The following is a 538,500-nucleotide window of genomic DNA, read 5'->3' on the forward strand; positions in this document are numbered from 1 at the left end:
GAGCAACAAAAGATGATCAAAGGTTTAGAAAACCTGACCGGTGGGGGAAGGTTAAAAGAGGTGGGTCTATTAGTCTTGAGAAAAGCAGACTGGTGATGATCTGCAGCCATGTTAAGGGCTGTTATATAGAGTTATACATATTATAAAATGAGGTAAATATCTAGATGAGTTGATGTACCCCCTGGAAGACCTTTGTGTACCCCCAGAGGTGCAACTACCCCTGGTTAAGAAGCAGTGCTATAAGTAAACAGGGCTTACAATGCTTAACCTACATGTTAGGGTTAAGGAGGGAGAGAGATAGCTAGTGTGACAGACCCAGACCAGTGGGGTACAGGAGTGTGGTCCTATTGGGATCCAGGACGTGGGGGGGCAGAGCTCGTCCACTACAAAAGGATCCCCCCACAGCCTAAGGGGGAGATCCACAGGGCCTGGAGAGCCAACTAATTACAGGGGACAACTAATGAAAAACAGGGACGGGAGTGCGGTCAAAGGGTCAAACGAAGGGAACCGGACGGGGACACCGAGCAGAGAACCCCGGACAGCGCCCACCGCTCCTCAAAGGCGTCAAGGGAGTTGGTGGACGCCGCCCAGAGGAACTCCGCTCGGAGGCGTGAACGGACAGAGGAGCGGAAATAGGCCCACAGTCGCAGGAGACTTCGTCGGCCAACCTCCTCACCCTGGTTTTATAGATGGCCGCTTTAGCCAGGGCCAGGAGGAGGTTGACCAGGAGGTCCCGCGACTTAGTGGGGCCACAGACAGGGAGTGCGTAGATAAGGAGGTGAGGAGAAAAGTGCAACCAAAACCGTAACAAAAGATTGGTGAGGAGCCGGAATAGGGGCTGCAACCTGGCGCACTCCAGATAAACGTGCGCCAGGGTTTCCCTCACGCCGCAAAAGGGGCAGGTGTCCGGAATGGAGGTGAACCACGCCAAATACACGCCCGTGCTCACGGCCCCGTGAAGGAGCCGCCAACTGATATCCCCGGCGGGCCTCGGCACTAAGGTGGAATAGAGGCTGGCCCACCGGGGCTCCTCACTCTCTAGAGGTGGCAGGAGGTCCCGCCACTTTGTGTCAGGGCGGGACGCGAGGGTGAGGACATGAAGGGTGTGGAGCACGAGCGTGTAGAGATGTCGTTTTGGCGCGGTCTGGAACCGGACCGGCTGCAGCTCACGCAGCCGGCTCACGGTGAAGGGGCGGGGGGGTCGGTCGGGTCTACGGGGCAGGGGCCCGATGAAAAGGTCCGGAGGGCCTGGGGTGGAGGGTGGGCGGGGCGCGCCCTCTCGCAGGACCCGGTCGAGGTAAACCCGAGCAGCGGGCGGCAAAGCGGCCCTCACCTCCTGAAGTACGTGCAGGGCAGTATGAGGTCTGGAGAGCCCCATGCGCTGAGCGAGCGTCAGGGGATCCAGCCAGTCTCCCTGTCCATCTCCGGAGCCGCTCTACCACCCTGTCCTCTAAACCGTGCCAGTTCTCCGGCGGAGACGGATGCGTGGCCGAAAGGTAAACGCAGAGATAGAGCAGCGGACTCGCGCTCCACCGGATGGCTTGAAGTGCGGGTGGGAGGGAGCTCGCCTGCCGCCAGTCCCCTACCACCAAGCCAGAGCTCTTGACCCAGTTGACCCGGGCGGAGGAGGCTGCCGAGTACACAGCCTGGCAAGCCTCCACCCGCGCCAAGTCGCCCGGGTCCTGGACCACGAGGAGCACATCGTCGGCGTATGCCGACAGGACCAGCCGCAGCTCCGGCTCCGGCACCCATAGCGCCCTCTCGCAGGACCCGGTCGAGGTAAACCCGAGCAGCGGGCGGCAAGGCGGCCCTCACCTCCTGAAGTACGCGCAGGGCAGTACGAGGTCTGGAGAGCCCCATGCGCTGAGCGAGCACCAGGGGATCCAGCCAGTCTCCCCAGTCGTAGTTCAGGAGGTCTCCGACTCTGGTGACTTCCGCCAGGACCAACCTCTGGCGCACCGGGGGGGACTCCGCCGCCTGCACACGGAGCTGGGGGTTGTGTAGCAGGGGCTCCGCGAGGAGGTCTTCCCCCAGGGAGGCCGCCACGGACCTGGTCGCTGCGAACAGTTTCCAGGTCCGGAGGAGGTCCTGGTAGAAGACCGGCAGCCCGGAGAGGTCTCGCGGAAGACCCCTCGGGTGGAGATAAAGGAGCTGCCGGTCATATCGGAGCCCTCGGAGGCGGCGCAAGAAGGCGTGCGCCAATGCGCTCCACGCCGGACTACCTGCACCATAAAGGAGCCTCTGCAGGGCCTGGAGGCGGAAGACGTGGACCTGAGTGCGGAGACACTTCAGGCCCTGCCCTCCCTCCTCCAGGGGCAGATGGAGAACCCCTGCAGAGACCCAGTGCTGTCCTGACCAGAAGAACTCCAGAACCAATTTCTGGAGATTGGCCAGGAAATCTGTGGCCGGAACCAGGGTGTTGAGCCGGTACCAGAGCATGGACAGGACCAGTTGGTTGAGCACCAGTGCCCGCCCTCGAAAGGACAGACACCGGAGCAGCCCTGTCCATCTCCGGAGCCGCTCTACCACCCTGCCCTCTAAACCGTGCCAGTTCTCCGGCGGAGACGGATGCGTGGCCGAAAGGTAAACGCTGAGATAGAGCAGCGGACCCGCGCTCCACTGGATGGCTTGAAGCGCGGGTGGGAGGGAGCTCGCCTGCCACCAGTCCCCTACCACCAAGCCAGAGCTCTTGACCCAGTTGACCCGGGCGGAGGAGGCTGCCGAGTACACAGCCTGGCAAGCCTCCACCCGCGCCAAGTCGCCCGGGTCCTGGACCACGAGGAGTACATCATCGGCGTATGCCAACAGGACCAGCCGCAGCTCCGGCTCCCATAGCGCCAACCCCGTCAACCTCCTGCGGAGGAGACAGAGGAAGGGCTCGATCGCCAGAGCGTACAGCTGGCCCGAGCAGGAGTGTGGTCCTATTGGGAATCCAGGACGTGGGCGGGCAGAGCTCGTCCACTACAAAAGGATCCCCCCACAGCCTAATGGGGAGATCCACAGGGCCTGGAGAACCAACCAATTACGGGGGACAACTAATGAAAAACAGGGACGGGAGTGCAGTCAAAGGGTCAAACAAAGGGAACCGGACGGGGACACCGAGCAGAGAACCCCGGACAGCGCCCACCGCTCCGCAAAGGCGTCAAGGGAGTCGGTGGACGCCGCCCAGAGGAGCTCCGCTCGGAGGCGTGAACGGACAGAGGATCGGAAATAGTCCCCGCAGTCGCAGGAGACTCCATCGGCCAACCTCCTTACCCTGGTTTTATAGATGGCCGCTTTAGCCAGGGCCAGGAGGAGGTTGACCAGGAGGTCCCGCGACTTAGTGGGGCCACGGACAGGGAGTGCATAGATGAGAAGGTGAGGAGAAAAGTGCAACCAAAACCGTAACAAAAGATTGGTGAGGAGCCGGAATAGGGGCTGCAACCTGGCGCACTCCAGATAAACGTGCGCCAGGGTTTCCCTCACGCCGCAAAAGGGGCAGGTGTCCGGAATGGAGGTGAACCGCGCCAAATACACGCCCGTGCTCACGGCCCCGTGAAGGAGCCGCCAACTGATATCCCCGGCGGGCCTCGGCACTAAGGTGGAATAGAGGCTGGCCCACCGGGGCTCCTCACCCTCTAGAGGTGGCAGAAGGTCCCGCCACTTTGTGTCAGGGCGGGACGCGAGGGTGAGGACATGAAGGGTGTGGAGCACGAGCGTGTAGAGGTGTCGTTTTGGCGCGGTCTGGAACCGGACCGGCTGCAGCTCACGCAGCCGGCTCACGGTGAAGGGGTGGGGGGGTCGGTCGGGTCCACGGGGCAGGGGCCCGATGAAAAGGTCCGGAGGGCCTGGGGTGGAGGGTGGGCGGGGCGTGCCCTCTCGCAGGACCCGGTCGAGGTAAACCCGAGCAGCGGGCGGCAAGGCGGCCCTCACCTCCTGAAGTACGCGCAGGGCAGTACGAGGTCTGGAGAGCCCCATGCGCTGAGCGAGCGCCAGGGGATCCAGCCAGTCTCCTCGGTCGTAGTCCAGGAGGTCTCCGACCCTGGTGACTTCCGCCAGGACCAACCTCTGGCGCACCGAGGGGGACTCCGCCGCCTGCACACGGAGCTGGGAGTTGTGTAGCAGGGGCTCCGTGAGGAGGACTTCCCCCAGGGAGGCCGCCACGGACCTGGTCGCTGCGAACAGTTTCCAGGTCCGGAGGAGGTCCTGGTAGAAGACCGGCAGCCCGGAGAGGTCTCGCGGAAGACCCCTCGGGTGGAGATAAAGGAGCTGCCGGTCATATCGGAGCCCTCGGAGGCGGCGCAGGAAGGCGTGCGCCAATGCGCTCCACGCCGGACTACCTGCACCATAAAGGAGCCTCTGCAGGGCCTGGAGGCGGAAGACGTGGACCTGAGTGCGGAGACACTTCAGGCCCTGCCCTCCCTCCTCCAGGGGCAGATGGAGAACCCCTGCAGAGACCCAGTGCAGTCCTGACAAGAAGAACTCCAGAACCAATTTCTGGAGATTGGCCAGGAAATCTGTGGCCGGAACCAGGGTGTTGAGCCGGTACCAGAGCATGGACAGGACCAGTTGGTTGAGCACCAGTGCCCGCCCTCGAAAGGACAGACACCGGAGCAGTCCTGTCCATCTCCGGAGCCGCTCTACCACCCTGCCCTCTAAACCGTGCCAGTTCTCCGGCGGAGACGGATGCGTGGCCGAAAGGTAAACGCCGAGATAGAGCTGCGGACCCGCGCTCCACCGGATGGCTTGAAGCGCGGGTAGGAGGGAGCTCGCCTGCCGCCAGTCCCCTACCACCAAGCCAGAGCTCTTGACCCAGTTGACCCGGGCGGAGGAGGCTGCCGAGTACACAGCCTGGCAAGCCTCCACCCGCACCAAGTCGCCCGGGTCCTGGACCACGAGGAGTACATCGTCGGCGTATGCCGACAGGACCAGCCGCAGCTCCGGCTCCCGCAGCGCCAACCCCGTCAACCTCCTGCGGAGGAGACAGAGGAAGGGCTCGATCACCAGAGCATATAGCTGGCCCGAGCAGGAGTGTGGTCCTATTGGGGATCCAGGACGTGGGCGTAAGAGCTCGTCCACTACAAAAGGGTCCCCCCACTGCCTAAGGGGGAGATCCACAGGGCCTGGAGAACCAACTAATTACGGGGGACAACTAATGAAAAAAACAGGGACGGGAGTGTAGTCAAAGGGTCAAACGAAGGGAACCGGACGGGGACACCGAGCAGAGAACCCCGGACAGCGCCCACCGCTCCACAAAGGCGTCAAGGGAGTCGGTGGACGCCGCCCAGAGGAACTCCGCTCGGAGGCGTGAACGGACAGAGGATCGGAAATAGGCCCCGCAGTCGCAGGAGACTCCATCGGCCAACCTCCTTACCCTGGTTTTATAGATGGCCGCTTTAGCCAGGGCCAGGAGGAGGTTGACCAGGAGGTCCCGCGACTTAGTGGGGCCACGGACAGGGAGTGCATAGATGAGAAGGTGAGGAGAAAAGTGCAACCAAAACCGTAACAAAAGATTGGTGAGGAGCCGGAATAGGGGCTGCAACCTGGCGCACTCCAGATAAACGTGCGCCAGGGTTTCCCTCACGCCGCAAAAGGGGCAGGTGTCCGGAATGGAGGTGAACCGCGCCAAATACACGCCCGTGCTCACGGCCCCGTGAAGGAGCCGCCAACTGATATCCCCGGCGGGCCTCGGCACTAAGGTGGAATAGAGGCTGGCCCACCGGGGCTCCTCACCCTCTAGAGGTGGCAGGAGGTCCCGCCACTTTGTGTCAGGGCGGGACGCGAGGGTGAGGACATGAAGGGTGTGGAGCACGAGCGTGTAGAGGTGTCGTTTTGGCGCGGTCTGAAACCGGACTGGCTGCAGCTCACGCAGCCGGCTCACGGTGAAGGGGCGGGGGGTCGGTCGGGTCCACGGGGCAGGGGCCCGATGAAAAGGTCCGGAGGGCCTGGGGTGGAGGGTGGGCGGGGCGTGCCCTCTCGCAGGACCCGGTCGAGGTAAACCCTCACCTCCTGAAGTACGCGCAGGGCAGTACGAGGTCTGGAGAGCCCCATGCGCTGAGCGAGCGTCAGGGGATCCAGCCAGTCTCCCCGGTCGTAGTCCAGGAGGTCTCCGACTCTGGTGACTTCCGCCAGGACCAACCTCTGGCGCACCGGGGGGGACTCCGCCGCCTGCACACGGAGCTGGGGGTTGTGTAGCAGGGGCTCCGCGAGGAGGTCTTCCCCCAGGGAGGCCGCCACGGACCTGGTCGCTGCGAACAGTTTCCAGGTCCGGAGGAGGTCCTGGTAGAAGACCGGCAGCCCGGAGAGGTCTCGCGGAAGACCCCTCGGGTGGAGATAAAGGAGCTGCCGGTCATATCGGAGCCCTCGGAGGCGGCGCAGGAAGGCGTGCGCCAATGCGCTCCACGCCGGACTACCTGCACCATAAAGGAGCCTCTGCAGGGCCTGGAGGCGGAAGACGTGGACCTGAGTGCGGAGACACTTCAGGCCCTGCCCTCCCTCCTCCAGGGGCAGATGGAGAACCCCTGCAGAGACCCAGTGCAGTCCTGACCAGAAGAACTCCAGAACCAATTTCTGGAGGTTGGCCAGGAAATCCGGGGCCGGAACCAGTGTGTTGAGTCGGTACCAGAGCATGGACAGGACCAGTTGGTTGAGCACCAGTGCCCGCCCTCGAAAGGACAGACACCGGAGCAGTCCTGTCCATCTCCGGAGCCGCTCTACCACCCTGCCCTCTAAACCGTGCCAGTTCTCCGGCGGAGACGGATGCGTGGCCGAAAGGTAAACGCCGAGATAGAGCTGCGGACCCGCGCTCCACCGGATGGCTTGAAACGCGGGTGGGAGGGAGCTCGCCTGCCGCCAGTCCCCTACCACCAAGCCAGAGCTCTTGACCCAGTTGACCCGGGCGGAGGAGGCTGCCGAGTACACAGCCTGGCAAGCCTCCACCCGCACCAAGTCGCCCGGGTCCTGGACCACGAGGAGTACATCGTCGGCGTATGCCGACAGGACCAGCCGCAGCTCCGGCTCCCGCAGCGCCAACCCCGTCAACCTCCTGCGGAGGAGACAGAGGAAGGGCTCGATCGCCAGAGCATATAGCTGGCCCGAGCAGGAGTATGGTCCTATTGGGATCCAGGAAGTGGGCGGGCGGAGCTCGTCCACTACGAAAGGAGCCCCCCCCAGCCTAAGGGGGAGATCCACAGGGCCTGGAGAGCCAACTAATTACGGGGGACAACTAATGAAAAACAGGGACGGGAGTGCGGTCAAAGGGTCAAACGAAGGGAACCGGACGGGGACACCGAGCAGAGAACCCCGGACAGCGCCCACCGCTCCTCAAAGGCGTCAAGGGAGTCGGTGGACGCCGCCCAGAGGAACTCCGCTCGGAGACGTGAACGGACAGAGGATCGGAAATAGGCCCCGCAGTCGCAGGAGACTCCATCGGCCAACCTCCTCACCCTGGTTTTATAGATGGCCGCTTTAGCCAGGGCCAGGAGGAGGTTGACCAGGAGGTCCCGCGACTTAGTGGGGCCACGGACAGGGAGTGCGTAGATGAGAAGGTGAGGAGAAAAGTGCAACCAAAACCGTAACAAAAGATTGGTGAGGAGCCGGAATAGGGGCTGCAACCTGGCGCACTCCAGATAGACGTGCGCCAGGGTTTCCCTCACGCCGCAAAAGGGGCAGGTGTCCGGAATCGGGGTGAACCGCGCCAAATACACGCCCGTGCTCACGGCCCCGTGAAGGAGCCGCCAACTGATATCCCCGGCGGGCCTCGGCACTAAGGTGGAATAGAGGCTGGCCCACCGGGGCTCCTCACCCTCTAGAGGTGGCAGGAGGTCCCGCCACTTTGTGTCAGGGCGGGACGCGAGGGTGAGGACATGAAGGGTGTGGAGCACGAGCGTGTAGAGATGTCGTTTTGGCGCGGTCTGGAACCGGACCGGCTGCAGCTCGCGGAGCCGGCTCACGGTGAAGGGGCGGGGGGGGCGGTCGGGTCCACGGGGCAGGGGCCCGATGAGAAGGTCCGGAGGGCCTGGGGTGGAGGGTGGGCGGGGCGCGCCCTCTCGCAGGACCCGGTCGAGGTAAACCCGAGCAGCGGGCGGTAAAGCGGCCCTCACCTCCTGAAGTACACGCAGGGCAGTACGCGGTCTGGAGAGCCCCATGCGCTGAGCGAGCGTCAGGGGATCCAGCCAGTCTCCCCGGTCATAGTCCAGGAGGTCTCCGACTCTGGTGACTTCCGCCAGGACCAACCTCTGGCGCACCGAGGGGGACTCCGCCACCTGCACACGGAGCTGGGGGTTGTGTAGCAGGGGCTCCGCGAGGAGGTCTTCCCCCAGGGAGGCCGCCACGGACCTGGTCGCTGCGAACAGTTTCCAGGTCCGGAGGAGGTCCTGGTAGAAGACCGGCAGCCCGGAGAGGTCTCGCGGAAGACCCCTCGGGTGGAGATAAAGGAGCTGCCGGTCATATCGGAGCCCTCGGAGGCGGCGCAGGAAGGCGTGCGCCAATGCGCTCCACGCCGGACTACCTGCACCATAAAGGAGCCTCTGCAGGGCCTGGAGGCGGAAGACGTGGACCTGAGTGCGGAGACACTTCAGGCCCTGCCCTCCCTCCTCCAGGGGCAGATGGAGAACCCCTGCAGAGACCCAGTGCAGTCCTGACCAGAAGAACTCCAGAACCAATTTCTGGAGGTTGGCCAGGAAATCCGGGGCCGGAACCAGTGTGTTGAGTCGGTACCAGAGCATGGACAGGACCAGTTGGTTGAGCACCAGTGCCCGCCCTCGAAAGGACAGACACCGGAGCAGTCCTGTCCATCTCCGGAGCCGCTCTACCACCCTGCCCTCTAAACCGTGCCAGTTCTCCGGCGGAGACGGATGCGTGGCCGAAAGGTAAACGCCGAGATAGAGCTGCGGACCCGCGCTCCACCGGATGGCTTGAAACGCGGGTGGGAGGGAGCTCGCCTGCCGCCAGTCCCCTACCACCAAGCCAGAGCTCTTGACCCAGTTGACCCGGGCGGAGGAGGCTGCCGAGTACACAGCCTGGCAAGCCTCCACCCGCACCAAGTCGCCCGGGTCCTGGACCACGAGGAGTACATCGTCGGCGTATGCCGACAGGACCAGCCGCAGCTCCGGCTCCCGCAGCGCCAACCCCGTCAACCTCCTGCGGAGGAGACAGAGGAAGGGCTCGATCGCCAGAGCATATAGCTGGCCCGAGCAGGAGTATGGTCCTATTGGGATCCAGGAAGTGGGCGGGCGGAGCTCGTCCACTACGAAAGGAGCCCCCCCCAGCCTAAGGGGGAGATCCACAGGGCCTGGAGAGCCAACTAATTACGGGGGACAACTAATGAAAAACAGGGACGGGAGTGCGGTCAAAGGGTCAAACGAAGGGAACCGGACGGGGACACCGAGCAGAGAACCCCGGACAGCGCCCACCGCTCCTCAAAGGCGTCAAGGGAGTCGGTGGACGCCGCCCAGAGGAACTCCGCTCGGAGACGTGAACGGACAGAGGATCGGAAATAGGCCCCGCAGTCGCAGGAGACTCCATCGGCCAACCTCCTCACCCTGGTTTTATAGATGGCCGCTTTAGCCAGGGCCAGGAGGAGGTTGACCAGGAGGTCCCGCGACTTAGTGGGGCCACGGACAGGGAGTGCGTAGATGAGAAGGTGAGGAGAAAAGTGCAACCAAAACCGTAACAAAAGATTGGTGAGGAGCCGGAATAGGGGCTGCAACCTGGCGCACTCCAGATAGACGTGCGCCAGGGTTTCCCTCACGCCGCAAAAGGGGCAGGTGTCCGGAATCGGGGTGAACCGCGCCAAATACACGCCCGTGCTCACGGCCCCGTGAAGGAGCCGCCAACTGATATCCCCGGCGGGCCTCGGCACTAAGGTGGAATAGAGGCTGGCCCACCGGGGCTCCTCACCCTCTAGAGGTGGCAGGAGGTCCCGCCACTTTGTGTCAGGGCGGGACGCGAGGGTGAGGACATGAAGGGTGTGGAGCACGAGCGTGTAGAGATGTCGTTTTGGCGCGGTCTGGAACCGGACCGGCTGCAGCTCGCGGAGCCGGCTCACGGTGAAGGGGCGGGGGGGGCGGTCGGGTCCACGGGGCAGGGGCCCGATGAGAAGGTCCGGAGGGCCTGGGGTGGAGGGTGGGCGGGGCGCGCCCTCTCGCAGGACCCGGTCGAGGTAAACCCGAGCAGCGGGCGGTAAAGCGGCCCTCACCTCCTGAAGTACACGCAGGGCAGTACGCGGTCTGGAGAGCCCCATGCGCTGAGCGAGCGTCAGGGGATCCAGCCAGTCTCCCCGGTCATAGTCCAGGAGGTCTCCGACTCTGGTGACTTCCGCCAGGACCAACCTCTGGCGCACCGAGGGGGACTCCGCCACCTGCACACGGAGCTGGGGGTTGTGTAGCAGGGGCTCCGCGAGGAGGTCTTCCCCCAGGGAGGCCGCCACGGACCTGGTCGCTGCGAACAGTTTCCAGGTCCGGAGGAGGTCCTGGTAGAAGACCGGCAGCCCGGAGAGGTCTCGCGGAAGACCCCTCGGGTGGAGATAAAGGAGCTGCCGGTCATATCGGAGCCCTCGGAGGCGGCGCAGGAAGGCGTGCGCCAATGCGCTCCACGCCGGACTACCTGCACCATAAAGGAGCCTCTGCAGGGCCTGGAGGCGGAAGACGTGGACCTGAGTGCGGAGACACTTCAGGCCCTGCCCTCCCTCCTCCAGGGGCAGATGGAGAACCCCTGCAGAGACCCAGTGCAGTCCTGACCAGAAGAACTCCAGAACCAATTTCTGGAGGTTGGCCAGGAAATCCGGGGCCGGAACCAGTGTGTTGAGTCGGTACCAGAGCATGGACAGGACCAGTTGGTTGAGCACCAGTGCCCGCCCTCGAAAGGACAGACACCGGAGCAGTCCTGTCCATCTCCGGAGCCGCTCTACCACCCTGCCCTCTAAACCGTGCCAGTTCTCCGGCGGAGACGGATGCGTGGCCGAAAGGTAAACGCCGAGATAGAGCTGCGGACCCGCGCTCCACCGGATGGCTTGAAACGCGGGTGGGAGGGAGCTCGCCTGCCGCCAGTCCCCTACCACCAAGCCAGAGCTCTTGACCCAGTTGACCCGGGCGGAGGAGGCTGCCGAGTACACAGCCTGGCAAGCCTCCACCCGCACCAAGTCGCCCGGGTCCTGGACCACGAGGAGTACATCGTCGGCGTATGCCGACAGGACCAGCCGCAGCTCCGGCTCCCGCAGCGCCAACCCCGTCAACCTCCTGCGGAGGAGACAGAGGAAGGGCTCGATCGCCAGAGCATATAGCTGGCCCGAGCAGGAGTATGGTCGAAGGCAAATATACTGCCCACTGGATGAATAGTTTTTTGTTCCCTGAGTGACCAGAGCAGGGGCTGCCCTAGAGCAATCAGGAAGCTGCCAGAACCAATTAAGACAGGCAAGCTAATCAAGACACATGGAGCCAATTAAGAATTTTCTAGATTAAATTATGGCAGGCAGGCTAATCAGGACACCAGGTTTAAAAAGGACCTCCCATCAGTTAGTAGGGGGGTGTCCCAGGAGTAGGGAGCGAGAAGGTATGCTGCTGGAGGAGTGAAGAGGTCAAGCGTGATCAGGCTTCAGGAGGAAGAGAGGCTAAAGAAGGTGCTGGGAGGAGGCTATGGGGAAGTAGCCCAGGGAGTTGTAGCTGTCACGCAGCTGATACAGGGAACATTGTGGACAGCTGCTATCCACAGGGCCCTGGGCTGGAACCTGGTGTAGAGGGTGGGCCCAAGTTTCCCCCCATCCCCTCAACTCCTGATCTGACACAGGAGGAGTTGACCTGGCCTGTGAGAAACACCAGAAGGGAAGGCCTAAATTGGAAAGGGATCTGCCCTGTCCCCGACCCACTAGGTGGGACACAGAGACTGTGGGGATTGTTCTCCGTTTCCCCATGTTGGCCAGTGATGAGGCTAGCTGAGTGGATGGCAGGTTTGAGCCACTACCAAGAGTGGCCAAACTGAGGGCTGCTGTGAATCTCTGAGGTGAGCAAATTTGCCAATAAGCGCAGGATCCACCAAGGCAGAGGAGGAACTTTGTCACACTAGATATCCCTTTGTCTGGCAAACCTGGTTTGTCAGCCCTGCCTGGATTCAGACTTTAAAACAGTTTCTCGTATACAAACGTATTTTCTTAAAAATCGTCTTCCCCAAGCTTCTTGCAATGATCCTTGGGAACAGTGTGACATGAGCCTTTATTAGCGTCCTCCCATGACCCATTGTGGATAAATACTGTGAACACAATGCATGAGGATGAGTGAGTTTGTCAGGCCTGATAGGGTTGCCATCACAGAACAATGCACCCTTTCCCGGTCAACACTGGGCCCACCCCTTCCGCCTGAGGCCCCGCACCTTCCACCCCTCCTCACCCGCCGAAGCCCCGAGTCCCCCCACTCCCACCGCAGCTGGAGGAGCACCAGGCCAAGCGCCATCTCGACCCCCAAGCTGGCTTGAGCACCAGCCTGAGCCGTCTGCCTGGGCCACCCGCAAGAGGGACACAGCGAGCGGTGGGAACCTCGGGGAGGGGGAGTGGAGGAGAGGAGAGGAGGGACTCGCCAGGCAGTGGGGGCCTTGGGGAAGGGGCAAAGCAGAGGGGAGAAGAGGTGCAGCGCAGGTGGGACCAGCACAGCCCAGGTGTCCGGTGGCAACTGTGCCAGGGGATGTTTAGCCTCCCCTGGTCTATTATACCTGCTGCCCATGCTCATACCAGAGCAGGGATTTCCCTACACCCCCCTGAATTTCCCCAACGCTCCCCCCTCCCCCCGGTTATATGCAGTGTTGCCAATTTAGTCATTGGTTGGAAATTGAAATTGAAATGGAAACATTAATACACATTTTAAAAGCATATACAGTATATGAGAAAATACCAGTACCTGAGAAAGTACAATGGGTTTGAAAAGTCTGAACAAAGACTGGCTTCCTCATACAGCTGTTATTTATGACAATGTCGGCGCATTTGTTTCGGCTATATTGGCCTACCTAATCATTTCAAATGATGATTTGTAAGCAAGGCCTGAATGAGATCTCCCCTGACAGCTAGTGAGGAGCCAGGGGTGGGTGGAAAGGCTTTAGATTGTATTTACATGAACACACCTACTCTGCCGAGGTATCTGCCCAAGTGATCCGTTTTGGCTTGTGTTGGGTTACAAATCACTGCAGTATGTGCCCGCAACGCTATGCAACAGCTGGAGAAGTGCATCGGCTGCCACTGGACGAGGTGCGAGGAACGCCAGGAGCTGGGAGTCCTAGCGTCACAGGCGAAGAACACGGAGCACACCGTCATCACTCCGAGAGCCAGAACCACGCTGGAGAACACCCTGAAGGATGCCATCCACTGCCAGTATGTGGAAAACCTGAAACGGAAGCCGGGCCAGGGCAAGGCGTTCGAGGTGACGTGCGAGTGGGACGCCAGCAACCACTTCCTCCGAGGGACAGCCTCACCCCATTTGCCGACTGGCGGTTCAGTCACAGGGCCAGCTCAACTGTGTCCCGCTGAACGGAGCCGTCTGCCACGGGAATCGGGACAAGCGATGCAGGCAGTGCGGTTATGCCAACAAGACACTACCCCAGGTCTTGCGGAGCTGCAAGCCCCATTCCAGAGCCTGGCATCTGCGACACAACGCCATCCAAGATTGCCTGGTCAGAGCCATCCCGCCACCTGTGGGGAAGGTTGCCGTAAACTCCGCCATTCCCGGTACCGACAGCCAACTGTGACTGGACATTGTCATCACCAACGAGGATTGGAAGAAGATCATCATGGTGGATGTCAAAATGCCATTTGAGAACAGGACCCTGGCCTTCCACGATGCCCGATCTCGAAAGCTGGAGAAATATGCCCCTCTAGCCAACCCCTTGAGAGCTAGGGGCTACCAGGTTCAAATTCAGACACTAATCATCGGAGCCCAGGGCGCATGGGACCCTGGTAACGAGCAAGTGCTGAGAGAATGTGGAGTTGGTAAACGCTACACTCGGCTGATGTGGCAACTCATGGTGTCGGACGCCATCAGGTGATCGAGGGACATCTACCTAGAACACGTCGGGGACATCAGCAATACCAGGAGGAATGAGCTGGAGTGCCGATGAGAAGCGCAGTGGGGAAAGTAACTCAAATACTTTCCTGATGGACTATTTGTTTTTTTTTTGTTTTGTTTTTTTTTTGTTCTAAATGGACAACCTATCCGAAATTCTCAATTACTGAGGGACAATCTTCACTCATTGATATATTGTGCTTTCCACAACCAACTCACTCCTGAAAAGTTATGTAGAAATGTACCTGAATTTGTACTTGGATGGTAATATCTAAACTGTATTCTTAAATTCATTCACCTAAATTTGGGTTATTGCTGATTATGCACTCTATGTATCTTATGGCTTTAAAAACAATCTTTGTATTTGTGGATAATCTAAGCACTATACCCGGATGTACACACCCTCTTTTCTTAACCTGGGTATTATATACATTTTTAGGGTTAGCTTTCATAAAATTTTTAAATCTGTTCTTAAATGTGTGCGTGGGGGGGTCATGAAATGTTGTTATCCTTATTGTATGAGTAAAGGGCAGGAGAACTGTACTTAGCCTGCCTGAATGAGGGGGTCTCCCTCAGTGCTTAATTTGTGCTAGGGCTTGCCAGGGCTGGGGACGGAGCAGTGGAGTGAACAGTGGCACGACAAACAGTGGCCAGAGCATTTGTTTGTTGGACTGTGTTTTAGTGACTTCTCTCCAGAATGCTACATTTGTGACTGGGAAACTTACATAAATATATGTTTCCTAGTAGGCCCAGATTTTTTAAATGCATTATTTGCCCAGGTCATTATCTCACATCATCACTATCTCAAGAGGTCATTGTCTTGGAGTTTCTGTACTAAACTTCATTATAATAATTCATTTTTATGTAAGAATGGCCATAACAGGTCAGACCAATGATCCATTTACCCCAGTATCCTGTCTTCCAACAGTGTCCAATGCCAGGTGCTTCTGAGGCAATAAACAGAACAGGGTGATCAAGTGATCCATCCCCTTTCGTCCACTCCCAGCTTCTGGCAAACAGAAGCTAGGGACACTCAGAGCATGGGATTGCATCCCTGCCCATCCTGCCTAATTGTCATTGATGGACCTATCCTCCATGAACTTATCTAGTTCTTTTTTGAACCCTGTTATGGTCTTGGCCTCCGTAACATCCTCTGGCAAAGAGTTCCACAGGGTGACTGTGCGTTGTGTGAAGAAATACTTCCTTTTGTTTGTTTTAAACTTGCTGTCTATTAATTTCATTGGGCAGCTCCTGGTTCTTGTGTTCAGTGAAAGGGTAACACTTCCTTATTCATTTTCTCCACAGTCTTCTCTGTCCCAAGCTGAAAAGTCCCACTCTTTTTAATCTGTGCTCATATGGAATCTGTTCCAGGCTTGTAACCATTTTTGTTGCCCTTTTCTTTACCTTTTTCCAATGCTAATATATCTTTTTTGAGAATGGGTGACCAGAACTGCACGCACTATTCAAGATGTGGGCATATCATGGATTTATGTAGTAAAAATGAAGAACTTGGTTTGCCAGACTGATCAGCCAAGCCAATACTGATAGCCTATATGAAAAGGCTACAAAACACCGTGCCTGTGGACTGCATCAACATGCAGAAAGCCTTATAAGCCTGTCACGGTCAAAGCGAATTTTAGAAGAACTTAATGAGGCTGCTAAGAATGCTGGAGACACAACGCCAGGTGTCTAGGTGTCCGGTTTTCAACCAGAACACCTGGTCAAAAAGGTATCCTGGCAGCTCCGGTGAGCACTGCTGACCAGGCCGTAGGCTGTCCAGTTGATGGCACCCTCCAGCGGGGCTTGCAGGCTCCCTGCTAACCTCTGTGCTGTGGCTCCTGGGAAGCAGCTGGCGTGTCCGGCTCCTAGGCTTGGGGGCAGCCATGTGCTGCCCCACCCCCCACAGGTGTAGCTCCCATTGGGCAGGGGACAAATTAGCACGCCTAGCAGGTGGCTGTTGAGGGGGTCACGTGGCGGGCACTTCTGCTGCTGCTGCCAGGCCCGCTTCTCCTTGCGCTCCCCCTGTGGCTGGGCTGGCACTCTGGCATGGGGCCTGAGGCGATGAGTGGTCTGTCGCCCCGTCGCCGTCCCCCAGGAGTTGGAGGTATGTATCCCAGTCTCAGCATGCTGCACCCTCATCCCCATCCCAGCCCCGCACCCCTCCGCCATCACTGCATCCCTCCTTGCGCCATCCCCCTCAGTGCATCCCTACCCATCCCAGTTTTGTACCCCTTACAGCACTCTCCCACCCATCCTCTCCATCTCCCAGAGCCGCCAGCCCCATGTCCCTCACCCGCCACAGCCCTGCACCCCGTTCACTTCCATACACTGCTGCCCTCCCATTAGGTCCCTATTGTTACCAGGTTTGCCCGTTGCTTCGGGGTATGCTCATTTATTAGGGTTACTCTTCTGGTGTGTGTGTGTGTGGGGTCTTTAATTCTATCAATGTACTGTTTGTGTTCCTTGTGTTTTCATATGGAGCTCTACTTCTCCCTTCTGCAAGTCCCCTCCCAATGGAGCTGTCCTGCAGGACCTACCCCCCCCCCCCCCGACACACACACACGTCTGAGCGGACTGGGTCAAGCAGCACTTTCAAGCTGCTGCCCTCGTAAGTTACAGGTTCAGCACGTCCCTATCCCCACTTTCATATCACAATTGTACGGGTAGTAACCCACTTGATGAGCAAACCCTGCAGTATTTTTGGGTGCTGCAGGGATCTTTAGCTTAACTAAAAGAAGCGTTGCTGCACAGTAAATAGGGATGCTAAAAACACAAAAGAGTAGAGTTCAGAGAGAGAAGCAACCAGCTTAACCATAAAAGTTATTTACTGAATAATAGTGATAACTACACAAGGAGAGCCGAAACAAACATAACAGTTACAAGTATCGGGGGGGGGGGGGTAGCTGTGTTAGTCTGTATCCACAAAAACAACAAGGAGTCCGGTGGCACCTTAAAGACTAACAGATTTATTTGGGCATAAGCTTTTGTGGGTAAAAAAACCACTTCGTCAGATGCCAGATCTGAAGAAGTGTTTTTTTACCCACAAAAGCTTATGCCCAAATAAATCCCTTAGTCTTTAAGGTGCCCCCAGACTTCTTGTTTTTATAACAATTATATTATTAAAGGTTAATACCTGAGGTAGAAAAGAAAACAGAGAGGGATCTCACCCACTCCATGAGGCTTGAACTGGTCGGGGTTTCCAGGTGATGGTGGTAGCTCAGGGTCCTGAGTGCTGGAGACAGGCAGAACCCCCAGCATGATCAGTCAGGAGATGGAGTCCCAGTGGAGCTGATTCAGAGTTTGGGTCCATGCATCAGAACACTTACTTGGGCATAGGTAGGAGTTTTTGTAGAGAAACAACAATAGTTCAAGGGAGAACACTAGATTTCTTTATGGGTAAACTGATGACTCAAGGGTTTTCTTTAGGCTAGACAATAGGATCTGATCACTCTTGGCTATGGGTGGTATTTTCTTCCAGGGAGCTCACAATGCAAGTAGGCTGCTTTAGTATTTTGCAAAAAGAAAAGGAGGACTTGTGGCACCTTAGAGACTAACCAATTTATTTGAGCATAAGCTTTTGTGAGCTACAGCTCACTTCATCAGATGCATACTGTGGAAACTGCAGAAGACATTATATACACAGAGACCATGAAACAATACCCCCTCCCACCCCACTCTCCTGCTGGTAATAGCTTATCTAAAGTGATCACTCTCCTTATAATGTGTATGATAATCAAGTTGGGCCATTTCCAGCACAAATCCAGGTTTTCTCACCCTCTGCCCCCCCCCCCCCAAACTCACTTTCCTGCTGGTAATAGCCCATCCAAAGTGACCACTCTCTTTACAATGTGTATGATAATCAAGGTGGGCCATTTCCAGCACAATCCAGGTTTTCTCACCCCCCGCCCCCAAAACACACACACACAAACTCACTCTCCTGCTGGTAATAGCTTATCCAAAGTGACCACTCTCCCTACAATGTGCATGATAATCAAGGTGGGCCATTTCCAGCAAAATCCAGGTTTTCTCACCCCCACCCCCATACACACACAAACTCACTCTCCTGCTGGTAATAGCTCATCCAAAGTGACCACTCTCCCTACAGTGTGCATGATAATCAAGGTGGGCCATTTCCAGCATAAATCCAAGTTTAACCAGAACATCGGGGGGGGGGGGGTAGGAAAAAACAAGGGGAAATAGGCTACCTTGCATAATGACTTAGCCACTCCCAGTCTCTATTTAAGCCTAAATTAATAGTATCCAATTTGCAAATGAATTCCAATTCAGCAGTTTCTCGCTGGAGTCTGGATTTGAAGTTTTTTAGTTGTAAGATAGCAACCTTCATGTCTGTAATTGCGTGACCAGAGAGATTGAAGTGTTCTCCAACTGGTTTATGAATGTTATAATATTTTAATATATAAAATATTATAACATAATTATAATATTATAATATAATATATAATGTTATAGTATTTTGGATATCAGTCAAGGCTTCATTATTAGAATTGGTCTGATAACTGCTGAGCTGGGTGTGTACAGGCATAGGTTTGTTAACATCTGGAGCAGAGATCCCCCATGATGCAGTGCTTCCCAGCTTTTCTGGTTCCAGAGTTTAGTGCGGTTCTCTGTTCTCCTTTCTGTATGCTAATGGAGATGTCTTAAGCTTGTCACCCTTGTCAGGAGGGGTCTAGGTGTGTCTCCCATCCGCCCTTCATTGCTCTCTGCAAGCCTTTTCTCTGATTGGTTTTGGTTCAAGCAGAGACTGGGTGTGTGTGTGTGTGTGGGGGTGTCTTTCATGAGTCAGACAGGCTAGATACTGCTCCCTGGTTCCCCAAAAACACAGAGCTGACTGGTATCACTGTAGCCTTCTGCCTCCCCATCCCCTGTACCCTCAGGTAGTACCCCTAATACCCTGGAGCCCTGATCTTAGTTGGGGTCTCTAGACACTAAACAACAATTGTAACAATAAATAATGTGGAAGTATATGTGTCCGTGCATGCTAGATGTGTACACATGAATAGACGCGGGTATCTACGTGTAGCTGTGGGAGTCAATTTCTACAGATTGATTTATATAGGTATCTGAACAGGTGCATTTCTGTGGTTGTGCTCTACGGATTTGTATTTGGACTTCAGGAGTGGGCCGTTAGTGAGCCTTTAATGTGTGGGCCACACATAAAATTACAATCACTTTTAGTGAACAAAAAACATGGAGCTGGTTATCAAAAATGGGAAGAGCGGAGGGAAAGGATCATGAAAACCTTTGTGAAATTTCATTTTTAAAAAATGACCCTTTTTGACTATTTTGCTGCCAACTCTAGCATTCTGTAACAAATAAAACCTGAAATTTGCATAATACACCTGTCAAAACAATAAATGTGCCTGTTTGGGCCTTGCAGTGAAAATGAGCGAGGGTGGGGGAGAGCAAGCGACAGAGGGAGGGGGAAGGTAGTGAATGGGAGGGAAGGGGGGGCTCAGGAAGGGGTGGGGCCTTGGGAAGGGGCAGGGCAGTGGGTGGGGCAAGGGTCTTTGGTTTTATAGAATTAGAACATTGGCAACCCTAATTGGGGGTGGATTGATTAGCTCTCCCGCCGGCTTAGAGCAGGTACATGAGAGCAGCATTTCTCAAATGTGGCAACCAGGGGCTTTTCTTGAGGCCACAGCCTCCTGGGCAGTGATGGGGAGGAGAAGCAGTGGCCCCTCCCTTGGCTGCCAGCTGGGGTTGGGCTCTGTCCCCTTCTGGAGCCACAAAGGCAGGAGGAGCAGGCAGCTGGTGTGAGTTCCCATGTTGTCGAGGGCGGTAGGGCTCAGGTTTCCAGCTTCAGCCCTGGAGTGGTAGGTGGCAGGCTCCAGCCATGGGGCTTCGGGCTCCAGTCCCTACTGCATGCTCAACCTCACCCGCATCACCCCTGACCCCTGCTGCCTCCTCTAGCCCTGGACTCTGGCCATGTGGCAGCAGGCTCCAGACCTTGGCTGCAGGGCTTTGGGCCTCAACACCATCCCCATTGCCACTGGCCCCCACTGCCGCCCTGCCTACCTGTCAGAGCAGCCACAAACAAGACAAGATCTGGTGGCTGTGCTCTAAGGCCACCAGAAAATTTATTGTGAGAACCCCTGCCCAAGAGAGCATACAGGGGTGCAGCTGCATCAGTAGCTCTAATATCTTGATTTATTTTTGGCCTAGCAAAATGAGGCCCTGTGTTTTCCCCAGGAATTGAAATGGGGGGGGGGTTTCAAATTTACGGGGGTGGTGGTGTCAGGGCCGATGTGGGGTGAGACCCTGAGGGTGAAGATGGGCTGTATGGCACCATAGTAAAAACTGAAAAATGTTTCATGACCATTTTATTAGATTTTTAAAATCATCAGCCAAATTAAAGTTGGCTACTCAAGCCTTCTATGAAATACATCTACATCCTTCTTGGCTTCTTGTTATAATTTTGCACAACTCTGTTAATGAACTTCTTGAATGCAATGCGTTCATCTTTGGTGGCTTCTCGTGTGTCCAGTACTTCCATTCCTTCAAGTGATATGCTCATTAGTTCATTCACATGATCAGGCAGAAGGCGACTTCTTTCAAAACACAAAATTCTATTCAATGATGAAAAAGAACGCTCAACTGTAGCGTTGTGACTGGGAGTAGCAAGAGACGAATTCCTACTTCTTTCAGCCCAGGAAACACAGCACAAAGATCAGGTCGAGCCACTAGTGATGACAGAAAAGAAGTTTAAGTCAAATCTTCATACATTCGTCATATGATATTCCACTCTGTGTTCAAATTCTCTATTCTGTCCTGATCCCACAGCAGCCCCATTGCTGGTAGTGCCTCACTCCACTCAACTGTTGGTGTTTTATAAGACAGGGATCTATAAAAGCTACGTAGAGGTTGAGTAGAATCTAGAAGTCGCTGTTGTAGATTTTTAAGAATCAACTCTGTGTACTTTTTCAGTTGTCTTAACAAACACGTCTTGTCCTCTTCACTTAAGGATTCAATATAAATGCCTTCATTACTCAACTTCTGGACTGAAGTCTTTGCTTCTTCCAGTACTTTTCCAATGGATAGCTCTCTGGTTGATCCAAATGTAGCTTCTATTGCGAGACAAAGATTTACAACTGTTGTAGCAGATGCCTGGATGACATTGTTTAATGACCCAAGTGGTTTCAACAGTAGACTTACAAGACAGAGTATGGCAATAGTCTTCTCTGAACGCAGTAGCAAAAGTAATCCACCAGCCTCATTACTTAGATCCATCCCATCTTGGTAGATACTTTCCAAAGCCAGTAATAATGGCTGGAGTAATTTTAAGACAACAGCCAAGGATCGCTCATGAGAAAGCCAGAGGGTTTTCCCATTGAACTTCAGTCCCAGCGTATCTTCTACATTTTCCAAGATATTCAGTCTTTTTGGACTCTTGCTGAAAAAAGAATATAATGAAGACATTACATTCATAGCTTTTTTAATGTCTTTTGAAGAGTCTGGAGCTCGTACTAGTGCTAGTTGGAGTAGATGATCTCTGCAGTTTGTATAGGAGAGACTAGGGTTACAGTTTTCTCTGAGCAAAGCTTGTGCTCCACCGTGTCTTCCAGAGAAGTTTGCAGCTCCATCAAAAGCACACGCAGCCATCTGTTTGGGGTCCAGCTGACAAGCATTTAACTCTTCTAAGATGTGGGTTGTCACAGATGCAGCCAATCTGTCTTCTATAACTTGAACGTCTAGAAAGGCATCTACTGGCCTGCCACTGACATCAAGATAACATACACAGTGACTTAATACTTGATGCCCATTTGCATCGGTGCATTCATCAGCCATGGATGCACATTTTTTGAATGTGGTGAGAGAGTTCTTCACTTCTTCAACTGTTGAGTCTTTCACTGTCGCACCACCTGTGTCTAGCCAGTCAGTTGAGTTTCTTGCAGAAAGACAGTGAGCATCTGCTGGTCTTGTTCGGAACCAGTGTCCAACTTCAGGATGAACAACTGACCATGCCCTTATCATTGGCCTCCAGTTTGTAGTGTGTGGTATCTCTTGCTTAAATAGAAAGTATGATCTATGGCCATGTTTGTTTGCATGAACGGTGTTGTGTCTCCAGCATTCTTAACAGCCTCCTTAACACTCACCGGCGTTGTCCTGGGTCAGTGGAGACTCAGAGTTCAGAGCTGCTTTCACATGAGTTCACCTCCCAGGTGGGGGGCAAGAAGGCACCTTGTTCGTTCCTCCAGCTGCTCACTGTTCGCTGTGGCCACTGTTGTTTGTTGAGCCACCGTTCACTCCATCGCTCTGTTGCCAATGGCCCTGCGCCGTCACCTTCTGCTGCCACCTGCCACTGCGACCTCTGCGAGTTGGTCTCTTGCGGTTCCACCCAGCTCTCAGTGATTTCAGCTGAGCTCTCAGCGGGGGAACCTTGCTGCTAGTGCAGACTGGGCCATCTCTTCCACAGAAACACTGTCCCACAGCAGGTCTAAGCACTTACACCTGATTATCAGTGATTTAAGTTGTAGTGGTCACTTAACAAAACAAAAGTGGAGCCTATCTATGGAGCCTAAAGAGCTCTGTCTTTAAACAATTGAGAGGGGCAGGTCAAATAGTACTTGTGACTCAGGCAGACCATCAAGCAAAACACCTGTCCCCACCCTCTCTCTCGATGTCCGAAATCGGCACAGACTAAGTACAGTTCTACTGCCCTTTACTCAGACAATAAGAACAACAACATTTCTTTACCCCCCCACATTCAAGTGATTTGTAACCCAATCCCAGCCAAAATCTATCACTTGGGCGACACAGATCTATTTGCTGGATACCTAGGTAGATTAGGTGTGAATGTAAATGCAATCTGGTTCTGAAGTCTTTCCCCCCAGCCTCCAGCTCATCACTCGCTGTCAGGGAGAGCTCATTTAGACTTTGCTTATAAATAATAATTTGAAATTATTAGGTTGGCCAACCATTACTGAAATGAATGCACTGACATTGTCACAAAAAACAACAGCTGTATAAGGAAACTAGTCTATGTTCATATTTTCCAAATCTATTATACTTTTTCAGATACATGTATTTTATGATACACTTTATATGCTTTTAAAGTGTGTATTAATGTTTCAATTTTAATTCAAATTTCCAAACAATCACTAAATTGGCAACAATGTATGTAACTAGTTCACAAAATTGGGGGCGGGGTTGGGGAAATTCAGGGGGGCAAACACCCCTATGGGGGGATGTAGGGAAATCCCTGGGCCCTGCACTTAACCCGATGACACTGGTTTGTTTTGATGGCTGCATCTGATCAATTCCAACATTTCAGTGGATTTTCTAGGCAGCCATCAGGAAAAGGGGGATGATTTTGGTGACAATTGGAAAATGAGGAGGGGGGGAAAGGAGACAATCCTGAGGGGGTAGAGCACCAGTTCCTGACCCAGAGCAACAGGAGCTTTGCTGCTGACATCCAGGTGCCTGACAGGGAGCTGCAGTCAGTGCCCACATGGAGGAGCCAGCTGGGAGATGGGCAGAGGGGATCCCTAGGAGGGGGGCAGACATGAAGGGGTTTAAATAGAGCCCAGGGTGGGTTCATCTGGACCAACAGGTAACCAGCAGAACCCAGTGGCAAAGCTCTGACAGCTCCATGACCAGAGCTAGGGGAGCAGAGCTGGGAGCCCAGGGCTGGTAGCCAGTGAGCCTGGTGTGGAGAGAAGAGACCAGCTCTGACCACCTGCTCCCTGTGCCAGTCTGTTACCAGAATGAATCACACACAGAGTGTCCCCGGCTCCCGTTACCCCTGGATCATCTGGAACAACCCCGAGCCTCCATAGAAACCCCCCTTCTCCCCCCACCCCGAGATCTGCACGTCTCCTTTCTGTCCCCCGCCATTGACCCTGTGGTGTGGCTTCTAGGCAGGACACCTGCATAGGGCTGGGAGAAGCTGCCCGTGCCCAAGGGAGGTGGGGCCCCAGGGGGCAGGGTCTGGGGCAGGCGGCTGCAGATCGGTGGGTTGATCGCTAGGACCCAGGAGCAGCTGGGTGGGAACAATGAGCGGGCTCCCTGTGTCCCGGCCGCAGGAAGTGACTCGCAGCCGCTGCGGGGACTCTGGCTCCCGGCGAGATCCCCGCGCCCCGGCGGCTGGTGCTGGGAGCCCGGAGCCCGGGCTGCAGCCGGGAGAGGGGAACCTCCAGCCGGGCCCTGCCCGCTGCTCCCCGGGAGCCTCTCCCAGGGCAGAGCCCCCAGCCCGGCCAGGGCCCCTTCCCGGCCCGGCCCCTGCCCCGGGGGGCCCCGCTCGGAGGGAAGGTAAGAGAGACCCGACCCCCCCGTCACCCCCGGGCTGCAGGGGGCGGGTTTGGCCCCGGGCTGCTCCCCGCGGAGCCGGCTGCGATTCCCTGCCCCGGGCCCGGGAAAGCTGCCGCCAGCTCCGTGTGTGCGCTGGGGTCTGGGACAGCCACACGTGGGGGGTACAAAGGGGGGTGGGAGTCCAAGATGTGTGAAGAGGGTGTGGGCAAGAGGGGATTTACAGGTGAACAGGGATGTGTGACGAGTGCAGAGGCTGAAGGGCGATGCAGGGGGCAGGGGCAGGGGGGGCGCTGCATGGAGGATGAGACAACGCAGGGGGATCACTGTATGGGGGAGAATTGTGGAGCCCACAGGACACAGGGCTGGAATAGAGGGAAATCTGGGTGGTGGGAACTAGTGAAGGAAAAGGGATGCGGGGAGAGGGGACTGGGGAGGCCGGAGGGGGAATGGGAGAGCAAGAGGAGGCTGGCTGGGGAAGGGAGAGACAGAGGCAGTGAAAAGGAAGAGAGGTGGTGAGAGAGACAATGGCAGCTTCCCTGTGCCATGGATTCGGATCTCACCCACACCGGTGTCAGACTAGAGTCACGTCTGGCTCTGGCAGGGGGTGAGTGCGGATGGGCCAGTGAGATCAGCCTCTACCTGCCTGTCCCTGGGGGCTGCAGGGGGAGTCCGGGGCAGCTCGTTCATTAGTTGTTGCCGTCAGACTAGAGGGCTCTGGTTATTGCTGAGGGAGAAGAGGAGGCCGGTATCTGGAGAAGTTGCTCTCTCTTGCCCCAGAGTGCAGGACAAGAGGCAATGGGATCAAACTACAGCATAAGCGATTTACAATAAATCTCGGGAAAAATCTCAGGAGGACAATGGAACAGATGCCTCGGGGTTGTCGTGGAAGCTCCTTCACCAGTGGTTTTCCAAAGGAGGCTGGATAGCCCTCTGCCTTGGGTGGCTTAGACACAACAAATCCTGCATCTTGGCAGGGGTTAGAGTAGATGATCCTTGTGGTTCCTCTGACCCTATGGTTCTGTGATTCTAATCCGTATTGAATTAAGTGTAAGCATTTTGGGAGTCCCTTGTATTGACAATGCTACTGCTTGTGGGCTGCTGTGTGGTTGTATGGGTGTCCTTTGGGGGGAAGACGGGACTGATGCCATCTCTGGGAGATATTAGGGATTTCAAAGGCCTTTTGGGAACAGTACGAGTGCGATGGATTTCCTTGGGCCACGTCTGCACTTACAAACTGGGAGCTGCACAGGTTTGCCGCTCTGAGACCGCTCGTGTGGCCACGTTACACCGACAGGAGAGAGCTCTCCCGTCTACACAATAAAACCAGCTCAGTGAGCGGCAGTTGCTGTGTCGGGGGGAGAGCTTTCTTCACCCCCCTGAGCGACAGAAGTTTTGCCTGCATAAGTGCTCGTGTAGACATGGCCTAGGGAAGACTTGGTCTCTACGCCTGAGAGGCGATTGCTGGGGCGGGGCCCAGTGGGTGCCCTGGCTGGACCACTGAGCAGAAATACAGGAGCAGTTGCCATGAACTGTGCCCAGCTCTGATGCTGGGGGCGTTTGGAAGTGTTGGTGGGTGGAGCCTGCTGGAAGGGGCCGGGTCTGTGTTGTAAGGCCTGGGCTACAGTGAGCAATCAGATCCATCTACTGCTTCACTCAGGGCAAGGCAAAGTTTTGAGCCCTGAGCACCATAGTTAAGTCGACCTGAGCCCCATTGTGGACACAGCTTGACAGATGGCTTCATTGACAGCTTGATTGACAGCTTCAATCAGAAATCAAACCTTATCACTCATCAGAGAATCCACACAGGTGAAAACCCCCCTAAGTGCTTGGACTGCGGGAAAACTTTTAGTTGCACATCAGCCCTTATTACACATCAGATAATTCACACTGGAGAGAAGCCCCATGAATGCTTGGAATGTGAGAAAAGCTTCAGTAACAGCCAGGGCCAGTGAAACCACTAGGCAAACTAGGCGGCCGCCTCGGGCTCCAAGTGGTTGGGGGCAGCCAAAAGCGCGCTCCGGGGAGGCGGTGGAGCGGAGGTGAGCTGGGGCAGGGGGGCGCGGGGAGGGCCGCCTGCAGCAAGTAATGGGGGTGTGGGGGGGGCACGCAGGTGAACCGCTCTCTGCCCCAGCTCACCTCTGCTCCGCCTCCTCCCCTGAGCGCGCCGCCCCGCTCTGCTTCTCTCCCTCCCAGGCTTGCGGCGCCAATCAGCTGATTGGTGCTGCAAGCCTGGGAGGCGGGAGAAGTGGAACGGTGGCACTCGGGGAGGAGGTGGAGCAAAGGTGAGCTGGGGTGGGGAGCTGCCGCACGGCTCCCCGGGCCGAGGAGAAGGAGGGGGAGCTGTCGCACGGTGTTACATTTTCATTTAGTTGTAGCCGAGCAAAGGGAAGCGGTACGCCCAACACAATGGAGTTTGTCTCTTGGATGCGATGTCATGGGCGGTGGGTATCAAAGGCCAGGGCAGGCTAAACCTCCCCTAATCCAGGCTGTGGCCCTGCCCATGTTCCACAAAGGCCCATGTTCCACAAAGGCAAAAGGCTCACTTTTCAATACAAGCAACTCCTGTCTCACACCTGACAAACTCACTACGCTTAATGCACTGTTTTCCTGGTACTTATCCTTAAGAAGTCGCATGTGAGATCTCTCCTGAAAGCTTATAACGTGTTGATACTCATAAATATTCCGAGAGGCATGTATGGGTGATATAGAAGTAATAACGTAAATGTCTTGAAAGTTATCCCCTTATGGTGTTGGAGTGAAAGTGAGTCACCAGGGAATCACTGGTTTTGGTGACAGCCCATTTAAATTGGAGGGAGTTTTTCCTGGCTAGCCCATTATGCAATGAGTTGACCAACTGTCTACCATTGTGCTTATTCAGAAAATGAATGGAAAACCATCCAAGCTGAACTATAAACACTGAAAGGTTGTGACAGTGACAAGGAGGATCTGACAGCGAGGGGATCGCCCTGCCTGGGAAGAAAGACAAAAGACTGATTCAGTGTGTCACAGGTTTCAGAGTAGCAGCTGTGTTAGTCTGTATTCGCAAAAAGAAAAGGAGGACTTGTGGCACCTTAGAGACTAACCAATTTATTTGAGCATAAGCTTTCGTCCAATGAAGTGAGCTGTAGCTCACGAAAGCTTATGCTCAAATAAATTGGTTAGTCTCTAAGGTGCCACAAATACTCCTTTTCTTTTTAATGTGTCACAGGACACTCTGCATCCAGTCACTGAAGCAGGATACTTCCTGGAAGACTGGGGGCTGGCTTCTTGGGCCTAGCAGATGCTGTGAAAGACTGACCTTTTGGGTGAGGATCTTTTTATCAGGTAGAAAATGTAACTTCTAATCAGTGTAGGCTCTTGTCCCAGTTTTCTGAATTTTTTGTTTCCATCCCTCCCCGTTGATTCTATTTAAAGCTCTCCTCTCTCTCAAAATAAACTTTGTTTTGTTTTACTATCAGCAGATTCAAGCTTGATACCGGAGCGGTGGACTCAGGTGAAACTGGTCTAGTGCCATTGTGATGCTGTGGGGTTCAACCCAGATCAGTGAGGGGTTGTCACCACCTGTGTTGGGTCAGATCCTCCTGAGCGCACTCACAGAACTTTAGTAAGTCTGCTGCTCTCTTAAAGAGACAGTGCACAGCCCCACCCTGTTAGTTAGCTGAGGATTCACACGGCACTGAGATGGTTTGTTGTAAAACTAAAACTGAATTTATTCCCAGGGAACCTAGGATTAAGGGATGTCCAGTAAGTGTGAAAAAGCCAGGAGAGGTTACACAGAAAACGTGCTTTCTAGTGTCAGAGTAACAGCCGTGTTAGTCTGTATTCGCAAAAAGAAAAGGAGTACTTGTGGCACCTTAGAGACTAACCAATTTATTTGAGCATGAGCTTTCGTGAATCCGATGAAGTGAGCTGTAGCTCACGAAAGCTCATGCTCAAATAAATTGGTTAGTTTCTAAGGTGCCACAAGTACTCCTTTGCTTTCTAGTGTGTACATTTATCTTCAGTGAATCTGAGCCTTGTGTCTCAGCAGGTTTCTCACCTAGATTATGTATCTGGGGACCTTCAGACTTCTTGGCTGGAAGATTCCACCTTTCACAGGTGTACAGGAGCTCGGCCCGCTTTGATCTGCCCAGCAATGTGTGCCAAGCTGGCTTTGTGGCCTGGTTATAGCTTCCAGAGTTCAATGACCTCGCCTCAGGAGGCTGGAAGGTTTCTTGGAGCTGTGGCTTCCATCTCCCATTGAGAGTGGGAAGTGCCATCTTCCACTTTGGTTGACATTGTCTCCCCTTGGTGTAAATATAATTTCATTGCCCTCGCTCCATTTACATTGCAGACAGGTTCAGGCAGGCGGAAGAACCACATTCCTTTGTCTGGGGCGGGGTGACTTAAGCCTGACAGCCAGGCTTTTAAGAACATATTCCTGCTCATGTATATTTACAATTCTTCATGTATCGCCCACACTTACCTCATGCAAGAATATCACTGAGCAGTGAGTTCGTAGTTTTCCAATGCTATACGACACGGCACCTTTTAGATCCATATTATGGCAACATGTTTCAGAGTAACAGCCGTGTTCGTCTGTATTCGCAAAAAGAAAAGGAGGACTTGTGGCACCTTAGAGACTAACCAATTTATTTGAGCATGAGCTTTCGTGAGCTACAGCTCACTTCATCGGATGCATACTGTGGAAAATACAGAAGATGTTTTTATACACACAGACCATGAAAAAATGGGTGTTTATCACTACAAAAGGTTTTCTCTCCCCCCACCCCACTCTCCTGCTGGTAATAGCTTATCTAAAGTGATCACTCTCCTTACAATGTGCATGATAATCAAATGGTCCATTTCCAGCACAAATCCAGTTTTCTTCCCCCCCCCCCACCACCCCCAAACCACTCTCTTGTTGGAATTGGATACAATTAACTTAGGCTTGAATAGAGCCTGGGAATGGTAGATTCATTATAAAAAGTAACCTATTTCCCCTTGTTTATTCTTTCCCCACCCATTGTTCCTCAGACATTCTTGTTAAACCCTGGATTTGTGCTGGAAATGGCCCACCTTGATTATCATACACATTGTAAGGAGAGTGATCACTTTAGATAAGCTATTACCAGCAGGAGAGTGGGGTGGGGGGAGAGAAAATCTTTTGTAGTGATAAACACCCATTTTTTCATGGTCTGTGTGTATAAAAACATCTTCTGTATTTTCCACAGTATGCATCCGATGAAGTGAGCTGTAGCTCACGAAAGCTTATGCTCAAATAAATTGGTTAGTCTCTAAGGTGCCACAAGTACTCCTTTTCTAGTTAACAGTGCTACATATAGGGGAAACTGAGGCATGCACACTATTCATACAAAAATATTACAAAAAATTCCCACTGTGTCACACCTCTTCCCCCTTCTAGGCCAAACTGAGTGGAGAGCACTTTAGCCAGTGAGCTGGGGAAGAACAGGTACTCCTTTCTGGGATAAAACATCCACTATACGAGTGCAGCCTCCTCTCTTTGAACAGGGACCAGACCCCTCTGGACATAACAGCAACTGAATAACTCCCCTGCAGGCCTCCAGCCTGGGACAGATCAAGTGCAGTTAGGGCTGAATTAAGACATAGGCAACCTAAGTATATGCCTAGGGCCAAAGGCCTGCACCCCGTTTTGGAGGGGGTTTGCATGAGGCCAGAATTGAGCGAGTGGCAATGTGACCTCCCATGCACCAGGTCACAACACAGCTCACTCCATTTTGTCCCCCATGCCATGTTCCCTGTCCTATTTGGGGTGTGGGGGGGTTAATGGGGGGGGTGTTAATGGGGCCAAAACTGAGTGGGCAGAGCACCAGCCTCTGAACCAGATTAGCTAGAGCTTCACCGCTGATATGCAGGTGTGCGACAGGTAGCTGCTGTCAGTGTCCTCAGGGGGGAGCCAGCCGGGAGAGGGGCAGAGGGGATCCCTAGTGCAGGGGGGAAGACATGAAGGGCTTTTGCCTAGAGCCCAGGGATGGATTAATCCGGCCCCACAAATAACTCCAGGAAACCTGGTGGCAAAGCTCTGACAGCTCCATGGAGTGAAGGGAGCAGAGCCGGTAGCTCCGGCCCAGGACTGGTAGCCAGTGAGCGTGGGGTGCAGACAAGAAACCAGCTCTGGCCAACTGCTCCCTGTGCCCGTCTGTTACCAGAGAAAATCATACACAGTGTCAGTGTCACCGAGAAACGCGGTCTACAGGTCTATCTCTGGGCTGCCTCTCCAGGACCAGGACCCCCATCATCCCTGTGTCCATGTAGACATTGGGGACTCTCTGGAACAATCCCCAGTCTCTGTAGAAACCCCCCCTTCTCCCTGCTCTCTGGGATTGTCTCTTGTCTGTTTGCCCAATGGTACATTTGCTTCTATGCATGACGCTCCCTTAATGCGGGGAGAAGCTGCCCGCGCCCAGGCTGGTGGGGTCCCCAGGGGGCAGGATCTGGGGCAGGGGCCTGCAGATCGGTGGGTTGATCGCTAGGACCCAGGAGCGGCTGGGGGGCGGCTCTGGGGGGAGGATCGCGGGGCTCAGGCCCGGCCGCAGGAAGTGACTCGCAGCCGCTGCGGGGACTCTGGCTCCCGGCGAGATCCCCGCGCCCCGGCGGCTGGTGCTGGGAGCCCGGAGCCCGGGCTGCAGCCGGGAGAGGGGAACCTCCAGCCGGGCCCTGCCCGCTGCTCCCCGGGAGCCTCTCCCAGGGCAGAGCCCCCAGCCCGGCCAGGGCCCCTTCCCGGCCCGGCCCCTGCCCCGGGGGGCCCCGCTCGGAGGGAAGGTAAGAGAGACCCGCCCCCCCCGGGACTGCAGGGGGAGGAGGCTAAAGAAGTGCAAGGGGGGGGGGGAGCGGAGGACGGGTCGACACGGGGGAATCAGGCTGCAGTGGGAGAATTGTGGGGCTGAGGGGAAGGAGGTGTCTCAGTCCAACCGGGGTAACTGTTACCCCTTCAGCCAGGGGTTTTGCCCTCTGTCACCCTCTGGCAGTGCCTCACCCCTGGGCTTAACCCCCGATTTTGCCCCTCAGCCCCTATCCTAACCCTGCCCCCAGCTTCTTGACCCCCCTGACCAGTCAGTTTTTGCCCCCTGCTCAGACCCTGGCCACCCTTCTCCGATTTGCCCCCTTTGCCCCTTTTTAACCCCTGTAAAAAGCAATCCACAGCATCTTGTGCCCAGTAAGGGCAGTGGCTTCAGCAGATGTTACTGACCATGCTCAGTTTGTTTGCGCATACTGAGTGCACCCCAAGTAGCAAATTCCTAGAAACAGCAGTTTCTCGCACTACACCAGAAGGGCTCTAAAGAGGGTTGGAGGTGGGTTTGTGTGTGTAGATAAGAGGGGATTGAGGGGGGAACGGGGATGTATGAAGGGCAGGAGTGGGATGCAGGGGGCAGGATGGGATGGGGGCTGGGAATGCGCTGGGGAGGATGTGGCGTTGCAGGGCAATCAGGGGAAACTTATGGGGCAGATGGGAACAGGGCTGCAACAGAAGGAAACTCTGAGTGGGGGGGCACTGCAAAGGAAAGGGGGGGATGTGGGGAGGGGAGGCTGGGGAGAGACTGTGAGAGCAAGAGCAGACTGGCTGGGGAAGGGAGACAAACAGGGCAGGGGTCTGGGAGAGATACAAGGGCAGCTCCCCCATCCCATGGGTCAGGAGAGGGTGCGGGGCTGCCCCACGCAGAAGTCAGGGGGGAAATCTTTTACCGCAAATAGTCCATGATCCTTTGGGAGTAGATGGAGCCTTCCTCCTCAGGGCTCAGAAGCTACAAGGCAAATATCCAGACCCCCCGCCCCCCCACACACACCCTGCTCCCAGTTTATTATTTTCAGACACACTCATGATTTTGGGATCTGTCTCCTGAGTGTTTGGGGCTGACCAGGGCCCTGGCCTGATTTCCGGGCAGGAGTCAGATCTCAGCCACACTGGTGTGAGACCAGAGTCACTGCTGGCTCTGGCAGGCGGGGAGTGTGGATGGGCCGATGGGATCAGCCTCTGCCTGTCTGGGATCAGTCCCTGGGGGCTGCAGGGGCAGGACAGAGAGGCTCAGTCATTAGCTGCTGCCACCAGAGGGCTCCGATTATTGCTCAGGGAGAGGAGGCAGCTGGTGCCTGTCTCTCTCTGCTCCTGATGTCAGAGCCCTTGAATTGAGCTACCTGGGTCAGATGCTGCCTCCTCTACCTGAGAGCCCAGAGTGTGAAACTGCTGCTCCCCAGCGGGGTCTGTGCCAGGGAGAGGCCTTCCTTAACCCCCACTCTGGGCTCAGCTGGGGTGAGCACTTTCACCATGGCTGGAACCAGCCCCCGCAGCAGCCCTGGGCTCTGCCCATATCAGCTCCTGAGCCAGAGCCTCCAAGTGAGGGGAGAGACCTGGGGGAAAGGGCTGGGGCCAGGCAGGACAGGGACCTGCTGCTGAGTTTGTACCGGAGCGGGAGGGGCTCCCCCTGTGCCTGTGGGTCCCAGAGCTGCTGCCCTCAGTGACACAGCCAGGCTCACACTGGAGAGCGAGCGCCCCTGGGAACGGGAGAGTCCCCAGTTCTCCCAGGCAGAGGCGGGAGGGACGGAGACAGGAAGGGGAACGGTGAGACCGAAAGTGGCAGCAGGAGCAAGAAGTGGGGAGGGAGGTTCCCAGACCCGCCCGGATCTCTTCCCTGCATCCCCCTGGGCAGCCTGACTCTCCTGGGAACAAGGGGAGGAGCTGACAGAGGAAAAACCAGGTTCCGCCTCTGCCCAGTCCCCGCGCTGCTGGGGGGACCCGCTGCCCTTCGGGCCGATATGGGGGAAATCCCCCAAAGTGGTTCCTTTGATTCTGCTCTTTTCTAGCATTTGTCTCAGAGACTCTGTCCCTGGGGGGGTTTAAAAGTGTCCCCGGGGGTTCAGTGCTGGTGGGAGGGGCAAGGTCTGTGTTGTAATAAAGTGACTGAGGGTTTTCCCAGCGTGGCAGAGCCCAGAGTGTCTGTCTGCAGGGATGGAGCCTGGGGGGAATCGGGGTGTGAAATGGACTCAAGCCCCTTCTGAAACCTCCCCCGTCGCCCCTCTCGCCCTGACAGGCTGAGGAATCACGTCCACGTTTCGCTCCAGATCCTCCCATCTTCCAGGGGACAGGGAAGGGAAATGGCTGTGATGGAGCCAGCTCAGGTAGGGGATTTTCAGGGAGCTGCAGGGGGATTTGCTGTACAGGGGGAGGGGCAGGCTGTGATAAACCTGCTGGGACATGATCAGCCTGGGATCTGATTTTCTGAACAGGCCCATTGGCGGGTGGGGGGAGGGGAGAACATTCCCTCCATTTCTGAAACAGGAAACAGCCCCCTGGGCAGGGCTGGGAAAAGTGACCAGACTCCCAGTGCTGGAGCCTGACCCCACTGGCCAGAGGCTGCTGTGAAATACGAAGGGAAGCTGTCGGGATTCCTGTCCCTGTCCCCGGCTCAGAGCTCTGCTTCCCGTATCAGCCTGTGGCTGGCAGGCGAGTGGGAAATGAGAAGACCCTGCCCCGCTCCGTGTGCTGGGGGGACAAGGAGCTCTCACCTTCTCCCCATGCCTTAACGCCTCCTGGCTGCTCTGAGCAGGGTGGGGGTGGGATTCTGCTTCTCTGGGCCTCCTTCCCCTGACTAGTGGGATTGCGACTGGGGCAGCAGGTGCTGAATGCAGGAACTGATGTTTCAGATGCCAGTGACCTTCGAGGAGGTGGCTGTGTATTTCACCGAGGGGCAGGGGGCTCTGCTGGACCCCGCTCAGAGAGCCCTCTACAGGGACGTCATGCAGGAGATCTATGAGACGGTGACCTCGCTGGGTAAGGGATTCCTGTGTTCCTAGCTATTAGAAGCTGTGGGGTCTGCGTGTCTAACTCTGGTCAGATTCTTCTCTGGTTCCTTGGATTGGTGGGGAGGGTCGCGAGGTCCACAGCTCCAGTGTGAGAGATACTTTCATCACCACACCCTGCTCAAGGGATCAAGGGAGTCAGAAACCTAATGAACATACTAATTCATCCCCATCTCTCCCACTTTCAAGAGGCCAGAAGCAGGGTATTGTTCTGCCTATATTATTTCTCTTTCCCACACCGTTCACCTTCCTTCCTGGGACCAGCTCCATCCATGGGGAGGGCTCTAGGTTCTGCAGCTTAGGAAATAGATAAGAGTTCAATACCCGAGCTGTGTGTGCCAGCAAGTCCCCCAGAGCACATCTACCCTGAGAACTCCTAGTGAGGGCGTGACAACACCCCCGCCCCCTCCCCCGATGTCGTCTGCTCCCAAGGGTCTGAGTTACCACAGTCCCATGTAGGGTCAGGTTAAACTCAGGGAATGTTCCTTGTGACAAATACTCTACCAAGACTCCATGCTCCCTGACCTTGCCTGATTTACCAAATGCAATTAATAGGCAGCAGGTTTAAAACAAACAAAATGAAGCGTTTCTTCACACAACGCACAGTCAACCTGTGGAACTCTTTGCCAGAGGATGTTGTGAAGCCCAAGACTATAACAGGGTTCAAAAAAGAACTAGATAAGTTTATGGAGGACAGGTCCATCAATGGCTATTAGCCAGGATGGGCAGGGATGGTGTCCCTAGCCTCTGTTTGCCAGAAGCTGGGAATGAGTGACAGGGGATGGATCACTTGGTGATTGCCTGTTCTGTTCATTCCCTCTGGGGGCCCCTGGCATTGGCCACTGTCGGCAGACAGGATACTGGGCTAGATGGATCTTTGGTCTGACCAAGTATGGCCATTCTTATTTTCACCCCCTGAGCAGGATTTCCCGTTCCCAAACCTGACCTGATCACCCAGCTGGAACGAGGGGAAGAGCCGTGGGTCCCAGATCTCCAGGCCGATGAGAAAAGGGAGAGCCCGAGAGGCACCCACACAGGTGAGGAGTCAGGGAAACTGAGACAGAAACATTTGGTGAGTAAAGAAAAAAGCTGGACCTCCCAAAACGTGCCGTGAGCGAGAGCCCTCAGTTCTGCCCCATCTCACCCAAGTCAGGGCTGCAGTCAGCAGGTGTTGTAGCATCAAGGCAGATATCAGTCACGGCTTCCCACCCATCCTGTTAGCTGTCGGGAATTTCCTCCCTGACTTTACTTCCCTGGAAATGTTTGGGTGGGATGTGGAGGCAGAATCCAATGTCTCCATCTCCCCAGCAGTCACTGTGTTGTGTTTTCCCTCTTTGCTATTCCCCTTTCGGTCCCTTCTCCCCGGCACATTCAGTGACTCCTGTCTGGATTCTCTCTCTCCCAGCAGGTGAGAGGACAGTGAGTGAGAACAAGGAGGAGACTCAGCAGCAGGAAGGTCCTGGGAAAGTGGAACCGCAGGAGACATTTTTGAGAAAAGCTGAAGGGAATTTCTCCAAGTACTTGGAACAGGGAGAAGCCTGGGGAGATCGACATAGATCAGAGATGCAGCTAGGAAACAAACTGGATGAATCCATTCAACATGGTGGAGGATGCAAAGATCCCAAGGAAACCACAGTCCAGCAGACAAGTCACAATGAAGAGAGACCCTACAAATGCCTTGACTGTGGGAAAAGATTCCGTTTCAGTGGAAACCTTATTACACATTGGAGAACCCTCACAGGAGAGAAGTCCTATGAGTGCTTGGACTGTGGGAAAAGCTTCAGTGAGAAGTCATTTCTCATTATACAGCAGAGACTGCACACGGGAGAGAAACCCTATAAATGCCTTGAGTGTGCAAAAGTTTTCAGTGTGTTATCGGCCCTTATTAGACATGAGAGGACCCACACGGGGGAGAAACCCTATAAATGCATGGACTGTGGGAAAACTTTCGCTCAGAGCTCAGACCTTATTAAACATAGGAGAATCCACACCGGAGAGAGACCTTATAAATGCCTTGAGTGTGGGAAAAATTTCATTCGCCGTTCACACCTTATTAAGCATCAGAGAGTCCACACAGGCGACAAACCATATAAATGCCTCAACTGTGGGAAAAATTTTGTTGACAGAACAAAACTTACTCGACATCAGGCAATTCACACAGGAGAGAGACCCCATAAATGCTTGGACTGTGGGAAAAGCTTCATTCAGAAGTCACAATTTATTGTACACCAGAGAGTGCACACAGGAGAGAGACCCTTTATATGCCTTGAATGTGGGAAAAGTTTTATTCAGAAATCACAGCTTATTACACATCAACGAACCCACACAGGAGAGAGACCTTATAAATGCCTTGAGTGTGGGAAAAGTTTTATTCAAAGTTCATCTCTTATTCAACACAGGAGAATCCACAAAGGAGAGAGACCTTATAAATGCCTTGAGTGTGGGAAAAGATTCATGGAACGTTCATCCCTTATTAAACATAGGAGAATCCACACAGGAGAAAGACCCTATAAATGCCTTGAGTGTGGGAAAAGTTTTATGGAAAGTTCATCCCTTAATAAACATAAGAGAATCCACACAGGAGAAAGACCATGTAAATGCCTTGAGTGTGGGAAAGATTTCATTCGTCGCTCACACCTTATTAAGCATCAGAGAACACACAGAGGTGACAAACCTTATAAATGCCTCGATTGTGGGAAAAGTTTAGTTGACAAAACAAACCTTACTAGACATCAGGCAATCCACACAGGAGAGAGACCCCATAAATGCTTGGACTGTGGGAAAAGCTTCATTCAGAAGTCACAACTTATTCTACACCAGAGAGTGCACACAGGAGAGAGACCCTTTAAATGCCTTGAATGTGGGAAAAGTTTTAGTGAGAGCTCAAAGCTTACTAGACATCAGAGAACCCACACAAGAGAGAGAACCTATGGATGCCTTGAGTGTGGGAAAAGATTTATGCAAAGTTCATCACTTATTAAACATGGACGAATCCACACGGGAGAAAGACCCTATAAATGCCTCGACTGTGGGAAAGGTTTTATTGCAAGTTCAGCCCTTACTAAACATAGGAGAATCCACACGGGAGAAAAACCCTATAAATGCCTTGAGTGTGGGAAAACTTTCAGTCAGCGCTCACATCTTACTCAACATGGGAGAACGCACACAGGAGAGAGACCCTACAAATGCCCTGAGTGTGGGAAAAGTTTCAGTTTCAAATCAGGCCTTAATATGCATCAGAAAACCCACACAGGAGAGAGATCCCATAAATGCTTGGACTGTGGGAAAACTTTCAGTCAGCGCTCATACCTTACTAAACACAGGAGAATCCACACAGGAGCGACACCTTCTAAATGCTTTGACTGTGGAAAAAGCTTCAGTAAGAGGTCAGAGCTGACCAAACATCAGAGAAGCCACAAGGGTGAGAGACCCTAGGAATAGCTTGGCTGCAGGAAAAGATTCAATTTGACTTCATACTTCAGTGACCCACACAACAGAGACCTTGAATGTGGGGGAAGGTTCATTTGGTGCTCCTGGAGTATCAGGCATCCACAAATCCACACAGGGAAGAAACCTCTGAGATGTTCTCAGTGTGGAAAATGCTCCAAGTGGAGCTAACATCATGTTGGACATCAGAGATGCCTCCACACAGTCAGGAAATTATCTCATGGCCCTGACTGGGGCTGACCATGGTGACAAACCCATTTCCTCGTTCCCACACATCAGGGGCATTTGGCTCCCAAGGATCCAGCTGCCCATTGCTGGGGTGAGGATCCAACAGCAGCCAAACATCAGCTGGTCAGTGACCCTCTGGGTCTGCCTGGTCTAAGCAAACCCCAGGCAGACGTGGAGAAGCCCCCATCAGTCCCTCCTCCCTGCTGCAGCCCTGGCTGCTGAGCTGATGGGCCACAGGTGGGGGAAGGGAGAGAGAGAAACTCCTCCAGATGCTCCCTCTGCCTGGCTGAAGTTCCCCGTCTCCATGGATGGTGGGTGAACGTGCCCTTGGGGGGAGGCTAGCCCCTGGCCCCTCACCCTCTGCCTGAGGCCCTATCCCTTCTGCTCCAGCAGGCCAGAGGGGGCCTGGTGGAGTGTGGGCAGGGCCAAGCTAAAGTGTTTCAGGAGGCGTGGTTTCCCCCAGCCTACTATACCCGCCGCCCATGCCCCTCTCTGTTCCCTTCCCAGCCGGGATCCCCCTGCCATGGAGATGAGGAGAAGGACACTTGAGCCAGGCCCCACCTTCACTCTAGATACCTGTGTCCACCCCGCAACTTCCACCAGCCCCTGGGCTGGGCTCCCCCACTTACCTGGAGCTCTTCTCTGCAGGGGGGGTGTCCATGGGGGCTGGTAACACCTCCCCTCTCCGAATCCCCCAGGCCGCTGGACTCTGGGGGATCAACCGTTAAGGGACCAGGGGATGGGAGAGCACAGGGGTAGGGAGGTGCTGCCTCTCCTCACTCTCCCCCTCTGCCCCGTTTCCCTGCCCCCTCTGCATTCAGACAGCACCATTAGGAGAAACTCATTCCCACAGGCTCTTTTGTTGGAAGTCTGGATTTGCCACCTCTGCTACAGCAGCATCAGCCTCTGAGAGGGAAGCAGCGTTGCTTAGTGGATAGAGCACTGGCCTGGGACTCAGCAGACCTAAGCTCTTTTCCCAACTCTGCCAGCAGCTTGCGCGATGACCTTAGAGAAATCTGTGCCTTCCAGAGGGGGAATAAATAGGGAGGGATGATATCAGCCTCCGAGTGTCTGTCTAGGGCAGGAAAAGTGGTTGGGATTAGGTAGTGCGTCTCCTTTGTTCCTCCTCCCCTTTTTCTAGTCTAGATTGACCCTGAGCAGTTTATTCCAATCCCCCATTAGCAAAGTGATTGTTTGAGTCACTAAAAGTACCCCCTTTGCAGTGAGATTGTCTCATTCCCAGACATCCTCACGCTGCTCCAGGTTCTGCTGAAAAGCATTTACTTTTTTGTGCTGTTTCTCCCTTATACACCAGCATTCAATAGATTCTAAAAAAGCGGGAGCAGGGATAGTAAAATAATGTGGTGTTTTAACTTCTGTGTTATTTGAGGGGGATGGGGTGGGTCCGGGGGATTCCCTTCCTCCCCCATCAACCTCACACGTCTTCTCTCACAGAGCAACCTCTGTCCAAGTCATGGAGAGCTTACCCTTTTCCCATTCTACCCCTCCACCTTCATGTGTGTCATTTACCACAGTGTCCTTTTCCCACCATGCTTAGGAATCAGGCTTTGATTTCTTTGATCCTCAGTCAGGCCCCTGGGTGCTGGAGAAGAAAATGTCACATTCCTGAAGGGGGAATTCAAATGAACCCCAAAGCACAGTTTGAGCTTCAAGCCCAGCCTCCAGCTATTGGTAAAGTGGCATCTGGAGTTTTTTCAGCCTAATCCAGATCATTTGTACACAGGACGTTTTTGGTTAGGTTTGTCTTTTTTCCTCTTTCTTTTATGATGATGATGCTCAATCTTTGTCAATAACCCAGGCAAATAATGTGGCCGTGCTGAGTAAATCAGCTTTTGCCTGTTCAGAAGGAAATGGGCAAATTTGTTCCCAAGATTTTGAGTCTTAAAATTCCCTGGGATTTCACTTCATGAATGGGAAAGTGATTTGTAGCTCACCCTGGAGCGTGGGTTTTTCTCTTTTTGGTGAAGGCTGTTCTGTCATGTATTTTGATATTAAATTAGTTTGACGGGATATAGCTCAGTTTTCTTGGGGACTTCAAAAGACTAATGATAATTTGCCAAAATAGTCCTTACTGATTTTCCTTTGACATCAGATTTGCTTCTTCTTTGAACAATGAAAATGACCAGTACCTGTCAGCAAAACAATGAGGACTACAAATGAAGCCCCAAGAGGATTGATGTGGAGAGGGGTCGGCGTCTTCCCCATTCCTGAGAGGAGGAGGCTAGGCAAATGCCTCTCTCGTGGATTGTTAGTGCTTTTCTATCAGCTTTAACTTGTTCCTCTTTCCCTGGGGTGCGTGCGTGGCTGGAGCAGCAATGTACTGAGCTAGGGCTGAAATGCACCGTGCCCGGCTGGGCCTTGCATGTGGGGGGTGGAGGGAAATTGAGCTTTTATTTCTTGGTTTGCAAAGAATAAAGTCGAATTTAGTTTCTCAAACTCCCAGTGTCCCTTGTCTTGAATAATGGGGTGGGGGTGGGAGGGAGAATGGTCTTTAATGGACTCACTCGGACACTGTGTGCCTGTCACCCATTGACGCAGCTGGGGAAAAGTCTGGTATCATTCTATTGTAGGTAAGTTGCGGGAGGTTGTTGTCCCGCTCTGCTCGGCCCCGGAGAGGCCTCAGCTGGAGTCCTGTGTCCAGTACTGGGCACTACACTTTAGGAAAGTTGAGGACAAATTGGATTAAGTCCTGAGGAGAGGAACAGAACATGATCAAAGAAAACCAGACCTGTGGGGAATAGTTATATTCACACTCATTAGCATATTTTTATAAAATCATATAGAGTGTGTCATCTCCTGGAATTTCCAATTTTTAAGACCAGCCCAAGCCATCCCGAGCTGCCTGCCCAGGCCGTCCTGAGGAGGAACACAGTGAGTGGTGGGAACCTCCGGCAAGGGGAGGTGGAGTGGAGGAGGGACTCACCAGGCTGCATGCCTGGTGGGGGTCTCAGGGGAGGAGAAGAGGCAGAGCACAGGTAGGACCACCACAGCTCAGGCCTCCCCTGGCCTAGTATACCTTCTGCCTAGGCTCAGACCAGAGCTTGCAGGGGGCTGGGGGAGGCTTTTTTTTTTTTTTTTTGAGCTCCCACTGACATAGATGCTGCCGAGCAGATACACTAGAGCAGCATTTCTCAGATTTGGCCACCAGGGGCTTTCCTTGCTGCCACAGCCTCCTGGGCCATGACTGGGGGGGCACAAAGCAGCTGCCTTCTCCTGCAGGGCCGCCAGCAGGGGTTCAGCCCCTGCCTCTTTCTAGAGCCTCAAATGCTGGAGGAGCAGGCAGCCAGTGTGAGTTCCCATCTTGTTGGGGGCGGTGGGGTTCGGGTTTCCGGCTTCAGCCCTGGGATGGCAGGTGACAGGCTCCAGCCATGGGGCTTTGGGCTCCAGCCCCTGGCTCAATCCTACCCTGCCCACCCATTGCTCCTGGCCCCCGCTGCCACCTCCAGCCCCAGGCTCCAGCCGTATGGCAGCAGGCTCTCGCCCTCTGCTGCAGGGCTTTGGACCCTGGTTTCACCACTACCCCCATCGCCGCTGGCCCCTGCTGCTGCCCTACCCACTTCCCATCCAGGGCTTAATTTGTCCCCGGTTTGCTGGGTCTGTGTAAGTCTGCTGTGCAAAGTGGTATTTGTATGTTTGTTAATCACTTTTCGCTGCCTCCCAACTCGCTAGCAAGTCTGCTGCTATGAAACGTGATATTAACAAAAAGTACGAACCTCACTTTTCACAGAAGCAGACTTACTAGCTAGCAAATCTTTTAAATAAAAAGCAACTAAAAAAGCAAAAGAAACAGCAATTAACAAAAGACAAGAACATGCAAAGCACCTTATTTGTGACAGGTTTCAGAGTAACAGCCGTGTTAGTCTGTATCAGCAAAAACAACGAGGGGTCCTTGTGGCACCTTAGAGACTAAAATTTATTTCGGCATAAGCTTTCGTGGGCTAGAACCCACTTAATCGGATGCATGGAGTGAAAATACAGGAGCAGGTATAAATATATGAAAGGATGGGGGGTTGCTTTACAAGTGTGAGGTCAGGCTAATGACATAAATCAGTTAACAGCAGGATACCAAGAGAGGAAAAATAACTTTTGAAGTGGTAAGAAAGTGGGCCGTTACAGACAGTTGACAAGAAGGTGTGAGCAACAGTCAGGAGAAGTTAGTATTGGTGAAGTTAAGTTTAGGTTTTGTAATGACCCAACCACTCCCCGTCTCTATTCAGGCCTAACCTGATGGTATCCAGTTTGCAAATTCATTCCAGTTCTGCAGCTTCACGTTGGAGTCTGATTTTGGAGTTTTTTTTGTTGAAGAATTGCCACTTTTAGGTCTGTTATTGAGTGACCAGAGAGACTGAAGTGTTCTCCTACTGGTTTTTGAATGTTATGATTCCTGATGTCAGATTTGTGTCCATTTATTCCTTTGCGTAGAGACTGTCCGATCTGGCCAATGTACATGGCAGAGGGGCATTGCTGGCACATTTTGGCATCTATCACATTAACTGTTACTCAAAGTGCTCTGAGGCTACCAAAAAATTGTAGTGCGAACCTCTACACTAGAGAGCTTACAGTGGTGCAGCTGCATCAGTAGCCATAACCTAAGAGTGATGAAGTGAGCTGTAGCTCACGAAAGCTTATGCTCAAATAAATTGGTTAGTCTCTAAGGTGTCACAAGTCCTCCTTTTCTTTTTGAGAATACAGACTAACATGGCTGCTACTCTATAACCTAAGAGTGCTATCTAATATCTTGATCTGTTTTTGGCCTTGCAAAGTGAGGCCCTGCACTTAACTCCGTGGCACTGGTCTGTTTCGATGGCTGCATCTGGTCAATTCCAGCATTTCAGGGGATTGTCTGGGCGGCCATCAGGAGAAGGCGGATGATTTTGGTGACAATTGAAAACGATGAGGGGGAAATAGGGGACAATCCTGAATGGGCAAAGCACTAGTCCCTGACCCAGAGCAACAGGAGCTTTACTGTTGACATCTAGGTGTCTGACGGGGAGCTGGAGTCTATGCCCACATGGGGGAGCCAGCTGGGAGAGGGGTAGAGGGGATCCCCAGGAAGAACCCAGAGACAAAACACAGACAGCTCCATGACCCGAGCGAGGGGAGCAGAGCTGGTAGCTCCAGCCCAGGGCTGGTAGCCAGTGAGCCTGGTGTGGAGACAAGAGACCAGCTCTGACCAACTGCTCACTGTGCCAGTCTGTTACCTGTGCATCCCTGACTCCCCATCACCCCGGATTCTCTGGAACAACCCCATCTCTCTAGAAACCCCCCTTCTTCCCCCTCCCCGGGATCTGCAGGTCTCTTTTCTGTGCCCCCAGTGACCCTGCGGCTTCTCGGCAGGACACCTACATAGGGCTGAGAGAAGCTGCCCGTGCCCAAGGGAGGTGGGGCCCCAGGGGGCAGGGTCTGGGGCAGGGGGGCTGCAGCGCGGTGGGTTTATCGCTAGGACCCAGGAGCACCTAGGTGGGAGGATCGCTGGGGTCAGTCCAGGTAGCAAGAAGTGAATCGCAGCCGCTGCGGTGATTGTGCGTCCAAAAGCCCTGACCTGGTGCCGGGAGCCCGGGCTGCAGCCGGGAGAGGGGAACCTCCAGCCGGGCCCTGCCCGCTGCTCCCCGGGAGCCTCTCCCAGGGCAGAGCCCCCAGCCCGGCCAGGGTCCCTTCCCGGCCCGGCCCCGCTCGGAGGGAAGGTAAGAGAGACCCGCCCCCCCCGGGCTGCTCCCCGCGGAGCCGGCTGCGATTCCCTGCCCCGGGCCCGGGAAAGCTGCCGCAGCCCCCGGCGTGTGCGGGGCGGGACAGCCGGGCCGGGCTGGGGCTGGGACAGTGACACCTGGGTTCAGAGGGGGGGAGCCGAGAAGGGGCTGAAAATGGCGGGGGGTGCGGATAACGGGGGGGCAGGAGGGCGATGCGGGAGCAGGATGCGGCGGGGGCAGGGGCGGTGGCTGCACTGAAGGGGGGCTGGGGCGATGCAGGGTGATCGGGGGACAGAGCGGGGATTATGGGGCTGACGGGAGCGAGGCTGGAATGGAGGGAAGACGTGTGTGTGTGTGTGTGTGGGGGGGCTCTGGGAGGGAAAGGGGGGTGTGTGGGGAGGGGAGGCTGTGTAAAGAGCTGCCCGGTGAAGGGAGGGCCTGGGGGCAGGGAGACGGCGGAGGGGTGGGGAGCTGCAAAGCAGCTCCCCTGCCCCGTGGGGTAAGGGAGGGTGAGGGGGCTGCCCTGCCCAGCGGGGATTTGTTCCCCTACAAATGGTCAAACCAGCAGTGGGGGATGGGCAGGGTGACCGTCCCTCCCGAACTGGGCAGGACAGTCCTGAAGTGCAGAGTTCAAGTCCCGGTCCTGGGCTGAAGGACTCCCGGACACCATTTGTCCCGGATTCCCTGGGCCAGGGCTCTGCGCCTGCCCGAGGCTCCGGGGCAGCGCCAGCCTGTTCCCCGTGGGTGGGATTGAGGTGGGACCCCCCCCCATGGCCTAGAGCCCCCGCCCCCTGCTCCTCCTCTTCCCTGCCCCCTGGCCAGCCAGAAGCTAGATCCAGGCCATAACAAGAGCTGCCCCGTCTGCAGTGGGGAGTCCCAGACTGTCCGCCTGCCCTGGGGGGCCGGCAGATGGGCCGGGGGATGCTAGGGGCACTGGGGTTGCCAGCTTGCTAAGTCCAGAGAACTGAACACCTTTGTCCCGCCCCTGCCCCCGCAATTTTCGTTGAGGCCCCGCCCCGTCCCACCTCTTCCCGAGGCCTCCCTTCACCCCACCCCCTGCACTGAGCCCCCTTTGTCCCTAACCCCTGCCCCCTCCTGCACGCTAACCTCTACATTGTGCCCCCTTCACCCCAACTCCTACCCCCCTCCTGTGCCCCTAAGCTCTGCATCCCCTTCCTGCACCCACATGGGGAAACTGACCTGGATGCAGGGATGGAGCAGCTGGCATTGCTGCTCGCTCCCCCACTGCACTGATGCTCCTTTGCCCCGCGCCCCCCTAGGGGGCTGTGAGCAGGGGGAGGGAGGTTGGGGCTCCCTGCATGCAGGTCACGTTCCCTGCCTGGGCTGTGTAAGGAGAGGGCAGGAGAGCAGGAGCTCCTGATGCCGGTCTCGTCTCATCGCACTCTCTTTAAGAAAGCACCCAGGGTCGGTCAGGCACCTGAAGGCTTGTTCAGACACAAGCAGCTGGACCCAGAAAGGCAGCAGCTGGGGGCGGCAGGTTTGTAGAAATTTTGACGGTGCCCAGAGCCTGCCCACCTTCCCACCTGCCTAAGACTCTGGGAGGGAGTTTGGGTGGGGGGAGGAGGTCTGGGTGCAGGCTCTGGGCTGGGGCAGAGGATTGGGGTGCAGGACGGGTAAGAGGTTGAGCCCTGGGAGGGAGTTGGGTGGGGGAGGGAGTCTGGGGTGCAGGCTCTGGGATGGAGTTTTGGTGCTTTGTGCAGACTGTGGCAGGAGGTGGGAGTGTAGGAGGGGATGAGCGGTGCAGGCTCTGGGAGGGAGTTTTGGGGGCAGGAGGGGTTGTGTGGGAAAGGAGTCAGGGTGCAGGCTCTGGGATGGGGTGGGGGGTGCAGCGCTTACCTGGGGCTCCTAGGCAGGGCGGGCCGCGGGTCTCCATGCGCTGCTACCTCTAGGCACTGCCCCTGCAGCTTCCCATTAGCCACAGGGGTGCTTGACCTGACCCACCCCACCCAGGGGCTGCAGGGAGGGGCCGACAGCCATGTGGAGGGACCAGGCAGGAAGCCACTCGGCTCCCCTGCACTGCCGGTGGTGAGTGGCCGTCCGGGCTGTTTTAAATGGCCTGGGGGACGTGCGGGTGGGACTCCCGGAGGCAGAAGGTGGGGCCAAGGGAGAGACCCGGCCTCACACAGTGCCGGAGCCGGGCCCATAGAACTCGCCACCCATGGCAGCAGCACACACAGATTCCCCCGTCCCGTCAACTCAACTTAGTGGAAATGGGGTACATGGGAGGGGAACACCTCATCAGCCTCCCCCGACCCCACAGAGCAGACAGGAGGATGCTCCCAGTCCGAGCAGCTGGGGGCTCTGGGGGACAGGAGCAATGGTGGCTGCATATGGCAGTGAAGCAGGGGGAGGAGGGAACCCCTGCTCCTGAGAAGTCACCTGGCTCGGCTGGCCGTCCAACTGCCCCTTACAGCTCAGGTCTCTTCCCTCCCGCCCCGCCCAGGCCAGCCCGGGTCTCATTCTCCTGCCCTTCCCTCCAGCAGCCCCATTCCCAGCACTCAGAGACGAAGATCTATACCTCGAACTCCTGGTGCCGGCGATGGGACGACAGACTGCGGGGTCGCTGCAGGGCACGTGCCGCAACTGGAGTCCAGCCACATGAGGAGAAGATGCCCGGCAGCGGAGGCAGAAGTGTGTGCCGTGACCCCTCAACAGCCGCCTGCTGAGTGCTTGTGAGTGGGGCTAGTTCGTCCCTTGCCTGCGTCTGCGGGCGGGAGGTGAGGGCAGCACGCAGAACCCCCTGGCCGCCCCTAAGCCTAGGAGCCAGACATACAAGATGCTTCCCCTAAGCCTAGGAGCCAGACATACAAGAGCCGCATGTCGCGGAGGCTAGCAGGGAGCCAGCCAGCCAGCCAGCCCTGCTGCGCAGTACCAGTCTACGGCCCGGTTAGCGGTGCTGACTAGAGCCTCCAAGATCCCTTTTCAAGTGGGTGTTCCAGTCCAAAATCAGACACCTGGTCACCCTAATCGGCACTCCAGCCCCCTGCCAAGGGCAGGTGGAGGGTCTGGGGCTCCCTGCAGTAGCCCAGGCTCCCTGGGCAGGTGTTATTACAGCTGGACTTCTGGCCTGGCCAGGAGACAGGGCCTCAGAGGAAAGAGGTGGAGCAGGGGGCGTGGCCTCAGGGAGAGGAGGGGCGGGGCTCCTGCATGTGTCCCACTTTTGCCTTTAGAAAAGCTGATCACCCAGAGATAGGGGGCGGGCAGAAGATTTACCTAGGAGGGCTGAGAATTTACCAGGCAAATGTCCACCCAGAATCGCCACACACATCCCGCTCCCAATTTCATGTTTGTGTTTAAAAACAATCTTCTTATTTGAGGGGTCTGTCTCCTGGGTTGACAGCACTGAACAGGGGCTGGTCTGATTTCTGCTCAGGATTCGGTGTCCAACCAGAGTCACTGCAAGCCACAAGGAGTGGAATTGGGGTTTGGTTCGGGTTCAGTGGCAGAAGGGGGAGGGGGTTGGGAGTGAGCCCTGTGGCTTGCTTCAGTGGGGAACTGAATTTGGGGCCTGGGGCCTGCCTCAGGTGGGGCAGTTGGAGGGAGGAGCTGTCCCAATGGGTGGGGATGGGTGAGAGGAGGCCTGTCTAAGGGGAAGAAGAATTGAGCAGCCTTTTCCCTTGGGCTTGAAGAGTTAATGTTAACTTTTGGGGCAGGGAGCCCCACTTCTCTCCCCCCTCCCTCCCTGCTCCTGTGGGCTGCCCCCTTCTCTTCTCCTACTGGGACAGGCTGTTCCGGTAGCGATCACATGCCTGGGTGTTGTTTTGTTGTCTTGTTTTATCATGAGTGAGATCAGAGTAGGTTTTATTTTATTTTGTCAAATATTGAGCTGAAAAACTGCTGAAACTTCATTTCAACAGGTAGCCATTTTTTTTCCAAGTTCAATTCAAATTCACTGTAGAAGAGTAGAATACTGGTTTGAGTCTGGTTCCAGGTCAGTTGAGCATATTGGTTCAACCTGGTTCTGTTCTGGTGTGAGTCCAGGTGGGCCAATGAAATCCGCAGCTGCTGAATTGCCCTCAGAAGGGGGGTTGGGGGATTGGTTACTGCTAAGGCAGAGAAGGCTGGTGTCTATTTCCTTCTGCTCATGATTAAGGCTGCGAGTTTGTCATGGAGGTCATGGAAGCTAGAAGCTTAGGGAGGGAGATGTCGCCGCTTCTGAGAAGCCGGGTAGGAAGCCTGCGAGCCCTGTCAACCCCGCCCTCCAGCACCAGCGGGGATCCTGGGCTGCTCCCACCCGAGCACCCACAGCGCCCCCTAGACCATCTCCCTGAGCACCCGCGGAGCCCCCCCCGCCACTAATTCCCAGCACCCGCGGTGCCCCCCGGGCCACTCCCGCCCACGAGCACCTGCAGCACCCCCAAGAGTTAGTGAGCTGTACAGTACAAGTCATGGACAGGTCACGAGCCATGAAGTTTTGTTTACAGCATGTGACCTGTCCCTGAGTTTTACCAAAAATATCCATGACTCTAAGGGAGCCTTACCCATGATATTGGGTTGATGCTGCCTCCTGCAGTGTGATCTGGGGCCCAGACTGAGCAGCAGCTGCTTCCCCAGCGGGGTCTGTGCCAAGGAGAGACCTTCATTAACCCCCCTCTGTGTCCGAGACGGGGGATGGGACGGACTGACAACTTTCTCCGGTGGTTGGAACCAGCTCCTAGGGTAGCCCCGGGCTCTGCTGGCACCAGCCCCTGAGCCAGAGCCTGCAGGTGACTGGGAGAGACCCTGGGGGAAAGGGCTGGGGCCGGGCAGGAAGGTGACTCTGCACAACGGGCCCCTTTCAGGGACCTGCTGGTGAGTTTGTACCAGATGGGGAGGGGGCTCCCCCCATACCTGCGGATCCCAGAGCTGCTGCCCTCAGTGACACAGCCAGGCTCACACTGGAAAGTGAATGCCCATGGGAACGGGACAGTCCCCAGTTCTACCAGGCAGAGGGGAGAGGGAAGGAGACAGGAAGGGGAATGAAAGTGAAAGCGGCAGCAGGAGCAAGAAGTGGGGAGGGAAGTTCCCAGACCCGCCTGGATCCATTCCCTGCATCCCCCTGGGCAGCCTGACTCTCCTGGGAACAAGGGGAGGAGCTGACAGAGGAAAATCCAGATCCTGCCCCGGCCGAATCCCTGTGCTGCTGGGGGGACGTGCTGCCCTCAGGGCTGATATCAGGGGAAATCCCCCAAAGTGGCTCATTTTATTCTGCTCTTCTCTAGCATTTGTCTCAGAGACTCTGTCCTGGGGGTGGGTGGGGGGGCGTTAAGTGTCTCCGGAGGTTCAGTGCTGGTGGGAGGGGCCGGGTATGTGTTGTAATAAAGTGACTGAGGGTTTTCCTAGTGTAGCAGAGCCCAGAGTGTCTGTCTGCAGGGAGGGAGCCTGGGGGGAACTGGGGTGTGAAATGGATTCAAGCCCCTTCTGAAACCTCCCCCGTTGCCCCTCTCACCTTGACAGGCTGAGGAATCACGTCCACGTTTCGCTCCAGATCCTCCCGTCTTCCAGGGGACAGGGAAGGGAAATGGCTGTGATGGAGCCAGCTCAGGTAGGGGATTTTCAGGGAGCTGCAGGGGGGATTTGCTGTAGAGGGGGAGGGGCAGGAAACACTCAGGGGGAGGCAGGGAGGGGACAAGTTTGACAAACCTGCTGGGGCACGTTCAACTTGGATCCTGATTTTCTGAACAGGCCCATTGGCGGGTGTGGGGAAAGGGGAACATTCCCCCCATTTCTGAAATGGGAAACCATCCCCCCCCCACCCCCCGGGCAGGGCTGGAAAAAGTGACCAGACTCCCAGTGCTGCAGCCTGACCCCACTGGCCAGAGGCTGCTGTGAAGTACGAAGGGAAGCTGTCGGGATTCCTGTCCCTGCCTCAGAGCTCTGCTTCCCGTCTCAGCCTGTGGTTGGCAGGTGTGTGGGAAATGAGAAGACCCTGCCCTGCTCCGTCTGCTGGGGGGACAAGGAGCTCTCACCTTCTCCCATCCCCTGAAGCCTCCTGGCTGCTCTAAGTGGGGGTGGGATTCTGCTCCTCTGGGCCTCCTCCCCCGTCACTAGTGGATTTGCGGCTGGGGCAGCAGGTGCTGAATGCGGGAACTGATGTTTCAGATGTCGGTGACCTTTGAGGAGGTGGCTGTGTATTTCACCCGGGGGCAGGGGGCTCTGCTGGACCCCGCTCAGAGAGCCCTCTATTGGGACGTCATGCAGGAGAACTATGTGATGGTGACCTCGCTGGGTAAGGGATTCCTGTGGCCTCACTAATGGAAGCCGTGGGGTCTGCGTGTCTGAATCTGGTCAGGTTCTTCCCTGGTCAGTTAGATTGGAGGATGAGGGTCGCATAGTCCACAACTCCAGTGTGCATCAGTGCCGACTCCGTGGGTGCTCCCCTGCCCTACCTTTTCTTCTTCCCCCTGAGCACATGCGTCCACACTCCTGCGCCTATCTCCCAGCGTTTCCCACTCGGCCGCTGCCAAACAGCTATTTGCATGCTCAGGGAGGGGGAGAGGAGTAGGAATGTGGCACACTCAGGGGAAGATGCAGGGCTGGGGCAGGGATTTGGGGAAGGAATTAGAATATGGGCAGGAAGGGGGAGGAGTTGGGGTGGGGACTTTGGGAAAGGGGTTGAAATGGGGGTGAGGAAGGGGTGGGAAGAGATGGGGAAGGGGCAGGGCCTCATGAATGGGTGGAGTGGGGGCAGGGCCAGGGACAGAGGGGGGATCAAGCACCCATGAAAAAGAGGGGAAGTCGGCGCCTATGCCAGTGTGAGAGAGACTTGCATCGCCATACCCCATTCAAGGGAACACGGGAGTCAGAAATGGACAGACTAACTCATCCCCATCTCTCCAGCTGTCCAGGGGCCAGAAGTAGGGTATTGCCCTGTCTGTATTATTTCTTCTTCACACACCATTCACCTTGCTCCATCTGTGGGGAGGGCTCTAGGTTCTGCAGGCTTGGAAATAGGCAGGAGTTTAACACCTGAGCTGTGTGTGTGTCAGCAAGTCCCCCAGAGCGCATCTACCCTGAGACCTCCTAGTGAGAGGGTAAAAAGATCCCCCCAGACACCCAGATCTCTTCTGCTCCCAAGGGGTCTGAGTTACCACAGTCCCATGTAGGGTCAGGTTAAACTCAGGGAATGTTCCTTGTGACAGATATTTTACCAAGACTCCATGTGCCCTGAGCTTGCCTGATTTTACTCCCTATGCAGGATAACCCATTCCCAAACCTGACCTGATCGCTTGGCTGGAACGAGGGGAAGAGCCGTGGGTCCCAGATCTCCAGGCCTCTGGGGAAAGTGGGAGCCCGAGAGGCACCCGCACAGGTGAGGAGTCAGGGAAACTGAGACAGAACCCTCTGGCGAGTGAAGGAAAAAGCTGGGACTCCCAAAACGTGCCGTGAGCGAGAGCCCCCAGTTCTGCCCCATCTCACCCAGGTCAGGGCTGCAGTCAGCAGGTGTTGTAGCACCAAGGCAAATATCAGTCACGGCTTCCTACCCATCCTGTTAGCTGTCGGGAATTTCCTCCCTGACTTTCCTTCCCTGGGAGTGTTTGGTTGGGATGTGGAGGCAGAATCCAACGTCTCCATCTCCCCAGCAGTCACTGTGTTGTGTTTTCCCTCTTTGCTATTCCCCTTTCGGTCCCTTCTCCCCGGCACAGGCAGTGACTCCTGTCTGGGTTCTCTCTCTCCCAGCAGGTGAGAGGACAGTGAGTGAGAACAAGGAGGAGACTCAGCAGCAGGAAGGTCCTGGGAAAGTGGAACCGCAGGAGAGGTTTTTGAGAAGAGCTGAAGAGAATTTTTCCCAGTGCTTGGAGCAGGGAAATGCCTGGGAAGATCGAGACGGATCAGAGATGCAGCTGGGAAACCATCCTGGGAAGAAAATGAATAAATCCACTGAACATGGAGGAGGATGTCAGGAGCTGAAGGAAACCACAGTCCAGCAGACAAGTCACAATGAAGAGAAACCCTACAAATGTGTTGACTGTGGGAAAAGCTTCAGTTTGCTTAGACCAGGCAGAGCCAGAAGGTCACTGACCAGCTGATGCTTGGCTGATGCAGAGGAGGAGAAGCCCCAATCAGCCCCTCCTCCCTGCTGCAGCCCTGACTGCTGAGCTAATGGGCCACAGGTGGGGGAAAAGAGAGAGAGAAACTCCTCCAGCCGCTCCTCTGCGGCTGAAGTTCCCCCCTCTCCCTTCCCCTCCCAGCCAGGATCCCCCTGCCATGGAGATGCGGGAAAGGACACTTGGGCAAGGCCCCATATTCACTCTAGAAACCTGTCCCCACCCCCCCATCTTCCACCAGCCCCTGGGTTAGCAGAGACTGATTCCCACAGGGCCTTTTGTTGGAAACCTGGGTTTCCCACCTCTGCTACAGCAGCATCAGCCTCTGAGAGGGAAGCAGCATTGCCTAGTGGATAGAGCACTGTCCTGGGACTCAGGAGACCTAAGCTCTGTTCCCAGCTCTGCCAGCAGCTTGTGGGGTGACCTGAGACAAATCTGTGCCTTCCAGAGAGGGAATAAATGGGGAGTGATGATATCAGCCTCCGAGTGTCTGTCTAGGGCAGGAAAAGTGTTTGGGATTAGCTAGTGTGTCTCCTTTGTTCCTCCACCCCTTTTTCTAGTGTAGATTGACCCTGAGCAGTTTATTCCAATCCCGTATTAGCAAAGTGATTGTTTGAGTCACTAAAAGTACCCCCTTTGGAGTGAGATTGTCTCATTCCCAGACATCCTCACACTGCTCCAGGTTATGCTGAAAAGTATTTAAGTTTTCTTTTTTTGCTGTTTCTCCCTTATACATCAGAATTCAATAGATTCTAAAAAAAGCTGGAGCATGGCTAGTAAAATAATGTGGTGTTTTAATTTCTGTGTTATATGATGGGGACGGGCTGAGTCTGGGGGATTCCCTCCTGCCCCCATTGACCTCACATGTCTTCTCTCACAGAGCAGCCTCTGCCCAAGCCGTGGAGAGTTTATCCTTTTCCCTTTCTACCCCTCCACCTTCGTGTGTGTCATTTACCACAGTGTTCTTTTCCCACCATGCTTAGGAATCAGGCTTTGATTTCTTTGATCCTCAAGCATGCCTCTGAGGGCTGGAGAAGAAAATGTCAAATTCCTGAAGGGGGAATTCAAGTGAACCCCAAAGCACAGTTTGAGCTTCAATCTCAGCCTCCATCTATTGGTAAAGTGGCATCTGGAGTTTTTCCAGCCAAATCCAGATCATTTGTATATAGGAAGTTTTTGGTTGTCTTTTTTCCCCTCTTTCTTTTATGAGGATGATGCTAAAACTTTTGTCAATAACCCAGCCAAATAACACTGCGGTGCGGAGTAAAGCAGCTTTAGCCTGCTGAGCATTTGTTCCCAAGATTTTCAGTTTTAGGATTTTTTAGGATTTCATTTCATGAACGGGAAGGTGTTTTTTTATCCCACCCTGGACTATGGGGTTTTTCTCTTTTTGGTGAAGGCTGCTCTGTCATGTATTTTGATATTAAATTAGTTTGACAGGATGTAGTTCAGATTTCTTGGGGACTTCAAAAGACAAATGATAATTTGCCAAAATAGTCCTTACTGATTTTCCTTTCACATCAGATTTGCTTCTTCTTTGAACAAGGAAAATGACCAGTATCTGTCAGCAAAAACTATGAGGGCAAGAGCTGGATAGGCATTCCGAGAGTCAGAGAGTGAGGGTATGTCTACACTACAAAATTAGGTTGATTTTATAGAAGTCGATTTTTCAGAAGAGATTTTATACAGTCGATTGTGTGTGTCCCCACTAAGCACATTAAGTTGGTGGAGTAGTCCTCAGTACCATGGCTAGCATCGACTACCATGATGGAAAGGGGCCATGACCCTTGATATCTGCCTGAAGGTATCGTAATTCCTACGGCTGGAGCACAGCTGAGACTGGACAGCCTCCTCTCCCCAAACGCTGATGAGATTCAGCACCTCGGCGTTACTCCATGCTGGTGATCGCCTGGCGCGTGGAGACATGGTCACCTGGAAAGATGTGCTGAGAGCACTCCACGTGTCGCTGAGCAAACAGGAAGGGGACTTTCAAAATTCCCAGAGAATTTAAAGGGTGGGTCTGACGGTTGGTCACCTGAGGGCAGGGCAGTAGAATTCAAGCTGATGACCAGAGTGTCTAGAAGAGGCATTGTGGGACGCATCCTGGAGGCCGATCAGAGCGCATTAATAGAGCAGGACATCCCCACTGGTACCACGGCGCTCCAGCCCGGGTGCAGCAAGCTCTATGCTTCTCGTGGCGGTGGATTATCAGGAGCGCTCCAGCCACGGAGTCCGGGCGCTCTACGTGCCTTGCCAGTGTGGACCCCTGAGAAGTTAGGGTGCCTAGGGCTGATTTAATGCACTCTAACGTGCAAGTGTAGACAAGACCTAAGGCTTTTTCATGCCATGTGCTGTGAAACTTGTGTTTGGGACAAAGGAAGTACAAGACACATGACAAAAAGAATATAAAAAACAGCTGCATCATCTCAATTTTGTCTTTAATAATCCTGCTTCCTACCTCTGGAGCAACTTCTCTACAAACTGAAGCATTGAACAAAGGACTGAATGACCCATCCAAGCTTTGGACATGTTCCACAGGGATTCTCAAGCCAGCAAACTCAATACTGCTAAGAACCTGCTATATGGACTTTGAAGTCTTATGTGTGTATCTGATTGGTGATTGCTTTACCATTTAACAAGTCTCTCCTTGTGCTTGCCTTTTCTTTTATAATAAACCTTTAGTTTTAGACACTAAAGGATTGGCTGGCAGTGTGGTCTTATGGGGAAGATCCAAATTAATACTGACTTGTTAATGTGGCTGGTGGGGATCAGAAGAACGTTTTGTATATGTGAGCAGAGTTTCAAATAACTTCACACTGTAGTGGACCTAGGTGCTGATTGGGAGATAGAGAACTGGAATGCAACAAAGGGGGCTGTGTGATTTCTTTTTTTTCAGCTTCTTGCTAACCAGTATGGGGGATCAGGAGCACAGTTTGTGACTGGTTGGTGAGTCTAATTTCAGTGTTAACCACCAGTTATGGAAGAATCTGCTCTCCTTTTGCAACCTGCCCTGACCGTGGCATTTTCACCGTGGGCTGCCCCAGGCACCTTGGGTCACAAAGTTAAAATGTTCCTGTGACAAAGTGGGAATGTTCTTAATGTTTTCTCTGAATACTGTGTGGGTGCCTCAGTTTCCCCTATGAAGTTCTTAAGTATCTAGGTGGTGGGGAAAAGGTGTATGATTGTTCCAGAGCCCTAGAGGGCAGGTGTGTGCAGGGGTCTGCACAGAAAATGGCCGACACCCTGTCTCCTGGCAACTGATGGCCTGGGACCCTCCTCTGCAAAGGTGCCAACTGAAGGTGTTAGAGAACAAAGAGATCAGGTGACCTCCTGGCCTGGGAAAGAGACAAAGGCTGGAGGAGGAGCCATGGGGGGAGGGGGCGGGAGAGGCTGGGGGAGACTGCTGGAGAGAGTTTCAGTTTAGAGCTGGTTGGGGAAATGGAGGGAGGGCCAGTTGGGGCTCTGGCCTCCCTGCCCCCATGGGGAAATGGAGGGAGGGCCAGATGGGGCTCTGGCCTCTCTGTTCCCCGAAGAGGGACCTGGCTGAGGGGTCCTCGTCTCTGTAACTACAAGCTCTGTTTTAGACCATTTTCCTGTTGTCTAATAAACCTTCTGTTTTACTGGCTGGCTGAGAGTCACGTGTGACTGTGGAATTGGGGTGCAGGAGCCCTGCCTGTGTGGACTTGCTGTGGGAAGCGCACGGTGTGGTATGGGATGCTGAATGCTCCACAGTCAGACCCAGGAAGGTGGAAGCTGTGTGAGCCGCTTGCCCTGGAGACAGTCTGCTCACAGAGAGGAGGCTCCCTCAGAGTCCGGACTGGCTTCGTAGGGAGCAGTTCCAGAGCATCGCCTGGTGACTTCGTGATAGTTCCCTTTGGTTTTTCAGTTTGAAACAACTTTGTCTCAAAGTGTATTTTACATTACATTATTGATTCTAATGTACAATGAAAAAGTCAAAATCAGAATAGAACTCTACAATTTTACTGAAATGAAACATTTCAATTCACCCCAAATTATTAATTTTTGTTTACCATTGCAGGATGGTTTTTTTTTCATTCTGATTCAGTAGAAAAAATAAAAATGGAATTTCTCACAAAAAGGACATTCTGGTTCCTGACCCGCTCCAGTGCAAAGTACCAATTCCTTCTCCATGTTACTAGACATATCCAGCACACGAGCCACATAGACAGCAACAGCTAAAGACCTGTGGCTGAAGTTCTTTGCCCACATCTCTAGCTACTCCTTTGCACCTCCTTCAGTGAGACAGCCATGGAATCCTTTCCAGTAACTACACTGCATGCAGATCTGGTCACCCCTTAGCAAAAAATATTTATTTGAATTGGAAAACGTACAGAAAAAAGCAACAAAAATTGGGCAAAAAAAGTGATTAGGGGTATGGAATGTCTTCCATATGCGGAGCGATTAATAAGACTGGGACTTTTCAGCTTGGAAAAGAGACAGCTAAGGGGGGATATGATAAAGGTCTATAAAATCATGACTGGCATGGAGAAAGTAAATAAGGAAGTGTTATTTATTCCTTCTGGTAACATAAGAACTAGGGGTCACCCAATGAAATTACTAGGCAGCAGGTTTAAAACAATCAAAAGGAAGTGTTTCTTCACACAACGCACAGTCAACCTGTGCAACTCTTTGCCAGAGGATGCTGTAAAGGTCAAGGCTATAATTGGGTTCAGAAAAGAACTAGATAAATATAGGGAGAAAAGTCTATCAATGGCTATTAGCCAGGATGGGCTCGGATGGTGTCATAGAATATCAGGGTTGGAAAAGACCTCAGGTGGTCATCTAGTCCAACCCCCTGCTCAAAGCAGGACCAATCCCCAATTTTTGCCCCAGATCCCAAATGGCCCCCTCAAGGATTGAACTCATAACCCTGAGTATAGCAGGTCAATGCTCAAACCACTGAGCTATACCTCCCCCCCAAAAATAGAACATCAAGAGCAATTTCCTTTATTTTTTAATTACTTTGTCCACGTGGGCACCAATGATACTGCCAAGAATGACCTTGAGCGGATCACTGCGGACTACGTGGCTCTGGGAAGAAGGATAAAGGAGTTTGAGGCGCAAGTGGTCTTCTTGTCCATCCTCCCCGTGGAAGGAAAAGGCCTCGGTAGAGACTGTCGAATCGTGGAAGTCAACGAATGGCTACGCAGGTGGTGTCGGAGAGAAGGCTTTGGATTCTTTGACCATGGGATGGTGTTCCAAGAAGGAGGAGTGCTAGGCAGAGACGGGGTCCACCTAATGAAGAGAGGGAAGAGCATCTTTGCCAGCAGGCTGGCTAACCTAGTGAGGAAGGCTTTAAACTAGGTTCACCAGGGGAAGGAGACCAAAGCCCTGAGGTAAGTGGGGAAGTGGGATACCGGGAGGAAGCAGGAGTGCGCGAGAGGCAGGGCTCCTGCCTCATACTGAGAAAGAGGGACGATCATTGAGTTATCTCAAGGGCCTATACACAAATGCAAGAAGCCTGGGAAACAAGCAGGGAGAACTAGAAGTCCTGGCACGGTCAAGGAATTATGATGTGATTGGAATAACAGAGACTTGGTGGGATAACTCACATGACTGGAGTACTGTCATGGATGGATATAAACTGTTCAGGAAGGACAGGCAGGGCAGAAAAGGTGGGGGAGTAGCACTGTATGTAAGGGAGCAGTATGACTGCTCAGAGCTCAAGTATGAAACTGCAGAAAAACCTAAGTGTCTCTGGATTAAGTTTAGAAGTGTAAGCAACAAGGGTGATGTCGTGGTGGGAGTCTGCTGTAGACCACCGGACCAGGGGGATGAAGTGGACGAGGCTTTCTTCTGGCAACTCACGGAAGTTACTAGATCGCAGGCCCTGGTTCTCATGGGAGACTTCAATCACCCTGATATCTGCTGGGAGAGCAATACAGCAGTGCACAGACAATCCAGGAAGTTTTTGGAAAATGTGGGGGACAATTTCCTGGTGCAAGTGCTGGAGGAACCAACTAGGGGCAGAGCTCTTCTTGACCTGCTGCTCACAAACCAGGAAGCAAAAGTGGATGGGAATCTGGGAGGCAGTGACCATGAGATGGTTGAGTTCAGGATCGTGACACAGGGAAGAAAGGAGAGCAGCAGAATACAGACCCTGGACTTCAGAAAAGCAGAGTTTGACTCCCTCAGGGAACTGATGGGCAGGATCCCCTGGGAGAATAACATGAGGGGGAAAGGAGTCCAGGAGAGCTGGCTGTATTTTACAGAATCTTTATTGAGGTCACAGGGACAAACCATCCCGATGTGTAGAAAGAATAGTAAATATGACAGGTGACCAGCTTGGCTTAACAGTGAAATCCTTGCTGATCTTGAACACAAAAAAGAAGCTTACAAGAAGTGGAAGATTGGACAAATGACCAGGGATGAGTATAAAAATATTGCTCGGGGATGCAGGAGTGAAATCAGGAAGGCCAAATCACACCTGGAGTTGCAGCTAGCAAGAGACGTTAAGAGTAACAAGAAGGGTTTCTTCAGGTATGTTAGCAACAAGAAGAAAGTCAAGGAAAGTGTGGGCCCCTTACTGAATGAGGGAGGCAACCTAGTGACAGAGGATGTGGAAAAAGCTAATGTACTCAATGCTTTTTTTGCCTCTGTCTTCACGAACAAGGTCAGCTCCCAGACTACTGCACTGGGCAGCACAGCATGGGGAGGAGGTGACCAGCCCTCTGTGGAGAAAGAAGTGGTTCGGGACTATTTAGAAAAACTGGACGAGTACAAGTCCATGGGTCCGGATGCGCTGCATCCGAGAGTGCTAAAGGATTTGGCGGATGTGATTGCAGAGCGATTGGCCATTATCTTTGAAAACTCGTGGCGATCGGGGGAAGTCCCGGATGACTGGAAAAAGGCTAATGTAGTGCCCATCTTTAATAAAGGGAAGAAGGAGGATCCTGGGAACTACAGGCCAGTCAGCCTCACCTCAGTCCCTGGAAAAATCATGGAGCAGGTCCTCAAGGAATCAATTTTGAAGCACTTAGAGGAGAGGAAAGTGATCAGGAACAGTCAGCATGGATTCACCAAGGGCAAGTCATGCCTGACTAATCTAATTGCCTTCTATGACGAGATAACTGGCTCTGTGGATGAGGGGAAAGCGGTGGACGTGTTGTTCCTTGACTTTAGCAAAGCTTTTGACACGGTCTCCCACAGTATTCTTGCCAGCAAGTTAAAGAAGTATGGGCTGGATGAATGCACTATAAGGTGGATAGAAAGTTGGCTAGATTGTCGGGCTCAGTGGGTAGTGATCAATGGCTCCATGTCTAGTTGTCAGCCGGTATCAAGTAGAGTGCCCCAAGGGTCGGCCCTGGGTCCAGTTTTGTTCAATATCTTCATAAATGATCTGGAGGATGGTGTGGATTGCACCCTCAGCAAGTTTGCAGATGACACTAAACTGGGAGGAGAGGTAGATACGCTGGAGGGTAGGGATAGGATACAGAGGGGCCTAGACAAATTAGAGGATTGGGACAAAAGAAATCTGATGAGGTTCAACAAGGACAAGTGCAGAGTCCTGCACTTAGGACGGAAGAATCCCATGCACCGCTACAGACTAGGGACCGAATGGCTCGGCAGCAGTTCTGCAGAAAAGGACCTAGGGGTGACAGTGGACGAGAATCTGGATATGAGTCAACAGTCTGCCCTTGTTGCCATGAAGGCCAATTGCATTTTGGGATGTATAAGTAGGGGCATTGCCAGCAGATCGAGGGACGTGATCGTTCCCCTCTATTCGACATTGATGAGGCCTCATCTGGAGTACTGTGTCCAGTTTTGGGCCCCACACTACAAGAAGGATGTGGAAAAATTGGAAAACGTCCAGCGGAGGGCAACAAAAATGATTAGGGGACTGGAACACATGAGTTATGAGGAGAGGCTGAGGGAACTGGGATTGTTTAGTCTACGGAAGAGAAGAATGAGGGGGGATTTGATACCTGAAAGGGGGTTCCAAAGAGGATGGATCTAGACTGTTCTCAGTGGTAGCTGATGACAGAACAAGGAGTAATGGATTTGTATTTTATTCTTTTGAAATTGTTAAGAGCAGCAATGACTTAGCTCAGACTGAAGCATCTCATCTAATTTACTAGATCATAGTGTCTCCCCTTTGTGTACGATGAGACAGTTTAGTGCACTGTGATGAACAGGAGATGCTCTTGTTTTTGAACAAATATTTTTGCAAAGAATTTTCATCCTACTTGCTATGATTTCAAGAAATAAAGTGGTTTCATCTGAACGGATTTTCAGACAGAAAATGGTTTCCATGAAAATGTTCACACCTGATTTCCTGGGTTCTATCCCTGCCTCCGGGTGGGGGGGTTGTTGTCTGTTAGTTAGAACAGGAGTCAGGACTGTTGTCTTCTCTTTCTGGCTCTTTCACCACTTTGCTGTGTGACACCTTGGTTAGGTCCAATGGGAACAGGGTCAATTCTCTAAGTCCAGGCAGCAGGGAGCCTGGGTGAGATAAGGGATGTTAAGGTCGTCTGCGAAGGAGAAAGGGATGTTTCCAGGTGTTGAACGTCAATAATTCTAAACTTTGCTAAAATGGCTAGTCTCGAGAAACAAGAACTAGTTGGGGCCAAACTTTAACCATTGTCTTTTTTAAAGCCCATTCAGGGATGTGAGTCCCAGAGAGCCATAGAGAGTGGGAGCAACTTGCCCAAAGTCCCACAGATCAAGAGGCAGCAATGGAAGCAGGAGTGACACTCCCTCTCAAAGGCAGGGGGACCGGACATTAGGGCCTGGTTGCAATTGCCAGCTGTGGGAGGGAGTGTGCAGCAGTGGTTAGTGAAGGGGTCCATCCATGGCTCTGACACTCAGTGTGACCCTGAGATGGTAGCTGAGGCCCGTTTGCCATCAGTAGGGTTGGGGTCCCATCGCTACAGCCCAGTGGGTTTGGGAGGCTCCAGGAAGGTGTGTAAAGTGCTGGGATGTCAGGATCCCGGAGGCACTGTCACCTCAGCCCTAGGGCCGTGTTCTGCACCCCCTTGCTGCTGGCTGAGTTTCTCTGTCCCTTGGCAATCAGACAGACTCTTGTTTTCACAGCCAGTCGATCGCCCTCGTGTCATCACCCTGCCTGCTGGCTGGGCAGGGTAACTCCTGAGGTCACCACCCTCTCCAGCCTGCCTTGGGCTTGGAGAGTGAGGAGGAGGGCAAGGGACGTCTGCTGACCCTGAACATCCGCCATCCATTATCCCATCACTGAGAGCAAGTGAGTGGCATTCGGGTTCCTCGGTGGCTTCCCCTCTCTGTCTGGGGAGAGGCAGAAATGGGGAGAGAATATCTCCAAAGAGGGATTTCATTTGCAAACAGTCCCCAAGAGCCCCTCACTCTCCGACCGGGCAGGGGCTTCTCCAGAGCCGTCTCCAGTGTGTTTGGAAAGGTTCCAGCAATGGGGCTCCCAGCCCTTCCCTTGTGGGACACTGTTCCCCAGGCTGAGAGTCTCTGAGCTGGGCCAGACCCTGTGAGCTGCTGAGCCTGGAAATCAATGGGGAACGAGGAGGGCCCTGGTCATGGTTCTGCTCTGAACCCTCCTGCTTCTCAGCGTCCTCTGGAACTGGTCGCTCGGTCAGCACCGGTCAGAGATGGCAAAGCACTGGTGTCACTGCTCCAGCCGAGCGCCCCTCTGACCTCACCCCACCCTATGGACACGTTTCCCAGATCTCAATGCCCGGTCTGAGCTCTCTCCCTCCCCCGCCTCCAGGGTTTCACACTGAGCAGGTTCCTGTGGTCTGCGCTCTGAGCGGCCAGGCCCTCATGGACCCGAGGTTCCAGTACGCCTACGATGGGAGGGACTTCATCAGCTTTGACGACCAGACGGGGACGTGGGTCGCGGCCGAGCAGCCGGCCTTCCCTCAGAAGCAGAGCTGGGAGACGGGCAAGACGTGGACTCAGTACGTCCGGTGGTACCTGAAACAAAAGTGTCTGGACACCCTGCAGAGCCCGGTGCAGCAGGGGAGTGGGGTCCTGCGGCAGCAGGGTGAGTGAGCCTGCAAGGAGCTAGCATGGGGTGCGGGAGGGGCACAGTCACACCAATGGGACTTAGGTACAGAGGTGCCGACTTTCCAATGCTCCAGGGGATGCTCGACCCCCACTCTGCCCCAGGCCCTCCCCCCACTCCACCGCTTCCTGCCCCACCTCTTCCCACACCCGCTCCGCCCCCCACTCCAACCCCTCTGCCTCTCCCCACCCTGATCTGCCCCCTTCCCCCTCGTGTGCCGCCCCCTCCCCCTCCCCCTGTGAGCCTCCTGCATGACACAGAACAGCTGACTGTGGCGGGCCGAGACGGCGTTGCGGGGGAGGGGAGGCGCTGATCGGGAAGGCTGCTGGTGGCTGCTGAGCACCCACCATGTTTTTTCCTGTCGGTGCTCCAGCCCCGGAGCACCCACGGAGCCGACACCTATGCTTGGGTATCTCCGGAAAGGGTGGTGTGGCTGGGCAGAGGGACTGTGATGAAGCGCGCCTGTGTTCTATTCCAGCTCTGTCCCTGGCCTGCTGGGTCACCCTGGGCCAGTCACAACCCCTCTCTGTGCCTCAGTTTCCTCATCTGTACAATGGGGATAATGAAGCTGACCGTTTTTTGTAAAGTGCATGGAGATGGAGCAATGACGAGCTTGCCGAGAGCTGCGGGTTGTTCTCAGTTGTTACCAGTGCAGACAGATTATTAGCTGGTGCTAGCAGTTCTGGCTGCCTGGGCGCCTCCATTCTGCAAGCCCTTTCCTGTTGGCTTCCAGCTCCCTCCAACGTCTCCTTTTTGGGCTGAACCGTTTCAGCCCTGGGTTGTGAGTTGATTAATTTTGGCAAGTCTGAGCCGGAAAAGGCCCAGCCGTCTGTGCGTGTGAAGGCAGCAGACTGGGAATGGGGCGGGGGATGCATTTTGTCATTCGACAAAGAAAAAACACTTGCCTTGAGCTTCTTTTGCCCAGCGCTAGCACCTCCTCAGTCGAGGGTAGAGGCGTGGAAAGGGCCAGGGACTCGGGGCAGTGTGGCAGCGGGATTGAAGTGCCCGAGGATGCAGAGAGGGGCCTGCTGGGATTTCCAAAGGGAGGCGCCTGACTCCCTGTGAAATCACCGGGGTTAGGCACCGAGGGGGGTTGGAAATCCAACTGGCCCTTAGCCCCCTAAATTGCACACGTGTGTTTGGAGGACCCAGTGAAAACCTGCTGCTTTCACCCAGTGAAAACCCAGCTCAGGCTGCTACTCTCCCCTTAGCTCTGCCCTTCTCTGGTAGGCAGTGCCAGCTCACACAGAGGACGGACTCCTGACTCCCTCATTGGCCAGCCTGTGCTGTCAATGAAGCTGACTTACAGTGTTAGCCTCTCCCCATTGGCCCTGGGGACGAGTCTCAGGGTCTTTATTTCTCATTGGCCCTCCTCCTGTCTTTTGGTATTGGGAGAGGGCCAACCAAAGCCCCTCCCAACACCCCACTAAGGTTCAGTAAGGGGCCAACAGTCCCCTTACCCATAGAGACATCAAAATCGTGGTGATTTATTGATTTTTATCAAGTAGGTCTGCTGCTGTGAAAAGTGATAATATTTTTCACAGCCTTTCAGCCAGTGACTTGGGTTGCCAACTTCGTAATTTTTAAGAACTAGGTAATCCAGCAGGAGTGCCAGAAGCTCCCCTGCCCTGCCTTTTCCCACAAGGTCCCACACCTGCCCCACCTCTTCCCCTGAGGCCCCATCCCTGCCTTGCCTCTTCCCTCGAGGCTCTGCTCCCGTCCACGCCCTGTCAAGGGGGACTTGCCTATGGAGCTGGGGCTGGGAGCTGCTGCCACCCAATGCAGGTAGGAGGCAGCCCCGGCTGAGTAGGGGCTGGTGAGGGTGATGACCCAATGCCTCCCCGCCCGCAGTAACTAGACTTTGGGTGTCCAGTCAGTAGATCTGACCAGACTCTGTCAGGTCCGGCATACGTGAGCTCCAAACTGTCCTACAGATGAACTGAACATTTCATTTTCCCCCCTTCTTCCTCTTGGTGGACGGCCAGATAATAGTTTTAACATCGACAGTCAGTCCTTTGTTGTCTCTGAGGAGCTAGTCCGTGGGTGTTCCCCAGAACTATGACATATTTCAGTAACAAATAGGGTTACCATATATCTGGATTTTCCTGGACAGAGCCTCACTTTTGAGCCTGCCGAGTGCGGTTTTCCTATCACAGCAAATATCCAGGGGTTTTGCCGAGCAGAGGGGCTGCAGCTCAGAAACAGCTCTGATTGGTCAGCTTTCCAATTGGTTCATTCCCCTGCACCCACAGCTGATTGGTCCATTCCCTTGCATCTGCAGCCGATTGCTGCCAGCTCCCTGCCCACCCAGGCCCTGCCCACCCACGCACCTAGGTGCTGACTGACGGCAGTTGCTGCATTCTGGGCTTCTGCCAGTGCCCTGCCACTATGACAGCAACTAACACTGCCCTCACTGTGACGTTGCACCCCCATAACGCTTTACGGACATATGCTTATGAATGTATATATGACATAACTGGAATATGTTTTATGCTATGTATACCATGTAACATGCCTCTGTAAAGGTTATGATCTACTGAATATATTCATCCTATTTGTATGCATGTATCATTTTTGTATTTGAAGCGATGAATATTGGCTGCGTATTTGTTTGATTTTAAGTAGCCTTAGTAAGGCATTTGGTCAGCTTCTTAAGAAAGGAATTTGTAAGGTAAGTGCCAACTCAAGAAACACTTAACAGACAATAAAAAGAAAAGGAGGACTTGTGGCGTCTTAGAGACTAACAAATTTATTAGAGCGTAAGCTTTCGTGAGCTACAGCTCACTTCATCAGATGTTGCATCTGATGAAGTGAGCTGTAGCTCATGAAAGCTTACGCTCTAATAAATTTGTTAGTCTCTAAGACGCCACAAGTCCTCCTTTTCTTTTTACGGATACAGACTAACACGGCTGCTACTCTGAAACTTAACAGACAATGGAACCTTGGAAGACTCCAATCCACATAAGAAGTCTACCTGGGGACTTTCAAGGTAGCATGTGAGCAATGGCTGCCACCTGTAAAGTTCTGAGTCATGCACGGAAATGTGACTTACCCATGTGACTCCAAAACTCCAGCTTGCAGCTGGCTTCTGCATAGGAGAGAGGAGGGGGGGCTCCACCCACAAGAGAAAGTCTATTTAAGCCCCTGGGAGACCCCCTCCATTTTGTCTTCAGCTGGCTCAAGAGATCACCTCGCCACCCCCAAAAGACACATGAAAGAAACTGGAACAAAGGACAGTAACTACAGGGGGTGTGAGTGATTGCTGGACCCAGACTAGAAGGAGGCTAGTCTGTAAAAGAAACTTGTTGGAACATCTCTGACGGTGAGATTTCATCTGTAACCACTTTCTTACTGTATTAGGCTTAGACTTGCCTGTTTTATTTTATTTTGTTTGGTAATATACTTTGTTCTGTCTGTTATTACTTAAATCCACTTAAATCCTACTTTTTGTATTTAATAAAATCACTTTTTACTTATTAATTAACCTAGAGCATGTATTAATACCTGGGGGGGGGAACATCTGTGCAGATCTCTAACAGTTTTATAGAGGGCAAACAATTTATGAGTTTATCCTTTATAAGCTTTATACAAGGTAACGTGGATTTATTTGGGGTTTGGACCCCATTGGGAGCTGGGTACCTGAGCGTTGGAGACAGGAACACTTCTTAAGCCTGCAGCTTTTGAGGTATGTGGTTCAGACCTGGGGCTGTGTTTGTAGCAGTCAAGCGTGTCTGGCACAACCAGGCAGGGTTCTGAAGTCTCAAGCTGCCAGGGAAAATGGGCTTCAAGGTAGTCTCGGCATATCAGTTGGCAGTTCCGAAGGGGTTTTTTTGTGATCCAACCCATCACACTCACCTCATGAGTACCCCCACTGCACCCCCTGCAATACCCCCTAATTTTACCCCCAGATTCCCCACCACAGCTGCCTCCCCTCATCAGTGTGCTCTTTTTGGGCACCTGGAATATGGTCACCCTAGCAACAAACATACAGGCAAATCTCACCGTGTGCACTGGTGTCACACGCATTTCAATGGCACAACATTCAGCAGACCATGAGTTTTCCAAAGATCCCTCACCAGGCACACATTGTACACAATATATCAGAACCATATGCAAGTGGGGAACATAGGGCACAGGGGGTTAGTAACAAGAGGCATGCAGTGTGGGGTGAGTGGGGCAAAGAAAATCTCTGTCATCCCGACACAGGACACTGTGGTGAGTGGGAGGCGGAGACCAGGTGGGCTGTCAGGTTCCTCATCCTCCTCTGACCACAGTGATGGAGGTCAGCCTGGCTTCAAGGCTGCCCAAGTGTGTTGACATCCCGGATCCCTTCTTCCCTGTGCCCAACCTCAGCATCTCAGCAATATGGAAATGCTGCCCACGTCCCCTATCCTTCTTTGGTCCTTTAGATTTCAGGGGCAGCTTCACATGACACTCACTGGCCCCGTCTAGTCGCTCTCTGGCTCTGATGCAGCGAGTTCACAGTTCGCAGTCTCAGCCACTTGGCTCTGAGGAGCAAGCCCAGCAGTTTCCCAGCTCTGTTCCCCCCACCTTGTCCCCCTCCCAAAGTATCTCACATCTCTGCAGGGAGCAGGAAATAACTTCATTCCCCATTTCAGTCTCTGCCCCTCGGCGTCTGGATTTAGTCTGCACCATCAGTGTTTGTGCTGAGAGATACTGATCACTCTCATTGTTAAAACCACACACACAAAAATCTCATGACAAAAGGTTAGATAAAGATTAAAATAAAATAAAATCTATAAAAAGACGATTCTGGCAAATGATCATTTGTCTCGTGAAATCCTTAATAAATCTGAGTTACATGCTGTCAAACTCAACTGATATCAATGCATGTGACCAAACGGCCTTCACAAAGAGGGAAAAACCTATAGCCCAGGGTGGGCTATAAAACACATTCATGTTCTCAGATAATTCTTTAAAATTAAAAACCTAGAAAATAAATATACCTTTAGTGGCAAAACCGGCTTCACTTCTCGCCTCATTTTTTGGTTGTATTAGTTGCAAAAGTTTTAGCAGCAGTATACTACAAGAGAAAGAAAGACAAAAAAACCTCTTCCCATCTACATATGATCTGGACTAAGCCTAGAAAAAGCCGGGAAGCAATTTTACCAATAGGTGGAAACAAGGCTATAAGATGTGAAATGTCAGATTCTGCTTTGAGGTTCATTGGGATTTCCCCACCCACTCCCAGGTCTGTGACACTTCCTTCTCCAGCCCTCCCGAGTCTGACTAAGACCATAGACATCAAAACTGTGATTCCTAAGCATGGAGAGCCAGGGTCACGGTGGTAAGTGACACCTTGAGAGGTGGAGGGGTAGAATGAGGAGAAGGTAAAACTGTCCATTGCTGGGACAGATGTTACCGTGTTGAGAGTGGAGCATGATGGTGATGGGGGAAGGAGGGAATCCCTCGGACTCACCCCATCATCCTCAAATAGCACAGAAGCTAAAACACCACATTTTACTGTCCCTGCTCCCCATTTATTTAGCATCTAGTTAATTCTGCTCCCTAAGGCAGAAAATGTACAAACACTAAATGCTTTTTAGCAGGCCCTGGAGTAATCTGAGACTATCTGGGAATGAGACAATCCAGCCCCAAAGGGGGAATTTAGGGACTAACAATCACTCTGTTAATTGGTAGGGCGTCAGAACACATAAGTAAGGCTACAATTGTGTTATGGAAGTCACAGAATCTGTGAGTTCCAGAGACCTCCGTGACTTCACCCCGTTTTGGTTCGGAGCTGTGGAGTACCCACACAGCCCACGGTGGCTGAGAGCTGCCCCCTTGATCATTGAGCCTGTGACTTGTCCATGACTTTTACTAAACATATCCATGACAAAATCTTAGCCTTACACATAAGATGCTCAGGGTGAGGTTACACTAGGAAACCTGGTGGAGGGTCACAGAGATGCGCTGGCTAATCCCGACCATATTTCCTACCATAGACAGACGCTCAAAGGCAGAGGTGGGATCTCTCAGTCTCCCACAAAGGGTCCTGTGGGAATCAGCCCTTCTCAGTGGTGCTGTCTGAATGCAGAGGGGGCACGGAGAAGGGGCAGAGAGGGTGAGTGAGGAGGGGCAGCACCTCTCTACCCCTGTGCTCTCCCTCGCCTCTTATCCCATCATCCCCAAACACTCGATACCCCAGGACCCAGCTCCCCCTGCTTCCCAGCTCCACCAGCCCCAACCATTCAATGCCCAGTGTCCTTCCCAGAACTCATCGGCCTGGTCTCTTAACATTTGATCCCCCATAGCCCAGCGCCCTGAGGGATTCGGGGAAGTGAGGAGTTACCAGCCCCCAGGGACACTCCCCCTGCAGGGACAGCTCCAGGTAAGTGGGGGAGCCCAGCCCAGAGGCTGGTGGAAGATGTGGGGTGGGGACAGGTATGTAGAGTGAAGGTGGGGCCTGGCCCCAGTGTCCTTGTTAGGGTTTCTTCCCCACTCTGAACTCTGGGGTACAGATGTGGGGACCTGCATGAAAGACCCCATAAGCTTATTTCTACCAGCTCAGGTTAAACTTTCCCAAGCACAAATTTTGTGTGTGTGTTTGGGATTCGGCACGCTGCCACCACCGAGTGATTTAACAAAGGATCAGGGAAAGGACCACTTGGAGTTCCTGTTCCCCCAAAATATCCCTCCAAGCCTTACACCCCCTTTCCTGGGGAGGCTTGAGAATAAACAAGATGAACACAGACCAGCCTTGGGTTTTTAGGACCCTAAAAATCCCAATCCGATTTTAAAAAAAACCATAGAACTTTATTAGAAGAACAAAAAAGATAAAAGAACTAGCCTTGTAAGATTAGGATGGAAGATAATCTCACAGGCAATTAGCTTCAAAACATAGAGAATCCCACTCTCGGCAAAACCTTAAAGTTACAAAAAGAAACAAAAACAGGAATGCACATTCCCTCCAGCACAGAGAATTTCACAAGCCAAAAACAAAAGAAAATCGAACGCATTTTCTAGCTCGATTACTTACAAACTCTATAGGAGTTGGATTGCTTGCTTCCTTGAGCTGTCTCCGGCAGAGGCATCACACAGATAGACAGACAGACAAAAAAGCCTTCTCCCCCTCAGATTTGAAAGTATCTTCTCCCCTTATTGTTTTCTTTTGGTCAGGTGCCAGCCAGGTTACTTAAGCTTTTTACCCCCTTACAGGTAAGGAGGAATTCTAGGCTACCCTTAGCTGTATGGTTATGACACGCCCCCCCAAACCACAGATAGTGTGAAACACTGGCTGTGATTTCTTCCTGGAGCTCTAGGAGAAAACAGAATTAATAAGACACATGCATTTGTAGATATACTACTTGACAATATAAAGACTAACAATATATTTTACATTTTAAGGATGATTTTAACCACTTGTTTCTGGGAAACTTTTATGGGAGAGTGCATTAGCCACTTTGTTAGAAGCTTCTGAAATGTGTTGTATTTTAAAATTAAAATCTTGGAGAGCTAAACTTTACCGAAGACGTTTTTTGTTATTTCCCTTGGCGGTATGAAGCCACGTTAGCAGAGCATGGTCAGTTTGCAGGTGGAAACGCCGTTCGGAAACGTATGGGCATAGGTTTTCCAGAGTGTAGACAATGGCGTAACATTCCTTTTTGCTGATTGACCAGTAGCTTTCCCTCTCAGACAGCTTCTTGCTGAGAAACATGACAGGATGGAATTTCTGATCTGGTTCTTTCTGCATTAAGACTATTCCCACACCACGCTCGGACGCATCTGTGGTTACTAGGAACGGTTTGTCAAAGTCTGGGGTCCTTAGCACAGGGTCAGACATAAGTGTTGCTTTAAGCTGGTTAAAGGCCTTTTGACACGCATCAATCCACTGAACCGCATTTGGCTGTTTCTTTTTGGTTAGGTTTGTCAGTGGAGTGGTGATTCGGCTGTATTGCGATACAAATCGCCTGTAATATCCAGCCATGCCTAAGAAGGATTGGACCTGTTTCTTTGACTTTGGGACAGGCCACTTTTGGATAGCATCCACCTTGGCCTGTAGGGGGTTGGTAGTTTCTTGACCCACCTGGTGTTCAAGGTAAGTCACTCTGTTTAAGCCTATTTGACACTTCTTAGCCTTAACAGTTAGTTCTGCCTCCCTTATGCGCTTGAAAACTTGTAGACGCTCCAGGTGTTCTGCCCACAAATCAGAAAATATGGCCACATTGTCCAGATAGGCGACTGCATATTCTCCCAATTCCACTAGGAGACCCTCTACAAGTCTTTGGGAGGCGGAGGGTGCATTTTGCAGCCCGAAACGGAGCACATTGCATGTATACAGCCCGACACGGGTGGTGAAGGCTGACCTTTCCTTGGCGGATTCATCTAGCGGTACCTGCCAGTACCCCTTGGTTAAATTTAACATAAAGATGAACTGGGCCCATCCCAATTTCTCCAAATAGTTAATCTGTCCGTGGCATTGGATAGTTGTCGGGGCGAGTTACAGCATTTAGCTTACGGTAGTCCAAGCAAAAACGTATTTCCCCATCTAGTTTGGGAACTAGAACCACTGGAGATGCCCATGCACTGTCAGAGGGCCGGATTACACCCATCTGTAACATATCCTGGATCTTCCGTTCTATAGCAGTTTTAGCTTGAGACACCCGGTAAGGTTGGACTTTAATTGGGTGAGCACTACCTGTGTCAATGGAGTGGTATGCCCGTTCAGTCAGTCCTGGGGTGGCTGAGAACGTCGGCGCGTAGCTAGCGCACAGCTACTGGACCTGCTGTCGCTGCATATGCCCAAGGGTCATGGAGAGGTTCATCTCTTCCACGCCACCATCACTTTTCCCTTTGCAGTAGACACCTTCAGGCCACTCAGCGTCATCTCCTCCCTGGACTGTAGACTGACAAACCTTTAATGCTCTGGGAATAAAAGGCTTTAGAGAATTAATATGGTACACCTTAGGCTTTCGGTTGGAGGTGGGGAAGGCTATGAGATAATTAACAGCTCCCAGGCACTCTTGGACCATGAATGGCCCTTCCCACGACGCTTCCATTTTATGAGCCTGGAGCGCCTTTAAGACCATGACCTGGTTCCCTACTTTGAAGGAATGCTTTTTGGCACGTGTATTATACCAGGATTTTTGCTCTTTTTGAGCAACTTTTAGGTTTTCTTTAGCAAGGGCTAAAGAGGTTCAGAGGGTGTTTTGTAGGTTGGTTACAAAGTTCAGAATGTTAGGTCCTGGAGAAGGTGTAAATCCCTCCCATTTTGCTGCTTTACCAACTGTAATGGCCCCTTAACCTTGCGGCCATATACAAGTTTAACTGGTGAAAACCCTAAACTGGGATGTGGTACAGCTCTGTAGGCAAAGAGCAACTGTTGCAACACTAGGTCCCAATCATTGGAGTGCTCATTTACAAATGTACGTATTATAGCCCCCAAAGTTTCACTAAACTTCTCCATCAGGCCATTCGTTTGATGGTGGTAAGGGATGGCAACCAAGTGGCTCACCGCATGAGCTTCCCAAAGGTTTTTCATGGTTCCTGCCAGGAAATTAGTTTCCGAATCTGTAAGGATGTTGGAGGGCCAACCTACCCTGGCAAAGATATCTGCTAGTGCCTGGCACACACTTTTAGCTGTGGTGTTGCTTAGAGCTACTGCTTCCGGCCATCGAGTGGCAAAATTCATGAAAGTCAGTATGTACTGCTTTCCTCTGGGTGTCTTTTTTGGGAAAGGACCCAGAATATCCACAGCTACTTGCTGAAATGGAACCTTAATTATGGGGAGTGGCTGGAGAGGGGCTTTGACCTGGTCTTGAGGTTTTTCCACTCTTTGGCATACCTCACAAGACCGGACATAGGCAGAAACATCCTTGCCCATTCCCTCCCAGTGGAAGGACTTTCCCAAACGGTCTTTGGTTCTGTTCACCCCAACATGGCCACTAGGATGATCGTGGGCTAAGCTCAAGAGCTTTACCTGGTACTTAGTTGGAACTACCAACTGTCTTTGAGGATGCCAGTTTTCCTGGTGTCCACCAGAAAGAGTTTTATGGTATAAAAGTCCTTTTTCTACAACAAACCGGGACTCCGTTTGGGTCTTTGGTAACATGGACTGGGCCCTTGTAGAAGTCTGAGGAACAGAGCTAGGTGTGACAGCTTGCTTAGCCTGGCTGTGGATGACCATTCCCACCCTCTTGGCTAGCTTCACATGACTGGCCTAGTCTTCCCCCAGCAGCATGGGAATGGGATAATCATCATAGACTGCAAAAGTCCACATTCCTGACCAGCCCTTGTACTGGACAGTCAACTTGGCTGTAGGCAAGTCAAAAAAGTTTGACTTGAAGGGTTGAACTGTTACTTGGGTCTCTGGGTCGATTAAGTTGGGGTCCACTAAGGATTGGTGGATAGCCGACACTTGTGCTCCAGTGTCCCTTCACACTGTAACCTTCTTCCCGCTCACACTCAACAGTTTTCCTTTGCTCTGAGGGTATCTGGGAGGCATCTGGGCCTGAGGACCTTTCCTGTGACTGGTGCAATGAACAGTGGTCTGTTGGGGTTCTTGGGGCAGTTGGCCTTTACATGCCCCGGCTCGTTAAATTTAAAACATCGCCCAGCTAACTGGTCACTGGGGTGAGGTGGGTTGCTGAAGAATGGTGTGGTTGGACGATAAGGTGTCTGGGGTTTTCCTTGGGGTGTAGCTGGGGCCTTGGGTGGCCCCTGGTAGTAGGGTGTGGTCTGAGCGTATCCCTTCTGGTGTTCGCTTAAACTGCGACCAGGGTTGTTCCTTTCTGCTCCCTCCACCTGGATTTTTCAGTTTGCCCCGCCTCTTTGGCGGTCTGGGACTGCTCGTATTGGTCAGCATACGAAGCAAGACTTTCTGCTGAGTCCATTTTCTTATCCCACTGTTTTATATTATCATTGGTCATATTTAGGAATTGTTTCTGAGTCATCAAATCACACACTCCTTCAAAGTTAGTTATACCCCTTCCTTTGACCCATTTCTCTAACAGATCCTTTATCTGGTTTACATAAGCCACATTACTTAGTCCAGGCCCTCTCTTAAGGGCTTTAAATTTACTCTGTAAGTTTCAGGTGTAACTTGAAATTGTTTCAAAACCAAATCCTTGAATTTATTATAGTCAGAAGCCTCATCAATAGGCATCTTGTTGAATACGTCCAGAGCTCTTCCAGTCAATTTTGCTACCAATGTGGTCATCTTGTGAGTGTCAGGAATTGCATGAATTGCAATAGTCTCTCAAAGGCGAGGAAATATTCAGCAATATCACTGGATTCATCATACTGTGGACATAGTCGCTCCCATGGGTGGATTTTTGGGGAAGGATTGTCAGGGTTGGACCCAGTGGGCCCATCTTAGTGCTTTCCAGATCTAAGCATTTCACCTCCATCTCCGCCTCCAAGTGTGTCACCACCGCCTCCATCGCTTTCCTGTGGGCAGCCTTTTTGGCTTTCTTTTTTCTTTCAGCAGCATCTTTCTCGAGTTGTTTTAATTCGATCAGTCTTTTATGTTCCTTTTCTTTCGCGTCTGCTTTCAGTTTGGCTAAATCCAGGTTTTGTTGGACATTGCTTTTTGTCACCCTGGTCTTGTTGTGTTTAACCGAGCTATACCCAAGAGTTAGAAAGAAAAAAAAAGCCAGCTTGTGAATTCCCTGGCTGTAATCGAATACCTCTGCCTCCAGGCAAAGAGACAGAACCTGTAGCTGTTTTCAGCTAACAGAAAACCTCTTCAGTCTGTGCTTTGGGTTCAAAATGATCCCACCTCTCCCACCATGTCAGGGTTCCTTCCCCACTCTGAACTCTGGGGTACAGATGTGGGGACCTGCATGAAAGACCCCCTGAGCTTATTTCTACCAGCTCAGGTTAAACTTTCCCAAGCACAAATTTTCTGTGTGTGTGTGTGTGTGTGTTTGAGATTCGGCACGCTGCCACCACCGAGTGATTTAACAAAGGATCAGGGAAAGGACCACTTGGAATTCCTGTTCCCCCAAAATATCCCCCAAGCCTGACACCCCCTTTCCTGGGGAGGCTTGAGAATAAACAAGATGAGCACTGACCAGCCTTGGGTTTTTAGGACCCTAAAATCCCCAATCTGATTTAAAAAAAAACCCACAGAACTTTATTAGAAGAACAAAAAAGATAAAAGAACTAGCCTTGTAAGATTAGGATGGAAGATAATCTCACAGGCAATTAGCTTCAAAACATAAAGAATCCTCCTCTAGGCAAAACCTTAAAGTTACAAAAAAAAAAAAACAAAAACCCAAAACAGGAATGCACATTCCCTCCAGCACAGAGAATTTCACAAGCCAAAAACAAAAGAAAATCGAACGCATTTTCTAGCTCGATTACTTACAAACTCTATAGGAGTTGGATTGCTTGCTTCCTTGAGCTGTCTCCAGCAGAGGCATCACACAGGCAAAAAAGCCTTCTCCCCCTCAGATTTGAAAGTATCTTCTCCCCTTATTGTTTTTTTTTTGGTCAGGTGCCAGCCAGGTTACTTAAGCTTTTTACCCCCTTACAGGTAAGGAGGAATTCTAGGCTACCCTTAGCTGTATGGTTATGACAGTCCTTCTCCTCATCTCCATGGCAGGGGGATCCCGGCTGGGAGGGGAAGGGAGAGGGGGGAACTTCAGCCAGGCAGAGGGAGCAGTTGGAGGAGTTTCTCTCTCTCCCTTCCCCCACCTGTGGCCCATCAGCTCAGCAGCCAGGGCTGCAGCAGGGAGGAGGGGCTGATCGGGGCTTCTGCTCCTTTGTCTGTGGTTTGCTTAGGCCAGGCAGAGCCAGAGGGTCACTGACCAGCTGATGCTCGGCTGCTGCTGGATCCTTATCTGAGTGATGGGCAGCTGGGTCCTTGGGAGCCAAATGCCCCTGATGTGTGTGGGAATGAGGAAATGGAGGTGTCTCTGATGTCCACTGTGGGGTTACTTTCATTTGGAGCATTTTCCACACTGAGAACATCTCAGAGGTTACTTCCCTGTGCAGATTTGCAGATGCCTGATACTCTGGGAGCAGCACGCTGAACTTGATCAATTAGGACAAACTGCAAAGAATGGGGCAGACAATCCCCCAAACTGGTGGATATTCCAATACTTAGATTCACCAAACCAGCAACAAAACACCTTCTATGCCTATCTTACTGGTTACCCAGAAGCCAAAACACAGTTCCCTGAAAGCACAGGTAGTCAATTCTTTTTTTCAAGGTCAAAATTTCCTTGTCAAGCTATAGACAAAGTCCACACTCCAGAGAAAATAATAATAAAGAAACCACAACAGTAATGATAATAGAGAAATAAAAACATTTCAGGGTTCCATTCAAAAGCACCTGGTTGTCTAGATTTGGCCCATGTCTGCCTATTGACTACCCCTGCATTAAAGACACCCAGCCTTGGGCTCCCGCCCAGACAGCCCAGTTAAATATAATGCGGATTACTGAAAATCTTGTTCATCATCTAAAAAGTTCAGCCAACCCCAAACGATTGGATACATTACTCAAGAAGTTAAGAAATACTTCAGTTCTTACCCAAATACATGCTTACAGCCAATTCTTATTAACTAAAGTAACATTTATTAAAAGAAGTAAAGAGAAAGTCTTGATCATTATACACACAGACATGAATAGAGTCCTTAGGGCAGTTTCACTGCAGGGATGGTGCTTTAGAATTGAAGGGTCCTTTTTCGAATAATTTCATCAGGTTCTTGTCCAGATGTGGGCAAACCTTGGCCCGCAGGACAATCCTGCCAGGCCCCCAAGCTCCCAGCCGGGGAAGTAGCCCCCGGTTCCTCTCCTGCTGCCCCCCTCCCTCACAGCAACAGCGCGCCCCGCGGGCAGCGAGCTCCTGCCGCTTTGAGCGCCATGGTAAGGGAGCAACGGTGGGGGCAACAGACGTTCGGGGGGGCAGTCAGGGGACAGGGAATGGTTGGATGGGGTGGAGGTTCTGGGGTGGGACGGTCAGGGGTCGAGGAATGGGGGGGGTGGATAGGCATGGGAGTCCCGGGGGGCCTGTCAGGGGGTGGGGGTGTGGATAGGAGTCGGGGCAGTCCCGAGACCGGGAGCGGGGGAGGTTGGATAGGGGGTGAGGTCCCGGGGGGGCCTGTCAAGGGGTGCGGTTGTGGATAGGGCTCAGGGGGGGAGTCAGGGGACAGGGAGCAGGGGGGTTGCATAGGGGGTGGGGTCCGGGGGAGGGCGGTTTGGGGCAGGGGTCCTGGGACAGGGTGGTCAGGGGACAAGGAGCAGGGTGGGGTGGATAGGTCGGGAGTTCTGAGGCCGGCAGTCAGGGGGCAGGAAGTGGGAAGGGGCGGATGCCAGGCTGTTTGGGGGGCACAGCCTTCCCTACTCAGCCCTCGATACAGTTTGACACCGCAGACGAAAAAGTTTGCCCACCCTTGTTCTAGTCTAATGTCCAAATCAGGGCAGTTCACTATCAAGGCAGTCCAGATGGGACTGGAGATCTCAGTCTTATGACTCAAGCTACCCCCAAATAAAGCTTAAGAAGATCTGAGAGAAAAGGATCAGGTCCCAAGAGTTTTTATACAGATTTTTACAGCCTCTCGATGGTACGTGGTCCTGGGGTGAAAAATAGGCTTTTGAAATAACCTTGAATTTCCTCAGCATCACCGGCAATTAACTACAGGGATTAACAGAAGGTGATTATCCATTAAGCAGTTCATGGACTGTTTACCACAAACTTTAGAGAGACATGCAGACAAGGACATTATTACACCTAACTTTTATCTAAATGTTAATATTTCCTTTTGATCTCCAAGTTAACAGAATACAGCCCTAGAGAGGAACTGTTTGATTACATTGTTAACCTCTAACAAGACATAGGTAAACAGAGACTACTACGGTTACCATCTTCCAATTCTTTAGGAATACAAGTTTAGATTTCAAAGCTCAAGCCTATAGAACATGCAATGGCCCTAAATACCATTTACACACTTAGGATATGTCTACACTACGAAATTAGGTCGAATTTACAGAAGTTGTTTTTTTAGAAATCGGTTTTATATATTCGAGTGTGTGTGTCCCCACAGAAAATGCTCTAAGTGCATTAACTCGGCGGAGCGCTTCCACAGTACCGAGGCTAGAGTTGACTTCTGGAGTGTTGCACTGTGGGTAGCTATCCCACAGTTCCCGCAGTCTCCGCTGCCCATTGGAATTCTGGGTTGAGATCCCAATGCCTGATGGGGCTAAAACATTGTCGCGGGTGGTTCTGGGTACATATCGTCAGGCCCCCATTCCCTCCCTCCCCCCGTGAAAGCAAGGGCAGACAATCATTTCGCGCCTTTTTTCCTGAGTTACCTGTGCAGACGCCATACCATGGCAAGCATGGAGCCCGCTCAGGTAACCGTCACCCTATGTCTCCTGGGTGCTGGCAGACGTGGTACGGCATTGCTACACAGCAGCAGCAACCCATTGCCTTGTGGCAGCAGACGGTGCAATAGGACTGGTAGCCGTCATCGTCATGTCCGAGGTGCTCCTGGTCGCCTCTGTGAGGTTGATCAGTAGTGCCTGGACAGACATGGGCGCAGGAACTAAATTTGGAGTGACTTGACCAGGTCATTCTCTTTAGTCCTGCAGTCAGTCCTATTGAACCATCTTATGGTGAGCAGGCAGGTGATACGGATTGCTAGCAGTCCTATTGCAGCATCTTCTGCTGGGCAGGCAAGAGATGAGGATGGCTAGCAGTCCTATTGTACCATCTTCTGCCGAGCAGCCATGAGATGTGGATGGCATGCAGTACTTCTGCACCATCTGCTGCCAGCCAAAGATGTAAAAGATAGATGGAGTGGATCAAAACAATAGACCAGATTTGTTTTGTACTCATTTGCAAACTCTGCCCCCCGTCTAGGGGACTCATTCCTCTAGGTCACACTGCAGTCACTCACAGAGAAGGTGCAGCGAGGTAAATCTAGCCATGTATCAATCAGAGGCCAGACTAACCTCCTTGTTCCAATAAGAACAATAACTTAGGTGCACCATTTCTTATTGGAACCCTCCGTGAAGTCCTGCCTGAAATACACCTTGATGTAAAGCCACCCCCTTTGTTGATTTTAGCTCCCTGTAAGCCAACCCTGTAAGCCGTGTCGTCAGTCGCCCCTCCCTGCGTCAGAGCAACGGCAAACAATCGTGCATCTGAGTTGCGAGTGCGGTCCAGAGCAGTCACAATGGAGCACTCGGGGATAGCTCCCGGAGGCCAATACCGTCAAATTGTGTCCACAGTACCCCAAATTTGACCCGGCAAGGCCGATTTAAGTGCTAATCCACTTGTCAGGGGTGGAGTAAGGAAATCGATTTTAAGAGCCCTTTAAGTTGAAATAAAGGGCTTCATCGTGTGGACAGGTGCAGGTTTACATCGACTTAATGCTGCTAAATTCGACCTAAAGTCCTAGTGTAGACCAGGGCTTAGAAGCATGTCTCGAAAGGCTGAATCTAGATCAATTAACCTGCAAGTTGCTTCACCCTTTCTGGCCATGGGTCACAGAAGTTTAAATGCTGTGTGGATTCTTTCATGTTTAATGAGGTGTGATCTCCCATGGATTCTCCCATGTTTAATGAGGTGTGATCTCAGTGTGAAATTTTTCCCACAGTCCAAGCACTTATAGGGTCTCTCTCCCGTGTGGATTCTCTGATGTCTTATAAGGTCTGACCTCAACGTGAAACTTTTGCCACAGTCCAAGCACTTATGGGGTCTCTCTCCTGTGTGGATTCTCCGATGTTTAAAGAGGCCTGATCTCCATATGAAACTTTTCCCACAGTCTAAGCACTTATGGGGTCTCTCTCCCGTGTGGATTCTCTGATGTCTTATAAGGTCTGATCTCAGTGTGAAACTTTTCCCACAGTCCAAGCACTTATGGGGTCTCTCTCCTGTGTGGATTCTCTGATGTTTAAAGAGGCCTGACCTCCATATGAAACTCTTCCCACAGTCTAAGCACTTATGGGGTCTCCCTCCTGTGTGGATTCTCCCATGTTTAACAAGGCCTGATTTATCCTTGAAACTTTTCCCACAGTCCAAGCACTTATGGGGTCTCTCTCCTGTGTGGGTTCTCTGATGTGTAACAAGGACTGATTTCTGTGTGAAACTTTTCCCACAGTTTAAGCATTTATGGGGTCTCTCGCCTGTGTGGATTCTCTGATGTCTTATAAGGTCTGACTTCCAAAGGAAACCATTTCCGCAGTAGAGGCATTTATAAGGTCTCTCTCCTGTGTGGGTTGCCTGATGTGAAAAAAGGGCAGATCTCTGTATGAAACTTTTCCCACAGTCCAAGCACTTATGGGGTTTCTCTCCTGTGTGCGTTCTCTGATGTGAAACAAGGGCAGATCTCCATGTGAAACTTTTCCCACAGTATAAACACTTATAGGGAACCTCTCCTGTGTGGATTGCCTGATGTGAAACAAGGGCAGATCTCTGTATGAAACTTTTCCCACAGTCCAAGCACTTATGGGGTCTCTCTCCTGTGTGGATTGCCTGATGTGAAACAAGGGAAGATCTCTGTATGAAACTTTTCCCACAGTCCAAGCACTTATGGGGTCTCTCTCCTGTGTGGATTCTCCCATGTTTAACAAGGCCTGATTTCTCCGTGAAACTTTTCCCACAGTCCAAACACTTATGGGGTCTCTCTCCTGTGTGGATTCTCTGATGTGTAACAAGGCCTGTTTTGTGTGCAAAACTTTTCCCACAGTCTAAGCACTTATGGGGGCTCTCTCCTGTGTGGGTTCTCTGATGTGTAACAAGGCCTGTTTTCTGTGTGAAACTTTTCCCACAGTCTAAGCACTTATGGGGTCTCTCTCCTGTGTGGATTCTCTGATGTGTAACAAGGCCTGTTTTCTGTGTGAAACTTTTCCCACAGTCTAAGCACTTATGGGGTCTCTCTCCTGTGTGGATTCTCTGATGTGTAACAAGGCCTGATTTCTGTGTGAAACTTTTCCCACAGTCTAAGCACTTATGGGGTCTCTCTCCTGTGTGGATTCTCCCATGTGTAACAAGGCCTGATTTCTGTGTGAAACTTTTCCCACAGTCTAAGCACATATGGGGTCTCTCTCCTGTGTGGGTTCTCTGATGTCTCATTAGTGCTGACTTTGAGTAGAAAGTTTTCCAGCACTTGAGGCACTGAGAGGGTTTCTCGCCTGTGTGGCTTCTCCCATGGTTATTCAGGTCTGAGCAATTATTGAAGCTTTCGCCACGGTCCAAGCATTGAAGGGGTTCCTCTCCAGTGTGGATTGTCTGATGTGTCACAAGGTGTGAGCTCAGAATGAATCCTTTCCCATAGTCGAGGCACCGATAGGGTTTCTCTTCATTGGGATTTCTCTGCTGGGCTGTGGGATCCTTGTGTCCTCCACCACCTATAATAGATTCATCAACTTCCCCAGGAACGTCCTCATGATTCCCATCCTCACTCTCACTCACTCTCTTAGCACCTGCTGGGAGAGAGACAATCCAGACAGGAGTCATCGTGCTGGGGAGAAAGAGGAATAGCACAGAGGGAAAACCCAACACATTAAAGTTGTGAAGAATCAGCAATTGGATTTTGACTCCACATTCCACCCAAACACTCACAGGGAAGGAAAGTTGGGAAGTAAGCTCCAGCAGCTCACAGGGTGGGTGGAATGGCGTGAGCGATATCTGCTGACTACGGCCCTGCCCTGGCTGAGATGAGGAAGATCAGAGGGCGCTTACTCACACCACACATTTGGGATTCTCAGCTTTTTCCATCACTCACCACATGGTTTCTGTGTCAGTCCTCACCTGTGTGGGTGCCTCTCGGGATCTCTCTTTCCTCACAGGCCTGGAGATCCGCGACCCACAACTCTTCCCCTCGTTCCATCTGGGCGATCAGCTCAGGTTTGGGAATGGGAAACCCTGCGCAGGGGATGAAATCAGACCAGATCAGGGTGCATGGAGGATTGAGAGAGAGTCTGTCACAAAGGGCATTCCATGTCCCGGTGCTGTGCTGGGGGAACGTGGAATCCAAGGGGACAGGAACATGGTCACTGAGCCCCCTTGGGAGAGGCAGACATCTGGGGAGGTGAAGGGAATTGTGATTCCCTCACTAGGAGTTTGCAGGATCTGTGCATTCTGTGGGCCTTGCTGACAAACACACAGCTCTAGAGTTAAACCCCTGCCTCCTTCTAAACCTGCAGAGCCCAGAGCCCTCCCCATGGCGAGAGCTAGACCCAAGGAGGGAGATGAACAGAGATGCTGTGTGTGAATGAGAAATAATAGACAGGACACTTCATGAGTTCTGCCCCACTGAAAGCTGGAGGTGGGTGGGAATGGTTTCACATGTCCATTAGGTTTTGACACTGCGGTCCCATTGGAGAGGGTACAGAGATGCAAGTCTCTCTCGCCGCAACTGTGGACTATGGGACAAATTCTCCTCCAATCTAACTGACCAGGGAAGAACGTAACCAGAGTCAGAAATGCAGGCCCTACACTTTCTAATAACCGAGGGAACGGGAATCGCTTACCCAGCGAGGTCACCGTCTCGTAGTTATCCTGCATGACGTCCCTGTAGAGGGCTCTCTGACCGGGGTCCAGGAGAGCCCCCTGCCCCTGGGTGAAATACACAGCCACCTCCTCGAAGGTCACCGGCATCTGGAACAACAAGAGTCCCCCACTCAGCACCTGCTGCTCCAGCCACAATCCCACTAGTCACGGGAAAGGAAGAAAAAAAAGCTCTGGGAGGGCCAGAGAAGCAGAATCCCTCTCCCACCCTGCAGCAGCCATGTGGCTTCAGGGGGTGGGAGAAGGTGAGAGCTCCTTGTCCCCCCAGCACACAGAGCAGGGCAGGGTCTTCTCATTTCCCACACGCCTGCCAGCCACAGGCAGATACAGGAAGCAGAGCTCTGAGCCGGGGACAGGAATCCCGACAGCTTCCCTTCGTATTTCACAGCAGCCTCTGGCCAGTGGAGTCAGGCTCCAGCACTGGGAGTCTGGAAAATGTTCCAAGCCCTGTTTCCTGTTTCATAAATGAGGAAAGTTCCCCTGCTGCCAATGGGCCTATTCAGAAAAGCAGCAGGTGTGAGGATGCAGATATGCAGGCCTGGCTGTAAAGGCCGATACTCTAAGAATTTAGGTGTATTCTTATCACTTGGCTAGTTCTAGTGGTATAAAAGAAAGAATCAAAATCACTGTCTGCGGGTGGAAGGGCCTTCTCTTACTGTGACAGTCTGAGGCCCTGTGCTTAGGCGAAGGCCTTTGGCTAAGCAGCAGAGGCAGCCATAAGCCGGGAAGCGACCGGTCACCTCCTCACATTTCAACCTAGTCACATTGAAATAAGGTGCTATTGGGCTGTTAGGAATACAATCCTGTCCTGATAGTGCCTATCACCTCCAGAGAAAGGGAAGTGCCTAGAAAATGTAAAAGGAAACTTAGTTTGATAGCATCCTGTCTGTCAAGAACCCACTTATCAATAGCTGGGATGTGAAATCCTCACTTCTCTATTGTTTTGTCATTATAGTTCCCACTTTGCTATTGTTTATTTGCATGGTCTCTGTCTGATTCTGAGATTGTTTCGTCTTCTGTATAATTAATTTTGCTGGTTGTAAACTAATTAAGGTGGCACGATATAATTGGTTACATACTCATGTTACAATATGTTAGGATTGGTTAGTTAAATTTCAGGAAAATGATTGGTTAAGGTATAGCTAAGCAGAACTCAAGTTTTACTATCTAGTCTGTAGTCAATCAGGAAGTGAGTGGTGGGGGGGTGGGGAAACTGCAATCATGTTTGGCTAAGGGCAGGAATGGGAACAGGGACACAGGTAAGGCTCTGTGGTGTCAGAGCTGGGAAGGGGGACACTAAAGAAGGAAACTGGAAGTATGCTTGCTGGAAGTTCACCCCAATAAACATTGAATTGTTTGCACCTTTGGACTTCGGGTATTGTTGGTCTCTGTTCATGCGAGAAGGACCAGGGAAGTAAGTGGGTGAAGGAATAAGCCCCCTAACAGCAGGTTTATCACACCCTGTTTCCTCCCTGCCTCTCCCTTCCTCTCCTCCCCCCAGCAGCTCCCTTAAAATCCCCTACCTGAGCTGGCTCCATCATGGCCATTTTCCTTCCCTTTCTCCTGGAAGATGGGTTGATCTGGAGCGAAATCTGGACGTGATTCCTCAGCCTGTCAGGGTGAGAGGGGCAATGGGGGAGGTTTCAAAAGGGGCTTGAGTCCATTTCGCACCCCGATTCCCCCCACCCCCAGACTCTTTCCCTTGAGTCAGACGCTCTGGACTTTGCCATGCTGGGAAGAAACCCAGTTAGGTTATTACCACCCAGGCCAGCCCCCTCCCAGCAGAACTGAACCCACCGGGACACTTTGAAACTCTCCCTGTAACAGTGTCTCTGAGCCAAATGCTGGAAAAAGAGCAGAACCAGAAAAGCCACTTTTGGGGATTCCCTCTGACACTGTCCCCAAAGGCAGCGCCTGTCCCCCCACTCCACAAGCAGTGCAGTGATTCCAGGCAGTCAGCAACTGGCTTTTCCTCTCTCAGCTCCTCTCCTTGTGCTCAGGAGAGTCAGTCTGCCCGGGATAATGCAGGGAATGGATCTGGGCAGATCTGGGAACTTCTCTTCCTGCTGCTCCTTTCAGTCTCTCCACTCTCCCTTTTTATCATCTTCCCTCTCCCTGGAGAACTGGTGACTGCTCCATTGACGTGGGCCTTTGCTCTCCTTCGGGAGATCAGCCACTGACACTGCTAACAGGGGTTTGAACCCTAGAACTATCCATGAGGACAGCAGCTCTGGGACTCACAGACACACGGGGAGCCCCTCCCTCCTGTACTTCAAACTCGCCAGCAGGTCCCTGAAAGGGGCCCTTTGTGCAGAGTCACTTTCCTGCCATGTGGAGGAGCAGAAACTGCTCCCTGTAGGAATTTGCTACTTAGGGTGCACTGAGCATGCTGACTGAACTGAGCACGCTCAGTAACATCTGCTGAAGTCACTGCCCTTCACCCTGCCCTTATTACCCATAAGATTCTGCAGACTGTTTTTACAGGGGTTAAAAAGGAGGAAAGGGGGCAAATCGGAGGAGGGAGGTGTTGGCCAGATTCTGAGCAGGGGGAAAAAATTCATTGGTCAGGAGGGTCAAGCAGCTGGAAGCAGGGTTAGGATAGGGCCTGAAGGGCAAAATCAGGGATGGGGGGAAGGAGCTGGGGTTAAGCTCAGGGGTAAGGCGCTGCCAGAAGGTAATAGAGGGTAAAACCCTGGCAGGGGCAGATGGGGTATGAGTTACGCCGGTGGACTGAGACATCAGTGTTTCCAAAAATAGGGTGTGTGTGGGGGAGGGAGAGGGTCTTTTTTTATTTCTCCTCTCACAGACAGCTCCTGTCAGCATGGGCTTCCCAGGGCTGGGTTCTTAAAGGCATCCCAGTGACTAGCCACTGGAGCTCCTCTCTGTCTGATGTAACCTACTAAGGTGCTGCAGGAGACTTAATTCAGTGAAACAGGGACTTCCCTCCCCCCTCACCCCATCCTTTCCCCGCCCCGCAGTGATCAACTAGTTACCCGCAGTGTTGCCAATTTAGTCATTGGTTGGAAATTGCAATTGAAATTGAAACATTAATACACACTTTAAAATACACATACAGTGTATGATCAAATACTTGTACCTGAAAGTATAATAGGTTTGAAAAGTCTGAACAAAGACTGGCTTCCTCACACAGCTGTCGGCACATTGGTTTCGGCAATGTTGGCCAACCTTATCATTTAAAATGATGATTTGTAAACAAGGTGTGAATGAGTTCTCCCCTGACAGCGAGTGATGAGCCAGGGGTAGGGGGAAGGCTTCAGGACCAGACTGTATTTACATGAACTCACCTACTCTGCGGAGGTATCCAGCAGACAGAGCTGTGGGGCCCAAGTGATCAATTTTGGCTGGTGTCGGGAGTTTCTGTACTAAACATTTTTATTATATTATAATTAATTTTTGCATAAGAACGTAAGAACAGCCAGACTGGGTCAGACCAAGGGTCCATCTAGCCCAGTACTCGGTCTTCCGACAGTGGCCAAGGCCAGAGGCTTCACAGGGAATGAACAGAACAGGCAATTATTGAGTGACCATCCCCTGCCGTCCACTCCCAGTTTCTGGAAAACAAGAGGCTCTCAGAGCATGGGGTTGCATCCCTGCCCATCCTGGCTAATAGCCATTGATGGACACATCCTCCATGAATTGATCTCGGTCTCTTTTGAATCCTATTCTAGTTTTGGCCTTCACACCCCCCACCCCGGCAAACAGTTCCAGAGGTTGACTGTGTGTTGTGTGAAGAAGTCCTTCCTTTTGTTTGTTTTAAACCTGCTGCCTATTAATGTCATTGGGTGACCCCTTGTTCTTGGTTACGTGAGGGAGCTTATTCACTTTCTCCACACCAGTCAAGATTTTATAGACCTCTATCATATCCCCTCTTAGTCCTCTCTTTTTCAGGCTGAAAAGTCCCAGTCTTTTTAATCTCTCCTCCTGTGGAAGCTGTTCCACACCCCTCATCATTTTAGTTACCTTCTCTGTACCTTTGCATGCAGTATTCAAGATGTGAGCGTTCCATGGATTTATAAAGTAAAAGTGGAGGAGCTTGATTTGCCAGACTGACTAGCAAAGCCAATGCTGACAAACTATGTGAAAAGGCTGCAAAACACCAATCCTCTGGACTGCATCGACATGCAGAAAGCCTCATAAGCCAGTCGTTGCCAAAGCCAATCTGAGAAGAATTTAGTGAGGTGTTAAGAATGCTGGAGACACACCACAGTTTATGCGAACAAACATGGCTGTCACATCACACTTTCTCTTTAAGCAAGAATTACCACATGCTACAAACTGGGGGCCAATGTTAAGTGCACTGTCCAGCTGAAAAGTAAAGTACATTGACTTGATTCTTACATCTCTACAACAACAACTTTTGGATTCTATCAACCTCTACGTTGCTTTTACAGATGCCTGTCTTATAAAACACCAACAGTTGAATGGAGTGAGGCATTCCCAGCAACAGGGCTGCCATGTGATCAGGACAGAATAGAGAATATGAACAAAGAGTGGAATATCACATGATGAACAAATGAAGATTTGATTTCAACTTCATCATCATCACAAATGGTTCAACCCAATTTTTGTGCTGTGTTTCCTGGGATGAAAGAAGTAGGAATTCACCTCTTCCTACTCTCAGTCACAAGAGCTACAGCTGCGTGTTCTTGTTCCTCATTGAATAGAATTGTGTGTTCTGAAAGAAGTCATCTTCTGCCTGATCATGAGCATATCTTGAAGGAAGGAAGTATCTGACACATGAGAAGCCTCCAAAAATGAATGCCGTGCATTCGAGAAGTTCATTAACAGAGTTTGCACAGTAAGCTTGTATAGAAAACTTTAATTTGTGTGAGGATTTAAAAATGAGCTAAATCTAATAAAATGGTTGTGAAACATTTTTCAGTTTTTACTATGGTGCCACCTTCACCCTAACAATCTCACCCGTCATCGGTCTCCCCCTCCCTCCAGAGGAGAAGGTGATACATCTTCGAGCAATGGTGGTAGGCGAGGTGATTGTGCTGGTGGAAGCCAGGGGAAGCCCTGGGGCCTCCAGGAGCACTGGGGAGTGAGGGTTGCCCTCACCAGTACAGAATAGGTGTAGCAGCATACACTCCACAGAGTGCATGGCTCCTCTGGGCTGCTCAGGACAGCTGGCAGTGCCTTCTGCCCCCCCCCGTTTGCCATCAGGGTATTTCAAGAGCAGCAACATTGCGGCTTCCACATGCACGGGAGTGTTTGGGGAGGGAAAGGACTTTTTGGCCCCCTTCTCACCTCCACCACCACTAATGGCTCTGTGTGACGGCAGCCATATTTTGACCCTGTAACAAATAGATAGGAATTGTTTCTGCCAGGAAAAACGTCAGGGGAGCATAGGTGGTCCTCAGTAAGGGAAACAGGAAATCCAACATAGTTCTCTCTCCTTTCTTCCCAGCCCCCAGAGACTAAAATACACCTGCATGAAGACAAACCCCTCTGGCTCATCTTTACCCTACAGATTTCAAAATCTCTGTCTGAACAAGCCCTTTCATCGCCAGTGAGACATTACCCCAGGAGCTGGCTGGAATCTACCCTCCCTTGGATTGGAACCTTTCTCAGTCAAGGCACCAGGACAAGGGCATTGCTGCCTGGGCCTGCCCGCTGAGCCTATGAACGGTCAGAGATCACACCAGCCCAGAGTTTAAATTATCCTCCATGTGTCCCGCGTCCCACTACAATGAATCCTACCCACAGGTCACTTGCACGGAAATATCAATATCAGGATGCTACATTGTTAGCACAGTAAGTGATGCTGCACAACAAGTGATGTTTAAATGACCTCACTATTTTTGATACATCTGTACACCAGGCAGGGTCGTTTGGAAGCTGACGACTTTATGCTTCCATCCCTTGCCACTGTCAAGTTTTACCAAATTACGACAAGTCAGCCCATAAGAACAATGTTCTTAGGTATGAGTAACTGCTACTGTTAACAATTTGCTACCTCTGTCCCAGAAGACAGGAAAGGTGAGTAGTAGCAGATTTCTACAGATAGCAGTTTCTCACACTATAGGGTGTGAGAAACTGTTATCTGTAGAAATGAGCTAAGTCAGCTAGCAGTTTTTAGCAAAGTAGGACTTGTCTGCTACATGTAGCAATTTCCTACAGGGAGCAGTTTCTCATACTATACCTACCCCAGCACTTTGCCCCAGGTCTCTCCCCTCACCTGCAGGCTCCGGCTCAGGGGCTGGTGTCAGCAGAGCCTGGAGCTGCCCCAGGGCTGGTTCCAGGCACCGGAGAAAGTCCCCACCCGAGATGGGCACTGAGGGGGCTTTAACAAAGGTCGCTCCTCTGCTGGATAAGCAGCAGCTTCTCAATTTGGGTTCCCAGGTCAAAATGCAGGAGGCAGCTTCTGATCCAGGCAGCTCAACTCCAGAGCTGTATCCTGAGCAGAGAGACACACACCAGCCTCCTCCTCCGGCTTAGCAATAGCCGGAGTCTTCTGGTGGCAACACCTGATGAATGAGTTTCCCTGGACTCCCCCTGCACCAGGGCTGGCTCTAGTTTTTTTGTCACCCCAAAGGGGAGGGGAAAAAAAAAAGGAGTGCCATCCCTTCAGAAGTGCCGCCCCGCCCCGGACTGTGGCCCCTTGAGAAGTGCGGCCCCAAGCACATGCTTGGTTGGCTGGTGCCTAGAGCCGGCCCTGCCTGCACCGCCCTGGGACAGGCAGGCAGAGACTGATCTCACTGGCCCTCTGCACTCACCCCTTGCCAGAGCCAGCAGTGACTCCGGTCTGACTCCGGTGTGGCCGAGATCTGAATCCTGCATGGAAATCAGACCAGGGCCCTGGGCAGCCCCGAACGCCCAGGAGACAGACCCCAAAATCATGATTCTCTCTTGAAAAAAAAACAAGTGAATAATACCTTGGGAGCACCGTGTGTGGGGGGAGGAGGGGGGTTGCCTGTGGATATTTGCTGTGGAGTTTCTGAGCGGTGAGGGGTTAGATCCCTGCCCAGGCACCCCCCCAATGCTTCTGTGACCAGCTCAGGAAAAAACCTCCCACCCACCGGCTGCTGGAAGGGGCAGCCCCGCCCCCTCTCCTACTCCATGGGGCGGGGAGCTGCCTTGTGTCCCTCCCCACCCCCTCCTTGCTCTCTGGCTCTTCCTTCTCCCCCCAGCCAGTCTCCCCTTGCTCTCACATTCTCCCTCCAGCCTCCCCGCCCCACATGCCCCCTTTCCCTCCAAGTGACCCCCCCATCTTCTCCCTAGACCAGCCTCGTTCCCCTCAGCCCCATAATTCCCCCCACACCCTGATTCCCTGCAACAGCCCATCCCCCCTTCAGTGCAACCACTGCCCCCATCTCCTCCTGCCCCTGGATCGCCTTTAACCCGCCTCCTGCCCCGCACACACCCCTGTCCCCCCTTCGGTCCCCCTTTCCTACACCCCACAAAGCCCCTCTCCAGACCCCTCCCGGCTGCCCCCACGTGTTGCCCCAGCGCGGCCCGGCCGGGCTCCCCCCGCCCCGCGCACACCGGGGGCTGCGGCAGCTTTCCCGGGCCCGGGGCAGGGAATCGCAGCCGGCTCCGCGGGGAGCAGCCCGGGGGTGACGGGGGGGGCGGGTCTCTCTTACCTTCCCTCCGAGCGGGGCCCCCCGGGGCAGGGGCCGGGCCGGGAAGGGGCCCTGGCCGGGCTGGGGGCTCTGCCCTGGGAGAGGCTCCCGGGGAGCAGCGGGCAGGGCCCGGCTGGAGGTTCCCCTCTCCCGGCTGCAGCCCGGGCTCCGGGCTCCCGGCACCAGCCGCCGGGGCGCGGGGATCTCGCCGGGAGCCAGAGTCCCCGCAGCGGCTGCGAGTCACTTCCTGGGGCCGGGCCCGAGCCCCGCGATCCTCCCCCCAGAGCCGCCCCCCAGCCGCTCCTGGGTCCTAGCGATCAACCCACCGCGCTGCAGGCCCCTGCCCCAGACCCTGCCCCCTGGGGACCCCACCAGCCTGGGCGCGGGCAGCTTCTCCCAGCGCTAGATAGGCCTCCTGCCTCGAAGCCACAGGATCACTGCGGGGACAGAAAGGAGACGTGCAGAGCCCGGGGCGGGGGAGAAGGGGGGTTTCTAGGGAGACTCCAGGTTGTTCCAGAGGATCCAGGGGTGACGGAGCCGGGGACGCTCTGTGTGTGATCCGCTCTGGTAACAGACTGGCACAGGGAGCAGGTGGTCAGAGCTGGTCTCGTCTCTCCACACCAGGCTCACTGGCGACCAGCCCTGGGCTTCCAGCTCGGATCCCTCCCCTCGCTCGGGTCATGGAGCTGTCATAGATTTGCCCCTGGGTTCCTCTGGTTACCTGTAGGTCTGGATGAACCCACCCCTGGGCTCTATTTAAACCCCTCTCGTGTCTGCCTCCTCTCAGGGATCCCCTCTGCCCATGTCCTGGCTGGCTCCCCGTGTGGGCACTGACTGCAGCTCCCCTTTGCGCACCTGGATGTCGGCAGCGAAGCTCCTGTTGCTCTGGGACAGGGACTGGTGCTCTGCCCGCTCAGGCTTGTCACCTGTTTCCCCCTCATCGTTTTCCGATTGTCACCAAAACCTCTCCAACGCATCATCAAGGATCTACAACCTATCCTGAAAGACGACCCATCACTCTCACAACTCTTGGGAGACAGGCCAGTCCTTGCCTACAGACAGCCCCGCAACCTGAAGCAAATACTCACCAGCAACCACACACCACACAACAGAACCACTAACCCAGGAACTTATCCTTGCAGCAAAGCCCATTGCCAACTGTGTCCACATATCTATTCAGGGGACACCATCATAGGGCCTAATCACATCAGCCACACTATCAGAGGCTCGTTCACCTGCACATCTACCAATGTGATATATGCCATCATGTGCCAGCAATGCCCCTCTGCCATGTACATTGGTCAAACTGGACAGTCTCTACGTAAAAGAATAAATGGACACAAATCAGATGTCAAGAATTATAACATTCATAAACCAGTCAGAGAACACTTCAATCTCTCTGGTCACTCGATCTCAGACCTAAAGGTTGCAATATTAAAACAAAAAGACTTCAAAAACAGACTCCAACGAGAGACTGCTGAATTGGAATTAATTTGCAAACTGGATACAATTAACGTAGGCTTGAATAGAGACTGGGAATGGATGGGTCATTACACAAAGTAAAACTATTTCCCCATGTTTATTTCCTCCCCTCCACTGCTCCTCGGATGTTCCTGTTAACCGCTGGAAATGGCCCACCTTGATTATCACTACAAAAGGTTTTCTCCCCCCCGCCCCGACCCCCGCTCTCTTGCTGGTAATAGCTCATCTTAAGTGATCACTCTCCTTACATTGTGTAAGATAACACCCATTTTTTCATGTTCTGTGTGTATATAAATCTCCTCACTGTATTTTCCACTGAATGCATCCGATGAAGTGAGCTGTAGCTTTCAAGAAAGCTTATGCTCAAATAAATTGGTTAGTCTCTAAGGTGCCACAAGTACTCCTTTTCTTTAAGGGCCTAACTGGCCCTTAAGACGCTGATATCTTCCCTCACTCAGGCCTGTTACCAGCCTGCTTATTTGTCCCCTTCCACTGAGTGTTGAAGGCCACTATAGCTGGCACAGAACAGCAGTCATGAGTGAAAGAAGAAAACGCCCCTCTGGGGCAGCACTCAGAAAAAGAAAGAAAGTGAAGGAAGCTTTTCTATCTAAGCAGGAAGGAGCTCTCCTGAGATACACAGACACAAATGTTCACGGTGAGCCTTCCGGCCCCAGTGAGGATGTGAGTGGTGAGGAGATGCCTGATCTTCCAGTTAGTCGGAGTGCAGGTGACCTGGCAGCTACTGCAGCATCCCTATCTCCATCTCAAATGGATGTAACCATGCACATTCCTGAAGAAAAGTGTAGACCAGAGAAGAGTGTGGTGGAGGCACAAGAAACAGCTGCTCCTGAGTTTAGTTCCTTAAGTCTAGATGATCCAGGACTGTGGACCCACTTGAGCAGTAGCCCGAGGGACCTCCTTGTACTGCATTGGCCTCAACAAGTGAAAAACTTCATGTTCCCCAAAGACAATGAAAAGAGAAGTTTCCATCCAACACTTTACTGGTGTGAAATCCCCAATGGTGACAAAGTGGAGAGGCCATGGCTTATGTACTCAAAAACCCAGAATGCTGCATACTGGTTTTGTTGCAAACTCTTTCCGTCTAATGTTCCAGCCACATTGGGTTCTGCAGAAACAAAGGACTGGAAAAATCTGGCTAGAAATCTGGCATGCCATGAGAAGGCAGCAAATCACCAGAGAGCATTCCATAGGTGGAAAGAGCATGAGATGAGACTAAAGGTTAAAGGCCACCATAGATGATCAGCATCAAGAGAAGATTGCATCAGAGTCTCTTTACTGGCAAAATGTTGTGAAAAGGCTCATTGCCATTGTGAGAATGCTTGCTACCCAAAACCTAGCACTGCGTGGCACTTCAGATCAGCTGTATGTGCCAAACAATGGAAATTAACCTTAACTGATCTTAAAATTGTGGAGCTGATGGCTGAGTTTGATGCTGTATTCCAGAAGCAGCTAAGAAGTGTCACCACCCAAGAAACGTGTACACACCACTACCTTGGAAAAACAATTCAACATGAGATCATACAGTTACTGGCAACAAAAGTCAAACAGAAGATGGTGGCAGATCTGAAGTCAGCAAGATATTACCCTGTTATTCTGGACTGCACACCTGACATCAGCCATACAGAACAAATGACTTTAATGGTGCGTTTTGTAACAACAACAGAACCTAGTGAAAATGTCCCTGCAATGGTGACTGTCAGAGAGCATTTTCTAGAATTTATTGACATTGATGATACCACAGGAGCTGGTATGACAGATGTGCTTCTTAAAAAGCTGGAAGATATGGGAATTGCGATAGCTGACATGAGAGGTCAGGGCTACGATAATGGTGCCAACATGAGAGGAAAGAACAGAGGAGTGCAGACACGGATCCGAGAGTTAAACCCTCGAGCTTTTTTTGTCCCATGCAGTTCTTATTCATTGAATTTGGTGGTCAGTGATGCAGCATCAGCTTCTAGTGAGGCTGCTGAATTTTTTAATGTAATTCAAAGCGTCTATGTATTTTTCTCGGCATCAACTCATCGATGGCAAATTTTGAAGCAACATCTGGGAACATCCTCTCTGATACTGAAACCACTGTGTGCCACTGTGACGAAGCGGGACTGTTCGTAGTGTTTCCTCTGAATATTGTGGGGGTGCCTCAGTTTCCCCTAGGCAGTTCTTAAGTATCTAGGTGGTGGGATAAGGGCATATGATTGTTGCAGAGCCCTAGAGGGCAGGTATGTGCAGGGGTCTGGACACAGAGAATGGCCAACACCCTGTTTCCTGGCAACTGATGGCCTGGGCCCTTCCCCCCTGCAAGGTGAGAACTAAAGGGTTGGAGAACAAAGGAATCAGGTGACCTCCTGGCCCGGGAAATGGACAAAGCCCAGAAGAGGAGGGGCTGGAGGGAGTTTCAGTTTTGAGGCTGGCTGGGGACATGGAGTGAAGTACAGACGTGGTTGTCTGGCTCACTGCCCCCCAAAATGGACCCGGCTGAGGGGTCCTGGTCTCTGCACCTACAAGCTCTGTGTTAGACCGTGTTCCTGTCGTCTAATAAACCTCTGTTTTACTGGCGGGCTGAGAGTCACATCTGACTGCGGAGTTGGAGTGCAGGACCCTCTGGCTTCCCCAGGAGCCTGCCTGGGCGGACTCGCTGTGGGAAGCGCACGGTGTGGCAGAGGATGCTGAATGCTCTGAGGTCAGATCCAGGAAGGTGGAAGCTGTGTGAGCTGTGTGTCCTGCAGACAGTCTGCTCCCAGAAAGGAGACTTCCCCAGAGTCCTGACTGGCTTCGTAGGGAGCAGTTCCAGAGCATCACCCAGGGACTCCGTGACAGCCACACAATAGGAAAGTTGAGTGGAGGCGATAAAGCCTATCAAACACCAAATTGGGAAGATAGATGATGCCATAGTTGCTATTATGGAGGATAATGCTGTGACAGGAACTGTTTGTGGGAGAACAGTGGCAGAGGGAAATGGAATCACCAGAAACATACATAACTTCAAATTTCTGTGTAGCTTAGTGTTGTGGCATGACATAATGTGTGAAATAAATGTTGTAAGCAAGAGACTCCAAGGTGTTGACCTTGACATATCTGGAGCAATGGAACAACTGGACAAAACAAAGTCATACCTACAGTTTTATTGCTCAGATGAGGGATTTCAAAATGTTTGAAAAGTGCAGAGAAGTTGTTAGAGGAACTTGACACTGAAGCTATTTTCCCACCCATTCAAGGATACAAGAGTCACCGCAGAAGAAGACATTTTGATGACGAGGCACGGGATAATCCCATCAGAGACCCCAAACAACAATTCAAAGTTGAATTCTTTAACCAGGTGCTAGATTGTGCTATACAGTCAATTGAAGAACATTTCATGCAGCTCAAGGAACACAGCAGTATGTTTGGGATGTTGTATGATATTCCAAAACTCCTCACTGTCCCTGAAGAAGACCTACACCAGCAATACAGGGCACTAGAGACAGTGTTGACACATGATGACATGCGCGATATTGATGCGAGTGATTTAGGTGATGAACTGAAAGCCCTTTCAAGATACATTTCAGCAGGATCAACTCCAAAGGCTGTCCTGGAATATATGTGCACAAAGAAGATGACCCACCTCTTTCCAAATGCTTTTGTTGCTCTGTGCATACTTCTAACACTTCCTGTAGCAGTTGCCAGTGGAGAACGCAGCTTCTCCAAGCTGCAGTTAATAAAAACTCATCTGTGCTCCACAATAACACAGGAGAGGCTGGTCGGCCTTGCAACCATCTCAACAGAGCATGAGCTGGCCCAGACGGTGGAAGTTCCAGCAGGAAGCAGTTCAAATCTTTGCAGCCAAGAAGGCACGGAAAGCACCACTTTGATTATTCAAACAGACAAAAATGCCAGTGTTTACTCTGCAGACAAGAAAAGTTACATTTGCTGTTCAGGCGTTTAAAAGTTAAATGTTACTTAAAATTTTGGAACCAGGCATTTTAAGTTGTTAGTTCAACGCTACGAACTGCTGCCTGCACAATTTGTGACCTGTAGTTGCTACTGACATCTCTATTCTCCCTTTTACTGCCATGAAACAATTTGCTGCCTTTGCCTTTCCCCATCCTGCCGTCCAGAGGGAGCACTCCCATCGCAACTTGCTACCTGTCACCTTTCCCCATCCTCTACCTTTCCCCATCTCCTGGCCCAGGGGTAACAGAGCACGATGATGGGGGTTCCCCTATCACAGTAATGCTACCTCTCCCTTTCCTCATGGTCTGGTCCAGGGGCAGCGCGTTATGACAGACGGGGGCATTCCTGTCACCATTTGCTAGGAGTGTGACATTTCTATTTTAAATTTGGACACAAATAAAGTACCTCTGTGATTGGGAAATGTGTTCTACAGCATTAAACCTCAGGGCGAGTGTTTGTAAACCCCAGAATGAAGGCGGTGTTATTTCTTTATTAGTCTCAGTCCATTACAGATTAGAACACAGAGTTTAATCTGATCAGGGTTTAAATTCTTGTAGTGTATTTCGCGGAACCCCCCATGCCCTCCTCCAATATGCGATAAAAACTCCATCGGGGTTGAAAATATTTACCCGAGTTCCACTCCGGACAGCTCCAGCTGAATTTAAGCCCTGAATCTGAAAATCAACCCCCCTTTCGCCTGTCTCCCATTCTCATCCTCAGGGTTGGCTGCGGTGGCCCATGACTCCAACTCCTCCGGTAGCCATGGGGCTCGGGGGTGGCACGGCATCACCGCAGAGGACAGCATGCAGCTCCTTGTCAAATCAGCATGTCTGTGTAGCCGCATCAGAGCGACTGCTTCCCTCCCTCGCCTCCTGGTACGCCTGGCGCAGCTCCGTGGCTGTCACATGGCAGGGCTGCGGGACCCTCTTCTAGCCCTTCTCCCCCATGCTCCGAGCAATCTGCTCATAGACGTCCACATTTCTACGCTGGATGAGAGCCGGGCCTGCACAGCCTCTCCTCCCCACAGACCCAGGAGCTCCACCACCCCCTGAGCGGTGCCGGCAGCAGAGCATTGGGAGCCTGGAGCCTGCTCAGCTGGGCAGTTGCTAGGTGAGCTCTCCATGCAGAGCAAAGAGGAAATGGAATTTCAAAAACTCCCAGTCCTTAAACAGGAGGGGCTTGTTCCTGTGACCCTGGCTGATGGGCAGCAGAGTTCAAAACAGTGACCAGAGTGGGTCACAATGGGGCATTGTGGGACACCTCCTGGAGGCCACTTAAGCTGATGTAGACAACGCAGCGTATACACTGCCACTGCGTTGACCTAACTATGTCGACGTAAGCGCCGGACCTCTCTTGGAGGGGGAGTTATTCATTCGACGTAGCAGGCGAGTTAGGTCGGTGGGAGGTACACTGTAGTCTGGACGCTGACATTATTAGGTCGGCGTTTAAGCTGCCAGACTTCGACCTAACTCTGTAGTGTAGACCAGGCCTTAGTTGCTTAAGTCCCTTTGTGAATCTGAGTCTTTCTTTTAATGTTGCTCAAATCCTTTCTCTTTCCAGTTTCGTAACTTGGAGACTTGTGTAAACAGTAGGGAAAAAATGACACCCAATGAAATCCATTTATTGGCTTTCCGGGGCACAGTTTTAAGGTATGATCTCGGAGGCTGAAGAGAAAAGAAAGGGAAGATTTTCTCAGTGAAAGAATAATTGAACATGAAGATTGGGGTCTTGTTATCAGCATCGTAAAGTGCCACTTGCTCTGATAAACCCTGATCTTTGTGAGTCTTATGCTCAGAGTCACAGAAGTCTGTGGGTAGGTGAGAGCCTGGAATTGGTTCCAGCAGAATCTCAGAGCCCAGATGCCCTCTTCAGGTTTTACACAGAACCATCTCTTTCTCTTCACTAAAAAGAAAAGGAGGACTTGTGGCACCTTAGAGAATAACCAATTTATTTGAGCATGAGCTTTCGTGAGCTACAGCTCACTTCATCGGATGCATACCGTGGAAACTGCAGCAGATATTATATACACACAGAGATCATGAAACAATACCTCCTCCCACCCCACTGTCCTGCTGGTAATAGCTTATCTAAAGTGATCATCAAGTTGGGCCATTTCCAGCACAAATCCAGGTTTTCTCACCCTCCAGCCCCCTACACACAAACTCACTCTCCTGCTGGTAATAGCCCATCCAAAGTGACAACTCTCTTCACAATGTGCATGATAATCAAGGTGGGCCATTTCCTGCACAAATCCAGGTTCTCTCACCCCCTCACCCCCCTCCAAAAACCACACACACAAACTCACTCTCCTGCTGGTAATAGCTCATCCAAAGTGACCACTCTCCCTACAATGTGCATGGTAATCAAGGTGGATTTCTTTGCTTTTAGAGCTTTCGCTTACAGTTACCCAGCTGCTTTTCTTCAAGCCCCTTCAAGGCATTTGCTGGTGGGTCTGTCTAGCCTTTCAGGACAGAGCCGTACAGATCTAATACCCTTGTGACAAAGTCCAAGACCAGAAGATTGAAATAAACTTTATTGTGTGAATTTACTCATCTGAATCTACAGCATCCAAATAACTAAACAGAGCAAAATAGGAGCATTGAGCTGGGGAATAGGAGGGAGAGGGAAACCCCACTATGGTTTTTATATTCAGAAGTAAAGAGCAGAGGACTTTGATGGATGACCTGAAATGAGTCAGAACTTAGGCCAGGTCTACACTATAAACTTCCATTGGTAGAACTATATCGCTCAGGGCTGTGACAAATCCACACCCCTCAGTGAACGCAGTCGTACCGACTGAACTCCTGGGGTAGACAGCGGTACGTTGACGGGAGAGCTTCTCCCCTGGACATAGCTACCACCTCTCAGAGGTGGATTAACTACACTGATGGGAGAAGCTCTCCTGTTGGCACAGGAGCGTCTTCACTTAAGCATTACAGCGGCGGAGCAGCACCGGTGCATTTGTTCTGCTGCAGTATTTTAAGTGTAGACCTGCCCTAAGACAGGCGGGCTCTGCTGTGACCCTGAGAGTGGCTCCTGGTTGGCCAGTTTTTGTGTGCCTGGAGGATCACAGAGTTACAGAGACAGGCATGTAAGAGGGTCAGGAAACTCCTGTCACCAGTATAATGCTAAGCAAGTAAGTCTTGTCCTCTCTCATCATTTTATTGTGAGTCTCGCAGCACTTGGTGTTTTTCTTAAAGTCCCAGCAGCTGGAGTAGGTAGATTGCAAGGCAACCTCAGATTATATTACAGATACATTTCCTGCCTTCACATTTGTGTAGCAAAGATTGAAAATCGGAAACAAGAACACCCCAAAAGCTGGGAAACCAGAAGGCAAAGAAAATGACACAATATTTAAAAAGATGTTGCAGCCAATCTCATGATTCTGGGGGGCCTGACACACTTTTTGAATGCTTCAGGTTGGCAAGACTGTGATTAGAATGGCAAAGTGTGATAGCTGTAATTTATATATTACCTATGTCTTTGCTCTACTTTAGATAGCTCATATTGAGTGATCCCTATTCCTCTGTCACAGGGATTAACAATATGTCGGCCAGTGAACACATAACGGTATGCTTACCAGTGAACTCAAATTCTACACGCCGGCTCCCAAAGAAGGGGATGATCTTCCCAGTGAAAGGGGATGTGAAAGTAAAGATCGTCTCTCTGCCGGAAGATGTAACGTCATAAAATGTAACTTCCTCCCCTTCATAATCCAGATAAAGCCCAATGTTACTGGGGCTACGAGGTAGGGCCAGAGCAGTCTCAGGGGAGGTGAGGGCCGAGTACTCATTCCCTGTACTCTGCAAAGCCCAGATCCCCTCCTCTGGTGTACGGCTTTTCGCTCCCTCATGTATCACAGACTCTTTGGCAATGCCCAAAACCCAATTACGTTTGTTCCCCACTTCCACTTGCCAGTAACACCTCCCTGAGGTGAAGCCCTTATAGCCCAGCACACAGGCAGCAGGGTAAAACCTGTTCTGTGTCACTAAATATCCCGTGTCTTGGTATTTCTGTATCACACTCTCATCTGTGGACACGACTGAACAGGGAATCCCCAGGTCTGGATCCGGAGTGGCCTGCACTGCACGAGGGGAGAGAGAGGCAGGAGGAGAGTGTTAAGTACCCAAAGCACCTCCCACCCGCCGATCAGCTCCTCCCCGTCCCTCCCAGCGCCTTCCTCCTGCCACGGATCCATTGTTCAGCGGTGGGCAGGAGGTTCTGGGGGGGGGGGGAAGAGGGAGGAGTGGGGGCAGAAAGAGGCAGGGGAAGGGGGCAGAATGGAGCGGGGCAGGAAGAGATGGGGCAGGGGTGGGGGCTTGGGGGAAGGGGTGGAGTGGGGGTGGGGCCCGGGGCAGAGCAAGGGTCAAGCACCCCCTTGGGAACTGGGGAAGTCGGCACCTCTGTGCAGGCTAAACCACTCCAGTGCTGAGAGTGAGAGAGTCTGAGGCCAGAAGGGACCATCAGGTCATCTAATCTGACCCCCGTATATCACAGGCCACCAACTCCACCCAGCACCCACCTAACGCAACAACCAATATTAGCCCAAAGCCTGACAGCCTACAGCCGACCGTGCTATGATGTGCCACAGGCAGAGAAGAGGAGGCACCGAGGGTCACCAGTGCCCGAGGCCCCCGCAATGCAGGGAAATGATTCGGTGAGATACCCCCAGATAATCCTGGCACATCACCCGCAGCCACATGCTGCGGAGGAAGGTGAAAAGCCTCCCCCCGAATGCCACTGCCAGCTTGACCTGAGGGAAAATAGCCCTCCAGTGCCTTTCCCCCAATTCGCCTGTGAAAGACAGACCGGGTACCCCACGAATCACTGGGAAAGAAACTCAGAATAGCTGGTCAGCCAGGGGATGTGCTCCCAGAGTCCTAGAGCCACAGCAGCACCCGTGAGGACCCAGTAAGTGAGGTCAGGCTCAGCAGCATGGCTCCTTGCACCCAGCCCAGGCTAACCTGGGTGCTGAGCCCCAGGGTTCACTCTGCAGTGCAGACAGACCCTTACGGGCAGAGCTCAGCCCTGGGGGAGGCTAGGACCATTTCTCATGCTCCCCAGTAGCCTGGCTGGGGTGGGCCCTGAGTGTCAGTCCTGGGGAGCTGCCTGTTGGCTGAAGCTGAGCAGGAAATTCCCCATGGTTCCCGCCAGGCATCAAGGAGGTACTGTTAGGAGGGTGTGAGAAACTGGGATTTTTTTCAATTTTTTAATGAAGCCTATATATGCCTCAGTTTCCCAATATGCAACGTTGTTACCCAGTGGGTGACAAAAATACCACAAAAATAGAGATGATGAGTAATTTTAGGCACCTACAAGGTTTGGTTGCAGCTAAGTGGGGGTCTTTGTGAATCCCAGTGTGGTCTAATTCTGGGACTGAGGTGCCTAAAATGGCAAGTAGACCCCCTCACCCCAAGTCCTTTTGTGAATCTAGCCCATACCCTTTCTCTCTGCATTTGAGCTCAGTTCATAGGGCCGGGTCTCAAGAGAAAGGAAGGATTGGAAGAGAGGTGATTTCATGTTGTCTTGACTCTGGTGACATTTCTACCGTTAATTAATGTAACCGTGATTGAGAGAGACCAGCTTTGGAGCTTACTCAGAGCTCTTCTTCAGGTCCATGTAGCTCAAAAACTTGTCTCTGTCACCAACAGGAGTTGGTCCAATGAAAGCTATGACCTCCCCCACCCTGTCTAATATCCTGGGGCTGACATGGCTGTCGCAGCACGGCATGGAACCGTGCTGTAATTCTGAGAGACAGCCCAAAGGAAAAGACCACAGAACGAGAGGCAGATCGGAATGGGGAGACCTTTCCAGTGAGACCAAACTAAAGTGAAATCATCGTCCAAAATATATTGTCCATCTCCTGCCTTACTCCAACGATCTCAAAGCACTCGGTGGCATTCACTAATTAGCACAACAAGGTAGGTTGGCCATTATTTCCTCCTTTTTCAAGATGGAGGAACTTGAGGTACAGAGTCTGGGATTTTCAAAAGGGCTGAGGCCACGTGGTGGCCAACTCCCATTGACAGTCAGAGAGAGATGGGGCCTAAATCCCTTAGGTCCCTCGAAAAATCCCAGCCATGGAGGTGAAATTCAACATTTTCTAAAACATCTGGCGATTGTGTGTCTCTGAAATGCTGAGTGGCCAATTTTGACACCCATGGTTGGGTCTGAGACAATCCAAGTGGAGGCCTGGCAAACTGGCATCAGCCCTGAGCCCTCCCCATCCCACCCACAGACGTCTAGCTGTGACGAGCTGAGAACTAATAGGCCAGAGTCCATCTCCTTCCACAGTCAGAGGCACATCTCGATGTGCCATCGCCATATCATGAGCCCAAATAACTGTTAAGTTACCTCTGAATTTCTTCAGAGCCTCCTGTAGACAAACATTTCTTTGGGAAGAGACGCCAACTCTCTCGCTCACATCCTGTGGCACAGCCATTGGTTTCTCGAACTTCACCTTCTCACACCTGGGGGGGGGGGGAAGGGGGAAACACCCTAAATCTTTTCTTTCTTGAGAATGAGCTACCAGAGGCTGCTCTCTTGTGGGCTCAATGAGAGCCTCTAACTCCCACTGGTGAGACAATTCATCTCCTCACTGGAGTTTTTAAATGCCTAGCTCCTCCAATGGGAGTTAAAGAGAGTAAGGGGTCCACAGGCTGCCCCTCAGAGAGAAGGGCCTAATCTCATGGGAAAGGATGCTCCAGTGGTTAAGGGGTTGCTGTAGGACTCTGGAAACCTATGTTCCACTCCCTGCTCTGCCACAGCCTCCCTGCATGACCTTGGGCAAGTCACTTAAGGCTTGATTTTTAAAGGTGCCTCCTGGGATTTTCAAAAGCACCTAACCAAGTCAGGCTCCCAACTGCCACTGATCACAATGGGAGGTGCCTAACTCGCTTAGCTGCTTTGGAAAACCCCACCAAGTGCCTAGCTACGTCTCAGGTGACTAAATGCCCTGCAAAATCTGACCCTGGGGGGAAAGTCCCCTTCTAGCACCACGACGCGTGAGGGGGAGTGGGAAGGAGTCACGTACCTGCTCCAGGTGCTTTTGATGTCCTAGAAAAGAGAAAGAGTTCAGTCCCAAGTGCCACAAGATGCAGATCGCTTCTGCTCTGCAGGGGATTTGCTTTGCCATCCCTAGTTGAGCTCGAGATGCAGTTCTCTGCTGTTCGCAACTTCAAAAGTCCATTCACAGATTTCGATGGAATGGGACCCCTAAGCACACACCATGACTGTGGGTTTTCTCCTTCTAAATTCTATGGCATTTGCTCAAACAGACTGATCAGACGCATGAATCCTTGACTGCCACATGCAACTGCTGTGTCCAAAGTGTTTGCCTTTCTGCATGTATGCAATTCTGCTCAGCAGTTCTGGAAGCTGGATTCATTCTCATTTCTTAATAGGCCCTGCAAAGAACTTTGCTTTCCTAATCTCTCACTTCCTAGAAAGTGGAGTTGTGCCTTTTATTGCTTTCATATCGTTAGGGCCCTTCATTTTCAGTTTTTATTTTAGTTAATTTTTCCTGGGATTTTATCAGTGTTTATTACCACAATAAAAACAGGTGCAAATCAGTGCAGAAAACTATTAAGTTTTCTGGTTAAATATCGGGGTTTGTTTTGGTGGATGGAAAGACAGGGAGAAAAAGTATTCAGTAGATGAATGCTTTGAATTCTGTTCATCCCTGTGGTTTGCTGCAGAACTAAAACAGAACTCAAAGCACAAGGGCCCCCCTGAGTTTAAGAAAACAATATATCTGAAATCCCCAAATAAAACGTTTCATTTGAACAAACAGGTTACTGGTGTAGAATCATAGAATATCAGGGTTGGAAGGGACCTCAGGAGGTCATCTAGTTCAACCCCCTGCTCAAAGCAGGACCACTCCCCAGCTAAATCATCCCAGCCAGGGCTTTGTCAAGCCTGACCCTAAAAGCCTCTAAGGAAGAAGATTCCACCACCTCCCTAGGTAACCCATTCCAGTGCTTCACCACCCTCCTACTGAAAAAGATTTTCCTAATATCCAACCTAAACTTCCCCCACTGCAACTTCAGACCATTACTCCTTGTTCTGGCATCTGGTTACCACTGAGAACAGTCTAGATCCATCCTCTTTGGAACCCCCTTTCAGGTAATTGAAAGCAGCTATCAAAAAATCCTCCCCCATTCTGCTCTTCTGCAGACTAAGCAATCCCAGTTCCCTCAGCCTCTTCTCATAAGTCATGTGCTCCAGCCCCCTAATCATTTTTGTAGCCCTCCGCTGGACTCTTTCCAATTTTTCCACATCCTTCTTGTAGCGGGGGGCCCAAAACTGGACACGGTACTCCAAGTGAGGTCTCACCAATGCCGAATAGATGGGAATGATCACGTCCCTCAATCTGCTGGCAATGCCCCTACTTATACAGCCCAAAATGCCGTTGGACTTCTTCACAACAAGGGCAGATTGTTGACTCATATCCAGCTTCTCGTCCATTGTAACCCCTAGGTCCTTTTCTGCAGAACTGCTGCCTAGCCATTCGGTCCCTAGTTTGTAGCAGTGCCTGGGATTCTTCTGTCCTAAGTGCACTTGTCCTTGTTGAACCTCATCAGATTTCTTTTGGCCCAATCCTCTAATTTGTCTAGGTCCCTCTGTATCCTATCCCTGCCCTCCAGCATATCTACCCCTCCTCCGAGTTTAGTGTCATCTGCAGGTGCAATTGCTGAGGGTGCAATCCACACCATCCTCCAGATCATTAATGAAGATATGGAACAAAACCGGCCCCAGGACTGACCCTTGGGGCACTCTGCTTGACACTGGCTGCCAACTAGATATGGAGCCATCGATCACTACCTGTTGAGCCCGACAATCTAGTCAGCTTTCTATCCACCTTCTAGTCCATTCATCCAGCCCATACTTCTTTAACTTGCTGGCAAGAATGCTGTGGGAGACCGTAGCAAAAGCTTTGCTTAGAACGATTAGTCTATAAATATTCACCTTCGATAATTGGGCCACACCATTTGCAGCGCATACGCGCAGCTTCATCCTTCTCTCCTGTTGTTGTTTCTTTAGCCCTTTTGAATACTTCCTTGTGTTCTGAAACGTATTCTGAGGTAGATTTTCATTTTTCTTCCCATTTTAGTGCGTCAAATCTTGAACCCATTGTCCACTAACAGTTTGAAATGTGTACTTGGTGGGCGTGTGATTTATCAGTCGGTTCAGACGCACACGCACTTCAGAGCTTGCGTGCGTGCCTGTTGGTTTATTGTGTGCATCTGCTAGACAATACGTTCTTTCTTCAGCAGGCAGCTGTGCATATACACACAGACTAATGTATTATCGGAATACAGAGATCTCATGCAATGTATTGTATTTTCTTAATTAAACAAGTTTTTTGTATATATTTGAATGATAAAAAAGTAGGATGAAAATCAGAAAAACCTCAATAATACTTTTTTGTAAAACCCAGAAATTTTTTGGTAAAAATTGGTTTAAACTGAAAATGAAGGGGCTTACACAGGATGTCTCAAAAAGGCCTGAACCATCTGCCTTTAAAACAGCAAAACTGTTTCCACATTGGAAATATTAGAAATGTCACATTTTGTTTTCCCTCACTTCGCTGAAGGACACACTGACAGTCTCCATTGTGGAGTAGGACCTCTCCAAGAACTTAATAAACTCCAAAGCTAATCAATCAGAATCTCTCCCTTCCCTGGGCAGGGATCTGGGTGTCTCTGTCTCACCTGCAGGAATTCACTTGTTGGCTGCTGACACTTCTCTTCTATCTCACTGATCAAGTCACCGAGACGGGAAATCTTTTCAGACCGTTTGGTGACATTTTCATCCTGTATCTTCACAATTTCCTTGTCCAGCTCTTCCAGTTGGGCCAGCAGGAGTCGCTCTTGCTCATCCAGGAACTGCCGCAGTTGCTCAAATTCAGACATGATCTTCTGCCTCTCAGCTTCTATCTTTCCCTATAATGAAGGGACACAAACAGGAAAGGACAGATCAAGGACAAGGGTTGCCAGATGTCCAGTTTTCAACTGGGAAGTCCAGTCAAAAGGGAAACCTGGCAGTGTCCGGTCGGCACTGCTGACTGGACATGAGAAATCCGGTTACCCACAGTAACAGGCTTCCACCACCAGAGGGCGAGACGAGCAGCAGCTGCTGCTGGAGCCTGGAGGAGCACTCAGGGATGGCTCCATGGGGGGGAGAAAAGTACCGGCATCTCCCCCATCCTGCTCCAATCACCCCTCCACCCCTGGAGCGTGGCTCTCCCTCTCCCACCCTGCCCCAGTCACCTCCACCACACCCCTAGAGCTCTGCTCAGCTGGCAGGGGGAGGGAGGTGGAGAGAGCAGCAAGCGACAGTGGGAGAGGGACAGAGGAGTGGGGGGCGGGGCCTCGAGGGAAAGTGGCGGCAGGGCACAGGGCAGGTTCCGGTGCTCAGCATCCGGTTTTCACAAATGAGAAAGTTGGACATCCCAGACTCTCCCCATGTCCCTGATAGGAACAGTTCTTAGAGCCCTCTTTTCATATCAACCTACTACAAACACATGGTTGAGATTTCAGGAGAATATGCCTGACAGTCTCTCAGCTGGCCTGAATGAACAACATGTTCCGAAGTGCCTTCGGGACGTACGCCTCCAGTTCCCATTTTCAAAAGGTCACTTTGGATGCTAAGGAGCCTAAGTTTCTTTGAAAGTGACTTTTGAAAATAGGACAGCTCTCCCTGCATTTTAAGCCCCTAAATACCTTTGAGAATCTGGCCCTTAACCACTTGCAAAATTGTTAACCCTAGGCTCCAAAATCACTTAGGCACTTCTGAAAATGGCACCCAATCTCTCTAAAATGATGAGTTTTCAGGTCTGAGTGGCTTAGTATATTCTGTTGATCATCTAGAATCTTCCAATAGCAGAAAGGTTGGAAGGGGGGAGGTCTGACTCAGAATCAGAAATACATTGGCAGAGAGTTGTGGAGAAGACTGAAGAAGGAAAGGGTTCTGCTGGTTATCCACATAAAACACCAGTTACAAAACACACCATGCAAAATGCTTCTTCTCCAGCTTTTGCATGTTTCATCTGGCATTCTGTTAATTACACTGTTCCAGAGGAAACCAGTTGTGCCTGGTGGAGATTCAGGAGGAAGATTTCTGAGATACAAAACAGCCACTGGGTGCCTAAGTCCTACTGACAGTCCATGTGAATTAGGCACCTAATCACCATACGTGCCTTTGAAAATCTCCCCTGAAATCAGTGTTTGTAGCTGGATGTGTGGGGAATAAGATCAGTGCTTTAAGTTGAAACTGGAAGCCAGTGGAGGAATGAGCCCAGAGGGATGATAAACAAAGATAAACATGATCACACCCTGCAAGGGTGTCTCAACAAGAGACAAAGTGCTTGAGGTTATCAAGATGATGTTTAAAAAAAACGTGAACGGTACAGAGCAGAACAGTGGTTCTCAAACTTTTTTACTGGCGACCCCTTTCACATAGCAAGCCTCTGAGTGTGACCCCCCCTAATAAATTAAAAACACTTTTGAATATTTTTAACACCATTATAAATGCTGGAGGAAAAGCGGGGTTTGGGGTGGAGGTTGACAGCTCACGACCCCCCATGTAATAACCATGCGACCCCCCGAGGGGTCCCGACCCCCAGTTTGAGAACCCCTGGAGTAGACGTTTCTGGATACCAGGGAATAATGTACGGATTATCAAGAGGAGCGAAGTTCGGTTTCAGATCGAGTGGCGTAAGGAATACATACTCTGCAATATCCCCGATTGGGGGTAAGAGGTTAAGGGGTCAAAGTACAGACATTGAGACATGAGGGTGCGTTGTTCATATAATAGGTATGTTCAGGTGTGGTATATAATGGGTGGATACAATCATGAGGATGGATTGACCCTCATTTTGTGAGATTTAATGTTCAGTGAGTTTATGGTTCCAGTTCATATGGTCCAACGGACAAAGTCTCTCGGTCCCCAATACATCACAGCTAACCCTGATCTGAGCTTGACCTTGCTCCCAGTTAGCACATTTTATCTCAGTTTAACTGGACAAGGTGAACCCTACACACCACACTAGGGTCAAATTAAACTAGGTTCAAAATGTTTGCCTGTGAGGGCCTTGCACCAGAACAAAGACATTACATTAAAAAGTGATTTGAGGTACATCTGTCCTACACAAATGTTGTGGTGGTGTGTAGAGGACGTACACTATATGCACCCGCTAACATGGGCATAAATAGCAGTGTAGATGGCGAGGCATGGCTTAAGCAAGTAGAGTCGCAATATGCCTGAACCCTCTGGGTATAAACCCTACACACAGGGCTCTATACACCCCCAAGCAGGGCCTCCCCCATCTACACTGAGTGTCCCGCTGCTTCCCCAGTGCCAGAGCCTTTCCCCACCACAGGAAAAGGCTCCAGGGAGTGGGGGAAGGCTCCGGCCGCTCTGCTGCCTCCCCCTGCTGGAGTCTTTTATTCACACATGTAGCTACACATGACAGTGTGGACACAGCCTGTTTCTCACTGTGCTGTGTGGCTACACATACCCTACAGGATGCCCCCAGTGGTGTGCCGTGTAGATGTAGCCATAGCTAAATCAAAGCAGTGCTGCGTGTAGACCAGGGCTGACACTCTCCCCACAGAGAGAAATATCACCCCTGACTGATGTAACTTCTGGACCATAACAATGGGGACCTACCAGATATTCCTGGCTTTGCGTCTCTGCATCCTGTTTCCACTCCAGAAGTTCTCCTCTCTCTTGCTTCAGTGTGTTCAACTGGGTTTGAATTTGTTCCTGAGGCAAGAAAAACAATGTTTGGGGTGGAGGGGAAGGTCAACCTGCTAAGGTGTCTGTCCTCTGTGCAATTTATATACATTGCAGTGCTGATTTCATTATCTGAAGCTGGGATTTTCAAAGAAGTCTCATGAAGTTGGGTTCTCAACTACCATTGATTTTCCATCTCCCTCTCAAGTTGCTCTAGGACGGTGCTCATGGCAATGTCACAATTGACTCTTGAGAGGTGGGAGACTCAAATCTCTTCTCCTCACCAGGCAGAGGGAGAACTTGAACTGGAGTCTCCCACATACAAGGTGAGTGCCCTACCCCCAGGCTAATGGTTATGAAGAAAGTCTTCAACCTAGGGGTGACAGTGGATGAGAAGCTGGATATGAGTCAGCAGTGTGCCCTTGTTGCCAAGAAGGCCAATGGCATTTTGGGATGTATAAGTAGGGGCATAGCGAGCAGATCGAGGGACGTGATCGTCCCCCTCTATTCGACATTGGTGAGGCCTCATCTGGAGTAGTGTGTCCAGTTTTGGGCCCCACACTACAAGAAGGATGTGGATAAATTGGAGAGAGTCCAGCGAAGGGCAACAAAAATGATTAGGGGTCTGGAACACATGACTTATGAGGAGAGGCTGAGGGAACTGGATTGTTTAGTCTGCAGAAGAGAAGAATGAGGCGGGATTTGATAGCTGCTTTCAACTACCTGAGAGGTGGTTCCAGAGAGGAAGGTTCTAGACTATTCTCAGTGGTAGAAGAGGATAGGACAAGGAGTAATGGTCTCAGGTTGCAGTGGGAGAGGTTTAGGTTGGATATTAGGAAAAACTTTTTCACTAGGAGGGTGGTCAAACACTGGAATGCGTTACCTAGGGAGGTGGTAGAATCTCCTTCCTCAGAAGTTTTTAAGGTCAGGCTTGACAAAGCCCTGGCTGGGATGATTTAATTGGGGATTGGTCCTGCTTTGAGCAGGGGGTTGGACTAGATGACATCCTGAGGTCCCTTCCAACCCTGATATTCTAGGATTCTATGATTCTTCCCCGGCCACGTTGTGCGGAGCAACACAGGTGCAGAACTCCATCTTGCATGAAACAGCTTAGGTAGCTAAGCCACTCGACTCCAGGAGAGGGGTTCCCAGGTGTGGATCAGAGACAGGCCCATTCCTACACCAAACTCTGGGGGAGTTGGGGCTTAGGACACACCCCTCTCATCAGTATCTCCGGCGGGCTAGTCTCCCCAGCTAGCATGCTGGCTTTTGTGGATGCCTCTCTCCCCCCAAATGCCTAATTCAGGATTTGTTGTTCCAAACTGTACCAGATGACCGGAGGATAGCTGATGGAAAGCCAGCTTTTTTAAAAAGGCTCCAGAGGAAATCCTGGCAATTACAGGCCGGCAACCGTAAGGGCTTGTCTGATTGTCAGATGCTGGGACTGGGCAACAGGGAATTAATCCTTTGGTAACTGCCGGGTTCTGTTCATTTCCTCTGGGGCACCTGGCATTGGCCACTGTTGGAAGACACGATACTGGGCTACATGGACCACTGGTCTGACTCAGTGCAGCCGTTCTTATGTCCTTAGTGATTTTCTAGGTGTCTAAAAGTTAGGCATTGCAGTGCTGAGCATCACAACACCCAAGTGCATTTGGGGATTCGGGCCTAAATCTCCTTTGCAAATGGGACTTCGGCTCTAAAGTCAGTTGGTGCTCTTGAAAATGTGCTCGAAGGATCTTCTTCTGTAATTCCCCGGGGGTGAGGTGTTGCAGAGCCAGAGAGAGGATTTAAAAGGACAGCTCCCATTCATTTCATGGCAGCTGGGCATCTCAGGCCCCATTCTCAGCCCTGCTTCCTTTCCTTCTATGCTGTATATGTCATGCTGCCAGGGAAGAGAGAGGCCTTTGGGGGCACCAGACCTAATATAGAGACCTAGGGACTCTGTGTAGAACAGCCCTTTGCATCCAGCGAATCCTCCAAGTGCTGCAGGGCAAAGGGTTGAAGTCGTATCCATTTTGCAGCAGTGTAGGGTAGGGTGCCCTGCTCCCATGCAATGACAGAGAAAACTATATGAAGAAAGCTGAACATCAGAGAGTTAAAGCTGAGCAACTTAAAGGGAAGGGAGTTTTGGTAGGAATGTTTAACACACTTTTAAAAAAAAAATAGTACATTAAACTCCGGTGCCTAATGAACACTTGGGAGAAAGAGACTCCTGGTTAAAAATCCAACACACTCACAAGGTGCATAAATATTATGCTCGATTGTTCGGCATGGGGGAAAGGGCTTGTTCAACATGGTCCTGGGAATCAGCCATTTTCTTCCTTTAATCTTATTGTGGCACTACTACAGCCCACTTTGTCCTTACAGCTAGCGTGGCGTACAGCACAGTGGATTCTGCCCCGAGGGGATTGCTCTTTCCAGCAGGTTTTTTAAGGTTTCAATCCACCTGGGCTTCATGGGCCCTAGAATGTTGCAAAACTTCAAAGGTTGTATGGGCAGGACGTGAGCCACTGGTTCAGGGAGGCTAACCCCCAGTCCAGCCCCTTCTGCCAGAGGCCCCCCCAGACCAACCGCGGGGGAAGAGCTGCAGATCCCCGGCAGGAAGCAAGAGGGAGTCTGGGGGTGGAGGGGGCCACGCAGGGCTCTGCCTCCCCTGGCCCGTCATATACCTGTCGCCCATGATTTCTGCTTCAGGAGCAGCGAAGTGACCATCCTTCAGCAAACCCAGGAAAACGGGAATTCATCATCCTGGTTTTTCCTTGAGGAAAAAGTTACGCAGATTAACCTTTGTTTCTTAAACACAAATCTTTCAGGGCACCTTATGCGACAGAAAGTAGCAGAGAACAAACTCCTTGAGAACACTGCTGACCATGTGTTATTTTCCTGTGGCTTGCCTGAAAGCAGCGGTCATCAGCTGTGAAATGCTCAAGCTGGGGCGCTACGCCTCCAGTCTGCAGCTGTGCTGACATGTTGGTAATGTGACGGTAGAGAACTGCATGACAGGAGTGATGAGAGGCGGTGTGGTCGAGTGGCTAGGGTACTAGGATGGGCATGGGGAGGCCAGGGTTTAATTCCTGGCTCTCCTACTGAGCTGCTTTGTGAGCTTGGTTAAGTCACTGCTGCTTCTGTGCCTCTGTTTCCCTCCCACTCCTTTGATTTGTCTCCGAGCATGCCCACCAGATCAGGCCCCGTAGAGGAGAGAAGCAGAATGCCTGGTTTTCCCCAGCTCATGGATTGCTCTGGGTGTGGCCAGGAGACAGGCAGCCAGATGCCATGGGGGGCAGCTGTGCACATGCCCAGAGACAGAAACACAGGCACTGAAAGAAGTTGTACCCTGAATACACAGGCACTGAGTGAGTCTGAGCTCCTCCATAATGACAGGTTTCAGAGGAGCAGCCGTGTTAGTCTGTATTCGCAAAAAGAAAAGGAGGACTTGTGGCACCTTAGAGACTAACCAATTGATTTGAGCATAAGCTTTCGTGAGCTGCAGCTCACTTCATCGGATGCATAAAAGTGGATTATCATACACATTGTAAGGAGAGTGATCACTGTAGATAAGCTATTACCAGCAGGAGAGTGGGTGGGGAGAGAAAACCTTTTGAAGTGATAAACACCCATTTTTTCATGCTCTGTGTGTATAAAAACATCCTCACTGCATTTTCCACTTTTATGCATCCGATGAAGTGAGCTGTAGCTCACGAAAGCTCATGCTCAAATAAATTGGTTAGTCTCTAAGGTGCCACAAGTCCTCCTTTTCTTTTTGGGCTCCTACAGGAATTCTGGGGATTGCAGTGGAGCCGAAAACTGGCATTTAGGTGCCTAAACTCCAGATTTATCCACTTAAATCTGGGGTATAGACACCTTAAGTACCTTTCAGAATCCCCAGCCTTTGTCTATCTTGACTGTTTACATCAGTGGTCCCCAAACTGGAGCACGGAGGAACATTTGAGGGAGCATGGCAGGGCCAAGACCAGCCCCCACAAGGGGCAGGAAGGGAGTGCCACTCAGATCTGCTATGGCCCCCTTGGCCCTGGCTCCTACCCCAGCTCCACTCCCAGCCCCAGTCTTGACCCTGGCTCTGCTCCCAAACCCAGTTTGAGCTCCCGACTCCCGGCAGCCCCACTTCCAACCCCAAGACACCCCCACAGCTGTGGCCCCAGCCTCTGACTGTGGCCCCACTCACATCTCCTAACCGCAGCTGCGGGTGGGGGGCCATAGCCAGGGTAAGGGAGAGCCTGAGGGGAAAAATTTGGGGACCACTGGTTTAGACTGTCTGTGTGTTTGTACAGAGCCTTGCACAACAAGGGCCCTGATCTCGGTGCCTTTAGAAGCCATTGTAATAAAAATTGCAAACAAGCCCAAACCGAAGTAATTACCCTGCACAGCAGATTCCTACCTTGTAGGCCTGGGCAGCCTCCTCTGTGGGGACCACCCTGTGAGTACGGTGAGCCTGGGACTCTCTGCAGATCACACAGATGAGCATTTGGTCCTGGTTACAGAAGAGTTTGAAAGGCTCCTGGTGCACCTTGCACCAACTTCTCCTGCTGCTGTTTGGAAACTCAGCTGCTTGGCTATTTCTACAAAGTTCCCCAGTTGTCTGTTCGGCCTGAGGGTCCTCTGGGGAAAGGTCTCTCTGCACTGAGGACAGGAGACAGCTGTATTCGATCCCTCCCAGCACTGGGCGATGCAGGCTTGGCAGAAACTGTGCCCGCAATCTAAAAACACGGGATCCTTATAAAAACTCAGACAGATGGAGCAAGTTGCTTCATCTCGGAAGCTTTTCAGAGGATTCACTGCAGCCATGGCTCCCTGCAGACAGTGTCACAGGGATCTAAGATGTGGCTTAACCCCAACAGGGCGTTTTTCACGTGGCTTCTTTGGGGGCTTTTTTGGCTAATTTTTTTTTTTTTTTTTTTAAATGTCCTGCCGGAGAACATGATTGGCTCCCTGTTGCCCAATCCCTCTCCCAACACCCAAAGCAAGGAGAGGGGAAGAAACCAGGACTCTGAGACTGACAGTGGCCAGGGCCAATGGGGGAGAGGCCAGTGCGACAGGTCAGCCCGATAGGGCATTACAGATGAAGGAGGGAACCTGGAATCCAGCTCAGTCAGCTGTGGGTTGGGTTCGTCTTCCCTAAGTGAGGTCCTCGGGTGAGAGTGTTGCATGCATGCGTGTGTGTGTGTCCGTGCCCTGCAGTGCCTACTCTCCCCGCACCGCCTGCCTCCTGCCTGGGCTGCTCGGGGGGTTGGGTGAGCTGATAACAGTGGGCTGTGGTCAGTGATCTTTCTGTTGGTGCATTTCTGGTGGTGGTGTTGCACCTACATGGGGGAGGGGGGACGCAGGCAGTGGGTGACAGGGGGTTGCAAAGCTGAGGGGGGCTGCAGCATAGCTTGGGCCAAGTTGGGGCCAGGGAGGACTGGGGAGTGGCCAGGCTGGGTTTGGGGGTTGTGGGGGGAGGGAGTGGCGTGCACAGCACCACCGCTGTTGGCCAGTGATGCTTGGGGCATTTCTGGTGGGGTGGTGCGCTGTTGAGGGGGGTCTTTTGGGGGTCTGGTGGTATTACGGCTGTACTAGCGATTGGCCACTGGCATGAGGGACATGGACCGGTGCCAACCCAAAGCAGATTGGCTTGTTTTGGGTGATTTGGAGGGGTGGGGAACGTAGGCAGAAATTAAACCTTGTCTGTCTGAGGAGAGAAATGAAACTGATGTGTAAAAAGTTGCTTAAATCCGCTTCCGATTTTGCTTTGGTTTAGTGTCTTTAATGGGGCTACTCAGTCTGCTGCCTCAATTTTGTCACTGCAACATAGTGACGCTGATCCAGGCTGGATCAAATCCAGGGCCCAACTACACCAGAATCCTGTCTCCAGCAGCAGTCGGCACCAGGTGTCTCTGAGGAAGATGGAAGAACCACACAGTTGACAGATTCTACACGCATAGTAAACCCAGGCTCAGATTCAGGTTTAAGGCCAGACCCCTCTCTGGACCTCAGTTTCCACACCTCTAAAATGGGGTCAATGATAGTGACAATGATAGGCTCAGCTCCCAACCCTAGCAGCTTGGCTGTTCCATGCCCTACTGTGTACCGAAACTGACTTGAAAGGACTATCCAAGTCCCTCCCAGGCCTGTTCCCATTGTGGGTCTCTCTCCTGGCCGAGCACAGGCTGTTCTTAGATCGTCCAACAGGCTTGGATCCTAGTTACATGCTGCTCCTTCTCATGTGACCCCTGCACTTATTCCCTTCACCTGGGGATAGGTTCAGTTGAGCTACTACCCCTTTCATGGCCATCTCACCCTGGGACAGCCTGAAACTGGAAACCTGTGCTCGAACAGTAACTGTTTGCTAGGAAAGGTGCTGAAGACACAATGGAAGAGGAAATCCTTTGGACTGGATTGAAATTATTCCAAAGGAAAGTGAATGAGAGAAAATGTCCAGCGTTATCCTCCTTGCGAAAGAAATAATTGAAGGTCAGAAAGGACCATTCTGTCCATCTTCTTTGTAACACAAGCCCTAGAACATCACCGAGTGCTTCCTCCAGAAAACCTGCTATGTGGGACTGAGCCAGAGCACGACTTCTGGAAAGAAGAAAGTGAGGTGACACACCATGAGGAAGACGGATCATGGAGTCCTGCATTCAGTTTTGGCGTCCACCTTTGAAAAAAGATTTGGAAATATTGGAGATGGGGCAGCAAAAAGCAATGAAACGTTTTGTGGGCTGGAGAAAAATGCCTGTAAATGAGCTATTGAAAGAGCTCAGCCTGTTTAGATGATAAAAAAGATCGGGAGGTGACGTCATTGAAGTGTTGAAGTGACTTCACGGAGAGAAAATATCGGGTATGAAAGGGCTCATTAATCTAGCCGAGAAAAGCATAACCGTGGCTGGAAACTCAAAAGAGACCAATTCGTATTCGAAAGAGGGCACACATATTCAATCGTGAGGATGAATCACCAAAGGAACAAACTAGAAAGGGAAGTGGTGGGAATTCCCCACCTCTTGATGTCTTCTAATGAAGACGAGATGCCTTTCTGGAATGTGTGTAGTCAAAAACTAGCTACTATGCTCTCCAGAAAGCATGTGATATGCAGGGGGTGGGATGACATGCTCTAATTGTCTCTTCTGTCCATAAAGTCTGCTCATGTATGAAAAACTGAGCGTAGCATGGGGAGAAGCCTCTGATGTTTTACTGTGTTGGGCTTGAGCCCACAATGAACGCTCATTGCGTGGGGTGATCCAGGGGAAGCAGCTCAAACATCCGGTGTGGCTGGACAGGGGCAGGACATCAGCACTGCAAGGGAGGGGTGGGTGTGGCAGTGACATCACAAGGGCCTTTGGCAGGACCTCAGCCTATTGGACAAAGGTGGTGGGGAGGCGATGACCTCACAGAGAGATCTTGACATCAGCCAGGCAGGACAGGGGTGCAGGACAGGGGCAACCTCGGAGATCCCTGTGGCTTTGCTTCAGCACGTCTCCTTCTCGAGGTCTCTCCTGGAGGACTGAGAGAGCATTCATTTGCACGTTCGTGAGCGCAAGGAGGACCCTCTTCGGAGTTTTCTCCTTTTCTTGTAGTGGTTTTGCTCGAAAACAGACGTCCCTATATAGAAGGTAAGAGCCTCGGAGAGGTTTGGAACCTGTTCAGTCTGATCTATCACGTGCCGGCTGATTTTTAGGAAAGGAAAAGCCTCGATTGTGGGGGCAGTATTTTATTTCCAACCTAGGACTTTGTCCCTTAGAATTACTGGGGACGTTGGGGTTTCTCCTTTTTGTTTTCCCTTTTCCTGTCTCTCCCTCTTTTCTCGTCTTCTCTTGCATCTTTGTCCCTTTCCCCTGCTTTCCTTTCACCACCAGGACCTGTCTGTGCATGTGGAGTTGGGGATGGAGGGGGGGCCGGGGGGGGGGTTTGCATTCCAACTCTCATTGCGGGAGGCCCTCCCAAAGACATGTGGCTGGAATGGTGCTCTAAGAGTGACTCCCTCCGGTGGTGACCCGGGACATCTGGTGAGAACTCTCAGCTTTCTGCTTCTCAGAGTCTCAATGCTGATTGGGGGAGCTTGGGGCTATTGTGAGGGAGGAGGCTCAGGTCTTTGTTACCCTCTTTTAAGACCAAGGAAATAGGCTGCAACCTAACATGTATTTGATTGCTCTTTCCGCTTTTCTCCATTCATTGTCTTTGAGTAATTCACGATTCTCTCTCTAATGGACTAGTTCTTCTAAAACACTTACTAAAGAATTAGGTTTTAATAAAGCCAAATGCAACCCCATAGCTCCAGTAACAAAGGAGTCAGGTGGCACCCTACAGAATGGGGGACAATCTGCTGGAAAGCATTGACCCTGAAAAGGATTTTGGGGCCATAGTGGACGAGCTACTCAACATGATCTGTCAGTGTGAAACTGTGTTAAAAAAGGTTAAAGCCATTCTTGGCTGGATAGAGTAGTGAGGATGGAAAGGGAAGTGAAAGAGCATTGGTGAGACTGATGTTGGAATGTTGAATCCAGTTCTTGTGTCCACATTTTGAATATTATGTTAAAACAATTGGAGAGGGTACAGAAAAGATTTGTAAGTGAGTGATGGGGATGATGCCTTCTAATGAGACATTGAAAAAGCTCAATCTGTTTAGTATATACAAAAGAAGAAGGAGAGGTGAGTTGCTTGACTTCATGGAGAGAAAATGTTGAGTGTAAATGGCTCTTTTTATGTAGCAGAGGCATGACAAGACCCCATGGATGGAAGCAGAAATCAGAAAAAGTATAATGACAATAAGACCCAGATTTGTAAGAGGGTGGTTCGTCATTGGCACAAAGAACCAAGAGAAATGATGGCTTCTCCATCTCTTGATCACTTTGAATAAAGACTAGATGCCTTTCTGGAAAACGCTGAGTAAAAGAAAAGCCCAGCTCTTCTGACATACAGGAGGCCTTAGGATACGCAGGGGATCAGATTAAATGCTCTAACGGTTCCTTCTGGCCATAAAGTCAACTAACTTGTGAAAACCTAATTGCGGCCTGGGGAAGAATCTCTGTGTTCGACTGTGTAGTCGGTGTCACCTCACAAGGAAGAGTCATTGAGTGGGATGATCCAGGGGAAGCAGCTCAGACATCCAGTGTGGCTGGACAGGGGCAGGACATCAGCACTGCAAGGGAGGGGTGGGTGTGGCATTGACATCACAAGGGCCTTTGGCAGGACCTCAGCCTATTGGACAAAGGTGGTGGGGAGGCGATGATCTCACAGAGAGATCTTGACATCAGCCAGGCAGGACAGGGGTGCAGGACAGGGGCAACCTTGGAGATCCCTGTGGCTTTGCTTCAGCACGTCTCCTTCTCGAGGTCTCTCCTGGAGGACTGAGAGAGCATTCACTTTCACATTCGTGAGAGCAAGGAGGACCCTCTTCGGAGTTTTCTCCTTTTCTTGTAGTGGTTTTACTCAAAAGCAGACGTCCCTATATAGAAGGTAAGAGCCTCGGAGAGGTTTGGAACCTGTTCAGTCTGATCCATCAGGTGCCGGCTGATTTTTGGGAAAGGAAAACATTAGATTGTGGGGGCAGTATTTTATTTCTGACCTAGGACTTTGTCCCTTAGAATCACTGGGGACATTGGGGTTTCTCCTTTTTGTTTTCCCTTTTTCTCTGTCCCTCCTACTTTTCTCTTCTTGCTTCCTTTTTCCTTTTCCTCTGCTCTCCTCCCACCACCAGGAGCTCTGTGTGTGGAGCGGGGGCCGGACTGGGGGGGGCGGGGGGGTTGTGGGAGGCCCACACAGAGAGGTGAGACTGGAATAGTGCTCAGAGAGTGATCCCCTCGGGGGTAACCAGGGCCATTCTTTGGGCTATTTGTTGAGAACCCTTAGCCTCCCACCCCTCAAAGTCTCAACCTTGATTGGCTGAGGAGGGGGCTATTGACAGGGAGGAAACTCTAGTCTTTGTTGTTCTCTTTTATGACCAAGCAAATAAGTCACAACCAGTTAAATGTTTGACCAATGTGGATGCTGCTCTCCATTCATTGTCTTGGAGCAGTTCGTGATCCTCTCCAACATTCCAATTCTTCTCAAATACTTGCTGAATAATTACTATGAACAATTGTTGGTCTGTAGCTCATTTGAGAGCAACTCTGCTACTGACTGGCTGCATCAGCTAAGACAAGTCCCTGCTCCTTTCTCAGCCTTCGTTTCTCCTTCTGTCAAGAACGAATAACAATCCTCTCCCACCTACCTCGCCATGGGTGGATGCTGGGGATCCACTGAAGAGTGTCACTCGGAGCAGTGCAGACTAGGGGTGTCCAATCACACTGAGCCATATCCGATTATGACCTAATATTCTATTGGTTTTGTATTTTATTCTTTTGAAATTGTGAAGAGCAGCAACTACTTGCAAAGAAATTTCATCCTACTTCTTATGAGTTCAAGAAACAAAGTGGTTTCGTCTGAATGGATTTTCTGACAGAAAACGGTTTCCATGAAAATGTTCACACCTGATTTCCTGGGCTTTATCCCTGCCTCCGGGGGGTTGTTGTCTGTTAGTTCGAACAGGAGTCAGGACTGTTGTCTTCTCTTTCTGGCTCTGTCACCGCTTTGCTGTGTGGCACCTTGGGTAGGTCCAATGGGAACAGGGTCAATTCTCTAACTCCAGGCAGCAGGGAGCCTGGGTGAGATAAGGGATGTTAAGGCCGTCTGCGAAGGAGAAAGGGATGTTTCCAGGTGATGAATGTCAAGAATTCTAAACTTTGCTAAAATGGCTAGTCTCGAGAAACAAGAACTAGTTGGGGCCAAACTTTAACCATTGTCTTTTTTAAAGCCCATTCAGGGATGTGAGTCCCAGAGAGCCATAGAGAGGGGGAGCAACTTGCCCAAAGTCCCACAGATCAATTGGCAGCAATGGAAGCAGGAGTGACACTCCCTCTCAAAGGCAGGGGGACCAGACATTAGGGCCTGGTTGCAATTGCCAGCTGTGGGAGGGAGTGTGCGGCAGTGGTTAGTGAAGGGGTCCATCCATGGCTCTGACACTCAGTGTGACCCTGAGCCGGTAGCTGAGGTCCGTTTGCCGTCAGTAGGGTTGGGGTCCCATCGCTACAGCCCAGTGGGCTTGGGAAGCTCCAGGAAGGTGTGTAAAGTGCTGGGATGTCAGGATCCTGGAAGCGCTGTCACCTCCGCCCTAGGGCCGTGTTCTGCACCCCCCTGCTGCTGGCTGGGTTTCTCCGTCCCTTGGCAATCAGACAGACTCTTGTTTTCACAGCCAGTCGATCGCCCTCGTGTCATCACCCTGCCTGCTGGCTGGGCAGGGTAACTCCTGAGGTCACCATCCTCTCCAGCCTGCCTTGGGCTTGGAGAGTGAGGAGGAGGGCGAGGGACGTCTGCTGACCCTGAACATCCACCATCCATTATCCCATCACTGAGAGCAAGTGAGTGGCATTCGGGTTCCTCGGTGGCTTCCCCTGTCTGTCTGGGGAGAGGCAGAAACGGGGAGAGACTATCTCCAAAGGGGGATTTCCTTTGCAAACAGCCCCCAAGAGCCCCTCACTCTTAGGCCAGGCAGGGGCTTCTCCAGAGCCGTCTCCAGTGTGTTTGGAAAGGTTCCAGCAAGGGGGCTCCCAGCCCTTCCCTTGTGGGACACTGTTCCCCAGGCTGAGAGTCTCCCTGTGAGCTGCTGAGCCTGGAAATCAATGGGGAACGAGGAGGGCCCTGGTCTTCCTGTGCCTAGGCTCTTTGTGACTTTGACGTGGTGAATGGTTTCCCAGGAGAAGTCCAGACTCCTGGGTTCTCTTCCTTCTCTAGCCTGGGTGGGAGAGTGGCCTGGGACGACAGGAGCGGGCCTCTTGTCCAGAGGAACCGGTGGTGTTTGGGACTGACCCCACTGCTCGAAAAGGATGAGAGTTCCTGGATATTGCAGCAGCAGGGATTAGGAGGGGGAACGTTGGGAGCAGATCATGAAATGAACTCCTGCCCGTGTGTGTAGATGGCACTCCCTGCACTCCTGTAGGGGCAGAAGGGGCGGCTGTGGTTGGAGCAGGGAGGAGGAGGGACAGAAAAGCCCCATGAGTGAAAGGCTGCCTTGAGCCCAGACTCACCCCTGCTCCCCGCTCGGTTCCAGGATGGCCAGGCTCCTGCGGATGTTGCGGAGGAAGGCTCTGCAGGTGGCCCCAGAGCCTGAGGGAAGCAGCTGCCATCTTCCCAAGGGGCAGAGCAAGCCCTGTGTCCCCGCTGGCGGGGAAGCAGGTCCCGTCCAGGCCAGACGGCGGAAGTGCCCGGCCTTCTGGAAAAGGACCCCGGCTCCCGGCGCAGGCGCCGAGCTGGGAGAGGCCCCGACCAGGCCCCAGTGGAGCTGGCCCAGGCTGCGGTTTGGCAGACAGGACCCAGCCCAGGAGGGGCGCCGGGCAGGGTGGCTCTGGGGCTTGTTGTGTGGGCAGCAGCGGCCCCAGGAGCCCAGCCCTCGTTCCCATCAGGAGGCATCGCCCTGCCCGGTCTCTGAGGACCTTCCAGCCCCCGCCGGCCAGGAGGGGGAAGGTCCCTGTCCCAGCACCGGCAGCTCAGCCTGGGACAGCGGCAGCACCTGGGCCTCTGGCAGCAGCCAGGCCGATGGAGGCCACTGCTTTGTTCCAGGTGAGGAGCCAGGCTGGGCTCCGGGAGGGGTGAGGACGGGATGTGAACACCCTGGGCCCAGACGCTCTCCCAGTGATATGGAGGGGGGTCCCCAGCCCAGGTGTCTGTCCTGAGCCACGCGAACCCCACTGAGAGCAGCAGCCGTCACACAGCTGCCCCTTCCGCACGGGGACCTGGGGGTGGGGGTGTGAAGAGCTGCTGCCACTTTGGTCCTTGCTGCTCCGGGGCCGGGGGAATCGGCACCTCCCCTGGAGTCCTGGGCAGCGGAGGGGGGCTCTGCTCTGGGCTTCTGAAGCTGTTGCAGGCTGAAGACATCCCTGAGAGGGAGGTTTGGGGCCCGATCTGCCCTGGGTGCCTGAGGTGGGAAGGGGGGTCTGGAATCCTGCTCTGCCCACCACGCCCCTGTCCTTCCCTCCCTGGTGCAGGGACCCCCCTGGATTCGGAGCAGGAGGAAGGGGTGGACGTGGCCAAAGATGAAGCTGCTCTCAAAGTCATCCGAGAGCAGCTCCAGTGCAGAGATAAGGTACAAATGTTCCCCACCTGGGCTGGAACCAAGATTGCCCTGTCCCTTCCCAGCATCCCCACCCCCTGCCCAGGGTCTTGTGCCTCCTGATCCACCACCCCTAATGGGGCCCTTTTACATCCATGATGTGGGACCCCCAAGATGGGGGTGTTTGTCCCACAACAGCCCAGGTCGTCTCCCCCCACAGGCACTGTCCCAATTCCTGATCCTGCTTGTGTAGGAGTGGGGGGGGGGGATTTGGACAATAGGCGGGTCCCCACAATCCCCCATTGAGGCCTGAGCCCTGAAGCTGGTTTGGGTGGGGCAGGAAGGTCCCTAGCTAACAGGTTCTCTCTCACTATACCCCACTCCCGGTGGGTCCAGGACGAGGGGCAGCAGCTCCTGTTCCTTCAGGCCATCTACCCCGCATGTCTGGCTGCACGGGAGAGAGGGGAGGACACACTGGAGCCGCGCTGCTGCAAGGCGGCTGTGGTGAAGAGGATCGTGGTGAGTGAGACACGCCATACGGCAGCTGGAGGGAGGAGGGAGACATGGGATTGGCAGGGGTATGGCCGGGCTAATGGGTGGGGGCCGGGTGGTGTTGGAGGGGGCAGCAGAGGACAAGGATTGCTGGGGCTGAAGACTTGGGAGAAGAGAAGGGAGAAATTGTGAGATTGGTCAGTAGTGGGAAGGGGGGGAATTGTGGGGCTCGAGGGCAGCTGAGAGTTGGGAACAAGGAATCACATGGTTCCAGCTCGGTCGTCAGGATGGGGCTGAATGGGGGCAGTTTTGACAGGGAGGAGGAGAGAAGGGGATTGGGAGTGAGCTGGCCAGGAATCCGGGAAGGGGGACAAGTCTGATGGGCAGGAAGGAATCGGAGAGCGGTAGGTGGTGGGGGATCCTGCTGGCCATGTGGGGCACTGGCTGTGTCATCTCCTCACTGGGAGGTGTCAGTCGGGCCTTAATCTTACATGCTCCTTTGTCTCCTTCGCGTCTCACAGGAGCTCATCGAGGAGCTTCCCGATGACTCGTCACCCAGCGCCGTCCTCGCCCACTCCCTGGCTGCAGTGGGCTACCTCTGGTACCGAGACAGCCCCACCCCCCACCCCGCCGGCTCCCCTCACCCCAGGGCTGCTCAGGCCCAAGGCTGGGAGTCACCGTCACTGTCCCTCCCAGGTCACCTCCCCAGAGTGGCGCCTCTGGCAGAGATGGTGGGGTGGGAAGGGTCACTCTCTCCATGACAGGGACCTTGGGGAGGGGCTCACTCCCGGGCTCAGATACAGGAGGGGCAACAGGCTCCAGAGAACAGGAGCTATTCCTGTCCTGCCACTGTCTGTCTGGGACGCCTTGGCCTTGTCATTCCCTAGCTAAGTGCCTCAGTTTCCATTCTCGCCAGCCTGTGCCTCTATCCCTGTGGCTTGGTGTCCGTGTTGGCGACAGTCCCACCCCCATACTGCACAGTCTAATACCAGCTCCTCTCTCTTGCCAGCACCATGAAACCTGCCCTGGAGCCAGCCCTAGAGACCCACCTCTTGCGAGCTGCCCTTCACTCCGTCTTCACCCTGGGCACGGAGAAGGACACCACCGGCATCCAGGTACCTCCTCCTCCTCCATCCTCCTCCTCTTCCAGAGCAGTCCTTGGTCCCTGCTCCCTTGATTCGCTGGAGCTCCAGATTTCGGGGTGGGGTAGCGGAGATGGAACAAGCTGCAGGGTTGGATCCTTCCCTCCAGCAGGGAAGAGATTACCCCTCCCTGGGGGATTGCTTGCTTGCGTGCTTGCTTTCTTTCATAAGCCGTGTTTTGCCCAGAAGCCCAGCTTCCATCCATAGCAACTTGGCTGTTTCATACTCTTCTGCCTACAAGGCCCTCTGCAGAGACCTGCTAAGCTCATGGATCAAAGGTCCAGAGGTCATCAATTCTTGCGAATTGCCTGTAGTGCGATGTGAAGGAGAGAGGCCGGGAGATGTTTTTGGGAGTCTCCCCAGTGCTTCCCAGAGACCCCTCTTCCCATCCTGTGGCAGATGTAGGCCCAGGTTCCCTAACTCTGACCCATGCTTTGCAGGCTCTGCACAAAGTCATCCCAGAGGTCCTGGATGCCATGCTGGGGAACCTGCTGGCAGAGTCCCCAGACACAGACAGGCTCCACTTCATCTTGGAGGTGAGCCCCATTTTACTGTAACTCTTTGGGGGACTGGTAAGGAGAGACTGGAAGATGCATTTTCTACTCTGTCTTCCTAGCTGGGTCCCCAGTGGGCTGTCCTTGGTTGGGGAGGTCAGTGCAATGTAGTGTCAGGTCCTTCCTTCTTGAGGGACAGAGGAAGGAGCTGGGACTTCAAGCCAGAGCTCTGCCTGGTTCTGCTGAGCACTAAGCACCGGGCTCCTGGCTGTCTTGGGGAGTGAGAGTCTGAAAACCCACCCTTCCCCCACCCCTCCAACACACAGAGCCCATGAGATTCGGGAGATGGTTCTCAGAGCAGAGGCACATGCTCCTTCCTAGAGAAACAGGAGGAGCCCAGGGAATCAGCCCTTCCCTCTGATCTGCTCTGAAATTCCTGGGGGGATTGTGCTCTCAGTCACTCCCTACATCCCCCCAAGGATTTGCGTAGCAGGGAAGGGCCGAGGGTTCAGTCTCCTTTCTGGTGAACTGTTCAGGAATCAGGAGTTCTGGGAGGATGGGACCAGCCCTGACCCCGAACATTGTCCCAATCTAGAGAGACGCTGAGAAGTTGTGACCTGAAGGGTACAAGCTGCGTCCTGGGGGAAAGAATCCCCTTCTAAAGCTCTGCCATCAAGGACTCAGATATTGCCCCCTGCGCAGAATGTCTCAGGCCCCTGGGGCTGGGGGCATGGGGCTCATTTGCAAAGCAGGAGCAGCTGGCCACTGAGTCTGACCTGCCTCCTTTCCCCACAGCATGTCAACCTCTGGGTCGTGTCCAGGGTGTCGCAGGAGCGAGCCAGGGCTATCAGGAGCAGCACAGCCCTGCTGAGATACACAGTCACCCTCCCTGAGTTTGACGTAAGTGAGCTCCGAGCCCAGCTTGCTGGCTCCAGGCGGAGGCGGGCTGGCTCCAGTGGCTGCAGGATCTGCTGCTGCTGCTGCCGGGGCTGTGGCTTAGGAGGGTTCTTCATGGGGAGGCAGAGTCAGAGCAGGACTGAGCTAGGCTTGAGTCAAGTTCTTCTTGTCCTGGTTCAGTGTTGTCCCTGGGCCTTTAAGGGGACCATGCTCCAGCCCCTGCTTGGCATCCCAAAGCAGGTGCGGGCTCCCTTGGCAGCAGAGCAAATGAAGGGTCGATCTCAAGCTCCTCTCCCCCAGCATCTCCTGCAGAGGGGCTAAGAGGAAGGAGCCCTCTGGCCCAGGGAGGACAGGGAGCTGAGAGGAAAATGCTGATGGAGTCCCCTCTGCTCTCCCTTCCATTAGATCTCAGCCGAGTTCCCTCGGATGGGTCACCATGTGGCCCAGCTGGCTCTATTTGTCAGCGATCCAGACAAGGACATCAGCCGGCAGGCCAGGGAGGGGACTTACCGGCTCTACCAACTGCTGCTCCAACAGAGGGGTAAGGAACCCAGCTGGGACACGAAACCCAATAGGGGACTAAGAGTGACCACAGGTGGATAATGGGACCCCAGACCATTTCTCTCAGACTGACCCCAGCCGGAGGACAAGTCTCTCTCTGCCTCTGTTCTTCTCCACTCCACTGTGCAGCCACCAATGGGCTTGGAAGGACACAGAAACTGCAACCAGAATGAGGAGAAAAGTCTCTCTCTCTCTCTCTCTCTCTCTCTCTCTTCCAGGCCTGACCATACATGAGGCGGAAGATCTCTGGTGCTATGACTGGCACCAGGACAGCAGGCTGTTGGGCTACAAGAATACAGCCAGAGTGGGGGAGGTAAGGGCACTGTGCCAGGGCATGACACAGCTCAGGGAGTGGGGCTGGCTGGGTTCCCTGTAGTGGATGCCTCCTGGAGACAGGAAAAGAGCCCGCTCCTTATTTCCAGCTCAGAGTTCCTCATCCAGCAACCAGTGGGACAGGCTGGTGCTAAAGGTCCCACATTGGAACCTCGCTAGTTGCCGTGATTTGAGGAGAATCCCCCGTGGGTGAGTTAAGATAGGATTATGGCTCTGGGTGTCTCTCTGCTCCTTGTCCCCCTGGCTGATCCCCAAGTGTCTGAGAGGAGAGCACTGGCTCAGCCAGTCACGATTGCTTGATCAGACCCTTGTTGAATTCCCTGCACCCTGTAGAAGCAGAGAAAGGAGGTGGGCTTTGCCCAATTCCATTGCCGGTCAGGAAGCAGAATGCCCCAACCTGGGAACTGGGTAGGGGACATAGTGAGCTCCAGAGCCAATATGGACCACATGGGCCCCCCTCATGTCTCCAGCCCTGGCCAGGGAATGGCAGAGTATCTGGACCTCAGCCACTGTTCCAAAGAAGCACATTGTCACTGAGCCAAGTTGCGGCTACTTGCTGCACAAGTAGAAAATCAAAGACACCCCTGCCCCGCCCGCGTCTCACAACTGTGGTGAGAATATCCAAACCTTCGAACACACCGGAACACAGTGCCCCCAGACTGGAGTCAAAGGTGAAATGGGTGATTTCCACAACATCACAGAGGAGGCCTTGGAATGGCTCCTGGATGGACAAGAGCATCTACAGAATGCTCCTCCACAGACGCCCCGTGAGAGAGACTGTGTGAGCTTGTCCCGCCTCCCACAAGCTGAATTGCTGCAGCGGAAGAAAAGTCTCCGAGGAGCGTCTGGGACGGGGACTCGGCCATGAGTCTCCTTGTCCTTGTCAGGCTGCAGGTTTGATTCCCCTTGAAGAAACCAGGGAGCTGCAGAGGCCATAGCCAGCAACTAGAGAAATTACTTAGCTGGGGGAAGAGACCTCTGGTCTGTCAGCTCCAACCCCCTCCCCCCCACAACAGCACACACAAACTCCTCTAGCCGCTGAGGTGCAGGAGATCTCTCTGCCGGAAGCAAGACAGGGTCCCCTGTAATCTCTGTGCCCTACACAGCAGAGTGGACCTGCTCACACACATTAGAGATCCATTTCCAGCCCATCCTGGCCCCTGCCATAAATTGGCTTCCCGAAAGGGCCACCGGAGGCTTTGGTCCCTCAGCATCTGCGACCTTTTAATAAAGGGTCTTCCCTGAGCCCTGGGACCCTGAAAGCCTCCTGGGGAATGAAGTGCCTTGGCCACAGCAGCTCTCTTCCCCGCCTTTTGGGGCACTAGACACCATTGTACTACCAGGACTTGGAGGCTGGCTCTGGGCAATCTGCTTGATCCTCGTGTCCTCTTGGTTTTAGGTCTTTGGTAAATTTTTCTCCATCGAGCAGAGAAGATCCTTCCTGCGGACAGCAGTGCTGGCCATCCACGACCCCCTGCTGCGTATCAGCCAGGCTGGGCTGGTGCTTGTTTACTCCTTCCTGGGAGAAGCCCAGCAACTGATGGGGGACACAGTAAGCAGCTGCAATAGACTGAGGAGCTTGGGGTGGGGCCCAGGGCCCCATTCCCATCCTATCGGCATTCGCTGGCCTGGTAGCAAGGAGCCGAGTGGGGACTTCTGGACTTCATGGACTTCTGTTCTTCGGATGTGGTGCTCTGCTATCACTCCTGGGAAGGACAGGAGAGTCCCCTAAGTGCCCTCTGGGAACCTTTCCTGCCCCACAGAGCTGCACCCATTTCCCCATGGCCTAGTGTCCATGTCACCCGAGCCACCATCGAGAGTTGCTCCCATCCCTGGCAGCCTGGGAGGCCAAGGACTGACTGGTGATGGCGACTGAGCAGGAAGGGCTGAGGCACATGGGCGTGGGAAGCTGGTCTTGCTGCTGGTAGGGCTGGACCCGCTCTCAAGAGATTGGGAGGATTCAGTCAGCAGGGGTTGCTGACCTGCCCCGTTCACCAGGGCTGCCATCAGCTTTTGTCACTGGGGTGACTTGGGGAAAGGTCTCAAGCTCTCCCCATCCCACTTCACTGCTGCCAGAATCCCTCCTGCCCCCCACCACCATTCTAGAGCCCCCTCTCTGCCCTACCTGGGTGGGGATGGAGGTGGGGGTGGAGGAGAGGGTTCTCCGAACTTGAGCGGTGTCCCCAGGTGGGTTGGAGGTGGAACAGCTGTCAGGGGCACTGATGGGGAGGTGGCAGGAGCTCACCCGACAAGGAGGGGGGTTGGCACTGGAGGTCACTAGAGAGGACAGCAAGCCTCCATCCTGGGGTCAGGAGGGTGAATCCACCACTCAGACATGAGCAGCTGCTGGGTGGAAATGATGGCGCTGGTTCCAGGTGCCCTTCATCCTCCCTGATTCCTGGGGAGTGTCTCAGTCTCTGACATGTTCTCGTTCCCCTGCAGCACGAGGATGTCACAGCCAAGGTCATGGGCCAGCTTCACATCATCCGGCACTTGCACCAGATGCCCGAGGCGCTGCAAGGGCTGTGGCTCATCTGATGCTCTTCAAGGTTCCTCTCCCTGTTCAGCAAGTCCCGCTCCCTGCTGCAGGTACTGCTGTGTCTCACTATAAATGGGGGACTAGTGGAAGCAGAAATGGAGGCCCCTGGCACTCACAGAAACTCTCTCCCCTCTCTGTGGAGCTGGGTCCTTCCCTCGGCCCCCCAAATTCCTTCATCTGGGGCAGGAGCTCTTTCCCTCACACCCACATCCCTCCCCTCTTTCCTTGATCTCACCCCCATCCCATTCCCCGTGCTCCCAGGCAGAGATCTTCCTGCCCCATATGGCGCAGACGGACCTTTGTGTCAGGGCGACAGACTGTCTGCCCAACTGAAGCTCAGGAAGCTCAACATTTGAGGAGGTGAGGATGGGACAGAGGCTCCGGGCTAGCTTCATCTCCTGCCCTTTATTCTTCCTTTGGCCCTTCTCTGGGCTCTCAGAGTCTGACATGAAGAGGAGCCTCCTCCCCCCGTATCTTCTAGGCCCTGGAGTGTGTGACACCCTCCCAGATGGGTGCAGTCAGAAGCTGAACCACCTCAGGGAGCAGTGGGGACAGGTCCCTTGTCCTAGGAAACCAAGCAGTGGTAGTTCTCAAAGAGGCTGAGAGGGAAGAGCCCGCTCCCTCATGGAGGTAAGAACCATTGACTTCTTTGGGCATATGGGTTTCTTGGGGGAGAAATGGGATCCCTGCTGCATAGCCTGGCTGGGAGCTTCCCCCGTCCCTGGGACAGAGACATCTCCATCAGTGTGCCACCCTTGTTTTTTTCCTAGCAAGAGGCTCCCCTGAGAGCTCCTCAAACCTGTTCTCCTGGGAGCGTTTCTGGGAGGAGGCTCCCGTCCCTCAGTCTCCAACTCCATCATGCAGTCTCTTTCACCTAACATCTCCGCTCTCCAGCTCCACTTCCCGCAGCGGGAGAAACGGACCTTCAGCTCCCAGAGAACAGACTCTGACCTCCTTCTGATCAGCAATGGGGTTTCACCATCCCTTCAGCCAACCTGTCAGCTGGGCTGGACCGGATTTGAAGGAGGAGGGTATCTAACAGGGTGGCTTGGCCTATGGCTGCCTAGCCTGGGGCTAGGCCAAATTGATGACCAAGTGAGCCCCACCTGAGGGGACACAAGCGAAAACAGCAGCAAAAGTACAGAAGCAGAGTGAGCTGTTCAGTAGACGGCCTTGGTCCAAACCCTGGAGTCCAGGGTAGGACTGGCTTCTCTCACCGTCCCTAAGGAAGGGGACATAGAAGACCCTAGAAACCCAAGAAGGGCAGGCCGAAGCAAAATCAGGCTGAGGAAGAACTCCCCACGAGGGTGGAAGGCCTTGTTCCTGTTCAAGACATTTTTGGACTTGGTTTGCAAGGAGCTTGACCCAGGAAGGAGTGGAGTAAAGGACAGTCACCTGGTTGGAGGGCTGAGTTCCCAGCCAACAAAGTGCAAGAGTGAGTATCAGCGGGGTTGCTAGCCCAGCAAGAAAGCGGTGACACGAGGCCTGGTCAGCATCTAGCGGTGAGTGAACTCTGGTACACACCCAAAGTGGCTGTGTCTTGATCCCTGGTAGCCTCTTCTGTGGGAAGTTCCCATGGGTCAGTGGGGCCAGAATCTCTCCTGCTCCTTTGGTCTCTTTGGGCTTCCCACGAGATGTCTGGTGAACTGCCCTTGGACTCTGGGCCCAGCACCGCTCAGAAATTATTCGCTACCTTCAGAGAGACAGGGCACAGCTCAGCCTGTTAGGTAGGCTGGAGACTCACACTTCACTGGAACACACAACACTGAGGTGGTTTGGGAAGCATAGTGACAAAGAGAGATTTAAGTGATACTAAGCAAGAGAAAGAGACAAATTTCAAAGAGAGAAACAAAACACAACACACTTTGTAGTGACTAAAACTGAATCTTAACAAGTCACAACCTTTGCCTTAGCAGTTTCCAGACTAACATCTCAGCTTTCCTAACAGACCTTCTTTGATGTCCCTGTAGGGTAGAAAACTTCTCTGTCGAATCCGCTGATTTGATTGCTTCGTCTTCTGGTTTCAGACCCTCTGTTCTCCTTCTGGGGTGCCTGGACCCTGATTGTAACATCTCTCTGGCCCAGCCTCTTACACAGATGTGTGCTGCAGCCAGCCCAGTGCAGGGAGCAGTGGGGACAGATGATCTCCTTCTGTAAGACCAAGCAACATGGGTCCTCTTGAAGCTTAGATGGAAGATCCCAGGCATCTCCTGGAGGTAAGAACCGTCCACTCTTCTGGACACTTGGGGCTGTTGCAAGAAAGAGAGGGCTCCTGTTCCATAGCCTATTTGTCCTCATGACTGTGTTTTTTTTCTTCTCAGAGGATGCATCCGGGACCCTGGAGACTGTTTCATGCAGGAGGTTTGAGCTGGGAGAGATCATTCACTGTCATGACCCATGGGTCATTAACCCGGGTCTGCAGGGTTTCTGGGAGCAGCCACCCTCCAGCATGCCACCTGGAAGCCTACGAAAAACTGCTTAAGCTCGGACTGACGAAGTCCAGACCCAGTTTGAGGCTCCTATTGGCAGAGTCCCAGGGCAGCTAAATGGCCCCCGGGACCTCCTTAAACCAGCAGCAGGAACAAGAAGCTGTCTGAACAGCCGAGCTCCTCCCCGGCTCTGGACCGTTTGTTGGCTGTTCCTGCTCCCACTCCCCAGGCTTGATTTCCTGGCATCCGGACTCGGGGTGACTCATCTGATTTGAGGTTCTGAACACAATTTGGTGTTTTGCTTCTGCTCTTCCCGTGTCCTGACCCAGCTGACTCTCGACTCCTGTCTTGTGAGTGTGGACTCTGCCTCTGACCACTAGGTCTGGCTGCCCATGACCCGGCCATGACACTGACTTTTCTTCAATTCCTCCAATGCCCTTTTCTGCTCTCCAGCTCTGCTCTCCCAGCAAGACACACCGATCCCTTGGCTCCCAGAGTCCTGCTTGCCTGCTAGTCAAGGGCTCAGGGGGAGTGTTTGTCTTGCTTCCTCCCCCACCACAGCTGCTTTTCCTCGGGGACTCTCCCTAGCGCAGAGGAGAATCCGTCCTGGCAGCAATTCAGGAAGTCACAGAAGGGACGGTCTGCTCAGCTCCCTCTGCAATGCCACTGCCCGAGACCATTACGAGTGAGTGCCCAGTGACTGAGCCGGCAGCTCCTTGAGAGACTCCTGGGGGCAGCGTAGTCGTGTTTCACGGTGACGGCGTGGCATTGAAGAGACTCTCCTGCTGTCCCAAAGGGTTTCTGTTCTCCTGCATGGTCAGACCGTGGGGCCAGGTTGCAGAATGGGGAAGAGCTGTTTGGCGATGAGTTGGAGGATTCACCATACAGGTGGCTGCAGCTGCTGAACCTGGAGTCCCTGTGGTAGGGTTACCATGCATCCAGGTTTTCCTGGACATGTCCAGGCTTTTGGGGTTTTAAATTGCCCTCCGGGAGGAATTTGTCAAACTCTCCAAAGGTCCAGGATTTCCCTCCCAGTGCAGCACTCTGGAGGCCGGGGGGGGAGCTGCGCGCTCTGCGGGGGAGCGCTGAACTGTGTCTGGCTCCGCACCCCAGACACAGTGCTCTGAGCCGCAGAGTACGGGGGCTGGGGGGGGCTGGAGAAGGGGCATGGGGTCCCAAGGGACAGCCAGGGAGCAGGGAGGGGTTGCATGGGTCAGGGGTTCTGGGGGGAGCCTGTCAGGGGGTGGGCATATGGAGAGGGGATGGGGGAGTCAAGGGACAGGGAGCAGGGGGGGTTGGATGGGGCGGAGGTTTGGGGGGAAGTCAGGGGCAGAGAGTATGGGGGATTAGATGGGTCAGGGGTTCTGCGGGGGCAGTTGGGGGACAGGGAGTGGTTGGATAGGTGTGGGAGAGCCGGGGGTCTGTCAGGGGGCGGGGGTGCGGATAGGGGGCAGGACAGTCAGGGGACACGTAGGGGGTGGAGTTCTAGGGGGGCAGTTAGGGTGGAGGGGTCTCAGGAGGGGGCAGTTGGAGACAGGGAGAAGGAAGGCTTAGGTAGAGGGCAGGGTCCTGGAAGGGGGCGATCAGGGGACAAGGAGCAGGCGGGGTTGGATGGGTTGGTGGTCCTGTGGTGGGCAGTCAGGGGGCAGGAAGTGGTAGGGAGGAGATAGGGGGCAGGGCTACCACTCCCCCCCCACCCCCCGCCACCGGAGTGTCCTCTGTATTGAAAGTTCAAATATGGTAACCCTACCCTATGGGCCCAGCCTCCACTCCTGAGAGTTCAGGCGAACCTCCCCCTGTTCTCAGGGAGTCTTTGGCTTTGGCGGCTGGGCCTGCCTGCAGAGACAGAGGACTCAGTGTTTCCATCAAGCTGCTCAGTTGCAAATGCAGCCATCCAAAGACGTGAAAAATGGAAGCGAAAGAGCAAAGCTGGACCATCCGCTGAGCTCCTGCAATCAAATGAGCCCAGCCTGGGACAGACCAGGGAAAGCTCCAAGGTGGCTGATGGGTGCAGGAATCCAGGGGAGGAGAAATAAATAGTTCATGATGAATCCTACGGGCTTTTTCTTGTGTGGTGAAGGGTTTAAAATGGGTCTAGTTACGATCACATTCAACTTTACAATCGCTGTGTGTGATTGAAGGGCAGGTCTGGAAAGGTCAGAGGTCACTCGAGGAGCTTCAAGTCTCAGATTCTGTCCCTATTGCCTGCTTTGACCAGCTGATCTCAACCCAACACATCCCTCAGGTGGTAGCAGTGGTGAGCTCTTTCCCTCTTTTTCTGGATTAGCCGCCAGCATGGGGACAGGATACATGTGGCTAAGGAAATGGAGAGGCGTGGGGGTCACGTGCAGAGGCATGCAGATAACTTGCAGAGTTGCCTGTTAATGCAGCTCCCATGGGGGAAGAACAGTAGGGTACCGTGCACTCCGGGGCACCATTTCCAATTTTGGTGGTGGCGGGGAGGATAATTTCACCCTGATTCCAGGGGCTACTTAGGCACCTGAAAACTCTAGTGTTTTGACAGAAAACTTAGCAATGAGCTGACAGGAACACTTGCCAGACTCTTTTCTGGGGAAGACAGCTATAAGAATGGATCCAGGGAATGGTTCTGTATCTCTGAGCTGTTTGGACACTTTCAGGGAACATTCCCGATGCAAGACAGAGATTCCCAAAGTTATCCTGGGGAACCCCGAGAGACTTATGGAAAACTAGCAGATCCCACATCTCTGCTGTCACTTTGCACGGACAAACTTGGACTGTCCCAACCTGTTCATGTCTTTTACCTACTTTAACCTCTCAAGAACTTTCACATATGAAAGAAAGAAAATTAAATAAATGACGTAGTTACACTGATATAGGGCTGTAGCGTAAACTCGGCCTCAGAGTTGTCCCATTGAAATGGAAGTATTCACAGCAGTAATTAAAGTGAAACATGCACGTAAGTGTTTCCAGGGCTAAGACTAAGGCCACAGCTTATGAGAGGTGCAGACGCAAGAAGAGAAGAGCTCTGCAAAAACTGAAATGGCACTCGGAACTTGGCCCAAACAATGCATCACGAAAAATAAACTCATCCTGTTATACAGTAATAGAGCTGGTTCAAAAGGGTTTTACACTGACAATGCAACCTTTGAACTAAAAATGCCACTTTGGATTACATTGACCATTTGAACAAAGTTCCCTTTTTAAAAAAAACATTTTGGATTTCTCTGCCCACTTGAGAGAGAACGTGAAGTTTTTCCCAGCAAAACTAAACAAAACTTTGATCATTAAAAACATTTGCAAATAAGTTTGAAGACTATGCGGGGGGGTGGGTGTGTAGCCAGACAGCCAGCCCCCGCCCCTCTCAGACCAGCATTGCTGGAAACACAGGAGGAAGCCGGAACAGGGCACTTAACATATATTCCAGCACAGCCTTTGAAGCTGTGAAAGCACAGGTGTGCTGCTACAATGTGCCTCTGGGAGCAGATAGGACGATTAAGCTCACAGCAGGCAGAGGCCCTGTGACAGACATGGCTCTTAGCCCCTACTAAATAGCGTGATGCACTCACCCCAACATCCTAGGTGGGAAAATATTTACCCTGATAAAAGAAATGTCCAGTAGTCGAAACTTATTGTTTCTCTCCCTTGCAAGTGTAAACTACTCTGACCAGCCTCAATTTGCATAAGAAAGGAGAAAGAGAATAAAGGAGTACAGAGGTATAAGTAGGGGACCTACAGCACCATGATTTTTGAGTGCTTTTCACTATCTATCTGCTGGTCAGATAAGTGACAGCCTCCCAAGGCTTCTGCAGCTAAGAGGGTCCCTACGCCTTGTCCCTTATTCGTCTTTCCGCGGAATTGAGTGACCGATCCTGGCTTGGCACCGCTGGAATCGAGAGATGCAAGGAGGGTAAGAAGCACCCACACCTGATCTCCTATCTTTAGTGTACACATATTTTGAAATAGAGCTCTATACTTTGTTTTCTTTCTTTGGGATTGTGGCTTCAGTTTTGTAACTTGTTTGTGTGTGTAACATCTCTACATTTAAATAAGTAGGCACTAGCAATTTTGTAACCACATGATTAGAATCTAGCTTAATAAATTTTGGTAACCATTTATGCATAAGCCTGACTTGTTTTCTCTGGTTTACTGTAAAGCAGCCAACACAATTAAAGAACCTCATCCGTTTTGGCTCTAAAGCCTGGCCATTAGGTGAGAGTACTAAGAGCCTAGCGTTGAGTTGTGCTGCCTCCACGGGGCAAACTCTTGGGGCACCTGTCAGTCAGTATTGACTGCCCGCTGCGAAGGAGCTCTGAGCTCTAGCAGTTAAAGTCACGGGTGGTTAGGACCTTGGGGCATCCGTCAGCCTAGCCCGGGCTGCCCGCCGCGAAGGGACAGTGCGTCCTAGCGGTTAAAGTCACGGATGGTATAAACGGGCATAGCTGGCACCTCACCAAACATCCTTGGCCGTCGGCTAACAGGGGGGCAGGGGGGCGAGTGGTTTCTTCTTCAATTTTCATGAACCTCTCCACCCTTGCTATTTTTGACCAGTTCTAATGATGAATAAATGTCTGTCTGTACATGAATAATAAATATCTCTGCTACTGAAACATTTACAAACAACGGCTCTCATCAGGAGCACTGAGGTCACATTACGCAGAGAAACACCCAGGCCTGCAGGGTTCATATTCTCAAAGACATAAACTGCCCCAGGACGGGAATGTCACACACAACACAGCCTGACTGGCACGGGTTGGTTAGGTGCATGTTTTGCTGTTGCTGGCAAATTGTGCTTTTTTGAGGTGGGGGGGAGTTATATTTGAAAGGAGTTCTTCATCCTCTCCCACTCTCATCCAGGGGTGCCACTCTCATCCACTCTCATCCAGAGGGGAGACCAGAGCCCACCACTTTTTACTGGCCATAAGTGTGAGCGACTGGATGAGTGGGGAGAGAAGGGAACGGGGGGGCGGGGGGTTGTTTGGGGGCAAGGGGCGGTGTGAAGTGGGAGCTCAGAGAGAAAGGCTGCGTGAGGGGGGCCCCCAGGGAAAGGGGCAGTTTGAGGGGGCAGGACCTCAAGGAGAAGGGGTGGCAGAGGGGCTGGGCCACAGTTTGGGTGCCAGCAGCCCCCCCCCACACTTTTAGGAAGCTTTTGCCCATCCTGCCCTCATCCCAAATTAATTTATTACAGTAAGAAAACTTTGAGCAACAAGGAGACTCAGAGACCCACAATATAACTGCCAAAATCCTCACCCGCCCCTGGAGCTGGGAAAACAGAATTTTTTGGTCGCTGGCAATTCCAAAAAAAGAGATGGAAAAAAACTGGTTTCAGGCTGAACAAAACTAACATTTTTCCAAATTTTTGATGAACCAAAAAGCTTAAAAAAAAAAACCACCCAGGAACATTTCAAGGGTTGTCACTTTTTGAATTTTTAAAATAAAACTGAAAGACATTTTTAAACAAATAATTATTTCAAGCTGAAAAATCAAAATGGTTTGTTTGGAAAGTGTCTAAACGAAATGCTTTGACTTGTGAAGGACGGGGGGGGGGAGGGTCTGGACGTGAACAATTCAGCAGACCGGATACGAATTTGCAAACTGCTGAATCTGCATTTTTCACCTCAAATAGGTTTAGATGAAAAGTTTCACCCAGTCTAGTCCCCACCATTGAGGGGCATCGTAGGAGGGATCAGCTCTTCTCGCTGGTTCCCGAGCCCAAGTCTGTCTCCATTTAATGGGTCCCTCCCCCCACTCCGGTTTAGGGTTGCCAATTTTAATTGGACGTATTCCTGAAGATTTTATCACATGACATAATCTTTCATTCAAAATTAATCTTTAATTCCTGCAGACTCCCGGTCACCCTGGAGGATTGGCAATGCTGCTCCAGTTTCCTGGGCCACACCCGTGTCCCCACCTAATGGACCCCTTCCTCTGGGTTCCTGGGGGAAGCGTCTGTCCTCCATTAGCAGGTCTCCTTCCCCATTCTCCAGGGCTGGGTCTTGATTCCTGTTTCTGGTTCCCTGGGCCTGGTCCCCATGCCTGTCACACACTGCGGGGAGCTCAGATTCCTGGGAATCCTGCCGACTTCCAGGCTGTGGGGAGGGATGAGTCAGCAGCTTCCTGAAGACGAGTTGCGAGTAGGCAAAACACTTTTCCTCTACCTTTCCAAAACCCACATCGGTACAGTGAGACTATCACCCCCACCACTGCCACCACTCCACGCACCAGGAGACGATTCCAGGACGCTAACTCTGAAACAAAAGCGAGAGAAAGGCCCCATGACTAAGGGACTCCGTTAAATCATCCCACTGCTGCCATGAGGATCCCAGAAGATGAAGACGTTCCTGGGATACAGGAAGAGCTGAGCTGGGTCGTGTGCACATGGGCACCACTCAGAGCAGTGGGAATGAGATCTCCAGGCTCATTATCCCCATCGGCCAACCTGACGGAGGGAGAAAGGTGAGCCCGGCAAAGCAGCCATTACCATCTACCAATGTGATATATGCCATCATGTGCCAGCAATGCCCCTCTGCCATGTACATTGGTCAAACTGGACAGTCTCTACGGAAAAGAAAAAATGGACACAAATCAGATGTCAAGAATTATAACATTCATAAACCAGTCGGAGAACACTTCAATCTCTCTGGTCACTCGATCTCAGACCTAAAGGTCGCAATATTCAAACAAAAAGACTTCAAAAACAGACTCCAACGAGAGACTGCTGAATTGGAATTAATTTGCAAACTGGATACAATTAACTGGGGCTTGAATGGAGACTGGGAATGGATGGGTCATTACACAAAATAAAACAATTTCCCCATGTTTATTTCCTCCCCTCCACCCCCCACTGCTCCTCGGAGGTTTCTGTTAACTGCTGGAAATGGCCCACCTTGATTATCACTTCAAAAGGTTTTCTCCTCCCCCGCCCCGACCCCCGCTCTCCTGCTGGTATTAGCTCATCTTAAGTGATCACTCTCCTTACAGTAAAAAGAAAAGGAGTACTTGTGGCACCGAATAGAAACACAAGTAAGGCGCTTTGCATGTTCTTGTCTTTGTTTAATTGTTGTTTCTTTTGCTTTTTTGGTTGCTTTTTTTTTTGCTCGCGAGTAAGTCTGCTGCTGTGAAAAGTGATGTTTGTACGTTTGTTAATATCACGTCTCACAGCAGGAGACTTGCTAGCGAGCTGGGAGGCAGCGAAAAGTGATTCACAAACATCCAAATATCACTTTGCACAGCAGCCTTCCTCAGACCCAGCAAGCTGGGGGACAAATTAAGCCCTGGATGGGAGGTGGGCAGGGTCCAGGGCTGGCCTGACCATGAGGCGAACTGAGGCGGCCGCCTCAGGTGCCAGACTGTGGGGAGGCACCACTAGGACCCAGAGCGTAGAAAACTGTGTCTGCTGCTGGGGCATCTGTATTCTCTGCTCGAGATGCCCAGAGATGGGGGAGTGCTGTGCTGGAGGAAGGAGGGCACAAGAGACCTAACAGGCAGGCAGGAGAAAAGGTGAGGGGGAATAGCAGAAAGCAGCAGGAGCTGCAGGGAGAGACAGGAGAAGGAGCCTCTTATGTTCCTCTCCAGCACCCCCAGGAGCCTGGACTGATTAACCCCTAGCTTCTCAGGCAGCTTCCTGTTTCCTGCTGCTTCCCTGAACCCACCTGGGGAGAACAGGCAGTCAACTGAAACAGTAGGAGCCAGTTAGGCCCTTAAGATGCTGATATCTTCCCTCACTCAGGCCTGTTACCAGCCTGCTTATTTGTCCCCTTCCACTGAGTGTTGAAGGCCACTATAGCTGGCACAGAACAGCAGTCATGAGTGAAAGAAGAAAACGCCCCTCTGGGGCAGCACTCAGAAAAAGAAAGAAAGTGAAGGAAGCTTTTCTATCTAAGCAGGAAGGAGCTCTCCTGAGATACACAGACACAAATGTTCACAGTGAGCCTTCCAGCCCCAGTGAGGATGTGAGTGGTGAGGAGATGCCTGATCTTCCAGTTAGTCGGAGTGCAGGTGACCTGGCAGCTACTGCAGCATCCCTATCTCCATCTCAAATGGATGTAACCATGCACATTCCTGAAGAAAAGTGTAGATCAGAGAAGAGTGTGGTGGAGGCGCAAGAAACAGCTGCTCCTGAGTTTAGTTCCTTAAGTCTAGATGATCCAGGATTGTGGACCCACTTGAGCAGTAACCCGAGGGACTTCCTTGTACTGCATTGGCCTCAACAAGTGAAAAACTTCATGTTCCCCAAAGACAATGAAAAGAGAAGTTTCCATCCAACACTTTACTGGCGTGAAATCCCCAATGGTGACAAAGTGGAGAGGCCATGGCTTATGTACTCAAAAACCCAGAATGCTGCATACTGGTTTTGTTGCAAACTCTTCCCGTCTAATGTTCCAGCCACATTGGGTTCTGCAGAAACAAAGGACTGGAAAAATCTGGCTAGAAATCTGGCATGCCATGAGAAGGCAGCAAATCACCAGAGAGCATTCCATAGGTGGAAAGAGCATGAGATGAGACTAAAGGTTAAAGGCCACCATAGATGATCAGCATCAAGAGAAGATTGCATCAGAGTCTCTTTACTGGCAAAATGTTGTGAAAAGGCTCATTGCCATTGTGAGAATGCTTGCTACCCAAAACCTAGCACTGCGTGGCACTTCAGATCAGCTGTATGTGCCAAACAATGGAAATTAACCTTAACTGACCTTAAAATTGTGGAGCTGATGGCTGAGTTTGATGCTGTATTCCAGGAGCAGCTAAGAAGTGTCACCACCCAAGAAACGTGTACACACCACTACCTTGGCAAAACAATTCAACATGAGATCATACAGTTACTGGCAACAAAAGTCAAACAGAAGATGGTGGCAGATCTGAAGTCAGCAAGATATTACCCTGTTATTCTGGACTGCACACCTGACATCAGCCATACAGAACAAATGACTTTAATGGTGTGTTTTGTAACAACAACAGAACCTAGTGAAAAGGTCCCTGCAATGGTGACTGTCAGAGAGCATTTTCTAGAATTTATTGACATTGATGATACCACAGGAGCTGGTATGACAGATGTGCTTCTTAAAAAGCTGGAAGATACGGGAATTGCGATAGCTGACATGAGAGGTCAGGGCTACGATAATGGTGCCAACATGAGAGGAAAGAACAGAGGAGTGCAGACACGGATCCGAGAGTTAAACCCTCGAGCTTTTTTTGTCCCATGCAGTTCTTATTCATTGAATTTGGTGGTCAGTGATGCAGCATCAGCTTCTAGTGAGGCTGCTGAATTTTTTAATGTAATTCAAAGCGTCTATGTATTTTTCTCGGCATCAACTCATCGATGGCAAATTTTGAAGCAACATCTGGGAACATCCTCTCTGATACTGAAACCACTGTGTGCCACTGTGACGAAGCGGGACTGTTCGTAGTGTTTCCTCTGAATATTGTGGGGGTGCCTCAGTTTCCCCTAGGCAGTTCTTAAGTATCTAGGTGGTGGGATAAGGGCATATGATTGTTGCAGAGCCCTAGAGGGCAGGTATGTGCAGGGGTCTGGACACAGAGAATGGCCAACACCCTGTTTCCTGGCAACTGATGGCCTGGGCCCTTCCCCCCTGCAAGGTGAGAACTAAAGGGTTGGAGAACAAAGGAATCAGGTGACCTCCTGGCCCGGGAAATGGACAAAGCCCAGAAGAGGAGGGGCTGGAGGGAGTTTCAGTTTTGAGGCTGGCTGGGGACATGGAGTGAAGTACAGACGTGGTTGTCTGGCTCACTGCCCCCCAAAATGGACCCAGCTGAGGGGTCCTGCTCTCTGCACCTACAAGCTCTGTGTTAGACCGTGTTCCTGTCGTCTAATAAACCTCTGTTTTACTGGCGGGCTGAGAGTCACATCTGACTGCGGAGTTGGAGTGCAGGACCCTCTGGCTTCCCCAGGAGCCTGCCTGGGCGGACTCGCTGTGGGAAGCGCACGGTGTGGCAGAGGATGCTGAATGCTCTGAGGTCAGATCCAGGAAGGTGGAAGCTGTGTGAGCTGTGTGTCCTGCAGACAGTCTGCTCCCAGAAAGGAGACTTCCCCAGAGTCCTGACTGGCTTCGTAGGGAGCAGTTCCAGAGCATCACCCAGGGACTCCGTGACAGCCACACAATAGGAAAGTTGAGTGGAGGCGATAAAGCCTATCAAACACCAAATTGGGAAGATAGATGATGCCATAGTTGCTATTATGGAGGATAATGCTGTGACAGGAACTGTTTGTGGGAGAACAGTGGCAGAGGGAAATGGAATCACCAGAAACATACATAACTTGAAATTTCTGTGTAGCTTAGTGTTGTGGCATGACATAATGTTTGAAATAAATGTTGTAAGCAAGAGACTCCAAGGTGTTGACCTTGACATATCTGGAGCAATGGAACAACTGGACAAAGCAAAGTCATACCTACAGTTTTACCGCTCAGATGACGGATTTCAAAATGTTTGAAAAGTGCAGAGAAGTTGTTAGAGGAACTTGACACTGGAGCTATTTTCCCACCCATTCAAGGATACAAGAGTCACCGCAGAAGAAGACATTTTGATGACGAGGCACGGGATAATCCCATCAGAGACCCCAAACAACAATTCAAAGTTGAGTTCTTTAACCAGGTGCTAGATTGAGCTATACAGTCAGTTGAAGAACATTTCATGCAGCTCAAGGAACACAGCAGTATGTTTGGGATGTTGTATGATATTCCAAAACTCCTCACTGTCCCTGAAGAAGACCTACACTAGCAATACAGGGCACTAGAGACAGTGTTGACACATGATGACATGCGCGATATTGATGCGAGTGATTTAGGTGATGAACTGAAAGCCCTTTCAAGATACATTTCAGCAGGATCAACTCCAAAGGCTGTCCTGGAATATATGTGCACAAAGAAGATGACCCACCTCTTTCCAAATGCTTTTGTTGCTCTGCGCATACTTCTAACACTTCCTGTAGCAGTTGCCAGTGGAGAACGCAGCTTCTCCAAGCTGCAGTTAATAAAAACTCATCTGTGCTCCACAATGACACCGGAGAGGCTGGTCGGCCTTGCAACCATCTCAACAGAGCATGAGCTGGCCCAGACGGTGGACCTCCAGCAGGAAGCAGTTCAAATCTTTGCAGCCAAGAAGGCACGGAAAGCACCACTTTGATTATTCAAACAGACAAAAATGCCAGTGTTTACGCTGCAGACAAGAAAAGTTACATTTGCTGTTCAGGCGTTTAAAAGTTAAATGTTACTTAAAAGTTTGGAACAAGGCATTTTAAGTTGTTAGCTCAATGCCACAAACTGCTGCCTGCAGAATTTGCGACCTGTAGTTGCTACTGACATCTCTATTCTCCCTTTTACTGCCATGAAACAATTTGCTGCCTTTGCCTTTCCCCATCCTGCCGTCCAGAGGGAGCATTCCCATCGCAACTTGCTACCTGTCACCTTTCCCCATCCTCTACCTTTCCCCATCTCCTGGCCCAGGGGTAACAGAGCACGATGATGGGGGTTCCCCTATCACAGTAATGCTACCTCTCCCTTTCCTCATGCTCTGGTCCAGGGGCAGCGCGTTATGACAGACGGGGGCATTCCTGTCACCATTTCCTAGGAGTGTGACATTTGTATTTTAAATTTGGACACAAATAAAGTACCTCTGTGATTGGGAAATGTGTTCTACAGCATTAAACCTCAGGGCGAGTGTTTGGAAACCCCAGAATGAAGGCGGTGTTATTTCTTTATTAGTCTCAGTCCATTACAGATTAGAACACAGAGTTTAATCTGATCAGGGTTTAAATTCTTGTAGTGTATTTCGCGCAGCCCCCCCTGCCCTCCTCCAATATGCGATAAAAACTCCATCGGGGTTGAAAATATTTACCAGAGCTCCACTCCGGACAGCTCCAGCTGAATTTAAGCCCTGAATCTGAAAATCAACCCCCTGTTCGCCTGTCTCCCATTCTCATCCTCAGGGTTGGCTGCGGTGGCCCATGACTCCAACTCCTCCGGTACCCATGGGGCTCGGGGGTGGCATGGCATCACTTCAGAGGACAGCATGCAGCTCCTTGTCAAATCAGCATGTCTGTGTAGCCGCATCAGAGCGACTGCTTCCCTCCCTCGCCTCCTGGTACGCCTGGCGCAGCTCCGTGGCTGTCACATGGCAGTGCTGCGGGACCCTCTTCTAGCCCTTCTCCCCCACGCTCCGAGCAATCTGCTCATAGACGTCCACATTTCTACGCTGGATCGGAGCCGGGCCTGCACAGCCTGTCCTCCCCACAGACCCAGGAGCTCCACCACCCCCTGAGCGGTGCCGGCAGCAGAGCATTGGGAGCCTGGAGCCTGCTCAGCTGGGCAGTTGCTAGGTGAGCTCTCCATGCAGAGCAAAGAGGAAATGGAATTTCAAAAACTCCCAGTCCTTAAACAGGAGGGGCTTGTTCCTGTGACCCTGGCTGATGGGCAGCAGAGTTCAAAACAGTGACCAGAGTGGGTCACAATGGGGCATTGTGGGACACCTCCTGGAGGCCACTTAAGCTGATGTAGGCAACGCAGCGTATACACTGCCACTGCGTTGACCTAACTATGTCGACGTAAGCGCCGGACCTCTCTTGGAGGGGGAGTTATTCATTCGACGTAGCAGGCGAGTTAGGTCGGTGGGAGGTACACTGTAGTCTGGACGCTGACATTATTAGGTCGGCGTTTAAGCTGCCAGACTTCGACCTAACTCTGTAGTGTAGACCAGGCCTTAGTTGCTTAAGTCCCTTTGTGAATCTGAGCCTTTCTTTTAATGTTGCTCAAATCCTTTCTCTTTCCAGTTTCGTAACTTGGAGACTTGTGTAAACAGTAGGGAAAAAATGACACCCAATGAAATCCATTTATTGGCTTTCCGGGGCACAGTTTTAAGGTATGATCTCGGAGGCTGAAGAGAAAAGAAAGGGAAGATTTTCTCAGTGAAAGAATAATTGAACATGAAGATTGGGGTCTTGTTATCAGCATCGTAAAGTGCCACTTGCTCTGATAAACCCTGATCTTTGTGAGTCTTATGCTCAGAGTCACAGAAGTCTGTGGGTAGGTGAGAGCCTGGAATTGGTTCCAGCAGAATCTCAGAGCCCAGATGCCCTCTTCAGGTTTTACACAGAACCATCTCTTTCTCTTCACTAAAAAGAAAAGGAGGACTTGTGGCACCTTAGAGACTAACCAATTTATTTGAGCATGAGCTTTCGTGAGCTACAGCTCACTTCTTCGGATGCATACCGTGGAAACTGCAGCAGATATTATATACACACAGAGATCATGAAACAATACCTCCTCCCACCCCACTGTCCTGCTGGTAATAGCTTATCTAAAGTGATCATCAAGTTGGGCCATTTCCAGCACAAATCCAGGTTTTCTCACCCTCCACCCCCCTACACACAAACTCACTCTCCTGCTGGTAATAGCCCATCCAAAGTGACAACTCTCTTCACAATGTGCATGATAATCAAGGTGGGCCATTTCCTGCACAAATCCAGGTTCTCTCACCCCCTCACCCCCCTCCAAAAACCACACACACAACTCACTCTCCTGCTGGTAATAGCTCATCCAAAGTGACCACTCTCCCTACAATGTGCATGATAATCAAGGTGGGCCATTTCCAGCACAAATCCAGGTTTTCTCACCCCCCCACCCCCATACACACACAAACTCACTCTCCTGCTGGTAATAGCTCATCCAAAATGACCACTCTCCCTACAATGTGCATGGTAATCAAGGTGGATTTCTTTGCTTTTAGAGCTTTCGCTTACAGTTACCCAGCTGCTTTTCTTCAAGCCCCTTCAAGGCATTTGCTGGTGGGTCTGTCTAGCCTTTCAGGGCAGAGCCGTACAGATCTAATACCCTTGTGACAAAGTCCAAGACCAGAAGATTGAAATAAACTTTATTGTGTGAATTTACTCATCTGAATCTACAGCATCCAAATAACTAAGCAGAGCAAAATAGGAGCATTGAGCTGGGGAATTGGAGGGAGAGGGAAACCCCACTATGGTTTTTATATTCAGAAGTAAAGAGCAGAGGACTTTGATGGATGACCTGAAATGAGTCAGAACTTAGGCCAGGTCTACACTATAAACTTCCATTGATAGAACTATATCGCTCAGGGCTGTGAAAAATCCACACCCCTCAGTGAACGCAGTCGTACCGACTGAACTCCTGGGGTAGACAGCGGTACATTGACGGGAGAGCTTCTCCCCTGGACATAGCTACCACCTCTCAGAGGTGGATTAACTACACTGATGGGAGAAGCTCTCCTGTTGGCACAGGAGCGTCTTCACTTAAGCATTACAGCGGCGGAGCAGCACCGGTGCATTTGTTCTGCTGCAGTATTTTAAGTGTAGACCTGCCCTAAGACAGGCGGGCTCTGCTGTGACCCTGAGAGTGGCTCCTGGTTGGCCAGTTTTTGTGTGCCTGGAGGATCACAGAGTTACAGAGACAGGCATGTAAGAGGGTCAGGAAACTCCTGTCACCAGTATAATGCTAAGCAAGTAAGTCTTGTCCTCTCTCATCATTTTATTGTGAGTCTCGCAGCACTTGGTGTTTATCTTAAAGTCCCAGCAGCTGGAGTAGGTAGATTGCAAGGCAACCTCAGATTATATTACAGATACATTTCCTGCCTTCACATTTGTGTAGCAAAGATTGAAAATCGGAAACAAGAACACCCCAAAAGCTGGGAAACCAGAAGGCAAAGAAAATGACACAATATTTAAAAAGATGTTGCAGCCAATCTCATGATTCTGGGGGGCCTGACACACTTTTTGAATGCTTCAGGCTGGCAAGACTGTGATTAGAATGGCAAAGTGTGATAGCTGTAATTTATATATTACCTATGTCTTTGCTCTACTTTAGATTGCTCATATTGAGTGATCCCTACTCCTCTGTCACAGGGATTAACAATGTGTCGGCCAGTGAACACATAATGGTATGCTTACCAGTGAACTCAAATTCTACACGCCGGCTCCCAAAGAAGGGGATGATCTTCCCAGGGAAAGAGGATGTGAAAGTAAAGATCGTCTCTCTGCCAGAAGATGTAACGTCATAAAATGTAACTTCCTCCCCTTCATAATCCAGATAAAGCCCAATGTTACTGGGGCTATGAGGTAGGGCCAGAGCAGCCTCAGGGGAGGTGAGGGCCGAGTACTCATTCCCTGTACTCTGCAAAGCCCAGATCCCCTCCTCTGGTGTACGGCTTTTCGCTCCCTCATGTATCACAGACTCTTTGGCAATGCCCAAAACCCAATTACGTTTGTTCCCCACCTCCACTTGCCAGTAACACCTCCCTGAGGTGAAGCCCTTATAGCCCAGCACACAGGCAGCAGGGTAAAACCTGTTCTGTGTCACTAAATATCCCGTGTCTTGGTATTTCTGTATCACACTCTCATCTGTGGACACGACGGAACAGGGAATCCCCAGGTCTGGATCCGGAGTGGCCTGCACTGCACGAGGGGAGAGAGAGGCAGGAGGAGAGTGTTAAGTACCCAAAGCACCTCCCACCCGCCGATCAGCTCCTCCCCGTCCCTCCCAGCGCCTTCCTCCTGCCACGGATCCATTGTTCAGCGGTGGGCAGGAGGTTCTGGGGCGGGGGGGGGGAAGAGGGAGGAGTGGGGGCAGAAAGAGGCAGGGGAAGGGGGCAGAATGGAGCGGGGCAGGAAGAGATGGGGCAGGGGTGGGGGCTTGGGGGAAGGGGTGGAGTGGGGGTGGGGCCCGGGGCAGAGCAAGGGTCAAGCACCCCCTTGGGAACTGGGGAAGTCGGCACCTCTGTGCAGGCTAAACCACTCCAGTGCTGAGAGTGAGAGAGTCTGAGGCCAGAAGGGACCATCAGGTCATCTAATCTGACCCCCGTATATCACAGGCCACCAACTCCACCCAGCACCCACCTAACCCAACAACCAATATTAGCCCAAAGCCTGACAGCCTACAGCCGACCGTGCTATGATGTGCCACAGGCAGAGAAGAGGAGGCACCGAGGGTCACCAGTGCCCGAGGCCCCCGCAATGCAGGGAAATGATTCGGTGAGATACCCCCAGATAATCCTGGCACATCACCCGCAGCCACATGCTGTGGAGGAAGGTGAAAAGCCTCCCCCCGAATGCCACTGCCAGCTTGACCTGAGGGAAAATAGCCCTCCAGTGCCTTTCCCCCAATTCGCCTGTGAAAGACAGACCGGGTACCCCACGAATCACTGGGAAAGAAACTCAGAATAGCTGGTCAGCCAGGGGATGTGCTCCCAGAGTCCTAGAGCCACAGCAGCACCCGTGAGGACCCAGTAAGTGAGGTCAGGCTCAGCAGCATGGCTCCTTGCACCCAGCCCAGGCTAACCTGGGTGCTGAGCCCCAGGGTTCACTCTGCAGTGCAGACAGACCCTTACGGGCAGAGCTCAGCCCTGGGGGAGGCTAGGACCATTTCTCATGCTCCCCAGTAGCCTGGCTGGGGTGGGCCCTGAGTGTCAGTCCTGGGGAGCTGCCTGTTGGCTGAAGCTGAGCAGGAAATTCCCCATGGTTCCCACCAGGCATCAAGGAGGTACTGTTAGGAGGGTGTGAGAAACTGGGATTTTTTTCAATTTTTTAATGAAGCCTATATATGCCTCAGTTTCCCAATATGCAACGTTGTTACCCAGTGGGTGACAAAAATACCGCAAAAATAGAGATGATGAGTAATTTTAGGCACCTACAAGGTTTGGTTGCAGCTAAGTGGGGGTCTTTGTGAATCCCAGTGTGGTCTAATTCTGGGACTGAGGTGCCTAAAATGGCAAGTAGACCCCCTCACCCCAAGTCCTTTTGTGAATCTAGCCCATACCCTTTCTCTCTGCATTTGAGCTCAGTTCATAGGGCCGGGTCTCAAGAGAAAGGAAGGATTGGAAGAGAGGTGATTTCATGTTGTCTTGACTCTGGTGACATTTCTACCGTTAATTAATGTAACCGTGATTGAGAGAGACCAGCTTTGGAGCTTACTCAGAGCTCTTCTTCAGGTCCATGTAGCTCAAAAACTTGTCTCTGTCACCAACAGGAGTTGGTCCAATAAAAGCTATGACCTCCCCCACCCTGTCTAATATCCTGGGGCTGACATGGCTGTCGCAGCACGGCATGGAACCGTGCTGTAATTCTGAGAGACAGCCCAAAGGAAAAGACCATAGAACGAGAGGCAGATCGGAATGGGGAGACCTTTCCAGTGAGACCAAACTAAAGTGAAATCATCGTCCAAAATATATTGTCCATCTCCTGCCTTACTCCAACGATCTCAAAGCACTCGGTGGCATTCACTAATTAGCACAACAAGGTAGGTTGGCCATTATTTCCTCCTTTTTCAAGATGGAGGAACTTGAGGTACAGAGTCTGGGATTTTCAAAAGGGCTGAGGCCACGTGGTGGCCAACTCCCATTGACAGTCAGAGAGAGATGGGGCCTAAATCCCTTAGGTCCCTCGAAAAATCCCAGCCATGGAGGTGAAATTCAACATTTTCTAAAACATCTGGCGATTGTGTGTCTCTGAAATGCTGAGTGGCCAATTTTGACACCCATGGTTGGGTCTGAGACAATCCAAGTGGAGGCCTGGCAAACTGGCATCAGCCCTGAGCCCTCCCCATCCCACCCACAGACGTCTAGCTGTGACGAGCTGAGAACTAATAGGCCAGAGTCCATCTCCTTCCACAGTCAGAGGCACATCTCGATGTGCCATCGCCATATCATGAGCCCAAATAACTGTTAAGTTACCTCTGAATTTCTTCAGAGCCTCCTGTAGACAAACATTTCTTTGGGAAGAGACGCCAACTCTCTCGCTCACATCCTGTGGCACAGCCATTGGTTTCTCGAACTTCACCTTCTCACACCTGGGGGGGGGGGGAAGGGGGAAACATCCTAAATCTTTTCTTTCTTGAGAATGAGCTACCAGAGGCTGCTCTCTTGTGGGCTCAATGAGAGCCTGTAACTCCCACTGGTGAGACAATTCATCTCCTCACTGGAGTTTTTAAATGCCTAGCTCCTCCAATGGGAGTTAAAGAGAGTAAGGGGTCCACAGGCTGCCCCTCAGAGAGAAGGGCCTAATCTCAAGGGAAAGGATGCTCCAGTGGTTAAGGGGTTGCTGTAGGACTCTGGAAACCTATGTTCCACTCCCTGCTCTGCCACAGCCTCCCTGCATGACCTTGGGCAAGTCACTTAAGGCTTGATTTTTAAAGGTGCCTCCTGGGATTTTCAAAAGCACCTAACCAAGTCAGGCTCCCAACTGCCACTGATCACAATGGGAGGTGCCTAACTCGCTTAGCTGCTTTGGAAAACCCCACCAAGTGCCTAGCTACGTCTCAGGTGACTAAATGCCCTGCAAAATCTGACCCTGGGGGGAAAGTCCCCTTCTAGCACCACGACGCGTGAGGGGGAGTGGGAAGGAGTCACGTACCTGCTCCAGGTGCTTTTGATGTCCTAGAAAAGAGAAAGAGTTCAGTCCCAAGTGCCACAAGATGCGGATCGCTTCTGCTCTGCAGGGGATTTGCTTTGCCATCCCTAGTTGAGCTCGAGATGCAGTTCTCTGCAGTTAGCAACTTCAAAAGTCCATTCACAGATTTCGATGGAATGGGACCCCTAAGCACACACCATGACTGTGGGTTTTCTCCTTCTAAATTCTATGGCATTTGCTCAAACAGACTGATCAGACGCATGAATCCTTGACTGCCACATGCAACTGCTGTGTCCAAAGTGTTTGCCTTTCTCCATGTATGCAATTCTGCTCAGCAGTTCTGGAAGCTGGATTCATTCTCATTTCTTAATAGGCCCTGCAAAGAACTTTGCTTTCCTAATCTCTCACTTCCTAGAAAGTGGAGTTGTGCCTTTTATTGCTTTCATATCGTTAGGGCCCTTCATTTTCAGTTTTTATTTTAGTTAATTTTTCCTGGGATTTTATCAGTGTTTATTACCACAATAAAAACAGGTGCAAATCAGTGCAGAAAACTATTAAGTTTTCTGGTTAAATATCGGGGTTTGTTTTGGTGGATGGAAAGACAGGGAGAAAAAGTATTCAGTAGATGAATGCTTTGAATTCTGTTCATCCCTGTGGTTTGCTGCAGAACTAAAACAGAACTCAAAGCACAAGGGCCCCCCTGAGTTTAAGAAAACAATATATCTGAAATCCCCAAATAAAACGTTTCATTTGAACAAACAGGTTACTGGTGTAGAATCATAGAATATCAGGGTTGGAAGGGACCTCAGGAGGTCATCTAGTCCAAGCCCCTGCTCAAAGCAGGACCACTCCCCAGCTAAATCATCCCAGCCAGGGCTTTGTCAAGCCTGACCCTAAAAGCCTCTAAGGAAGAAGATTCCACCACCTCCCTAGGTAACCCATTCCAGTGCTTCACCACCCTCCTACTGAAAAAGATTTTCCTAATATCCAACCTAAACTTCCCCCACTGCAACTTCAGACCATTACTCCTTGTTCTGGCATCTGGTTACCACTGAGAACAGTCTAGATCCATCCTCTTTGGAACCCCCTTTCAGGTAATTGAAAGCAGCTATCAAAAAATCCTCCCCCATTCTGCTCTTCTGCAGACTAAGCAATCCCAGTTCCCTCAGCCTCTTCTCATAAGTCATGTGCTCCAGCCCCCTAATCATTTTTGTAGCCCTCCGCTGGACTCTTTCCAATTTTTCCACATCCTTCTTGTAGCGGGGGGCCCAAAACTGGACACGGTACTCCAAGTGAGGTCTCACCAATGCCGAATAGATGGGAATGATCACGTCCCTCAATCTGCTGGCAATGCCCCTACTTATACAGCCCAAAATGCCGTTGGACTTCTTCACAACAAGGGCAGATTGTTGACTCATATCCAGCTTCTCGTCCACTGTAACCCCTAGGTCCTTTTCTGCAGAACTGCTGCCTAGCCATTCGGTCCCTAGTTTGTAGCAGTGCATGGGATTCTTCTGTCCTAAGTGCACTTGTCCTTGTTGAACCTCATCAGATTTCTTTTGGCCCAATCCTCTAATTTGTCTAGGTTCCTCTGTATCCTATCCCTACCCTCCAGCATATCTACCCCTCCTCCCAGTTTAGTGTCATCTGCAGGTGCAATTGCTGAGGGTGCAATCCACACCATCCTCTAGATCATTAATGAAGATATTGAACAAAACCGGCCCCAGGACTGACCCTTGGGGCACTCTGCTTGACACTGGCTGCCAACTAGATATGGAGCCATCGATCACTACCTGTTGAGCCCGACAATCTAGTCAGCTTTCTATCCACCTTCTAGTCCATTCATCCAGCCCATACTTCTTTAACTTGCTGGCAAGAATGCTGTGGGAGACCGTAGCAAAAGCTTTGCTTAGAACGATTAGTCTATAAATATTCACCTTCGATAATTGGGCCACACCATTTGCAGCGCATACGCTCAACTTCATCCTTCTCTCCTGTTGTTGTTTCTTTAGCCCTTTTGAATACTTCCTTGTGTTCTGAAATGTATTCTGATGTAGATTTTCATTTTCTTCCCATTTTAGTGCGTCAAATCTTTAACCCATTGTCTACTAACAGTTTGAAATGTGTACTTGGTGGGCGTGTGATTTATCAGTCGGTTCAGACGCACACGCACTTCAGAGCTTGCGTGCGTGCCTGTTGGTTTATTGTGTGCATCTGCTAGACAATACGTTCTTTCTTCAGCAGGCAGCTTTGCATATACACACAGACTAATGTATTATCGGAATACAGAGATCTCATGCAATGTATTGTATTTTCTTAATAAAACAAGTTTTTTGTATATATTTGAATGATAAAAAAGTAGGATGAAAATCAGAAAAACCTCAATAATACTTTTTTGTAAAACCCAGAAATTTTTTGGTAAAAATTGGTTTAAACGGAAAATGAAGGGGCTTACACAGGATGTCTCAAAAAGGTCTGAACCATCTGCCTTTAAATTTCCACATTGGAAATATTAGAAATGTCACATTTTGTTTTCCCTCGCTTCGCTAAAGGACACACTGACAGTCTCCATTGTGGAGTAGGACCTCTCCAAGCACTTAATAAACTCCAAAGCTAATCAATCAGAATCTCTCCCTTCCCTGGGCAGGGATCTGGGTGTCTCTGTCTCACCTGCAGGAATTCACTTGTTGGCTGCTGACACTTCTCTTCTATCTCACTGATCAAGTCACCGAGACGGGAAATCTTTTCAGACAGTTTGGTGACATTTTCATCCTGTATCTTCACAATTTCCTTGTCCAGCTCTTCCAGTTGGGCCAGCAGGAGTCGCTCTTGCTCATCCAGGAACTGCCGCAGTTGCTCAAATTCAGACATGATCTTCTGCCTCTCAGCTTCTATCTTTCCCTATAATGAAGGGACACAAACAGGAAAGGACAGATCAAGGACAAGGGTTGCCAGATGTCCAGTTTTCAACTGGGAAGTCCAGTCAAAAGGGAAACCTGGCAGTGTCCGGTCAGCACTGCTGACTGGACATGAGAAGTCCGGTTACCCACAGTAACTGGCTTCCACCACCAGAGGGCGAGACGAGCAGCAGCTGCTGCTGGAGCCTGGAGGAGCACTCAGGGATGGCTCCATGGGGGGGAGAAAAGTACCAGCATCTCCCCCATCCTGCTCCAATCACCCCTCCACCCCTGGAGCGTGGCTCTCCCTCTCCCACCCTGCCCCAGTCACCTCCACCACACCCCTAGAGCTCTGCTCAGCTGGCAGGGGGAGGGAGGTGGAGAGAGCAGCAAGCGACAGTGGGAGAGGGACAGAGGAGTGGGGGGCGGGACCTCGAGGGAAAGTGGCGGCAGGGCACAGGGCAGGTTCCAGTGCTCAGCATCCGGTTTTCACAAATGAGAAAGTTGGACATCCCAGACTCTCCCCATGTCCCTGATAGGAACAGTTCTTAGAGCCCTCTTTTCATATCAACCTACTACAAACACATGGTTGAGATTTCAGGAGAATATGCCTGACAGTCTCTCAGCTGGCCTGAATGAACAACATGTTCCGAAGTGCCTTCGGGACGTACGCCTCCAGTTCCCATTTTCAAAAGGTCACTTTGGATGCTAAGGAGCCTAAGTTTCTTTGAAAGTGACTTTTGAAAATAGGACAGCTCTCCCTGCATTTTAAGCCCCTAAATACCTTTGAGAATCTGGCCCTTAACCACTTGCAAAATTGTTAACCCTAGGCTCCGAAATCACTTAGGCACTTCTGAAAATGGCACCCAATCTCTCTAAAATGATGAGTTTTCAGGTCTGAGTGGCTTAGTATATTCTGTTGATCATCTAGAATCTTCCAATAGCAGAAAGGTTGGAAGGGGGGAGGTCTGACTCAGAATCAGAAATACATTGGCAGAGAGTTGTGGAGAAGACTGAAGAAGGAAAGGGTTCTGCTGGTTATCCACATAAAACACCAGTTACAAAACACACCATGCAAAATGCTTCTTCTCCAGTTTTTGCATGTTTCATCTGGCATTCTGTTAATTACACTGTTCCAGAGGAAACCAGTTGTGCCTGGTGGAGATTCAGGAGGAAGATTTCTGAGATACAAAACAGCCACTGGGTGCCTAAGTCCTACTGACAGTCCATGTGAATTAGGCACCTAATCACCATACGTGCCTTTGAAAATCTCCCCTGAAATCAGTGTTTGTAGCTGGATGTGTGGGGAATAAGATCAGTGCTTTCAGTTGAAACTGGAAGCCAGTGGAGGAATGAGCCCAGAGGGATGATAAACAAAGATAAACATTATCACACCCTGCAAGGGTGTCTCAACAAGAGACAAAGTGCTTGAGGTTATCAAGATGATGTTTAAAAAAAAACGTGAACGGTACAGAGCAGAACAGTGGTTCTCAAACTTTTTTACTGGCGACCCCTTTCACGTAGCAAGCCTCTGAGTGTGACCCCCCCTAATAAATTAAAAACACTTTTGAATATTTTTAACACCATTATAAATGCTGGAGGAAAAGCGGGGTTTGGGGTGGAGGTTGACAGCTCACGACCCCCCATGTAATAACCATGCAACCCCCTGAGGGGTCCCGACCCCCAGTTTGAGAACCCCTGGAGTAGACGTTTCTGGATACCAGGGAATAATGTACGGATTATCAAGAGGAGCGAAGTTCGGTTTCAGATCGAGTGGCGTAAGGAATACATACTCTGCAATATCCCCGACTGGGGGTAAGAGGTTAAGGGGTCAAAGTACAGACATTGAGACATGAGGTTGCGTTGTTCATATAATAGGTATGTTCAGGTGTGGTATATAATGGGTGGATACAATCATGAGGATGGATTGACCCTCATTTTGTGAGATTTAACGTTCAGTGAGTTTATGGTTCCAGTTCATATGGTCCAACGGACAAAGTCTCTCGGTCCCCAATACATCACAGCTAACCCTGATCTGAGCTTGACCTTGCTCCTAGTTAGCACATTTTATCTCAGTTTAACTGGACAAGGTGAACCCTACACACCACACTAGGGTCAAATTAAACTAGGTTCAAAATGTTTGCCTGTGAGGGCCTTGCACCAGAATAAAGACATTACATTAAAAAGTGATTTAAGGTACATCCGTACTACACAAATGTTGTGGTGGTGTGTAGAGGACGTACACTATATGCACCCGCTAACATGGGCATAAATAGCAGTGTAGATGGCTTAAGGAAGTAGAGTTGCAATATGCCTGAACCCTCTGGGTATAAACCCTACACACAGGGCTCTATACACCCCCAAGCAGGGCCTCCCCCATCTACACTGAGTGTCCCGCTGCTTCCCCAGTGCCAGAGCCTTTCCCCACCACAGGAAAAGGCTCCAGGGAGTGGAGGAAGGCTCCGGCCGCTCTGCTGCCTCTCCCTGCTGGAGTCTTTAATTCACACATGTAGCTACACATGACAGTGTGGACACAGCCTGTTTCTCACTGTGCTGTGTGGCTACACATACCCTACAGGATGCCCCCAGCGGTGTGCCGTGTAGATGTAGCCATAGCTAAATCAAAGCAGTGCTGCGTGTAGACAAGGGCTGACACTCTCCCCACAGAGAGAAATATCACCCCTGACTGATGTAACTTCTGGACCATAACAATGGGGACCTACCAGATTTTCCTGGCTTTGCGTCTCTGCATCCTGTTTCCACTCCAGAAGTTCTCCTCTCTCTTGCTTCGGTGTGTTCAACTGGGTTTGAATTTGTTCCTGAGGCAAGAAAAACAATGTTGGGGGTGGGGGGGAAGGTCAACCTGCTAAGAAGTCTGCCCTCTGTGCAATTTATATACATTGCAGTGCTGATTTCATTATCTGAAGCTGGGATTTTCAAAGAAGTCTCATGAAGTTGGGTTCTCAACTACCATTGATTTTCCATCTCCCTCTCAAGTTGCTCCAGGACGGTGCTCATGGCAATGTCACAGTTGACTCTTGAGAGGTGGGAGACTCAAATCTCTTCTCCTCACCAGGCAGAGGGAGAACTTGAACTGGAGTCTCCCACATACAAGGTGAGTGCCCTACCCCCAGGCTAATGGTTATGAAGAAAGTCTTCAACCTAGGGGTGACAGTGGATGAGAAGCTGGATATGAGTCAGCAGTGTGCCCTTGTTGCCAAGAAGGCCAATGGCATTTTGGGATGTATAAGTAGGGGCATAGCGAGCAGATCGAGGGACGTGATCGTTCCCCTCTATTCGACATTGGTGAGGCCTCATCTGGAGTAGTGTGTCCAGTTTTGGGCCCCACACTACAAGAAGGATGTGGATAAATTGGAGAGAGTCCAGCGAAGGGCAACAAAAATGATTAGGGGTCTGGAACACATGACTTATGAGGAGAGGCTGAGGGAACTGGGATTGTTTAGTCTGCAGAAGAGAAGAATGAGGGGGGATTTGATAGCTGCTTTCAACTACCTGAGAGGTGGTTCCAGAGAGGATTGTTCTAGACTATTCTCAGTGGTAGAAGAGGACAGGACAAGGAGTAATGGTCTCAAGTTGCAGTGGGGGAGGTTTAGGTTGGATATTAGGAAAAACTTTTTCATTAGGAGGGTGGTGAAACACTGGAATGCGTTACCTAGAGAGGTGGTAGAATCTCCTTCCTTAGAAGTTTTTAAGGTCAGGCTTGACAAAGCCCTGGCTGGGATGATTTAATTGGGGATTGGTCCTGCTTTGAGCAGGGGGTTGGACTAGATGACCTCCTGAGGTCCCTTCCAACCCTGATATTCTAGGATTCTATGATTCTTCCCCGGCCACATTGTGCGGAGCAACACAGGTGCAGAACTCCATCTTGCATGAAACAGCTTAGGTAGCTAAGCCACTCGACTCCAGGAGAGGGGTTCCCAGGTTTGGATCAGAGACAGGCCCATTCCTACACCAAACTCTGGGGGAGTTGGGGCTTAGGACACACCCCTCTCATCAGTATCTCCAGAGGGCTAGTCTCCCCAACTAGCATGCTGACTTTTGTGGATGCCTCTCTCCCCCCAAATGCCTAATTCAGGATTTGTTGTTCCAAACTGTACCAGATGACTTGAGGATAGCTGATGGAAAGCCAGCTTTTTTAAAAAGGCTCCAGAGGAAATCCTGGCAATTACAGGCCGGCAACCGTAAGGGCTTGTCTGATTGTCAGATGCTGGGGCTGGGCAACAGGGAATTAATCCTTCGATAACTGCCGGGTTCTGTTCATTCCCTCTGGGGCACCTGGCATTGGCCACTGTTGGAAGACACGATACTGGGCTACATGGACCACTGGTCTGACTCAGTGCAGCCATTCTTATGTCCTTAGTGATTTTCTAGGTGCCTAAAAGTTAGGTATTGCAGTGCTGAGCATCACAACACCCAAGTGCATTTGGGGATTCGGGCCTAAATCTCCTTTGCAAATGGGACTTCGGCTCTAAAGTCAGTCGGTGCTCTTGAAAATGTGCTCGAAGGATCTTCTTCTGTAATTCATCGGGGGTGAGGTGTTGCAGAGCCACAGAGAGGATTTTAAAGCACAGCTCCCGTTCATTTCATGGCAGCTGAGCATCTCAGGTCCCATTCTCAGCCCTGCTTCCTTTCCTTCTATGCTGTATATGTCATGCTGCCAGGGAAGAGAGAGGCCTTTGGGGGCACCAGACCTAATATAGAGACTTAGGGACTCTGTCTAGAACAGCCCTTTGCCTCCAGCGAATCCTCCAAGTGCTGCAGGGCAAAGGGTTGAAGTCGTATCCATTTTGCAGCAGTGTAGGGTAGGGTGCCCTGCTCCCATGCAATGACAGAGAAAACTATATGAAGAAAGCTGGACATCAGAGAGTTAAAGCTGAGCAACTTAAAGGGAAGGGAGTTTTGGTAAGAATGTTTAACACACTTTAAAAAAAAATAGTACATTAAACTCCATTGCCTAATGAACACTTGGGAGAAAGACTCCTGGTTAAAAATCCAACACACTCACAAGGTGCATAACTATTGTGCTCGATTGTTCGGCATGGGGGAAAGGGTTTGTTCAACATGGTCCTGGGAATCAGCCATTTTCTTCCTTTAATCTTATTGTGGCACTACTAGAGCCCACTTCGTCCTTACAGCTAGCGTGGCGTACAGCACAGTGGATTCTGCCCCGAGGGGATTGCTCTGTCCAACAGGCTTTTTAAGGTTCCAATCCTCTCGGGCTTCATGGGCCCTAGAATGTTGCAAAACTTCAAAGGTTGTATGGGCAGGACATGAGCCACTGGTTCAGGGAGGCTAATACCCAGTCCAGCCCGTTCTGCCAGAGGCCCCCCCAGACCAGCCACGGGGGAAGAGCTGCAGATCCCCGGCAGGAAGCAAGAGGGAGTCTGGGGGTGGAGAGGGCCACGCAGGGCTGTGCCTCCCCTGGCCGTCATACCCGTCGCCCATGATTTCTGCTTCAGGAGCAGCGAAGTGACCATCCTTCAGCAAACCCAGGAAAACGGGAATTCATCATCCTGGTTTTTCCTTGAGGAAAAAAAGTTACGCAGATTAACCTTTGTTTCTTAAACAGAAATCTTTCAGGGCACCTTATGCGACAGAAAGTAGCAGAGAACAAACTCCTTGAGAACACTGCTGACCATGTGTTATTTTCCTGTGGCTCGCCTGAAAGCAGCGGTCATCAGCTGTGAAATGCTCAAGCTGGGGTGCTACGCCTCCAGTCTGCAGCTGTGCTGAGATGTTGGTAATGTGACGGTAGAGAACTGCATGACAGGAGTGATGAGAGGCGGTGTGGTCGAGTGGCTAGGGTACTAGGATGGGCATGGGGAGGCCAGGGTTTAATTCCTGGCTCTCCTACTGAGCTGCTTTGTGAGCTTGGTTAAGTCACTGCCGCTTCTGTGCCTCTGTTTCCCTCCCACTCCTTTGATTTGTCTCCGAGCATGCCCACCAGATCAGGCCCCGTAGAGGAGAGAAGCAGAATGCCTGGTTTTCCCCAGCTCATGGATTGCTCTGGGTGTGGCCAGGAGACAGGCAGCCAGATGCCATGGGGGGCAGCTGTGCACATGCCCAGAGACAGAAACACAGGCACTGAAAGAAGTTGTACCCTGAATACACAGGCACTGAGTGAGTCTGGGCTCCTCCATAATGACAGGTTTCAGAGTAGCAGCCGTGTTAGTCTGTATTCGCAAAAAGAAAAGGAGGATTTGTGGCACCTTAGAGACTAACCAATTTATTTGAGCATAAGCTTTCGTGAGCTGCAGCTCACTTCATCGGATGCATAAAAGTGGATTATCATACACATTGTAAGGAGAGTGATCACTGTAGATAAGCTATTACCAGCAGGAGAGTGGGTGAGGAGAGAAAACCTTTTGAAGTGATAAACACCCATTTTTTCATGCTCTGTGTGTATAAAAACATCCTCACTGCATTTGCCACTTTTATGCATCCGATGAAGTGAGCTGCAGCTCACGAAAGCTTATGCTCAAATAAATTGGTTAGTCTCTAAGGTGCCACAAGTCCTCCTTTTCTTTTTGGGCTCCTACAGGAATTCTGGGGATTGCAGTGGAGCCAAAAACTGGCATTTAGGTGCCTAAACTCCAGATTTATCCACTTAAATCTGGGGTATAGACACCTTAAGTACTTTTCAGAATCCCCAGCCTTTGTCTATCTTGACTGTTTACATCAGTGGTCCCCAAACTGGAGCATGGAGGAACATTTGAGGGAGCATGGCAGGGCCAAGACCAGCCCCCACAAGGGGCAGGAAGGGAGTGCCACTCAGATCTCCTATGGCCCCCTTGGCCCTGGCTCCTACCCCAGCTCCACTCCCAGCCCCAGTCTTGACCCTGGCTCTGCTCCCAACCCCAGTTTGAGCCCCCGACTCCCGGCAGCCCCACTTCCAACCCCAAGACACCCCCACAGCTGTGGCCCCAGCCTCTGACTGTGGCCCCACTCACAGCTCCTAACCGCAGCTGCGGGTGGGGGGCCATAGCCAGGGTAAGGGAGAGCCTGAGGGGAAAAATTTGGGGACCACTGGTTTAGACTGTCTGTGTGTTTGTACAGAGCCTCGCACAGCAAGGGCCCTGATCTCGGTGCCTTTGGAAGCCATTGTAATAAAAATTGCAAACAAGCCCAAACCGAAGTAATTACCCTGCACAGCAGATTCCTACCTTGTAGGCCTGGGCAGCCTCCTCTGTGGGGACCACCCTGTGAGTACGGTGAGCCCGGGACTCTCTGCAGATCACACAGATGAGCATTTGGTCCTGGTTACAGAAGAGTTTGAAAGGCTCCTGGTGCACCTTGCACCAACCTTCTCCTGCTGCTGTTTGGAAACTCAGCTGCTTGGCTATTTCTACAAAGTTCCCCAGTTGTCTGTTCGGCCTGAGGGTCCTCTGGGGAAAGGTCTCTCTGCACTGAGGACAGGACACAGCTGTATCCGATCCCTCCCAGCACTGGGCGATGCAGGCTTGGCAGAAACTGTGCCCGCAATCTAAAAACACGGGATCCTTATAAAAACTCAGACAGATGGAGCAAGTTGCTTCATCTTGGAAGCTTTTCAGAGGATTCACTGCAGCCATGGCTCCCTGCAGACAGTGTCACAGGGATCTAAGATGTGGCTTAACCCCAACAGGGCGTTTTTCACGTGGCTTCTTTGGGGGTTTTTTGGCTGCTTTTTTTTTTTTTTTTTTAAATGTCCTGCCGGAGAACATGATTGGCTCCCTGTTGCCCAATCCCTCTCCCAACACCCAAAGCAAGGAGAGGGGAAGAAACCAGGACTCTGAGACTGACAGTGCCCAGGGCCAATGGGGGAGAGGCCAGTGCGACAGGTCAGCCCGATAGGGCATTACAGATGAAGGAGGGAACCTGGAATCCAGCTCAGTCAGCTGTGGGTTGGGTTCGTCTTCCCTAAGGGTATGTCTACACTACGAAATTAGGTCGAATTTATAGAAGTCGGTTTTTTTGAAATCGGTTTTATATATTCGAGTGTGTGTCCCCCCACAGAAAATGCTCTAAGTGCATTAAGTGCATTAACTCGGCGGAGCGCTTCCACAGTACCGAGGCAAGCGTCGACTTCCGGAGCGTTGCACTGTGGGTAGCTATCCCACAGTTCCCGCAGTCTCCGCTGCCCATTGGAATTCTGGGTTGATATCCCAATGCCTGATGGGGCTAAAACATTGTCGCGGGTGGTTCTGGGTACATATCGTCAGGCCCCCGTTCCCACCCTCCCTCCCCCCGTGAAAGCAAGGGCAGACAATCATTTCGCGCCTTTTTTCCTGAGTTACCTGTGCAGACGCCATACCACGGCAAGCATGGAGCCTGCTCAGGTAACCGTCACCCTATGTCTCCTGGATGCTGGCAGACGCGGTACGACATTGCTACACAGTAGCAGCAACCCCTTGCCTTGTGGCAGCAGACGGTACAGTACGACTGGTAGCCGTCATTGTCATGTCTGAGGTGCTCCTGGTCACCTCTGTGAGGTCGATCAGGAGCGCCTGGGCAGACATGGGCGCAGGGACTAAATTTGGAGTGACTTGAGCAGGTCATTCTCTTTAGTCCTGCAGTCAGTCCTATTGAACCGTCTTATGGTGAGCGGGCAGGCGATACGGACTGCTAGCAGTCGTACTGTACCATCTTCTGCCGAGCAGCCATGAGATGTGGATGGCATGCAGTCCTTCTGCACCGTCTGCTGCCAGCCAAAGATGTAAAAGATAGATGGAGTGGATCAAAACAAGAAATAGACCAGATTTGCTTCCCCCCCTCCCCTGTCTAGGGGACTCATTCTTCTAGATCACACTGCAGTCACTTACAGAGAAGGTGCAGCGAGGTAAATCTAGCCATGTATCAATCAGAGGCCAGGCTAACCTCCTTGTTCCAATAACAACGATAACTTAGGTGCACCATTTCTTATTGGAACCCTCCGTGAAGTCCTGCCTGAAATACTCCTTGATGTAAAGCCACCCCCTTTGTTGATTTTAGCTCCCTGAAGCCAACCCTGTAAGCGCCCCTCCCAGCATCAGAGCAATGGCAAACAATCGGGCATCTGAGAGTGCTGTCCAGAGCACTCACAATGGAGCACTCTGATGGGGCTAAAACATTGTCGCGGGTGGTTCTGGGTACGTGTCGTCAGGCCCCCGTTCCCTCCCTCCCTCCGTGAAAGCAAGGGCAGACAATCGTTTCGCGCCTTTTTTCATGAGTTACCTGTGCAGACACCATACCACGGCAAGCATGGAGCCAGCTCAGGTAACCATCACCCTATGTCTCCTGGGTGCTGGCAGACGTGGTACGGCTTTGCTGCACAGTAGCAGCAACCCATTGCCTTCTGGCAGCAGACGGTGCAATACGATTGGTAGTCGTCCTCGTCGTGTCCGAGGTGCTCCTGGCCACATCGGCTGGGAGCGCCTGGGCAGACATGGGCGCAGGGACTAAATTTGGAGTGACTTGACCAGGTCATTCTCTTTAGTCCTGCAGTCCTATTGAACCGTCTTATGGTGAGCGGGCAGGCGATACGGACTGCTAGCAGTCGTACTGTACCATCTTCTGCCAGGCAGGCAAGAGATGAGGATTGCTAGCAGTCGTATTGTACCATCTTATGCCAGGCAGGCAAGAGATGAAGATGGCTAGCAGTCGTACTGTACCATCTTCTGCCAAGCAGCCATGAGATGTGGATGGCATGCAGTCCTTCTGCACCGTCTGCTGCCAGCCAAAGATGTAAAGGATAGATGGAGTGGGTCAGAACAAGAAATAGACCAGATTTGTTTTGGACTCATTTTCCTCCTCCCCTGTCTAGATCACACTGCAGTCAGTCACAGAGAAGGTGCAGCGAGGTAAATCTAGCCATGTATCAATCAGAGGCCAGGCTAACCTCCTTGTTCCAACAACAACGATAACTTAGGTGCACCATTTCTTATTGGAACCCTCCGTGCAGTCCTGCCTGAAATACTCCTTGATGTACAGGCACACCCTTTGTTGATTTTAGCTCCCTGAAGCCAACCCTGTAAGCCGTGTCGTCAGTCACCCCTCCCTCCGTCAGAGCAAGGGCAGACAATCGTTCCGCGCCTTTTTTCTGTGCGGACTCCATACCAAGGCAAGCATGGAGGCCGCTGAGCTCATTTTGGCAATTAGGAGCACATCAACCACCACACGCATTATCCAGCAGTATATGCAGCACCAGAACATGGCAACGCGGTACCGGGCGAGGAGGCGACGTCAGCGCTGTCCCGTGAGTGATCAGGACATGGACACAGATTTCTCTGAAAGCATGGGCCCTGCCAATGCATGCATCATGGTGCTAATGGGGCAGGTTCATGCTGTGGAACGCCGATTCTGGGCTCGGGAAACAAGCACAGACTGGTGGGACCGCATAGTGTTGCAGGTCTGGGACGATTCCCAGTGGCTGCGAAACTTTCGCATGCGTAAGGGCACTTTCATGGAACTTTGTGACTTGCTTTCCCCTGCCCTGAAGCGCATGAATACCAGGATGAGAGCAGCCCTCACAGTTGAGAAGCGAGTGGCGATAGCCCTGTGGAAGCTTGCAACGCCAGACAGCTACCGGTCAGTTGGGAATCAATTTGGAGTGGGCAAATCTACTGTGGGGGCTGCTGTGATGCAAGTAGCTCACGCAATCAAAGATCTGCTGATATCAAGGGTAGTGACCCTGGGAAATGTGCAGGTCATAGTGGATGGCTTTGCTGCAATGGGATTCCCTAACTGTGGTGGGGCCATAGACGGAACCCATATCCCTATCTTGGCACCGGAGCACCAAGCCGGCGAGTACATAAACCGCAAGGGGTACTTTTCGATAGTGCTGCAAGCTCTGGTGGATCACAAGGGACGTTTCACCAACATCAACGTGGGATGGCCGGGAAAGGTGCATGATGCTCGCATCTTCAGGAACTCTGGTCTGTTTCAAAAGCTGCAGGAAGGGACTTTATTCCCAGACCAGAAAATAACTGTTGGGGATGTTGAAATGCCTATATGTATCCTTGGGGACCCAGCCTACCCCTTAATGCCATGGCTCATGAAGCCGTACACAGGCAGCCTGGACAGTAGTCAGGAGCTGTTCAACTACAGGCTGAGCAAGTGCAGAATGGTGGTAGAATGTGCATTTGGACGTTTAAAGGCGCGCTGGCGCAGTTTACTGACTCGCTTAGACCTCAGCGAAACCAATATTCCCACTGTTATTACTGCTTGCTGTGTGCTCCACAATATCTGTGAGAGTAAGGGGGAGACGTTTATGGCGGGGTGGGAGGCTGAGGCAAATCGCCTGGCTGCTGGTTACGCGCAGCCAGACACCAGGGCGGTTAGAAGAGCACAGGAGGGCGCGGTACGCATCAGAGAAGCTTTGAAAACCAGTTTCATGACTGGCCAGGCTACGGTGTGAAAGTTCTGTTTGTTTCTCCTTGATGAAACCCCCCGCCCCTTGGTTCACTCTACTTCCCTGTAAGCTAACCACCCTCCCCTCCTCCCTTTAATCACCGCTTGCAGAGGCAATAAAGTCATTGCTGCTTCACAGTCATGCATTCGTTATTCATTCATCACACAAATAGGGAGATGACTACCAAGGTATCCCAGGAGGGGTGGTGGAGGAGGGAAGGAAAATGCCACACAGCACTTTAAGCACAGCACTTTAAAAGTTTACAACTTTAAAATTTATTGAATGACAGCCTTCTTTTTTTTGGGCAATCCTCTGTGGTGGAGTGGCTGGTTGGCCGGAGGCCCCCCCACCGCATTCTTGGGCGTCTGGGTGTGGAGGCTATGGAACTTGGGGAGGAGGGCGGTTGGTTACAGAGGGGCAGCAGCGGCAGTCTGTGCTCCAGCTGCCTTTGCTGCAGCTCAACCATACACTGGAGCATTCTGGTTTGGTCCTGCAGCAGCCTCAGCATTGAATCCTGCCTCCTCTCATCACGCTGCCGCCACATTTGAGCTTCAGCCCTGTCTTCAGCCCGCCACTTACTCTCTTCAGCCCGCCACTTACTCTCTTCAGCCCTCCACCTCTCGTCCCGGTCATTTTGTGCTTTCCTGCACTCTGACATTATTTGCCTCCACGCATTCGTCTGTGCTCTGTCAGTGTGGGAGGACAGCATGAGCTCGGAGAACATTTCATCGCGAGTGCGTTTTTTTTTCTTTCTAAGCTTCACTAGCCTCTGGGAAGGAGAAGATCCTGTGATCATTGAAACACATGCAGCTGGTGGAGAAAAAAAAAGGGACAGCGGTATTTAAAAAGACACATTTTATAAAACAGTCGCTACACTCTTTCAGGGTAAACCTTGCTGTTAACATTACATACATAGCACATGTGCTTTCGTTACAAGGTCGCATTTTGCCTCCTCCCACCGCGTGACTACCCCCTCAACCTTCCCCCCTCCCTGTGGCTAACAGCGGCAAACATTTCTGTTCAGCCACAGGCAAACAGCACAGCAGGAATGGGCACCTCTGAGTGTCCCTGAAGAAAAGCACCCTATTTCAACCAGGTGACCATGAATTATATCTCACTCTCCTGAGGTTAACACAGAGAGATAAAGAACGGATTTTGGTTGAATGCCAGCAAACATACACTGCAATGCTTTGTTCTACAGTGATTCCCGAGTACGTGTTACTGGCCTGGAGTGGTAAAGTGTCCTACCATGAAGGACGAAATAAGGCTGCCCTCCCCAGAAACCTTTTGCAAAGGCTTTAGGACTACATCTAGGAGAACCACAAATGCCAGGGCAAAGTAATCCTTTCACATGCTTGCTTTTAAACCATGTATAGCATTTTAAAAGGTACACTCACCAGAGGTCCCTTCTCCGCCTGCTGGGTCCAGGAGGCAGCCTTGGGTGGGTTCGGGGGGTACTGGCTCCAGGTCTAGGGTGAGAAACAGTTCCTGGCTGTCGGGAAAACCGGTTTCTCCACTTGCTTGCTGTGAGCTATCTACAACCTCCTCCTCCTCCTCATCTTCTTCGTCCCCAAAACCTGCTTCCGTATTGCCTCCATCTCCATTGAAGGAGTCAAACAACACGGCTGGGGTAGTGGTGGCTGAACCCCCTAAAATGGCATGCAGCTCATCATAGAAGCGGCATGTTTGGGGCTCTGACCCAGAGCGGCTGTTCGCCTCTCTGGTTTTCTGGTAGGCTTGCCTCAGCTCCTTCAGTTTCACGCGGCACTGCTTCGGGTCCCTGTTATGGCCTCTGTCCTTCATGCCCTGGGAGATTTTCACAAAGGTTTTGGCATTTCGAAAACTGGAACGGAGTTCTGATAGCACGGATTCCTCTCCCCAAACAGCGATCAGATCCTGTACCTCCCGTTCGGTCCATGCTGGAGCTCTTTTGCGATTCTGGGACTCCATCATGGTCACCTGTGCTGATGAGCTCTGCATGGTCAACTGCAGCTTGCCACGCTGGCCAAACAGGAAATGAGATTCAAAAGTTTGTGGTTCTTTTCCTGTCTACCTGGCCAGTGCATCTGAGTTGAGAGTGCTGTCCAGAGCGGTCAGAATGGAGCACTCTGGGATAGCTCCCGGAGGCCAATACCATCGAATTGTGTCCACAGTACCCCAAATTCGAGCTGGGAACGTCGATTTAAGCGCTAATCCACTTGTCAGGGGTGGAGTAAGGAAATCGATTTTAAGAGCCCTTTAAGTCGAAATAAAGGGCTTCACTGTGTGGACGGGTGCAGGTTTAAATCGATTTAACGTTGCTAAATTCGACCTAAAGTCATAGTGTAGACGAGGCTTAAGTGAGGTCCTCGGGTGAGAGTGTTGCATGCATGCGTGTGTGTGTGTCCGTGCCCTGCAGTGCCTACTCTCTCCCCACCGCCTGCCTCCTGCCTGGGCTGCTTGGGCGGTTGGGTGAGCTGATAACAGTGGGCTGTGGTCAGTGATCTTTCTGTTGGTGCCTTTCTGGTGGTGGTGTTGCACCTACATGGAGGAGGGGGGACGCAGGCAGTGGGTGACAGGGGGTTGCAAAGCTGAGGGGGGCTGCAGCATAGCTTGGGCCAAGTTGGGGCCGGGGAGGACTGGGGAGTGGCCAGGCTGGGTTTGAGGGTTGTGGGGGGAGGGAGTGGCGTGCACAGCACCACTGCTGTTGGCCAGTGATGCTTGGGGCATTTCTGGTGGGGTGGTGCGCTGTTGAGGGGGGTCTTTTGGGGGTCCGGTGGTATTACGGCTGTACTAGCGGTCGGCCACTGGCATGACGGACATGGACCGGTGCCAACCCAAAGCAGATTGGCTTGTTTTGGGTGATTTGGAGGGGTGGGGAACGTAGGCAGAAATTAAACCTTGTCTGTCTGAGGAGAGAAATGAAACTGATGTGTAAAAAGTTGCTTAAATCCACTTCCGATTTTGTTTTGGTTTAGTGTCTTTAATGGGGCTACTCAGTCTGCTGCCTCAATTTTGTCACTGCAACATAGTGACGCTGATCCAGGCTGGATCAAATCCAGGGCCCAACTACACCAGAATCCTGTCTCCAGCAGCAGTCGGCACCAGGTGTCTCTGAGGAAGATGGAAGAACCACACAGTCAACAGATTCTACACACATAGTAAACCCAGGCTCAGATTCAGGTTTAAGGCCAGACCCCTCTCTGGACCTCAGTTTCCACACCTCTAAAATGGGGTCAATGATAGTGACAATGATAGGCTCAGCTCCCAACCCTAGCAGCTTGGCTGTTCCATGCCCTACTGTGTACCGAAACTGACTTGAAAGGACTATCCAAGCCCCTCCCAGGCCTGTTCCCATTGTGGGTCTTTCTCCTGGCCGAGCACAGGCTGTTCTTATATCGTCCAACAGGCTTGGATCCTAGTTACATGCTGCTCCTTCTCATGTGACCCCTGCACTTATTCCCTTCACCTGGGGATAGGTTCAGTTGAGCTACTACCCCTTTCATGGCCATCTCACCCTGGGACAGCCTGAAACTGGAAACCTGTGCTCGAACAGTAACTGTTTGCTAGGAAAGGTGCTGAAGACACAATGGAAGAGGAAATCCTTTGGACTGGATTGAAATTATTCCAAAGGAAAGTGAATGAGAGAAAATGTCCAACGTTATCCTCCTAGCGAAAGAAATAATTGAAGGTCAGAAAGGACCATTCTGTCCATCTTCTTTGTAACACAAGCCCTAGAACATCACCGAGTGCTTCCTCCAGAAAACCTGCTACGTGGGACTGAGCCAGAGCACGACTTCTGGAAAGACATCTCCATGCATTAGAGCCAGCTGGTCAGAAAAAATCTTTCTTCTCCAGTGACATGAAGTTAAAGGACACAGAGAAGAAGAAAACCTCGACTCGGGTTGTTACTGGAGCTGAAGCAGAGAGGCCAGGACAAACACGGCTAGGGCCCAGGACTGACTATCAGCAGATCTGCCGTTTTCTCTTCCTGGCTTTTTGACCATGAGCGAATCTCTTTGCTTCTGTGTGCCTCAGTTTCTATGACTATAAAATAAAACTACTCAAGGTTATGTTTTTTTCTCTCCTGTTTTGCAAGGCGGGACACTTAGATACATTTGGGGCCTGTCTACGCTACCGGTCTAGAGTGTATTTGTAAGCTGATGACCCCCACATGTTGTTCAGAAGCTGTGGATGACACAAGCTCCCTACATTTGTTCTGTGCTTAGCCCCTAGGGCACAGCTGGGCTGGGCGGCCTTTTCTCGCTGTGCTGTGCGGAGCAGGTTCTGAGCACGAGGGATACGAAGGACTAATTCTTGAAAATAATTCAAGGACTAATTCTTGAAAATAAATATCAAAGAATCCTAGAATATCAGGGTTGGAAGGGACCTCAGGAGGTCATCTAGTCCAACCCCCTGCTCAAAGCAGGACCAATCCCCAATTTTTGACCCAAATGGCCCCCTCAAGGATTGAACCCACAACCCTGGGTTTAGCAGGCCAATGCTCAAACCACTGAGCTATCCCTTCCCCCAAATAGAACTGCAACCCAAATAAAAAATCACTGCTGCTGACATTGGTGGGTGATAAAATAGTAGCAGAGTGGGAATTAATGATGAGGAGAGGGCAGTGACACAGAGCAATCGGATCCCTTGAGAAGCTGGAGCCATTCAAAGAAAACAAGTTGGAAAAGAACCAAATGAAGGGTCCTATAGCTAGCGACAAAGCATGCAGGCCACACCTACAGAGTGGGGAAGTGTATCCAGGAAAGCACTGACTGTGAAGAGGATTTAGGGCCATGCTAGGCAAGCCATTCAACATGAGCACCCAGGGGGATGCTGTGGTGAACAGGGCTAAAGCCATCATTAGATGTATGAAAAGAGCAGTGAGGAGCATAGGGAGGTGACACACCATGAGGAAGACGGATCATGGAGTCCTGCATTCAGTTTTGGCGTCCACCTTTGAAAAAAGATTTGGAAATATTGGAGTTGGGGCAGCAAAAAGCAATGAAACGTTTTGTGGGCTGGAGAAAAATGCCTGTAAATGAGCTACTGAAAGAGCTCAGCCTGTTTAGATGATAAAAAAGATCGGGAGGTGACATCATTGAAGTGTTGAAGTGACTTCACAGAGAGAAAATGTCGGGTATGAAAGGGCACATTAATCTAGCCGAGAAAAGCATAACAGTGGCTGGAAACTCAAAAGAGACCAATTCGTATTCGAAAGAGGGCACACATATTCAACCGTGAGGATGAATCACCAAAGGAACAAACTAGAAAGGGAAGTGGTGGGAATTCCCAACCTCTTGATGTCTTCAAATGAAGACGAGATGCCTTTCTGGAATGTGTGTAGTCAAAAACTAGCTACTATGCTCTCCAGAAAGCACGTGATATGCAGGGGGTGAGATGACATGCTCTAATTGTCTCTTCTGTCCATAAAGTCTGCTCATGTATGAAAAACTGAGCATAGCATGGGGAGAAGCCTCTGATGTTTTACTGTGTTGGGCTTGAGCCCACAATGAACGCTCATTGCTTGGGGTGATCCAGGGGAAGAGGCTGAAACATCCAATGTGGCTGGACAGGGACAGGACATCAGCACTGCAAGGGAGGGGTGGGTGTGGCAGTGACATCACAAGGGCCTTTGGCAGGACCTCAGCCTATTGGACAAAGGTGGTGGGGAGGCGATGACCTCACAGAGAGATCTTGACATCAGCCAGGCAGGACAGGGGTGCAGGACAGGGGCAACCTCGGAGATCCCTGTGGCTTTGCTTCAGCACGTCTCCTTCTCGAGGTCTCTCCTGGAGGACTGAGAGAGCATTCACTTGCACGTTCGTGAGCGCAAGGAGGACCCTCTTCGGAGTTTTCTCCTTTTCTTGTAGTGGTTTTGCTCGAAAGCAGACGTCCCTATAGAAAAGGTAAGAGCCTCGGAGAGGTTTGGAACCTGTTCAGTCTGATCTATCACGTGCCGGCTGATTTTTAGGAAAGGAAAACATTAGATTGTGGGGGCAGTATTTTATTTCCGACCTAGGACTTTGTCCCTTAGAATTACTGGGGACGTTGGGGTTTCTCCTTTTTGTTTTCCCTTTTCCTGTCTCTCCCTCTTTTCTCGTCTTCTCTTGCATCTTTGTCCCTTTCCCCTGCTTTCCTTTCACCACCAGGACCTGTCTGTGCATGTGGAGTTGGGGATGGAGGGGGGGCGGGGGGGGGTTGCATTCCAACTCTCATTGCGGGAGGCCCTCCCAAAGACATGTGGCTGGAATGGTGCTCTAAGAGTGACTCCCTCCGGTGGTGACCCGGGACATCTGGTGAAAACTCTCAGCTTTCTGCTTCTCAGAGTCTCAATGCTGATTGGGGGAGCTTGGGGCTATTGTGAGGGAGAAGGCTCAGGTCTTTGTTACCCTCTTTTAAGACCAAGGAAATAGGCTGTAACCAAACATGTATTTGATTGCTCTTTCCGCTTTTCTCCATTCATTGTCTTTGAGTAATTCACGATTCTCTCTCTAATGGGCTAGTTCTTCTAAAACACTTACTAAAGAATTAGGTTTTAATAAAGCCAAATGCAACCCCATAGCTCCAGTAACAAAGGAGTCAGGTGGCACCCTACAGAATGGGGGACAATCCGCTGGAAAGCATTGACCCTGAAAAGGATTTTGGGGCCATAGTGGACGAGCTACTCAACATGATCTGTCAGTGTGAAACTGTGTTAAAAAAGGTTAAAGCCATTCTTGGCTGGATAGAGTAGTGAGGATGGAAAGGGAAGTGAAAGAGCATTGGTGAGACTGATGTTGGAATGTTGAATCCAGTTCTTGTGTCCACATTTTGAATATTATGTTAAAACAATTGGAGAGGGTACAGAAAAGATTTGTAAGTGAGTGATGGGGATGATGCCTTCTAATGAGACATTGAAAAAGCTCAATCTGTTTAGTATATACAAAAGAAGAAGGAGAGGTGAGTTGCTTGACTTCATGGAGAGAAAATGTTGAGTGTAAATGGCTCTTTTTATGTAGCAGAGGCATGACAAGACCCCATGGATGGAAGCAGAAATCAGAAAAAGTATAATGACAATAAGACCCAGATTTGTAAGAGGGTGGTTCGTCATTGGCACAAAGAACCAAGAGAAATGATGGCTTCTCCATCTCTTGATCACTTTGAATAAAGACTAGATGCCTTTCTGGAAAACGCTGAGTAAAAGAAAAGCCCAGCTCTTCTGACATACAGGAGGCCTTAGGATACGCAGGGGATCAGATTAAATGCTCTAACGGTTCCTTCTGGCCATAAAGTCAACTAACTTGTGAAAACCTAATTGCGGCCTGGGGAAGAATCTCTGTGTTCGACTGTGTAGTCGGTGTCACCTCACAAGGAAGAGTCATTGAGTGGGATGATCCAGGGGAAGCAGCTCAAACATCCAGTGTGGCTGGACAGGGGCAGGACATCAGCACTGCAAGGGAGGGGTGGGTGTGGCAGTGACATCACAAGGGCCTTTGGCAGGACCTCAGCCTATTGGACAAAGGTGGTGGGGAGGCGATGATCTCACAGAGAGATCTTGACATCAGCCAGGCAGGACAGGGGTGCAGGACAGGGGCAACCTCGGAGATCCCTGTGGCTTTGCTTCAGCACGTCTCCTTCTCGAGGTCTCTCCTGGAGGACTGAGAGAGCATTCACTTTCACATTCGTGAGAGCAAGGAGGACCCTCTTCGGAGTTTTCTCCTTTCCTTGTAGTGGTTTTACTCGAAAGCAGACGTCCCTATATAGAAGGTAAGAGCCTCGAAGAGGTTTGGAACCTGTTCAGTCTGATCCATCAGGTGCCGGCTGATTTTTGGGAAAGGAAAACATTAGATTGTGGGGGCAGTATTTTATTTCCGACCTAGGACTTTGTCCCTTAGAATCACTGGGGACATTGGGGTTTCTCCTTTTTGTTTTCCCTTTTTCTCTGTCCCTCCTACTTTTCTCTTCTTGCTTCCTTTTTCCTTTTCCTCTGCTCTCCTCCCACCACCAGGAGCTCTGTGTGTGGAGCGGGGGCCGGACCGGGGGAGGGGGGGGTCGTGGGAGGCCCACACAGAGAGGTGAGACTGGAATAGTGCTCAGAGAGTGATCCCCTCGGGGGTAACCAGGGCCATTCTTTGGGCTATTTGTTGAGAACCCTTAGCCTCCCACCCCTCAAAGTCTCAACCTTGATTGGCTGAGGAGGGGGCTATTGACAGGGAGGAAACTCTAGTCTTTGTTGTTCTCTTTTATGACCAAGCAAATAAGTCACAACCAGTTAAATGTTTGACCAATGTGGATGCTGCTCTCCATTCATTGTCTCGGAGCAGTTCGTGATCCTCTCCAACATTCCAATTCTTCTCAAATACTTGCTGAATAATTACTATGAACAATTGTTGGTCTGTAGCTCATTTGAGAGCAACTCTGCTACTGACTGGCTGCATCAGCTAAGACAAGTCCCTGCTCCTTTCTCAGCCTTCGTTTCTCCTTCTGTCAAGAACGAATAACAATCCTCTCCCACCTACCTCGCCATGGGTGGATGCTGGGGATCCACTGAAGAGTGTCACTCGGAGCAGTGCAGACTAGGGGTGTCCAATCACACTGAGCCATATCCGATTATGACCTAATATTCTATTGGTTTTGTATTTTATTCTTTTGAAATTGTGAAGAGCAGCAACTACTTAGCTCAGACGGAAGCATCTCATCTAATTTTCTAGATCATAGTTGGTTTCAGAGTAGCAGCCGTGTTAGTCTGTATTCGCAAAAAGAACAGGAGGACGTGTGGCACCTTAGAGACTAACCCATTTATTTGAGCATGAGCTTTCGTGAGCTACAGCTGTCGTGAGCTACAGATGCATCCGATGAAGTGAGCTGGAGCTCACAAAAGCTTATGCTCAAATAAATTCGTTAGTCTCTAAGGTGCCACAAGTTCTCCTTTTTCTTTTTGCTAGATCACAGTGTCTCCCCTTTGTGTACGACGAGACAGTTGACTGCACTGTGACAAACAGGAGATGCTCTTGTTTTGCAAACAAATATTTTTGCAAAGAAATTTCATCCTACTTCTTATGAGTTCAAGAAACAAAGAGGTTTCGTCTGAATGGATTTTCTGACAGAAACGGTTTCCATGAAAATGTTCACACCTGATTTCCTGGGCTTTATCCCTGCCTCCGGGGGGTTGTTGTCTGTTAGTTCGAACAGGAGTCAGGACTGTTGTCTTCTCTTTCTGGCTCTGTCACCGCTTTGCTGTGTGACACCTTGGGTAGGTCCAATGGGAACAGGGTCAATTCTCTAACTCCAGGCAGCAGGGAGCCTGGGTGAGATAAGGGATGTTAAGGTCATCTGCGAAGGAGAAAGGGATGTTTCCAGGTGATGAATGTCAAGAATTCTAAACTTTGCTAAAATGGCTAGTCTCGAGAAACAAGAACTAGTTGGGGCCAAACTTTAACCATTGTCTTTTTTAAAGCCCATTCAGGGATGTGAGTCCCAGAGAGCCATAGAGAGGGGGAGCAACTTGCCCAAAGTCCCACAGATCAATAGGCAGCAATGGAAGCAGGAGTGACACCCCCTCTCAAAGGCAGGGGGACCAGACATTAGGGCCTGGTTGCAATTGCCAGCTGTGGGAGGGAGTTTGTGGCAGTGGTTAGTGAAGGAGTCCATCCATGGCTCTGACACTCAGTGTGACCCTGAGATGGTAGCTGAGGCCCGTTTGCCATCAGTAGGGTTGGGGTCCCATCGCTACAGCCCAGTGGGTTTGGGAGGCTCGAGGAAGGTGTGTAAAGTGCTGGGATCTCAGGATCCTGGAAGCGCTGTCACCTCCGCCCTAGGGCCGTGTTCTGCACCCCCCTGCTGCTGGCTGAGTTTCTCCGTCCCTTGGCAATCAGACAGACTCTTGTTTTCACAGCCAGTCGATCGCCCTCGTGTCATCACCCTGCCTGCTGGCTGGGCAGGGTAACTCCTGAGGTCACCATCCTCTCCAGCCTGCCTTGGGCTTGGAGAGTGAGGAGGAGGGTGAGGGACGTCTGCTGACCCTGAACATCCGCCATCCATTATCCCATCACTGAGAGCAAGTGAGTGGCATTCGGGTTCCTCGGTAGCTTCCCCTCTCTGTCTGGGGAGAGGCAGAAACGGGGAGAGACTATCTCCAAAGGGGGATTTCCTTTGCAAACAGCCCCCAAGAGCTCCTCACTCTTAGGCCAGGCAGGAGCTTCTCCAGAGCCGTCTCCAGTGTGTTTGGAAAGGTTCCAGCAATGGGGCTCCCAGCCCTTCCCTTGTGGGACACTGTTCCCCAGGCTGAGAGTCTCCCTGTGAGCTGCTGAGCCTGGAAATCAATGGGGAACGAGGAGGGCCCTGGTCTTCCTGTGCCTAGGCTCTTTGTGACTTTGACGTGGTGAATGGTTTCCCAGGAGAAGTCCAGACTCCTGGGTTCTCTTCCTTCTCTAGCCTGGGTGGGAGAGTGGCCTGGGACGACAGGAGCGGGCTGCTTGTCCAGAGGAACCGGTGGTGTTTGGGACTGACCCCACTGCTCGAAAAGGATGAGAGTTCCTGGATATTGCAGCAGCAGGGATTATGAGGGGGAAGGTTGGGAGCAGATCATGCAATGAACTCCTGCCCGTGTGTGTAGATGGCACTCCCTGCACTCCTGTAGGGGCAGAGGGGGCTGCTGTGGTTGGAGCAGGGAGGAGGAGGGACAGAAAAGCCCCATGAGTGAAAGGCTGCCTTGAGCCCAGACTCACCCCTGCTCCCCGCTCGGTTCCAGGATGGCCAGGCTCCTGCGGATGTTCAGGAGGAAGGCTCTGCAGGTGGCCCCAGAGCCTGAGGGAAGCAGCTGCCATCTTCCCAAGGGGCAGAGCAAGCCCTGCGTCCCCGCTGGCGGGGAAGCAGGTCCCGTCCAGGCCAGACGGCGGAAGTGCCCGGCCTTCTGGAAAAGGACCCCGGCTCCCGGCGCAGGCGCCGAGCTGGGAGCGGCCCCGACCAGGCCCCAGTGGAGCTGGCCCAGGCTGCGGTTTGGCAGACAGGACCCAGCCCAGGAGGGGCGCCGGGCAGGGTGGCTCTGGGGCTGGTTGTGTGGGCAGCAGCGGCCCCAGGAGCCCAGCCCTCATTCCCATCAGGAGGCATCGCCCTGCCCGGTCTCTGAGGACCTTCCAGCCCCCGCCGGCCAGGAGGGGGAAGGTCCCTGTCCCAGCACCGGCAGCTCAGCCTGGGACCGCGGCAGCACCTGGGCCTCTGGCAGCAGCCAGGCCGATGGAGGCCACTGCTTTGTTCCAGGTGAGGAGCCAGGCTGGGCTCCGGGAGGGGTGAGGACGGGATGTGAACACCCTGGGCCCAGACACTCTCCCAGGGATATGGGGGGGGTCCCCAGCCCAGGTGTCTGGCCTGAGCCACGCGAACCCCACGGACAGCAGCAGCCGTCACACAGCTGCCCCTTCCGCACGGGGACCTGGGGGTGGGGGTGTGAAGAGCTGCTTCCACTTTGGTCCTTGCTGCTCCGGGTGGGGGGAATCGGCACCTCCCCTGGAGTCCTGGGCAGGGGAGGGGGGCTCTGCTCTGGGCTTCTGAAGCTGTTGGGGGCTGAAGGCATCCCTGAGAGGGAGGTTTGGGGCACCATCTGCCCTGGGTGCCTGAGGTGGGAAGGGGGGTCTTGAATCCTGCTCTGCCCACCACGCCCCTGTCCTTCCCTCCCTGGTGCAGGGACCCCCCTGGATTCGGAGCAGGAGGAAGGGGTGGACGTGGCCAAAGATGAAGCTGCTCTCAAGCTCATCCGAGAGCAGCTCCAGTGCAGAGATAAGGTACAAATGTTCCCCACCTGGGCTGGAACCAAGATTGCCCTGTCCCTTCCCAGCATCCCCACCCCCTGCCCAGGGTCTTGTGCCTCCTGATCCACCACCCCTAATGGGGCCCTTTTACACCCATGATGTGGGACCCCCAAGATGGGGGTGTTTGTCCCACAAGAGCCGAGGTCATCTCCCCCCACAGGCACTGTCACAGTTCCTGATCCTGCTTGTGTAGGAGTGGTGGGGGATTTGGACAATAGGCGGGTCCCCACAATCCCCCATTGAAGCCTGAGCCCTGGAGCTGGTTTGGGTGGGGCAGGAAGGTCCCGAGCTAACAGGTTCTCTCTCACTATACCCCACTCCCGGTGGGTCCAGGATGAGGGGCAGCAGCTCCTGTTCCTTCAGGCCATCTACCCCGCATGTCTGGCTGCACGGGAGAGAGGGGAGGACACGCTGGAGCCGCGCTGCTGCAAGGCGGCTGTGGTGAAGAGGATCGTGGTGAGTGAGACACGCCATACGGCAGCTGGAGGGAGGAGGGAGACATGGGATTGGCAGGGGTATGGCCGGGCTCATGGGTGGGGGCCGGGTGGTGTTGGAGGGGGCAGCAGAGGACAAGGATTGCTGGGGCTGAAGACTTGGGAGAAGAGAAGGGAGAAATTGTGAGATTGGTCAGTAGTGGGCAGGGGGGGAATTGTGGGGCTCGAGGGCAGCTGAGAGTGGGGGCCAAGGAATCACATGGTTCCAGCTCGGTCGTCGGGATGGGGCTGAATGGGGGCAGTTTTGACAGGGAGGAGGAGAGAAGGGGATTGGGAGTGAGCTGGCCAGGAATCCGGGAAGGGGGACAAGCCGGATGGGCAGGAAGGAATCGGAGGAGCGGGAGGCGGTGGGGGATCCTGCTGGCCATGTGGGGCACTGGCTGTGTCATCTCCTCACTGGGAGGTGTCAGTCGGGCCTGAATCTCACACGCTCCTTTGTCTCCTTCGCGTCTCACAGGAGCTCATCGAGGAGCTTCCCGATGACTCGTCACCCAGCGCCGTCCTCGCCCACTCCCTGGCTGCAGTGGGCTACCTCTGGTACCGAGACAGCCCCACCCCCCCACCCCGCCAGCTCCCCTCACCCCAGTGCTGCTCAGGCCCAAGGCTGGGAGTCACCGTCACTGTCCCGCCCAGGTCACCTCCCCAGAGTGGCGCCTCTGGCAGAGATGGTGGGGTGGGAAGGGTCACTCTCTCCATGACAGGGACCTTGGGGAGGGGCTCACTCCCGGGCTCAGATACAGGAGGGGCAGCAGGCTCCAGGGAACAGGAGCTATTCCTGTCCTGCCACTGTCTGTCTGGGACGCCTTGGCCTTGTCATTCCCTAGCTAAGTGCCTCAGTTTCCGTTCTCGCCAGCCTGTGCCTCTATCCCTGTGGCTTGGTGTCCGTGTTGGCGACAGTCCCACCCCCGTACTGCACAGTCTAATACCAGCTCCTCTCTCTTGCCAGCACCATGAAACCTGCCCTGGAGCCAGCCCTAGAGACCCACCTCTTGCGAGCTGCCCTTCACTCCGTCTTCACCCTGGGCACGGAGAAGGACACCACCGGCATCCAGGTACCTCCTCCTCCTCCATCCTCCTCCTCTTCCAGAGCAGTCCTTGGTCCCTGCTCCCTTGATTCGCTGGAGCTCCAGCTTTAGGGGTGGGGTAGCGGAGATGGAACAAGCTGCAGGGTTGGATCCTTCCCTCCAGCAGGGAAGAGATTACCCCTCCCTGGGGGATGGATGGATGGATGGATGGATGGATGGATGGATGGATTTCTTTCTTTCTTTCTTTCTTTCTTTCTTTCTTTCTTTCTTTCTTTCTTTCTTTCGCCGTGTTTTGCCCAGAAGCCCAGCTTCCATCCATAGCAACTTGGCTGTTTCATACTCTTCTGCCTACAAGGCCCTCTGCAGAGACCTGCTAAGCTTATGGATCAAAGGTCCAGAGGTCATCAATTCTTACAAATTGCCTGCAGTGCGATGTGAAGGAGAGAGCCCGGGAGATGTTTTTGGGAGTCTCCCCAGTGCTTCCCAGAGACCCCTCTTCCCATCCTGTGGCAGGTGTAGGCCCAGGTTCCCTAACTCTGACCCATGCTTTGCAGGCTCTGCACAAAGTCATCCCAGAGGTCCTGGATGCCATGCTGGGGAACCTGCTGGCAGAGTCCCCAGACACATACAGGCTCCACTTCATCTTGGAGGTGAGCCCCATTTTACTGTAACTCTTTGGGGGACTGGTAAGGAGAGACTGGAAGATGCATTTTCTACTCTGTCTTCCTAGCTGGGTCCCCAGTGGGCCGTCCTTGGTTGGGGAGGTCAGTGCAATGTAGTGTCAGGTCCTTCCTTCTTGAGGGACAGAGGAAGGAGCTGCGACTTCAAGCCAGAGCTCTGCCTGGTTCTGCTGAGCACTAAGCACCGGGCTCCTGGCTGTCTTGGGGAGTGAGAGTCTGAAAACCCACCCTTCCCCCACCCCTCCAACACACAGAGCCCATGAGATTCGGGAGATGGTTCTCAGAGCAGAGGCACATGCTCCTTCCTAGAGAAACAGGAGGAGCCCAGGGAATCAGCCCTTCCCTCTGATCTGCTCTGAAATTCCTGGGGGGATTGTGCTCTCAGTCACTCCCTACATCCCCCCAAGGATTTGCGTAGCAGGGAAGGGCCGAGGGTTCAGTCTCCTTTCTGGTGAACTGTTCAGGAATCAGGAGTTCTGGGAGGATGGGACCAGCCCCGACCCCGAACATTGTCCCAATCTAGAGAGACGCTGAGAAGTTGTGACCTGAAGGGTACAAGCTGCGTCCTGGGGGAAAGAATCCCCTTCTAAAGCTCTGCCATCAAGGACTCAGCTATTCCCCCACGCGCAGAATGTCTCAGGCCCCTGGGGCTGGGGGCATGGGGCTCATTTGCAAAGCAGGAGCAGCTGGCCACTGAGTCTGACCTGCCTCCTTTCCCCACAGCATGTCAACCTCTGGGTCGTGTCCAGGGTGTCCCAGGAGCGAGCCAGGGCTATCAGGAGCAGCACAGCCCTGCTGAGATACACAGTCACCCTCCCTGAGTTTGACGTAAGTGAGCTCCGAGCCCAGCTTGCTGTCTCCAGGCGGAGGCGGGCTAGCTCCAGTGGCTACAGGATCTGCTGCTGCTGCCGGGGCTGTGGCTTAGGAGGGTTCTTCATGGGTAGGCAGAGTCAGAGCAGGACTGAGCTAGGCTTGAGTCAAGTTCTTCTTGTCCTGGTTCAGTGTTGTCCCTGGGCCTTTAAGGGGACCATGCTCCAGCCCCTCCTTGGCATCCCAAAGCAGGTGCGGGCTCCCTTGGCAGCAGAGCAAATGAAGGGTCGATCTCAAGCTCCTCTCCCCCAGCATCTCCTGCAGAGGGGCTAAGAGGAAGGAGCCCTCTGGCCCAGGGAGGACAGGGAGCTGAGAGGAAAATGCTGATGGAGTCCCCTCTGCTCTCCCTTCCATTAGATCTCAGCCGAGTTCCCTCGGATGGGTCACCATGTGGCCCAGCTGGCTCTATTTGTCAGCGATCCAGACAAGGACATCAGCCGGCAGGCCAGGGAGGGGACTTACCGGCTCTACCAACTGCTGCTCCAACAGAGGGGTAAGAAACCCAGCTGGGGCACGGAACCCAATAGGGGACTAAGAGTGACCACAGGTGGATAATGGGACCCCAGACCATTTCTCTCAGACTGACCCCAGCCGGAGGACAAGTCTCTCTCTGCCTCTGTTCTTCTCCACTCCACTGTGCAGCCACCAATGGGCTTGGAAGGACACAGAAACTGCAACCAGAATGAGGAGAAAAGTCTCTCTCTCTCTCTCTCTCTTCCAGGCCTGACCATACATGAGGCGGAAGATCTCTGGTGCTATGACTGGCACCAGGACAGCCGGCTCTTGGGCTACAATAACACAGCCAGAGTGGGGGAGGTAAGGGCACTGTGCCAGGGCATGACACAGCTCAGGGAGTGGGGCTGGCTGGGTTCCCTGTAGTGGATGCCTCCTGGAGACAGGAAAAGAGCCCGCTCCTTATTTCCAGCTCAGAGTTCCTCATCCAGCAACCAGTGGGACGGGCTGGTGCTAAAGGTCCCACATTGGAACCTCGCTAGTTGCCGTGATTTGAGGAGAATCCCCCGTGGGTGAGTTAAGATAGGATTATGGCTCTGGGTGTCTCTCTGCTCCTTGTTCCCCTGGCTGATCCCCAAGTGTCTGAGAGGAGAGCACTGGCTCAGCCAGTCACGATTGCTTGATCAGACCCTTGTTGAATTCCCTGCACCCTGTAGAAGCAGAGAAAGGAGGTGGGCTTTGCCCAATTCCATTGCCGGTCAGGAAGCAGAATGCCCCAACCTGGGAACTGGGTAGGTGACATAGTGAGCTCCAGAGCCAATATGGACCACATGGCCCCCCTCATGTCTCCAGCCCTGGCCAGGGAATGGCAGAGTATCTGGACCTCAGCCACTGTTCCAAAGAAGCACATTGTCACTGAGACAAGTTGCGGCTCCTTGCTGCACAAGTAGAAAATCAAAGACACCCCCCCACCCCCGTCTCACAACTGTGGTGAGAATATCCAAACCTTCGAACACACTGTAACACAGTGCCCCCAGACTGGAGTCAAAGGTGAAATGGGTGATTTCCACAACATCACAGAGGAGGCCTTCGAATGGCTCCTGAATGGACAAGAGCATCTACAGAATGCTCCTCCACAGACGCCCCGTGAGAGAGACTGTGTGAGCTTGTCCCGCCTCCCACAAGCTGAATTGCTGCAGCGGAAGAAAAGTCTCCGAGGAGCGTCTGGGACAGGGACTGGGCCATGAGTCTCCTTGTCCTTGTCAGGCTGCAGGTTGGATTCCCCTTGAAGAAACCAGGGAGCTGCAGAGGCCATAGCCAGCAACTAGAGAAATTACTTAGCTCGGGGAAGAGACCTCTGGTGTGTCAGCTCCAACCCCCTCCCCACCACGACAGCACACACAAACTCCTCTAGCCGCTGAGGTGCAGGAGATCTCTCTGCTGGAAGCAAGACAGGGTCCCCTGTCGTCTCTGTGCCCTGCACATCAGAGTGGGCCTGCTCACACACATTAGAGATCCATTTCCAGCCCATCCTGGCCCCTGCCATAAATTGCCTTCCCGAAAGAGCCACTGGAGGCTTTGGTCCCTCAGCATCTGCCACCTTTTAATAAAGGGGCTTCTCTGAGCCCTGGGACCCTGAAAGCCTCCTGGGGAATGAAGTGCCTTGGCCACAGCAGCTCTCTTCCCCACCCTTTGGGGCACTAGACACCATTGTACTGCCAGGACTTGGAGGCTGGCTCTGGGCAATGTGCTTGATCCTCGTGTCCTCTTGGTTTTAGGTCTTTGGAAAATTTTTCTCCGTCGAGCAGAGAAGATCCTTCCTGCGGACAGCAGTGCTGGCCATCCACGACCCCCTGCTGCGTATCAGCCAGGCTGGGCTGGTGCTTGTTTACTCCCTCCTGGGAGAAGCCCAGCAACTGATGGGGGACACAGTAAGCAGCTGCAATAGACTGAGGAGCTTGGGGTGGGGCCCAGGGCCCCATTCCCATCCTATCGGCATTCGCTGGTCTGGTAGCAAGGAGCCTAGTGGGGACTTCTGGACTTCATGGACTTCTGTTCTTAGGATGTGGTGCTCTGCTATCACTCCTGGGAAGGACAGGAGAGTCCCCTAAGTGCCCTCTGGGAACCTTTCCTGCCCCACAGAGCTGCACCCATTTCCCCATGGCCTAGTGTCCATGTCACCCGAGCCACCATCGAGAGTTGCTCCCTTCCCTGGCAGCCTGGGAGGCCAAGGACTGACTGGTGATGGCGACTGAGCAGGAAGGGCTGAGGCACATGGGCGTGGGAAGCTGGTCTTGCTGCTGGTAGGGCTGGACCCACTCTCAAGAGATTGGGAGGATTCAGTCAGCAGGGGCTGCTGACCTGCCCCATTCCCAGGGCTGCCATCAGCTTTTGTCACTGGGGTGACTTGGGGAAAGGTCTCAAGCTCTCCCCATCCCACTTCACTGCTGCCAGAATCCCTCCCTCCCCCCGCCACCCTTCTAGAGCCCCCTCCCTGCCCTACCTGGGTGGGGATGGAGGTGGGGGTGGAGGAGAGGGTTCTCCGAACTTGAGCAGTGTCCCCAGGTGGGTTGGAGGTGGAACAGCTGTCAGGGGCACTGATGGGGAGGTGGCAGGAGCTCACCCGACAAGGAGGGGGGTTGGCACTGGAGGTCACTAGAGAGGACAGCAAGCCTCCATCCTGGGGGTCAGGAGGGTGAATCCACCACTCAGACATGAGCAGCTGCTGGGTGAAAATGATGGCGCTGGTTCCAGGTGCCCTTCATCCTCCCTGATTCCTGGGGGTGTCTCAGTCTCTGACATGTTCTCGTTCCCCTGCAGCACGAGGATGTCACAGCCAAGGTCATGGGCCAGCTTCACATCATCCGGCACTTGCACCAGATGCCCGAGGCGCTGCAAGGGCTGTGGCTCATCTGATGCTCTTAAAGGTTCCCCTCCCTGTTCATCAAGTCCCGCTCCCTGCTGCAGGTACTGCTCTGTCTCACTGTAAATGGGGGGCTAGTGGAAGCGGAAATGGAGGCCCCGGCACTCACAGAAACTCTCTCCCCTCTCTGTGGAGCTGGGTCCTTCCCTCGGCCCCCCAGATACCTTCATCTGGGGCAGAAGCTCTTTCCCTCACACCCACATCCCTCCCCTCTTTCCTTGATCTCACTCCCATCCCATTCCCCGTGCTCCCAGGCAGAGATCTTCCTGCCCCATATGGCGCAGAAGGAACTTTGGGTCAGGGCTACAGACTGTCTGCCCAACTGAAGCTCAGGAAGCTCCACATTTGAGGAGGTGAGGATGGAACAGAGGCTCTGGGCTAGCTTCATCTCCTGCCCTTTATTCTTCCTTTGGCCCTTCTCTGGGCTCTCAGAGTCTGACATGAAGAGGAACCTCCTCCCCCCATGTCTTCTAGGCCCCGGGGTGTGTGACAGCCTCCCAGATGGTTGCAGTCAGAAGCTGAGCCACCTCAGGGAGCAGTGGGGACAGGTCCCTTGTCCTAGGAAGCCAAGCAGTGGTAGTTTTCAAAGAGGCTGAGAGGGAAGAGCCCGCTCCCTCATGGAGGTAAGAGCCATTGACTTCTTTGGGCATATGGGTTTCTTGGGGGAGAAATGGGATCCCTGCTGCATAGCCTGGGTGGGAGCTTCCCCCATCCCTGGGACAGAAAAATCTCCATCAATGAGCCACCCTTGTTTTTTTCCTAGCAAGAGGCTCCCAGAGAACTCCTCCTCAAACCTGTTCTCCTGGGAGCGTTTCTGGGAGGAGGCTCCCATCCTTCAGTCTCCAACTCCATCATGCAGTCTCTTTCACTAACATCTCTGCTCTCCAGCTCCACTTTCTGCAGCAGGACAAACGGAACTTCAGCTCCTAGAGAACAGACTCTGACCTCCTTCTGATCAGCAATGGGGTTTCACCATCCCCTCAGCCAATCTGTCAGCTGGGCTGGACCGGATTTGAAGGAGGAGGGTATCTAACAGGGTAGCTTGGCCTATGGCTGCCTAGCCTGGGGCTAGGCCAAATTGATGACCACAAGTGAGCCCCACCTGAGAGGAAACAAGGGAAAACAGCAGCAGAAGTACAGAAGCAAAGCGAGCTGTTCAGTAGACGGCCTTGGGCCAAACCCTGGAGTCCAGGGTAGGACTGGCTTCTCTCACCGTCCCTAAGGAAGGGGACATAGAAGACCCTAGAAACCCAAGAAGGGCAGGCCGAAGCAAAATCAGGCTGAGGAAGAACTCCCCACGAGGGTGGAAGGCCTTGTTCCTGTTCAAGACATTTTTGGACTTGGTTTGCAAGGAGCACGACCCAGGAAGGAGTGGAGTAAAGGACAGTCACCTGGTTGGAGGGCTGAGTTCCCAGCCAACAAACTGCAAGAGTGAGTATCAACGGGGTTGCTAGCCCAGCAAGAAAGCGGTGACATGAGGCCTGGCCGGCATCTAGCGGTGAGTGAACTCTGGTACACACCCAAAGTGGCTGTGTCTGGAGCCCTGTGTAGGCTCTTCTGTGGCAAGTTCCCATGGGTCAGTGGGGCCGGAATCTCTCCTGCTCCTTTGGTCTCTTTGGGCTTCCCACGAGATGTCTGGTGAACTGCCCTTGGACTCTGGGCCCAGCAGCACTCAGAAATTATTTGCTACCTTCAGAGAGACAGGGCACAGCTCAGCCTGTTGGGTAGGCTGGAGACTCACACTTCACTGGAACACACAACACTGAGGTGGTTTGGGAAGTATAGTAACAAAGAAGAAATTTAAGTGATACTAAGCAAGAGAAAGAGACACATTTCAAAGAGACACACAAAACACAACACACTTTGTAGTGACTAAAACTGAATCTTAATAAGTCACAATGTTTGTCTTAGCAGTTTCCAGATTAACATCTCAGCTTTCCTAACAGACCTTCTTTGATGTCCCTGTAGGGTAGAAAACTTCTGTCGAATCCGCTGATTTGATTGCTTCGTCTTCTGGTTTCAGACCCTCTGTTCTCCTTCTGGGGTGCCTGGACCCTGATTGTAACATCTCTCTGGCCCAGCCTCTTACACAGATGTGTGCTGCAGCCAGCCCAGCGCAGGGAGCAGTGGGGACAGATGATCTCCTCCTGTCAGACCAAGCAACAGGGGTCCCCTTGAGGCTTAGATGGAAGATCCCAGGCATCTCCTGGAGGTAAGAACCGTCCACTCTTCTGGACACTTGGGGCTGTTGCAACAAAGAGGGGGCTTCTGTTCCATAGCCTATTTGTCCTCATGACTGTGTTTTTTTCTTCTCAGAGGATGCATCCGGGACCCTGGAGACTGTTTCGTGCAGGAGGTTTGAGCGGGGAGAGATCACTCACTGTCATGACCCATGGGTCATTAACCCGGGTCTGCAGGGTTCCTGGGAGCAGCCACCCTCCAGCACGCCACCTGGAAGCCTACGAAAAACTGCTTACCTCGGACTTACGAAGTCCAGACCCAGTTTGAGGCTCCTATTGGCAGAGTCCCAGAGCAGCTTATCGGCCCCCTGGGACCTCCTTAAACCAGCAGCAGGAACAAGAAGCTGTCTGAACAGCCGCGCTCCTCCCCGGCTCTGGACCGTTTGTTGGCTGTTCCTGCTCCCACTCCCCAGGCTTGATTTCCTGGCATCCGGACTTGGGGTGACTCATCTGACTTGAGATTCTGAACACAATTTGGTCTTTTGCTTCTGACCACTAGGTCTGGCTGCCCATTACCCAGCCATGACACTGACTTTTCTTCAATTCCTTCAATGCCCTTCTCTGCTCTCCAGCTCTGCTCTCCCAGCAAGACACTCCGATCCCTTGGCTCCCAGAGTCCTGCTTGCCTGCTAGTCAAGGGCTCAGGGGGAGTGCTTGTCTTGCCCCCTCCCACACCACAGCTTCTTTTCCTCGGGGACTCTCCCAAGCGCAGAGGAGAATCCGTCCTGGCAGCAATTCAGGAAGTCACAGAAGGGACGGTCTGCTCAGCTCCCTCTGCAATGCCACTGCCCGAGACCATTAGGAGTGGGTGCCCAGTGACTGCGCCGGCAGCTCCTTGAGAGACTCCTGGGAGCAGGGTAGTCGTGTTTCACGGTGACCGCGGGAAGCCAAACAAAGAGTGCGGCATTGAGAAGACTCTTCTGCTGTCCCAAATGGTTTCTGTTCTCCTGCACGGTCAGACCGTGGGGCCGGGTGGAAGAGCTGTTTGGTGATGAGTCGGAGGATTCACCATACAGGTGCAACAGCTGCAGATCCTGGAGTTCCTCTGGTCGGGTTACCATGCGTCCAGATTTTCCCGGACATGTCCAGCTTTTTGGGTTTTCAATCGCCCTCAGGGAGGAATTTGTCAAACTCTCCAAATGTCCAGGATTTCCCTCCCAATGCAGCACTCTGGAGGCCGGGGGCGGGGAGCTGCGTGCTCTGCAGGGGAGCGCGGCACTGTGTCTGGCTCCGCACCCCAGACACAGTGCTCTGAGCAGCAGGCTAAGGGGGCTGGAGGGCTGGAGAAGGGGCATGGGGTCCCAAGGGACAGTCAGGGGACAGGGAGCACAAGGGGTTGGATGGGTCAGGGGTTCTAGGGGGAGCCTGTCAGGGGGTGGGCATAGGGAGAGGGTTCGGGGGAGTCAAGGGACAGGGAGCAGGGGGGGTTGGATGAGGCGGAGGTTTGGGGAGGAAGTCAGGGGCAGGGAGCAGGGAGGGTTAGATGGGTCGGGCGTTCTGCGGGGGCAGTCAGGAATCAGGGAGTGGTTGGATAGATGTGGGAGACCTGGGGGTCTGTCAGGGGGCGGGGGTGCGGATAGGGGGCGGGGCAGTAAGGGGACAGGTAGGGGGTGGACTTCTGGGGGGGCAGTTAGGGTGGAGGGGTCTAAGGAGGGGGCAGTTGGAGACAGGGAGAAGGAAGGCTTAGATAGAGGGCAGAGTCCTGGGAGGGGGCGATCAGGGGACAAGGAGCAGTGGGGGTTGGATGGGTTGGCAGTTCTGTGGGGGGCAGGAAGTGGTAGGGAGGAGATTGGGGGCAGGGCTACCACTCCCTCCCCCCTCATTGGAGTGTCCTCTTTTTTGAAAGTTCAAATATGGTAACCCTACCCTATTGGCCCAGCCTCCACTCCTTAGAGTTCAGGCAAACCTCCCCCTGTTCTCAGGGAGTCTTTGGCTTTGGCGGCTGGGCCTGCCTGCCGAGACAGAGGACTCAGTGTTTCCATCCGGCTGCTCAGTTGCAAATGCAGCCGTCCAAAGACGTGAAGAATGGAAGCGAAAGAGCAAAGCTGGACCATCCGCTGAGCTCCTGCAATCAAGTGAGCCCAGCCTGGGAGAGACGAGGGAAAGTGGCCAAGGTGGCTGGTGGCTGCAGGGAGCCAGGGGAGGAGAAATAAATAGTTCATGATGAATCCTAAGGGCTTTGTCTTGTGTGGTGAAGGGTTTAAAATGGGTCTAGTTACTATCACATTCAACTTTACAATCGCTGTGTGTGATTGAAGGGCAGGTCTGGAAAGGTCAGAGGTCCCTCGAGGAGCTTCAATCTCAGATTCTGTCCCTATTGCCTGCTTTGACCAGCTGATCTCAACCCAACACATCCCTCAGGTGGTCGCAGTGGTGAGCTCTTTCCCTCTTTTTCTGGATTAGCCGCCAGCATGGGGACAGGATACATGTGGCCAAGGAAATGGAGAGGCGTGGGGGTCACGTGCAGAGGCATGCAGATAACTTGCAGAGTTGCCTGTTAATGCAGCTCCCATGTGGGAAGCACGGTAGGGTACCGTGCACTCCGGGGCACCATTTCCAATTCTGGTGATGGCGGGGAGGATAATTTCACCCTGATTCCAGGGGCTACTTAGGCACCTGAAAACTTTAGTGTTTTGGCAGATAACTTAGCAATGAGCTGACAGGAACACTTGCCAGACTCTTTTCCGGGGAAGACAGCTATAAGAATGGATCCAGGGAATGGTTCTGTATCTCTGAGCTGTTTGGACACTTTCAGGGAACATTCCCGATGCAAGACAGAGATCCCCAAAGTTATCCTGGGTAACCCTGAGAGACTTATGGAAAACTAGCAGATCCCACATCTCTGCTGTCACTTTGCATGGACAAACTTGGACTGTCCCAACCTGTTCATATATTTTACCTACTTTAACCTCTCAAGAACTTTCACATATAAAAGAAAGAAAATTAAATAAATGACGTAGTACACCGATATAGGGCTGTAGCATAAACCCGACCTCAGAGTTGTCCCATTGAAATGGAATTATTCACAGCACTAATTAAAGTTAAACCTGCATGTAAGTGTTAAGCCGAGATTAAGGCCACAGTTTATGAGAGGTGCAGACGCAAGAAGAGAAGAGCTGTGCAAAGACTGAAATACCACTTGGAATTTGGCCCAAACAATGCATCATGAAAAATAAACTCATCCTGTTATACAGTAATAGAGCTGGTTCAAAAGGGTTTTACACTGACAATGCAACCTTTTAATGAAAAATGCCACTTTGGATTACATTGTTCATTTGAACAAAGTTCCCTTTTTAAAAAAAAAACATTTTGGATTTCTCTGCCCACCTGAGAGAGAAGGTGGAGTTTTTCCCACCAAAACTAAACAAAAATTTGATCATTGAAAACATTTGCAAATAAGTTTGAAGAATATGGCGGGGGGGGAGGGGAGTGGTTTCTTCTTCAATTTTCATGAACCTCTCCACCATTGCTATTTTTGACCAGTTCTAATTATGAATAAATGTCTGTACGTACATGAATGATAAATATGTCTGCTACTGAAACATTTACAAACAATGGCTCTTATCAGGAGCACTGAAGTCACATTACGTAGAGAAACACCCAGGCCTGCAGGGTTCACATTCTCAAAGACATAAACAGCCCCAGGACGGGAATGTCACACACAATACAACGTGACTGGCCCGGATAGGTTAGGTCCGTGTTTTGCAGTTGCTGGCAAATTGTGCTTTTTTGAGGTTGGGGGGGAGGTGGGGGGGAGTTATATTTGAAAGGAGTTCTTCATCCTCTCCCACTCTCCTCCAGGGGTGCCGGAACAGGGGGGACCAGGGCCCACCACTTTTTACTGGCCATAAGTGTGAGCGACTGGATGAGTGGGGAGAGAATGGAGCTGGGGTGGGGGGGGCGGGGTTTTGGAGGCAAGGGGCGGCGTGAAGTGGGAGCTCAGGGACCAGGTGCTGGTTCCATGTGCCCTTAATCCTCCCTCATTCCTGGGGAGTGTCTCAGTCTCTGACATGGTCTCGTTCCCTTGCATCACGAGGATGTCACAGCCAAGATCATGGGCCAGCTTCACGTCATCCGGCAGTTGCACCAGATGCCCGAGGCGCTGCAAGGGCTGTGGCTCATCTGATGCTCTTCAAGGTTCCCCTCCCTGTTCAGCAAGTCCCGCTCCCTGCTGCAGGTACTGCTCTGTCTCACTGTAAATGGGGGGCTAGTGGAAGTGGAAATGGAGGACCCTGGCACTCACAGAAACTCTCTCCCCTCTCTGTGGACCTTGGTCCTTCCCTCGGCCCCCCAAATTCCTTCATCTGAGGCAGGAGCTCTTTCCTTCACACCCACATCCCTCCCCTCTTTCCTTGATCTCACCCCCATCCCATTCCCCGTGCTCCCAGGCAGAGATCTTCCTGCCCCATATGGCGCAGAAGGAACTTTGGGTCAGGGCTACAGACTGTCTGCCCAACTGAAGCTCAGGAAGCTCCACATTTGAGGAAGTGAGGATGGGACAGAGGCTCCGGGCTAGCTTCATCTCCTGCCCTTTATTCTTCCTTTGGCCCTTCTCTGGGCTCTCAGAGTCTGACATGAAGAGGAGCTTCCTCCCCCCATGTCTTCTAGGCCCCGGGGTGTGTGACAGCCTCCCAGATGGTTGCAGTCAGAAGCTGAGCCACCTCAGGGAGCAGTGGGGACACTTCACCTTTTCCTATGAAACCAAGCAGTGGTAGTTCTCAAAGAGGCTGAGAGGGAAGAGCCCGCTCCCTCATGGAGGTAAGAGCCATTGACTTCTTTGGGCATATGGGTTTCTTGGGGGAGAAATGGGATCCCTGCTGCATAGCCTGGGTGGGAGCTTCCCCCATCCCTGGGACAGAAAAATCTCCATCAATGAGCCACCCTTGTTTTTTTCCTCGCAAGAGCCTCCCCAGAGATGTCCTCAAACCTGATCTCGTGGGAGCATTTCTGGGAGGAGGCTCCCGTCCCTCAGTCTCCAACTCCATCATGCAGTCTCATTCACATAACATCTCCGCTCTCCAGCTCCACTTCCCGCAGCAGGACAAATGAACCTTCAGCTCCTAGAGAACAGACTCTGACCTCCTTCTGATCAGCGATGGGGTTTCATTATCCTCTCAACAAACCTGTCAGTCTCTGAATGATGAAGGGCCTGAATGTCAGAATCACCAGAACCAAGAAAATTCCAACTGCAGCCAGTCGAGCCTTTGTGAACTTAGCTCATCTGGTACCAGGTCTGAAGTGGAGAGGTCTGAACTCATGGACTCATAGATTTTAAGGTCAGAAGGGACCATTATGATCATCTAGTCTGACCTCTGCACAATCCAGGCCTCAGAATCTCACCCATCCACGCTTGTAATAAATCCCTAACCTGTGTCTGAACTATTGAAGTCCTCAAATAATGGTTTAAAGACTTTCAGGTGCAGAGAAGCCTCCAGCAAGTGAACAGTGCCCTATACTGCAGAGGAAGGTGAAAACCCCCCAGGGACTCTGCCAACCTGCCCTGGAGGAAAATTTCTTCCCCAGCCCAAATATGGCCATCAGCTAAACACTGAGTATGTGGGCAAGACTCACCTCCTCAACCCAATAAGAGCAGGGCTGGGCAGAGCAGGTGTGTAACAGGGAAAGGAGAGTGCTTTCCCCTGGGCTGCAGAGCCTGGGGCTTAGCTCAACTGATTACAGAATGAGTCCTATCTCAGAGGGACCATGTATTGGTCCCAAAAGAACCAGAGTTCAGCAGTGATAAAGCTCAGCTGGGCTATGAACTGGAATGAGAACTAGGTAGGAAGTTGAAAGCTGCAAGGAAAGCCGAGAAGGGAACTTGAGAAGAGAGGTAGGATGTGCCCAGGGAAACCTGCAGCAAAGAGAAAAGAGCAGACCTAGCTGTTGAGTACAGAGGCCTGGGCTGCTACCTGTGTCAAGGTGGGAGAGGGTTCCTCTACTGGCCCCAAAGAAGGGGGCATGCATGCACCCAGAGAGGGTTATGAAGCCCAGCAAGGGCGCTGCAGGCTGAGGCAGAGCCCCAATAATAATTCCCAACATGTTGTTCGCTTTTTTTATTAGCGGTGCATGTTAAGCTGATGTTTTCACAGAACCTAGCCACGAGGACTCCAAGATCCCTTTCTTGCCAGCTAACAGCTAATTTAGATCCTGTCATTTTGTATGTATAATTGGGATTATATTTTGTCATTTGGATTACTTCACATTTATCAACACTGAATTTCATTTGCCATCGTGTTGCCCAGTTACCCAGTTTTCGGAGATTCCTTTGTAACTCTTTGCAGTCAGTCTTGGACTTCACTATCTTGTGTAATTTCATATCATCCACAAATATTGCCACCTCACTCTTTATCCCTTTTTCCAGATCATGGAGGAATATGCTGAACAGCACTGGTCCCTGGCCAGGCCTTTGGGAGACGCCACTATTTACCTCTCTCCAGTCTGACAACAGATTATTTATTCCTAACCTTTGTTTCCTATCTTTTAACTGGCCTACCTGGCAATGCTTTCAGGATCATCCAATGATCCTTAATTGAATTGAATGACAAGCCTTTTGTGATCTTAATCACCCTGCCTCTGTTTATCAACAAACTCCCAGGCTCAAAGGGGGAAGCTGGGAGCAGCACAGAACTTATCACACTCAAGCTGTGCTGAAGCTAGGAGCTTCATCTGGGCCTAGGGCATGCCCTGTGAGCAGGCCTCTGGGCCAAAACATGGGGGCAAGAGCCCTCCCCTGCTCCCCCCTAAACGGTGCCCCTATCTGGCCTAGGCAGGAACCACATGTCTCCTAACCTGCACATCCTGAGGATCCAGAGACCTCTCTCCAGATCCTAGTGCTTCCAAAGACCCAGACAGCCTCTCTCCCTCCACCTCTTGCCAAGTCTACCCACAAGGGAGCTTTCCTGCTCCCTTTTAAATCCTCCCCCCAGTCTGTGCTTGCCCTGCAGGTGTGTTGGAGTGGGGCTGGCTGAGGCCAGAGCAGCTCCTTAACCCTTTGTTGCCCTGTTACAAGAGGTAAGGAATAAAGTCCTGCCTTCCCCAATTGCTCGGGGGAATCTTCTCAGAGCAATCAGTGTAGGGCTTTATGCCTCCCTACAAACTGATCACTTTACATGGTGTGTCAAGAAGCTGCACACCCCTCGCCCGCTTTGTTTAGAGCAACATTAACTGCCAGAGGGACTTCTGCTCTCAATGCGCCAGCCCTGGGGTGACCAGATACAGCAACTGTGAAAAAACGGGGCAGGGGGTGGGGGGTAATTGGCACCTATATAAGAAAAAGTCCCCTGAGTCCAGATTTGAAAGTATCCCTTCCTTCCCAGCTGCAGCTCTGTGGCTGCTTTGGCAAGGGAGAGCCCCCCGCCCCACCCCCCGTCCTTTCCAGCTCGAATTCAGGGGCTACTGTGGTGGGGGAGAGAACCCCACTTCTTCCCAACCCCAGCTTGGGGGCTGCTGCAGTGGTGGAGAGAGGGCACATCCATCGCATCAGAAAGTTTAAGACTATGGATATTAAAATATGAGTTGTGTGCTTTTAGGTGTAGAACAAAAAAAGTTGTTATTATTATTAAGGGGTTTTTTTTATGTAGCACTGTGACGAAGTGAGACTGTTCTTTATGTTTTCTCTGACTCCTCTGTGGGTGCCTCAGTTTCCCCTATGCATTTCTTAAGTATCTTGGTGGGGGGATAAGGGGATATGATAGTTGCAGAGCCCCAGAGGGCCAGTGTCATACCTTCAGCCTAGACACTGGCTAATTCCCTGTCTCCTGGCCACTGATGGCCTGGGCCCCTCCCCTCAAGGTGCCAACTGAAGGTGTCAGAGAACAAAGAGACCAGGTGTCCTCCTGGCTGGGGAAAGAGACAAAGGCCAGAGGAGGGGCTGGAGAGTTTCAGTTTGGAGCTGGCTGGGGAAACGGAGGGAGGCGCAGACGTGGTCTGGCTTCCCTGCCCCCCAAGATGGACCTGACTGAGGGGTCCTATTCTCTGTACCAACAAACTCTCTTTTAGACCGTGTTCCTGTCGTCTAATAAACCGTCTGTTTTACTGGCTGGCTGAGAGTTACGTTTGACGGCAGAGTTGGGGTGCAGGGCCCTCTGGCTTCTGCGGGAGCCCCGCCTGTGCGGACTCACTGCGGGAGGCACACGGTGAGGAAGGGGATGCTGAATGATCCGAGGTCAGACCCAGAAAGGTGGAAGCTGTGAAGCTTCTTGCCCTGGAGACAGTCTGCTCACAGCGAGGAACAACACTGGGAAAGATCATTGAGCGTGGTGTCCACACTGACAGTTTATTGCCAAAACGTTGCCACAAAAAGCTCTACGCCTCTCGTTGAGGCGGTTTTATTTTGCTGCAAAAACAGGAGACTTTTGTCGCTTGGAGTGACATTGCAGTGTGTTCGCTCACACAGTTTTGTCCCCAATCATAGACTCTCAGGGTTGGAAGGGAGCTCAGGAGGTCATCTCGTCCAACCCCTCCTGCTCAACGCAGGACCGATCCCCGACTAAATGGGACATTTCAACTTGAATGGTCCCCTGAAATGTGTGTGAGCTATGATAGACTATCTGTTCCACCTTGTACTTAGCTGTGATACCGAGTACATTTCCCAGACTGAAGAAGAGTTCTGTGTAAGCATGAAAGCTTGTCTCTCCCACCAACAGAAGTTGGACCAATCAAAGATAACACCTCACCCACCTTCTCTCTCTCTCTCTCTCTCTCTCTCTCTCTCAAAAAAAAATGTTCTGTTGTTTTCAGTTTTCTGTCAAAATCTTTGGAGGTGGTTTGCACTGTGCTCCTTTCTACTCAGCTGAGGAAAGAGAGAGGGGAGAGGAGGGGGGAGAGGAGCTCCTAGATACATAGATTTTAAGGTGAAAAAAATCCATTCTGATCATTGTAGTCACATCTCCCGCACAGCAGAGGCTGGAGCTTTCCAGCCAGCGATTCCCCCCTCAGGCCCATCGCCCTAGGGGGCTGGTGAAGATACCCTTTGGGGGAGCTCAGGGAAATGGTCAGGCCCCACTCTCCGGTGTCGGGGTGGCTGTCTCTATCCCAGCCTGGTGCGGAGATGAGGCCCCAGCAAGGAGGGGAGGGAGGTTGGAGAGCCAGCCTGCCCCACGCTCACCCCACAGCAGCGTGCTGTGGGGCTGGGCCCGGCTCCCTGCTCTGGCCTGTTGGCTCTCCCCACTCTCAGATTTCCTGGGCGGCTCATTCCAATGAGTGGGGCTCAGACCTCTGACCACCCCAAGGAGACAAGGAAGGTCCCCAGCCCCACATATGGTGAAGGTAGGATGCTGGTGCCAGGGTAAAGCGGTGAGGGGCCTGTGGGGGGTTCCGGGGTGAGCCCCAGGGGATCGGAGCGACTGAAGAAGGGAGAGGGGGGTTGGTGTAGCCAGGAGCTGGGGGCATTCGGGCTGATGGGTAGGGTAGATGGACCGGGGTATTGGGGGCCACAAAAGGGCCCTGGGGGGAGTCGGGGTGCTGGAGCAGTGGCAGGAGGGGCTGGGGTGAAGACAGAAGGAGGTGTGGGGAGGGAAGTGGTTTGAGGATGGTGGGGGATGGGGGCGTAGGGACGGGCTCTCACCAAGCAGGAGGCTCGCTCAGATCTGGCAGGGGGTGAACCCCCTCTAGCCCGAGCCCACCCCTGGCAACACCCCTGGCTTGTCCCGGAGCTAGAGAGGATCTTTTAGAAGGAGGCATCCAGCCCTGATTTAAAGACTGCAAATGACCCAGAATCCACCACAGCCCTGGACAAACTGTTCCAATGGCCAATTGCCCTCTCTGTTAAAAATGTGCCCCTTCTTTCTCACCCAAATTTGTCTCCCTTCTGCTGCCAGCCATTGGCTCTCATTTCGCCTTTGTCTAGGAGACTAAAGAGTCCCTGGCAACCATCAACCCCTCCCTGTAGGTACTTCAAGTCAACTCTTTGTGGAAGCTTTGCTCACCTTCTCCCTGTTAAGTTACATAGTTTGAGGTTCTTGAGTCTTTCACTGTAAGGTTGCTTTTCCAGATCCCCAAATCGTTCTTGGAGCACAGGTCAGCACCACCATGTTGTGCGACAGACACTTGACAAAATTACTGGACTTAGTGACAGACATTGCAGGAAGGATTATGTCTTTCAGTCATTCAACCCAGATTCCAATTGCCATGGACATCACAACTCTGAACCATTTACCAAGGGATGTGGTGGAGTTGCCATCATCTGGAGACTTTACAGGAAGGCTGGAGTCTCCTTCTAAAAGCTACACTCCAAGTAGGGTCATAATTGATTGACTTTAAATAATGAACACGCCTTTAGAGCAGGGATGTCCTTGGGGAGCGCTGTAACCCCTGAGGCTCAGAGTTATGGGGCAGCTGTGTCTGATTCAAAGAGAGGGGCTGAGAGCCCCAGTCAGAAGTATGCACCTCCCTCCAGCCCAGGATTTAGGTGCTGAACTTTTTGAGGGGGCAGGTTTGGGACACACTCCTCTTAGCATCTCCCAGGGGCTACCTTAGGTGCCTGCCTGCAGAGCACGCTGGCTTTTGTGACTCCCAGTCTTAGTCCTGTTGCTCCCCATTCATTGTCCAGGGAGCCTGAGTATCTGTCTCAGGCATTGTGAACCCCAAGGGTGTTTTCCTTGCTGCTGACAAGCTTGGAGTTGCTCCACTCTACGTTCCTGTGTGAATCACAGAAATGCAGGGTGGGAAGGAACCTTGAGAGGTCCTCACTGCCCGGGGCAAGATGACCCCAGTGCCCTGCTATTGACACAACCTAAATCAGTGGTTTTCAACCTGGGATCCGCACACTATGTCTAAGGTTTCCAAAGGGGTTTGCACCTCCATTCAAAATTTTTTAGAGGTCCGCAAATGAAAAAAAGCTTGAAAACTACTGACCTAAATGATTCTGTGTTGGAATGGGTACTGACAGCAGTGAGATAGGATGTGAGAGTGGTCTGCGGCTTTAATGACGGGTAGGGAAAGCATAGGGTTAGTTGGTATCATGCATGCAACAGCGAAGGGATTGTTGTGACACAGGGGCCCCTTGGTGCCAACTGGCAAAGAGTTTGCTGTTTACAAGCAACTCCTGTCTCAGAACTGACAAACTCACTACAACTAATACATCTTTTTCAACGTGTTTATCCATAAAGGGTAGCATCCAAGGTGTCTACTGAAAGCTTATAATGTACTGCTACTCAATTATTGCGAGGTGTACATATAGGGAATAGTGTAGCTGTACTAAAAGTTTTGCTCTTATGGTCTTGGAGTAAGAGTTAGTCAGCAGGGAATCCTGCCTCGGTGATGGCCCATTTAACTGGGAGGGAGTTGTCATCCCTCCCTGGCTCATCTATTATGTAATGTTTCGCTCAATTGTCTACCAACCCAGAACAATCAACGGAAAGCCAAAGACACTATAAACATCAAAACCCCATGGAAGCAAAAAAGACGAAATGACAGGGAGGGGACGGCCCTGTCTGGGAATAAAGACAAAAGACTGATTCCATATATGATAGGAGAAAGAGGCTGCACTCGTTCACTGAGGAGGTACCTGGCCGAGCAGGGGTACTTTATGAAAGACCAGGTCCTAGCTCCATGGGGCCTGCAATCCCTGTGACAGACTGAACTTTGGGGTGAGAATCTACTTTATTAGATAGGAAAGGTGACCATGAGTAAGCTTAGGCCCTAGTTTGTGCTTTATGATTTTGTTTTGTATGTAGCCATTTGCTTCTGTCACTCACTCTTGTTTCTGTGTGAATCTCTGTTCTTTATTAAATAAATTCCCTTTTGTTTTACTGTGACTGAACTCAAGTGCTGTGTGACAGAGGACCGGGGCGGGGGCGGTAAGGTGAAACTAAGGAACCCAGCGATCGGGGTGGATGCCAGAAGGGGACACTTTGAAGGGACTCAGGAGCTGGGGTGCATCGACTGTGAGGCTGCAGGGCTGGTGGAGACCAAAGGAGAGCGTCTGAGCGGCCAGTTGTGTCCGGAGCTCTCACTCAGCCAGCACAGGCAGGACTCCCTCGTGCTGGAGGCAGGGGGTAACAAGGTGACTCCCAGCCCTGGGCACCCCAAGAAGCATCATAGTTGTAAAAGTCTGGTTACATTTTACAGGGCCTGGCTCAGCACTGAGGGCCAGGCAGCTGTAGATATACCCGTCCATTGCCGCACGGTTGCTCTGTGATTCCGCAGTGTTCCTCCCCATACTTTGGTTGTAGTGAAGTGGCTTTCAACCTTTATTCATTGCAGACTCCTAAAAAATTTCCAAGGAAGGTATGCACCCCTCTGGAAATCTTACGCAGACTACGGACCCCCAAGGGGTCTGTGGACCACAGGCTGAAAACCACTGGTTTAGTGCAATAGCAGTGCCTCGCAATGTTTGCAGTTGCTACCAGGACTGCCATGGCAAGTTTTAACACAATCTGCATAAGCATGTGAATTTTAGAGCACTTGGAGTCATCCACTTAACAAGAAGGGCTTCCCAACCTTGGCTAGGGCAGAGCTGCCTTGGCTCTCCATTACTGTATGAAGCAGGGGGAGAATGAGTGGGAGGGGATCCACCCATCTATCTGCAGCAGATTGGGCTCAGAGAGGTGGGAAGTGGCCCACTCATCTCCCTGAGAGGTTCTCAGCTGAAAGAGAACACCCAGGAGGGCTCAATACAGCCTGAAAGCACAGCTCTGAGGCACGTGAACTGCCCCTGTTCACTTTAGTGGGGGTTCCCCTCCCCCCACCCCAGGGCTGGAGAGTTTCTGGTGTGTCAAGCACCCCCCTTCTCAGCAGTGTGTCCTTGGTACATGCCCCAAACCTGCCTGTTCTCAGCTCCCCCATCCAGAGGGGCAAGGGCTCCCCTGATCCTGGCCCACAGAAAGGCTAGCTCCACCTGAACCTGATTCAGGTAGGAGGAGACTAGAAGAAGGGGTCAGACCCCCATAGGCAGGCAGGCAGGCAGGCAGGGCCAAAAAAATACTGCAGAGCTGTGTGGGGACCATAAATTGGAGTGACCAGGACATCTCTGTAAATGCGCATGAGCTAGCCCTGACCTTAGTACAGACACACACAGACTTTCACTGCCATTCAGCTGGTTGTGGACATCCAAATCCCCTCAGCACTTTTGAAATCTCAGCCTGATCTCCCTGGGAAGGGAGTGACTCAACGCAGGCACACCTCCTCCTAGCTGGTCTGGGAATCAGTTCTCTCCCCATCTGGTGCCCTCTTCCATGAGTTGCTCACATTGCTACCCCTCCCTATAACTCAGGGTGCTCCCTTCTTGTGACTCAGCCCTCCGGCCAGGTCACTATGTGGCACCTCAGGGTAACGCAGTCCCAGCCGACAAGCTGTCCATCTGCCTTCTCAGGCAGCTTCTGTCCCCACGCCAGGTCCTGAGCCACTTTGCCGGTGGGGGGACCCAGGCACCCTCTGACTTGCAAGCTAGGCCTGCTCAGTCTGAGACCTGGTTGCTGCAGCCCAGCGCTCTATCTCCTTGCCTTCCCCTGGGTTCACCCCTGGAGCTTCCTCCATGCCCCTTTGCTACTTCACTCCTCTAGATCTCTTGTCAGACTCCCTGGATCAGGGCACAACTCCAGGGCTTCTTTATCCCCCTGGATCTCCTCCTTGTCCCAGGCCAACTCCCTTTCTCTCCAAGGAACAACTGCAGACATCCTGCCTCCCAGCAGCTCGTTCCTGCATGGGCTTCCTGGCTTGATAATGCTTGCCCAGCTCCTCCCACAGCTGGGCTTCACCTGCCATTAGGCCCTATCAAGCCCTGGTTTCCCTCCAGGTGCAGCATCGAAGGTTAATTGGCCCCTCCCAGCCCACATTAACCCACTCAGGGCTTGTGTGGGGTGGACACCCCATCACACCCACATACCCAGTGCAATTTTCTTGAGCTCAAAGTCCTTACAAGAAAGAGAAGCATGGCTAACCCCCTTTTGCAGATGGGGAAACTGAGGCACGGAGGAGTCATGTGATTTGCTCAGGGTCACCCAGCTGGTCAGTGGTAGGCATGGAAATAGACAGCAGGCTCCCAGCTCCCCAGCCACTGCCTCCCAGGATATAAACACCAAGTTAGTGAAGAAAATGATAGAGGCCAGGATTGTCAAAGGGCCTCACGGGGGCCAGCTGAAATTCCAGGGGAGCTGGGCCTCTATATCCCTCTCAAAGCCCTTTGAAAATCCAACCCTAAGAGAGGGGATATTATGTCAATGTTTGGGTTTGTTTGTTTTTTGCATGTGTTTATTCTCCTTGACATGAGACAGGAGAGATTCTCTTGCCGTGAGCACCCTGACTGTGCTATGAACTAAGGTGAATGGAGCGTTAACTAACAGAGATACATGTGTGATTAATTCAAAAGTTGACGTGGGAACATGGAGGTTTTTGGGGGGGTTTCCCCAAGGTCAGACTGGCAGAGCCTGGGGGGTTTTCGCCTTCCTCTGCAGTGCAGGGCAGGGGTCACTTGCTGGCTTGAACTAGTGTAAATGGTGGATTGTCTGTCACTTGAGGTCTTTAAATCAAGATTTGAGGACTTCAGTAACTCAGCCAGAGGTTGGGGGTCTATTCCAGGAGTGGGTGGGTGAGGTTCTGTGGCCTGCGATGTGCAGGAGGGCAAACCAGATGATCATGATGGTCCCTACTAGCCTTAAAGTTAACGTGATCTCCAGAGGGAAGACAGAAGCAGCATCCAGCAGAGCCCCTCTCAGCTGCAAGGGGTGCTGCAGGAGGCGATGGTGACCTGCTGTACAGCCTGGATCCATTTCATTTGAAACACATTAATTTCACTGACGCTCTGCTTAGGACAAAAATATTTAAAAAAACAAACAGAAAAACAAACCAACCCAAAAGGCTGCTTCATTCTGTGCTCATTAAAACCATTCCTGTTAGCAAAGCTCCTTCTAAAAAGAACTCTCTCCAATGAGCCTTGCAGTGTCTGTGAGTGTACCGAGACCGACAGGAGGACACACTGGTCATTACAACTTCGCATGTCTTAATGAGCACTCAGAGAAGGGCTCAGCCCAACACAGGGCTGGGACCAGCCTGGAGAGCTGACAACTCTCTCGAGGAATTACGGGCCAGCAGCACAAACAAAGTTACTCGTTGCTTTAATGGGTCCCGCCGCGGGCCATCAGAATGGCAACACTGCTGGGAAATGCCAGTCTCGGTGGCAGTCTCGTGGGGGCTGATTAGAACAGAAAGTCAGAGGCATTGATTAAAGTTAGACAAAGGAAGGGACGGGTCTGTTCCTATGCAGATAGCCCCGATGGGCAAAGCCAAAGCAGTCAAGCCGTTCATTCCCAGTGCCTGTGACAGGTGATCCCCCCCTTCGTAAATTCCATCAGACCCTCAGGTAGTTAGGGAATGTGAGGGGCTGGGGGGGGAGGGGCTGCAGTGAAACAGACATGTAAACAAACCTCAGTTTCCCACGAGGTTAGCAAAGGCGTCACGGCCCAGGGGCACTGAGCAAATGGCAATTCCGGGTTTCTAGGCCTCAGTGACTGACGGGCATTGCTGTCCTGCCCGCAACCCCTACCTCTGCCGATGTCCTCAGTCCTAACCCACAGCCCCCTTTTCCCCCACCCTGTTCCATCTCTGGGCTCACACACACACAGCTGTGCTGCTGCCCCTCCATCCCGACCCGCAGCCCCCTGCGGTCCCAGCCCTGACTCCCTGACAGCTCTGCTGAGGGATCTCAGCCCTGACTGACAATACCCCTGTTGTGCCCGTCCTAACGCTGCCCATACATCACAGCAAGGAGCTGTCATTGCTGCCCTGCCCCAAACACACAGCGCTGACAGTTCCCGTCCGTCCTGACCCTCTGCGATCCAAGTCCACCCCCCACCAGAGCTCTGTCAATGCACCACAGTTGTGACCAGCAGCTCTCCTCCTGCACTGCTCCTGCCCTGTCTGCAGCACGCAGGTGAAGGAGCCTGGCCCAGGCCCTGCGTCCTCAGAGCTCTGGTATTTCTGTGGAGTTCTGAGCTCCGGCAGCCCCTGCCAGGCCAGGCCCAGGCCAGAACTGAGCTGTCTCCATGCCTCACAAAGCAGCTTGCACTTCTCCCCCCTCACCCACCCACTCTCACAGAACAAGTGTCCTTCCTTCCGAGAGGGCGCAGAAGGGAAATACGCATCCCGCTCCACACCCGAACGAGAGAAGAGGACAGCAGGGATGCATGCACCCGCACCCACACACTGAGCAGGCCTCATTCCCTCCAGCAGGGGACAACAACAAAACACACACATACAAATACACAGCAGATCCCACAGCCTCACACACACATACTGTCCCAGATCCACAGGATCTGTGGTGCGCCCCCAGCTTTGGAACAGTTCCTTGGAGGATCCCCTTCGATGGGCCAGACCCCCAAAGGGTCTCTCTCTCCCTTCAGGGGAGGCCACGTGGCCTCACCACCTCCTGGACTGACCCTCTGGGGCTCCAGCCCCCCTGCTTCATCCCGTGAACTCTGTCCAGCGGAGCCAGACTCCTGAGACAGATGTGTCCACTGTGCAGGGTCCCGGGCGCCTCCCCCAGGATTCGCGGTGACATTCGGGCAGCGTGTGCAAAACAGCTGGCTTTTTCATTCACGTGGACTCAGCCTAGGAAGCTCTTAGGTTAGCACAGAGAAATGAAGGTGAAAACATCGTCCGTTCTGGTCAGCCCAGGGCCCCGCCCAGCCGCAGTGAACCCAATGTCCAGGCTGTGTCTGTCAAACCTCTGTAGTCAGTTCCCAGGAGAGAGAGCATCTGGAAGCCACCTCTGACCCCCCAGCTCACCCCTTCCCAGTCCTCCGTTCTCCAGCTGGCAGGTGGGTGTCTTGGCTCAGCTACCCTGCGAGAAGGGGGGAAATCCAGGCAGCCCTGGCATTGTCTCGCTGGCCCCCTTGTTCATCTGGGTCAGTTTCAACCAGTTCCTTAATGACTCTTCGTGCCACCCAGACAGGGAGCTGACACGCACACTCCTCTGTCTTTTAGCATTTCCTGAAAACACACGGAGTCCTTTTCCCCGCACTGGGTAACCACGTGCCATAGAGGGGAAACCGAGGCACATAGTGAGGTTGTAAAAATATTACCAAAAATTCCCCCTTCCTCACATATACACATACAATATATCACCAAAAATGTTAAACTTCTGTTACAGTTCTGGGTCTTCATAGTGTGAATCAGAATTCACCTTCCGTGACTTAAGTGGGGCTAATGCATTGGGGCACCTGAGACCCTGATTTGTCTCCAGAGGTCAGTTTCTAACCTTGGTCTCACTGGCATAAGTTTGGAGAAGAAGAATAATTCATAAGAATAGTTTTCAGAGTAACAGCCGTGTTAGAACGCCACTAGCCGTCACCTTCAGCCCCCAACTAAAACCCCTCCAACGCATTATTAAGGATCTACAACCTATCCTGAAGGATGACCCAACACTCTCACAAATCTTGGGAGACAGGCCAGTCCTTGCCTACAGACAGCCCCCCAACCTGAAGCAAATACTCACCAACAACCACATACCACACAACAGAACCACCAACCCAGGAACCTATCCTTGCAACAAAGCCCGTTGCCAACTGTGCCCACATGTCTATTCAGGGGACACCATCACAGGGCCTAACAACATCAGCCACACTATCAGAGGCTCGTTCACCTGCACATCCACCAATGTGATATATGCCATCATGTGCCAGCAATGCCCCTCTGCCATTTACATTGGTCAAACTGGACAGTCTCTACGTAAAAGAATAAATGGACACAAATCAGATGTCAAGAATTATAACATTCATAAACCAGTCGGAGAACACTTCAATCTCTCTGGTCACGCAATCACAGACTTGAAGGTCGCTATCTTACAACAAAAAAACTTCAAATCCAGACTCCAGTGAGAAACTGCTGAATTGGAATTCATTTGCAAATTGGATACTATTAATTTAGGCTTAACTAGAGACTGGGAGTGGCTAAGTCATTATGCAAGGTAGCCTATTTCCCCTTGTTTTTTTCTACCTCCCCCCCACCCCCCGACGTTCTGGTTAAACTTGGATTTATGCTGGAAATGGCCCACCTTGATTTTCATACACATTGTAAAGAGAGTGGTCACTTTGGATGGGCTATTACCAGCAGGAGAGTGAGTTTGTGTGTGTGTGGGGGGGAGGGTGAGAAAACCTGGATTTGTGCTGGAAATGGCCCAACTTGATGATCACTTTAGATAAGCTATTACCAGCAGGAGAGTGGGGTGGGAGGAGGTATTGTTTCATGGTCTCTGTGTATATATAATGTCTTCTGCAGTTTCCACAGTATGCATCCGATGAAGTGAGCTGTAGCTCACGAAAGCTCATGCTCAAATAAATTGGTTAGTCTCTAAGGTGCCACAAGTACTCCTTTTCTTTTTAAGAATAGTTTGGAGCACGTGATGGGGATCCAGAGACCTTAGCTTTAATATAGGAGCTGGCCCTGACTTTCTTTGCGACCTCAGCCAAATCACTTAGGCAAAAGTTTTCAAACTCAGGTGCCTAAAGTTAGCCAGCAAAAATCCCTACTAATCAAGGTTGCCAGACTTGTAGGTTTGTTGGGCACCTGCATTTCTCAGTGACCTGTCTGGGAGCCAGGGCTGCCCAGCAATCCTGAAAAACACACCCAGACTAAAACAGAGACGTTAAGACTAAGATTTTCAAACTGCTGAAGGGATTTGGATGCCCAATTTCTCTTCATTTCTACGGGAGTTAGGCATCTAACTTCCTTAAGCACTTGTGAAAATTCCACAAAGCACCTAAATACCTTTAAAAACCTGTCCCTCTGGATACTAGGATTAGATGCTTTTGAAAGTGTGACCCATCTCCTCTCTGTGCTTCAGTTTCGCCAGATGGGGCTGAGGTCTACGGTTGGGCCAGATGAGAGCGAAGTTTGGCACTTTGAAAGCAGCTTTATAGAAGCTAGATGTCCAAATCCCATTGAAATTCAGTCGGATTTAGGTGCCTAATTCCAGCCTAATTATTATTATTAATTTTAGGTCCCCCCATTTGAAAATGTTGGCCACAAATCAATCTTTCTAAAGCTGTTCATTTGGGAAAAGCAGAGGTTGCAATTTTCATTGAGGAGCAGGACGCTTAATGCTAAACAATTCTTTTGAACAGCCACGGATCGGTTTCGCCAGGAGACTCATAGGTTCCCAGCTGTTCCAAGGCCGGAAGGGACCTCTGTGATATAGTCTGTTCTGGGCATAGCACAGGCCAGAGACCCTCACCCACGGACCCCAGCGTGGCGGTGATGGCTGAGCGTGTGTTGGAGGCATTGGACTGGCCCTAGGAACTCCCAGCTCAGTTCCTGGCTTTGCCCCAGACGCCCTGTGTGGCACTGAGCGCATCGCGTAGGTTGATGTTTTCAAACTAAATGTGATGGGAATTGTGTGTCCAAATCACCTGGTCAGGATTGGAAAATATCAACCTTAAACTCTGGCTCCAGCTGAGGATCTGGCCCACAATCAGCCGTCACTCCATTGGAGTCGCTGGGCAGATCCCCAGGTGGTGTGACCCGGCCGTAGCTCCACTGGACTCATCTCCTCCCTGCGTGTGCTCAGACACGACAGTGCTCAGAGGCATTTACCTACCTAGATAGACAGTGGGGGCAAAACCTGTCCCCACTGAGATCAAAGGCCAACCTCCCATTGGCCGTCTCACCAGGATTGGGGCCTACGTGCGTTCCCTGCTGGTGACTCAATACAAAGGGAAATCTCGGCGGGTGCCTGGGGCGCTGCGATCCCATCCACAGTCCAAGCGCCCCAACCAGCCCTTGCTGCTCAGGAGTTTTGACTGACAAATGGGAAGCATTTGGAAGCGAACCAGTAAAGAGAAAAGATGGAGAATACAGCAGATCTCCATGAAATTCTGGCTGCTTCATGCGGTCGCCAGAGAGCAGCAAAGGATAAGGAATGAGAGGGAAGCAGCATTATAGGGACTGGACGGGAGGGGATGACTCACTGGTCTCTTCTGGCCTTGGAAACTATGGGACCATCTCATCTTCCCTCGTGTGTAACACAGGCCCTAGCACTGGTCCCATTTTGGGCTGTATTAACAGGAGGGTCGTACGTAAGACGCGGGAGGTAACTGTCCTGCTCTACTCGGCCCTGGCAAGGCCGCAGCTGGAGTACTGTGTCCGGTTCTTGGCACCACACTGAAGGAAAGATGTGGACACATTGGAGAGAGTCCAGAGGAGAGCAGCAAAAATGACCAAAGAGTTAGAAAACCTGACCTGCGAGGAAAGGTTAAAATACTGGGCATGTTTCGCCTTGAGACCAGAAGACTGAGGGGGACCCGACAACAGGCTTCCAATAAGCGAAGGGCTGTTCTGAAGAGGACGGTGATCCATTTTTCTCCATTGCCACTGAAGGGAGGAGAAGCAGCAATGGGCTTAATCTGCAGCAAGGGAGATTCAGGTTAGATATTAGGAAAAACTCTCTTTCAGGGTAATCGAGCTCTGGAACAGGCTTCCAAGGGAGGTTGTGGAATCCCCGTCATTGGAGGTTTTTAAAACCAGGTTGGACAAACACCTGTCAGGGATGGTCTAGGTTTACTCTCGCTGACTCAAAGATTAAAGGATTTATTCCAAGAGGAGGTGTGAAATATACATTTGATAAGTGAAGTTTCTTGCTCAAAACTATTTCTGCTGCAGTAACTGACCAAGATGTTACCCATCATGTATCTACCCCAGGTATTATACCGCACCCAGCACTGTCATGTCTGACTCCCAAGTATTTTTCGAGTTATCCTCATAGCACAACTGGAAGTGGGAATATCATCATCATCCTCATCCCTATTTTTCAAAGGGGAAACTGAGGCACAAAGCAATGAAGAGACTTACCCAAGATCACGCTATGATACAGTGACAGAGCTGACAATCGAACTCAGCACCCATGTTCCCCAATCCAGGGCATCACTGGGATGCTCTCTGCAGGCCAGTCTTAGATATCGCACCCCATCAATATTTCGAGGACCACACTGTATTAAGTTTATGTATCATTGTGGGCCAGGAATTGTACATAACTCCATAGGAAAGGGCTATACCAGCTCCTCCAGGAACCAAAAATACCAGGGGAGGGGTGAGTAAAGCAAAGCAACTCACCATCTATGTCTACGCTGCACCCTACGCCCGGACTCTGACTCGTGTCTGAGCCCAAGGCCCCCTTCTGCGTGCACGCAGGTCAATCTGACTCAGTGCAGGAAGCACTCAGGGTCCCAGGATGCTGCTCGGGGGATGGGTCAGAGCCCAACTCCCACTGAGACTCGGGTCCAAGCCCTGTCACTGTGCAGTGTGGACGTGGGTCAAGCCGCAGACCCGAGTCAGAAGGTCTGCACAGTGCAGTATGGACATGTTAGCACAGCTAACCCAGACCCAGCATTGTAAACCCAGGCTTCCAATGCAGCGTGGACACTCAAGCACAGGCTTGGAAACACCGAGTCCACAAGCCTCGGTTTACAATGCAGTGTAGACACCCCACCGCAGACTGATCTGCTCCACAAAAGTTCCACGCCCTCATGGGGGTTCGCACACATTGGGTCAAGCTGGCTTTTCCAGAAACGAGGAAACAAAGAAAGGACTTTTGCTCTGAAAGGATGAGCTTGAACTGACTCGGACCCATCGACGGACAGGACCTTCTGGGCTGGCGGAAGCGTTGGAAAGACTCTGACCTGCTGGGGCCCCATAAGACTGACGGGTGACTCCTGCTATGTTCAGTGTGTTTACATCGGTTTCTCTGTGATGCTTTTACCACAGTAGAAGCCAGAAGTCCTGAGTCCCAGTCCCACCTACTCAACCCACTAGGCCACATTTGCCTCCAGGAACCAAAACAGAACCCGGGAACGCCATGGGCCAGTCCCCTGCTCTAGTCGCTAGCATGCCAAGCCCAGCCAGAGCCAAGGAGAGGACCTAGGAGCCAGGACCAGATGGGAACGGATGGGGCATTACAGGCTGGAGGGTTCATACATTAATGGGTGTGCTACAGTACGTGAGGCTGTTTATGGTCACATACGTGTGAGTACAGATGGTCGTATGCTTTTATTTTGTTATTCTGTGTGTGGATTTTCTATCTATCTATCTATCTATCTATCTATCTATCTATCTATCTATCTATCTATCTATCGGCTCAGAAATACAGACTGGGTCTGCTTCAAAGTCCACTGGAGTCAGCTGGAAGTTGGGATATCCAAAGGCGCCGAAGGGAGCTAGGCAATCAGCTGCTACCAACGGAGTTTATCTAAAGACCACTGGAAAGACTCACTCCGGCTGGAGTTTTCAATGGGAGCTGGTTCCCCAGCTGTCTCTGAAAGAGCCTTTCCTCTGACTTCAGTGGGTTTGGAACAGGATAGTAGGTTGGGATTTTCAATTTGCAAAAGCCTCGTAATATGGGCTGAAATACTGTGCCCGTTGGAGTCGAAGACAAAACCGCCTTTGATTTCAATGGACCAGGGTGTCACTGCTGGTATTGAAGTTCCACTATTCACAGCGGGAAGTGAGAATTAAGATCTCTGAATTCCGTCTGGCCTTTGGGGAAATCTCCGTCCCAGGGCAGCATTCCTTCAGGCCTTAAGGCAATTAATCCATTACCTGGTATCTTAATCCTTCCCTGGAGTTGCTGCGCAATGTGGCTGTAAATTGAATTTGCTGAGTTGCCTTCTCAGACACGGAAAGGCTGAAATAGGGACACCACCCAGCACAGAGTCATATGCTGAAAGCTGTTCAAAGGAGGTCAGTGCTGGCTAACATGAAGTGGGAAAACTGTTTGCTTCTTCCGTATGTTCCTGCAGTTTCTTGATAAAAATAGCACTTTCTTTCCAGAGAATTAACCAGCTGAGGTCTTTCATCGTTTGCTTGAGTCCCAGGATGTCCTGAGAAGGGCCCGGTGCTGCCCAGGATGGACACAGCGTGAGCATTAACCATCAAGATGGACGGTCAGGTTTTGAAGCATTTCTTCCTGTGGTAGAGAATTCAGCAGCTGGTGAATGGGGAGGGATTCACAACACGCAGCACGGGGCAAGCTTCCTCCATCTGCTGCCTGATTCCACCTTTCAGCCTTCACCACGGAATTGCACTTGCCAACACAGCACTGTTCAGCTGGAAAATGACTGACCAGCTCTAGTCTGGACCTAGGCAAAGAGGAAATGAAGAATTAAGCCAATCACTGTGCTCGTGTTTGCGTTCAGGATTGTCCAGTGAAGAGAAAACTGCCATTACGACAAAGTGAGGTTGTGTTTGGACAAGCAAAGATCCTGTTGGTCTTGCTGGCTGTTCAGTAGCTGAACTCCGTGCAGATGGGACTAGGTTGACACTGGATGGCTCATGCAGGGTGAGGTCAGTGCAGCCACCTCTGGGGTGGGGGCCGGAGGCTGTTTACAGAGGGACCCCTCAGTCATTTGTAAAAAGCGAAGAGATGTGCGACATTGATGCAGACGATCCCGAGGACTCCCCCACAATGCAGAGAGGAGGCGGCGGCTGTGAGCAGCGTGGGGGTTACTCAACAGTGGGTCAAAGTGGGGTGGAGCCGGGGGGGCAGCCATCGCTCCTCTTCAGCCAGCGAGAGGCAGATGCATCCAAACTGGTGGCAGAGATGGGATCCCAGCTGGGGGTTTGCTCCGGGCTGGGCACAGGCCGCCCAGGTGGGTCTGCACCCAGTGTCCCCTGCTGGCCCTCGGGCTCCCAGTTGGACGCCCAGGGTAGTCTGGGGAGTGGGTGCAGGGATCCTGGAGGGGGCTCAGAGCCCGAAGATGGCAGGGCCAACGCTGCAGCCCAGCAGGGCGTTGGCGGCTTCCAGGCACTCACTCAGCCGGGCCCCTGAAATGAGAGGGGGGCACTGGAGAGACACCAGCCCGGGGAACGAGGGGAGGGCCTGGGGGCAAAGGGAACAGAGCTCACAGCACGTGGGGGACTGGCGTGGGGGTTGGGAAGCTGGGAAGTAAAGGTGCTGGGGGGCGGGTCATGGAAACCCCAGAAGGGTGCTGGGATTGGGATGGGGAGAGGCTGGGGACGGGGGCTCTCGAGGGCTGGGCTGTGGGGCCCTGGGGGGCAGGAATCTCAGGAATGGGGACCCATGGGGCACAGGCTCTCAGAGCCCTGAAGGGGGCTAGGCTATAGGACATGGGGGGCAGGCTCATGGCTCTGGGCCGTGAGGATGGAGGTTCTTGGGGCCCAGTCTCAGGGGCCCCATGGGGCAGGGACTCTCAGGGTCGAGACCTTGGACACTGTCCCTGCCCCCCACCCCCCAGGCACCCTCTCACCTGCTCAGTCCTGCACCTAGACTACAGCCTTGGCCTCCAGCAGCTCGACTCATCACGCTACCCCATGGCCCAGTCGTGCAGCCAGACCATGGCCAGCACCGTGGCCCAGATGCTGGGGGTCACGTCCTGTGGGGGGCAGGATAGAGACAGCCTGAGTCAGCGCCCAGCCTGGCCCCCTCCCCTGACCTCCAGCCCTCACCCAGCCCTCCCCCTTCCCTAGGGACCCCCTACTCCATCCCCCCACCCCGACTCGGAGGGTTCCTATAGCCCCCGCTCCAGCACCGTGGACCCTCTACCCAGATGCCCAGTGCCATGTCCAGGGAGTAGAGAGATGGCCTGAGACAGGGCCCAACTTGGGCGCCTCCATTTGGCCCTGGGCCCCCTCGATCCAATGCTCTGACCCCGTTAGGGGGTTCCCAGCCCCCCAAATCTGGGCCCGTCTCGCCCACTGGGCTCCAGGTTCAGGGGTCCTTTAATTCAGTCACCCTCAGACTCCCCCCCCGAATGGGTCGCCACCAATCTCATCTGGGAGCAGAGAACAGGCCCAATCAATGGCACCTGCCCCAGATCTCTCCCCTCTCCTCTGCACCCCTGCTCACCTCACTGAGTATCCTCCCCCGGCGTCGGTCTCGCTCACCCCCAGCACAGCAGCCAGCCAGGGGTCCAGGTTCCACGAGACGTCGGCATTTTGCAGAGACACCAGCCTCAGCAAGGGAGACTCCTCCGGTGCCCGCTCTGGGGAGAGACACAGGGAGATGGGGCTGGCACAGGGTTGTGGGTACAGAACAGCGACATGGCCTGTCCAGGCTGGGGGACAGACAACAGCCTTAACGGTCACACTCTGTGTGGCCTTAACTCTGTCCCTCCATGGGTGTCCTTAACCTGCTCTTCTGCACCCTTAACCCCACCACAGTCATCCTTAACTCTGCCCCTTCTTGCACCCATGGGATGACAATTAACTTTCAATCCGAGATGTGCACCCAACTCCCTGTGACTGTTCCTGCCCAGGCATTAATTCCACAACCACACGGTGTTTCTCAAACACAGTCTGACCCCGGGACTATCCCCCACTACAACCTGCGATACAGACCTACGTCCGCAGAGAGACACAAGAGTCTAAAGGGGTAGCGGGGGATGGGATGTTACAGAGTCTATATGATAGTATAGCCATGCATGGGCCAGGGTTACGGGGCAGAGTTAAAGTGATCTGGGCTACAGTCACTTTGTATTTCCAGACTCTCCAAATGCAGGTTTTAAGACAACTTTAAAATTTCTGCCTTTCGTGGGTTTCTTCGTTTATAAACCAGAAGGTGCCAAGAAAGACTTTTGCCCCTGAACTCGCCTGTACAAACCTCCAAGCTCAGACCCAGCTTCACAAGGTTTTTTTGCCTGGGAATTTCCCTCTGGGTTTATTTCAGAGAAAACTGCTCAGAGACATTCCTGTTATGAAAAACTACTGATCCCCGCCCCACACACACACCCTGAGCTCACTGACACAAACTCACACCCCAAATTCCACCTTCACAGAGTTTTTTGCCTGGGGGTTTCCTTATTTTTTTATTCATTTTCTTTCGAGATAATTTGCTTCACAACACTAAAAAAAACAGCCAAGAATTCCCCCTCCCTCAGCGACACAAAGGTTTTTCACCCAGGAATTTCCTTCGTTTTCTATGTCGTTTTTAAAGACTGGCACAGCTCCGTGACCTTCAGGGCACATGGGTCTCTAACCCGATGAAGCGTCACCCTGGCGTTGGCCCACCCCCGGAGTCCTGACTCCCAGCCCCCTTCACCGTTCTGGGGTGCCGTCTCCGGTGGGGCCCCCTGATTGCAGGACGGTCTGCCCTTGTGTTGGGCCCCCCGGCTGAGCTTTGGGAGGCCACGGAGCCAGGACAGGCGCTTGCGAGGGAGGAGATGGCCGGCGCTGGACTTTGGGAGCTGCAGGCATGCGGGGCAGAGGTACTCACGTGCCGCAGCCAAGTCACGGGACAAGCGCCCGAAGACGCTGCGCTGGTTCGGTTCGTCCAGGCGCACTCCGCTCGCCGGCCGCTCGCAGATGGGGTCTATCGAGACCCAGTCTATCATCTCCGTATAGTCCATGATGAAATCGAAATTTAGCGAGTAGATGGACAGACACAGAGACAGACGGACACGCAAACAGACCCAGAGAAGCAAAGGGAGGGAAGAGAATTCCGCCCCCCCCCCAGACACTTAGAGCCAACGCACCGCTGGGACCCCTCCTCCATACCCCCCAGCCCCTTTCTCCGAGCTGGGACCCCCCCACACCCAGCCCCATCCTCCTCTCCCCGCAGCTCCATCACAGCCAGGATCTCCCAGCTCTTGCCCCTTCCCCCCTGGCTGTGACCCCCAGATCCAGTCCACACAGCCCCATTCTTCTCCCACCAGCCAGGACCCCTCCTCCAGCCCCAGGGGATGCAGGGGTGGGTGCTGCACTCCATGGATGAGGGCAGGATGCCGGGGGGCGAGAGGCCCCTACTAGCCAGGTCTGCTCATGACAGCAATGTGCCCGCCCCTCCTGTCCCTGCATCTGTCCGGGTCGGTCTGTCTGTCTGACTGGGTCTGTTTCTCTCTCTGCGTCTCTCCGTCCTGTCCCCGTCTGGGTCTGTCGGCTGATTCTCGGTCTCTGTCCCTGTCTGACTCTGGGTCTCCGCATGCCTGTCTACTTCTGTCCGTCTGTCTGGCACAGACCCCTCTCTTCCGGCTGGGGTGGGGGGCGGTGCTACTCCCCGTCTCACCATGCTAGTGCCCCTGCTCTCCCCATACCCCGGAGGTATGGGGATTGGGGTCGCCGTCACCCTGGAGCAGGGAGGGGGCAGCACAGCCCCCGGGAGTCAGGGGGGCAGGGAGAGGGGCAAAGGGACATTACCCCATAAACATGATGCCCCGCGCATGCCCCTTCTGGGTCCCCCCCCCCTTACACTGGGATCCCCCTGTGCTGGGATCCCTCCCTGGCGCCAGGTTCCCCCCACCTCCTCGTACCGCCCCCAGTGCCAGGTTCCCCCTCTCACCTGAGTTCCCCCCACATGCTGGGTCCCCCCCGGCGCCAGGAACCCCAGCCCCTTTGGGGGTTACCTGCCAGCGGGACATCCCACCTCACCAGCTGCCCCCGCTCCATGTCCACCCCCACGTAGGTTGTGAGGGAGCAGACGACCCCCGAGCTCAGGCTGGCCTCCAGAGCCCGGCGCCCGTCCCCCTCCGACCCCGCGCCCACGGCCCCCTCCAGCTCCAGCAGCAGCGACTTGGCGGCCAGCCGGTGAACGGGCAGCCTGTGCCAGGGAGAGAGATTCACGGGGTCAGCCCTGGACGCCTGGGTTCCAGCCGCTACGGAGAGGGGAGCAGGGTCTAGCGGGATGGGGGTGGGTGGGTGCCAGGACTCCTGGGTTCTATCCTGGCCCCGGGAAGGGAGTGCGGTCTAGTGGTCACAGAAGGGGGGGCTGGTCCCATCCTGTCTCTGTTCTGCTGGGGTGAGGACATGGGGGAAGGGGGGCAGGACCCAGCTGCCTGGGGTGGGGGATGGGAGCCAGGGGAGCATTGCTGTCACCTGTCTCCATCCTGTGGCTGCAGGGAGAACTGCGGCGTCTCCTTCTAGGTCTGGTCCTGGATGCGGTACTGCAGGGTGATGCCCCCCATGGGAATGTCTGGGGGCTGTGGGGAAAGAAAGGTGGTCAGAGGTGGAATGCAAGGGGGGAGAAGATGCCCTGGGACCCCTCAGACCCAGCTTACAGAACAAAGGGGGCAAATACACCCAATGAACACCAGTTGGGAGGCTGGCTTAGTAAGCCCAATGGCCGTCATTAGGGTCCAGAGATAACAATCCCCATTGAGCTCAATGGGGCTGGAGTAGCACAGAGACTTCCAGCCCAGTGGCTATCATTAGACGTCAGAATTATCGATCCCCACTGAGGTCTCGTTTACACTACATACTTTGGTAGAATTACATCGCTCAGGGGCATGAAAAATCCACACCCATGAGCAGCATAGTTACACTGACCTTAGCCCCCCGTGCAAACAGTGCTACATCGGCAGGAGAGCTTCTCCCGTCGGCTTAGAGCGTCTTCACCAGACGTGCTACAGCGGTGCAGCTCCACCGATGAAAACTTATAGTGTAGACCTGCCCTGAGATCAATGCAGCCAGGCTGGTACAGAGACCCGCAGCCCAATGGCCATTGTTAGGGGTCAGATTTATCAATTCCAACACAGATCAATGGGGCTGGGGTAACACAGAGAACCCTGGCCCAATGGCCATCGTTAGGGGTCAGAGTTAACAATCCCAACTGAAATCAATGAGGCTAGGGTAGCACAGAGACCTGCAGCCCAATGGCCATCATTAGGGGTTGGAGTGAACTCTCCCCATTCAGAACAATGGGGCTGGGGTAGCACAGGGAGCTCCAGCCAATGGCCATCGTTAGGGGCCAGAGTTATCGCCCAGGAGGGGACTGTGGGGCTCCTGCCTCAGTCACTGACCCTGAGCCCTGGGGGCACCCCAGTTTGGGGGACCTCGCTCTCCCACCTGGGGCTGCCCGCGGAGCTGGGCGTAGACAAGGCACCGCTGCCCAGCAAAGATCACCTCGGGGTCCCAGTGCAGCCCTCCGCCTGGATCCCAGGGGGCAGATCCCAGCTCAGTGAGATCCCGGTCACCGCCAGCTGCAGGGCCCACTTCAGAGACTGAGGCACCTGGCGGGGGACCGGCACACACATGGTGGGCCAGGACTCCTGGGTCCTGTCCCCAGCTCTGGAGGGGAGTGGGGTCTAGTAGGCTAGAGTGGGGGAGCTGGGAGCCAGGATTGCTGGGTTCTCACCTTGGGCTGCACGCGGTCCTGGCCGGTGATGAACTCGGCGCAGCCCCCGACTACCCGAGCAATGTCTTTGATCAGAGCCGTGGAGGCCCCATCCCCGATGCCGAAGGAGAAGCACCTGGGGCGGGGGGGGGAGGGGGCAGAGACTGGAGGGGGAGGGGCAGAGCTGGTGGGGCCCATCCAGTGCTGGGCGGGGGCAGGGCAGTTGGAGGGGGGCCAGTAGGGCTGGCTGGACTGGGGGGGCTCCCCATGCTGGCGGGGCTGGGAGGCAGGGTGAGGCAAAGGGTTGGGCAGATGCTGGGCACTATGGTGGTGGGGGTCCACATGATGGCAATGCTAATGGGGGCAGGGCTGGGCGGGGTTAGGCACCCCCAGTTACCTGTGGGTCCTCTGCGATGATGTCCTGGGTGTTCTCTACCTCCCCGTCCGTAAACACGAACAGCTGAGCGGGGGAGAGACGCTGTCAGAGCCGGGGACCCCAACCCCCTCAGAGACACCCCCTCCCTGTTGGGAACGGGAGCAGCCCCCTGGAGAGTCTGCCCCACTGACCTTCCCAGAGACCCCCAGCCCCATCCCTCCCCTCCCAGAGATCTCCCCTGAGGGGCTGACAGATGGGGACTGCTGACCTCCCCTATCTCTGTGACCCCCAACCCCGAGGCATGACCCCAACCCATCACCTGTTCACCGGCCCCTGGAGACAAGAACCCACCGACTGCTGTGGGCACTTTTCCAGGAGCTCCCTCCTGACCCCCCACCAGTGACCTCCCTGCCCCTCCCGGCTGCAGGGCACCCCCCAGAGCTGGGCACAGCACAAAGCGCTGCCCCTCCCAGCTCTATACAGAGGAACCTCCCCTCCCCCCCGGTTGCTACCTGCCACGCCCTGCTCACACCCCCAGGGGCAGTGGCCCCCCATCTGGCCCAGAGCCCCAGGCCCATTCCGAGCAACCCCTTGGCCCCGCTCGGCTGCCCCCCAGGGCCCCCAGCCCCTCTCTGATCCCCTCTCCCAGGGTCTCCCCCTTGAACAGCCTCCGAGGGGAGCGGGGCGGGGGGGAGGGAGGGCTGGCAAGGAGGCGCCTGTAATGGCGTATGGCCCACAGCGACAGCTGGGAGCAAACACCCCATGGGCGGCAGCGGGGCACTGGGAGTGGGGGGGCGCTCAGAGTTACTGCAGAGAATCCTTCCCAGGGGGCTGGCTGGGGGGGTCTCGCACCCATCCTCCGGGCAAGCTGACTCCCACATGTGGGGTGGGGAAGGGATTTTCCCCTGGCTCAGACTGGCAGAGACCCGAGGGGGTTGGTCTCCCTCTGCAGCCTGGGGCACTCACTGGTTTGAACCGGAGCAACTGGGGGGAGTCGCTGTGACCTGACGCCTGTAACTCAGGGTTTGGGGGTGCCGGTGACTCAGCCTGAGGGGTGGGGCTGTCCCTGGGGGGAGCGAGGAGCTGGGGCCTGATGAAATGATCAGGACGGTCCCTTCTGTCCTGAAAGTCTGTGAGTCTGTCCCCGCAGGCCCGCATCCCTCTCTGAACCCCCCCCCCCCGTCATTCCTCGGCCCCACAATCACTCTCCAGGCCCGCCCCAGGATGCCCCTCCGGCTGGCCCCGGCACCCCGGTACCTGGCATGGGTGCCCGTCCCGGCAGGGGCTGCGGTAAACGGCTCGTAGCGGCTCCAAGATCTCGGTGCCCCCCAGGTGAGCCTGGAGCAGCTGGAGGCGCTGCAGGGACTCAGCCTTGGTCTGCTGGGTATTCTCCACGCTCTGCCTGCGGGGGGCGCCGACAGGTCTGGGGCTGGGACAGCCGGAGCCAGGGACACCCTGCCCCCAGCCAGCCCTGCCCCCTCACCCACCGACACTCCTGTCCCCTAACCAGCCCTGCCCCCTAACCAGCCCTGTCCCCAACCCACCGACACCCCCTGCCCCCAACAAACAGACACACCCTGACCCCTAACCAAGAGACACCCTCTGTCAGCTAACCAGCCTTGCCCCCTAACCCAGCCAGCCCCCTCCCTGCCCTTCGGACTCACGGGTAGAACGACTCGAACTCAGACCCAAAGCCATAGATGTTGAAATAAAGAGCCCAGGGGCAAACTCTTCAACAGCAGGACCAGGGTCTCCTGGGGACAGACAGACGGATGGAGAGTCAGCCCCACGGGCCCAGCCAGCCTGGCTTGCTCCCCCGACATGGCCCCACGGGCCCATCTAGTGCAGCCTCCCGCCTGGCCGTCCCTTGGTGCTGCTGATGCGCTGGCGGGACAGGTCTCTGCGTCCATGGGGCAGGCCGTGCTGCCGGAGCGGCCCAGCAGGAGGACGAACTCCCCGGCTGGCTCTGGGCCGGCACCACCTCGGGCACTCTGGGCAGCAGGGTCATCATCACGGCCGGGTCGTCCATCAGGGAGCCTGCGGGGAGATGGGGGCCAGCCCCCTAATAGGGTGGGCATGGGGTCGAGACGCTGTGAGCCACCCCCTCAGAGCCCCATGACTGTCCCCAGAGACCCACCCCCACTGCTCTGTCCCTCCCCCACCCCCTCTCCCCTTAAATCCCCACCACCCCCATACCCAGCCCCCCAGTGCCTGCTCTCCCATACCCAGTTCTCCCCCATGCCTCCCAAACCTGCAGTGCTCCCCAGTGCCCGCCTGCTCCCAGACACCTCGCCGTGCCAACGCCAGCTCTGCCAAGATCCCCCGCTCCTGTCCTCCCACCCTCGCCTGCCTCCAGATTCCCCCAGCACCCACCTACAGCAGCCCTAGGACTCCCCATTCCCCCATCATCCCCCTCATTGCACCATGCCCCCCCCGATCCTATGTCACCGCTCAGCACCTACCTCACCCTCCCCAGATTCCCACCCCATGGATCCCCCTCTGCGCCCCCGCCCAGGGGTAGTAGGGTTCAGGATCCCCTCCCGCACCTGGCTCGGCTCCGGGCAGCCCGGCCTCCAGCACCGCGCTGGGTTTGGGTGGCTCCGTGTAATACACCAGCAGCTCCAAGTCCCGGTCCCACGGGGGGGCCTGGGCCAGTGACACCTGGGGGGCGACAGACACACAGTCACCTCCACACGGTTCCAGGGGGGGGCAAGGTCCCGCTGGCTCTCGCGCCCGGCTCGGCACCCCCCAATGGAGACGGGGTGAGGGGCAGACCCTGGGAACGCTGGCTGGGCCCCCCCGGGTTAGGTGGAGAGAAGAGAAGGAAAAACAATCCCAAAGGCCAACGTGGGAACTTGGCTTTTCCTGGTGAAAAATTGCAAAAGTTTGACATTTTGGGGGAGTCTAAATCTTTCCAATTTGGGGGTGACATTTTCCTGGTCCCCTCACCTCCATTTACTTCCACTGAGAAACAAGAAGAGGGAAAATCCCAGACACTAAAGACTTACAGAGCCCAGCAACTGCCAGGGATTTCATCGCCAAACTGGCAGATTTCAGCCTGTCCAGATTTTCCCCAGAGAAATTGGGAAATTCCCCAGATCCGTTGCTGTCACTCGATCCCCCACCCCCTCAATCACCCAAAGAGTCTGGCCCATGCTCTCCCTTTCGGGACCCACCCCTGCCCTACACCACATCTCTCACCCCCTGGGACCTTCCCCCCACCCACAGCCCCGTTCCCTGGAACCCACCCCTCAGCCCAGAACCCTCCCCCTGCCCCACCCCCAGCACCCTCCTCCCAGCAGGGATGGCTGGGACCCAGGTGTCCAGGTGAGCCCTTACCTGGGCAGTGGTTAGGTTCCCGGCTGTATAGCTCAGGGGGGCGAGGGGGCAGTTGGAGAGCACGTGGTCGATGCCGTGGGGCGACTGCAGCATGGCGCTTCGGCTCAGGGTGTAGGGCAGCTCCCCCTGGAGGACCCGTGGGACCTCCTGGGTGATGTTCTCCCCATCCCACCCTGCAGAGAGAGACACAGGGGTGAGGGCCAGGGGGCTGGGAGAATGGGGGGAAGATGGGGGGGTTGAGTTATTGGGGGGGTATTGGGCTTGGATATCAGGGGATTTCGGGATGGCTGGGGTGGGTCATATACCCTGGGACGGGGACTGCAGACCCGGGGGGGGGGGCACTTACCGCAGGGAACACAGTAGTGGCCTATGGGGCATTATGGGGGCTATATGGGTCTTTCACTGTGGGGTACGTAGAAGGGGCTATGGAGGTTTCAGGGGGTACAGGCTGGGAGGTCACTCACAGTGGGGTGTGTAGCTGGGGTTCTGGGGGCTATGTGGTACAGGGAGATATGCGGGACCTAGGGCACCTAAAGGTCTGGTCTCAACATGGGGCATGTAAAAGGGGTGCAGCATGGCTGGAAGCACACAGCTGGGGTACAGGAGGGTCTCACCATGGGGCGTGTGCGGGGGGGGCGGGGGTCTGTTGGTGTCACAGTGATGGGGGTAGGGGATCTGTGGGTCTCACCGGAGGGCGCGGAGTGGGGACAGGGGGATCGTGGGTCTCACAGTGGGGCATGTAGCAGAGGCGCAGGGGGATCTGTGGGTCTCACTGTGGGGCGTGTAGCGAGGGTGTAGCATGGTCGGCAGCACGTAGCGGGTGGCCCCGTCCCCGTACAGCTCCTGTGCCTGCCGGGAGAGACAGGGTCACCCCGAGATCCCTGTCCCCCGAGATCCCCTACCCCCCCCGACCAGCACATCCCTGTACAGCTCATGCACCTGCTGGGAGAGATGGGGTTACCCCGAGATCCCCCCAGCCCGGTCCCCTCCTCTCTCCCCCCCAGGACCCCCACCCCCAGCACCTGTCTCTTCTCCTGGAGCTGGGCCGGGATGCAGGCCCCCCGCAGCCGGGCCTGGAAGGCGTCGACAGCCGCCTCAGCGTCCACGGGGCATTTGAACACGGCCTCCACGGGCCCCGGCTCCTCGTTCCTGCAGAGCAGCTGGCAGCCCACGTCCGCCACAAAGCCTCGGATCAACACCGACACCGACCTGCGGTGCAGGGGCACTGGGGGGAGGGGGACATCAGCCACAGGCCCCCCACGGGCACCGGGGGGAGGAGCCACGTCAGCCATGGGGCCACCCTCCCCCTCACGGCACCGTCCCCCGCAGCCCTGACTCACCCGGCTCCTTGGAGCTGGTCAGGAGGCTGCAACTCATTATCTCGGCTCCGGGGATCTGTGTGAGGAGAAGGTCGGGGGGTGAGATACGGGGTTCCCATGGAAACTGATCGGCACAGGGTGCCCTGACACCCCCACACACACACACACTCGGCGATGGCTCTGAGACCCCAGCCCCACCCCTCTGCTCAGCCAGGTCCTGTGGCAGGGAGTCCCACAGGCCCAAGCTCCTGAGATCAGAGTCATGGCTCTGCCCCAACTGCACCAGCCCCCGGCAGGGAGGGGCAGGCAGGGACTGGGGTGCAGCTGGGAGTTGGAGGATGGAGAGAGAAACATAGGGGGATGTATGGGGATGGATGGACAGATGGAAGGAAGGAGAGGTGCAGGGGTCAGACGGACAGATGGAATGAAGGGGGATGGGGGACTCGTGCGTTAGAACGAGGGGGCTGGGAGCCAGGACTGCTGGGTTTTATCTCCAGCCCCTGGGGGGGGCCCCTGGAACAGTGACAGGGGTTGCAGAGGACTCGGCTCGGTCACTGGGGGGTTGTTAACCCGGCTAGGCCCTTCTCCCCACTGTCGCCCTGCAGAGAAGCAGAGGTTTGTGGAGCAGGCTCCAGCTCCTGGCCGTTCTTGGCAGGGACACGGCCCTGCTATTTACTCAGCTTTCACCCCAGACTGGAGCAGTCGCCATAGACCCCCCCCACCCCAATGGGGGTGAAATGCAGCCCTTGGCCGTGCCCAGGGGCTCCCGGCGTTCTTGCTCCACGCCCCCGAGCCGTTCAGCCTGGGCCTTGGATTTGCTGCCTTACGACGGGGTAAGAGGGCGGTAGCCGGTTGATTTCTCCCGCAGCAGAAATCTGGCTCTGAGGCGCGCAGGGAGTCTCTGCGGAGGAGTGGGGAGCTGAGGGTGGGATCGGGGCGAGGAACGCCAGAGCTGCCGTGAGCGAGAGGGGCTCCCAACCCCACTCTCCGAGCCTCGTTTCTGCTGGCCACCACTCCAGCCCCCTGGAGAATTCCCAGCTGGAAGGTGGGACGGGGAGACTGGGATCACCTGGGGGGCCGGGGGGAGGGGAGGGAACGTAGGCAGATTTCTAGACAAACCTCCTGCCCGGCTTCACACATGGCCCAGGATGGAGAATCCACCCAAGCCCCCGGGGAGTTGGGCCAGCAGCTAATTCCCCCCCCTCCCCCCCGACAGGTGAGCCTCCCTCCTCGCCTGAATTCATCTGCCTGCAACTCCCAGCCACAGGACAGGCCACGTCCCCCCCGCAGGTATTTACCGCCTCTCTGGGCTGCGCTCCGTAGGCTGGGAAAGGGCTGAGGCCAGGGCAGGGCTCCAGCGGGGCGCGGGGCGGGTCGGTTGGTCCCGGCACTGAACTCTGATGCCTAATTCCCCGCCCGGAGGAAGGGAGTCGGCGTGAAACTTCGGCCGATTCACAGGCGGCGGCTCCTGCTGCAGCAGCTGCTTCTTGGGGGGCGAGGGAGCCGCAGGGCGGGGTGGGCGGGGGTGGGGAGCTCCGAGCCCTCATGGGACCCAGCGGACCCCAGGAGCCTGTGGGGAGCAGGTCAGGGCCGGTGCCCCCCGGTGCAAAAGGGGAGGGCTGAGATTTGTGTCGTCACACCGGCCCGGCGCCACGGGGATGGCCCCTGGGAAACCCACGCAGGGAGAAGCGCGGGAAGGGGGGGGTGGATGGGGAGGGGGCGGAGCAGAAACGTTTCGGGGTCACCTCCCTCCAAACACCCCCAAACCCGCCCGGCACGCAGGGCCCCGCAGCCAGGGCGGGGAGACTCTGCAGGGGCGAAGCCCTGAGTCGGGGGATGGGCCCAGACCAGGGGAAGGGGGGCCCTGGACACGCAGGGGAAGGGGGGGCTGGGGCCAGGCCCCCCAGGGGAGGGGGCTCGACTGGGGCCCGATCCGCACCCCCGGTACCTTCTCGCTCAGTCTCTGAGCCAGGCTGGGAGGGAAAGTGTCCCCGCGAGCCCCGCCCCCCGCCAGGGAGCGTCTGCAAACGCCTCACCCCCCACCCAACCCAGCCAGGGAGCGTCTGCAAACACCTCACCCCCCACCCCACCCAGCCAGGGAGTGTCTGCAAACGCCTCACCCCCCACCCCACCCAGCCAGGGAGCGTCTGCAAACGCCTCACCCCCCCCCCCCCGCACCTAACCCAGCCAGGGAGCGTCTGCAAACGCCTCACCCCCCACCCCACCCAGCCAGGGAGTGTCTGCAAACACCTCACCCCCCACCCCACCCAGCCAGGGAGCGTCTGCAAACGCCTCACCCCCCACCCCACCCAGCCAGGGAGCGTCTGCAAACGCCTCACCCCCCCCCGCACCTAACCCAGCCAGGGAGCGTCTGCAAACGCCTCACCCCCCACCCAACCCAGCCAGGGAGCGTCTGCAAACGCCTCACCCCCCACCCCACCCAGCCAGGGAGTGTCTGCAAACACCTCACCCCCCACCCCACCCAGCCAGGGAGCGTCTGCAAACGCCTCACCCCCCACCCCACCCAGCCAGGGAGCGTCTGCAAACGCCTCACCCCCCACCCAACCCAGCCAGGGAGCGTCTGCAAACGCCTCACCCCACAGCCAGGGAGCATCTGCCAGCTCCCCGTCCCCAGCTTCTATAACCCAGGGACCGTCTGCACAGTTCGCCGCCCGTCCACCCGGGAGCCAGGGACTGTCTGCAAACTCTTCGCTCCACACATCCTGCCATGTCCCCCCATTGAACTGGGGCTGGGGAGGGGGTTCTCCAAACTGCCCCTTGCTCCTTCCTGCCCCTTTATGGTGCAAAAAGCGGGGAGGATTGTGGATGCAAATGTTTCAACTCCAAGATACCCCTTTCCCATCAGGGTATTCACCCCACACTCTCCATCCAGGGGCAGTGGTGAAAGAGGGGGGAGAATCCGTCAGTCGACCATCACACCTTCCTCTCAGTAGCGAGAAGGCATCCGAGAGACATGAGGAAGCTCGGACAGATGTGGGGAAGGCAGGGGGGAGTTTTTCCACCCACTGCGTTTCCTCTGGGGTCTCTGCAGAACCTGCTTTTAATGTCCCGCTGGATGGTGTTGGATCTGCCCCCCCAGCCCTGAGTCCTCTGTGGGTGGGAGCCCAGAGCTGGGGCAGAGAGAGGCCCCCCCCCTCCACACACAGCCCCACACCCAAGGACCTCTGGCCTGGAGGGACTCATTGTAATGGGGAGGTGGGAGGTCAGTCTCCATGGCTCCTCCAGACCTCGCTCTCTCTGCTAAGGCTGCCAATGAGGTAGCGCCCAGGGGGATGGGGGCATCTTCTCCCCTACGGCCTGAGCTGGGACCCACCAAATGGACCCCACAAGCAGGCTTCAGCTAGGGTCGCTCTTCCACCCCCATGGAAGTGGCTCTGGACCGTAGCTGCTGCTGGGGCAGGTTCATAGGAGGCACCTGTGAACGGGGCAGCCTGACCCGCCCAGGGGATGACACAGGGGGCACCCAGGGATCCCCTCTTCCTTGCAATTCCAAACATCACAGTATGAGAGGAGGGGTATCCCCACCCCCCACTCCCTGATACCCCCTCACCCTCGCTGCGAGCCTCTCAGCAAGGACTGCGGGGGACTCCAGCCTGGGGAGAATCTGGAGAGAGAAGAGAAGAGAAGAGAAGAGAGCTCCAGGGAGGGGATGGGGGTGCAGAGGGATGGAGGGATGCTGGACGGGGGGGATCTCCAGACAGACAGACAGAGGGATGCGGGCCGAGGGAGGTCATTTACCCAGCACAAGCAGAAGGAGAGTTCGTGCAAGCCTGAGCTGGTTGCCCTGGGGTGGGAGCTGGGTTCTCAACTCAGCCACCGCCCCGTCTGGGTGCAGGGAGCGGGACGGGCCCTTCCCCTCTGATGGAGGCAGAGGAAGTCACAGCCTTAGGCGCAGTCACCGCTCAGCTCAGAGGGCCATTACACTTTAAAGTAAGAGGACTGCAGTTACAATGCAATGTGTATCCCTCTTTTGTATTTATATAGGGCTCATGTTGAAGGAGATTTTTGTCCACCCACTCTGTTCCTGTGAGACGCTAGGGCAAATTCTCCAAAGCCAAGTGAGTTACACCAGATGTGAATTTGGTCCAATGTCCCTTTGTAACATCAGTACCCAAGCTTGTATCCCAACTTGATAATCACTCCATAGGAAGGATAAATAAGTCTTTAATTTAAATACTCAGATCCTCAAACCATGAGCCTGAGATTTATATTGCATATTAGACAAAAAGCGCACAATAAAAATCATATCGTATGAGGTGATCAGGTCCCTCATTCACATTAACTGCTGTGTTTCTGGGTCTTGCTATCACTGTACACTGAGTTGAGTATGTTGTGAAATCAGTAACTTGAAATATTCTTTTATCTTGTGAACCATCAAATGATATTTCCCGAATTGTTTCAGGTGGTCCGATGGTCCAGTGAAGCACAATCTAGAAATTCCATTTGAAACATCCATGTTTGCCAAGAGAAACCAAAGCTACCAGTAAAATTCTATTCAAGTATCAGGGGAAAGGAAGGTGTATTAACTGTATGGAGATCACAGTTAACAAAAATTCTCTCTCTCTGTGTCCCCAGACACATCTATCTATCTAATCTAATTTATCGTACTATCTAGGTATTCCAACAATAAATATATTCAGACTAATCAAGTGCATAGTGTCTCACAAAAGTAGAATTCATAGAATAAACTAAATTGGTTAAGAACGATTTGGGGACATAATCTTCCTTGGACATATCACTTTCATAACCTTTAACATTTTGAAACAGCCTCCACCAGGCCCAAAGTGATAGCTATCCACAAAAGCACCACATTTCGGAGGCACTTCACTATTCTAACGCCTGTGAGTGCATGGAAACGTTAGAATTTACACTCATGAAACTCAATGGGCTCAAGATTCAATGGAAACATGGACACTGCTTATGTGAATCAGTGAGTGACCACTTACAATGATCTTTATGTGAATATTAGGTAAATCAGATGGCACAAAATCTTAACCAGTTCCATGTTATTTTATGAAGCGATATTAATTGTACATAGCACATCCTCATGTTTTAAGTACATTTGGTAGACCAATGCTAATCTACTGTAAATTGGCAGTTGAAGGTCTGGCCCTAGACAGCAGGCAAGCCTCAAAGGGTTTGAATGTTGGGTTAAGATAAAATTCTGGACAATGTAGGGTGAAATCCTGGCCTCACTGAAATTAAGTTCTGCATTGACGTCAGTTGGGCAAGGATCTTCTTATGATTTTTAATGTCTGTCTCACAATATTTGTTGTTTTTCTTCAAATCTCAACTGCTTGAATCAACAGATCAGGTTTCATATTTTCTTTTACATAATCATTATCCCTCTCTCTTCGGTAGTTCTTTTCATCCATAGATCACAAAGCACTATATAAAGGAGGTGAGAATCATTATCCCCATTTTACAGATGTGGAAACTGAGGCACAGAGAGAAGCCATTTGTTAGGGGGCTTATTCCTTCACCCACTTACTTCCCTGGTCCTTCTCGCATGAATAGAGAGCAACAATACCCGAAGTCCAAAGGTGCAAACAATTCAATGTTTATTGGGGTGAACTTCCAGCAAGCATGATTCCAGTTTCCTTCCTTAGTGTCCCTCTTCCCAGCTCTGATACCACAGAGCCTTACACCTGTGTCCCTGTTCCCGTTCCTGCCCTTAGCTAAACATGATTCCAATTTCCCCATCCCTGTTCCCATTTCCCCCTGCCCACCCACCCACCCACCCACTCACTTCCTGTTTGACTGCAGACTATGCAGCCCCCTAACACCATTACTTGCCCAAAGTCATCCACCAAGCCAATGGCAGAGCCAGGAATAGAACTAAGAAAAGGAGGACTTGTGGCACCTTAGAGACTAACCAATTTATTTGAGCATAAGCTTTCATGAGCTACAGCTCACTTCATTCTCCTAGTTGCAGTCCAGTCCTCTTGCCACCAGGGCATACTCATGGTTACAGAGAAAAGCATAAAAACACCCTACAGACTCAAAACCCAGACAGCAAATCAAAAGAACCCAACATTTATTATTTAAAGCCAATCTCATGATTTCTAACAACGTGTCCTCTCCTTGCTGGGATGCTCGCAGCGAGGGTGAGGGGGTATCAGGGAGTGGGGGGTGGGGATCCCCATCCTCTCACACTGTGATTTTAAAGGTGAATCAGAACTAAGATTCCGGATTCAGTTTTGACATCATCAAAATTTTGTAAGCTATTCTCACATATTATCAGTCCAAACTGGCAGAATCCTTGTGAAATCAATCTTTCCAAAATTTTGGAATGCCCGTGTACTAAAAACAAAGAAAAAAAAAGCCTACAAAAATACCCATCTGGGTTTTTACCCAGTCTGGAACTGGAACCGGAACTTTATTCTGAATCCCCTTCAAAATCCACTGGGGTCTTGATTTGAGGTTCCTGTGGGTTTACTTTGGTTTGGAAGGGTTAAATTTTTATCAGTAAATCTCAGGAAATCCCAGTTTCGCCAGGCAGAACGTCAACCAACCAACCAAAAAAAAAAAAAGTCCAAAAAACCAGTTGTCATTAAATAATTATTCTCTGACCCACCTTGTTGTCTGACACGCCACAGTAATTTCCCACAAGTGTGAAAATAGAAATAGACAATATTTTTTTAAAAAATGCTTACAAATAAACCTTGATATTCTCTGTCAAAATTATAAAAAATAAAAATTGAATTCTGCCAAGTCTATCGATATCTCTGTCCTCTCCACAGGCCAGGCTTTAATAGAAATAAATAATTGGCACATGTGCAATTTGTTTCATTTTAAATTAAATACAAAGTAAGAGGATAACAATGCATAAGGGCTGGATTTTGAAAGGTATTTAGGTGCTTAGTGGGGTTTTAAAAAGTATCTAGGCCCTTAAAACTCATAGAAAATCCCATTAGGCACCTAAATACATTTAACAATCTGGCTGTAAATGTTTAAGGATGTGACACACTAAGGACCAGATTGTGAAAGGTATTTAGTCACCTAACTCACTTTGATTTCCATTGGAGTTAGGCATCTGATTACCTTTAGAATTCTGGCCCTCAGCGATTGTTGTTGTTTTTTCAGTACCCTATCAACTTTGGTATATCTTCCATGTGCAGACTCATTTTTCTTTCACCACATTTTCTATGACAGCCAATGACCTCCAGCACATTTTGAAAAACATCGCTTCCCTGAATACGTGTCTCAGGGCTTCTTTTACCTCTGGGTTCCTCAGTGTGTAGATGAAAGGGTTCAACAGGGGTGTGACAATAGTATTCAAGACGGTGACTATTTTGGTCAATTCCAATGAGTTCTGCATGGAAGGGCTGACATGTAGGAAAATGGTCGAACCGTACCAGATAATCACAACTGTGAGATGGGAAGAGCAAGTTAAAAAGGCCCTTCTCCATTCCTTATCTGATGGGATTGTCAGTACAGTGGAGAGGATGTAAATGTAGGAGAGCAGGGTTATGACACAGGAGCCCAGGATGACGATGAAGGAGATGATAAAGGCCACCGGATCAATAAGGTAGGTATCTGTGCAGGAAAGAACTATCCACGGTGCTATATCCCCAGAGAAGTGATTGATGACACTAGGGTACAGAAGGACAACCAGGTGATCAGAAATGCTGGGACACAAATAGCCAGGAAACCACACAACCAAGAGCCAACAGCCAGCTGAGCAGTCAAGGTGCTGTTCAGGATGGAGCTGTAGAGCAAAGGATAGCATATAGCCACATGGCAGTTGTAGACCATGACAGCCAAGAGAAAAATCTCTGTGCATCCTAGGGAGAAAACAAAATACATCCGTAGGACACGAAGAAGATGGATTTGCTTTGGGACACAAGGTTGGCAAGCGTCTTTGGGATACAAGCTGTGGTCTGCCATACCTGTGGGAAGGAGAAATTGCAGAGAAGGAAGTACATTGGGGTGTGAAGGTGATGGCTGGTTGCCACTAGGACTATGATCGCCACATTTCCTGTGACAAGGAAGAGCACAAAGAGCGAGATCTGCAAATATTAGGTCCCAGGGAATCCCAGGAGAATAAATTCCTTCACACTGGTGTGATAGCCCTTTTCCAGTGCGGTCAGCTGTTTTACCTGCCAAAACAAATGAAGACATGAAATTAAACTGATTAAACACAACCGTGGCTTTGTGGGTTACAGATGATTTTGATGCACAGAAAGAGCAGATAATTAAAAGAGGCAGGAAATAATGGTTTAAGGCTGAAAATATCCTATTGCTATTACATTTCTGGAGCCTTCCTGCTCACAGGGTCAATTTAAGCTTGTCCTAAATTTTCCTGTGGAAACTTTTTTTCCAGTGGAAAGTAGCTTTTGGACCAAAAAGAAACTTTCCGGATAGAAATTCCATTTTCAGGTGTTCCTTGAAAAACACAATTTTTAGTTTTTGTCAATGAAACATGTTTTTTCCACGGTCAGCATCCAAAGCCCAAGATTGATTTTATTTTAATTGATACTTTTGTTGTTTTAAATGGAAAATTTTCAAATACAAAGTTGTTTTCTGGGTGTGTGTGGGGGGTGGGGGTTGTCCTTTTGACAAAACCCTGAAAAATTTCAACAGAAAAAACAACATTTTTCCTGTAAATTCTTCAGGATTCAGGAGCCAAATCATTTTCAAATGAGACCTATGGGTGTTAGGCATTCAGCACAATCTGAAATTCCTTTAGAAGTGAACAAAACCCCATCGTCTCTTTTGAAAATCCCTGCTAAATAGGGTGAGCTTTTCAAAAGTTCTCAGTATAGGCCTATTTCTGCTCCCGAGGAAGGAAGTCAATAGGATTTTTGTCATTGAGAGCAAGCTTAGATCAATACTGAACACATGAGATTTGTACCTGTCAATTTCCTTCCTACAATGCAAGAGGACCTTTAATTCTTTTTGTGCAGAAAGTCTCAGGTTCTAAGCCTGCTGAAGTCCCAGGTTGGAATGGGGATGTTATACAAAGTTGCAGTTCAGAGGACAGCTACTCAATTTTGGAGCATAAATAACCATTTACATCTATAAACCAGCATTCATTTTGGGTGGTTGAAAATGAGTCAGTTGCAACCTCCTTTGACCAATTGAGACTGAGGTGTGCAAGGTCATGCAATGCGCCAATTACAGCAAAGCTCAGGGCCAGAGAGGACCAAAGAACAAAAGGAAGCAATTTTCCTAAAAAAAGAAAAAAATAAATAAAAATAAAAAAATGCATCCCTTTTTTAATCAGAATTTTAAATTCTGATGAAGGATTTAATCAAAACTGTGAATTTCAAACATTTTTGACCAGCTGTGCCAGGAGTCTGCAATTCTTCTCCCCGTTTAGTCATTCGAACATACTTCTCAACCAGAACCGTTAATAGAATCCAGGAGCCCTGATTCTCAGCCCCCGCTCTGCTCAAACCACGATCCTAACTCCCCTCAAAGAATGGGAATAGAACCCAAGTGTACTGATTCCTGGTCCTTTGATACAACAGCTATTCTACGCATCCCTAATAGAGCTCAGCACAGAATCCAGGTACCCTCACTCCCACACAACAGACTGCAAGCCCCACAAATACAGCAAAACTGTAATATGCCGAGTTTCTAAAACACCTTCAGAAAAAAATATCAGGTTCCCACTGCTGGCCAAAAGTTTCCTTCACAGATGGATTAATGCTGAGGTCTCAAATTTGAGGCATTCAGAATTAGAAGCCACTTTTGAAAAAGTTGTCCCTACCTTGAAATCTGTCAATGACTTTTACAGTGAATGTTCTGAATTTTTGTTTGATGGCTTGTTTTGGGTGTTCTGATTTTTCATTTTTCATAACCTAAATTTAGTCCCCCTCCCTATTTGGATTTGAATTTGCAAAGGATCGGAAAGGAGTTATGAAATGTAATGGAGTTGGGTGCCTAACTCCCACAGACACCTTTGAAAATCCCAGCCTTAAATATTTTGAATCGAAGTCTAATCAACACGGGCAATCAACAATTATATTTTCTCCCTCTTCAATATAAGCCATTTATTTTGTTATGAATAACATCCTATGAATAACATCTAATGCCCTGATTCTGCAAACAGTTAATACATAAATAAACTTGCATATATAGACATATATAAAATAAAAATGCCTAAATTTACTCACATGAATGATTCCTTTGAAGTCAAGGGTTCCACTCACATGAGTAAAGTGAGGAAAATAAGTAAAATTTTTAAACATTTTTAAACAATGGAACTTACTGCAACTCATCATTCAGCAAATCTTCTCACTGGGCAAACCTTCAGCTGGTGTGAATTATCAATAGACAGGGCTGATGAGAGAGGGAAGGTGGAACAATTGTACTGAGGTCCTGAGCTCAGTGCCCCCGCAAAACCATCTATTTAGGGTGAAAGGGGAGGGGGAAAACATAATTTACCGGGCCTCCAAATTTCTCTCAGCAGACCTGTCAATGGAGCTATGATTATTTAGACCAGCTGAGGATCTGGCTCTTTGTATTCAGTCTCCACTGATGGAGAGAGCAAATTTCCAGAACAGTTAAAACACCTCATTGATAAAATCTACTTGTCTGCCCTTTATCACGATGAAAATGAAGAAAACAGCCGTGATATTCTATTTTCTCCATAAAAAGAAGGACTCATCTCAGCTGAATGGTAGAGTTATTCTTTTCAAGACTTTCCTTGTACCAACGAGACCTTATTGGCTTGCAGGGAACTGTATGCCTTTCACAGTAAATTATGTTAAAAATATGAAATTCCTTTAAAAAAATACCTCGTTTGTAAGGTAGTGAACTGTAAGCACTCAGAATCAAGTTGGACACTAAGATGATGATTGATTAGATAGATAGGATACGATTAAAGTTCAAAATGATCTGGACAAACTGGAGAAATGGTCTGAAGTAAATAGGATTAAATTCCATGAGGACAAATGCAAAGTACTTCACTTAGGAAGAAACAATCAGTTGCCCATATACACAATGGGAAATGACTGCCCAGGGAGGAGTACTGTGGAAAGGGATCTTGGGGCCATAGTGGGTCACAAGCTAAACATGAGTCAGTAGCGTAACACTGTTTCAAAACAAAGAGCAAATATCATTCTGGGATGTATTAACAGGAGTGTTGTAAGCAAGACACACCACACGATCCATCGTCTACAGCCAAGCTCTGCGATACAACCGCATTTCCTCCAACCCCTCAGACAGAGACAAACACCTACAAGATCTCTGTCAAGCTTTCTTACAACTACAATACCCACCTGCTGAAGTAAAGAAACAGATTGATAGAGCCAGAAGAGTTCCCAGAAGTCACCTACTACAGGACAGGCCTAACAAAGAAAATAACAGAACGCCACTAGCCGTCACCTTCAGCCCCCAACTAAAACCCCTCCAACGCATTATTAAGGATCTACAACCTATCCTGAAGGATGACCCAACACTCTCACAAATCTTGGGAGACAGGCCAGTCCTTGCCTACAGACAGCCCCCCAACCTGAAGCAAATACTCACCAACAACCACATACCACACAACAGAACCACTAACCCAGGAACTTATCCTTGCAACAAAGCCGTTGCCAATTGTGCCCACATATCTATTCAGGGGACACCATCACAGGGCCTAATAACATCAGCCACACTATCAGAGGCTCGTATACCTGCACATCCACCAATGTGATATATGCCATCATGTGCCAGCAATGCCCCTCTGCCATGTACATTGGTCAAACTGGACAGTCTCTACGTAAAAGAATAAATGGACACAAATCAGATGTCAAGAATTATAACATTCATAAACCAGTCGGAGAACACTTCAATCTCTCTGGTCACGCAATCACAGACATGAAGGTCGCTATCTTAAAACAAAAAAACTTCAAATCCAGACTCCAGCGAGAAACTGCTGAATTGGAATTCATTTGCAAATTGGATACTATTAATTTAGGCTTAAATAGAGACTCGGAGTGGCTAAGTCATTATGCAAGGTAGCCTATTTCCTCTTGTTTTTTCCTACCCACCCCCGATGTTCTGGTTTAACTTGGATTTAAACTTGGAGAGTGGTCAGTTTGGATGAGCTATTACCAGCAGGAGAGTGAGTTTGTGTGTGTATGGGGGTGGGGTGGGGGGATGTGAGAAAACCTGGATTTGTGCTGGAAATGGCCCACCTTAATTATGCACATTGTAGGGAGAATGGTCACTTTGGATGAGCTATTACCAGCAGGATAGTGAGTTTGTGTGTGTGGTTTTTGGGAGGGGGGTGAGAGAACCTGGATTTGTGCAGGAAATGGCCCAACTTTATTATCATGCACATTGTGTAAAGAGTTGTCACTTTGGATGGGCTATCACCAGCAGGAGAGTGAATTTGTGTGAGGGGGTGGAGGGTGAGAAAACCTGGATTTGTGCTGGAAATGGCCCACCTGATGATCACTTTAGATAAGCTATTACCAGCAGGACAGTGGGGTGGGAGGAGGTATTTTTTCATATTCTCTGTGTATAAATAAAGTCTGCTGCAGTTTCCATGGCATGCATCCGATGAAGTGAGCTGTAGCTCACGAAAGCTCATGCTCAAATAAATTGGTTAGTCTCTAAGGTGCCACAAGTACTCCTTTTCTTTTTGAAGACACAAGAAGTAATTCTTCTGCTCTATTCCGCCCTGATTAGGCCTCAACTGGCGTATTGTGTCCAATTCTGGGCACCACATTTCAGGAAAGATGTGGACAAATTGGAGAAAGTCCAGAGAAGAACAACAAAAATGATTAAAGGTCTAGAAAACATGACCTATGAGGGAAGACTCGGGGGAGGGGGCGAGGGAAAGAGCTTGTTTAGTCTGGAGACAAGAAGACTGAGGGGGGACGTGATAACAGTTTTCAAGTACATGAAAGGTTGTTACAAGGAGGAGGGAGGTAAATTGTTCTCATTAACCTGTGAAGATAGAACAAGAAGTAAGGGGCTTAAATTGCAACAAAGGCAGTTTAGGTTGGATATTAGGAAAAACTTCTGAATTGTCAGGGTAGTAAAGCACTGGAATAAATTGTCTAGGGAAGTTGTGGAATCTCTATCTTTGGAGATTTTTAAGAGCAGGTTAGACAAACACTGTCAGGGATGGTCTAGATAATACCCTTTAACAAAGTTAAAATAATTTTCTAACCTCAGATCAGGTTAGGTGGTTGCTTCAGATATTGATGGAAAATACAAGGTCTTTGGGAGAGGAAGAGTTATTTTGTAGATTTGCAAACTCCCTTATGATTAGTTCTCCACAGAATGTTTACGTCCTTTCTGAGGTCATATGAAAAAGTCACACATGAGGTACTTTCTGAGGAACAGTTTATGATCCCATGGGTGGCTGAACTTTCTGTTCAGCTCACAGTTGCTATCATGCATTACATTTGTTCTTGTTCACATTTGCTTGTACTAACAGAAGAAACTTCCAGTATGGGCAGACTGTTCCCATAACTGCTTCTGCATGTGGCCTCTTACAGCTCTTTCTGAAGGACGAGCATTTGGTGAGGATTACCATACACTCGAGACTGAGACAATCAGGTTTATTCATTCAAACCTTTCTTTGAACCAAAAGCAAGGCCCTGCACGTTACAATTACCATAAAAGCAATGAATGACAGATATACAGAAAAAGGTATTGCCCAATTACCTTCTCTTGGGGGCTTAGTCGCTCTCGATTTCTCCTATGGGGGTCTGACTATTCCCTTACACTCTAGCATATTTATACCTTTACACGTTATCTGACCATCCAATCAACATTAAGCATTGTGTCTTACCTAACCCATAGTATATACATGTGCAGGCTTCAGTTTACAAAACGTTGTCTGTCCAGGCTACTTTTATGTCATCGTGTCCCTTTTCCAATTGGTTTATTTACTTGGATCGTACCACTCAAATATAGGGACTTTTCTGTTTTTCACAATACAGGGACTTTTTGGCAATACCTTTTATGTATTCTACTGATTAACTTCCTTTTATCTATGTCCTTCAACACAGTACAAAACACCCTTGTCTTACCCAGCCGCTGTAAGCATTCTTTAAAGAAGTCTCTCAACACGGACGAATTTCGCAAGCAACACTCATGTCAAGCAAAGAGTTGGCTGAAGCCAGTGAGCTTAGCATAAGTATTACCCTGGCCTGTCCACATTTCTTCACCAGACTAGACCCATGTGTAGGACTCTTCCAACACCAGGCACTGGTCACTGTTACAGATGCTTTCCTTAGACTCCAACAACAGGGTGCAAACTGGTAACAAATGCAATGTTGATATTTTTCCACCACAATGTGAGCAAAGACTTACTAATTCATATGATACAGATCATCAACTCACTATATCAGCTGTAGATTTTTATCAACCTATGTCTTTGGTCCTGTGTCCCATGCTGAGATGAGGAATCAAATTCAGTCAGTGCACTACTGAAGACCTCCTTAAGTGATCCTGTGAGGGTTAGGTGTAAGGTAAGTGCTTCTCTGCACAGCATGATTTTCACCCTAAGGCGTACGGAATCTGCCCACCGGCTCTGAACTGGAACAAGTCACAATTTCTGTGTTCTAGCCACCAACACATGTGCTCTCATCTTTGCAGCTCATTTACATTTAGGAGCTCTGACCCATCATTTAGAATGGGGTGTCCATGTTGCCAAGCCTAGCGATGTTATCATGAATCTCTCACGGAGTTGAGGGCCATAAAGTCACAGATCCTGATTCTCTTCTCACATGCATTGCACTATTATGGGGAGTAGCTTCTGCTTTAGGGGCCAGTCCTGCCTCAATTAAGTCCATGCCAAAGTGGACTGGTATTTTCAAATGTGCCTAAAGGAATTTAGGTGCCCAAATCTCATTAATTTAAATTGGAGTTGGAAACCTAACTCCCTTAGTCGCCTTTGAAAATCCCAGCCTAAATCTCTGGAAGGGGAAGGGAGATCAGGTGCATAATTTCAGCAATTATTTTACCCCTGACTTAAATTTTATTCAGTCCTTAGCCCAGCAAATTCCCATTGTATTTACCGGGATGATGCCTGACATTGCTCAGTAATTTTCACACCCATGTGGATGGCAAATGCTCTGAGCAGTTCAGGATTTCATGAGCACAATGACAACCTGGTGGAACTGGATAGCTAAGCACTAGGGCTGAGCTCCTCAAAGGTATAAAGGTGCTAAAGAGACAAACAGGTGCCTAGCAGGATCTTCAAAAGCACTTTGGTGTCTAACTTCCATTGAAGTCCCTAGAATTCAAACTATATTACATTCAAGCACACTAGGGAGCCTTAGGGTAAAATTTCCTAAAGCACCTAGGTGACTTAGGAGCTTAAGTCTCATTGGCTCTTTAGTCAATTAGCTGCACTTGAAAATTTAACTGTCCATCCTATTTTCAAAAGTGATTTAGCACCAGATTAGTTGAGGTATTGTCAAGGTTCCTTCCCCACTCTGAACGCTAGGGTACTGATGTGGGGACCTGCATGAAAACCTCTTAAGCTTCTCTTTACCAGCTTAGGTCAAAAACTTCCCCAAGGTACAAAATATTCCACCCTTTGTCCTTGGATTGGCTGCTACCACCACCAAACAAATACTGGTTACTGGGGAAAAGCTGTTTGGAAACGTCTTTCCCCCCAAACTCTTCCCAAAACCTTGCACCCCACTTCCCGGACAAGGTTTGGTAAAAAGCCTCACCAATTTGCCTAGGTGACTAGAGACCCAGACCCTTGGATCTTAAGAACAATGAACAATCCTCCCAACACTTGCACCCCCACTTTCCAGGGAAATGTTGGATAAAAAACCTCACCAATTTGCATAGGTGACCACAGACCCAAACCCTTGGATCTGAGGGCAATAAAAAACATTCAGTTTTCTTCCAAGAAGACTTTTAATAGAAATAGGAGTAAATAGAAGTAAAGAAATCCCCTCTGTAAAATCAGGATGGTAGATACCTTACAGGGTAATTAGATTCAAAACATAGAGAATCCCTCTAGGCAAAACCTTAAGTTACAAAAAAGATACACAGACAGAAATAGTTATTCTATTCAGCACAATTCTTTTCTCAGCCATTTAAAGAAATCATAATCTAACACATACCTAGCTAGATTACTTACTAAAAGTTCTAAGATTCCATTCCTGGTCTATCCCCAGCAAAAACAGCATATAGACAGACACAGAGACCCTTTTTTTCTCTCCCTCCTCCCAACTTTTGAAAGTATCTTGTCTCCTCATTGGTCATTTTGGTCAGGTGCCAGCGAGGTTACCTTTAGCTTCTTAACCCTTTACAGGTGAGAGGAGTTTTCCTCTGGCCAGGAGGGATTTTAAAGGGGTTTACCCTTCCCTTTATATTTATGACAGGTATTTAGGCACCTTGGTATCTAAAACATTGATTTCAATGGATGTTAGGCAACTAGAAGGTTTGAAAATTCCACTAGGTGCCTAAATACTTTTAAAAATTTGGCCCTAGGGCTTGTCTATACATAGAAGACACAGCAACTTAACTTCAATATGTTTAGTTAGGCCACTGCCACTTTTGTGCCTTTGTGGACTCTTAGGTTGAAAACTGGTTATATCAGTTCAATTTGCACCTGAAAATTGGTATACGTGAGGTTTAAACCAATATAATATCCACACACAAAGTTGCACTCTTTTAGCTAAATTGGTATAAAATCACACCTTTCATTATGTCAGTACAACTTTTTGTGTAGACTAGAGGCAAATATTTCAAAAGCACCAAAGTGTCTTAGAACCAGATTTTCAAAGGTTATTAGTGTCTAGTGGGATTTTCAAAGGCCTAGGCCCCTAAACCCCATTGAATTCAATTGGAGTTATGTGCTTAACCTGCGTAGGTACTTCTGAAATTCCCACTAGGTGCCTATCTGCCTATCTTCAGACGTCTGAATGTTTTCAGCCTCTGGTGCTTTATACGTCTGTATCTTAGATCACCTATTAGGTTGTCTAAATGTGGACGTAGTTGCCTAACTTTGGGCAGCCACTTAGGGCCAGATTTTAAAAAGTATTTAGTCACCTAGTGAGATTATTAAAAGGACATAAGCACCCAACATCCACAGAAATCAATGAGTTGTAGGTTCCGAGGTGCTTCTGGAAATTTCAATAGGCATCTAAATACCTTGAGAAATCTGGCCTTTTGTCTTTTACAAACGGAGAAACTGAGGAACAAAGAACTTAAACAATTTCACAGTGGTCCTTCAGCAAGTCAATGGAGACACAGAACCAAGGTCTCCTGACTTCCAGTGCTCTTCTTTAAACAAGGACACCGTCCTTACTAAGCCAGGGGTTTGGCACATTCTTGAGAAGACAGTGAAATTCTGTTGAGACCAAATCCCAAGAGCACTTCTGAGGAACATAAATTCGTCTTCTTTCTTGGACCTGTTGAGTTGCATACATAAACAAAGCAGGTAAGGGAAAAAGACAGCAGGGTGATGACAAAATGGTAATGCAATGAGATTCTAATCAATATAGAAATTTATGCAATAAGTAGGAGGATTTTGTGTATGAAACCTTTAAATGTTTGATTTATAGCTGGAGGAAAAAATATGGCTCGCAATGCATTTTTTTCCTCAGAATCCAAGAACGCCTCATTCTAAGGAGAGAATATAATGTGTGAAGGGAGTCTGTTCTGGCTAGTTCTGTCAGCAAAAGCTAATAAGTTAGGTCCACTAGAGAGAGAGAGAGAGAGAGAGGGAGAGGATCCCAGAAATATACTTTAAACCACTTGTATTAAGACCTATTTTTTGTATACTTGGTAATGTGACCTAGTGGGCCATATCTGGTTGGAAGGAATAGGTTTCCCAGTGAGTAACTGGTTCATCTGTAACATACTTCCTTCTCTCTCACTTACTTTCTCACTTTCTAAATTTCACTCATCTTTTTCAACTCTTGAATGCAGAAGAGAAAATAACTATATGATAGATCTGTGGAACTCACTGCTGCTGTAATTTATTGAGTCGCATAGATAAGAATGTAAAAATGGATTGGATATTTCTCTTAGAGGTAGACTTTAGGTTTTCATAGTTACAAATGCCACATGGATGCCCACTCCTCATTAATTTTCACGGGTATTTCTTTGTTTAAAAACCAGATTTTTAAAGGTTTTTAGGCACCTAATGAGATTTTTAGAAGCATCCCGGCACCTAAAAATCCTTGATTGCAATGGGTATTAGACACCTAGCTGCTTTGAAAAATCCCACTACGCACCTAAAAGCCTTTAAGAATTTGCCCCATAATCCCTTAGGCAGCTTTTGAACTCTCAGCTGTAGCCTGGTCTGGTAGATGGGAAATAAGGAGTTGGAGTTTGTCCCAGCTCTGTCACTCATTTACTGTGTGAAAGTCAGATTAACTCTCTGTGCCTCAGTTTCCCCATCTGTAAATAAATGAAATAATACCATTCACCCACCTTGGTAAAATGGTTTGAAATCTACAGGTGAAAAAGCACCATGAATTTCTTCCCAAGTCTACTAGAGTGAATCAATAGAATAACTTTGACTTCCTCTGTCATTGGATCAGGCCCTCTGTAACTATGAAGTTTAGGGTATTAGAAGGCAGGAGATCCTGGTCTCTGTTCCGGGCTTTTCCCCTGACTTCCGATGCATCCCTAAGCAAGATCCTTTACCCCTCTGCCCCAATTTCTCCTCAGATGGCAGAGGATTGATAATGATTAATTATTTACTACAGAGGGGCATTGGGCCCATTCCAAACAACACTGAAGTTATGGCTACAAAGGCAGTTCTTTTCAACCTGTTGTAGAATAAAATAGCTTATGACTGGACAGTGATTTGAAGATGTAAAGAGGTTTATAAGTACAAGGTATTATTATCTTTGCCAGACTAGTTCAGATTAGCATAAGGAGGATAATCATTATGGGTGCGATTTTTAAAAGAGTCTGTGGGAATCAGGCATTTACATTCCACTGAATCACAATGAGATTTGAATTTTTAATTGTTTTGAACTCCTTTGAAAATCCCATTGCACAGTAATAATCAACCGTTTATCCTTCAGGGCAAAGTCTTATTTCCGTCTCAGCTGAGCATGGAATGTGCCTCTAAGGTCCAGCACTGCAAAATCAGATACATTTATTTTGGTTTATAATTTCTTCTTTTGTAAAATGGGGACAATGACCCGGACTCCGGCTGTAAAATGTGTTGAGATCTACTGATGAAAAGCATTGCACAAAAGCTAGGGGTTATACTTAATGAGCATTGTCAATTAAGCACTGTCTGGTACATAATTCTGTATGAAATTCTTGTTCTGTTCTCACTTGTATGTTAATATGTCATGGATAGGCTTGGCAGCATTTTATTTTTATTATTTATAATTTTGATGGGTACTGTCACTGTTTATTTTTAAGCATTTTCTCCACTATTTATTTATTTCAGTGTTCATAGTTGTACAAAATTATGGGGGTGGGGCGTGGGAGACTGTCAGACAAATGATAGTTAACACTGAGATTCAAAAAGTGAAAGCTCTATAAACCATTAAAACACAAATTGTCAACATCACGTGTTAAACTATAGAAAGTAAATATCCTTAATTCAACAGATCATACCTGTTTTAACTATTCATTCACTAATCCATTTGTAAGCCAAATTCCAAAGTCTAAGTCACTGGATTTTGACTCTAATAAGTTCTCCCGCAGTATTTTTCTTACTTTGCCTATCTGTAAATTTTGAGTATTATCGATGAAAATACATTTTCATCAGTTTGCGTGTGTGTGGTGAAATCGACATTAACCAACATTCACCAATACAAATCTAATCCTTCCAAGCCTAGTCATGACGTCTGTTCCTTGATTGTTAGAATTTGATCCTGGGCAAAATGTACAATCAGTTTTAATGTTCAATACAAAGGGGGAGATTGTCAAAGGATTTTCAATGGGAGTTGGGCCACAGAATTGCCCACTTTGCCTCTGAAAATCTTCACCAAAGACAAAAATCATGGTCCTGGACTCAGAAGAAGACACATAAATAACCCCAATGTTCCAAAGGTGTGTATTGGGAAGGGTAGCTGAGTTCTGAAATGAGCTGGAGAATGGAAAATGAGGGAGGATCTAGGAGAAAAGATTAGGAGTTCAAGTTTGGCAATGTTGTGCTGGAACTAGAGATTAGGATTCTCTGCCTTGGAATATACCAATGTAAAATGTTCATCGTAGAGCCTTTGAGGAACAAAGACAAGTCCTGCCTGCCGCAGAGCACAGCAGAGATTCATGAAGGAGAAAATAGCAGAGGACAAGACTGACCCATTTACCTTAATATTAGAAGAAAGGAAATTTTCAGGGAAACTGGGATATTTTTCTTCCTATTCTTCTTCATGCTAAATTCCGTAGATCTGTTAAAATGGGATTTGCATATCAGTGATTCTCCAGAGTGCAAGTCAAGACCATCCCTTAAATATGGACATCCAGAATCAAGGGAAATTCTACATGCTGTGTGTCCATAACCTAATGGAGTTCAATGGGTATTGGGTACCAAACTCTCTTAAACTCCTTTGAAAATCCCAGCTAAGAGCATGGAGGGACTTTTGACAAGGAATAGCACTGGCTGAAGATTGAATGAACACTTAGTAGATCAAAAGTGCCATCAACATTTCCAATGTCAATGGGAAAAATGATGAAATGATCAGGATCCCCTTCCCTTCCCTTGCCCTGTTTCTTGACAAACTCTAGTTGCAAGTAGTAGCTGATTGAGGCTTCGGGAGATAGGGGAGGTGGTAATAATTGTTCAGGCATTAGGATTCTGACTTGAACATTCAAGGAACATCCAGTAATGTATTTTAACTGTTTAACTCCATGGGTATCTCTTGTGACCTACAGAAATCAAGACTGGGGTAGAGATGGAGAACTGATTCGGTGCGTTGGTTTTCACCCTTTGAGTCAGCAAGGTATGCAGGGACCCTGCCTATGGACAGAACGCTGAGGTTTTTCTATGCCATGTGCTGGGCAGCTTGTCTTGAGGACAAAGAAAGCGGAGGCCAAATGACAAGAGACTATAAAAAGCTGCTGCAGCTCCTCCATCTGGTCTTCAATTCTGCTTCTTACGTCTGGAGGAACTTTGCTGCACACTGAAGCTCTGAACCAAGGACTGAAAGACCCATCCCAGCTGTGGATGTACTCCAGAGACTTGATTTGAACCTGCAGTTTATTCTCTCACTGCTGCAAGCCTGAACCAAGAACTTTGCCATCACTGTATGTCATTGATTCCATTGAACCAATTGTAGCTTTCATCTATATCGTTTTCCTTTTATGAATAAACCTTTAGATTTTAGATCTAAAGGATTGGCAACAGAGTGATTTGTGGGTCAGATCTGATTTGTATATTGACCTGGGTCTGGGGCTTGGTCCTTTGGGATGGAGAGAAGCTTTTTCCCTTTACTGGGGTCTTGGTTTTCAGCACCATTTGTCCTCATAACATGTGGCACTGGTGGTGATACTGGGAAACTGGGGTGTCTAAGGGAATTGCTTGTGTGACTTGTGGTTAGCCGAAGTCTTCTCTGTCTGGCTAATTTGGTTTCCTTGGTGTGCACAGAAACCCCAGCCTTGGGCTGTAACTGCCCTGCTTGAAGCAATTTGTCCTGAATGGGCACTCTCCGTTGGGTCCCGCCAGAACCAGCATCGTTACACTGATAAGGGACTCAATTAATAAAGAAATAAAGTAATATAATTAATGTCATTTAACATGGGTTTATGGTAAATAGATCCTGTCAAACTAACTTGGTATCATTTTTGATGACATTACAATTGTGATTGATAAAGGCAATAGTGCTGATATAATAGACTTCTCTATGGCATTTGACTTGGTGCTGCATGACATTTTGACTAAACAACTAGAAGGATACAAAAATAACATGGCACACAATACATGGACTAAAAGCTGGCTCACGGTTAGGTCTCAAAATGTAATTGTTAAAGGGAATTGTCTTGGAACAGGTATGTTTCCAGTGGGGTCCAAGAGGGTTCTGTTCATATCCTAACGCTATTAAACATTTTTTCATGACATGGAAGATGACATAAACTCATCACTGATAAAGTTTGCAAATGACACAAAAATGAGGAAGTAGTTAATAATGAAGAGGACAGGGTTACAGAGGGATCTGGATCGCTTGGTAAGCTGGGTGCAAGCAAACAATGTGATTTTACTATGGCTAAATGTGAATGTCTACATCTAGGAACAAAGCATGTAGGACATACTTGCAGGATGTGGAACTCTATTGTGGGAAACAGTGATTCTGAAAAAGATTTGGCGGGTCATGGTGGATAATCAGCTGAACATGAGCTCCCAGTGTGATGCTGTGCCAAAAGGACTAATGCAACTCTTGGATGCATAAACAGGAAAAAGACTATGTCCAGTTCTCGTGTCAACAATTCAAAAAGGATGTTGATCAATTGGAGAGGGTTCAGAGAAGAGCCATGAGAATGATTAAAAGTTTAGGAAGCACGCCTTATAGTGACAGACCCAAGGAGCTCAATCTATTTAGCTTAACAAAAAGAAGGTTAATGGATGAATAAACCACAGTCTATAAATTCCTTCATGGTCTCTTCAGTCTAGCATAGAAAGGGATAACACCATACAATGGCTGGAAGTTTAAGCTAGGCAAAATCAGACTGGAAATAAGGCGTACGGTGAGAGTAATTAACTTTTGGAGCAATTTACTAACAGTCATGGTGGATTCTCCATCACTGAGAATTTTTCAATCAAGATTGGATGTTTCTCTAAAAGATCTGCTCTACAAATTATTTTGGAGAAGATCTATGTCCTGTGTTATACAGAAAGTCAGACTAGATGATCACAATGGTCCCTTCTGGCTTTGGAATCTATGAATCAATGAACTCAATCAGTTTAGGTGCCTTGGTGTTTTTGAAAATCCCACTACATGCCTAAATACCATTTAAAATCTGGCCCTGGGTGACTTGAGCGACTACATCCAATTTTCAAAAGAGCTTTAATCTTGCAGAGCCAGATTTTCAAAAGTATGAAGATGTCTAAAGCTTCAGATAGATGCTGAGTGGGATTTTCAAAAACCCCTAACCAGGTTAGGTGCCTAACCTGCTTAAGCATTTTTGTCAGTCAGCACCGTTGACATCTAAACACTTTTGAAACTCTAGCTCTTAGGCTCCTAAGCAACTTACATGATTTTGTAATGGGATTTAGGCTTCTATATCATGTAGGCACTGTCATAAATATAAAGGGAAGGGTAACCACCTTTCTGTATACAGTGCTATAAAATCCCTCTTGGACAGAGGCAAAACCGTTTCACCTGTAAAGGGCTAAGAAGTTAAGATAACCTCGCTGGCACCTGACCAAAATGACCAATGAGGAGACAAGATACTTTCAAAGCTGGAGGGGGAGGAACAAAGGGTCTGTCTGTCTGTCTGTGTGATGCTTTTGCTGGGAACAGATCAGGAATGCAGCTCAGAACTCCTGTAAAAAGTTAGTCAGTACTCTAGCTAGAAATGCGTCAGATTTCCTTTTGTTTAATGGCTGGTAAAATAGGCTGTGCTGGATGTAATGTATATTCCTGTTTTTGTGTCTTTTTGTAACTTAAGGTTTTGCCTAGAGGGATTCTCTATATTTTGAATCTGATTACCCTGTAAGGTATTTACCATCCTGATTTTACAGAGGTGATTCTTTTACCTTTTCTTTCATTAAAATTCTTCTTTTAAGAACCTGATTGCTTTTTCATTGTTCTTAAGTTCCAAGGGTTTGGCTCTGTGTTCACCTGTACAAATTAATGAGGATTTTTATCAAGCCTTCCCCAGGAAAGGGGGTGTAGGGCTTGGGGAGATATTTTGGGGGAAGACGTCTCCAAGTGGGCTCTTTCTCTGTTCTTTGTGTAACACGCTTGGTGGTGGCAGCATAGGGTTCAAGGACAAGGCAAAGTTTGCACGTTATGGAAGTTTTTAACCTAAGCTGGTAAGAATAAGCTTAGGGGTCTTTCATGCAGGTCCCCACAGCTGTACCCTGGAGTTCAGAGTGAAGAAGGAATCTTGACAGGCACCAATGAAAACTGTACTTGTGATGTCTAACAATCCATGTAACAAAGCTTCTCCTGAATTATGGTCTCTTGTGTCTTGACAGATGGAGCCTGTGACTGGAATAGAGAAGGAAAACCAGTCCAAGATATAAGAATTTATCCTTCTGGGCTTCCCCGGTAGTCAGTATTTGCAGATCTCTCTCTTTGTGGTGTTTGCCATGATGTATGTCCTGACAGTTGCAGCAAATGTTGCCATCCTAGTCCTAGTGAGGGCCAGCTATCAACTCCGCACCCGCATGTACTTCTTCCTTTCCCACCTCTCCTTGCTGGAGATATGATACAGCACAGCCTGTGTTCCCAAGATCACTGCGATTTTCCTGGGGAAAAGCAGAACCGTCCCCTTTAGTAGCTGCATCCTGCAGATGGACTTCATTTTCTCCCTGGGCGGCACAGAATATTTCCTCTTCTCTGCCATGGCCTATGACTGCTATCTGGCTATTTGCTACCCATTGCACTATAGCACCATCATGAACAGCACCTTGTCTGCTCAGCTGGCCCTTGGCTCCTGGGTGTGTAGTTTCCTGGCTATTTCTATCCCAGAATCTCTGAGAGTTAAGTTGTCCTTCTGTGGCACTAATGTTGTTACTTGTTTCTCCTACAGCATAGATTCCTTCATCATTCTCTCCTGCCCAGACACCTACGTGACTGAGATGGCAGCTTTTATCATCTCGATCATCGTCATCCTGGGATTATGTTCAATAACTCTGGTCTCCTACATTTACACCCTCTCCACCATACTGAGAATCGCGTCAGCCCAAGGCCAGCAAAAGGCCTTTTCCACTTGCTCTTCCCCTCTCACTCTTGTGATTATATGGTACAGCTCCACCATCTTCCTGTATGTCAGGCCTTCCAGACAGAATGCCTTGGACATGAACAAGACTGTCAACACTTTGAATACTATTGTAACTCCGCTGTTAAACCTCTTCTTTGGCAGTCTGAGAAACAAAGAGGTGAAGAAGGCTTTATGGAAGGTATTCAGTGGGCCATGAAGTTGTTTTTGAATGGCTTAGATGTTACTGGGTCTGATTCTCAGCCTGTGCTCATGTTCCCTTTGGTAGTAACTGTCCTTGTTGTTGTTCTTTTAATCCTGGTTCCAGTTTTACATTGACAACTTTTGTATTTGAGTAAAATGTTCAGAAGTGCCTAAGGGCCAGATTTGCAAAGGAATTTAGGCACCTAAAGATTCAGATAGGCCTCTAAATATGATTAAAGATCTAGCTTCTAGGAGCTTAATTTTTATTGAAAATCTACCGGACATGAGCTCCTAAGGGGCATATTTTCGAAGATATTTAGGTGTCTAAAGATGCAGATAGTTGTTTAGTGGGCTTTTCCAAAGCACTTCAGCAGATGAGGCACAAAATCCCATTGATTTCAGTGATAGCTACAAATACTTTTGAAAATCTGTCCCTTAAAATCTATCGAGAGATTTCATCAACAGCCCATTGACATCAATGAACATCTTTCAACTGAATTAAATGGCCTTTCGATCAGGCCCTATGTGGACATTACTTTTAGCAATTCACATTTAGGCCCCTGTCATAAATATAAAGGGAAGGGTAAACCCCTTTAAAATCCCTCCTGGCCAGAGGAAAAATCCTCTCACCTGTAAAAGGTTAAGAAGCTAAAGGTAACCTTGCTGGCACCTGACCAAAATGACCAATGAGGAGACAAGATACTTTCAAAAGCTGGGAGGAGGGAGAAAAACAAAGGGTCTGTGTCTGTCTGTGTGATGCTTTTGCCAGAGACAGAACAGGAATGGAGTCTTAGAACTTAGTAAATAATCTAGCTAGGTATGTGTTAGATTATGATTTCTTTAAATGGCTGAGAAAATAGCTGTGCTGAAAAGAATGAATATTCCTGTCTGTGTGTCTTTTTTGTAACTTAAGGTTTTGCCTAGAGGGATTCTCTATGTTTTGAATCTAATTACCCTGTAAGGTATTCAAAATCCTGATTTTACAGAGATGATTTTTTTTTTTTTTTACTTCTATTAAAAGTCTTCTTGTAAGGAAACTGAATGCTTTTTCATTGTTCTAAGATCCAAGGGTTTGGGTCTGTGGTCACCTATGCAAATTGGTGAGGATTTTTACCAAACCTTCCCCAGGAAGTGGGGTGCAAGGGTTGGGAGGAGTTTGGGGGGAAAGACGTGTCCAAACTTTGTTCTTTCAGAAACCCAGATAAAGTTTGGTGGTGGCAGTCGAAATCCAAGGGCAAAGGGTAAAATTAATTTGTACCTTGTGGAAGTTTTAACCTAAGCTGGTAAAAGTAAGCTTAGGAGGTTTTCATGCAGGTCCCCACATCTGTACCCTAGAGTTCAGAGTGGGGAAGGAACCTTGACAGCCCCCATCCTGAGATCCTTACTCAAGTGCTAAATTATATTTTTTTGAGTCATCCAGTTGATTCTAATGGGACTACTCACACTAGGAAAGAAAGCTTGTGCATAAAGCTTGTGCAGGATCAAGACCTTAGTGACACTGAATCTGCACTCAGAAGTTTGTTCTAAGTTTAAATTTGTAGCAACTCCAGAGTTTTCATTATCTGTGATCTATAACTGGTTGGCCAGCTCACACAACATTGTGTCTGTTTCCTGATTCAATAGCTGAAAAATTATTAAACAGTAGACTAAAGAACAACATGCAGGAAATACAGAATGATGAACAACGATGGTGGATTTTTTTTTTTTAATTAGTGAAGAATTTCAAAAAATCAAACTTATTTCCCTTTTTAAGGGTTCTAAGTTTGGGGGTCCTACATGTTGGTAAATGGAAATAAGTCAATAACGTTTTTGATAAAGCTTTCCGTTTACATGTTGTCAAAAATTGAAATGAAAAAATTAATGAAAAAAAGAAAACAAAAATTCACTAAGTCAACAGTTCTTTACAAAAATTTTAATTTTTGAAAATGGTCATTTTTCAACAAAAAGGAATTACAAGGGAGAAAGAAGTTCAATTAATGGTGATCAATATGTTTTCACAGAATGTTTTTTATCAAATGAACTTAATTTAACTGTGACATTTCTGATTGATAAAGGCAATGGTGTTTATGTAATAAACTTGCATTTTTCTAAAGGTTTGATTCAGGGTTACATCACACTATTTAAAAAAAACACAACACAAAAACAATAGTAAATTGATTAAAAACTGGCTAACTGATAGTGCTCAAAACATAACTGATGATAGGAACTGTTCATTTTAATGGGTGATAGATGCCTAGATGCTTTTAAGAATCCCACTAGGTTCCTAAAGACCTTTACATATCTTGCCCTTGATGCCTGACTTATTTGTATTTTTGTATATTTGTATCTAGACCAGTCTTATCATCAGAGTGTAAATAAACTTTAACTTTTACCTTTGTATCCCCCTACCTTTTGGAAAGTGTTTTACTTATTAAGGCTGGGGATTTCAAAGGAGTGTAAAGACGTAGGCTGGGTTTACCAAAGGAACCTGAGAGAGTTTCAATAGAATTTGTTCACCTATGTCCCTTTGGCATCTTTGGAAGTCCCAGCCCTAATTAGAGCTGGTTGGAATTTTCATTGTAGAGGAAATTCCAATATTTTGAAATTGGTTTTTATCCCAAATCTGGATGAAAATTTAAAACGTGCTGATACAGACTAATACGGCTACCACTCTGAAAATTGTATTTAGCTGTGACATTCTGAACACCTTTCCCAGACCCGAAGAAGAGCTCTGTGTAAGCTTGGAAATTTGTCTCTCTCAACAACAGAAATTGGGCCAATACAAGATGTTACTTCACCCATTGCTTGGAAAACCCCATCAAGGAGATGACATACGGGCATGCCCAATAAATGAGAAAATACTGACAACACTGTCTACCCAAACATTCAGCATCTCCCCAGGCAGAGGAACCAGAATGGAGATGGGGGGAGGCAGGGGGCCATGGATCCATCACTCTTAAAAGTGGGAGGGCTGTGTGCTCCCACTTTTTACTGGCCTTAAGGGTGAGCGATGGTGGGGAGGGGGCAGAGAAGAGCAAGCATGGGGAAGGGCCTTAGGGGGAAGAGGTGGCATGAGGGCAGGGCCTCGAGGAAAGAGGCCGTGTGGGAGTGGGGCCTGGGATCAGGTGTCGGTGGCCCCCCACTTCTAGGGAGCTTCCGGTGCTCCTGTGCCCAGGCACTCCCACCTCATAAAGAAACAAATCAATCCACTGGTAAAAAAAACAAACAAAAAAACCCCTAAAATAAAATAAAAAAATCTGAGAAAGAAGCAAGAACCAAACAACTGCACTGATACCACAATCATATTTTTTACCCTGAGGGGAAGAACAAAAAAAGGAATGGAGTCTCTGGCTCCTCAGGGTCTACTGGGGCTTTGCTATGGCTCCTGATTTTATGTGGAAGGTGCTCAGATAGCATGGTGATGGGTGACAGTGTGGAATCCTACGATAGATAGATAGATTAGATTAGATAGAAGGAACTCCTGCAAGTCCTTCTTACATGGGATTATGGCTGGCACCTGACACAGGGTAGGACTCTGCACTTAAATAGGTCCCCTGTCTCTTTGTCATGTGCTAAAATTAAGACTTCCAGACCCACCAGCCATGCCGCCTGCCCCTCCCTCCGGCGCATCACTTGCAGACTCCCTATACAGCAAAAGACTTGTTCCATGCTGCAGGGCCTGTAGGTGAAAGGCAACAAAAGTCAGTCTTGATTTCTCTGAGTGATAGTCCTTCAGCAAAGTAACAGGCACCTTTCTCAGGTAGGAGAGCTGCCATGAACAAAGAGCGATAGACAGCTATTGAGCAAGCCCAGACTTCTGCAGTCACCATGTCAATATTTACCCAGAGAGCAGAAGACAGAGTTCATGATCTGATGCTGCCGTATCCCACTCTGTCACATTAGCAAACAGACACCCAAAAGCCATCATACCCCAAGCAAAGCTTTGACCCCAAAAAAGAAGAAGAACCAGAGACTCCATGAAGTCCACTGGGTACTTTCTAATGGCTACTGATTTTATGTGGAAGGTACTCAGATAACATGGTGAGGGGTGGCAGTATAAAAGCAGGAGATAGATAGATTTTCATCTTACTTATACTGGTATAAACCTGGAAGAACTCCACTGACTTAGTGGAGTTAGTGTGGATTTACCACTATACAGACAGCATTTTGCATAAAAAAATCACACACCATATTCTTATGGGGACAATAATGTCATCAGTTGATTCTATTTGTAAAAAAACCACAGATAAAACTATGTTCATAAGAGAAACGCAGACATTTTGTTCTAGTTGAATAACCTCCACCCAGTCAGTTTCCTCAGGGAAGCTTTGATTTCCTTGTTCCTTATGCTGTAGATGATCGGATTCATCACTGGCGGCAGCACGGAATAGAGAACAGCCACCACGAGATCCAGAGCTGACGGAGAGCTGGAGATGGGTTTCATGTAGGCAAAGACAACAGTGGAAAGAAACATGGAAATTACAATGAGGTGTGGAAGGCATGTGGAGAAGGTTTTATGTCGTCCCTGCTCAGAGGGGATTCTCAATACCGTGGTCAAGATCTGAACATATGTCACAATTATAAAAACAAAGCAACTTACGGTTAAACACACACCAAATGCAATAAGCCCAACTTCATTGAAGTATGAGTTAGAGCAGGCGAGCTTGAGTAGCTGGGGGATTTCACAGAAGAACTGATCCACCATGTTGCCTCCACAGAAGGTTATCGAAAACGTGTTCCCGGTATGCAATGAAGAATAGAGAACTACACTGATCCAGGCACTGGCTGCCATTTGGACACAAGCTCTCCTGTTCATTATAGTCTCATAGTGCAGTGGTTTGCAGATGGCGACATATCGATCGTACGCCATGATGGTGAGTAAGGCGAAGTCGGCTACAGCAAAGAAGATGAGGAAAAAGACTTGGGCGACACATCCAGAATAGGAAATGGACCTGTTGTTCATAAGGGAATTGGTCATAGATTTGGGGATGGTGACAGAGATGGAGCCGAGGTCTAGGATGGACAAACTCATCAGGAAGAAGTACATGGGGGTGTGAAGGTGGTGGTCAAGAGCTATGGCTATGATGATGAGAAGGTTCCCTGTCAGGGCTGCCAGGTAAAGCACTAGAAACACCATGAAGTGCAAAATCTGCAGCTCTCGAACGTCAGAGAATCCCAGGAGAAGGAACTCGGTCACGGTGGTTCGGTTGAACATTATCTTTCTTAGTTCATTGTGTGATGGCTGTGGAGGGAAGGACAAGAGCAATGATCAGGGTTATAGTGAGAGAGGGAATGACACTGTTTCCCCTCTCTATGATTTCTCATGGTGTGAATGTCAAAGGTGCACAGCACTTGTCACTTCCATTGTCTGGAGTAATGAGGGCTCCTCACTGCTCACAACCAGGGCACTACTCTGGTGCGTTATTACAGGAGTGTAAATTGGCATCGCTCCCTTAAAGTCACTGGAGCTGGGTCAGTTTACACCATCTGAGGATCTAGCCCAAGATGTGGCTTGATCAAATGCAGGATGAAAGATGGAACAAAGTACAACCCAAATCCAACAATCTGAGCCAAAATTATGCCCCTATTGCTATAGACAGCAGGCTCACAACTTGGCCAACTAAAATACTAAAATGCCAGCACAGTCTGATTCCCACTTAACTGAGAAACACAGCACAGAATCACCCAGCTTCCCGCATGGCAGCTTTTCTGCGATGATTCCACCCCAACATCCCACATACCGCCTGATGCCTACTTACATGTTGATTTATGGCACCAGATCCCAGCTGCACTCCCATTGCTGGGTGATGATGGGCTGGTCGCATCGCTCAGTTGCTGCTGGGTTGTGTGGTTCCCCTCTGTGACTTTATTTCTGTGCTGTGTGAGTCAGGAGACTTCGGTTCTAGTCTTGCCTCTGTCACTTTGTGACCATGGAGCAGTCACCGCTGCCTCTCTTTCCTCCCCTTCCCTTTGTCTGTCTCGTGTACTTTGAATGTGAACTCTTTTGGGGATGGATTGTGTCTTCCTGTGTGCATGTTCTGTGCACATGTTGACAGTATTTTTGTTTAGCAGGCAGCAGTGTGGGACAGAGGCTATGATGGTAGAAGTGGAGATCTGGGTTCTAGTTCCATCAACCTCCTGCCTGTCCTTGGGTGGGATAAAGAGAGACAGCCTTTGTCTGGGAGCTTCAACTCTCAGGGCTTTAGTTTAGAGAGGTTAGTATGTTTAAAACACATTCTCTGGGCGACCAACTTTGCTACTTACTCAGTTTTACCATCCTGCAGCTACCCCTTTGAAACAGACAAACACAGTTGCAGTAGAGGGAATGGGGTTGGAAATTATGGTGTTATTGGACAATATTTATGTTCCCCACTCTGGCAAAAAGCTAAATTTCCAGGTAGGAGTAGTCAGACAATTTCTACTTTATTTCAAAGGAAAATTCAGATTTCAGTTGAATATATTTTCATGGAAAGTCTCTGATATCCATAAAAATGAAAACTTTTTTTGATTATGCTTAAAAATTTTCAGGTTCCAACAGTTTTTGGCTGAAACTGTTTGGTTCTCACAACCTCAATGAAAAGTCAATTTTTTCTGGTGGAAAATAAAATCTGATCATCTCTATATATCTGCATAATTTGATAGTAAAAGTCTTCAAGAGTTCTAATTGCAATTCATATTTCTGATATTAAATTTGCCCCATATATGAATACTCTAACATATTTAATTGAAATAGAAAACTTACTTTGTTGGTCTTTATTCCAATTTGCGATGCATTTGATCCGACTGTGTTAGGAATCATTGGTCATTATCTATCTATCTATCTATTCACCCACTGCCAGGATTGTTTGGTTCTCTCTCTCTCTCTCCTGCCCCCAGCACTGTCGTATTCACCAGCTGTTGTCGCATCCCTTCGCTGGATGTCCTGAGTTGCAGGGGTCTCTCTGCAGTTCCTAGCACAGATGGGCGCTCCCTGCTTCCCTCCTAGGGCAGGCTTGGGTGAAAGGTGATGGACTAAATGGGATCAGGGACTGAAAGACAGTCCCAGCTCTCGAGCTGATCCTGGTTTGTGCCAGCTTCAAACAAGGTCACAGCCCAAGATATCCCTGCTCTGGGGCTAAATAGCTGAATCTGGTCTCCAGAGCTGTGAGCCCAGCTCTGCTCTCACCTCAGGAGCAAACCATCCTGACAACCTGCCCTAGTTGACCCTAATCCCCCAGAGGGGGAACAGCACCTGCCCTGCATCTCACATGATGACAGCATCTCTTGAAGGACCTTTAGCTAAAAACAAGGCAGGGCTGGATCACAAAGGGGGTCCCCACAGGATGGCAAAATAAAACAGATATTTGTAGCACAGACATGGGCTCTACAATAGCTAAGAGCCTCTTGGCACCAGAGTCTCAGTTGGCCTTGAATAGCCTGTTCCTTCATTAACTCCATATAGTCACCTCTAGGGGAGCAGAGATGTTTTTCTCCTGCATTGCACCAGCAGCTCTTGGGATGCAGCCACCAGAGGAACCCACAGCTCAGGCTGCCCTGGCTGCTTGAAGTTCCTCACTAAGAGACAAACACTAAAAACTAAGGACCAGGTCCTGGGCTGGTGTAAGTTGATACACTTCCATTGACTTCAGAGTAGCGTGGGCTATTTATACCACTTGGGGATCTGACTCATTGACTTCCAGGGAGCTACATCCATTTACACCAGCTGGGGATCTGGCCCATGACGCAGTTTCCAACCCATATCCTTTGCCTGTGAAACTGAACCAAAGAAGAGTCAAACATTTGTAACCAGGCTCCTCTTTCCTAGCTCTTTGTCCACTGGGATGCATTACAAGTATAACTTGTAAGGGTGACAGAGCGATTCATTCCCACTTGGGACAGAACTGGGGACAGTGTTGTGGAGATTTTCTGCATCTGATCTTCAACTTTTATTGGGATGAATAGCCCAGGTCTTTTCCTTTCTTTCTTTCTTTCTTTCTTTCTTTCTTTCTTTCTTTCTTTCTTTCTTTCTTTCTTTCTTTCTTTCTTTCTTTCTTTCTTTCTTTCTTTCTTTCTTTCTTTCTTTCTTTCTTTCTCAGTAGTAACATTGTTTTCCTTCTGGCAGACGACATTAAAATAAAAGGCTCCTTTGGCTACAGATGCACTGTTTAAAAATGTGTAATTTACACGAGACATTCATGTCAGAGAAACTGATGAAATGCAAAGAGCCAGAGAGTAGAAATCAGCCCGAGGCCGATTGGAATCAATGGTTCCGATCCTCAGCAAGTTCAAATCAGGGTAGCTCCACTGAAGTGAATGGGTCAGTGCCCCAGTTTCTGTAAATCACCTCTAGCTGCCTTGGACTCAAAGGGTCCAGATCCCCAAACAACTGTTGTGTAAGTCAGCCCCAGCCCCACTGAAGTCAATTAGACCAGCTGCTCAGCGAATGTAAATTGGCAGAGTGCTATAGAACTCGGCCAGGTTACATGAGCTAAATATCAGTGCCGTGATGTCGAGTTTTTTGTTTGTTCCTGTCTCTGAGATTCTCATTGCTGAACATCACAATCCCATCTCAATGCTCCTGGAATATTCCAATAGCAGGGTTCATAGAAACCTGCAAGATGGGTACCCAACCAGTAAATGAACTGATGAATATTATTACCATCACAGCAACGCCCTTCTAGTTAAGGTTGCACCATGACTTCTGTTTAAAGGTCCTCCTTTTAAAAAAAAAAAAAGGGAAAAAACAGAAGAGAAGCTTAGTCAGATTCTTTTGAAACTTAATGTGTCTTAGGAGGGTGCAGGGTAGGATTAGTGACCTAAATGTGGGGTCATTTGAGCCAAGGGTTGTGGAGATATGAGCCCCGTTACAAGTTTCTAGGTTTTGTTTATTTTGCTCAAAGCTAGAGATCAAACTATTGATGTGAGGCAGGTCAAACTGGTCTCAATCTGTCTCATTTTACCCAAGGTAGTGCATGGCCCCCACTAAATCTTGGGGGACCCAAAATGAGAATGGAATTTAAGAAAGTCTGTGTGTTGGATTGTGCGTTTGTGCCAATGCAGAAGGAGGGCTAGAGGATTTCCATTCCCGCCATTGTGTATGGTTTAAAGCTCAGTTTCTGGACGTGCACTAGAAGCTGAATGGTTACTCGGATAGCTTTGAAATTTGGGTGCCTCAGGCAGGCCCGGGGTAGCATTCGAGTTCCAAATTTGTTGTCATTTGACCAAGGGCTTCCGGAGTTATAAGCCCCTCCATAACTTCCAGTTTCCTTCTGCTGCCTTGTATTGTTAAACTGTGAGGTACGAATGACGGGATCAATCACAGACCTCATTGAGATTGACAGCTGTGAATTCATCCTTCAATTAACATAACTAACAATAAGTTGACCAAAAACCCCCACCTTAAGCTTTGTCTACACTACCAATTTTGTCGGTCGGGATGTGAAAAAACCACCCCGACTGACAAAAGTTTGACCCACCCAAGCGATAAAGGAAGAAAGATCCGAAGGGTAGACACGGCGGTAAAGGTAAAAGCTGTAAGGTCCATAGTGTCAACATGGCCTAACTCTGTTGAGTTACTCACTGGGTGAGTAAGAGGAGAAACAGCTCCATTTACTCGACAAGAGTTACTCTTTATTTACACCAGGCTGAGGAAGAGAAGAATGAGTCTCACTGAGTCCAGTGGAATCACTCCTGGTTTGCATGGGGGGAGCGTATCAGCACCAATGACCAGTGGGGGAACACACAGGGATGCCATTAACGTCTCTCTGTTTGAACTGGGGTAAGTCAGCTTGGAAACCCCAGCCCATGTTTGTAGCTCTCTCCGTTCCTAACTGTGCAACTCTGTACTAGGTCCCTTCATTTCCTTCCCCACCTACATTTCCATCCATACAAATGTCCTTTGCTTGATGTGGCCACCTCTCCATGGAATGGGGGAAAATTAAACAGAAACCTGTGAAGTGAAGAAATTTCCTTGGAGAAATTTGCTCTAATGAACACACGGCGTGCACCTCTATGATCCACCCCTGGAACTGCTGAAGTCAGCGGGAGCATTGCTAGTGACTGCAGTGGGATCAGGACCAGGCCTTCCCTGCTATGTAAGAGCTGAGGGTTGTGTGGCTGACAGAAGAAGACTATTTCTATCAGGAAATTGCAAATTAATTTGAGATGGGCCCAGCTCAGACACTGGGCTCCTTCTTGGGATCCTCACTTCCCCAAAGCTCAGGCGAGGGGGCTTAGGATCTGAGGTTCTGGTTCCACACTAAAGCCCATCCCTACAGAACCCACCTTTACTTTGACTGGCAACAATTGGCTCCTTTGATGTTTATCGCAATCTCCATGGAGAGACCATGTAGTGAAGGGGACTGGGAGCCCGATCTACCCTCTCCCATTTTGAGATGAGCTCTTCAGGTCCGCGCTGGTCCATGGTCTCTGCTGAGGCTGCTCACAGGGGATTAACACGTTCTAGTTTGGATGGATGAGATGTTTGGTGGGTGCTTTCATGATGTGTCCAAGGAGATAAGGCACAAAACCAATTTTTCACAGAGCTCAAAAGGGGAGGACACTGGGGCACTGCTCACTGGGGCTGGGTTGAATAGGTGACCTAGACATGAAAGCAGCCGCTTCATCGGTTATCTCCCAAGCCAGCATGTCCCATCCTGCACCGAGATGGCTATAGCGTTCATGTGGACATGGGGTGTGAACTGAGACCTCCTCTCCTTTCATATGTCCAGTGCTGGAAGCGAAGGCCAGAGACTGTCCTGCTCTCTAAAGATGCCGTTTCGGGGAACAGAGAGACAAGGTGGGTGAGGTAATATCTTTTATTGACCCAATTTCTATTGATGAGAGAGACAAACTTTCCAGCTACACAGAGCTTTTTCTCAGGTGTGGGAAAGGAATTCAGAGTGTCACAACTAAATACAAGGTCGAACAAATAGTTCGGCATAAGTAGTTGGCACAAATTCAAGGGACCATCCAAGGTGAATTGTCCCTTTAACACCCCTGTAGTCAAAGGAAAAAATATCAGGGTAGTGAGTAGAAAACAGGTCAACAGAATGGGCACCATGTATTCTGGGTACTAATTACTGATTTCCATGGAGAGGCCCCAGGAATGGGCTTGGCCCTCTGGGGGGACCTGTAACCAACTCTGCAGCATCCTGTGCAATTAGAGCAGAAGCAAAGGGGTGTGGGTGCTGCAGAATCTGGAACAATACAGTGGACACTTGCTCCAGGATGTGAGCTATGACAGAGATTTTCAGAGTGGTTTCAGGGAAACAGGTGCTCAATGCCCATTGTCTGCACAATGGGAGTTAGATGCTTAACTCTCTTAGGGTATGTCTACACTACGAAATAAGGTTGATTTTATAGAAGTCAATTTTTAGAAACTGATTTTATTCAGTCGATTGCGTATATCCACACTATGTGCATGAAGTCGGCGGAGTGCGTCCTCAATACCGTGGCTTGCATCGACTTACAGAGCGGTGCACTGTGGGTAGCTATCCCATAGTTCCCGCAGTCTCCGCTGCCCATTGGAATTCTGGGTTAAGCTCCCAATGCCTGATGGGGCACAAACATTGTCGCACGTGATTCTGGGTACATGTCGTCAGGACCCCCCCTTCCCTCCTTCTGTGATAGCAACAGCAGACAATCGTTTCACGCCTTTTTCCCTGGGTTATCCATACAGAAGCCATACCACGGCAAGCCTGGAGCCCGCTCAGCTCACCGTACGTCTCCTGGGTGCTGCTGGCAGATGCAGTACTGCATTGCTACACAGCAGCAGCTCCTTGCCTTCACGGCAGACGGTGCAGTAGGACTGATAGCCGGCGTACATCTCCTGGGTGCTCCTGGCAGACCTCGGTGAGGTCGATTGGGGCGGCTGGACAAACATGGAGCTTCTCCTCTTAGAGCACCGAATGGGAGCCAGAGACTCCAGGTCATTCTCTTCTTTAGGTTTCGTCTCATGGAGATTCAGTCCTGCCTGGAATATCATGCAAGCTGGAGGCTTCTGCCTCAGGCTGCTCTCCCAGCCGGCAGCACTGCGCGGTCGCACCTACCCAGCTATAATGATTTAGACCAACTGAAAACCTCTCCCTTCACCTTTAAGAAACCTGTGTAACCCTTCCGCCGGTTGGAGTTGGCAGCAACAAGGGCCGGGTTCAATATCTAGGGGGTCCTTTTCAACAATGCAACACAACACCGGCTTGAGCCCCCAACTAGTGACCTGGGACAATTACACATCCCCCGTTGGGCGCCTCTAGAGATAACACTTCCCCTCTCACAAGCACAGAGCCCGAGTGTAGCAAAGAAACTTTTAACAATGTAACCCTTCTGCCAGGCCGAGTTGGTAGCAGCAAGGGCCGGGTTCAGAACACAGGGGTTCCCTCTCAACAAAGCAAATGCAAAACCGGCTCAAGCCCCCACCCAGTGACCTGGGAAAATCTAACACACAATCCTGGGAGCCTCAAAGAGACAATACTTCCCCTCTCATAAACACAGAGTCTCGGTGTAGCAGAAAATCTTTAATAACATGAGGTAAACGACATCAGCATTAAATTGGGAAAACACCACAACTAGGGTTCATCAACCAAACCATGAGCAAAGACCCACCCCAGCAGATTGGGCCATGTCCTTTCCCTCTGGTTCTTGAGTCCAACAACCCAAACATCTCTTGAGTCCAGAAACCCAAAGATCACCCAAAGTCCAAGAACTCAAACGCCCAGCCCCAGAGTTCAAAAGGTCATCTGCAGGGTGTTACTCCCCAGCCTGGGGTGGGGGTGTGTGTGTGCGGTAAGGGGCACCTTACATGATCCGAAGCGGACTGCCCCGCCGCTCCATAGGGCTTCGCTCCGCTCCGCTCTACCAGCCGTCCCGCGAGCCACTCTGCTCTGCTCCGTCCCACTCCACCAGCCATCCCGCAGGCAGCTCCTGCTGTCCTACTCCACTCACTGCCCAGCAATAAATATCTTCAGGCTCCCCACTACTTAACACAGTGCTCAGTAATTTTAGCTCTTTAGTGACTTCATCTTGTAGTAGTGGGAACCTCAGTGCTGATGCACCATAACCCCAAAGCAAATTCAGCTCAGCACCTGTGGTTAGACTCCTAATGGACCCAAAATTAGCTCTGATATTTCACAGTGGAGAAAGAAGAATGTGCAATTGATATTTCAGGCCCTCTCAAAAGGCCCACAAGACCAGGTACTAACACCTGTCCCCAACCTCTCTCAATTCACTGAGTTTTGGAACCCATGTCCCTTGTCTACCCTTGTCCCGAGTGCTACTTCGTTGATGGCGAGCCCCTTGTCACGGAGTGTGGGGGAGTCCGGGGCCTGCACCCCTCTTCCTGGGATTCACTGTGACTCTCAGCCAGCCAGTAAAACAGAAGGTTTATTGGACAATAGGAACACAGTCTAAAACAGAGCTTGTGGGGACAACCAGGACCCCTCAGTCAAGTCCTTCTGGGGGGCAGGGAGCTTAGACCCCAGCCCTGGGGTTCCCTGTGTTCCACCACCCAGCATCAAACTGAAAACAACCCCCCCCCCCCAGCAGTCTCTCTCCTGCAGCCTTTGTCCAGTTTCCCGGGTAGAGGTGTTACCTCCCCCTCCCCGTCCTGGCTCAGGTTACAGGCGCTCAGGTATCCCATTCCCAGTGAAACTCCCCTGCCACATTCCCAGGTCAGCACTCCCCCCTCCCTGCTGCGTCACACCCCTCCATCATAACAAAAGGCCAAGTACAGTTCCATTCTCCTTGAGTCACATAATCAAGATAATAACAATTTATTCTTCCTGCCCCAATAACAGAAACACTGGGGATCCCACAGCAGCCAAAGTGACCATTTGGGCAGCTATGGGCTCATGCTAGGCGGGGTGGGTGAGCCGATGCAAATAAGATCAGCCCCTGAAGTTCTTTTCCACAACTTGCCACACCTCACCACCAGGTGTCAGGGTGGAGCTCATCCTGACCCTGCTTACAGTAAAAAGGGGGAAAGGAACCTGGCATTAACTTGGGAAAGCACTGCAAGCAGGATTCATAACATAAACCATGAGCAAAACACCCACCCCAGAGTATGTTGGGCAGTGTCCTTTTGCCTCAGGTTCTTAAGTCCCACAGTCAAAGATTCCAGTAACGTGCCCATCCCTTCACCGCACCCCACGCACAGCTGTTGTCCTTGGTCAGTGAAGACCCAGAGTTCAGAGGTGCATCTGTGGCGTTCACCGCCCACCCTGGTGGACGGAAAGAAAGGCACCTTGCTCTCTCCGCTGTCCGGGCATTTGCTCTGCCCCTGCCTCTGTTCCGCCAGCCCTCCTGCACCTTCTGGGATGTCTTGAGGTCCTGCCACATAACACAGCTCTCAGTGATTTCAGCTGTTATTGGGGGAGCCTCACTGATCGTGCAGACTGGGCAGCCTTATGCACCAGAGACACTGTCCTAAAGCAAGACTCATGCTTAGACCTGGTTATTAGTGGCTTTAGCTCTATGGGTCTGCAACAAAACTCTCAGTTGAGTCTCAGTCAGCTCTGTTATTACACAGTGGAGAGAGAAAGGGTCAAATCATGTCCAAGAGCCCTTACGCAGTGCTCACATCAGCCGGCCAGCAGGCAGACACACACGCACCCATAACTCCAGAGCTTTTGAGGATGTAAATTTTGGACTTAGGCACCAAAATGCTTTTGCTCATTTAGCCCTGGGCTCCTGCTCAGTGGGGCTGGGTTTGGACAGGTGACTTAGAGGTGAAAGCAGCAACTTCATCTCTTATCTCCCACGCCAGCCTGTCCCATCCTGCTCGACAATGTTTGTAGCTTCCACATGGAAATGGGGTGTGAACTGAGACCTCAGCTCCTCTCAGATGTTCAGGGGCCGAAGGCGAGGGACAGTCCTGCTCTCTCAAGTTGCCTTATTGGGGCACAATCTATTCCCAGGCCCTGCCGCAGCGTGGTGCACCCAGCATGGTGTGCCAGGGACATAACATCAGCCCAGGGATTCAGTTACTGAGAGCAACCAAAGCAATCAGACCAAGTGGGACATCCCCTAGGAAACCCCTGTGAGGAGCACAGAGCTGTGATTATCCCCAGGGGGCATTAGCAGGGGAGAGAGTAGAAAACAGCTCAGCAGAAGGGACCCAGTGTATCCTGGGTGCAAAATCACCGATTTCCCTGGAGAGGCCCCAGGAATGGGCTTGGCCCTCTGGAGTGCAGAGTAGAGAATACCACTGGTCTAGGCACTGGCTGCCATTTGGACACAAGCTGTCCTGTTCATCAGTGTCTCATAGTACAGTGGTTGGCAGATAGCGACATATCGCTCATACGCCATGATGGTCAATAAGGCAAAATCTGCTGAAGTGAAGAAGACAACTAGAAAGACTTGGGCAACACATCCAGAATAAGAAATTGATCTGGTGTTCATGAAGGAATTGGCCATGGATTTGGGGATAGTGACAGAGATGGAGCCGAGGTCGAGGATGCCCAAATTTATCAGGAAGAAGTACATGGGGGTGTGAAGGTGGAGGTCAAGGGCTATGGCTGTGATGATGAGACGGTTCCCCAGCAGGGATATCAGGTAAAGCAATAGAAACACCACAAAGTGTAACATCTGCAGCTCCCGACCGTCAGAGAATCCCAGGAGAAGGAACTCGGTCAGAGCGGTTTGGTTTGACATTTTCTTCCTCAGTGCACTGTCTGATGTCTGTGGAGGGAATGAGAAGGACAACGGTCAGGATTAGAGCAACAGAGGGAATGGCCCTGTTTCCCCTTTCCCTAATATCTCGTTATGTGAACGTGAAAGGTGCACAGCACTCGTCACGTACAATGAGTAGGTGTTGTTAGTGCTCCTCGCCTCTGACAATCAATGAGTTGTGTTATCACACTGGTGTAAATTGGATCAGCTCCTTTAAAGTCAAGGGCGCTTCATCAATTTATCCCATCAGAGGATTTGGCCCAAGGTGTGGCTTGATAAAATGCAATATGAAGGATGGAACAAAGCACACTCCAAACCCAACAATTCTCACAGCTTGGGTATGAAACTGATCAACTAAAATGCTAACACAGCCTGATTCTCACTTTGCAGGGCAATATGATGTCGACTCACCCAGCATCGTAAATAGCAGCTCATCTGTAATTTTTACACCCCAAGCTCTGTGCCTAGACGGCCTGCTGCCTGCTTCCAAATTGATTTATGGCAACAACTCCCAACTGCACTTCTGCCTGCATGTAACAATGGGCTAGCAGCATCCCTCCGTCACCGCTCTGTTGCATTGTTTACTCTGTGCAGTGTGGTGCAGTGGCTGTCAGGACACCTGGGCTCTGTTCTCGTCTCTGCCAGTGACCTGCTGTGTGATCTTGGACCAGTCTTTTCCCCGCTTTCTGCCTCTGTTTCCCCCGTCTCCCTTTCTCTGCCGTGTCTTCTAGGACTATAAGGGCTTTCAGAGAGGGGCTGTGGGGCAGATTTTTAAAGATATTGAGGCACCTTGTGGGATTCTCAAAAGCATCAGGACCCCAAAACCCCTTGAAATCGACAAGTTGTGATCTCCTAGGTGATTCTGAAAATCCCACTAGGCATCTAAATACCTTTGGAAACGTAGCCTCGTGTCTTACTCTCTGTATATTCTGCACAGCCATTTACACCATCTATACTCAGCCGACAGCAGTGTGGAGCTAGGCCAGGACGTCTGAGTTCTACTCCCAGGGAGCTCCTGTATGTCCTTGAACGGGGTCAGGACAGACAGGCTTTGGCTGCTTGGTTCAACTCTAACCCAGGGTTTAAAGGGGCTCTTCTGTGTAAAACATTCTGTGCGCTGCCAACTTTACTGGTTATTCAGTTGTTACCTCTTCACAACTATCCCTTTGAAAGAGAAATCACACAGATGCGATAGAATCAATGGGTTTGAAATCAGGCTCTTATCAGGAAATATTAATGTTCCCCAATTTATTTAAGATTTACTGCTGGTTGGAAATTGTCAGCTGGGTTCTTTTTAATGGAGATTGGTTTTTAAGCTAAATAACAACACATCTCAGAATCTGTCTGCTTTTCTCAAACATTTTGGGATTGTTTTGTAAAAAAAAATGAAAACTTAAAAAAACAAACTGTATTGGTTTTGGAATTTAAAAAAATCAGTTTTCAGCAGAAAGTTTTCATTTGCCAAAAACTGAGGTGGTGGTGGGGGGAAATGGATTTAGGGTTTTCAGTGAAAAGAAAAAATTTTCCTGACGGGAGGAAAAATTCCAGTCAGCAGTAGGTATTTGATTAAACTGATGGGAAAGGTCTTAACCAGTTCGTATTGTAATTCATATTTATCATCTTAATTCTTCCCTGTATGTTGATCCCCCAACACGTTTAATTGAAATAGCAAACTTCCTGTGCTAGTCTTTGTGGATTTTTTCCCAACGGAAGACACAGTCAGTCATCCAGCACTAGGATTTTTTGGTCAATATCTATCTATATAGCAGAATCTAGAAGCTAATGGCACAGGTATCTGAGAATCCTTTCAGCCTCCTTCTGCAATTCACCTCTTCCACGCCACCATCACTTTTCCCTTCGTAGTAGACACCTTCAGGCCACTCAGCGTCATCTCCTCCCTGCGCTGTAAACTGACAAACATTGAATTCTCTGGAATAAAAGGGCTTTCGAGAATTAATATGGTACACCTTAGGCTTTCAGTTGGAGGTGAGGAAAGCTATGAGACAATTAACAGCTCCCAGGTGTTCTTGGAACGTGAATGGCCCTTCCCACGATGCTTCCATTTTATGGGCCTGGAGCGCCTTTAAGACCATGACCTGGTCCCCTACTTTGAAGGAACGCTCTCTGGCATGTGTATCATACCAGGCTTTTTGCGCTTATTGAGCATCCTGTAGGTTTTCTTTAGCGAGGGCTAAAGAGGTTCAGAGGGTGTTTTGTAGGTTGGTTACAAAGTCCAGAATGTTAGTTCCTGGAGAGGGTGTAAACCCCTTCCATTGCTGCTTCATCAACTGTAATGGCCTCTTAACCTCACGGCCATATACAAGTTCAAATGGTGAAAACCCTAAACTGGGATGTGGTACAGCTCTGTAGGCAAAGAGCAACTGCTGCAACACTAGGTCCCAGTCATTGGAGTGCTCATTTACGAATTTAAGTATCATGGCCCCCAAAGTTCCATTAAACTTCTCCACCATGCCATTTGTTTGAAGGTGGTAAGAAGTGGCAACCAAGTGATTTACCCCCTGAGCTTTCCAAAGGCTTTCCATAGTTCCTCCCAGGAAATTAGTTCCTGCATCTGTGAGGATGTTGGAGGGCCAACCTACCCTGGCAAAAATGTCTGCTAGTGCCTGGCACACACTTTTAGCCCTGGTGTTGCTTAGAGCTACTGCTTCTGGCCATCGGGTGGCAAAATCCATGAAAGTCAGTATGTACTGCTTTCCTCTGGGTGTCTTTTTCGGAAAAGGACCCAGAATATCCACAGCTACTCGCTGAAATGGAACCCCGACCCCTATCCAAACCCCTGCCCCCTGACAGATCCCCGGGTATCCCACACTTGTCCAGCCACGGTGCACTGAGGCTGCAGGAGAGGGGGGAGCAGGGGACGGGCTCTGGCTGCTGGAGGCCCGGATGTGAGCGGCTCAATCTGGCCCGGCCGCCCTGTCAGCCGCGTCGCACTCTGCATTGGGAGGGTAATCCCGGACCTTTTGAGAGTTTTCCTAATTCCACCCCGACGGCGACTTAAAACCCAAAAAAATGTCCAGGAAAATCCGGACGCATGGTCACCCTACCATAGGGATTCCAGGATCTGCAGCTGCTGCCACCTATATGGTGAATCCTCCAAATCATCATCAAACAGCTCTTCCCCATTCTGCAACCTGGCCCCACGGTCTGACCATGCAGGAGAACAGAAACCCTTTGGGACAGCAGCAGAGTCTCTTCAATGCCGCACTCTTTGCATGGCTTCCCATGGTCACCATGAAACACGACTACCCTGCCCCCAGGAATCTCTCAAGGAGCTGCCGGCGCAATCACTGGGCAGGCACCCACTCGTAATGGTCTCGGGCAGTGGCATTGCAGAGGGAGCTGAGCAGACCGTCCCTTCTGTGACTTCCTGAATTGCTGCCAGGACGGATTCTCCTCTGCGCTAGGGAGAGTCCCCGAGGAAAAGCAGCTGTGGTCAGGGAGGGGGCAAGACAAGCACTCTCCCTGAGCCCTTGACTAGCAGGCAAGCAGGACTCTGGGAGCCAAGGGATTGGTGTGTCTTGCTGGGAGAGCAGAGCTGGAGAGCAGAAAAGGGCATTGGAGGAATTGTAGAAAAGTCAGTGTCATGGCCGGGTCATGGGCAGCCAGACCTAGTGGTCAGAGGCAGAGTCCACACTCACAAGACAGGAGTTGAGAGTCAGCTGGGTCAGGATACTGGAAGAGCAGAAGCAAAAGACCAAATTGTGTTCAGAACCTCAAATGAGGTGAGTCACCCCAAGTCCGGATGCCAGGAAATCAAGCCTGGGGAGTGGGAGCAGGAACAGCCAACAAACGGTCCAGAGCCGGGGAGGAGCGCGGCTGTTCAGACAGCTTCTTGTTCCTGCTGCTGGTTTAAGGAGGTCCTGGGGGCCGATTAGCTGCTCTGGGACTCTGCCAATAGGAGCCTCAAACTGGGTCTGGACTTCGTAAGTCTGAGGTAAGCAGTTTTTCGTAGGCTTCCAGGTGGCGTGCTGGAGGGTGGCTGCTCCCAGGAACCCTGCAGACCAGGGTTAATGACCCATGGGTCATGACAGTGAGTGATCTCTCCCCGCTCAAACCTCCTGCACGAAACAGTCTCCAGGGTCCCGGACACATCCTCTGAGAATACAAAAACAGTCATGAGGACAAATAGGCTATGGAACAGGAGCCCCCTCTTTCTTGCAACAGCCCCAAGTGTCCAGAAGAGTGGACAGTTCTTACCTCCAGGAGATGCCTGGGATCTTCCATCTAAGCCTCAATGGGACCCATGTTGCTTGGTCTGACAGGAGGAGATCATCTGTCCCCACTGCTCCCTGTGCTGGGCTGGCTGCAGCACACATCTGTGTAAGAGGCTGGGCCAGAGAGATGTCACAATCAGGGTCCAGGCACCCCAAAAGGAGAACAGAGGGTCTGAAACCAGAAGATGAAGCAATCAAATCAGCGGATTCGTCAGAGAAGTTTTGTACCCTACAGGGACATCAAATAAGGTCTGTTAGGAAAGCTGAGACATTAGTCTGGAAACTGCTAAGGCAAAGATTGTGACTTGTTAAGATTCAGTTTTAGTCACTGCAAAGTGTGTTGTGTTTTCTTTGTCTGTTTGAAATTTGTCTCTTTCTCTTGCTTAGTATCACTTAAATTTCTTCTTTGTTACTATGCTTCCCAAACCACCTCAGTGTTGTGTGTTTGAGTGAAGTGTGAGTCTCCAGCCTACCTAATATGCTGAGCTGTGCCCAGTCTCTCTGAAGGTAGCGAATAATTTCTGAGCGGTGCTGGGCACAGAGTCCAAGGGCAGTTCACCAGACATCTCCTGTGAAGCCCAAAGAGACCAAAGGAGCAGGAGAGATTCAGGCTCCACTGACCCATGGGAACTTCCCAGAGAAGAGGCTACACAGGGCTCCGGACACAGCCAGCAGGATCCCTCCCACAAGCTGGGCCATGACCTTCCCCTCCCAGCCTCAGGAACCCCTCCCATCTCCCTGCTCTCCCCACCCACTCTCCAATACCAGGCTCTTTCCAGAATGGAAGCAGGTTTGTACCAGATTTCACTCACCGCTAGATCCTGGACACAGCTTTCTAGCTGGGCTAGCAACCCCGTTGAGACTCACTCTTGCAGTTTGTTGGCTGGGAACTCAGCCCTCCAACCAGGTGACTGTCCTTTACTCCACTCCTTCCTGGCTCATGCTCCTTGCAAACAAAGTCCAAAAATGTCTTGAACAGCAACAAGGCCTTCCACCCTTGTGGAGAGCTCTTTCTCAGCCTGATTTCAGCTCGGCCTGCCCTTCTTGGGTTTCTATGGTCTTCTATGTCCCCTTCCTTAGGGACGGTGAGAGAACCCAGTCCTACACTGGACTCCAGGTTTTGTCCCAAGGCCGTCTACTGAACAGCTCGCTCTGCTTCTGTACTTTTGCTGCTGTTTTCCTTTGTTTCCTCTCAGGTGGGTCGCACTTGGTCATCAATTTGGCCTAGCCCCAGGCTTTGCAGTCACAGGCCAAGCCACCCTGTTATACAGCCTCCTCCTTAAAATCCAGCCGAACCCGGGGGCAAGTTCTACTCTTGTCCAATCTTCATCCCTCACCATCTCATCGCTCTCACCAGCTATGCACTCGTACAGCCTGGGCGCGCAGCGTCTCCAGCTCCCCAGCCAGCTCGCTCACCAGAACTCGGAGGCCATCCTTCTCTTCTGCAGTATCCCAATGCTCTTCCTGCAGCCACTCATTCTCATTAACAACTGCTTGCAGAGCCTTGTTCTGAAGCCACTAGCTTCTTCTGTAGCCTTTTTTCTACTGCCGCTGCATCCCCCCAAACCTTTTCCATCAGGGGCTGAGCACACACCATTGCTCAACTCTCGTCTATGTCCCTACTTCAGCCTGCTTCATCTCTGTGCCAACCATTTCATTCTTCACCTCCCTGCAGCACCCGACAGGGTGTGTTGGTGGAGGGTCTGCAAGGTCCACGGCCAACCCTGCCATCTTCACCTAGCCTGCCTCCTGTGTGTTTGTGCCAGAGGACACCTTCTCCTTTCTTTCTCCCCTCTTGGGGCCCTGGCCCCTCCATTTGCCACTCAGGAATTTCCTATGCAGGCCGGGTCTTTTGATATGGCCTGCTTCTCTGCACCAAAGCCAAACAACTTTTGTTGCTGTCTTGGCATTAGGCCATGCTTGTACACTTTCTCATGCCTGCTCTCCTGGGCTAACCTTCTCAGCATAGCCCTGGCATGCTCTCCGAGTCTGCTCTTTTTGTCCATGGGCGTAGCAGGTTGATTTCCCTTTGCAGGATCTCTGACAGGTATTGCTGCTGCTCCACCAAGATTATCAGCTGCATCTGTAGCTCTGCACTTCCTTCTGCTTCTGTTGGGTTTCTAGGAGCTGCTGGAGAAACCCCGAGACCTGCTTTGGCTGCTGAAGCAGTCCCTGGAACTCAAATGGGAAATCCAACTTTGGGGGACGGATCTTCCTTCAGTAACCAAGACTTCCGTGAGCCCTCACGGATGACAGGGGGAATTCAATCCTGCGGACTATGCCAATAATAAATGAATCTACTCATTGTTAGGTGCCCTCTGGTCCCCCATCGATGGTCACTCCAGCACCATGGCAGTCTCTCTGCCTGGTAATTCGGCCCTCTGGCCGGCTCACCACCTTTACTCCACACTTCTGGGGCTCAGAGTCCAAAGACATCTTCCCAGAGAGAAAAGTTCTTCTGTTCTCGCTGGGGCTCTGCCTCAGCCTGCAGCCCCCTTGCTAGGCTTGGTAACCCTCTCTGGGTGCATGTATGCCCCCTTCTTTGGGGCCAGTAGAGGAGCCCTGTCCCACCCTGACACAGGTAGCAGCCCAGGCCTCTGTACCCAACAGCTAGGTCTGCTCTTTTCTCTTTGCTGCAGGTTTCCCTGGGCACATCCTACCTCTCTTCTCAAGTTCCCTTCTCAGCTTTCCTTGCGGCTTTCAACTTCCTACCTAGTTCTCACTCCAGTTCATAGCCCCGTTGAGCTTTATCACCGCTGAAGTCTGGTTCTTTCGGGGCCAATACATGGTCCCTCTGAGATAGGACTCATTCTGTAATCAGTTGGGCTAAGCCCCAGGCTCTGCAGCCCAGGGGAAAGCACTCTCCTTTCCCTGTTACACACCTGCTCTGCCCAGCCCTGCTCTTATTGGGTTGAGGGGGTGAGTCTTGCCCACATACTCAGTGTTTAGCTGATGGCCATATTTGGGCTGGGGACGAAATTTTCCTCCAGGGCAGGATGGCAGAGTCCATGGGGGGTTTTCACCTTCCTCTGCAGTATGGGGCATGGTTCACTTGCTGGAGGCTTCTCTGCACCTTAAAGTCTTTAAACCATTATTTGAGGACTTCAATAGTTCAGACACAGGTTAGGGGTTTATTCCAAGAGTGGATGGGTGAGATTCTGAGGCCTGGATTGTGCGGGAGGTCAAACTAGATGATCATAATGGTCCCTTCTGACCTTAAAGTCTATGAGTCCATGAGTTCAGACCTCTCCACTTCAGACCTGGTTTCCAGATGGGCTAAGTTCACAAAGGCTCGACTGGCTGCAGTTGGAACTTTCTTGGTTCTGGTGACTCTGACATTCAGGCCTTTCATCATTCAGAGGCTGACAGGTTTGTTGAGGGGAGGGTGAAACCCCATTGCTGATCAGAAGGAGGTCAGAGTCCATTCTCTAGGAGCTGAATAGTTCTCAAAGAGGCTGAGAGGGAAGACCCCGCTCCCTAATGGAGGTAAGAGCCATCTACTTCTTTGGGCTTATGGGTCTCTTTGGGGAGAAATGGGATCCCTGCTGCAGAGCCAGGCTGGGAGCTTCCCCCATCCCTGGGACAGAGACATCTCCATCAATGTGCCACCTTTGTTTTTTCCTAGCAAGAGGCTCCCCAGAGATCTTCTCAAACCTGTTCTCCTGGGAGCATTTCTGGGAGGAGGCTCCCGTCCCTCAGTCTCCAACTCCATCATGCATTCTCATTCACATAACATCTCCACTGTCCAGTTCCACTTCCCGCAGCAGGCAGCTAACAGTATCCACTGGAGCTAACTCTAGAAGAGAGAAGAGGGTAAGAACAGAGCAATAGACTTTCATGCTGTATAATCGACACTAGGGGCAGCAGATTGGAAGAAATGAGGCAGGGTCAGGAATATTGACCAATAGATTTCAGAACAGGATAAAGTAATGTGGAAAGGTCAGTGATGCTGCAAGATGTAGGGGCCATTTAGGGATCTGGGGCAAAAATTGAGGATTGGTCCTGCTTTGAGCAGGGGGTTGGACAAGATGATCTCCTGAGGTCCCTTCCAACTCTGATATTCTATGATTCTATGTTTCAGAGTAACAGCCGTGTTAGTCTGTATTTGCAAAAAGAAAAGGAGTACTTGTGGCACCTTAGAGACTAAACAATTTATTTGAGCATGAGCTTTTGTGAGCTACAGCTCACTTATACTATGTCCACTAGAGGGCAGGAGAAACAGGCCACTATTTTGTGAAATGCCCACTAGATGGCAGCAGATATAGGATTATTATTAATTATTATAAGAACAGTACATTATAACAGGCCACCACCTTGGGCAGGTGTCTCTGAAAAATTTAACCTAGAGTTTCGTTATGTGAAGTATTTTCCCCCATGGAATTTTTCCTTCCTTTTATAAGGAATTAATAAGTCATACTGGACAATGTTTACAAAAAACAAAAGCTTTGCAGACAGAAAATTAGTCAGCTGGGAGGTAGGTTAAAGTGGGACCCTGATTACAAAGTTCAAAACCCATCACCATTAAAATGAACAAAGCCTAAAAGGGGTTGAGAATATTGTTTTCCCAATCAATTTTGCAATCAAGCCAGTAATCAAACAAACAAATAAATAAATAAAGTGTTTTTTTTGCCCAAAGGCTGAAAGAAACAATTTTATTTGGGTTCATATGAGAAAACTTTGGTAAAAAATAAAATAAAACGAAGAACTTTGTGCTTGTATACCAGCTTCTGGAAGGCAGGTGTGTGGATAATTGTGTGATGCAGAAATAGAATGGATCTACAGACAATATCAAAATAACGTCAGCAACTGTGTGTGTGGGGCGGGGGGACTGCCATCTAGTGGATGGAATTAGATCCTGTCAAATGTGCCCTCTTCTGTAAATATCCAATCCCTGACATACCAAACAGTGATGCTTTGCAGCTTATTAATAACCATGACATGCCCACAGGTTAGTTACCTTCGAACAACCCCTGTGCAGTGACTCTGTACTTAATGCTGCTTTTCACTGTCTCAGATATTTCGATTAGGACGCGAGTTCGAATACATTGTCCCGCTCCATATCTCTTGAGTCAGTAAGACCAGGGATAGGGGAGACTAGTTAGGCAACCTCCAAATGTCCAGGTTCCATTCTGTAACCAGGCAAGGGCTCAAAAAGAGCTGACTATAAAAAGGACACATTTGTGGAAAATCCTTCCCAAATTGTCATCTCTACAATCTCTCTAGCACTTTTGCAAGTACAGGTTTGAGAACTCCTCAGTGACGCTTGGGATGAACATTGGCCAGAGCAAAGATCAGAAAACCTAAGAAGTTTACTTTAAAACAGGGTTTCATCAAAAGGGGGGCACTGTGCATCACCCCAGTAGACTGAGAAGGCTGGACATTTCCTTTCCCATTTCAAATGATTTATTTTCTGTTCCTTTGGGAGAGGCAGGAATCTCTCAGAAATGAGAATCCAACACACAGAATGGTCAGGCAACCCACAGGGCACATCCCAGGAACCACACTGGAACTATAGAGAAGCTATTGCAATAGCTATTCGGGTACAGCCCAGAGGGCTGTTGCATGGAAAATATGTGAAGTTAGTTCATGGTGCAACACTGTGACGGGGCGAACCGGCCCCACACCGGGACTGAGAGGGTTAACCCTTCGCTCCCAGCAGAGGAAGCCACGCCCCTGAGGCTCTGCTGGGCATGCTCCAACCGGAAGTCAAGTATAAAAGCCTGCAGGGCTGTTCAGTCAGGGTGTGTGGCCAAGGAGGAAGGATGCCCAGTGGAGGCTCCAGCCCAGGAGCAGCTACAACCCTGACAGGGGAGAGCTGCGGAGTCGGGAACGGAGGCTTACAGCTATTGGAACCCCAGGGAGTGTCGGGTGCTGAGGAACCTGGAGACCCTGACGCCCCAGGGACGGCTATCGTTGGAGATCTGGTGGGGAGTGAAGGTAAGGGAGTGGTACCTCCCACCACAGCGAGGTCAACGTGTTGTGGTAGGATTCCCTGCTGACCCTGTGGCGGATCAGCCCGCCACTGGCAGGGCCCTGGGTCAGAGCCCGGTGAGGACGGGTGGGCCTGGTCTCCCCCACCGGGGATCACAGCCCCCCTGCTTTTGATGACATAGTTCCCTGACCCCTTTCTTACCCCAAAAGGGATATATGGACTCAGGCCATTGGGCCATGCTGCCTTAGGAGCATACTGTGTGGACTCCGGCCACCAGGCCGTGCTATCCCACAGGGGAAAAAGAATTTAGAGGAACTCCTGGCCTTTGGGCCACCCTGCTCTAGGAGCACACTCTATGGACTCTGGCCACTAGGCCATGCTATCCCACCAGGGCAAGTGGAGTTATATGGACTTTGGCTATTAGGCCACACAGTACTGACTACCAGAAGGGTAGTAAAACCAACATAGATGCAGAGAGGTGTGGTCACGCCTTGCCCCCCCCACCCCTGAATCAAAGGGGTTGATGAGGTACAATCCCCCCCACAAACACCATTAGACAGAATCACAGCTTCATTTGTCAGAGAGATCATACAGAGAAGTACCCTACCTTGCCCAGCTCCCAGTCACTGGTGATGACCCAGCTTTCACCCTTAGGGTATGTCTGCACTACAAAATTAGGTTGAATTTATAGAAGTTGATTTTTTAGAAAGCGATTTTATACAGTTGATTGTGTGTCCCCACTAAGTGCATTAAGTCGGTGGAGTGCGTCCACAGTACTGAGGTTAGCGTCAACTTTTGGAGCGTTGCACTGTGGGTGGCTATCCCACAGTTCCTGCAGTCTCCGCTGCCCACTGGAATTCTAGGTTGAGCTCCCAGTGCCTGATGGGGCAAAAACAATGTTGCGGGTGGTTTTGGGTACATGTCATCAGTCCCCCTCCCTCCGTGAAAGCAACGGCAGACAATCATTTCATGCCTTTTTTCCGTGCGGGCGCCATACTGCTTTCAGCAGACAGTGTAGTAGGGCTGCAAACTGTCGTCCTCAAATGACCATTTCTGCTGCCACTCTGCTCTCCTGGTGGTCTCACAGGTCCTCTGTATGACCACTTCCGCTGCAACTCTGCTCAGCTGCTCTTGTCTCGCCATACCTTGGCAAGTGTGCAGACGATGCAGTAGATCTGCAAAACTGGTCATCCAACCACCACTTCCCCTGCAACTGTGCTCTCCTGCAGACGCCATACCATGGCAAGCATGGAGCCCGCACAGATCATTGCGGCAGCTATGAGCATTGTAAACACCTCGTGCATTATCAGGTAGTATATGCAGAACCAGAACCTGCCAAAGCAGGCGAGGAGGCTACGGCAGCGTGGTGATGAGGACATGGACACAGACTTCTCTCAAAGTACGGGCCCTGGCAATTTGACCATCCTGGTGGCAATGTGGCAGGCTCATGCCATGGAATGCTGATTCTGGGCCTGGGAAACAAGCACAGACTAGTGGGACCACATAGTGTTGCAGGTCTGGGATGATTCCCAGTGGCTGTGAAACTTTCACATGCATAAGGGGACTTACATGGAACTTTGTGACTTGCTTTCCCCTGCCCTGAAGCGCCAGAATACCAAGATGAGAGCAGCCCTCACAGTTCACAAGCGAGTGGCGATAGCCCTCTGGAAGCTTGCAACGCCAGACAGCTACTGGTCAGTCAAGAACCAATTTGGAGTGGGCAAATCTACTGTGGGGGCTGCTGTGATCCAATGCAATCACTGAGCTGCTGCTATCAAGGGTAGTGACTCTGGGAAATGTGCAGGTCACAGTGGATGGCTTTGCTGCAATGGGATTCCCTAACTGTGGTGGGGTGATAGACGGAACCCATCTCCCTGTCTTGGCACCGGTGCACCAAGGCAGCCAGTACATAAACTGCAAGGGGTACTTTTCTGCGGTGCTGCAAGCTCTGGTGGATCACAAGGGACGTTTCACCAACATCAGCGTGGGATGGCCGGGAAAGGTACATGACACTCGCATCTTCAGGAACTCTGGTCTGTATGAACAGCTTCAGCAAGGACTTACTTTCCAGAGCAGAAAATAACTGTTGGGGATGTTGAAATGCCTATAGTTCTCCTTGGGGACCCAGCCAACTCCTTAATGCCCTGGTTCATGAAGCCGTACACAGGCAGCCTGGACAGTAGACAGAAACTGTTCAGCTACAGGCTGAGCAAGTGCAGAATGGTGGTAGAATGTGCATTTGGATGTTTAAAAGTGCACTGGCGCAGTTTACTGACTCGGTTAGATCTCAGCGAAACCAGTATTCCCATTGTTATTACTGCTTGCTGTGTGCTTCGCAATCTCTGAGAGTAAGGGGGAGACGTTTATGGCGGGGTGGGAGGTTGAGGCAAAGCGCCTGGCAGCTGATTACGCGCAGCCAGACACCAGGGTGATTAGAATAGCATAGCAGGGCGTGCTGTGCAACAGAGAAGCTTTGAAAACCAGTTTCATGGCTGACCAGGCTATGGTGTGACAGTTCTGTTTGCTTCTCCTTGATGAAAACCCGCCCCCTTGGTTCACTCTACTTCCCTGTGAGCCAACCGCCCTCCCCTCCCCCCCTCGATCACGGCTTGCAGAGGCAATAAAGTTGTTGTTTCAAATTCATGCATTCTTTATTAATTCGTCACACAAATAGGGGAATAACTGCCAAGGTAGCTTGGGGTGGGAGAGGAGGGAAGGACAAGGCCACACTACATTTCAAAACTTATGGAATGCCAGCCTTCTGCTGCTTGGTCAGTCCTCTGGGGTGGAGTGCCTGGGTGCGCGGAGGGCCCCTCGACCCGCGTTCTTGGGCGTCTGGGTGAGGAGGCTATGGAACTTGGGGAAGAGGGCGGCTGATTACACAGGGGATTCAGTGGCGGTCTGGGCCTTTCCTGCACCTCAAACATACGCCGGAGCATATCAGTTTGATCCTCCAGTAGCCTCAGCATTGCCTCCTGCCTGCTCTGATCATGCTGCCGCCGCCTCTCCTGTTGCTCCCGCCATCTATCCCCTTGTGCGTCCCTCCTGTCCTCGCGTTCATTTTGTGCTTTCCTGGACTCCTCCATTGCCTGCCTCCATGCATCCTGCTGGGCTCTTTCAGTGCAGGAGGCCTGCATGAGCTCAGAACATTTCATCGCGTGCGGGTTTTTCGCCTTCTCACCTGCGCTAGCCTCTGGGAGGGAGATGTTAGTGGCAGCTTTGAAACATTTGCAGCTGCGGGAGGAACAAAAGGGAGAGTAAAAGGGAAAAAGACGCACTGGCCATTTAAAAGGAGGGGCTGATGTGTTCGGGTTAACATGCAGCACAAACCCAGCTAACCCCCCCGCCGCCCAATTCTCTGGGATGATGGCTTCACCCCTCCCCCCACTGTGTGGCTAGCAGCGGGGAAGATTTCTGTTCCGCCACAGGCAAACAGCCCAGCAGGAATGGCCACCTCTGAATGTCCCCTAAATACAATTCTCTTATTTCAACCAGGTGACCATGAATGATATCACTCTCCTGAGGATAACATGGAGAGAGAAAGAATGGATGTTCCTTGAATGCCAGCAAACACCAGGCCCACACGCTGCCATGCTTTCTTATACAATGATTCCAGACGACATGCTACTGGCCTGGTGTGGTAAAGTGTCCTACCATGGAGGACGCAATAAGGCTGCCCTCCCCAGAAACCTTTTGCAAAGGCTTTGGGAGTACCTCCAGGACAGCTTCCTTGAGATGTCCCTGGAGGATTTCTGCCCCATCCCCAGACACGTTAACAGACGTTTCCAGTAGCTGTACTGGCCGTGAATGCATCCCAAGTCTTCAGGGCAAATTAATCATTAAACATGCTTGCTTTTAAACTGTGTATTATATTTACAAAGGTACACTCACCAGAGGTGCCTTCTCCACCTTCAAGGTCCGGGAGCCCGGGTTGGGAGGGTTTTGGCTCCAGGGTGATAAACAGTTCCTGGCTGTCGGGGAGAACGGTTTCTCCGCTTGCCTGGTGTGCGCTATCATCTTCCTCATCCCCAAAATCCTCATCCCTGTTGCATGAGACTCCCTTGCAGGAGTCCACGTACAGGTGTGGGGTAGTTGTAGGGGCACCCCCTGGAATTGCATGAAGCTCAACATAGAAGCGGCTTGTCTGGGGCTCTGACCCCAAGCGGCCGTTTGCCTCTGTGGTTTTTTGGTAGGCTTGCCTGAGCTCCTTAAGTTTCATGCGGCACTGCTATGGGTCCCTGTTACAGCTTCTGTCCTTCATGCCCTTGGAGATTTTTGCAAACATTTGGCATTATCTCTTTTGGAACGGAGTTCTGATAGCATGGATTCGTCTCCCCATACAATGATCAGATTCAATACCTTCCGTTCGGTCCATGCTGGAGCTCTTTTGCAATTCTGGGATTCCATACTCACCTTTGCTGATCAGGTATGCATGGTCACCTGTTTTTATCAGCTTGCCACAGTGGCCAAACAGGAAATGAAATTCAAAAGTTTGTGGAGCTTTTCTTGTCTACCTGGCCAGTGCATCAGAGTTGAGAGTGCTCTCTAGAGCGGTCACAATGGAGCACTCTGGGATAGCTCCCGGAAGCTAATACCATCGAATTGCATCCACGCTACCCCAAATTCAACCTGGTGATGTCGATTTCAGCATTAATCCCCTCCTCAGGGAGGAGTACAGAAATTGATTTTAAGAGCCCTTTAAGTTGACAAAAATGGCTTCATTGTGCAGGGTTAAATCAATCTAACGCTGCTAAATTTGACCTAAACTTGTAGTGTAAACCAGGGCTAAGTGTCCTGGGCTGAAAGTATTGTGTGGGGGAAAGTCCTTGCTTGCTAGTCCTGTCTCCGATGTGTGGGCTGAGATCCCTAAAAGGAGGATTCCGGCATGTTGTCTGTGGTCACCTCTGTTCCAGGACTGGTGTATATAGTGTGCAAACAAACAAGTTACACTGAGAAATTACCCAGACTCCACATCACTAATTTTCCAATGGGAAATCAATCTACAAGACCTGAATTCTGCTACCGCTCAGCAGAAGGGTGAGAATATTGTTAAATAAACAAACATTAGTAATTACTGATAACATCAAAGTTCCTTGGGAGAAATATGTCCATTGGGGGTGTGAATGGGAGAGAGATTCTTCCATCCAAATCTTTCATTTGCAAACTATGGATTAAATTTACTTTGCATTCAATTTCCTGTGTGTCTGTTAAACTGTGAGGCTTCAGCACCCAATCTGGCAGGCTGAATCATTTTAGCCATTGTTTCTTGTGCAATTGTTCCATTGAAGGCAATGGGACAGTTGACATGAGTAAAGATTGCTCAGTAGTTTCTGTCTCTGCATGGCCCTGCACTCCAGGGTCTCTGCATTACATTTCAGCCATGCAGAGCAATGACCTTAAACAGCTGGTAGCAGAAAGGCGATTCCTCTGGGAGTGGGAGGTTGGTTGCATCAGGACAGTTGTTTGCACAGAAAACACAGTGCTAATTCCCCAGGCTCAATCTCTTCAGAGGTGGAATCAAGGGAGACACAGCCTTCCATGGAGAAGGATACAAATATGAGGGCTCTGCACTGTGTAAATGGAGGGGGAAGAGCATGTTCTAAGACAGATCACAGCAGCTGCTTGTCCATTCAGGTAGATGCAGGTGTCTTTCCTGAGCAGATTCAGTTTCTACTGAATGATGAGACCCAAGTAGTTCAGTGGTGGAAACCGAGTCCTGGCTGCCAAACCCTGAGAAATAGGAGGTCATCACTCGAAGCTTGAGCTGTCCTGTGGTTACAGGTGAGCACCCTCTTCCTGATTGTGTTTCTATACCATCTTCCAAACAGGGGCATGGATATGCTGTGTGAATATTGTTTGCAATGTTGTTGTAGCCGTGTTGGTCCCAGGATATTAGAGAGACAAGGTGGGTGAGGTGATATCTTTTACTGGATCAACTTCTGTTGGAGAGCGAGACAAGGTCTCTAGCTCTCAAAAGCTTATCTGTTTCTCTCTCCAACAGAAGTTGGTCCAATAAAATATATTACCTCACTCACCTTGTCTCTGTGAATATTAGCACTTTTAGCCTCACCGTCCCACAGCAGTTTCAGTCAATGTTAATAGCACCATTTAACAATGGCGAAATTGAGATATGTGTCTTGTGAAAGGTCCTCAGCTAAGGATCTGGCTCAGGATAACTAGGGTGAAGCCTGGAATAGAATAATGGGAAATCAAAATTAAATAGGGTGACCAGATAGCAAGTGTAAAAATCGGGACGCGGGTGGGGGGTAATAGGTGCCTATATAAGAAAAAGCCCCCAAAATTGGGACTGTCCCTATAAAATCGGGACATCTGGTCACCCTAAAACTAAGTGAAGCTGATAGAAAGGAACATTAAAATGGCATGTTAGGTAGATAAAGTGTAATTAGGAGGATGAGTAATTAGGAGGATGAGAGGGTATGTGAAGAACAAATGGTTTTAGTTAAAAGTAAATAAAAACTGCTTCACTATAGCTGAGTCAGGCAGGTTGCAAGAGAATCCACGAGTCCACTGAACCCAGGGAATAAACAAGATATGGACATTGCTCAGGTGCTATGGTTGAGATTTTTAAAGCCACCTAGGAATTGGGTATCCTAATCTCCTATTAGAATTAATGTCCCAATCCTATAGACAGTTTGACAACCTCCTCTCAAATGATTTCTTTGTATCGATTGTCACCAAAAAAGTGTTATCTGTGCCAGGTCAACTTTTTTCTGGGAACAGCCTGTCAGAAGCTGAAATATCAAACAAGTAGCTTCCTGAACTAACTGGAATTTTGGGCTTCTCTGTATCACTTTAGGAGAACAATAATAATAATATAGGAATTGCCAGATTAGATCAGACCCAAGGGCCATCCTGCCCAGTATCCTTCTCCAAGAGCGGGCAGTACTAGATGTTTCAGAGGCAAATGTAAGAACACTGCAATAGCAGTTCTGGGATAATCTCCCCTCACATGTGTCATGTTGGTCTAGAATAGTTGTGGAATGGATATTAAACCTCATGTTTTGGGGGTTAAGCCAATCTCTATTGTTGCCATTAATTAGGATAACTCTGGATATTTATATGGCTGTCAGGAACATCCAATCTCTTCTGGAATCTAGTTAAGTCCTTCATATCAATGACTTCCTGTGGCAATGAGTGTGATGCTCCTAATGGGGATGCAAGAGTGTGAGTGCCAAATTCAGGGCAGACAGTTACAACCCAGGGCACAAACCCCCTCATTGCTTGTCAGTTCTAAACTTAGATTTCACCAACCAACTGCACCGAGTGCAAACTCCTCAGGCACTTTAACAGCCTTGACAGAGTCCCCTACACTCCCCTCCTTGGCTGCGCCGGTCTGTCCTGCCACCCAGGTGAGCGTATCTGTGGTGCACGACCCCTTACGCCAAGAATCACAGCGATATTCAGGTTACTCCGGACTTCCCCCAGGTCATTTGCACTTTAGGTCTCACACCAAAGACGATGCTTGTAGCCAATCCTATAGTGAACTACTGTATAGGAAGATTTGTTAAATAGGAAAAGGAAATGAGAGTTATTTACAAGGTTAAAGCAAGAAAACAGACCCATGAATGAGTCACAGTCTTAGGTTTCAAAAGGTGATACAGGCTTCTCTCAGCAGCAAGCTGTATTTGACCTTTAGGGCTATCCCAGGCTAAGCAGCTGGGGATCTCTTGCTAATGCCTAGAAACACCCTGCCCCAAGTGTGCAAGCAGCACAGAGATCCCTAGTTCCTTTTGTTTGAGGTTTTTATCCCCCTCCTGCCATCTTTGCTCTGAGTTGCAAACTCAATCCATTTGCATGACTCATCTTCATCGGGAGGAGAGCAGAACAATAAGAGTCTCTAGTCCTTTTGTTGATGGTTTCTCAATCCAGTTGTCAGGAGTTTCCAGTTGCAATATGCACCCATAGCCCACCCGGTATTAGGGTGACCAGATGTCCGGATTTTATAGGGACAGTCCCATTATTTGGGGCTTTGTCTTTACCCCTCCCCACCCCACATCCCCTCTCCTGATTTTTCACACGTGCCATCTGGTCACCCTATCTGGTACTGATCGGTCTCCTTTTTCAGGAGAGGCTTAATGTCTGTGGGAGAGCAACTCTTCACACTCATGATCGTCCCTCTCCTGTGTGGTGATTCATGCTCACTACAACCACTCAAATGTTAAATTACGATATGGAACAGACATTGCAGGGGAGATTAATGCAGGCAGCAACTGACAAGCATTCAGAGTCAAACATTAAACACTTCCATATAATTCTAGTACCCATTTTATCAATATTAACCCAGAAGGGAGCCAGACTGATTCCAGCTGTGTATGTTAGTGTCCTACTGAGACAGGGGGGACCTTGGCATGAGGTAGCACTTGGTCTGCCAGCATCACAGTGAGTGCCACAGTTTACTTACACAGTGGGTTAACAAGAATTTCATTTGCTAGATTTTAAGTTGCTCATCTTTAAATTTTGTTGTATGTCCCCCTTGTTCTTGGAGTAATGGGCAGGGAAAACAGAAGTTCCCCATTCTACCATCTCCGAGTTTCTGCAGAAAGAGGAGTGACAAGAACCTCCGCTGAGGATCCTGAGGCCACTGAACCCTCAGAAACAAGAGCTCATCACTTCCCGTTTGGGTTGTCCTGTGGTTTCAGGTGAGCACCATCTTCCTGACTGCATTTCTATACCACCTTCCAAACAGGGGCATGAATGTGATTTGTGAATATTAGAGGGTCAAGATGGGTGAGGTAATATCTTTTATTGGACCAGATTCTGGTGGTGAACGAGAGAAGCTTTTGAGCAACACAGAGCTCTTTGACAGGTGAATATTAACAGTTTTAACCTCACTTTCCCACTGCAGTGCCAGTCAGCATTCATAGCACAATTTCACAGAGATGGAGCATGAGATCCATATCTTGAGACAGGTCCTCAGTGGAGGATCTGCCCCACTGACACAAAAGAAGCGACTTTGATTTACACCAGCTGAGGATCCAGCTCAGTGTGAGCCCCAAGCATAGAATCATAGAACTGGACGGGACCTCGAGAGGTCATCTAGTCCAATCCCCTGCACTCATGGCAGGACTGAGTATTATCCAGACCATCCCTGACAGGTGTTTGTCTAACCTGCTCTTTAAAATCTCCAATGATGGAGATTGCACAACCTTCCTAGGCAATTTATTCCAGTGCTTAACCACCCTGACAGTTAGGAAGTTTATCCTAATGTCCAACCTAAACCTCCCTTGCTGCAATTTAAGCCCATTGCTTCTTGTCCTACCCTCAGAGGTTAAGGAGAACAAATTTTTCTCCCTTCTCCTTGTAACAACTTTTTATGTACATGAAAAGTGTTATGCCCCCTCTCCGTCTTCTCTTCTCCAAACTAAACCACCCCAATTTTTTCAATCTACACTCACAGGTCATGTTTTCTAGACCTTTAATCATTTTTGTTGTTCTTCTCTGGACTTCCTTCAATTTGTCCACATCTTTCCTGAAATGTGGCACCCAGAACCTGACACAATACTCCAGTTGAGTCCTAATCAGCACGGAATAGAGCAGAAGAATTACAACACTCCTGCTAATATATCACAGAATTATGTTTGCTTTTTTTGCAACAGTGTTACACTGTTGACTCATATTTAGCTTGTGATCCACTATGACCCCCCAGATCTCTTTCTGCAGTACTCCTTCCTAGGCAGTTATTTCCCATTTTGTATGTGTGCAACTGATTGTTCGTTCTTAAGTGGAGTACTTTGCATTTGTCCTCATTGAATTTCATCCAAGCATAGAATCATAGAACTGGAAGGGACCTCGAGAGGTCATCTAGTCCATTCCCCTGCACTCAAAACAGGACTACGGATTATGTACACCATCCCTGACAGGTGCTTGTTCAACCTGCTCTTAAAAATCTCCAATGATGGAGATTTCACAACCTTGCAAGGCAATTTATTCCAGTGCTTAACCACCCTGACAGTTAGGAAGTTTTTCCTAATGTCCAACCTAAACCGCTCTTGCTGCAATTTAAGTCCATTGCTTCTTGTCCTATCCTCAGAGGTGTTCAGATCGTTTGTCCAGATCATTTTGAATTTTAATCCTATCTTCCAAAGCACTTGCAAACCCTTCCAGCTTGGTATCATCCGCAAACTTTATAAGTGTACTCTCTCTGCCATTATCTAAATCGTTGATGAAGATATTGAACAGAACCAGACCCAGGACCTATCCCTGCAGGACCCTCTTGTTATGCCCTTCCAGCATGACTGTGAACCACTGATAACTCCTCTCTGGGAATGGTTTTCCAACCAGTTATGCACCCACCTTATAGTAGCTCCATCTAGGTTGTATTTCCCTAGTTTGTATGAGAAGGTCATATGAGACAGTATCAAAAGCCTTACTAAAGCCAAGATATACCACAGCTACCGCTTCCCCCCCTATCCACAAGGCTTGTTACCCTGTCAAAGAAAGCTATCAGGTTGGTTTGACATGATTTGTTCTTGACAAATCCATGCTGACTGTTTCTTATCACCTCATTATCTTCTAGGTGTTTGCAAATTGATTGCTTAATTATTTGCTCCATTACCTTTCCGGGTACAGAAGTTAAGCTGACTGATCTGTAATTCCCCAGGTTGTCCTTATTTCCCTTTTTAAAGATGGGCACTATATTTTCCCTTTTCCAGTCTTCTGGAATGTCTCCGGCCATCCATGACTTTTAATGGGGTGGTGATACAGTCTTACTAACCCGGATCACACATGCCAGATTGTTTCTAGACTCTGAGTTCAGGGACAGCATATCCCCCACCCTCACCACCCCAGTGCCTTTCTTGCTCCTGTATTATCATCCCACATTCATTATGGATGTGGAAGGTCACTCCACCAGTTAGGGTTGCACATCAGCCTGGTTTTACCCCTTCCTAAGATCCACCCTCCAAAGAGCTGTATTTTTTTACTGCTACATAGCTAATGTCAGGAAACAGAAAAGGCACTGCCAGTCCCTCACCACATCACCATCACCACCACAGGAACTAAGGGAGAATTTACTTCACTTCATAAATTATGCTAAACTGATCTCTTGTGTGGGGGTGAAAATTGTTCCTTTTCCTACAGGGAAATGAAAGGCTGAATATACCAGGATATATTGTTAGATTTATTTCCATTAATTATAACACAAGACTGGTGCCTAAGGACACTAGACTGCATTGGAGATCTCAGTACAAGATTTCAGTTGATGTATTTATTGATTTTGACTCCTAAGGCATGGCATGATTCTGGCCATTGTCAGAAGTGAAATACAGCATTTAAGTATCATTGTTAAGCTCTGGTATGTCACTACATGGGATTTGATATGACAGAACAGATCATTTCTCTATCAGTAATTGGCCACCATGGAAACGGGCTGTTATAGCAGTCATTGGTATTCATGTAGACCACCCTCTTCCCCATCAGAGCGAAGTTCTGTCCTCAGACTGAGACCCATAGAATACCAGGGTGGAAGGGACCTCAGGTGGTCACCTAGTCCAACCTCCTGCTCAAAGCAGGACCAATCCCCAACTAAATCATCTACTTTTTTTTTAATTTTGCCCCAGATCCCTAAATGGCCCCTTCAAGGATTGAACTCACAACCCAGGGTTTAGCAGGCCAATGCTCAAACCACTGAGCTATCCTTCCCCCCGCAAAAGGAATAGTGATGAAGTGAGCTGTAGCTCACGAAAGCTTATGCTCAAATAAATTTGTTCGTTTCTAAGGTGCCACAAGTACTCCTTTTCTTTTTGCAAATACAGACTAACACGGCTGCTACTCTGAAACCTGTTTCCACCCTGTTTCCACTCCTGGCACTTTCCTCTGAAATCTATATTTAGTCTTAACATTTCAGCCTTTAACCAGGAGAGGAAGGGGAGTTTCTGAATATTTATGGAATTAATTCATGAGATTTGATTAACTTTGAACTCCATGTCCTTCTGATTCAATCACACAGATTTATTGTTCCTAGACTCAACCCATGGCAGACTGGAGAAACCAAACAGCCATCACAGAATTCTTCCTCCTGGGATTTGGGGAGCTCCCTGACCTACAAATTCTTCTCTTCCTGATATTCCTAGTGATGTACATGGCAACCGTGTCCGGGAACACCCTCATCATGGTGCTTATTGTGGCTGATCAGCACCTTCACACCCCCATGTACTTCTTCCTGGGGAATTTGTCCTGCATAGAGACCTGCTACACCACAACCATCCTGCCCCGGATGCTGGCCAGTCTCCTGACTGGGGACAGAACCATTTCAGTCAGTGGCTGCATCACACAACTGTATTTCTTTGGGTCTCTGGTAGGTATGGAATGCTGTCTCCTAGCAGCGATGTCTTATGATCGCTATTTAGCGATATGTAAACCCCTGCATTATTCAACTCTTATGAATACCAGGTTTTGCCTCCATTTGGCTGCTGGCTCCTGGTTAAATGGTTTTTTGGCTCTTACCATCTTGGTCTTATTCCTATCACAGTTAATATTCTGTGGCCCAAATGAAATTGACCATTTCTATTGTGATGCCATTCCACTGATAGAGCTCTCCTGCAGTGACACCCACCAGGTCATATTGATGGATTTCATACTATCCTGTGTATTCACCCTGCCTCCATTCCTACTAACCCTGATGTCCTACATGTGCATCATCGCCACCATCCTGAGAATCCCTTCCACCACCAGGAGGCAAAAGGCCTTTTCCACCTGCTCCTCTCACCTCATTGTGGTGACAATTTTCTATGGAACCCTAATGATTGTGTACCTGCTACCGAAACGTGATACACTGAGAGACCTAAACAAAGTGGTCTCTCTTTGCTACACGGTCCTAACTCCCCTGGTAAACCCCCTCATCTACAGCCTGAGAAACAGAGAGGTCAAAGAAGCCTTGAGCAAAGCAGTCAGTAAATGTGGCTTTCACAGAAATGTGCAGATACACCTAGATAATAACATAGCCTGAGGTTTTCAAAGCTGCCTGGGTGATTTCAGCAATCAGCCCCCATTAAAATTAAGTTGAAAAGTCCCAGTTAAAATCTCAGCACTCAGTGTTGTCCATTTTAGTGGAAGAACCAGGGAGGGAAAACTATGTTTCGATCATGGAGTTTTTAACTGGGTACTAGGCAGAGTGGAGACAAAATTTTAACCGACTTTTATATCTGTAAAAAAGCCATTTTTGATCAAAATAAATGTTTGGAGAATAAAAATACTAACTCCTGGTGCAGCATATGTGGGGACATAAACCTGGGAAATCTGCCACCTCTGAAATTGTGCTTATTGCCAGCATAGCCCTCTGCAAACCAACCACCTTTACTGTGCTCACACTGGCCAGATGCAAACAACCAGGCCACAGCAGTGACCTCTGGACACTTCACCAGGAGCAGAGTTATAGCCTTTCTTGCCCTTCTACTTTGGCTGCTGTAAGAATCCCTCTAGGCAAACCTTAAGTTACAAAAAGACACAAAATGGTCGAGGTGGCAACATGTTGTAAGGGTGAGACCATTGAGTCTGTGTTCATCTATGCAAATTGGTGAGGATTTTTATCAAGCCTTCCCCACGAAAGGGGGTGTAGGGTTTGGGAGGATTTTGCGGGGGGAATCGTAGAGTCATAGAATATCAGGGTTGGAAGGGACCTCAAGAGGTCATCTAGTCCAACCCCCTGCTCAAAGCAGGACTGATCCCCGACTAAATCATCCCAGCCAGGGCTTTGTCAAGCCTGACCTTAAAAACTTCTAGGGAAGGAGATTCCACCACCGCCCTAGGAAACACATTCCAGTGTTTCACCACCCTCCTAGTGAAAAAGTTTTTCGTAATATCCAACCTAAATCTCTTCCACTGCAACTTGAGACCATTACTCCTTGTTCTGTCATCTGCTACCACTGAGAACAGTCTAGAGCCATCCTCTTTGAAATCCCCTTTCAGGTAGTTGAAAGCAGCTATCAAATCCCCCCTCATTCTTCTCTTCTGAAGACTAAACATCCCCAGTTTCCTCAGCCTCTCCTCATAAGTCATGTGTTCCAGTCCCCTAATCATTTTTGTTGCCCTCCGCTGGACTCTTTCCAATTTTTCCACATCCTTCTTGTAGCGGGGGGCCCAAAACTGGACACAGTACTCCAGATGAGGCCTCACCAATGTTGAATAGAGGGGAATGATCACGTCCCTCGATCTGTTGGCAATGCCCCTACGTATACATCCCAAAATGCCATTGGCCTTCTTGGCAACAAGGGCACACTGTTGACTCATATCCAGCTTCTTGTCCACTGTCACCCCTAGGTCCTTTTCTGCGGAACTGCTGCCTAGCCATTCGGTCCCTAGTCTGTAGCGGTACATGGGATTCTTCCGTCCTAAGTGCAGGACTCTGCACTTGTCCTTGTTGAACCTCATCAGATTTCTTTTGGCCCAATGCTCCAATTTGTCTAGGTCCCTCTGTATCCTAGCCCTACCCTCCAGCGTATCTACCTCTCCTCCCAGTTTAGTGTCATCTGCAAACTTGCTGAGGGTGCAATCCACACCATCCTCCAGATCATTTATGAAGATATTGAACAAAACCGGCCCCAGGACCGACCCCTGGGGCACTCCACTTGATACCAGCTGCCAACTAGACATGGAGCCATTGATCACTACCCGTTGAGCCCGACAATCTAGCCAGCTTTCTATCCACCTTATAGTCCATTCATCCAGCCCATACTTCTTGAACTTGCTGGCAAGAATACTGTGGGAGACCGTGTCAAAAGCTTTGCTAAAGTCAAGGAACAACACGTCCACTGCTTTCCCCTCATCCACAGAGCCAGTTATCTCGTCATAGAAGGCAATTAGATTTGTCAGGCATGACTTGCCTTTGGTGAATCCATGCTGACTGTTCCTGATCACTTTCCTCTCCTCTAAGTGCTTCACAATTGATTCCTTGAGGACCTGCTCCATGATTTTTCCAGGGACTGACGTGAGGCTGACTGGCCTGTAGTTCCCTGGATCCTCCTTTTTCCCTTTTTAAAAGATGGGCACTACATTAGCCTTTTTCCAGTCATCTGGGACCTCCCCCGAGCGCCATGAGTTTTCAAAGATAATGGCCAATGGCTCTGCAATCACATCCGCCAACTCCTTTAGCACTCTTGGATGCAACGCATCCGGCCCCATGGACTTGTGCTCATCCAGCTTTTCTAAATAGTCCCTGTCATAAATATAAAGGAAAGGGTAAACTCCTTTGAAATCCCTCCTGGCCAGAGGAAAAACTCCTCTCACCTGTAAAGGGTTAAGAAGCTAAAGGTAACCTCGCTGGCACCTGACCAAAATGACCAATGAGGAGACAAGATACTTTCAAAAGCTGGGAGGAGGGAGAGAAACAAAGGGTCTGTGTGTCTGTCTATGTTCTGTCTTGGCCGGGGATAGACCAGGAATGGAGTCTTAGAACTTTTAGTAAGTAATCTAGCTAGGTATGTGTTAGATTATGATTTCTTTAAATGGCTGAGAAAAGAACTGTGCTGAATAGAATAACTATTTCTGTCTGTGTATCTTTTTTGTAACTTAAGGTTTTGCCTAGAGGGGTTCTCTATGTTTTTGAATCTAATTACCCTGTAATGTATCTACCATCCTGATTTTACAGGGGGAATTTCTTTATTTCTATTTACTTCTATTTTTATTAAAAGTCTTGTAAGAAAACTGAATGCTTTTTTCATTGTTCTCAGATCCAAGGGTTTGGGTCTGTGGTCACCTATGCAAATTGGTGAGGCTTTTTATTCAACATTTCCCAGGAAAGGGGGGGTGCAAGTGTTGGGAGGATTGTTCATTGTTCTTAAGATCCAAGGGCCTGGGTCTGTAGTCACCTAGGCAAATTGGTGAGGTTTTTTACCAAACCTTGTCCAGGACGTGGGGTGCAAGGTTTTGGGAAGTATTTTGGGGGGAAAGACGTTTCCAAACAGCTCTTCCCCAGTAACCAGTATTTGTTTGGTGGTGGTAGCAGCCAATCCAAGGACAAAGGGTGGAATATTTTGTACCTTGGGGAAGTTTTGACCTAAGCTGGTAAGATAAGCTTAGGAGGTTTTTCATGCAGGTCCCCACATCTGTACCCTAGCGTTCAGAGTGGGGGAGGAACCTTGACACAGGTAAATGACATGTCTGGTTTCCGCCTTAGGGCTCTGAATGGCCGATGGGAATGCTCCGGTGTTAGCCACATTCTGACTCTCGCCTTGGTTTTATCAAAACCAATCTTTTTAGAACCGAAGTCTCCTGACTCAAACAGCACAGAAATAAAGTCACGGAGGGGAATCACACAACAAAGCCCGTTGCCAACTGTGTCCACATATCTATTCAGGGGACACCATCACAGGGCCTAATAACATCAGCCACACTATCAGAGGCTCGTTCACCTGCACATCCACCAATGTGATATATGCCATCATGTGCCAGCAATGCCCCTCTGCCATGTACATTGGTCAAACTGGACAGTCTCTACGTAAAAGAATAAATGGACACAAATCAGATGTCAAGAATTATAACATTCATAAACCAGTCGGAGAACACTTCAATCTCTCTGGTCACGCAATTACAGACATGAAGGTCGCTATCTTACAACAAAAAAACTTCAAATCCAGACTCCAGCGAGAAACTGCTGAATTGGAATTAATTTGCAAATTGGATATTATTAATTTAGGCTTAAATAGAGACTGGGAGTGGCTAAGTCATTATGCAAGGTAGCCTATTTCCCCTTGTTTTTTCCTACCCCCCCCCCCAGACGTTCTGGTTAAACTTGGATTTATGCTGGAAATGGCCGACCTTGATTATCATACACATTGTAAAGAGAGTGGTGAGTTTGGATGAGCAGGAGAGTGAGTTTGTGTGTGTGTGTTTTGGGGGGTGGGGGTGGGGGGTGAGACCTTGATGATTATACACATTGTAAAGAGAGTGGTCACTTTGGATGGGCTATTACCAGCAGGAGAGTGAGTTTGTGTGTGGGAGGGGGGGCGGAGGGTGAGAAAACCTGGATTTGTGCTGGAAATGGCCCAACTTGATTATCATACACATTGTAAGGAGTGTGATCACTTTAGATAAGCTATTACCAGCAGGAGAGTGGGGTGGGAGGAGGTATTGTTTCATGGTCTCTGTGTATATAATGTCTTCTGCAGTTTCCACAGTATGCATCTGATGAAGTGAGCTGTAGCTCACGAAAGCTTATGCTCAAATAAATTGGTTAGTCTCTAAGGTGCCACAAGTACTCCTTTTCTTTTTCTGAAACCTGTGATTAAAAGATAGCACCTAACCTGCTCTGATGCTATTGTAAATCCCCAAAGGCGCCTTTCTCCTTCTTTAGGTGCTTAAACCCTTTGTAATCCTGGGCCTGTGTCTATCTTGTTAACTTCCAAGGAAATCCTGGAAATATGGGTTCTAGTCCCATTTACCTCCTGTATGTCCTTTGGCAACATTGAGATAGACTGGCTTTAACTGGTGGTCCAACTCTGAGCCTAAAGGTGCTGGTGTGCATAACATATCAACTGTGGCTGTCAGCTGTGCTGCTTATTCAATTTTGACCTTCCAGTAATTATCCCTTTGACACAGAAACAAACCCAGTTTCAAGAGAAAAAATGGTTTTGAAATTATGCTATTATTGAACAGTATTAGTGTTCCCCTCCCTTGTTTAAAGCTCCATTCCAAATTAGAGATGTTTGGAAATTTAGATTTTTTTTGTAGTAGTAGGAAAATGAGTTTTTTGTAGGAAAATGAGTTTTTGAACTAAACAAAAATGTTCAGGGAAAGTATCTCCTATACTCAGATATTTTGTTTTGTTTTTTTGAAATCTGCAAATCCCAATATGCTTTGGTTTGCAATGTGCAATTTCCAGTTTACAGTAGTTTTTAGCTGAAAAGAAATTAGTTGTTGCTTGCTAAACCCTGCAAACATTTCTGATTTCTGATGCAAAGTCATTGTCCCCCTTCTTTTTCTCTGACTGGATCTAGATGTCTGACTAGACTGAGAGTTAATTCCTTAAAGAGTTCAAATTGTAATTTATATTTCGGTTCTTACATTCTGCTAAAAAGAAATCTGACAGGCTCTAGCTGTTTGATAATAAAAGTCTTTAAAAGTTCCAATTACAATTCATATCTCTATTATTAAATTTGTCTGTATATTAATACCTTCACGTGTAGAATTGAAAGCAAAAATGTAGTCTGTTGGTCTTTGTGGATTTTTTCCCAACATGCGATGCTTTTGATCCTCCAGCACCAGGATTCTTTGGTCATCTCTCTCTTATGCCCCCATCACTGTATTATCCAGCAGCAGTTTTCATGTCCCTTCGCTGGATTTCCTAAGTCTCTCTGCAGTTCCTAGTAGACAGGGATCCACTCCACAGAGGGGTGCTCCCTGCTCCCCTCCTTGGACAGGCTTGGCTGGGAGACGAAGGACTAAATGGGATCAGAGACTGAAAACTCCTCCCAGCTCTAGAGCTGATCCTGTCTTGTGCAGGGTTCAGATATTGTCACAGCCCAGGATGTCCCTACTCTGGGCTAAATAGTTGAATCCGGTCTCCAAGGCTTTACGCCCAGCTCTGATCTCACCTCTGGAGCAAACCACCCTGACAACCTGCCCAACTCTAACCCCACAGAGGGAGAACAGTACCCACCCTTTATCTCACTTGATGGCAGCATCCCTGGAAGGACCCTTGGCTAAAAACAAGGCAGGGCAGAGGCCCAAAGCATGTCCCAAGGTGTTTGTAGAATGAATCATAGAATGAATGAATCATAGAATCTCAGGGCTGGAAGGGACTAAAACAGCGATTTCTAACAGAGACACATGATCCACAATGGCGAAGAGCCTTGTCGCACCAGAATCTCAGCTGGCCTGGAATAGCCTGTTCCTTCATTAACATCATGTAATCACTTCTGGGGGAGCAGAGACTTTTTTTCCCTCCTGCATTGTATCAGCAGCTCTTGGGATGCCTCTGCTAGAGGAACCCACAGCTCAGGCTGCCTTGTCTGACTGAAGTCAGTCACCAAGAGGTACCCAGAGGTGAAGACTAAAAACTAAGGGCCAGGTCATGGGCTTGTGTAAATTGTTACACTTCCATTGAGTTCATGGTAGTTTGGCCTATTTACGCCAACTGGGAATCTGGGCCTTGGATTTCCGTCGAGCGATGTCAATTTACATCAGCTGGGGATCTAGCCCATTACACAGTTATAAATCCATATTTTTTGCCTGCCAATGTGATCCGAAGCTGATTCAAAAGTTCTGAACCCGTCTGCACTTTCTTAGCTCTTTGCCCCATGGGTTTAATTACAAGTGTAACTTTTATTGGTGGCGAAGAATGGTTCAGTCCCACTAGGGATAGAACTTTGGAGGAATTCAGTGTTGCACAGTTTTCAAGTATCTCATCTTCAACTTCTGTTGGGATGAATGGCCCAAATCTTTCTTTCTTTCTTTCTTTCTTTCTTTCTTTCTTTCTTTCTTTCTTTCTTTCTTTCTTTCTTTCTTTCTTTCTTTCTTTCTTTCTTTCTTTCTTTCTTTCTTTCTTTCTTTCTCAGCCATTACATTAATTTTTCTCTTACTACAGACAGCACTAAACTAAAAAGCTCAATGGGCTGCAGATGCAACGCTGCATGACTTTTAAAAAATATTGAATTCACATTGATCGCCCAGCAGGTGTAAATTGGTTGTAGCTCCTTTGGAGTCAATGGGCCCTGCTGCCTATTCTGCAGAGTGTTAATCGCCCACTTCATGTTAATTGCCCACTTCATTTTAAATGGTCTCCTACAATATGTGTGATCCCCTTATGCATAACAATCTGTCCCACCTTGTACTGATCTTGGACACTATGGTTATCTTCTCCAGACCAGAGGAAGAGCTCTGTGAAGCACGAAAGCTTGTCCCATCCACCAACAGAAGTTGGTCCAATAAAAAATGATACCTCACCTTCTTTGTCTCTCTCAAAATCTTGAAAAGTCTTGCAGGATGGGAAACCCATTTCCCACCCAGCTGCATTCTTCAGGTATTCTTCCCTGCTCTGTGCCTGGTTACCCTGTAGATCGAGATAACAATACAACTTAGCTGTAGATCTCAAAGTGATTTATCAAGCCGGGTCAGGATCATCATCCTCATTTTTCAGAGTGTACAGAGAGGGGAAGTGACTGGCTAGAGGTCACACAGCAACTTTGAGGAATATAACCAGGGTGTCATGAGTCCCAGTCCCTTCGGGTATGTCTAGACGGGGATAAAAGCCCTGTGGCATGGCTTCGGCAGGCCTGGGTCATCTGACTCGGGGTTGCAGAGCTTGGACTGTGGGGCTAAAAATTGCTGTGTAGGGTCCTAGAGCTCGGGCTCCAGCCTGGGTCCGAATGTCTACACAGCAATTTTTCAGCCCCGGAGCCCAAGCCCCATGAGCTCAAGTCGGAGGATCCAGGCCAGCCATGGGTTTATTAATCCCTGTGAAGGCATACCTGAGTAATGTCGCTCCCTCTGGTCACGTAGCAATTGTGACACTGACAGGCCAGCTCAGGTCAGAGCAATAGGCCGATTCACTTGTGTGTTGTTAGGGCTTCCCCTACCCTCCCTTGGTTCTTGTCATGCAGACAGAAAGCAGGTAGCCAGTGTCCAAACTGCCGGCAATGCATAACCCCAGCTCTTTACACCAACAGAGCTTCCTCTCCCTCCTCCTTTGTAGTGGGCTTAATTATACCTGTAGTGTACGCCCCGGTACCCTGAACCCTGGTACCACCCTTGCAATTTATGGTCATATTCCGTTTTGGAGGGTCTTGAGTCTGGGGGCTTCGGTACCACCTCTTTTGTACCCCATGGGAGGGGTAGGGAGTGAAGTTATGCACCGGTCAGGGTTCCCTTTTTGATTGGTTTTTAGTGTTCCTTATAGCTTCCCCCATCTCCCTGGCCCCCCAAACTGGTTACTTGACCTTGTCTTGGGAGAGGAGTCAGGCAGCCGTCAATTATACACTCGTATATCAAACTCCCGCCATATCCAGCAACACTGGAACCCTATTTCTTATCTTTTCTCTTTGTATTGAAAAACCCCCATCTGTAGGCAGAAGCAACACACGGTGGTGTCCCCCCAGCCCCTTGTTCACATATGTTGATAAGGGTATAAGACACAAACAATTCTATTTTAAAAACCTCAAAATTCAAGTGGGCAAACAAAACCCAAAATTCTATCTCAGGCAAATAAACAGGACTACATACTATATTACCATCACTAATGTATGACTATCAAAGAAATGTTAAGTGTACTAATTCACTCAAGTGTTTAGTTCAAAGGAAATGGGAATGATATTGCCTTCACTTATCTGTAACCCGTTGCATGCTATCCCTTTACATTATGTATATCCCTCTGCTTAATTAACCCTAGATCAAAAGTGTGAATTTACTTGATGTGTGAACTTCATGAAAACTAAGGAAGGATTGTTGTCTGCTGTTACATTGCAATTTACATCGCATGTATCCCGGTAATTACGTTTGCTCATCAAATGCGATTGGAGCCTTGGAAATGTAAATGAAGAACATGCTACCTTCAAAGCATGGGTCATTGTGTTGCACAAATGGAAATCCACAGACCCAGTCTGCGTTGAGTCATCAGAGGAAAAACCCATGCTGTGATGGAAACACTTGCCAGATTGCTTTCCGGGGAAGACAGCTGTAAGAATGGATCCAGGGAATGGTTCTGTCTCTCTGAGCTGTTTGGACACTTTCAGGGAACATTCCAGATGCAAGCAATGTGCCAGCAATGCCCCTCTGCCATGTACATTGGTCAAACTGGACAGTCTCTACGTAAAAGAATAAATGGACATAAATCAGATGTCAAGAATTATAACATTCATAAACCAGTCGAAGAATACTTTGATCTCTCTGGTCATGCGATTACAGACATGAAAGTTGCTATATTACAACAAAAAAGCTTCAAAAACAGACTCCAACGAGAGACTGCCGAATTGGAATTAATTTGCAAACTGGATACAATTAACTTAGGCTTGAATAGAGACTTAGAATGGATGGGTCATTACACAAAGTAAAACTATTTCCCCATGTTTGTTTATTTCTTACCCCCCACCCCCCCCGACACTGTTCCTCAGTTAAAAGAAAAGGAGTACTTGTGGCACCTTAGAGACTAACCAATTTATTAGAGCATAAGCTTTCGTGAGCTACAGCTCACTTCCTCAGATGCATATCGTGGAAACTGCAGCAGACTTTATATATACACAGAGAATATGAAACAATACCTCCTCCCACCCCACTGTCCTGCTGGTAATAGCTTATCTAAAGTGATCATCAGGTGGGCCATTACCAGCACAAATCCAGGTTTTCTGGGTGAGAGTTGTTCCTGTTAACTGCTTGAAATGGCCCACCTAGATTATCACTACAAAAAGTTTCCCCCCTTCTTGTTAACTGCTGGAAATGGCTCACCTTGATTATCACTACAAAAAGTTTCCCCCTCCTTCCCCCCACCCCGCTCTCCTGCTGGTAATAGCTCATCTTAATTGATCAGTCTCCTTACAGGTTTGGTTTTTTGGTTTGGTTTTTTTCTCATGTTCTCTGTGTGTATATATATGTCCTCACTGTGTTTTCCACTAAATGCATCCGATGAAGTGAGCTGTAGCTCACGAAAGTTTATGCTCAAATAAATTGGTTAGTCTCTAAGGTGCCACCAGTACTCCTCTTCTTTTTTTGAATACAGACTAGCATGGCTGCTACTCTGAAACCTGAAAAGATGCAAGACAGAGATCCCCAAAGTTATCTTGGGTAACCCTGAGAGACTTATGGAAAACTAGCAGATACCACATCTCTGCTGTCACTTTGGACTGACAAACTTGGACTGTCCAAACCTGTTAATGTATTTTACGTGCTTTAAACTCTCAATAACTTTCATTTCTTTTCTTAGCTAATAAAACTTTAGTTAGTTTACTAGAGAAATTTGCTGCCAGCATCGCCTTTGATGTGAGATCAAGAGTATCCATTGACCTGGGATAAGTGACTGACCCTTTGGGGTTGGGAGTAACCCAATATAATGTGATTCTTTGTTTTAATAACCTTTTATCACAAAGTCCAGTTTATCTGGTTGGTAAAAGTGGCTGGAGATCCTAGGGGACTGTCTGTGACTCCATGGTAATACTAATATAGTGATCCAGGAGTTCACATTTATTACTGGCTTGGTGAAATCTAATTACCACCAGTCATACCACCAGTTTGGGGTGTCTGCCCTGTGTTCTGACCGTCTGACCTGCGATTGGCACTCATGGTTGTGAGCCGTTCCAGACAGCGTGACAGCAATGACTGAGGAAGAATGGTCCAGGTGGTCTGGACGCTAACATGGAACCTGAGAGACCCAGCTCAGCTACCTGCTTTGCCATGGGTTTCCTGTGTGATCTTGGGCACGTCATTCTGTCCGGACAACAGTTCCCATCTATAACATGGATATAATAGTACTGCCCTGCCTTGTAGGGTTGCGGGGAGGATAAATATATTAAAGAGTTAGTGGTTAAAACAGAGGTGGTTGGAAACTTTGTTTCCTCATGAAAATTTTGTGGTTTTTTGTTAAAGAAAATCCCCAACATTTCTCAAAACTGAACTTTTTTGTCTGAAAATTGTCAAAAAACATTAAGCTAAATTAAATTAAATTAAATGAAAAATACAATTTTCAGGCAAAACTATTTGTTTTTCCAGTTTTCATTTCTTTAAATGAAAAACAGAAAATGTTCAAGGAAAGTGAAGACTTTCTGTGAAAATTTTGTTTGGTGAAGCCTGCAATTTATACTTCGGAAAACATCGTGATGGAATGCAGTCATGGCAGCCATATGGACACTTTAGATAGACAGAGATGTGAATAATGGGACTTTTTTTCCTGATCATTGTCAAAGTCAGATTCAAGACTCAGAAGGTTTGTCAGACCACTCTGTTTATTAGCAAAGCACTTTGCCAATGCACCCAGATATGTGTGCCTCTTGCAAAAGCTCAAGCTAACTTATTTAAACAGATAAGCCAAAGCCAATTTAACATAAGAGACAAAAGGAAGCAGAAACTGACAAATATACGTACATATCTTATTTGCATACTAACGTTTACCGATCTCCTACCTCAGTAGGAGCTCTAAGTTAATTAGTTTGATGACCCATTGTCTCACACTCTTTAATGTTTCTCTTCCTGACAACTATATTTCTTTAATGAATTATAATTTCAATATCATTCATTCTACTTTCACATCATCTATAGAGTTGAATTATAACAGTTCCGTCCATTCGAAGCTATCATGAGGCTGATGTCATTCTCAGATTAAATTCATCCATGGGCACCATTTAATTTGATGCCTGAATGGGACCTGAGTTCTTCTGAGCTGGCCTCTGGGCATAAGAAATAAGTTACATTTCATGTTCAGCACTGGATGAGTTGATTTTTCACCTGCTGTGAAGCACCAAGTATTGGCTATTGCCCAGAGCCACCAAGTATGTCAGTGGCAAAACCAAAAACCAAGTCCCGTGAGAGCTGGGTGCATAATACCTTGGAGGACCTGGACCTGGAACAAGTTCTGAACTCCTATCTACTGCACTAACTTCTTTAGACTCCCTTGAAAATAAAAGCCCAAATATGGAATTTTTTGCACCATTCTGGAGTCCTTTCAGGATGCAGAATAAAAGTGACATTTGAAATTGTGGCTCAAAATAATTCTTGCAAATTTTGTTTTAAAATTAAAAAAACAGCAAATACAAACATTGAAGGACTCCTGAAATGAGCTTCACTTGGCATGGGAGGAAATGATGCATTGGAGGCATCACCTTTGAAAGGACTCAGATCTCACTATCTTAGGAGCTGCAGGAAGACAGCAGCTTTTGATGTTTATCCCAGGCTCAGCGGTAAGTCCTTATTAATGTTCACTTCCAAACACACACATGCACAAAATCATATTTTCCCATAAATACGCCATCATGTAACAAAAGTCAGGGTATGCCTCTATGGGCACAAAGCTCTAAAGATTTAGAGCAGGTTGCACAGCGGAGCCAAGAGGCCAGTGAAGAAGCTTGGCAACATGTGACCTCTAGAAGAAGAAGGGGGAATGTCCGGGTTCCAGCAACGCAGACACAGGTAACTAACCGCTTTCATGTTCTCTCCACAGGTACCATTGTGGAGAGTGGACCAGATGATATGTCTGGGGGGAGAAAGCAGAAGGAGACTGCGCTGGTTGGAAGGCATGAGATGCTATGTCCTGAGGTTGGGAGTTCCACGACCACCACTCCCAAGAGAAGGAGGCGGGTGGTGGTGGTCGGGGACTCTCTACTCCGGGGGACTGAGTCATCTATCTGTCGCCCTGACCGGGAAAACCGAGAAGTCTGCCGCTTGCCGGGGGCTAAGATTCGCGATGTGATGGAGAGACTGCCGAGACTCATCAAGCCCTCGGATCGCTACCCCTTCCTGCTTCTCCACGTGGGCACCAATGATACTGCCAAGAATGACCTTGAGTGGATCACTGCAGACTATGTGGCTCTGGGAAGAAGGATAAAGGAGTTTGAGGCGCAAGTGGTGTTCTCGTCCCTCCTCCCAGTGGAAGGAAAAGGCCTGGGTAGGGACCGTCGAATCGTGGAAGTCAATGAATGGCTATGCAGGTGGTGTTGGAGAGAAGGCTTTGGATTCTTTGACCATGGGATGGTGTTCCATGAAGGAGGAGTGCTGGGCAGAGACGGGCTCCACCTTACGAAGAGAGGGAAGAGCATCTTTGTGAGCACGCTAGCTAACCTAGTGAGGAGGGCTTTAAACTAGGTTCACCGGGGGAAGGAGACCAAAGCCCTGAGGTAAGTGGGAAAGCGGGATACCGGGAGGAAGCACAGGCAGGAATGTCTGTGAGGGGAGGGCTCCTGCCTCATACTGAGAATGAGGGGCGATCAGCAGGTTATCTCAAGTGCTTATATACGAATGCACAAAGCCTTGGAAACAAGCAGGGAGAACTGGAGGTCCTGGTGATGTCAAGGAATTATGACGTGATTGGAATAACAGAGACTTGGTGGGATAACTCATATGACTGGAGTACTGTCATGGATGGTTATAAACTGTTCAGGAAGGACAGGCAGGGCAGAAAAGGTGGGGGAGTAGCACTGTATGTAAGGGAGCAGTATGACTGCTCAGAGCTCTGGTACGAAACTGCAGAAAAAGCTGAGTGTCTCTGGATTAAGTTTAGAAGTGTGAGCAACAAGAGTGATGTAGTGGTGGGAGTCTGCTATAGACCACCGGACCAGGGGGATGAGGTGGATGAGGCTTTCTTCCGGCAGCTCACGGAAGCTACTAGATCGCATGCCCTGGTTCTCATGGGTGACTTTAATTTTCCTGATATCTGCTGGGAGAGCAATACAGCGGTGCATAGACAATCCAAGAAGTTTTTGTAAAGCATAGGGGACAATTTCCTGGTGCAAGTGCTAGAGGAGCCAACTGGGGGGAAGCTTTTCTTGACCTGCTGCTCACAAACCGGGAAGAATTAGTAGGGGAAGCAAAAGTGGATGGGAATCTGGGAGGCAGTGACCATGAATTGGCTGAGTTCAGGATCCTGACACAGGGAAGAAAGGTAAGCAGTAGGATATGGACCCTGGACTTCAGGAAAGCAGACTTCGACTCCCTCAGGGAACGGATGTGTAGGATCCCCTGGGGGACTAACATGAAGGGGAAAGGAGTCCAGGAGAGCTGGCTATATTTCAAGGAATCCCTGTTGAGGTTACAGGGACAAACCATCCCGAAGTGTCGAAAGAATAGTAAATATGGCAGCGACCAGCTTGGCTTAACGGTGAAATCCTAGCGGATCTTAAGCATAAAAAAGAAGCTTGCAAGAAGTGGAAGGTTGGACATATGACCAGGGAAGAGTATAAAAATATTGCTCGGGCATGTAGGAATGAAATTAGGAGGGCCAAATCGCACCTGGAGCTGCAGCTAGCAAGAGATGTCAAGAGTAACAAGAATGGTTTCTTCAGATATGTTGGCAACAAGAAGAAAGCCAAGGAAAGTGTGGGCCCCTTAATGAATGAGGGAGGCAACCTAGTGACAGAGGATGTGGAAAAAGCTAATGTACTCAATGCTTTTTTTGCCTCTGTCTTCACGAACAAGGTCAGCTCCCAGACTGCTGCGCTGGGCATCACAACATGGGGAATAGATGGCCAGCCCTCTGTGGAGAAAGAGGTGGTTAGGGACTATTTAGAAAAGCTGGACGTGCACAAGTCCATGGGGCAGGACGAGTTGCATCCGAGAGTGCTAAAGGAACTGGCGGCTGTGATTGCAGAGCCATTGGCCATTATCTTTGAAAACTCGTGGCGAACGGGGGAAGGCCCGGATGACTGGAAAAAGGCTAATGTAGTGCCAATCTTTAAAAAAGGGAAGAAGGAGGATCCTGGGAACTACAGGCCAATCAGCTTCACTTCAGTCCCCGGAAAATCATGGAGCAGGTCCTCAAAGAATCAATCCTGAAGCACTTACATGAGAGGAAAGTGATCAGGAACAGTCAGCATGGATTCACCAAGGGAAGGTCATGCCTGACTAATCTAATCGCCTTCTATGATGAGATTACTGGTTCTGTGGATGAAGGGAAAGCAGTGGATGTATTGTATCTTGACTTTAGCAAAGCTTTTGACACGGTCTCCCCCAGTATTCTTGTCAGCAAGTTAAAGAAGTATGGGCTGGATGAATGCACTATAAGGTGGGTAGAAAGTTGGCTAGATTGTCGGGCTCAACGGGTAGTGATCAATGGCTCCATGTCTAGTTGGCAGCCGGTGTCAAGTGGAGTGCCCCAGGGGTCGGTCCTGGGGCCGGTTTTGTTCAATATCTTCATAAATGATCTGGAGGATGGTGTGGATTGCACTCTCAGAAAATTTGCGGATGATACTAAACTGGGAGGAGTGGTAGATACGCTGGAGGGCAGGGATAGGATACAGAGGGACCTAGACAAATTGGAGGATTGGGCCAAAAGAAATCTGATGAGGTTCAATAAGGATAAGTGCAGGGTCCTGCACTTAGGACGGAAGAACCCAATGCACAGCTACAGACTAGGGACCGAATGGCTAGGCAGCAGTTCTGCGGAAAAGGACCTAGGGGTGACAGTGGACGAGAAGCTGGATATGAGTCAGCAGTGTGCCCTTGTTGCCAAGAAGGCCAATGGCATTTTGGGATGTATAAGTAGGGGCATAGCGAGCAGATCGAGGGACGTGATCGTCCCCCTCTATTCGACATTGGTGAGGCCTCATCTGGAGTACTGTGTCCAGTTTTGGGCCCCACACTACAAGAAGGATGTGGATAAATTGGAAAGAGCCCAGCGAAGGGCAACAAAAATTATTAGGGGTCTGGAACACATGACTTATGAGGAGAGGCTGAGGGAACTGGGATTGTTTAGTCTGCGGAAGAGAAGAATGAGGGAGGATTTGATAGCTGCTTTCAACTGCCTGAGAGGTGGTTCCAGAGAGGATGGTTCTAGACTATTCTCAGTGGTGGAAGAGGACAGGACAAGGAGTAATGGTCTCAAGTTGCAGTGGGGGAGGTTTAGGTTGCATATTAGGAAAAATTTTTTCACTAGGAGGGTGGTGAAACACTGGAATGCGTTGCCTAGGGAGGTGGTGGAATCTCCTTCCTTAGAAGTTTTTAAGGTCAGGCTTGACAAAGCCCTGGCTGGGATGATTTAATTGGGGATGGGTCCTGCTTTTGAGCAGGGTGTTGGACTAGATGACCTCCTGAGGTCCCTTCCAACCCTGATATTCTATGATTCTATGATTCTATGTACCCATAGAAACACACGCACAATAATCCACAGTCATAACACTCATGTAGTCACGCAATATTTTTCACTAATAAACACACAATATTGTGTATTCACAAACACAACAATAATGCACACTTGCACACCAGAAGAAGCACTGACAACACACACAAAAGTTACGCAATATTTTTCGCCATAAACACATGATTTTGTACATTCTCATGGACACACACGAACAGAAAACTCACATGCACATTGATTGCAACTCAGGTATACACTCACAATAATGTCCACTGACAACACCACACATGTGAGCAGTGTACTTGACTAGCAAACACACACTGAAAGCAATGTCTCAGTACATTGCACTTATCATGTAATCTCACAAAAAGAAACACATAAGACAGATCGACACTAGAAACTTTCACCATCATAACAATGTCAGCTTGGAAGTGTGATTTTTTGGGCAACATTTCTATGCTGGTAAAACCCCTCGTGTAAACATGGTAAAACCAGCTTACAAATGCTTCTGCGGTGTGGCTTGTTTCTCTCAGAGAACCAGTGTAAGTAATACCAGCAAAACTACTAGTCCATTTACAGTAGGAGAGTTTGTTTGTATTGCTATATCAGCAAAACTTTTCCAGTGTAGACCTGGCTCTACCTTGTCTCGCTAGACATTCTCCCTCTTTTTCTCATATAAACACACACACACTTACACACACACAGATTCTCCTCCATTTACAGCCACTGGGTAAAATTATCATCCCTCACCCAGTTATTTAGGTACCAAAATCTTATTTTCAAACGTGACTTTGGCACTTCTACATATAATACGGCCCTATTTTTAAAGGTATTTAGGTGCCTATGGAGGATTACCTAAAGAACCTAGATGCTTAATACCTATAGAAATCCATGGGTGTTAAGTGATAAGATGTTTTTGAAGATCTCACAACGCACCTAAATACCTTTAAAAATCTGGCCTGAGTGACTAAGGCATGTTGCACTTGTCACAGAAGTGTTTCTGCAAATGTTACCCCTCGCCATGAGGCAGCCACCAGGCAGAGGCAGATCCGATTGCTCACGATAGTGAGGTATTGCAGCAGGTATGAGATGCCATTTCGAAGTCTGAGGACATGATATCAAAGAAGAAGAACTCCATGCTGTCCATCAGGCAGTGGAAGTAGCCCTGGGCATGGTAGCTAAGGAAGGAACTCATCTCCTGATTGCTCACCATGGGGATGACCATGCTGGTGAGCAGGACGTCCAGGAGGGAGAGGCTGGTGAGGAAGCGGCACACTGTACTGGTGAGTTTGGAGAAGAAGACCCAGAGATTCTGGCTTTGGGATAAACTGTTATTTCACGTTAATCATCCAGAACCCAGAAAGGGAGAATAATTCCAGTGCACCAATTGCAGGGCTTTATTTGATTGGGAAAGGAGAGTACCTTGCACAGTGTCAGGGTCTGACACCAGTTTGGGGTTATCCTTAAGCCCTATCCATAGCCCTAACCCATAACCAACAGGGACTTAAGTATAAGTTTTTCTTTAAACCTTCAATGGGGCCACTCATGTGTTTGGACCAGATCCTCAGCTGGCGTAAATTCTCAGAGATCTATTGACTTCAACAGAGCGATGACAATTTAAACCAGCTGAGAATTAGCCCCTTGGTTTTTCAGGAACCCATGTGTGATATGTTCATTTATTCAGAGAAACAAAACACAGCATGTTTAAAATGTATCCAGTCAAAACATCTGGAAGTCTAAACACCGAGTACTTTTGATGAGCTCTTTGTAAATGAGCGATGGAGTAAGACAGAGTCATAAACCATCTTTGCTAAATAATGTTTAATAACGAGTACTTATAAGAGAATCATGAAGTGGACAAAGACAATCATTAACAGGAAGAAGCACAATAATTTACATCCGTGATTGGTTATCTAGCTAGCTAACGTAATTCACAATTAAAGAGAAATCTGTCATTATGACTAAATGAGGTTGTGTGTTAGGAGAATAAATGATCCTATCTGTCTGTCTCTCTATCTAATCACATGATCTGTTTTTGTCCGTCATATATGTAATGTACAGAACCATGCACAAAGATGGTATTCTAATAGTAACAACTTCTGAGATCCTTTCTCAGCTTGGAAATGAGTAGATCTACATGGGATAGCATATGGAGCACCAGATCAGTGCATGTGACGGCACTTTTCCACTTACATCAAGGCTAGAACAAAATGATCCCAACCAAGTAACTTACACCAGTGTTCATGTCACTGCTGAGTGTAGCCCAGAGACTTTGGGCCAGAACCTCAGAAGTATTAAATTGGTGATGTGAATGTGTTTACTCTACATTGGTGCTGGTTCAGATGAGCTGGGATATCAGACCCTTACATTTCGGTCACACTTACTTTCTCCAGGAGTCTGTCAGCCAATTCTGGATCCTTGTGTAGACAAGCTCTTGGCCAAATCCTAATTTCTTTGAAGTGAGGGGCTAAACCTCAGTGACTTCAATGGGATCCAAACCTGGCCTCATTATCTCAAGTTGGATTTTCTTTAGAAAACATTGGAAAAAGTTTCTCTTCCAAACAGTCTTTGCACCATAGCAAGAATGACACAGCTCTTACACAGAGAAGATGGGTGAGGTAATAACTTTAATTGGACAATCTTCTGTTGGTGAGAGGGACAAGCTTTTGATTTACACAGAGCTCTTCTTCAGGTTAAAATAATAAAAGACAGCTACCTGAGGCTCTTTCTCCCCTAAGACGTCATTCATAATACAATAATATCCCAACAGTATATACATAATCGAGTCAGGAGGAACTTAGCCACGCAGAAACTTCTTTTGCACCCTTTTATCACTATGGGGAGCAAACCTTCAGCTCACTCAGAAAATCCCATCAAAGAGATGACATATGAACACTCTCAGGAGAAGGCAAACATTGAAAATCCTGTCAAACTAAACTCTCACTGTCTCAACAGGCCTTCCCACCTGCAAACCCACCTGGAACAAAGAAACAAATAAAAGCAACAAACAACTCAGCAAAATTAAACTAAAAAACTGACAAACAAAAACCAAAGAACAAATGTGTTGATACCTCAGTCAGAGTTATTATCCTGACAAAGAAGAGCCAGAGAACCCACTAGGAACATTGCTATGGCTAGTGACTATCACATTGAATGGTGGTGTCTAGCAGTAGATAGATAGATAGATAGATTCTGATCTTAATTACATTGATGTAAACCTAGAGTAACTCCAATTTTCTTGGGTTAAATTTGTCTGGATTTTTATGAATGCAAATACCCAATTCTGCATAAAAAGATTGCAAAGTATGTTGTCATGAAGGCAATAATGTCATCAGATGATTCTATTTATAAAGAAACACAGAATGAACTCGCAATCAGTGGAGAAATATAGACATTATATTCTTGCTGAATAACCTCCAACCTATCAGTTTACTCAGTGCACCTTTCATTTCCTTGTTTCTCATGCTGTAGATGATCGGATTCATCATTGGGGGCAACACAGAATAGAGAACAGCCACCAAGAGATTCAGATCTGAGGTCGAGTTGGAGGTTGGTTTCAGGAAGGCAAAGGTGCCCGTGAAAAGGAATAAGGAGACCACAGTGAGGTGAGGGAGGCAGGTGGAGAGGGCTTTATGCTGGCCCTGCTTCGAAGGGATTTTCAGCACTGTTTTGTAGGTCTGAACATACGACACAATTATAAAAGCAAAGCAGATTAAACCTAAAAGCACGTGAAAAGAAATAACAACAATTTCCCTGAGATACGAGTCAGAGCAGGCAAGGTGGAGGAGCTGGGGGATTTCACAGAAGAACTGGTCCACCACGTTGCCTCCACAGAAGGATATTGCAAACGTGTTCCTGGTGTGCACTGCAGAGTAGAGAATAACACTGATCCAGGCACTGGCTGCCATTTGGACGAAAGCTCTCCTGTTCATTACTGTCTCCAAGGGCAATGGTTGGCAGATGGCGATGTATCAATCGTACGGCATGATGGTCAGTAAGGGAAAATTTGCTGAAGCAAAGAATAAGAAAAGAATGATTAGGGTATCTCATCCAGAATAAGAAATCAATTTTGTGTTCATGAGGGAATTGGCCATAGATTTGGGAATGGTGACAGAGATGGAATCAAAGTCTAGAATGGACAGATTCATCAGGAAGAAGTACATGGGGTTGTGAAGGTGGCGGTCAAGGGCTCTGGCTGTGATGATGAGAAGGTTCCCCAGCAGGGATATCAGGTAAAGCAGTAGAAACACCACTGCTTTGTAAAATCTGCAGCTCCCGAACATCAGAGAATCCCTGGAGAAAGAATTCGATCATGGAGGTTTGGTTGGACATTTTCTTCCTCAGTACACTGTGTGATGGCTGTGGAGGGAATGAGAAGGACAATGATCAGGACTAGAGTGACAGAGGGAATGGCCCTGTTTCTCCTTTCCCTAATATCTCATTCTAGGAATGTCAAAGGTACATAGAACTCATCACTTACAATGACTAGGTGTTCTTAGTGCTCCTCACCTCTGACAATCAATCAGTAATATTATCACACTTGTGTAACCTCCTTCATCACTTTACCCAATCTGAGGATTCGGCACAAGGTGTGGCTTGATAAAATGCAGTATGAAGAATAAAATGCCAACACAGCCCCATGTCTTCTGTGTAAGTTCTGTACACCCATTTACACCATTTATACTCAGCCAGCAGCAGTGTGGAGCTAGGCCAGGAACTTTGGGTTCCACCCCCAGTCAGCTCCCGTGTGTCCTTGAACGAGGTCAGGATAGACAGGCTTTGGCTGCTTGGTTCAACTCTAAGCCAGGGTTTAAAGGGGCTCTTCTGTAAAAAACATTCTGTGTGCTGCCAACTTTACTGCTTATTCAATTGTTACCTCCACGCAACTATCCCCTTGAAAGAGAAATCACAGAGATGAGATCGAATCAATGAGTTTGAAATCAGTCTCTTATCAGGCAATATTAATGTTACCCAATTTATTTAACATTTACTGCTGGTTGGAAATTTTCAGCTGGGTTCTTTTTAATGGAGATTGTTTTTTCAGCTAAACAATACCACCACCAACAACATCAGATGTATTCTTTGGGTAGCAAATTATTACCCCACCTAGCAGTAACAATAGGAATTTTGAATCCTTGATTTTATCTTGGTTTCTCTTGAACTCCTTGGAAGGTGATTTTAGATGATGCTTCATGCAGCAGACATTCTTTTGCCCTGTGTCATCCTGGCATCTCCATTACCGGGCTCGGGAGGAGGGTAAGAGAGAATCCACTCTGCAGCCTGCAGAAGACTGCATTCTAATTAAAAAGTTTGTTACTTTTTGTCCTGATTTCCTTCCGCTCCTGGAAGGTGATAGCCGGAATTTTTTTTTGAAGCATGAATTCTGGATGACTTTTTCAAATGTTTGGGTGGAGAGAGCTTTTGTAGGTCACCCTCCCCTTGTCCCCGGTATCTCATAAAACCATTGCACTCATTGATGTGCTGTTCACACACCATTGCCCTCAATAGCCCCTCTGCGTACTTTGATGCGATCCTATCACATGCCTGGAAAATTACTTGGTTTTCTGATAGTTCTAAAATATTAAGGGATTCCCCAAAGTCAGAGCCAGGATTGGTAAAGGTCCCCAAAACACAACTGCAGCCTACCCTGCGTCAGTCAGATCCAGCGTCTTAATTATCTGTAATTGATTTAAAGTAAAACAAGAGGTCGATGCTCAGTCAACCCATGAAACTCTTTGCCAGGGGATGTTGTGAATGCCAAGACTATAACCGGGTTCAAAAAATAACTCTAGAAATTGATGAAGGAAAGGTCCATCAATGGCTATTAACCAGTATGGGTGGGAATGGTGTCCTTAGTCTCTGTTTGCCAGAAGCTGGAAATGGTCAAAGGGAGATGGATCACTTGATGAATACCTGTTCCGTTCATTCCCTCTGGAGAACCTGGCATTGGCCACTCTCGGCAGACAGGTTGCTTGTGCCTCTGTGAATCTTCCAGGGACAGAAGTGAGATGGAGAGTACACAAGAATTTATGAAAGAGTGATCTAGAAGCATTCCACAGTGTGGACAGACAGAAAGCAAAGTGGGGGATTCTTCCCCCCACCCCAGGCAGTACAATGAATATAGCCTCTGTTTCCTTCCACTGGAAGACACTTGCACACTTGCTGGGCCAAGACTGCTGCGTGGGACTGCGGGTGCTACAAGTGGCCAGCAGTGGGCCAGAAGGACGAGGACCGTGCAGGAGGTTTGCCAATAGAGGCAAAGAGAAGCCAAAAGCACCTGGCTTCCAAAAGAGCCAAGGAGAAGAAGGACACAATCCAACAAGAGAGACTGCTCTAGAGGTTCCTGGATGAAGAGAGGTGGAGCAGACAGTGGGACGGATTGCTCAGGGAGAGAATGCTGGGTATGTGGGCCAGCAGGGTGATTCATCCAGCTCCGTGACAGAGCCTGCACCAATGCATGTGCCAGCTGCAATGTCTGCAGGTGCACAGGTACCTGTAGACAGGAGAGGGGAATGGTGTCCCTGGTCCTGGTTCACAATGGTTGGAGGGTGGAGTTTCTAGCAGGGCCAGTGAACAACATTATAAGTAGGGTTTGTTTTCCAAACTATTCACAGTTGTGTGTCTGAGAGAAAGATTCTCTAACCCCTGCCCAAGAGATGTACCCCTGTATCTGAGACCAGGGAGGTGGCAGAGCGCAGAATGGTTTATGACATATACAACATCTTTGCTGGTCAGCCCTGAACTGTGAATTCCATGATTCATCTTCTTCTGACACTTAATAGCTTTTCTATTTTGGCTGTAGTGATTCTTCAGACGCTCGGCCAAACGTCAATCCCGCTCCCACGTGGCACCTCAATTTCCCACTCTTTAAAGTGGGGATAATCCTGACCCACATTCAGAAAGTGGTTGATCTTCTCTATTTCTTCCCAGGATACAATTAACGTAGGCTTGAATAAAGACTGGGAGTGGATGCGTCCTTACACAAAGTAAAACTATTTCCCCATGTTTATTTCCCCTCCTACTGTTCTTGTAAAGTGCTGGAAATGGCGCACCTTGATTATCACTACAATAGGTCCCCCCGCCCCCCGCCCCGGCTCTCCTGCTGGTAATAGCTCACCTTACCTGATCACTCTTGTTACAGTCTGTATGGTAAAAAGAACAGGAGTACTTGTGGCACCTTAGAGACTAACAAATTGTTTCATGTTCTCTGTTGGAAAGTTATACTGTAAAATGGCTGCTAGGTGGCAGCATGTTGTAAGAGTGAGACATGGGCCACTATTTTCAAAAATGCCCATTAGATGGCAGCATCTCTTGAATACTAATTCGGGGTGGTGCAAGTACATGATAACTGGCCATCACCTTGGACAGGCATCTCCCAAAAATGAAAGCTGGTGTTTGTCCATGATCTAAAATATTTTCCACAAAGGATCATTAGACTAAAACATGATGTAGAATGGGACTTGTATAATTGCAACTCACAGTGGGCATTGTTAGCTATAACGCTTTGGAGACACAAAATGAACCAAGTGGGAAAAAGGTCAAAGTGGGACCATTTTGAAAAGCACGAAGAGCGAATACAAATATGAGAGAGCATTTACACTTTTTAAATCGAAGGGGAAGCCCATTTTCCGTCCCTTCAGGTAACTGCAGGTCTCTATGAGAAAGTCCCATTTCTGCAGAATGATGAAAGACAAGAACCTCAGTGGAACTGGAGTCTTGTCTGCCAAACCCTGAAGAGCTCTGTGTGTTGAAAACATGTCTCTCACCAGCAGAAGCTGGTCCAATAAAAGGTATTACCTCACCCACCTGGTCTCAAACCCTGAGAAATGAGTTCATCGACTCCAGTGTGAGCTGTCCTATGAATAGAGGTGAGCACCCAATTCCAAACTGCTGCTGCTTTGCATTTATATATCACCTTCCGAACCGGGGTATTAAAGTGCTTGAGTAATTAAGCATGAGCAATTTAAGATTCACCTTCTGTGAAGAATGTGGGAAGTATCTGTATTCATTTTTACGATACATCGTCTTTGTCAGGATGCTGGGCAAAGATAGGTAGGACAAGTGTTAGGAGCTGGAGATCCCGGAACTGAAGCCAGGGGTCAGAGTCAGTATCAGGGTCAAGAGTCAAGCTGAGGATCAGAGCCGGAGGCAGAATCAGGAATTTTTTTCCCCTTCATTTCATTTGCTTACAGTTCTTGCCATTCCTTCCTTAGCTCACTTTTGATTAGGTGTTTAAATGCCAGTTTGCTTAAGGGGATCCCGAGGTCAACTTGTTTATGATTAATAACACTTTTTGCCAGCCAATTCGTTGCCTGCTATCCCTGTCTGCACCAGGATCCATGTGATAATGTTGGTTATATCCAGTTCCACCAGTCTGGCTGTTAGCAGTAATATATCATTAAGAAAATCATTTCTGCTGTCAGACTCACCACTGTAAGTTGCCTGCTGCAGCCCTGATAAAGAGTCAGACAGGATGGCCACAGCAGCTGGCCACACATCTAAAGCACGATTTAGTGCTAGCATAATCCCTGTGTATCTCAGCCATAAAGACGGATACAAAGTTAGCCATACAGCTTTCTTGAATCCGAGTGAGGGCACACAGGAAGCTGTTCCCACTCTGTTCTTTCCTCTTTGGAACCCTCTGTATGTATTTGTCAATAGTGTCCCCACTTATAGCAAATCAATATAATTGTGACATCTTGTCTATCATTTTTTTATTGATTTCATTATATAATTCCATGTCTTTCCCGACCGGGGGTGATTTTCTAATGATAGAGTATTTTCCCATAGCTATACATTTTGGTCTCTTTCAATCCCTTCTTTTCATGAAGATCAGCTATCCACTTCTGTACCCTATTTACATGGGGTATGTTGAGTTTTTGTCCAAACCGGTTAGCTTAGTGCTATCTTCACTATTATCTCATACTTTGGCCCAAAAAGGTTAAGTCTGGGAGCTTCGTTCTAAGAATTAGCAGCAGCTGATGGAAATGCGTATATCTGTAGTACAGAGATACAGTAATGAAGTCACCACCTGATATGCAATGCGTGTGTGTGGATATAATCTAGTTCGGATTTGTATTCATTGCTGACCCAAAGGCCGGGCATCCATACTCAATAACTAGTCTAATTAGTGCTCTGTATAGCATTGCCACCATTTTCATACCCACTCCCCAGGATGTTCCAAAGGCATTTGACTTTTGCACTTATCTAATATTTTCAATATGCTCCCTCCAAGTGAGCTTGTTATCAAATATCACACCTAAGAATTTGTAATGTCAGTATATTTATCTATTGGTCATATAGCTATAACTTTACATCTTTTTGGCTTTTCCATGTTGTGAGGATCATTCCCTTAGTTTTGTCTATGAGAATTTGAAGCCCCACCTCTTCCCCATTCTGCACTTCTCTTAAGTGCATCATCATTCTTTTGGTGGCACTTTCAAGGTTTCTGCTTTTGATCCATATGGCACAGTCAGCAGACATGATCCCTACTCCTATCCTCATCTCTTCAGGGCGATCATTTATCATGATGTTAAAGAGGGCTGGCGTAACTACACTGCTCTGTGGAGTTTCACTTGCAATTTACTATACGCTGGAGAAAGCTTTCCCTAATTGGACTTGTTCTTTTGCCTAAGAAGTTCCTTATCCATCTGTACATTCTTCCTATGTTACCCATTGAGACCACTTCATGAAGTAGTTCCTCTCTCCAGAACACATTGTAGGCTTTTTCTATGTCCAGGAATATTAGTATAATGAATTCTATGATTCTCATGCTTTTTTGTGCTTCTGTCTCTATCCTGACAACATGGTCAATCACACTCCCACCTTACTGGAGCCCACCTGTGTTTTATCTATAAACCTTCTTCTTTCTAGGTGTGCTACTGTCCTCTCCCTTACTATGCTTTCCATGGTTTTACTTAAGCCACACTAAAGTTTACATTTAAAATATCCACATCCTTCTCCCATCCCACCTCTTCATCTCATAATTATCCTTAATGTTCTTTTCTTCTCCCTAATTTGTAACCGCTGATATTTATCATTACTGACTTTTTGAAACATGGTGGCCAGAGTTTCTGTTTTTCTTTTGTTAGAGCTTATTACTCCATGCCCCGCAACTGGAAGACTTGGTGTTACGTGACTCTTACTCTTTATTCCATTCATTTCCCTAGTTTGTTTATATATAATCTTTGCTGTATTGGTATTTTTACTTACTTCCCCATGTTATGGTGTCCAGCTCTCTCTTTTTGCCCTTTTTATAGCCCTTTGTGAAACTACCTTACTTTTTTATATTTCATTAAGTCCATTATTTAAGGATTTTTTGCTGTCTTATATGACTTATTCCTTTCCCTAATTACCATTTCATATTCCCTGTTCCACCATGGTACACTTCCCCATCTTCAGGCAGTGTTGGCATCCTAGGAATAGCTAGGCTGGCTGTCTTTATGATTCCTTTATTAATATTACTACAGAATTCCTCAATATCTTCACAGATACATTACTTACTCACATATTGCTCACTTCTCTTTCCAAAGATTTTTCCAGTTTGCTTTTTTAAGATTCCAAGTGGGGATATCCTTTTCCTTGAGATGTAATTAATGTCAGGACCTGGTCACTAGCCATTCCCACCCCTCTGTCAATTTCACAGCTGCATTCACTCCCTATGGTCCCAGATCCAGACATGAGAAGCTTCCATCAGCTGTACTGAACCTGGTAGGTGCTCCATCACTTATTGCTAAATTATTCTCTTCAAAGATTTGCTCTGAACATTTTCCATGTTTTTCTTACTTCCCTGCAATCGGTTGTGACTATTCAGATCACCACAGACAATGAGTGGGCATGTGACACTTGCAATGAATTCTTTCAGGTCCATAGCCTCTAGTTTCCTGCATGGGTAATAAACATGATAAAGTCTTAGAGATGTAGAATTGTTTTGTATTGGTATCTCAATAGCATTATCCTTGATATTTAGCTTTCTAATCTCTACTTCAAGGTACTTCAGGTTCTCCTTAGTAAAAGGGTATCCATCCCCACCTTTTCCATTTCTCTATGATGTCCATATAGACCATATCCTGGGATTTTATAGTCTCATTTTTCTATTAGCCAAGTCTTGTATGCATATTAGATCAGGCTTTGTTTTCATATCAAAAATATTGGTCTTTAATTCCTACCCATGTGCTATTAAGCTGTGGGCATTCAAGCTGAAAATCTGTTTCTGACCGTCCATAGTAGTTTCACTGAGGAAAGTCTGAAGTTGTTCCACTGACAGGTTGCTAGGCTGCAGCTTTAATTATAATTCTCATTTTCTGTTTTCTTTCCTGTTTGAGAACTACAATTGATTACATCAACCATTACTGCAATGAATCTCTTTTCATCCCAACGTTATTCATTCCCTCCCATTAATTTGTTGCAGGCTGTCAAGGTTCCTCCCCCACTCTGAACTCTAGGGTACAGATGTGGGGACCTGCATGAAAAACCTCCTAAGCTTATCTTTACCAGCTTAGGTCAAAACTTCCCCAAGGTACAAAATATTCCACCCGTTATCCTTGGACTGGCCGCTACCACCACCAAACTAATACTGGTTACTGGGGAAGAGCTGTTTGGACGCGTCCTTCCCCCCAAAATACTTCCCAAAACCTTGCACCCCACTTCCTGGACAAGGTTTGGTAAAAAGCCTCACCAATTTGCCTAGGTGACTACAGACCCAGACCCTTGGATCTTAAGAACAATGAACAATCCTCCCAACACTTGCACCCCCCCTTTCCTGGGAAATGTTGGATAAAAAGCCTCACCAATTTGCATAGGTGACCACAGACCCAAACCCTTGGATCTGAGAACAATGAAAAAGCATTCAGTTTCTTACAAGAAGACTTTTAATAAAAAATAGAAGTAAATAGAAATAAAGAAATCCCCCCTGTAAAATCAGGATGGTAGATATCTCACAGGGTAATTAGATTCAAAAACATAGAGAACCCCTCTAGGCAAAACCTTAAGTTACAAAAAAGATACACAGACAGAAATAGTTATTCTATTCAGCACAATTCTTTTCTCAGCCATTTAAAGAAATCATAATCTAACACATACCTAGCTAGATTACTTACTAAAAGTTCTAAGACTCCATTCCTGGTCTATACCTGGCAGAAAACCAGCATACAGACAGACACAGACCCTTTGTTTCTCTCCCTCCTCCCAGCTTTTGAAAGTATCTTGTCTCCTCATTGGTCATTTTGGTCAGGTGCCAGCGAGGTTACCTTTAGCTTCTTAACCCTTTACAGGTGAGAGGAGCTTTCCCCTGGCCAGGAGGGATTTCAAAGGGGTTTACCCTTCCCTTTATATTTATGACACGCCCCCCAAATCTCAGCTAGGGTGAAACACTGGCTGGGATTTCTTCCAGGAGCTCTAGGAAAGACAGAGTTAATAAGACACATGCATCTCTAAATATACTACCAAGTACATAAAGACTAACAATATTTTCCACATCTCAAGGACGATTTTAACCAGTTGATTCTGGGAAACTTTCACGGGAGAGTGCATCAGCCACTTTGTTAGAAGCTCCTGAGATGTGTTGGATGTCGAAATCAAAATCTTGGAGAGCTAAACTCCACCGAAGAAGTTTTTTGTTAGTTTCCTTGACGGTGTGAAGCCACTTCAGTGCAGCATGGTCGGTTTGCAGGTGGAAACGCCGTCCCCAAACATATGGGCGTAGCTTTTCCAGAGCATAGACAATGGCGTAACATTCTTTTTCAGTGACTGACCAGTTGCTTTCCCTCTCAGACAGTTTTTTGCTGAGAAACACTACAGGGTGGAATTCTTGATCAGGTCCTTTCTGCATTAAAACTGCTCCCACACCACGCTCGGACGCATCTGTGGTTACTAGGAACGGTTTGTCAAAGTCTGGGGGCCCTTAGTACAGGGTCAGACATGAGTGTCGCTTTAAGCTTGTTAAAGGCCTTCTGACACTTTTCAGTCCACTGAACAGCATTTGGCTGTTTCTTTTTGGTTAGGTCTGTCAGTGGGGCAGCGATTTGGCTGTAGTGCGGTACAAATCGTCTGTAATAACCGGCCAAGCCTAAGAAGGATTGAACCTGTTTCTTTGACTTTGGGACAGGCCACTTTTGGATAGCATCCACTTTGGCCTGTAGGGGGCTGATAGTTCCTTGACCCACCTGGTGTCCAAGGTAAGTCACTCTGTTCAGGCCTATTTGACACTTCTTAGCCTTAACAGTTAGTCCTGCCTCCCTTATGCGCTCAAGGACTTTGTGTAGATGTTCTAGGTGGTCTGCCCAGGAATCCGAAAATATGGCCACATCGTCAAGGTAGGCGACTGCATATTCTCCTAATCCCGCTAGGAGACCATCTACAAGTCTTTGGAAAGTGGCGGGTGCATTTCGCCGCCCGAAAGGGAGTACATTAAATTCATACAGCCCGAGATGTGTGATGAAGGCTGACCTTTCCTTGGCAGATTCATCTTGCTATACCTGCCAGTACCCCTTGGTTAAGTCCAAGGTAGAGATGAACTGGGCCCGTCCCAGTTTCTCTATTAGTTCATCTGTGCGTGGCATTGGATAGTTGTCTGGGCGAGTTACAGCATTTAGCTTATGGTAGTCCACGCAAAAACGTATTTCCCCATCTGGTTTGGGAACTAGAACCACTGGAGATGCCCATGCACTTTCAGAGGGGCGGATTACACCCATCTGTAACATATCCTGGATCTCCCGTTCTATAGCAGTTTTAGCTTGAGGAGACACCCGGTAAGGTTGGACCCTAATTGGGTGAGCATTACCTGTGTCAATGGAGTGGTATGCCCGTTCAGTCAGTCCTGGGGTGGCTGAGAACGTTGGCGCGTAGCTAGTGCACAGCTCCTGGATCTGCTGTCGCTGCATACGCCCAAGGGTCATGGAGAGGTTCACCTCTTCCACACCACCAGCACATTTCCCTTCATAGTAGACACCTTTGGGCCACTCAGCGTCGTCTCCTCCCTGGGCTGTAAACTGACAAACCTTTAATTCTCTGGAATAAAAGGGCTTTAGAGAATTAATATGGTACACCTTAGGCTTCTGGTTGGAGGTGGGGAATGCTATGAGATAATTAACAGCTCCCAGGCGCTCCTGGACCATGAATGGCCCTTCCCACGATGCTTCCATTTTATGGGCCTGGAGCGCCTTTAAGACCATGACCTGGTCCCCTACTTTGAAGGAACGCTCTCTGGCATGTTTATCATACCAGACTTTTTGCTCTTTTTGAGCATCCTGTAAGTTTTCTTTAGCAAGGGCTAAAGAGGTTCGGAGGGTGTTTTGTAGGTTGGTTACAAAGTCCAGAATATTAGTTCCTGGAGAAGGTGTAAATCCCTCCCATTGCTGCTTCACCAACTGCAATGGCCCCTTAACTTCACGGCCATATACAAGTTCAAATGGGGAAAACCCTAAACTGGGATGTGGTACAGCTCTGTAGGCAAAGAGCAACTGCTGCAACACTAGGTCCCAATCATTGGAGTGCTCATTTACGAATTTACGTATCATGGCCCCCAAAGTTCCATTAAACTTCTCCACCATGCCATTTGTTTGATGATGGTAAGGAGTGGCAACCAAGTGATTTACCCCATGAGCTTCCCAAAGGTTTTTCATAGTTCCTGCCAGGAAATTAGTCCCTGCATCTGTGAGGATGTCGGAGGGCCAACCTACCCTGGCAAAAATGTCTGCTAGTGCCTGGCACACACTTTTAGCCCTGGTGTTGCTTAGAGCTACTGCTTCCGGCCATCGGGTGGCAAAATCCATGAAAGTCAGTATGTACTGCTTTCCTCTGGGTGTCTTTTTCGGAAAAGGACCCAGAATATCCACAGCTACTCGCTGAAATGGAACTTCAATGATGGGGAGTGGCTGGAGAGGGGCTTTGACCTGGTCTTGGGGTTTTCCCACTCTTTGGCACACCTCACAAGACTGGACATAGGTAGAAACATCCTTGCCCATTCCCTCCCAGTGGAATGACCCCCTCAAACGGTCTTTGGTCCTGTTCACCCCAGCATGGCCACTAGGGTGATCGTAGGCTAAGCTCAAGAGCTTGGCCCGGTATTTAGTTGGAACTACCAACTGTCTCTGAGGATGCCAGTCTTCCTGGTGTCCACCAGAAAGAGTTTCCTTGTATAAAAGTCCTCTTTCTATAACAAACCTGGATCGATTAGAAGAGCTGAGAGGCGGTGGGTTGCTCCGTGCCGCCGTTCAAGCTCTCTGGAGGCTTTCATCTGCTTCCTGTTCGGTCTGGAACTGTTCCCTTGATGCTGGAGACATCAGTTCCTCATGGGATTGTGGACCTAGGCTTGGTCCCTCTGGAAGCGATATAGGGGATGGAGCTGTTTCTGTTGACTGTGAACCGCTCTCCGCTGGTGCACTATGTTGGGATTCAGGCTCCGGCTGAGCCTCTTGTGTAGGGTTATCGGCTGCTGCCAGTTCAGGTTCAGTGGGGCCCTCTGGTGTTGAGGTTGCAAGTACTGGATTCAGTGCTGACACGGGGTCTGGTGTTGGTTGTTCATCTGGTTCCGGTTCTGGGACTGGTTCCGTCTGGGTCTCTGGGACTGGATCCACTACTGCTGTTGCAGACATTGGCCTGGGGTCCGGGTCCATCACCTCTGACCGGGTCCTGATAGAAGTTTCCGGAACAGAGCTAGGCCTCACGGCTTGTTTAGCCTGGCTGCGGGTGACCGTTCCCACCCTCTTGGCCTGCTTCACATGATTGGCCAAGTCTTCCCCCAACAGCATGGGGATGGGATAATCATCATAGACTGCAAAAGTCCACATTCCTGACCAGCCCTTGTACTGGACAGGCAACTTGGCTGTAGGCAAATTGAAAGAGTTGGACTTGAAGGGTTGAATCGTCACTTGGATCTCTGGGTTGATTAAATTGGGGTCCACTAAGGAAGCATGGATAGCTGACACTTGTGCTCCGGTGTCCCTCCACGCGGTGACCTTCTTCCCGCCCACACTCACAGTTTCCCTCCGCTCCAAGGGTATCTGGGAGGTATCTGGGCCTGTGGACCTCTGGTGTGATTCCGGTGCAATGAACTGTAATCTGTTGGGGTTCTTGGGGCAGTTGGCCTTTACATGCCCCAGCTCGTTACATTTAAAACATCGTCCAGCTGACGGGTCACTGGGGCGAGGTGGGTTGCTGGAGAACAGGGTGGTGGGACGATAAGGGGTCTGGAGGGTTCTTTGGGAGGTAGGTGGGGCTTTGGGCGGCCCCCGGTAATACGGTGTGGTCTGGGGTGGTCCCTTCTGGTCTCCGCTCCAACTGCGACCAGTTTTCTTCTTCTCTGCCACCTCCACCCATCTGGCTCCAATCTCTCCTGCCTCGATTACGGTTTTGGGTTTCCCATCTAGGATGTATCTTTCTATTTCCTCAGGAACACCCTCTAAGAATTGTTCCATTTGCATTAGGAAGGGCAAATTTACTGGAGAGTCAACACTTGCTCCTGATATCCAGGCATCCCAATGTTTCACAATGTGGTAGGCATGTTGGGTAAATGACATGTCTGGGTTCCACCTTAGGGCTCTGAACCTCCGACGAGACTGCTCGGGTGTTATCCCCATTCTGACTCTCGCCTTGGATTTAAACAGTTCATACTTGTTCATGTGTTCTTTAGGCATTTCAGCTGCCACCTCAGCTAAGGGTCCACTGAGCTGCGGCCTCAGCTCTACCATGTATTGGTCAGTAGAGATGTTGTACCCAAGGCAGGCCCTTTCGAAGTTTTCTAAGAAGGCCTCAGTATCATCACCTGCCTTGTAGGTGGGGAACTTTCTGGGATGGGAAGTGGTACCTGGAGAAGGATTGCTAGGGTTTGTTGGTATATTCTGCTGGGCCTTTATCCTCTCCATCTCCTCCACATGCTTCCTCTCTTTTTCCTTTTCTTCCTCCACATGCTTCCTTGCCTCCATTTCCCTCTTGTGGGCAGCCTCCTGTACCTCCTTCTCCAGCCGCATGAGTTCTAGCTGTCTTTCATGTTCCCTTTGTTTTTCCTCAGCCTGAAATTTGGCTAATTCCAGCTGTAGTCGAGCTGAGGATTTGGTCATTCTAACCTCTCTGTTTTTAACTAACTTTACACCCGAGGTTTAGAAATAAACAAACAAAACTTGGCTGTAAAATTTTGCTGTGCTGGAATAGAATACCTATTCTCTGATAGTGACTGTCAGCCTACAGAAAAAGACAATTCCCTTGTCTCTGCTCTGGGCCCAAATTAAAGCAAAAAACCTCCAACTACTTGGAAACCTGTTTACCCAGCCCAAAGAAAAAGCAAATGGGTAGAACACACACCCCCTATTTACTTTTAGGAAGAAAAGAAAAAAAAACCTCTGGGTTGGAAGACTGTGAATTTCCCTGCAGGAGTTAAGTACCCTGCCTCCAGGCAAAGAAAACCTGCAATTCACAAGATAATCCCCTTTTGTCTCTGCTTGGCCACAAAACAGAGAACAAGCAGCTGCTTTCAGTTTCAAAGCTGCTTTCTGGACTTCCTTTCCACAGGAAAAAAAAAATCCTTTTTAAAATCTGTATTTCTAGTTCAAAAAATCTCAACTGGATCTCAAAATGATTTCAGGTTAATCCCACCACTATGCCACCATGTCAAGGTTCCTCCCCCACTCTGAACTCTAGGGTACAGATGTGGGGACCTGCATGAAAAACCTCCTAAGCTTATCTTTACCAGCTTAGGTCAAAACTTCCCCAAGGTACAAAATATTCCACCCGTTGTCCTTGGACTGGCCGCTACCACCACCAAACTAATACTGGTTACTGGGGAAGAGCTGTTTGGACGCGTCCTTCCCCCCAAAATACTTCCCAAAACCTTGCACCCCACTTCCTGGACAAGGTTTGGTAAAAAGCCTCACCAATTTGCCTAGGTGACTACAGACCCAGACCCTTGGATCTTAAGAACAATGAACAATCCTCCCAACACTTGCACCCCCCCTTTCCTGGGAAATGTTGGATAAAAAGCCTCACCAATTTGCATAGGTGACCACAGACCCAAACCCTTGGATCTGAGAACAATGAAAAAGCATTCAGTTTTTTACAAGAAGACTTTTAATAAAAAATAGAAGTAAATAGAAATAAAGAAATCCCCCCTGTAAAATCAGGATGGTAGATATCTTACAGGGTAATTAGATTCAAAAACATAGAGAACCCCTCTAGGCAAAACCTTAAGTTACAAAAAAGATACACAGACAGAAATAGTTATTCTACTCAGCACAATTCTTTTCTCAGCCATTTAAAGAAATCATAATCTAACACATACCTAGCTAGATTACTTACTAAAAGTTCTAAGACTCCATTCCTGGTCTATACCTGGCAGAAAACCAGCATACAGACAGACACAGACCCTTTGTTTCTCTCCCTCCTCCCAGCTTTTGAAAGTATCTTGTCTCCTCATTGGTCATTTTGGTCAGGTGCCAGCGAGGTTACCTTTAGCTTCTTAACCCTTTACAGGTGAGAGGAGCTTTCCCCTGGCCAGGAGGGATTTCAAAGGGGTTTACCCTTCCCTTTATATTTATGACACAGGCTATTGCCTTTCCTCACATCAGGTTCTCTTTTAGGTATCTCCTAACAGCTTCTGCACAGGACATGTTATTAGCAACTTGGGTTTCTTGTAGTTTCTCTAGCTTGCTCCCCTCAGTACAGCTTGCATATTCTGAGCTGTGTTTCCCCCACAGTTGCAACATTTTTGCTCTGTCCCTTCCTCACAGTCATCCTGTGAATGGTCACCTCCACACTTACTGCACTTTATTTTCCCATTGGAATTATTTGCAACATGACCAAATCTCTGGCCGCTGTAGCATCTCACAGAAAGAGGACTATAGGACTTTGATACCCTAAAGTTACTCTGATATTCTGGACTATCTGGTCACATCCCTCCCTTAAAATGTGACCAGCACAGCTGTCAAGCACTTGCTATCAACGCCTCTTCTGCTAATTAGCCACTTAGCACTTATCACCTTATCTCCACCTATTCCTTGCTTTCTTTCCTGAAATTTCATTTGGCACCCCAGATTCTACCCATCTTGTTTCTGTGAGGAATTTGGGTAGCTGACAACTTATTTGTATTTTACTTAGCACCTTTGTCTTAAGGAGTGTCCCTACTTGGTCTTTGTTTTTACATTCCACTAATGAGTCTCCAGCAGGTACCATCTTAGCTCTTGCTCTGTCTCCAGCACTTTTTTGATCCCCTCTGCCATTCTCAGGGGGTTGATATCTCCTATCTTTATGTCCTTATCTACGGATTTTACTGTTAGGTAATTTCCCCCCATTTCCCTTTCCTGCCCTCCTATTTGCTGGTCCTTCTTCTGGGTGCAGAGAATCTCCCCTTTTCTTTTTCCTTGCTGGCATCCAGTCTTCATCAATGCTTTCCCTGTACTCATGGTCTAGCCTGGTTTCAGTTTCATTTCTCTCATCCATCTCACTCTGCCCAGCCAGCCACCGAGCCAGCACCCCACAGTCACCACTGAAACAGCCTTTCTTCAACCAGAGCCTGGACACTTCCTTTCACACCCCATCGCTTTATATAGGATCAAGGAGCCAATCAGGGATAGCTAAGACCACTGTCAGTCAGATCACATGAGGCGGAACTTCCCCTGGTGTTAAACCACTGCAGATTGTGTGTTGCAAGGAATAATCAAATTACAGGTAGCAATGTGGGGATGTTTGTTGCCTGGTAGTCCTATAGACCCACTAGGTCTTACATCATCTCTTCTAGGGGTGCTGCCCAGACAGGCTCTTCTAGGAGGATGATGGTATGCTTGGCAGATAAGGGAAGCTTGACTATCAAATCCACAGTAATAATCACCTAGAGTCTAGATAGGGTGTCTGAAGGTGCTGAGGGGCGCCTTCTTACTAACTAAAGGAGGAAGTGGTCTTGGGGAATAGAGCATCCAGGAAAATATAGGGCTTGAGGATGCACAGCAGCTGGGTATGGTCAGGGAGGTATTCCCCTTTTCAGGACAGGGCATTGGCTGCCTTGTTCTGGTGACAGGTGATGGTAAAATAAAAGTGTGTGAACAACAGGGCCCACTGAAGCTGTCTTTGGTTCAGCGCCTTTGCCCTACGGAGATAGTCCAAGATTTTAGGATCTGTGTATACCTGTATTGGGTGTTGGGCACCTTCAAGGTGGTGGCGCCATTCCCCGAAGGTGGCTTTGATTGCTAGAAGCTCCGTATCTAAAATCTCATAATTTTGTTCTGCTGGGTGTGAGTTTCCGAGAATAATAAGCACAAGGGAACAGGTGCTGTTGGGGGCCTGATTCTGGGGGAAGTATGGTCCCAATTGCAACATTAGATGCATCAGTCTCACTGACAAAGGCCCGCATTGGGTCAGGATGGATCAAGACTGGAGCACTGGTGAAGGACATCTTGAGCTGGTTGAACACCTGTTGAGCCTCCGGAGAGTAGGTGAAAGAGGCGTGTTTGGGGAGGAGCACTGTCAATGGGGCTATCTGGTCTGAAAACCCAGGCATGAAGTGCCTATAAAAATTAGCAAACCCAAGGAAGCACTGCAGCTCCTTGATGTTCCAGGGGTGCCACCCAGGTCCGAACAGCGTTCACCTTCCTGGGGTCCATTTTGAGGCCCTCGGAGACAGGATGTAACCCAACTACTTCACGGAGTGTTGGTCAAAGCTGCCCAATTGTGTTCGCACCATGGGAAGTTCTCTCCGAGGGCTGTCAACCTGTTCAGGTGTGTTTAGTGCCCCTTGCAACATGCTGGGTAGGGGGTGACCCACTGCCTCCATGTCCCACAGGGCTGGCCTTGTACAAGTGTGAGGGGTGGTCCAGGAAAACTTCCAGAATCCTTGGCAAAGGTAGGCAGGACTAGTGGCAGGAGCTTGGGATCCCAGAACTGAAGCCAGGAGTCAGAGCCAGTGTCAGGGTCAAGCTGAGGGTCAAGCAAAAATCAGAGTCAGAGTTAAGCTGAGGGTCAGAGCCAAAGACAGAGTCAGGATTGGGATGTGGGTCAAACCCAGGTTTTGACCTTTAATCGTATTTGTTACTCTTCTCTGAACTTTCTCCAATTTGTCCACATCTTTCCTGAAATGTGGTGCCCAGGAGTGGAAGAATTACTTCTCGTGTCTTGCCTACAACACACCTGCTAATACATCCCAGAATTATATTTGCTTTTTTTGCAACAGTGTTACACTGTTGACTCATATTTAGCTTGTGATCCACAATGACCCCCAGATCCCTTTCCACAGTACTTCTTCCTTCTGCACTCATTTCCCATTTGGTATGTGTGCAACTGATTGTTCCTTCCTAAGTGGAGTATGTTGCATTTGTCCTTATTGAATTTCATCCTATTTACTTCAGACCATTTCTTCAGTTTGTCCAGATCATTTTGAATTTTAATCCTATCCTCCAAAACACTCACAACCCCTCCCAGCTTGGTATTGTCCGCAAACTTTATAAGTGTACTCTCTATGCCATTATCTAAATTGTTGATGAAGATATTGAACAGAACCCGACCCAAAACATATCCCTGTGGGACCCCACTCATTATGCCCTTCCAGCATGACTGTGAACCACTGATAACGACTCTCTGGGAATGGTTTTCCAACCAGTTATGCACCCACCTTAGAGTAGCTCCATCTAGGTTGTATTTCCCTAGTTTGTTTATGAGAAGGTCATGAGAGACAGTATCAAAAGCCTTACTAAAGTCAAGATATACCACATCTACCGCTTCCCGCCATCCACAAGGCTTGTTACCCTGTCAAAGAAAGCTATCAGGTTGGTTTGACATGCTTTGTTCTTGACAAATCCATGCTGACTGTTACTTATCACCTCATTATCTTCTAGCTGTTTGCAAACTGATTGCTTAATTATTTGCTCCATTACCTTTCCGGGTACAGAAGTTAAGCTGACTGGTCTGTAATTCCCTGGGTTGTCCTTATTTCCCTTTTTATAGATGGGTACTATATTTGCCCTTTTCCAGTCTTCTGGTATGTCTCCGGTCTTCCATGAATTTTCAATGGGGTGGCGAGTGGTGATAGAGTCTTACTAGCCCGGATCACACATGCCAGATTGTTTCTAGACTTTGAGTTTAGGGAAAGCATTTTTTTTCACCCAGTGCCTTTCCTGTATTATCATCTCACACTCATTATGAAGTGGGGAGGGTCATTTCCCAGTTAGGGTTGTACATCAGCCTGGTTTTGCACCTTCTTAAGATCCACCCTCCAAAGAGCTGTATTTTATGACTGCTACATAGCTACTGTTGGGAATCAGAAAAGGCACTGCCAGTCCCTCAACATGTTCCCATCACCACCACAGGCACTAAGGGAGAATTTACTCCACTTCATAATTTATGGCATGAACTGATCTCTTGTGAGGGGGTGAAAATTATTCCTTCTCCTACAGGGCACTGAAATGCTGAATATACCAGTATATATTGTTAGAATTAATGGAAAGAAATCTAACAGCAGGACGTTGCCTAAGAACTCTAGACCACATTGAAAAATCTCAGTCCAAGATTTTAGTTGATGTTTGATTTTGACTCTTAAGACATGGAATGATTCTGGCCATTGCCAGAAGTGAAATACAGCATTTAAGCATCTTTGTTAAGCTCTGGTATGTCACTAGAAAGGATATGATAGACAGAGAAATGATCTGATCTGTCATATCAGTATGTGGCTACCAGATAAATGGGCTTTTATAGTAATCACTGATATCCGTGTCGAACACCCTCTTCCCCATCAGAGCAATGTTCTGTCCTCGGACTCAGTTTCCTAGCACTTTGCTCTGAAATCTAAACTTAGCCTTAAAATTTCAGCCTGTAACCAGGAGAGGGAGGGATTTTCTGAATATTTATGGAATTAATTCACAAGATTTGATTAACTTTTAACTCTGTGTCCTTCCAATTCAGTCGCACAGATTTATTGTTCCTAGACTCAACCAATGGCAGACTGCAGAAACCAAACAGCCATCACTGAATTCTTCCTCCTGGGATTCGGGGATCTCCCTGACCTGCAAATTCTTCTCTTCCTGATGTTCCTAGTGATCTACATGGCAACCGTGGCTGGGAACACCCTCATTGTGGTGCTCGTTGTGGCTGACCAGCATCTTCACAGCCCCATGTACTTCTTCCTGGGGAATTTGTCCTGCGTAGAGACCTGCTACACCTCAGCCATCGTGCCCCAGATGCTGGCCAGTCTCCTGACTGGGGAGAAAACCATCTCAGTCAGTGGCTGCATCACACAACTGTATTTCTTTGGGTCTCTGGCAGGTACAGAATGCTATCTCCTAGCAGCGATGTCTTATGATCGGTATTTAGCGATATGTAAACCCCTGCACTATTCAACTCTTATGAATATCAGGTTTTCCTTCCAGTTGGCTGCTGGCTCCTGGTTAAATGGTTTTTTGGCTATTACCATCTTGGTCTTATTCCTATCACAGTTAATATTCTGTGGCCCAAATGAAATTGACCATTTCTATTGTGATGCCCTCCCACTGATAGAGCTCTCCTGCAGTGACACCCACCAGGTCATATTGATGGATTTCATACTAGCCTGTGTATTCACCCTGCCTCCATTCCTACTAACCCTGACATCCTACATGTGCATCATCACTACCATCCTGAGAATCCCTTCCACCACCGGGAGGCAAAAGGCCTTTTCCACGTGCTCCTCTCACCTCATTGTGGTGACAATTTTCTATGGAACCCTAATGATTGTCTACATGCTACCGAAACGTGATACACTGAGAGACCTAAACAAAGTTTTCTCTCTTTGCTACACGGTCCTGACTCCCCTGGTAAACCCCCTCATCTACAGCCTGAGAAACAGAGAAGTCAAGGAAGCTTTGAGGAAAGCAGTCAGTAAATGTGGCTTTTGCAAAAACGTGCGAAGACTCTGAGATAACTTAGCTTTGAAAACCTCAGGCTGTCTGGGTGATTTCAGCAATCATCCCCCATTAAAATTAAGTTGAAAAGTCCTAGTGAAAATCTCAGCACTCAGTGTTGTCCTTCTCAGTGGAAGGACCAGGGAGGGAGGTGGCCATAACCATGTTCCCATCATGGAGTTATGGGCACTAGGCAGAATGGAGACAAAATTGTAACCAATTGTTTAGATCTTTAGAAAAGCCATTCTTGATCAAAATAAATGTTTGGACAATAAAAATAGTAACTCCTTGTGCAGCAGAGTTGGAAACGTAAGCCTGGGAAATCTGCCACCCCTGAAATTGTGCATATTACCGTCATAACCCTCTGCAAACCAACCATCTTCACTGAACTCACAGAGGCCAGAGGCAAACAACCAGGCCCCAGCAGTGACCTCTGGACACTTCACCAGGAACAGCGTTATAGCTCTTATCTGGGCTACACCCGGCTGTGACCAGCTCCGGGAAAGCGACAGCTCCAGGCTCACCGGGCCCTTGGAGGCAGGGAGGTTGGGCAAACAAAGAGGTAGACTCACACGCCAGGTCCACTGGGACTGTCCAGGCCCAGCTGGGGGTTTGCCAGGGCACCCGTAGAACTGAGCCCGTTCCAGGGGTCGGGTCTGTCAAACGGTCACTGACGAGGGACTCTGCTCATGGCCCTGCAGGGCACCAGCTGCTCTGCTTCCCCCAGCTGCACAGAGCAGTTCAAAGGGAGGGGACCTGTTACAATGAGCATCCCCAAAACTAACTGCAACAAGCCCAATGTCCAACAGGGCTAGTTCTGAGGGCACAGTGTCTAGTCAGCCCCAGGTACCCCAGGCAGCTCTGCTCCACATAGGGCCCTTTCCTCAGGGGGTGAGGCAACTTATGGTGAGAGAAAGCGGCAACCACCTACCAACGGGCAGAACTTCTGTGATGCCAAACATGGCAGTGCTGGCTCAGTCACTGGGATCACGTCAGGGCTTGGCCAGAGGTAGGGGAGCTGGGCACCAGTGAGAATTGTAGGGCTCCGACTCTGTGGAAGGGATTTCAGAAGGGACATAACAGAGTTAGTCACCCAAATCCCTTTGAAATGGGAGATGGATGCACATCACCTTACACGCCTCTGAGAATCTCAGCCTGGAGAGCCACTGGGAATCTGTCATGGTAGCTTCAATCTGTGCATTTCCATTGGACACAGAGCCCACATCAGAAGAAAGGCGCTGGATGGATGGGAAACCCCTGCTAAGCCTTTGAGAGCTGCTGCCACAGTATACGCTCTTGTAGCCACTAATGTTGCAATCATTTTTTGTACGATTTTGTTCCCAGTGGCTGTAGTTTGAAACAGCACCCACCTAGCAGTAGGTAAGAAATGAGGAGAGATGCAGTTATGCTGTCTAGGGCCACAAGAGGTCAGAGAGGACAGGCGCAGCTGTGCTGCCCAATGAACAGCACCCAAAGTGGAGGGGCAAGAAAGGAGAAGTTATGTTGCCAAATGACCATTGGAAAGGGAGGTGAAGCTGTATAACGGTGTGTAAGTGCTGAGTAGAGAGCACTGAAGAGACGAGGACCTCTGTGCTGCATAGTGAAAGGTGGATAGTCGCAGATGTTACGGAGTGAGATATGGGCTGTTATATTAAACAAAGGGCCACCACGTGACATGAGAGTCAAGAACGGGAAAGAGGCAGCTATAGAGAGAAGAGCAACAGGCTGTCATGCTGGGAAATCAACACTAGATGGCAGCAGAGTAGAGGAAATGAGGTGGGTGGGGGTGTCACAAATACTGACTAGTGACCAATAGAGTTCAGTAGCCAATACAATAATGGGGAAAAGAACAGGAGGACTTAGAGACTAACAAATTTATTAGAGCTTAAGCTTTTGTGGGCTACAGCTCACTTCATCGGATGCATAGAATGGAACATATAGTAAGACACAGATATACATACAGATAAGTTGGAAGTTACCATACAAACTGTGAGAGGCTAATTAGTTAAGATGAGCTATTACCAGCAGGAGAAAAAAACTTTTGTCGTGATAATCAAGATGGCCCATTTAGACAGTTGAGAAGAAGGTGTGAGGATACTTAACTTAAGGAAATAGATTCAGTATGTGTAATGACCCAGCCACTCCCAGTCTCTATTCAAACCCAAGTTAACGATATCTAGGTTTGCATATTAATTCAAGCTCAGCAGTCTCTCCTTGGAGTCTGTTTTTGAAACTTTTCTGTTGCAAAATTGCCACCCTTAGATCTTTTACTGAGTGGCCAGAGGTTGAAGTGTTCTCCTACTGGTTTTTGAATGTTATGATTCCTGATGTCAGATTTGTGTCCATTTATTCTTTTGCATAGAGACTGTCCGGTTTGACCAATGTACATGGCAGAGGGGCATTGGTGGCACATGATGGCATATATCACATTGGCAGATGTGCAGGTGAACGAGCCTGTCATAAATATAAAGGGAAGGGTAAACCCCTTTGAAATCCCTCCTGGCCAGGGGAAAGCTCCTCTCACCTGTAAAGGGTTAAGAAGCTAAAGGTAACCTCGCTGGCACCTGACCAAAATGACCAATGAGGAGACAAGTTACTTTCAAAAGCTGGGAGGAGGGAGAGAAACAAAGGGTCTGTGTGTCTGTCTATATGCTGGTCTTTACCGGGGATAGACCAGGAATGGAGTCTTAGAACTTTTAGTAAGTAATCTAGCTAGGTATGTGCTAGATTATGATTTCTTTAAATGGCTGAGAAAAGAATTGTGCTGAATAGAATAACTATTTCTGTCTGTGTATCTTTTTTGTAACTTAAGGTTTGCCTAGAGGGGTTCTCTATGTTTTTGAATCTAATTACCCTGTAAGATATCTACCATCCTGATTTTACAGGGGGGATTTCTTTATTTCTATTTACTTCTATTTTTATTAAAAGTCGTCTTGTAAGAAAACTGAATGCTTTTTCATTGTTCTCAGATCCAAGGGTTTGGGTCTGTGGTCACCTAGGCAAATTGGTGAGGCTTTTTACCAAACCTTGTCCAGGAAGTGGGGTGCAAGGTTTTGGGAAGTATTTTGGGGGGAAGGACGCGTCCAAACAGCTCTTCCCCAGTAACCAGTATTAGTTTGGTGGTGGTAGCGGCCAGTCCAAGGACAACGGGTGGAATATTTTGTACCTTGGGGAAGTTTTGACCTAAGCTGGTAAAGATAAGCTTAGGAGGTTTTTCATGCAGGTCCCCACATCTGTACCCTAGAGTTCAGAGTGGGGGAGGAACCTTGACAGAGCCCCTGATGGTGTGGCTAATGGGATTAGGTTCTATGATGGTGTCACTTGAATAAATATGTGGACAGAGTTGGCATCGGGCTTTGTTGCAAAGATAGGTTCCTGGGTTAGTGTTTTTGGTGTGTGGTATGTGGTTGCTGGTGAGTATTTGCTTCAGGTTGGGGGGCTGTCTGTAGGCAAGGACTGGCCTGTCTCCCAAGATTTGTGAGAGTGATGGGTCGTCCTTCAGGATAGGTTGTAGATCTTTGATGATGCGCTGGACAGGTTTTAGTTGGGGGCTGAAGGTGACGGCTAGTGGCGTTCTGTTACTTTCTTTGTTGGGCCTGTCTTGTAGTAGGTGACTTCTGGGTACTCTTCTGGCTCTGTCAATCTGTTTTTTCACTTCAGCAGGTGGGTATTGTAGTTTTAAGAATGCTTGATGTAGATCTTGTAGGTGTTTGTCTCTGTCTGAGGGATTGGAGTAAATGCAGTTGTATCTTAGATCTTGGCGGTAGACAATGGATCGGGTGGTGAGCCATCAGGGGCTCGTTCGCCTGCACATCTACCATGTGCCAGCATGTGAAGCCAGGGGTCAGAGTCAGTAACAGGGTCAAGAGTCAAGCGGAGGGTCAGAGCCGGAGACAGAATCAGGAATTGGGACGAGGGTCCAAACCAGGTATCAGCATCCCAGTTGTGTTTCCAGGGGTCGATCAGGAGTCAGAATCCAAGTCAGAGTCGAGGTCAGTACCAGGACTTCAGACACAGAGAAGCAGGGTGGGCATGGCAGCTGGCTGGGATCCACATTGTTGCCTGGACACTTCTTGGTGCGCCCCATGGGCGAATATAGGGTCAAGGAGCCAAGAGCACTTTCAGTCCGATCATGCAGGATGGAATTTACCGTGGCGTACAACCACTGCAGATTATGGGCCACAGGGAATGAGTCAGCTACAGGCACTGCCAGGTTGCAGTGTGGGGAAATTACTTACCCGTTAACCTTACAGGCCCGGGTCCAAGTCCTGCTGATACGCACAGTTACTTTGGGTGGCTGTGGTCTGGGTAAATAAGGGTTAAATTCTGCAAGCACTCCCTCATGGTAGCAGTAGACAGACCTCAGTGGTCTGATGCTCAAAGGAAAAGCCCCGTGGGAGAAATGCATGAAGCAGTGTATGAGAGATACAGGGTGGGTGAGTTAGTATCTCTTATTGGACCAACTTCCGTTGGTGAGAGAGACAAGCTTTCAGCTATGACACTGCATGAACCAGTGTAGTCAGGTTCAGACGCCCTTCTCGAACCCCCAGGGGACCTTTGGGCAGGAACCCTGAACTAAGGGACTTCGGAGTGGATAAAAAAACAGCCTGTGGCTCAAAGGGTTAATGTGATGCTTGGCTATATAAACGGGGTGATCTGGAGCAGAGAGGCTATTTTACCTCTGTATTTGGCACTGGTGCGACCACTGCTGGAATCCTGCGTCCAGTTGTGGTGCCCACAATTCACGAAGGGTTCAGCGAATAGCCATGAGGACGATTAAAGGATTGGAAGACTCAAGGAGTTCAATCAGTTCAGTTTAACAAGGAGCAGGTTAAGGGGCAAACTGATCACAGTCTGTAAGTTACCATGTGGGGACCAGAAATGTGATAAGGGTGGGCTCAACAATCTAGCAGAGAAAGGTATAACAAGGGTTAAGAGCTGGAAGTTGAGGCTAGACAAATTCATACGACAAATAAGGCACAGTTTTTATCAGTGAGGGTAATTAACCACTGGAACAATTTACAAAGAATCATGGTGGATTTCCCATCAGTGGAACTTTTAAAATCAGGATTGGATTTTTTTTTTTTCTGAAGGATCTGCTTTAGTTCAAACAGGAATTAATTCAGGCTTGTGTTTCACAGTGATGCAGTCTAGATGATCCCAGGGACCCTTCTGGCCTTGGAATCTATGAATAAGTGGGGAGAGATTCTGATTGGGGTGTCAGATTATCTGAGAGGCCGGGGTTGCAGGGGGCAACCTGCCTCATTGTTTTTGCGGGGTACCTGGGTTCAGTGGAACCTGCTTAAACTGGCAAGGAAAGGCAGTGTTTAGATAGACAAATCGTCTCATGCCATTTGAAGTCATCACGTATCGGGGTGCTTTACCTCCTACTGAACCGAAACAATACCCTCAAAATCATCCAGATCTACGCTCCCACAAGTGCATGCAAAGATGATGATATAGAAGGATTCTATCAGGAGCTGGAGGAAACCCTCACTCAGAGTTCCACATAAAGGATTGCGATGGGAGATTTTAACGCCAAGGTTGGAAGAGGGAGAGAGGGCGAAAAGTTCATAGGTATCGGAGAAAGAAAGGTGCGAGAACGACTAGATATATTGGCAGAGACGAGGAGAATGTTCATTGGTAACACCTGGTTCCGAAAGAAGGCCAACAGAAGATGGACCCGGATCGCACCAAATGCGAAGACAAAGAATGAAATCGATTACTTCCTGATCGATAGACGACGCATCCTGCAGGATATTTCAGCAGTGCCATCGTTCAACACCGGAAGCGGCCATCGCCTGCTGAGAGCCAGACTCACGTTCACTGTGAAGGTGAAGAAAAAGGCACTGTGTACGGTGAACAGAAGGCACCAACTGGTAGCTTTTGACAAGGCAACCCTGAAGGAAAACTTTTCCAGGGAAGACTGGAACCTCCTGGACGGCTGCGATGAGGATTATGAGAACTTCAGCAAGAGACTGAAATGGTGCGTCAAATCAGACAATACGTGCATAGGATTTTATTGTTTTAACCCTGTTTCCCTCTGCTAGGTATGTTTCTGTGAACCAATCAATCCCACCTGTTTTTGAAGAGGCCTTCCTGAGTCATTAGAGGTTCACACTGGTCACAAGGTCCCAGAGAGGATTCCATAGCAGGGGACAAAGCCAGTTGTAGCTGCTGGAGATAAACACAGATGGTGAAACAGGGACGCTGTAGCCTGCAGACACACAGCACTCATTCTATATACATGGGAGCTAGAGAGATAGATATACAGCTAAATACTTAAGGAGAGAGAGAGAGAGAGAATAGAAAAATCAGTGAAATAAAAGTTTTAACTTTCCTACCAATATTGGTTGGAATTTTCTAAGTGCCTTAATGGATTTAGAGTAACAGCCGTGTTAGTCTGTATTCGCAAAAAGAAAAGGAGTACTTGTGGCACCTTAGAGACTAACCAATTTATTTGAGCATGAGCTTTCGTGAGCTACAGCTCACTTCATCGGATGCGTACTGTGGAAACTGCAGAAGACATTATATACACAGAGACCATGAAACAATACCTCCTCCCACCCCACTCTCCTACTGGTAATAGCTTATCTAAAGTGATCACTCTCCTTACAATGTGTATGATAATCAAGTTGGGCCATTTCCAGCACAACTCACCCTCCGCCCCCCCAACACACAAACTCACTCTCCTGCTGGTAATAGATAAGCTATTACCAGCAGGAGAGTGGGGTGGGAGGAGGTATTGTTTCATGGCCTCTGTGTATATAATGTCTTCTGCAGTTTCCACAGTATGCATCCGATGAAGTGAGTTGTAGCTCACGAAAGCTTATGCTCAAATAAATTGGTTAGTCTCTAAGGTGCCACAAGTACTCCTTTTCTTAATGGATTTAGGTGCCCAACTCGTCAAGAGGAGTGGGTGCCTAACTCCTATAGAGTACTATCAAAGTCTCAGCCTTAATAGTCCAAGAATTCATGTTACAGGGAGAGAATTCCCAGCACAATTTAAACATTTGCAGGTTCCACAACTTATATAATGGAAAGGGTTTTCAACACTTATTAATATTTGCTAAAGGTGGTAAATCTGGCTCTACCTGTTGGGAATTTTTGATATTTTGGAACTGTGTAACAGTGTGAAAGAATCACAGAGGTACATTCATAGATTTATAGATTGGAAAGCCACAAAAGACCATTAGATCCTCTAGTCTGACGTCCAACACGAGATTTATTGATTGATTGATTTGGCTTATACAAAAATATGAAGACTGTCTCAGTAATGGTATCCCACATTTGGACAAACTGTGTCATGAGAAGAGATACGAGATGATGTGAATCAAACTATGTGTGTCTAAATGGCTGCCTATTATGGTGGGCTCTCAGACCCTTCAACATAGCAACTGGGTTCCTGGTCCGATTTGAGAGATGTTGATATTTTGTTAAATCTGCTGCATAAAACTTACGGTAATATATCCAAAGAATCAACATGCCAGCCAGCTCTGTTCCTGCAACTCCATTATCAAACCAGGGGGCTTCCTTCCCCCACAACTTCTTCTTTGCTGGGTTAAAGCTTAAGTATGTTTTTGCCAATCATCTCCAAGATGTATTTTTCTCTTCCTCACTTTTTATCCTTCCTAGATACACCCCATGGCAAACACAGAAGGGAGGAATCAAACGTCCATCACAGAATTTGTCCTCCTGAGATTCAGGGATCTTCCTGAACTGCTGGCCCTACTCTTCCTGCTGTTTCTAGTGATCTACATTGTGACCTAGCGCAACAATGAGGATGTTCCCGGCCAAGTTGTGGCTGATCGGCACTTTTACATCCCCATGTACTTCTTCCGGGGGACTTGTCCTGCTTGGAGACCTTCTATACCTCCATCCTCCTGCCCAGGGTTCTGGCCAGTTTCCTGACAGGGGACAATACCATTTCTGTTTGTGGTTGTATGATACAATTTTATTTTGTTAGTTTCTTTGCTGCTGCAGAATGCTATCTGCTAGCAGTGATGTCGTATGATCGGTACTTGGCGATATGCAAACTGCTCCATTATGCAGCCCTCATGAATACCAGGTTCTGCCTGTCGTTAGCAGCTGGGTCTTGGATAAATGGATTTCTGGCTATTATCATAGTCATAGTTCTTATGTTACAATTAACTTTCTGTGGCCCCAATAAAATCGATCATTTCTACTGTGAATCCACAGAAATGTTAAATCTCTGCTGCAATGGCACCAACCAGATAGAGCTTGTCATTACCATCCTGGCTGCTATATTCACTCTGCCTCCATTTGTATTAACCATGATGTCCTACGTGTGTATCATCTTCACCATCCTGAGAATCCCTTCCACCGCCGGGAGGCAAAAGGCATTTTCTACGTGCTCCTCTCACCTCATTGTGGTGACCATTTTCTGTGGGACCCTGATCATTGTGTATCTGCTACCAAAAACCAACACACTAAGAGACCTAAACAAAGTGTTCTCTGTCTGCTACACAATTCTGACACCTATGGCAAATCCCTTCATATACAGCCTGAGAAACAAAGAGGTGAAAGAGGCCCTGAGAAAAAATGTCAGTAAATGTGTAGATTTTACAAGAAATTAGAAATCACAAGGTTTTTATTTCTTATTGTAGGGAAAATGGTGAGATGCAGAGCTGGCCTATTGTTTTATCGAAACAGATTCTGGGTGATCCCTAGTTCTGGCTAGGTCTTTGGGAATGTGCTGCTATAATATTTGAGGATGTGCAAATATATGAAATGTGAGATCAGTCAATACCAGGATCTTTACATTCAGAATAAAATTGAACTGTATTAAACTTGGTTTGAGTTGGGCAATTCCATACACTAAGCTCAAGTAAGAATATAAAATAAAAGAACAATTTACACTGGGATTATCAAAGGATCCTAAGGGGGTTAGGGATCTAAATTTCAATGGGTTTGTGTTACCGAACTCCATTAGGTCCCTTGACAATCCCAGCTGAATGACAAAATATTTGAAAGGATACATTGATTTTGGGTGCCTCAGCCACTGGGGACCCCCACTTGAGACACCAAGATTTTTCAGAGCACATAGAATTTTCATAACCTGTTGTGTGTTCAATGGTGGGAAATGATCTGTTCAAGTCATTCTATCTAGGTATGTGAGGTGGCCCTCACCAACATTAACAATGGGACACCTCAAGAAAGAAGAGCTTGTCGATATGGAAAGAAATTCTATGAATTTGAAGAAATTTGGGCCCTGTTTCCAGATACTTTTGGATAAAAAATGCTGAAATAATGCCTGACTTCCATTCCAGTGGACCTCTCTGCTTTCTCCCTCCCACTTCCTGCCCCCGTTCCCCAACTTCATTTTTTTTGCCCATTTGTGTCTTTTTTAAAAATTGTTGTTCCCCCTCCCTCGCAGGCAAGGTTCGCCTGATTTTCTATTGCCTAGTCTTGTAGTTTTGACAAGTTGCAAAGTTGCATAATTGCATATTTTTTTTAGCTAGCCTGTGAAATGTGCAGTGTCGGGCGACATGTACAGGCTGTAACAATTGTTCTTGTTGGTTTCTTCATGAAAATTTTAAAAGAATGAATCACAAAAATAAAATGACAGGACCCCTCACAATCACTGCCGGAAGGTAGGGAATTCACATCCCTGTGTTACAGAGGCACAGAGTAGATTATGTGGCATGCCCAAATCCACATCGAAAGTCTGTGGCTGAGCAGGGAATTGAATGCAGATGTCCCGCATCATGCTCCAGGTCCTATCACTACACCATCCTTCGGCACCTGAGAGGGTAATGCCTCCCCGTTCTCATTAGTTAACCTCCTGTGCTTTCTACAGGCCATGAACTACTGACCTCACAAGCAGAGGGTGAGGATTAAGAAACAGAGTACTTGTGGCACCTTAGAGACTAACCAATTTATTTGAGCATAAGCTTTCGTGAGCTACAGCTCACTTCATCGGATGCATACTGTGGAAACTGCAGAAGACATTATATACACAGAGACCATGAAACAATACTTCCTCCTACCCCACTCTCCTGCTGGTAATAGCTTATCTAAAGTGATCACTCTCCTTACAATGTTTATGATAATCAAGTTGGGCCATTTCCAGCACAAATCCAGGTTTTCTCACCCTCCGCCTCCCCACACACAAACTCACTCTCCTGCTGGTAATAGCCCATCCAACGTGACCACTCTGCCTACAATGTGCATGATAATCAAGGTGGGCCATTTCCAGCATAAATCCAAGTTTAACCAGAATGTCGGGGGGGGGGGTAGGAAAAAAACAAGGGGAAATAGCCACTCCCAGTCTCTATTTAAGCCTAAATTAATAGTATCCAATTTGCAAATGAATTCCAATTCAGCAGGTTCTCGCTGGAGTCTGGATTTGCAGTTTTTTTGTTGTAAGATAGTGACCTTCATGTCTGTAATTGCGTGACCAGAGAGATTGAAGTGTTCTCTGACTGGTTTATGAATGTTATAATTCTTGACATCTGATTTGTGTCCATTTATTCTTTTACGTAGAGACTGTCCAGTTTGACCAATGTACATGACAGAGGGGCATTGCTGGCACATGATGGCATATATCACGTTGGTGGATGTGCAGGTGAACGAGCCTCTGATAGTGTGGCTGATGTTATTAGGCCCTGTGATGATGATGTCCCCTGAATAGATATGTGGGCACAGTTGGCAACGGGCTTTGTTGCAAGGATAGGTTCCTGGGTTAGTGGTTCTGTTGTGTGGCATGTGGTTGTTGGTGAGTATTTGCTTCAGGTTGGGGGGCTATCTGTAGGCAAGGACTGGCCTGTCTCCCAAGATTTGTGAGAGTGTTGGGTCATCCTTCAGGATAGGTTGTAGATCCTTAATAATGCGTTGGAGGGGTTTTAGTTGGGGGCTGAAGGTGACGGCTAGTGGTGTTCTGTTATTTTCTTTGTTAGGCCTGTCCTGTAGTAGGTGACTTCTGGGAACTCTTCCGGCTCTATCAATCTGTTTCTTCACTTCCGCAGGTGGGTATTGTAGTTGTAAGAATGCTTGATAGAGATCTTGTAGGTGTTTGTCTCTGTCTGAGGGGTTGGAGGAAATGCGGTTGTATCGCAGACCTTGGCTGTAGACGATGGATCATGTGGTGTGGTCAGGGTGAAAGCTGGAGGCATGTAGGTAGGAATAGTGGTCAGTAGGTTTCCGGTATAGGGTGGTGTTTATGTGACCATTGTTTATTAGCACTATAGTGTCCACGAAGTGGATCTCTTGTGTGGACTGGACCAGGCTGAGGTTGACGGTGGGATGGAAATTGTTGAAATCATGGTGGAATTCCTCAAGGGCTTCTTTTCCATGGGTCCAGATGATGAAGATGTCATCAATATAGCGCAAGTAGAGTAGGGGCGTTAGGGGACGAGAGCTGAGGAAGCGTTGTTCTAAATCAGTCATAAAAATGTTGGCATACTGTGGGGCCATGTGGGTACCCATAGTAGTGCCACTGATCTGAAGGTATACATTGTCCCCAAATGTAAAATAGTTATGGGTAAGGACAAAGTCACAAAGTTCAGCCACCAGGTTAGCCATGACATTATCGGGGATAGTGTTCTTGACGGCTTGTAGTCCATCTTTGTGTGGAATGTTGGTGTAGAGGGCTTCTACATCCATAGTGGCCAGGATGGTGTTATCAGGAAGATCACAGATGGATTGTACAGACTGGACAGTCTCTACATAAGAGAATAAATGGACACATCAGATGTCGAGAATTATAACATTCATAAACCAGTCGGAGAACACTTCAATCTCTCTGGTCACGCAATTACAGACATGAATTACAGACATGAATCACCGATGTCACTGGGTGGGGGCTTGAGCCGGTTTTGCATTGTGTTATTGGAATGGAACCCCTAGATACTGAACCCGGCCCTTGCTGCTGCCAACTCTGACAGGCAGAAGGGTTACACTTGTATCCTTGAATGGGTGGGAAAATAGCTTCAGTGTCAAGTTCCTCTAACAACTTCTCTGCACTTTTCAAACATTTTGAAATCCCTCATCTGAGCGGTAAGACTGTAGGTATGACTTTGCTTTGTCCAGTTGTTCCATTGTTCCAGATATGTCAAGGTCAACACCTTGGAGTCTCTTGCTTACAACATTTATTTCAAACATTATGTCATTCCACAACACTAAGCCACACAGAAATTTGAAGTGATGTATGTTTTTGGTGATTCCATTTCCCTCTGCCACTCTTCTCCCATGAACAGTTCCTGTCACAGCATTATCCTCCATAATGGCAACTATGGCATCATCTATCTTCCCAATTTGGTGTTTGATAGGCTTTATCGCCTCCACTCGACTTTCCTATTGTGTGGCACTCAGTGGTTTCAGTATCAGAGAGGATGTTCCCAGATGTTGCTTCAAAATTTGCCATCGATGAGTTGATGCTGAGAAAAATACATAGATGCTTTGAATTACATTAAAAAATTCAACAGCCTCATGGAGTACAGCCTCAAATTCAGCCATCAGCTCCACAATTTTAAGGCCAATTAAGGTTAATTTCCATTGTTTGGCACATACAGCTGATCTGAAGTGCCACGCAGTGCTAGGTTTGGGGTAGCAAGCATTCTCACAATGGCAATGAGCCTTTTCACAACATTTTGCCAGTAAAGAGACTCTGATGCAATCTTCTCTTGATGCTGATCATCTATGGTGGCCTTTAACCTTAGTCTCATCTCATGCTCTTTCCACCTATGGAATGCTCTCTGGTGATTTGCTGCCTTCTCATGGCATGCCAGATTTCTAGCCAGATTTTTCCAGTCCTTTATTTCTGTAGAACCCAATGTGGCTAGAACATGAGAGTGGAAGAGTTTGCAACAAAACCAGTATGCAGCATTCTGGGTTTTTGAGTACATAAGCCATGGCCTCTCCACTTTATCACCATTGGGGATTTCACGCCAGTAATGTGTTGGATGGAAACTTCTCTTTTCATTGTCTTTGGGGAACATGAAGTTTTTCACTTGTTGAGGCCAATGCAGTACAAGGAAGTACCTCAGGCTACTGCTGTTATGAATTATACTTAATAGGTCATGCACACAAACTGTTACGAATTATACCTGACAGGTCACGCACAGGAACTGCTGCGAATTATACTCGATAGGTCACGCACAGTTCGAGTCTAGGCTGAGGCACACGAACAAAGTCCACAACTGCAGAGTTCCCAAAGATACTAAGTTTATTATGGTCGAGCGTGGTGCCCCCCGCTAGTCAGAGAGGGACCCCGAATGTAGGTTATTCAAAGATTATAGACCTTTTAGCAAAGCATGTTGCCCTCGTGCATCAGAAATCTCAGCCAATAGACAAACCATTTTCTTATCTCCCACCTATCCCTGCTAGGTACGTTCCCCGTGCTTAAACTGTTACTTCAATTTCCCACCATGGCCCTGAAGCAATGCATCAGTAACTTCTCTTATCAGGATGGGAGGCCCACATCAAAGGGTCAGGAGGCAGGGAGTTAGGAACAGACAAAGAACAGAAACCGGGAGTCAAGACAGGCTGGAGACGGGGGTTGCGGGGGGTGGGTTCACAGGAATGCAGTATCTAAGGAACACTCCTCCTGGTACATGATGAGCTTGCTTTGAGACAATGGTGAGCCCCAAATCAAAATGGAGTCACGTATGCTAACTTTTCCTTAACACTGCTGAAGTGGGTCCACAGTCCTGGATCATCTAGACTTAAGGAACGAAACTCAGGAGCAGCTGTTTCTTGCGCCTCCACCACACTCTTCTCTGATCTACACTTTTCTTCAGGAATGTGCATGGTTACATCCATTTGAGATGGAGATAGGGATGCTGCAGTAGCTGCCAGGTCACCTGCACTCCGACTAACTGGAAGATCAGGCATCTCCTCACCACTCACATCCTCACTGGGGCCGGAAGGCTCACTGTGAACATTTGTGTCTGTGTATCTCAGGAGAGCTCCTTCCTGCTTAGATAGAAAAGCTTCCTTCACTTTCTTTCTTTTTCTGAGTGCTGCCCCAGAGGGGCGTTTTCTTCTTTCACTCATGACTGCTGTTCTGTGCCAGCTATAGTGGCCTTCAACACTCAGTGGAAGGGGACAAATAAGCAGGCTGGTAACAGGCCTGAGTGAGGGAAGATATCAGCGTCTTAAGGGCCTAACTGGCTCCTACTGTTTCAGTTGACTGCCTGTTCTCCCCAGGTGGGTTCAGGGAAGCAGCAGGAAACAGGAAGCTGCCTGAGAAGCTAGGGGTTAATCAGTCCAGGCTCCTGGGGGTGCTGGAGAGGTACATGAGAGGCTCCTTCTCCTGTCTCTCCCTGCAGCTCCTGCTGCTTTCTGCTATTCCCCCTCACCTTTTCTCCTGCCTGCCTGTTAGGTCTCTTGTGCCCTCCTTCCTCCAGCACAGCACTCCCCCATCTCTGGGCATCTCGAGCAGAGAATACAGATGCCCCAGCAGCAGACACAGTTTTCTACGCTCTGGGTCCTAGTGGTGCCTCCCCACAGTCTGGCACCTGAGGCGGCCGCCTCAGTTCGCCTCATGGTCAGGCCAGCCCTGGACCCTGACCACCTCCCATCCAGGGCTTAATTTGTCCCCCAGCTTGCTGGGTCTGAGGAAGGCTGCTGTGCAAAGTGATATCTGTATGTTTGTTAATCACTTTTCGCTGCCTCCCAGCTCGCTAGCAAGTCTCCTGCTGTGAGACGTGATATTAACAAACGTACAAACATCACTTTTCACAGCAGCAGACTTACTCGCTAGCAAAAAAAAAAAACAACCAAAAAAGCAAAAGAAACAACAATTAAACAAAGTCAAGAACATGCAAAGTACCTTACTTGTGTTTCTATTCGGTGTAGGTCCAGTAAAGAATAGAGGCGACTGTACATTATTTTTATTATTGAGTATGAAAACAACCCTACATCAATAAATTGCAATGATTTGGGCATGGATAAGGGCAGATTTATTTATTCCTAAAGTTAATTAAGTATTTTAGACCAAATTGTCAGAGTGGCCACCAGTGGTAGTTGGTGGCCATGCTGTGAGGCCACCAAAACATTTGTTGTGAGAACCCCTGCACTAGAGAGCTAACTGGGGCGCGGCTCCATCATTGGCCATGACCTAAGAGTGCTATCGAATATCTTGATTTATTTTTGGCCTAGCACTTAACTCGGTGGCACTGGTCTGTTTCGATGGCTGCAGCGGATCAATTCCAACATTTCAGGGGATTTTCTAGGTGACCATTAGGAGAAGGCGGATGATTTTGGTGACAATCGGAAAACGATGAGGGGGAAACAGGTGACAAGCCTGAGCGGGCAGAGCACCAGTCCCTGACCCAGAGCAACAGGAGCTTCGCTGCCGACATCCCGGTGCCCGATGGGGAGCTGCAGTCAGTGCCCACACGGGGAGTCAGCCAGGACATGGGCAGAGGGGATCCCTGAGAGGGGGCAGACACGAGGGGGGTTTAAATAGAGCCCAGGGGTGGGTTCCTCCGGACCTACAGGTAACCAGAGGAACCCAGGGGCAAAGCTCTGACAGCTCCATGACCCGAGTGAGGGGAGCAGAGCTGGGAGCCCAGGGCTGGTCGCCAGTGAGCCTGGTGTGGAGAGACGAGACCAGCTCTGACCAACTGCTCCCTGTGCCAGTCTGTTACCAGAGCGGATCACACACAGAGCGTCCCCGGCTCCCGTCACCCCTGGATCCTCTGGATCAACCTGGAGTCTCCCTAGAAACCCCCCTTCTCCCCCGCCCCGGGCTCTGCTCGTCTCCTTTCTGTCCCCGCAGTGATCCTGTGGCTTCGAGGGAGGACGCCTGCATAGGGCTGGGAGAAGCTGCCCGCGCCCAGGCTGGTGGGGTCCCCAGGGGGCAGGGTCTGGGGCAGGGGCCTGCAGCGCGGTGGGTTGATCGCTAGGACCCAGGAGCGGCTGGGGGGCGGCTCTGGGGGGAGGATCGCGGGGCTCAGCCCGGCCGCAGGAAGTGACTCGCAGCCGCTGCGGGGACTCTGGCTCCCGGCGAGATCCCCGCGCCCCGGCGGCTGGTGCCGGGAGCCCGGAGCCCGGGCTGCAGCCGGGAGAGGGGAACCTCCAGCCGGGCCCTGCCCGCTGCTCCCCGGGAGCCTCTCCCAGGGCAGAGCCCCCAGCCCGGCCAGGGCCCCTTCCCGGCCCGGCCCCTGCCCCGGGGGCCCCGCTCGGAGGGAAGGTAAGAGAGACCCGCCCCCCCCGGCACCCCCGGGCTGCTCCCCGCGGAGCCGGCTGCGATTCCCTGCCCCGGGCCCGGGAAAGCTGCCGCAGCCCCCGGTGTGCGCGGGGCGGGGGGAGCCCGGCCGGGCCGCGCTGGGGCAACACGTGGGGGCAGCCGGGAGGGGTCTGGAGAGGGGCTTTGTGGGGTGTAGGAAAGGGGGACCGAAGGCGGGACAGGGGTGTGTGCGGGGCAGGAGGCGGGTTAAAGGCGATCCAGGGGCAGGAGGAGATGGGGGCAGTGGTTGCACTGAAGGGGGGATGGGCTGTTGCAGGGAATCAGGGTGTGGGGGGAATTATGGGGCTGAGGGGAACGAGGCTGGTCTAGGGAGAAGATGGGGGGGTCACTTGGAGGGAAAGGGGGGATGTGGGGCGGGGAGGCTGGAGGGAGAATGTGAGAGCAAGGGGAGACTGGCTGGGGGGAGAAGGAAGAGCCAGAGAGCAAGGAGGGGGTGGGGAGGGACACAAGGCAGCTCCCCGCCCCATGGAGTAGGAGAGGGGGCGGGGCTGCCCCTTCCAGCAGCCGGTGGGTGGGAGGTTTTTTCCTGAGCTGGTCACAGAAGCATTGGGGGGGTGCCTGGGCAGGGATCTAACCCCTCACCGCTCAGAAACTCCACAGCAAATATCCACAGGCAACCCCCCTCCTCCCCCCACACACGGTGCTCCCAAGGTATTATTCACTTGTTTTTTTTTCAAGAGAGAATCATGATTTTGGGGTCTGTCTCCTGGGCGTTCGGGGCTGCCCAGGGCCCTGGTCTGATTTCCGTGCAGGATTCAGATCTCGGCTACACCGGAGTCAGACCGGAGTCACTGCTGGCTCTGGCAGGGGGTGAGTGCAGAGGGCCAGTGAGATCAGTCTCTGCCTGCCTGTCCCAGGGCGGTGCAGGCAGGGCCAGCTCTAGGCACCAGCCAACCAAGCATGTGCTTGGGGCCGCACTTCTCAAGGGGCCACAGTCCGGGGCGGGGCGGCACTTCTGAAGGGATGGCACTCCTTTTTTTTTTCCCCTCCCCTTTGGGGTGACAAAAAAACTAGAGCCGGCCCTGGTGCAGGGGGAGTCCAGGGAAACTCATTCATCAGGTGTTGCCACCAGAAGACTCCGGCTATTGAGGAGGCTGGTGTGTGTCTCTCTGCTCAGGATACAGCTCTGGAGTTGAGCTGCCTGGATCAGAAGCTGCCTCCTGCATTTTGACCTGGGAACCCAAATTGAGAAGCTGCTGCTTATCCAGCAGAGGAGCGACCTTTGTTAAAGCCCCCTCAGTGCCCATCTCGGGTGGGGACTTTCTCCGGTGCCTGGAACCAGCCCTGGGGCAGCTCCAGGCTCTGCTGACACCAGCCCCTGAGCCGGAGCCTGCAGGTGAGGGGAGAGACCTGGGGCAAAGTGCTGGGGTAGGTATAGTATGAGAAACTGCTCCCTGTAGGAAATTGCTACATGTAGCAGACAAGTCCTACTTTGCTAAAAACTGCTAGCTGACTTAGCTCATTTCTACAGATAACAGTTTCTCACACCCTATAGTGTGAGAAACTGCTATCTGTAGAAATCTGCTACTACTCACCTTTCCTGTCTTCTGGGACAGAGGTAGCAAATTGTTAACAGTAGCAGTTACTCATACCTAAGAACATTGTTCTTATGGGCTGACTTGTCGTAATTTGGTAAAACTTGACAGTGGCAAGGGATGGAAGCATAAAGTCGTCAGCTTCCAAACGACCCTGCCTGGTGTACAGATGTATCAAAAACAGGGAGGTCATTTAAACATCACTTGTTTTGCAGCATCACTTACTGTGCTAACAATGTAGCATCCTGATATTGATATTTCCGTGCAAGTGACCTGTGGGTAGGATTCATTGTAGTGGGACGCGGGACAAATGGAGGATAATTTAAACTCTGGGCTGGTGTGATCTCTGACCGTTCATAGGCTCAGCGGGCAGGCCCAGGCAGCAATGCCCTTGTCCTGGTGCCTTGACTGAGAAAGGTTCCAATCCAAGGGAGGGTAGATTCCAGCCAGCTCCTGGGGTAATGTCTCACTGGCGATGAAAGGGCTTGTTCAGACAGAGATTTTGAAATCTGTAGGGTAAAGATGAGCCAGAGGGGTTTGTCTTCATGCAGGTGTATTTTAGTCTCTGGGGGCTGGGTAGAAAGGAGAGAGAACTATGTTGGATTTCCTGTTTCCCTTACTGAGGACCACCTATGCTCCCCTGACGTTTTTCCTGGCAGAAACAATTCCTATCTATTTGTTACAGGGTCAAAATATGGCTGCCGTCACACAGAGCCATTAGTGGTGGTGGAGGTGAGAAGAGGGCCAAAAAGTCCTTTCCCTCCCCAAACACTCCCGTGCATGTGGAAGCCGCAATGTTGCTGCTGCTCTTGAAATACCCTGATGGCAAACGGGGGGGGGCAGAAGGCACTGCCAGCTGTCCTGAGCAGCCCAGAGGAGCCATGCACTCTGTGGAGTGTATGCTGCTACACCTATTCTGTACTGGTGAGGGCAACCCTCACTCCCCAGTGCTCCTGGAGGCCCCAGGGCTTCCCCTGGCTTCCACCAGCACAATCACCTCGCCTACCACCATTGCTCGAAGATGTATCACCTTCTCCTCTGGAGGGAGGGGGAGACCGATGACGGGTGAGATTGTTAGGGTGAAGGTGGCACCATAGTAAAAACTGAAAAATGTTTCACAACCATTTTATTAGATTTAGCTCATTTTTAAATCCTCACACAAATTAAAGTTTTCTATACAAGCTTACTGTGCAAACTCTGTTAATGAACTTCTCGAATGCACGGCATTCATTTTTGGAGGCTTCTCATGTGTCAGATACTTCCTTCCTTCAAGATATGCTCATGATCAGGCAGAAGATGACTTCTTTCAGAACACACAATTCTATTCAATGAGGAACAAGAACACGCAGCTGTAGCTCTTGTGACTGAGAGTAGGAAGAGGTGAATTCCTACTTCTTTCATCCCAGGAAACACAGCACAAAAATTGGGTTGAACCATTTGTGATGATGATGAAGTTGAAATCAAATCTTCATTTGTTCATCATGTGATATTCCACTCTTTGTTCATATTCTCTATTCTGTCCTGATCACATGGCAGCCCCGTTGCTGGGAGTGCCTCACTCCACTCAACTGTCGGTGTTTTATAAGACAGGCATCTGTAAAAGCAACGTAGAGGTTGATAGAATCCAAAAGTTGTTGTTGTAGAGATGTAAGAATCAAGTCAATGTACTTTACTTTTCAGCTGGACAGTGCACTTAACATTGGCCCCCAGTTTGTAGCATGTGGTAATTCTTGCTTAAAGAGAAAGTGTGATGTGACAGCCATGTTTGTTCGCATAAACTGTGGTGTGTCTCCAGCATTCTTAACACCTCACTAAATTCTTCTCAGATTGGCTTTGGCAACGACTGGCTTATGAGGCTTTCTGCATGTCGATGCAGTCCAGAGGATTGGTGTTTTGCAGCCTTTTCACATAGTTTGTCAGCATTGGCTTTGCTAGTCAGTCTGGCAAACCAAGCTCCTCCACTTTTACTTTATAAATCCATGGAACGCTCACATCTTGAATACTGCATGCAAAGGTACAGAGAAGGTAACTAAAATGATGAGGGGTGTGGAACAGCTTCCACAGGAGGAGAGATTAAAAAGACTGGGACTTTTCAGCCTGAAAAAGAGAGGACTAAGAGGGGATATGATAGAGGTCTATAAAATCTTGACTGGTGTGGAGAAAGTGAATAAGCTCCCTCACGTAACCAAGAACAAGGGGTCACCCAATGACATTAATAGGCAGCAGGTTTAAAACAAACAAAAGGAAGGACTTCTTCACACAACACACAGTCAACCTCTGGAACTGTTTGCCGGGGTGGGGGGTGTCAAGGCCAAAACTAGAATAGGATTCAAAAGAGACCGAGATCAATTCATGGAGGATGTGTCCATCAATGGCTATTAGCCAGGATGGGCAGGGATGCAACCCCATGCTCTGAGAGCCTCTTGTTTTCCAGAAACTGGGAGTGGACGGCAGGGGATGGTCACTCAATAATTGCCTGTTCTGTTCATTCCCTGTGAAGCCTCTGGCCTTGGCCACTGTCGGAAGACCGAGTACTGGGCTAGATGGACCCTTGGTCTGACCCAGTCTGGCTGTTCTTACGTTCTTATGCAAAAATTAATTATAATATAATAAAAATGTTTAGTACAGAAACTCCCGACACCAGCCAAAATTGATCACTTGGGCCCCACAGCTCTGTCTGCTGGATACCTCCGCAGAGTAGGTGAGTTCATGTAAATACAGTCTGGTCCTGAAGCCTTCCCCCTACCCCTGGCTCATCACCCCCTGTCAGGGGAGAACTCATTCACACCTTGTTTACAAATCATGATTTTAAATGATAAGGTTGGCCAACATTGCCGAAACCAATGTGCCAGAAAAAACAACGGCTGTGTGAGGAAGCCAGTCTTTGTTCAGACTTTTCAAACCTATTATACTTTCAGGTACAAGTATTTGATCATACACTGTATGTGTATTTTAAAGTGTGTATTAATGTTTCAATTTCGATTGCAATTTCCAACCAATGACTAAATTGGCAACACTGCGGGTAACTAGTTGATCACTGCGGGGCGGGGAAAGGATGGGGCGAAGGGGGAGGGAAGTCCCTGTTTCACTGAATTAAGTCTCCTGCAGCACCTTAGTAGGTTACATCAGACAGAGAGGAGCTCCAGTGGCTAGTCACTGGGATGCCTTTAAGAACCCAGCCCTGGGAAGCCCATGCTGACAGGAGCTGTCTGTGAGAGGAGAAATAAAAAAAGACCCTCTCCCTCCCCCACACACACCCTATTTTTGGAAACACTGATGTCTCAGTCCACCGGCGTAACTCATACCCCATCTGCCCCTGCCAGGGTTTTACCCTCTATTACCTTCTGGCAGCGCCTTACCCCTGAGCTTAACCCCAGCTCCTTCCCCCCATCCCTGATTTTGCCCTTCAGGCCCTATCCTAACCCTGCTTCCAGCTGCTTCACCCTCCTGACCAATGAATTTTTTCCCCCTGCTCAGAATCTGGCCAACACCTCCCTCCTCCGATTTGCCCCCTTTCCTCCTTTTTAACCCCTGTAAAAACAGTCTGCAGAATCTTATGGGTAATAAGGGCAGGGTGAAGGGCAGTGACTTCAGCAGATGTTACTCAGCGTGCTCAGTTCACGTCAGCATGCTCAGTGCACCCTAAGTAGCAAATTCCTACAGGGAGCAGTTTCTGCTCCTCCACATGGCAGGAAAGTGACTCTGCACAAAGGGCCCCTTTCAGGGACCTGCTGGCGAGTTTGAAGTACAGGAGGGAGGGGCTCCCCATGTGTCTGTGAGTCCCAGAGCTGCTGTCCTCATGGATACTGCTAGGGTTCAAACCCCTGTTAGCAGTGTCAGTGGCTGATCTCCCGAAGGAGAGCAAAGGCCCACGTCAATGGAGCAGTCACCAGTTCTCCAGGGAGAGGGAAGATGATAAAAAGGGAGAGTGGAGAGACTGGAAGGAGCAGCAGGAAGAGAAGTTCCCAGATCTGCCCAGATCCATTCCCTGCATTATCCTGGGCAGACTGACTCTCCTGAGCACAAGGAGAGGAGCTGAGAGAGGAAAAGCCAGTTGCTGACTGCCTGGAATCACTGCACTGCTTGTGGAGTGGGGGGACAGGCGCTGCCTTTGGGGACAGTGTCAGAGGGAATCCCCAAAAGTGGCTTTTCTGGTTCTGCTCTTTTTCCAGCATTTGGCTCAGAGACACTGTTACAGGGAGAGTTTCAAAGTGTCCCGGTGGGTTCAGTTCTGCTGGGAGGGGGCTGGCCTGGGTGGTAATAACCTAACTGGGTTTCTTCCCAGCATGGCAAAGTCCAGAGCGTCTGACTCAAGGGAAAGAGTCTGGGGGGGGGGGGGGGGGAATCGGGGTGCGAAATGGACTCAAGCCCCTTTTGAAACCTCCCCCATCGCCCCTCTCACCCTGACAGGCTGAGGAATCACGTCCAGATTTCGCTCCAGATCAACCCATCTTCCAGGAGAAAGGGAAGGAAAATGGCCATGATGGAGCCAGCTCAGGTAGGGGATTTTAAGGGAGCTGCTGGGGGGAGGAGAGGAAGGGAGAGGCAGGGAGGAAACAGGGTGTGATAAACCTGCTGTTAGGGGGCTTATTCCTTCACCCACTTACTTCCCTGGTCCTTCTTGCATGAACAGAGACCAACAATACCCGAAGTCCAAAGGTGCAAACAATTCAGTGTTTATTGGGGTGAACTTCCAGCAAGCATACTTCCAGTTTCCTTCTTTAGTGTCCCCCTTCCCAGCTCTGACACCACAGAGCCTTACCTGTGTCCCTGTTCCCATTCCTGCCCTTAGCCAAACATGATTGCAGTTTCCCCACCCCCCCACCACTCACTTCCTGATTGACTACAGACTAGATAGTAAAACTTGAGTTCTGCTTAGCTATACCTTAACCAATCATTTTCCTGAAATTTAACTAACCAATCCTAACATATTGTAACATGAGTATGTAACCAATTATATCGTGCCACCTTAATTAGTTTACACCCAGCAAAATTAATTATACAGAAGACGAAACAATCTCAGAATCAGACAGAGACCATGCAAATAAACAATAGCAAAGTGGGAACTATAATGACAAAACAATAGAGAAGTGAGGATTTCACATCCCAGCTATTGATAAGTGGGTTCCTGACAGACAGGATGCTATCAAACTAAGTTTCCTTTTACATTTTCTAGGCACTTCCCTTTCTCTGGAGGCGATGGGCACTATCAGGACAGGATTGTATTCCTAACAGCCCAATAGCACCTTATTTCAATATGACTAGGTTGAAATGTGAGGAGGTGACCGGTCGCTTCCCGGCTTATGGCTGCCTCTGCTGCTTAGCCAAAGGCCTTCGCCTAAGCACAGGGCCTCAGACTGTCACAGTAAGAGAAGGCCCTTCCACCCGCAGACAGTGATTTTGATTCTTTCTTTTATACCACTAGAACTAGCCAAGTGATAAGAATACACCTAAATTCTTAGAGTATCGGCCTTTACAGCCAGGCCTGCATATCTGCATCCTCACACCTGCTGCTTTTCTGAATAGGCCCATTGGCAGCAGGGGAACTTTCCTCATTTATGAAACAGGAAACAGGGCTTGGAACATTTTCCAGACTCCCAGTGCTGGAGCCTGACTCCACTGGCCAGAGGCTGCTGTGAAATACGAAGGGAAGCTGTCGGGATTCCTGTCCCCAGCTCAGAGCTCTGCTTCCTGTATCTGCCTGTGGCTGGCAGGCGTGTGGGAAATGAGAAGACCCTGCCCTGCTCTGTGTGCTGGGGGGACAAGGAGCTCTCACCTTCTCCCACCCCTGAAGCCACATGGCTGCTGCAGGGTGGGAGAGGGATTCTGCTTCTCTGGCCCTCCCAGAGCTTTTTTTTCTTCCTTTCCCGTGACTAGTGGGATTGTGGCTGGAGCAGCAGGTGCTGAGTGGGGGACTCTTGTTGTTCCAGATGCCGGTGACCTTCGAGGAGGTGGCTGTGTATTTCACCCAGGGGCAGGGGGCTCTCCTGGACCCCGGTCAGAGAGCCCTCTACAGGGACGTCATGCAGGATAACTACGAGACGGTGACCTCGCTGGGTAAGCGATTCCCGTTCCCTCGGTTATTAGAAAGTGTAGGGCCTGCATTTCTGACTCTGGTTACGTTCTTCCCTGGTCAGTTAGATTGGAGGAGAATTTGTCCCATAGTCCACAGTTGCGGCGAGAGAGACTTGCATCTCTGTACCCTCTCCAATGGGACCACAGTGTCAAAACCTAATGGACATGCGAAACCATTCCCACCCACCTCCAGCTTTCAGTGGGGCAGAACTCATGAAGTGTCCTGTCTATTATTTCTCATTCACACACAGCATCTCTGTTCATCTCCCTCCTTGGGTCTAGCTCTCGCCATGGGGAGGGCTCTGGGCTCTGCAGGTTTAGAAGGAGGCAGGGGTTTAACTCTAGAGCTGTGTGTTTGTCAGCAAGGCCCGCAGAATGCACAGATCCTGCAAACTCCTAGTGAGGGTGTGACAATTCCCCTCACCTCCCCAGATGTCTGCCTCTCCCAAGGGGGCTCAGTGACCATGTTCCCGTCCCCTTGGATTCCACGTTCCCCCAGCACAGCACTGGGACATGGAATGCCCTTTGTGACAGACTCTCTCTCAATCCTCCATGCACCCTGATCTGGTCTGATTTCACCCCCTGCGCAGGGTTTCCCATTCCCAAGCCTGAGCTGATCGCCCAGCTGGAACGAGGGGAAGAGTTGTGGGTCCCGGATCTCCAGGCCTCTGAGGAAAGAGAGATCCCGAGAGGCACCCGCACAGGTGAGGACTGATACAGAAACCATGTGGTGAATGAAGGAAAAAGTTGAGAATCCCAAATGTGTGGTGTGAGTAAGCGCCCTCTGTTCTTCCTCATCTCATCTCAGCCAGGGCAGGGCCATAGTCAGCAGATATCGCTCACGCCATTCCACCCACCCTGTGAGCTGCTGGAGCTTCCTTCCCAACTTTCCTTCCCTGTGAGTGTTTGGGTGGGATGTGGAGTCAAAATCCAATTGCTGATTCTTCACAACTTTAGTGTGTTGGGTTTTCCCTGTGTGCTATTCCTCTTTCTCCCCAGCACGATGACTCCTGTCTGGATTGTCTCTCTCCCAGCAGGTGCTAAGAGAGTGAGTGAGAGTGAGGATGGGAATCATGAGGACGTTCCTGGGGAAGTTGATGAATCTATTATAGGTGGTGGAGGACACAAGGATCCCACAGCCCAGCAGAGAAATCCCAATGAAGAGAAACCCTATCAGTGCCTCGACTATGGGAAAGGATTCATTCTGAGATCACACCTTGTGACACATCAGACAATCCACACTGGAGAGGAACCCCTTCAATGCTTGGACCGTGGCGAAAGCTTCATTAATCGCTCAGACCTGAATAACCATGGGAGAAGCCACACAGGCGAGAAACCCTCTCAGTGCCTCAAGTGCTGGATATCTTTCTACTCAAAGTCAGCACTAATTAGACATCAGAGAACCCACACAGGAGAGAGACCCCATAAGTGCTTAGACTGTGGGAAAAGTTTCACAAAGAAATCAGGCCTTGTTACACATCAGAGAATCCACACAGGAGAGAGACCCCATAAGTGCTTAGACTGTGGGAAAAGTTTCACAAAGAAATCAGGCCTTGTTACACATCAGAGAATCCACACAGGAGAGAGACCCCATAAGTGCTTAGACTGTGGGAAAAGTTTCACAAAGAAATCAGGCCTTGTTACACATCAGAGAATCCACACAGGAGAGAGACCCCATAAGTGCTTAGACTGTGGGAAAAGTTTCACAAAGAAATCAGGCCTTGTTACGCATCAGAGAATCCACACCGGTGAGAGACGTTTTAAATGCCTCTGCTGTGGAAATGGTTTCCTTTGGAAGTCAGACCTTATAAGACATCAGAGAATCCACACAGGTGAGAGACCCCATAAGTGCTTGGAGTGTGGGAAAAGTTTCAAACAGAGATCTACCCTCGTTTCACATCAGGGAATCCACACAGGAGAGAGACCTTATAAATGCCTCTGCTGCGGAAATGGTTTCCTTTGGAAGTCAGACCTTATAAGACATCAGAGAATCCACACAGGTGAGAGACCCCATAAGTGCTTGGAGTGTGGGAAAAGTTTCATACAGAGATCTGCCCTTGTTTCACATCAGGCAACCCACACAGGAGAGAGACCTTATAAATGCCTCTGCTGCGGAAATGGTTTCCTTTGGAAGTCAGACCTTATAAGACATCAGAGAATCCACACAGGTGAGAGACCCCATAAGTGCTTAGACTGTGGGAAAAGTTTCACACAGAAATCAGTCCTTGTTAAACATCAGGGAACCCACACAGGAGAGAGACCCCATAAGTGCTTGGACTGTGGGAAAAGTTTCACAGATAAATCAGGCCTTGTTACACATCAGAGAATCCACACAGGAGGAAGATCCCATAAGTGCTTAGACTGTGGGAAAAGTTTCATATGGAGGTCAGGCCTCGTTAATCATTGGAGAATCCACACAGGAGAGAGACCCCATAAGTGCTTGGACTGTGGGAAAAGTTTCATATGGAGGTCAGGCCTTGTTAATCATTGGAGAATCCACACAGGAGAGAGACCCCATAAGTGCTTGGACTGTGGGAAAAGTTTCACATGGAGATCATCCCTTGTTCATCATTGGAAAATCCACACAGGAGAGAGACCCCATAAGTGCTTGGATTGTGGGAAAAGTTTCACACTGAGATCACACCTCATTAAGCATGGGAGAATCCACACAGCATTTAAACTTCTGTGACCCATGGCCAGAAAGGGTGAAGCAACTTGCAGGCTAATTGATCTAGGTTCAACCTTTAGAAACATGCTTCTAAGTGTGTAAATGGTATTTAGGGCCATTGCATGTTCTATAGGCTTGAGCTTTGAAATGTAAACTTGTATTCCTAAAGAATTGGAAGATGGTAACCGTAGTAGTCTCTGTTTACCTATGTCTTGTTAGAGGTTAACAATGTAATCAAACAGTTCCTCTCTAGGGCTGTATTCTGTTAACTTGGAGATCAAAAGGAAATATTAACATTTAGATAAAAGTTAGGTGTAATAATGTCCTTGTCTGCATGTCTCTCTAAAGTTTGTGGTAAACAGTCCATGAACTGCTTAATGGATAATCACCTTCTGTTAATCCCTGTAGTTAATTGCCGGTGATGTTTAGGAATTACAAGGTTATTTCAAAAGCCTATTTTTCACCCCAGGACTGCGTGCCATCGAGAGGCTGCAAAAATCTGTATAAAAACTCTTGGGACCTGATCCTTTTCTCTCAGATCTTCTCAAGCTTTATTCAGAGGGAGTTTGAGTCGTAAGACTGAGATCTCCAGTCCCATCTGGACTGCCTTGATAGTGAACTGCCCTGATTTTGACATTAGACTAGAACGGGGGTGGGCAAACTTTTTGGTCTGAGGGCCACATTGGGGTGTCAAACTATATCGAGGGCTGGGTAGGGAAGGCTGTGCCCCCCAAATAGCCTGGCCCCTGCCCCCTATCCGCCCCTTCCCACTTCCTGCCCCCTGAGTGCCAGCCTCAGAACCCCTGACCCATCCACCTCACCCTGCTCCTTGTCCCCTGACCACCCCGACCCAGGACTCCTGCCCCAAATTGCCCTCCCCCGGATCCCACCCCCTATTCAACCCCCCTTTCCTGACTCCCTCCTGAGCCCTAACCACAACCGCACCCCCTGACAGGCCCCCCAGGACCCCACCCCCTATCCAACCCCGCCCCGCTCCCTGTCACCGGACTGCCCCAACTCCTATCCACACCCCCACCCCCTAACAGGCCCCCCAGGACCCCACCCCCATCCAACCCCTCTCCCGCTCCCTGTCCCCGGACTGCCCCGACCCCTATCCACACCCCCACCCCCTGACAGGCCCCTCAGGACTCCCATGCGTATCCAACCCCCCCTGTTCCTCGACCCCTGACCGCTCCACCCCAGAACCTCTGCCCCATCCAACCGTTCCCTGTCCCCTGACCACCCCCCCCCCCCCGAACGTCTGTTGCCCCCACCATCGCTCCCTTACCAAGGCGCTCAAAGCGGGGCCATGCCGGGAGCTTGGGGGCCTGGCAGAATGGTCCCGCAGGCCATAGTTTGCTCACATCTGGACAAGAACCTGATGAAATGATTCGAAAAAGGACCCTTCAATTCTAAAGCACCATCCCTGCAGTGAAACTGCCCTAAGGACTCTATTCATGTCTGTGTGTATAATGATCAAGACTCTCTCTTTTCTTCTTTTAATAAGTGTTACTTTAGTTAATAAGAATTGGCTGTAAGCATGTATTTGGGTAAGAACTGAAGTATTCCTTAACTTCTTGGGTAATGTATCCGATCCTTTGGGGTTGGCTGAATTTTTTAGATGATGAACAAGATTTTCAGTAATCTGCATTATATTTAACTGGGCTGTCTGGGCAGGAGCCCAAGGCTGGGTGTCTTTAATGCAGGGGTAGTCAATAGGCAGACATGGGCCAAATCTAGACAACCAGATGCTTTCGAATGGAACCCTGAAATGTTTTTATTTCTCTATTATCATTACTGTTGTGGTTTCTTTATTATTATTTTCTCTGGAGTGTGGACTTTGTCTATAGCTTGACAAGGAAATTTTGACCTTGAAAAAAAGAATTGGCTACCTGTGCTTTCAGGGAACTGTGTTTTGGCTTCTGGGTAACCAGTAAGATAGGCATAGAAGGTGTTTTGTTGCTGGTTTGGTGAATCTAAGTATTGGAATATCCACCAGTTTGGGGGATTGTCTGCCCCATGCTTTGCAGTTTGTCCTAATTGATCAAGTTCAGCGTGCTGCTCCCAGAGCATCAGGCATCTGCAAATCTGCACAGGGAAGTAACCTCTGAGATGTTCTCAGTGTGGAAAATGCTCCAAATGAATGTCCACAGTGGACATCAGAGACGCCTCCATTTCCTCATTCCCACACACATCAGGGGCATTTGGCTCCCAAGGACCCAGCTGCCCATCACTCGGGTAAGGATCCAGCAGCAGCCGAGCATCAGCTGGTCAGTGACCCTCTGGCTCTGCCTGGCCTAAGCAAACCACAGACAAAGGAGCAGAAGCCCCGATCAGCCCCTCCTCCCTGCTGCAGCCCTGGCTGCTGAGCTGATGGGCCACAGGTAGGGGAAGGGAGAGAGAGAAACTCCTCCAACTGCTCCCTCTGCCTGGCTGAAGTTCCCCCCTCTCCCTTCCCCTCCCAGCCGGGATCTCCTTGCCATGGAGATGAGGAGAAGGACTGTCATAACCATACAGCTAAGGGTAGCCTAGAATTCCTCCTTACCTGTAAGGGGTTAAAAAGCTTAAGTAACCTGGCTAGCACCTGACCAAGAAAAAACAATAAGGGGAGAAGATACTTTCAAATCTGAGGGGAGAGAAGGCTTTTTTGTCTGTGTGATGCCTCTGCTGGAGACAGATCAAGGAAGCAAGCAATCCAACTCCTATAGAGTTAGTAAGTAATTTAGCTAGAAGATGCGTTTGATTTTCTTTTCTTTTTGGCTTGTGAAATTCTCTGTGCTGGAGGGAATGTGCATTTCTGTTTTGGGTTGTTTTTTTTTGGTAACGTTAAGGTTTTGCCTAGAGGGGGATTCTTTATGTGTTGAAGCTAATTGCCTGTGAGATTATCTTCCATCCTAATCTTACAAGGCTAGTTCTTTGTTTTGTTTTGTTCTTCTAATAAAGTTCTGTTGTTTTTAAAAAAATCTGATTGGGGTTTTTAGGGTCCTAAAAACCCAAGGCTGGTCTGTGCTCATCTTGTTTATTCTCAAGCCTCCCCAGGAAAGGGGGTGTAAGGCTTGGGGGGATATTTTGGGGGAACAGGAACTCCACAGACATGCCGCTTTGACAAGGAGCTGCACGCTATCCTCTGCGGTGATGCCGTGCCACCCCCGAGCCCCATGGGTACCGGAGGAGTTGGAGTCATGGGCCACCGCAGCCAACCCTGAGGATGAGAATGGGAGACAGGCGAGCAGGGGGTCGATTTTCAGATTCAGGCTTAAATGCAGCTGGAGCTGTCTGGAGAAGAGCTCTGGTAAATATCTTCAACCCCCCTGGAGTTTTTATAGCATATTGGAGGAGGGCATGGGGGGCTCTGGGAAATACTCTATAAGAATTTAAGCCCTGATCAGATTAAACTCTGAGTTCTAATCTATAATGGAATGAGACTAATAAAGAAATAACACCGCCTTCATTCTGGGGTTTACATACACACTAACTCCTCACTTACAGTCGTGCCCAGCTGTGGCCTACGTTATGCTCCTGGGCAGCCTCCTCTATAGGGACCACCCTGTGAGCGCGGTGAGCCTGGGACTCCCTGCAGATCACACAGATGAGCATTTGGTCCTGGTTACAGAAGAGTTTGAAAGGCTCCTGGTGCACATTGCACAAATCTCCTCCTCCTGCTGCTGCTGGGACATTCAGCTGCTTGGCTATTTCTACAAAGTTCCCCAGTTGTCTGTCCGGCCTTAGGGTCCTCTGGGGAAAGGTCTCTCTGCACTGAGGGCAGGAGATGTCTGTATTTGGTCCCTCCCAGAACTCGGTGATGCAGGCTTGGCAGAAATTGTGCCCACAATCTAAAGACACTGGATCCTTAAAAAAACCTCAAGGTATGTCTACACTACGAAATTAGGTCGAATTTATAGAAGTCGGTTTTGTAGAAAGCGGTTTTATACAGTCGATTGTGTGTATCCCCACGCAAGTGCTCTAAGTGCCTGTAGTCAGCGTAGTGTGTCCACAATACCGAGGCAACCATCGACTTCCGGAGCGTTGCACTGTGGGTGGCTATCCCACAGTTCCCGCAGTCTCCGCCGCCCATCTCAATTCTGGGTAGAAATCCCAGCGCCTGATGGGGCTAAAACATTGTCGCAGGTGGTTCTCGGTACATATCATCAGGCCCCCGTTCCCTCCCTCCCTCCGTGAAAGCAGCAGCAATCGTTTTGCGCCTTTTTTCTTGAGTTACCTGTGCAGATGCCATACCACAGCAAGCATGGAGCCCGCTCAGCAAACCGTCACTGTATGTCTCCTGGGTGCTGGCAGACGTGGTGCTGCATTGCTACACAGCAGCAGCTTATTGCCTTTTGGCAGCAGACAGTGCGGCATGACTGGTAGCCGTCATCGACATAGTCCTGGGTGCTCTTTTAATCAGGAGCCTGGGCAAACATGGGAGTGACTCAGCCAGGTCATTTCCCTTTTAAGTTTCATCTCGTGGCGATTCAGTCCTACAGGCAATGCACTGTCTTTTAACCTCCAGCCAACAGAAGATGATGGCCAGTAGTCATACTGCAGCATCTTCTGCCGAGCACCCAGGAGATGACGATGGCTAGTGGTCATACTGCACAGTCTACTGCCAGCAAGATGTATAAAGATAGATGAAGTGGCTCAAAACAAGAAATAGACCAGATTTGTTTTGTATTCATTTTCTCCTCCCTCCCTCCTTCCCTCTGTGAAATCAATGGCCTGCCAAACCCAGTTTTGAGTTCTATCTTTGAGGTTTTGAGTTCTATCCTTGAGGGGGCCATTCAGTTTCTCGCAAAGCCACCCCCTTTGTTGATTTTAATTCCCTCTGCTGATGAGCTCTGGCCAGCGTGGCAAGCTGCAGGTGACCATGCAAACAGGAAATGAGATTCAAAAGTTCGCAGGCCTTTTCCTGTCTACCTGGCCAGTGCATATGAGTTGAGAGTGCTATCCAGAGCGGTCACAATAGAGCACTCTGGGATAGCTCCCGGATGCCAATACTGTCTAATTGCGTCCACAGTACCCCAAATTCGACCCGGCAAAGCCGATTTAAGCGCTAATCCCCGTGTTGGGGGTGGAGTAAGGAAATCGATTTTAAGAGCCCTTTAAGTTGAAAAAAAGGGCTTCATCGTGTGGATGGGTGCAGGTTTACATCGATATAACGCAGCTAAATTTGACCTAAACTCCTAGTGTAGACCAGGGCTCAGACAGATGGAGCAAGTAGCTTCATCTCGGAGGCTCTTCAAAGGATTCACGGCTGCAGCCATGGCTCTTTGCAGACAGTGTAACAGGGTAAGTTTCATTTCCTGCCAGACCCAGCAAGCAGCCTTGTAAAGCAGATTGTTAATGTTATGTTGTTACCTTGCTGATCAATTAGAGAACATGCTCGTTTAAAGTTGTGCAATGCTCCCTTATAACGTCCTTTGGCAGCTGCCTGCTTTGTCCACTGCTTGCAGGAAGAGCAGCCCGTTGCAGCTAGCTGGTGGGGGCTTGGAACCAGGGTGGACCGGCAGCCCCCCTATCAGCTCCCTGCTCCCCTAAGTTCCCAGTGTGGCAGCCGCCCAGCAGGCTATCAATTGCCAGCAGTTCAGCTGTCCCTCCTGCCACTGCCATATGCTGCTCCTGCCCTCTGCCTTGGAGCTGCTCCCCAGAGCCTCCTGCTTGCTGTGCTGAGGGAGGGGAGGGGGACTAATGTCCGGGTGTCCCTCTCCCCCCTGCACCCCACTTACCCCATCTCCATAGAATGGGTGTGTGGTGGTGGGGGAGACACGACAGGGCTCAGGATGGAGAGAGCTTCCTGGCTGCAGCTCCCATCTCAACCTGCCGATCTTCTTAAAAAGGCAATGTACTTAGAGTGGGGTCAGAGTACTTAAAGGGGCAAAGTGCATCTCTCTCTCTCTCACACACACACACACACACACACACACACACGGCGTGTGTCTCTGTCTGCCATGCTGTCTCCCTTCCCTCCATTGGTGCTGCCTTGTAGAGTGTGAGGCTACATTAACAGCAATGTGTTAACCCTTGAGGGCTCAGCCGAGTGTTAGTTCATCATTTAGCAGTAAGGCATTCCCTGGGAAATATCCCTTCCTCCTCCACCCTCTAACTTCACCACCTCAACCAAGCTTCACAACCATCGTAGCTGTGAACAGTATTAAATTGTTTGTTTAAAACTTATAGTGTGTGTGTGTGTTTGTGTTTGTGTGTGTGTGTGTACAGTCTTTTGTCTGGTGAAAATAATTTCCCTGGAACCTCCCCTCCCCCCCCCTTTACATTCATTCTTATGGGGAAACTGGATTCGCTTAACATCATTTCGCTTACAGTCGCATTTTTCAGGAACATAACTACAACGTTAAGCAAGAAGTTACTACACTTGCCCCGAGGTTTAATGCTGTAGAATGCGTTTTCCAATCACAAAGGTACTTTATTTGTGTCCAAATTTAAAATAGAAATGTCACACTCATAGCAAATGGTGACAGGAATGCCCCCGTCTGTCATAACGTGCTGCCCCTGGACCGGAGCATGAGGAAAGGGAGAGGTAGCACTACTGTGATAGGGGAACCCATATCATCAAACTTTGTTACCCAAAAATCCACACAGTCCACAGGTCTGTAGGTATCTGAGACATTGGAGGTCGTGTGTCAGCCCCCAGAAATCATTTCTTAGAAATGAAAAGCCAGCAAAAAGGTGGAACTGGAGAAGAAATAGGGAAAAACCCATTCCACATCCCCTCAGCCACAGCCAGAGAGGGATAGATCCTCATCTTTTCGCAAGTCCTGCTCCACACAGAGACACTAGCCAACCACCGTCTGATATCTGGAGACTCAGTGGCTCAGTTTGGAGCAGATTTTTGTGTGTCAGAAAAGCTGGTGGCATCTCAGACTGGACCTCGATGAGAGCAAAGAGTCTTCTTCCTACAAATCACAATTTCTGCATTCAGTTTTTTCAAGCGGGTCCATTTGCCTCACAGATGGAGGTGGCATCCCATAATTCCTCACTGGATGGCCAGGGCCACTCTGAACCTAGCTCCGGGCTCCCATGCTCTGGGTGTCTGTTCCCGATGAAGAGCTGGAAGCAGAAACTTCTCCGATTTTTGCTGCGGTACAGAGAGAGAAGACAATTATTTAGAGGTGGCTTTACCTGTGGGGAACCCCAGCTAGGGAAGGCGGATGGGAATTCAGCTGTGGGTTTCCCCCCGCCATGCCCCCTCATGGACCCCAAACTAAGCTCTGTACAGAAACCCCCAGTCCTGACAATGGGCAGGCCTCCAGGAGAGAGCATAACAACCCTACGCACCATCTCCCGGTGCTCCGGGTACAGGCCTGCACTCCTGTCCCCAGAGTCATGCTAAGGGGCACGCAGTGCATGCTGGGACGCTGGCCGAGCTTTGCCCTGGGGGGTGACCTTTGGATGCTGTTTCCGCTCTTTGGGGTTCCCTGGGTTTTGAGCGAAGGCAGCGCGTGTGTCAGAGGTTCCAGGGGAGCCGGGGAAGGGTGATGGCTGGGGCGGCCCCGCAGATTTCCACAGGCCCAGGAATTGTCAGGCCTAGAGTAAACAGCAATCGGCGCTCATCTTCAGTCACTACTCCCCTCCCACTATGATGCACTGGGGCATCTGGGCCCTGTACCCCAGATTTACTCACTGGCTGCCAGAGCGTAGCTAGGTCTCCATGGGCCTGAAACACAAGCAGAGAATGAGGATCAGTGCAGGGGAGCAGGGTAACCCCTCCCCATTGGTGACCCCGACTCCCCCTTCCCCAGACACAAGGCTCCCCGTGACCCCGATTGCACCATGCTGAGGCCAGCTCTACCCCAGTGACCCCCCCCCACAATAAGATGCCCAGTCAACCACAGAGCCCACTCTGCCCCCAGCAGGACCAGGCTACTGTGATCAACGCTGCCCCACCTCTCCTTGGGGGTGGGAGGACCCATTCACCCTTGGCTGGCTGGGCTGCCCCATTCCCGAGCCGCCCTCGCATACATCCCAGCTCCACAGGGACCAACTGTTACCTGCTGATTTTCCCCTCCACAGGGTAACGCTTGCTCCTACAGCTCCAGCCAGAATCAGAGCAGCCAGGGCAATGGAGGCCAGGACCCAGAGGGGCAGGGGGCCCTTCTTCCCAGGGGCTGTGGGATGGAGAAGGACTCAGGTCAGCGAGGGGAGCATCCACTGGTCCATCCTCCTGGGTCAGCCACAGGCTTTTGCCTTGAACCTCTCCCCAAGGGCCTATACAGAGACCTGGCCTCCAGAGGAGAGGAAAGTCTGAGGCAGGAGGCGGACAGGGATGGGGCACAAGACCGGGCACTCTGCCAGGCACTGCCAGCCATACACGCCACACAGTTGCTGGGCCTTTCACTTGTAATAACATCAGCCTGTGGAACTCACCGTCACTGGATGCCACCATGGCCAGAAAATCAGATTCTCTGAGGGATCGGCCATTTCTGTGGATCACACAAATCCCCAGACTAGAAGAGTTCACACTGATGATGGGCAGGGATATTGACCCTTCTGCTACAGGGGCTCACCCCATCTCTGAAACTCCAAGAGGGCTGTGCCCCCACCCCCCGCCATTCACCCCACCCTTACTCCAGACAAGCGCAGGCTCTGCCAGGCTGCTGTGCTCTACCCGGCAGGCATAGCGGTGCCTGTCCTCCTCCTACAGGGAGATCTCAAGAGACGACTGCATGTAGTAGGTGCCGTCAGCGTTGGGCAGGATCCCGCTGGACTCTTTCTCCACCAGGATGTCTTTTCCATCCTGCATCCAGGAGATGTGGATGGGATGTGGGTAAGAACCCCTGGTGTGGCAGGAGAGGGTGATGGAGTCATCGGGGGCATCTCTGCGGGAAACTGAGACCTTGGGGTGCACTGGGAGGAGACACAGGGCGTTAGCCAGACGCCGGGGGCTGGGACCATGTAACAGAACAGGTAAAGGCCCTGCAGAGTGTCTGATAGACTTTAAGGTTAGAAGAGACCATTGTGGTCATCTAGTCTGACCTCCTGCACATTGCAGGCCACAGAACCTCACCCACCTGCTCCTGGAACCGATCCCTAACCTCTGCCTGAGCGACTGGAGTCCTCAAATCATGATTTAAAGATTTCAAGTTACAGAGAATTCACCATTGACACTAGTTTAAAGCAGCAGTGACTCGTGCCCCATGCTGCAGAGGAAGGCAACAACCCCACGCCCCAAGGTCTCTGCCAGTCTCTCCTGGCGGAAAATTCCTTCCTGACCCCAAATCTGGTGATCAATTAGACCCTGAGTATGTGGGTGAGACCCATCAGCCAGATATCTGGGAAAGAATTCTCTGTAGCAACTCATAGCCCTCCCCATCTAATGTCCTGTCTCTGGCCATTGGGGATTTTTGCTACTGACAGTCGCCAATGGGCCACACACCATCGTAGGTGGACCCATCATACGCTCCTTGATTAGGCTCAACAAGCCAACCTCTTTGAGTCTCCTCTCATAAGATAGAGCTCTCCATTCCTCAGATCATCCTAGTAGCCCTTCTCTGCACCTGTTCCAGTTTGAATTTGAGGAATACTCACATGTGAGAGAGACTTGGTCTGCACCCATTTACATTGATTCGTAAATAGAGTTAGTTAATCTGGTGTCAATCCCCTCTGTTCTAATCCTTTCTCATATTGGTGTAGCTGAACTGGGTAGTTACCAGCAGAAGCCTGGGCCCAGGTCTCCTTCACTGCGCACGCTCCTGCACTGTAACCCAGCTACATCCAGGCAGGTTTTCACTGGGCCCTCCAAACACACGTGTGCGATTTAGGGGGCTAAGGGCCAGTTGGATTTCCAGCCCCCCTCGGTGCCTAACCCCGGTGATTTCACAGGGAGTCAGGCGCCTCCCTTTGGAAATCCCAGCAGGCCCCTCTCTGCATCCTCGGGCACTTCAATCCCGCTGCCACACTGCCCCGAGTCCCTGGCCCTTTCCACGCCTCTGCCCTCGACTGAGGAGGTGCTAGCGCTGGGCAAAAGAAGCTCAAGGCAAGTGTTTTTTCTTTGTCGAATGACAAAATGCATCCCCCGCCCCATTCCCAGTCTGCTGCCTTCACACGCACAGACGGCTGGGCCTTTTCCGGCTCAAACTTGCCAAAATTAATCAACTCACAACCCAGGGCTGAAACGGTTCAGCCCAAAAAGGAGACGTTGGAGGGAGCTGGAAGCCAACAGGAAAGGGCTTGCAGAATGGAGGCGCCCAGGCAGCCAGAACTGCTAGCACCAGCTAATAATCTGTCTGCACTGGTAACAACTGAGAACAACCCGCAGCTCTCGGCAAGCTCGTCATTGCTCCATCTCCATGCACTTTACAAAAAACGGTCAGCTTCATTATCCCCATTGTACAGATGAGGAAACTGAGGCACAGAGAGGGGTTGTGACTGGCCCAGGGTGACCCAGCAGGCCAGGGACAGAGCTGGAATAGAACACAGGCGCGCTTCATCACAGTCCCTCTGCCCAGCCACACCACCCTTTCCGGAGATACCCAAGCATAGGCGTTGGCTCCGTGGGTGCTCCGGGGCTGGAGCACCGACAGGAAAAAACATGGTGGGTGCTCAGCAGCCACCAGCAGCCTTCCCGATCAGCGCCTCCCCCTCCCCCGCAACGCCGTTGGCCCGCCACAGTCAGCTGTTCTGTGTCATGCAGGAGGCTCACAGGGGGAGGGGGAGGGGGCGGCACACGAGGGGGAAGGGGGCAGATCAGGGTGGGGAGAGGCAGAGGGGTTGGAGTGGGGGGCGGAGCGGGTGTGGGAAGAGGTGGGGCAGGAAGCGGTGGAGTGGGGGGAGGGCCTGGGGCAGAGTGGGGGTCGAGCATCCCCTGGAGCATTGGGAAGTCGGCACCTCTGTACCTAAGTCCCATTGGTGTGACTGTGCCCCTCCCGCACCCCATGCTAGCTCCTTGCAGGCTCACTCACCCTGCTGCCGCAGGACCCCACTCCCCTGCTGCACCGGGCTCTGCAGGGTGTCCAGACACTTTTGTTTCAGGTACCACCGGACGTACTGAGTCCACGTCTTGCCCGTCTCCCAGCTCTGCTTCTGAGGGAAGGCCGGCTGCTCGGCCGCGACCCACGTCCCCGTCTGGTCGTCAAAGCTGATGAAGTCCCTCCCATCGTAGGCGTACTGGAACCTCGGGGGTCCACGAGGGCCTGGCCGCTCAGAGCGCAGCCCACGTCAACCTGCTCGGTGTGAAACCCTGGAGGCGGGGGAGGGAGAGAGCTCAGACCGGGCACTGAGATCTGGGAAACGTGTCCATAGGGTGGGGTGGGGTCAGTGACACCGGCCATCTCTGACCGGTGCTGAGCGAGCGACCAGTTCCAGAGGATGCCGAGAAGCAGGAGGGTTTAGAGCAGAACCATGAGCAGGGCCCTCCTCGTTCCCCATTGATTTCCACGCTCAGCAGCTCACAGGGAGACTCTCAGCCTGGGGAACAGTGTCCCACAAGGGAAGGACTAGGAGCCCCCTTGCTGGAACCTTTCCAAACACACTGGAGACGGCTCTGGAGAAGCCCCTGTCTGGCCTAAGAGTGAGGGGCTCTTGGGGGCTGTTTGCAAAGGAAATCCCCCTTTGGAGATAGTCTCTCCCCCCGTTTCTGCCTCTCCCCAGACAGAGAGGGGAAGCTACCGAGGAACCCGAATGCCACTCACTTGCTCTCAGTGATGGGATAATGGATGGCGGATGTTCAGGGTCAGCAGACGTCCCTCGCCCTCCTCCTCACTCTCCAAGCCCAAGGCAGGCTGGAGAGGATGATGACCTCAGGAGTTACCCTGCCCAGCCAGCAGGCAGGGTGATGACACGAGGGCGATCGACTGGCTGTGAAAACAAGAGTCTGTCTGATTGCCAAGGGACGGAGAAACCCAGCCAGCAGCAGGGGGGTGCAGAACACGGCCCTAGGGCGGAGGTGACAGCGCTTCCAGGATCCTGACATCCCAGCACTTTACACACCTTCCTGGAGCCTCCCAAACCCACTGGGCTGTAGCGATGGGACCCCAACCCTACTGATGGCAAACGGGCTTCAGCTACTAGCTCAGGGTCACACTGAGTGTCAGAGCCATGGATGGACCCCTTCACTAACCACGGCCGCACACTCCCTCCCACAGCTGGCAATTGCAACCAGGCCCTAATGTCTGGTCCCCCTGACTTTGAGAGGGAGTGTCACTCCTGCTTCCATTACTGCCTCTTGATCTGTGGGACTTTGGGCAAGTTGCTCCCACTCTCTATGGCTCTCTGGGACTCACATCCCTGAATGGGCTTTAAGAAAGACAATGGTTCAAGTTTGGCCCCAACTAGTTCTTATTTCTCGAGATTAGCCATTTTAGCAAAGTTTAGAATTCTTGACATTCAACACCTGGAAACATCCCTTTCTCCTTCACAGACGGCCTTAACATCCCTTATCTCACCCAGGCTCCCTGCTGCCTGGAGTTAGAGAATTGACCCTGTTCCCACTGGACCTACCCAAGGTGTCACACAGCAAAACGGTGACGGAGCCAGAAAGAGAAGCCAACAGTGATGACTCCTGTTCTAACTATGAGACAACAACCCCCTGGAGGCAGGGATAGAGCCCAGGAAATCAGGTGTGAACATTTTCATGGAAACCGTTTCTGTCAGAAAATCCATTCAGACGAAACCACTTTGTTTCTTGAAATCATAACGAGTAGGATGAAAATTCTTAGCAAAAATATTTGTTTGCAAAACAAGAGCGTCTCCTGTTTGTCACAGTGCATTAAACTGTCTCGTCGTACACAAAGGGGAGACACTATGATCTAGCAAATAGAAAAAGAAGTACTTGTGGCACCTTAGAGACTAACCAATTTATTTCAGCATAAGCTTTTGTGAGCTACAGCTCACTTCATCGGATGCATCTGTAGCTCTCGACAGCTGTAGCTCACGAAAGCTTCTGCTCAAATAAATTGGTTAGTCTCTAAGGTGCCACACGTCCTCCTGTTCTTTTTGCGAATACAGACTAACACGGCTGCTACTCTGAAACCAACTATGATCTAGAAAATTAGATGAGATGCTTCAGTCTGAGCTAAGTAGTTGCTGCTCTTCACAATTTCAAAAGAATAAAATACAAAACCAATAGAATATTAGGTCATAATCGGATATGGCTCAGTGTGATAGGACACCCCTAGTCTGCACTGCTCCGAGTGACACTCTTCAGTGGATCCCCAGCAGCCACCCATGGTGAGGTAGGTGGGAGAGGATTGTTATTCGTCCTTGACAGAAGGAGAAACGAAGGCTGAGAAAGGAGCAGGGACCTGTCTTAGCTGATGCAGCCAGTCAGTAGCAGAGTTGCTCTCAAATGAGCTACAGACCAACAATTTTTCATCGTAATTATTCAACAAGTATTTGAGAAGAATTGGAATGTTCGAGAGGATCATGAACTGCTCCAGGACAATGAATGGAGACCAGCATCAACATTGGTCAAACTTATAACTGGTTGTGACTTATTTGCTTGGTCATAAAAGAGAACAACAAAGACCAGAGTTTCCTCCCTGTCAATAGCCCCCTCCTCAGCCAATCAAGGTTGAGACTTTGGGGGGTGGGAGGCTAAGGGTTCTCATCAAATAGCCCAAAGAATGGCCCTGGTCATTTCCAATTCCAATCTCCAATTCCAGTCTCACCTCTCTGTGAGGGCCTCCCACAACCGCCCCCCCCCGGCCCTCGCTCCACACACAGAGCTCCTGTTGGTGGGAGGAGAGCAGAGGAAAAGGACAAAGGAAGCAAGAAGAGAAAGGTAGGAGGGATAGAGGAAAAGGGAAAACAAAAAGGAGAAACCCCAATGTCCCCAGTAATTCTAAGGGACAATGTCCTAGGTCGGAAATAAAATGCTGCCCCCACAATCTAGTGTTTTCCTTTCCTAAAAATCAGCCGGCACCTGATGGATCAGACTGAACAGGTTCCAAACCTCTCCGAGGCTCTTACCTTCTCTACAGAGACGTCTATTTTCGAGCAAAACCACTAAAAGAAAAGGAGAAAACTCCGAAGAGGGTCCTCCTTGTGCTCACGTACGTGCAAGTGAATGCTCTCTCAGTCCTCCAGAAGAGACCTCGAGAAGGAGACGTGCTGAAGCAAAGCCACAGGGATCTCCGAGGTTGCCCCTGTCCTGCACCCCTGTCCTGCCTGGCTGATGTCAAGATCTCTCTGTGAGGTCATCGCCTCCCCACCACCTTTGTCCAATAGGCTGAGGTCCTGCCAAAGGCCCTTGTGATGTCACTGCCACACCCACCCCTCCCCTGCAGTGCTGATGTCCTGCCCCTGTCCAGCCACATTGGATGTTTCAGCTGCTTCCCCTGGATCACCCCACGCAATGAGCGTTCATTGTGGGCTCAAGCCCAACACAGTAAAACATCAGAGGCTTCTCCCCATGCTACGCTCAGTTTTTCATACATGAGCAGGCTTTATGGACAGAAGAGACAATTAGAGCATGTCATCTCACCCCCTGCATATCACATGCTTTCTGTTGAGCATAGTAGCTAGTTTTTGATTGCAGACGTTCCAGAAAGGCATCTCGTCCTCATTATAAGACATCAAGTGGTGGGGAATTCCCACCACTTCCCTTTCTAGTTTGTTCCTTTGGTGATTCATCCTCACGGTTGAATATGTGTGCCCTCTTTCGAATACGAATTGGTCTCTTTTGAGTTTCCAGCCACTGTTATGCTTTTCTCTGCTAGATTAATGATTCCTTTAATGGTAGATTAATGGTAGATTCCTTTCCTACCCGATATTTTCTCTCCATGAAGTCACTTCAACACTTCAATGATGTCACCTCCCGATCTTCTTTATCGTCTACACAGGCTGAGCTCTTTCAATAGTTCATTCGCAGGCATATTTCTCCAGCCCTCAAAATGTTTTATTGCTTTTTGCTGCCCCATCTCCAAGATTTCCAAATCTTTTTTCAAAGGTGGATGCCAAAACTGGATGCAGGATTCCATGATCAGTCTTCCTCATGGTGTGTCACCTCCCTATGCTCCTCACTGCTCTTTTCATGCATCTAATGATGGCTTTAGCCCTGTTCACCACAGCATCACCCTGGGTGCTCACGTTGAATGGCTTGCCAAGCATGGCCCCTAAATCCTCTTCACACTCAGTGCTTTCCTGGATACACTTCCCCATTCTGTAGGTGTGGCCTGCATGCTTTGTCGCTAGCTATAGGACCCTTCATTTGGTTCTTTTCCAACTTGTTTTCTTTGAATGGCTCCAGCTTATCAAGGGATCCAATTGCTCTGTGTCACTGCCCTCTCCTCATTAATTACCACTCTACTACTATTTTATCACCCACTAACATTAGCAGCAGTGATTTTTTATTTGGGTTGCAGTTCATTGATATTTATTTTCAAGAATTAGTCCTTGAGAGCCTCTTCATATCCCTCATGCCCAGAACCTGCTCCGCACAGCACAGCGAGAAAAGGCCACCCAGCCCAGCTGTGCCCTATAGGGCTAAGCACAGAACAAACGTAGGAGCTTGTGTCATCCATAGCTTCTGAACAACATGTGGGGGTCATCAGCTTTCAAAGACACTCTAGTCCGGTAGCGTAGACAGTCCCCAAACGTATCTAAGTGTCCCGCCTTGAAAAACAGGAGAGAAAAAAACAGAACCTTGAGTAGCTTTATTTTATAGTCTTGGAAACTGAGGCACAGAGAAGCAAAGAGATTCGCTCATGGTCAAAAAGCCAGGAATAGAAAACGGCAGATCTGCTGATAGTCAGTCCTGGGCCCTAGCCGTGTTTGTCTTGGCCTCTCTGCTTCAGCTCCAGTAACAACCCGAGTCGAGGTTTTCTTCTTCTCCGTGTCCTTTAACTTCATGGCACTGCAGAAGAAAGATTTTTTCTGACCAGCTGGCTCTAATGCTTGGAGATGTCTTTCCAGAAGTCGTGCTCTGGCTCAGTCTCATGTCGTAGGTTTTCTGGAGGAAGCACTCAGTGCCGTTCTAGGGCCTGTGTTACACAGAAGATGGACTGAATGGTCCTTTCTGACCTTAAGTTTTTTCTTTTGCTAGGAGGATAAAGCTGGACATTTTCCCTCAATCACTTTCCTTTGGAATAATTTCAATCCAGTCCAAAGGATTTCCTCTTCCATTGTGACTTCAGCACCTTTCCTAGCAAACAGTTACTGTTCGAGCACAGGTTTCCAGTTTCAGGCTGTCCCAGGATGAGATGGCCATGAAAGGGGTAGTAGCTCAAGTGAACCTATCCCCAGGTGAAGGGAATAAGTGCAGGGGCACATGAGAAGGAGCAGCATGTATCTAGGATCCAGGCCTGTTGGGTGATATAAGAACAGCCTGTGCTCAGCCAGGAGAGAGATCCGCAATGGGAGCAGGCCTGGGAGGGGCTTGGATATTCCTTTAAAGGCAATTTGGGTACACAGTAGGGGATGGCACAGCCAAGCTGCTAGGGTTGGGAGCTGGGTCTCCTGGCAGTGTCCAGGAACGAAAGCACAGCACCTGCCAGAAAGGGAGTCCCCACAGAGGGACGCCGTAGTCTTCCAGGGAGGGAAAAGGCTCTCACTGCCACTTCTTAACCTCATGGGGTGTTCTCCTGCTCTGCCAACCCCACCCCTATTCCAGGTGCCTGAGGGAGCAGGAACCAGAGGCCATCCTGTAGCTGGGGCAGAGATGGAGGTTGATGACCTACCTGCCCGTGGTGACCATGGTGCAGGACAGCCCTCAGGACATGCGAATGTAGCTCCAAATATGCAGAATGAAGCTTCCCTTTGCTGGCACGAGACCTTGCAGGTTGCGGGGAGTGAGACAGGCACTAACTTTTGGTAACCCTCATTGGGATCAGCGGGTAATGGTTTGTAGAAAGTGGTGTTGGAGAGCTTTACAAAAACTAGGCAAGCCATTTACAACACACACTTTGTTTCTCTACAAAAGAAAAAGGACACTAAACTCTCTAAACTACTACATGCCACAAGGGGCCACAACAGTGGTTCCCTTAACCCACCCAGCAATATTGTTAATCTATCCAACTATACTCTTAGCCCAGCAGAAGAATCTGTCCTATCTCGGGGCCTCTCCTTCTGCCCCTCCACCCCCAGGAACATGATACAGTTCTCTGGTGACCTAGAATCCTATTTTTGACGTCTCCAACTCAAGGAATATTTCCAACACACCTCTGAACAACATACAAACCCACAGAGACCTTCCTACCAAGACTACAAAAAGAAGGATTCTGGGTGGACTCCTCCTGAAGGTTGAAACAACAGACTGGATTTCTACAGAGAGTGCTTCCGCCGACGTGAACGACCTGAAATTGTGGAAAAGCAACATCACTTGCCCCATAACCTCAGCCGTGCAGAACACAATGCCATCCACAGACTCAGAAACAGCTCAGACATCATAATCAAGAAGGCTGACAAAGGAGGTGCTGTCGTCATCATGAATAGGTCGGAATATGAACAAGAGGCTGCTCGGCAGCTCTCCAACACCACTTTCTACAAGCCATTACCCTCTGATCCCACTGTGGGTTACCAAAAGAAACTACATCATCTGCTCAAGAAACTCCCTGAAAAAAGCACAAAAACAAATGTGCACAGACACACTCCTCGAACCCCGACCAGGGGTCTTCTATCTGCTACCCAAGATCCATAAACCTGGAAATCCTGGACGCCCCATCATCTCAGGCATTGGCACCCTGACAGCAGGATTGTCTGGCTATGTAGACTCCCTCCTCAGGCCCTATGCTACCAGCACTGCCAGCTATCTTTGAGACACCACTGACTTCCTGAGGAAACTACAATCCATCGGTGATCTTCCTGAAAACACCATCCTGGCCACTGTGGATGTAGAAGCCCTCTACACCAACATTCCACACAAAGATGGACTACAAACCATCAGAAACAGTATCCCCGATAATGTCACGGCAAACCTGGTGACTGAAGTTTGTGACTTTGTCCTCACCCATAACTATTTCACATTTGGGGACAATGTATACCTTCAAACCAGCGGCACTGCTATGGGTACCCGCATGGCTCCACAATATGCCAACATTTTTATGGCTGACTTAGAACAACGCTTTCTCAGCTCTCGTCCCCTAATGCCCCTACTATACTTGTGCTACAATGATGACATCTTCATCATCTGGACCCATGGAAAAGAAGCCCTTGAGGAATTCCACCATATTTCAACAATTTCCATCCCACCATCAACCTCAGCCTGGACCAGTCCACACAAGAGATCCACTTCCTGGACACTATGGTGCTAATAAGCGATGGTCACATAAACACCACCCTATACTGGAAACCTATTGACCACTATGCTATTGGCCTTGTTTGAACTACCTGCCCGTGGTGATCATGGTACAGGACAGCCCTCAGGACATACGAAGGCAGCTCCAGATCCAGGAGCAGCTTCCCTTTGCTGGCAGGAGACCTTGCAGGTTGAGGGGGGGTGAGACAGGCACTAACATGGGCATGGAAGTTTGGGGAACAGGACAGAGGCCGGGGCTGGGCAAGGAGGGCAGGGACCTGGGAAGAAAGAGGGAAGATCAACCACTTTCTGAATGTGGGTAAGGAGAGTGGGAAATTGAGGTGCCACATGGAAGCTGGATTGCCATTTGGCCGAGCGTCTGAAGAATAGCTACAGCTAAAATAGAAAAGCTATTAAGTGTCAGAAGAAGATGAATCATGGAATTCAGAGTTCAGGGCTGACCAGCAAAGATGTCGTATATGTCATAAACCAGTCTGCGCTCTGCCACCTCCATGGTCTTGGAGACAGGGGTCCATCCCTTGGACAGGGGTTAAAAAATCTTTCTCTCAGACACACAACTGTGAATAGTTTGGAAAACAAACCCTACTTATAATGTTGTTCACTGGCCCTGCTAGAAACTCCAAACTCCACCCTCCAACCATTGTGAACCAGGACCAGGGACACCATTCCCCTCTCCTGTCTACAGGTACCTGTGCACCTGCAGACATTGCAGCTGGCACATGCATTGGTGCAGGCTCTGTCACGGAGCTGGATGAATCACCCTGCTGGCCCACATACCCAGCGTTCTCTCCCTGAGCAATCCGTCCCACTGTCTGCTCCACCTCTCTTCATCCAGGAACCTCTAGAGCAGTCTCTCTTGATGGATTGTGTCCTTCTCCTCTTTGGCTCTTTTGGAAACCAGGTGCTTTTGGCTTCTCTTTGCCTCTATTGGCAAACCTCCTGCACGGTCCTCGTCCTTCTGGCCCACTGCTGGCCACTTGTAGCACCCACAGTCCCACGCAGCAGTCTTGGCCCAGCAGGCGTGCAAGTGTCTTCCAGTGGAAGGAAACAGAGACTATATTCATTGTACTGCCTGGGGTGGGGGGAAGAATCCCCCACTTTGCTTTCTGTCTGTACACACTGTGGAATGTTTCTAGATCACTCTTTCATAAATTCTCGTGTACTCTCCATCTCACTTCCGTCCCTGGAAGATTCACAGAGGCACAAGCAACCTGTCTGCTGACAGTGGCCAATGCCAGGTTCTCCAGAGGGAATGAATGGAACAGGTATTCATCAAGTGATCCATCTCCCTTTGACCATTTCCAGCTTCTGGCAAACAGAGACTAAGGACACCATTCCCACCCATACTGGTTAATAGCCATTGATGGACCTTTCCTTCATCAATTTCTAGAGTTATTTTTTGAACCCGGTTATAGTCTTGGCGTTCACAACATCCCCTGGCAAAGAGTTTCACGGGTTGACTGAGCATCAACCTCTTGTTTTACTTTAAATCAATTACAGATAATTAAGATGCTGGATCTGGCTGACGCAGGGTAGGCTGCAGTTGTGTTTTGGGGACCTTTACCAATCCTGGCTCTGACTTTGGGGAATCCCTTAATATTTTAGAACTATCAGAAAACCAAGTAATTTTCCAGGCATGTGATAGGATCACATCAAAGTACGCGGAGGAGCTATTGAGGGCAATGGTGTGTGAACAGCACATCAATGAGTGCAATGGTTTTATGAGATACCGGGGACAAGGGGAGGGTGACCTACAAAAGCTCTCTCTATCCAAACATTTGAAAAAGTCATCCAGAATTCATGCTTCAAAAAAAAATTCCGACTATCACCTTCCAGGAGTGGAAGGAAATCAGGACAAAAAGTAACAAACTTTTGAATTACAATGCAGTCTTCTGCAGGCTGCAGAGTGGATTCTCTCTTACCCTCCTCCCGAGCCCGGTAACGGAGATGCCAGGTTGACACAGGGCAAAAGAATGTCTGCTGCATGAAGCATCATCTAAAGTCACCTTCCAAGGAGTTCAAGAGAAACCAGGATAAAATCAAGGATTCAAAATTCCTATTGTTACTGCTAGGTGGGGTAATAATTTGCTACCTAAAGAATACACCTGAAGAATTAGATAAAAGTACCAATAGAACAAAAAGCTCGACTTGCAAAAATAGCCCCTCAGGCCTGCTAGGCTTGTTAGCCGTTACCAGTATGGAATGCTGTACCTTCAAGGTTTTCCCCCTCTGTTTGGACTTGTGATGAGGAATACAAATCCCACGCTGGGCAAGAAGGGCTTAAGGAGCTGCTCTGGCTTCAGCCAGACCCACCCCAACACATTTGCAGGGTAGCCACAGACCGGAGGGAGGATTTAAAAGGGAGCAGAACAGCTCACTTGTGGGCAGACCTGGCAGAGGAAGGTCCTTTATCTGGCAGATCCTGAGGGAAGGCTGGCTCTGTCCCTCAGCAACTGCCTGAAGGTCCCTCCCTGACATGGGCGGCGAGTTCTATGGGCCTGTGGAGCCCGGGCACCAGGAATATTCCTGTCCCAGGGGCCCGGCTCCACCAAAGTTTCCAACCTCACACACACACACACACTCCCCCCGCACTTCCCCCAGCCCCACCTGCTGTCCCCGGGCAATTTAAAACAGCCTGGCGCCTCCCGCCGCCACCCACAGCACAGCGGGGCTGAGCGGCTTCCTGCGCGCTCGTTGGAACTTTTGCACCGAGTTTTCAGTTTCTTTAAAAAAGAATCCCGAAATGTTTGAGGGAAGCAGACAGGTTCTAAGATGTTGTTGTTGGCGGTATTGTTTAGCTGAAAAAACAATCTCCATTAAAAAGAACCCAGCTGAAAATTTCCAACCAGCAGTAAATGTTAAATAAATTGGGGAACATTAATCTTGCCTGATAAGAGCCTGATTTCAAACTCATTGATTCGATCTCATCTCTGTGATTTCTCTTTCAAGGGGATAGTTGCGTGGAGGTAACAATTGAATAAGCAATAAAGTTGGCAGCACACAGAATGTTTTTTACAGAAGAGCCCCTTTAAACCGGGGACAAGGGGAGAGAGACCTACAAAAGCTCTCTCCACCCAAACATTTGAAAAAGTCATCCAGAATTCATGCTTCAAAAAAAAATTCCGGCTATCACCTTCCAGGAGCGGAAGGAAATCAGGACAAAAAGTAACAAACTTTTGAATTAGAATGCAGTCTTCTGCAGGCTGCAGAGTGGATTCTCTCTTACCCTCCTCCCGAGCCCGGTAATGGAGATGCCAGGATGACACAGGGCAAAAGAATGTCTGCTGCATGAAGCATCATCTAAAATCACCTTCCAAGGAGTTCAAGAGAAACCAAGATCAAATCAAGGATTCAAAATTCCTATTGTTACTGCTAGGTGGGGTAATAATTTGCTACCCAAAGAATACATCTGATGTTGGTGGTGGTGGTATTGTTTAGCTGAAAAAACAATCTCCATTAAAAAGAACCCAGCTGAAAATTTCCAACCAGCAGTAAATGTTAAATAAATTGGGTAACATTAATATTGCCTGATAAGAGACTGATTTCAAACTCATTGATTCGATCTCATCTCTGTGATTTCTCTTTCAAGGGGATAGTTGTGTGGAGGTAACAATTGAATAAGCAGTAAAGTTGGCAGCACACAGAATGTTTTTTACAGAAGAGCCCCTTTAAACCCTGGCTTAGAGTTGAACCAAGCAGCCAAAGCCTGTCTATCCTGACCTCGTTCAAGGACACACGGGAGCTGACTGGGGGTGGAACCCAAAGTTCCTGGCCTAGCTCCACACTGCTGCTGGCTGAGTATAAATGGTGTAAATGGGTGTACAGAACTTACACAGAAGACATGGGGCTGTGTTGGCATTTTATTCTTCATACTGCATTTTATCAAGCCACACCTTGTGCCGAATCCTCAGATTGGGTAAAGTGATGAAGGAGGTTACACAAGTGTGATAATATTACTGATTGATTGTCAGAGGTGAGGAGCACTAAGAACACCTAGTCATTGTAAGTGATGAGTTCTATGTACCTTTGACATTCCTAGAATGAGATATTAGGGAAAGGAGAAACAGGGCCATTCCCTCTGTCACTCTAGTCCTGATCATTGTCCTTCTCATTCCCTCCACAGCCATCACACAGTGTACTGAGGAAGAAAATGTCCAACCAAACCTCCATGATCGAATTCTTTCTCCAGGGATTCTCTGATGTTCGGGAGCTGCAGATTTTACAAAGCAGTGGTGTTTCTACTGCTTTACCTGATATCCCTGCTGGGGAACCTTCTCATCATCACAGCCAGAGCCCTTGACCGCCACCTTCACAACTCCATGTACTTCTTCCTGATGAATCTGTCCATTCTAGACTTTGATTCCATCTCTGTCACCATTCCCAAATCTATGGCCAATTCCCTCATGAACACAAAATTGATTTCTTATTCTGGATGAGATACCCTAATCATTCTTTTCTTATTCTTTGCTTCAGCAAATTTTCCCTTACTGACCATCATGCCGTACGATTGATACATCGCCATCTGCCAACCATTGCCCTTGGAGACAGTAATGAACAGGAGAGCTTTCGTCCAAATGGCAGCCAGTGCCTGGATCAGTGTTATTCTCTACTCTGCAGTGCACACCAGGAACACGTTTGCAATATCCTTCTGTGGAGGCAACGTGGTGGACCAGTTCTTCTGTGAAATCCCCCAGCTCCTCCACCTTGCCTGCTCTGACTCGTATCTCAGGGAAATTGTTGTTATTTCTTTTCACGTGCTTTTAGGTTTAATCTGCTTTGCTTTTATAATTGTGTCGTATGTTCAGACCTACAAAACAGTGCTGAAAATCCCTTCGAAGCAGGGCCAGCATAAAGCCCTCTCCACCTGCCTCCCTCACCTCACTGTGGTCTCCTTATTCCTTTTCACGGGCACCTTTGCCTTCCTGAAACCAACCTCCAACTCGACCTCAGATCTGAATCTCTTGGTGGCTGTTCTCTATTCTGTGTTGCCCCCAATGATGAATCCGATCATCTACAGCATGAGAAACAAGGAAATGAAAGGTGCACTGAGTAAACTGATAGGTTGGAGGTTATTCAGCAAGAATATAATGTCTATATTTCTCCACTGATTGCGAGTTCATTCTGTGTTTCTTTATAAATAGAATCATCTGATGACATTATTGCCTTCATGACAACATACTTTGCAATCTTTTTATGCAGAATTGGGTATTTGCATTCATAAAAATCCAGACAAATTTAACCCAAGAAAATTGGAGTTACTCTAGGTTTACATCAATGTAATTAAGATCAGAATCTATCTATCTATCTATCTATCTATCTACTGCTAGACACCACCATTCAATGTGATAGTCACTAGCCATAGCAATGTTCCTAGTGGGTTCTCTGGCTCTTCTTTGTCAGGATAATAACTCTGACTGAGGTATCAACACATTTGTTCTTTGGTTTTTGTTTGTCAGTTTTTTAGTTTAATTTTGCTGAGTTGTTTGTTGCTTTTATTTGTTTCTTTGTTCCAGGTGGGTTTGCAGGTGGGAAGGCCTGTTGAGACAGTGAGAGTTTAGTTTGACAGGATTTTCAATGTTTGCCTTCTCCTGAGAGTGTTCATATGTCATCTCTTTGATGGGATTTTCTGAGTGAGCTGAAGGTTTGCTCCCCATAGTGATAAAAGGGTGCAAAAGAAGTTTCTGCGTGGCTAAGTTCCTCCTGACTCGATTATGTATATACTGTTGGGATATTATTGTATTATGAATGACGTCTTAGGGGAGAAAGAGCCTCAGGTAGCTGTCTTTTATTATTTTAACCTGAAGAAGAGCTCTGTGTAAATCAAAAGCTTGTCCCTCTCACCAACAGAAGATTGTCCAATTAAAGTTATTACCTCACCCATCTTCTCTGTGTAAGAGCTGTGTCATTCTTGCTATGGTGCAAAGACTGTTTGGAAGAGAAACTTTTTCCAATGTTTTCTAAAGAAAATCCAACTTGAGATAATGAGGCCAGGTTTGGATCCCATTGAAGTCACTGAGGTTTAGCCCCTCACTTCAAAGAAATTAGGATTTGGCCAAGAGCTTGTCTACACAAGGATCCAGAATTGGCTGACAGACTCCTGGAGAAAGTGAGTGTGACCGAAATGTAAGGGTCTGATATCCCAGCTCATCTGAACCAGCACCAATGTAGAGTAAACACATTCACATCACCAATTTAATACTTCTGAGGTTCTGGCCCAAAGTCTCTGGGCTACACTCAGCAGTGACATGAACACTGGTGTAAGTTACTTGGTTGGGATCATTTTGTTCTAGCCTTGATGTAAGTGGAAAAGTGCCGTCACATGCACTGATCTGGTGCTCCATATGCTATCCCATGTAGATCTACTCATTTCCAAGCTGAGAAAGGATCTCAGAAGTTGTTACTATTAGAATACCATCTTTGTGCATGGTTCTGTACATTACATATATGACGGACAAAAACAGATCATGTGATTAGAGAGACAGACAGATAGGATCATTTATTCTCCTAACACACAACCTCATTTAGTCATAATGACAGATTTCTCTTTAATTGTGAATTATGTTAGCTAACTAGATAACCAATCATTGATGAAAATTAATGTGCTTCTTCCTGTCAATGATTGTCTTTGTCCACTTCATGATTCTCTTATAAGTACTCGTTATTAAACATTATTTAGCAAAGATGGTTTATGACTCTGTCTTACTCCATCGCTCATTTACAAAGAGCTCATCAAAAGTACTCGGTGTTTAGACTTCCAGATGTTTTGACTGGATACATTTTAAACATGCTGTGTTTTGTTTCTCTGAATAAATGAACATATCACACATGGGTTCCTGAAAAACCAAGGGGCTAATTCTCAGCTGGTTTAAATTGTCATCGCTCTGTTGAAGTCAATAGATCTCTGAGAATTTACACCAGCTGAGGATCTGGTCCAAACACATGAGTGGCCCCATTGAAGGTTTAAAGAAAAACTTATACTTAAGTCCCTGTTGGTTATGGGTTAGGGCTATGGATAGGGCTTAAGGATAACCCCAAACTGGTGTCAGACCCTGACACTGTGCAAGGTACTCTCCTTTCCCAATCAAATAAAGCCCTGCAATTGGTGCACTGGAATTATTCTCCCTTTCTGGGTTCTGGATGATTAACGTGAAATAACAGTTTATCCCAAAGCCAGAATCTCTGGGTCTTCTTCTCCAAACTCACCAGTACAGTGTGCCGCTTCCTCACCAGCCTCTCCCTCCTGGACGTCCTGCTCACCAGCATGGTCATCCCCATGGTGAGCAATCAGGAGATGAGTTCCTTCCTTAGCTACCATGCCCAGGGCTACTTCCACTGCCTGATGGACAGCATGGAGTTCTTCTTCTTTGATATCATGTCCTCAGACTTCGAAATGGCATCTCATACCTGCTGCAATACCTCACTATCGTGAGCAATCGGATCTGCCTCTGCCTGGTGGCTGCCTCATGGCGAGGGGTAACATTTGCAGAAACACTTCTGTGACAAGTGCAACATGCCTTAGTCACTCAGGCCAGATTTTTAAAGGTATTTAGGTGCGTTGTGAGATCTTCAAAAACATCTTATCACTTAACACCCATGGATTTCTATAGGTATTAAGCATCTAGGTTCTTTAGGTAATCCTCCATAGGCACCTAAATACCTTTAAAAATAGGGCCGTATTATATGTAGAAGTGCCAAAGTCACGTTTGAAAATAAGATTTTGGTACCTAAATAACTGGGTGAGGGATGATAATTTTACCCAGTGGCTGTAAATGGAGGAGAATCTGTGTGTGTGTAAGTGTGTGTGTGTTTATATGAGAAGAAGAGGGAGAATGTCTAGCGAGACAAGGTAGAGCCAGGTCTACAATGGAAAAGTTTTGCTGATATAGCAATACAAACAAACTCTCCTACTGTAAATGGACTAGTAGTTTTGCTGGTATTACTTACACTGGTTCTCTGAGAGAAACAAGCCACACCGCAGAAGCATTTGTAAGCTGGTTTTACCATGTTTACACGAGGGGTTTTACCAGCATAGAAATGTTGCCCAAAAAATCACACTTCCAAGCTGACATTGTTATGATGGTGAAAGTTTCTAGTGTCGATCTGTCTTATGTGTTTCTTTTTGTGAGATTACATGATAAGTGCAATGTACTGAGACATTGCTTTCAGTGTGTGTTTGCTAGTCAAGTACACTGCTCACATGTGTGGTGTTGTCAGTGGACATTATTGTGAGTGTATACCTGAGTTGCAATCAATGTGCATGTGAGTTTTCTGTTCGTGTGTGTCCATGAGAATGTACAAAATCATGTGTTTATGGCGAAAAATATTGCGTAACTTTTGTGTGTGTTGTCAGTGCTTCTTCTGGTGTGCAAGTGTGCATTATTGTTGTGTTTGTGAATACACAATATTGTGTGTTTATTAGTGAAAAATATTGCGTGACTACATGAGTGTTATGACTGTGGATTATTGTGCGTGTGTTTCTATGGGTACATAGAATCATAGAATCATAGAATATCAGGGTTGGAAGGGACCTCAGGAGGTCATCTAGTCCAACACCCTGCTCAAAAGCAGGACCCATCCCCAATTAAATCATCCCAGCCAGGGCTTTGTCAAGCCTGACCTTAAAAACTTCTAAGGAAGGAGATTCCACCACCTCCCTAGGCAACGCATTCCAGTGTTTCACCACCCTCCTAGTGAAAAAATTTTTCCTAATATGCAACCTAAACCTCCCCCACTGCAACTTGAGACCATTACTCCTTGTCCTGTCCTCTTCCACCACTGAGAATAGTCTAGAACCATCCTCTCTGGAACCACCTCTCAGGCAGTTGAAAGCAGCTATCAAATCCCCCCTCATTCTTCTCTTCTGCAGACTAAACAATCCCAGTTCCCTCAGCCTCTCCTCATAAGTCATGTGTTCCAGACCCCTAATCATTTTTGTTGCCCTTCGCTGGGCTCTTTCCAATTTATCCACATCCTTCTTGTAGTGTGGGGCCCAAAACTGGACACAGTACTCCAGATGAGGCCTCACCAATGTCGAATAGAGGGGGACGATCACGTCCCTCGATCTGCTCGCTATGCCCCTACTTATACATCCCAAAATGCCATTGGCCTTCTTGGCAACAAGGGCACACTGCTGACTCATATCCAGCTTCTCGTCCACTGTCACCCCTAGGTCCTTTTCCGCAGAACTGCTGCCTAGCCATTCGGTCCCTAGTCTGTAGCTGTGCATTGGGTTCTTCCGTCCTAAGTGCAGGACCCTGCACTTATCCTTATTGAACCTCATCAGATTTCTTTTGGCCCAATCCTCCAATTTGTCTAGGTCCCTCTGTATCCTATCCCTGCCCTCCAGCGTATCTACCACTCCTCCCAGTTTAGTATCATCCGCAAATTTTCTGAGAGTGCAATCCACACCATCCTCCAGATCATTTATGAAGATATTGAACAAAACCGGCCCCAGGACCGACCCCTGGGGCACTCCACTTGACACCGGCTGCCAACTAGACATGGAGCCATTGATCACTACCCGTTGAGCCCGACAATCTAGCCAACTTTCTACCCACCTTATAGTGCATTCATCCAGCCCATACTTCTTTAACTTGCTGACAAGAATACTGGGGGAGACCGTGTCAAAAGCTTTGCTAAAGTCAAGATACAATACATCCACTGCTTTCCCTTCATCCACAGAACCAGTAATCTCATCATAGAAGGCGATTAGATTAGTCAGGCATGACCTTCCCTTGGTGAATCCATGCTGACTGTTCCTGATCACTTTCCTCTCATGTAAGTGCTTCAGGATTGATTCTTTGAGGACCTGCTCCATGATTTTTCCGGGGACTGAAGTGAAGCTGATTGGCCTGTAGTTCCCAGGATCCTCCTTCTTCCCTTTTTTAAAGATTGGCACTACATTAGCCTTTTTCCAGTCATCCGGGCCTTCCCCCGTTCGCCACGAGTTTTCAAAGATAATGGCCAATGGCTCTGCAATCACAGCCGCCAGTTCCTTTAGCACTCTCGGATGCAACTCGTCCTGCCCCATGGACTTGTGCACGTCCAGCTTTTCTAAATAGTCCCTAACCACCTCTTTCTCCACAGAGGGCTGGCCATCTATTCCCCATGTTGTGATGCCCAGCGCAGCAGTCTGGGAGCTGACCTTGTTCGTGAAGACAGAGGCAAAAAAAGCATTGAGTACATTAGCTTTTTCCACATCCTCTGTCACTAGGTTGCCTCCCTCATTCATTAAGGGGCCCACACTTTCCTTGGCTTTCTTCTTGTTGCCAACATATCTGAAGAAACCATTCTTGTTACTCTTGACATCTCTTGCTAGCTGCAGCTCCAGGTGCGATTTGGCCCTCCTAATTTCATTCCTACATGCCCGAGCAATATTTTTATACTCTTCCCTGGTCATATGTCCAACCTTCCACTTCTTGCAAGCTTCTTTTTTATGCTTAAGATCCGCTAGGATTTCACCGTTAAGCCAAGCTGGTCGCCTGCCATATTTACTATTCTTTCGACACTTCGGGATGGTTTGTCCCTGTAACCTCAACAGGGATTCCTTGAAATATAGCCAGCTCTCCTGGACTCCTTTCCCCTTCATGTTAGTCCCCCAGGGGATCCTACCCATCCGTTCCCTGAGGGAGTCGAAGTCTGCTTTCCTGAAGTCCAGGGTCCATATCCTACTGCTTACCTTTCTTCCCTGTGTCAGGATCCTGAACTCAGCCAATTCATGGTCACTGCCTCCCAGATTCCCATCCACTTTTGCTTCCCCTACTAATTCTTCCCGGTTTGTGAGCAGCAGGTCAAGAAAAGCTTCCCCCCAGTTGGCTCCTCTAGCACTTGCACCAGGAAATTGTCCCCTATGCTTTACAAAAACTTCTTGGATTGTCTATGCACCGCTGTATTGCTCTCCCAGCAGATATCAGGAAAATTAAAGTCACCCATGAGAACCAGGGCATGCGATCTAGTAGCTTCCGTGAGCTGCCGGAAGAAAGCCTCATCCACCTTATCCCCCTGGTCCGGTGGTCTATAGCAGACTCCCACCACTACATCACTCTTGTTGCTCACACTTCTAAACTTAATCCAGAGACACTCAGCTTTTTCTGCAGTTTCGTACCAGAGCTCTGAGCAGTCATACTGCTCCCTTACATACAGTGCTACTCCCCCACCTTTTCTGCCCTGCCTGTCCTTCCTGAACAGTTTATAACCATCCATGACAGTACTCCAGTCATATGAGTTATCCCACCAAGTCTCTGTTATTCCAATCACGTCATAATTCCTTGACATCACCAGGACCTCCAGTTCTCCCTGCTTGTTTCCAAGGCTTTGTGCATTCGTATATAAGCACTTGAGATAACCTGCTGATCGCCCCTCATTCTCAGTATGAGGCAGGAGCCCTCCCCTCACAGACATTCCTGCCTGTGCTTCCTCCCGGTATCCCGCTTTCCCACTTACCTCAGGGCTTTGGTCTCCTTCCCCCGGTGAACCTAGTTTAAAGCCCTCCTCACTAGGTTAGCTAGCGTGCTCACAAAGATGCTCTTCCCTCTCTTCGTAAGGTGGAGCCCGTCTCTGCCCAGCACTCCTCCTTCATGGAACACCATCCCATGGTCAAAGAATCCAAAGCCTTCTCTCCAACACCACCTGCATAGCCATTCATTGACTTCCACGATTCGACGGTCCCTACCCAGGCCTTTTCCTTCCACTGGGAGGAGGGACGAGAACACCACTTGCGCCTCAAACTCCTTTATCCTTCTTCCCAGAGCCACATAGTCTGCAGTGATCCACTCAAGGTCATTCTTGGCAGTATCATTGGTGCCCACGTGGAGAAGCAGGAAGGGGTAGCGATCCGAGGGCTTGATGAGTCTCGGCAGTCTCTCCATCACATCGCGAATCTTAGCCCCCGGCAAGCGGCAGACTTCTCGGTTTTCCCGGTCAGGGCGACAGATAGATGACTCAGTCCCCCGGAGTAGAGAGTCCCCGACCACCACCACCCGCCTCCTTCTCTTGGGAGTGGTGGTCGTGGAACTCCCAACCTCAGGACATAGCATCTCATGCCTTCCAACCAGCGGAGTCTCCTTCTGCTTTCTCCCCCCAGACATATCATCTGGTCCACTCTCCACAATGGTACCTGTGGAGAGAACATGAAAGCGGTTAGTTACCTGTGTCTGCGTTGCTGGAACCCGGACATTCCCCCTTCTTCTTCTAGAGGTCACATGTTGCCAAGCTTCTTCACTGGCCTCTTGGCTCCGCTGTGCAACCTGCTCTAAATCTTTAGAGCTTTGTGCCCATAGAAGCATACCCTGACTTTTGTTACATGATGGCGTATTTATGGAAAAATATGATTTTGTGCATGTGTGTGCTTGGAAGTGAACATTAATAAGGACTTACCGCTGAGCCTGGGATAAACATCAAAAGCTGCTGTCTTCCTGCAGCTCCTAAGATAGTGAGATCTGAGTCCGTTCAAAGGTGATGCCTCCAATGCATCATTTCCTCCCATGCCAAGTGAAGCTCATTTCAGGAGTCCTTCAATGTTTGTATTTGCTGTTTTTTTAATTTTAAAACAAAATTTGCAAGAATTATTTTGAGCCACAATTTCAAATGTCACTTTTATTCTGCATCCTGAAAGGACTCCAGAATGGTGCAAAAAATTCCATATTTGGGCTTTTATTTTCAAGGGAGTCTAAAGAAGTTAGTGCAGTAGATAGGAGTTCAGAACTTGTTCCAGGTCCAGGTCCTCCAAGGTATTATGCACCCAGCTCTCACGGGACTTGGTTTTTGGTTTTGCCACTGACATACTTGGTGGCTCTGGGCAATAGCCAATACTTGGTGCTTCACAGCAGGTGAAAAATCAACTCATCCAGTGCTGAACATGAAATGTAACTTATTTCTTATGCCCAGAGGCCAGCTCAGAAGAACTCAGGTCCCATTCAGGCATCAAATTAAATGGTGCCCATGGATGAATTTAATCTGAGAATGACATCAGCCTCATGATAGCTTTGAATGGACGGAACTGTTATAATTCAACTCTATAGATGATGTGAAAGTAGAATGAATGATATTGAAATTATAATTCATTAAAGAAATATAGTTGTCAGGAAGAGAAACATTAAAGAGTGTGAGACAATGGGTCATCAAACTAATTAACTTAGAGCTCCTACTGAGGTAGGAGATTGGTAAACGTTAGTATGCAAATAAGATATGTACGTATATTTGTCAGTTTCTGCTTCCTTTTGTCTCTTATGTTAAATTGGCTTTGGCTTATCTGTTTAAATAAGTTAGCTTGAGCTTTTGCAAGAGGCACACATATCTGGGTGCATTGGCAAAGTGCTTTGCTAATAAACAGAGTGGTCTGACAAACCTTCTGAGTCTTGAATCTGACTTTGACAATGATCAGGAAAAAAAGTCCCATTATTCACATCTCTGTCTATCTAAAGTGTCCATATGGCTGCCATGACTGCATTCCATCACGATGTTTTCCGAAGTATAAATTGCAGGCTTCACCAAACAAAATTTTCACAGAAAGTCTTCACTTTCCTTGAACATTTTCTGTTTTTCATTTAAAGAAATGAAAACTGGAAAAACAAATAGTTTTGCCTGAAAATTGTATTTTTCATTTAATTTAATTTAATTTAGCTTAATGTTTTTTGACAATTTTCAGACAAAAAAGTTCAGTTTTGAGAAATGTTGGGGATTTTCTTTAACAAAAAACCACAAAATTTTCATGAGGAAACAAAGTTTCCAACCACCTCTGTTTTAACCACTAACTCTTTAATATATTTATCCTCCCCGCAACCCTACAAGGCAGGGCAGTACTATTATATCCATGTTATAGATGGGAACTGTTGTCCGGACAGAATGATGTGCCCAAGATCACACAGGAAACCCATGGCAAAGCAGGTAGCTGAGCTGGGTCTCTCAGGTTCCATGTTAGCGTCCAGACCACCTGGACCATTCTTCCTCAGTCATTGCTGTCACGCTGTCTGGAACGGCTCACAACCATGAGTGCCAATCGCAGGTCAGACGGTCAGAACACAGGGCAGACACCCCAAACTGGTGGTATGACTGGTGGTAATTAGATTTCACCAAGCCAGTAATAAATGTGAACTCCTGGATCACTATATTAGTATTACCATGGAGTCACAGACAGTCCCCTAGGATCTCCAGCCACTTTCACCAACCAGATAAACTGGACTTTGTGATAAAAGGTTATTAAAACAAAGAATCACATTATATTGGGTTACTCCCAACCCCAAAGGGTCAGTCACTTATCCCAGGTCAATGGATACTCTTGATCTCACATCAAAGGCAATGCTGGCAGCAAATTTCTCTAGTAAACTAACTAAAGTTTTATTAGCTAAGAAAAGAAATGAAAGTTATTGAGAGTTTAAAGCACGTAAAATACATTAACAGGTTTGGACAGTCCAAGTTTGTCAGTCCAAAGTGACAGCAGAGATGTGGTATCTGCTAGTTTTCCATAAGTCTCTCAGGGTTACCCAAGATAACTTTGGGGATCTCTGTCTTGCATCTTTTCAGGTTTCAGAGTAGCAGCCATGCTAGTCTGTATTCAAAAAAAGAAGAGGAGTACTGGTGGCACCTTAGAGACTAACCAATTTATTTGAGCATAAACTTTCGTGAGCTACAGCTCACTTCATCAGATGCATTTAGTGGAAAACACAGTGAGGACATATATATACACACAGAGAACATGAGAAAAAAACCAAACCAAAAAACCAAACCTGTAAGGAGACTGATCAATTAAGATGAGCTATTACCAGCAGGAGAGCGGGGTGGGGGGAAGGAGGGGGAAACTTTTTGTAGTGATAATCAAGGTGAGCCATTTCCAGCAGTTAACAAGAAGGGGGGAAACTTTTTGTAGTGATAATCTAGGTGGGCCATTTCAAGCAGTTAACAGGAACAACTCTCACCCAGAAAACCTGGATTTGTGCTGGTAATGGCCCACCTGATGATCACTTTAGATAAGCTATTACCAGCAGGACAGTGGGGTGGGAGGAGGTATTGTTTCATATTCTCTGTGTATATATAAAGTCTGCTGCAGTTTCCACGATATGCATCTGAGGAAGTGAGCTGTAGCTCACGAAAGCTTATGCTCTAATAAATTGGTTAGTCTCTAAGGTGCCACAAGTACTCCTTTTCTTTTAACTGAGGAACAGTGTCGGGGGGGGTGGGGGGTAAGAAATAAACAAACATGGGGAAATAGTTTTACTTTGTGTAATGACCCATCCATTCTAAGTCTCTATTCAAGCCTAAGTTAATTGTATCCAGTTTGCAAATTAATTCCAATTCGGCAGTCTCTCGTTGGAGTCTGTTTTTGAAGCTTTTTTGTTGTAATATAGCAACTTTCATGTCTGTAATCGCATGACCAGAGAGATCAAAGTGTTCTTCGACTGGTTTATGAATGTTATAATTCTTGACATCTGATTTATGTCCATTTATTCTTTTACGTAGAGACTGTCCAGTTTGACCAATGTACATGGCAGAGGGGCATTGCTGGCACATTGCTTGCATCTGGAATGTTCCCTGAAAGTGTCCAAACAGCTCAGAGAGACAGAACCATTCCCTGGATCCATTCTTACAGCTGTCTTCCCCGGAAAGCAATCTGGCAAGTGTTTCCATCACAGCATGGGTTTTTCCTCTGATGACTCAACGCAGACTGGGTCTGTGGATTTCCATTTGTGCAACACAATGACCCATGCTTTGAAGGTAGCATGTTCTTCATTTACATTTCCAAGGCTCCAATCGCATTTGATGAGCAAACGTAATTACCGGGATACATGCGATGTAAATTGCAATGTAACAGCAGACAACAATCCTTCCTTAGTTTTCATGAAGTTCACACATCAAGTAAATTCACACTTTTGATCTAGGGTTAATTAAGCAGAGGGATATACATAATGTAAAGGGATAGCATGCAACGGGTTACAGATAAGTGAAGGCAATATCATTCCCATTTCCTTTGAACTAAACACTTGAGTGAATTAGTACACTTAACATTTCTTTGATAGTCATACATTAGTGATGGTAATATAGTATGTAGTCCTGTTTATTTGCCTGAGATAGAATTTTGGGTTTTGTTTGCCCACTTGAATTTTGAGGTTTTTAAAATAGAATTGTTTGTGTCTTATACCCTTATCAACATATGTGAACAAGGGGCTGGGGGGACACCACCGTGTGTTGCTTCTGCCTACAGATGGGGGTTTTGCAATACAAAGAGAAAAGATAAGAAATAGGGTTCCAGTGTTGCTGGATATGGCGGGAGTTTGATATACGAGTGTATAATTGACGGCTGCCTGACTCCTCTCCCAAGACAAGGTCAAGTAACCAGTTTGGGGGGGCCAGGGAGATGGGGGAAGCTATAAGGAACACTAAAAACCAATGAAAAAGGGAACCCTGACCGGTGCATAACTTCACTCCCTACCCCTCCCATGGGGTACAAAAGAGGTGGTACCGAAGCCCCCAGACTCAAGACCCTCCAAAACGGAATATGACCATAAATTGCAAGGGTGGTACCAGGGTTCAGGGTACCGGGGCGTACACTACAGGTATAATTAAGCCCACTACAAAGGAGGAGGGAGAGGAAGCTCTGTTGGTGTAAAGAGCTGGGGTTATGCATTGCCGGCAGTTTGGACACTGGCTACCTGCTTTCTGTCTGCATGACAAGAACCAAGGGAGGGTAGGGGAAGCCCTAACAACACACAAGAGAATCGGCCTATTGCTCTGACCTGAGCTGGCCTGTCAGTGTCACAATTGCTACGTGACCAGAGGGAGCGACATTACTCAGGTATGCCTTCACAGGGATTAATAAATCCATGGCTGGCCTGGATCCACCGACTCGAGCTCATGGGGCTTGGACTCCGGGGCTGAAAAATTGCTGTGTAGACATTTGGACCCAGGCTGGAGCCCGAGCTCTAGGACCCTACACAGCAATTTTTAGCCCCACAGTCCAAGCTCTGCAACCCCGAGTCAGATGACCCAGGCCTGCCGAAGCCATGCCACAGGGCTTTTATCCCCGTGTAGACATACCCGAAGGGACTGGAACTCATGACACCCTGGATATATTCCTCAAAACTGCTGTGTGACCTCTAGCCAGTCACTTCCCCTCTCTGTACACTCTGAAAAATGAAGATGATGATCCTGACCCGGCTTGATAAATCACTTTGAGATCTACAGCTAAGTTGTATTGTTATCTCGATCTACAGGGTAACCAGGCACAGAGCAGGGAAGAATACCTGAAGAATGCAGCTGGGTGGGAAATGGGTTTCCCATCCTGCAAGACTTTTCAAGATTTTGAGAGAGACAAAGAAGGTGAGGTATCATTTTTTATTGGACCAACTTTTGTTGGTGGATGGGACAAGCTTTCGTGCTTCACAGAGCTCTTCCTCTGGTCTGGAGAAGAGAAGCATAGTGTCCAAGATCAGTACAAGGTGGGACAGATTGTTATGCATAAGGGGATCACACATATTGTAGGAGACCATTTAAAATGAAGTGGGCAATTCACATGAAGTGGGCGATTAACACTCTGCAGAATAGGCAGCAGGGCCCATTGACTCCAAAGGAGCTACAGCCAATTTACACCTGCTGGGCGATCAATGTGAATTCAATATTTTTTAAAAGTCATGCAGCGTTGCATCTGCAGCCCATTGAGCTTTTTAGTTTAGTGCTGTCTGTAGTAAGAGAAAAATTAGTGTAATGGCTGAGAAAGAAAGAAAGAAAGAAAGAAAGAAAGAAAGAAAGAAAGAAAGAAAGAAAGAAAGAAAGAAAGAAAGAAAGAAAGAAAGATTTGGGCCATTCATCCCAACAGAAGTTGAAGATGAGATACTTGAAAACTGTGCAACACTGAATTCCTCCAAAGTTCTATCCCTAGTGGGACTGAACCATTCTTCGCCACCAATAAAAGTTACACTTGTAATTAAACCCATGGGGCAAAAAGCTAAGAAAGTGCAGACGGGTTCAGAACTTTTGAATCAGCTTCGGATCACATTGGCAGGCAAAACATATGGATTTATAACTGTGTAATGGGCTAGATCCCCAGCTGATGTAAATTGACATCGCTCGACAGAAATCCAAGGCCCAGATTCCCAGTTGGCGTAAATAGGCCAAACTACCATGAACTCAATGGAAGTGTAACAATTTACACAAGCCCATGACCTGGCCCTTAGTTTTTAGTCTTCACCTCTGGGTACCTCTTGGTGACTGACTTCAGTCAGACAAGGCAGGCTGAGCTGTGGGTTCCTCTAGAGCTGCTCATACAATGCAGGAGGAAAAAAAAGTCTCTGCTCCCCCAGAAGTGATTACGTGATGTTAATGAAGGAACAGGCTATTCCAGGCCAGCTGAGATTCTGGTGTGACAAGGCTCTTCGCTATTGTGGATCATGTGTCTCTGTTAGAAATCGCTGTTTTAGTCCCTTCCAATCCTGAGATTCTATGATTCACTCATTCTATGATTCATTCTACAAACACCTTGGGACATGCTTTGGGCCTCTGCCCTGCCTTGTTTTTAGCCAAGGGTCCTTCCAGGGATGCTGCCATCAAGTGAGATAAAAGGCGGGTACTGTTCTCCCTCTGTGGGGTTAGAGTTGGGCAGGTTGTCAGGGTGGTTTGCTCCAGAGGTGAGATCAGAGCTGGGCGTAAAGCCTTGGAGACCGGATTCAACTATTTAGCCCAGAGTAGGGACATCCTGGGCTGTGGCAATATCTGAACCCTGCACAAGACAGGATCAGCTCTAGAGCTGGGAGGAGTTTTCAGTCTCTGATCCCATTTAGTCCTTCGTCTCCCAGCCAAGCCTGTCCAAGGAGGGGAGCAGGGAGCGCCCCTCTGTGGAGTGGATCCCTGTCTACTAGGAACTGCAGAGAGACTTAGGAAATCCAGCGAAGGGACATGAAAACTGCTGCTGGATAATACAGTGATGGGGGCATGAGAGAGAGATGACCAAAGAATCCTGGTGCTGGAGGATCAAAAGCATCGCATGTTGGGAAAAAATCCACAAAGACCAACAGACTACATTTTTGCTTTCAATTCTACATGTGAAGGTATTAATATACAGACAAATTTAATAATAGAGATATGAATTGTAATTGGAACTTTAAAGACTTTTATTATCAAACAGCTAGAGCCTGTCAGATTTCTTTTCAGCAGAATGTAAGAACCGAAATATAAGTTACAATTTGAACTCTTTAAGGAATTAACTCTCAGTCTAGTCAGACATCTAGATCCAGTCAGAGAAAAAGAAGGGGGACAATGACTTTGCAACAGAAATCAGAAATGTTTGCAGGATTTAGCAAGCAACAACTAATTCCTTTTCAGCTAAAAACTACTGTAAACTGGAAATTGCACATTGCAAACCAAAGAATATTGGGATTTGCAGATTTCAAAAAAACCGAAACCAAATATCTGAGTATCGGAGATACTTTCCCTGAACATTTTTGTTTAGTTCAAAAACTCGTTTTCCTACAAAAAAAACTCATTTTCCTACTACTACAAAAAAAAATCTAAATTTCCAAACATCTCTAATTTGGAATGGAGCTTTAAACAAGGGAGGGGAACACTAATACTGTTCAATAATAGCATAATTTCAAAACCATTTTTTCTCTTGAAACTGGGTTTGTTTCTGTGTCAAAGGGATAATTACTGGAAGGTCAAAATTGAATAAGCAGCACAGCTGACAGCCACAGTTGATATGTTATGCACACCAGCACCTTTAGGCTCAGAGTTGAACCACCAGTTAAAGCCAGTCTATCTCAATGTTGCCAAAGGACATACAGGAGGTAAATGGGACTAGAACCCATATTTCCAGGATTTCCTTGGAAGTTAACAAGATAGACACAGGCCCAGGATTACAAAGAGTTTAAACACCTAAAGAAGGAGAAAGGCGCCTTTGGGGATTTACAATAGCATCTGAGCAGGTTAGGTGCTATCTTTTAATCACAGGTTTCATAGTAACAGCCGTGTTAGTCTGTATTCGCAAAAAGAAAAGGAGTACTTGTGGCACCTTAGAGACTAACCAATTTATTTGAGCATGAGCTTTCGTGAGCTACAGATCCGATGAAGTGAGCTGTAGCTCACGAAAGCTTATGCTCAAATAAATTGGTTAGTCTCTAAGGTGCCACAAGTCCTCCTTTTCTTTTTATCTTTTAATCGTGGCCCACAGATAACACAGAAGCTGGCTGGAATCAGGGAACCCCGGTGGCGACTGTACTCCCTGTGTTATGCTGGGGTCAGACTACAGGGTCTGAATGGCCCTTTTGGCGTTATCACCTTTGTTTCTGTGCCCTTGCCTCTGAATCTCTGCTTCTGAGCTCTGCAGGGCTCCAGGATGTGAGTCTTGCTAGCCCTCAGGAAATAGACATGGATAAATCACCTTCCCGCAGCATCAGTCCTTTAATGTCAGTGCAGCTCAATGCCAGCTACTCACAGCTCGTCTGAAGAGAGCAATCGGTTTGAGTCTAGTTCAATCGCAGAATGAGGCTGAAAGGATTCTCAGATACCTGTGCCCTTAGCTTCTAGATTCTGCTATATAGATAGATAGTGACCAAAAAATCCTAGTGCTGGATGACTGAATGTGTCTTCCGTTGGGAAAAAGCCACAAAGGTTAGCACAGGAAGTTTGCTATTTCAATTAAATGTGTTGGGGGATCAACATACAGGGAAGAATTAAGATGATAAATATGAATTACAATATGAACTGGTTAAGACCTTTCCCATCAGTTTAATCAAATACCTACTGCTGACTGGAATTTTTCCTCCCATCAGGAACATTTTTACTTTTCACTGAACACCCTAAATCCATTCCCCGCTCCCCCCTCCCCCCCCCCAGTTTTTGGCAAATGAAAACTTTCTGCTGAAAACTGATTTTTTTTATTCCAAAACCAATATAGTTTGTTTTTTTAAGTTTTCATTTTTTTTTACAAAACAATCCCAAAATGTTTGAGAAAAGCAGACAGATTCTGAGATGTGTTGTTATTTATCTTAAAAACCAATCTCCATTAAAAAGAACACAGCTGAAAATTTCCAACCAGCCTCTATGCACAGAGTTTGGGGTGGAAAAATGACAGATGAGCTGCTATTTACGATGCTGGGTGAGTCAACATCATATTGCCCTGGAAAGTGAGAATCAGGCTGTGTTAGAATTTTAGTTGATCAGTTTCATACCCAAGTTGTGAGAATTGCTGGGTTTGGAGTGTGCTTTGTTCCATCCTTCATATTGCATTTTATCAAGCCACACCTTGGGCCAAATCCTCAGATGAGATAAAGTGACGAAGCTCCATTGACTTTAAAGGAGCTGACCTAATTTACACTAGTGTGGTAATGTGACTCCTTGATTGTCAGAGGCAAGGAACACTAACAACACCTACTCATTGTAAGTGATGAGTTCTGTGCACCTTTGACATTCATAGAATGAGATATTAGGGAAAGGGGAATCAGAGCCATTCCCTCTGTCGCTCTAATCCTGACCATTGTCTTTCTCGTTCCCTCCACAGACATCGCACAGTGTACTGCGGAAGAAAATGTCCAACCAAACTGCCGTGACCGAGTTCCTTCTCCTGGGATTCTCTGACATTCAGGAGCTGCAGATTTTACACTTTGTGGTGTTTCTTCTGCTTTACCTGATATCCCTGCTGGGGGACCTTCTCATCATCACAGCCATAGCCCTTGACCGCCACCTTCACACCCCCATGTACTTCTTCCTGATGAATCTGTCCATCCTAGACCTCGGCTCCATCTCTGTCACCATCCCCAAATCCATGGCCAGTTCCCTCACGAACACCAGATCGATTTCTTATTCTGGATGTGTCACCCAAGTCTTTTTCTTCATCTTCTTTGCTGAAACCGACTTTGTCTTACTCACCATCATGGCATACGATCGATACGTCGCCATCTGCAAACCACTGCACTATGAGACTATAATGAACAGGAGAGCTTGTGTCCAAATGGCAGCCAGTGCCTGGATCACTGGAATTCTCTACTCTGCACTGCACACTGGGATCACCTTTGAAATCTCCTTCTGTGGAGGCAACGTGGTGGATCAGTTCTTCTGTGAAGTCCCCCAGCTCCTCAATCTCGCCTGCTCTGACTTGTACCTCATTGAAGTTGGATTTCTGTTAGCCGACGGCCAAGGATGTTTGGTGAGGTGCCAGCTATGCCCGTTTATACCATCCGTGACTTTAACCGCTAGGACGCACTGTCCCTTCGCGGCGGGCAGCCCGGGCTAGGCTGACGGATGCCCCAAGAGTTTGCCCCGTGGAGGCGGCACAACTCAACGCTAGGCTCTTAGTACTCTCACCTAATGGCCAGGCTTTAGAGCCAAAACGGCTGAGGTTCTTTAATTGTGTTGGCTGCTTTACAGTAAACCAGAGAAAACAAGTCAGGCTTATGCATAAATGGTTACCATAATTTATTAAGCTAGATTCTAATCATGTGGTTACAAAATTGCTAGTGCCTACTTATTTAAATGTAGAGATGTTACACACACAAACAAGTTACAAAACTGAAGCCACAATCCCAAAGAAAGAAAACAAAGTATAGAGCTCTATTTCAAAATATGTGTACACTAAAGATAGGAGATCAGGTGTGGGTGCTTCTTACCCTCCTTGCATCTCTCGATTCCAGCGGTGCCAAGCCAGGATCGGTCACTCAATTCCGCGGAAAGACGAATAAGGGACAAGGCGTAGGGACCCTCTTAGCTGCAGAAGCCTTGGGAGGCTGTCACTTATCTGACCAGCAGATAGATAGTGAAAAGCACGCAAAAATCATGGTGCTGTAGGTCCCCTACTTATACCTCTGTACTCCTTTATTCTCTTTCTCCTTTCTTATGCCAAATTGAGGCTGGTCTGTCGGGGTGACGCCAGCTTTCGCAAGAGTAGTTTACACTTGCAAGGGAGAGAAACAATAAGTTTCGACTACTGGACATTTCTTTTCTCAGGGTAAATATTTTCCCACCTAGGATGTTGGGGTGTGTGCATCACGCTATTTAGTAGGGGCTAAGAGCCATGTCTGTCACAGGGCCTCTGCCTGCTGTGAGCTTAATCCTTGTATCTGCTCCCAGAGGCACATTGTAGCAGCACACCTGTGCTTTCACAGCTTCAAAGGCTGTGCTGGAATATATGTTAAGTGCCCTGTTCCTGCTTCCTCCTGTGTTTCCAGCAATGCTGGTCTGGGGGGCGGGGGGGGGGGGGGGGGGCGGGGGGCTGGCTGTCTGGCTACAGTTTCTCATCTTTAGTTCATTCTTAGGCTTAAGCTGCTTTCTTTTCATCATTGTGTCATATGTTCAGATCTTCAAAGCAGTGCTGAGAATCCCCTCTAAGTAGGGTGAGCATAAAGCCTTCTCCACCTGCCTCCCTCACCTCACCGTGGTGTCCTTGTTCTTTAGTACTGCTGCCTTTGCCTACCTGAAACCCACCTCCAGCTCAACCTCACGTCTGAATCTCATAGTGGCTGTTCTCTATTCTGTGTTGCCACCAATGATGAATCCGATCATCTACAGCATGAGAAACAAAGAGATCAAAGGTGCACTGAGTAAACAGATAGGTTGGAGGTTATTCACTAAGAACAAAATGTCCATATGTCTCCTTCGGTAGCAATTTCATTCTGTATTTCTTTATAAATAAAATCTGATGACATTATTGCCTCCATGAGAAAATACCGTGCACTCTGTTTATGTGGAATTGGGTATTTGCACTAGTAAAGATACAGACAAACATGACTCAGGAAAAAAAGGCGTTTCTATAGGTTTGCACCAATGTAAATAAGATTGGAATATATCATATACTGCTACCGATCACCATACTACCTGAGACCCTTGCCTATAAAATCAGTAGCCATAGCAGAGTCCCTGGTGAGGTCTTTGGCTCTTCTTATATTTTGGGATAAAAACTCAGATGGAGGTATCGATGCATTTGTTCTTTGTGTTTTTTGTTTGTTTGTTTGTCAGATTTTTAGCTTATTTTTGCTTAACTGGTTGATTGGTGGTTTGGTTTGTTTGTTTTAGGAGGTTTTGGAGGTGGAAAGGCCTGAGAAGATGGTGAGTGTTTGGTGAGACGGGATTTTCAATGTTTGTCCCTTCTTGGGAGTATCCATTTGTCATCTCTTTGATGGGTTTTCTGAGCGAACTGAATGTTTGCTCCCCACAATGACAAAAGAGTGCAAAAGAGGATTATGCATGGCTTAGTTCCTACTGACATGATTATGTGTAGATTGTTGGGATATTATTGTATTATTAATGATATGTGTCATAAATATAAAGGGAAGGGTAACCACCTTTCTCTCCACAGTGCTATAAAATCCCTCTTGGACAGAGGCAAAACCCTTTCACCTGTAAAGGGTTAAGAAGCTAAGATAACCTCGCTGGCACCTGACCAAAATGACCAATGAGGAGACAAGATACTTTCAAAGCTGGAGGGTGGGGGGAACAAAGGGTATGTCTGTCTGGGTGATGCTTTTGCCAGGAAGAGATCAGGAATGCAGCTCAGAACTCCTGTAAAAAGTTAGTAAGTAATCTAGCTAGAAATGCATTAGATTTCTTTTGTTTAATGGCTGGTAAAAAATAGCTGTGCTGAATGGAATGTATATTCCTGTTTTTGTGTCTTTTTGTAACTTAAGGTTTTGCCTAGAGGGATGCTCTATGTTTTGAATCTGATTACCCTGTAAGGTATTTACCATCCTGATTTTTAGAGAGGTCATTCTTTTACCTTTTCTTTCATTAAAATTCTTCTTTTAAGAACCTGATTTCTTTTTCTTTGTTCTTAAGATCCAAGGGTTTGGGTCTGTGTTCACCTGTACAAATTGGTGAAAATTTTGATCAAGCCTTTCCCAGGAAAGGGGGTGTAGGTCTTGGGGGGATATTTTGGGGGAAGATGTCTCCAAGTGGGCTCTTTCCCCGTTCTTTGTGTAACACGCTTGGTGGTGGCAGCATAGGGTTCAAGGACAAGGCAAAGTTTGTACCATGAGGAAGTTTTTAATCTAAGCTGGTAAGAATAAGCTTATTGGGTTTTTCATGCAGGTCCCCACATCTGTACCCTAGAGTTCAGAGTGGGGAAAGAACCTTGACAATATGTAAGGCATCCTTTTATTATTTTAACCTAAATGAGTATAGCATCATAGAATATTAGGGTTGGAAGAGACCTCAGGAGGTCATCTAGTCAAATCCCCTGCTCAAAGCAGGACCAACGCTGACTAAATCACCCCAGTCAAGGCGTTGTCAAGCCAGGCCTTAAAAACCTCTAAGGATGGAGATTCCACCACCTCCCTAGGTAACCCTCCTAGTGAAATAGTGTTTCCTAATATCCCACCTAGACCTCCCCCACTGTAACTTGAGACCACTGCTCCTTGTTCTGTCATCTGCCACCACTGAGAACAGCCTCGCTCCATTCTCTTTGGAACCCCCCTTCAGGTCATTGAAGGCTGCTATCAAATCCCCCCTCTCTCTTCTCTTCTGCAGACTAAATAACCCCAGTTCGCTCAGTCTCTCCTCATAAGTCATGTGCCCCAGCCCACTAATCATTTTCGTTGCTCTCCACTGGACTCTCTCCAATTTGTCCACATCCCTTCTGTTGTGGGGATGTAAAAACAGTGTCATTCTTGCTATGGTGAGAAGACTGTTTTAAAATAAGTGACATGAACACTAGTGTCTGGGGTCTTCTTGTCTTCTTGTCTGGGATCATTTTGTTCTAGCCCTGGTGTAAGTGGACAAGTGCCATCACGTGCACTGATCTGGTGTTCCATACGCCTTCCCGTGTAGATATACTCACACCCAAGCTGAGAAAGGATCTCAGAAGTTGGCCTGTTAGTAGTATTAGAATATCATCTTTGTGCATGGTTGTGTACACTTCATATATGACAGACAAAAGCAGAGTATGTGATTAGCTAGAGAGACAGACAGACAGGACCATTCCTTGTCCTAACCCACACCCTCATTTAGTGATAATGATAGATTTCTATTTGATTGTGAATTACATGAGCTAGCTAGCTAGTGTGACAAAATTTCTCCTCTACCTTGGTGGGTCTTGCGCTTATTGGCGGATTTGTTTGCCTTTGAGCTTCACGGCAGCCCTCAGTTTGGCCGTTGTCGTGAACCCACAGTCCAGGTCAACTTCTCCTGTGTCTGACCAGGAGTTGGGAGGTTTGGGGGGAACCCAGGCTTGCCCTCGACTCCAGGGCCCTGTGGAATGCAGCTGTCTAGAGTGCCTCCTGGAACAGCTGTGCGACAGCTACAACTCCCTGGGCTACTTCCCCATGGCCTCCTCCCAACACCTTCTTTATCCTCACCATAGGACCTTCCTCCTGGTGTCTGATAATGCTTGTATTCCTCAGTCCTCCCACAGTCCACATTCTCACTCCTAGCGCCTCTTGCTCCCAGCTCCTTACACAGGCACCACAAACTGAAGTGAGCTCCTTTTTAAACCCAGGTGCCCTGATTAGCCTGCCTTAATTGATTCTAGCAGCTTCTTGATTAGAACACCTGCAGCCAATCAGCCTGTCTGTCTTAATTGTCTCCAGAAGGTTCCTGATTGTTCTGGAACCTTCCCTGTTACCTTACCCAGGGGAAAGGGACCTACTTAACCTGGGGCTAATATATCTGCCTTCTACTACTCTCCTGTAGCCATCTGGCTCGACCCTGTCACACTAGATAATGAATAATCTATGGAAATTATTGTGCAAATTATTGTGCTTCTTTTCCTGTTAATGATTGTCTATGTCCAGATCATGATTTTCTTATAAATACTCCTTATTACACATTATTTCGCAAAGATTTTGTATGACTATATCTTACTCCATCACTCATTTACAAACAGCTCATCCTAACGCACTTAGTGTTTGAACTTTGAGCTGTTTTGACCGGATACATTTTTAACATACTCTGGTTTGCTTGGAAGTATCACAGACGGGTTGGAAGAGACCTCAGGAGGCCATCTAGTCCAATCCCCTGCTCAAAGCAGGACCAACACCAACTAAATCATCCCAGACAAGGCTTAGTCAAGCTGGGCCTCAGGCCAATGCTCAGCTGATTTAAATTGGCATAGCTCTATTGAAGTCAATAGATCTCTGAGAATTTACACCAGCTGAGGATCTGGTCCAAACACTCATGATTATGAATTTAAAACTCATTTCCTTTGAATATTCTGTATAATGGTCCGGATTCCGCAGCCACTTCAGCACGTTCTTAACTTTAACCATGGTAAACTCATGTTTAAGTCCCTGTTGAATATGGGTTAGGGATATGGATAGGGCTTAAGGATAACCCCAAACTGGTGTCAGACCCTGACACTCTTTCCATTTCTCTCCTTTCCCAGTCAAATAAAGCCCTGCAATTGGTGCATTGGAATTACTCTCCCCGTCTGGCTTCTTTCAAAAATTAGGATTCTGGGACGTGACGTGTCAGTGACTTTCGGCACCACACCGATGAATGGAGTAGAGAGAGAGAGAGCAACATTGACAAGGACTTGCACAGAGAAAGGATGCTGTGCCACTGTCCATGTCATCAGTGTTAGGGGTATTCTGATGTGAGGCTCCCACAGTCACTCCAGTTGAAGCTGTTCCAGTCTGGAAAAATAATTAAAGAGTTATTGGAGCAGGGGATCTGGACACGGGGTCTCCCAGGTGAGTGCTTTGACCACCAGGCTACAGGGTAATTCTCATGTGCTCTCTCTCCCTCTCTGACCAATGATTCTTTAATGATTTAATCCAAAGTGGAACAGCTTGAACAGGAGAGGCTGAGGGAGCCCCACGTCGGAATATCCCACAGCCCAGTGATTAGGACACTCACCCAAAAGGTGGCAGATCCCCCTTCAAATCCCTTCTCCTCCTCAGGCAGAGCGGGGATTTGAACTGGGGGTTTCCCCATGGCCAGGTAAGTACCCTAACCACTGGGCTAAAAGTTAAACAGGAGGGCCTTCTCCTTCTCACACAAAACACCGGAGGGGCCTGACCCAAGGAGAGGGTTCCCAGGTATGCATCACAAGCAGGGATAGGCGCCACCCAACAGTTCGACATAGGCAACTATCTTTGTGAGGGGACGGAGCGTGGCACACCCGAGTCTAGTCATCATCTCCCAGTGGTCAGGTTAGGCACCTCCCCACTGCCTGCTGGCAACTGTGGATCCCATTTAGGTGTTTACCTCTCCCCATTCATTGAACAGGGAGCCTGGGCTCCGAACACAAGCTTTAGGAATCATGGGGATTTTCTAAATGCCTAAATGTTAGGTGCTGCAATGCTCATCGTTAGAATACCTAAAGGTAAGATTTTTAAAGGTATTTAGGTGCCTGGTGGGATTTTCAAAAGCATTTAGGTACCTAAATCCAATTGAAATCAAAGGGTGTTTTGAAAGTCCTACTAGATGCTTAAATACCTTTAAAAAATCAGGCCCTAATTCCTTCTGTGAATCTAGCCCTGAGTATCTGATATCCCCGAAGAGGCTTTAACAATATCATCCCAGAAGACTGAAGACAGATCCAAAAACCATATTTTTGAGCCCTTCCTAACACTGAAGGGCTTTGTAAACTGCAGCCAGATCCAGACATGGGTTCTACAAATGGCCCTGTCCCTTTAAAATGAGCCAGACACAGACCCCAGGACCAAAGACTCATGAGTTTGAGGTTTTAAAATATAAGGCTGCTCCCATCTCAGCTGAGATAGGGACCACCTCACCTCTAGATCATGCAGAACAATCTGGTCCCAGCAGGGTACACGAGAAAGGCTGATATTCATTGGATAGCTGACAGTCAGTGGTAGCTGGGTAGCTTTGAAAATGAGGCCTCTTTGAAAATGCCAGCTGAGGGCTTTGTCAAGTGGAAAATGATCTATTGTCAGATTTTACAAATGGCCCCTCCTTCATCATTGGCCAGACAGAAACATCCATCCCTGAGCTTTGCAGTGTTCAACATCCAGCCTTGCCTTCATCACTGCCTAGGGGTGCACAGGGACCATTCCCCCGCTAGGCCGCGAGTGACTATATTGGCATAAGCATCAAAGTTTGTGCCTTGTGATGGCTTCATGGTGGCCTTAAGAAATGGACTGAGGGTCTTTGTGCGGTTTCTAGAAGACGTGTCCCCAACACACAAACATCATCATTACTGGAAATAGATTTGCATCCTTGTGCTCCATTACTATAGAGAGGTCCAGAAGTATGCAGAAAGGAATCCTCTGTCCTATATAGGAAGGGTCCCTCCAAGGCAGGGGAGAAGCACACGTCCGGGGAATGGGGAGCGAGGGAAGAACGCACAGCTGCCACCTGGGCTTCTATACATACTACTGAAAAATGTCAGACTTCAGAACCTTGGGCTAATCATCTGGCCACTGAGGGTTCGCGTGGTGCAAAGAAAATTAGGATACAAGGGGACAAGACAGAAATCTCTGTATATTAAGTCTGGGATATTCAAAGGGGTCTAATGACATTAGTTGCCTAACTCCCATTGTGCAGTCAATGGGAGCTGGGCACGTAATTCCCTGAAGCCACTCTGAAAATCCCTGTCACAGCTCACGGCCCGCAGTGAAAGTTCACTGTATGGTTCCAGATTCTGCAGCACCCACAGCCCCTTGTGTCTGCTCTAATTGCACAGGATGCTGGAGAGTCAGTCACTGGTTCCTCCAGAGGGCCAAGCCCATTCCTCCAGGGGTCTCTCCAGGGAAATCGGTGATTTTGCACCCAGGATACATTGGGTCACTTCTGCTGAGCTGTTTTCTACTCTCTCCCCTGCTAGTGCCCCCTGGGGATAATCACAGCTCTGTGCTCCTCACGGGTTTCCTAGGGGATGCCCCACTTGGTCTGATTGCTTTGGTTGCTCTCAGTAACTGAATCCCTGGGCTGATGTTATGCTTGGTGCACCACGCTGCGGCAGGGCCTGGGAATAGATTGTGCCCCAATAAGGCAACTATAGAGAGCCTTCGGCCCCTGAACATCTGAGAGGAGCTGAGGTCTCAGTTCACACCCCATTTCCATGTGGAAGCTACAAACATTGTCGAGCAGGATGGGACAGGCTGGCTTGGGAGATAAGAGATGAAGTCGCTGCTTTCACCTCTAAGTCACCTGTCCAAACCCAGCCCCACTGAGCAGGAGCCAAGGGCTAAATCCGCAAAAGCATTTCGGTGCCTAAGTCCAAAATTTACACCCTCAAAAGCTCTGCTCAGCTGCTGCCTAACCCTGTAAGCACCTACATGTCCCTGGATAAAGTCCACTGTGGTTGCTATTGCAGAGGGATGCAGATGGTGGTGTATCAGTTGTAGAAACCCAAGGTTTGCTCCAATACGCTCTTTTGCAAATGATAGGTGTAATGTTCCTGAAGTTCAGGTGAAGCCCAGGCCTTAGAACTTGAGAAGATAGACACAGGGCACGGATTATAAAGGGGTTTAGGCACCTACCTATTCTAATAGGTGCCCAGTGGGATTTACAAGAGCACCTAAGCAGGTTAGGTGCCTAACTCCCATTGAACGTCCATGGGATTTAGCCACCTGGCTTACTTAGGAGCTTTGATTAATCTCCCTAGGTGCCTGTCTCCATCGGTAGGTGCCTAAATGCCTTGAGCAATGCAAGATGGTATATTTCTGAGGTACAAGGCTGGGAGCTGGGGGCATCTGGCTGGTGCCTTTCTTTGTGCGATTCACGAGTGGCTCTGGGAGCATTCATGCAATCTAGCTGGGTGTGGGGCTTCACATGCTTCTGGACTGAGTGATAGCACCTGGAGGGGTTTGCTGTTAGTCGCTAGCAGAGCATTGTGAGAGACACACCAGGCTAGTGAATTCAGGAGCCACAGCCATCCCACAGTCCCAGGTTGCAGCCCGGGGAACACCATCACACACTCCCACTCTGCCTAGGCACACAGCATGATGGGAATGACTTTTGGCTGGTGTTGGATCACAAGACACTTTGTTATTGGGGCAGGGGTAATAAAGGGTTGTGTATCCTTCTTGTGTGAATCAAGGGCAGCAGAACTGTGCTTGACATGCCCTGACTGAGGAACTCACCCTCAAGTAAACTGCACTTGCTAAGCAGGGGACATGGGTGCCAAAGGCCAGTGGAGGTGGGTGGGTGCATGTGTGCAGGATGGCTGGCAGAGGCCAGAGCAAATGCCCGGACAGTAGAGAGAGCAAGGTGCCTTTCTCTCCGTCCACCAGGGTGGGCTGTGAATGCCACAGATGCACCTCTGAACTCTGGGTCTTCGCTGACCAAGGACAACAGCTGTGAGTGGGGTGCGGTGAAGGGCACGTTACAGGAACTTTTGGTTGCTGGACTTAAGAACCTGAGGCAAAAGGACACAGCCCAACATACTCTGGGGTGGGTGTTTTGCTCATGGTTTATGTTATGAATCCTGCTTCCAGTGTTTTCCCAAGTTAATACCAGCTTACTTTCCCCCTTTTTATTAAAAGTTTCTTTTCTACACTCGGACTCTGTGCTTGTGAGAGGGGAAGTGTTATCTCTAGAGGTGCCCAACGGGGGATGTGTAACTGTGCCAAGTTACTAGTTGGGAGCTCAAGCCGGTGTTGTGTTGCATTGTTGAAAAGGACCCCCAAGATATTGAACCCAGCCCTTGTTGCTGCCGACTCCAACTGGCAGAAGGGTTACACAGGTTTCTTAAAAGTGAAGGGAGAGGTTCTCAGTTGGTCTAAAACATTATAGCTGGGTAGGTGCGACCGCACGGTGCTGCCGGCTGGGAGAGCAGCCTGAGGCAGAAGCCTCCAGCTCGCATGATATTCCAGGCAGGACTGAATCTCCATGAGACGAAACCTAAAGAAGAGAATGACCTGGAGTCTCTGGCTCCCATTCGGTGCTCTAAGAGGAGGAGCGCCATGTCTGTCCATGCGCCCCAATCGATCTCACCGAGGTCTGCCAGGAGCACCCAGGAGACGTACGCCGGCTGTCAGTCCTACTGCACCATCTGCCGTGAAGGCAAGGAGCTGCTGCTGTGTAGCAATGCAGTACCGCGTCTGCCAGCAGCACCCAGGAGACGTACGGTGACCTGAGCGGGCTCCACGCTTGCCGTGGTATGGCATCTGCATGGGTAACCCAGGAAAAAAGGCGCAAAACGATTCTTTGCCGTTGCTATCACAGAAGGAGGGAAGGAGGAAGGGGGGGTCCTGACGACATGTACCCAGAATCACGTGCGACAATGTTTTTGCCCCATCAGGCATTGGGAGCTTAACCCAGAATTCCAATGGGCAGCGGAGACTGCAGGAACTGTGGGATAGCTACTCACAGTGCACCACTCTGTAAATCGACGCAAGCCACGGTATTGACGACACACTCCGCCGACTTAATGCGCTTAGTGGGGATATACGCGATCGACTGAATAAAATCAGTTTCTAAAAATTGACTTCTATAAAATTGACCTTATTTCATAGTGTAGACATACCCTAAAAGAGTTAAGCATCTAACTCCCATTGTGCAGACAATGGGCATTGGGCACCTGTTTCCCTGAAACCACTCTGAAAATCCCTGTCATAGCTCACATCCTGGAGCAAGTGTCCACTGTATTGTTCCAGATTCTGCAGCACCTACACCCCCTTCCTTCTGCTCTAATTACACAGGATGCTGCAAAGTCGGTTACAGGTCTCCCCAGAGGGCCAAGCCCATTCCTGGGGCCTCTCCATAGAAATCAGCAATTAGTACCCAGGATACATGGTGCCCATTCTGTTGACCTGTTTTCTACTGACTACCCTGATATTTTTTCCTTTGACTACAGGGGTGTTAAAGGGACAATTCACCTTGGATGGTCCCTTGAATTTGTGCCAACTACTTATGCCGAACTATTTGTTCGACCTTGTATTTAGTTGTGACACTCTGAATTCCTTTCCCACACCTGAGAAAGAGCTCTGTGTAGCTGGAAAGCTTGTCTCTCTCATCAACAGAAATTGGGTCAATAAAAGATATTACCTCACCCACCTTGTCTCTCTGTTCCCCGAAACGGCATCTTTAGAGAGCAGGACAGTCTCTGGCCTTCGCTTCCAGCACTGGACATATGAAAGGAGAGGAGGTCTCAGTTCACACCCCATGTCCACATGAACGCTATAGCCATCTCGGCGCAGGATGGGACATGCTGGCTTGGGAGATAACCGATGAAGCGGCTGCTTTCATGTCTAGGTCACCTATTCAACCCAGCCCCAGTGAGCAGTGCCCCAGTGTCCTCCCCTTCTGAGCTCTGTGAAAAATTGGTTTTGTGCCTTATCTCCTTGGACACACCATGAAAGCACCCACCAAACATCTCATCCATCCAAACTAGAACGTGTTAATCCCCTGTGAGCAGCCTCAGCAGAGACCATGGACCAGCGCGGACCTGAAGAGCTCATCTCAAAATGGGAGAGGGTAGATCGGGCTCCCAGTCCCCTTCACTACATGGTCTCTCCATGGAGATTGCGATAAACATCAAAGGAGCCAATTGTTGCCAGTCAAAGTAAAGGTGGGTTCTGTAGGGATGGGCTTTAGTGTGGAACCAGAACCTCAGATCCTAAGCCCCCTCGCCTGAGCTTTGGGGAAGTGAGGATCCCAAGAAGGAGCCCAGTGTCTGAGCTGGGCCCATCTCAAATTAATTTGCAATTTCCTGATAGAAATAGTCTTCTTCTGTCAGCCACACAACCCTCAGCTCTTACATAGCAGGGAAGGCCTGGTCCTGATCCCACTGCAGTCACTAGCAATGCTCCCGCTGACTTCAGCAGTTCCAGGGGTGGATCATAGAGGTGCACGCCGTGTGTTCATTAGAGCAAATTTCTCCAAGGAAATTTCTTCACTTCACAGGTTTATGTTTAATGTTCAAATGTTTAATGTTCCCCATTCCATGGAGAGGTGGCCACATCAAGCAAAGGACATTTGTATGGATGGAAATGTAGGTGGGGAAGGAAATGAAGGGACCTTGTCCAGGGTTGCACAGTTAGGAACGGAGAGAGCTACAAACATGGGCTGGGGTTTCCAAGCTGACTTACCCCAGTTCAAACAGAGAGACGTTAATGGCATCCCTGTGTGTTCCCCCACTGGTCATTGGTGCTGATACGCTCCCCCCATGCAAACCAGGAGTGATTCCACTGGACTCAGTGAGACTCATTCTTCTCTCCCTCAGCCTGGTGTAAATAAAGAGTAACTCTAGTCGAGTAAATGGAGCTGTTTCTCCTCTTACTCACCCAGTGAGTAACTCAACAGAGTTAGGCCATGTTGACACTATGGACCTTACAGCTTTTACCTTTACCGCCGTGTCTACCCTTCGGATCTTTCTTCCTTTATCGCTTGGGTGGGTCAAACTTTTGTCAGTCGGGGTGGTTTTTTCACATCCCGACCGACAAAATTGGTAGTGTAGACAAAGCTTAAGGTGGGGGTTTTTGGTTAACTTATTGTTAGTTATGTTAATTGAAGGATGAATTCACAGCCGTCAATCTCAATGAGGTCTGTGATTGATCCCGTCATTCGTACCTCGCAGTTTAACAATACAAGGCAGCAGAAGGAAACTGGAAGTTATGGAGGGGCTTATAACTCCGGAAGCCCTTGGTCAAATGACAACAAATTTGGAACTCGAATGCTACCCCGGGCCTGCCTGAGGCACCCAAATTTCAAAGCTATCCGAGTAACCATTCAGCTTCTAGTGCACTTCCAGAAACTGAGCTTTAAACCATACGAAATGGCGGGAATGGAAATCCTCTAGCCCTCCTTCTGCATTGGCACAAGCGCACAATCCAACACGCAGACTTTCTTAAATTCCATTCTCATTTTGGGTCCCCCAAGATTTAGTGGGGGCCATGCACTACCTTGGGTAAAATGAGACAGATTGAGACCAGTTTGACCTGTCTCACATCAATAGTTTGATCTCTAGCTTTGAGCAAAATAAACAAACCTAGAAACTTGTAACGGGGCTCATATCTCCACAACCCTTGGCTCAAATGACCCCACATTTAGGTCACTAATCCTACCCTGCACCCTCCTAAGACACATTAAGTTTCAAAAGAATCTGACTAAGCATGTCTTCTGTTTTTTCCTTTTTTTTTTAAGAAAGGAGGACCTTTAAACAGAAGTCATGGTGCAACCTGAACTAGAAGGGCGTTGCTGTGATGGTAATAATATTCATCAGTTCATTTACTGGTTGGGTACCCATCTTGCAGGTTTCTATGCCCTGGTCTACACTAGGACTTTAGGTCAAATTTAGCAGCGTTAAATCGATTTAAACCTGCACCCGTCCACACAATGAAGCCCTTTATTTTGACTTAAAGGGCTCTTAAAATCGATTTCCTTACTCCACCCCTGACAAGTGGATTAGCGCTTAAATCGACATTGCCGGCTCGAATTTGGGGTACTGTGGACACAATTCGATGGTATTGGCCTCCGGGAGCTATCCCAGAGTGCTCCATTCTGACCGCTCTGGACAGCACTCTCAACTCAGATGCACTGGCCAGGTAGACAGGAAAAGAACCGCGAACTTTTGAATCTCATTTCCTGTTTGGCCAGCGTGGCAAGCTGCAGGTGACCATGCACAGCTCATCAGCACAGGTGACCATGATGGAGTCCCAGAATCGCAAAAGAGCTCCAGCATGGACCGAACAGGAGGTACGGGATCTGATCGCTGTATGGGGAGAGGAATCCGTGCTATCAGAACTCCGTTCCAGTTTTCGAAATGCCAAAACCTTTGTGAAAATCTCCCAGGGCATGAAGGACAGAGGCCATAACAGGGACCCGAAGCAGTGCCGCGTGAAACTGAAGGAGCTGAGGCAAGCCTACCAGAAAACCAGAGAGGCGAACAGCCGCTCTGGGTCAGAGCCCCAAACATGCCGCTTCTATGATGAGCTGCATGCCATTTTAGGGGGTTCAGCCACCACTACCCCAGCCGTGTTGTTTGACTCCTTCAATGGAGATGGAGGCAATACGGAAGTAGGTTTTGGGGACGAAGAAGATGATGATGAGGAGGAGGTTGTAGATAGCTCACAGCAAGCAAGCGGAGAAACGGGTTTTCCCGACAGCCAGGAACTGTTTCTCACCCTAGACCTGGAGCCAGTACCCCCCGAACCCACCCAAGGCTGCCTCCTGGACCCAGCAGGCAGAGAAGGGACCTCTGGTGAGTGTACCTTTTAAAATGCTATACATGGTTTAAAAGCAAGCATGTGAAAGGATTACTTTGCCCTGGCATTTGCGGTTCTCCTAGATGTAGTCCTAAAGCCTTTGCAAAAGGTTTCTGGGGAGGGCAGCCTTATTTCGTCCTTCATGGTAGGACACTTTACCACTCCAGGCCAGTAACACGTACTCGGGAATCACTTTAGAACAAAGCATTGCAGTGTATGTTTGCTGGCATTCAACCAAAATCCGTTCTTTATCTCTCTGTGTTATCCTCAGGAGAGTGAGATATCATTCATGGTCACCTGGTTGAAATAGAGTGCTTTTCTTCAGGGGACACTCAGAGGAGCCCATTCCTGCTGGGCTGTTTGCCTGTGGCTAAACAGAAATGTTCCCCGCTGTTAGCCACAGGGAGGGGGGAAGGTTGAGGGGGTAGTCACGCGGTGGGAGGAGGCAAAATGCGACCTTGTAACGAAAGCACATGTGCTATGTATGTAATGTTAACAGCAAGGTTTACCCTGAAAGAGTGTAGCCACTGTTTTATAAAATGTGTCTTTTTAAATACCGCTGTCCCTTTTTTTTTTCTCCACCAGCTGCATGTGTTTCAATGATCACAGGATCTTCTCCTTCCCAGAGGCTAGTGAAGCTTAGAAAGAAAAAAAAACGCACTCGCGATGAAATGTTCTCCGAGCTCATGCTGTCCTCCCACACTGACAGAGCACAGATGAATGCGTGGAGGCAAATAATGTCAGAGTGCAGGAAAGCACAAAATGACCGGGAGGAGAGGTGGAGGGCTGAAGAGAGTAAGTGGCGGGCTGAAGAGAGTAAGTGGCGGGCTGAAGACAGGGCTGAAGCTCAAATGTGGCGGCAGCATGATGAGAGGAGGCAGGATTCAATGCTGAGGCTGCTGCAGGACCAAACCAGTATGCTCCAGTGTATGGTTGAGCTGCAGCAAAGGCAGCTGGAGCACAGACTGCCACTGCTGCCCCTCTGTAACCAACCGCCCTCCTCCCCAAGTTCCATAGCCTCCACACCCAGACGCCCAAGAACGCGGTGGGGGGGCCTCCGGCCAACCAGCCACTCCACCACAGAGGATTGCCCCAAAAAAAGAAGGCTGTCATTCAATAAATTTTAAAGTTGTAAACTTTTAAAGTGCTGTGCTTAAAGTGCTGTGTGGCATTTTCCTTCCCTCCTCCACCACCCCTCCTGGGCTACCTTGGTAGTCATCCCCCTATTTGTGTGATGAATGAATAACGAATGCATGACTGTGAAGCAGCAATGACTTTATTGCCTCTGCAAGCAATGATTAAAGGGAGGAGGGGCGGGTGGTTAGCTTACAGGGAAGTAGAGTGAACCAAGGGGCGGGGGGTTTCATCAAGGAGAAACAAACAGAACTTTCACACCGTAGCCTGGCCAGTCATGAAACTGGTTTTCAAAGCTTCTCTGATGCGTACCGCGCCCTCCTGTGCTCTTCTAACTGCCCTGGTGTCTGGCTGCGCGTAACCAGCAGCTAGGTGATTTGCCTCAACCTCCCACCCCGCCATAAACATCTCCCCCTTACTCTCACAGATATTGTGGAGCACACAGCAAGCAGTAATAACAGTGGGAATATTATTATTATTCATATATTCATTATTCCCACATATGTTTTAGCCCCATCAGGCATTGGGATCTCAACCCAGAATTCCAATGGGCAGCGGAGACTGCAGGAACTGTGGGATAGCTACCCACAGTGCAACACTCCGGAAGTCGACTCTAGCCTCGGTACTGTGGAAGCGCTCCGCCGAGTTAATGCACTTAATGCACTTAGAGCATTTTCTGTGGGGACACACACACTCGAATATATAAAACCGATTTCTAAAAAACCGACTTCTATAAATTCGACCTAATTTCGTAGTGTAGACATAGCCTAAGAACCCTGCTATTGGAATATTCCAGGAGCATTGAGATGGGATTGTGATGTTCAGCAATGAGAATCTCAGAGACAGGAACAAACAAAAAACTCGACATCACGGCACTGATATTTAGCTCGTGTAACCTGGCCGAGTTCCATAGCACTCTGCCAATTTACATTGGCTGAGGAACTGGTCTAATTGACTTCAGTGGGGCTCGGGCTGATTTACACAACAGCTGTTTGGGGATCTGGACCCTTTGAGTCCAAGGCAGCTAGAGGTGATTTACAGAAACTGGGGCACTGACCCATTCACTCCAGTGGAGCTACCCTGATTTGAACTTGCTGAGGATCGGAACCATTGATTCCAATAGGTCTCGGGCTGATTTCTACTCTCTGGCTCTTTGCATTTCGTCAGTTTCTCTGACATGAATGTCTCGTGTAAATTACACATTTTTAAACAGTGCATCTGCAGCCAAAGGAGCCTTTTATTTTAACGTTGTCTGCCGGAAGGAAAACAATGTTACGACTGAGAAAGAAAGAAAGAAAGAAAGAAAGAAAGAAAGAAAGAAAGAAAGAAAGAAAGAAAGAAAGAAAGAAAGAAAGAAAGACCTGGGCTATTCATCCCAATAAAAGTTGAAGATCAGATGCAGAAAATCTCCACAACACTGTCCCCAGTTCTGTCCCAAGTGGGAATGAATCGCTCTGTCACCCTTACAAGTTATACTTGTAATTCATCCCAGTGAACAAAGAGCTAGGAAAGAGGAGACTGGTTACGAATGTTTGACTCTTCTTTGGTTCAGTTTCACAGGCAAAGGATATGGGTTGGAAACTGCGTCATGGGCCAGATCCCCAGCTGGTGTAAATGGATGTAGCTCCCTGGAAGTCAATGAGTCAGATCCCCAAGTGGTGTAAATAGCCCTCACTACTCTGAAGTCAATGGAAGTGTATCAATTTACACCAGCTCAGGACCTGGTCCTTAGTTTTTAGTGTTTGTCTCTTAGTGAGGAACTTGAAGCAGCCAGGGCAGCCTGAGCTGTGGGTTCCTCTGGTGGCTGCATCCCAAGAGCTGCTGGTGCAATGCAGGAGAAAAACATCTCTGCTCCCCTAGAGGTGACTATGTGGAGTTAATGAAGGAACAGGCTATTCCAGGCCAATGAGACTCTGGTGCCAAGAGGCTCTTAGCTATTGTAGAGCCCATGTCTGTGCTACAAATATCTGTTTTATTTTGCCATCCTGTGGGGACCCCTTTGTGATCCAGCCCTGCCTTGTTTTTTAGCTAAAGGTCCTTCAAGAGATGCTGTCATCATGTGAGATGCAGGGCAGGTGCTGTTCCCCCTCTGGGGGGTTAGGATCAACTAGGGCAGGTTGTCAGGATGGTTTGCTCCTGAGGTGAGAGCAGAGCTGGGCTCACAGCCCTGGAGACCAGATTCAGCTATTTAGCCCCAGAGCAGGGATATCTTGGGCTGTGACCTTGTTTGAAGCCGGCACAAACCAGGATCAGCTCGAGAGCTGGGACTGTCTTTCAGTCCCTGATCCCATTTAGTCCATCACCTTTCACCCAAGCCTGCCCTAGGAGGGAAGCAGGGAGCGCCCATCTGTGCTAGGAACTGCAGAGAGACCCCTGCAACTCAGGACATCCAGCAAAGGGATGCGACAACAGCTGGTGGATACTACAGTGATGGGGGCATGAGAGAGAGAGAGAGAGAGAACCAAAGAATCCTGGCAGCGGGTGAATAGATAGATAGATAGATAGATAGATAGATAGATAGATAGATAGATAGATAGATAGATAATGACCAATGATTCCTAACACAGTCGGATCAAATGCATCACAAATTGGAATAAAGACCAACAAGGTAAGTTTTCTATTACAATTAAATATGTTAGAGTATTCGTATATGGGGCAAATTTAATATCAGAAATATGAAGTGCAATTAGAACTCTTTAAGACATTTACTATCAAATTATGCAGATATATAGAGATGATCAGATTTTTTTTTCCACCAGAAAAAATTGACTTTTCATTGAGGTTGTGAGAACCAAACAGTTTCAGCCGAAAACTGTTGGAACCTGAAAATTTTTAGGCATAATCAAAAAAAGTTTTCATTTTTATGGATATCAGAAACTTTCGAAGAAAATATATTCACTGAAAACTGAATTTTCCTTTGAAATAAAGTAGAAATTGTCTGATTACTCCTACCTGGAAACTTAGCTTTTTGCCAGAGTGGGGAACATGAATATTGTCCAATAACACCATAATTTCCAACCCCATTCCCTCTATTGCAACCGTGTTTGTCTGTTTCAAAGGGGTAGCTGCAGGATGGTAAAACTGAGTAGGTAGCAAAGTTGGTCGCCCAGAGAATGTGTTTTAAACATACTAACCTCTCTAAACTAAAGCCCTGAGAGTCGAAGCTCCCAGACAAAGGCTGTCTCTCTTTATCCTACCCAAGGACAGGCAGGAGGTTGATGGAACTAGAACCCAGATCTCCACTTCTACCATCATAGCCTCTGTCCCACACTGCTGCCTGCTAAACAAAAATACTGTCAACATGTGCACAGAACATGCACACAGGAAGACACAATCCATCCCCAAAAGAGTTCACATTCAAAGTACACGAGACAGACAAAGGGAAGGGGAGGAAAGAGAGGCAGCGGTGACTGCTCCATGGTCACAAAGTGACAGAGGCAAGACTAGAACCGAAGTCTCCTGACTCACACAGCACAGAAATAAAGTCACAGAGGGGAACCACACAACCCAGCAGCAACTGAGCGATGCGACCAGCCCACCATCACCCAGCAATGGGAGTGCAGCTGGGATCTGGTGCCATAAATCAACGTGTAAGTAGGCATCAGGCGGTATGTGGGATGTTGGGGTGGAATCATCACAGAAAAGCTGCCATGCGGGAAGCTGAGTGATTCTGTGCTGTGTTTCTCAGTTAAGTGGGAATCAGACTGTGCTGGCATTTTAGTATTTTAGTTGGCCAAGTTGTGAGCCTGCTGTCTATAGCAATAGGGGCATAATTTTGGCTCAGATTGTTGGATTTGGGTTGTACTTTGTTCCATCTTTCATCCTGCATTTGATCAAGCCACATCTTGGGCCAGATCCTCAAATGGTGTAAACTGACCCAGCTCCAGTGACTTTAAGGGAGCAATGCCAATTTACACTCCTGTCATAATGCACCAGAGTAGTGCCCTGGTTGTGAGCGGTGAGGAGCCCTCACTACTCCAGACAATGGAAGTGACAAGTGCTATGCACCTTTGACATTCACATCATGAGATATCATGGAGAGGGGAATCAGAGTCATTCCCTCTCTCGCTATAACCCTGATCATTGCTCTTGTCCTTCCCTCCACAGCCATCACACGATGAACTAAGAAAGAAAATGTCCAACCAAACTACCGTGACCGAGTTCCTTCTCCTGGGATTCTCTGATGTTCGAGAGCTGCAGATTTTGCACTTCATTGTGTTTCTAGTGCTTTACCTGGCAGCCCTGACAGGAAATCTTCTCATCATCATAGCCATAGCTCTTGACTACCACCTTCACACCCCCATGTACTTCTTCCTGATGAGTCTGTCCATCCTAGACCTCGGCTCCATCTCTGTCACCATCCCCAAATCTATGGCCAATTCCCTTATGAACACCAGGTCCATTTCCTATTCTGGATGTGTCACCCAAGTCTTTTTCTTCATCTTCTTTGCTGAAACCGACTTTGTCTTACTCACCATCATGGCATACGATCGATATGTCGCCATCTGCAAACCACTGCACTATGAGACTATAATGAACAGGAGAGCTTGTGTCCAAATGGCAGCCAGTGCCTGGATCAGTGTAATTCTCTATTCTTCATTGTACACCGGGTACACGTTTTCGATAACCTTCTGTGGAGGCAACATGGTGGATCAGTTCTTCTGTGAAATCCCCCAGCTACTGAAGCTCGCCTGCTCTAACTCGTACTTCAGTGAAGTTGGGGTTATTGCATTTGGTGTGTGTTTAACCCTAAGTTGTTTTGTTTTTATAATTGTGACATATGTTCAGATCTTGACCACGGTATTGAGAATCCCCTCTGAGCAGGGCCGACATAAAACCTTCTCCACATGCCTTCCTCACCTCATTGTAATTTCCATGTTTCTTTCCACTGCTGTCTTTGCTCACATGAAACCCATCTCCAGCTCTCCGTCAGCTCTGGATCTCGTGGTGGCTGTTCTCTATTCCGTGCTGCCGCCAGTGATGAATCCAATCATCTACAGCATGAGGAACAAGGAAATCAAAGCTTCCCTGAGGAAACTGACTGGGTGGAGGTTATTCAACAAAAATAAAATGTCTGCATTTCTCTGATGAACATGGTTTTATCTGTTTTTTTTACAAATACAATCAACTGATGACATTATTGTCCCCATAAGAATATGGTGTGTGATTTTTTTTTTGCAAAATGCTGTATGTATAGTGGTAAATCCACACTAACTCCTCTAAGTCAGTGGAGTTCTTCTAGGTTTATAGCAGTATAAGTAAGATGAAAATCTATCTATCTCATGCTTTTATACTGCCACCCCTCACCATGTTATCTGAATACCTTCCACATAAAATCAGTAGCCATTAGAAAGTACCCATTGGACTTCATGGACTCTCTGGTTCTTCTCCTTTTTGGGGGTCAAAACTTTGCTTGGGGTATGATGGCTTTTAGGTTTCTGTTTGCTGATGTGACAGAGTGGGATATGGCAGCATCAGATCATGAACTCTGTGTTTTGCTATCTGGGTAAATATTGACATGGTGACTGCAGAATTCTGGGCTTGCTCAATAGCCGTCTATCGCTCTTTGTTCATGGCAGCTCTCCTCCTACCTGAGAAAGGTGCCTGTTACTTTGCTGAAGGACTATCACTCAGACAAATCAAGACTGAAGTCTGGGGCCTTTGATTTTTGTTGCCTTTCACCTACAGGCCCTGCTGCATGGAACAAGTCTTTTGCTGTATAGGGAGTCTGCAAGTGATGGGGGGGGGGGAGGGGGGGAGCATGGCTGGTGGGTCTGGAAGTCTTAATTTTAGCACATGACAAAGAGACAGGGGACCTATTTAAGTGCAGAGTCCTACCCTGTGTCAGGTGCCAGCCATAATCCCATGTAAGAAGGACTTGCAGGAGTTCATTCTATCTAATCTAATCTAATCTATCTATCGTAGGATTCCACACTGTCACCCATCACCATGCTATCTGAGCACCTTCCACATAAAATCAGGAGCCATAGCAAAGCCCCTAGTAGACCGTGAGGAGCCAGAGACTCCATTCCTTTTTTTGTTCTTCCCCTCAGGGTAAAAAATATGATTGTGGTATCAGTGCAGTTGTTTGGTTCTTGCTTCTTTCTCAGATTTTTTAAATTTTATTTTAGGGGTTTTTTTGTTTTTTTTTTACTGGTGGATTGATTTGTTTCTTTATGAGGTGGGAGTGCCTGGGGACAGGAGCACTGGAAGCTCCCTAGAAGTGGGGGGGCCACCGACACCTGAACCAAGGCCCCACCCCCATACGGCCTCTTCCCCCGAGGCCCCACCCTCATGCCGCCTCTTCCCCCCAAGGCCCTTCCCCACGCTTGCTCCTCTCTGCCCCCTCCCCACCATCGCTCACCCTTAAGGCCAGTAAAAAGTGGGAGAACATAGCCCTCCCACTTTTAAAAGTGATGGGGCCATGGCCCCCTGCCCCTCCACCCCCATCTCCATTCTGGTTCCTCTGCCTGGGGAGAGGCTGAGTGTTTGGGTAGACAGTGTTGTCAGTGTTTTCTCATTTATTGGGCGTGCCCGTATGTCATCTCCTTGATGGGGTTTTCCAAGCAACGGGTGAAGTAACATCTGTACTGGCCCAATTTCTGTTGTTGGGAGAGACAAATTTCCAAGCTTACACAGAGCTCTTCTTCGGGTCTGGGGAAGGTGTTCAGAATGTCACAGCTAAATACAAGTTTCAGAGCGGTAGCCGTGTTAGTCTGTATCAGCACGTTTTAAATTTTCATCCAGATTTGGGATAAAAATCAATTTCAAACTATTGGAATTTCCTCTACAATGAAAATTCCAACCAGCTCCAGTTATGGCTGGGACTTCCAAAGATGCCAAAGGGACATAGGTGCAAAAATTCTATTAAAACTCTCTCAGGTTCCTTTGTTAAACCCAGCCTACGTCTTTACCTCTTTTGAAATCCCCAGCCTTAATAAGTAAAACACTTTCCAAAAGGTAGGGGGATACAAAGGTAAAAGTTAAAGTTTATTTACACTCTGATGATAAGACTGGTCTAGATACAAATATACAAAAATACAAATAAGTCAGGCATCAAGGGCAAGATATGTAAAGGTATTTAGGAACCTAGTGGGATTCTCAAAAGCATCTAGGCGTCTATCACCCATTAAAATGAACAGTTCCTATCAACAGTTATGTTTTGAGAACTAACAGTTAGCCAGTTTTTAATCAATTTACTATTGTTTTTGTGTAGTGTTATTTTTAAATAGTGTGATGTTACCCTGAATCAAACCTTTAGAAAAATGCAAGTCTATCACGTCAACACCATTGCCTTTAACAATCAGAAATGTCACAGTCAAATCAAGTTCATTTGATAAAAAAACATTCTGTGAAAACATATTGATCACCATTAATTGAACTTCTTTCTCCCTTGTAATTCCTTTTTGTTGAAAAATGACCATTTTCAAAAATTAAAATTTTTGTAAAGAACTGTTGACTTAGTGATTTTTTGACCACATTTAAACGGAAAACTTTATAAAAAAACTTGATTGAATTGTTTCCATTTACCAACATGTAGGACCCCCAAACTTAGAACCCTTAAAAAGGGAAATAAATTTGATTTTTTGAAATTCTTCACTAATAAAAAAAAAAATCCACCATCGTTGTTCATCATTCTTTATTTCCTGCATGTTGTTCTTTAGTCTGCTGTTTAATAATTTTTCAGCTATTGAACCAAGGAACAGACACAATGTCGTGTGAGTTGGCCAACCAGTCATACATCACAGATAATGAAAATTCTGGAGTTGCTACAAATTTAAACTTAGGACAAACTTCTGAGTGTAGATTCAGTGTCACTAAAGTCTTGATCTTGCACACGCTTTATGCACAAGCTTTCTTTCCTAGTGTGAGTAGTCCCATTAGAGTCAAGTGGACGACTCAAAATAATATAATTCAGCACTTGAGTAAGGATCTCAGGATGGGGGCCTAAATGTGAATTGCTAAAAGTAATGTCTACATAGGGCCTGATCGAAAGGCCATTTAATTCAGTTGAAAGATGTTCATTCATGCCAATGGGACCTCTCGAGAGATTTTAAGGGACAGATTTTCAAAAGTATTTGTAGCTACCACTGAAATCAATGGGATTTTGGTGCCTCATCTGCTGAAGTGCTTTGGAAAAGCCCACTAAACAACTATCTGCATCTTTAGACACCAAAATATCTTTGAAAATATGCCCCTTAGGAGCTCACGTCCAGTAGATTTTCAATAAAAATTAGGCTCCTAGAAACCACATCTTTCATGGTGTTTAGGGGCCTATCTGAATCTTTAGGTGCCTAAATTCCTTTGCAAATCTGGCCCTTAGGCACTTCTGAACATTTTACCCAAATACAAAAGTTGTAAATGTAAAACTGGAACCAGGATTAAAAGAACAACAACAAGGACGGTTACTACCAAAAGGAACATGAGCATAGGCTGAGAATCAGACCCAGTAACATCTAAGCCATTCAAAAACAACTTCATGTCCCACTGAATACCTTCCATAAAGTCTCCTTCACCTCTTTGTTTCTCAGACTGTCAATGAAGAGGTTGAACAGCGGAGTTACAATAGTATTCAAAGTGTTGACAGTCTTGTTCATGTCCAAGGCATTCTGTCTGGAAGGCCTGACATACAGGAAGATGGTGGAGCTGTACCATATAATCACAAGAGTGAGAGGGGAAGAGCAAGTGGAAAAGGCCTTTTGCTGGCCTTGGGCTGACGGGATTCTCAGTATGGTGGAGAGGGTGTAAATGTAGGAGACCAGAGTTATTGAACATAATCCCAGGATGACGATGATCGAGATGATAAAAGCTGCCATCTCAATCACATAGGTGTCTGGGCAGGAGAGAATGATGAAGGAATCTATGCTGCAGAAGAAACGAGTAATGACGTTAGTGCCACAGAAGGACAATCTAACTCTCAGGGATTCTGGGATAGAAATAGCCAGGAAACTACACACCCAGGAGCCAAGGGCCAGCTGAGCAGAGAAGGTGCTGTTCATGATGGTGCTATAGTGCAATGGGTAGCAAATAGCCAGATAGCAGTCATAGGCCATGGCGGACAAGAGGAAATATTCTGTGCAGCCCAGGGAGAAAATGAAGTATATCTACAGGATGCAGCTACTAAAGGGGATGGTTCTGTTTTTCCCCAGGAAAATTGCAATGGTCTTGGGAACACAGGCTGTGGGGTATCATATCTCCAGCAAGGAGAGGTAGCAAAGGAAGAAGTACATGGTGGTGCGGAGTTGATGGCTGGCCCTCACTAGGACTAGGATGGCAACATTTCCTGCAACTGTCAGGACATACATCATGGTAAACACCACAGACAGAGAGATCTGCAAATATTGACTACGGAGGAAGCCCAGAAGGATAAATTCCTATATCCTGGAGTAGATTTCCTTCTCTATTCCAGTCACAGGCTCCATCTGTCAAGATACAAAAGATCATAATTCAGGAGAAGCTTTGTTACATGGATTGTTAGACATCACAGGTACAATTTTCAAGGGTGCCTGTCAAGATTCCTTTCCCACTCTGAACTCTAGGGTACAGATGTGGGGACCTGCATGAAAGATCCCCTAAGCTTATTCTTACCTGCTGAGGTTAAAAAAATTCCACAAGGTACAAATTTTGCCTTGTCCTTGAACCCTATGCTGCCACCACCAAGCGTGTTACACAAACTACAGGGAAAGAGCCCACTTGGAGACTTCTTCCCCCAAAGTATCCCCCCAAGCCCTACACCCCCTTTCCTGGGAAAGGCTTGATCAAATCCTCACCAATTTGTACAGGTGAACACAGACCCAAACCCTTGGAACTTAAGAACAATGAAAAAGCAATCAGGTTCTTAAAAGAAGAATTTTAATGAAAGAAAAGGTAAAAGAATCACCTCTGTAAAATCAGGATGGTAAATACCTTACAGGGTAATCAGATTCAAAACATAGAGCATCCCTCTAGGCAAAACCTTAAGTTACAAAAAGATACAAAAACAGGAATATACATTCCATTCAGCACAGTCTATTTTACCAGCCATTAAACAAAAGGAAATCTAATGCATTTCTAGCTAGAGTACTGACTAACTTTTTACAGGAGTTCTGAGTTGTATTCCTGATCTGTTCCCAGCAAAAGCATCACACAGACAGACAGACAGACCCTTTGTTCCTCCCCCTCCAGCTTTGAAAGTATCTTGTCTCCTCATTGGTCATTTTGGTCAGGTGCCAGCGAGGTTATCTTAACTTCTTAGCCCTTTAAAGGTGAAAGGGTTTTGCCTCTGTCCAAGAGGGATTTTATAGCACTGTATGCAGAAAGGTGGTTACCCTTCCCTTTATATTTATGACAGTGCTTAAATGATATAGAAGCCTAAATCCCATTACAAAATCATGTAAGTTGATTAGGAGCCTAAGAGCTAGAGTTTCAAAAGTGTTTAGATGTCAACGGTGCAGACTGACAAAAATGCTTAAGCAGGTTAGGCACCTAATGTGGTTAGGTGTTTTTGAAAATCCCGCTGAGCATCTACCTGAAGCTTTAGACATCTTCATACTTTCGAAAATCTGGCTCTGAAAGATTAAAGCTCTTTTGAAAATTGGATTTAGGCTCTCTTGTCACCCAGGGCCAGATTTTAAATGGTATTTAGGCATGAAGTGGGATTTTCAGAACACCAAGGCACCTAAAGTCATTGATTTCATTGATTCATAGATTCCAAAGCCAGAAGGGACCATTGTGATCATCTAGTCTGACCTTCTGTATAACACAGGACATAGACCTTCTCCAAAATAATTTATAGAGCAGATCTTTTAGAAAAAACATCCAATCTTGATTGAAAAATTCTCAGTGATGGAGAATCCACCGTGACCGTTAGTAAATTGCTCCAAAAGTTAATTACTCTCACTGTACGCCATATTTCCAGTCTGATTTTGCCTAGCTTAAAGTTCTAGCCATTGTATGGTGTTATCCCTTTCTATGCTAGACTGAAGAGACCATGAAGGAATTTATTAACCTTCTTTTCGTTAAGCTAAATAGATTGAGCTCCTTGGGTCTGTCACTATAAGGCGTGCTTCCTAAACTTTTAATCATTCTCATGGCTCTTCTCTGAACCCTCTCCAATTGATCAACGTCCTTTTTGAACTGTTGACACAAGAACTGGACGTAGTCTTTTTCCTGTTTATGCATCCAAGAGTTGCATTAGTCCTTTTGGCACAGCATCACACTGGGAGCTCATGTTCAGCTGATTATCCACCATGACCGCCAAATCTTTTTCAGAATCACTGTTACCCACAATAGAGTTCCACATCCTGCAAGTATGTCCTACATGCTTTGTTCCTAGATGTAGACATTCACATTTAGCCATAGTAAAATCACATTGTTTGCTTGCGCCCAGCTTACCAAGCGATCCAGATCCCTCTGTAACCCTGTCCTCTTCATTATTAACTACTTCCTCATTTTTGTGTCATTTGCAAACTTTATCAGTGATGAGTTTATGTCATCTTCCATATCATTAAAAAATGTTAAATAGAGTTAGGATATGAACAGAACCCTCTTGGACCCCACTGGAAACATACCTGTTCCAAGACAATTCCCTTTAACAATTACATTTTGAGACCTAACCGTGAGCCAGCTTTTAGTCCATGTATTGTGTGCCATGTTATTTTTGTATCCTTCTAGTGGTTTAGTCAAAATCATAGAATCATAGAATCATAGAATATCAGGGTTGGAAGGGACCCCAGAAGGTCATCTAGTCCAACCCCCTGCTCGAAGCAGGACCAATTCCCAGTTAAATCATCCCAGCCAGGGCTTTGTCAAACCTGACCTTAAAAACTTCTAAGGAAGGGGATTCCACCACCTCCCTAGGTAACCCATTCCAGTGTTTCGCCACCCTCCTAGTGAAAAAGTTTTTCCTAATATCCAACCTAAACCTCCCCCACTGCAACTTGAGACCATTACTCCTCGTTCTGTCATCTGCTACCATTGAGAACAGTCTAGAGCCATCCTCTTTGGAACCCCCTTTCAGGTAGTTGAAAGCAGCTATCAAATCCCCCCTCATTCTTCTCTTCTGCAGGCTAAACAATCCCAGCTCCCTCAGCCTCTCCTCATAAGTCATGTGTTCCAGACCCCTCATCATTTTTGTTGCCCTTCGCTGGACTCTCTCCAATTTATCCACATCCTTCTTGTAGTGTGGGGCCCAAAACTGGACACAGTACTCCAGATGAGGCCTCACCAATGTCGAATAGAGGGGAACGATCACGTCCCTCGTTCTGCTCGCTATGCCCCTACTTATACATCCCAAAATGCCATTGGCCTTCTTGGCAACAAGGGCACACTGCTGACTCATATCCAGCTTCTCGTCCACTGTCACCCCTAGGTCCTTTTCCGCAGAACTGCTGCCTAGCCATTCGGTCCCTAGTCTGTAGCGACGCATTGGATTCTTCAATCCTAAGTGCAGGACCCTGCACTTATCCTTATTGAACCTCATCAGATTTCTTTTGGCCCAATCCTCCAATTTGTCTAGGTCCTTCTGTATCCTATCCCTCCCCTCCAGCATATCTACCCCTCCTCCCAGTTTAGTATCATCCGCAAATTTGCTGAGAGTGCAATCCACACCAAAAATCCATCCTGACATCCAAAAATGTCAGGCAGTACTAAGTCAAATGCCATAGAGAAGTCTATTATATCAGCACTATTGCCTTTATCAATCACAATTGTAATGTCATCAAAAATGATACCAAGTTAGTTTGACAGGATCTATTTACCATAAACCCATGTTAAATGACATTAATTATATTACTTTATTTCTTTATTAATTGAGTCCCTTATCAGTGTAACGATGCTGGTTCTGGCGGGACCCAACGGAGAGTGCCCATTCAGATCAAATAGCTTCAAGCAGGGCAGTTACAGCCCAAGGCTGGGGTTTCTGTGCACACCAGGGCAAAGCAAACCAGCCAGACAGAGAAGACTTTGCTTTTACCCCACTGGCTAACCACAAGTCACACAAGCAATTCCCTTAGACATCAATATCTGAAGCAACCACCGAACTTGATCTGAGGTTAGAAAATTATTTTAACTTTGTTAAAAGGGTATTATCTAGACCATCCCTGACAGTGTTTGTCTAACCTGCTCTTAAAAATCTCCAAAGATAGAGATTCCACAACTTCCCTAGACAATTTATTCCAGTGCTTTACTACCCTGACAATTCAGAAGTTTTTCCTAATGTCCAACCTAAACTGCCCTTGTTGCAATTTAAGCCTGTTACTTCTTGTTCTATCTTCACAGGTTAATGAGAACAATTTACCTCCCTCCTCCTTGTAACAACCTTTCATGTACTTGAAAACTGTTATCACGTCCCCCCTCAGTCTTCTTGTCTCCAGACTAAACAAGCCCTTTCCCTCTCCCCCTCCCCCCCAGTCTTCCCTCATAGGTCATGTTTTCTAGACCTTTCATCATTTTTGTTGTTCTTCTCTGGACTTTCTCCAATTTGTCCACATCTTTCCTGAAATGTGGTGCCCAGAACTGGACACAATACGCCAGTTGAGGCCTAATCAGCGCAGAATAGAGCAGAAGAATGACTTCTTGTGTCTTGCTTACAACACTCCTGTTAATACATCCCAGAATGATATTTGCTCTTTGTTTTGAAACAGTGTTACGCTACTGACTCATGTTTAGCTTGTGACCCACTATGGCCCCAAGATCCCTTTCCACAGTACTCCTCCCTGGGCAGTCATTTCCCATTGTGTATATGTGCAACTGATTGTTTCTTCCTAAGTGAAGTACTTTGCATTTGTCTTCATGGAATTTAATCCTATTTACTTCAGACCATTTCTCCAGTTTGTCCAGATCATTTGAACTTTAATCCTATCCTATCTATCTAATCAATCGTCATCTTAGTGTCCAACTTGGTTCTGAGTGCTTACAGTTCACTGACAAACGAGGTATTTTTTTAAAGGAATTCCATATTTTTAACATAATTTACTGTGAAAGGCATACAGTTCCCTGCAAGCCAATAAGGTCTCGTTGGTACAAGGAAAGTCTTGAAAAGATTATCTCTACCATTCAGCTGAGATGAGTCCTTCTTTTTATGGAGAAAATAGAATATCACGGCTGTTTTCATCATTTTCATCGTGATAAAGGGCAGGCAAGTAGATTTTGTCAATCAGGTGTTTTAACTGTTCCAGAAATTTTGCTAGGTTCAGCTCTTTCCATCAGTGGAGACTGAATACAAAGAGCCAGATCCTCAGTTGGTCTAAATAATCGTAGCTCCATTGAGAGGTCTGCTGAGAGAAATTTGGAGGCCCGGTAAATTATGTTTTCCCCCTCCCCTTTCACCCTATAGTTAGATAGTTTTGCGGGGGCACTGAGCTCAGGACCTCAGTACAATTGTTCCACACCCTTCCCGCTCTCATCAGCCCTGTCTATTGATAATTCACACCAGCTGAAGGTTTGCCCAGTGAGAAGATTTGCTGAATGATGAGTTGCAGTAAGTTCCATTGTTTAAAAATGTTTACAAATTTTACTTATTTTCCTCACTTTACTCATGTGAGTGGAACCCTTGACTTCAAAGGAATCATTCATGTGAGTAAATTTAGGCATTTTTATTTTATATATGTCTATATATGCAAGTTTATTTATGTATTAACTGTTTGCAGAATCAGGGCATTAGATGTTATTCATAGGATGTTATTCATAACAAAATAAATGGCTTATATTGAAGAGGGAGAAAATATAATTGTTGATTGCCCATGTTGATTAGACTTTGATACAAAATATTTAAGGCTGGGATTTTCAAAGGTGTCTGTGGGAGTTAGGCACCCAACTCCATTACATTTCATAACTCCTTTCCGATCCTTTGCAAATTCAAATCCAAATAGGGAGGGGGACTAAATTTAGGTTATGAAAAATGAAAAATCAGAACACCCAAAACAAGCAATCAAACAAAAATTCAGAACATTCACTGTAAAAGTCATTGATAGATTTCAAGGTAGGGACAACTTTTTCAAAAGTGGCTTCTAATTCTGAATGCCTCAAATTTGAGACCTCAGCATTAATCCATCTGTGAAGGAAACTTTTGGCCAGCAGTGGGAACCTGATATTTTTTTCTGAAGGTGTTTTAGAAACTCGACATATTACAGTTTTGCTGTATTTGTGGGGCTTGCGGTCTGTTGTGTGGGAGTGAGGATACCTGGATTCTGTGCTGAGCTCTATTAGGGATGCGTAGAATAGCTGTTGTATCAAAGGACCAGGAATCAGTACACTTGGGTTCTATTCCCATTCTTTGAGGGGAGTTAGGATCGTGGTTTGAGCAGAGCAGGGGCTGAGAATCAGGGCTCCTGGGTTCTATTAACGGTTCTGGTCGAGAAGTATGTTCGAATGACTAAACGGGGAGAAGAAGTGCAGACTCCTGGCACAGCTGGTCAAAAATGTTTGAAATTCACAGTTTTGATGAAATTCTTCATCAGTATTTAAAATTCTGATAAAAAAGGGATGCATTTTCTGATTTTTTTTTTTTTTAGGAAAATTGCTTCCTTTTGTTCTTTGGTCCTCTCTGGCCCTGAGCTTTGCTGTAATTGGCACATTGCATGACCTTGCACACCTCAGTCTCAATTGGTCAAAGGAGGTTGCAACTGACTCATTTTCAACCACCCAAAATGAATGCTGGTTTATAGATGTAAATGGTTATTTATGCTCCAAAATTGAGTAGCTGTCCTCTGAACTGCAACTTTGTATAACATCCCCACTCCAACCTGGGACTTCAGCAGGCATAGAACCTGAGACTTTCTGCATAAAAAGAATTAAAGGTCCTCTTGCATTGTAGGAAGGAAATTGACAGGTACAAATCTCATGTGTTCAGTATTGACCTAAGTCTGCTCCCACTGACTCAGTGACAAAAATCCTATTGACTTCCTTCCTCGGGAGCAGAAATAGGCCTATACTGAGAACTTTTGAAAAGCTCACCCTATTTAGCAGGGATTTTCAAAAGAGACGATGGGGTTTTGTTCACTTCTAAAGGAATCACAGATTGTGCTGAATGCCTAACACCCATAGGTCTCATTTGAAAATGATTTGGCTCCTGAATCCTGAAGAATTTACAGGAAAAATGTTGTTTTTTCTGTTGAAATTTTTCAGGGTTTTGTCAAAAGGACAACCCTTGCCCCCCACACACACCCAGAAAACAACTTTGTATTTGAAAATTTTCAATTTAAAACAACAAAAATATCAATTAAAATAAAATCAATCTTGGGCTTTGGATGCTGACCGTGGAAAAAACATGTTTCATTGACAAAAACTAAAAATTGTGTTTTTCAAGGAACACCTGAAAATGGAATTTCTATCCTGAAAGTTTCTTTTTGGTCCAAAAAAAAGCCACTTTCCACTGGAAAAAAAGTTTCCACAGGAAAATTTAGGACAAGCTTAAATTCACCCTGTGAGCAGGAAGGCTCCAGAAATGTAATAGCAATAGGATATTTTCAGCCTTAAACCATTATTTCCTGCCTCTTTTAATTATCTGCTCTTCCTGTGCATCAAAATCATCTGTAACCCACAGAGCCACGGTTGTGTTTAATCAGTTTAATTTCATGTCTTCATTTGTTTTGGCAGGTAAAACAGCTGACCGCACTGGAAAAGGGCTATCACACCAGTGTGAAGGAATTTATTCTCCTGGGATTCCCTGGGACCTAATATTTGCAGATCTCGCTCTTTGTGCTCTTCCTTGTCACAGGAAATGTGGCGATCATAGTCCTAGTGGCAACCAGCCATCACCTTCGCACCCCAATGTACTTCCTTCTCTGCAATTTCTCCTTCCCGGAGGTATGGCAGACCACAGCTTGTATCCCAAAGACGCTTGCCAACCTTGTGTCCCAAAGCAAATCCATCTTCTTCGTCAGCTGTGTCCTACGAATATATTTTGTTTTCTCCCTAGGATGCACAGAGATTTTCTCTTGGCTGTCATGGCCTACGACTGCTATTTGGCTATATGCTATCCTTTGCTCTACAGCTCCATCCTGAACAGCACCTTGACTGCTCAGCTGGCTGTTGGCTCTTGGTTGTGTGGTTTCCTGGCTATTTCTGTCCCAGCATTTCTGATCACCAGGTTGTCCTTCTGTGCCCTAGTGTCATCCATCACTTTTTTGGGGACATAGCACCGTGGATAGTTCTTTCCTGCACAGATACCTACCTTATTGATCCGGTGGCCTTTATCATCTCCTTCATCTTCATCCTGGGCTCCTGTGTCATAACCCTGCTCTCCTACATTTACATCATTTCCACTGTCCTGACAATCCCATCAGATAAGGAATGGAGAAGGGCCTTTTTAATTTGCTCTTCCCATCTCACAGTTGTGATTATCTGGTTCGGTTCGACCATTTTCCTACATGTCAACCCTTCCATGCAGAACTCATTGGAATTGACCAAAATAGTCACCGTCTTGAATACTATTGTCACACCCCTGTTGAACCCTTTCATCTACACACTGAGGAACCCAGAGGTAAAAGAAGCCCTGAGACATGTATTCAGGGAAGCGATGTTTTTCAAAATGTGCTGGAGGTCATTGGCTGTCACAGAAAATGTGGTGAAAGAAAAATGAGTCTGCACATGGAAGATATACCAAAGTTGATAGGGTACTGAAAAAACAACAACAATCCCTGAGGGCCAGAAGTCTAAAGATAATTAGCTGCCCAACTCCAATGGAAATCAGTGTGAGTTAGGTGACTAAATACCTTTAACAATCTGGTCCTTAGTGTCTCACATCCTTGAACATTTACAGCCAGATTGTTAAATGTATTTAGGTGCCTAATGGGATTTTCTATGAGTTTTAAGGGCCTAGATACTTTTTAAAACCCCATTAAGCACCTAAATACCTTTCAAAATCCAGCCCTTATGCATTATTATCCTCTTACTTTGTATTTAATTTAAAATGAAACAAATTGCACATGTGCCAATTATTTATTTCTATTAAGGCCTGGGGAGAGGATAGAGATATCAACAGGCTTGGCAGAATTCAATTTTTATTTTTTATAATTTTGACAGAGAATATCAAGGTTTATTTGTGAGCATTTTTTAAAAAAAATATTGTCTATTTGTATTTTCACACTTGTGGGAAATTACTGTGGCATGTCAGACAACAAGGTGGGTCACAGAATAATTATTTAATGACAACTGGTTTTTTGGACCGTTTTTTTGGGGGGGGGGGGCGGTTGACGTTCTGTGTGGCGAAACTGGCATTTCCTGACATTTACTGATAAAAATTTAACCCTTCCAAACCGAGGTAAGATAAACCCACAGGAACCTCAAATCAAGACCCCAGTGGATTTTGAAGGGGATTCAGAATAAAGTTCCGGTTCCAGTTACAGACTGGGTAAAAACCCAGATGGGTATTTTTGTAGGCTTCTTTTTTTCTTTGTTTTTAGTACACGGGCATTCCAAAATTTTGGAAAGATTGATTTCACACGGATTCTGCTGGTTTGGACTGAAAATATGTGAGAATAGCTTACAAAATTTTGATGATGTGACCCCGAAACGTTTCTGCTCCGCCCCCCCCCCCCGATCCACCCTCCCTTTCCGCGCTTCTCCCTGCGTGGGTTTCCCAGGGGCCATCCCCATGGCGCCGGGCCGGTGTGACGACACAAATCTCAGCCCTCCCCTTTTGCACCGGGGGGCACCGGCCCTGACCTGCTCCCCACAGGCTCCTGGGGTCCGCTGGGTCCCATGAGGGGTCGGAGCTCCCCACCCCCGCCCACCCCGCCCTGCAGCTCCGCCTGCGGTTCCCTTGCACCCCAAGAAGCAGCTGCTGCAGCAGGAGCCGCCGCCTGTGAATCGGCCGAAGTTTCACGCCGACTCCCTTCCGCCGGGCGGGGAATTAGGCATCAGAGTTCAGTGCCGGGAACAACCAACCCGCCCCGCGCCCTGCTGGAGCCCTGCCCTGGCCTCAGCCCTTTCCCAGCCTACGGAGCGCAGCCCAGAGAGGCGGTAAATACCTGCGGGGGGGAACGTGGCCTGTCCTGTGGCTGGGAGTTGCAGGCAGATGAATTCAGGCGAGGAGGGAGGCTCACCTGTCGGGGGGGAGGGGGCGGGAATTAGCTGCTGGCCCAACTCCCCGGGGGCTTGGGTGGATTCTCCATCCTGGGCCATGTGTGAAGCCGGGCAGGAGGTTTGTCTAGTAATCTGCCTACGTTCCCTCCCCCCCCACCCCCGGCCCCCCAGGTGATCCCAGTCTCCCCGTCCCACCTTCCAGCTGGGAATTCTCCAGGGGGCTGGAGTGGTGGCCAGCAGAAACGAGGCTCGGAGAGTGGGGTTGGGAGCCCCTCTCGCTCACGGCAGCTCTGGCGTTCCTCGCCCCGATCCCACCCTCAGCTCCCCGCTCCTCCGCAGAGACTCCCTGCGCGCCTCAGAGCCAGATTTCTGCTGCGGGAGAAATCAACCGGCTGCCGCCCTCTTACCCCGTCGTAAGGCAGCAAATCCAAGGCCCAGGCTGAACGGCTCGGGGGCGTGGAGCAAGAACGCCGGGAGCCCCTGGGCACGGCCAAGGGCTGCATTTCACCCCCGTTGGGGTGGGGGGGTCTATGGCGACTGCTCCAGCCTGGGGTGAAAGCTGAGTAAATAGCAGGGCCGTGTCCCTGCCAAGAACGGCCAGGAGCTGGAGCCTGCTCCACATACCTCTGCTTCTCTGCAGGGCGACAGTGGGGAGAAGGGCCTAGCCGGGTTAACAACCCCCCAGTGACCGAGCCGAGTCCTCTGCAACCCCTGTCACTGTTCCAGGGGCCCCCACCAGGGGCTGGGGATAAAACCCAGCAGTCCTGGCTCCCAGCCCCCTCGTTCTAACGCACGAGTCCCCCATCCCGCTTCATTCCATCTGTCCGTCTGACCCCTGCACCTCTCCTTCCTTCCATCTGTCCATCCATCCCCATACATCCCCCTATGTTTCTCTCTCCATCCCCCAACTACCAGCTGTACCCCAGTCCCTGCCTGCCCCTCCCTGCGGGGGCTGGCGCAGTTGGGGCAGAGCCATGACTCTGATCTCAGGAGCTTGGGCCTGTGGGACTCCCTGCCACAGGACCTGGCTGAGCAGAGGGGTGGGGCTGGGGTCTCAGAGCCATCACTAAGTGTGTGTGTGTGGGGGGGGGTGTCAGGGCACCCTGTGGCCATCAGTTTCCATGGGAACCCCGTATCTCACCCCCCGACCTTCCCCTCACACAGATCCCCGACCCCAGAGCCGAGATGATGAGTTGCGGCCTCCTGACCAGCTCCAAGGAGCCGGGTGAGTCAGGGCTGCGGGGGACGGTGCTGTGAGGGGGAGGGTGGCCCCATGGCTGACGTGGCTCCTCCCCCCGGTGCCCGTGGGGGGGCCTGTGGCTGATGTCCCCCTCCCCCCAGTGCCCCTGCACCGCAGCTCGGTGTCGGTGTTGATCCGAGGCTTTGTGGCGGACGTGGGCTGCCAGCTGCTCTGCAGGAACGAGGAGCTGGGGCCCGTGGAGGCCGTGTTCAAATTCCCCGTGGACGCCGAGGCGGCTGTCGACGTCTTCCAGGCCCGGCTGCGGGGGGCCTGGATCCAGGCCCAGCTCCAGGAGAAGAGACAGGTGCTGGGGGAGGGGGTCCCGGGGGGGAGAGAGGAGGGGACCGGGCTGGGGGGATCTCGGGGTGACCCCATCTCTCCCAGCAGGTGCATGAGCTGTATAGGGATGTGCTGGTCGGGGGGGCAGGGGATCTTGGGGGACGGGGATCTCGGGGTGACCCTGTCTCTCCCGGCAGGCACAGGAGCTGTACGGGGACGCGGTGGCCGGGGGCAGAGCTCGTTCCTGCTGCAGCAGGAGGTGGCCGGGGGCGACGTGTTCAGCTGCTCCCTGGGGAATTTGCCCCCGGGGAGGAGGCGATGCTGACCCTGAGCTACTCCTGCAAGCTGCCGCTGGAGCATGACGGGGCCGCCCGCTACGTGCTGCCGACTGTGCTACACCCTCGCTACACGCCCCACGGTGAGACCCACAGATCCCCCTGCGCCTCTGCTACGTGCCCCACTGTGAGACCCACAGATCCCCTGTCCCCACTCTGCGCCCTTCAGTGAGACCTACAGATCCCCTACCACCATCACTGTGACACCAACAGACCCCCCCCCCACGCGCCCCATGGTGAGACCCACAGATCCCCCTGTCCCCGCTATGCACCCCATGGTGAGACCCACAGATTCCCCCTCATACTCCCCTGTACCCCAGCTGTGTGCTTCCAGCCATGCTGTACCCCTTTTACATGCCCCATGTTGAGACCAGACCTTTAGGTGCCCTAGATCCCGCACAGCTCCCTGTACCACATAGCCCCCAGAACCCCAGCTACACACCCCACGGTGAGTGACCCCGCAGCCTGTACCCCCTGAAACCTCCATAGCCCCTTCTACGTACCACAGTGAAAGACCCACATAGCCCCCAAAATGCCCCATAGGCCACTACTGTGTTCCCTGCGGTAAGTGCCCCCCTCCAGGGTCTGCAGTCCCCGCCCCAGGGTATATGACCCACCCCAGCCATCCCGAAATCCCCTGATATCCCAGCCCAATACCCCCCCAATAACTCATACCCCCCATCCTCCCCCCACTCTCCCAGCCCCCGGCCCTTACCCCTGTGTCTCTCTCTGCAGGGTGGGATGGGGAGAACATCACCCAGGAGGTCCCATGGGTCCTCCAGGGGGAGCTGCCCTACACCCTGAGCCTGAGTGCCATGCTGCAGTCGCCCCACGGCATCGACCACGTGCTCTCCAACTGACCCCTCACCCCCCTGAGCTATACAGCCGGGAACCTAACCACTGCCCAGGTAAGGGCTCACCCGGACACCTGGGTCCCAGCCATCCCTGCTGGGAGGAGGGTGCTGGGGGTGGGGCAGGGGGAGGGTTCTGGGCTGAGGGGTGGGTTCCAAGGAACGGGGCTGTGGGTGGGGGGAAGGTCCCAGGGGGTGAGAGATGTGGTGTAGGGCGCGGGGTGGGTCCCGAAAGGGGGAGCCTGGGCCAGACTCTTTGGGTGATTGAGGGGGTGGGGGATCGAGCAGTGGGGGTGGGTCTCTGGGGGCAGTCATGGGGCTCTGAGGGGGCAGCTCACCAGGGCTCGACCCCATGCCCACCCCATTTGCAGGCTTGCCCCCATCTCCCCGCAGGCTCCCTGATGGGCGACCCGGCCGTGATGATGACCCTGCTGCCCAGAGTGCCCGAGGCGGTGCCGGCCCAGAGCCAGCCGGGGAGTTCGTCCTCCTGCTGGGCCGCTCCGGCAGCACGGCCTGCCCCATGGACGCAGAGACCTGTCCCGCCAGCGCATCAGCAGCACCAAGGGACGGCCAGGCGGGAGGCTGCGCTAGATGGGCCCGTGGGGCCGTGTCGGGGGAGCAGCCCAGGCTGGCTGGGCCCGTGGGGCTGACTCTCCATCCGTCTGTCTGTCCCCAGGAGACCCTGGTCCTGCTGTTGAAGAGTTTGCCCCTGGGCTGTTATTTCAACATCTGTGGCTTTGGGTCTGAGTTCGAGTCGTTCTACCCGTGAGTCCGAAGGGCAGGGAGGGGGCTGTCTGGGTTAGGGGGCAAGGCTGGTTAGCGGACAGAAAGTGTCTCTTGGTTAGGGGGCAGGGCTGGTTAGGGGACAGGGGTGTCGGTGGGTTAGGGGTCAGGGCATGTCTGTTTGTTGGGGGCAGGGCTGGTTAGGGGACAGAGGTGTCGGTGGGTGAGGGGGCAGGGCTGGTTAGGGGACAGGGGTTTCGGTGGGTGAGGGGGCAGGGCTGGTTAGGGGGCAGGGTGTGTCTGTGGGTTGGGGGTCAGGGCATGTCTGTTTGTTGGGGGCAAAGCTGGTTGGGGGACAGGGGTGTCGGTGGGTTAGGGGGCAGGGCTGGTTAGGGGACAGGGGTGTCGGTGGGTTTGGGGGCAGGGCTGGTTAGGGGACAGGGGTTTCGGTGGGTGAGGGGGCAGGGCTGGTTAGGGGGCAGGGTGTGTCTGTGGGTTGGGGGTCAGGGCATGTCTGTTTGTTGCGGGCAGGGCTGGTTAGGGGACAGGGGTGTCAGTGGATGAGGGGGCAGGGCTGGTTGGGGGACAGGGGTGTCGGTGAGTTAGGGGGCAGGGCTGGTTAGGGGACAGGGGTGTCGGTGGGTTTGGGGGCAGGGCTTTTTAGGGGACAGGGGTGTCGGTGGGTGAGGGGGCAGGGTGTGTCTGTTTGTTGGGGGCAGGGCTGGTTAGGGGACAGGGGTGTCCCTGGGTTAGGGGGCAGGGCTGGTTAGGGGACAGGGGTGTCGGTGGGTGAGGGGGCAGGGCTGGTTGGGGGACGGGTTTCGGTGGGTTAGGGGGCAGAGCTGGTTAGGGGACACGGGTGTCGGTGGGTTTGGGGGCAGGGCTGGTTGGGGGACAGGGGTGTCCCTGGGTTAGGGGGCAGGGCTGGTTAGGGGACAGGGGTGTCGGTGGGTGAGGGGGCAGGGCTGGTTGGGGGACGGGTTTCGGTGGGTTAGGGGGCAGGGCTGGTTAGGGGACACGGGTGTCGGTGGGTTTGGGGGCAGGGCTGGTTAGGGGACACGGGTGTCGGTGGGTTTGGGGGCAGGGCTGGTTGGGGGACAGGGGTGTCCCTGGGTTAGGGGGCAGGGCTGGTTAGGGAACAGGGGTGTCGGTGGGTGAGGGGGCAGGGCTGGTTGGGGGACGGGTTTCGGTGGGTTAGGGGGCAGGGCTGGTTAGGGGACACGGGTGTCGGTGGGTTTGGGGGCAGGGCTGGTTAGGGGACAGGGGTGTCGGTGGGTTGGGGACACGGCTGGCTGGGGGCAGGGTGTCCCTGGCTCCGGCTGTCCCAGCCCCAGACCTGTCGGCGCCCCCCGCAGGCAGAGCGTGGAGAATACCCAGCAGACCAAGGCCGAGTCCCTGCAGCGCCTCCAGCTGCTCCAGGCTCACCTGGGGGGCACCGAGATCTTGGAGCCGCTATGAGTCGTTTACCGCAGCCCCTGCCGGGACGGGCACCCACGCCAGGTGCCGGGGCGCCGGGGCCAGCCGGAGGGGCATCCTGGGGCAGGCTTGGAGAGTGATTGTGGGGCCGAGGGGTAATGGGGGGGGGGGTCTCAGAGAGGGATGCGGGCCTGCGGGGACAGACTCACAGACTTTCAGGACAGAAGGGACCATTGTGATCATCTCATCAGGCCCCAGCTCCTCGCCCGCCACCCCCCGCCCCCCTTGACACTGCTCAGCCCCTCGCTCCCCCCGGGGACAGCCCCACCCCTCAGGCTGAGTCACCGGCACCCCCGAACCCTGAGTTACAGGCGTCAGGTCACAGCGACTCCCCCCAGTTGCTCCGGTTCAAACCAGTGAGTGCCCCAGGCTGCTGAGGGAGACCAACCCCCTCGGGTCTCTGCCAGTCTGAGCCAGGGGAAAATCCCTTCCCCACCCCACACGTGGGGGTCACCTTGCCCAGAGGATGGGGGCGAGACCCCCCCCAGCCAGCCCCCTGGGAAGGATTCTCTGCAGTAACTCTGAGCGCCCCCCCACTCCCAGTGCCCCGCTGCCGCCCATGGGGTGTTTGCTCCCAGCTGTCGCTGTGGGCCATAAGCCATTACAGGCCCCTCCTTGCCCTCCCTCCCCCCCCCGCCCCGCTCCCCTCGGAGGCTGTTCAAGGGGGAGATCCTGGGAGAGGGGATCGGAGAGGGGCTGGGGGCCCTGGGGGGAAGCCTGAGCGGGGCCAAGGGGTTGCTCGGAGTGGGCCTGGGGCTCTGGGCCAGATGGGGGGCTGGTGCCTCTGGGGGTGTGAGCAGGGCGTGGTAGGTAGCAACCGCGGGGTGGGGGTACCTCTGTATAGAGCTGGGAGGGGGCAGCGCTTTGTGCTGTGCCCAGCTCTGGGGGGTGCCCTGCAGCCGGGAGGGGCAGGGAGGTCACTGGTGGGGGGTCAGGAGGGAGCTCCTGGAAAAGTGCCCACAGCAGTCAGTGGGTTCTTGTCTCCAGGGGCCGGTGAACAGGTGATGGGTTGGGGTCATGCCTCGGGGTTGGGGGTCACAGAGATAGGGGAGGTCAGCAGTCCCCATCTGTCAGCCCCTCAGGGGAGATCTCTGGGAGGGGAGGGATGGGGCTGGGGGTCTCTGGGAGGGTCAGTGGGGCAGACTCTGCATGGGGCTGCTCCCGTTCCCAACAGGGAGGGGGTGTCTCCAAGGGGGTTGGGGTCTCTGGCTCTGACAGCGTCTCTCCCCCGCTCAGCTGTTCGTGTTTACGGACGGGGAGGTAGAGAACACCCAGGACATCATCGCAGAGGTGCAGCATCACTGGGGAACCCACAGGTAACTGGGGGTGCCTAACCCCCGCCCCAGTCCTGCCCCCATTAGCATTGCCATCATGTGGACCCCCGCCACCATAGTGCCCAGCATCTGCCCAACCCTTTGCCTCACCCTGCCCCCCAGCCCCGCCAGCATGGGGAGCCCCCCCAGTCCAGCCAGCCCTACTGGCCCCCCTCCAACTGTCCTACCCCCACCCAGCACTGGATGGGCCCCACCAGCTCTGCCCCTCCCCCTCCAGTCTCTGCCCCACCCCTCAGGTGCTTCTCCTTCGGCATCGGGGATGGGGCCTCCACGGCTCTGATCAAAGACATTGCCCGGGCAGTGGGGGGCAGCGCCGAGTTCATCACCGGCCAGGACCACGTGCAGCCCAAGGCGAGAACCCAGCAATCCTGGCTCCCAGCTCCCCCACTCTAGCCTACTAGATCCCACTCCCCTCCAGAGCTGGGGATAGGACCCAGGAGTCCTGGCCCACTTTGTGTGTGCCGGTCCCCCTCCAGGTGCCTCAGTCTCTGAAGTGGGCCCTGCAGCTGGCGGTGACTGGGATCTCACTGAGCTGGGATCTGCCCCCTGGGATCCAGGCGGAGCTGCTGCATTGGGACCCCGAGGTGATCTTTGCTGGGCAGCAGTGCCTTGTCTACGCCCAGCTCCGCGGGCAGCCCCAGGTGGGAGAGCGAGGTCCCCCAAACTGGGGTGCCCCCAGGGCTCGGGGTCAGTGACTGAGGCAGGAGCCCCACAGTCCCCTCCTGGGCGACAACTCTGGCCCCTAACGATGGCCATTGGCTGGAGCTCCCTGTGCTACCCCAGCCCCATTGTTCTGAATGGGGAGAGTTCACCCTGACCCCTAACGATGGCCATTGGGCTGCAGGTCTCTGTGCTACCCTAGCCTCATTAATTTCAGTTGGGATTGTTAACTCTGACCCCCTAACGATGGCCATTGGGCCAGGGATCTCTGTGTTACCCCAGCCCCATTGATCTGTGTTGGAATTGATTAAATCTGACCCCTAATGATGGCCACTGGGCGGCAGGTCTCTGTACCAGCCTGGCTGCATTGATCTCAGGGCAGGTCTACGCTATAAGTTTTCATCGGTGCAGCTGCACCATTGTAGCATGTCTGGTGAAGACACTCTAAGCCGACGGGAGAGGCTCTCCTGCCGACGTAGCACCGTCTGCACGGGGGGCTAAGGTCAGTGTAACTACGCCACTCATGGGTGTGGATTTTTCATGCCCCTGAGCGATGTAGTTCTATCAAAGTATGTAGTGTAGACGAGACCTCAGTGGGGATCGATAACTCTGACCTCTAATGATAGCCACTGGGCTGGAAGTCTCTGTGCTACCCCAGCCCCATTGAGCTCAATCGGGATTGTTATCTCTGGACCCTAATGACGGCCATTGGGCTTACTAAGCCAGCCTCCCAACTGGTGTTCATTGGGTGTATTTGCCCCCTTTGTTCTGTAAGCTGGGTCTGAGGGGTCCCAGGGCATCTTCTCCCCCCTTGCATTCCACCTCTGACCACCTTTCTTTCCCCACAGCTCCCAGACATTCCCATGGGGGGCATCACCCTTCAGTACCGCATCCAGGACCAGACCTACAAGGAGACGCTGCAGTTCTCCCTGCAGCCACAGGATGGAGACAGGTGACAGCAATGCTCCCCTGGCTCCCATCCCCCACCCCAGGCAGCTGGGTCCTGCCCCCCTTCCCCCATGTCCTCACCCCAGCAGAACAGAGACAGGATGGGACCAGCCCCCCCTTCTGTGACCACTAGACCCCACTCCCTTCCCAGGGCCAGGATAGAACCCAGGAGTCCTGGCACCCACCCACCCCCATCCCACTAGACCCTGCTCCCCTCTCCATAGCGGCTGGAACCCAGGTGTCCAGGGCTGACCCCGTGAATCTCTCTCCCTGGCACAGGCTGCCCGTTCACCGGCTGGCCGCCAAGTCGCTGCTGCTGGAGCTGGAGGGGGCCGTGGGCGCGGGGTCGGAGGGGGACGGGCGCCGGGCTCTGGAGGCCAGCCTGAGCTCGGGGGTCGTCTGCTCCCTCACAACCTACGTGGGGGTGGACATGGAGCGGGGGCAGCTGGTGAGGTGGGATGTCCCGCTGGCAGGTAACCCCCAAAGGGGCTGGGGCTCCTGGCACCAGGGGGGACCCAGCATGTGGGGGGAACTCAGGTAGGAGGGGGAACCTGGCACTGGGGGCGGTATGGGGAGGTGGGGGGAACCTGGTGCCAGGGAGGGATCCCAGCACAGGGGGATCCCAGTGTAAGAGGGGGGGACCCAGAAGGGGCATGCGGGGGGGCATCATGTTTATGGGGTAATGTCCCTTTGCCCCTCTCCCTGCTCCCCTGACTCCCGGGGGCTGTGCTGCCCCCTCCCTGCTCCAGGGTAACGGCGACCCCAATCCCCATACCTCCGGGGTATGGGGAGAGCAGGGGCACTAGCATGGTGAGACGGGGAGTAGCACCGCCCCCCACCCCAGCCGGAAGAGAGGGGTCTGTGCCAGACAGACGGACAGAAGTAGACAGGCATGCGGAGACCCAGAGTCAGACAGGGACAGAGACCGAGAATCAGCCGACAGACCCAGACGGGGACAGGACGGAGAGACGCAGAGAGAGAAACAGACCCAGTCAGACAGACAGACCAACCCGGGCAGATGCAGGGACAGGAGGGGCGGGCACATTGCTGTCATGAGCAGACCTGGCTAGTAGGGGCCTCTCGCCCCCCAGCATCCTGCCCTCATCCATGGAGTGCAGCACCCACCCCTGCATCCCCTGGGGCTGGAGGAGGGGTCCTGGCTGAGGGGAGAAGAATGGGGCTGTGGGGACTGGATCTGGGGGTCACAGCCAGGGGGGAAGGGGCAAGAGCTGGAGATCCTGGCTGTGATGGAGCTGCGGGGAGAGGAAGATGGGGCTGGGTGTGGGGGGGTCCCAGCTCGGGGAAAGGGGCTGGGGGGTATGGAGGAGGGGTCCCAGCCGTGCGTTGGCTCTAAGTGTCTGAGGGGGGGCGGAATTCTCTTCCCTCCCTTTGCTTCTCTGGGTCTGTTTGCGTGTCCGTCTGTCTCTGTGTCTGTCCATCTACTCGCTAAATTTCGATTTCATCATGGACTATACGGAGATGATAGACTGCGTCTCGAGAGACCCCATCTGCGAGCGGCTGGCGAGCGGAGTGCGCCTGGACGAACCGAACCAGCGCAGCGTCTTCGGGCACTTGTCCCGTGACTTGGCTGCGGCACGTGAGTACCTCTGCCCCGCATGCCTGCAGCTCCCAAAGTCCAGCGCCGGCCATCTCCTCCCTCGCAAGCGCCTGTCCTGGCTCCGTGGCCTCCCAAAGCTCAGCCGGGGGGCCCAACACAAGGGCAGACCGTCCTGCAATCAGGGGGCCCCACCGGAGACGGCACCCCAGAACGGTGAAGGGGGCTGGGAGTCAGGACTCCGGGGGTGGGCCAACGCCAGGGTGACGCTTCATCGGGTTAGAGACCCATGTGCCCTGAAGGTCACGGAGCTGTGCCAGTCTTTAAAAATGACATAGAAAACGAAGGAAATTCCTGGGTGAAAAACCTTTGTGTCGCTGAGGAAGGGGGAATTCTTGGCTGGTTTTTTTAGTGTCATAAAGCAAATTATCTCGAAAGAAAATGACTAAAAAAATAAGGAAACCCCCAAGCAAAAAACTCTGTGAAGGTGGAATTTGGGGTGTGAGTTTGTGTCAGTGAGCTCAGGGTGTGTGTGTGGGGCGGGGATCAGTAGTTTTTCATAACAGGAATGTCTCTGAGCAGTTTTCTCTGAAATAAACCCAGAGGGAAATTCCCAGGCAAAAAAACCTTGTGAAGCTGGGTCTGAGCTTGGAGGTTTGTACAGGTGAGTTCAGGGGCAAAAGTCTTTCTTGGCACCTTCTGGTTTATAAACGAAGAAACCCACGAAAGGCAGAAATTTTAAAGTTATCTTAAAACCTGCATTTGGAGAGTCTGGAAATACAAAGTGACTGTAGCCCAGATAACTTTAACTCTGCCCCGTAACCCTGGCCCATGCATGGCTATACTATCATATAGACTCTGTAACATCCCATCCCCCGCTACCCCTTTAGACTCTTGTGTCTCTCTGCGGACGTAGGTCTGTATCGCAGGTTGTAGTGGGGGATAGTCCCAGGGACAGACCGTGTTTGAGAAACACCGTGGGGTTGTGGAATTAATGCCTGGGCAGGAACAGTCACAGGGAGTTGGGTGCCCATCTCTGATTGAAAGTTAATTGTCATCCCATGGGTGCAAGAAGGGGCAGAGTTAAGGATGACTGTGGTGGGGTTAAGGGTGCAGAAGAGCAGGTTAAGGACACCCATGGAGGGACAGAGTTAAGGCCACACAGAGAGTGACCGTTAAGGCTGTTGTCTGTCCCCCAGCCTGGACAGGCCATGTCGCTGTTCTGTACCCACAACCCTGTGCCAGCCCCATCTCCCTGTGTCTCTCCCCAGAGCGGGCACCGGAGGAGTCTCCCTTGCTGAGGCTGGTGTCTCTGCAAAATGCCGACATCTCGTGGAACCTGGACCCCTGGCTGGCTGCTGTGCTGGGGGTGAGCGAGACTGACGCCGGGGGAGGATACTCAGTGAGGTGAGCGGGGGTGCAGAGGAGAGGGGAGAGATCTGGGGCAGGTGCCATTGATTGGGCCTGTTCTCTGCTCCCAGATGAGATTGGTGGCGATCCATTCGGGGGGGGAGTCTGAGGGTGACTGGATTAAAGGACCCCTGAACCTGGAGCCCAGTGGGCGAGACGGGCCCAGATTTGGGGGGCTGGGAACCCCCTAACGGGGTCGGAGCATTGGATCGAGGGGGCCCAGGGCCAGATGGAGGCGCCCAAGTTGGGCCCTGTCTCAGGCCATCTCTCTACTCCCTGGACATGGCACTGGGCATCTGGGTAGAGGGTCCATGGTGCTGGAGCGGGGGCTATAGGAACCCTCCGAGTCGGGGTGGGGGGATGGAGTAGGGGGTCCCTAGGGAAGGGGGAGGGCTGGGTGAGGGCTGGAGGTCAGGGGAGGGGGCCAGGCTGGGCGCTGACTCAGGCTGTCTCTATCCTGCCCCCCACAGGACGTGACCCCCAGCATCTGGGCCACAGTGCTGGCCATGATCTGGCTGCACGACTGGGCCATGGGGTAGCGTGACGAGTCGAGCTGCTGGAGGCCAAGACTGTGGTCTAGGTGCAGGACTGAGCAGGTGAGAGGGTGCCTGGGGGGTGGGGGGCAGGGACAGTGTCCAAGGTCTCGACCCTGAGAGTCCCTGCCCCATGGGGCCCCTGAGACTGGGCCCCAAGAACCTCCATCCTCACGGCCCAGAGCCATGAGCCTGCCCCCCATGTCCTATAGCCCAGCCCCCTTCAGGGCCCTGAGAGCCTGTGCCCCATGGGTCCCCATTCCTGAGATTCCTGCCCCCCAGGGCCCCACAGCCCAGCCCTCGAGAGCCCCCGTCCCCAGCCTCTCCCCATCCCAATCCCAGCACCCTTCTGGAGTTTCCATGACCCGCCCCCCAGCACCTTTACTTCCCAGCTTCCCAACCCCCACGCCAGTCCCCCACGTGCTGTGAGCTCTGTTCCCTTTGCCCCCAGGCCCTCCCCTCGTTCCCCGGGCTGGTGTCTCTCCAGTGCCCCCCTCTCATTTCAGGGGCCCAGCTGAGTGAGTGCCTGGAAGCCGCCAACGCCCTGCTGGGCTGCAGCGTTGGCCCTGCCATCTTCGGGCTCTGAGCCCCCTCCAGGATCCCCGCACCCACTCCCCAGACTACCCTGGGCGTCCAACTGGGAACCCGAGGGCCAGCAGGGGACACTGGGTGCAGACCCACCTGGGCGGCCTGTGCCCAGCCCAGAGCAAACCCCCAGCTGGGATCCCATCTCTGCCACCAGTTCGGATGCATCTGCCTCTCGCTGGCTGAAGAGGAGCGATGGCTGCCCCCCCGGCTCCACCCCACTCTGACCCACTGTTGAGTAACCCCCACGCTGCTCACAGCCGCCGCCTCCTCTCTGCATTGTGGGGGAGTCCTCGGGATCATCTGCATCAATGTCGCACATCTCTTCGCTTTTTACAAATGACTGAGGGGTCCCTCTGTAAACAGCCTCCGGCCCCCACCCCAGAGGTGGCTGCACTGACCTCACCCTGCATGAGCCATCCAGTGTCAACCTAGTCCCATCTGCACGGAGTTCAGCTGCTGGACAGCCAGCCAGACCAACAGGATCTTTGCTTGTCCAAACACAACCTCACTTTGTCGTAATGGCAGTTTTCTCTTCGCTGGACAATCCTGAACCCAAACATGAGCACAGTGATTGGCTTAATTCTTCATTTCCTCTTTGCCTAGGTCCAGACTAGAGCTGGTCAGTCATTTTCCAGCTGAACAGTGCTGTGTTGGCAAGTGCAATTCTGTGGTGAGGGCTGAAAGGTGGAATCAGGCAGCAGATGGAGGAAGCTTGCCCCGTGCTGCGTGTTGTGAATCCCTCCCCATTCACCAGCTGCTGAATTCTCTACCACAGGAAGAAATGCTTCAAAACCTGACCGTCCATCTTGATGGTTAATGCTCACGCTGTGTCCATCCTGGGCAGCACCGGGCCCTTCTCAGGACATCCTGGGACTCAAGCAAACGATGAAAGACCTCAGCTGGTTAATTCCCTGGAAAGAAAGTGCTATTTTTATCAAGAAATTGCAGGAACATACGGAAGAAGCAAACAGTTTTCCCACTTCATGTTAGCCAGCACTGACCTCCTTTGAACAGCTTTCAGCATATGACTCTGTGCTGGGTGGTGTCCCTATTTCAGCCTTTCCGTGTCTGAGAAGGCAACTCAGCAAATTCAATTTACAGCCACATTGCGCAGCGACTCCAGGGAAGGATTAAGATACCAGGTAATGGATTAATTGCCTTAAGGCCGGAAGGAATGCTGCCCTGGGACGGAGATTTCCCCAAAGGCCAGACGGAATTCAGAGATCTTAATTCTCACTTCCCGCTGTGAATAGTGGAACTTCAATACCAGCAGTGACACCGTGGTCCATTGAAATCAAAGGCGGTTTTGTCTTCGACTCCAACGGGCACAGTATTTCAGCCCATATTACGAGGCTTTTGCAAATTGAAAATCCCAACCTACTATCCTGTTCCAAACCCACTGAAGTCAGAGGAAAGGCTTTTTCAGAGACAGCTGGGGAACCAGCTCCCATTGAAAACTCCAGCCGGAGTGAGTCTTTCCAGTGGCCTTTAGATAAACTCCGTTGGTAGCAGCTGATTGCCTAGCTCCCTTCGGCGCCTTTGGATATCCCAACTTCCAGCTGACTCCAGTGGACTTTGAAGCAGACCCAGTCTGTATTTCTGAGCCGATAGATAGATAGATAGATAGATAGATAGATAGATAGATAGATAGATAGATAGATAGATAGATAGATAGATAGATAGATAGATAGAAAATCCACACACAGAATAACAAAATAAAAGCATACGACCATCTGTACTCACACGTATGTGACCATAAACAGCCTCACGTACTGTAGCACACCCATTAATGTATGAACCCTCCAGCCTGTAATGCCCCATCTGTTCCCATCTGGTCCTGGCTCCTAGGTCCTCTCCTTGGCTCTGGCTGGGCTTGGCATGCTAGCGACTAGAGCAGGGGACTGGCCCATGGCGTTCCCGGGTTCTGTTTTGGTTCCTGGAGGCAAATGTGGCCTAGTGGGTTGAGTAGGTGGGACTGGGATTCAGGACTTCTGGCTTCTACTGTGGTAAAAGCATCACAGAGAAACCGATGTAAACACACTGAACATAGCAGGAGTCACCCATCAGTCTTATGGGGCCCCAGCAGGTCAGAGTCTTTCCAACGCTTCCGCCAGCCCAGAAGGTCATGTCCGTCGATGGGTCCGAGTCAGTTCAAGCTCATCCTTTCAGAGCAAAAGTCCTTTCTTTGTTTCCTCGTTTCTGGAAAAGCCAGCTTGACCCAATGTGTGCGAACCCCCATGAGGGCGTGGAACTTCTGTGGAGCAGATCAGTCTGCGGTGGGGTGTCTACACTGCATTGTAAACCGAGGCTTGTGGACTCGGTGTTTCCAAGCCTGTGCTTGAGTGTCCACGCTGCATTGGAAGCCTGGGTTTACAATGCTGGGTCTGGGTTAGCTGTGCTAACATGTCCATACTGCACTGTGCAGACCTTCTGACTCGGGTCTGCGGCTTGACCCACGTCCACACTGCACAGTGACAGGGCTTGGACCCGAGTCTCAGTGGGAGTTGGGCTCTGACCCATCCCCCGAGCAGCATCCTGGGACCCTGAGTGCTTCCTGCACTGAGTCAGACTGACCTGCGTGCACGCAGAAGGGGGCCTTGGGCTCAGACACGAGTCAGAGTCCGGGCGTAGGGTGCAGCGTAGACATAGATGGTGAGTTGCTTTGCTTTACTCACCCCTCCCCTGGTATTTTTGGTTCCTGGAGGAGCTGGTATAGCCCTTTCCTATGGAGTTATGTACAATTCCTGGCCCTCAATGATACATAAACTTAATACAGTGTGGTCCTCGAAATATTGATGGGGTGCGATATCTAAGACTGGCCTGCAGAGAGCATCCCAGTGATGCCCTGGATTGGGGAACATGGGTGCTGAGTTCGATTCTCAGCTCTGTCACTGAATCATAGCGTGATCTTGGGTAAGTCTCTTCATTGCTTTGTGCCTCAGTTTCCCCTTTGAAAAATAGGGATGAGGATGATGATGATATTCCCACTTCCAGTTGTGCTATGAGGATAACTCGAAAAATACTTGGGAGTCAGACATGACAGTGCTGGGTGCGGTATAATACCTGGGGTAGATACATGATGGGTAACATCTTGGTCAGTTACTGCAGCAGAAATAGTTTTGAGCAAGAAACTTCACTTATCAAATGTATATTTCACACCTCCTCTTGGAATAAATCCTTTAATCTTTGAGTCAGCGAGAGTAAACCTAGACCATCCCTGACAGGTGTTTGTCCAACCTGGTTTTAAAAACCTCCAATGACGGGGATTCCACAACCTCCCTTGGAAGCCTGTTCCAGAGCTCGATTACCCTGAAAGAGAGTTTTTCCTAATATCTAACCTGAATCTCCCTTGCTGCAGATTAAGCCCATTGCTGCTTCTCCTCCCTTCAGTGGCAATGGAGAAAAATGGATCACCGTCCTCTTCAGAACAGCCCTTCGCTTATTGGAAGCCTGTTGTCGGGTCCCCCTCAGTCTTCTGGTCTCAAGGCGAAACATGCCCAGTATTTTAACCTTTCCTCACAGGTCAGGTTTTCTAACTCTTTGGTCATTTTTGCTGCTCTCCTCTGGACTCTCTCCAATGTGTCCACATCTTTCCTTCAGTGTGGTGCCAAGAACCGGACACAGTACTCCAGCTGCGGCCTCGCCAGGGCCGAGTAGAGCAGGACAGTTACCTCCCGCGTCTTACGTACGACCCTCCTGTTAATACAGCCCAGAATGCGACCAGTGCTAGGGCCTGTGTTACACATGAGGGAAGATGAGATGGTCCCATAGTTTCCAAGGCCAGAAGAGACCAGTGAGTCATCCCCTCCCGTCCAGTCCCTATAATGCTGCTTCCCTCTCATTCCTTATCCTTTGCTGCCCTCTGGCGACCGCATGAAGCAGCCAGAATTTCATGGAGATCTGCTGTATTCTCCATCTTTTCTCTTTACCGGTTCGCTTCCAAATGCTTCCCATTTGTCAGCCAAAACTCCTGAGCAGCAAGGGCTGGTTGGGGCGCTTGGACTGTGGATGGGATCGCAGCGCCCCAGGCACCCGCTGAGATTTGCCTTTGTATTGAGTCACCAGCAGGGAACGCACATAGGCCCCAATCCTGGAGAGACAGGGCCAATGGGAGGTTGGCCTTTGATCTCAGTGGGGACAGGTTTTGCCCCCACTGTCTATCTAGGTAGGTAAATGCCTCTGAGCACTGTCGTGTCTGAGCACACGCAGGGAGGAGATGAGTCCAGTGGAGCTACGGCCGGGTCACACCACCTGGGGATCTGCCCAGCGACTCCAATGGAGCGACGACTGATTGTGGGCCAGATCCTCAGCTGGAGCCAGAGTTTAAGGTTGATATTTTCCAATCCTGACCAGGTGATTTGGACACACAATTCCCATCACATTTAGTTTGAAAACATCAACCTACGCGATGCGCTCAGTGCCACACAGGGCGTCTGGGGCAAAGCCAGGAACTGAGCTGGGAGTTCCTAGGGCCAGTCCAATGCCTCCAACACACGCTCAGCCATCACCGCCACGCTGGGGTCCGTGGGTGAGGGTCTCTGGCCTGTGCTATGCCCAGAACAGACTATATCACAGAGGTCCCTTCCGGCCTTGGAACAGCTGGGAACCTATGAGTCTCCTGGCGAAACCGATCCGTGGCTGTTCAAAAGAATTGTTTAGCATTAAGCGTCCTGCTCCTCAATGAAAATTGCAACCTCTGCTTTTCCCAAATGAACAGCTTTAGAAAGATTGATTTGTGGCCAACATTTTCAAATGGGGGGACCTAAAATTAATAATAATAATTAGGCTGGAATTAGGCACCTAAATCCGACTGAATTTCAATGGGATTTGGACATCTAGCTTCTATAAAGCTGCTTTCAAAGTGCCAAACTTCGCTCTCATCTGGCCCAACCGTAGACCTCAGCCCCATCTGGCGAAACTGAAGCACAGAGAGGAGATGGGTCACACTTTCAAAAGCATCTAATCCTAGTATCCAGAGGGACAGGTTTTTAAAGGTATTTAGGTGCTTTGTGGAATTTTCACAAGTGCTTAAAGAAGTTAGATGCCTAACTCCCCTAGAAATGAAGAGAAATTGGGCATCCAAATCCCTTCAGCAGTTTGAAAATCTTAGTCTTAATGTCTCTGTTTTAGTCTGGGTGTGTTTTTCAGGATTGCTGGGCAGCCCTGGCTCCCAGACAGGTCACTGAGAAATGCAGGTGCCCAACACACCTACAAGTCTGGCAACCTTGATTAGTAGGGATTTTTGCTGGCTAACTTTAGGCACCTGAGTTTGAAAACTTTTGCCTAAGTGATTTGGCTGAGGTCGCAAAGAAAGTCAGGGCCAGCTCCTATATTAAAGCTAAGGTCTCTGGATCCCCATCACGTGCTCCAAACTATTCTTAAAAAGAAAAGGAGTACTTGTGGCACCTTAGAGACTAACCAATTTATTTGAGCATGAGCTTTCGTGAGCTACAGCTCACTTCATCGGATGCATACTGTGGAAACTGCAGAAGACATTATATATACACAGAGACCGTGAAACAATACCTCCTCCCACCCCACTCTCCTGCTGGTAATAGCTTATCTAAAGTGATCATCAAGTTGGGCCATTTCCAGCACAAATCCAGGTTTTCTCACCCTCCGCCCCCCCCCCCCCCAACTCACTCTCCTGCTGGTAATAGCCCATCCAAAGTGACCACTCTCTTTACAATGTGTATGAAAATCAAGGTGGGCCATTTCCAGCATAAATCCAAGTTTAACCAGAACGTCGGGGGGTGGGGGGGAGGTAGAAAAAAACAAGGGGAAATAGGCTACCTTGCATAATGACTTAGCCACTCCCAGTCTCTAGTTAAGCCTAAATTAATAGTATCCAATTTGCAAATGAATTCCAATTCAGCAGTTTCTCACTGGAGTCTGGATTTGAAGTTTTTTGTTGTAAGATAGCGACCTTCATGTCTGTGATTGCGTGACCAGAGAGATTGAAGTGTTCTCCGACTGGTTTATGAATGTTATAATTCTTGACATCTGATTTGTGTCCATTTATTCTTTTACGTAGAGACTGTCCAGTTTGACCAATGTACATGGCAGAGGGTACACATTGGTGGATGTGCAGGTGAACGAGCCTCTGATAGTGTGGCTGATGTTGTTAGGCCCTGTGATGGTGTCCCCTGAATAGATATGTGGGAACAGCTGGCAACGGGCTTTGTTGCAAGGATAGGTTCCTGGGTTGGTGGTTCTGTTGTGTGGTATGTGGTTGTTGGTGAGTATTTGCTTCAGGTTGGGGGGCTGTCTGTAGGCAAGGACTGGCCTGTCTCCCAAGATTTGTGAGAGTGTTGGGTCATCCTTCAGGATAGGTTGTAGATCCTTAATAATGCGTTGGAGGGGTTTTAGTTGGGGGCTGAAGGTGACGGCTAGTGGCGTTCTAACACGGCTGTTACTCTGAAAACTATTCTTATGAATTATTCTTCTTCTCCAAACTTACGCCAGTGAGACCAAGGTTAGAAACTGACCTCTGGAGACAAATCAGGGTCTCAGGTGCCCCAATGCATTAGCCCCACTTAAGTCACGGAAGGTGAATTCTGATTCACACTATGAAGACCCAGAACTGTAACAGAAGTTTAACATTTTTGGTGATATATTGTATGTGTATATGTGAGGAAGGGGGAATTTTTGGTAATATTTTTACGACCTCACTATGTGCCTCGGTTTCCCCTCTATGGCACGTGGTTACCCAGTGCGGGGAAAAGGACTCTGTGTGTTTTCAGGAAATGCTAAAAGACAGAGGAGTGTGCGTGTCAGCTCCCTGTCTGGGTGGCACGAAGAGTCATTAAGGAACTGGTTGAAACTGACCCAGATGAACAAGGGGGCCAGCGAGACAATGCCAGGGCTGCCTGGATTTCCCCCCTTCTCGCAGGGTAGCTGAGCCAAGACACCCACCTGCCAGCTGGAGAATGGAGGACTGGGAAGGGGTGAGCTGGGGGGTCAGAGGTGGCTTCCAGATGCTCTCTCTCCTGGGAACTGACTACAGAGGTTTGACAGACACAGCCTGGACATTGGGTTCACTGCGGCTGGGCGGGGCCCCGGGCTGACCAGAACGGACGATGTTTTCACCTTCATTTCTCTGTGCTAACCTAAGAGCTTCCTAGGCTGAGTCCACGTGAATGAAAAAGCCAGCTGTTTTGCACACGCTGCCCGAATGTCACCGCGAATCCTGGGGGAGGCGCCCGGGACCCTGCACAGTGGACACATCTGTCTCAGGAGTCTGGCTCCGCTGGACAGAGTTCACGGGATGAAGCAGGGGGGCTGGAGCCCCAGAGGGTCAGTCCAGGAGGTGGTGAGGCCACGTGGCCTCCCCTGAAGGGAGAGTGAGACCCTTTGGGGGTCTGGCCCATCGAAGGGGATCCTCCAAGGAACTGTTCCAAAGCTGGGGGCGCACCACAGATCCTGTGGATCTGGGACAGTATGTGTGTGTGAGGCTGTGGGATCTGCTGTGTATTCGTGTGTGTGTGTTTTGTTGTTGTCCCCTGCTGGAGGGAATGAGACCTGCTCAGTGTGTGGGTGCGGGTGCATGCATCCCTGCTGTCCTCTTCTCTCGCTCGGGTGTGGGAGGCGGGATGCGTATTTCCCTTCTGCGCCCTCTCGGAAGGAAGGACACTTGTTCTGTGAGAGTGGGTGGGTGAGGGGGGAGAAGTGCAAGCTGCTTTGTGAGGCATGGAGACAGCTCAGTTCTGGCCTGGGCCTGGCCTGGCAGGGGCTGCCGGAGCTCAGAACTCCACAGAAATACCAGAGCTCTGAGGACGCAGGGCCTGGGCCAGGCTCCTTCACCTGCGTGCTGCAGACAGGGCAGGAGCAGTGCAGGAGGAGAGCTGCCGGTCACAACTGTGGTGCATTGACAGAGCTCTGGTGGGGGGTGGACTTGGATCGCAGAGGGTCAGGACGGACGGGAACTGTCAGCGCTGTGTGTTTGGGGCAGGGCAGCAATGACAGCTCCTTGCTGTGATGTATGGGCAGCGTCAGGACGGGCACAACAGGGGTATTGTCAGTCAGGGCTGAGATCCCTCAGCAGAGCTGTCAGGGAGTCAGGGCTGGGACCGCAGGGGGCTGCGGGTCGGGATGGAGGGGCAGCAGCACAGCTGTGTGTGTGTGAGCCCAGAGATGGAACGGGGTGGGGGAAAAGGGGGCTGTGGGTTAGGACTGAGGACATCGGCAGAGGTAGGGGTTGCGGGCAGGACAGCAATGCCCGTCAGTCACTGAGGCCTAGAAACCCGGAATTGCCATTTGCTCAGTGCCCCTGGGCCGTGACGCCTTTGCTAACCTCCTGGGAAACTGAGGTTTGTTTACATGTCTGTTTCACTGCAGCCCCTCCCCCCCCAGCCCCTCACATTCCCTAACTACCTGAGGGTCTGATGGAATTTACGAAGGGGGGGATCACCTGTCACAGGCACTGGGAATGAACGGCTTGACTGCTTTGGCTTTACCCATCCGGGCTATCTGCATAGGAACAGACCCGTCCCTTCCTTTGTCTAACTTTAATCAATGCCTCTGACTTTCTGTTCTAATCAGCCCCCACGAGACTGCCACCGAGACTGGCATTTCCCAGCAGTGTTGCCATTCTGATGGCCCGCGGCGGGACCCATTAAAGCAACGAGTAACTTTGTTTCTGCTGCTGGCCCGTAATTCCTCGAGTGAGTTGTCAGCTCTCCAGGCTGGGCCCAGCCCTGTGTTGGGCTGAGCCCTTCTCTGAGTGCTCATTAAGACATGCGAAGTTGTAATGACCAGTGTGTCCTCCTGTCGGTCTCGGTACACTCACAGACACTGCAAGGCTCATTGGAGAGAGTTCTTTTTAGAAGGAGCTTTGCTAACAGGAATGGTTTTAATGAGCACAGAATGAAGCAGCCTTTTGGGTTGGTTTGTTTTTCTGTTTGTTTTTTTAAATATTTTTGTCCTAAGCAGAGCGTCAGTGAAATTAATGTGTTTCAAATGAAATGGATCCAGGCTGTACAGCAGGTCACCATCGCCTCCTGCAGCACTCCTTGCAGCTGAGAGGGGCTCTGCTGGATGCTGCTTCTGTCTTCCCCCTGGAGATCACGTTAACTTTAAGGCTAGTAGGGACCATCATGATCATCTGGTCTGCCCTCCTGCACATCGCAGGCCACAGAACCTCACCCCACCCACTCCTGGAATAGACCCCCAACCTCTGGCTGAGTTACTGAAGTCCTCAAATCTTGATTTAAAGACCTCAAGTGACAGACAATCCACCATTTACACTAGTTCAAGCCAGCAAGTGACCCCTGCCCTGCACTGCAGAGGAAGGCGAAAACCCCCCAGGTTCTGCCAGTCTGACCTTGGGGAAACCCCCCCAAAAACCTCCATGTTCCCACGTCAACTTTTGAATTAATCACACATGTATCTCTGTTAGTTAACGCTCCATTCACCTTAGTTCATAGCACTGTCAGGGTGCTCACGGCAAGAGAATCTCTCCTGTCTCATGTCAAGGAGAATAAACACATGCAAAAAACAAACAAACAAACAAACCCAAACATTGACATAATATCCCCTCTCTTAGGGTTGGATTTTCAAAGGGCTTTGAGAGGGATATAGAGGCCCAGCTCCCCTGGAATTTCAGCTGGCCCCCGTGAGGCCCTTTGACAATCCTGGGCTCTATCATTTTCTTCACTAACTTGGTGTTTATATCCTGGGAGGCAGTGGCTGGGGAGCTGGGAGCCTGCTGTCTATTTCCATGCCTACCACTGACCAGCTGGGTGACCCTGAGCAAATCACATGACTCCTCCGTGCCTCAGTTTCCCCATCTGCAAAAGGGGGTTAGCCATGCTTCTCTTTCTTGTAAGGACTTTGAGCTCAAGAAAATTGCACTGGGTATGTGGGTGTGATGGGGTGCCCACCCCACACAAGCCCTGAGTGGGTTAATGTGGGCTGGGAGGGGCCAATTAACCTTCCATGCTGCACCTGGAGGGAAACCAGGGCTTGATAGGGCCTAATGGCAGGTGAAGCCCAGCTGTGGGAGGAGCTGGGCGAGCATTATCAAGCCAGGAAGCCCATGCAGGAACGAGCTGCTGGGAGGCAGGATGTCTGCAGTTGTTCCTTGGAGAGAAAGGGAGTTGGCCTGGGACAAGGAGGAGATCCAGGGGGATAAAGAAGCCCTGGAGTTATGCCCTGATCCAGGGAGTCTGACAAGAGATCTAGAGGAGTGAAGTAGCAAAGGGGCATGGAGGAAGCTCCAGGGGTGAACCCAGGGGAAGGCAAGGAGATAGAGCGCTGGGCTGCAGCAACCAGGTCTGAGACTGAGCAGGCCTAGCTTGCAAGTCAGAGGGTGCCTGGGTCCCCCCACCGGCAAAGTGGCCCAGGACCTGGCGTTGGGACAGAAGCTGCCTGAGAAGGCAGATGGACAGCTTGTCGGCTGGGACTGCGTTACCCTGAGGTGCCACATAGTGACCTGGCCGGAGGGCTGAGTCACAAGAAGGGAGCACCCTGAGTTATAGGGAGGGGTAGCAATGTGAGCAACTCATGGAAGAGGGCACCAGATGGGGAGAGAACTGATTCCCAGACCAGCTAGGAGGAGGTGTGCCTGCGTTGAGTCACTCCCTTCCCAGGGAGATCAGGCTGAGATTTCAAAAGTGCTGAGGGGATTTGGATGTCCACAACCAGCTGAATGGCAGTGAAAGTCTGTGTGTGTCTGTACTAAGGTCAGGGCTAGCTCATGCGCATTTACAGAGATGTCCTGGTCACTCTAATTTACGGTCCCCACACAGCTCTGCAGTATTTTTTTGGCCCTGCCTGCCTATGGGGGTCTGACCCCTTCTTCTAGTCTCCTCCTACCTGAATCAGGTTCAGGTGGAGCTAGCCTTTCTGTGTGCCAGGATCAGGGGAGCCCTTGCCCCTCTGGATGGGGGAGCTGAGAACAGGCAGGTTTGGGGCATGTACCAAGGACACACTGCTGAGAAGGGGGGTGCTTGACACACCAGAAACTCTCCAGCCCTGGGGTGGAGGGAGGGGAACCCCCACTAAAGTGAACAGGGGCAGTTCACGTGCCTCAGAGCTGTGCTTTCAGGCTGTATTGAGCCCTCCTGGGTGTTCTCTTTCAGCTGAGAACCTCTCAGGGAGATGAGTGGGCCACTTCCCACCTCTCTGAGCCCAATCTGCTGCAGATAGATGGGTGGATCCCCTCCCACTCATTCTCCCCCTGCTTCATACAGTAATGGAGAGCCAAGGCAGCTCTGCCCTAGCCAAGGTTGGGAAGCCCTTCTTGTTAAGTGGATGACTCCAAGTGCTCTAAAATTCACATGCTTATGCAGATTGTGTTAAAACTTGCCATGGCAGTCCTGGTAGCAACTGCAAACATTGCGAGGCACTGCTATTGCACTAAACCAGTGGTTTTCAGCCTGTGGTCCACAGACCCCTTGGGGGTCCGTAGTCTGCGTAAGATTTCCAGAGGGGTGCATACCTTCCTTGGAAATTTTTTAGGAGTCTGCAATGAATAAAGGTTGAAAGCCACTTCACTATAACCAAAGTATGGGGAGGAACACTGCGGAATCACAGAGCAACCGTGTGGCTGAGGGGAAAGCTCGTGCCCTTCCATACCATTGCATTCAGCAAACTCAAACTTTGGGTAAGGTAAAAGCCCGTGTCACCTTAACTCTGCCCTCAGTGCGTGCTGCCCCTCCCCTATGACCACAATACACATGCTACCTCTCTGCCTTGTCACGGCAATGGACGGGTATATCTACAGCTGCCTGGCCCTCAGTGCTGAGCCAGGCCCTGTAAAATGTAACCAGACTTTTACAACTATGATGCTTCTCGGGGTGCCCAGGGCTGGGAGTCACCTTGTTACCCCCTGCCTCCAGCACGAGGGAGTCCTGCCTGTGCTGGCTGAGTGAGAGCTCCGGACACAACTGGCCGCTCAGACGCTCTCCTTTGGTCTCCACCAGCCCTGCAGCCTCACAGTCGATGCACCCCAGCTCCTGAGTCCCTTCAAAGTGTCCCCTTCTGGCATCCACCCCGATCGCTGGGTTCCTTAGTTTCACCTTACCGCCCCCGCCCCTCTGTCACACAGCACTTGAGTTCAGTCACAGTAAAACAAAAGGGAATTTATTTGAGAAAGAACAGAGATTCACACAGAAACAAGAGTGAGTGACAGAAGCAAATGGCTACATACAAAACAAAATCATAAAGCACAAACTAGGGCCTAAGCTTACTCATGGTCACCTTTCCTATCTAATAAAGTAGATTCTCACCCCAAAGTTCAGTCTGTCACAGGGATTGCAGGCCCCATGGAGCTAGGACCTGGTCTTTCATAAAGCACCCCTGCTCGGCCAGGTACCTCCTCAGTGAACGAGTGCAGCCTCTTTCTCCTATCATATATGGAATCAGTCTTTTGTCTTTATTCCCAGACAGGGCCGTCCCCTCCCTGTCATTTCGTCTTTTTTGCTTCCATAGGGTTTTGATGTTTATAGTGTCTTTGGCTTTCCGTTGATTGTTCTGGGTTGGTAAACAACTGAGCGATACATTACATAATAAATGAGCCAGGGAGGGATGACAACTCCCTCCCAGTTAAATGGGCCATCACCAAGACACGATTCCTTGCTGACTAACTCTTACTCCAAGACCATAAGGGCAAAACTTTTAGTACAGCTACATTATTCCCTATATGTACACCTCGCAATAATTGAGTATCAGTACATTACAAGCTTTCAGTAGACACCTTGGATGCTACCCTTTATGGATAAACACGTTGAAAAAGATGTATTAGTTGTAGTGAGTTTGTCAGGTCTGAGACAGGAGTTGCTTGTAAACAGCAAACTCTTTGCCAGTTGGCACCAAGGGGCCCCTGTGTCACAGCAATCCCTTCGCTGTTGCATGCATGATACCAACTAACCCTATACTTTCTCTACCCGTCATTAAAGCCGCAGACCACTCTCACATCCTATCTCACTGCTGTCAGTACCCGTTCCAATACAGAATCATTTAGGTCAGTGGTTTTTCAAGGTTTTTTTCATTTGCGGACCTCTAAAAAATGTTGAATGGAGGTGCAAACCCCTTTGGAAACCTTAAACATAGTGTGTGGATCCCAGGTTGAAAACTACTGATTTAGGTTGTGTCAATAGCAGGGCACTGAGGACGCCTTGCCCCGGGCAGTGAGGACCTCTCAAGGTTCCTTCCCACCCTGCATTTCTGTGATTCACACAGGAACGTAGAGTGGAGCAACTCCTAGCTTGTCAGCGGCAAGGACATCCTTGGGGTTCACAATGCCTGAGATAGGTACTCAGGCTCCCTGGACAATGAATGGGGAGCAACAGGGCTAAGACTGGGAGTCACAAAAGCCAGCGTGCTCTGCAGGCAGGTGCCTAAGGTAGCCCCTGGGAGATGCTAAGCACAGGAGTGCGTCCCAAACCCACCCTCTCAAAAAGTTCAGCACCTAAATCCTGGCTGGAGGGAGGTGCATCCTTCTGACTGGGGCTCTCAGCCCCTCTCTTTGAATCAGACACAGCTGCCCCATAACTCTGAGCCTCAGGGGGTCAGCACTCCCCAATGACATGGGAGACCCTGGATCCAGTCCCCCTGCTCTACAGGTGTGTTCATTATTTATAATCAACCAATTATGACCCTACTTGGAGCGTAGCTTTTAGAAGGAGACTCCAGCCTTTCTGTAAAGTCTCCAGATGATGGCAACTCCACCACATCCCTTGGTAAATGGTTCAGAGTTGCTCCAAGACAGGGGTAGGCAACGTGTCCATAGTAAAAATTGTGATGTCCATGGCAATTTGAATCTGGGTTGAATGACTGAAAGACATAACCCTTTCTGCAATGTCTGTCACTAAGTCTAGTAATTTTGTCAAGTGTCCGTCGCACAACATGGTGGTGCTGACCTGTGCTCCAAGAACGATTTGGGGATCTGGAAAAGCAACCTTACAGTGAAAGACTCAAGAATCTCAAACTATGTAACTTAACAGGGAGATGGAGAGCAAAGCTTCCACAAAGAGTTGACTTGAAGTACCTACAGGGAGGGTGTTGATGGTTGCCAGGGACTCTTTAGTCTCCTAGACAAAGGCGAAATGAGAGCCAATGGCTGGCAGCAGAAGGGAGACAAATTTGGGCGAGAAAGAAGGGGCACATTTTTAACAGTGAGGGCAATTGGCCATCGGAACAGTTTGTCCAGGGCTGTGGTGAATTCTGGGTCATTTGCAGTCTTTAAATCAGGGCTGGATGCCTCCTTCTAAAAGATCCTCTCTAGCTCCGGGACAAGCCAGGGGTGTTGCCAGGGGTGGGCTCGGGCTAGAGGGGGTTCACCCCCTGCCAGATCTGAGCGAGCCTCCCGCTTGGTGAGAGCCCGTTGGCTGCCCAGCAGGGGGACGTGCAGGGAGAGTCCCCATGGCCCGGTGTGGTGCTTCGGGCAGAGTCCATCCTGAGCGTGCCCACTGTGCCAGGCCTGTCCCCGGTGTGGGGAGTAAGATGGAGGGAGGGGAGGGGAGGGGAGGGGAGGGGGAAGGGGCTGCGGGGGAGGGAGGGAGACAGACACAGCCAGCTGCTGCCATCGGCACTGCCACACGGCTGCCTGTGCTCCCAGCCCCCCACCGCCCTTCCCTTTCCCCTCCAAACCCCCATCATAGACCCCCCAATTAATCCCTTCCCACAGTGCCCCTCAACCCTCTCCCATAGCCCCCCAACCAACCCTCTGCCATAGACCCCCCAATACCCTCCTGCAGTTCCCAGCCAACACCCCCACCACAGACCCCCATATAACCCCCAACCCTCCCCACAGCTCCTGTTTAAACCCATCCAACCCCTTTTACCCCATCCCCAAATAAACACATCCACCCACCCCCGGAGAAACCCAAACCCCACAAAACCTCCTTCTGCCACATCCCCCACCCACCACACTACACCAACCCCCTTCTCCCCACATATATCCACCTCATGGCACACCCCTCCAACTACACACCCCCAGAAAACATCACCCTGACAGCACCCCCTCACCCCACCCAGACCTCCCCCCGCCGCTGCTCATCATCCCCCCAGCTCCATTGCCTAATAAACCCACCTCTGAAAACCGTCCCTACGCCCCCATCCCCCACCATCCTCAAACCACTTCCTTCCCCACACCTCCCTCTGTCTTTACCCCAGCCCCTCCTGCCACTGCTCCAGCACCCCGACTCCCCCCAGGGCCCTTTTGTGGCCCCCAACACCCCGGTCCATCTACCCTACCCATCAGCCCGAATGCCCCCAGCTCCTGGCTACACCAACCCCCTTCTCCCTTCTTCAGTCGCTCCGGTCCCCTGGGGCTCACCCCGGAACCCCCCACAGGGCCCCTCACCCCTTTACCCTGACATCCAGCATCCTACCTTCACCGTATGTGGGGCTGGGGACCTTTTTCCCCCTCCTTAGCCCTCCCCTTCCTTGTCCCCTTGGGGTGGTCAGAGGTCTGAGCCCCACTCATTGGAATGAGCCGCCCAGCAAATCTGAGAGTGGGGAGAGCCAACAGGCCAGAGCAGGGCGCCGGGCCCAGCCCCACAGCACGCTGCTGTGGGGTGAGCGTGGGGCAGGCTGGCTCTCCAACCTCCCTCCCCTCCTTGCTGGGGCCTCATCTCCGCACCAAGCTGGGATAGAGACAGCCACCCTGACACCGGAGAGTGGGGCCTGACCATTTCCCTGAGCTCCCCCAAAGGGTATCTTCACCAGCCCCCTAGGGCGATGGGCCTGAGGGGGGAATCGCTGGCTGGAAAGCTCCAGCCTCTGCTGTGCGGGAGATGTGACTACAATGATCAGAATGGATTTTTTTCACCTTAAAATCTATGTATCTAGGAGCTCCTCTCCCCCCTCCTCTCCCCTCTCTCTTTCCTCAGCTGAGGAGAAAGGAGCACAGTGCAAACCACCTCCAAAGATTTTGACAGAAAACTGAAAACAACAGAACATTTTTTTGAGAGAGAGAGAGAGAGAGAGAAGGTGGGTGAGGTGTTATCTTTGATTGGTCCAACTTCTGTTGGTGGGAGAGACAAGCTTTCACGCTTACACAGAACTCTTCTTCAGTCTGGGAAATGTACTCGGTATCACAGCTAAGTACAAGGTGGAACAGATAGTCTATCATAGCTCACACACATTTCAGGGGACCATTCAAGTTGAAATGTCCCATTTAGTCGGGGATCGGTCCTGCGTTGAGCAGGAGGGGTTGGACTAGATGACCTCCTGAGCTCCCTTCCAACCCTGAGAGTCTATGATTGGGGACAAAACTGTGTGAGCGAACACACTGCAATGTCACTCCAAGCGACAAAAGTCTCCTGTTTTTGCAGCAAAATAAAACCGCCTCAACGAGAGGCGTAGAGCTTTTTGTGGCAACGTTTTGGCAATAAACTGTCAGTGTGGACACCACACTCAATGATCTTTCCCAGTGTTGTTCCTCGCTGTGAGCAGACTGTCTCCAGGGCAAGAAGCTTCACAGCTTCCACCTTCCTGGGTCTGACCTCGGATCATTCAGCATCCCCTTCCTCACCGTGTGCCTCCCGCAGTGAGTCCGCACAGGCGGGGCTCCCGCAGAAGCCAGAGGGCCCTGCACCCCAACTCTGCTGTCAAACGTAACTCTCAGCCAGCCAGTAAAACAGACGGTTTATTAGACGACAGGAACACGGTCTAAAAGAGAGTTTGTTGGTACAGAGAATAGGACCCCTCAGTCAGGTCCATCTTGGGGGGCAGGGAAGCCAGACCACATCTGCGCCTCCCTCCGTTTCCCCAGCCAGCTCCAAACTGAAACTCTCCAGCCCCTCCTCTGGCCTTTGTCTCTTTCCCCAGCCAGGAGGACACCTGGTCTCTTTGTTCTCTGACACCTTCAGTTGGCACCTTGAGGGGAGGGGCCCAGGCCATCAGTGGCCAGGAGACAGGGAATTAGCCAGTGTCTATGCTGAAGGTATGACACTGGCCCTCTGGGGCTCTGCAACTATCATATCCCCTTATCCCCCCACCAAGATACTTAAGAAATGCATAGGGGAAACTGAGGCACCCACAGAGGATTCAGAGAAAACATAAAGAACAGTCTCACTTCGTCACAGTGCTACATAAAAAAAACCCCTTAATAATAATAACAACTTTTTTTGTTCTACACATAAAAGCACACAACTCATATTTTAATATCCATAGTCTTAAACTTTCTGATGCGATGGATGTGCCCTCTCTCCACCACCACAGCAGCCCCCAAGCTGGGCTTGGGAAGAAGTGGGGTTCTCTCCCCCACCACAGTAGCCCCCGAATTCGAGCTGGAAAGGACGGGGGGTGGGGCGGGGGGCTCTCCCTTGCCAAAGCAGCCACAGAGCTGCAGCTGGGAAGGAAGGGATACTTTCAAATCTGGGGGCGGTGGAGAGGCTTTGTTTGTGTTTGTGTGTGTGTGCGTGTTCTCTTGGGAAGCAGAGAAGCATCAGGTCAGAAAACCCCTCCTCCATTATAGTCTCCAAAAAAAGTCTCTCATATTACAAAAATTGTAAGTAAAAGCCAGGCAAGGCATGTTAGATTATCTTTTGTTTTCGCTTGTGCATTTTTCCTTGGCTGGAGGGAGGTTTATTTCTGTTTTTTGTAATTTTGAAACTAAGCCTAGAGGAAGTTCTGATGGGTTTTTGAATCTTTTGTTACCCTGTAAAGTTATCTTCCATCCTGATTTTACAGAGGTAATTTTTACCTTTTTGTTTTTAAATAAAATCCTTCTTTTAAGAACCTGACTGATTTTTCCCTTGTCCTAAAACCCAGGGGTTTGGGTCTGTACTCACTTTGTAACCAATTGGTTAGGATATTGTTCTCAAGCCTCCCCAGGAAAGGATATTTTGGGGGGAATAGGAACTCCAAATGGTCCTTTCCCTGATTCTTTGTTAAATCACTTGGTGGTGGGAGCATACCGTCCCAGGGCAAAGAATTTGTGCCTGGGGGAAGTTTTAACCTAAGCTGGTAGAAATAAGCTTAGAGGGCTTTCATGCGGGTCCCCACATCTGTACCCCAGAGTTCAGAGTGGTGAAGGAACCTTAACGGGGGGTGGGGGGTGCAGGCTCTGGGGTGGGACAGGGAAGGGGATGAGGAGTTTGGGGTGCAGACAGGGTGCCCTGGGGCAAGGGCCAAAGAGAAGGATTCCCCCAGCCCTCTCCATGCAGGCAGCAAAGAGCTCCGGGGGTGGGCCCCCTACATTCCCCCCCACATCCCCCTCCCACACCACACTCACCTCACACCACTGTCACTGCACTTGCTCCTAGGGCCCCTCTCAGGTACAGGAAGCCCACTCGTCTCCCCCGGGGTGGGTGTCACCGAGGGGGGAAAGCCTCGGTGGGGGTGGGGCTGCCCTTGTCCAGCGTGGAGCAGGAGCGGTGACTGCAGGCGGGGGGACCCCCTGTGCTGGTGGAGGGTCCAGCCAGAAAATGAAAGGGTCTGAGGGGGAAGGGCAAGCTCGGGGTCAGTCTGCCCTGGCAGTGGTAATTGGGGGGCACTAGGGCCCTGCGATGGCAGGTGATGCAGGAAGGCAGCATGGAGCTGCATGGGAGAGACAGGGATGCTCTGGGCGGGGCGGGGGGGGGAGGTGCACAGGAGCAGCAAGTGGGGGCCAGGGGACACTCGGGGGAGGCACATGGGGGCGGCAGGCGGGGCCGAGGGAGAGACCCGGCCCCGAACCTGGGTGGATCCGGGAGCCCAGGCCCTCAAGATTACTGGAGCCCAGGCACCATGGGCCCATACAACTTGCCGCCCCTGTCCCCATGGCCATGGCGGCAGCGGGTTGCTGGGGCGGCAGCATGCTCTCCAGGACCCCTCCAGCCTTCCCTATCAGCTCCGCAGGAGCAGAGCCCGGACTGGAGCAAGGGAAACGCAGAATCCTTCCCTCAGGGCTGTCCAGGGTGACCAGATGCCCCGTTTTTATCGGGACAGTCCCATTTCAGGGGACTTTTTCTTATATAGGCGCCAATTACCCCCCACCCCCTGCCTCGTTTTTTCACAGTTGCTATATCTGGTCACCCCAGGGCTGGCGCATTGAGAGCAGAAGTCCCTCTGGCAGTTAATGTTGCTCTAAACAAAGCGGGCGAGGGGTGTGCAGCTTCTTGACACACCATGTAAAGTGATCAGTTTGTAGGGAGGCATAAAGCCCTACACTGATTGCTCTGAGAGGATTCCCCCAAGCAATTGGGGAAGGCAGGACTTTATTCCTTACCTCTTGTAACAGGGCAACAAAGGGTTAAGGAGCTGCTCTGGCCTCAGCCAGCCCCACTCCAACACACCTGCAGGGCAAGCACAGACTGGGGGGAGGATTTAAAAGGGAGCAGGAAAGCTCCCTTGTGGGTAGACTTGGCAAGAGGTGGAGGGAGAGAGGCTGTCTGGGTCTTTGGAAGCACTAGGATCTGGAGAGAGGTCTCTGGATCCTCAGGATGTGCAGGTTAGGAGACATGTGGTTCCTGCCTAGGCCAGATAGGGGCACCGTTTAGGGGGGAGCAGGGGAGGGCTCTTGCCCCCATGTTTTGGCCCAGAGGCCTGCTCACAGGGCATGCCCTAGGCCCAGATGAAGCTCCTAGCTTCAGCACAGCTTGAGTGTGATAAGTTCTGTGCTGCTCCCAGCTTCCCCCTTTGAGCCTGGGAGTTTGTTTATAAACAGAGGCAGGGTGATTAAGATCACAAAAGGCTTGTCATTCAATTCAATTAAGGATCATTGGATGATCCTGAAAGCATTGCCAGGTAGGCCAGTTAAAAGATAGGAAACAAAGGTTAGGAATAAATAATCTGTTGTCAGACTGGAGAGAGGTAAATAGTGGCGTCTCCCAAAGGCCTGGCCAGGGACCAGTGCTGTTCAGCATATTCCTCCATGATCTGGAAAAAGGGATAAAGAGTGAGGTGGCAATATTTGTGGATGATACGAAATTACACAAGATAGTGAAGTCCAAGACTGACTGCAAAGAGTTACAAAGGAATCTCCGAAAACTGGGTAACTGGGCAACACGATGGCAAATGAAATTCAGTGTTGATAAATGTGAAGTAATCCAAATGGCAAAATATAATCCCAATTATACATACAAAATGACAGGATCTAAATTAGCTGTTACCTGGCAAGAAAGGGATCTTGGAGTCCTCGTGGCTAGGTTCTGTGAAAACATCAGCTTAACATGCACCGCTAATAAAAAAAGCGAACAACATGTTGGGAATTATTATTGGGGCTCTGCCTCAGCCTGCAGCGCCCTTGCTGGGCTTGGTAACTCTCTCTGGGTGCATGCATGCCCCCTTCTTTGGGGCCAGTAGAGGAACCCTCTCCCACCTTGACACAGGTAGCAGCCCAGGCCTCTGTACCCAACAGCTAGGTCTGCTCTTTTCTCTTTGCTGCAGGTTTCCCTGGGCACATCCTACCTCTCTTCTCAAGTTCCCTTCTCGGCTTTCCTTGCAGCTTTCAACTTCCTACCTAGTTCTCATTCCAGTTCATAGCCCAGCAGAGCTTTATCACTGCTGAACTCTGGTTCTTTTGGGACCAATACATGGTCCCTCTGAGATAGGACTCATTCTGTAATCAGTTGAGCTAAGCCCCAGGCTCTGCAGCCCAGGGGAAAGCACTCTCCTTTCCCTGTTACACACCTGCTCTGCCCAGCCCTGCTCTTATTGGGTTGAGGAGGTGAGTCTTGCCCACATACTCAGTGTTTAGCTGATGGCCATATTTGGGCTGGGGAAGAAATTTTCCTCCAGGGCAGGTTGGCAGAGTCCCTGGGGGGTTTTCACCTTCCTCTGCAGTATAGGGCACGGTTCACTTGCTGGAGGCTTCTCTGCACCTTAAAGTCTTTAAACCATTATTTGAGGACTTCAATAGTTCAGACACAGGTTAGGGGTTTATTACAAGTGTGGATGGGTGAGATTCTGAGGCCTGGATTGTGCAGGAGGTCAGACTAGATGATCATAATGGTCCCTTCTGACCTTCAAATCTATGAGTCCATGAGTTCAGACCTCTCCACTTCAGACCTGGTTTCCAGATGAGCTAAGTTCACAAAGGCTCGACTGGCAGCAGTTGGAATTTTCTTGGTTCTGGTGATTCTGACATTCAGGCCCTTCATCATTCAGAGGCTGACAGGTTTGTTGAGAGGATAATGAAACCCCATTGCTGATCAGAAGGAGGTCAGAGTCCATTCTCTAGGAGCTGAAGGTTCATTTGTCCTGCTGCGGGAAGTGGAGCTGGAGAGCGGAGATGTTATGTGAATGAGACTGCATGATGGAGTCGGAGACTGAGGGACGGGAGCCTCCTCCCAGAAATGCTCCCATGAGATCAGGTTTGAGGACATCTCTGGGGAGGCTCTTGCGAGGAAAAAAACAAGGGTGGCTCATTGATGGAGATTTTTCTGTCCCAGGGTTGGGGGAAGCTCCCACCCAGGCTATGCAGCAGGGATCCCATTTCTCCCCCAAGAAACCCATATGCCCAAAGAAGTCAATGGCTCTTACCTCCATGAGGGAGCGGGCTCTTCCCTCTCAGCCTCTTTGAGAAATACCACTGCTTGGTTTCATAGGAAAAGGTGAAGTGTCCCCACTGCTCCCTGAGGTGGCTCAGCTTCTGACTGCACCCATCTGGGAGGCTGTCACACACCCCGGGGCCTAGAAGACATGGGGGGAGGAAGCTCCTCTTCATGTCAGACTCTGAGAGCCCAGAGAAGGGCCAAAGGAAGAATAAAGGGCAGGAGATGAAGCTAGCCCAGAGCCTTTGTCCCATCCTCACCTCCTCAAATGTGGAGCTACCTGAGCTTCAGTTGGACAGACAGTCTGTAGCCCTGACCCAAAGTTCCTTCTGCGCCATATGGGGCAGGAAGATCTCTGCCTGGGAGCACGGGGAATGGGATGGGGGTGAGATCAAGGAAAGAGGGGAGGGATGTGGGTGTGAAGGAAAGAGCTCCTGCCTCAGATGAAGGAATTTGGGGGGCCGAGGGAAGGACCAAGGTCCACAGAGAGGGGAGAGAGTTTCTGTGAGTGCCAGGGGCCTCCATTTCCACTTCCACTAGCCCCCCATTTACAGTGAGACAGAGCAGTACCTGCAGCAGGGAGCGGGACTTGCTGAACAGGGAGGGGAACTTTGAAGAGCATCAGATGAGCCACAGCCCTTGCAGCGCCTCGGGCATCTGGTGCAACTGCCGGATGACGTGAAGCTGGCCCATGATCTTGGCTGTGACATCCTCGTGATGCAAGGGAACGAGACCATGTCAGAGACTGAGACACTCCCCAGGAATGAGGGAGGATTAAGGGCACATGGAACCAGCACCTGGTCCCTGAGCTCCCACTTCACGCCGCCCCTTGCCTCCAAAACCCCGCCCCCCCCACCCCAGCTCCATTCTCTCCCCACTCATCCAGTCGCTCACACTTATGGCCAGTAAAAAGTGGTGGGCCCTGGTCCCCTCTGTTCCGGCACCCCTGGAGGAGAGTGGGAGAGGATGAAGAACTCCTTTCAAATATAACTCCCCCCCCACCTCCCCCACGACCTCAAAAAAGCACAATTTGCCAGCAACTGCAAAACACAGACCTAACCTATCCGGGCCAGTCAGGTTGTATTGTGTGTGACATTCCCGTCCTGGGGCTGTTTATGTCTTTGAGAATGTGAACCCTGCAGGCCTGGGTGTTTCTCTACGTGTCACTTTGGATGGGCTAGCACCAGCAGGAGAGTGAATTTGTGTGGGGGGGTGGAGGGTGAGAAAACCTGGATTTGTGCTGGAAATGGCCCACCTGTTGATCACTTTAGATAAGCTATTACCAGCAGGACAGTGGGGTGGGAGGAGGTATTGTTTCATGATTTCTGTGTGTATATAAAGTCTGCTGCAGTTTCCACGGTAAACATCTGATGAAGTGAGCTGTAGCTCACGAAAGCTCATGCTCAAATAAATTGGTTAGTCTCTAAGGTGCCACAAGTACTCCTTTTCTTTTTGCGAATACAGACTAACACGGCTGTTCCTCTGAAACCTGTCTCTACGTAATGTGACTTCAGTGCTCCTGATAAGAGCCATTGTTTGTAAATGTTTCAGTAGCAGACATATTTATCATTCATGTACGTACAGACATTTATTCATAATTAGAACTGGTGAAAAATAGCAATGGTGGAGAGGTTCATGAAAATTGAAGAAGAAACCACTCCCCCCCCCCGCCATATTCTTCAAACTTATTTGCAAATGTTTTTAATGATCAAATTTTTGTTTAGTTTTGGTGGGAAAAACTCCACGTTCTCTCTCAAGTGGGCAGAGAAATCCAAAATGTTTTTTTTTTTAAAAAAGAGAACTTTGTTCAAATGAACAATGTAATCCAAAGTGGCATTTTTCGTTAAAAGGTTGCATTGTCAGTGTAAAACCCTTTTGAACCAGCTCTATTACTGTATAACAGGATGAGTTTATTTTTCATGATGCATTGTTTGGGCCAAGTTCCAAGTGGTATTTCAGTCTTTGCACAGCTCTTCTCTTCTTGTGTCTGCACCTCTCATAAACTGTGGCCTTAATCTCGGCTTAACACTTACATGCAGGTTTAACTTTAATTAGTGCTGTGAATAATTCCATTTCAATGGGACAACTCTGAGGTCGGGTTTACGCTACAGCCCTATATCGGTGTACTACGTCATTTATTTAATTTTCTTTCTTTTATATATGAAAGTTCTTGAGAGGTTAAAGTAGGTAAAATATATGAACAGGTTGGGACAGTCCAAGTTTGTCCATGCAAAGTGACAGCAGAGATGTGGGATCTGCTAGTTTTCCATAAGTCTCTCAGGGTTACCCAGGATAACTTTGGGGATCTCTGTCTTGCATCGGGAATGTTCCCTGAAAGTGTCCAAACAGCTCAGAGATACAGAACCATTCCCTGGATCCATTCTTATAGCTGTCTTCCCCGGAAAAGAGTCTGGCAAGTGTTCCTGTCAGCTCATTGCTAAGTTATCTGCCAAAACACTAAAGTTTTCAGGTGCCTAAGTAGCCCCTGGAATCATGGTGAAATTATCCTCCCCGCCATCACCAGAATTGGAAATGGTGCCCCGGAGTGCACGGTACCCTACCGTGCTTCCCACATGGGAGCTGCATGAACAGGCAACTCTGCAAGTTATCTGCATGCCTCTGCACGTGACCGCCACGCCTCTCCATTTCCTTGGCCACATGGATCCTGTCCCCATGCTGGCGGCTAATCCAGAAAAAGAGGGAAAGAGCTCACCACTGCGACCACCTGAGGGATGTGTTGGGTTGAGATCAGCTGGTCAAAGCAGGCAATAGGGACAGAATCTGAGATTGAAGCTCCTCGAGGGACCTCTGACCTTTCCAGACCTGCCCTTCAATCACACACAGCGATTGTAAAGTTGAATGTGATAGTAACTAGACCCATTTTAAACCCTTCACCACACAAGACAAAGCCCTTAGGATTCATCATGAACTATTTATTTCTCCTCCCCTGGCTCCCTGCAGCCACCAGCCACCTTGGCCACTTTCCCTCGTCTCTCCCAGGCTGGGCTCACTTGATTGCAGGAGCTCAGCGGATGGTCCAGCTTTGCTCTTTCGCTTCCATTCTTCACGTCTTTGGACGGCTGCATTTGCAACTGAGCAGCCGGATGGAAACACTGAGTCCTCTGTCTCGGCAGGCAGGCCCAGCCGCCAAAGCCAAAGACTCCCTGAGAACAGGGGGAGGTTCGCCTGAACTCTCAGGAGTGGAGGCTGGGCCAATAGGGTTACCATATTTGAACTTTCAAAAAAGAGGACACTCCAATGAGGGGGGGGGGGAGTGGTAGCCCTGCCCCCAATCTCCTCCCTACCACTTCCTGCCCCCCACAGAACTGCCAACCCATCCAACCCCCTCTGCTCCTTGTCCCCTGATCGCCCCCTCCCAGGACTCTGCCCTCTCTCTAAGCCTTCCTTCTCCCTGTCTCCAACTGCCCCCTCCTTAGACCCCTCCACCCTAACTGCCCCCCCAGAAGTCCACCCCCTACCTGTCCCCTTACTGCCCCGCCCCCTATCCGCACCCCCGCCCCCTGACAGACCCCCAGGTCTCCCACATCTATCCAACCACTCCCTGATTCCTGACTGCCCCCGCAGAACGCCCGACCCATCCAACCCCCCCGCTCCCTGTCCCTTGACTCCCCCGAACCCTCTCCCTATGCCCACCCCCTGACAGGCTCCCCCTAGAACCCCTGACCCATCCAACCCCTTGTGCTCCCTGTCCCCTGACTGTCCCTTGGGACCCCATGCCCCTTCTCCAGCCCTCCGGCCCCCTTAGCCTGCTGCTCAGAGCACTGTGTCTGGGGTGCGGAGCCAGACACAGTGCCGCGCTCCCCTGCAGAGCACGCAGCTCCCCGCCCCCGGCCTCCAGAGTGCTGCATTGGGAGGGAAATCCTGGACCTTTGGAGAGTTTGACAATTCCTCCCTGAGGGCGATTGAAAACCCAAAAAGCTGGACATGTCCGGGAAAATCTGGACGCATGGTAACCCGACCAGAGGAACTCCAGGATCTGCAGCTGTTGCACCTGTATGGTGAATCCTCCGACTCATCACCAAACAGCTCTTCCACCCGGCCCCATGGTCTGACCGTGCAGGAGAACAGAAACCATTTGGGACAGCAGAAGAGTCTCCTCAATGCCGCACTCTTTGTTTGGCTTCCCGCGGTCACCGTGAAACACGACTACCCTGCTCCCAGGAGTCTCTCAAGGAGCTGCCGGCGCAGTCACTGGGCACCCACTCCTAATGGTCTCGGGCAGTGGCATTGCAGAGGGAGCTGAGCAGACCGTCCCTTCTGTGACTTCCTGAATTGCTGCCAGGACGGATTCTCCTCTGCGCTAGGGAGAGTCCCCGAGGAAAAGAAGCTGTGGTGTGGGAGGGGGCAAGACAAGCATTCCCCCTGAGCCCTTGACTAGCAGGCAAGCAGGACTCTGGGAGCCAAGGGATCGGTGTGTCTTGCTGGGAGAGCAGAGCTGGAGAGCAGAGAAGGGCATTGAAGGAATTGAAGAAAAGTCAGTGTCATGGCTGGGTAATGGGCAGCCAGACCTAGTGGTCAGAAGCAAAAGACCAAATTGTGTTCAGAATCTCAAGTCAGATGAGTCACCCCGAGTCCGGATGCCAGGAAATCAAGCCTGGGGAGTGGGAGCAGGAACAGCCAACAAACGGTCCAGAGCCGGGGAGGAGCGCGGCTGTTCAGACAGCTTCTTGTTCCTGCTGCTGGTTTAAGGAGGTCCCAGGGGGCCGATAAGCTGCTCTGGGACTCTGCCAATAGGAGCCTCAAACTGGGTCTGGACTTCGTAAGTCTGAGGTAAGCAGTTTTTCGTAGGCTTCCAGGTGGCGTGCTGGAGGGTGGCTGCTCCCAGGAACCCTGCAGACCCGGATTAATGACCCATGGGTCATGACAGTGAGTGATCTCTCCCCGCTCAAACCTCCTGCACGAAACAGTCTCCAGGGTCCCGGATGCATCCTCTGAGAAGAAAAAAACACAGTCATGAGGACAAATAGGCTACGGAACAGGAGCCCCCTCTTTGTTGCAACAGCCCCAAGTGTCCAGAAGAGTGGACGGTTCTTACCTCCAGGAGATGCCTGGGATCTTCCATCTAAGCCTCAAGGGGACCCCTGTTGCTTGGTCTGACAGGAGGAGATCATCTGTCCCCACTGCTCCCTGCACTGGGCTGGCTGCAGTACACATCTGTGTAAGAGGCTGGGCCAGAGAGATGTTACAGTCAGGGTCCAGGCACCCCAGAAGGAGAACAGAGGGTCTGAAACCAGAAGACGAAGCAATCAAATCAGCGGATTCAACAGAAGTTTTCTACCCTACAGGGACATCAAAGAAGGTCTGTTAGGAAAGCTGAGATGTTAGTCTGGAAACTGCTAAGACAAACATTGTGACTTATTAAGATTCAGTTTTAGTCACTACAAAGTGTGTTGTGTTTTGTGTGTCTCTTTGAAATGTGTCTCTTTCTCTTGCTTAGTATCACTTAAATCTCTTCTTTGTTACTATGCTTCCCAAACCACCTCAGTGTTGTGTGTTCCAGTGAAGTGTGAGTCTCCAGCCTACCCAACAGGCTGAGCTGTGCCCTGTCTCTCTGAAGGTAGCGAATAATTTCTGAGCGCTGCTGGGCCCAGAGTCCAAGGGCAGTTCACCAGACATCTCGTGGGAAGCCCAAAGAGACCAAAGGAGCAGGAGAGATTCCGGCCCCACTGACCCATGGGAACTTGCCACAGAAGAGCCTACACAGGGCTCCAGACACAGCCACTTTAGGTGTGTACCAGAGTTCACTCACCGCTAGATGCTGGCCAGGCCTCGTGTCACCGCTTTCTCGCTGGGCTAGCAACCCCGTTGATACTCACTCTTGCAGTTTGTTGGCTGGGAACTCAGCCCTCCAACCAGGTGACTGTCCTTTACTCCACTCCTTCCTGGGTCGTGCTCCTTGCAAACAAAGTCCAAAAATGTCTTGAACAGAAACAAGGCCTTCCACCCTCGTGGGGAGTTCTTCCTCAGCCTGATTTTGCTTCGGCCTGCCCTTCTTGGGTTTCTAGGGTCTTCTATGTCCCCTTCCTTAGGGACGGTGAGAGAAGCCAGTCCTACCCTGGACTCCAGGGTTTGGCCCAAGGCCGTCTACTGAACAGCTCGCTTTGTTTCTGTACTTCTGCTGCTGTTTTCCCTTGTTTCCTCTCAGGTGGGGCTCACTTGTGGTCATCAATTTGGCCTAGCCCCAGGCTAGGCAGCAATAGGCCAAGCTACCCTGTTAGATACCCTCCTCCTTCAAATCCGGTCCAGCACAGCTGACAGATTGGCTGAGGGGATGGTGAAACCCCATTGCTGATCAGAAGGAGGTCAGAGTCTGTTCTCTAGGAGCTGAAGTTCCGTTTGTCCTGCTGCAGAAAGTGGAGCTGGAGAGCAGAGATGTTAGTGAAAGAGACTGCATGATGGAGTTGGAGACTGAGGGACGGGAGCCTCCTCCCAGAAACGCTCCCAGGAGAACAGGTTTGAGGAGGAGTTCTCTGGGAGCCTCTTGCTAGGAAAAAAACAAGGGTGGCTCATTGATGGAGATTTTTCTGTCCCAGGGATGGGGGAAGCTCCCACCCAGGCTATGCAGCAGGGATCCCATTTCTCCCCCAAGAAACCCATATGCCCAAAGAAGTCAATGGCTCTTACCTCCATGAGGGAGCGGGCTCTTCCCTCTCAGCCTCTTTGAGAACTACCACTGCTTGGCTTCCTAGGACAAGGGACCTGTCCCCACTGCTCCCTGAGGTGGCTCAGCTTCTGACTGCACCCATCTGGGAGGCTGTCACACACCCCGGGGCCTAGAAGACATGGGGGGAGGAAGCTCCTCTTCATGTCAGACTCTGAGAGCCCAGAGAAGGGCCAAAGGAAGACTAAAGGGCAGGAGATGAAGCTAGCCCAGAGCCTCTGTTCCATCCTCACCTCCTCAAATGTGGAGCTTCCTGAGCTTCAGTTGGGCAGACAGTCTGTAGCCCTGACCCAAAGTTCCTTCTGCGCCATATGGGGCAGGAAGATCTCTGCCTGGGAGCACGGGGAATGGGATGGGGGTGAGATCAAGGAAAGAGGGGAGGGATGTGGGTGTGAGGGAAAGAGCTCCTGCCCCAGATGAAGATATCTGGGGGGCCGAGGGAAGGACCCAGCTCCACAGAGAGGGGAGAGAGTTTCTGTGAGTGCCGGGGCCTCCATTTCCGCTTCCACTAGCCCCCCATTTACAGTGAGACAGAGCAGTACCTGCAGCAGGGAGCGGGACTTGATGAACAGGGAGGGGAACCTTTAAGAGCATCAGATGAGCCACAGCCCTTGCAGCGCCTCGGGCATCTGGTGCAAGTGCCGGATGATGTGAAGCTGGCCCATGACCTTGGCTGTGACATCCTCGAGCTGCAGGGGAACAAGAACATGTCAGAGACTGAGACACTCCCCAGGAATCAGGGAGGATGAAGGGCACCTGGAACCAGCGCCATCATTTTCACCCAGCAGCTGCTCATGTCTGAGTGGTGGATTCACCCTCCTGACCCCCAGGATGGAGGCTTGCTGTCCTCTCTAGTGAGCTCCAGTGCCAACCCCCCTCCTTGTCGGGTGAGCTCCTGCCACCTCCCCACCAGTGCCCCTGACAGCTGTTCCACCTCCAACCCACCTGGGGACAACGCTCAAGTTCGGAGAACCCTCTCCTCCACCCCCACCTCCATCCCCACCCAGGTAGGGCAGGGAGAGGGCTCTAGAAGGGTGGCGGGAGGGATTCTGGCAGCAGTGAAGTGGGATGGGGAGAGCTTGAGACCTTTCCCCAAGTCACCCCAGTGACAAAAGCTGATGGCAGCCCTGGGAATGGGGCAGGTCAGCAGCCCCTGCTGACTGAATCCTCCCAATCTCTTGAGAGTGGGTCCAGCCCTACCAGCAGCAAGACCAGCTTCCCATGCCTATGTGCCTCAGCCCTTCCTGCTCAGTCGCCATCACCAGTCAGTCCTTGGCCTCCCAGGATGCCAGGGATGGGAGCAACTCTCGATGGTGGCTCGGGTGACATGGACACTAGGCCATGGGGAAATGGGTGCAGCTCTGTGGGGCAGGAAAGGTTCCCAGAGGGCACTTAGGGGACTCTCCTGTCCTTCCCAGGAGTGATAGCAGAGCACCACATCCTAAGAACAGAAGTCCATGAAGTCCAGAAGTCCGCACTAGGCTCCTTGCTACCAGACCAGCGAATGCCGATAGGATGGGAATGGGGCCCTGGGCCCCACCCCAAGCTCCTCAGTCTATTGCAGCTGCTTACTGTGTCCCCCATCAGTTGCTGGGCTTCCCCCAGGAGGGAGTAGACAAGCACCAGCCCAGCCTGGCTGATACGCAGCAGGGGGTCGTGGATGGCCAGCACTGCTGTCCGCAGGAAGGATCTTCTCTGCTCGACGGAGAAAAATTTTCCAAAGACCTAAAACCAAGAGGACACGAGGATCAAGCACATTGCCCAGAGCCAGCCTCCAAGTCCTGGCAGTACAATGGTGTCTAGTGCCCCAAAGGGTGGGGAAGAGAGCTGCTGTGGCCAAGGCACTTCATTCCCCAGGAGGCTTTCAGGGTCCCAGGGCTCAGAGAAGCCCCTTTATTAAAAGGTGGCAGATGCTGAGGGACCAAAGCCTCCAGTGGCTCTTTCGGGAAGGCAATTTATGGCAGGGGCCAGGATGGGCTGGAAATGGATCTCTAATGTGTGTGAGCAGGCCCACTCTGCTGTGCAGGGCACAGAGACGACAGGGGACCCTGTCTTGCTTCCAGCAGAGAGATCTCCTGCACCTCAGCGGCTAGAGGAGTTTGTGTGTGCTGTCGTGGCGGGGAGGGGGTTGGAGCTGACAGACCAGAGGTCTCTTCCCCGAGCTAAGTAATTTCTCTAGTTGCTGGCTATGGCCTCTGCAGCTCCCTGGTTTCTTCAAGGGGAATCCAACCTGCAGCCTGACAAGGACAAGGAGACTCATGGCCCAGTCCCCGTCCCAGACGCTCCTCGGAGACTTTTCTTCCGCTGCAGCAATTCAGCTTGTGGGAGGCGGGACAAGCTCACACAGTCTCTCTCACGGGGCGTCTGTGGAGCAGCATTCTGTAGATGCTCTTGTCCATCCAGGAGCCATTCCAAGGCCTCCTCTGTGATGTTGTGGAAATCACCCATTTCACCTTTGACTCCAGTCTGGGGGCACTGTGTTACAGTGTGTTCGAAGGTTTGGATATTCTCACCACAGTTGTGAGACGGGGGTGGGGGGGTGTCTTTGATTTTCTACTTGTGCAGCAAATAGCCGCAACTTGGCTCAGTGACAATGTGCTTCTTTGGAACAGTGGCTGAGGTCCAGATACTCTGCCATTCCCTGGCCAGGGCTGGAGACATGAGGGGGGCCCATGTGGTCCATATTGGCTCTGGAGCTCACTATGTCCCCTACCCAGTTCCCAGGTTGGGGCATTCTGCTTCCTGACTGGCAATGGAATTGGGCAAAGCCCACCTCCTTTCTCTGCTTCTACAGGGTGCAGGGAATTCAACAAGGGTCTGATCAAGCAATCGTGACTGGCTGAGCCAGTGCTCTCCTCTCAGACACTTGGGGATCAGCCAGGGGGACAAAGAGCAGAGAGACACCCAGAGCCATAATCCTATCTTAACTCACCCACGGGGGATTCTCCTCAAATCACGGCAACTAGCGAGGTTCCAATGTGGGACCTTTAGCACCAGCCTGTCCCACTGGTTGCTGGATGAGGAACTCTGAGCTGGAAATAAGGAGTGGGCTCTTTTCCTGTCTCCAGGAGGCATCCACTACAGGGAACCCAGCCAGCCCCACTCCCTGAGCTGTGTCATGCCCTGGCACAGTGCCCTTACCTCCCCCACTCTGGCTGTATTCTTGTAGCCCAAGAGCCGGCTGTCCTGGTGCCAGTCATAGCACCAGAGATCTTCCGCCTCATGTATGGTCAGGCCTGGAAGAGAGAGAGAGACTTTTTCTCCTCATTCTGGTTGCAGTTTCTGTGTCCTTCCAATCCCATTGGTGGCTGCACAGTGGAGTGGAGAAGAACAGAGGCAGAGAGAGACTTGTCCTCCGGCTGGGGTCAGTCTGAGAGAAATGGTCTGGGGTCCCATTATCCACCTGTGGTCACTCTTAGTCCCCTATTGGGTTTCGTGTCCCAGCTGGGTTCCTTACCCCTCTGTTGGAGCAGCAGTTGGTAGAGCCGGTAAGTCCCCTCCCTGGCCTGCCGGCTGATGTCCTTGTCTGGATCGCTGACAAATAGAGCCAGCTGGGCCACATGGTGACCCATCCGAGGGAACTCGGCTGAGATCTAATGGAAGGGAGAGCAGAGGGGACTCCATCAGCATTTTCCTCTCAGCTCCCTGTCCTCCCTGGGCCAGAGGGCTCCTTCCTCTTAGCCCCTCTGCAGGAGATGCTGGGGGAGAGGAGCTTGAGATCGACCCTTCATTTGCTCTGCTGCCAAGGGAGCCCGCACCTGCTTTGGGATGCCAAGCAGGGGCTGGAGCATGGTCCCCTTAAAGGCCCAGAGACAACACTGAACCAGGACAAGAAGAACTTGACTCAAGCCTAGCTCAGTCCTGCTCTGACTCTGCCTCCCCATGAAGAACCCTCCTAAGCCACAGCCCCGGCAGCAGCAGCAGCAGATCCTGCAGCCACTGGAGCCAGCCCGCCTCCGCCTGGAGCCAGCAAGCTGGGCTCGGAGCTCACTTACGTCAAACTCAGGGAGGGTGACTGTGTATCTCAGCAGGGCTGTGCTGCTCCTGATAGCCCTGGCTCGCTCCTGCGACACCCTGGACACGACCCAGAGGTTGACATGCTGTGGGGAAAGGAGGCAGGTCAGACTCAGTGGCCAGCTGCTCCTGCTTTGCAAATGAGCCCCATGCCCCCAGCCCCAGGGGCCTGAGACATTCTGCGCGTGGGGGAATAGCTGAGTCATTGATGGCAGAGCTTTAGAAGGGGATTCTTTCCCCCAGGATGCAGCTTGTACCCTTCAGGTCACAACTTCTCAGCATCTCTCTAGATTGGGACAATGTTCGGGGTCGGGGTTGGTCCCATCCTCCCAGAACTCCTGATTCCTGAACAGTTCACCAGAAAGGAGACTGAACCCTCGGCCCTTCCCTGCTACGCAAATCCTTGGGGGGATGTAGGGAGTGACTGAGAGCACAATCCCTCCAGGAATTTCAGAGCAGATCAGAGGAAAGGGCTGATTCCCTGGGCTCCTCCTGTTTCTCTAGGAAGGAGCATGTGCCTCTGCTCTGAGAACCATTTCCCGAATCTCATGGGCTCTGTGTGTTGGAGGGGTGGGGGAAGGGTGGGTTTTCAGACTCTCACTCCCCAAGACAGCCAGGAGCCCTGTGCTTAGTGCTCAGCAGAACCAGGCAGAGCTCTGGCTTGGAGTCCCAGCTCCTTCCTCTGTCCCTCAAGAAGGAAGGACCTGACACTACATTGCACTGACCTCCCCAACCAAGGACGGCCAACTGGGGACCCAGCTAGGAAGACAGAGTAGAAAATGCATCTTCCAGTCTCTCCTTACCAGTCCCCCAAAGAGTTACAGTAAAATGGGGCTCACCTCCAAGATGAAGTGGAGCCTGTCTGTGTCTGGGGACTCTGCCAGCAGGTTCCCCAGCATGGCATCCAGGACCTCTGGGATGACTTTGTGGAGAGCCTGCAAAGCATGGGTCAGAGTTAGGGAACCTGGGCCTACACCTGCCACAGGATGGGAAGAGGGGTCTCTGGGAAGCACTGGGGAGACTCCCAAACACATCTCCTGGCCTCTCTCCTTCACATCGCACTGCAGGCAATTCGCAAGAATTGATGACCTCTGGACCTTTGATCCATGAGCTTAGCAGGTCTCTGCAGAGGGCCTTGTAGGCAGAAGAGTATGAAACAGCCAAGTTGCTATGGATGGAAGCTGGGCTTCTGGGAAAAACACGGCTTATGAAAGAAAGAAAGAAAGAAAGAAAGAAAGAAAGAAAGAAAGAAAGAAAGAAAGAAAGAAAGCAATCCCCCAGGGAGGGGTAATCTCTTCCCTGCTGGAGGGAAGGATCTAACCCTGCAGCTTGTTCCATCTCCGCTACCCCACCCCGAAATCTGGAGCTCCAGCGAATCAAGGGAGCAGGGACCAAGGACTGCTCTGGAAGAGGAGGAGGATGGAGGAGGAGGAGGTACCTGGATGCCGGTGGTGTCCTTCTCCGTGCCCAGGGTGAAGACGGAGTGAAGGGCAGCTCGCAAGAGGTGGGTCTCTAGCTCTGGCTCCAGGGCAGGTTTCATGGTGCTGGCAAGAGAGAGGAGCTGGTATTAGACTGTGCAGTACGGGGGTGGGACTGTCGCCAACACGGACACCAAGCCACAGGGATAGAGGCACAGGCTGGCGAGAACGGAAACTGAGGCACTTAGCTAGGGAATGACAAGGCCAAGGCGTCCCAGACAGACAGTGGCAGGACAGGAATAGCTCCTGTTCCCTGGAGCCTGCTGCCCCTCCTGTATCTGAGCCCGGGAGTGAGCCCCTCCCCAAGGTCCCTGTCATGGAGAGAGTGACCCTTCCCACCCCACCATCTCTGCCAGAGGCGCCACTCTGGGGAGGTGACCTGGGAGGGACAGTGACGGTGACTCCCAGCCTTGGGCCTGAGCAGCACAGGGGTGAGGGGAGCTGGCGGGGTGGGGGGGTGGGGCTGTCTCGGTACCAGAGGTAGCCCACTGCAGCCAGGGAGTGGGCGAGGACGGCGCTGGGTGACGAGTCATCGGGAAGCTCCTCGATGAGCTCCTGTGAGACGCAAAGGAGACAAAGGAGCGTGTGAGATTCAGGCCTGACTGACACCTCCCAGTGAGGAGATGACACAGCCAGTGCCCCACAATGCCAGCAGGATCCCCCACCACCTCCCGCTCCTCCGATTCCTTCCTGCCCATCAGACTTGTCCCCCTTCCCGGATTCCTGCCCAGCTCACTCCCAATCCCCTTCTCTCCTCCTCCCTGTCAAAACTGCCCCCATTCAGCCCCATCCCGACGACCGAGCTGGGACCATGTGATTCCTTGTTCCCAACTCTCAGCTGCCCTCCAGCCCCACAATTCCCCCCCTGCCCACTACTGACCAATCTCACAATTTCTCCCTTCTCTTCTCCCAAGTCTTCAGCCCCAGCAATCCTTGTTCTCTGCTGCCCCCTCCAACACCACCCGGCCCCCACCCATTAGCCCGGCCATACCCCTGCCAATCCCATATCTCCCTCCTCCCTCCAGCTGCCGTACGGCGTGTCTCACTCACCACGATCCTCTTCACCACAGCCGCCTTGCAGCAGCGCGGCTCAAGCGTGTCCTCCCCTCTCTCCCGTGCAGCCAGACATGCGGGGTAGACGGCCTGAAGGAACAGGAGCTGCTGCCCCTCGTCCTGGACCCACCGGGAGTGGGGTATAGCGAGAGATAACCTGTTAGCTAGGGACCTTTCTGCCCCACCCAAACCAGCTTCAGGGCTCAGGCTTCAATGGGGGATTGTGGGGACCCGCCTATTGTCCAAATCCCCCACCACTCCTACACAAGCAGGATCAGGAACTGGGACAGTGCCTGTGGGGGGAGATGACCTCAGCTGTTGTGGGACAAACACCCCCATCTTGGGGGTCCCAAATCATGGGTTTAAAAGGGCCCCATTAGGGGTGGTGGATCAGGAGGGACAAGACCCTCGGCAGGGGGTGGGGATGCTGGGAAGGGACAGGGCAATCTTGGTTCCAGCCCAGGTGGGGAACATTTGTACCTTATCTCTGCACTGGAGCTGCTCTCGGATGACTTTGAGAGCAGCTTCATCTTTGGCCATGTCCACCCCTTCCTCCTGCTCCGAATCCAGGGGGGTCCCTGCACCAGGGAGGGAAGGACAGGGGCGTGGTGGGCAGAGCAGGATTTAAGACCCCCCTTCCCACCTCAGGCACCCAGGGCAGATTGCGCCCCAAACCTCCCTCTCAGGGATGCCTTCAGCCCCCAACAGCTTCAGAAGCCCAGAGCAGAGCCCCCCTCCCCTGCCCAGGACTCCAGGGGAGGTGCCGATTCCCCCCACCCGGAGCAGCAAGGACCAAAGTGGCAGCAGCTCTTCACACCCCCACCCCCAGGTCCCCGTGCGGAAGGGGCAGCTGTGTGATGGCTGCTGCTCTCAGTGGGGTTCGCGTGGCTCAGGACAGACACCTGGGCTGGGGACCCCCCCTCCATATCCCTGGGAGAGCGCCTGGGCCCAGGGTGTTCACATCCCGTCCTCACCCCTCCCGGAGCCCAGCCTGGCTCCTCACCTGGAACAAAGCAGTGGCCTCCATCGGCCTGGCTGCTGCCAGAGGCCCAGGTGCTGCCGCTGTCCCAGGCTGAGCTGCCGGTGCTGGGACAGGGACCTTCCCCCTCCTGGCCGGCGGGGGCTGGAAGGTCCTCAGAGACCGGGCAGGGCGATGCCTCCTGATGGGAATGAGGGCTGGGCTCCTGGGGCCGCTGCTGCCCACACAACAAGCCCCAGAGCCACCCTGCCCGGCGCCCCTCCTGGGCTGGGTCCTGTCTGCCAAACCGCAGCCTGGGCCAGCTCCACTGGGGCCTGGTCGGGGCCTCTCCCAGCTCGGCGCCTGCGCCGGGAGCCGGGGTCCTTTTCCAGAAGGCCGGGCACTTCCGCCGTCTGGCCTGGACGGGACCTGCTTCCCCGCCAGCGGGGACACAGGGCTTGCTCTGCCCCTTGGGAAGATGGCAGCTGCTTCCCTCAGGCTCTGGGGCCACCTGCAGAGCCTTCCTCCTGAACATCCGCAGGAGCCTGGCCATCCTGGAACCGAGCGGGGAGCAGGGGTGAGTCTGGGCTCAAGGCAGCCTTTCACTCATGGGCTTTTTCTGTCCCTCCTCCTCCCTGCTCCAACCACAGCCGCCCCCTCTGCCCCCACAGGAGTGCAGGGAGTGCCATCTGATGATTTAACTGGGAATTGGTCCTGCTTTGAGCAGGGGGTTGGACTAGATGACCTTCTGGGGTCCCTTCCAACCCTGATATTCTACGATTCTATGATTCTATGATCTACACACACGGGCAGGAGTTCATTGCATGATCTGCTCCCAACGTTCCCCCTCATAATCCCTGCTGCTGCAATATCCAGGAACTCTCATCCTTTTTGAGCAGTGGGGTCAGTCCCAAACACCACCGGTTCCTCTGGACAAGCAGCCCGCTCCTGTCGTCCCAGGCCACTCTCCCACCCAGGCTAGAGAAGGAAGAGAACCCAGGAGTCTGGACTTCTCCTGGGAAACCATTCACCACGTCAAAGTCACAAAGAGCCTCGGCACAGGAAGACCAGGGCCCTCCTCGTTCACCATTGATTTCCAGGCTCAGCAGCTCACAGGGAGACTCTCAGCCTGGGGAACAGTGTCCCACAAGGGAAGGGCTGGCAGCCCCATTGCTGGAACCTTTCTAAACACACTGTAGACGGCTCTGGAGAAGCCCCTGCCTGGCCTAAGAGTGAGGGGCTCTTGGGGGCTGTTTACAAAGGAAATCCCCCTTTGGAGATAGTCTCTCCCCGTTTCTGCCTCTCCCCAGACAGACAGGGGAAGCCACCGAGTAACCCGAATGCCACTCACTTGCTCTCAGTGATGGGATAATGGATGGCGGATGTTCAGGGTCAGCAGACGTCCCTCGCCCTCCTCCTCACTCTCCAAGCCCAAGGCAGGCTGGAGAGGATGGTGACCTCAGGAGTTACCCTGCCCAGCCAGCAGGCAGGGTGATGACACGAGGGCGATCGACTGGCTGTGAAAACAAGAGTCTGTCTGATTGCCAAGGGACGGAGAAACTCAGCCAGCAGCAGGAGGGTGCAGAACACGGCCCTAGGGCGGAGGTGACAGCGCTTCCAGGATCCTGACATCCCAGCACTTTACACACCTTCCTGGAGCCTCCCAAACCCACTTGGCTGTAGCGATGAGACCCCAACCCTACTGATGGCAAAGAGACCTCAGCTAACGGCTCAGGGTCACACTGAGTGTCAGAGCCATGGATGGACCCCTTCACTAACCACTGCCGCACACTCCCTCCCACAGCTGGCAATTGCAACCAGGCCCTAATGTCTGGTCCCCCTGCCTTTGAGAGGGAGTGTCACTCCTGCTTCCATTGCTGCCTATTGATCTGTGGGACTTTGGGCAAGTTGCTCCCCCTCTCTATGGCTCTCTGGGACTCACATCCCTGAATGGGCTTTAAAAAAGAAAATGGTTAAAGTTTGGCCCCAACTAGTTCTTGTTTCTCGAGACTAGCCATTTTAGCAAAGTTTAGAATTCTTGACATTCATCACCTGGAAACATCCCTTTCTCCTTCGCAGACGGCCTTAACATCCCTTATCTCACCCAGGCTCCCTGCTGCCTGGAGTTAGAGAATTGACCCTGTTCCCATTGGACCTACCCAAGGTGTCACACAGCAAAGCGGTGACAGAGCCAGAAAGAGAAGACAACAGTCCTGACTCCTGTTCGAACTAACAGACAACAACCCCCCGGAGGCAGGGATAGAGCCCAGGAAATCAGGTGTGAACATTTTCATGGAAACCGTTTTCTGTCAGAAAATCCATTCAGACGAAACCACTTTGTTTCTTGAAATCATAAGAAGTAGGATGAAATTTCTTTGCAAAAATATTTGTTTGCAAAACAAGAGCATCTCCTGTTTGTCACAGTGCAGTCAACTGTCTCGTCGTACACAAAGGGGACACACTATGATCTAGCAAAAAGAAAAAGGAGAACTTGTGGCACCTTAGAGACTAACAAATTTATTTGAGCATAAGCTTCAAATAAATTGGTTAGTCTCTAAGGTGCCACAAGTCCTCCTGTTCTTTTTGCGAATACAGACTAACACGGCTGCTACTCTGAAACCAACTATGATCTAGAAAATTAGATGAGATGCTTCAGTCTGAGCTAAGTAGTTGCTGCTCTTCACAATTTCAAAAGAATAAAATACAAAACCAATAGAATATTAGGTCATAATCGGATATGGCTCAGTGTGATAGGACACCCCTAGTCTGCACTGCTCCGAGTGACACTCTTCAGTGGATCCCCAGCATCCACCCATGGCGAGGTAGGTGGGAGAGGATTGTTATTCGTTCTTGACAGAAGGAGAAACGAAGGCTGAGAAAGGAGCAGGGACTTGTCTTAGCTGATGCAGCCAGTCAGTAGCAGAGTTGCTCTCAAATGAGCTGCAGACCAACAATTGTTCATAGTAATTATTCAGCAAGTATTTGAGAAGAATTGGAATGTTGGAGAGGATCACGAACTGCTCCGAGACAATGAATGGAGAGCAGCATCCACATTGGTCAAACATTTAACTGGTTGTGACTTATTTGCTTGGTCATAAAAGAGAACAACAAAGACTAGAGTTTCCTCCCTGTCAATAGCCCCCTCCTCAGCCAATCAAGGTTGAGACTTTGAGGGGTGGGAGGCTAAGGGTTCTCAACAAATAGCCCAAAGAATGGCCCTGGTTACCCCCGAGGGGATCACTCTCCGAGCACTATTCCAGTCTCACCTCTCTGTGTGGGCCTCCCACAACCCCCCCGCCCCCGTCCGGCCCCCCACTCCACACACAGAGCTCCTGGTGGTGGGAGGAGAGAAGAGGAAAAGGAAAAAGGAAGCAAGAAGAGAAAAGTAGGAGGGACAGAGAAAAAGGGAAAACAAAAAGGAGAAACCCCAATGTCCCCAGTGATTCTAAGGGACAAAGTCCTAGGTCAGAAATAAAATACTGCCCCCACAATCTAATGTTTTCCTTTCCTAAAAATCAGCCGGCACCTGATGGATCAGACTGAACAGGTTCCAAACCTCTCCGAGGCTCTTACCTTCTATATAGGGACGTCTGCTTTTGAGTAAAACCACTACAAGAAAAGGAGAAAACTCCGAAGAGGGTCCTCCTTGCTCTCACGAATGTGAAAGTGAATGCTCTCTCAGTCCTCCAGGAGAGACCTCGAGAAGGAGACGTGCTGAAGCAAAGCCACAGGGATCTCCGAGGTTGCCCCTGTCCTGCACCCCTGTCCTGCCTGGCTGATGTCAAGATCTCTCTGTGAGATCATCGCCTCCCCACCACCTTTGTCCAATAGGCTGAGGTCCTGCCAAAGGCCCTTGTGATGTCAATGTCACACCCACCCCTCCCTTGCAGTGCTGATGTCCTGCCCCTGTCCAGCCACACTGGATGTTTGAGCTGCTTCCCCTGGATCATCCCACTCAATGACTCTTCCTTGTGAGGTGACACCGACTACACAGTCGAACACAGAGGTTCTTCCCCAGGCCGCAATTAGGTTTTCACAAGTTAGTTGACTTTATGGCCAGAAGGAACCGTTAGAGCATTTAATCTGATCCCCTGCGTATCCTAAGGCCTCCTGTATGTCAGAAGAGCTGGGCTTTTCTTTTACTCAGCGTTTTCCAGAAAGGCATCTAGTCTTTATTCAAAGTGATCAAGAGATGGAGAAGCCATCATTTCTCTTGGTTCTTTGTGCCAATGACGAACCACCCTCTTACAAATCTGGGTCTTATTGTCATTATACTTTTTCTGATTTCTGCTTCCATCCATGGGGTCTTGTCATGCCTCTGCTACATAAAAAGAGCCATTTACACTCAACATTTTCTCTCCATGAAGTCAAGCAACTCACCTCTCCTTCTTCTTTTGTATATACTAAACAGATTGAGCTTTTTCAATGTCTCATTAGAAGGCATCATCCCCATCACTCACTTACAAATCTTTTCTGTACCCTCTCCAATTGTTTTAACATAATATTCAAAATGTGGACACAAGAACTGGATTCAACATTCCAACATCAGTCTCACCAATGCTCTTTCACTTCCCTTTCCATCCTCACTACTCTATCCAGCCAAGAATGGCTTTAACCTTTTTTAACACAGTTTCACACTGACAGATCATGTTGAGTAGCTCGTCCACTATGGCCCCAAAATCCTTTTCAGGGTCAATGCTTTCCAGCGGATTGTCCCCCATTCTGTAGGGTGCCACCTGACTCCTTTGTTACTGGAGCTATGGGGTTGCATTTGGCTTTATTAAAACCTAATTCTTTAGTAAGTGTTTTAGAAGAACTAGCCCATTAGAGAGAGAATCGTGAATTACTCAAAGACAATGAATGGAGAAAAGCGGAAAGAGCAATCAAATACATGTTTGGTTACAGCCTATTTCCTTGGTCTTAAAAGAGGGTAACAAAGACCTGAGCCTCCTCCCTCACAATAGCCCCAAGCTCCCCCAATCAGCATTGAGACTCTGAGAAGCAGAAAGCTGAGAGTTCTCACCAGATGTCCCGGGTCACCACCGGAGGGAGTCACTCTTAGAGCACCATTCCAGCCACATGTCTTTGGGAGGGCCTCCCGCAATGAGAGTTGGAATGCAAACCCCCCCCGCCCCCCCTCCATCCCCAACTCCACATGCACAGACAGGTCCTGGTGGTGAAAGGAAAGCAGGGGAAAGGGACAAAGATGCAAGAGAAGACGAGAAAAGAGGGAGAGACAGGAAAAGGGAAAACAAAAAGGAGAAACCCCAACGTCCCCAGTAATTCTAAGGGACAAAGTCCTAGGTCGGAAATAAAATACTGCCCCCACAATCTAATGTTTTCCTTTCCTAAAAATCAGCCGGCACGTGATAGATCAGACTGAACAGGTTCCAAACCTCTCCGAGGCTCTTACCTTTTCTATAGGGACGTCTGTTTTCAAGCAAAACCACTACAAGAAAAGGAGAAAACTCCGAAGAGGGTCCTCCTTGCGCTCACGAACGTGCAAGTGAATGCTCTCTCAGTCCTCCAGGAGAGACCTCGAGAAGGAGACGTGCTGAAGCAAAGCCACAGGGATCTCCGAGGTTGCCCCTGTCCTGCACCCCTGTCCTGCCTGGCTGATGTCAAGATCTCTCTGTGAGGTCATCGCCTCCCCACCACCTTTGTCCAATAGGCTGAGGTCCTGCCAAAGGCCCTTGTGATGTCACTGCCACACCCACCCCTCCCTTGCAGTGCTGATGTCCTGTCCCTGTCCAGCCACATTGGATGTTTCAGCCTCTTCCCCTGGATCATCCCACGCAATGAGCGTTCATTGTGGGCTCAAGCCAAACACAGTAAAACATCAGAGGCTTCTCCCCATGCTATGCTCAGTTTTTCATACATGAGCAGACTTTATGGACAGAAGAGACAATTAGAGCATGTCATCTCACCCCCTGCATATCACATGCTTTCTGGAGAGCATAGTAGCTAGTTTTTGACTACACAAATTCCAGAAATGCATCTCGTCTTCATTAGAAGACATCAAGAGGTGGGGAATTCTCACCACTTCCCTTTCTAGTTTGTTCCTTTGGTGATTCATCCTCACGGTTGAATATGTGTGCCCTCTTTCGAATACGAATTGGTCTCTTTTGAGTTTCCAGCCACTGTTATGCTTTTCTCGGCTAGATTAATGAGCCCTTTCATACCCGATATTTTCTCTCTGTGAAGTCACTTCAACACTTCAATGATGTCACCTCCCGATCTTTTTTATCATCTAAACAGGCTGAGCTCTTTCAATAGCTCATTTACAGGCATTTTTCTCCAGCCCACAAAACGTTTCATTGCTTTTTGCTGCCCCAACTCCAATATTTCCAAATCTTTTTTCAAAGGTGGACGCCAAAACTGAATGCAGGACTCCATGATCCGTCTTCCTCATGGTGTGTCACCTCCCTATGCTCCTCACTGCTCTTTTCATACATCTAATGATGGCTTTAGCCCTGTTCACCACAGCATCCCCCTGGGTGCTCATGTTGAATGGCTTGCCTAGCATGGCCCTAAATCCTCTTCACAGTCAGTGCTTTCCTGGATACACTTCCCCACTCTGTAGGTGTGGCCTGCATGCTTTGTCGCTAGCTATAGGACCCTTCATTTGGTTCTTTTCCAACTTGTTTTCTTTGAATGGCTCCAGCTTCTCAAGGGATCCGATTGCTCTGTGTCACTGCCCTCTCCTCATCATTAATTACCACTCTGCTACTATTTTATCACCCACCAATGTCAGCAGCAGTGATTTTTTATTTGGGTTGCAGTTCTATCTGGGGGGAGGGATAGCTCAGTGGTTTGAGCATTGGCCTGCTAAACCCAGGGTTGTGGGTTCAATCCTTGCAGGGGCCATTTGGGTCAAAAATTGGGGATTGGTCCAGGGGGTTGGACTAGATGACCTCCTGAGGTCCCTTCTAACCCTGATATTCTAGGATTCTTTGATATTTATTTTCAAGAATTAGTCCTTGAATTATTTTCAAGAATTAGTCCTTCGTATCCCTCGTGCTCAGAACCTGCTCCGCACAGCACAGCGAGAAAAGGCCGCCCAGCCCAGCTGTGCCCTAGGGGCAAAGCACAGAACAAACGTAGGGAGCTTGTGTCATCCACAGCTTCTGAACAACATGTGGGGGTCATCAGCTTACAAATACACTCTAGACCGGTAGCGTAGACAGGCCCCACATGTATCTAAGTGTCCCGCCTTGCAAAACAGGAGAGAAAAAAACATAACCTTGAGTAGTTTTATTTTATAGTAGTGGAAACTGAGGCACACAGAAGCAAAGGGATTCGCTCATGGTCAAAAAGCCAGGAAGAGAAAACGGCAGATCTGCTGATAGTCAGTCCTGGGCCCTAGCCGTGTTTGTCCTGGCCTCTCTGCTTCAGCTCCAGTAACAACCCGAGTCGAGGTTTTCTTCTTCTCTGTGTCCTTTAACTTCACGTCACTGGAGAAGAAAGATTTTTTCTGACCAGCTGGCTCTAATGCATGGAGATGTCTTTCCAGAAGTCGTGCTCTGGCTCAGTCCCACGTAGCAGGTTTTCTGGAGGAAGCACTCGGTGATGTTCTAGGGCTTGTGTTACAAAGAAGATGGACAGAATGGTCCTTTCTGACCTTCAATTATTTCTTTCGCTAGGAGGATAACGTTGGACATTTTCTCTCATTCACTTTCCTTTGGAATAATTTCAATCCAGTCCAAAGGATTTCCTCTTCCATTGTGTCTTCAGCACCTTTCCTAGCAAACAGTTACTGTTGGAGCACAGGTTTCCAGTTTCAGGCTGTCCCAGGGTGAGATGGCCATGAAAGGGGTAGTAGCTCAACTGAACCTATCCCCAGGTGAAGGGAATAAGTGCAGGGGTCACATGAGAAGGAGCAGCATGTAACTAGGATCCAAGCCTGTTGGACGATATAAGAACAGCCTGTGCTCGGCTAGGAGAGAGACCCACAATGGGAACAGGCCTGGGAGGGGCTTGGATAGTCCTTTCAAGTCAGTTTCGGTACACAGTAGGGCATGGAACAGCCAAGCTGCTAGGGTTGGGAGCTGAGCCTATCATTGTCACTATCATTGACCCCATTTTAGAGGTGTGGAAACTGAGGTCCAGAGAGGGGTCTGGCCTTAAACCTGAATCTGAGCCTGGGTTTACTATGTGGTGTAGAATCTGTCGACTGTGTGGTTCTTCCATCTTCCTCAGAGACACCTGGTGCCGACTGCTGCTGGAGACAGGATTCTGGTGTAGTTGGGCCCTGGATTTGATCCAGCCTGGATCAGCGTCACTATGTTGCAGTGACAAAATTGAGGCAGCAGACTGAGTAGCCCCATTATAGACACTAAACCAAAGCAAAATCGGAAGCGGATTTAAGCAACTTTTTACACATCAGTTTCATTTCTCTCCTCAGACAGACAAGGTTTAATTTCTGCCTACGTTCCCCACCCCTCCAAATCACCCAAAACAAGCCAATCTGCTTTGGGTTGGCACCGGTCCATGTCCCTCATGCCAGTGGCCAACCGCTAGTACAGCCGTAATACCACCGGACCCCCAAAAGACCCCCCTCAACAGCGCACCACCCCACCAGAAATGCCCAAAGCATCACTGGCCAACAGCGGTGGTGCTGTGCACGCCACTCCCTCCCCCCACAACCCCCAAACCCAGCCTGGCCACTCCCCAGTCCTCCCTGGCCCCAACTTGGCCCAAGCTATGCTGCAGCCCCCCCCAGCTTTGCAACCCCCTGTCACCCACTGCCTGCGTCCCCCCTCCCCCATGTAGGTGCAACACCACCACCAGAAATGCACCAACAGAAAGATCACTGACCACAGCCCACTGTTATCAGCTCACCCAACCGCCCGAGCAGCCCAGGCAGGAGGCAGGCGGTGGGGAGAGAGTAGGCACTGCAGGGCACGGACACACACACACGCATGCATGCAACACTCTCACCCGAGGACCTCACTTAGGGAAGAGGAACCCAACCCACAGCTGACTGAGCTGGATTCCAGGTTCCCTCCTTCATCTGTAATGCCCTATCGGGCTGACCTGTCGCACTGGCCTCTCCCCCATTGGGCCTGGGCACTGTCAGTCTCAGAGTCCTGGTTTCTTCCCCTCTCCTTGCTTTGGGTGTTGGGAGAGGGATTGGGCAACAGGGAGCCAATCATGTTCTCCGGCAGGACATTTAAAAAAAAAAAAAAAAAAAAAAAGCAGCCAAAAAAGCCCCCAAAGAAGCCACGTGAAAAACGCCCTGTTGGGGTTAAGCCACATCTTAGATCCCTGTGACACTGTCTGCAGGGAGCCATGGCTGCAGTGAATCCTCTGAAAAGCTTCCGAGATGAAGCAACTTGCTCCATCTGTCTGAGTTTTTAATAAGGATCCCGTGTTTTTAGATTGCGGGCACAGTTTCTGCCAAGCCTGCATCGCCCAGTGCTGGGAGGGATCGGATACAGCTGTCTCCTGTCCTCAGTGCAGAGAGACCTTTCCCCAGAGGACCCTCAGGCCGAACAGACAACTGGGGAACTTTGTAGAAATAGCCAAGCAGCTGAGTTTCCAAACAGCAGCAGGAGAAGGTTGGTGCAAGGTGCACCAGGAGCCTTTCAAACTCTTCTGTAACCAGGACCAAATGCTCATCTGTGTGATCTGCAGAAAGTCCCGGGCTCACCATACTCACAGGGTGGTCCCCACAGAGGAGGCTGCCCAGGCCTACAAGGTAGGAATCTGCTGTGCAGGGTAATTACTTCGGTTTGGGCATGTTTGCAATTTGTATTACAATAGCTCCTAAAGGCACCGAGATCAGGGCCCTTGTTGTGTGAGGCTCTGTACAAACACACAGACAGTCTAAACCAGTGGTCCCCAAATTTTTCCCCTCAGGCTCTCCCTTACCCTGGCTATGGCCCCCCACCCGCAGCTGCAGTTGGGAACTGTGAGTGGGGCCACAGTCAGAGGCTGGGTCCACAGCTGTGGGGGTGTCTTGGGGTTGGAAGTGGGGCTGGGCCGGGAGTCGGGGGCTCAAACTGGGGTTGGGAGCAGAGCCAGGGTCAAGACTGGGGCTGGGAGTGGAGCTGGGGTAGGAGCCAGGGCCAAGGGGGCCATAGCAGATCTGAGTGGCACTCCCTTCCTGCCCCTTGTGGGGGCTGGTCTTGGCCCTGCCATGCTCCCTCAAATGTTCCTCCGTGCTCCAGTTTGGGGACCACTGATGTAAACAGTCAAGATAGACAAAGGCTGGGGATTCTGAAAGGTACTTAAGGTGTCTATATCCCAGATTTAAGTGGATAAATCTGGAGTTTAGGCACCTAAATGCCAGTTTTCGGCTCCACTGCAATCCCCAGAATTCCTGTAGGAGCCCAAAAAGAAAAGGAGGACTTGTGGCACCTTAGAGACTAACCAATTTATTTGAGCATAAGCTTTCGTGAGCTACAGCTCACTTCATCGGATGCATAAAAGTGGAAAATGCAGTGAGGATGTTTTTATACACACAGAGCATGAAAAAATGGGTGTTTATCACTTCAAAAGGTTTTCTCTCCCCACCCCACTCTCCTGCTGGTAATAGCTTATCTACAGTGATCACTCTCCTTACAATGTGTATGATAATCCACTTTTATGCATCCGATGAAGTGAGCTGCAGCTCACGAAAGCTTATGCTCAAATAAATTGGTTAGTCTCCAAGGTGCCACAAGTCCTCCTTTTCTTTTTGCGAATACAGACTAACACGGCTGCTCCTCTGAAACCTGTCATTATGGAGGAGCTCAGACTCACTCAGTGCCTGTGTATTCAGGGTACAACTTCTTTCAGTGCCTGTGTTTCTGTCTCTGGGCATGTGCACAGCTGCCCCCCATGGCATCTGGCTGCCTGTCTCCTGGCCACACCCAGAGCAATCCATGAGCTGGGGAAAACCAGGCATTCTGCTTCTCTCCTCTACGGGGCCTGATCTGGTGGGCATGCTCGGAGACAAATCAAAGGAGTGGGAGGGAAACAGAGGCACAGAAGCGGCAGTGACTTAACCAAGCTCACAAAGCAGCTCAGTAGGAGAGCCAGGAATTAAACCCTGGCCTCCCCATGCCCATCCTAGTACCCTAGCCACTCGATCACACTACCTCTCATCACTCCTGTCATGCAGTTCTCTACCGTCACATTACCAACATCTCAGCACAGCTGCAGACTGGAGGCGTAGCGCCCCACCTTGAGCATTTCACAGCTGATGACCGCTGCTTTCAGGCGAGCCACAGGAAAATAACACATGGTCAGCAGTGTTCTCAAGGAGTTTGTTCTCTGCTACTTTCTGTCGCATAAGGTGCCCTGAAAGATTTCTGTTTAAGAAACAAAGGTTAATCTGCGTAACTTTTTTTCCTCAAGGAAAAACCAGGATGATGAATTCCCGTTTTCCCGGGTTTGCTGAAGGATGGTCACTTCGCTGCTCCTGAAGCAGAAATCATGGGCGACGGGTATGACGGGCCAGGGGAGGCACAGCCCTGCGTGGCCCTCTCCACCCCCAGACTCCCTCTTGCTTCCTGCCGGGGATCTGCAGCTCTTCCCCCGTGGCTGGTCTGGGGGGGCCTCTGGCAGAACGGGCTGGACTGGGTATTAGCCTCCCTGAACCAGTGGCTCACGTCCTGCCCATACAACCTTTGAAGTTTTGCAACATTCTAGGGCCCATGAAGCCCAAGTGGATTGGAACCTTAAAAAGCCTGTTGGACAGAGCAATCCCCTCGGGGCAGAATCCGCTGTGCTGTACGCCACGCTAGCTGTAAGGACGAAGTGGGCTGTAGTAGTGCCACAATAAGATTAAAGGAAGAAAATGGATGATTCCCAGGACCATGTTGAACAAACCCTTTCCCCCATGCCGAACAATCGAGCACAATAGTTATGCACCTTGTGAGTGTGTTGGATTTTTAACCAGGAGTCTCTTTCTCCCAAATGTTCATTAGGCAATGGAGTTTAATGTACTATTTTTTTTTAAAGTGTGTTAAACATTCTTACCAAAACTCCCTTCCCTTTAAGTTGCTCAGCTTTAACTCTCTGATGTCCAGCTTTCTTCATATAGTTTTCTCTGTCATTGCATGGGAGCAGGGCACCCTACCCTACACTGCTGCAAAATGGATACGACTTCAACCCTTTGCCCTGCAGCACTTGGAGGATTCGCTGGAGGCAAAGGGCTGTTCTAGACAGAGTCCCTAAGTCTCTATATTAGGTCTGGTGCCCCCAAAGGCCTCTCTCTTCCCTGGCAGCATGACATATACAGCATAGAAGGAAAGTAAGCAGGGCTGAGAATGGGGCCTGAGATGCCCAGCTGCCATGAAATGAACGGGAGCTGTGCTTTTAAATCCTCTCTGTGGCTCTGCAACACCTCACCCCCGGGGAATTACAGAAGAAGATCCTTCAAGCACATTTTCAAGAGCACCAACTGACTTTAGAGCCGAAGTCCCATTTGCAAAGGAGATTTAGGCCCGAATCCCCAAATGCACTTGGGTGTTGTGATGCTCAGCACTGCAATACCTAACTTTTAGGCACCTAGAAAATCACTAAGGACATAAGAACGGCTGCACTGGGTCAGACCAATGGTCCATGTAGCCCAGTATCGTGTCTTCCAACAGTGGCCAATGCCAGGTGCCCCAGAGGGAATGAACAGAACCCGGCAGTTACCAAAGGATTAATTCCCTGTTGCCCAGCCCCAGCATCTGACAATCAGACAAGCCCTTACGGTTGCCAGCCTGTAATTGCCAGGATTTCCTCTGGAGCCTTTTTAAAAAAGCTGGCTTTCCATCAGCTATCCTCCAGTCATCTGGTACAGTTTGGAACAACAAATCCTGAATTTGGCATTTGGGGGGAGAGAGGCATCCACAAAAGTCAGCATGCTAGTTGGGGAGATTAGCCCTCTGGAGATACTGATGAGAGGGGTGTGTCCTAAGCCCCAACTCCCTCAGAGTTTGGTGTAGGAATGGGCCTGTCTCTGATCCACACCTGGGAACCCCTCTCCTGGAGTCGAGTGGCTTAGCTACCTAAGCTGTTTCATGCAAGATGGAGTTCTGCACCTGTGTTGCTCCGCACAACGTGGCCGGGGAAGAATCCTAGAATCCTAGAATATCAGGGTTGGTTACCTCCCTAGGTAACGCATTCCAGTGTTTCACCACCCTCCTAATGAAAAAGTTTTTCCTAATATCCAACCTAAACCTCCCCCACTGCAACTTGAGACCATTACTCCTTGTCCTGTCCTCTTCTACCACTGAGAATAGTCTAGAACAATCCTCTCTGGAACCACCTCTCAGGTAGTTGAAAGCAGCTATCAAATCCCCCCTCATTCTTCTCTTCTGCAGACTAAACAATCCCAGTTCCCTCAGCCTCTCCTCATAAGTCATGTGTTCCAGACCCCTAATCATTTTTGTTGCCCTTCGCTGGACTCTCTCCAATTTATCCACATCCTTCTTGTAGTGTGGGGCCCAAAACTGGACACACTACTCCAGATGAGGCCTCACCAATGTCGAATAGAGGGGAACGATCACGTCCCTCGATCTGCTCGCTATGCCCCTACTTATACATCCCAAAATGCCATTGGCCTTCTTGGCAACAAGGGCACACTGCTGACTCATATCCAGCTTCTCATCCACTGTCACCCCTAGGTTGAAGACTTTCTTCATAACCGTTAGCCTGGGGGTAGGGCACTCACCTTGTATGTGGGAGACTCCAGTTCAAGTTCTCCCTCTGCCTGGTGAGGAGAAGAGATTTGAGTCTCCCACCTCTCAAGAGTCAATTGTGACATTGCCATGAGCACCGTCCTGGAGCAACTTGAGAGGGAGATGGAAAATCAATGGTAGTTGAGAACCCAACTTCATGAGACTTCTTTGAAAATCCCAGCTTCAGATAATGAAATCAGCACTGCAATGTATATAAATTGCACAGAGGACAGACTCCTCAGCAGGCTGACCTTCCCCCCCACCCCCAACATTGTTTTTCTTGCCTCAGGAACAAATTCAAACCCAGTTGAACACACCGAAGCAAGAGAGAGGAGAACTTCTGGAGTGGAAACAGGATGCAGAGACGCAAAGCCAGGAATATCTGGTAGGTCCCCATTGTTATGGTCCAGAAGTTACATCAGTCAGGGGTGATATTTCTCTCTGTGGGGAGAGTGTCAGCCCTTGTCTACACGCAGCACTGCTTTGATTTAGCTATGGCTACATCTACACGGCACACCGCTGGGGGCATCCTGTAGGGTATGTGTAGCCACACAGCACAGTGAGAAACAGGCTGTGTCCACACTGTCATGTGTAGCTACATGTGTGAATAAAAGACTCCAGCAGGGGGAGGCAGCAGAGCGGCCGGAGCCTTCCTCCACTCCCTGGAGCCTTTTCCTGTGGTGGGGAAAGGCTCTGGCACTGGGGAAGCAGCGGGACACTCAGTGTAGATGGGGAGGCCCTGCTTGGGGGTGTATAGAGCCCTGTGTGTAGGGTTTATACCCAGAGGGTTCAGGCATATTGCGACTCTACTTGCTTAAGCCATGCCTCGCCATCTACACTGCTATTTATGCCCATGTTAGCGGGTGCATATAGTGTACGTCCTCTACACACCACCACAACATTTGTGTAGGACAGATGTACCTCAAATCACTTTTTAATGTAATGTCTTTGTTCTGGTGCAAGGCCCTCACAGGCAAACATTTTGAACCTAGTTTAATTTGACCCTAGTGTGGTGTGTAGGGTTCACCTTGTCCAGTTAAATTGAGATAAAATGTGCTAACTGGGAGCAAGGTCAAGCTCAGATCAGGGTTAGCTGTGATGTATTGGGGACCGAGAGACTTTGTCCATTGGACCATATGAACTGGAACCATAAACTCACTGAACGTTAAATCTCACAAAATGAGGGTCAATCCATCCTCATGATTGTATCCACCCATTATATACCACACCTGAACATACCTATTATACGAACAACGCACCCTCATGTCTCAATGTCTGTACTTTGACCCCTTAACCTCTTACCCCCAGTCGGGGATATTGCAGAGTATGTATTCCTTACGCCACTCGATCTGAAACCGAACTTCGCTCCTCTTGATAATCCGTACATTATTCCCTGGTATCCAGAAACGTCTGCTCCAGGGGTTCTCAAACTGGGGGTCGGGACCCCTCAGGGGGTCGCATGGTTATTACATGGGGGGTCGTGAGCTGTCAACCTCCACCCCAAACCCCGCTTTTCCTCCAGCATTTATAATGGTGTTAAAAATATTCAAAAGTGTTTTTAATTTATTAGGGGGGGTCACACTCACAGGCTTGCTATGTGAAAGGGGTCGCCAGTAAAAAAGTTTGAGAACCACTGTTCTGCTCTGTACCGTTCACGTTTTTTTTTAAACATCATCTTGATAACCTCAAGCACTTTGTCTCTTGTTGAGACACCCTTGCAGGGTATGATCATGTTTATCTTTGTTTATCATCCCTCTGGGCTCATTCCTCCACTGGCTTCCAGTTTCAACTTAAAGCACTGATCTTATTCCCCACACATCCAGCTACAAACACTGATTTCAGGGGAGATTTTCAAAGGCACGTATGGTGATTAGGTGCCTAATTCACATGGACTGTCAGTAGGACTTAGGCACCCAGTGGCTGTTTTGTATCTCAGAAATCTTCCTCCTGAATCTCCACCAGGCACAACTGGTTTCCTCTGGAACAGTGTAATTAACAGAATGCCAGATGAAACATGCAAAAGCTGGAGAAGAAGCATTTTGCATGGTGTGTTTTGTAACTGGTGTTTTATGTGGATAACCAGCAGAACCCTTTCCTTCTTCAGTCTTCTCCACAACTCTCTGCCAATGTATTTCTGATTCTGAGTCAGACCTCCCCCCTTCCAACCTTTCTGCTATTGGAAGATTCTAGATGATCAACAGAATATACTAAGCCACTCAGACCTGAAAACTCATCATTTTAGAGAGATTGGGTGCCATTTTCAGAAGTGCCTAAGTGATTTCGGAGCCTAGGGTTAACAATTTTGCAAGTGGTTAAGGGCCAGATTCTCAAAGGTATTTAGGGGCTTAAAATGCAGGGAGAGCTGTCCTATTTTCAAAAGTCACTTTCAAAGAAACTTAGGCTCCTTAGCATCCAAAGTGACCTTTTGAAAATGGGAACTGGAGGCGTACGTCCCGAAGGCACTTCGGAACATGTTGTTCATTCAGGCCAGCTGAGAGACTGTCAGGCATATTCTCCTGAAATCTCAACCATGTGTTTGTAGTAGGTTGATATGAAAAGAGGGCTCTAAGAACTGTTCCTATCAGGGACATGGGGAGAGTCTGGGATGTCCAACTTTCTCATTTGTGAAAACCGGATGCTGAGCACTGGAACCTGCCCTGTGCCCTGCCGCCACTTTCCCTCGAGGTCCCGCCCCCCACTCCTCTGTCCCTCTCCCACTGTCGCTTGCTGCTCTCTCCACCTCCCTCCCCCTGCCAGCTGAGCAGAGCTCTAGGGGTGTGGTGGAGGTGACTGGGGCAGGGTGGGAGAGGGAGAGCCACGCTCCAGGGGTGGAGGGATGATTGGAGCAGGATGGGGGAGATGCCGCTACTTTTCTCCCCCCCCATGGAGCCATCCCTGAGTGCTCCTCCAGGCTCCAGCAGCAGCTGCTGCTCGTCTCGCCCTCTGGTGGTGGAAGCCAGTTACTGTGGGTAACCGGACTTCTCATGTCCAGTCAGCAGTGCTGACCGGACACTGCCAGGTTTCCCTTTTGACTGGACTTCCCAGTTGAAAACTGGACATCTGGCAACCCTTGTCCTTGATCTGTCCTTTCCTGTTTGTGTCCCTTCATTATAGGGAAAGATAGAAGCTGAGAGGCAGAAGATCATGTCTGAATTTGAGCAACTGCGGCAGTTCCTGGATGAGCAAGAGCGACTCCTGCTGGCCCAACTGGAAGAGCTGGACAAGGAAATTGTGAAGATACAAGATGAAAATGTCACCAAACTGTCTGAAAAGATTTCCCGTCTCGGTGACTTGATCAGTGAGATAGAAGAGAAGTGTCAGCAGCCAACAAGTGAATTCCTGCAGGTGAGACAGAGACACCCAGATCCCTGCCCAGGGAAGGGAGAGATTCTGATTGATTAGCTTTGGAGTTTATTAAGTTCTTGGAGAGGTCCTACTCCACAATGGAGACTGTCAGTGTGTCCTTCAGCGAAGTGAGGGAAAACAAAATGTGACATTTCTAATATTTCCAATGTGGAAACAGTTTTGCTGTTTTAAAGGCAGATGGTTCAGGCCTTTTTGAGACATCCTGTGTAAGCCCCTTCATTTTCAGTTTAAACCAATTTTTACCAAAAAATTTCTGGGTTTTACAAAAAAGTATTATTGAGGTTTTTCTGATTTTCATCCTACTTTTTTATCATTCAAATATATACAAAAAACTTGTTTTATTAAGAAAATACAATACATTGCATGAGATCTCTGTATTCCGATAATACATTAGTCTGTGTGTATATGCACAGCTGCCTGCTGAAGAAAGAACGTATTGCTCTAGCAGATGCACACAATAAACCAACAGGCACGCACGCAAGCTCTGAAGTGCGTGTGCGTCTGAACCTACTGATAAATCACACGCCCACCAAGTACACATTTCAAACTGTTAGTAGACAATGGGTTAAAGATTTGACGCACTAAAATGGGAAGAAAATTAAAATCTACATCAGAATACATTTCAGAACACAAGGAAGTATTCAAAAGGGCTAAAGAAACAACAACAGGAGAGAAGGATGAAGTTGAGCGTATGCGCTGCAAATGGTGTGGCCCAATTATCAAAGGTGAATATTTATAGACTAATCGTTCTAAGCAAAGCTTTTGATATGGTCTCCCACAGCATTCTTGCCAGCAAGTTAAAGAAGTATGGGCTGGATGAATGGACTAGAAGGTGGATAGAAAGCTGACTAGATTGTCGGGCTCAACAGGTAGTGATCGATGGCTCCATATCTAGTTGGCAGCCAGTGTCAAGCAGAGTGCCCCAAGGGTCAGTCCTGGGGCCGGTTTTGTTCAATATCTTCATTAATGATCTGGAGGATGGTGTGGATTGCACCCTCAGCAATTGCACCTGCACATGACACTAAACTGGGAGGAGGAGTAGATACGCTGGAGGGTAGGGATAGGATACAGAGGGACCTAGACAAATTAGAGGATTGGGCCAAAAGAAATCTGATGAGGTTCAACAAGGACAAGTGCAGAGTCCTGCACTTAGGACAGAAGAATCCCATGCACAGCTACAAACTAGGGACCGAATGGCTAGGCAGCAGTTCTGCAGAAAAGGACCTAGGGGTTACAGTGGACGAGAAGCTGGATATGAGTCAACAATCTGCCCTTGTTGTGAAGAAGTCCAACGGCATTTTGGGCTGTATAAGTAGGGGCATTGCCAGCAGATTGAGGGACGTGATCATTCCCATCTATTCGGCATTGGTGAGACCTCACTTGGAGTACCGTGTCCAGTTTTGGGCCCCCCGCTACAAGAAGGATGTGGAAAAATTGGAAAGAGTCCAGCGGAGGGCTACAAAAATGATTAGGGGGCTGGAGCACATGACTTATGAGAAGAGGCTGAGGGAACTGGGATTGCTTAGTCTGCAGAAGAGCAGAATGGGGGAGGATTTTTTGATAGCTGCTTTCAATTACCTGAAAGGGGGTTCCAAAGAGGATGGATCTAGACTGTTCTCAGTGGTAACCAGATGCCAGAACAAGGAGTAATGGTCTGAAGTTGCAGTGGGGGAAGTTTAGGTTGGATATTAGGAAAAACTTTTTCAGTAGGAGGGTGGTGAAGCACTGGAATGGGTTACCTAGGGAGGTGGTGGAATCTTCTTCCTTAGAGGCTTTTAGGGTCAGGCTTGACAAAGCCCTGGCTGGGATGATTTAGCTGGGGAGTGGCCCTGCTTTGAGCAGGGGCTTGGACTAGATGACCTCCTGAGGTCCCTTCCAACCCTGATATTCTATGATTCTACACCAGTAACCTGTTTGTTCAAATGAAACGTTTTATTTGGGGATTTCAGATATATTGTTTTCTTAAACTCAGGGGGGCCCTTGTGCTTTGAGTTCTGTTTTAGTTCTGCAGCAAACCACAGGGATGAACAGAATTCAAAGCATTCATCTACTGAATACTTTTTCTCCCTGTCTTTCCATCCACCAAAACAAACCCCGATATTTAACCAGAAAACTTAATAGTTTTCTGCACTGATTTGCACCTGTTTTTATTGTGGTAATAAACACTGATAAAATCCCAGGAAAAATTAACTAAAATAAAAACTGAAAATGAAGGGCCCTAACGATATGAAAGCAATAAAAGGCACAACTCCACTTTCTAGGAAGTGAGAGATTAGGAAAGCAAAGTTCTTTGCAGGGCCTATTAAGAAATGAGAATGAATCCAGCTTCCAGAACTGCTGAGCAGAATTGCATACATGGAGAAAGGCAAAGGCTCTGGACACAGCAGTTGCATGTGGCAGTCAAGGATTCATGCGTCTGATCAGTCTGTTTGAGCAAATGCCATAGAATTTAGAAGGAGAAAACCCACAGTCATGGTGTGTGCTTAGGGGTCCCATTCCATCGAAATCTGTGAATGGACTTTTGAAATTGCTAACTGCAGAGAACTGCATCTCGAGCTCAACTAGGGATGGCAAAGCAAGTCCCCTGCAGAGCAGAAGCGATCTGCATCTTGTGGCACTTGGGACTGAACTCTTTCTCTTTTCTAGGACATCAAAAGCACCTGGAGCAGGTACGTGACTCCTTCCCACTCCCCCTCACGCGTCGTGGTGCTAGAAGGGGACTTTCCCCCCAGGGTCAGATTTTGCAGGGCATTTAGTCACCTGAGACGTAGCTAGGCACTTGGTGAGGTTTTCCAAAGCAGCTAAGCGAGTTAGGCACCTCCCATTGTGATCAGTGGCAGTTGGGAGCCTGACTTGGTTAGGTGCTTTTGAAAATCCCAGGAGGCACCTTTAAAAATCAAGTCTTAAGTGACTTGCCCAAGGTCATGCAGGGAGGCTGTGGCAGAGCAGGGAGTGGAACATAGGTTTCCAGAGTCCTACAGCAACCCCTTAACCACTGGAGCATCCTTTCCCATGAGATTAGGCCCTTCTCTCTGAGGGGCAGCCTGTGGACCCCTTACTCTCTAATTCCCATTGGAGGAGCTAGGCATTTAAAAACTCCAGTGAGGAGATGAATTGTCTCACCAGTGGGAGTTAGAGGCTCTCATTGAGCCCACAAGAGAGCAGCCTCTGGTAGCTCATTCTCAAGAAAGAAAAGATTTAGGGTGTTTCCCCCTTCCCCCCCCCCCAGGTGTGAGAAGGTGAAGTTCGAGAAACCAATGGCTGTGCCACAGGATGTGAGCGAGAGAGTTGGCGTCTCTTCCCAAAGAAATGTTTGTCTACAGGAGGCTCTGAAGAAATTCAGAGGTAACTTAACAGTTATTTGGGCTCATGATATGGTGATGGCACATCGAGATGTGCCTCTGACTGTGGAAGGAGTTGGACTCTGGCCTATTAGTTCTCAGCTCGTCACAGCTAGATGTCTGTGGGTGGGATGGGGAGGGCTCAGGGCTGATGCCAGTTCGCCAGGCCTCCACTTGGATTGTCTCAGACCCAACCATGGGTGTCAAAATTGGCCACTCAGCATTTCAGAGACACACAATCGCCAGATGTTTTAGAAAATGTTGAATTTCACCTCCATGGCTGGGATTTTCCAAGGGACCTAAGGGATTTAGGCCCCATCTCTCTCTGACTGTCAATGGGAGTGGCCACCACGTGGCCTCAGCCCTTTTGAAAATCCCAGACTCTGTACCTCAAGTTCCTCCATCTTGAAAAAGGAGGAAATAATGGCCAACCTACCTTGTTGTGCTAATTAGTGAATGCCACCGAGTGCTTTGAGATCGTTGGAGTAAGGCAGGAGATGGACAATATATTTTGGACGATGATTTCACTTTAGTTTGGTCTCACTGGAAAGGTCTCCCCATTCCGATCTGCCTCTCGTTCTGTGGTCTTTTCCTTTGGGCTGTCTCTCAGAATTACAGCACGGTTCCATGCCGTGCTGCGACAGCCATGTCAGCCCCAGGATATTAGACAGGGTGGGGGAGGTCATAGCTTTTATTGGACCAACTCCTGTTGGTGACAGAGACAAGTTTTTGAGCTACATGGACCTGAAGAAGAGCTCTGAGTAAGCTCCAAAGCTTGTCTCTCTCAATCACGGTTACATTAATTAACGGTAGAAATGTCACCAGAGTCAAGACAACATGAAATCACCTCTCTTCCAATTCTTCCTTTCTCTTGAGACCCGGCCCTATGAACTGAGCTCAAATGCAGAGAGAAAGGGTATGGGCTAGATTCACAAAAGGACTTGGGGTGAGGGGGTCTACTTGCCATTTTAGGCACCTCAGTCCCAGAATTAGACCACACTGGGATTCACAAAGACCCCCACTTAGCTGCAACCAAACCTTGTAGGTGCCTAAAATTACTCATCATCTCTATTTTTGCGGTATTTTTGTCACCCACTGGGTAACAACGTTGCATATTGGGAAACTGAGGCATATATAGGCTTCATTAAAAAATTGAAAAAAATCCCAGTTTCTCACACCCTCCTAACAGTACCTCCTTGATGCCTGGCGGGAACCATGGGGAATTTCCTGCTCAGCTTCAGCCAACAGGCAGCTCCCCAGGACTGACACTCAGGGCCCACCCCAGCCAGGCTACTGGGGAGCATTAGAAATGGTCCTAGCCTCCCCCAGGGCTGAGCTCTGCCCGTAAGGGTCTGTCTGCACTGCAGAGTGAACCCTGGGGCTCAGCACCCAGGTTAGCCTGGGCTGGGTGCAAGGAGCCATGCTGCTGAGCCTGACCTCATTTTCTGGGTCCTCACAGGTGCTGCTGTGGCTCTAGGACTCTGGGAGCACGTCCCCTGGCTGACCAGCTATTCTGAGTTTCTTTCCCAGTGATTCGTGGGGTACCCGGTCTGTCTTTCACAGGGGAACTGGGGGGAAGGCACTGGAGGGCTATTTTCCCTCAGGTCAAGCTGGCAGTGGCATTCGGGGGGAGGCTTTTAACCTTCCTCCGTAGCATGTGGCTGCGGGTGATGTGCCAGGATTATCTGGGGGTATCTCACCGAATCATTTCCCTGCATTGCGGGGGCCTCGGGCACTGGTGACCCTCGGTGCCTCCTCTTCTCTGCCTGTGGCACATCATAGCACGGTCGGCTGTAGGCTGTCAGGCTTTGGGCTAATATTGGTTGTTGGGTTAGGTGGGTGCTGGGTGGAGTTGGTGGCCTGTGATATACGGGGGTCAGATTAGATGACCTGATGGTCCCTTCTGGCCTCAGACTCTCTCACTCTCAGCACTGGAGTGGTTTAGCCTGCACAGAGGTGCCGACTTCCCCAGTTCCCAAGGGGGTGCTTGACCCTTGCTCTGCCCCGGGCCCCACCCCCACTCCACCCCTTCCCCCAAGCCCCCACCCCTGCCCCATCTCTTCCTGCCCCGCTCCATTCTGCCCCCTTCCCCTGCCTCTTTCTGCCCCCACTCCTCCCTCTTCCCCCCCCCCCCCCCCGAACCTCCTGCCCACCGCTGAACAATGGATCCGTGGCAGGAGGAAGGCGCTGGGAGGGACGGGGAGGAGCTGATCGGCGGGTGGGAGGTGCTTTGGGTACTTAACACTCTCCTCCTGCCTCTCTCTCCCCTCGTGCAGTGCAGGCCACTCCGGATCCAGACCTGGGGATTCCCTGTTCCGTCGTGTCCACAGATGAGTGTGATACAGAAATACCAAGACACGGGATATTTAGTGACACAGAACAGGTTTTACCCTGCTGCCTGTGTGCTGGGCTATAAGGGCTTCACCTCAGGGAGGTGTTACTGGCAAGTGGAGGTGGGGAACAAACGTAATTGGGTTTTGGGCATTGCCAAAGAGTCTGTGATACATGAGGGAGCGAAAAGCCGTACACCAGAGGAGGGGATCTGGGCTTTGCAGAGTACAGAGAATGAGTACTCGGCCCTCATCTCCCCTGAGACTGCTCTGGCCCTACCTCGTAGCCCCAGTAACATTGGGCTTTATCTGGATTATGAAGGGGAGAAAGTTACATTTTATGACGTTACATCTTCTGGCAGAGAGACGATGTTTACTTTCACATCCTCTTTCACTGGGAAGATCATCCCCTTCTTTGGGAGCCGGCGTGTAGAATTTGAGTTCACTGGTAAGCATACCGTTATGTGTTCACTGGCCGACACATTGTTAATCCCTGTGACCGAGGAGTAGGGATCACTCAATATGAGCTATCTAAAGTAGAGCAAAGACACAGGTAATATATAAATTACAGCTATCACACTTTGCCATTCTAATCACAGTCTTGCCAGCCTAAAGCATTCAAAAACTGTGTCAGGCCCCCAAGAATCATGAGATTGGCTGCAACATCTTTTTAAATATTGTGTCATTTTCTTTGCCTTCTGGTTTCCCAGCTTTTGGGGTGTTCTTGTTTCCGATTTTCAATCTTTGCTACACAAACGTGAAGGCAGGAAATGTATCTGCAGTATAATCTGAGGTTGCCTTGCAATCTATCTACTCCAGCTGCTGGGACTTTAAGAAAAACACCAAGTGCTGCGAGACTCACAATAAAATGATGAGAGAGGACAAGACTGACTTGCTTAGCATTATACTGGTGAATGGAGTTTCCCGACCCTCTTACATGCCTGTCTCTGTAACTCTGTGATCCTCCAGGCACACAAAAACTGGCCAACCAGCAGACACCAGGAGCCACTCTCAGGCTCACAGCAGAGCCTGCCTCTGGTAGAGCAGGTCTACACTTAAAATACTGCAGCAGATCAAATGCACCGGTGCTGCTCCGCCGCTGTAATGCTTAAGTGAAGACGCTCCTATGCCGACAGGAGAGCTTCTCCCATCAGTGTAGTTAATCCACCTCTGAGAGGTGGTAGCTATGTCCAGGGGAGAAGCTCTCCCGTCAACGTACCGCTGTCTACCCCAGGAGTTCAGTCGGTACGACTGCGTTCACTGAGGGGTGTGGATTTTTCACAGCCCTGAGCGATATGGTTCTACCAATGGAAGTTTATAGTGTAGACCTGGCCTAAGTTCTGACTCACTTCGGGTCATCCATCAAAGTCCTCTGCTCTTTACTTCTGAATATAAAAACCATAGTGGGGTTTCCCTCTCCCTCCAATTCCCCAGCTCAATGCTCCTATTTTGCTCTGTTTAGTTATTTGGATGCTGTAGATTCAGATGAGTAAATTCACAGAATAAAGTTTATTTCAATCTTCTGGTCTTGGACTTTGTCACAAGGGTGCTAGATCTGTACGGCTCTGCCCTGAAAGGCTAGACAGACCCACCAGCAAATGCCTTGAAGGGGCTTGAAGAAAAGCAGCTGGGTAACTCTAAGCGAAAGCTCTAAAAGCAAAGCTTGAGGAAAGAGTAAATAAAATCAAAGCATCAAGCGATGCTTTCCTCTGGCAAGAAAAGAAGCAACAACATCCTCGCTGTGAAAGAAATCTGTTGGCAACTTCCAGCTGCGAGGAACAGAAGGAAACTGGCAATAAAGTAGCCAGCTCACATCATCAACTGCAGTAATATTATGGGCTGGCACCTGGCCGCACCATGGTGCTGCAGCAGCATTTCTTTCCCAAACCAAATTATCCCTTTTTCTTTAAGTTCACATTCGCAGTCTGAGTGGCTAGAAACCTGATCCACCACCTGAGGGCAGAGGGAAGGGTCAGGGGTACAAATCTGGAGTCATTTGGTTAAGGGGTGCGTGAGTTGCAGCCCCTCCCAACACGAGCTGTTTCCAAAACTGAGCTAGGCTGGAATACCAGCAGAATCCTGGCCAGGGCTGGGTGAGGGAGACTCCCAGCACACCCTGGAGTGGGCCCGGGGCTGGAAGGCAGAAGAACTCAATCTCTTCTGCGGCGGTTTCTCAGCAGTTTGTCTTGGCTGAGGCATCACACCCTGGGGGAGGTACCTGTGCTTTGCAGATGTGGTAAGAGGCTGCAGAAAGTGAACTCAGACAAAGCTGGGACGATGTTTCATGGATTCCAAGGCCGGAAGGGGCCACTGTGATCTTCTAGACCAATTTTCTCGTCTCCTGTGTCACACAGGCCACGGCACTTACCCCAAATAATTCCTAGAGCATCGTTTTGATTTTTTTTCTGAATCTTGATTTAAAACTTGTCAGTGACAGAGACTCTGCCACGCCCCTTGGCAAATTGCTCCAGTGCTTAATTACTCTCACCATTAGAAACGTACACCTTCGTGCCAGGTCTCCGTCAAATACAGCAGACCCACACCACAATCACTGAACCCCGCAGCCTTTGGAAATGAACCTACCAGCTCAAGTAGCCCCACAGGCCAGTGGTGCATGGCCCAGCTGCACAACACTGAAACAAGGGTGCAGTTGATTCAGGCTTGGAGCATGGCCTAGACACCCAGCCCTGGGACCGGGGGCAGGGGAGGTAGAGGAGAATAGGTCGGCTCTGTGCGTGTCCCAGACACGCAGCAGTGCGAGCAGGCTGGGAGAGCCGACAGCCGGCCGACTGGGGGCATGGCAGACACACAGCGCTGAGAACGTGCAGAGTTGGGGCATGACACGGACATAGCACGGACTGGGGCGGGGGGAGCTGCAAACAGTCATGCCTAGTGCTTGGCAGAGACACGTGGTGCTGGAAGTGGGGTGGGAGCAGCCACGCTCTGTGCATGGCACAGACACGCAGCGCTGACAACACAGAATCAGCTGAGACTGGGGTGGCTGATGAGAATGGGCAGGCTCGGTGAATGACACAGACTCTGTACCTCAGTTTCCCCATCTGTGAGCTAGCTGGGCTCTTCCAGGGCAGGGCCAACCTCCTTTGACTTGCTTGGAGGTCGAGAAATAAGTTTGTGTTGAACAGGGCTCTGGCGGGGGTTTCATGTTCACAATCACCCCCTGTTGGGAAGTGAGGGGAGGGCGCTGTGGGGTGCATCAGAAAGGAGGACACTGCAGGGTTGTGCTTGGCGAGATGAATTTTGGATGATCTTCATGTGGCCTTCATTCAGAGTAGCGAGGAAGGGAAATTGCATCTTGTTGCAAAATTGTATCCCTCTGCAGAGCCATCCTTGGAACCAGACGGGTCCCCAGCGGTGCTCCAGTCACTGCCCTTTTCCCACCATGGTTACATTACATGTTCTGGGCCCAGGTGGCTGCTTCTCCGAGGCCCCCTCAGTCTGTCCCAGGATGCCCCCTCCTGCAGCTGGAATAGAGAAGGGAGCTGGCAGACTCTGTGTAACCCCTTACCTGTACAATGCAGGGGTCCCAGGACCAGTTCCCCTCACATACACTTTCCTGGGCCATTGGTCCTCTGCCCTGACCTGGGGTGAATCTCTCTCTAAAGGGGAGAGGGGAGCTCTGTCTGCACGGTCCATTGAGTCCCTGACCTCTCCGCTGAGCCTCACACAGAGGGGCACGATCAGTGGAGAGTTTGCTGGTTACCTCGGCGTGTGATGGAGACGTCTACACCCCGGGAACCAGGCTGAGATCCCAGTGCATTTCACACAGCCCCCTGAGCAGCTCCCCAATGGACTTTCAGCCACTGGCCACATGGACAGGATTTGGGTTATTAAACTGAAACAGACCAGCCAGAAAGAAGCATCTTTACTTGGTCCCAACCCCAAGGCTTTGACACTCACTTTGTTTCTCCCCAGAACAAGGGGTTTGGGGATGGCTGAATCTTTCTCAGGTGCCTCTCTGAAGGGAATCCAGAGAGAACTAGGTCAGATATAAGCCGAGCAGGGGAAAAGAGGGGAGGTGGGCAGTGGGGCCAGGAAGATGAGCCCAGGAAACTCCTAGATTCATAGATTCATAGATATTAAGGTCAGAAGGGACCATTATGATCATCTAGTCTGACCTCCTGCACAACGCAGGCCACAGAATCTCACACACCCACTCCTACGAAAAACCTCTCACCTATGTCTGACCTATTGAAGTCCTCAAATCGTGGTTTAAAGACTTCAAGGAGCAGAGAATCCTCCAGCAAGTGACCCGTGTCCCATGCTACAGAGGAAGGCGAAAAAGCTCCCGGGCCTCTTCCAATCTGCCCTGGAGGAAAATTCCTTCCCGACCCCAAATATGGCGATCAGCTGTTTACAGATCCTGTTTACAGATTGGCCTTAAGATGTTTGTTTGGGCCTGCAGAGCTATGTCTTGCTGCCCCATGGCTGTTCACTATTGCCTAGTCTTACTAAGGCTGCTCTGCAGCTGGATGGAGTAATGATTTTGCATCTGCCCACACAGTGCTCACTGGGGCCTCGCTGGTGTAACTGTTTTCTCTTTTCCCCTGGCTTTCTAATAAGTTTGTCTTTTAAAAATGCCAGCATCCTAATGGGGATTTTCTGAGCTGTAGCTGACACTAGAGTTTGACAACATTAGCTCCAGCATTCAGTCAAGCTTTTCCCTGTGAATTTCACAGCACTCCTAGGGCATGCTGGGTTACAATTCTTACCATAGCCTGCAGGGGCTGTAACTTTAAGTATGGCCTGATTCCAGCTCAGCAAATGTGAGTCTCTTCCAGGGTGTGGGGAAAGCCCAGTGTTTACTATATACGGAGTTTGTGTCCCCAGCAGAGGTTGCATGGGATCCAGGAACAGCTCACCCGCACCTTAACCTGTCTGCAGATCAGAAAAGTGTCAGACATGAACACACATGACAGGACCTGCCCAACAATTCTGAGAGATTTAATTCTGCTGTGTGCACTGGGCTCTGAAGGATTCCCAGCAGGGATAGTTGTGAGGGGGATAGCTCAGTGGTTTGAGCATTGGCCTGCTAAACCCAGGGTTGTGAGTTCAATCCTTGAAGGGGCCATTTAGGGATCTGGGGCAAAAATTGGGGATTGGTCCTGCTTTGAGCAGGGGGTTGGACTAGATGACCTCCTGAGGTCCCTTCCAACCCTGAGATTCTATGATTCTATCACTGGGAGGGGGAGGTGGGGAATGGGGAGAACTGGACCATTGATGTGGCCAGAACATCAGTGAAGAGAAAGAGATGGTTCTGTGTAAAACCTGAAGAGGGCATCTGAGCTCTGAGGTTCTGCTGGAACCAATTCCAGGCTCTCACCTCCCCCATGGACCTCTGTGACTCTGAGCATAAGACTCACAAAGATCAGGGTTTATCGGGGAGAGTGGCACTTTACGGTGCTGAAAACAAGACCCCAATCTTCATGTTCAATTATTCTTTCACTGAGAAAATCTTCCCTTTCTTTTTTCTTCAGCCTCCGAGATCATATCTTAAAACTGTGCCCCTGAAAGCCAATAAATGGATTTCATTGGGTGTCATTTTTTCCCTACAGTTTACACAAGTCTCCAAGTTACTAAACTGGAAAGAGAAAGGATTTGAGCAAAATTAAAAGAAAGACTCAGATTCACAAAGGGACTTAAGCAACTAAGGCCTGGTCTACACTACAGAGTTAGGTCGAAGTCTGGCAGCTTACGCCGACCTAATAATGTCAGCGTCCATACTACAGTGTACCTCCCACCGACCTAACTCGCCTGCTACATCGGCTGAATAGCTCCACCTCCAAGAGAGGTCCGGCGCTTACGTCGACATAGTTAGGTCAACGCAGTGGCAGTGTATACGCTGCGTTGCCTACATCAGCTTAAGTGGCCTCCAGGAGGTGTCCCACAATGCCCCACTCTGGTCACTGTTTTGAACTCCGCTGCCCATCAGCCAGGGTCACAGGAACAAGCCCCTCCTGTTTAAGGACTGGGAGTTTTTGAAATTCCATTTCCTCTTTGCTCTGCATGGAGAGCTCACCTAGCAACTGCCCAGCTGAGCAGGCTCCAGGCTCCCAAAGCTCTGCTGCCGGCACCGCTCAGGGGGTGGTGGAGCTCCTGGGTCTGTGGGGAGGAGAGGCTGTGCAGGCCCGGCTCCGATCCAGCGTAGAAATGTGGACGTCTATGAGCAGGTTGCTCGGAGCGTGGGGGAGAAGGGCTAGAAGAGGGTCCCGCAGCACTGCCATGTGACAGCCACGGAGCTGCGCCAGGCGTACCAGGAGGCGAGGGAGGGAAGCAGTCGCTCTGATGCGGCTACACAGACATGCTGATTTGACAAGGAGCTGCATGCTGTCCTCTGCGGTGATGCCGTGCCACCCCCGAGCCCCATGGGTACCGGAGGAGTTGGAGTCATGGGCCACCGCAGCCAACCCTGAGGATGAGAATGGGAGACAGGCAAACAGGGGGTTGATTTTCAGATTCAGGGCTTAAATTCAGCTGGAGCTGTCCGGAGTGGAGCTCTGGTAAATATTTTCAACCCCGATGGAGTTTTTATCGCATATTGGAGGAGGGCATGGGGGGTTCCGCGAAATACACTACAAGAATTTAAACCCTGATCAGATTAAACTCTGTGTTCTAATCTGTAATGGACTGAGACTAATAAAGAAATAACACCGCCTTCATTCTGGGGTTTACAAACACTCGCCCTGAGGTTTAATGCTGTAGATTTGCTGCCTTCTCATGGCATGCCAGATTTCTAGCCAGATTTTTCCAGTCCTTTGTTTCTGCAGAACCCAATGTGGCTGGAACATTAGACGGAAAGAGTTTGCAACAAAATCAGTATGCAGCATTCTGGGTTGTTGAGTACATAAGCCATGGCCTCTCCACTTTGTCACCATTGGGGATTTCACGCCAGTAAAGTGTTGGATGGAAACTTCTCTTTTCATTGTCTTTGGGGAACATGAAGTTTTTCACTTGTTGAGGCCAATGCAGTACAAGGAAGTCCCTCGGGTTACTGCTCAAGTGGGTCCACAATCCTGGATCATCTAGACTTAAGGAACTAAACTCAGGAGCAGCTGTTTCTTGCACCTCCACCACACTCTTCTCTGATCTACACTTTTCTTCAGGAATGTGCATGGTTACATCCATTTGAGATGGAGATAGGGATGCTGCAGTAGCTGCCAGGTCACCTGCACTCCGACTAACTGGAAGATCAGGCATCTCCTCACCACTCACATCCTCACTGGGGCCGGAAGGCTCACCGTGAACATTTGTGTCTGTGTATCTCAGGAGAGCTCCTTCCTGCTTAGATAGAAAAGCTTCCTTCACTTTCTTTCTTTTTCTGAGTGCTGCCCCAGAGGGGCGTTTTCTTCTTTCACTCATGACTGCTGTTCTGTGCCAGCTATAGTGGCCTTCAACACTCAGTGGAAGGGGACAAATAAGCAGGCTGGTAACAGGCCTGAGTGAGGGAAGATATCAGCGTCTTAAGGGCCTAACTGGCTCCTACTGTTTCAGTTGACTGCCTGTTCTCCCCAGGTGGGTTCAGGGAAGCAGCAGGAAACAGGAAGCTGCCTGAGAAGCTGGGGTTAATCAGGCCAGGCTCCTGGGGGTGCTAGAGAGGGACATAAGAGGCTCCTTCTCCTGTCTGTCCCTGCAGCTCCTGCTGCTTTCTGCTATTCCCCCTCACCTTTTCTCCTGCCTGCCTGTTAGGTCTCTTGTGCCCTCCTTCCTCCAGCACAGCACTCCCCCATCTCTGGGCATCTCAAGCAGAGAATACAGATGCCCCAGCAGCAGACACAGTTTTCTACGCTCTGGGTCCTAGTGGTGCCTCCCCACAGTCTGGCACCTGAGGCGGCCGCCTCAGTTCGCCTCATGGTCAGGCCAGCCCTGGACCCTGACCACCTCCCATCCAGGGCTTAATTTGTCCCCCAGCTTGCTGGGTCTGAGGAAGGCTGCTGTGCAAAGTGATATCTGTATGTTTGTGAATCACTTTTTACTGCCTCCCAGCTCGCTAGCAAGTCTCCTGCTGTGAGACGTGATATTAACAAACGTACAAACATCACTTTTCACAGCAGCAGACTTACTCGCGAGCAAAAAAAAAAAGCAACCAAAAAAGCAAAAGAAACAACAATTAAACAAAGACAAGAACATGCAAAGCACCTTACTTGTGTTTCTGTTCGGTGCCACAAGTACTCCTTTTCTTTTTACTGTAAGGAGAGTGATCACTTAAGATGAGCTAATACCAGCAGGAGAGCGAGGGTCGGGGCGGGGGAGGAGAAAACCTTTTGAAGTGATAATCAAGGTGGGCCATTTCCAGCAGTTAACAGAAACGTCCGAGGAGCAGTGGGGGGTGGAGGGGAGGAAATAAACATGGGGAAATAGTTTTATTTTGTGTAATGACCCATCCATTCCCAGTCTCCATTCAAGCCTCAGTTAATTGTATCCAGTTTGCAAATTAATTCCAATTCAGCAGTCTCTCGTTGGAGTCTGTTTTTGAAGTCTTTTTCTTTGAATATTGCGACCTTTAGGTCTCAGATCGAGTGACCAGAGAGATTGAAGTGTTCTCCGACTGGTTTATGAATGTTATCATTCTTGACATCTGATTTGTGTCCATTTTTTCTTTTCCGTAGAGACTGTCCAGTTTGACCAATGTACATGGCAGAGGGGCATTGCTGGCACATGATGGCATATATCACATTGGTAGATGGTAATGGCTGCTTTGCCGGGCTCACCTTTCTCCCTCCGTCAGGTTGGCCGATGGGGATAATGAGCCTGGAGATCTCATTCCCACTGCTCTGAGTGCTGCCCATGTGCACACGACCCAGCTCAGCTCTTCCTGTATCCCAGGAACATCTTCATCTTCTGGGATCCTCATGGCAGCAGTGGGATGATTTAACGGAGTCCCTTAGTCATGGGGCCTTTCTCTCGCTTTTGTTTCAGAGCCAGCGTCCTGGAATCGTCTCCTGGTGCGTGGAGTGGTGGCAGTGGTTGGGGGTGATAATCTCACTGTACCGATGTGGGTTTTGGAAAGGTAGAGGAAAAGTGTTTTGCCTACTCGCAACTCGTCTTCAGGAAGCTGCTGACTCATCCCTCCCCGCAGCCTGGAAGTCGGCAGGATTCCCAGGAATCTGAGCTCCCCGCAGTGTGTGACAGGGATGGGGACCAGGCCCAGGGAACCAGAAACAGGAATCAAGACCCAGCCCTGGAGAATGGGGAAGGAGACCTGCTAATGGAGGACAGACGCTTCCCCCAGGAACCCAGAGGAAGGGGTCCATTAGGTGGGGACACGAGTGTGGCCCAGGAAACTGGAGCAGCATTGCCAATCCTCCAGGGTGACCGGGAGTCTGCAGGAATTAAAGATTAATTTTGAATGAAAGATTATGTCATGTGATAAAATCTTCACGAATACGTCCAATTAAAATTGGCAACCCTAAACCGGAGTGGGGGGAGGGACCCATTAAATGGAGACAGACTTGGGCTCGGGAACCAGCGAGAAGAGCTGATCCCTCCTACGATGCCCCTCAATGGTGGGGACTAGACTGGGTGAAACTTTTCATCTAAACCTATATGAGGTGAAAAATGCAGATTCAGCAGTTTGCGAATTCGTATCCGGTCTGCTGAATTGTTCACGTCCAGACCCTCCCCCCCGTTCTTCACAAGTCAAAGCATTTCGTTTAGACACTTTCCAAACAAACCATTTTGATTTTTCAGCTTGAAATAATTTTTTGTTTAAAAATGTCTTTCAGTTTTATTTTAAAAATTCAAAAAGTTACAACCCTTGAAATGTTCCTGGGTGTTGTTTTTTTTTTTAAGCTTTTTGGTTCATCAAAAATTTGGAAAAATGTTAGTTTTGTTCAGCCTGAAACCAGTTTTTTTCCTTCTCTTTTTTTGGAATTGCCAGCGACCAAAAAATTCTGTTTTCCCAGCTCCAGGGGCGGGTGAGGATTTTGGCAGTTATATTGTGGGTCTCTGAGTCTCCTTGTTGCTCAAAGTTTTCTTACTGTAATAAATTAATTTGGGATGAGGGCAGGATGGGCAAAAGCTTCCTAAAAGTGTGGGGGGGCTGCTGGCACCCAAACTGTGGCCCAGCCCCTCTGCCACCCCTTCTCCTCGAGGTCCTGCCCCCTCAAACTGCCCCTTTCCCTGGGGCCCCCCCTCACGCAGCCTTTCTCTCTGAGCTCCCACTTCACACCGCCCCTTGCCCCCAAACAACCCCCCGCCCCCGCGTTCCCTTCTCTCTCCACTCATCCAGTCGCTCACACCTATGGCCAGTAAAAAGTGGTGGGCCCTGGTCTCCCCTCTGGATGAGAGTGGATGAGAGTGGCACCCCTGGATGAGAGTGGGAGAGGATGAAGAACTCCTTTCAAATATAACTCCCCCCCACCTCAAAAAAGCACAATTTGCCAGCAACAGCAAAACATGCACCTAACCAACCCGTGCCAGTCAGGCTGTGTTGTGTGTGACATTCCCGTCCTGGGGCAGTTTATGTCTTTGAGAATATGAACCCTGCAGGCCTGGGCGTTTCTCTACGTAATGTGACCTCAGTGCTCCTGATGAGAGCCGTTGTTTGTAAATGTTTCAGTAGCAGACATATTTATTATTCATGTACAGACAGACATTTATTCATAATTAGAACTGGTCAAAAATAGCAAGGGTGGAGAGGTTCATGAAAATTGAAGAAGAAACCACTCGCCCCCCTGACCCCCCCCCCCCGCATAGTCTTCAAACTTATTTGCAAATGTTTTTAATGATCAAAGTTTTGTTTAGTTTTGCTGGGAAAAACTTCACGTTCTCTCTCAAGTGGGCAGAGAAATCCAAAATGTTTTTTTTAAAAAGGGAACTTTGTTCAAATGGTCAATGTAATCGAAAGTGGCATTTTTAGTTCAAAGGTTGCATTGTCAGTGTAAAACCCTTTTGAACCAGCTCTATTACTGTATAACAAGACGAGTTTATTTTTCGTGATGCATTGTTTGGGCCAAGTTCCGAGTGGCATTTCAGTTTTTGCACAGCTCTTCTCTTCTTGCGTCTGCACCTCTCATAAGCTGTGGCCTTAATCTTGGCCCTGGAAACACTTACGTGCATGTTTCACTTTAATTACTGCTGTGAATAATTCCATTTCAATGGGACAACTCTGAGGTCGGGTTTACGCTACAGCCCTATATCAGTGTAACTACGTCATTTATTTTATTTTCTTTCTTTTATATGTGAAAGTTCTTGAGAGGTTAAAGTAGGTAAAATACATGAACAGGTTGGGACAGTCCAAGTTTGTCCGTGCAAAGTGACAGCAGAGATGTGGGATCTGCTAGTTTTCCATAAGTCTCTCGGGGTTCCCCAGGATAACTTTGGGGATCTCTGTCTCGCATCGGGAATGTTCCCTGAAAGTGTCCAAACAGCTCAGAGATACAGAACCATTCCCTGGATCCATTCTTATAGCTGTCTTCCCCGGAAAGCAGTCTGGCAAGTGTTCCTGTCAGCTCATTGCTAAGTTATCTGTCAAAACACTAGAGTTTTCAGGTGCCTAAGTAGCCCCTGGAATCAGGGTGAAATTATCCTCCCCGCCACCACCAAAATTGGAAATGGTGCCCCGGAGTGCACAGTACCCTACCGTTCTTCCCCCATGGGAGCTGCATTAACAGGCAACTCTGCAAGTTATCTGCATGCCTCTGCACGTGACCCCCACGCCTCTCCATTTCCTTGGCCACATGTATCCTGTCCCCATGCTGGCGGCTAATCCAGAAAAAGAGGGAAAGAGCTCACCACTGCGACCACCTGAGGGATGTGTTGGGTTGAGATCAGCTGGTCAAAGCAGGCAATAGGGACAGAATCTGAGACTTGAAGCTCCTCGAGTGACCTCTGACCTTTCTAGACCTGCCCTTCAATCAGACACAGCGATTGTAAAGTTGAATGTGATCGTAACTAGACCCATTTTAAACCCTTCACCACACAAGAAAAAGTCCGTAGGATTCATCATGAACTATTTATTTCTCCTCCCCTGGATTCCTGCACCCATCAGCCACCTTGGAGCTTTCCCTGGTCTGTCCCAGGCTGGGCTCACTTGATTGCAGGAGCTCAGCGGATGGTCCAGCTTTGCTCTTTCGCTTCCATTCTTCACGTCTTTGGACGGCTGCATTTGCAACTGAGCAGCCTGATGGAAACACTGAGTCCTCTGTCTCGGCAGGCAGGCCCAGCCGCCAAAGCCAAAGACTCCCTGAGAACAGGGGGAGGTTCGCCTGAACTCTCAGGAGTGGAGGCTGGGCCCATAGGGTAGGGTTACCATATTTGAACTTTCAAAACAGAGGACACTCCAGTGGCGGGGGGGGGGAGTGGTAGCCCTGCCCCCTATCTCCTCCCTACCACTTCCTGCCCCCTGACTGCCCACCACAGGACCGCCAACCCATCCAACCCCGCCTGCTCCTTGTCCCCTGATCGCCCCCTTCCAGGACCCTGCCCTCTACCTAAGCCTTCCTTCTCCCTGTCTCCAACTGCCCCCTCCTGAGACCCCTCCACCCTAACTGCCCCCCTAGAACTCCACCCCCTACGTGTCCCCTGACTGCCCTGCCCCCTATCTGCACCCCCGCCCCCTGACAGACCCCCGGCTCTCCCACACCTATCCAACCACTCCCTGTCCCCCGACTGCCCCCGCAGAACCCCTGACCCATCTAATCCCCCATGCTCCCTGCCCCTGACTTCCCCACAAACCTCCGTCCCATCCAACCCCCCCTGCTCCCTGTCCCTTGACTCCCCCATCCCCTCTCCATATGCCCACCCCGTGACAGGCTCCCCCCAGAACCCCTGACCCATCCAAACCCTCCCTGCTCCCTGGCTGTCCCTTGGGACCCCATGCCCCTTCTCCAGCCTCCCCAGCCCCCGTACCCTGCAGCTCAGAGCACTGTGTCTGGGGTGCGGAGCCAGACACAGTTCAGCGCTCCCCCGCAGAGCGTGCAGCTCCCCCCCCAGCCTCCAGAGTGCTGCATTGGGAGGGAAATCCTGGACCTTTGGAGAGTTTGACAAATTCCTCCCGGAGGGCAATTTAAAACCCCAAAAGCCTGGACATGTCCGGGAAAATCTGGATGCATGGTAACCCTACCACAGGGACTCCAGGTTCGGCAGCTGCAGCCACCTGTATGGTGAATCCTCCGACTCATCGCCAAACAGCTCTTCCCCATTCTGCATCCTGGCCCCACGGTCTGACCGTGCAGGAGAACAGAAACCTTTTGGGACAGCAGGAGAGTCTCTTCAATGCCACGCCGTCACCGTGAAACACGACTACGCTGCCCCCAGGAGTCTCTCAAGGAGCTGCCGGCTCAGTCACTGGGCACTCACTCGTAATGGTCTCGGGCAGTGGCATTGCAGAGGGAGCTGAGCAGACCATCCCTTCTGTGACTTCCTGAATTGCTGCCAGGACGGATTCTCCTCTGCGCTAGGGAGAGTCCCTGAGGAAAAGCAGCTGTGGTGGGGGAGGAAGCAAGACAAACACTCCCTTGAGCCCTTGACTAGCAGGCAAGCAGGACTCTGGGAGCCAAGGGATCGGTGTGTCTTGCTGGGAGAGCAGAGCTGGAGAGCAGAAAAGGGCACTGGAGGAATTGAAGAAAAGTCAGTGTCATGGCTGGGTCATGGGCACCCAGACCTAGTGGTCAGAGGCAGAGTCCACACTCACAAGACAGGAGTCGAGAGTCAGCTGGGTCAGGACACTGGAAGAGCAGAAGCAAAAAACCAAATTGTGTTCAGAACCTCAAATCAGATGAGTCAACCCGAGTCCGGATGCCAGGAAATCAAGCCTGGGGAGTGGGAGCAGGAACAGCCAACAAACGGTCCAGAGCTGGGGAGGAGCGCGGCTGTTCAGACAGCTTCTTGTTCCTGCTGCTGGTTTAATGAGGTCCCAGGGCCCATTTAGCTGCCCTGGGACTCTGCCAATAGGAGCCTCAAACTGGGTCTGGACTTCGTCAGTCCGAGCTTAAGCAGTTTTTCGTAGGCTTCCAGGTGGCGTGCTGGAGGGTGGCTGCTCCCAGAAACCCTGCAGACCCGGGTTAATGACCCATGGGTCATGACAGTGAGTGATCTCTCCCAGCTCAAACCTCCTGCATGAAACAGTCTCCAGGGTCCCGGATGCATCCTCTGAGAAGAAAAAAAGACAGTCATGAGGACAAATAGGTTATGGAACAGGAGCCCCCTCTTTGTTGCAACAGCCCCAAGTGCCCAGAAGAGTGGACAGTTCTTACCTCCAGGAGATGCCTGGGATCTTCCATCTAAGCCTCAAGGGGACCCATGTTGCTTGGTCTGACAGAAGGAGATCATCTGTCCCCACTGCTCCCTGCACTGGGCTGGCTGCAGCACACATCTGTGTAAGAGGCTGGGCCAGAGAGATGTTACAATCAGGGTCCAGGCACCCCAGAAGGAGAACAGAGGGTCTGAAACCAAAAGACGAAGCAATCAAATCAGCGGATTCGACAGAGAAGTTTTCTACCCTACAGGGACATCAAAGAAAGTCTGTTAGGAAAGCTGAGATGTTAGTCTGGAAACTGCTAAGGCAAAGGTTGTGACTTGTTAAGATTCAGTTTTAGTCACTACAAAGTGTGTTGTGTTTTGTTTGTCTGTTTGAAATTTGTCTCTTTCTCTTGCTTAGTATCACTTAAATTTCTCTTTGTCACTATGCTTCCCAAACCACCTCAGTGTTGTGTGTTCAAGTGAAGTGTGAGTCTCCAGCCTACCTAACAGGCTGAGCTGTGCCCTGTCTCTCTGAAGGTAGCGAATAATTTCTGAGCGGTGCTGGGCCCAGAGTCCAAGGGCAGTTCACCAGACATCTCGTGGGAAGCCCAAAGAGACCAAAGGAGCAGGAGAGATTCCGGCCCCACTGACCCATGGGAACTTGCCACAGAAGAGCCTACACAGGGCTCCAGACACAGCCACTTTGGGTGTGTACCAGAGTTCACTCACCGCTAGATGCTGACCAGGCCTTGTGTCACCGCTTTCTCGCTGGGCTAGCAACCCCGCTGATACTCACTCTTGCACTTTGTTGGCTGGGAACTCAGCCCTCCAACCAGGTGACTGTCCTTTACTCCACTCCTTCCTGGGTCAAGCTCCTTGCAAACAAAGTCCAAAAATGTCTTGAACAGAAACAAGGCCTTCCACCCTCGTGGGGAGTTCTTCCTCAGCCTGATTTTGCTTCGGCCTGCCCTTCTTGGGTTTCTAGGGTCTTCTATGTCCCCTTCCTTAGGGACGGTGAGAGAAGCCAGTCCTACCCTGGACTCCAGGGTTTGGACCAAGGCCGTCTACTGAACAGCTCACTCTGCTTCTGTACTTTTGCTGCTGTTTTCGCTTGTGTCCCCTCAGGTGGGGCTCACTTGGTCATCAATTTGGCCTAGCCCCAGGCTAGGCAGACATAGGCCAAGCCACCCTGTTAGATACCCTCCTCCTTCAAATCCGGTCCAGCCCAGCTGACAGATTGGCTGAGGGGATGGTGAAACCCCATTGCTGATCAGAAGGAGGTCAGAGTCTGTTCTCTGGGAGCTGAAGGTCCGTTTCTCCCGCTGCTGGAAGTGGAGCTGGAGAGCGGAGATGTTAGGTGAAAGAGACTGCATGATGGAGTTGGAGACTGAGGGACGGGAGCCTCCTCCCAGAAACCCTCTCAGGAGAACAGGTTTGAGGAGCTCTCAGGGGAGCCTCTTGCTAGGAAAAAAACAAGGGTGGCACACTGATGGAGATGTCTCTGTCCCAGGGACGGGGGAAGCTCCCAGCCAGGCTATGCAGTAGGGATCCCATTTCTCCCCCAAGAAACCCATATGCCCAAAGAAGTCAATGGCTCTTACCTCCAAGAGGGAGCGGGCTCTTCCCTCTCAGCCTCTTTGAGAACTACCACTGCTTGGTTTCCTAGGACAAGGGACCTGTCCCCACTGCTCCCTGAGGTGGTTCAGCTTCTGACTGCACCCATCTGGGAGGGTGTCACACACTCCAGGGCCTAGAAGATAAGGGGGGAGGAGGCTCCTCTTCATGTCAGACTCTGAGAGCCCAGAGAAGGGCCAAAGGAAGAATAAAGGGCAGGAGATGAAGCTAGCCTGGAGCCTCTGTCCCATCCTCACCTCCTCAAATGTTGAGCTTCCTGAGCTTCAGTTGGGCAGACAGTCTGTCGCCCTGACACAAAGTTCCTTCTGCGCCATATGGGGCAGGAAGATCTCTGCCTGGGAGCACGGGGAATGGGATGGGGGTGAGATCAAGGAAAGAGGGGAGGGATGTGGGTGTGAGGGAAAGAGCTCCTGCCCCAGATGAAGGAATTTGGGGGGCCGAGGGAAGGACCCAGCTCCACAGAGAGGAGAGAGTTTCTGTGAGTGCCAGGGGCCTCCATTTCTGCTTCCACTAGTCCCCCATTTATAGTGAGACACAGCAGTACCTGCAGCAGGGAGCGGGACTTGCTGAACAGGGAGAAGAACCTTGAAGAGCATCAGATGAGCCACAGCCCTTGCAGCGCCTCGGGCATCTGGTGCAAGTGCCGGATGATGTGAAGCTGGCCCATGACCTTGGCTGTGACATCCTCGTGCTGCAGGGGAACGAGAACATGTCAGAGACTGAGACACTCCCCAGGAATCAGGGAGGATGAAGGGCACCTGGAACCAGCGCCATCATTTCCACCCAGCAGCTGCTCATGTCTGAGTGGTGGATTCACCCTCCTGACCCCCAGGATGGAGGCTTGCTGTCCTCTCTAGTGACCTCCAGTGCCAACCCCCCTCCTTGTCGGGTGAGCTCCTGCCACCTCCCCACCAGTGCCCCTGACAGCTGTTCCACCTCCAACCCACCTGGGGACACCGCTCAAGTTCGGAGAACCCTCTCCTCCACCCCCACCTCCATCCCCACCCAGGTAGGGCAGAGAGGGGGCTCTAGAAGGGTGGCGGGGGGCAGGAGGGATTCTGGCAGCAGTGAAGTGGGATGGGGAGAGCTTGAGACCTTTCCCCAAGTCACCCCAGTGACAAAAGCTGATGGCAGCCCTGGTGAACGGGGCAGGTCAGCAACCCCTGCTGACTGAATCCTCCCAATCTCTTGAGAGCGGGTCCAGCCCTACCAGCAGCAAGACCAGCTTCCCACGCCCATGTGCCTCAGCCCTTCCTGCTCAGTCGCCATCACCAGTCAGTCCTTGGCCTCCCAGGCTGCCAGGGAAGGGAGCAACTCTCGATGGTGGCTCGGGTGACATGGACACTAGGCCATGGGGAAATGGGTGCAGCTCTGTGGGGCAGGAAAGGTTCCCAGAGGGCACTTAGGGGACTCTCCTGTCCTTCCCAGGAGTGATAGCAGAGCACCACATCCTAAGAACAGAAGTCCATGAAGTCCAGAAGTCCCCACTAGGCGCCTTGCTACCAGGCCAGCGAATGCCGATAGGATGGGAATGGGGCCCTGGGCCCCACCCCAAGCTCCTCAGTCGATTGCAGCTGCTTACTGTGTCCCCCATCAGTTGCTGGACTTCCCCCAGGAGGGAGTAGACAAGCACCAGCCCAGCCTGGCTGACACGCAGCAGAGGGTCGTGGATGGCCAGCACTGCTGTTCGCAGGAAGGATCTTCTCTGCTCGATGAAGAAAAATTTACCAAAGACCTAAAACCAAGAGGACACGAGGATCAAGCACATTGCCCAGAGCCAGCCTCCAAGTCCTGGCAGTACAATGGTGTCTAGTGCCCCAAAGGGCGGGGAAGAGAGCTGCTGTGGCCAAGGTACTTCATTCCCCAGGAGGCTTTCAGGGTCCCAGGGCTCAGGGAAGCCCCTTTATTAAAAGGTCGCAGATGCTGAGGGACCAAAGCCTCCAGTGGCTCTTTCGGGAAGCCAATTTATGGCAGGGGCCAGGATGGGCTGGAAATGGATCTCTAATGTGTGTGAGCAGGTCCACTCTGCTGTGCAGGGCACAGAGATTACAGGGGACCCTGTCTTGCTTCCAGCAGAGAGATCTCCTGCACCTCAGCGGCTAGAGGAGTTTGTGTGTGCTGTTGTGGGGGGGAGGGGGTTGGAGCTGACAGACCAGAGGTCTCTTCCCCCAGCTAAGTAATTTCTCTAGTTGCTGGCTGTGGCCTCTGCAGCTCCCTGGTTTCTTCAAGGGGAATCCAACCTGCAGCCTGACAAGGACAAGGAGACTCATGGCCCAGTCCCCGTCCCAGATGCTCCTCGGAGACTTTTCTTCCGCTGCAGCAATTCAGCTTGTGGGAGGCGGGACAAGCTCACACAGTCTCTCTCACGGGGCGTCTGTGGAGGAGCATTCTGTAGATGCCCTTGTCGGTCCAGGAGCCATTCCAAGGCCTCCTCTGTGATGTTGTGGAAATCACCCATTTCACCTTTGACTCCAGTCTGGGGGCACTGTGTTACGGTGTGTTCGAAGGTTTGGATATTCTCACCACAGTTGTGAGACGGGGGTGGGGGGGTGTCTTTGATTTTCTACTTGTGCAGCAAGGAGCCGCAACTTGGCTCAGTGACAATGTGCTTCTTTGGAACAGTGGCTGAGGTCCAGATACTCTGCCATTCCCTGGCCAGGGCTGGAGACATGAGGGGGGCCCATGTGGTCCATATTGGCTCTGGAGCTCACTATGTCCCCTACCCAGTTCCCAGGTTGGGGCATTCTGCTTCCTGACCGGCAATGGAATTGGGCAAACCCCACCTCCTTTCTCTGCTTCTACAGGGTGCAGGGAATTCAACAAGGGTCTGATCAAGCAATCGTGACTGGCTGAGCCAGTGCTCTCCTCTCAGACACTTGGGGATCAGCCAGGGGGACAAGGAGCAGAGAGACACCCAGAGCCATAATCCTATCTTAACTCACCCACGGGGGATTCTCCTCAAATTACGGCAACTAGCGAGGTTCCAATGTGGGACCTTTAGCACCAGCCTGTCCCACTGGTTGCTGGATGAGGAACTCTGAGCTGGAAATAAGGAGCGGGCTCTTTTCCTGTCTCCAGGAGGCATCCACTACAGGGAACCCAGCCAGCCCCACTCCCTGAGCTGTGTCATGCCCTGGCACAGTGCCCTTACCTCCCCCACTCTGGCTGTGTTCTTGTAGCCCAACAGCCTGCTGTCCTGGTGCCAGTCATAGCACCAGAGATCTTCCGCCTCATGTATGGTCAGGCCTGGAAGAGAGAGAGAGAGAGAGAGAGAGAGAGACTTTTCTCCTCATTCTGGTTGCAGTTTCTGTGTCCTTCCAAGCCCATTGGTGGCTGCACAGTGGAGTGGAGAAGAACAGAGGCAGAGAGAGACTTGTCCTCCGGCTGGGGTCAGTCTGAGAGAAATGGTCTGGGGTCCCATTATCCACCTGTGGTCACTCTTAGTCCCCTATTGGGTTCCGTGTCCCAGCTGGGTTCCTTACCCCTCTGTTGGAGCAGCAGTTGGTAGAGCCGGTAAGTCCCCTCCCTGGCCTGCCGGCTGATGTCCTTGTCTGGATCGCTGACAAATAGAGCCAGCTGGGCCACATGGTGACCCATCCGAGGGAACTCGGCTGAGATCTAATGGAAGGGAGAGCAGAGGGGACTCCATCAGCATTTTCCTCTCAGCTCCCTGTCCTCCCTGGGCCAGAGGGCTCCTTCCTCTTAGCCCCTCTGCAGGAGATGCTGGGGGAGAGGAGCTTGAGATCGACCCTTCATTTGCTCTGCTGCCAAGGGAGCCCGCACCTGCTTTGGGATGCCAAGCAGGGGCTGGAGCATGGTCCCCTTAAAGGCCCAGGGACAACACTGAACCAGGACAAGAAGAACTTGACTCAAGCCTAGCTCAGTCCTGCTCTGACTCTGCCTCCCCATGAAGAACCCTCCTAAGCCACAGCCCCGGCAGCAGCAGCAGCAGATCCTGCAGCCACTGGAGCCAGCCCACCTCCGCCTGGAGCCAGCAAGCTGGGCTCGGAGCTCACTTACGTCAAACTCAGGGAGGGTGACTGTGTATCTCAGCAGGGCTGTGCTGCTCCTGATAGCCCTGGCTCGCTCCTGCGACACCCTGGACACGACCCAGAGGTTGACATGCTGTGGGGAAAGGAGGCAGGTCAGACTCAGTGGCCAGCTGCTCCTGCTTTGCAAATGAGCCCCATGCCCCCAGCCCCAGGGGCCTGAGACATTCTGCGCGTGGGGGAATAGCTGAGTCATTGATGGCAGAGCTTTAGAAGGGGATTCTTTCCCCCAGGATGCAGCTTGTACCCTTCAGGTCACAACTTCTCAGCATCTCTCTAGATTGGGACAATGTTCGGGGTCGGGGTTGGTCCCATCCTCCCAGAACTCCTGATTCCTGAACAGTTCACCAGAAAGGAGACTGAACCCTCGGCCCTTCCCTGCTACGCAAATCCTTGGGGGGATGTAGGGAGTGACTGAGAGCACAATCCCTCCAGGAATTTCAGAGCAGATCAGAGGAAAGGGCTGATTCCCTGGGCTCCTCCTGTTTCTCTAGGAAGGAGCATGTGCCTCTGCTCTGAGAACCATTTCCTGAATCTCATGGGCTCTGTGTGTTGGAGGGGTGGGGGAAGGGTGGGTTTTCAGACTCTCACTCCCCAAGACAGCCAGGAGCCCTGTGCTTAGTGCTCAGCAGAACCAGGCAGAGCTCTGGCTCAAAGTCCCAGCTCCTTCCTCTGTCCCTCAAGAAGGAAGGACCTGACACTACATTGCACTGACCTCCCCAACCAAGGACGGCCAACTGGGGACCCAGCTAGGAAGACAGAGTAGAAAATGCATCTTCCAGTCTCTCCTTACCAGTCCCCCAAAGAGTTACAGTAAAATGGGGCTCACCTCCAAGATGAAGTGGAGCCTATCTGTGTCTGGGGACTCTGCCAGCAGGTTCCCCAGCATGGCATCCAGGACCTCTGGGATGACTTTGTGGAGAGCCTGCAAAGCATGGGTCAGAGTTAGGGAACCTAGGCCTACACCTGCCACAGGATGGGAAGAGGGGTCTCTGGGAAGCACTGGGGAGACTCCCAAACACATCTCCTGGCCTCTCTCCTTCACATCGCACTGCAGGCAATTTGCAAGAATTGATGACCTCTGGACCTTTGATCCATGAGCTTAGCAGGTCTCTGCAGAGGGCCTTGTAGGCAGAAGAGTATGAAACAGCCAAGTTGCTATGGATGGAAGCTGGGCTTCTGGGAAAAACACGGCTTATGAAAGAAAGAAAGAAAGAAAGAAAGAAAGAAAGAAAGAAAGAAAGAAAGAAAGAAAGAAAGAAAGAAAGAAAGAAAGAAAGAAAGAAATCCCCCAAGGGAGGGGTAATCTCTTCCCTGCTGGAGGGAAGGATCCAACCCTGCAGCTTGTTCCATCTCCGCTACCCCACCCCTAAATCTGGAGCTCCAGCGAATCAAGGGAGCAGGGACCAAGGACTGCTCTGGAAGAGGAGGAGGATGGAGGAGGAGGAGGTACCTGGATGCCGGTGGTGTCCTTCTCCGTGCCCAGGGTGAAGACGGAGTGAAGGGCAGCTCGCAAGAGGTGGGTCTCTAGGGCTGGCTCCAGGGCAGGTTTCATGGTGCTGGCAAGAGAGAGGAGCTGGTATTAGACTGTGCAGTATGGGGGTGGGACTGTCGCCAACACGGACACCAAGCCACAGGGATAGAGGCACAGGCTGGCGAGAACGGAAACTGAGGCACTTAGCTAGGGAATGACAAGGCCAAGGCGTCCCAGACAGACAGTGGCAGGACAGGAATAGCTCCTGTTCCCTGGAGCCTGCTGCCCCTCCTGTATCTGAGCCCGGGAGTGAGCCCCTCCCCAAGGTCCCTGTCATGGAGAGAGTGACCCTTCCCACCCCACCATCTCTGCCAGAGGCGCCACTCTTGGGAGGTGACCTGGGAGGGACAGTGACGGTGACTCCCAGCCTTGGGCCTGATCAGCAGTGGGGTTAGGGGAGTCGGCGGGGTGGGGGGGTGGGGCTGTCTCGGTACCAGAGGTAGCCCACTGCAGCCAGGGAGTGGGCGAGGACGGCGCTGGGTGACGAGTCATCGGGAAGCTCCTCGATGAGCTCCTGTGAGACGCAAAGGAGACAAAGGAGCGTGTGAGATTCAGGCCCGACTGACACCTCCCAGTGAGGAGATGACACAGCCAGTGCCCCACATGGCCAGCAGGATCCCCCACCACCTACCGCTCTCCGATTCCTTCCTGCCCATCAGACTTGTCCCCCTTCCCGGATTCCTGCCCAGCTCACTCCCAATCCCCTTCTCTCCTCCTCCCTGTCAAAACTGCCCCCATTCAGCCCCATCCCGACGACCGAGCTGGAACCATGTGATTCCTTGTTCCCAACTCTCAGCTGCCCTCCAGCCCCACAATTCCCCCCCTGCCCACTACTGACCAATCTCACAATTTCTCCCTTCTCTTCTCCCAAGTCTTCAGCCCCAGCAATCCTTGTTCTCTGCTGCCCCCTCCAACACCACCTGGCCCCCACCCATTAGCCCGGCCATACCCCTGCCAATTCCATGTCTCCCTCCTCCCTCCAGCTGCCGTACGGCGTGTCTCACTCACCACGATCCTCTTCACCACAGCCGCCTTGCAGCAGCGCGGCTCCAGCGTGTCCTCCCCTCTCTCCCATGCAGCCAGACATGCGGGGTAGACGGCCTGAAGGAACAGGAGCTGCTGCCCCTCGTCCTGGACCCACCGGGAGTGGGGTATAGCGAGAGATAACCTGTTAGCTAGGGACCTTCCTGCCCCACCCAAACCAGCTTCAGGGCTCAGGCTTCAATGGGGGATTGTGGGGACCCGCCTATTGTCCAAATCCCCCACCACTCCTACACAAGCAGGATCAGGAACTGGGACAGTGCCTGTGGGGGGAGACGACCTCAGCTGTTGTGGGACAAACACCCCCATCTTGGGGGTCCCAAATCATGGGTGTAAAAGGGCCCCATTAGGGGTGATGTATCATGAGGGACAAGACCCTCGACAGGGGGTGGGGATGCTGGGAAGGGACAGGGCAATCTTGGTTCCAGCCCAGGTGGGGAACATTTGTACCTTATCTCTGCACTGGAGCTGCTCTCGGATGACTTTGAGAGCAGCTTCATCTTTGGCCATGTCCACCCCTTCCTCCTGCTCCGAATCCAGGGGGGTCCCTGCACCAGGGAGGGAAGGACAGGGGCGTGGTGGGCAGAGCAGGATTCAAGACCCCCCTTCCCACCTCAGGCACCCAGGGCAGATTGCGCCCCAAACCTCCCTCTCAGGGATGCCTTCAGCCCCCAACAGCTGCCGTAGCCCAGAGCAGAGCCCCCCTCCCCTGCCCAGGACTCCAGGGGAGGTGCCGATTCCCCCGGCCCCGGAGCAGCAAGGATCAAAGTGGCAGCAGCTCTTCACACCCCCACCCCCAAGTCCCCGTGGGGAAGGGGCAGCTGTGTGACGGCTGCTGCTCTCAGTGGGGTTCGCGTGGCTCAGGCCAGACTCCTGGGCTGGGGACCCCCCCCCATATCACTGGGAGAGCGTCTGGGCCCAGGGTGTTCACATCCCGTCCTCACCCCTCCCGGAGCCCAGCCTGGCTCCTCACCTGGAACAAAGCAGTGGCCTCCATCGGCCTGGCTGCTGCCAGAGGCACAGGTGCTGCCGCTGTCCCAGGCTGAGCTGCCGGTGCTGGGACAGGGACCTTCCCCCTCCTGGCCGGCGGGGGCTGGAAGGTCCTCAGAGACCGGGCAGGGCGAGGCCTCCTGATGGGAACGAGGGCTGGGCTCCTGGGGCCGCTGCTGCCCACACAACAGGCCCCAGAGCCACCCTGCCCGGCGCCCCTCCTGGGCTGGGTCCTGTCTGCAAAACCGCAGCCTGGGCCAGCTCCACTGGGGCCTGGTCGGGGCCTCTCCCAGCTCGGCGCCTGCGCCGGGAGCTGGGTTCCTTTTCCAGAAGGCTGGGCACTTCCGCCGTCTGGCCTGGACGGGACCTGCTTCCCCGCCAGCGGGGACGCAGGGTTTGCTCTGCCCCTTGGGAAGATGGCAGCTGCTTCCCTCAGGCTCTGGGGCCACCTGCAGAGCCTTCCTCCTGAACATCCGCAGGAGCCTGGCCATCCTGGAACCGAGCAGGGAGCAGGGGTGAATCTGGGCTCAAGGCAGCCTTTCACTCATGGGCCTTTTCTGTCCCTCCTCCTCCCTGCTCCAACCACAGCAGCCCCCTCTGCCCCTACAGGAGTGCAGGGAGTGCCATCTACACACACTAGCAGGAGTTCATTGCATGATCTGCTCCCAACCTTCCCCCTCCTAATCCCTGCTGCTGCAATATCCAGGAAGTCTCATCCTTTTTGAGCAATGGGGTCAGTCCCAAAGACCATCGGTTCCTCTGGACAAGCAGCCCCCTCCTGTCATCCCAGGCCACTCTCCCACCCAGGCTAGAGAAGGAAGAGAACCCAGGAGTCCGGACTTCTCCTGGGAAACCATTCCCCACGTCAAAGTCACAAAGACCTTAGGCACAGGAAGACCAGAGCCCTCCTTGTTCCCCATTGATTTCCAGGCTCAGCAACTCACAGGGTCTGGCCTAGCTCCGAGACTCTCAGCCTGGGGAACAGTGTCCCACAAGGGAAGGGCTGGGAGCCCCCTTGCTGGAACCTTTCCAAACACACTGGAGACGGCTCTGGAGAAGCCCCTGCCTGGCCTAAGTGTGAGGGGCTCTTGGGGGCTGTTTGCAAAGGAAATCCCCCTTTGGAGATAGTCTCTCCCCGTTTCTGCCTCTCCGCAGACAGAGAGGGGAAGCCACCGAGGAACCTGAATGCCACTCACTTGCTCTCAGTGATGGTACGATGGATGGTGGATGTTCAGGGTCAGCAGACGTCCCTCGCCCTCCTCCTCACTCTCCAAGCCCAAGGCAGGCTGGAGAGGGTGGTGACCTCAGGAGTTACCCTGCCCAGCCAGCAGGCAGGGTGATGACACGAGGGCGATCGACTGGCTGTGAAAACAAGAGTCTGTCTGATTGCCAAGGGACGGAGAAACTCAGCCAGCAGCAGGGGGGTGCAGAACACGGCCCTAGGACGGAGGTAACAGCGCCTCCGGGATCCTGACATCCCAGCACTTTACACACCTTCCTGGAGCCTCCCAAACCCACTGGGCTGTAGCAATGGGACCCCAACCCTACTGATGGCAAACAGGCCTCAGCTACTAGCTCAGGGTCACACTGAGTGTCAGAGCCATGGATGGACCCCTTCACTAACCACTGCCGCACACTCCCTCCCACAGCTGGCAATTGCAACCAGGCCCTAATGTCTGGTCCCCCTGCCTTTGAGAGGGGGTGTCACTCCTGCTTCCATTGCTGCCTCTTGATCTGTGGGACTTTGGGCAAGTTGCTCCCCCTCTCTATGGCTCTCTGGGACTCACATCCCTGAATGGGCTTTAAAAAAGACAATGGTTAAAGTTTGGCCCCAACTAGTTCTTGTTTCTCGAGACTAGCCATTTTAGCAAAGTTTAGAATTCTTGACATTCATCACCTGGAAACATCCCTTTCTCCTTCGCAGACGGCCTTAACATCCCTTATCTCACCCAGGCTCCCTGCTGCCTGGAGTTAGAGAATTGACCCTGTTCCCATTGGACCTACCCAAGGTGTCACACGGCAAAGCGGTGACAGAGCCAGAAAGAGAAGACAACAGTCCTGACTCCTGTTCGAACTAACAGACAACAACCCCCCGGAGGCAGGGATAAAGCCCAGGAAATCAGGTGTGAACATTTTCATGGAAACCGTTTTCTGTCAGAAAATCCATTCAGACGAAACCACTTTGTTTCTTGAAATCATAAGAAGTAGGATGAAATTTCTTTGCAAAAATATTTGTTTGCAAAACAAGAGCATCTCCTGTTTGTCACAGTGCAGTCAACTGTCTCGTCGTACACAAAGGGGAGACACTATGATCTAGCAAAAAGAAAAAGGAGTACTTGTGGCACCTTAGAGACTAACAAATTTATTTGAGCATAAGCTTCAAATAAATTGGTTAGTCTCTAAGGTGCCACAAGTCCTCCTGTTCTTTTTGCAAATACAGACTAACACGGCTGCTACTCTGAAACCAACTATGATCTAGAAAATTAGATGAGATGCTTCCATCTGAGCTAAGTAGTTGCTGCTCTTCACAATTTCAAAAGAATAAAATACAAAACCAATAGAGTATTAGGTCATAATCGGATATGGCTCAGTGTGATAGGACACCCCTAGTCTGCACTGCTCCGAGTGACACGCTTCAGTGGATCCCCAGCATCCACCCATGGCGAGGTAGGTGGGAGAGGATTGTTATTCGTTCTTGACAGAAGGAGAAACGAAGGCTGAGAAAGGAGCAGGGACTTGTCTTAGCTGATGCAGCCAGTCAGTAGCAGAGTTGCTCTCAAATGAGCTACAGACCAGCAATTGTTCATAGTAATTATTCAGCAAGTATTTGAGAAGAATTGGAATGTTCAAGAGGATCATGAACTGCTCCGACAATGAATGGAGAGCAGCATCCACATTGGTCAAACATTTAACTGGTTGTGACTTATTTGCTTGGTCATAAAAGAGAACAACAAAGACTAGAGTTTCCTCCCTGTCAATAGCCCCCTCCTCAGCCAATCAAGGTTGAGACTTTGAGGGGTGGGAGGCTAAGGGTTCTCATCAAATAGCCCAAAGAATGGCCCTCGTTACCACCGAGGGGATCACTCTCGGAGCCCTATTCCAGTCTCACCTCTCTGTGTGGGCCTCCAACAACCCGCCCCCTCTCCCCCACGTCCAGCCCCCGCTCCACACACAGAGCTCCTGGTGGTGGGAGGAGAGCAGAGGAAAAGCACAAAGGAAGCAAGAAGAGAAAGGTAGGCGGGACAGAGGAAAAGAGAAAACAAAAAGGAGAAACCCCAATGGTCCCAGTAATTGGAAGGGACAAAGTCCTAGGTCGGAAATAAAATGCTGCCCCCACAATCTCGTGTTTTCCTTTCCTAAAAGTCAGCCGGCTCCTGATGGATCAGACTGAACAGGTTCCAAACCTCTCCGAGGCTCTTACCTTCTATACAGGGACGTCTGTTTTTGAGCAAAACCACTACAAGAAAAGGAGAAAACTCCGAAGAGGGTCCTCCTTGCGCTCACGAATGTGCAAGTGAATGCTCTCTCAGTCCTCCAGGAGAGACCTCGAGAAGGAGACGTGCTGAAGCAAAGCCACAGGGATCTCCGAGGTTGCCCCTGTCCTGCACCCCTGTCCTGCCTGGCTGATGTCAAGATCTCTCTGTGAGGTCATCGCCTCCCCACCACCTTTGTCCAATAGGCTGAGGTCCTGCCAAAGGCCCTTGTGATGTCACTGCCACACCCACCCCTCCCTTGCAGTGCTGATGTCCTGCCCCTGTCCAGCCACACTGGATGTTTCAGCCGCTTCCCCTGGATCACCCCACGCAATGAGCGTTCATTGTTCGGGGCTCAAGCCGAACACAGTAAAACATCAGAGGCTTCTCCCCGTGCTACGCTCAGTTTTTCATACATGAGCAGACTTTATGAACAGAAGAGACAATTAGAGCATGTCATCTCACCCCCTGCCTATCACATGCTTTCTGGAGAGCATAGTAGCTAGTTTTTGACTGCAGACGTTCCAGAAAGGCATCTCGTCTTCATTAGAAGACATCAAGAGGTGGGGAATTCCCACCACATCCCTTTCTAGTTTGTTCCTTTGGTGATTCATCCTCACGGTTGAATATGTGTGCCCTCTTTCGAATACGAATTGGTCTCTTTTGAGTTTCCAGCCACTGGGTCTTGTTATGCTTTTCTTGGCTAGATTAATGAGACCTTTAATACCCGATATTTTCTCTCCATGAAGTCACTTCAACACTTCAATGACGTCACCTCCCGATCTTTTTTATCATCTAAACAGGCTGAGCTCTTTCAATAGCTCACTGGCAGGCATTTTTCTCCAGCCCTCAAAATGTTTCATTGCTTTTTGCTGCCCCATCTCCAATATTTCCAAATCTTTTTTCAAAGGTGGATGCCAAGACTGGATACAGTATTCCATGATCAGTCTTCCTCATAGTGTGTCACCTCCCTATGCTCCTCACTGCTCTTTTCATACATCTAATGATGGCTTTAGCCCTGTCCACCACAGCATCACCCTGGGTGCTCATGTTGAATGGCTTGCCCAGCATGGCCCCTAAAACCTCTTCACAGTCAGTGCTTTCCTGGATACACTTCCCCCTTCTGTAGGTGTGGCCTGCATGCTTTGTCGCTAGCTATAGGACCCTTCAATTGGTTCTTTTCCAACTTGTTTTCTTTGAATGGCTCCAGCTTATCAAGGGATCCGATTGCTCTGTGTCACTGCCCTCTCCTCATCATTAATTCCACTCTGCTACTATTTTATCACCCACCAATGTTAGCAGCAGTGATTTTATACTGGGGTGCAGTTCATTGATATTTATTTTCAAGAATTAGTCCTTGAGAGTCTCTTTATATCCCTAGTGCCCAGAACCTGCTCCACACAGCACAGCGAGAAAAGGCCACCCAGCCCAACTGCTCCCCTGGGGCTAAGCACAGAACAAACTTAGGAGCTTGTAAAAAGAAAAGGAGTACTTTTGGCACCTTAGAGACTAACCAATTTATTTGAGCATAAGCTTTCATGAGCTACAGCTCACTTTATGCATCCGATGAAGTGATCTGTAGCTCACGAAAGCTTATACTCAAATAAATTGGTTAGTCTCTAAGGTCCCACAAGTACTCCTTTTCTTTTTGCGAATACAGACAAACATGGCTGCTACTCTGAAGCCTGTCATTAGGAGCTTGTGTTATCCATCGGGTCTGATCTACATGTGGGGGTCATCAGCTTACAGATACACTCTAGACTGGCACCATAGCAGGCCCCAAATGTATCTAAGTGCCCCAGCTTGCAAACCAGGAGAGAAAAAACCATAACCTTGAGTAGCTTTATTTATAGTTGTGGAAACTGAGGCACACAGAAGCAAAGAGATTCGCTCATGGTCAAAGAGCCAGAAAGAGAAAACGGCAGATCTTCTGATAGTCAGTCCTGGGCCCTAGCCGTGTTTGTCCTGGCCTCTCTGCTTCAGCTCCAGTAACAACCCGAGTCGAGGTTTTCTTCTTCTCCCTGCCCTTTAACTTCACATCGCTGCAGAAGAAAGATTGTTTCTGACCAGCTGGTTCTAATGCATGTCGATGTCTTTCCAGAAGATGTGCTCTGGCTCAGTCCCATGTCATGGGTTTTCTGGAGGAAGCACTCGGTGCCGTTCTAAGGCCTGTGTTACACAGAAGATGGACAGAATGGTCCTTTCTGACCTTCAATTATTTCTTTCGCTCGGAGGATAACGCTGGTCATTTTCTCTCATTCACTTTCCTTTGATATAATTTCAATCCAGTCCAAAGGATTTCCTCTTCCATTGTGTCTTCGACACCTTTCCTAGCAAACAGTTACTGTTGGAGCACAGGTTTCCAGTTTCAGGCTGTCCCAGGGTGAGATGGCCATGAAAGGGGTAGTAGCTCAACTGAACCTATCCCCAGGTGAAGGGAATAAGTGCAGGGGTCACATGAGAAGGAGCAGCATGTGACTAGGATCCATGCCTGGTGGGCGATATAAGGACAGCCTGTGCTCAGCCAGGAGAGAGACCCGCAATGGGAGCAGGCCTGGGAGGGGCTCGGATAGTCCTTTAAAGGCAGTTTCGGTACACAGTAGGGAATGGAACAGCCAAGCTGCTAGGGTTGGGAGCTGAGCCTCCTGGCAGTGTCCAGGAACGAAAGCACAGTATCTGCCAGGAAGGGAGTCCCCACAGAGGGACACCTTAATCTCCCAGGGAGGGAAAAGGCTCTCACTGCCTTTTCTTAACCTCATGGGGTGTTCTCCTGCTCCGCCAACCCCAGCCCTATTTCAGCATCTCCAGGTGCTTGAGGGAGCAGGAACCAGAGGCCAGCCTGCACCTGGGGCACAGATGGAGGTTGATGACCTACCTGCCCGTGGTGACCGTGGTGCAGGACAGCCCTCAGGACATGTGAATGCAGCTCCAGATCCGGGAGCAGCTTTTCTTTGCTGGCAGGAGACATTGCAGGTTGAGGGGGGGGGGGTGAGACAGGCACTCACATGCGCATGGAAGTTTGGGGAACAGGACAGAGGCCGGGGCTGGGCAAGGAGGGCAGGGACTTGGGAAGAAAGAGAGAAGATCAACCACTTTCTGAATGTGGGTCAGGATTATCCCCACTTTAGAGAGTGAGAAATTGAGGTGCCACGTGGAAGCGGGATTGCCTTTTGCCCGAGCGTCTGAAGAATCGCTACAGCTAAAATAGAAAAGCTATTAAGTGTCAGAAGAAGATGAATCATGGAATTCAGAGTTCAGGGCTGACCAGCAAAGGTTTCGTATATGTCATAAACCAGTCTGTGCTCTGACACCTCCCTGGTCTTGGAGAAAGGGGTCCATCCCTTGGACAGGGTGTCACGGAGTCCCCGGGCGATGCTCTGGAACTACTCCCTACGAAGCCAGTCAGGACTCTGGGGAAGTCTCCTTTCTGGGAGCAGACTGTCTGCAGGACACGCAGCTCACATAGCTTCCACCTTCCTGGGTCTGACCTCGGAGCATTCAGCATCCCCTGCCCCTCCGTGCGCTTCTCACAGCGAGTCCGCCCAGGCGTTGTCCTGGGGAAGCCAGAGGGTCCTGCACCCCAACTCCGCAGTCAGACGTGACTCTCAGCCAGCCAGTAAAACAGAAGGTTTATTAGATGACAGGAACATGGTCCAAAACAGAGCTTGTAGGTGCAGAGACCAGGACCCCTCAGCTGGGTCCATTTTGGGGGTCAGTGAGCCAGACAACCACGTCTGCACTTCACTCCAAGTCCCCAGCCAGCATCAAAACTGAAAACTCCCTCCAGACCCTCCTCCTCCGGGCTTTGTTCCTTTCCCGGGCCAGGAGGTCACCTGATTCCTTTGTTCTCCAACCCTTTAGTTCTCACCTTGCAGGGGGGAAGGGCCCAGGCCAACAGTTGCCAGGAAACAGGGTGTCAGACATTCTCTGTGTCCAGACCCCTGCACACACCTGCCCTCTAGGGCTCTGCACTGATCATACACCCTTATCCCACCACCTAGATACTTAAGAACTGCATAGGGGAAACTGAGGCACTCCCACACTATTCAGAGGAACCATTAAGAACAGTCCCACTTCGTCACATCTCTCCCCCCTTCGAGATCGAACTGAGCGGGGTCACTTTAGCCGGTGACCTGGGGAAGTTCGAAGCCACCAACATTCCCATAGATGCCCCAGCATCTCTCCCATTCCTTGGTGGGAGTTACACCAGGCCCTTCCAGTTTCACGCCCTCCCTTAGGTCGGGGGTGGACGATAGCACTCGCAGGCCGCATGTGGGAAAGTTTATGCGGCCTGTGCCCTTTGGCCACCCCAAAACCCCTGGGGGTCAAACTGGGATCGGGTCTTCTCCCAGCGCTCCAGTCTGGAGGACTGCCATTCAGGCTCTCTTGGTTAAGAGCCCCCATATTGACCTGGGCCACATACTGTTCACTTACAGAACTAGCATGGAGACATTCCTTTCTCAACAACCTTGTCTCCCCCAACAATCTGGCCAAACACAGCCACTTGGTTATAGGACTGTTTAACTTTCTTAACAGCTTTCACTTCATCTGAGACCTTCTCAAAGCTATCCACACTGGATCTTTCAACAGGAAAGTCAGGGGCTTCATTCACAACAGAAACTTCTGGCTGTTAGGAACTGAAACTTTCTTGATTAAATCACTTTCACACTCTTCAGCTGCAGTAAACTGCTTGCAAAGACTCCATAAGGACTCCTTTCCCTAGGGGTTTTTCTATGCAACAATTCACCCTTCACAGAAATTCCGATGAAGTGAGCTGTAGCTCACGAAAGCTCATGCTCAAATAAATTGGTTAGTCTCTAAGGTGCCACAAGTACTCCTTTTCTTTTTGCTCTTACCCTCTTTACCTAGGGCTTGCTCTAGAGGACACTTTCCTGAGCAACAACAGACTCTTTCTGGGTCTCACTTACATCCAGAATTACCTCTGGCCTGTCAGGCGGATTCCGACACAATCCCCTTTCAGGCAAACTTACAGACTTCCTAGATGAAAGGTGAGAAGCATTCTCCTTCCCTTTGCCACCCACTAGCAACAGGCAAAATACAAGCATCAGAATTGTCTGGGTTCTGGCATTTTACATAGACATGGACTGGATGCGACCTAGTTACAGGGCCATTCTCCCTAGCAGACACAAACTTAGGACCATTCCCTTCCTGGGCTTTAGCTGAATCCAGAACCAACTCTGAGACAACTGCAGTATTCTCAACCATCACAGGCCGAAAGGCCCCTTCTGTCTGCTCCACAGACAAAGAAGAGCCGGACACACTTTCTCCTTTACCAGACACACAGCTTGGGATCTCATTCCCCTGGTCCCAGCACACAAGGCTGGTCACAGACAACTGCTTGGAGATCAGGGTAGCTCCCTCCATAGGCAAGTCAATACCCCTGACAGACACGGGCACGTTTCCTTCACTGTCACACTTCTCCACGCAGGTAACAGGTAAGGTCCAGGGACACTCATCTTCCACTCTCCTCGGCTTCCACACTTCTGACTAGACAAAGCCATCAGCTCACAAGGCTGCCTGGGCTCATCCAGACTTTTCTTACCAAGCACCTTGCCACTCCCAACAGATACCCTGCCCTGCCTGTGTCTCCCCCCACTCAGCTGGGGTCTCAGCTCCCACTGTGCTCAGCTCTGCCTTTGCCATCCCAGTGGAGTAGGCAGCAAGCTCGCTGCTTTCCTCACTGCATCAGAGCCAGCGTGAGCCCCCTCTCCGGTGTGCAAGGGGGCGGGGAGCATCTCTCCGTCCCACCCAGCCCCAGGGGCTGGTTACAGGCATGCAGGTAGCCTGAGCCTAGCAGCTCCTCCCTGCTGCCAGCCAGGTCATCTGCATTTTCACTGACCATTTCCCTCTCCACCAATTGGTTCCCTGGATTCAAATTCAAACCCTTGGCAGTTACAGGAGCAGGGCCTGGATCTTGTCCCAAAGAGACACAGTCACCCCACAACAGGGTCTCGCAGCTGGTATCCTGGGGAACCCCAACGACCAGCCAGCCCCACCCCTCCTAGGTCTGCACAGGGATCTGGGCCATAGGGAGAGAGAGGGGCTTCATCCCTGGGACCCTCACACAGCCCCTCAGCATCTGAGGCTGCACCACCACGGGCCTGACAACAGTTCTCTCTGCCCCAGGATCTCGCCACCCCAGGAATGTCTCCCCACTGACCATCACCTTCCGTTCCCACTGGAGGTCCGAGGGGCCTGGCCCCAGGAAACTCCACACAGACATATAGGTTGGGGTGAGGAGTGGGAGCCTGTCCACCACCGCACTCATCTGGCTGATGGAGCCTATGGCCTTGGGGCCCAGCAAGGGAGCTAGACACCGGGGCTTTTCCGCAGGGTTCCCCTGGTTCAAATCGCCAGCCTGCTCAAAGGCAGTGAGGTGGGCATCCACACCCCCCCCCCCTCCTCCTTAACCAGGGGCAGCAATTGAGTCTCAAGGTTCCCTGCGGAACTGGCACCCCGGGGTCTATCCCCACCCACCCCTGGGAGGTCCCTTCTGCCTCTCTGCTCCACCATCGCCAGTTCATGCTGCTGCTGCTTCTGCAGCTCTTTCTTGGACTCTCGCTGTCTCTCACAGTCCTCTTGCTCTCTCAGACTCAGCTCCAATCCTGTCCGTCTCCGATCCCCAGATGGGGAACCCGATCGTGAAGACCCTCGTCTGGTCAGGGACTGGAGTCTTGAGGATGCCTGGCTACTACTCCAGCTGCTCCCAGATCCTGCTATAGCCCTAGTTGGGGTCAGGAATCTGTCCCTTAGAGCGATCCTCCTCCTCCAGCTGCACGATTAACTGTGCTTTGGTGGGTTTCAGAGTAACAGCCGTGTTAGTCTGTATTCACAAAAAGAAAAGGAGGACTTGTGGCACCTTAGAGACTCACCAATTTATTTGAGCATGAGCTTTCGTGAGCTACAGCTCACTTCATCAGACGCATACTGTGGAAACTGCAGAAGACATTATATACACAGAGACCATGAAACAATACCTCCTCCCACCCCACTCTCCTGCTGGTAATAGCTTATCTATTACCAGCAGGAGAGTGAGTTTGCGTGTGAGGGGGGCGGAGGGTGAGAAAACCTGGATTTGTGCTGGAAATGGCCCAACTTGATTATCATACACATTGTAAGGAGAGTAATCACTTTAGATAAGCTATTACCAGCAGGAGCGTGGGGTGGGAGGAGGTATTGTTTCATGGTCTCTGTGTATATAATGTCTTCTGCAGTTTCCACAGTATGCATCCGATGAAGTGAGCTGTAGCTCACGAAAGCTCATGCTCAAATAAATTGGTTAGTCTCTAAGGTGCCACAAGTCCTCCTTTTCTTTTTGCGAATACAGACTAACACGGCTGTTACTCTAAATCCATTAAGGCACTTAGAAAATTCCAACCAATATTGGTAGGAAAGTTAAAACTTTTATTTCACTGATTTTTCTATTCTCTCTCTCTCTCTCTCTCTTCTTAAGTAATCAGCTGTGTATCTATCTCTCTAGCTCCCATGTATATAGAATGGGTGCTGTGTGTCTGCAGGCTACAGCGTCCCTGTTTCACCATCTGTGTTTATCTCCAGCAGCTACAACTGGCTTTGTCCCCTGCTATGGAATCCTCTCTGGGACCTTGTGACCAGTGTGAACCTCTAATGACTCAGGATGGCCTCTTCAAAAACAGGTGGGATCAATTGGTTCACAGAAACATACCTAGCAGAGGGAAACAGGGTTAAAACAATAAAATCCTATGCACGTATTGTCTGATTTCACGCACCATTTCAGTCTCTTGCTGAAGTTCTCAGAATCCTCATCGCAGCTGTCCAGGAGGCTCCAGTCTTCCCTGGAAAAGTTTTCCTTCAGGGTTGCCTCGTCGAAAGCTACCGGTTGGTGCCTTCTGTTCACCATACACAGTGCCTTTTTCTCCACCTTCACAGTGAACGTGAGTCTGGCTCTCAGCAGGCGATGGCCGCTTCCGGTGTTGAACGATGGCACTGCTGAAATATCCTGCAGGAAGCGTCGTCTATCGATCAGGAAGTAATCGATTTCATTCTTTGTCTTCGCATTTGGTGCGATCCGGGTCCATCTTCTGTTGGCCTTCTTTCGGAACCAGGTGTTACCAATGAACATTCTCCTCGTCTCTGCCAATATATCTCGTCGTTCTCGCACGTTTCATTCTCCAATACCTATGAACTTTTCGCCCTCTCTCCCTCTTCCAACCTTGGCATTAAAATCTCCCATCGCAATCCTTTATGTGGAACTCTGAGCGAGGGTTTCCTCCAGCTCCTGATAGAATCCTTCCATATCATCATCTTCGCATGCACTTGTGGGAGCATAGATCTGGATGACTTTGAGGGTATTGTTTTGGTTCAGTAGGAGGTAAAGCACCCCGATACATGATGACTTCAAATGGCATGAGACGATTTGCCAACACTAAACACTGCCTTTCCGTGCCAGTTTAAGCAGGTTCCACTTAACCCAGGTACCCCGCAAAAACAATGAGGCAGGTTGCCCCCTGCAACCCCGGCCTCTCAGATAGCCTGACACCCCAATCAGAATCTCTCCCCACTTATTCATAGGTTCTAAGGCCAGAAGGGTCCCTGGGATCATCTAGACTGCGTTGCTGTGAAACACAGGCCGTAAGACTTCCCTGAATTAATTCCTGTTTGCACTAGAGCAGATGCTTCAGAAAAAACATTCAATCCTGATTTTAAAATTTCCACTGATGGGAAATCCACCATGACTCTTTGGTAAATTGTTCCAGTGGTTAATTACCCTCACTGATAAACACTGTGCCTTATTTCTCGTATGAATTTGTCTAGCTTCAACTTCCAGCTCTTAACCCTTGTTATACCTTTCTCCGCTAGATTGATGAGCCCACCCTTATCACATTTCTGGTCCCCACATGGTAACTTACAGACTGTGATCAGTTCACCCCTTAACCTGCTCCTTGTTAAACTGAACTGATTGAACTCCTTGAGTCTTCCAATCCTTTAATCGTCCTCATGGCTCTTCGCTGAACCCTTCGTGAATTGTGGGCACCACAACTGGATGCAGGATTCCAGCAGTGGTCGCACCAGTGCCAAATACAGAGGTAAAATAGCCTCTCTGCTCCAGATCACCCCGTTTATATAGCCAAGCATCACATTAACCCTTTGAGCCACAGGCTGTTTTTTTATCCACTCCGAAGTCCCTTAGTTCAGGGTTCCTGCCCAAAGGTCCCTCTCTGGTTCGAGAAGGGCATCTGAATCTGACTACACTGGTTCATGCAGTGTCATAGCTGAAAGCTTGTCTCTCTCACCAACGGAAGTTGGTCCAATAAGAGATATTACCTCACCCACCCTGTATCTCTCATACACTGCTTCATGCACTTCTCCCACGGGGCTTTTCCTTTTGAGCATCAGACCATTGAGGTCTGTCTACAGCTACCATGAGGCAGTGCTTGCAGAATTTAACCCTTAGCTACCCAGACCACAGCCACCCAAAGTAACTGTGCGTATCAGCAGGACTTGGACCTGGGCCTGTAAGGTTAACGGGTAAGTAATATCCCCACACTGCAACCTGGCAGTGCCTGTAGCTGACTCATTCCCTGTGGCCCATAATCTGCAGTGGTTGTACGCCACGGTAAATTCCATCCTGCATGATCGGACTGAAAGTGCTCTTAGCTCCTTGACCCTATATTCGCCTATGGGACGCACCAAGAAGTGTTCAGGCAACAATGTGGATCCCAGCCAGCTGCCATGACCATCTTGCTTCTCTGTGTCTGAAGTCCTGATACTGACCATGACTCTGACTTGGATTCTGACTCCTGATCGACCCCTGGAAACACAACTGGGATGCTGATACCTGGTTTTGACCCTTGTCCCAATTCCTGATTCTGTCTCTGGCTCTGACCCTCGGCTTGACTCTTGACCCTGATACTGACTCTGACCCCTGGCTTCACATGCTGGCACATGGTAGATGTGCAGGTGAACGAGCCCCTGATGACGTGGCTAATGGGATTAGGTCCTATGATGGTGTCACTTGAATAAATATATGGACAGAGTTGGCATCGGGCTTTGTTGCAAAGACACACATAGTTTGATTCACATCATCTCATATCTCTTCTCATGACAAAGTTTGTCCAAATATGGGATACCATTATTGAGAAAGTCTTCATATTTTTGTATAAGCCAAATCAATCAATCAATAAATCTGATATGATGGCATATATCACATTGGTAGATGTGCAGGTGAACGAGCCCCTGATGGCTCACCATACGATCCACTGTCTACAGCCAAGCTCTAAGATAAAACTGCATTTGCTCCAATCCCTCAGACAGAGACAAACTCCTACAAGATCTCCATCAAGCATTCTTAAAACTACAATACCCACCTGCTGAAGTGAAAAAACAGATTGACAGAGCCAGAAGAGTACCCAGAAGTCACCAACTACAAGACTGGCCCAACAAAGAAAGTAACAGAACGCCACTAGCCGTCACCTTCAGCCCCCAACTAAAACCTCTCCAGCGCATCATCAAAGATCTACAACCTATCCTGAAGGACGACCCATCACTCTCACAAATCTTGGGAGACAGGCCAGCCCTTGCCTACAGACAGCCCCCCAACCTGAAGCAAATACTCACCAGCAACCACACACCACACACCAAAAACACTAACCCAGGAACCTATCTTTGCAACAAAGCCCGATGCCAACTCTGTCCACATATTTATTCAAGTGACACCATCATAGGACCTAATCCCATTAGCCACACCATCAGCGGCTCGTTCACCTGCACATCTACCAATGTGATATATGCCATCATGTGCCAGCAATGCCCCTCTGCCATGTACATTGGTTAAACCGGACAGTCTCTGCGCAAAAGAATAAATGGACACAAATCTGACATCAGGAATCATAACATTCAAAAACCAGTCGGAGAACACTTCAACCTCTCTAGCCACTCAGTAAAAGATCTAACGGTGGCAATTTTGCAACAGAAAAGCTTCAAAAACAGACTCCAAGGAGAGACTGCTGAGCTTGAATTAATATGCAAACTAGATACCATTCACTTGGGTTTGATTAGAGACTGGGAGTGGCTGGGTCATTACACATATTGAATCTATTTCCTTAAGTTACGGATCCTCACACCTTCTTCTCAACTGTCTAAATGGGCCATCTTGATTATCACGACAAAAGTTTTTTTCTCCTGCTGCTAATAGCTCATCTTAACTAATTAGCCTCTCACAGTTTGTATGGTAACTTCCAACTTATCTGTATGTATATATATATCTCTCTTACTATATGTTCCATTCTATGCATCCGATGAAGTGAGCTGTAGCCCATGAAAGCTTATGCTCTAATAAATTTGTTAGTCTCTAAGGTGCCACAAGTCCTCCTGTTCTTTTTCCCATTATTGTATTGGCTACTGAACTCTATTGGTCACTAGTCAGTATTTCTGACACCCCCCACCCACCTCATTTCCTCTACTCTGCTGCCATCTAGTGTTGATTTCCCAGCATGACAGCCTGTTGCTCTTTCCTCTAGTGGATTCTTCTCTCTATAGCTGCCTCTTTCCCGTTCTTGACTCTCATGTCATGTGGTGGCCGTTATTTAATATAACAGCCCATAACTGACTCCATAACATCTGCGACTATCCACCTTTCACTATGCAGCACAGAGGTCCTCTTCTCTTCAGTGCTCTCTACTCAGCACTTACACACCGTTATACAGCTTCACCTCCCTTTCCATTGGTCCTTTGGCAACATAACTTCTCCTTTCTTGCCCCTCCACTTTGGCTGCTGTTCATTGGGCAGCACAGCTGCACCTGTCCTCTCTGCCCTCTTGTGGCCCTAGACAGCATAACTGCATCTCTCCTCATTTCTTACCTACTGCTAGGTGGGTGCTGTTTCAAACTATAGCCACTGGGAACAAAATCGTACAAAAAATGATTGCAATATTCGTGGCTACAAGAGCGCATACAGTGGCAGCAGCTCTCAAAGGCTTAGCAGGGGTTTCCCATCCATCCAGCGCCTTTTTTCTGATGTGGGCTCTGTGTCCAATGGAAATGCACAGATTGAAGCTACCATGACAGAATCCCAGTGGCTCTCCAGGCTGAGATTCTCAGAGGTGTGTAAGGTGATGTGCATCCATCTCCCATTTTAAAGGGATTTGGGTGACTAACTCTGTTATGTCCCTTGTGAAATCCCTTCCGCAGAGTCGGAGCCCTACAATTCTCACTGGTGCCCAGCTCCCCGACCTCTGGCCAAGCCCTGACGTGCTCCCAGTGACTGAGCCAGCACTGCCGTGTTTGGCATCACAGGAGTTCTGCCCGTTGGTAGGTGATCGCCGCTTCCTCTCACCATAAGTTGCCTCACCCCCTGAGGAAAGGGCCCTGTGTGGAGCAGAGCTGCCTGGGGTACCTGGGGCTGACTAGACACAGTTGGCAATGGGCTTTGTTGCAAGGATAGGTTCCTGGGTTAGTGTTTTTGTTGTGTGGGGTGTGGTTGCTGGTGAGTATTTGCTTCAGGTTGGGGGGCTGTGTGTATGCAAGGACTGGCCTGTCTCCCAAGATCTGTGACAGTGGTGGGTCGTCCTTCAGGATAGGTTGTAGATCCTTGATGATGCGTTGGAGAGGTTTTAGTTGGGGGCTGAAGGTGATGGCTAGTGGCCTTCTGTTATTTCTTTGTTGGGCCTGTCCTGTAGTAGGTAACTTCTGGGTACTCTTCTGGCTCGGTCAATCTGTTTCTTCACTTCAGCAGGTGGGTATTGTAGTTGTAAGAATGCTCGAATCTTGTAGGTGTTTGTCTCTGTCTGAGGGGTTGGAGCAAATGCGGTTGTATCGTAGAGCTTGGCTGTAGACAATGGATCGTGTGGTGTGGTCTGGGTGAAAGCTGGAGGCATGTAGGTAAGCATAGTGGTCAGTAGGTTTCCGGTATAGGGTGGTGTTTATGTGGCCATTGCTTATTAGCACTGTAGTGTCCAGGAAGTGGATCTCTTGTGTGGACTGGTCCAGGCTGAGGTTGATGGTGGGATGGAAATTGTTGAAATCATGGTGGAATTCCTCAAGGGCTTCTTTTCCATGGGTCAAGATGATGAAGATATCATCAATGTAGCACAAGTAGAGGAGGGGCGTTAGGGGACGAGAGCTGAGGAAGCTTTTTCTAAGTCAGCCATGAAAATGTTGGCATACTGTGGGGCCATGCGGGTACCCGTAGCAGTGACGCTGTTTTGAAGGTATACATTATCCCCAAACACTCCCTCCTCAGGGCCTATGCTACCAGCACTCCGAGCTATCTTCGAGACACCACTGACTTCCTGAGGAAACTACAATCCATCGGTGATCTTCCTGAAAACACGATCCTAGCCACTATGGATGTAGAAGCCCTCTACACCAACATTCCACACAAAGATGGACTACAAGCCGTCAAGAACACTATCTCTGATAATGTCACGGCAAACCTGGTGGCTGAATTTTGTGACTTTGTCCTCACCCATAACTACTTCACATGCCTGTTGCCAACTGTGTCCACATATCTATTCAGGGGACACCATCATAGGGCCTAATCACATCAGCCACACTATCAGAGGCTCGTTCACCTGCACATCTACCAATGTGATATGTGCCATCATGTGCCAGCAATGCCCCTCTGCCATGTAGCATGGTTTAGCAGGGGTTTCCCATCCATCCAGTGCCTTTCAGTTGATGTGGGTTCTGTTTCCAATGGAAATGCATAGATTGAAGCTACCATGACAGAATCCCAGTGGCTCTCCAGGCTGAGATTCTCAGAGACGTTTAAGGAGATAGGCGTCCATCTCCCATTTAAAAGAGATTTGGGTGACTAGCTCCGTCAGGTCCCTTGGGAAATCCTTTCTGCAGAGTCGGAGCCCTACAATTCTCACTGGTGCCCAGCTCCCCGACCTCTGGCCAAGCCCTGACGTGCTCCCAGTGACTGAGCCAGCACTGCCGTGTTTGGCATCACAGGAGTTCTGCCCGTTGGTAGGTGGTCACCGCTTCCTCTCACCGTAAGTTGCCTCACCCCCTGAGGAAAGGGCCCTGTGTGGAGCAGAGCTGCCTGGGGTACCTGGGGCTGACTAGACACTGTGCCCTCAGAACTAGCCCTGTTGGACATTGGGCTTGTTGCAGTTAGTTTTGGGGACGCTCATTGTAACAGGTCCCCTCCCTTTCAACTGCTCTGTGCAGCTGGGGGAAGCAGAGCAGCTGGTGCCCTGCAGGGCCATGAGCAGAGTCCCTCGTCAGTGACCGTTTGACAGACCCGACCCCCGGAACGGGCTCAGTTCTACGGGTGCCCTGGCAAACCCCCAGCTGGGCCTGGACAGTCCCAGTGGACCTGATGTGTGAGTCTACCTCTTTGTTTGCCCAACCTCCCTGCCTCCAAGGGCCCGGTGAGCCTGGAGCTGTCGCTTTCCCGGAGCTGGTCACAGCCGGGTGTAGCCCAGATAAGAGCTATAACGCTGTTCCTGGTGAAGTGTCCAGAGGTCACTGCTGGGGCCTGGTTGTTTGCCTCCGGCCTCTGTGAGTTCAGTGAAGATGGTTGGTTTGCAGAGGGTTATGACGGTAATATGCACAATTTCAGGGGTGGCAGATTTCCCAGGCTTACATTCCCAACTCTGCTGCACAAGGAGTTACTATTTTTATTGTCCAAACACTTATTTTGATCAAGAATGGCTTTTCTAAAGATCTAAACAATTGGTTACAATTTTGTCTCCATTCTGCCTAGTGCCCATAACTCCATGATGGGAACATGGTTATGGCCACCTCCCTCCCTGGTCCTTCCACTGAGAAGGACAACACTGAGTGCTGAGATTTTCACTAGGACTTTTCAACTTAATTTTAATGGGGGATGATTGCTGAAATCACCCAGACAGCCTGAGGTTTTCAAAGCTAAGTTATCTCAGAGTCTCTGCACGTTTTTGCGAAAGCCACATTTACTGAATGCTTTCCTCAAAGCTTCCTTGACTTCTCTGTTTCTCAGGCTGTAGATGAGGGGGTTTACCAGGGGAGTCAGGACCGTGTAGCAAAGAGAGAGCACTTTGTTTAGGTCTCTCAGTGTATCACGTTTTGGTAGCATGTAGACAGTAATTAGGGTTCCATAGAAAATTGTCACCACAATGAGGTGAGAGGAGCAGGTGGAAAAGGCCTTTTGCCTCCCGGTGGTGGAAGGGATTCTCAGGATGGTGGCAATGATGCACATGTAGGACGTCAGGGTTAGTAGGAATGGAGGCAGGGTGAATACACAGGCTAGTATGAAATCCACCAATATGACCTGGTGGGTGTCACTGCAGGAGAGCTCTATCAGTGGGAGGGCATCACAATAGAAATAGTCAATTTCATTTGGGCCACAGAATATTAACTGTGATAGGAATAAGACAAAGATGGTAATACCCAAAAAACCATTTAACCAGGAGACAGCAGCCAACTGGAAGGAAAACCTGATATTCATAAGAGTTAAATAGTGCAGGGGTTTACATATCGCTAAATACCGATCATAAGACATCGCTGTTAGGAGACAGCATTCTGTAGCCACCAGAGAACCAAAGAAATACAGTTGTATGATGCAGCCACTGACTGAGATGGTTCTGTCCCCAGTCAGGAGACTGGCCAGCATCTGGGGCACGATGGCTGAGGTGTAGCAGGTCTCTACGCAGGACAAATTCCCCAGGAAGAAGTACATGGGGCTGTGAAGATGCTGGTCAGCCACAACGAGCACCACAATGAGGGTGTTCCCAGCCACGGTTGCCATGTAGATCACTAGGAACATCAGGAAGAGAAGAATTTGCAGGTCAGGGAGATCCCCGAATCCCAGGAGGAAGAATTCAGTGATGGCTGTTTGGTTTCTGCAGTCTGCCATTGGTTGAGTCTAGGAACAATAAATCTGTGCGACTGAATTGGAAGGACACAGAGTTAAAAGTTAATCAAATCTTGTGAATTAATTCCATAAATATTCAGAAAATCCCTCCCTCTCCTGGTTACAGGCTGAAATTTTAAGGCTAAGTTTAGATTTCAGAGCAAAGTGCTAGGAAACTGAGTCCGAGGACAGAACATTGCTCTGATGGGGAAGAGGGTGTTCGACACGGATATCAGTGATTACTATAAAAGCCCATTTATCTGGTAGCCACATACTGATATGACAGATCAGATCATTTCTCTGTCTATCATATCCTTTCTAGTGACATACCAGAGCTTAACAAAGATGCTTAAATGCTGTATTTCACTTCTGGCAATGGCCAGAATCATTCCATGTCTTAAGAGTCAAAATCAAACATCAACTAAAATCTTGGACTGAGATTTTTCAATGTGGTCTAGAGTTCTTAGGCAACGTCCTGCTGTTAGATTTCTTTCCATTAATTCTAACAATATATACTGGTATATTCAGCATTTCAGTGCCCTGTAGGAGAAGGAATAATTTTCACCCCCTCACAAGAGATCAGTTCATGCCATAAATTATGAAGTGGAGTAAATTCTCCCTTGGTGCCTGTGGTGGTGATGGGAACATGTTGAGGGACTGGCAGTGCCTTTTCTGATTCCCAACAGTAGCTATGTAGCAGTCATAAAATACAGCTCTTTGGAGGGTGGATCTTAAGAAGGTGCAAAACCAGGCTGATGTACAACCCTAACTGGGAAATGACCCTCCCCACTTCATAATGAGTGTGGGATGATAATACAGGAAAGGCACTGGGTGAAAAAAAATGCTTTCCCTAAACTCAAAGTCTAGAAACAATCTGGCATGTGTGATCCGGGCTAGTAAGACTCTATCACCACTCGCCACCCCATTGAAAATTCATGGAAGACCGGAGACATACCAGAAGACTGGAAAAGGGCAAATATAGTACCCATCTATAAAAAGGGAAATAAGGACAACCCAGGGAATTACAGACCAGTCAGCTTAACTTCTGTACCCGGAAAGGTAATGGAGCAAATAATTAAGCAATCAGTTTGCAAACAGCTAGAAGATAATGAGGTGATAAGTAACAGTCAGCATGGATTTGTCAAGAACAAAGCATGTCAAACCAACCTGATAGCTTTCTTTGACAGGGTAACAAGCCTTGTGGATGGCGGGAAGCGGTAGATGTGGTATATCTTGACTTTAGTAAGGCTTTTGATACTGTCTCTCATGACCTTCTCATAAACAAACTAGGGAAATACAACCTAGATGGAGCTACTCTAAGGTGGGTGCATAACTGGTTGGAAAACCATTCCCAGAGAGGAGTTATCAGTGGTTCACAGTCATGCTGGAAGGGCATAATGAGTGGGGTCCCACAGGGATATGTTTTGGGTCGGGTTCTGTTCAATATCTTCATCAACAATTTAGATAATGGCATAGAGAGTACACTTATAAAGTTTGCGGACAATACCAAGCTGGGAGGGGTTGTGAGTGTTTTGGAGGATAGGATTAAAATTCAAAATGATCTGGACAAACTGAAGAAATGGTCTGAAGTAAATAGGATGAAATTCAATAAGGACAAATGCAACGTACTCCACTTAGGAAGGAACAATCAGTTGCACACATACCAAATGGGAAATGAGTGCAGAAGGAAGAAGTACTGTGGAAAGGGATCTGGGGGTCATTGTGGATCACAAGCTAAATATGAGTCAACAGTGTAACACTGTTGCAAAAAAAGCAAATATAATTCTGGGATGTATTAGCAGGTGTGTTGTAGGCAAGACACGAGAAGTAATTCTTCCACTCCTGGGCACCACATTTCAGGAAAGATGTGGACAAATTGGAGAAAGTTCAGAGAAGAGTAACAAATACGATTAAAGGTCAAAACCTGGGTTTGACCCACATCCCAATCCTGACTCTGTCTTTGGCTCTGACCCTTGGCTTAACTCTGACTCTGATTTTTGCTTGACCCTCAGCTTGACCCTGACACTGGCTCTGACTCCTGGCTTCAGTTCTGGGATCCCAAGCTCCTGCCACTAGTCCTGCCTACCTTTGCCAAGGATTCTGGAAGTTTTCCTGGACCACCCCTCACACTTGTACAAGGCCAGCCCTGTGGGACATGGAGGCAGTGGGTCACCCCCTACCCAGCATGTTGCAAGGGGCACTAAACACACCTGAACAGGTTGACAGCCCTCGGAGAGAACTTCCCATGGTGCGAACACAATTGGGCAGCTTTGACCAACACTCCGTGAAGTAGTTGGGTTACATCCTGTCTCCGAGGGCCTCAAAATGGACCCCAGGAAGGTGAATACTGTTCGGACCTGGGTGGCACCCCTGGAACATCAAGGAGCTGCAGTGCTTCCTTGGGTTTGCTAATTTTTATAGGCACTTCATGCCTGGGTTTTCAGACCAGATAGCCCCATTGACAGTGCTCCTCCCCAAACACGCCTCTTTCACCTACTCTCCGGAGGCTCAACAGGTGTTCGACCAGCTCAAGATGTCCTTCACCAGTGCTCCAGTCTTGATCCATCCTGACCCAATGCGGGCCTTTGTCAGTGAGACTGATGCATCTAATGTTGCAATTGGGACCATACTTCCCCAAGAATCAGGCCCCCAACAGCACCTGTTCCCTTGTGCTTATTATTCTCGGAAACTCACACCCAGCAGAACAAAATTATGAGATTTTAGATACGGAGCTTCTAGCAATCAAAGCCACCTTCGGGGAATGGCACCACCACCTTGAAGGTGCCCAACACCCAATACAGGTATACACAGATCCTAAAATCTTGGACTATCTCCGTAGGGCAAAGGCGCTGAACCAAAGACAGCTTCAGTGGGCCCTGTTGTTCACACACTTTTATTTTACCATCACCTGTCACCAGAACAAGGCAGCCAATGCCCTGTCCTGAAAAGGGGAATACCTCCCTGACCATACCCAGCTGGTGTGCATCCTCAAGCCCTATATTTTCCTGGATGCTCTATTCCCCAAGACCACTTCCTCCTTTAGTTAGTAAGAAGGCGCCCCTCAGCACCTTCAGACACCCTATCTAGACTCTAGGTGATTATTACTGTGGATTTGATAGTCAAGCTTCCCTTATCTGCCAAGCATACCATCATCCTCCTAGAAGAGCCTGTCTGGGCAGCACCCCTAGAAGAGATGATGTAAGGCCTAGTGGGTCTATAGGACTACCAGGCAACAAACATCCCCACATTGCTACCTTTGTAATTTGATTGTTCCTTGCAACACACAATCTGCAGTGGTTTAACAGCAGGGGAAGTTCCGCCTCATGTGATCTGACTGACAGTGGTCTTAGCTATCCCTGATTGGCTCCTTGACCCTATATAAAGCGATGGGGTGTAAAAGGAAGTGTCCAGGCTCTGGTTGAAGAAAGGCTGTTTCAGTGGTGACTGTGGGGTGCTGGCTCGGTGGCTGGCTGGGCAGAGTGAGATGGATGAGAGAAATGAAACTGAAACCAGGCTAGACCATGAGTACAGGGAAAGCATTGACGAAGACTGGATGCCAGCAAGGAAAAAGAAAAGGGGAGATTCTCTGCACCCAGAAGAAGGACCAGCAAATAGGAGGGCAGGAAAGGGAAATGGGGGGAAATTACCTAACAGTAAAATCCGTAGATAAGGACATAAAGATAGGAGATATCAACCCCCTGAGAATGGCAGAGGGGATCAAAAAAGTGCTGGAGACAGAGCAAGAGCTAAGATGGTACCTGCTGGAGACTCATTAGTGGAATGTAAAAAAAAAGACCAAGTAGGGACACTCCTTAAGACAAAGGTGCTAAGTAAAATACAAATAAGTTGTCAGCTACCCAAATTCCTCACAGAAACAAGATGGGTAGTATCTGGGTGCCAAATGAAATTTCAGGAAAGAAAGCAAGGAATAGGTGGAGATAAGGTGATAAGTGCTAAGAGGCTAATTAGCAGAAGAGGCAGTGATAGCAAGTGCTTGACAGCTGTGCTGGTCACATTTTAAGGGAGGGATGTGACCAGATAGTCCAGAATATCAGAGTAACTTTAGGGTATCAAAGTCCTATAGTCCTCTTTCTGTGAGATGCTACAGCGGCCAGAGATTTGGTCATGTTGCAAATAATTCCAATGGGAAAATAAAGTGCAGTAAGTGTGGAGGTGACCATTCACAGGATGACTGTGTGGAAGGGACAGAACAAAAATGTTGCAACTGTGGGGGAAACACAGCTCAGAATATGCAAGCTGTACTGAGGGGAGCAAGCTAGAGAACTACAAGAAACCCAAGTTGCTAATAACATGTCCTGTGCAGAAGCTGTTAGGAGATACCTAAAAGAGAACCTGATGTGAGGAAAGGCAATAGCCTGCAACAAATTAATGGGAGGGAATGAGTAACGTTGGGATGAAAAGAGATTCATTGCAGTAATGGTTGATGTAATCAATTGTAGTTCTCAAACAGGAAAGAAAACAGAAAATGAGAATTATAATTAAAGCTGCAGCCTAGCAACCTGTCAGTGGAACAACTTCAGACTTTCCTCAGTGAAACTACTATGGACGGTCAGAAACAGATTTTCAGCTTGAATGCCCGCAGCTTAATAGCACATGGGTAGGAATTAAAGACCAATATTTTTGGTATGAAAACAAAGCCTGATCTAATATGCATACAAGACTTGGCGAATAGAAAAATGAGACTATAAAATCCCAGGATATGGTCTATATGGACATCATAGAGAAATGGAAAAGGTGGGGACGGATACCCTTTTACTAAGGAGAACCTGAAGTACCTTGAAGTAGAGATTAGAAAGCTAAATATCAAGGATAATGCTATTGAGATACCAATACAAAACAATTCTACATCTCTAAGACTTTATCATGTTTATAACCCATGCAGGAAACTAGAGGCTATGGACCTGAAAGAATTCATTGCAAGTGTCACATGCCCACTCATTGTCTGTGGTGATCTGAATAGTCACAACTGATTGCAGGGAAGTAAGAAAAACATGGAAAATGTTCAGAGCAAATCTTTGAAGAGAATAATTTAGCAATAAGTGATGGAGCGCCTACCAGGTTCAATACAGCTGAGGGAAGCTTCTCATGTCTGGATCTGGGACCATAGCGAGTGAATGCAGCTGTGAAATTGACAGAGGGGTGGGAATGGCTAGTGACCAGGTCCTGACATTAATTACATCTCAAGGAAAAGGATATCCCCACTTGGAATCTTAAAAAAGCAAACTGGAAAAATCTTTGGAAAGAGAAGTGAGCAATATGTGAGTAAGTAATGTATCTGTGAAGATATTGAGGAATTCTGTAGTAATATTAATAAAGGAATCATAAAGACAGCCAGCCTAGCTATTCCTAGGATGCCAGCACTGCCTGAAGATAGGGGAAGTGTACCATGGTGGAACAGGGAATATGAAATG

At 50.2% G+C, this 538,500-nt stretch overlaps 15 protein-coding genes, 1 long non-coding RNA gene and 10 pseudogenes across 35 annotated transcripts; 13 read left to right on the forward strand and 13 right to left on the reverse strand.

Moving 5' to 3' along the window:
- Positions 1 to 30,987: 30,987 nt before the first annotated feature.
- LOC140898394 (uncharacterized) lies at positions 30,988 to 40,228 on the forward strand. 5 transcript variants are annotated; one of them, XR_013634677.1, is made up of 6 exons: positions 30,988 to 31,070; positions 33,335 to 33,422; positions 33,948 to 34,074; positions 35,027 to 35,140; positions 35,509 to 38,089; positions 39,892 to 40,228. XR_013634677.1 is itself a non-coding variant. In XM_073312187.2 (6 exons), exons 2-6 carry the CDS (start codon positions 33,399 to 33,401, stop codon positions 39,906 to 39,908), a joined length of 2,298 nt encoding a protein of 765 aa, XP_073168288.1. In that variant the 5' UTR covers positions 30,988 to 31,070; positions 33,335 to 33,398; the 3' UTR covers positions 39,909 to 40,228. The 5 variants fall into 5 exon arrangements, 2 of the variants coding, with proteins under 2 accessions (XP_073168288.1, XP_078704972.1); XR_013634679.1 differs by having other exon boundaries at positions 35,509 to 37,901; XR_013634678.1 differs by having other exon boundaries at positions 35,509 to 37,869.
- A 3,080-nt stretch (positions 40,229 to 43,308) lies between these two features.
- Positions 43,309 to 348,668, forward strand: LOC140898396 (uncharacterized). 7 transcript variants are annotated; one of them, XM_078848855.1, is made up of 6 exons: positions 43,309 to 43,483; positions 45,988 to 46,179; positions 48,944 to 49,031; positions 342,893 to 343,019; positions 343,628 to 343,741; positions 344,072 to 348,668. In XM_078848855.1, exons 2-6 carry the CDS (start codon positions 46,106 to 46,108, stop codon positions 345,724 to 345,726), a joined length of 2,058 nt encoding a protein of 685 aa, XP_078704981.1. In that variant the 5' UTR covers positions 43,309 to 43,483; positions 45,988 to 46,105; the 3' UTR covers positions 345,727 to 348,668. The 7 variants fall into 7 exon arrangements, with proteins under 7 accessions (XP_078704981.1, XP_078704979.1, XP_078704980.1 ...); XM_078848853.1 differs by lacking the exons at positions 43,309 to 43,483; positions 45,988 to 46,179; positions 48,944 to 49,031 and adding exons at positions 335,134 to 335,370; positions 339,586 to 339,880; positions 341,373 to 341,460; XM_078848854.1 differs by lacking the exons at positions 43,309 to 43,483; positions 45,988 to 46,179; positions 48,944 to 49,031 and adding exons at positions 335,134 to 335,370; positions 339,586 to 339,880; positions 341,373 to 341,460 and having other exon boundaries at positions 344,075 to 348,668.
- On the reverse strand, positions 76,876 to 88,865 carry LOC140898392 (uncharacterized). 9 transcript variants are annotated; one of them, XM_078848852.1, is made up of 5 exons: positions 88,635 to 88,865; positions 82,551 to 82,638; positions 80,991 to 81,117; positions 80,269 to 80,382; positions 76,876 to 79,940 (listed from the first exon to the last, which is right to left on the reverse strand). In XM_078848852.1, exons 2-5 carry the CDS (start codon positions 82,572 to 82,574, stop codon positions 78,001 to 78,003), a joined length of 2,205 nt encoding a protein of 734 aa, XP_078704978.1. In that variant the 5' UTR covers positions 82,575 to 82,638; positions 88,635 to 88,865; the 3' UTR covers positions 76,876 to 78,000. The 9 variants fall into 9 exon arrangements, with proteins under 9 accessions (XP_078704978.1, XP_073168286.1, XP_073168283.1 ...); XM_073312185.2 differs by having other exon boundaries at positions 76,876 to 79,943; positions 88,635 to 88,864; XM_073312182.2 differs by lacking the exon at positions 88,635 to 88,865 and adding an exon at positions 87,927 to 88,134 and having other exon boundaries at positions 76,876 to 79,943.
- On the reverse strand, positions 97,486 to 104,244 carry LOC140897491 (zinc finger protein RFP-like). The gene is made up of 7 exons (XM_078848657.1): positions 104,239 to 104,244; positions 103,760 to 103,990; positions 101,080 to 101,102; positions 100,401 to 100,516; positions 99,732 to 99,793; positions 99,488 to 99,590; positions 97,486 to 98,130 (listed from the first exon to the last, which is right to left on the reverse strand). Exons 1-7 carry the CDS (start codon positions 104,242 to 104,244, stop codon positions 97,565 to 97,567), a joined length of 1,107 nt encoding a protein of 368 aa, XP_078704783.1. The 3' UTR covers positions 97,486 to 97,564.
- Positions 97,565 to 157,599, reverse strand: LOC140897492 (zinc finger protein RFP-like). Its single transcript, XM_078848655.1, has 8 exons — positions 157,192 to 157,599; positions 152,731 to 152,826; positions 149,781 to 150,011; positions 106,719 to 106,814; positions 103,760 to 103,990; positions 101,080 to 101,102; positions 100,401 to 100,516; positions 97,565 to 98,130 (listed from the first exon to the last, which is right to left on the reverse strand). Exons 1-8 carry the CDS (start codon positions 157,597 to 157,599, stop codon positions 97,565 to 97,567), a joined length of 1,767 nt encoding a protein of 588 aa, XP_078704781.1.
- LOC140898001 (erythroid membrane-associated protein) lies at positions 143,596 to 145,600 on the reverse strand. The gene is made up of 2 exons (XM_073311368.2): positions 145,522 to 145,600; positions 143,596 to 144,161 (listed from the first exon to the last, which is right to left on the reverse strand). Exons 1-2 carry the CDS (start codon positions 145,598 to 145,600, stop codon positions 143,596 to 143,598), a joined length of 645 nt encoding a protein of 214 aa, XP_073167469.2.
- LOC144929318 (uncharacterized) lies at positions 161,646 to 163,306 on the reverse strand. Its single transcript, XM_078848501.1, has 2 exons — positions 162,794 to 163,306; positions 161,646 to 162,206 (listed from the first exon to the last, which is right to left on the reverse strand). The coding sequence occupies exons 1-2, from the start codon at positions 163,197 to 163,199 to the stop codon at positions 161,665 to 161,667; spliced, it is 948 nt and encodes a 315-aa protein (XP_078704627.1). The 5' UTR covers positions 163,200 to 163,306; the 3' UTR covers positions 161,646 to 161,664.
- LOC140904867 (uncharacterized) lies at positions 202,354 to 215,885 on the reverse strand. Its single transcript, XM_078848891.1, has 6 exons — positions 215,574 to 215,885; positions 215,240 to 215,400; positions 214,552 to 214,724; positions 206,678 to 206,775; positions 206,041 to 206,166; positions 202,354 to 205,597 (listed from the first exon to the last, which is right to left on the reverse strand). The coding sequence occupies exons 1-5, from the start codon at positions 215,841 to 215,843 to the stop codon at positions 206,098 to 206,100; spliced, it is 771 nt and encodes a 256-aa protein (XP_078705017.1). The 5' UTR covers positions 215,844 to 215,885; the 3' UTR covers positions 202,354 to 205,597; positions 206,041 to 206,097.
- On the forward strand, positions 205,015 to 221,634 carry LOC140904868 (uncharacterized). The gene is made up of 5 exons (XR_013634692.1): positions 205,015 to 205,117; positions 216,476 to 216,703; positions 217,087 to 217,160; positions 219,876 to 219,949; positions 220,294 to 221,634. It is a non-coding gene; the product is annotated as an uncharacterized LOC140904868 (long non-coding RNA).
- LOC140898406 (von Willebrand factor A domain-containing protein 5A-like) lies at positions 208,034 to 214,248 on the reverse strand (annotated as a pseudogene). Its single transcript, XR_013634592.1, has 8 exons — positions 214,221 to 214,248; positions 213,759 to 213,899; positions 213,081 to 213,249; positions 212,877 to 212,968; positions 212,470 to 212,614; positions 211,234 to 211,296; positions 209,131 to 209,324; positions 208,034 to 208,122 (listed from the first exon to the last, which is right to left on the reverse strand). The product of XR_013634592.1 is annotated as a von Willebrand factor A domain-containing protein 5A-like (transcript).
- On the reverse strand, positions 222,954 to 230,881 carry LOC140897493 (olfactory receptor 6F1-like; annotated as a pseudogene).
- On the forward strand, positions 239,923 to 241,138 carry LOC140897494 (olfactory receptor 6F1-like; annotated as a pseudogene).
- Positions 245,116 to 246,045, reverse strand: LOC140898412 (olfactory receptor 14A16). Its single transcript, XM_073312219.2, has one exon. The coding sequence runs from the start codon at positions 246,043 to 246,045 to the stop codon at positions 245,116 to 245,118; it is 930 nt and encodes a 309-aa protein (XP_073168320.1).
- Positions 278,635 to 279,609, forward strand: LOC140897495 (olfactory receptor 6N1). The gene has a single exon (XM_073310223.2). It carries the CDS (start codon positions 278,635 to 278,637, stop codon positions 279,607 to 279,609), a length of 975 nt encoding a protein of 324 aa, XP_073166324.2.
- LOC144929352 (olfactory receptor 14A16-like) lies at positions 298,737 to 299,694 on the reverse strand (annotated as a pseudogene).
- LOC140898410 (olfactory receptor 6N1) lies at positions 318,270 to 319,226 on the forward strand. Its single transcript, XM_073312217.1, has one exon. The coding sequence runs from the start codon at positions 318,270 to 318,272 to the stop codon at positions 319,224 to 319,226; it is 957 nt and encodes a 318-aa protein (XP_073168318.1).
- LOC140897497 (olfactory receptor 6C4-like) lies at positions 326,856 to 327,808 on the forward strand (annotated as a pseudogene).
- Positions 348,669 to 352,721: 4,053 nt separating the features above from the next.
- LOC140897499 (class I histocompatibility antigen, F10 alpha chain-like) lies at positions 352,722 to 364,403 on the reverse strand (annotated as a pseudogene).
- Positions 364,404 to 368,060: 3,657 nt separating this feature from the next.
- On the forward strand, positions 368,061 to 369,018 carry LOC140897496 (olfactory receptor 14A16-like; annotated as a pseudogene).
- Positions 369,019 to 385,418: 16,400 nt separating this feature from the next.
- Positions 385,419 to 387,488, forward strand: LOC140897594 (olfactory receptor 14A16-like; annotated as a pseudogene).
- A 17,710-nt stretch (positions 387,489 to 405,198) lies between these two features.
- On the forward strand, positions 405,199 to 406,152 carry LOC140904855 (olfactory receptor 14A16). Its single transcript, XM_073327166.2, has one exon. The coding sequence runs from the start codon at positions 405,199 to 405,201 to the stop codon at positions 406,150 to 406,152; it is 954 nt and encodes a 317-aa protein (XP_073183267.2).
- Positions 406,153 to 408,986: 2,834 nt separating this feature from the next.
- Positions 408,987 to 412,345, reverse strand: LOC140904863 (olfactory receptor 6F1-like; annotated as a pseudogene).
- Positions 412,346 to 415,512: 3,167 nt separating this feature from the next.
- Positions 415,513 to 419,205, forward strand: LOC140904866 (olfactory receptor 6F1-like; annotated as a pseudogene).
- Positions 419,206 to 421,147: 1,942 nt separating this feature from the next.
- Positions 421,148 to 428,456, forward strand: LOC140898002 (von Willebrand factor A domain-containing protein 5A). The gene is given in 9 exon segments (XM_078848900.1): positions 421,148 to 421,613; positions 422,659 to 422,831; positions 423,168 to 423,539; positions 424,853 to 424,997; positions 426,210 to 426,289; positions 426,544 to 426,658; positions 426,784 to 426,948; positions 427,816 to 427,919; positions 428,195 to 428,456. Coding segments are annotated over 7 exon segments (1,116 nt in total). The 5' UTR covers positions 421,148 to 421,613; positions 422,659 to 422,831; positions 423,168 to 423,294.
- Positions 428,457 to 476,902: 48,446 nt separating this feature from the next.
- Positions 476,903 to 490,816, forward strand: LOC140898398 (zinc finger protein RFP). Its single transcript, XM_078848359.1, is given in 10 exon segments — positions 476,903 to 476,965; positions 476,967 to 477,311; positions 481,559 to 481,654; positions 484,384 to 484,614; positions 487,282 to 487,304; positions 487,865 to 487,980; positions 488,587 to 488,648; positions 488,790 to 488,892; positions 490,253 to 490,310; positions 490,312 to 490,816. Coding segments are annotated over 10 exon segments (1,602 nt in total).
- A 41,298-nt stretch (positions 490,817 to 532,114) lies between these two features.
- On the reverse strand, positions 532,115 to 533,071 carry LOC140904499 (olfactory receptor 6N1). Its single transcript, XM_073326876.2, has one exon. The coding sequence runs from the start codon at positions 533,069 to 533,071 to the stop codon at positions 532,115 to 532,117; it is 957 nt and encodes a 318-aa protein (XP_073182977.2).
- Positions 533,072 to 538,500: the final 5,429 nt, after the last annotated feature.

Source organism: Lepidochelys kempii, chromosome 14 (assembly GCF_965140285.1).
Source record: "Lepidochelys kempii isolate rLepKem1 chromosome 14, rLepKem1.hap1, whole genome shotgun sequence".
Classification (NCBI taxonomy): Eukaryota; Metazoa; Chordata; order Testudines; family Cheloniidae; genus Lepidochelys; species Lepidochelys kempii.

Bases quoted from the DNA above. Each gene is read 5' to 3' on its own strand.
- LOC140897495 (XM_073310223.2), top strand. From the start codon at position 278,635: ATGGCAGACTGGAGAAACCAAACAGCCATCACAGAATTCTTCCTCCTG.
- LOC140898410 (XM_073312217.1), top strand. From the start codon at position 318,270: ATGGCAGACTGCAGAAACCAAACAGCCATCACTGAATTCTTCCTCCTG.
- LOC140898412 (XM_073312219.2), bottom strand. From the start codon at position 246,045: ATGTTCAACCGAACCACCGTGACCGAGTTCCTTCTCCTGGGATTCTCT.
- LOC144929318 (XM_078848501.1), bottom strand. From the start codon at position 163,199: ATGAAGGACAGAGGCCATAACAGGGACCCGAAGCAGTGCCGCGTGAAA. The intron at 162,207-162,793 runs GTGAGTGTACCT...TTTCTCCACCAG, and splicing joins AGGCGGAGAAGGGACCTCTG to CTGCATGTGTTTCAATGATC.
- LOC140904855 (XM_073327166.2), top strand. From the start codon at position 405,199: ATGTCCAACCAAACTACCGTGACCGAGTTCCTTCTCCTGGGATTCTCT.
- LOC140897491 (XM_078848657.1), bottom strand. The intron at 99,794-100,400 runs GTAACTTAACAG...GCTGTCTCTCAG, and splicing joins GGCTCTGAAGAAATTCAGAG to AATTACAGCACGGTTCCATG. The intron at 99,591-99,731 runs GTGGGGGAGGTC...AATTAACGGTAG, and splicing joins GCCCCAGGATATTAGACAGG to AAATGTCACCAGAGTCAAGA.
- LOC140904499 (XM_073326876.2), bottom strand. From the start codon at position 533,071: ATGGCAGACTGCAGAAACCAAACAGCCATCACTGAATTCTTCCTCCTG.
- LOC140898392 (XM_073312185.2), bottom strand. From the start codon at position 82,574: ATGGCCATGATGGAGCCAGCTCAG. The intron at 80,383-80,990 runs GTAAGCGATTCC...TCCCCTGCGCAG, and splicing joins CGAGACGGTGACCTCGCTGG to GGTTTCCCATTCCCAAACCT. The intron at 79,944-80,268 runs GTGAGGACTGAC...TCTCTCTCCCAG, and splicing joins CCCGAGAGGCACCCACACAG to CAGGTGCTAAGAGAGTGAGT.
- LOC140898394 (XM_073312187.2), top strand. From the start codon at position 33,399: ATGGCTGTGATGGAGCCAGCTCAG. The intron at 34,075-35,026 runs GTAAGGGATTCC...CCCCCTGAGCAG, and splicing joins TGAGACGGTGACCTCGCTGG to GATTTCCCGTTCCCAAACCT. The intron at 35,141-35,508 runs GTGAGGAGTCAG...TCTCTCTCCCAG, and splicing joins CCCGAGAGGCACCCACACAG to CAGGTGAGAGGACAGTGAGT.
- LOC140897492 (XM_078848655.1), bottom strand. From the start codon at position 157,599: ATGGCTGCAGTGAATCCTCTGAAAAGCTTCCAAGATGAAGCAACTTGC. The intron at 103,991-106,718 runs GTAGGTCCCCAT...CCTTCATTATAG, and splicing joins CGCAAAGCCAGGAATATCTG to GGAAAGATAGAAGCTGAGAG. The intron at 98,131-100,400 runs GTAACTTAACAG...CCCCTCGTGCAG, and splicing joins GGCTCTGAAGAAATTCAGAG to TGCAGGCCACTCCGGATCCA.
- LOC140904867 (XM_078848891.1), bottom strand. From the start codon at position 215,843: ATGGCTGACGTGGCTCCTCCCCCCGGTGCCCGTGGGGGGCCTGTGGCT. The intron at 214,725-215,239 runs GTGAGACCCACA...CTCTCTCTGCAG, and splicing joins TCCCCACTCCGCGCCCTCCG to GGTGGGATGGGGAGAACATC. The intron at 206,776-214,551 runs GTAAGGGCTCAC...GTCTCTCCCCAG, and splicing joins GGAACCTAACCACTGCCCAG to AGCGGGCACCGGAGGAGTCT.
- LOC140898001 (XM_073311368.2), bottom strand. From the start codon at position 145,600: ATGAAATCACCTCTCTTCCAATCCTTCCTTTCTCTTGAGACCCGGCCC. The intron at 144,162-145,521 runs GTATGGGCTAGA...CCCCTCGTGCAG, and splicing joins CTCAAATGCAGAGAGAAAGG to TGCAGGCCACTCCGGATCCA.
- LOC140898396 (XM_078848853.1), top strand. From the start codon at position 339,765: ATGATTTTAAATGATAAGGTTGGCCAACATTGCCGAAACCAATGTGCC. The intron at 341,461-342,892 runs GTAGGGGATTTT...TTGTTGTTCCAG, and splicing joins CCATGATGGAGCCAGCTCAG to ATGCCGGTGACCTTCGAGGA. The intron at 343,742-344,071 runs GTGAGGACTGAT...TCTCTCTCCCAG, and splicing joins CCCGAGAGGCACCCGCACAG to CAGGTGCTAAGAGAGTGAGT.